This window comes from Vulpes vulpes, chromosome 15, assembly GCF_048418805.1.
Source record: "Vulpes vulpes isolate BD-2025 chromosome 15, VulVul3, whole genome shotgun sequence".
Lineage (NCBI taxonomy): Eukaryota > Metazoa > Chordata > Mammalia > Carnivora > Canidae > Vulpes > Vulpes vulpes.
This window is the reverse complement of record NC_132794.1, coordinates 76,428,420-76,917,714: the sequence shown is the minus strand read 5'-3', so window position 1 is coordinate 76,917,714 and position 489,295 is coordinate 76,428,420. Positions and strand designations below refer to the sequence as shown.

Below are 489,295 nucleotides of genomic sequence, written 5' to 3'. Positions count from 1 at the left end.
AAACTGTCCTTATGGGATGCCTGGGGGGCTCAGCGGTTGAGTGTCTGCCTTTGGCTCAGGGCGTGACCCCGAGGTCCTGGGATCGAGTCCCGCATCGGGGGCCCCTGCAGGGAGCCTGCTTCTCCCTCTGCTGTATCTCTCTCTGCCTTTGTGTCTCTCATGAATAAATAAATAAAATCTTTTAAAAAATAAAAATTAAAAGAAATAAACTGTCCTCACTAATTCTCACACATTTCTTCTTCCATTTTATTTATTTTTTATTTTTTATTTTTTTAAATTTTTATTTATTTATGATAGTCACAGAGAGAGAGACAGAGAGAGAGAGAGAGAGAGGCAGAGACACAGACAGAGGGAAAAGCAGGCTCCATGCACCGGGAGCCCAACGTGGGACTCCATCCCAGGTCTCCAGGATCGCGCCCTGGGCCAAAGGCAGGTGCCAAACCGCTGCGCCACCCAGGGATCCCATCTTCTTCCATTTTATCCTTAGAATTGTTACATCGAATAACATTGGCAATTTAATTATATTTGTGGTATACCAAATTACATTTATAGATAAACTGGAGGAAAATTGACATCATCTATGTTATTCTATACTGGAATGTATATTGGTGCTCTATGTGGTTTTTTTTTTTGGTTTTTGTTTTACATGGTCCTAGTCAAGAAAATTTTTCTTCATAATAGACTTTTTACATTTCTTGTTGACTTGATAGGGTTTTAAATATTTTTTAATATTTAATATTAAAAAATTAATTAATTAATTATATAATTCTCCAGAGCTGGGTTGGTCCCGGGATGCCAGGGAAGGCCGCGAATCCCGGGGTTCTTGCCCCACAGCATTAAATAAATTCATTATAGCATACTTTTTTAAAGATTTCATATATTTGTTTGAGAGAAAGAGAGAGAAAACAAGCAGGGAGGAGGAGCAGAGGCAGAGGGAGAAGCAGACTCCCCGCTGAGCAGGAGCCCCCATGCCTGGCTCGATCCCAGGACTCTGGGATCATGACCTGAGCCGAAGGCAGACGCTTAACCCACTGAGCCACCCAGGTGCCCCTAATTATAGTATATTTTTATAATTGTTTTTTGCTAGGTAGAAAAGATATGTATTTACCTAATTATGCAACCATAAGTTAGCAAAAGTTTGGCAAGAATCAACTGGCTATGTGGAATTTACAAAACAATTACATATTTACAATTCTAATTTACAATTCAAATTACGATATACAATTACAATACAATTGCATATTTTGTTATTATTTGTAAATTATTTGCTATCCTTCCTTGTATCAATAAATTTGTAATAAACAATATGTATATATATATATATATATATATATACATTCTTTCCTAAAGAGCCAGGTTCTTAAACGTTTATCAGCACCCCACTAGGGAGGTATATACGCCTGTGCTGGTCCGTCTAAGCCAGCAAGGGAATCCCTAATTCCTCATCAGTGATTGGTTCAGGATGGGGGAGATCAAAGCCAGTGTGGGTCAATGAAACAGAAAACAGGTTTTCTGGGGGATTCTGAAAAGAAGCTTCCTTGCTGGTTAGTGAGAGCCTCAGGAAGCCAGCTCCTCCCGAGGGTCACAGACAGGAGGCACGTGATCCCAAGTATTTTGGGAGCCATTGTGTGGCCCTAAGAACCATCCTCTGAAAGCAGCTGAATTGGTAACACAAGAGCAGGGAAGCAGAAGACCCTGCTGATGACGCCTGTCGACCCTGGGGTCCTCTAGCTGTACGTCTGCCCTACCGCCGGGCCTGTTGTTTGAGCAAGCTCATTTCCCCCTTGTGCCACTTTTCGATAGGCGGTGTCTGGAGGGCCATCCGTAGCACCCCGTAGCTGCTCAACCGACGGCAGGGCCTCCCCCCTCCGCTGCACCCACGCCATCCTTGCCTGCACCCTGTGCACACATGCAGCGCAGTCTTTGCCCAGCACTCCCCCTCCTCACTCACAGGCCACGTTGGAAGCTCTCTCTCCTTTATTTTTTTTATTTTATTTGTTAAAGATTTATTTATTTATGATAGACAGAGAGAGAGAGAGAGAGAGAGAGAGAGAGAGAGGCAGAGACACAGGAGGAGAGAGAAGCAGGCTCCATGCAGGGAGCCCGACGTGGGACTCCATCCCGGGACTCCAGGATCGCGCCCCGGGCCAAAGGCAGGCGCTAAACCGCTGAGCCACCCAGGGATCCCCGCTCTCTCTCCTTTAAAGACCCGCCTTGAACCCCACCACCTTCATGAAACTTGTCTAGTTCAAGGAAATTCTCCTTCGTGCTCAGCCTGCAAGAGCCTCACTGTGCATTGCTGTCTGTGGATGCCTGCGCTTTCCCGAGCCTGGGTCCCTTTTCTCAACCAGAGCAAAGTGCTGTTGGGCCGAGGCCATTCCGTGTGCACCCTCTGGCCTATTCTACTGCCTGGCTCAACTTCCTGCTCCTTGTAATGTCCAGTCAGCACTTCATGGGGAACCCGCCAGCCTTTAGTCTCTACTCCCCCTTGCTTTTTATAAGCTATGGGCACCAGGATTCAGCTGGACGAGATTCCCACAACAGCAAGAGGGGGGTGATTGTGTTTTGAAGGTCTTTACGAGTATAAGGCATGTCTAAAGTAGCTATAAATAATTTATATTGTCCATAACTCAAGCTGATCAAAATAGACCTCACCACCGTGATGCAGCAAAATCTGGTACAAGCTGCTTTTCTACTGCCTCCAAACCAATTACACACTTGGAGCAGATGAAAATCTGACTGGATTCCCTCCTGAATCGGATTAATGCCCCATCCGCAACCACATTAATCACAATCTGTCCATGATTAGACATCAGATAATCTCATTGGACAGGAGGTGACAGCCCAGATTCTATTATCTCATTTATTCTATTTTTGAAATTCGCTGGTAACTGTAGCCTCCAGAAGATGTTTTCCAGTGAAAGAGGATCATCTGTGATGTTCTGTTGAAAAATTGTTGCTTGATGGGCTTAGACTATAGCCAAACATTCGGCATCGCTTATAATTCCTATTTTATTTTAAGGTGACGAAGAGACAAAATAGGGCATGAGAGTGTGGTCCTTGTTATGAGAAAAAATGTACATAGTTGGCATCATATGAATGTGCATTGGGAAGAACAAAAGGTGTCCTTCTAGGAGGGAGATGCCTGGTGGCGAGGTTGATTCAGCATCTGACTCCTGATCTCAGCTCAGGTCTTGATCTCAGGGTCAGGAATTTTAAGCCCCACCTTGGGCTCCACACTGGGCGTGGAGCCTGCTTAAAAAAAAAAAAAAACCCAAAAAACTCTTCAAAGACTGTGACAATAGCTTTATGAAGCAGCATCCTCACAGCTGATGATGTACATTAAATCCTTACCCATTTGTCTTTATATCATAAAAGGCAAGCATCCACGATGGGTAAGGGGACTGTAACTGGCCCCCCAAGTCTGCAAAACCCAAACCCACACACATCTGTGCAGGATGGAGGAGCTTATTGCAATTTTTAGTTTTTCTGTTGGGGACACAACTTGAAAAGAAGGCATCATTAATGTTCAGGTCAACCAGAGAGCTGACAGTTCCTCTAATCTGATTCCAGAAATATTGCTAAAGGGAACTACGAGGACCACAGGAGTCGGGGCAGTCCCGAGTCCACGCCCGCACTCCCGGACTTGGGGCCCTGAGGTCGGCTCTGGCCCAGGAAGGTGCAAAGCTTGGTGTGGATTGGTCCCGATGACACTGGTGTCTGGGTCTTGACCCAGATGTAGGATTTCAGTGCGTCTAACCGGGGGGTCCAAGTGAGTGATGCTCTTCCCCCTTCCTTGGGGTAACTACGGAAGCTTCCCCGTAGCCCCGTCAGCCACGGAGTGAGCCGGACACCGTGCCAGGAGGAGAGGCAGGCCTCCATTCACATCCTGCGACCTTCGGGCTTTGCTGGACTCTGCCACGTGTGACCCCTTCCCCCGCAGCTGTGTCCCTCGCCATTGGAAGCTCCTGCCCGCAGCTGGCTCACCACCTGGCCCCAGCCTGGCTGTCACCTCCTGCGTGACCATGACCTCCTGTCCCCCAGCCGTGCCCCTCCTTGCGGGCCTGGCACCCGTCCTGTAGGTCACGGCTGGGTCACAGGCCCCCTCCCCGTGGTGACCGGAGCCGGGTGCCAGGCAGGGGACGGCGACAGACACCACCCGCGAGGCACTGCAGTGACAGGGCAGGTCCTGGGCGAGCCCGACTCAGCTTCCACATGCAGGGAGGTGACAGGTGGTCACAGGGAGGATGGGGCTCGGGGGACGCAGTGCGAGGACACCAGTGGGACACCCAGGCCGGGGAGGAGCCCCTGCCCCTTGGGGCTGATGGCCTGGGCCTGAGCCTCGGGTGCGGTGGGGCGAGCGGGCTCCCCTCGGCCTTGGGTTTCCTCAGGGCACCCGGAGGGGACCCCGCTGGGGTTCTGGTCAAGGCTGAGGCCTAGTGGACAGAGGAGGAGCCGGGCCAGGGTTCGGTCACAGGGGACCCCTGCCAGTGATACTTTCCTGTCCCCCTACTGTCTTGGGGAGGGGCACCCTGTCCATCCAGGGCCCCAGCCTGGGGCCGCCAGGCAGGAGGCTGGTTTCTCTGCACGGCAGCCCCCGGCCGGCCTGGTGAGTCTACCCCCTCTTCCCGCCCTCCCTCCCTACTACCTGGATCGCAGGTGGGGCTGGAAGCGGCCCGGCAGGAGGCCCAGAGGGCGGCAGGCCGGCACCCCAGGGCCCAGGCTGCGTCAAGCTGGCACCGCTCCCACCTTCTGGAGACACGGGAAAGCTGCGACTTGCCCCACCTGCAGGAGGCCCCTGCCTGAGCGGGGCCCGGCCGCCAGCCCCGCAGCCAACCTGCCGGGACTCGGAAAGAAACAAGGCCTCCTACCTGGGGTTCTTGTGTCTGTGGGTTTTTAAAAAATTTTTTATTTATTTAATTGAAAGCACGTGCTCGCGGAGGGGCGGAGGGGCAGAGGGGGAGGGAGACGCAGAGCCCCGGAGGCCCCCCAGGACCCGGATCGCACCCGAGCGGAGGGCGCAGCCTCAACCACTGAGCCGCCAGACGCCCCTCGCACATAGTTTTTAAAAAGGCTCATTTTCTCATTGTCCCGTAATGAACTCGAGCTCCCCAGGAAAAGAGCGATACAGACCGTGGGTCCCTTTATACCGTGACTTGGACTTGTGTCCACTGTGAACAACGTGACAATGAACAAACAGACGGCTCGCATCTGGACAGACCCAGGACCCAGATCCGCCAGGAGGCCCACGGACTCGGGCTGTGGGTCTGAGCCTCAGCCCCACCTCGCGCTGGGCGTCCTGACACCTCTTATCCACCTCTCGACTCCTGAGCTGAGCGCTGCGCGATGACTCGCGGCCTAGCTCGTCGCCTCGGAGGCAGGGCTGGCAGCACGTGTGCCACTGTGCCTGGCGTGAGAAGGTCTGCACCGGCTTAGCTCAGGGCCCAGCTTGCCCAGGGGCTCAGTGGGCATCAGGGAAGAGAGAAAGGGCCCGGGGGGGGGGGATGGGAAGGGGCCCAGCGGGGAGGCAGGGGGCCCAGCAGGGAGGCAGGGTGCCCTCAGCACCCCTGGGTGCCTGCTTGCTCAAAGGGACTCGAGAGGAGGCAGCAGGCGAGCAGGGCGAGGGCGCAGGTCTGGATGTGGGAGCCAGGGAGGTGGGTGCCTCCCGCACCCATGAGCTCCGGGAGGCTTAGGCGAGGGCCTAGGAATGCTGGCGCCCTCCCTGGGCCCGCCCGGCACCCCAGCAGCCTTGGGCGGAGGCAGGGGCCCGGCTCCAGTCGCACGATCACCTGCTGCTGGGCAAGGCTCCGGGCTGCGGTGACCCCTGTAGCGCTGCCTCCCGCGCCGGCTGCCCCGTGGGGTGTCCCCCCACCCACCCGCGGATCTGGAGGCGGAAGCTGCTCGTGGGCAACACCAGCGGGTCCCCTGGGACCGGTCACCTCCTCTCCCAGGCTGCAGTTCCCTGGTGGGTGAGTTGGATCATTTCCACACTGGGCCTGCTCTCTGGGGCGGCTGCAGGGATAAGGGCAGGGACATGTAGAGGCAGCTGAGGGGAGGCCCGCGGCCACCAAGGCGACGGCCGGAGGTGGAGGCTGTACCCAGTGTCCCCCCAACACGTGACCCCGTGGGCACAAGGCCACCGCCCGCTGTGCACAGGGAGGCTCTCCTGAGCAGGCAGGGATGGGAAGGCAGTGCAGGAGCAAGGCTGCGTGTGCGCCTATGTGCGAGGCCGTGTGGCCATGCACGTGTGCAGGTGTGCGTGCAGGTGTGTGTGTGCGGGTGTGCGTGCAGGTGTGCATGTGCAGGTGCATGTGCCCGGCCCCCCAGGTGCGTGTGCCCGGCCCCCCAGTGCTGACACGACAGGCGGGGGCGGATGGCACCTCCCCTGGCGCCCAGGACTCCCCTGGCACACGTGGGCCTGCAGGCCGAGGCCCCGGGGCCCCTGCAGCCTCCTGGCTCCAGAGATGGAGACAAGAAGGGAAGGCGGGGGCTGAGCAAGCCAGTAAAACCACGACAGTGTGGGGCTGCGGAGTGTGACCTGCAACCTGGGCTGCTCGGGGACCCCAGCTCTGCAGCCCTGGGCTGGCCTCTCCCCATTTCCCCAGGGCTCCGCAGGCCCGGGCCAGCGTTGCTGCGTCCCTCCTGTCTCCAGGCTCCTGACGGTCAGCGGTCAGCGAGGTGGTGTGATGTGGGGAGAAGCTCAGGGCTCAGGAGCCCCCTCCGCGCCTCTGACCATCCCCCGCAGGCGCCAGCTCCGGGCCCTACGGGAGGACGGCCTGGAGCTGGGGCTCCCGAGCCCGAAAAGGCGCCAGGCGCCCTGTGTGCCAGGTGTGGCCCCTGCCCTCCCGAGAAGGGCACTGGGGCGCCCAGGAGGCAGGGAGAGGGCGCCCCAGGCATCCCAAGAAACTATTTTTTAAGATTTTTATCAGAGTAGTTATAGAAAAATTCTAATAATGAATGTAACTATGAGGTTGATGTGAAAAAAATACATTTCATAAGATTGCTTTCTCTTTCTTAGTTTACTCAGTGTAACATCTTCCCAGTTCAGCCACGTTGTTGCAAATGGCAGGATTTCCTCCTTTCCTGACCGTGAGGAGTGGGGAGGGTGCTGTCCCGCTCCTGTCCCACCAGTGCCGGTGCTGTGGCTGTGACTCCAGGGTGCGCACTGGGGACCTTCCAGCACCAGGGAGGAGAGGGGCGACTGGTGGCCGCGGGGGACAGAAGCACGGCCACGGAGCCTGGCCACCAGCCTCGATGACCGGAAGCAGTCACGTTGCCCAGGAAGCCTTGGTGTCCCTGGGGATGACTGAGTCCAACGCCACCACCTCCTGACGCGCCGTGGAGCGGAGCCCAGCAGGCCACCGGGGAGGGGGTTCGCCCTTGGGAGGCGCCGGTGCTGCTTCCCTGGCCCCGCGATGCCCACCGAGATGGTTTCCCCCCCTGGGCCACGATGCATGTCTCCTCTTGGCAGGAGAGGGCTGGAGTCCGGGCTAAGACTCTGCCGCAGCCAGAAGCCCTGCGAGGCGGCCCTCACCGTCGATCCGGCTACTCCCTCGCCCCTGGCCGGGAGCTGGGCCAGGCCCGGGGGCCTTGGGGGAGGCTGACGGTGCGTGCAGGGCGGACAGGACTGCACCCGGGTGCGGGCGTCCCCTGGGCACCAGCTCTACACCGGGCCACACCTCACCGCCATGCGGCCCACAGCACACGCCCGCACCCGGAGCGACACTAGCCGATGCGCAGGTGACCTTCAGGTGATACAGACACGGCGATGTCCCCTCGGCCCGCACCCACACGGGCACCCACGCCGGAGACAGCACCCACGGAGGCCCCCACCGCGAGCGGCCGTCACAGCCCGGACTGCTGCCCTCGCACCGCCCGCCAGCGTCCTTGCAAACCTTTCCCAGGGCAGCCCGGGGGCCAGCGGCTTGGGGCTGCCTCAGCCCGGGGCGTGACCCCGGGGTCCCGGGATCGAGTCCTGCATCGGGCAGCCTGCATGGGGGGGGCCTGCTTCTCCCTCTGCCGGTGTCTCTGCCTCTCTGCGTCTCTCAGGAATAAATAAACTCTTTTAAAATTCTCTCTAAACCTTTTCCAGAGAATAGTGCGATTCTTACAACACTACAGATACCCACTCTTTTATCCTCATTTTACAGATGAGGAAACAGAGGCGCAGAAAAGCAAGATGAGATGCCTTAGGTCCCGGGGTGGCCTGGCGCGGACACAAGCACGTTGCCTTCCCCTCTCCCCTGAGCCCCGTTATTTGCAGACACGATCCCAGCAGCTCTGCCCCCGCCCCGCCCCGCCCCGCCCGGCCCCGCCTCCCGCTGGCAGCGAGCGGCAGGTGCGCCCGGGGCCCGCTCCGTCCCTGCAGGCCCCCCCCCCCCCCGCGCCCATTTCCCGGACAGCAGCCTAGAAGTCAAGGCCCGGCCTCCCAGGAGCTTTAGCGGCAGGGCCGAGCTGCCGGGCCCGGGCGCCCCCTCCACCGGGAAGGCCGCCGTCACGCGCTGGCACGCGGGACGCCTGTGACCCGGGCAGGCCTCGCACACGGAGCCCGCGGCGATGTCCCGGGCGGCCGCCTCACCCCGCGCGCCAGGTTTGCGGCTGATTGTTTCCGTTGCCGTGGGTTTGTGACACGAAACGGAAGAATTGACGAAAAATCGGTGATTTGGGAGTAGGACGCGCGGACGACCCTAGCGCCCTGCGTAGACGGCGCCGAGCCCCTGGGCGTGGGGTCCGCGGCAGCTTGTTCCCCACCCCGCGACCCCGAGGGCAGGGCCCGGGCTGGGGTCCCGCCCCCTCCCCTCCACTCCCCTCCCCCTGCGGCCCCGGGGCGCGGCCTGGGCTGGGGTCCGCCGTGGCCCGCCGGGGTCCGCGCTGCCCGCCCACAGCCCCGACCGCTCGGCCGCGACCCGGGCTCCGGCCCCCCCAGGCCCCTCCGCGGCCGGGCCCGGGGACGGAGGCGCGCGGCGGCGCAGGCGGCACGGGACGGGGTGGACGGGGTGGGCGGGGTGGGCGGGGTGGGCCTCCCCGGCGGCCGCCTCGGAGCTGCAGCTCGGTCTCCAGCGGCGAAGGCCCGGGGCGTCTGCAGGCGGGGCCCGCGCCCACTGCCCGGTGTCCCGCTCCCCGAGCCCGGGGCCGCCTGTCCCGCGGGGCGAGCCCGACCCGGGGCCCGACGGGGTCCGCGCTCGTCGGGGCGGGCTGCGCTCCATTGTTCACTACGGGCCAATCGGGTTTGTCCCCCGCGGCCGCCGGGCCCCGCCCCGCCCCGCCCCGCCCCGGCTCCAGCCCCGCCCCCTCCGCCCCGCCCCGCCCCGCCCCCGCCCCGCCCCCGCGGTCCCGGGGAGCTCCGTGACGCCGCAGGTCCCGCCCCCAGCTCCGGCCCCTGGCGAGTGCGTGCTGACGTCATGCTGCGTGCGGGCCGGTGCGGAGTCGCCCCTCCAAGTCCGCGGGGCCGCCGAGTTAGTTCCCCGAGAGCCGGCTGGGCGCGCGACCCCGGTCCTGGCCGGCCGCGCCCTCCGCGCCCGCGCCCCGCTCGGTGGATGTGGTTCTCCGCCCCCCGCGCCTGGGCGCGATGGGGGACCCTCCCAAGAGTGAGTCCGCGTGCGGGGCGCGGCAGTGGGGCGCGGGGGCGCGGGGGCGCGGGCCTGCAGGTGTCGGGCTCGGCCGGCGGGCGGGGCCCCGAGCTGCGCGGTGCCTCCGCGGGTGACCGCGCGCCGTGCTCGCCGGGGGCTGCGGGGCCGCGCCGGGGCGGACGGGCGGGCGGACGGGCGGACGGGCAGGAGGTCGGACGGGCGGACGGGCGGGCGGACGGGCAGGAGGTCGGACGGGCGGACGGGCGGGCGGACGGGCGGACGGGCAGGAGGTCGGATGGGCGGACGGGCGGGCGGACGGGCGGACGGGCAGGAGGTCGGACGGGCGGACGGGCGGGCGGGGGGACGGACGGACGGGCAGGAGGTCGGACGGGCGGACGGGCGGGCGGACGGGAGGTCGGGCGGACGAGCGGGCGGACGGGCAGGAGGTCGGACGGGCGGGCGGACGGAGGGGGCGGGGGCGGCCCCGGCCGCGGGGAGAGCGGGGCCGCGCGGAGGCAGCTCCGCGAGTCCGAAGGCGCCGCGTTTTCCTCTCCGACCGTCCGGCCGCGCGTGGCTTCGTGGTAGCGGGACGAGGGTGGGGGCGCGGCGGCCGCGGGCGACCCGGCCTGACCCCGCCCGCGCGTGCCCGCAGGGAAGCCCGGGACCGCCCTGTGCGTGGGCTGCGGGAGCCGGATCCACGACCCGTTCCTCCTGCGGGTGTCGCCGGACCTGGAGTGGCACGCCGCCTGCCTCAAGTGCGCCGAGTGCAGCCAGTACCTGGACGAGACCTGCACGTGCTTCGTGAGGGACGGGAAGACCTACTGCAAGCGGGACTACGCCAGGTGGGGCCCGGCCGGCCGCGGGCGGGCGGGCGGGCGGGCGGGGGCTCCGCGCCCCGGGACCCAGCCCGCGCCCCAGGCCCGCTGACGCCGCCGCCCGGGCCCGCAGGCTGTTCGGCATCAAGTGCGCCAAGTGCCAGGTGGGCTTCAGCAGCAGCGACCTGGTGATGCGCGCGCGGGACCGCGTGTACCACGTCGAGTGCTTCCGCTGCTCCGTGTGCAGCCGCCAGCTGCTGCCCGGCGACGAGTTCTCGCTGCGGGAGCACGAGCTGCTGTGCCGCGCGGACCACGGCCTCCTGCTGGAGCGCGCGGCGGCCGGCAGCCCGCACAGCCCCGGCCCGCTCCCCGGCGCCCGCGGCCTGCACCTGCCAGGTAAGCCGGGAGCGCGGGGCCGGGCCGGGTCGGGCGGAGCGTGGCGCTGAGAGGCGCTCCCCGAGGCGGACGGGGCCAGCGGGGGCCAGCGGGCTCTGGGCTGCTGCCCGCGGCCCTGGGGGATTCCTGCCCCGCGGCCCCGCCGCCCCGACACGGAGGGGCTCCGCCGCCCGCTCAGGCCCCACTGCGGGAACCACTCGTGCTTGTGCGGGAGCCGCTGCGGCGGCCGGAGGCCTCGAGGTCTCGGAACTCGGCTCAGGGGCCGCTCGGGGCGCTCAGAGATGGTGGGAGTGGGAGTGTGGCCACCAGGGGGTCAGGGCTGGTGGCCCCGGCTGGGCAGCTCCAGCAGGCCCAGCGGCGCCCTTGGGTGCTGCGTGGTCGCTCCTCTGCTGGCCTCCCCTGGGGAAGGAGACTGAGCCGGAAGGACGGGCTCTTTGTGTGAATTTGTCCCGACCCCGAGGGGCTGCCGGGCACAGGTCCAGACCCGGTGGGGTTGGGGGCTGTTTGGAGGGGGCAGCCAGGCCGGCTGGGCCCGTGCTGGGGGCACCCGGTCTTCGCTCCCTTTTGTTTGGTGGTGGCGCAGGCTGCATCCCGGGTGGAGAGAACCCTGAGCCGAGCGGGGATGTCGGCCGCAGGGCCGGGAGCCTGGGCCCTTGGAGGAGGCCGTTGGGGCCGGAGCCCCCAGCGCCCCCGCCGGTCCGCAGCCTCCGGAGCAGGAGGCAGGGCTGCCGCAGGCCCCAGCAAGCGGGAGACAGGCCCCCAGTCCCCGAGGCCCCCGCCACCGCCGGCCCTTCAGTGTCGGGCCCGGAGCCCCTGCTCCCTCTCCCTCGCCCCATGGGCCCTGAGCGGCCCTCCCTGGGGTCGGTCCATGCAGGAGGCGCCGGCAGCCAGGTGCAGGGCTCCCAGAGCCCGGGCGGCCGCGGGGGACCGGGCGGGAGACGCCGAGCTCCCTGGGGTCGGGGAGCGGCTGCCGGCGGAGCCGGAGCCGGAGGGAGGACAAGGAGCCGGGCCTGGGCGCCCAGCCCACGCCCACCTCCGCCCGGTGCCCGCAGAGCCCACGGCCGCCCGGCAGCCCTCTCTGCGCCCGCACGTGCACAAGCCGGCGGAGAAGACGACCCGCGTGCGGACGGTGCTCAACGAGAAGCAGCTGCACACCCTGCGGACCTGCTACGCCGCCAACCCGCGGCCCGACGCGCTCATGAAGGAGCAGCTGGTGGAGATGACAGGCCTGAGCCCGCGGGTCATCCGCGTCTGGTTCCAGAACAAGCGGTGCAAGGACAAGAAGAAGTCCATCCTCATGAAGCAGCTGCAGCAGCAGCAGCACAACGACAAGACGGTGAGGGGCTGCGCGGCTGAAGCGGGGGACTCGAGGCCTGGGGCGCATCCGCGGGCCCTTTTCTGAGGGCTCTGGGGAGACGGGGCCCCTGGGTACTCCCAACGGCGTGTTTGCACACTCGGCGCCAGGCTTGCTTTGGGGGTTCAGGCTGCTTCGTTTCGCCCAGGCTGGGGGCCCCTTGTCCCCGCCGCCGGCCTGAGCCCGAGCCGCCTGGGTCTGCATCTTCCACTCGCCCGGCCGGGTGCGTTCTCTTGGCTTGGTTTGGTTGGGACACGGTCGCAACAAGTGGGAGCACGGGCCTGGAGGTGCTTCCCCTCTCGGCCCCTGCCTGGCTTCCAGCAGGGAGGCCAGGCTCCGGGCTCTGGGCTCCCGGGGCGGAGGACCCGCTGGGTTGCCGTGGCCTGAGAGCCAGGCCCCAAACCTCCCAGCATCGCCCGGGTCAGTGCCAGGGTGCTGGGAGGCGCTGGACCCACCTGAGCATCCCTGGCCTCCCCTGCGCTCATCCCTCAGAGCCTCCAGGGATTGACGGGGACGCCCCTGGTGGCGGGCAGCCCCATCCGCCACGAGAGCGCCGTGCAGGGCAGCGCCGTGGAGGTGCAGACCTACCAGCCCCCGTGGAAAGCCCTCAGCGAGTTCGCCCTGCAGAGCGACCTGGACCAACCCGCCTTCCAGCAGCTGGTGAGGTCCCGCCCGGGCCCTTGGATCTCACGTCCGGGAGGGGTGGGATTTTAGGGGCTCCCCGGGGAGGGGGCGCTGGGGACCGCCTGGCAGCTCTAAACCGGGTGTCCTGGGTCAGGGCACCAGAGGGGAGGCCCCGGGGGGGGCCGACGCAGCCGAGCCGGCCTCCCACCCCTGCACGAGCTCGGGGACGTGGCCCCCTTCCCCGCAGGGCTTGCTCCGGCCGTGTCCCTGGCTAGTGGCCTGGGGCTGCAGCCCGGGCCGCCTCACCGCCTCCTCCTGGGGCTCCTCCCCAGGTCTCCTTCTCCGAGTCTGGCTCGCTGGGCAATTCCTCGGGCAGCGACGTGACCTCCCTGTCCTCGCAGCTGCCTGACACCCCCAACAGCATGGTGCCGAGTCCCGTGGAGACGTGAGGGGCCCATCGTCGCCAGCCCGCGGACCTCGCATGCTCCCCGCATGAGACGCACCCACGCTCAGGCCATTTTTGCTCCGAAAACTCTCGCCTTCGTAATTATCATTATTGTTGTTTAAAGAGAGACGCCGCAGCGGAGGCCCGAAGCTGCAGGGTGCAGCCTGCTCTCACCAGGCCGGAGGGCCCTGCTCTAAGAACGGCTATTTTTTCAAAACCAAAATTTGGGATTTACTAGGGTCAGCTGTGCGCCCGCCCTGGCCCCGCCGCAGCCGCCCCGTCCGGGTGGGGCCACCGCGCCCGCTCCTGCGGCTCCGGGGGCCGAGGGGACAGAGCCGGGTCCCGAGTGCGGGGCTGCCGGAGCAAAGCGGGAACGGGACTCTCCTTGGAAACATTCTAAGTTATCAGTCGACGGAGGACAGCGTGTGAGCCTTTGCCGAACAAAACGTAAGTTATTGTTATTTATTGTGAGAACAGCCAGTTCACGGTGGGATGGATATTTTGATCTTAATAAAAAAAATTAATAACCCGCTGCAAGGCTGCTCCTTGTGCGGTGGGCACGGGGGGGGGGGGGGGGGCCGGGTCGGGGCTGGGGCTCGGAGCTCTTGCCGCGGGGTCCCAGGGTGGGTGCGGGGCTGGTGCACCCTGGGGGTGGGCGCGGTGCAGGGTCTGGGGGTGAGCGCGGGGGGCCGGTGCACGTGGGGTGAGCGCGGTGCAGGCTCCCCAGGGGTGAGCGCGGTGCAGGGTCCGGGGGTGAGCGCGGTGCAGGGTCCCGGGGGTGAGTGCGGGGCTGGTGCACCTGGGGTGAGCGCGGTGCAGAGTCCAGGGGTGAGCGCGGTGCAGGGTCCAGGGGTGAGTGCGGTGCAGGGTCCTGGGGGTGAGCGCGGTGCAGGGTCCCGGGGGTGAGTGCGGGGCTGGTGCACCTGGGGTGAGCGCGGTGCAGAGTCCAGGGGTGAGCGCGGTGCAGGGTCCAGGGGTGAGCGCGGTGCAGGGTCCTGGGGGTGAGCACGGTGCAGGGTCCTGGGGGTGAGCGCGGTGCAGGGTCCCGGGGGTGAGCATGGTGCAGGGTCCCGGGGGTGAGTGAGGGGCTGGTGCACCTGGGGTGAGCGCGGTGCAGAGTCCAGGGGTGAGCGCGGTGCAGGGTCCAGGGGTGAGCGCGGTGCAGGGTCCTGGGGGTGAGCGCGGTGCAGGGTCCCGGGGGTGAGCGCGGTGCAGGGTCCCGGGGGTGAGCGCGGTGCAGGGTCCCGGGGGTGAGTGCGGGGCTGGTGCACCTGGGGTGAGCGCGGTGCGGGGTTCCGAGGTGAGCGCGGTGCAGGGTCCGGAGGTGAGCATGGTGCAGGGTCCCGGGGGTGAGTGCGGGGCTGGTGCACCTGGGGCTCCCTGCGGCTGGGGCTGGGCTGGGGCCGTGCGCTGCCCCCCACCTTACCCTCCCCGCCGCCCCCTCCTGTGTCCACTGGGCCCAGTGATCGGGGCAGGTGTGGGCCCCTCGCTGCTGCAGCCGGAGACCCACGAGGCTGCCCGATTCCCTGGGCTTCACTGCCGCCCCTGCCCCACCCCCGGTGCTCCCAGGCCCCCCTGATCCCCGTGGCCCTGGGCACTGGTCCCGGTCCCGCCGTCTAGACGGCGGCGGCCCCTTATCTGCGCCCGGCATCACCTGCGGGCGACCCCCCAGCCCGGCCACGGCCGCCGGAACGTCCACCCGGAACCAGCCTGGCGTGTCCTCGGTTTATTTTCTTTCCAGGCCCGAAGCGCGGGGCGGGGGCGCCGGGTCACCCGGTGTGTCATTTCAAACCGCTGCCACTCGCCGTCTTGAAACCCGGCTTTAGTGGTGGCAGGAAATGAGCAGGAGACTCTGCCTGGCGGGCAGCACGGGCTCAGCACACACTTGACCCCGTGGCCGCCGCCGTCAGACTCGGAGCCGCCACCGTCGGACCGGGCACCTGGAGGACGGGCTGCCAACCGTTGAGGAGGCGGGAGGTGGGGACCAAGCGAATCTGGTTTTCGCTGCCTCAGAGTCTAGGCGATGCTCACACGAAATTCGTAGAGAACGTTTCGTTTTTCCGGGGTTTAGGGCACGGCGCTGCGAAGCTGGAGATGAGGGAAGAGCTCTGCAGACTTAATGAGGACCAGCTTGACCCCTCGAGCGCCTGCAAACGGTTCTAATAACCCGGGTTAGGCTCCTTGCGGCGTTGCCCCCTCCACTGGGACCCGTCCCTCTCCCCAAGGGAGGCCTGGGCGTTTCTTCCCACCTCCGCGGCCGCGGGCGAGGCTCCGCTTCCAAGAAACCTTACTTTCGGTAACTTTCGATCAACCCCAAACACTGGGCTTTGTCATGTTAATGAAACAACAGGTTTTCGAGAAAAGAATTTTGCTCCTGTTTGTCGTTAATGAGCTTTGAGCGTCTGCTTTCGGCCGAGCCGAGCGTGGGATTTGCTCCGAGTGGAGGCATCTGCGTGTCTGGTTACAGGCGGCTCTTGTTCTGGGGTCAAATGTCTAATTTCTCTTTTGACGTTTGTGTGACGGTGCGGACTTTGAGTGTTGGGAAACGACCGGGGTGACGTGGTCCCTGTGCATGAGGGTGCCCGGGCCTGTGTTGCTGCGAAGCCCCCACGAGCGCCTGTCCTGCTGCCGCGCCCGGGGTGACCGTGTCCCGCGGGGTCCTGGGGGAGGCCTTGGCTCCCAAGCCCTAGTGCGATGGTCGCTGTCCCCGAAGCGTCAGGCCCGCCTTGGGTGGTTGTGATGATGAACACCGGGTCGCGGTTCCCGGGTCATCTCTAAACACGGGGGTCACACGGTTGGGATTTCCTCGGGAATCAGATCAGGTGCAGCAGTTGGGAGTGTTGCGTGTCGTGCTCTACGGGACTTTCCAGGCGAGACCCCGGGTGTGCAGAAGGGGCCGTGGGCGGAGATGGGGGTCACTTAACCAGATCTGCTCTGGGGGGTGGTTTTCCCCGAAGACTCATCTGGTCGTGGCCAGAGCCCCGCGTGGTCGGGGCGGGGGGGCTTCCCGGTGGAGGCTTCGGGGCCGTCGGGCTCCGGGTTCGTGTGGGGGCCGCGCTCGGCCGAGCCCTGGGGCTTGTCCCCGACGGACTCGGCGACCCGGGCGCTGGCGGAGTCGGCCTTGGGCTGGGCGGCGGGGCCCGGGGCGGGGGGGGGGGGGGGGGGGTCCTGGGGTCCGGGGGGGGGCGGGGGCTGCGTCCGGTCGAGGCTGTGCGGAGGCCTCGAGGCTCTGAAGTGTGGGCGTGGGTGACCCGAGGTGGCCGGTCCTCCCCGCAGTCGGGCCGGAGGGGCGGGCCCGGGGGGCGGGGACCGGGCGGGAGCGAGGCCCCGCGGCCGGGGGGTCGGCAGGTCGGGGCGGGGCGCTGCGCTCTCCGGGCACCGGCTGCTCTGCGGCCGCCCCGCCTCCACCGCAGGCGCCGCCCCCCCCTCCCCTCCCCGCCCCCCGCGCCCCCTCCCCCCCTCCCGGCCCTAAGGATGCTCCGCGGGCGGCGGGGCGCTGTTGTCCCGGGGGCGGGCGCGAGCCCCGAGCCCCCCTGCCCCCGCCCCCCCCCCCCGCCCCCCCGCCCTGTCCCCCAGCCCCGGGCCGCGGAAGAGCCCGGCGGCCGTCCTGGAGGAGGCGCCCCGCCGCCCGAGCGCAGCCCCGCGTCCGCCCCGCGAGGCCGGTTCCCCCCCCCCCCCCCCCCCCCCCCCCGCCCCGTCTCTGCCCCGCGGCCCGGGGCGGGGGGGGGGGGGGGGGCGAGCTCCTGCGCGGACCCCGGGGACGCAGGTGCGCCCCGACCCCGCCCGCCCCGGCCCTCGGGCCGCCTCCGTAAGAAGAGCCACCGACGCAAAGACAATAAGTTACTTTATTACAAGAACGACACAGACTCAATTTAGTCTAACTTCACCCACATCACAAGCGCCGAGCGCGCCCTGGGGACGGCGGCTCCAGAGCCCAAGCGCCGAGGAGGGAGCCGGGCTCAGGCCTTGGTCCCAACAGTCAGGACCTCCGCGGGCGCCGGGCGGGGCCAACCAGGACATTCATTTTTTGTCTTCTTTTAAAAAGAACTGTCGCGCTTCTTCCCAGGCCTCCTGGGGAAACCTGTTGGCCAGCTCAAGATAGTCTTGGGAACCGAGGGATTTGCCTGCGAGAGAGAGAGAGAGAGAGAGAGAGAGAGAGAGAGAGAGAGAGAGAGAGAGAGAAAAGTTAGATTCTTTGAAGTTTAAGCAATTGAAATTATTTCGATATCGGACTACAAAACAGGGGCGTGCACTTCAAATAAACCATAATGCACGTTTATATAAAGGTGACCCCCATCCACCTACATTCACCCGTAGCATTATATATATATATATTTTTTAATATTTTATTTATTTATTCATTGGGACACAGAGAGAGAGGCAGAGACACAGGCAGAGGGAGAAGCAGGCCCCACGCAGGGAGTCCGACATGGGACTCAATCCCAGGTCTCTGGGATCACGCCCTGGACTGAAGGCAGCACTAAACCGCTGAGCCATCCGGGCTGCCCTATATATATATTTTTAATCACAATTTATTTTGTGCTTCTAACATACTCAGACATTAATGCCTCTGTAAAACATGACCAAAAAGTGTTTTTGGACTCCAGAGTAAGAAAAGGGGAAAATAAGCACAGTGAACAAAGTAAAATGGCATTCATTCAATCCGTAAGACAGCCTTGAAAGGGTAAATATGGAAGATTGATGTCTGTCCTCTAAATCGATCTAATTTGAAATACTTTAAGTATGACTTTTAAAATGCTGAAATCTGGCATTCAGTCATCTAACGAAGCAGAGGGAGCGAGTTTCTTATTACTGATGCAGGCAAAGGAAACCGCCCCGTGGCCTGCAGGGACGGAGCAGCAGGGACGGAGCAGCGGGTGCCCCAACAGCAGGTCCTCCGTCATGGAGAGTGCGCAGCTCACCTGGGCAGTGAACTCAAAAGGCCTTGAAACGTTTTCCCGGGACTCAATCTAAGCAAAAGGGGAACAGATGTCCAAAGCGCAAACTGGCACTTCGTGGGGCGTAGTCATTTCTTTTAAACCAAGTGAGCACATCAGGGGCTGTCACCCAGGAACATGATGATGACCTTTTCTGACAAATGCAGAGAACAGGTCCCCATTTGCCGTTTTGTGCCTTAAGCCCATTGTAACTGGGGAAAGCATGGAAGTCAGAGAAAATGGCCCTTGGAAAAGAAAGTAAGTTGAAACTCCCACAGGCCTCAGCCCACCAAGCAGAGGCAGCTCTTGGGACTCCGCCTGCCAGATTCGAAGCAAATGGTGACTCATCCTTACAGTCAGGAGAAAGGAAGAAAAAAGAATGGCTATGCTTCTTACTGGCAAAAAAAAAAAAAAAAAAAAAAAAAAAAAAAGCCTGCTGTACATTTAAAAATAAATACATTAGAAGACTTTTCAAGGTATTTTCATATATTCAAAATTTAAGACATTGTTTAAGACATAGTAACCATGTATACAGATCTCTCCCACAGAGCCTCCAATAGCCGCTGCTGCTTTTTTTTTTTCTTTTTAAAAAAGGGCTGTGAGTGTGTCAGGACAGACCTGAACTTGCACACTAATTCTGGCTTAGATACAAATGGTACCGACTCTGATGTTGACTGGAACTCCTGAAGACAGGCATAGCTGTCCGTTTACTTCTCCGAATGCCTGAACCAATAAAACATGACATTTTTTTCACGATATTGTTACAGCTTTGTATTCTTTCCTGTGTACTTTTCGACACCTGCCCACTATAGAGAATTAGCGTGTGTGTGTGTATGTGTGTGTGTGTCCATCTGTCCGTCCAGGACGACTCCCCACCCGCCAAGCAAGGGCCACTTGGTGGACGACCTGGGGAAAATCTGTATTAGGGTCTCATTAATCAGAGACGCTGTCCTGACAAAGAGCAACTTGTGCTTCTCAATTACAGCGTGTGTAGAATATTGAAAAGCGTAAAAATGCACTTTAGAATTCTACATCTCCAGCTCTGATCATAGCAAACGCCTCAGCGGGAACACAGCGGGGGCGGGGGGGTGGGGGAAGCTTGTAAATCTTTTGGCCTCTGGGCTCTTGTTAGTCTGATGGCTTTTTCTCCAAGTAAAACAGTTTTACACTTTTAATTTTTAATTAAAAATACCCGAGCACTTGAATTTAGGGGGAAAATATGGGTGACTATTATTAATAACTTTATTCTAAACACAGGGAAGCAAACCGATGTGATTCTAGCGTTTCTGTGAGTAACGAACGTCGGCCAATGTTAATGATCTGCTTATCTCCTGTATTATGAAGTAATTATTCACCATTTATTAGATCTTGCATGAGGTGCATATGAATTACATAAAGATGTTTTGTGCTTTTACTTCCACAGACTTCTCTGTATATTCGGATGCATTTATGCTTGGTGCCAAAATCTGTTTCTTTACTCTTTGAAATACACTCGGTGTGTGGATCTCACATGTCTTAGGTGGGGCGGTAAACGGGTTTCTCTGTGGTCCCAGAGGGCGGAGGAAGAAACACATCTGTCCAGCTGCACACACACATTTCATTTCATGAGAGACGTACCTTTGGGCTGATGGGCCCGGGTGTCTGCTTGACCTGGAGTCTGTACAAAATCCTGTGGGCGACAAGAAAAGGGTCTTTATACCATGCTAGGAACTGAGAACTTCACTGGGGGCGGCGTTAAATGTGCTTCTGAATCCTGAGACAACTATTCTTGCATGAATCCTCTGCAGCCCAAATACCAGAGTGTAAGAAGTCGATGTTCAGCTTCTCTCAATTTAAATCAAATACCGACAACGCACATGTTGCTCCGATCAGCAGGGGCCACGGTGCCATCTCCTGCAGGGACTACGACTTTATCTCCGCTAAGAAACTGAAGGCTTTCGCCGGATTTATTATTCTAAAATGCTGACAGACTGTTCACGCTCTTAAAAAAAGTGTTAACTCCTAAAGCCCTGATGTGTTCTGCAGCTACATCTTAAAGTCCAGTGATTTTGCTTTTAGATGGGAAGGGGAAAACGTCGTACATAATATCTAACTTCTCAGAAACTTCGGACAAACCACCGGCTCCTGTTTTTACCATCATTTTCTAGTGACTGTCAACAATCTAACACATAGGGACCTCAGAACCCTTCTATAAACTAAAATCTTACATCCATTCCTCTGATGATAATTACTTCTAGAACAGAAAACTTGATTCAATTTCTCTAAGATGCTAAGAAATTTCTGTGACCTTTACGAAATGGATGCGTCCACGTGTAAGCTGAACGTGTTGTATTGACATGAAGTCACATTTAAAGAGCCAGAAATACTTTCGGGTGAACCAGAGACGAAAACCAGTCATTCGTATGTTCTTTACTTTAGATTCCGACATCGTTTGTATTTTTGTGGACTTTTTTCCAAGCAGTTGGAAATGCGGGGGACTAAGCTGGCACAGAGGCCGGATCGTCGTGGTCGACTGTCACGGCCCTGGCTGAGGCCCCCGTGCGCACAGCACGCCCGGCCTGGCCGCGTCCTCCCGCCTGCCTTTGCTCCACGGCACTGAGCCTCCGACCCGCTATCTGTCTGACTCCCCCCACTTTAAGGAAAGATGTATGGGGGCAGGGCCTTCTGTCTGCTTCTTCACAGCTGTGCCCGGTGCCCGGGAAGTGCCGGTACGCCAGGTGCACTAGAAAATTACCTGTTGAATAAGAGAATGAATTTTAAGGTCACAATCTTAAAAGTCCTCTATACTGTATTTTGTTTATTTTTTAATCCCAAGGCTTTGAGAATATATGAAAATTCTTAAATGGTGACATGACAGTCACGTAAGACTTTTTTAAGATTTTAATTTAAGCATAAGGTGTTTTTTGGAAAATCCACACCCTACCGATGGGTCTAAAGATGTTCGAAAAAATTTCTGGAAAATAGAACCCAGACTCAAAGAAAATAACTAAGGTGAAAGTAAACATTTCTAAACACAACTGACCTGGCCGTGTTTCTTAACCGGCCGTCTCATGTCTCATGGAGGGTGGCCTAAGACGCGGAAGCCAGTAACCGCCGTCCGCGACAAGGGAAGCTGGGGTCTGCAGCTGCCCCAACCGGCCAGGCAGGATCACATCCCTTCGGCAATGACGTACGTGTATCAGCCCCAACAGGAGCAGCTCTAACAGAGCTCTGCTTTCTGTTCCATCGTCATGGACGGAAAACATTGCCAATCACACGTACGTCATGGAACAAAAGCACACTGGTTTTTAGGGCAAAACATTTCAAAGAAAACGGAAGATTTTCAGCAAATAATGATCCACAGGGACAGAAAAAAATAACAGGATTAGCTATTAGCAAACAGTAAAAAACAGCTAACCTGATTTTCTATTGTCACTTGACTGAATTACCGTAGATGTGGAAACACTGCTCTCTTTTGCTGTGGCTCGGACCCTGGTCCCGGCCCCACTGACCCTGGTCCTGGCCCCCCGACCCTGGTCCTGGCTCCACTGACCCTGGTCCCGGCCCCACTGACTCTGGTCCCGGCCCTCCTGACCCTGGTCCCAGCCCTCCTGACCCTGGTCCCGGCCCCACTGACCCTGGTCCTGGCCCCCCTGACCCAGGTCCCGGCCCTACAGAACCTAACTGGATCAGAAGCACAGAAGGCCGTTCTTACGAGTGTGAGATCTTTATAGAAAGTAATACCAGGATTTTATCACTGCCGCACACGTGTGTATGAATCACACTTCTCTAAAAGCTTACAAATCAACTGAAGCTTTAACTGCTCTTCCTCGGCAGCCCTCTGTCCTCTATTCCCTCCGCCAGACCAACAGCTACATGGACGTGAGCGCTGCCGCCTTGACAAAGTCCAGCCTCCTTTCTTAAAAATGTTTCCTTGGTGTGGATCTGCCACTTCAGTAACTGGAAAAACGTCCCTTCCTTGGAATCCTCCAAGGACTCGTCGCACGGCGCTCCAACCTCGCTTCACTATCCTGATGCTTTAGGAATTAATTTCTAAGCACAGAAACCCGTGGGCAACCTCCAGGAGCATGTGGCGGGTGCGGGTCCACAGCCGGTGGGCGTGCAGCGCGCGTGAGGCTGGAGCCAGCCGCGGGAGGTACCTGAACGAACGTGGCCAGCAGCACGCAGCTCATCTCCTGCTCCAGGATGGTCCTGTTGTGGCGGTTGTTGAAGCAGGCGGCCAGCAGCGAGGGGAACAGCACCTTGGTCAGCCGGGGCTCGCTGAAGTACTGGAAGGGCAGCTGGCAGAGCTTCTGCAGCACCGTCGGGTGGCGGCCGGACTGCACGACCACCTGAGGCAGAGGGCCCGGGTCAGCGGCCGCCCCGCACCCCCGCTCCCCCGCCACCCCGCCGCCCGGCCGCAACCCCGAGGGCTGCAGCAGGAGGAAGGACACTGCTCCGTGGCGTCCGAGAGCAATGCAAAAGGCAGGATCTTGCCTCCTGACTTACGGGAAGGGTCCCTGAAGGTCTGCGGCCATTCATCCCCCACGACAAGGCGCAGGGCTGCCACGGAGAGGGGACGCCGGGACGGTCCTAGCCCCTTTAACAAGCAGCCCCATCCCCTGAAGCCGCGGAGCTGCTCGGCAGAGAGATGCCCTCTGCTAGGGCTCTGCTCTGCATCCGGGCCCGTGGCCCCCGATCCGGCTGGGGCAGGGCTGGGGTAGAGGCCGGGGTCTGAGCCTACAGTCCCCCTGACCCTGCTGGGGCAGAGCTGGGGTACAGGCCGGGGTCCACAGCCCCCCCCCAACCCGGCTGGGGCAGGCCTGGGGTAGAGGCCGGGTAGGCGGTGCATCCAGTACGCAGATGAGGCCTTGGGGAGAAAAGGGGACTGCGAGGGGAGGGGAGCTTCCACAAAGCACAGGCTTCCGGGCCCCTTCCTGAGCCGTGCTCCTTATCTCCGTTTCCATCAGTGCCACCGAGTCTAAAAGGAGAATTGTTTAGATAAACGAGACGGGGCTCGGAGCAGGCTGGGTTCACCACTGTGCACACTGGAGGGACGGAGCGATGCAATCAATAGGCTTGCAGGGAGTCCTCCTCATCTCCCCCTGGCCCACACCACAGACTAGGGGAGGTCAAGTGAGATCTCTTCCAAGTAAACCCTGATCGGGCGGTGCCGTTGCTCACATGGAAGAGCCCGGTGACCCAGGGCCCACGTCTCGGCATAGAGGGAGGGCACAGAGAGTCAGGACACCGTGAAATCCGAGGTCAGGGCTGCAAGTTGCACTTGGAAAAACATGATTTTGCAGGTACGTACCCAGACAGGCTTACATTCAAATTAAGACCAGAAGGGACAGAACGAAACAGCAGAGGCAGAGAAACATAAATTACAGGGATTTACAAGTTTTCAAAGTACTTTTAACAATACTTTAAGAACATACTCTCGGATGATAATGCAGTTGGGTTTAAGAACAAAATCAACAAAGTAATAGTTCACATATTTTAGCTCAATAGCTAAAATGACATAAAAAATCTTCAGAGAATGTTGACAGGGACTTGTTAATACCTTCAAATCCAGCAGGAATTTTAAAGACGCAGAGTGTGACCATTCAGCACATGGCTACGTGCTGCCGTTTCCGACACCGGGTGAGAAAAATCTGTCCCGTCATATATTTGATTGATAAAGCATTTACTTCAATTTTTAATTATTAGCTACAAATGCTGTAGCGGAGCCAAATGACCAGCCCTCCAGAGTTTATAATGGTACCATTACTACGAGTCCCTTCACCCCCTCGTCCAAAAATGAAGCAGAAGTTTTTTTCTCTGGAACTTCATTGTTAAAATGCCATTACTGGAAGATTCACTAATTGAACGGATATTCAACTGCCCAGTGTGGCTGGCACAGGCGCAGTGCTAACGCCGCCTCCCGGATCCTGGTTAACGAGGACTGCTCCGCGCCCTGACCCCGCTGGGGGACAAGAGCCCCTCCCGAGCGCACCTGCCTAGCAGCTGCCCCATGAGGATGCAACTCCAGGGAGGTCAGCAAACGTGCAGTGAGGTTAGGGGTTAGAGCCCACCACTGCCGGACACCGACGCCTGCACCCAGGGGCCCACCCGGGACACAACGTAGTCGGGCCCTGGGGAAGGGTCTTGGGGTGGTTGGAGCCGCCCCTCTGCCCCCCGCTAGGCTGAGCCAGGGCGTTCATGTCCTTTGAACCGCATCTCAGGCACTGCAGGGAGAAGGCACCAGGAGCGCTGGGAGTGGGCCAAGCTGCGGCGCTGGGACCGGGCGGGCGAGACCCCTCCGGGTAATGCGGGGGGCTGTGGTCCACGGGGGCCTCCAGCAGTCAAGGGGCACAGCTGCGTGGTCGGCTGCACGGGGCCGAGGGGCAGGGAAGCAAGGCTGGGGCGCAGAGGGGTGACCCTGGGTGCAGCTTGGGCACCAGGCCAGTTCCTGAGGCTCCGGGCAGGTCGGGGCCTTCGGGCAGGGCTCGGGTCCACTCATCCAGGCGCTTCCAGGCCCCGGGGCGGTCAAGTGTCACTGTGACCTGCTCCAGCCTTCTGGAGTCAGTGGACAGTCACCACGGAATACCAACGTCTTGGTGAATGAACGAAATGGAAGTCGTTAAAAAAAAAAAAAGCAGATTTACAATGACATTTCCTCTGTCGGTCTTCCCGATGGAGCCGCAACTAAGTCAGCAACCTGGTCCGTCCTGTTCTCTCGACAAGCGCTGGCTGCTAAGTCCCAACGTGAGCAGCACCCCGAGCCCGCCCTGCGTTCCAGAGGGCCTGCCCCAGGGTTCCTCCCCACACCAGCGCCCCCGGGGGGGTGGGCGTCTGCTGCAGACTTCCTCAGGGTCACCATCCAGGCAGACATCAAGCGGGGGCCGCAGGGTTCCACAGGGGTGAGCAAAGCCCTCCCCAAGACGCAGAGCAGGCCTCCAGGGAAACAAGGGAATTCCCAGCAACGTTCAGATCAAAACAAACTAAAGCTGAACTTTCCACCTGCTCTGAGGTGCGATCTTAGAGCAGGTTCTAACTAAAGAGCCAGGAGAGCCCGGCTCCCGCCTTTACTCCAGCCACCGACTCGTTGCACGGCCCTGGGAAAGTGGTTCAGTGTCTCTGGGTCTCAAGGTGGAAAGAATCTTTTAGGAGGTGCACACACGCCCCTCCTACGTGAGTAGCTCAGTCCTCACAGAGTGAACCTACCTGCGTCACCAGAACCAGATGAAGAAAGAGAACACGGCCGAGGGTGTCGGATCTTTAAATATGCTCCTTCTCACTCAAAATGAGCCCCACATTTTGAATTTAGGACAAATCGTACAGAACCTATTCGACTGTGCTCCCCCTTGTGACCGATCAATAGTTCCGGGAAGGGGGTCACGGGCAGAGGCCGGGATGGCGGGATGCGGGCGTCGGGCCTCCAGCGAGTGGTGGCGGCGGCAGCAGCAAACTTTTGTAGAGGAACCTGGAGAAGACACGGCCGTGGAGGTTCGTCCACCTGCGACCTCTGCCCGCCCACCAGCGCCGAGCCTTCTGCTCCCCACGAGTACAAAGCATCGGGGAGCGGAGCTCGGCGTGGACGGGAGCCGGCGGCTCTAGCGTCCTTGACTCCTCCGGAGCATGTCGGGTGCCGCTGGCTCCGGGACACGGAGAGTCCGGGCTGGTGCTCTCGGGAGATGCGTGTGCACACGAGGGGCAATACGAGGACGCTGGGTCGTCAGACAGGAAAGACAAAGTACTGGGGGCCCTGGGAGGGAAAGAGGACCCCCTAGGGGGAGGGGGGCCACTCTGAGAAGGGGGCGGGGAGGGGCTGTGGGTGGGGAGAGGCTCCCAGACTCAGGCACCCACCCGGGTGAGTCCCTCAGGCTGCCGAACAAGATACCAGAGACCAGGGGCTGAAGCAACGGAAATTTATTTCCTCAGGGCTCCAGAGTCGAAGTCTGGGAGCCGCGTGCAGCAGCGCTGGTGGGCGCCCCCCTGGTGTGCACTCCTACGCCCCTGCAGTCCTCCCCCGGCGCGTGCACCCTGCGCGCTCCCCTCCTTGCCTTACGGGGCCACCGATGCTCTCCTGTGAACACCACAGCCTTGTGTCCTCATTTAACCAGAAGTAGCTCTTAAGAGCCCTCTCGCCCAGTACAGTCACCTTGGGGGTTAAGGTACAAAATGTGAATTTTGGGGGACACAGCTCAGCCCGCACCACGGCCCGGATTCCTCACTGCCCGTGGCCAGAATGATGCCGGCACTAACCGGGTGCATCTGAGAGCTGATCCGGTCAACCGGCCCTGTGCTGTCATAAACCGGGAGTCCACAGGCTCCAGGCTGCCTGCTGTTGGGCGGCCCTGGGCTCTAAGGCGGCTCCGGTCAGTTAGCCGAGTTGAACCTCAGGGTCCCTTCCAGAAAATACAGATACTCTGCACAGCAAAGGAAACAACAGAACTAGAAGACCACCTACCGAATGGGAGAACATATTTTGCAAATGACACACGGGGTTAGTATCCGCAAGGTCTAAGGACCTGACGGGGCACCCGGGTGGCACGGTTAGGCCTCTGACCCTTGACCTCTCAGGTCACGACAGCAGGTGTTGAGACTGAGTTCCACTTCGGGCTCCTGGCTGGGCGCGGAGCCTGTTTAAGATTCTCTCTGCCTCTGCCTCTGCCCCTCCCCTCCACCCCCGTGTGCACGTGTGCTCTCTCTCTAAAAAAAAAAAAAAAAACCCAAACCAAAAAAAAAAAAAAACTTATATATAATTCAACACCCAAAAATCAAATAATCCAATTAAAAATGGGCAGAAGACATGAACAGATATTTCTGCAAAGAAGACATGCGATGGCCAACAGACGGCACAGGAACAGATGCTCAGCACCAGTCAGGGAAACACAACTTGAAGCCACAAAGAGATCACCTCACACCTGTCAAAATGACTAAGAAACACGAGAAATAACAAGTGTGGGCAGGGGGAGCCCTCCTACCCTGCTGATGGGAACGCCAGCTGAGCAGCCACTCTGGAAAACACCGTGAGGTTCCTCAAATTACCATCGGTCCAGTGATTCCACCAGTGGGCGTTCACCCAAAGAGGACAAAACACTCATTCAAGAAGATAAATGCAACCGCACGTTTATCGCGGCGTCATTCACCACGGCCAGCTGAGGGAGGCAGCCCCGCGTCCACGGATGGGCGGGCAGAGGAGGAGACCCCCCAGGAGCAGCAGCCACAGAGGGAGTGAAGCCTTGCCGTTGGCAGTGACGTGGATGGATCCAGAGGATGTGACACTAAGGGAAAGGAGCCCGTCACAGGGGCACCGGTGGCCAGTCGGGTAAGTGGCCGGGTCTTGATTTTGTCCCGGGTCATGATCCCGGGTCCTGGGATGGGGCCCGTGTCCGGCTCTGGGCTCAGCACCCTTTCCCCACCCACCTGCTCTCTCTCTCTCTCTCTTTCTCAAATAAATGAATCTTTAAAAAAATCATTAAAGAAACCAGAGAAAGACAAATACCACATGATTGAACTCCTCTGTGGAATTTAAGAAAGAAAACAAATGACCAAAGAAAAAAACGACAAACCAAAACCGGGCTCCCAACTATAGAGAATAAACTGTTACCAGAGGGGGGGGCGGGTGGGCGACGGGTGTACGGGGGCACCAGGGGGCCTTGCCGGCCGAGCCCGCGGGGCCCACAGCCTGCTGGACGCCGTGCGCCGGCTGCACTCAGCTGAGGGGAAAAGAGGACGGACGCGGCCTTCAGGGCTGGGAGGACGAGCGAGTGGGACGCGGCCCGGGGCCTTGCTGTGGACGCCAGCAGCACCGGGGCAGGGGTGCGCGGCCCGAGGTTCCTGTGGGGGGGTCTGCCTTCCATGTGCCCCCAGCACCAGGAGTCCCCTCTGGGGGCGAGGCCTGACTGGGGCCGTCCCTCGTCCCACCCCGTGTCCCCACAAGGGCCGCGCTCCTAACCGAGGTGGTGGTGGTTCCCGCAGCACAGGCCCCGATCCCGGCGGCTGCTCCTCAGCGAGCCTCGCTGCCCGGAGCCGTGGTGGCCTGGCCCTGCTGGCCTGGGCCGAGCTACGCGGACAGAGCGGGGCCAGTCAGGGGCCTGCTGGGGTGCCAGCCAGGGGCCAGCCAGGGGCCAGCCAAGGACCAGCCAGAGTGCCAACTGGGGCCAGCCGGGGGCCAGCTGCTGGGGGCAGGGCCTCTGCGGGGAGGGGGGCCGAGGCCGAGGCCGGGCTTCGGGGAAGGGCGATGGAGGAGAGGAGGAGGGACCAGCGCTCCCGAGGACCTAGGCCCCCAGGCCGGCGTCCCCGGAACAGCCCCGCCAGCACCGTGCTCCAGGCTACAGCCTCCTCCCCCTCTTCCACGGGGTCTTCCTCGGAGAAGAGCTACCTTTCCACGAGGCATGTTCTAGATTCCCTTCGGGCGCGTCCCGGGCACTAGGAGGTTGGGCTAGACTATCCGAGACCCTCGGGCAGCCCCAGAAGTCACGGGCCCGTACCGTCAGGGACCGTACCCAGGAGCGCTGCTGCGCGTCATGTCGCAGAAGGGACCCTGTCTCAGGAGCACAGACAAGTCCTCGGAAACAAGACAGCCTCGTCCCATCGTCGTCATCTGAGGGACTTTACTTTGGATTTTCCGCCTCTTTGCTTTACTTGTGTCCCGCCTACCGCTGGTGGGGGGAGGCTGGTCACAGGGGCCCGATTCCGGGGACTCGGAGCAAGTCCTTCTCGGGCAATGAAGGGGGATGGACTGCACGGCCTCCGAAGGCCTGTCAACGGGCAGAAGCGCTACAGCCCTGCGTGGTGGGCACGCGCACGGAGCACCTCATGCTGCCTCGACCTGCGCAGACGTTACATTTAAATTTGGTAAAAAAAGAGAGAGAGAGAGAGCGAGAATGAGCTTGTATTTTTCTTAAGGATGAATAAGAGTCATCATATAAAACATGCTGCCCGCGGAGTCCCAGCTAGTAGCTGTTCTGATTTTCTAAAGCAGCTTCTTTAAGAAAAGAGAATCTACAGCAACACACACACACACACACACACACACACACACACACACACACACACAAACACACGGTACCACAAGGGCCGCGTCGCTCACAGACCAAAGGACACGCGTGTGCGGGGCGGGAGGCGGCACGCGAGGCCCCGGATAGGCCTTGAAGCACAAGCCCTCGCGGTGGGCCCTGGTGGCTGCTGCGAGAGTGGGCCCGGCCTGGGCGGGTGCGAGGGCCGCGGAGCCGACACGCGGAGCGGGGCCGATGGGTGTTGCGGCCACACCGGGCGGCAGCCGGGGGCTCGGCGCGTTCCCTGCACTGATGCACTTGCCACCACCGGCCCATGACAGTTTTATTTAATCATGAAAATAAGACAGTCCAATCTTTTTGTAGTTGCAGTTTACTGCTTTCCCGAGTGAAATAAATGGTCTCTCCGATTTCTTCTGCTTTCATCTCGCGGCTCTAAGCACAGTAGGATAAGGTTCCAATTAAGGCCCATTAAGTGCTCACATTGATTCATGGGAGCCATTTCCCAGTCTCCCCTCCCAAGGATCCCGTGCACCCCCGAGTTCTCTCCGGTGTGTTTCCAGTTAGCAGCTGCCTGTACAAAGGAGAACTGCTTGGGGTGAGGCCTCCCTCCCTCCTGCTTCCCCAGCCCCAGAAGGCGACTCTCGCTCACGTCCTCGGACAAGCGCGTGCGCGTCACCTGTCAGGAGCTCCGCTGAAGCGGCGAGCCCTGCGGGAGGGGGCCAGAGCGGAGCACCGGGGCGGGGGGGGGGGGCGGCCCAGCCATCCACGGGGGGTCCTCTGTGCTGCTACACCTTTCGGGTCACAGAGGACCCTGAGACGGGGCCACACGGCTCCCTCTGGCTTCCCGGCGGGTGGGCAGACACGCAGACAGCAACAAGGGCCCGTCTAAGGCGACACCAAGTGACAAGGCTCACTGAGGGCACCCCCAGGGCTCCTCCCACCTAAGAGCAGGGAGCCTGGAGGCAGACACTGATGCTTCCAGCAATACCACGGCGCACATCTGTTCTGGCCCAGGGGACGTGCTCACCACGGCGTGCGTGGTCTCGTTGAACTTGCACAACAAAGCCCTCGAGTGTTCCCGGCGGTCTCCCTACTTTATAGACGAGGAAACTGGCACCAGGGAGGTAAGTGGCTCGTCCAGCATCACAGAGCTAGGGAGTGGCATAGCTGGGACCGGAGCTTGCTCCTCTCACCAAGCTACAAACACACGCCGTGGGCACCTCACAGCAGACGCCAGCCCGCAGGCCCCCACAGCCGTCCCATCAGCATCGACGGCCGCTGAAGGTGCGTGCTCCCAAAGGAACTACACGCGAAGGGGTTTAAGAGACATATTTAAAGATGCCCCTAGGAAACAGGTTAAAATGAATGAATGATTTGGTGGTTTGGGAGTCTTTAAGTGTAGATTTTCCTGCAGTGTGTTTTCTCAGAGTGCGACGTACCTGTCAAAAACCTTTTTTTTTTGAAATTTAAATTCATTTGGAAAAAAATAAAATAAAATTTAAATTCAATTTGCCAACATATAGAATAGCACCCAATGTTCATCCCATCAAGTGTGTCAAAAACCTTTTAAAATCTTTTTAATTTGGGGGATCCCTGGGTGGCACAGCGGTTTGGTGCCTGCCTTTGGCCCAGGGCGCGATCCTGGAGACCCGGGATCGAGTCCCGCGTCGGGCTCCCGGCATGGAGCCTGCTTCTCCCTCTGCCTATGTCTCTGCCCCTCTCTCTCTCTCCCTCTCTGTGTGACTATCATAAAAATATATATATATTTTTAATTTTTTAAAAAAGATTTTATTTATTCATGAGACAGAGAGAGAGAGGCAGAGACACAGGCAGAGGGAGAAGCAGGCTCCATGCAGGGAGCCTGACGTGGGACTCGATCCCGGGACCCAGGGTCACGATCTGAGCCAAAGGGAGATGCTCAACCGCCGAGCCACCCAGAAGCCCCAAAAACCTTTTTTTAAAACCAAATCGATAGTCAGAGTAGATCTGCCATGACAATGCCACCAACGTGGTGAGCAAAGACCCCACAGGCACCCGCAGTCCTAGCTGAGCGTCAAATCTGAGGCCTGGGGAGTAAGGACGATACTTCACAACGACCAGGGCCTGGGGCGCTCCCTGCGCTGAAGGCGGGGAGGCAACCTGGAGGACAGGCTGCCCACGTGTGTCGCCCGAGGGAGAAGAGGGCTGGGATGTGACCCCAAATCCACCCTCCAAGCGGTCTCTCACACACCGGTGTTTTCTCAAATACGGGACCTTCCGCATCTTTAAACACGGTAGGTTCCCTTGGGATCTCAGAACTACTGATTCCAGCAAAAATGAAACTAAGGTCTCTTTTAGAACAGATTAGAAGACAACACATGGGGCCAAAGAAATGGCTCATTAGATTTTTAGCTATTCGGTCCAATCCGGAGGGTGAGGAGTGTTGCATCTTTCAAAATCTGGGGCCTTTTAACCTTCTCTGCAGTGTTTTGCCTGAGGAGAGCTGGGTCGTTGCTGCAGCCACTCGTTCATTAAAAAAACCACTGTCAGGTAGTTTAGTAGCAACGTGCAGGGCAACGCAGCAGGCTCTGGGGACAAGGACGTGCTCGCAGGGGCCTCCGTCGGGCGGCGCACGCGGGGGGCGCGGGCAGGGAGGTAGCAAGTGTGCGAGGAAAACCACGCAGGGCGACCGGGAGACAGGAACGACGCGGCTCTTCTGCTGTTCCAGACCCTGTGGTCAGTGGGGCAGGTAGCGGGACGTCTAGGAAAGACTCTGGGAGCCTCTGCGAACCACGCCGCTGCTGTCTGAGGGAAAAGTATCCAGGAAGCAAGCAGCAAGGGTGAAGGCTCCAGGCGTGTCTGGACCAGCAAAGACCCGGCTGCGGCCACACTGGGGGGGGGGGGGGGGGGGGTGTACCGGGGGTGGGGGGTACCTGTGAGCGCTATGTTGGGAGCGGAAATGATTAAGTTTATCTGTTCACGGTCTGGCCGTGAATTCACACTTCATCTCAGATTTACACACTCCTCCTCCATCACCGCGGGAAGGGCTCCCGGCAGTGCCCAGCCTAACTCTACCTGCGGGACCCTGAGGCCCAGAGAGGGGCAGTGACTCGCCCAGGGTCACTCGGCCACGCAGCCCCACGAGGATCCAGCCATCCTCACGGCCGCCCATCACCTGTGCCAAGGGCCGGGCTTGTTGTGACTGACGAGGTCGGGGCAATTTCCCATCTCGGGGCGAGGCAAGCCGGGGGAGCAGGGTCCTCGCCGCCCCCCATCACCTGGACGCCCGTCACAGCATCCTGTACACCCGCGAGCCCCGAGGGGTAAAGGGAGGCCGGCCGGGCGCTCCAGGGGGAAGGGCGTCCGCCCCTGACCCGGAGGAAGGTGGAGAAAATGAAGAAAGAATCAAGTGGAGGAGGGGGGCGGGGAGCCTGGGGACAGGAGGCAGGGACTTCACCTCCGCTCAGCAGGGACTGGGGGGGCCGGGAGGGGCGGGGGCCTCCAGTCCCCGGGGTCACTGTCAGAGGAGGGGCAGGGGGCAGAGCGCACCACACCGGGGTAAAGGGTGGGGGCGGCGGGCCTGGGGAGAAGCTGGGGGGTTGGGGGGGCTGTGTCCTGCTGCCCTCGGGGCCGCCCCCCGGGAGCCCAGGGCGTGGGGGACACAGCCCAGGATCCTGTGGGTCCCCGTGGGGACCCTCCTGCTGCGGGGGGCGGGGTGGGGGGCGGAGGGGGGAGGGCACAGGATGGGAGTGCGGCCCCTCCTGCCATGGGGTGGCACAGGACGGCGGGGATGCACCTGCCACCGGGCTCCCCCGAGCTGTGCAGGTCAGCGCCCCCCGCCCCCCAGCACCCAGGCCAGTGCGGACCGAGGGCTGCGGTGGTTACTGGGGGAGCTGACTCCAGAGCTGTGGAGCTGGCCGTGGCCACTGGTGTTCCTCCTGTGTCACCCTGTGCCTGGGGTGGGGGGACGCAGGGGACAGGGGCCTCAAGGGGTCAACAGCTCCCACTGACCCCGGCACCCGGCAGGGGCGGGGCAGCTCCCCCAGGTGCACACACCTGAGAGTCAGCACAGCAGCCCCTCCCCCAGAGAGCAGCTGGAAGGACAGGGAGGAGCAAGTTCTGGACCCAGCAGCGCTGGAAAGCTCCAGGGGAAGTCGAGGGATTTACAGTATATAGAACTAGGGGGTCCCCCCCCCCCCCCGCTTTTTTTCCCTTTTTCCAGTACAACTCCTTTTTATATCTGACTAAAAATTTCCAATATTTTTTGTTTTCCCACCTTAACTACAATATTTTACCACCTCTTCATTTTTAAGGTTCTTCCTTTTTGACTTTGAGATTTCTACAATTACAGGTCCGAGATACACTTTCCACTTCTAGATTCCCTTCAACATACTCAATTTAATTTTGGGAGATAGACAAGATATGGTTCTTTGTTTTGCTTGTTTTCTCTGCCTCCTTTTGTTCTGCAATGGAGGAAGTTAATGCCTTCTAAAACATGACCAGTGGCACTGAGGACCAAGTTGGACACCGTGCTGGTTCATTCTGTGAGATCATATACCCTCTTCATTCCCATTCTGACCCCCTCTTTTATCTTGTTTATGTTTTCGTGGTCAATGTTGGGGCTTTCCACAAGTATTGCTGGTTTATATAAATTTGGGACTGAGCATCTCCTAACATACAGAACTTAATACATTCAGAACCAAGAGGATCACACTCGAGGACCCCTCAGGTAGACTACAGTCTCCCTGCACTACAACTTCGTCACCACCACCATCCACAGTCCTCCCATTTTTTCTTCTTTTCTTTTTTTTCTTTGTTCTTCTTCCTTGGAGTTTTTGGCCTTTTATTTTTTACTACTTTGTTTGAAAATTTGTTTTTCACTTTAGTGGTCCTTTGTTTTATTTTGTTCTGATCTCCTTTTTCATTTTCTGGTCTCTGACCTCTTTGGAAGCATCTAGGATGTAGTTTACTCAGGTTGTGGTTGATATTTTTGACTCAGTCAGCTCATATAGCCACTCTGCACTGGACAAAATGACTAGAAGGAGGAATTTACCACAAAAGAAAGAACTGGAAACAGTACTCTGCTACAGAGTTACAGAATATGGATTTCAATTCGATGTCAGAAAGCTAGTTCAGATGCACAATTATAAAACTACTGGTGGCTCTGGAAAAAAGCATAAAGGACTCTAGAGATTTGTTACTGCAGAACTGAGACTACTGAGGCCAAAATTAAAAATAGATTAGATGAGATGCAATCCAAACTGGAGGTCCTAACTGCTAGGGTTAATGAGGTGGAAGAGGGAGTGAGTGACACAGAAGATAAGTTGATGGTCAGGAAGGAAGCTGAGGAAAAAAAGAGAAAAACAATTAAGAGACCCTGAGGAAAGGCTTAGGGAAATAAATGACAACCTGAGAAGGAAGAATAATAAATTGGAAAAAAAGAGAAAAACAATTAAGAGACCCTGAGGAAAGGCTTAGGGAAATAAATGACAACCTGAGAAGGAAGAATTTACATATAATTGGGGTTCCAGAAGAGGCCGAGAGGGAGAGAGGACCACAAAGTATATTTAAACAAATCATAGCTGAGAACTTCCCTAATTTGGGGATGGAAACAGGCATTCAGATCCAGGAGATGGAGAGGACCCCCCCCCCCGCCCCCGCAAAATCAATAGAAACCATTCAACACCTCGACATTTAATAGTGAAACTCGCAAATTCCAAAGATAAAGAGAAAAATCCTTAAAGCAGTGAGAGACAAGAAATTCTTAACTTTTATGGGGAGAAATATTAGATTAACAGCAGACCTCTCCACAGAGACCTGGCAGGCCAGAAAGGGCTGGCAGGATCTATTCAGGGTCCTAAATGAGAAGAACCTGCAGCCAAGAATACTTTATCCAGCAAGGCTCTCATTCAGAATAGGAGGAGAGATAAAGGGCTTCCAGGATGGGCAGAAACTGAAAGAATATGTGACCACCAAACCATCTCTGCAAGAAATATTAAGGGGGACTCTGTAAAAGAAAGAGGACGTCCAAAGAAACAATCCACAAGAACAGGGATGAAGAGGCATTACGATGACGCTAAATTCATATCTTTCAATAGTAACTCTGAACGTGAATGGGCTTAATGATCCTATCAAAAGACGCAGGGTTTCAGACTGGATAAAAAAGCAGGACCCATCTATTTGCTGTCTACAAGAGAATCATTTAGACTTAAGGACACCTCCAGCCTGAAAATGAAAGGGTGGAGACCATTTACCATTCAAATGGTCCTCAAAAGAAAGCTGGGGTAGCCATCCTCATATCAGATAAATTAGAGTTTATCCCAAAGACTGTAGTAAGAGGTGAAGAGGGACACTCTATCATACTTAAAGGGTCTATCCAACAAGAAGACCTAACAATCATGAATATTTATGCCCCTAATGTGGGAGCTGCCAAGTATATCAATCAATTAACCAAAGTAAAGACATACTTAGATAATAACACACTAATAGTAAAAGACTTCAACATGGCACTTTCTGCAAATGACAGATTTTCTAATCAGAACATCACCAAAGAAAAAAGGGCCTTGAATGATACACTGGACCAGATGGATCTCACAGATATATATGCAACTTTCCATCCAAACGCAACTGAATACACATTCTTCTCAAGTGCACATGAACTTTCTCCAGAATAGACCACATACTGGGTCACAAATCAGGTCTCAACTGATGCCAAAAGACTGGGATTGACCCCTTCATATTTTCAGACCTAAATGGTTTGAAACTAGAACTCAATCACATGAAGAAATCTGGCAGAAACTCAAACACATGGACATCCCTGTCATGTTCCTGATCTTCGGGGAAAGTCTCTCAGTTTTTCTCCATTGAGAATCATATTTGCTGTGGGTGGGACATCCCAGGAACACGACAGGGATGTCCACTCTCACCACCTACACCAAGCAGAAGAAGAGAGTTAATAAAGATTCAAGCAGAACTCAATGAAATAGAGACCAGAAGAATGTAGAACAGAGCAACAAAACCAGGAGTTGGTTCTTTGAAATAATTAATAAGATAGATAAACACTAACCAGCCTTATTCAAAAGAAAAAAAGACTCAAATTAATAAAATCACAAATGAAAGAGGAGAGATCGCAACCAATACCAAGGAAATACAAACGATTTTACAAACATATAGCTGCTCATGAGCAGCTATACGCCAACATTTTAGGCAATCTAGAAGAAATGAATGTATTTCTGGAAAACCACCAATTACCAAAACTGGAACAGGAAGAAATAGAAAACCTGAACAAGCCAATACCCAGTGAGGAAATTGAAGCAGTCACCAAACACCTCCAAAGACACAGAAGTCCAGGACCAGATGGCTTCCCAGGGGAATTCTATCACACGTTGAAAGAAGAAACAGGGGAATTCCTGGGTAGCTCAGTGGTTTGGCGCCTGCCTTCGGCCTGGGGCATGATCCTGGAGACCCGGGATTGAGTCCCACGTGGGGCTCCCTGCATGGGGCCTGCTTCTCCCTCTGCCTGTGTCTTGCCTCTCTCTCTCTCTCTCTGTGAGTCTGTCATGAATGAATAAATAAAATCTTTAAAAAAATTTAAAGAAGAAACAATACCTATTCTACTACAGCTGTTCCAAAAGATAGAAAGGGATGGAATACTTCCAAACTTGTTTTATGAGGCCAGCATTACCTTGATCCCAAAACCAGCCAAAGACCCCACCAAAAAGGAGAATTAATTATAGACCAATATCCCTGATGAACACACATGCAAAAATTCTCAACAAGATACTAACCAATAGGATCCAACAGGACCTTAAGAGGATTATTCACCATGATCAAGTGGTATTTATCCCCCGGATGCAAGGCTGGTTCAACACTCGTAAAGCAATCAATGTGATTCATCATATCAGCAAGAGAAAAAACAAGAACCATATGATCCTCTCAATAGATGCAGAAAAAGCATTTGACAAAATACAGCATCCATTCCTGATCAAAACTCTTCAGAGTGTAGGGATAGAGGGAACATTCCTCAGCATCTTAAAAGCCATCTACGAAAAGCCCACAGCAAATATCATTCTCTGTGGGGAAGCACTGGGAGCCCTTCCCCTAAGATCAGGAACACGACAGTGATGTCCACTCTCACCACCGCTATTCCTTCTGGCCTTATTTTCTTGCGCACATTTGATATCCCAATAGAAGATTTTCACGGGAGCAAGGGATGCGTGAGGTCTGTGCACAGCTGCCCGGACGGTATTCATCCTGCTTGGAGGGCCGGCCGGATGCCTTGGGGAGAGGGTGCTGACGGTTTATTTTTTGGCTTCCTTTATGTGTCTTCCACAGCTTGTCTGGTCTTGGATGGGACTCAGAAGGGAGTGATTAACTTCATGTCACCTTGCAGTTTAATTAAATGAGCCCTCACAATGACCCTACTCACGCTCTTGGTCTCGTGGCCACGGTGAAGGGGCTTACTGGGTTCCCAACTTTTTATAGTCCACCTGAGATGAAGCTATGGCTAGCTTTCAACCTCACAGTTTTAATGTTACATTTCATGACAGATATTTTACTGGAACGTTCTGGGTCTGAGTTCCTCAAAAATGGGAAATAGACAAGTGTTAAAGGAAGGTTAGTTTATCTGTAGGATCCTGTTTTTTTCAGATCACTCTGTCAGAATTATGAATTTAGCCCACTGCTGAATCAGGAGTATTATTTAGTGCCGTGAAGACGTTATGGGGACAGGCAGGAAAGGCAACAGCTGCCTTTCAGGAGCATCTACTGAGGGTCAGGCCCAATATGGTCTCTCCTAGTTCTCACAACAAGCGGGGAAGTAGCGGTGACCCCTCTATTTTACAGACAAGAAAACCGAGGCTCAGCAGTCAGCAACTTGCCCAGTTATCGTGTAGCATAGAGCAGATTAGAGATTTCCAAGCCAGCTGATTTCAGAACATACGCTCTTAAGCTCTCTGACATCTGACTTCTAGAAGCACTGGAGATGAAGTTCAAAACCTCAACTGCAGGTTGATTCATGACGAGAATCGATTCTGGTACCACCCTAACCACTATGGCATCGACCACAAGCAGAGGATCCATAGCAATCGCAAGTGTTATGTACCAGGAAGCAATCCCACACCAGGGGGAAGAATGCTCCTTTCTCAAACAACACAACCATCTGCGGCCGGGGGCAGTGCCGAGTGGTCAAAGTGTCTACCCGAGGGCTCAGTGCAAGTCCCTTGTGGCCACCGCCATCTGCTCAGCTGATCCCCTGGGAAGGCAACCAGGAGGTCCTCATAAGCTCACAGCAGCTCAGGTAGTGAACCCCTGGGGCCCCGGGATCGAGGCCCGCATCGGGCTCCCTGCATGGAGCCTACTTCTCCCTCTGCCTCTCTCATGAATAAATAAATCTTTTAAAAAAATGTAAATTCAATTAGCCAACATATATATCATTAGTATAACACCCAGGGCTCATCACATCATACGCCCTCCTTAATGCCCATCACCCAGTCCCCATCCCCTCCCACCTTCCCTCCAGCAACCTGCAGTTTGTTTACTATAGTTAAGAGTTTCTCATGGTTTTTCTCCCTCTCTGCTGACTTCCCATTCAGTTTTCCCTCCCTTCCCTATGATCCTCTGTCCTGTTTCCTATATTCCACATGAGTGAAACCACATGATAACTTTCTCTGATTGAGTCATTTCACTTAGCATAATACTCTCCAGTTCCATCCACGTTGATGCAAATGGTAAGTATCCCTTCAGAAGTCAAACTCTCACTCTTTGCAGATGACAGGATACTTTATATGGAAACCCCAAAAGGCTCTACCTGAAAAGTGCTAGAACTCATACAGGATTTCAGCAACATGGCAGGATACAAAATCAATGCCCAGAAATCAGTGGCATTTCTATACACTAACAATGAGACTGAAGAAAGAGAGATTAAGGAATCGATCCCATTTACAATTGCACCCAAAAGCATAGGATACCTAAGAATAAACGTAACCAAAGAGGTAAAGGGTCTTTACCCTAAAAACTACAGAACACTTCTGAAAGAAATTGAGGAAGACACAAAGAGATGGAAAAATATTCCATGCTCATGGATTGGAAGAGTTAATACTGTGACAATGTCCATGCTCCCCAGGGCAATGTACACGTTCAATGCAATCCCTATCAAAATACCATCAACATTTTCCACAGAGCTGCAACAAACAATCCTAAAATGTGTGTGGAATCAGAAAAGGCCCCGAATAGCCAGCGGGATATTAAAAAAGAAAACCATAACTGGAGGCATCACAATGCCAGATTTCATGTTGTACTACCAAGCTGTGGTCATCAAGACAGTGTGGTCCTGGCTCAAAACAGACACATGGATCAATGGAACAGAATAGAGAACCCAGAAGTGGGCCCTCAACTCTATGGTCAACTAATCATCGACAAAGCAGGAAAGACCATGCACTGGAAAAAGGACAATATCTTCAAGAAATTGGTGACTTTTAATATAATCAGCCCAAATGGCTAACTGGCAAATGTCTCCATTCTAGCACTAGCCAGGCCACTCACTAGAAGTGTTACATGTGTAGGTAGGCAGAAGTTCTGTTTAATTAGGAAAGTCATTGTTCTCTTTTTGGGGAAAATCCCATATTTTTATTTGGTTCCATAGTATAAAGAGAGTAACTCCAAAATGGTATATTGTTGAAATGGTTAACATGATACCTCTTCATTTTATGAAAGGAACTGTATCTGTCACACGAAGAAAGACGATACAGCAGGTTGGATGCTTGTGTGACAGTTACAGACGAGCTGCCAACATGGGGACAGGAAGGCCTCGGGGCTGGCATTTCTGCCCCGGGCAGCGACTCCATTCACAGGCCGGGAGTTTACCAAGTGGGTGTGACCTCGGACCTTCCACCTTTGAGAAAAACAAAGATTGGAGTCAAGAATGTCTGAGTGGGAGGTAGGCCCCTCTGGAAGTCCTAAAGGCTGAAAGGTGCTCTGTGGAGAGCTGCCACTCTCAGAGCAGCACTCTGCCCCCTCACCTGCGGGGGGTGCACACCTGGGGAAGCGCCCGGGTTTTGTTCGAAGGGAAACGTCCCAGGTGGGTATAGTGGGTACATTTCAGACGTGTTTGGTCAATTAACATTTAGGTTTTCTTACTAACTCATCAAATTACAGAAGACCTGGGCAACGCATGCCACCCGCTGAAGCCGACTCTAGTTTCCAGACGCTTCACTGTCCAGCTCAGTCGCCTGTTCGGTCCCCCAGAAGGTTCGAGCCTCTGGGACAGTGCAGGGCTTGTCTGCGGGGAAGCTGGGTGGGGAGGGTGGGCCACACGGAGCCTTCCCTTCACCTGCCGCAAGACACTCCGGCTGAGGGCTGGGATCTATGGGGGCTCTCCAAATGGAAAAGTCACTAACTAAAATGAATATGCCAAGGTGCTTATTCCCAATACGGTAATAGGCAGGCAGGCAGATAATCTGTCATTCGAGTTAATTTAATTATCAGACCGCATTTAATTATTCAATATAAAATGTAAATAAAGTGAAGGGCTGACAGCACATACTAATTATGTTCATTATAATAATTAAATGGGAAGGGATTTAGAAAGAGTCATGAAATTGCCATAAAATACAAGGAAGTTTTTGATTAAAACAACGTTTTAATTAGAAACTGCAGCCCGATAGGAAACAGAGGATTGGTTCCATCAAGATGGGGGGATTGCATTTATTATCCAGGTTTCTCTTCTGAATCATCTTTGGTGTCAGGGGGGCTCGGTCCTTCCAGTTAATAGACTAAATGGTGGCAAATAAAAAGTGCCAATCCTTTATGCAGAGCAGCTACCTAATAAAACAGCCTCCAGCTGCAGCAGGAGTTCAAAATCTCTTGTCTTTTCAGACGCAAGCTGTTTCCCCAGGAGGAAATAAAGGATCTGCTGCGGACAAACAGGGCCTGCAAATTAACAGGACTTCTGACTAATGACACAGAAGCATTAGATGAATTGAGCATAATTTCTCCTCTGATTTAGAGAACGTGCCATCAGGTCAGATGCGTTCACCTTCGTGAGAGCAGGAGAGAGGTGGAAGGGCGTGAGCTGGACTGAGGCTGGGGGCCTGGGGGACTGGGGGAGCCCACTCTTGCCTGCGCTTCCCCTCCTTCCTCTGAGCCATGCTCGGTCCGCAGTAGCACGAGGCCCTGGACTAGACGGCGTAGCCCCCCCCCCCCCCCCCCCACCTCCCCAAGACTCCGCGAGCCTGTGACCAGAGCTGGGCCAGAGCTTAATGCCGCGTCCAGCACATGCCTGCAGCAAACACTCGACTAATCACTGGCTTTGGGGGGATTAGAGGGGGAATTTAATAAAACAAGTAGTTAGACTGCAATAAGCAGTCAGCTCTGTACCGAAAAGTCCCCCGCTCTGCTGGGATATGGGTGGTTGCCGCGGGGGAGCTTGGGACTGCTCCCCCAGCTGTGGGCTCATCCCCTTGCTGCAGGGGACACAAGGCGGCTGGACTTGGCTCCACAGGGCAAGGCCCTGACGTCTCACCTGTGAGTCTGCTTACCAGGAGCTCCTCTAGTAAGTGGGGGCTCAGGGTTTGCTCCGCCTTTAGGGACGAGCTGTGATGGAGCGGCCAGGAAGCCGCCTGGTGCTGGGACTCGAGGAGGCAAGGAGTGTCTGAACAACCACAAAAGGGCTTGGAGTCCCCATGAGATCAGAATGCTGGTCTGTCTGTGGTTCTAATCTCAGCTTTTAAAACATCACGGACTCATGGAACCCGTGAGGGGGGATCATCTAGAAGAATTCACCTCTTTTTAAAAAAAAAAACATTTTTTTTATTGTGGTAAAATATATGTAACACAAAGCTAACGATTTTAATTAAGCAGTTTTAAGCCTACAATTCAGTGGCACTAAGTACATGCATAATACCGGGCAACCATCACCACCATTTCCAGAACCAACATGCCTCTTCGTAGAGTCAAAAATGCTCAAGCCTCAAGAGGGAAAATGATTTATTTAAGGTCACACAGCTTGGGATGCCTGGGTGGGTCAGTGGGTTAAGCGTCTGATTCTTGATTTTGGTTCAGGTCAGGATGGCAGGGTCGTGAGATCGAGCCCTGCGTTGGGCTCTGTGCTGGGAATGTAGCCTCCTTAGGATTCTTTCCCCCTCACCTCCCCGCACCGGGCTCCCTCCCTCCCTTGCGCAGGGGGCGGGGAAGACCATACAGCTGTGGCAGAGGTGGGGTTAGAACCCAGGCCTTCTATTTGCTAGATTGTAGTCGATTTTGTGCTCATAAAACACACTCATTCATACCTTCCCAGGATCTTTACAAGTTTCCCGAATAAGGCTCATAGACATGTCCCGGAGGCCTTCAGAGTTGCAGAATAGCAGCTTCTCCACGCACTGTCTTGGTAAACGGGCGTCATTTTCTAGACCCCAACCCCTGCCCAAGATACATATCAGGGATCACTGGTAGGTGGGGTCTGTGGCACATGTGATTTTCTTAAGAAGATGGGATGAAATGAAAAATACAGAGTTGACCCAAGAGTTCTAGCAACATCAGGGGTTGTGCTTACAAACAGCATCTCCGTGAGGCGCAGTGTCTCTGTGTTTGACGGTTACTATAATTTCTATCAATTTCTGATTTCTCTTCTACTTCTTATCATAGTTTTTCTTCTCATAGATTGTCGGACTTCATCAGTTGCCTCGGGCTGAAGTTTCTATTGACTGCAATAAAAACTCAAGTCAGAAGTGGACGCCCAGTTAGGTCTCCGCTCCTTCTGAGAGGCAAGGTGTCAAATTGGAGGACGTGGCTTTCTTCCCTTTCCTAATTTCTTCCTCACAGTGGGCTCAGCTCCCGACAACCATCTCCACGTGCCTCTCCTCTCCTGTCCCTGCGCTCCCGTCACCCGGTCCCAGTCGGTTCTGCCACGCCGCCCCAATGCCAGTTCCCTCACCTCATTTCCCATTCATGCTGGTGAGCCCACAGACACTCTGGCTTGATCCACCAGGGGGGATCGGTCTGGGATCCGGCTTCGGAGACAAACCCTCTGAACTCCCACACAACTCTGAGTGCAGGAAATTCATCGCAAAGGAACTGGCTTAAGCAAATGTCTCCAAGCATCCCCAGACGCGGATGTGCTGAATGAGCTGAATCTTGCCGAGGAACCGTAACGGCAAAATACTATCACAGCCATAAATTACCTCTTCACAGGCACTGGATAGCATCATGATACACGATGAACAACTGAAGTATAAAACAGGAAATTGTCCGGTAAACCATGGGCTGGCTACACAGGATAAAGCCATGCAGCCCATAAAAGTGATATTCATAACAGCGCGTGTCAGCTATGCCTCAATAAAAAGATCTTCACAGGGAAGGATTTTGATATACGGATGACGGATGATGCCTGACGTACGGCGGTTCAAGTGTCTGGGAGCAATACCCATTCAGTAGAAACCGTGCTTTGAATTCCGATCTGTCCCCAGGTTAGCGATGTGATACATCCTGGCTCCCAGCCAGCACCACCCCTGCACCCCCGCACCCCACACTCCCCATCAGCTTCCAGTCAGCCACGGGATCACGCAGCAAAGCACTCATACAGTTAACCATGCTGTACCCGAAACTATTTGGTTTTTCCCTTTCGCTATGGTATTCAATGAATCACATGAAATAGTCAACACTTTACTATAAAATAGGTCTTGTGTTAGATGACTTTACGCAGCTATAGGCTGTGCTAAAGGTAGGTGAGGTATATCAATTGTGCTTTCCACTTAAGATATATTAAAAATTTTTTTTATTGGGAGTTCAATTTGCCAACATATAGCATGACACCCAGTGCTCATCCCGCCCAGTGCCCTCTCAGTGCCCGGCACCCAGTCACACTGTCCCCCTCCCCGCCTCCCCTTCCACCACCCCTTGTTCATTTCCCAGAGTTGGGAGTCTCTCATGGTTTGTCTCCCTCACTGATATTTTCACTCATTTTCTCTCCTTTCCCCTTAAGATATTTTCAACTTATGATGGGTTTATTGGGACATAACCCCAGTGTAAGTAGAGGAAGACCTGTAAGGTTAAGTGTATAAAGTAGGACAGAAGTATATGCACAGTATGATCTTAGCTTTGTAAAATATTTATGGAGGGCTGGAGGTGTTTGAAATGGGTGAAGGTGATCATAAGGTACAAACTTCTAGTTATAAGATAAATAAATTTGGGGGATGTGATGTAGAACATGATGCTAGTGCTGTATCATATGTCTGAGAGTTCCTAAGATACTAGATCTTTTATTTTTTCCTATAGATTTTATTTACTTATTCATGAGAGACACACACACAGAGAGAGAGAGAGAGAGAGAGGGAGGCAGAGACACAGGCAGAGGGAGAAGCAGGCTCCACGCAGGGAGCCCGACGCGGGACTTGATCCCGGGTCCCCAGGATCACACCCTGGGCTGAAGGTGGCGCTAAACCGCTGAGCCCCCCAGGTGGCCCTAAGATAGTAAATCTTTAAAGTTCTTACCACAAGAAAAAAAGTCCGTAGCTATGTGAAGTGATGGATATTAACTTACTCTGGTAATGATTTTGTACAACACGCGTATATAAAATTATCAGTTTGCACACTAAAGCTAATACGGTGTTATATGCCAATTATGTCTCAATAAAAGTGGAAAAAATATTCATAGAAAAGGGGCTGCAAGGGAACTTGAAAAAAAGGTAACAGTGGCTATCTCAGATGGTGAGATCAGGAATAACTGTGATTCTGTCTTCTTCGCTATGCTTGCCTATCCTTTTCATGATGAGTAAGGAACACTTTTGTAATGAGAAAAATAAAAACAAACTTCTAAAGGGAAATAAAATGCAATTTGGTAAGTTGAAGGGATACACATGAAGGAAAGAAAATCGCACGGGAGATTCCCCGCAGCTTTCCTTCCCTCGTGAGCCTGCCAGGCCTGGTCCATGGGAAGGACCAAGCCCCAGCACCTGTGGGTGCCACCAAGGGGACAGCCCTGCCAGCATGCTCCCGAGGCCGGGGTGGAAAAGATCCGCCTCCTGGCAACTGTGTCTGAAAATGGGGAACCTTTCCATGTACGACACTTGTTCTGGTAAGGGTACACATTTTCTCTGTTTTAATCAGAGAAATCTTTCTAGAATAGACTGTGTGTTCTTCAGACTCCTTAAAAGGGGATGCAGAGAACATACATTTTGCCTCTCTGCTCATTCAGGGTCAGCACTGAGGACATCAAGACTCTTCTTGGAAATAAAATACAGTGTTTAGTGTTCTTCGAACCCAGATGACTGCAATTTCTGAGGTTTGGACCCTGCCTTTTATTTTCTTACCTCTTTGTCCTTATTAGGTGGACGGTTTCAGCTTTTAGTGAGCAGCTTCTCACCTTGTGCTTGGCTCTGTCACCAGAACCAGCTCCTGTCCTTCTCCTGCCCTGGTCTAGTTTGCTGTAGGCGAATAGACCTGCTACACACACTTCTTAGAGATTTGCCTAAAATCATACTCATTAAGCTTGGGGTGAGGCTTACAGGTTGTCCAAGGCCTTTTTCTCAGCTATACTCTCTACAGTGAAGGTTGCAGAAGGCTTTAGATAAATGAGGCCATCAGGAGCTACTATTTGATATGTTAGTTATGCCATTACTCTGCTTTTAAAAATACAAGAGAAATAAAGTGCTCTTTATTATTATTATTATTATTTTACAAAATTGGTAACACCGTCTTCCCGACTTCTTAAAGCAGCAGAACCCTATTTACAAATGAAATCTTGCTTGGAAATCACATACTCCCAACAGTTCCCAACAAGCAAAAAGCAAAACTACTCCGGGTGACTCCAGGGGGAGCAGCCCAAGTTGGGGCCCCGTCCGAGGACAGCAACAGCCCCTGGGCACCGAGGCAGAAGCCAAGCACCAAGAGCAGCTTCGCAAAGCATCCGAGTCTGATGCTGTCGGCAAAGGGACCCAAGCTGAAGGCTGCAGTCTACTCATCTACAACCAAGCCGGGGACGGCACATCAGAACCTACGTGGTAAGGGTACGATGCTTCTGTGTAGGGACTATTTTACTTGACATATTTCCTGTTTTTAGCTCTAAGAGGAGGCCCTGGAGCTAAGCTGGTGCTGGCGGGGTCTCGTTAGATAGAACGGGTCAGAGACGCGTGGCCAGAGCCTGGCTAAAGGGCCTCCCGGGGACAGACAGGCCCCAGCAGGCTAGGCCGCCCTTCCTCGCCAGGGACCTCACCGGCTTGGTGCTGGAGGGGCCATCTCAGGAGCTGCCGGGGGCTCTTACCTGGTTGTCCGGGTGGTTGACGGTGAAGTAGCCCACACAGACGATGACCTCATGAAGGAGGCTTTCGCAGGAGGCCTGGCTGCAGTGGCCCAAGAGAGAGCTGGCGATGTGTCGGAATGCAAGCGACAGGCCCTCCGCCCCTACGATAGACTGAGGAAGACAGGGGCCGTTAGAACTGCCAGGGGGTGCCACGCAGAGCACCCAGCGAGGCCACACCCTGCGCACTTCCTGCACGGTCTGGAAAGGCATAGGAAGTTTCTAGAGCGTGGAGTTTGACAGTTCATTTTGGGGCTTCTCACTCTAATAAATGACCATAATAAAGAGAACGTTTAACCCGAAAGGAGACACGGAGAAATACCGTCACCACGTGGATCACGACACTGCCACCTACAGCAGGGTTATTCATTCCGTGTGTAACAAGTAAGTTCTTTTCATTGTGCAAATAATCTCGCTGTAGAAAATCCGGAAAGATATTAAAAATACTACAATCCTCCTGTGAACCCACTATTTAGCTAACTTCTAATACTTTTTTTTTTCTCCCGAGGGAGAAAATGTTTTCTTGAACACACGGATAAAAATACAATCCTAATTATTTACTTATGTTTGCAGAGGAAAGCAATGGAACAAGTGGCCCTGGAGCCTAGCGCTCCCTAATGTTGCAGCCGGCGTCCCCCGGGGGCAAGCCAGGACGGCTGCCCAGGCTCCTGGGGTCGCCCCTGCAGACGGGCTGCGGCCCGGGAGCGGGTCCGGGGCGTCTGCACAGCCCGAGCCTCTGTTTAGTGAACATGTCAAAGGGCAGAGCGGCGGGAGGCAGAGGGCGGAGGTGAGGCCCGCGGGGTGCCGGGAAGCCCTGGAAGGACGAGGCCGGGGCTTGAGCGGGACCCACGGCTGCGGCCAGGAGTGGGGCGGCCGGGCCGTGCCCCGTCCTCAGGCCAACATTCTCCAAGCCCCGGGAGGCCTCCGAGCTTCGTTCCTTTAAATCAAGGGGCGACGCCTCCTGGCTTAGCCACTGTGGTGAGTGAGTCCAGGGGCGACCCGGGCCCTGTCCGGCCTTCCCCGGGAGGAGCGGGCGAGGGGCGCCTAAGGCCGAATATAGAAATTAAACCAGTTTTTCAAGGAAACCATATTTCCTGTTTAGCCAGAATTAATCGCCAAGGCAGTCAGGGCACTGATTGTCTCCTGAGACCCTGCGACTGCGAGGCCTGTCACGGCGGTGCGACGTGCACACTGGCCCCAAGGCCCGAGCCGGACTCCGCTGAGGCCCGACTGGTGGCCAGCCTGACCAGCCGCCGTGCCATCTGTGCGGAGCCGGCCGGGGAGAAGCCGGCGCCGAAGCCCCGTCGCCCCACGTGGGGCCCGCACAGGAAACACGCGCACGGCCCACGGCTCTGCAGAGGGCGGCCCGGCCACGCCGCACTGGAAGGTACTCGGAACCAACATCTGCAAAGGAGTTCGGGAGGACGAAGTAAAGTCTTCGCCCACTTCCCGGCGGGCCCGCTGCGTGCCAGCCCGCCCCGGCGCCTCTCCAGGACCCCACGGAACCTCCCTGTGACGCAGATGAGAAGCTGAATCCACACGCCTCGTCTCAGGGCACAGATGTGGCAGTGTAACGGCCCAAAGTCGCAGCAGTCTGACTCCAGACCCAAAGGTGTGGCGGCAATGCCTACCACAGCCTGCGATCTTGTGACGCACTGGTCAGCACGCCTTACGTCATCTTATTTAACTCCTTAGCAGGTCAGACTATCTCATTTCAGTTTTATGCTTAGTTCCTTGGATCCTCTCAGGCAATTCATAAATTGTCTCCCAGATTTTTCTGAGGTCAGATCCGTGCTGTATCTAAAATCTCTTTTCCTTTTAGAAACAGTTCCTAAAATCTCACTTATGACATGTAAGCTGTTCTGATGAACTGCAACATGAGCTTCTCTGACCATATTTCCCATAATAGTGCATTCCTCCCAAACTCACCGTTGCTTTATGATGCAAATCCCATATCTCTGTACTGTATTTACACGCTGCATCAGAGGTCCACCTACATCAGTGACGTCCATGTGGATGTTTTACTTTACCAGACACAGTGTGGTGGTTCAACAAATGCCTATAAGTCTTTGCTAGTCCTCCCACGAGAGGTGGGGCCCACACCTTCTCCCCTCGAATCTGGAAGGCTGATGACTGATTTAACCAGAATTACGGTTGATATGCAGCTATATGACTTGTAAGCAAAGTCAGAAAAAGCCATGCAATTTGTTTCTTTTGGAACATTTGTTTTCTGGCAGCTCCCTCTCAGGACACTCACTTAGAACCACACACTATGTTGTTTTAAAGCCCACGTCACACAGAAGAAGCCCTAGTTAGGGACCTTGGCGGGCCTCATCTGTAAGTCATCCCAGGGATCAAACAGGAGATGGAAGGAGCCTCAAGATGATTCTAGCTCCCAGCTACTGTGTCAACCTGCCCCTCCATCCCCCCACTTGTTATCTGAGGCTTTTGATTAAAGCCCGGCATCGTGGAGCAGTGAGAAGCCACCCATATGGTGGTGAGCTCTGAAGTCTGGGCCCACGGAATCTGTGACCGTAATACAGTGGTTACTGTCTACTAAGTTGGTTTTTTTTTTTTTAATGCATAAAAGTAACTGGAACAATAAGGTGATCCTTGGTAGATGTGTTAAAGGCCACGATGCTAGAAGTTCTGGGCATTTGGGTGCCTACACAGGCTGATGAGCAGTAAGGAAAGAACATGCTGGACCTTGAGTACGGAAAGGATGGCAGCCAGGGAGAAGGTCCCCGCAGGCTTTCCGGGCCCACACACCAGTTAGGGGAAAGAGTACCTGGGAATAATGTCTGGGGAGAGAATGAGAAACTATTATGGCCAAACTGACTAAGATAAAAGGAGACCGGAGAGTCAGAAGAGAGGTTAAGAAAAGAAGAAACAAATAGGAAAGAAAGACTTAGAGCTGCAGGAAGGACAGGGAGGAAAGGGGCAAAGGTCCCGGAGAGGCGCCAGGAAGCAGCTGCGGAAAGACAGCCTACCTGGAGGCCGGGCCTTTGGTTCTCCCTCGACCACTCTCGAGTCACCCCAGTGTTTCCCCTGCTGTTTTTGACAAACGTGGCTCAAGTGGGGAGCACATTTCAGGCTGGATATGTCAAGGAGCTAGAGAGGAGAAAGCTCGGCCTTTACGTTAGTTTGCCATTAAAGGCTCCAGAGATAAGATTTTGATTTTTCTGACATTATTGGCTATTAAGCCTAAAGGCCCCGAAGGGAGCGGGGCTGCCTAGACTTCAGCGTAAGCCTCCTGAGTGAGACGGAATGGGCTGCGGCCCACGGAGGGTGCGTGGAGCACAGGGACCTGACCTGGGCAACCTGACATTCAAGAGTGTCGCTGATGGAGGCGGCTGACTTCCTGCAGGTGCTTCGTTTACGATGCGGGGCGCCCTGCAGCCGCATCAATCCTCGTCAGAAGACCTAGAACACTAGAAGCTCACAGATAGTTTTAGATATTTTCTTTCCACGATCCCTGGCAACAGAGGAAATCACTCTACCTGGACGAGCTGATGGGGAGACTGCTGGTCTCCATGTTCTAGAGACAAAAACTCACTGTCTCCTGATTTCCAAGCTGTTTCTGCACTGAAAGCAATGGGCTTGGGTCTTGGTAAAACACAGACGTTCTGTTCAACACAGAGGCGAGAACCACTGGCATTTTCTGCAGCAGCCACCCCGTTTGAGGCGTGCGATAAACTCTCAGAACTTTACAGCCTATGCAGTTACCACTGAAGGCTAGTTCCAATGGTCTGCAAGCTGAAATGTGTTAACCCTAAAGAGGTTTCTGTTCTTGTGATGGATAAACTAACTCTGCAAAGTTGAGAGATATCGAATCCAATGACATAACTTATTCATTAATTTTCCATTGTGAATACAATGACAGGAAGACAAGAATTCCACATTTGTCATCAGCTACAAAACAAACATTTCTTCTATCTGGGAATGGCCAGAGAACACCATTTTCATACATTTATATCTCTATAACCTTTTTCCCTCTGAGCAAAGCAATTCATCTAAATTATGGGTTCATCATCTGCCAAGTTTGTTCCTTTTTTAATGAAATCGCTTGACAGTTAATAAACTGAAAGAAAAAGTCTACTCCTTGGGGCTTGCTCTGTTCCAGAGGTTCAGTGTTTTTGAAAATTAAATTTCCTACATGGAAAAAAATCTATTTCTAAGCTGACAGTCTGGTGTTACAGCATAAAGCAATTTTTCTTTCTTCAGCTATAAAAACTTAATAATGGACACAAATCAGTTAAATCAGCCACAGAAAGTCCTATCAATCAAAACAATTTATCTAATTTTGGTTCTGTTTATGTAAGAAACCATGATTTTCCTTAATGTTTCAAAGTTGATGGGATAATAATGCCTTTCTATAAAGTAACCAAGACAAGATTTATTAGTAGCAGAATGGCACAGAGTTTGGGGTCAGAACATCATAGGTACCAGTCCCGGCAAAGCCACGTGTAACCCTGGGCAAACTACTTAACTGTCAGCATTTCCGTCTGTAAAATGGGTGTAATATTTTGCAGGACTATCATGATGCATGTGTGGAGCACCTAATACAGTTCCTAGGAGACAGAAGCTTAATAAATGGTAGGTATTGTGATTTCTTTCTTTTTTTTTTTTTTTTGTAGTTTATTCCTTATGTCCCAACCCAGGAGAGAAATATCACAGCTTTATCTGTACTAAAATATTAACTCTTGGTTGGTTGACACCAACCCTGAGCAATGCTTGGTACCTGGAAAGCGGGCAGATCAAGGGCTGCAAAGCTGTTGAAGAACTGTAGGCTCTGAACGGCCACCCGCACCGTGTTGGGAGTGTAGGTGTCCTTGGGGCTGGCGGTGCCGGGGTCCGAGACGGTGCCATGGAGGAGGACGCAGTAGAGCATGTGCAGGACTCCGGCCAGGTCCGTGGCCTGGAGAGCGGCGGTCAGTCCCGTGGGATCCTGGCGATTACTGTCGAATATGCCACACGACCTGACAAAGAAACGTTCAGCTGCTTAGACGGCGTCTCCCGAGGGATGTTTGCATTGTTAGAGGTAAATGGAGCGAGCGGAGCAGGCCTTAGAGGGCGACCAGCCGAGCTGCGGGGGAGGGAACGAGACACCTCAGGGGGTGGGCGCGGCCGCCTCCCCTGCACCCCTGGGCGGTGAGAACCTGCGGCTGCCCCCCTCCCCAGGCCTAGCAGGTGCTCCTCGTTTAGATTCTGGGGCTGGACACACGGACAGAGCCCAGGAGACCTCCGGGGACCGGGGTAGAGACACCAGAGCTTCCCTCCCGGATCGTGACGGGGACCTTCGGGGGTGGCGGGGACGCGGGGGGCCCCGCAGGCCTCAGGAGCGCGGTTCCACCGCGGGGGGCCTGGGGGGTCCTGGGGTCCTGGGGGGTCCCGGAATGAAGGCAGCAGGGCCCCCACCTGGGCCCCACGCAGCCCCGCGGCCGGAGCCCGCAACTATGCCAACGCGGCCGCCACGCTCTGCCCCCTGTTCTTCCCTGAAACTGAACCCTGATTTCTCTGAGCAACGACCTCTCTGTTTTTTGGGATTTAGATTCACTTTGCCACCCAGGGTTCATCGCTGGCTCCAGGCGCGGCTCTCCGGCTCTCCGCGGCTGAGCTCTGGCCCCGGCGCCTGACGCCCCGCCTGCGGCCAAGCAGCTGCTCCGCGCCCAGGGGAGGAGGCCGGGCAGGTGCCGGCGCTGGGGCAGGGACGAGCCAGCGGCTGAGGCCCCTCCAGGCGGGGGGTGGCCCGGGGGGGCGACAGGCGAGGGCCCACACCGGCCGCTCCCCCAGGAAGACAAGGGACAGGTCCCTGCTCTATGTCCTCCTTTCCGGTACTCTTCCCTACGTTTAAGATTTTATTTATTTATGCATGAGAGACGCAGAGAGACAGACAGAGACAGAGACAGACACACAGAGAGAGGCAGAGACGCAGGCAGAGGGAGCAGCAGGCTCCATGCCGGGAGCCCGACGTGGGGCTCGATCCCGGGTCTTCCAGGGTCATGCCCTGGGCCAAAGGCAGGGGCCAAATCGTTGAGCCACCTGGGGATCCCCAATCTTTCTAGACATTTAAATGACATGAATTCACTGCTATTACTTCTTCAAAAGAGTAAGTGCAAATAAAAAAAAGTGAAGGTCATCAGACTGTTTCCTTCTTCCTTTCTCCATCTCATCCCATTATTTAGAAAAATACTAATCACAAACTATGTAACAGCACAATCTAGGATACTTTGCTATATTCTCCTGATGAAATAAAAATATTGATTCAGAAAAATGAATTAAATAACCATTCAATAACTTAAATGTGTAAATGGTTTACAATGGATACAATAGTGCTTCATAGAAAAGATCATTTTTTCCAAATTTTTATTTAAATCCTAGTTAACACACAGTGCAGTAATATTGGCTTCAGGAGAATTCAGTGACTCATCACTTACACACCCAGTGCTTCCCACAAGTATGCTCCTTAATCCCCATCCGCCATCCAATTCCTTCTCCATCACCAGTTTGTTCTCTGTTGTTGAGTCTCTTATGGTTTGTTTCCCTTTCATTGTTTTTGTTTTTGTTTTTACTTAAATACCATACGAGTGAAATCATATGGTATTTGTCCTTCTCTGACTTATTTCCCTTATAGCATCATATACTGTAGCTCCATCCACATCACGGCACACAGCAAGACTACATTCTTTCTTTTCTTTTCTTTTTATGATAGAGAGAGAGAGAGAGAGAGAGGCAGAGACACAGGCAGAGGGAGAAGCAGGCTCCATGCACCGGGAGCCCGACATGGGACTCGATCCCGGGTCTCCAGGATCGCGCCCTGGGCCAAAGGCAGGCGCCAAACTGCTGCGCCACCCAGGGATCCCAAGACTACATTCTTTCTGATGGCTGAGTAATACTCCGGGGTGCGTATACTCCGCAGCGTCTTTATCCATTCATCAGTCTATGGACGTTTGCACCCTTTCCATAGTGTGCCCACTGTTGAGAATGCTATCAACATCGGGGAGTATGTACCCTTCAAATCAGTATTTGTGTATCCTTTGGGTAAATACCTAGTAGTCCAGTTACTGGATCGTTGGGTAGTTGTATCTTTCACTTTTGGAGGAATCGCCATACCGTTCTCCAGGGTGGCCGCACCAGTTTGCATTCCCACCAACAATGCAAGAGGGTCACACCCCTTTTTCTGCCTCCTTGCCAACGCCTGTTTTTTCTTGTGTTGTTAATTTTAACCATTCTGACAGGTGCGAGGTGGTATCTCACTGTGGTTTTGACTTGCGTTTCCCTGATGATGAGTGATGTGGAGCATGTTTTCATGTGTTTGTTAGCCGTCTGGATGTGTTCTTTGGAAAAACATCTATTCAAGTCTTCTCCCCATTTTTTGACTGAATTATTTTTTGGGGTGTTGAGTTTGATAATTTCTTTATAGATTTTGGATACTAGCCCTTTAACCAATATGTCATTTGCAAATATCTTCTCCTATTGTGTACTAGACTGCCTTTTAGCTAATTAAGACTATTAATTTTAAAGTGAGCCCATAGAATCCACAGGACCAAGGGGAAGGCAGAGGGCTTGTCTAGTGCATTTGGCTTGCACAGAACTAATGTAGACCTGAAAGGACTTTAGGCAATGTTTACTTTTGATTTAGTCTGAAATACAGATAATTTGTCCATGAACAGGCCACTGGCTCCTGTTGTTCTTAACTGCCAGTTACAATCACTTTAAGCCCAAATGTTTATAATAAAAATGTAAAAGGCCTCATTCATATCAGACATAAGTCACAAAACTTTCTTTTAAAAATACATGGAAGATATGAAAACTCAGATCTGAAATTTTATATATTACATACATTCTGATATCTCAATTTTACTGAATTTTAAAGTGTTTTTGTTTGTTCTCTAGAACTAGAGATCTTAGTGTATATCAAGTTCTGTTCATTAAAAGCCAGATTCAATTAGGAAAAACTCTAAGTGGGCCATCAGTACTCCTGCACAGCACCTGAAAACCCTACCCTGCCTTAAAGGAAGTACAGATGTGTGAAAAAAGCAGTGATTTCTGTGGGCCTGAATCAATTGCCATCCATTCCATCTTTGGTATTTTATAAACCACGTACATACCAGGTTTTAGTTGGCCCCAAAAAGCAGCGGTAACAGTCCCAGATACTATAGGCCTTTTTCCCCTCTTTGTTCCTGGCTGGTTTTCTCTCTTTTGCCTCGCCCCCATTTTTCTGGCTTGGTAACATCAACCTTGGTCTCCTTCAGTGCCAGTGATCTTCTAGACTGCTCTATCTTGGATTTGGGTTCTGTTCGTTTCTTCAGGTCTGAAATCCCCAGGTATCCTGAGAGAACTTTCCATTTCAGTCAATGGGCTGCACACTGTTGGGAGTGGGTGGGATTAAGTCACTGTCTCTCCCAGGGATGGATGTAAACTTTACTGTTTAAAAAGTGAATTGTTGTTTTAGAGGTCGTGCAGTGTAGGGCTGACCTACAACCAGCGATATCGTTCATCAGGCGAGCACCAGGTGAGCACCAGGGTCATGATCATCATCTGTCAGATACTCTCCGTTTGAAAAGCCAAAGTACCTGTGCTCCATGAAGTGACCACTGTGACATGTGCAGCCAAGGAGGACTGGGTCCCTGTCCTAGACAGCTTACATAGGGGCAGACACGTGTATTAGGTCCTCCTACTGATGGAACATCACAAGCTAGTGGCTCAGAGCAATACACATTTATTCTCTTAAAGTTTGCAAGGTCAGAATCCAAAATAAGTCTCACTGGGCTAAAATCAGGCGTTCAGAGCTGTGTTCCTTCTAGAGGCTGCAGGAGAGAATTTCTTTCCTTGTCTTTCACAGCTACTGGACTACAAACGCATTCCGTGGCCCAGGGCCCCTTCTCCATCTTCAGTCAGCAGCAGAGCAGCAGCGAGTCCCTCTAATGCTCACTTTCCCGCTTCCCTCTCTCTTACAAGGAACTCTGTATTACATTGGGTCCACCTGGATAAACCAGCATGACCTTTCCCATCTCAAGATCCTTAATTTTTGCAAAATCTCTTTTGCCATGTGAGATAACACATTTACAGTTTTTGGTGATTAGGGTATAGATATCTTTGGCAGGGCACTATTCTTTTCCCCAATTTTTCATGTTAAAATACATATATAGTAAAATTTACCATCTTATTTTAGGTGTGCAGTTTGTTGGTAATAAATATATTCATAATGATGTGCAACCTCACCACCAAACCTCCCCATAACTCTTACATCATATAAAATTGAAACTCTATGCCCATTAAACAATACCTCCCCACTCCCCCTTCCCCTGGCAACCAACATGCTCTGTCTCTAGGACTAAGTACTTCACCTAAGTGGAATCATCACAGAAGATTTAGTTTTTTGTGATTGGCTTATTTAACTTAGCATACTGTCTCCTCAAAGTTTAACCATGATATAGACTATTTAACCATTTCCCTATTTTTAAGGCTGAATAATACTTCATTGTATGTATACACCACTTTTTATGTATCCAGTATTCCACTGATGAACACTTGGGTTGCTTCTATGTTTTTGTTATTGTAAATAATGCTTCTATGAACTCAGGCATACAAATACTTCTTTAAAATGCTGTTTCCAATTCTTTCAGATATATACTCAGAAGTGGAATTGTTAGATCATGGGACGCCTAGGTGGCTCAGCAGTTGAGCGTCTCCCTTCAGCTCAGGGCCTAACCCCCGGGTCCCAGGATTGAGTCCCGTATCAGGCTCCCTGCATGGAGCCTGCTTCTCCCTCTGTCTGTGTCTCTGCCTCTCTCTCTCTCTCTCTCTCTCTCTCTCTGTGTCTCATGAATAAATAAGTAAATAACTAAAATCTTAAAAAAAAAAAAAAGGAATTGTTGGATCATATGGTAATTCTATTTCTAATTTTTTGAGGAACTGCCATGTTTTCCACAGCAGCTATATCATTTACATTCACACCAATAATACACAAGTGTTCAAATTTCTCCACATCCTCACCAACACTTGCTATTGTCTTTCTGATAGTAGCCATCCTAATGGATATGAGGTGGTATTTAAAAACTATAGTTTTTATTTGCATTTCCTTACTGCCAGTAATGTTAAACTTCATTTCATGGGCTTATTGAGCATTTGTGTATTTTCTTTGGAGAAATGCCTATTTAAGTATTTTGCCCATTTTTAAAATTTAAATTTAATTAATTAACATATAATTTACTATTGGTTGCAGAGGTAGAGATCAGTAACTCATCAGTTGTATATAATACCCAGTGCTCTTGACATCACATGCCCTCCTTAATGTCCATCACCCAGTTACCCGGTCTCCCCCAGCCACCTCCCCTCCCGTGACCCTCAGTTTGTTTTTTATGATTAAGTCTCTTACGCTTTGTCTCCCTCACTGATTTCATCTTGTTTTATTTTTTCCTTTCTTCCCCTACGATCTTCTGTTTTGTTTCTTAATTCCACATATGAGTGAGATCATGATAATTGTGTTTCTCTGATGGACTTACTTCACCCAGCATGATACCCTCTAGTTCCATCCATGCCATTGCAAATGGCAAGATTTCTTTCTTTTTTTTTTCTTATGACTGAGTAGTAGTCCGTCCTGAGCCACAGGCAGATGCTCAACTGCTGAGCCACCCACATCTTCTTTATCCACTCATCTGTTGATGGACATCTGGGCTCTTTCCATAGTTTGGCTGTTGTGGACATTGCTACTATTAACATTGGGGTGCAGGGGTCCCTTCATATCACTACATTTGTATCTTTGGTTGCCCAGTTTTTAATAGTGTTTTTGTTTTTGTTGTTGAGTTTTAGGAGTTTTCCATGGTTTCTGGATATTAATTCCTTATCAGATATATAATTTGCAAATATTTTATCCTATTCTCCAGGTTGCCTTTTTACTGTGTTGATACTGTCTTTTGACATATAAATTTAAAACATTTTCATGAAGTCCAATTTGTCTACTTTTTCTTTTACTGCCTATGTCTCGGTGTCCTATCCAAGAAATCTTTGCCAAATCCCACATCCTGAAGCTTCTGCTCTCTTTTCTGCTGAGTTTATTAGTTTTAGGTTTGAAAGTGTCCACCTTCATCCTTTTGCATGTGGATGTTCAGTTTCCCCAGCACCACTTGTTGAAGAGATTGTCCCTTCCCATCCAATGGTCTTGGTACCCTTGTCAAAAATCATTTGTCCATATATGTGAGGGTTTATTTCTGGGCTCTCTATTTTGTTCCATTGTTACACATGTCTGTCTGTCTGTCAGTATCACACTGTTTTGATTATTATGGCTTTGAAGTAAGTTTTGAAGTCAGGAAATGTGAGTCCTCCAGCTTTGTTCTTCTTTTTAAAGATTGTTTTGTCTATTTGGGGTCCCTTCAGATTCCATATAAATTTTAGGATCAGCTTTTTTATTTCTGCAAAAAAACATCTTAGAGATTTTGTTAGAGATTATATAATATATACAGACTGTGTTGGGGAGTAATGACTTCTCAACAATACTGCCTTCCAATCCATGAATATGGAATGTGTTTCCATTTATTTATACCTTCTTTAATTTCTTTTGGCAAGGTTTTGTACTTTTCACTGTATTAGGCTTTTCCTTTCTTGGTTAAACTAATTCCTAAGTTTTTATTTCTTTGATGCTATTGTGAATGGACTAATTTTCATAATTTCCTTTTTGAGATTGTTCATTGTTAATGTATAAAAATGCAACTGCTTTTTCTGCCCTGACTTTGTATTCTCCTACTTTGCCAAATTCATTTATTAGTTTTAACAGGTTTTTCTTTCTTTTTTTTTTTTTTTGGTGTGAAATCTTTAGTGTTTTCTACATATAAGATCATATCATTTGCAAACTGAGATAATTCTTTACTACTTCACTTCTGATTTGGATGCCTTTTATTTCCTTTTGTTGCCTAATTGCTTTGGCTAGAAATTCCAGTACTATGTTGAATAGAAGTGGGCATCCTTGCCTTGTTCCTGATCTTAGAGGAAAGCTTCTAGTCTTTCACCATCACTATGATGTTTCCTGTGGGTTTTTTTTTAAATTTTTATTTATTTATGATAGTCAGAGAGAGAGAGAGAGAGAGAGAGAGAGAGAGAGAGAGAGAGGCAGAGACACAGGCAGAGGGAGAAGCAGGCTCCATGAACCGGGAGCCCGATGTGGGATTCGATCCCGGGTCTCCAGGATCGCGCCCTGGGCCAAAGGCAGGCGCCAAACCGCTGTGCCACCCAGGGATCCCCTCCTGTGGGTTTTTTATATATGATTTTTATTATGTGGAGGTACTGTCTTTTTATTACCAGCTTTTTGAGTGCCATTAAAAATTATTTTAAATATTTTATTTATTTGGGGGGCAGTGTGTGTGTGCATGAGCAGGAGTGGTGGCAAAGGAGAAGGAGAGAATCTCTCAAGCAGACTGCACACTGATCATGGAGCCCAGTGTGGGACTCGATCTTACAACCCTGAGATCATAACCTGAGCCAAAAGCAAGAGTCAGACACTTAACCGAAAGAGCCATCCAGGTGCCCCAAGTGTTTTTATAACAAAAGAGTGTTTGAATTTTGTCAAATGCTTTTTTCTGTATCAACTGAGATGATCATGCATTTTTGTTTCCATCATTCTGTTAGTGTGGTCTAATTACAATGACTGATGTTCATGCGTTGAACACTTTTTGGATTCCAGGAATAAATCCCACTTGTCATGATGTATAATCCTATCACTAGGCTGCTACATTTGGTTTGGTAGTTTTGTTGAGCATTTTTATATCAATGTTCATAAGGGATATCAGTCTGTGATTTTCTCTCTTTGTAGTATCTTTGTCTGGCTTTGGTTTCAGGGTAATGCTGGCCTCAAAGAATGAGTTACAAAGTGTTCTCTTTCCTTCAATTTTTTGGGAAAAACTTGAGAAAGATTGGTGTTAGTTCTTTAAATATTTGGTAGAATTCACTACTGAAGCCATCAGCTCCAGGGCTTTCCTTGAACATTTTTTATTACTGATTCAATCTCCTTACTAATTATATAGGTCTATACAGATTTTCTGTTTTTTTTTCTGATTTAGTCTTGGTAGGTATTTTGTTTCTAGAAACTTACCCATTTCATCTAGGCTATCCAATTTGTTGGCATATATTGTTAATAGCACTCTCTTTATAATCCTTTTTTATTTCTGTGGAATCCATAGTAATATTTCCACTTTCATAACTTCTCTTTTAAAAAAACATTTTATGGGATCCCTGGGTGGCGCAGCGGTTTGGCGCCTGCCTTTGGCCCAGGGTGCGATCCTGGAGACCTGGGATCGAATCCCACATCGGGCTCCTGGTGCATGGAGCCTGCTTCTCCCTCTGCCTGTGTCTCTGCCTCTCTCTCTCTCTGTGACTATCATAAGTAAATAAAAATTAAAAAAAAAAAAACATTTTATTTATTTATTTATTCATGAGAGACAGAGAGAGAGAGAGGCAGAGACACAGGCAGAGGGAGGAGCAGGCTCCATGCTGGGAGCCTTCTGTGGGACTCGATCCCGGGACCCTAGGACCATGCCCCGGGCTGAAGGCAGGCACCAAACCGCTGAGCCACCCAGGTGCCCCCCACTTTCATATCTTTTCTTCCCTCACCTTTATTGAGGTATAACTGACAAAATTATAACTTATTCAAAGTATACAACATGATGATTTGATAAATGGATTCACTGAGGGGATCCCTGGGTGGCACAGTGGTTTGGCGCCTGCTTTCGGCCCAGGGCGTGATCCTGGGGACCCGGGATCGAGTCCCATGTCGGGCTCCCGGTGCATGGAGCCTGATTCTCCCTCTGCCTATGTTTCTGCCTCTCTCTCTCTCTCTCTCTCTCTCTGTGACTATCATAAATTAAAAAAATTTTTTTAAAAAATGGATTCACTGAAATGATTCTCACAGTAAAGGTAAGACATCCATTACTTTACATGGTTATCTTTTTTTTTTTTTTTTTGGTGGTAGAATGCTTAAAGTTTATGCTCTCAGTACAATTCAAGTATACGATCTTATATTATAACTACAGAAAACATAGAAGACTTCAAGAATCTGAGTGTGATCCTTGTGCAGGGGCCAGCTAATCTTCTCTGTATTGTTCCAGTTTTAGTGTATGTGCTGTTAGAGCGAGTGCCCCATTTTCATTTCTGAGTTTAGTAATTTGAGTCTTTTCTCTTTTTCACTTCATCTGGTTTAAAGTTTGTCAATGCTGTGGCTCTTTTCAAAGAACTCAAACTTTGGTTTCATTGATTTTTCTCTAGTGTTATTTTATTCTCTATTTCGTTGATCCCTGCTATAATCTTTATTTTCTTCCTTCTGCTAGTTTTGAATTTAGTTTGTTCTTTTTTCTCTAGATGCTTAAGTTGTATAGTTAGGTTGTTGATTTATTTCTTATTTTTCAATGTAAATATTTACAGTTGTATACTTCCTCCTTAGCAGTGATTTTACTGTGTCTTGTAAGTTTTAATATGCTGTGTTTTCATTTTCATTCATCTTTAAGTATTTTCTAGTTTTCCTTGTGAGTTTTTCTTCAATCCATTTGTTGTTTAAGAATGTGTTGTTTAATTTCCACAAATTTGTGGATTTTTCAATTTTACTTCTGTTATTAATTTCTACCTTTGTCCTATTATGGTTGGAGAAGATACTTTGTCTTTTTAAATCTCCTGAGACTTCATCTTCAGCCTAACAGTCTATCCTGGAACATATCCCAAGTGTACTTGAGAAGAATGTGTATTTTATTTTTGTTGGGTAGTGTTCAGGAGAGGCATTTTTTCTGCCCACCACAATAGGACTAGTTACTCACGATTCATTCATTTATTCAATAAATATTTGTTGAAGACCTATTCTGTGACAAGCACTACTCAAAGCACTAGGATTCAGCAGTAAAATCTATGCCCTTTACCTGGTAAAGCTTACATTTTAGTGTAGGAAGACATAAGGAACAAATACACAATATATGTAATATGTAGTATGTCAGGTGTGCAAAGTGCTACAGAGAGCAGGGGACATGGCCAGGGATGAAGAAGTAGGTCAATGTATAATACTATTTTATACAGAGTGGTTGGGGAAGCTCTTTCTAAGGTGTTAAGTAAGCAGAGTTCTACAGAAAGTGAGGAAGGAAGCCATGAGGATATCTGAGACCAGGGTGTTTTAGATAGAAAAGCAGCGAGTCTCAAGTCCTGGAGTCAGGAACATGCAGGACATATTCAAGAAACAGCAAGGCCACTGTGGCTCTAGCAGATTGAGTGAGTGGAAGAACAATAGGAGATGAGGTCAGAGAGGCAAGGAAGATCAGATAGGGTCTTACAGAGCACTGTAAGGACATTATGGATCTCACTGAATGAGAATGAAAGCCATTGTAAGGTTCTGGGCAGAGGAGTGATGTATCTGACTTTGGCTTAAAGATAATCACTATAGCTAATTGGTTGAAAAGCTTTTAGAAGAGCCAAGGCAGAAGCAGGGAGGCCAATTAGGAGGCTGTTTGAATTATTCAAGCCAGAGATCATGGTGGATGAATTAGGCTGGTAGCTATGAATGTGGTGAGAAGTGCAGGAAAGCCAACAGGGTTTCCTAATAGATTGGATGTAGGTGTGAGAGAAAGAAGAGTAAAAAAAATGGCTGGGTGGATTCTGACCTGAGTAACAGGAAGAATGTGGCTGCCATTTACAGAAATGGGGAAAGCAGGGCAGCCTGGGTGGCTCAGTGGTTTAGTGCCACATTCGGCCCAGGGCGTGATCCTGGAGACCCGGGATCGAGTCCCAAGTCGGGCTCCCTGCATGGAGCCTGCTTCCCCTCCCCTCCGCCTGTGTCTCTGCCTCTCTCTCTCTCTCTCTGTCTCTCATGAATAAATAAAATCTCAAAAAAAAAAAAAAAAAAAAAAAAAAAAGAAACGGGGAAAGCAGTGGATAGAGCATGTCTTGGGAGGAAAACCAGGAGTTCAGCTTTAAGCTTGCTGAATTCAAGATGCCTATTAGACCTCTAAGTGGAGATAATGAATTGGAAATTGGATAAAATGAGCTTACCAAGGTTAGCTATTTTTGTCAGCTATGTCTCTAGGGCTTAGAACAGTGGTCTGACACATAGCCACACAATGAAGATTTGTGAATGACTGATTAAATAAACAAGTCTAAGGTCAGAAGAGTGGTTGGGCTTGAGATATATGGGAGTCATCAACACGTATGTACACGGTATTTAAAGCCAGGAGCTCATCCAGTAAGTGAACACAGATAGTGGTTTGAGGATTGAATCTTGGGATATGTAAACATTTAAAAGTTGGGGAGATAAGAAAACAGCAAAGGAAACTAAAACAGAGGAACCCATGGGGTAGAAGGAAGATTTGGTGTCTTAGAAGCAAAGTGAAGATAGTTTCAAGAGAAAGGAAGTAATTATTTAAAAAGTTTAAAAAATAAGTGAGAACTGAAAAAAGGATGGAATTTATAGAAATGAATGTTATATCCTATTTTTAGATTTTTATAAAAAACTAATCGTATATGTTTATAACAAGAAGAAGCTATGTGATGGGGGCTGGGATACAGCTCGCAGTGATAAGCTGGGGAAGAAGGCTTAGCAAATTACCTGCCTAACAGTTCAAACCAGTAGAGAATTGTTTATCTATCAATGAATACAACTCAATTTTGGCTGGATTAATAGGAGCACAATGTACATAGCCAGAAAAGTTTAGTCCTGCTCCACTACCCTGGAAGTACTGGGTCCAGCAATGGTACCATACTACATTCAGGACACTTTTGTACCAGAAAGTTCTCTAGGAAAGTGACTTAAGTGGTATAAGTATTTGGGAACAGTGTCATCTGAGGAATATTTGAAGGATTTGGAAATTCACCTCAGACCTAGAGGCTATAAGTCATTTTCAAACTGAAGAAGTGTTATGTTGTTACTTATGACCCCAGAGAAGAGACATTATCTGAAAGCAGGTATTAGATAAACTCATGAAAATCTTTCTAACAATTAGGACATTCCAAAGTTCAATGAGATGTTGGGGAGGAATTATATTCTTCCCTATTCTGGAAAAAGTGAGGGATCACACCCCATCCAAGTGGCAGAGGGTACTCAAACCTCAGCTGGGCATGGAACACAATGATGTCTAAGATTCTGTTCAGTCCTATGATGTTATAATAGCTGCGAATCTACTTTGAAAATTACACCCTCCTGCACGTGCACACACACACACACACGCCCTATAGGTTGTTTAATGCAGATCTAATTATGAGCCCCACTGAAGGGAATGTGGATGGCTTGGTGCAGATGTGAGAGGAAGAGAAAACTGAAGGTGGGAAAGATGTGTGTGTGAGCATTTAGGATATCTGGACATTTGGTTAGAGAAGAGAAAAAAAATAGGGACAGTTAAAGAGTAAGATTATCAGGTAGGGTGAGGCTGGCTAATACTGGGGAGGATTCCCAAAGTGCCTGATGATGAGTTTCAGCTGAACTCAAAGGGGGACTTCTGAGAAGCAGCCTTTCTAGGAGGAGAAGTAATAGATGATGATAAGAGATGGACATTCTTGCTGTTTAGAATCAACAACCTGGAAGAGGCTGGAGAAAGAGAAAGGCCGGGACGCCAATGGGAACAGGAGGGAGAGGGTGAGGCACTAAGAAGAAACCGGGCTCTGGCAGAGGTCTGAATGGAGGCCCAAGAAAGTGGCAGCTGCAGAGGTGACGGCCTCAACCACAGGTGGAGGGAAGGAAGGGCAGGGAGGAGCCAGGAGGGGAGGATGCGGCTCTGGGTGGCTGGCGACAGGCTCCACTTCTGCAGCTCGGACCCGCGGGCTAGGGCTGCTGTCCCAACAGGCCTCTCCGGCGGGACGTTTCCGATCTCCTAACTCCAGCTTCCTCATAGTCACCGTAAGCAGGAGGGCCTTGTGCTGATTTTGGCTAGGCTTGCGCACGTTTTGGCTTCCCCTATCTTCAGAATTTGGCAGATAGGCTGCAGGAGCCCTGCCCGAGGCCCTGCTGTGTGGCCAAGCGAAGGCAATTGCTTCTGCTGGGTGAGTAACTGGGAGGCAAAACGGTCGTGGCTGCGTGAGGACAGCAGTGCCCTCCTGACTCATCTTTGCTGCTTCCAGCCTTGCACCTCCAATCTATTCCTCACAGAGGAAACCTAATATTTTTACTTTTTAAGTAATCAGATCTTGCCACCCTCTGGCTTAATATCCTCGAGTGGCTTCCCGTCACACACAGAGTAAAACCCCAGCTTCTTCTCTCTCTCCCTTTCTCTGGCACAGTGCTGAGCATGCAGTGGATATACAAGTTGAACTGTAGTGATGACATGGTCATCGTTCTGTCCCTATGAGTCAACTAAGGCTTTATTACAAGCAGGGATGGATCTTTCGAAACCTCTAAACTAGCAATCGATACAGAAACAGCCCAGAAGTTCCTGCTCTTGTATTCTTCTCACTCTCTAGAGCTGAAGTGTGTGGCAGTCACTCTTCCGTATCACTCTGGAGGCTGCCCTGCTCCCTTGGCAGGTGTGGGCAGGGTTGGTGGAAGGAACCTCACAAGGAGCACTCAGCCCGGGACACATAACAGGTGCTCAACAAATGGTCCTTCCTTTACGCTTAACTTGCTTAATCTTCTTATATTTACTTCATTCCCTGACTCCCAATCTCAGAAAGTCTTTTGTCGAAGGGCAGTGGCTAATGACTACAACTGGTTTACAAGTTAACAGAAGTGATGTCAAGAGACAGGGTGACAATTCCAAATATGAGACCGCACAGAGAAAAGAAGACAGATGAGAACAGGATATTGGAAACACATTTATCTTCAGGGTAGGCTGGAACGCGGCAGATTCTATTTTTCAAACACAACCACGGCAATATTTCTAGTCCTATATGCTCTTCTGGGGCCTCAGGTTCCCCGTGAAGAGGAGGGGTCTCTTTCTCCTCCTTTGAAGCATGGGGGGGGGGCGGGCTTGTGACTGTCTTGATGAACAGAATGCAGGGGAAGTCATGCTGCATAACTTCTGAGGCCAGCTCATAAAAGGTGATACGGTTTCTCCCTGGGTCTTTGCCAAGATGCTCCTTCTTGGAACCTGCCACCAAGCTGTGAGGAAGCCCAAATTAGCATCTGCAGAGTGACCAGATGGAAAGGTCCTTAGCTAAGAGCCACACGAACCACAGACATGTGTGAATAAGCATTCAGACGATTGATTTCCACTTCTAGCCTTCCAACTTCAAACCTTCTTCTATCTGAGGCCTGGATATTGGGGAACAAAGATAAGCCATTCTCTATGTATCTGGACAAAATTCCTGACACAGAGGGTCTGTGAGATTAATAGATGGCTTTTTTTTTTTAAAGATTTTATTTTTTTAATGTAATCTCTACCTCCAATGCAGGGGTTGAACTCACAACCCTGAGGTCAAGAGTCGCATGCTCTACCACTGGGCCACCCAGGCACCCCAAAAGATGGTTGTTTTATGCCGCTAGGTTCTGGAGTGACTTGCTATACAGCCACTGGTATGAAGAGAAGAAAAGCAAAGGAGAATATGTGGAAGGGTGAGAACACAGAAGTTCGGGGAGAAGGGCAGAAGAATAGTCTGTATGCTGCCCAGGAGCAACCGGAACTGGTTTAATAGGTCACAGGAGGAAAACAGGTCATGAGAGACTGTTCTAAGCATTAAAGCTTATCAATGACACAATAGGTTCCCTTAGTAAGTAATGAGGTCCCTGTCAGAAGAGAGATTCAAATACAGACCAGGTGGGGCTACAGAAGAGATTCACACATGGACAGAAGACTGGATTAAGGTAACGTTAGGGTTCCTTCCAGTCAACAAGACGTGACAACAGGTTGGGTCTGGGGAGCAGGGAAGAGGGATGAGACGGAGATGACTGCGTCTGGAGTCTGAAGATCATATATAAAGAGGACTTAAAAAAATTCCTTCCTGTTCCTTTCACCTCTTGCCCAGGTGAGTGTTCGTGGTCCCTCCCACCTTCTACCTCCTGTCTAACATGTTCTCCATCAGGTAATGTTCCAAAATATGCTTCTCAGCATGTCACTTCCCTGATGGAGGCTTCTGATGACACCGCTGCTGCCACACCTCAGCAAGTCACCGTATGGAGTTCACGCAGTATTTTTACATCTGTTGTCTCAGTCAAACCTCCTAGCAACCTGGGATGCACTAAAGTCACACTGTACACATCTCACAACCCAGCTCACGTGCTCTGTTCGTTCCTCCTAGTTCTCTGCCACGATGTCTCAGCTTTAGCTGTTTTCTGCATCTGCCTCTCAACTGTAAACGTTCCAACCCTTCCTATTGTTCAAGGCCCACAGTAAGTTTTAGTTGTTCCAGGAAACAGCCAGTGCAGCCAAGAGTGGTCTCTCCTTCCTTTTAACTCCATCAGTGATGACGTAGCAACAGTACCGGTGTTTATGAAGCAGGTAGTATGTGCCAGGCAGCGTCTAAGTGCTTTGCATGCTGTCCTGTGTCCTCTGCACCACTCTCGCTTCGACCGCGTGTCGGTATAGGTGTCTTACTTCCTCTACTAGCTGCTGAGGTCCTTGAGGACACAAATGATGTCTGAGTCATTTCTGCTTTCTCTCAAGCTTAGCACAGGGCCTGGCACAGAGCAAGTGCTACATAAATATTTGTTTAATGCATGAGTGAATAATTCAGGCAGGCAGAGTCAAAGTTTACCTTTGCTTGAACAAATGGTTTTCAAGCACCCTTAAACACTTGAGAAGCACTCATTTATATCTACATAGTTAATGAGCTAAATTATAAATCATTCTTATCTTTTTATGACACAGTTTCCAGGGACTTTGGCTAGAACCCGTTTTGTCAGTGTAGTTTACGGGTATGAACATAAGGGCCACAGATACATATAACAACAAACTCCTTTTTGTGTAAATATATTCTAGAATTCAGAACAGTCTTCTCCAACCAATCAGAATTAGCTAGGTTTTATATTCTGTGCCGCCATAAGGACTGTAAACTCGTTCAGTGTGGCCCCCCTGCTTCCTGGCCCTCTCCCTATAGTGCCTTGTACAGTTATGGAATCAGGAAATGATTGCTAAGTGAAAGGCCTGTGTTGGCTGCAATTTATAATCACTCATTACTGTTCTGATCCTATTAGTTCAGCTAAGGAGCCCGCACTTAAGGGGGCCTCCGTGAGTCTCAGCCAATTAGGGTTGCTTAGAGGCTGCCCTGAGGTTTGAAAACTGTCCTTTCCTCTTTACGGCTTAAAGGACCGAGAATGGAAAAGGGGTAGCAGTAAAGCCAAAGAAATGAGCATTTCTGAAAGTCCTGTTGCAGGTGCTTGAATTTTTTAAATGATTAAGAACTGCAACTTGTGAAAAGTTCTTGGACTCACACCCACATTAGGAGTGATCCTAATGGAAACACAATCCTTTCGCCAGAAGATTGCAATGTCAATTTTTACTTGAAAGCAAGTTCAAAACCAAGCCTGGTACAAAAAAATCATCAGTCTTTTCTCCCCCACCTTGAAGCAAAGACTAATAATATGGCCTCTGCCACCCAAAGTGTCTTTCAGAATACCTGGGTGAAAATTAGAAGATTAAGGGCACAATAGGAGAGGAGCAAGGCAGCCCCGCTGTAATCCCCGCCACAAAGGCCGGGCCACCAGCAGCCGAGTGGTGTTTACCCAGCAGCCTGGGGAATCCGGCTTAGTGACCCCAGGATTTTTCAGCTCCCCAGGAGCCATGTCTGCGGCGCCTCCGGCTCCTCTGGCTCCTTATTCCGGCTGCTCACATGAGAGCCGTGACCATGAGCCTTCCGCACCTCCCTGGCTCTGGCTGCCGGGCCTGATGGCCGAGCGGGCGTCACGTGGTTGCTCCCCCTGACGACAGCCACCTCCCTCCCTGCCAGACACAGCTGTGACCTCAGAGCTGTGTGCAAAGTGCGTCCATGGGTCGTCGTAGTCGATGGCAGAGAAATAGCATTTCCGTGGAGAGCTGGGAAGTAGCATGAAACGGTCTCGTAAATATTAGAGGCGAACTCGTCTCACGGGGGAACTGTCCTGTGTCCCTGTGGCTTGGTGGTGTTCAGGAAATGCTGGGACGAAGGACGAGGAAGAGCGGCGATGAGGGATCCTTCCTTTACCTCATTCACAGAAGCAACCACACCGATCCTGCTAAGAATCCAAGCCAGGAAACCACCTGGACTTTTTTCCTAGAATAATCTGCTTTTGTAGCAAGGCCTACTAAGAGAAATTTGTTGAATAACTAAAGTTGGAGAAGGAAATCATAGTGGGAAAATGGATTGAGAATTCTTAAAAGCCGGGGCACCTGGGTGGCTCGGTGGTGGCCCGGGGCCCTGGGATCCCACCCCGCATCGGGCTCCCTGCCCAGTGAGGAGTCCTCTTCTCCCTCTCTCTATCCCTATGCCACCAGCCCCCTGCCCCGACTACTCATTCTCTCTCTCTCAAATAAATAAATAAAATCTTAAAAAACAGAAGAATTCTTGGTGCGCCTGGGTGTTGCTACAGTTAAGTGTCTGCCTGCCGCTTGGGTCGTGGTCCCAGAGTCCTGGGATGGAGCCTGCTTCTCTCCCTCTCCCTCTGCCTGCCATTTCCCCTGCTTGTGCTCTCTCTCTGTGTCAAATAAATTAAAAAAAATCTCAAAAAAAAAAAAAAAAAGAATTCTTAAAAACCACCAAGAGTTAATCACTGATTTATTTAAAATCCAGTTGTATATGTCTATAAAGACAATACATATATATACAAAGACTTTGGTCTCCTTGGATAGCCCTTAGGCATATTTCCTCTATGGAAAACTGCTCATCCCTAATTTGGAGGGGATATCATCTATCACTCACAGATTTCAAGTCAGAAACCTGGGAGCCATTTAAGGTTCCTCCCTCCCTTTTACCTCCCACGTCACCAAGCTCTATGCTGCCTCTCTTACACTTATTCTTTCTCCTCTTCACGTGTTTGCTCCTATTTCCGCTGCCCCCACGGGCCCTCAACATTCCCCACGTGGCTCCAAGCGTCTCTCTACGATTCCTTCTGCCTCTGGGGTCATGTCATTACAGTCCTCTGTACCATAAATCTGATCTGTAATCATAAATCTTCAACAACTTCAGTGGCTTTCTGCAGCTCCAGCGTAGTACCTCAAGTCCTAGGAGCTACCATCATGGGGTTGGTGTACTGCTGCGCCTCCTGCCACTCCCCGTAGTCGCCCCGCCGCATGGCTACATCAGACTGAATGAGATGTCCCTCGTACAGTCCAGAGTACCCTGTGCATCCATGTCTCTTGGTCTGGGCTGCTTCCAGACCAGACCCTGAAATAAGGCTCTGGGCGCAAGTACTTTATTTGTGAGGAAGCCAAGGACAGAAGGGGGGAGGGAGAAAGCCGATCAAGGATGGGTTAGTGCCTAGGTTGGCACTGGCGCGCCCTGACCCACCGTGCAGAACACCCCTCGGGGCTCACCGAGGCGGGGGAGCGGGGACAGAATCCACCCATGTGTTGCTGGAGGGTCACTCCCGGAGCTGTTAACTCTCCTGCATTTGTAGCCAACAGCTACTAGTCCAGAGAGTATCCTCAGGCAGAGAAATACAGGAATCTGTTGGCAGGTGACCTCCAGGGGGGCCAGAGGCACCCAGAACGTCTGCTCTCTCACACAGTGTGCACATTACGGCCCCTTCTGTCGCATCCTTCCCTCCACTTGTCTTCCTGGGTCCTTTACGATTTAGTCCATCGCCTCCTTTCTTGACCTCCTTGGGAGAACATCCTCTTCTGCTGCAGCTGCTAGTTTACGGGTCTGCCCTGAGGCCAGGCTCTGGGCTCCCCGAGGCGGTATCTTGGGTCCTTGTCCTGGTGTCTGGCCCAGGCAGGTGCTCCGTCAACGTCCACCAGAAGACGATATGGCTGAGTGTGTTACAGAGAAGGGGATCCTGTTTTCCATATACGTAACTGAGAAAATCTCCAAAGAAATGAGAAGTATGCTCCTACGATTTGAAGCATGCAAAGTCAAGCGTGTAGGTGAGAGCACTGAGGCAGGAATCCTGGAGGCTGGTTCCAGTTTGGCTCCATTGCTTTCCCTATAAGAGCGAGCGCTGGGAATGAGCTCGAAGCTGCTTTCAAGCCCCAGATTTCAAGCGATTAAATCTGCGCAGGTGAAAGCGGGAGCCCACCAACTCACCAACCACATATGGAAACGCTTAGGTGTGGGGCACTCATCTGGATTTAAGGGAAGAACACAGGTAACAAAGACCTGAGACGCTGGCAGGTTTACGATGCTGCGTGATGAAAAGAAGCGCCGCGGGAAGGGGTCTCCTGAGTGAGGGAACCTCCCAGGGAGCAAGGCGGCTACTGCCCGGAGCTAGCCAGGGCACGGCCGACCCCACATTGGCAGGTGCCAGGCCCGGAGTGCGGCCCTGTGACTGCTGCCAGCCTCCGGTGACGCGGGGCCACCTCAGCGTATTTAGGTTACAGACCCACAGACAGCCACGTCCTGGGTTATCATCTAATCCTGGAAGGCAGCTCCGTCTGCACTGCTAGGAGGGAATACTGAATATAGGCCGTGCTTGGCTTCCCAGACGTTCAGGTAGTCTCAGTCTTTCTAGAAAAGTGACTGGGGTAGAGGTGGGGTGCAGCATCCTCTGTGTAACAGACTAAAAAATACTGAGGAGGTTCATTTTAGAAAGCAAATTCTTTTAGAATATTCTGAACGTAGTCACTGGCATTCTGTGTACATAGAATATGGATGGATATTTCTTGAAGCAGCTAGACTTTAGAAGTTTCAAAAATTTGATTTTTATTTTAGTTTTAATTTTCTTTTTTTTTTTAGATTTATTTATTTATTCGTGACACACAGAGACAGAGAGAGAGGCAGAGACTCAGGCAGAGGGAGAAGCAGGCTCCATTCAGGGAGCCTGATGTGGGATTTAATCCCGGGTCTCCAGGATCAACGCCCTGGGCCGAAGACAGGTGCTAAACCACTGAGCCACCCAGGGATCCCCCAGTTTTAATTTTCTCCTTGACAAATCCTTTAAAAACCATGTCGTTTTTTCTCGAACAAATCAATGGCATAAAAATAAAGGTGGAGGGGAAAGGGAACTTTTACAAAATTAAAGAGACTTAAGGGAGGTTACAACCAAATGTCACCTGAAATTTGAACTGAATCCAAGAAACTTATGGTAGAAAGACGCTGAGACCGTGGAGAGTGGTGAACAAGGATTAGGTAGGTACCCCACAGGATTATCGCTTATTACACCAGGTGTGACAATGCGGGGCACTCGTGTTCAACACCTCAGAGGCGCAGGCTGAAGTATCGTGGGTGAAATGAGTACCTGAAAGTTGTTGTAACATGCTTTTGCCATAACCTCCCTCTCCCAAAACAAAAAACCAACAAAACAAAACAAAAAACCCAGGGGGTGAGTGGGGGGAATGAAATAAGACTGGGAAAATATTGCTAATAGTTGGAGCTATTCCTTCTTGTACTCTCTCCTTCTGTGTATGTTTGAAGAGTATATGAAATATAAATATAAAGGGTTGCAGTAAAAAAAAATTATACATGGGGTGTCTCGGTGGCTCAGTCGGTTAAGCATTTGCCTTCAGCTATTCAGGTCATGATCCCAAGGTCCCAGGATAGAGCCCCGCATCAAGCTCCCTGCCCAGCGGGGAGTCTGCTTCTTCTTCTCCCCCTGCCCCTGCCCCCTGCTCCTGCTCTCCCTCTCTCTCTGCCAAATAAATAAATAAATAGAATCTTTAGAGAAATTATATGTAGTGCTATTTAGATTTAATTATAAGAAAGTTATTTTACTGAACATTCTTAATATGCCTGAGGGCTATGTCATACTCCTATTAGAAACACTATTGCAATTGGGGGGGGGTTTCCTCTGCCCTCCCCAAGAGAACTACTGCTTTTGAGGGCAGTTCACAGCATGGGGCGAGGCGTCTAAGGAGCTCACCAGGCCAGCAGCTGTCCCTGGCACGTTGGCTATAATCACGCCCATAGAGCCCACAGCCCCCTAGCGGAATGCAAACAGGCTCATTAAGTGACTCACCTCAGAATACCCATCAGCCCCAGCTGACCAGTGGGCTGCTTATAAAGGGGCACAGGTACCCAAACTAAATCCCATCCGTTCCCATCCCATCCCCCCTCACTTCCCCTTAACTACACCCCCCTCCGCCCCCACCTCACGGCTGACAGTCTCTCCTTTGCTGTTCTGCCCGCTGCTCCCTTGCAGTGTTTTCAATGAACTTCTGTGTCCTCTGTCCTGCCTTGGGTAAATTCTTTCACTACCCATGCCGCTGACCTCTACCTGATTCTGTCATCCTACACATAGGCCAAATGTAACTTGAGGGAGCTGGTTTTTTGGATGGTTCCCTTTCCTTATTCATGAAGGCATCTTGGAGAAAGAGACAAAAGGGGAAAATACACAACCCTAGGAGGCTGTCCGTAAAAGCATGTGAACCCAGTCATGGACACCAGGAGAGGCCGTGCTGTATTGCGCTGAGGGTCTGGCTTGGTCTGGTGCAGGCTTTGTTACTGACTCACTGACTCAAGGAGAATCACTGGATTCCTTTGAATTTCTGTGGAAGTGGGACTGGATGACCCCTAAGATCTCTTCCAGTAATGAAGTGTAGTTAAGTGTAGGATGCCAACAAGAAAAACAGGCTCTAACCGGAGCATGTAGCCAGGGAAAAACAAGAAACAGAAGGCTGGTCTCAATATGGGAGACCAATAAGGACAAAGGTGACCTAAAGAAGAAAAGAAGCCAACATGACCACTTGTATTCCCATGAAATGATCCCAAGATGCGCAAAATTTAAGGGAAGTTCCCAAAGTTCAGTCCACATTGATATCTAAGTAGAAGCCTTACCTTCTGGTGACAGCAAAGCACAGTGTGCACATTCCATGCAAGAGTTCTGCAGCGTGCTGCAAAAATGTGGCCATCTTGGGATTCTCGTCCACTGGTCCTTGCACCGAGAGGAAGCAGCCATGAAGCTTGTTGATCAGACCTATGTTCACCACGTAGCTAGATAAAGGGGGACACATGTGTTATCAGTCTGCATAGACTGGCAATATCTTCACCTTCAAAGGTAAGTTTTAAAAACACAGGCTTAGACCCCGCTACCAAGCAAGCAACACAGGTTTGGGTAAAGCATCTCAAGTAATACTTTCCTTAGATTTAGTCCTGAATAATCAACTATTTCTGTTAAGTGATTCTCTTGCCTCTTTTGGTTATTCTGATGCTATTTTTCAAGGAAGATGAGCAAAAATGATTATCTGATCATTTTTAGTGGTCTAAAGCGTCTGTCCAACAGTTGAACTGATTTGTAGTTACCTCAACACTCTTGAAAAGCAATACTTTTTAAAGTACCAGAAAGCCCAATTTGCTAGAATGTAGGGATTCAGAAAATAAGATGACGCTCTAGTAACAACCTAAATTTCTTTTTTTATAAACAATCTTTTACCATTTCTAATGCCAAATATAGATTCTCTATTTTTCAAAATCCTATCACCTTAAGAGTATAACAGTGAGAATCTAATTGCTGTCTGTTATGCAAAGTACCAGTGTTGCCAGTTGACAATAACATTTAAGAAGTCACTTTCATCTTTTCAGCCCATTAAACAGCTTTCCAGAGCTGTTTATTAAACTGGACCAAAAATAATAGCTCTTTTATTAGCCTGCAAAACAGCTATTATTGAAAATAGTATTTTAAGACTATAAATTACCTTGTAGATAAACCAGCCTTAGCTTAGAGATTGTATACGGACTCAGTGCTGCTGTATTTACATGTATGAAAATGTAAGACTTCGAATACAGCAATTCTGAACATCAACAGGTTAACTTTTAGCAATAAATGCAAAGGAATTGATGCTCTGCTCACAAGTGAACTATGATCCTCATCACTATTCATTTGGCAGTACACCTTTTTGTAAAAGTAAGGAAAATCTGAGGAATAATTCATGTTTGGAGCTTTTTCCAAGTGTACTACTTAGAAGGTGCAATATAATGCCCTCTTTTTCTCCTCTTATATTAGGAAATGTATTTACCTGGGCTACTGAATATCTCCTACAGACTTAAAATTGGGAAGTATGAAATGGTTATCACCAGACCTTTATCTTATAATGAAGGAAACCGACACACTGACATATGCACTCAAGGTATTTCCTTTTGTGTTTTTTTTCTATTTGATTTTTTTCTCTATATGACTGACAGTAAACTGAATTTCATTCAACTATTTTAGGCATTTTCTATATCATGGAAAATGTCTTTGTAAGCATTATATTTTAAAACTTTAAAAACTGTATTATTGAGAAGTTTTAACATAACCCCCCCCCCAAAAAAAATTACTAGGATAACAGACTCCCATGCATTTACCATCCATCTCTGACCACGATCAACCATGGCCAATCCTACCCATCCACACTATCTTGCACAATGGATAAGCAAATCTAAGTCATTATGTCATTTCATTAATAAATGTTTGTATCTCTAAGAAACAAGAATTTAAAAAAACCACAATACCATTACAACTGAAAATAACAGTAATTCCTTAGTACCATCAAGTAACTAGTACTCAAATTTCCAAAAGTATCATAAATGCCTTAACATTTTAAATAGTTGTTTAAAAATTAGGATTCAAATAAGAACCACACCTTTTTTTTAAAAATTAATTTTTATTGGTGTTCAATTTACCAACATACAGAAAAACACCCAGTGCTCATCCCGTCAAGTGTCCACCTCAGTGCCCGTCACCCATTCCCCTCCAACACCCGCCCTCCTCCCCCCTTCCACCACCCCTAGTTCGTTTCCCCGAGTTAGGAGTCTTTATGTTCTGTCTCCCTTCCTGATATTTCCCAACATTTCTTCTCCCTTCCTTTATATTCCCTTTCACTATTATTGATATTCCCCAAATGAATGAGAACATACACTGTTTGTCCTTCTCCGATTGACTTATTTCACTCAGCATAATACCCTCCAGTTCCATCCACGTTGAAGCAAATGGTGGGTATTTGTTGTTTCTAATTGCTGAGTAATATTCCATTGTATACATAAACCACATCTTCTTTATCCATTCATCTTTCGATGGACACCGAGGCTCCTTCCACAGTTTGGCTATTGTGGCCATTGCTGATAGAAACATCGGGGTGCGGGTGTCCCGGCATTTCACTGCATCTGTATCTTTGGGGTAAATCCCCAACCGTGCCATTGCTGGGTCGTAGGGCAGGTCTATTTTTAACTCTTTGAGGAACCTCCACACAGTTTTCCAGAGTGGCTGCACCAGTTCACATTCCCACCAACAGTGTAAGAGGGTTCCCTTTTCTCCGCATCCTCTCCAACATTTGTGGTTTCCTGCCTTGTTAATTTCCCCCATTCTCACTGGTGTGAGGTGGGATCTCATTGTGGTCTTGATTTGTATTTCCCTGATGGCCAGGGATGCGGAGCATTTTCTCATGTGCATGTTGGCCATGTCTAGGTCTTCCTCTGTGAGATTTCTCTTCATGTCTTTTGCCCATTTAATGATTGGATTGTTTGTTTCTTGGGTGTTGAGTTTAATAAGTTCTTTATAGATCTTGGAAACTAGCCCTTTATCTGATACGTCATTTGCAAATATCTTCTCCCATTCTGTAGGTTGTCTTTATTTTTATTTTTTATTTTTTTTAAATTTTATTTATTTATGATAGTCATACAGAGAGAAAGAGAGAGAGGCAGAGACACAGGCAGAGGGAGAAGCAGGCTCCATGCACCGGGAGCCTGATGTGGGAATCGATCCCGGGTCTCCAGGATCGCGCCCTGGGCCAAAGGCAGGCGCCAAACCGCTGCGCCACCCAGGGATCCCTGTAGGTTGTCTTTAAGTTTTGTTGACTGTATCCTTTGCTGTGCAAAAGCTTCTTATCTTGATGAAGTCCCAATAGTTCATTTTTGCTTTTGTTTCTTTTGCCTTTGTGGACGTATCTTGCAAGAAGTTACCGTGGCCAAGTTCAAATAGGGTGTTGCCTGTGTTCTCCTCTAGGATTTTGATGGAATCTTGTGTCACATTTAGATCTTTCATCCATTTTGAGTTTATCTTTGTGTATGGTGCAAGAGAGTGGTCTAGTATATATACAATGGAATATTCCTCAGCCGTTAGAAATGACAAATACCCACCATTTGCTTCAACATGGATGGAACTGGAGGGTATTATGCTGAGTGAAGTAAGTCAATCGGAGAAGGACAAACATTATATGTTCTCATTCATTTGGGGAATACAAATAATAGTGAAAGGGAATAGAAGGGAAGGGAGAAGAAATGGGTAGGAAATATCAGAAAGGGAGACAGAACATAAAGACTCCTAATTCTGGGAAACGAACTAGGGGTGGGGAAGGGGAGGAGGGCGGGGGGTGGGGGTGACTGGGTAGCAGGCACTGAGGGGGGCACTTGATGGGATGAGCACTGGGTGTTATTCTGTATATTGGCAAATTGAACACCAATAAAAAATAAATTTATTATTAAAAAAAACAGGAAAAAAAAGAAAATGGATAAGCAAACTAATTTATACATTTAAAAGAGTCTAGAGCAGTTAAAATGAATTAATCAGATATATATGCATCAACATAAATAAATCTCAGCAACAGGTCAGGTGAAAACAGAAGTGGACAAAACAGTATGATGCATTTATGTAAACTTTAAATACACAAAAAAATAGAAGGTAGATAATGTACTTTAGGGATATCTGCTTAGTCTCCAAATACACAAAAAGTTTACATACATATTTACATAAATATACACATGTATATTTTTATATATAGCATGTATATACATAAAATTACAAAAAAAATGCATGGGAGTGATATACACAAACTAACATAGTGATTTACCTACTGAGGGGGAATGAGGGGAAGGGGATAAAGATGGGGATTTAGCTGTATCTGCAACGTTTGGTTTCTTACCAATAAGACAAAAGATCTAAGGCAATAAGATGTTACTGAAAAGCGTTATCAGTTGGTTCTCATGTGTTAGGTGTATGAGACTTTTAATGTGCTGTTTAATTTGGTTCATGAGTATTTTGTTGAGAATTCATACATCCAACATTTATTAGGAATATTGGGCCATAAACATGCACATGAGAAAATGCTCTGCATCACTTGCCATTAGGGAAATAACAAATCAGAACCACAATGAGATCCCACCTCAAACCAGTGAGAATGGGGAAAATTAACAAGGCAGGAAACAACAAATGTTGGAGAGGATGCGGAGAAAAGGGAACCCTCTTACACTGTTGGTGGGAATGTGAACTGGCACAGCCACTCTGGAAAACTGTGTGGAGGTTCCTCAAAGAGTTAAAAATAGACCTGCCCTACGACCCAGCAATTGCACTGTTGGGGATTTACCCCAAAGATACAGATGCAGTGAAACGCCGGGACACCTGCACCTCGATGTTTCAGCAGCAATGGCCACAATAGCCAAACTGTGGAAGGAGCCTCGGTGTCCATCGAAAGATGAATGGATAAAGAAGATGTGGTTTATGTATACAATGGAATATTCCTCAGCCATTAGAAACGACAAATACCCACCATTTGCTTCGACGTGGATGGAACTGGAAGGTATTATGCTGAGTGAAGTAAGTCAATCGGAGAAGGACAAACATTGTATGTTCTCATTCATTTGGGGAATATAAATAATAGTGAAAGGGAATAGAAGGGAAGGGAGAAGAAATGTGTGGGAAATATCGGAAAGGGAGACAGAACATAAAGACTCCTAACTCTGGGAAACGAACTAGGGGTGATGGAAGGGGAGAAGGGCGGGGGGTGGGAGTGAATGGGTGACAGGCACTGAGGGGGGCACTTGACGGGATGAGCACTGGGTGTTATTCTGTATGTTGGTAAATTGAACACCAATAAAAAATAAATTTATTATTAAAAAAATAATAAAATAAAATTAAATTAAATTTAAAAAAAAGGAATATTAGGCCATAGTTCTCTTGTCTTGTAGTTCCTTTTTCTGGCTTTGGTATCTGGGTGGTGCTGGCCTTGTAAAACGAGTTTGGCAGTGTTCCTTTTCCTTCAATTTGTTTTGGAATAGTCTGAGAAGGATTGGTGTTAATTCTTTAAGTATTTGGTGGAATTCACCAGTGAAACTATCTTGCCCTAAGCTCTTCTCTGTTGTGAGGTTTTTGATTATTGATTCAATCTCCTTACTTCCTATTAGTCTGTTCAGATTTTTTCTCTTTTTAAAAAGATTTTATTTATTTGTTAGAGAGAGAGAGAGAGAGAGAAAACAAATGAGCACTGGCAGAGAGAGGACAAGCAGGCTCCCCACTGAGTAGGGAGTCTGATGTGGGGCTCAATTCCAGGATCCTTAGGTCATGACCCGAGCGGAAAGCAAAAGCTTAATTGACTGAACCAACCAGGCGCCCCTCAGATTTTCTATTTCTTTATGATATATGGTCTTGGTAGTTGTAGTTGTATATTTCTAGGATTTAGCCAGTTCTAGGTTGTCCAATTTGTTGGCATATAATGGTTCATAACAGTCTCTTATGATCCTTAGTATTTCTGTGGCATTAGACATAGTGTCTCCTCTTTTATGTATAATTTTATTTATTTGCATCCATTCATTTATTTCTGCTTTAATCTTTATTTCTTCACTTCTACTACAACTAAAGTTCTTCATTTGAGATCATTGTTGTTTCTTGATATATGTATTTACCAATATAAAACTCCATTTTAGAACTGCTTTTTTCTGTCTTATAAGGTTTGGCATGTTGTGCTTCCATTTTCATTTGTCTTAAAAATATTGAAAATTGTCTTTGATTCATTGATTGTTCAGGACTGTGCTGTTTAATTTCTAAGTCTATGTAAAATTTTCAGCTTTTCTCCCATTATCATTTTCTAGTTTCATAACACTGTGGTAGGAAAAGATATTTGATGAAGTTTCTATATTCTTATATTTGTTGAGACTTGTTTTGTGGCCTAATATATGATCCATCCAAGAAAATGTTCCATATGCACTTGAGAAGAATATATATTCTGCTCCTGTTGGATAGAACGTTCTATATATAGTAGGTCCTCTGGCCTACTGTGTTGTTTAAATCGGCTGTTTCCTTATTGATTCTCTGTCTGGAAGATCTGTCTATTGTTGGGAGCGGAGTATTAAAGTCAATAACTATTACCATGTTATTGTTTATTTCTTTTAGGATTTGTTTTATATATTTAGGTGCTCCAGAGTTGGGTACATAAATATTTATCACTGTTGTATCTTCTTAGTAGACTGATCCCTTTATCATTATACAATGACCTTATTTCTTTTGACTATTTTTAGCTTAAAATCTATTTTGTCTGATAAAAATATAGCTACCCCTACTTTCTTTTAGTTACCATTTCCTTGAATTATCTCTTCCCATCCTTTTACTCTATGTCCTTAATGCTAAAATGAGTCTCCCGAAGGAAGTATATCGTTGGATCTTGTTATTTTATCCATTCAGCCATTCGATGTGCTTTGATTATGGAATTTAATCCAACTATACTTAAAGCAATTATTAATAATGACTTACTATTGCTATTTTGTGTTTTCTGATTGTTTTGTACTTTATTTCTTGCTTCTTTTTTTCTTGCTCTCTTCCTTTGTGATCTGATGACTCTTTGTGGTCGTGTGATTTGTGGTTACCACAAAGCTTAAATAAAATATATTTATTATATTCTATTTTAAGAAGGTAAGTTTGGCAGCATATACAAACTTTATCCTTTTACTTCTTCCCTGCTCACATTTTAGGTTATTGATATTGCAATTTATATTTTATAGTGTGTATCCAATAACAAATTACTGTAGTTATGATTACTTTTGATACATTCTATTTTAACCTTTAAAACCTTTAAATTAGGGTTATAAGTGAATTGTGCACCACCATTACAGTATCAGACACTGAGACTTTGACTATATGTTTGCTATTACCAGTGACTATTACACATCCATCTGTTTTTGTTGTTATCTTCCTTTTGTTTCAGTGTGAAGAATGCCCTTAAACATTTGTTGTACGGCAGGTCTAGTGGTGGAGAGCTTCTTCAGTTCTGCTTGGGAAAGTCTTTATTTCTCCTTTATTTCTGAAGGAGAGCATTACCAGATACATACAGCATTCCTGGCTGACAGTTTTTCTTTCCATAGTTTGAAAGGCCGTGCCTTGATGTTGGATGGGGCTGCAGGCTGCACTTCAGCTAGGTTGCTGGCTGTGCTCTGCTGGTGGGCACAGCTGCCAGCTGGCTTCTCTGGTTGAGAGGGGCTCCCAGCTATATCTCATAGTTGGGTGGGGCTATAGACTATGCTTTGAGGCTTCCCAGGATCACTGTTCAGGCTTCCAGGTTATGTGTGGGGCCACAAGCTATGATCAACAGCTGGGTAGAGATGCTGGTTTGGCTACAGGCCAGACCTGCAGAGCTGCAGGATGGGCTTCATGGCTACTTGGGTTCTTTGGCTGGTAGAGACTGGAGGTAATGCCGAGCAGCTGGGCAGGGATGTGAATTGCTTCCCTGCCCTGGTGCAGCTACAGAACGGGCTCTACAGCCAGTACAGCCTGGTGACTGAGTAACCAATTCAGGCAGATCTGCCAACCACGCTCCTTGCCCAGATGGGACTATTGGTTTAGCTCTGTGATGGGGCAGAAATGCCATCTGGGATTTCTGCTCAGGAATCAGTCCATTAGGGTTTGAGAACTGACTGCTGTCAGTCCCACTGGCCTTTCTCTCTTTCTATTTGATTCTTAGTGGGTAAGCCCTGCAGATTCCCCAGTGATCCTCAGAGGGCAAAACCCACGTAGGCCTCCTATGATGTCCCACAACCCCAGGTGAGCTGATGTGCACTTTGGGCTCTTTTTGCACTGGAGAAACCATAGGCTCAGTGGGACCCTCTCAGGTTAGCACTGTGCCAGCCTGGGGGTGGGGTGATGTGGTCAAGAGTGTTAGCTCTTCCTTTTTTACCCTTCTAAGCAGTTCTTCTTGGTCTTGAGGTCTAGGGAGGGTACTTCAGCCTCACCCACCCTCAATTTCTGGTATTTTCTTGATGGTGTCTCATCTATGGATAGTTGTTAGTTGGTCTTCTTGTGAAGGAACTGAAGTTGGCAGGAATCTATGTTGCCATCTGGTCACTGACACAATCAGTGCCATAGTACAGAACTAAGATCTTGTAAACAGAGACATACCACAAGGAATTAACACTTCTCCAAACAAGCAGAGGCATCATCTGCAGCACTGTGCTTCCACTTCATAGTACAGGATGGTTGGTAATGTTTTAGTGCGTTCCGTTCACATCTCAGCAAAGCTCCGGACACGTAAGTCCAAGATCAAGGGGCTACAACACTGAACTCCTTTGAGGACTCTTTTTTTTGGTTTTCATATGGCTGCCCTTTGGCTGCCTCTTCACACAACTGTCCCTCTGTACATTTGCCTTGTGTTCTTGATATGAAGAGCTTTTACAATTAAAAAGAGCCAACATCACAGTTCAAAAATGGGCAAAGTATATGAACAGGCAACTCACAAAATAACAGAAATTGCCAGTAAGCATTACAAAATGTTCAATGTTACTACTAATATAAAAATGAAGCATTTTCACCTCTCAATTTGGTTAAAACTCAAAAGAATGATGATATATGATATTGTGTAGACTGAGGGAACAAGGATATGCTCATAGGTAATCTATGTGTAGGTTAATTTGGCAATGTAGACAAAAATTCTTAATGCATATTCTTTGACCCCGAAATTCTACTTCTCCGCATTTATTTTAAGAAAACATCAGTTGCAGGGAGAGTTGAGTGTACAAAGATGTTCTTCCCAGTGCTATCTATAGTAAAAAACTAGGATAAATTTACATGAGTAATAAAAGGTCATGTGGAGCAAATCATTAGCTACATAATGAAATACTTGGAAAGCCAGCAAAAAGTAATTTGCAAGTTTCTGGTGATTTAGAAAAATAAATAAAAATATGATAAAATAATATGTACAAGTATTATGGTATTTTTTATAAAAACACTGAATGTATATGCACCAAAACCAACCCAGTGATTATCTTTTGGGTGGCAGGATTAAAGGTAATTTGTGTGTGTTTACAAAAATATCCATTGTTCTGTGTTTTCCAAATTCTTTTTCTCATTGAGAGAAACTTTCTAATTAAGAAAGAGAAGATGGGATCCCTGGGTGGCGCAGCGGTTTGGCGCCTGCCTTTGGCCCGGGGCACGATCCTGGAGACCCGGGATCGAATCCCACGTCGGGCTCCCGGTGCATGGAGCCTGCTTCTCCCTCTGCCTATGTCTCTGCTTCTCTCTCTCTCACTGTGTGCCTATCATAAATAAATAAAATTAAAAAAAATAAATAAAGTGATAAGAAAGAGAAGTTAATTGAAAAGGAGAAATGAGAGAGAAACAGCCAAGCCACCTGCTACTGCAAGAGAGCCTCAGCACTTAGAAACACAGCAGTAAGCTGTGCACACTGGTAGTATCGTAGCCAATGAGGTTTATCTGAGGTGCGATTATTGCTAATAGAAACACAGCAGTAGAGTAAAGGTGATAAACCTGAGATGAAGAGGGCGGGCAGAATCAATACGTAGTAAAGAGTGACCTGAATACTGGTTTGGAAAGGGTGTCTCCATGAGGAGTCTGACGATGTTCAGTCGGCTGGCTTGAGTAACTGAATGGGACATGAGTGTCACTGAGAAGGAACGGAGGACACAGGCAAAGGAGCTCCTCTGGGTGGAAAGATTATGTGCTCAATTGTGAACTTGCGACACCTGCTGTGCCTAAGCTCTCCCCTGGCATGTGGCTTTGTTGGCCAGCAAAGTGCTAAGGTACAGTTCTGTAACTTCTTGAATAGATGCCTTACATTTGATAACTTTCGATTCCAGAAGACTGGTATCAGTGACTTGGACTCATCTATTTGCCTTTTGTATGTACAGTTTGTTTCTCCTGTTTTATGAGAGACATATACATTTCTAATTGGATATGATGAAAAGAATTGTGCTTCAGCAAAAGACTCCAAAGAGCCAAAGCAACTGTGTAAAAGAAGAACAAAGATGGAGGCATCACCTCCTGATTTCAAACTATAAGACAAAGCTACAGTAACCAAAACAGTATGGTACCAGCATAAAGACAGACACGCAGACCAATGGAACAGAATTGAGAACCAAGAAATAAACCCGTGGGTCTGTAGTCCACAAATATTTGACAGGAGAGCTAAGAATACTCAATAGGGAAAGGATAGTCTCTTCAATACATGGTGCTGGGAAAACTGGAAAAGTACCTGCAGAAGATTGAAATTGGATCCCTATCTTATACCACTCATAAAAATGAACTTGACATGGATTAAAGACCTAAATGTAAGACCTGAAACCATTAAACTCCTAGAAGGAAACACAGGGAACAAACTCCTTGACAGTGGGCTTGGAAAATTTTTTTTGTATATTATACCAAGAGCATAAGCAAGACAAGCAAAAATAAACAAGCAGGACTACATCACTTAAAAGCTTCTGCACAGCAAAAGAAACAATCAACAAAATGAAAAGGCAACCTATTGAATGGGAGAAAATATTTGCAAAATATATGTCAGATAAGGGGTTTAATATCCAAAATACATAAGGAACTCCTACAACTCAATAGTAAAAACACAAATCATTTGTGTGGAGAAGAAGAACATACATATGGCCAACAGGTATAGGAAAAGATGCTAAACATCACTGATCATCAGGGAAATGCAAATCAAAGCCACAACAAAACACCATATTGTCCTTCTAGAAAAGGCTATTATCAAAAATATGAGATAATTTTGGCAAGGATGTCAAGAAAAGTGAATCCTTGTACACTTTTGGTGGGAATGTACACTTACATGGCCACTGTGGAAAACAGTATGGAGGTTCCTCAAAAAACTGAGACTAGAACTACTACATGATCCATCCATTCCATTTCTATATATATACCTGAGGGAAATGAATCACCATTTCAAAGAGATATCTGCACTCTCATGTCCACTGCAGCATTATTGAGAACAGCCAACACATGGACACAACTCTTAAGGGTCTATCACTTAAGACACGTAAGATGAATGGATAAAGAAAATGTGTTGTGTGTGTGTGTGTGTGTGTGTGTGTGTGTGTAATGGAATATAATCCAAAAAAGAAGGAAATCCTGCCATTTGCAACAACCCTGATGGATCTTGAAGACATGTTAAATAAAATAAGTCAGTTGGTAAAGACATATACCGTATGAGGTCTCTTACATGTAGAATCTAAAAAAGTTGAACTTCTAGAAATAAAGAATAGAACGGTGGTTACTAAGGCCTGGGGGCTAGAGGAAATGAGATGTTGGTTAAAGGGTATAAGGGTAGAAACTTCCATTTGTAAGATGAATAAGTTCTGGGGATGCAACATACAGCATTGTGACTATAGTTAACAATAATATCTCATTTACTTGAAAGTTGTTAAGAAAGTAGTAGGGGGGGGAGTAGAGAATGAACACAAGAACACAAGGGGAGCAGCAGGGAGAGGGAGGAAGTTTCCTGCAGGGTGGGAGCCCGACTCAGGGCTCGATTCCAGGACCCTGGGATCATGATCTGAGCCAAAGGCAGATGCTAAACTGACTGAGCCACCCAGGCGCCCCTTGAGAGTAGCTTTCAAATGTTTCACCACACATGCGCAAAAGGTAATGATGTGAGGTGATGGAAGAGTTAACTAACCGTAGTAATTATTTTGCAGTATATATAGGCGTCAAATCACTACACCTTAAACTTCTACAATGTTATATGTCAACAATATCTCAAGAAAGCTGGAAAAAATAGAATTGCAATCTGCTTCTATCCTACAAACAATATTGCTTTCAGAGAACTGTGCTAAACACTGGAACTGCCAATATTTTCATTTTATAGAGAAATGTTCTGGTGTTTGACAGCCAAACAATATTTGGCTATTCTGTTAAAGATCTCTTCATTTTTGTACCCCAGGACCTTGTATGGTATCTGGCACAAAGTGCTACAGGTGACTGACCATAGTATGAACTGATAAATATCACTGCGAATCCCTTAGATCTAGACACTGGGCAAACCATGTAAAATAATGAGAATAAGTGCTGGTATTACCATCTTTGTTAGAAATCCCCTTGCCTCTTTTATGTCAGATGAGGAGAAGGAAGGGACATATGTCAAGGCGGTATTTACTGCTCCAGCTCTACTTCTGGAACACAGGGCACAGAACGGCACCAAAGGCTGTGCTGGAACTCTCTCTGGCCAGTGGGGACTCTAGAAATATAGACTGACAAAAAATTCCCAGGTTATGGAAGGAAACAGTGAGATTTCTTGTCAGCTAATATCTGAGAAGGTGAGAAAGCAGGAAATAATCAGACGTGTTCCATTTGCCTTATTGGGCCGATGTAGAATACAGCTTGTGGTTCTACCATAGGCATCACAAAGCCAACTAACAATGCATCACATATAAGAAAACAACCTTTACCAACAGTGGCTCAAATCCGAGAGAGAGGGGCAGAGTTTTTTCTAAAGGACTTTGATTGTCAATCATCCTTTTTAAGTTACGGGAGATTCGGTTTGGCAGATTACATACACTGTTATTTTTTTCCTTTCTTAAGGATCTGGTAACTATAATAACATATGTGAAAACGCATGCACTTTCTAGCGGAAAGCCCATTAGAATTACACTGAAGCATTTGGCTGGTCCACAACGGCATATAGCTGTGCTGTCTGGTGGGAATCCAGGGCTGTTGCATCACGGGGCAGTCCAAGGGAGAAGGCTGGAACAGAATGGCATGTGTCAGCAGAGAGGGCTAGGTTCTACAGTGACCTACAGCGAGGGGGAAATTGAATGGGATCAAGCAACTGAGAGAAAGGCCAGGGAGGGTAAGAGTCAAGTGCTGTAAGATAAATGGCTGTGAACCTAAAGGGCTTGGTACTCTCTAGCAATAAATATGCTTGGGGAAAGAGGGCAGGCAGAGGGAAGGGAGAAATGAACAAAATAATCAAGAGCAAGAAGATACTGAATGAAACAACTGTTCTCAAGAAAGCACTGTAAGAAACCAGAGGAGATTTGTGAACTGTTTTGAGGCAAATGCAGAAGAGGGCATTCTCTTTTTCTCCTATTAACCTGCCATGAGCTTCAGAGCAACAAACTGCATGGATTTTGGAAACCAGAGATCAGTGCTGATCACAGAAAAGCTGCTGATAGGTGGGGCAGGTAACTGATGAACACCAAATGGAACTCTTTTGGGAAATCAAATGTACTACCTGATTCAAGATTCATGACGGAAAAAAAGGATTCAGATGTCTGAATAGGAGTAAATGTCCCTGGAGAGAAGGTGACTTCAGAAGTGACCTTGAACAGGTGTCAGAAATCGCTACTATCTGCGTAATGGGAAAGCACGCAGGTTTTGGGAGTCCAGCTAGACCTGAGTTCCAATTCCAAATCTCCTACCTACTTTTGAATTTATTACATAAACTTAGGCATGCATTTAATCTTTCTGAGTAATTTTCCCACCTACGAAGTCTGAATTAGAAATCCTACACCAACAGGGATGCAAAGCCTCTATTACAATACCTTACACATAAAGTGCTCCATAAATGGTAGCTATTATTAAGTTTGAACCAAATTTAAAATCAGAGATGACCTGAAATAGGGGAATTCTCAGAAATTCTTGAGTTGGAAATAGTTGACAGAAAGTTATAAAAGCTTGAATATTATATCTTCTAACATCAAATATCTAAATATCAAGAATGACAGATGAACTCTAACTGTATTGCTTTTCATTAATGGGACCTTTCTTCTCTGGGGTACCAAATGTAGTATTTTCCACCAAGAATTTATGGATTTTGTTGTGAGAAACACTGCCGTCACATACACCCTAAGATTTAAATTATTTTAATATAACATTTTTTTAAAGAAGAAAGTTTGAAGAAATCTAGTAATTATACCTGATGAGGTCCTGAACTCGACTGTTAAATGCATCACCTTGTGAAGGTTTGTTTTTCACTTCCTGTGTCGATATTTTTGGTGTAGCTGGCCGGCTGCTTCCATCTGGTCGATTGGCAATCAGACAGCTAAAAACCACAGCACTGACTTTGAGAAGTCCAGTTGTCAAACCTTCAAAAACTTGCTTATTTGTATTTCTTCCCAAAATAGCATTATTTTCATCTGGAACATAAACCTAGGTGGAAAAAAAAATAGAGTAATTGTATTTCAGAAAACCACCAGAAATGGACAGAGATAATGTAGGAACTTTCTGGAATCATAAATAATTTTGAAATTGTAGAGGTGGCTAGCTAAATGTTTGAGTGTTGGTTCTGAAGTTAGGTTGCTGGTAAGTTCAAGTCTCAGCTTTGTCCTTACTAGTTGAGCGCCCCTGAGCAAGGTTACTACTTCCAAGTTCCACATTTCTCATTTATAAAACAGGGACAACGACAGTGCCCATATCCTAGGGTTCTTGTGAGGATTAAGTGAGCTAATTCATATAAAGTGCTTAACTCATGCCTAGGCATACAGTAAGTACTCAATAAATATTATTTATTCAATTGAATATATTAAACATTTGTAGGAGCCCAGAGAATGAACCAGTTGGTAAACTGATAAGCAGCATTGTTTTCTTGTTAAAGTGAATTATCAGAATATCTAAATTCCTCTATTAAAATGAAATTTGTATTTCTTATCACAAAATGACAAAAGAGTTTTTTCCTAACATATAGGGTCATATTCAGGTATCTTTGTGTATAGTTTACAGGAAGTAACATGGGTAAAAGTTGAGACTAGGAGTGGGCTTGGGTTCTGGCTCTGCAGCTCTATGGTCTCAGACAAGTTCCTTAACCTTTCTGTGTCTCAGTTTCCTCAATTATGAAATGAGAAAAATCATAATCGTAGCAGAAAATCAACATATGTAAATTCTTAGAACAATGTCTAGCACATAGGTAATCCAACTGCTACCCTTACTAGGATTCCTACTATTACCAGGAGGAACTACTGTGTACGGACATCAGCTCTCACGGAGAAGGATGACATAAGAAGTCAAGAGCTAGATACGTAATTACCGGGGGGGGGGGGGGGGTGGCTCTGTGCCCTGGTCTGTGATGCCGGCTACGGCTACGTAAGGGCTCACTCTTCCCAGGAAGAGGAGGGGCTGCCTCCTGAAGGCTTTGACAATAAGTCAAAAGGGGCAGAGACAATAAGCTAAGGGTGAGAAGAAAGGAGGTCTGGACTGGGAATCAGATGGTACTGTATTCGAGATTTGGTTTTTCCTCCAGCAGGTTACATGACTTTAATAATTTTACATTTCTTGGTTTCTTATCCGCTGACCTGCTGGGACAACTATAAAGTGCAAATAAGATAATGAAGGGGGAAAACACCTGGCAAACTATTATGTTTCACAAATGCACTTATTTGGGAACAACTGGCCTTTGCTTATTCTCACTCTACACCTGTACCAGTTCTATCGGAAGCTAGAGGAACAAATGATTATTGGATTAAAAAACAGGTTCTTTATAAACACAAGCAAATGTTCCTTCCATTCCTTTTGCTAATTTACATATTCCATGAAAATCACTTTTCTGAGAATAGCCTATTTAGGACTGTTGACCATAAATGATCTCTGACCACTAAGTCAGTCCCAAGCCCAAGTAATTTTAGTAGAATCTTTCTGCAGTGTGTACTCCATTTACTGACGAAAAGTTCCCTCTGAAACTCTAAAGTAGCTATAAAACAGTCCACGGACTTCTTCAGACTGTGACTAGTGTAAAATACCTAGCCTGTCCCAGTATAGAAGGTGGTATATGAGGAATGGGGTTTGAACCTAGGATTTCTAAGTAAGTCGGGATGAGCTAGGTTATGCTGCAGTGAAACACTCCTCAAAAACATCAGTGGCTTCAAACAATAAAGCTTTATTTTTCACTCACATGACATGTCCATCTGAGGGTGTTGTCCCTACTCTGGAGTCCAGGTAACAAAGCAACTACCATTTATAGCAACAATGATCAATAGAGCTTTCTAAGATGATCAAAGCGTTTCAGTCTATGCTGTTCTATATCTGCATGTGTCACTCGTGACGATTGAGCACTGGAAATACGGTTAATGTGACACAGACTGAATTTTTAATTTCAACAAATTTTAATTCTAAAGTGGTTAGTGTATCGGACAGTCCAGAGCACTGCAGGTCACAGTGGCAGAGAAGAAAAAAGATGTCAGCAAGGTCCTGGATCCACACTGAAGGCATCACCTGAAAGTGACACCATTCTTGCTCACACCTTGTTGGCTGGAACCAATCCCCGTCCAACCCAACCACAGGGGAACCAAGAAAGCGTCATCTTACTATGTACTTAGTAAGAGGGAGAGGGAGAGAAGCAGAACGTTCGGTGCACAGTACTGTTGGCTGCACGATGCTGTTTCTCCCATCGTGACTCTACAAGTCTCGTCACAGTTACCCTGTAGAGCAAATGAGGATCCTATTTACTTTCTTATGCACGTTTTTGGTTTCGGTTGGGTAGCTTTTTTTGGATGCTGAATTTCCTATTTATCTGTCATTAATTCATCATCAACCTTTCTGGTTCAATTGGAATTTCTCTCAAGTTCAAATACATCAGGGATTGTTGGCTCAGTGGACAGTGTTCCTGAGGCCGACCTGCTTGTTCTGTAGGCTGCTACGTGCCCCTCGCTTTGAGCTGGCTTTTTGTCCTCATCGTAAGAATTCCTCCCATCCCCTCCTGGGTTAGATTCCCTTTATTTCTTGGATTCCATGTCTTCTTTTTCTTCCCATTCTCTTGTTGAAGAATATATTCCAACAGCTTCCTAAGAAAGGGTGCATTGGAAGAAAAATTTTGAGACCTGTGTGTCTGTAAATATCTTTATTTCATCCTTATACTTGAATGCTAGTTTGGCCAAATAGAGAATTCTTGGTTGGAACTAATTTTCCTTTGGAGTTTTAAAAGACTGCTCCACTGTTTCCAACTTCAAGCACTGTTGTTAAGAGGTCTGATCTAATTTGTAACGTTTTTGTACATGGCCTGTTTTGTCCTCTCTGGGAACTTTTATTTTTATTTTTTTTTAAATTTTTATTTATTTATGATAGTCACAGAGAGAGAGAGAGAGGCAGAGACACAGGCGGAGGAAGAAGCAGGCTCCATGCACCGGGAGCCTGATGTGGGATTCGATCCTGGGTCTCCAGGATCGTGCCCTGGGCCAAAGGCAGGCGCCAAACCGCTGCGCCACCCAGGGATCCCCTCTCTGGGAACTTTTAGAAACTTATCTCTGATTTCCTGTGTCCTGGTATAAGTCTTTCTTCTTTCTTCCTTCTTTCTTTTTCCTCTTCTTCTTGTTCTTGTTCTTCTTCCTCTTCCTCCCCCCTCCTCCTTTTGTTTGCAAAAACTCTGTGGTCTTTTTAATCTGTAAACCATGTGTTTCACTTACGGGGAAATTTCTTGGATTATTTCTTTGCTAATTTCCTCTCATTCATTTTCTCTGTTGGACTTTGGTCCTGAACTAAGCCTGTAATTTTCTTATATTCTATTTTCTCCTGCTCTTCATCTCTTCGTTTTTGTCCTACTTTTTAGGTGATTTCCTTAACTTTATTTCCAGTCCTTCTACTGAGTTTTTCATTATATTCCAAATTTTCAGGAGGTTTTTTTTTTCTTTTTTTTTTCTTTTTGCCGATTTATTTACTTGAGAGAAAGAAAAAGAGTAGCATGCATCAGGGAGAGGCAGACGGAGAGGGGGAGAGAATCATTTTTTTTTAATTAGAGTTCAATTTGCCAACATTTAGCGTAACACCCAGTGCAGGGAGAGAGAATCTTAAGCAGACTGCGCTGGCACAGTACCCCACGAGGCTTAATCCTACCACCCTGAGACCATGACCTGAGCCGAGACCTAGAGTTGGATACTAAACCAACTAAGCCACCCAACTGCCCCTAATTTCAGTAGCTCTTTTTGGCTCTCTGTATGTTTTTAGTTTTTTTGTTTTGTAGATACAGTATTTCTCATCTCTGTGAAATTATACTTTTTTAAGATTTTGTTTCCTACGTGGTCTTTGTCTCCTGTGAGTTCCTTCTCTATACTTTAGATTTTAAGCTTTCCTTAAATATGTAGTCACTTGTGACTTTCTGTTCACACGCAAGACTGATGGCTAGACAGGTTAGTGTATCACAACCTTGATCCAGTTACAAGCTGGATACATACTCTGCACGAAGGGCTTCAATCTGGGTAACTAACAGAGACCTAGCTTTCCCACTGGGGAATCCCAAGTATTAGTGTTTATATGTCTGTTCTCCTGCATAAGTTCATTTCATTAGAATGAAATCCTTTATCTTCTAAGCCTGGAGAATATAACATGGCCTGCTCATTTTTACAGAGATTCACAGAAGAGGCTGAGTGGCTCATTATTAAGAGATAGATTCTCACTTAATCATTTTGTTTTTGTATGACTTTTTGTGGCTGTATACAGTGTCCTAATGCCTAGTGTAACTTTGGTTCAAACTCTTGTTTCCTGCCATGGCTGCAGGGTGCAGTCACTTGGCAATACAGATGGCAGATGAATTCTAGGGCATCTAAACTGCCTGTTATTTAGGCTATCAACCAATTACTCTCTTTCCAGCCTCATTCTAATTTTCTGAGATACCTGGTGACTCTAATTCTTGAGCCTTTTGGGGTTCTGTGGCACAAATTTTCTCCTGGTATTTTTCTTCCTGCTAATTTAGGTTTTCGCTTTTAGGTAACTGTCTTTCAACTACCTGCTTTATGGATTAAAACATATTTGCTTTCCTTTGCTTCCCATTCTTTTTGTTTTTGAGGGTTCAGGTCTGTATATATCTACTGTAATATTACTGGGGCCCCCAGGCAGAGAAAAATGTAACTTATGTGTTCAAATGCCCATGTTTTAAAATTATCTCAATAAATCCACCAAAATCACAACTTTTTCTTTTACACATTACAGAGAGAATATGAGAAATAATTTCAGGGTAATGTCAGGTTTCTTCATTATCATAAATTTTCACAATCCTTTCTTTTTAAGAAGCTTATACTGATTTTCTTTTTTTTTTTTCTTGTACTGATTTTCATCAAGTATTTCAAATAAACAGGATGCATGTGTGTTTGGCAATCTTTCACTTAATTAGAAGTACTTTTAAGGTGCTCTGCTCACCTTAAGGATCATTCAGACCCTACAGACTGATTTTACAATGAACTGTAACAAATTGTGGTTTTGTCGTTTATAGAAGAACAGAAAGAACAATACAAAAGAGAAAAGTGGTGACCATTTTTGATGCAGGCAGTAGCAAAATGTGACACTAATTCTGGAATCACAGGGAAGGACAGATAGGAATACAAAAAGGCACTGCAATGTGAGAATCAGTTATTGCCTACATCTCATCTTTATTTCCTCTGAAATTATTATTTACTACATATCAGTATAACTGCTTATGCTCAAAATGACAAACTAAAGGTACCCCAAGGGGGTGGGAGCTAAATTATGAGTCATACTCCCTGGGAGAGGTTGTAAGAGAAGGAAGGATGGAGACTAACATCTATGAGGTTTTCCTACTAAGCAAAACTGCTTAAGTGTTTTTCTTGTATCATCACATTTAGTTTTTTACAGATTAATACTTCAAGTTCAGAGACATCAAGGACATGCCCAGGTTTCACAGTGAGTTAATGGAAGGTCTGGGAATTGAATCTGAGTTTATTAGACTTTAAAGCCTCTGTGCCATCTCTTACCCCAAACGGACTTCCTCCCATTGGGTAGCTCTTTTACTGAGGATTCGGCAGAAACTATCTTTAGTGGAGGGAGTGAAAATTGGTAATGGGCATAACAGCCCTTCTCTGGGAGGGAGGGGAAAGGCGGTGGAGGGGGCCCAACTCACCTGGCCCTGCAAACTTACCTCGGTACCTTTCAAAACATCCTGAACACCTACAAATTTGACCTGAGACTTAAAGAGAGGGCAGCTGAAATGCTACAGAGAGAAAAGTTTTTGCTTTTAACAAAGTAGGAAGACGAAAAAAAAATAAGAAAGAATGAGGTGGGGGAGGGGAACCGTGAGTAGCCGGGGACGCGGGGCGGCGAGGCCTCGGGACAGGACAGCGCTCCCGGGAAAACCGGGCACCATGACGGGGGGCCATGGAGCTTCAGATGCTCAGAGTCACTGGAGGTCCTAACGATGAAGGTTAATGAGGTGGAAGAAAGAGTGAGTGACATAGAAGACAAGTTGATGGTAAGGAAGGAAGCTGAGGAAAAAAGAGAAAAACAAGAGACCAGGAGGAAAGGCTTAAGGAAATAAATGTTAGCTTGAGAAGGAAAAATGTATACCTAATTGGGGTTCCAGAAGAGGCTGAGAGAGAGAGAGGACCACAAAGTATATTTAAACAAAGCATAGCTGAGAACTTCCCAAATCTGGGGAAGGAAATAGGCATTCAGATCCAAGAGATAGAGAGGACCCCCCCCCCAAATCAATAAAAACCATTCAACACCTCGACATTTAATAGTGAAACTCACAAATTCCAAAGATAAAGGGAAAATCCTTAAAGCAGTGAGAGACAAGAGAATCTTAATTTATATGGAGAGAAATATCAGATTAACAGCAGACCTCTCCACAGAGACCTGGCAGGCCAGAAAGGGCTGGCAGGATATATTCAGGGTCCTAAATGAGAAGAACATGCTGCCAAATATACTTTATCCAGCAAGGCTCTCATTCAGAATAGAAGGAGAGATAAAGAGTTCCCAGGATGGGCATAAACTGAAACAATATGTGACCACCAAACCATCTCTGCAAGAAATATTAAGGGGGACTCCGTAAAAGAAACAGGGAGCCCAGAGAAACAATCCACAAAAACAGGCACTGAAGAGGTATTACGATGACACTAAATTCATATCTTTCAATAGTTATTCTGAACATGAATGAGCTAAATGATCCCATCAAAAGACACAGGGTTTCAGACTGTATAAAAAAAGCAAGACCCATCTATCTGCTATCTACAAGAGATTCATTTTAGACCTAAGGACACCTCTAGCCTGAAAATGAAGGGGTGGAGAACCACTTACCATTCAAATGGTCCTCAAAATAAAGCAGGGGTAGCAATCCTCATATCAGGTAAATTAGAGTTTATCCCAAAGACTGTAGTAAGAGATGAAGAGGGACACTATATAATACTTAAAGGGTCTATCCAATAAGAGGACCTAACCCTAATGAGGGAGCTGCCAAGTATATCAATCAATCAATCAATAACCAAAGTAAAGACTTAACTTAGATAGTAACACACTAATAGTAAGAGACTTCAACATGGCACTTTCTGCAAATGACAGATTTTCTAATCAGAACATCACCAAAGAGAAAAGGGCCTTGAATGATACACTGGACCAGATGGATCTCACAGATATATACGCAACTTTCCATTTGAATGCAACTGAATACACATTCTTTTCTTTTCTTTTCTTTTTTTTTTAATTTTTATTTACTTATGATAGTCACAGAGAGAGAGAGAGAGGCAGAGACACAGGCAGAGGGAGAAGCAGGCTCCATGCACCGGGAGCCCGACGTGGGATTCGATCCCGGGTCTCCAGGATCGCGCCCTGGGCCAAAGGCAAGCGCCAAACCGCTGCGCCACCCAGAGATCCCTACACATTCTTTTCAAGTGCACATGAACTTTCTCCAGAATAGACCACATATTGGGTCACAAATCAGGACTCAACTGATACCAAAAGATTGGGAATGTTCTCTGCATATTTTCAGACCACAATGCTTTGAAACTAAAACTCAATCACAAGACAAAATTTGGAAGAAACACATGGAGGTTAAAGAGTGTCAACCAGGAGATTGGAGAAAAATTATTATTTTTTAATTTAATTAATTTAATTTTTTTTTTGGATTTTATTTATTTGTGAGAGACACAGAGAAAAACAGGCAGAAACAGAGGCAGAGGGACAAGCAGGCTCCAAGAAGGGAGCCCATTGTAGGACTCAATCCTGAGACTGCAGGTTCATGCTCTGAGAGTGAATGAATGGGGAGAGATCACAAGCAATACCAAAGAAATACAAACTATTTTAAGAATGTATTATGAGCAGCTATATGCCAACAAATTAGGCAATTTGGAAGAAATGGATGCATTTCTGGAAAACCACAAATTACCAAAACTGGAACAGGAAGAAATAGAAAACCTGAACAGGCCCATAACCAGGGAGGAAATTGAAGCAGTCATTAAACACCTCCAAAGACACAAAAGTCCAGGGCCAAATGGCTTCCCAGGAAAATTCTATCAAATGTTTAAAGAAGAAATAATATCTATTCTACTAAAGTTGTTTTGAAGGATAGAAAGGGACCATATATTCCAAACTTGCTTTATGAGGTCAGCATCACCTTAATTCCAAAACCAGACAAAGACCCCACCAAAAGGAGAATTATAGACCAATATCCCTGATGAACACAGATGCAAAAATTCTCAACAAGATACTCGCCAATAGGATCCAACAGTACATTAAGAAGATTATTCACCATGATCAAGTGGGATTTATCCCTGGGATGCAAGGCTGGTTCAACATTTGTAAGATAATCAGTGTGATAGATCACATCAACAAGAGAAAACAAGAGACTTTGGTCACAACAACAAGAACCAAATGACCTTCTTAATAGATGCAGAGAAAGCATTTGACAAAATACAGCATCCATTCCTGATCAAAACTCTTCAGAGTGTAGGGATAGAGGGAACATTCCTCAGCATCTTAAAAGCCATCTACGAAAAGCCCACAGCAAATATCATTCTCAATGGGGAAACACTGGGAGCCTTTCCCCTAAGATGAGGAACACGACAGGGATGTCCACTCTCACCACCGCTATTCAACATAGTCCTAGAAGTCCTGGCCTCAGCAATCAGGCAACAAACAGAAATAAAAGGCATTGACATTAGCAAAGAAGAAGTCAAACTCTCCCTCTGCAGATGACATGATACTGAACATAGAAAACCCAAAAGCCTCCACCCCAAGATTGCTAGAACTTATACAGCAATTCGGCAGTGTGGCAGGATAGAAAATCAAAGCCCAGAAATCAGTGGCATTTCTATACACTAACAATGAGACTGAAGAAAGAGAGATTAAGGAGTCAATCCCATTTACAACTGCACCCAAAAGCATAAAATACCTAGGAATAAACCTAATCAAAGAGGTAAAGGATCTGTACCCTAAAAACTACAGAACACTTCTGAAAGAAATTGAGGAAGACACAAAGAGATGAAAAAACACTCTGTGCTCATGGATTGGAAGAATTAATATTGTGACAATGTTACCCAGGGCAATGTACACGTTCAGTGCAATCCCTATCAAAATACCATGAACTTTCTTCAGAGAGTTGGAACAAATCATCTTAAGATTTGTGTGGAATCAGAAAAGACCCTGAATAGCCAGGGGAATATTAAAAAAAAAAAAAAAAGCAGAGCTGGGGGCATCACAATGCTGGATTTCAGGTTGTACTACAAAGCTGTGGTCATCAAGACAGTATGATCCTGGCACAAAAACAGACACATAGATCAATGGAACACAATAGAGAATCCAGAATTGGACCCTCAACTCTATGGTCAACTAATATTCGACAAAGCAGGAAACACTATCCACTGGAAAAAAGGAGAGTCTCTTCAATAAATGGTGCAGGGAAAATTGGACAGCCAAGTGCAGAAGAATGAAACCGGACCATTCTCTTACACCAGACACAGAGATACACTCAAAATGGATGAAAGATCTAAATGTGAGACAAGAATCCATCAAAATCCTAGAGGAGAACACAGGCAACACCCTTTTTGAACTTGGCCACAGCAACTTCTTGCAGGATACATCTAGGAAGGCAAGGGAAACAAAACCAGAATGAACTACTGGGACTTAATTAAGATAAAAAGCTTCTGCACAGCAAAGGAAACAGTCAGCAAAACTACAAGACAACCTACAGAATGGGAGGAGATATTTGCAAATGACACATCAGATAAAGGGCTAGTTTCCAAGATCTATAAAGAGCTTATTAAACTCAACACCCAAGAAGCAAACAATCCAATCATGAAATGGGCAAAAGACATAAACAGAAATTTCACAGAGGAAGACATAGACATGGCCAACACGCACATGAGAAAATGCTCTGCATCACTTGCCATCAGGGAAATACAAACCAAAACCACAATGAGATCCCACCTCACCCCAGTGAGAATGGGGAAAATTAACAAGACAGGAAACAACAAATGTTGGAGAGGATGTGGAGAAAAGGGAACCCTCTTACACTGTTGGTGGGAATGTGAACTGGTGCAGCCACTCTGGAAAACTGTGTGGAGGTTCCTCAAAGAGTTAAAAATAGACCTGCCCTACGACCCAGCAATGGCACGGTTGGGGATTTACTCCAAAGATACAGATGCAGTGAAATGCCGGGACACCTGCACCCCGATGTTTATAGCAGCAACATCTACAATAGCCACACTGTGGAAGGAGCTTCGGTGTCCATCGAAAGATGAATGGATAGAGAAGATGTGGTTTATGTATACAGTGGAATATTCCTCAGCCATCAGAAAGGACGATTACCTGCCATTTGCTTCAATGTGGATAGACCTGGAGGGTATTATGCTGAGCGAAGTAAGTCAATAAGAGAAGGACAAACATCATACGGTTTCACTCATATGGGGAATATAATAGTGAAAAGGATTATAGGGGAAAGGAGAGAAAATGAGTGGGAAATGTTAGAGAGGGAGAGAAATCATGAGAGACTCCTGACTCTGGGACACAAACAAAGGGTTGTGGAAGTGGAGGTGGGCGGGGGGATGGGGTAACAGGGTGACGGGCACTGAGGGGAGCACTTGATGGGATGAGCACTGGGTGTTATACTATATGTTGGCAAATCAAACTTCAATACAAACAAATGAATAAAAAAAAAACCACAATGCTTTTCTGGTATCTCTTCCATTAAAGAAAAAAAGAATTCCCTCAGAGTTTTTTATTGGCCAAAAGGCAAGAAAATATTATATTTAAGGATTGCTGCGACAATTCTGGGTTAAATGTACTAATCTCATTATTCAGAAACTGTCAGTGAGGTTTGAGCATCAAATGTCACTTCTTCATCAGCCTCAAGAAAATAAGCTTATGTAAAGTAAATCAGATGTATTTTTACAATATTTTTATATTCTCTGTCTACAGCTGACAACTTTTGATTTTCTATTTGTTTGGGGATTTCTACTTAATTTTAGAAACACCATTTGGTAGTTTCTCATAAAGTAAACACAAACTGAAAAGCTTCTCTAACAATCTTGCAGTCATATGAAGAACCTCGTGGCCTACAGGAGCCAAGCTTCCCTTGTTAGGCCTGCTGCCCTGAATCCTGGGACTTCAGACCTAGGTCTGAAGGCTCTCACTGTGCTAAATAGTCTTTTTTTCTCCCCATAATTTTCTAGTTTCCAAGAGTCTAAGTTAGCCCAACATTCAGTTCAGTCCCTCATCATATTTTTCCATAGAATTTTGTGCATGTATATGTGTATTTTCTCATTCAGTATTGTCCTTTCACTGCTCAGAACAGAGTTTTCTTTTGCTTGTAATCTTTGGTGAAGCCTTTTTTGTGTCTCATTCAAATAGTACAGAAATCCTCCTCATTCCTTCTATATAGATTTTTCTTTTGCTGGATTTTAAATCATTAAACAGCAATACTTAATAGGAAACCAATGTTTCATCTAGGGAAGAATTTCAAAATTGCCTAAATTATGATAAGGAGGGGCTTATCTTCAGTGAGACAATAAAGCTCTTTCTAGTCTTCAAAAATGAGATTTGATAAAAAGAAACTTGCAGAAGGTATCTACACTGTAAAGGATAATGTATTCAGTGGAATACTCTATGCTATTGTCTTTTGTCTATTTGGATATCACTCTTACTTGCCAGAGGTAAGATAACTCATTAGCAGCCTGCTGTTTTGGGACACTTAATAGATGAAAGGCACATCTAGAGTTCTGAAACATGTTTATAGACCAACACTGGAGTTTGAACTTCCTTCTAGCACCGTCGCTTGGCCAAGGGCACATTGGAAGTTGAGGGACCTGCCCTTTAGGAAAGGTGTGCTAGCAACATCTTCCCCTCCCCCTGCTCACTGCCCTCATCTACTGCACACCTGGCTTACCTGAGTCTGGGACACATTCCATTCTCTGGTGGGTGGTCTGTGAAGGGCAGGGGAGGTTACCTTCCCAGCATGCAGCAGTGCTTGTAACTACCGCCTGCTGGTTGTACCAGGCCTGGCCTGGGAAAAAACAGAGCTATACAGCTTTTGGCTTTTCTGAATCTGTCACTCCTGAGGCAGAAAATCTAAAACCACAATTTTTCTCCACTGGATGAAAGGTTATTTCCTTTAGTATATTTCTTCAGAATACACAGGTGTGGTCAGTATCATACAATAGCAAATTATAGGTTGATTTTATGTACATATTCTTTTCTTACTACGAAGTATCCCTTTCCTCTCAAGAGATATTTGACCTTCATAAAATCTGCAGATATTTCATATAGTTTTAGATTTAGAAAGAACCTCACAATCAAATTTTTTCACTTTATATTTGAGGAAACCATGGTCCAGAGGAGGAGACTTTCCTGAGGATAAAGAAACCATCAGGATGCAATAAGTACTGTGCTGCTTCACTAAATCTACTCCAAGGAGAAATCCAATATTCATAGGACCAAGCCCTGAGGCAAAATTAAATTAAAAGTCATTATCTCTCTTAAAAGGCAAATTCACATTCTTTATCCACTACTATCTCACACTACCAAAAATGGTTCCAAAAACTTTCTACATTCATTTTTGCAACACAGAAAGATGCTTTTCTTATTAAGTACAAATCCATCCTTCTGTAATGTGATTCCATGAGAGAGAAAATTAACCTGGTAATCCAGTGGTAATTCTACCCAACTAATTTTTAGTATTGTGAAATTGAGTTTATGTATTTTTAAGTTGTACAGTGTATTTGTTCACAATGGTCTGTATATGAATTAAGTTCATTGAAAACCAACAGAAGATTGTTTAGAAATAAAGGTCTGCCTCAAGAACCAAGAAAATTCGCAAATAAACAATCTAACAACCTTACACGGAAAGGAGCTAGAAAAAGAACTGCAGACAAAACCTAAAGCCAGCAAAATGAAGGATATCATAAAGATCAGAGCAGAAATGAAAGAGAAACTAAAAAAACAATAGAACAGATCAATGAAAGTAGGAGCTGTTTCTTTGAAAAAATTAATAAAAATTAAAAATCTCTAGCCAGACTTACCAAAAAGAGAAAGAAGAATTATATGCCACAAATTGGGACAATATGGAAGAAATGGATAAAAATGCCCAATTAACCAAAGTCCAGGCCTAGATGGCTTTACAGGGCAATTCCACAAAACATTTAAAGAAGAATTCATATCTATTCTTCCCCAACTATTCCAAAAAATAGAAAAGCAAGGAAAACTTCCAAATTCATTCTGTGAGGCTAGAATTATCCTGATACAAATGAGGTGGAGACCCACTAAAAAAGGGAACTAAAAGCCAGCATCCCTGATGAACATGGATGCAAAAATTCTCAATAAAATACTAGCAAACTGAACCCAGTAATAATACATTAAAAGACTCATTCACCATGGTGAAGTGGGACTTATTCTTGGGTTCCAAGGGTGGTTCAATCAATCAATATGATACACATTTAAAAAAAAAGATTTTATTTATTTAGTTGAGAGACAGGGTGAAAGTGAAAGAGAGAAAATGCACAGGAGCAGGGGCAGAGGGAGAGGGAGAGGGAGCCTGATGCAGGGGCTGATCCCAGGACACTGGGATCATGACCTGAGCCAAAGGCAAACACTTAACGACTGAGCCATCCAGGTGCCCTGATACACCATATTAATAAAAGAAAGGATAAGAACCATACGACCATTTCATTACAAGCAGAAAAAGCATTTGACAAAGTACAACATCCACTTATAAAAATCCTCAACAAGGTTTTTTTTTTTTTTTAAGATTTATTTATTTATTCATGAGAGACGAGAGAGAGAGAGAGAGAGAGAGAGAGAGAGAGAGGCAGAGACACAGGCGGAGGGGAAGCAGGCTCCATGCAGGGAGCCCGACGTGGGACTCGATCCCAGGTCTCCAGGATAACGCCCTAGGCTGAAGGCGGCGCTAAACCGCTGAGCCACCAGGGCTGCCCTACAAGGAGGTTTAGAGAGAACACCTCAACATATCTCAACATAATAAAGGCCATATATGAAAAATCCACAGATAATATCATCCTCAATGGGGGAAAACCTGAGAGCTTTTCCTCTATGGTGAGGAACAAGGCAGGGATGTGCACCCTCACCACTGTTATTTAACATACTACTGGAGGTCCCAGCCATAGCAGTCAGGAAAGGAAGTGAAATACAAGGCATCCAAATTGGCAAGGAAAAATAAAAACTTCACTATTACCAGATGACATGATACTTTATATAGAAAACCTGGAAGACTCCACCAAAAAACTGCTAGAAGTGATATACAAAATCATTAAAGTCACAGGATATAAAATCAATGTACAGAAATCTGCTGTATTTCTATACACCAACAATGAAGCAGCAGAAAGAAATTAAGTAGTCAATCCATTTACAGCTGCACCCAAAACAGGAAGACAACTAAGTAAAGAGGTGAAAGACCTATACTTTGAAAACTATAAACACCAATGAAAGAAATTAAGATGACACAAAGAAATGGAAAAACATTCCACGCTCCTGGGCTGGAAGAACAAATATTGTTAAAATGTCCATACTATCCAAAGCAATTTACACATAAAATACCAACAGCATTTTTCACAGATCTAGGACAAACAATCCTGAAATCCAACATAATCCTAAAACAAAAGACCTTGAATAGCCAAAGCAACCTTGAAAAAGCAAAGCAAAGCTGGAGGCATCACAATTCTGGACTTCAAGTAATGTTACAAAGCTGTAGTGATCAAGACAGTATGGTACTGGCACAAAAACACACACACAGATCTGGGATGCCTGGGTAGCTCAGCAGTTGAGTAACTGCCTTCGGCTCAGATTGTGATCCCAACGTCCAGGGATCGAATTCCACATTAGGATCCCCTCGGGGAGCCTGCTTTTACCTCTGTCTATGTCTCTGCCTCTCTCTGTGTCTCTCATGAATAAACAAATAAAGCCTGTAAAAAAATAGACACATAGATCAATGAAATAGAACAGAAATCCCAGAAATGAACCTACAACTATATGGTCAATTAATTTTCAACAAAGTAGGAAGAATTTCCAATAGGAAAAAGAGTCTCTTCGGCGGATGATGTTGGGGAAACTGGAGAGCAACATGCAAAAGAATAAAACTGGATGACTTTCTTACAAAAATAAATTCAAGGGGCAACCTGGGTGGCTCAGCGGTTTGGTGCCTGCCTTTGGCCCCAGGTGTGATCCTGGAGACCCAGGATCGAGTCCCACGTCGGGCTCCCTGCATGGAGCCTGCTTCTCCCTCTGCCTGTGCCTCTGTGTGTGTGTGTGTGTGTGTGTGTCATGAATAAACACATAAAATCTTAAAAAAATAAAATAACAAAAAAAAAAATTCAAAATGGCTAAAGACCTAAACGTGAGACCTGACACCATAAAAATCTTAGAGAAGGACACAGGCAGTAACCTCCTCTTTGACATCAGCCACAGCAAATTCTTTCTAGATATGTTCCTGAGGCAAGGGAAACGAAAGCAAAAATAAACTTTTGGTACTTCATCAAAATAAAAAACTTGTGTCCAGCAAAGGAAACAATCAATAAAACTAAAAGGCAACCTACAGAATGGGAAATGATATTTGCAAATGACATATTTTCAATAAAGGGTTCATATCCAAAATTTATAAAAACTTATATAATTCAACACCAAGAAACAAATAATCCAATTAAAAATGGGCAGAAGACACGAACAGACATTTCTCCAAAGAAGACATATAGACAGCTGAGAGACGTGGAAAGATGTTCAACATCACTCATCATCAGGGAAATGAGAATTAAAACTACAACGATACAATGGAATATTCCTCAGCCATTAGAAATGACAAATACCCACCATTTGCTTCAACGTGGATGGAACTGGAGGGTATTATGCTGAGTGAAATAAGTCAATCAGAGAAGGACAAACATTATATGTTCTCATTCATTTGGGGAATATAAATAATAGTGAAAGGGAATAGAAGGGAAGGGAGAAGAAATGGGTAGGAAATATCAGAAAGGAAGACAGAACATAAAGACTCCTAACTCTGGGAAACGAACTAGGGGTTGTGGAAGGGGAGGAGGGCAGGGGGTGGGGGTGAATGGGTGACGGGCACTGAGGGGGGCACTTGACGGGATGAGCACTGGGTGTTATTCTGTATGTTGGCAAATTGAACACCAATAAAAAATAAATTTATTATAATAAATAAATAAATAAATAAATAAATAAATAAATAAATAATAAAAAAATAAAAAAATAAAACTACAACGAGATATCACCTCACACCCGTCAGAATGGCTAAAATCTGTTAACACAAGAAACAACAGGTGTTTGGGAGGACATGGAGAAAGGGGAAGCCTCTTACACTGTTAGTGGGAGTGCAAACTAGTACAGCCACTCTGGAAAACAGCACGGCGTTCCTCAAAAGTTAAAAATAGAACTACCCTATGATCCAGCAATCACACTACTAGGTATTTATCTGAAGGATACAAATGTAGTGACCCGAAAGGGTCTTTGCACCCCAATATTTATATCAGCAATGTCCACAACAGCCAAACTATGGAAGGAGCCCAGATGTTCCATAAGAGATGAATGGATAAAGATGTGTGTGTGTATATAGATGTGAACATATATATACACACATCTATACACACACACATACATACAATATACATACAATGGAATATTAGCCATAAAAAGACTGAAATCTTGCCATTTACAATGACATGGGTAGATCTAGAGTATAATGCTAAGCAAAATAAGTCAGAGGAAGACAAAATACCATATTGATTTCACTCATAAATGGAATTTAAGAAACAAAACAAATAAGCAAAGGGGAAAAAAGAAGAGAGGGAAGCAAACCAAGAAACAGACTCTTGAGTATAGAGAACAAATTGATGCTTACCAGACTGGAGGTTGGTGGGGGGGATGGATAAAATAGGCGATGGAGAGTAAGGAGGGCAGTTGTGATAAGTACTAGGTGTTGTACTTTAGTTTTGAATCATTATATTGTACACCTGAAAATAATATTACATTGTATCTTAACTGACTGAAACTTTTTTTTTTTTTATGATAGTCACACACACACACACACACACACACACACACACACACACACACACACAGAGGCAGAGACATAGGCAGAGGGAGAAGCAGGCTCCATGCACCGGGAGCCCGACGTGGGATTTGATCCCACGGGATCAAATCTCCAGGATTGTGCCCTGGGCCAAAGGCAGGCGCCAAACCGCTGTGCCACCCAGGGATCCCCCCTGACTGAAACTTTAGAAAAAAAAAGTGACTGTCAAGACAGTGTCAGAGTAAGGGCAAAAATGTGTAAGGACTCCAAGAGCAGAAGAGGTTTCTATATTATCAGTACCATTTTATTTCCTTCAGCTAACCTGTCATTAGATGTACAACTGTTTTATCTCTATTGATATTTTATAAAACATCTATGATTATGTTTTTTATGCATAAAAGCAGAACTATGAAAGATATTTACCATGATGATTTACTTAGCCTCGAAGTATAAAAAGAAATTAAATAGGAATGGCTAATAGCTTTCAACATCTTTTTTTATTCCAGAAATAATATAATTATGTTAAAGCAAATTTAACATTTTATCCCAAATATTATTTCCCTTCCTAATATATTTGTAACTTCTAGTCTCTGTTTACATATTTCATGTAAGTCCTAAGTAATACAGTTTCAGCAAATTTTAGAGTACATGACTTAGGAAATGTCTTTGTTTTAAATGTTGAATCATATCATTCTTCTGCTCAGCACACTCCCTGGGTTCTCACCTCTTGTAAAGGAAAAGCCTAAGACCTCATAATGGTCAACAAGGCTCTTCTTGATCTGCCTACTGCCTTGGTGACTTCTCAAAATTCACGTACTACGTTCTGTCTCTGTCTCTTGTCTCTCTTCAACTGCCACCCGTCCTTGAGCCTTTGTAGACTACCTTTTTATTTTTTATTTTTATTTTTTTTTAAATTTTTATTTATTTATGATAGTCACAGAGAGATAGAGAGAGAGGCAGAGACACAGGCAGAGGGAGAAGCAGGCTCCATGCACCGGGAGCCCGATGTAGGATTCGATCCCGGGTCTCCAGGATCGCGCCCTGGGCCAAAGGCAGGCGCCAAACTGCTGCGCCACCCAGGGATCCCTGTAGACTACCTTTTTAAAGTAACATTTTTCTCCCCTAAACTTTCCCTTACTGTTGTTACTCAGCTTTATTTCTGTTCCATTATAATGGTCATCTCCTAAAACGCATTTCCTCTTTCCCCCAACTAGAATATAAGTTCCATAAGGCCAAGACTTTGCTTTGTTCATTTATCTGTTTGGGGCCTTAAACAACACTGGCTATGTAGTAAAGGTGCTCAAAAAATATTTGTTGATTGCATGTAGATATTGATTTTCAATTAGAAGAACTTTGCCATCCAATGACTGTGACTTATTCTTATTTTATATGCATTTATCTCATTAAATGTTTACAGCAACCCTCTAATGTATCTATTATTGTCCTTTTATACAAATGAGAAAACAGAAGCTCAGAAAGGTTAAGCAATTTACCTAAGATTGTGAAGTCAGTAAGTGACAGAACAGTTTCTCCAATCGGACATTGGATTCTATGTTTAATGATTTATCCCACTTACCACCATTGCATCTTTCTGGTACAAGGTTAGACTGGTTAATGTCTAAAGCCTCCTTTAATCCTCAGATTCTAAGATTCGGTAGGACTTTATTTATGATCATGAAGTTATCTAAGTAAAGTCATCTATCTAGAATACAAACAAGAACCAGGAAATAACAAAAACAATGAAAAAGGAGATGGAAGCAGGCTTATTAATGCCAGTGAGAAAATAGTTAACCAGTGAAAATGGAGGTAAAATAATGATACCACCACTTAAGAAATTTTATATAATAATAATGCTAGAGGGAGGAACTTGAAGAACAGAAAATCAAAGACTCTCAGAGTTGGACAGTTTCCACAGTTAGGTCAGTATCTGGTTCATCTTCCCATTTCTTTTTTTTTTTTTTTAAGATTTTATTTACTTATTCAGAGAGAGAGAGAGAGAGGCAGAAACAGAAGGAGAAGCAGGTTCCAAGAGTCGACCCCGGGACTCGACCCCGGGTCTCCGGGATCACACCCTGGACTGAAGGCAGGCGCTCTACTGCTGAGCCACCCAGGCTGCCCATCTTCCCATTTCTTAATATGGGTCTGACGTCATCAGCCACAGGGTGCTCACCAAGGCAGGCCTTTCCAATTTTAGATGGTTCTGATTACTGTGTTTAAGGCACTATCTGTCCCTGCCCCCAGCCCTATTAGCTCCTTACCAACCCACTGGTCATTGGCCTTTTCATTCTTCCATGGCAATCAGAACAGGAGTGTTGCCTGAGGAGAACCATCCAGATATTTCAAAACAGCTCTTGAGTACAATGAGTCCCAGTTTCTTCATTTGTTTCTTCTACGGAAGGGGTTTACACTTCCTTTACCTATCTGGTTGCTCTCTATTCTGCAGAGGGACTGTCATCCTCCCATTCTTTAGCACTATTCAATGATATGCTATCATAGGTTTTTTTAGAAGTCATGAAACACCCCTGACATACCAAGTTCACAGTCAACTAAAACCTATAGGTCTTTCCTCTAACCTTGAGTCTTTCACACTGATGCAACAGAAAAGCTAAATTATTATAATTTTAGAAAAGCTAAATTATACTCTGTAGCTATTTTTTTTTTTTCAAACAGAACGCCAGACCTCTGGGATCTGTACCAGCCCTAATTCTATCACTCCAAAAATTATCTGTTCCTCCCACATCTGTATAAAAGTGATATGCTTGTTTTCTGTGCCTCTCCCAACACCAGACTTAAGCCCAAAGTGTCTGCATGCACATAGCCAACCAAGAAACCCACGCTGGGATACATCTTACCATTAATAGCTTTCATTCTCTTTTGGAAACTCAAACTATGCCATTTGTAAAATGGAAGCAACTGAGGCTAATGGGTTGGGGGTAAGCTGTGTGTGAAGGGGAAAGGGGTGTGTGTGTGTGTGTGTGTGTGTGCCCGTGCACGGCACATGTACAGGTGTATGCCTACACTTTCGCAGATGATAAACATTATTATAATTTTCAGTTCTAGTATTTCCATTTGATTCATCTTTAGATATTCCATTTCTTTGCTGAGACTTCCTATTTTTTCATTTGTTTAAGCATAGTTGTAATTGCATGTTGAAGTGTTTTTATGGTAGCTGCTTTAAATTCATGTGAGATCATTGCAGTATCTATTTGGCTCTTTTCTCATTCAGGTATAAATTTTCCTGGCTCTTGGTATGATGACTGATTTCTAAATTGTATCTTAGACATTTGGATATTAGGTTATAAGACTCTGGATCTTACTTAAATCTTGCATTTTAGAATACCTCCCTTGATACCATACTGATGGGGTAGGGGGTGACCTTGTTACTGTCAGGTAAGGATGGAAATCCAGGCTGCCCACTTGGCCTTCACTGACACCCTCAGCGGGAGGGAAGAGTGTCCCATTCTTGTTCAGTGAGGGTAGAAGTTCAGGCTCCTCACAGTTTCTTCATTGATACCACACTGACTTGGAGAGGGAGACGTAGCGTGTTACTTTTCCCCAAGTGGCCTCCATAGGAGGGAGGTGGGGCATGTTACAGTAGGAAGGTGGTTGAGTCCCATCTTCCCACTCAGCCTTCTCTGAAACCACCATAGTGGAAGGGCATTGCACGACTGCTTAACTGCTTCTTAAGGCCTCTGATTTTTCCCACTGTCACTTCACAGGGATTTTTCTTGCAGTGGTAATAGCAGTAGTGGAAGAGGCGGCAGTGCTAGTAGCAGCTGACAATTCGTGATCCATTAGCAAGGTAAGCAAGTGCTGACCACTTCACCCAGACCAGCACACTTGGCCCGCACGATACTCTCACAGAGCAGTGCTACTATTCCTTTTTTTAATTTATTTTTTAGAGATTTTATTTATTTATTCATGAGAGACACAGAGAGAGGCAGAGGCCCAGGCAGAGGGAGAAGCAGGCTCCTTCCTCCCAGGGAGCCCGATGTGGGACTCAATCCCGGGACCCCAGGATCATGTCCTGAGCCGAAGGCAGATGCTCAACCACGGAGCCACCCAGGCGCTCCAGTACTACTATTCCTATTTTCAGAAAAGAAAACGAGGGTTTAAGAGCTAAATTATGGCAGAGTCAGGATCTCAATCCAGGCAGGCCTCCTGCTGAGCCTGAGCCTTTAGCTACTTTACTGTATCCTAGCAAGGGTTAATCAAGATGACACGTGGAAGTGCTTGGAAATTAGAAAGCACTGGACAAGTGCGAGGACATGCTTATCACCACTTTCCAGAGTACTTACACAAGTGACCATTGTTAGGGAAATGAGAATTCAGGCTTCATGCAACGTTAATCATTTAAACATTGTTTCCCCTGGTAACAGCTACTCAAAAGATGATGCTTCATTTTCAGCAAAAGCTGCAAAAGTACCTCTGAAAGTTTTAAGGGTAGAACTTTAGGAAAATACACATACAGAAGTAACTTTCTCACAGATATTCCTACATTTTGCATATATAGAAATGAGAACTGAATTTTGGTTTAATCTCTTCAGAAAGTTTTACGTAGAAACTCGTGAGGCTAGACAGGCTACGGATCATCACTGAGCCATCTTATCTTCTCTGCAGAAAGGAGATAAACCTTGTGGAAGAACTCCTCTTACTGAAGGAAGTACTTACACGTAGGTCACGAAGTAGATGAATTCACACGAGAAAGGAAATGTAAGTCATCCACGTTCCACCTGTATCTGACATAACTGTGTAATTTTCTGATCCATAAAACACATTAGCTTACAACAATTTCCTTCTTTCACTTATTTATGTTTTCCAAACTCTATGTCTTTGGTTCGCAACGAGCTCGACAGGTGAAGAGGAATACATGGTTCTGCTCTCAAGAGTTCACGGGCACGTATCCAGAACTAGAATTCCACGCGAGAAGTGGGACAAGCCTAGAAATCGACTCATGGCACGGTGAGGACTGGAGCCAGAACAGCGGCCAAAGGGGGTAACTCTGAGCTGAGTCTCACAGCAAGGGATGAGCTCTGCCTGGTGGGCTGGTGGCTGGGGAGCATGAAAGAAGGCAGCAGAGTGTGGACACGCAGGGAGCTGCAGGTTGCTGGGAGAAGCCAGAGCAGGGGAAATCAGACTGTCAGATCACAGAGGCTGGCACGCTTCACTACGGAATTTAGCTCTTAACCTAGAAGGTGATAGGTTAGCCAGTATAGGACTCATTTCAGAAAGAGGACTTATCACAAGTCCTGTTCCAGAAGAGGTTAAAACTAAAGGCAGGGAAGGAGGCCACTGTGTTATGACAAGTGAGAGATGATGGGGAATGGAGAATAATCTGATTAAATTGCATATCTGCAGAATGGGGAAGAAGGACTTATTTACCAGAATAGGAAATACAGGAGAAGAAGGGAGGATGGTCCCAGTTTGGGGTACTGGGTATGGAGATGCTGATTTGGGATCACCGGGGTATGGATAATAGTTGAAGCCGTAAACACAAAACTGTTCATGAAGATTGTATGGCTGGATGGAGAGGAGAGAAAAACTCAAAAAGGACTCCTGGGAAACATTAACGTTTGCAATATGGCCCACTGGGAGAACAGTCCAGAGGGAGCCTTACATAAACCAAAGGAGGGAAGAGTTTCAACTCGGAAGTTACTGGTGATCTTGGTGAAAGCACTTTGAGCAGATAGAGGAAAAGCCAAACTACAGTGGATAGAAAGCGAATGTGTAGTGTTGAAAGAGGGAAAGCAGATAGCTCTTAGGGATGCTTAAAGAGGGGGTAGTACGTGTGGTAAGGGTGGTAAGTGTGTCAGAAGCCAGTGAGCTACTATTTCTCTTGTACTGGGGAAGGATGGCACCTAATGACAGAGATACAATAAAGCCTGATGATGCTGGTGTCTTACAAGCAACATGTTAGTTTTTGGCAGCTTGAATTAAACGGGAACTAAACTGCTAAAAAATATGAAAGTGCTAGTCTCGGGACAGGTAATCTGATCCAACATAGAAGCCTGATTTTCCCAAGTCAATGATAGGCAATAGTTTTTAAAATTATGTCATTTATTTGTCTTTTAAAAATACCTATCAAACATTTATTAAACTGTTCATAAAACATACATTTTTAAAAAAAGGTTTCAGTCTGCCTCTTTCACAATATTGAATTGGGGAACAAATCCCCATATGTTCTCACTGCATGCACTAAATCTCAAAGGAAGGGAGAGTACGGGTGATTTGAAAAAGTGTTGCAGAGAGTGTGTAATCCCACAGAGCCACTCGAGGAAGGCAGTCCAGTAAACGTTAGTTTAAGTGTCTCAATGTGCCTGGTGCAAAGTCTGGGGGCAGAAGTAATGGGTTTTAGTAAGGCTTCCCCATGAACTTTGTATGTGTCCTCACATGAACTGTTTAGGGCTCTGAGGTGTCCCTCACCTGAAACTTGAAAAGGCTGTCTGAGAGAATCTTTAAAGCTCTTTATAGCTCTTGATATTTTATTATTTGTTATCAAGTGGGCCTAAGGTTGTTGAATTAGTTTTTCTTTTCTCCCTACTTGGTGATTTTTAAGAGCACGTGGAAAGATTTCCTTCCACACCTCCTGTTCCAGCCGTTTCCTACTCTGATCCCACCTGCCTAACTCCTACTTAGGTTTGGCTTGCAACACCACTTCCTCAACGAGGCCTTCTCCAACCTTCCTATTAGGAAGGAATCTCTCCTTCCTCTGGCCTCTCAGAACACCTGATCTTTATTTTGCTTATCGCATTCTTTGCTTTGGCATTCATGTTTTATTTTACTAGACCAGAGGATGGTGCACATTTTCTATAAAGGGCCAGATAACAATATTTTATGCTTTGTGTATCACATAGTTTCTATTGAATACTCAACTCTACCATCGTAGGCAGAAAGCAGCCAAATGTAATGAATGGGTGTGGTTATGTGCTAATAAACTTACTTACAAACAGGTGATGGTTTGACCTGTGGATCTTAGTTTGCTGACCTTTATGCTAGGCTGTAAGGTTCCTAAGGAGCAAGGTCCACACTATAGTCTCTCTGTGTTCTTTGTGATGTCTAGTATAGCATATTCTTGACTGAAGAGGGCATACAAATAAATTGTGTTCACTTAATATATGAGGAAAGAAAATCAATAGCTATTACCTTTATGTTATTCATATCAAGAACAAAATGAGAGAATGAATATGAAAGCACATGAAGATGATAATCTAGCTGATGTCTTTATATCACTGTATTTTGGACAGTATTTTTCCCCTTCTAAATCTAGGGCAAAGTAAAATTTAACTCAGCATATGATGCCAGAAGTCAAAGGACTCTTCTACCCATTCACAAAAGCACATTTCCCCCAATTTTTTGCTTTGAAAAATGTCAAGCTGTCACAAAGGCTGCAGGAGAGTATATAATGAACTATACTTAGACTTATCACTTGATATTATGCCACATTTGCAAAAGCACATTTTAAAAATAACTTTTATTCTACGTTAAACCCATTTTAAGTGCATGCTTCAATAAGTTTTGACAAATGTACGTGTCTATGTAAGAACCATCATAATCAACATACAGAACATTTTCAACACCCACAAAAGTTCCCTTGCGCTCTCCACTCCTGCGGCTCTAGGCAATCACTGATCTGCTGTGTCACAGATTATTGTGCATTTTCTAAAATTTCATGTAACTAGAACCATATAATAGTTAGATTTTTGAATCTGGCTTTTTTTTTTCACTCTGAATAATGCTTCTATGAATTCTGAATAATTCATCCGTGTTGTTGAATGTATCAGAAGTTCATTCCTATTTATTGCTAAGTATTATTCCATTGTATAGATATACCACAGTTTATCAGTTCACCTGTTGGTGATGCATTGTTTAGGGATTTTAATTATTTATGAATACAGCTGCTATGATCATTTTATATAAGCCTTTTTTTGTGAAGAATTATTTTCATTTTTCTTGGGTAAATAGCTAGAAGTGAGATTTCTAGGATGTAGGGTAAGTGTATGTTTATAATAAACTGCCGAACTTAAACCACACTTTTTAAAACAAAGGGATTTGTTAATTTGTTTGTCAAGATTCCAGAGAAAGCAAGTTATCTTTCAAGGAACACAATTACATATGAAGTGTAGGGACTTAATGGACTCTCATCTGCTGCAGTCAGAGGCGTTAATGAGACCTAATATTGCTGCTCTTACTTCTCTAACCAGACTGCTTTCACAGGTGAGAATGAACTGAGCAAGAGCAGAGGCCAACCACAAAGAATGCTTTTAACCCATTTCCTACATGTCATAAAACCCCAGGAGCAGTGGGAAAGGACACAGAAATAGGAACTTAGCTGTGTGTAGGATGGTTTTAATGTCTGGGGTTACTGTTTTCTTTCATTTACTGAAAAAGCCAGAAGGCCTTCTACTTGATGTCCTGCTATGTCTATGTATAAATACGAGGACATGGAAATGGAAGCTTCAAGAGGGCAGGTGGAGACACTGCATTATTACAGGGTGCTGGGGCAAGCCTAAACAGGATTTCTCTGCACTTGCCTTTCCCATTCGTCTGCACGGCCCACACCTCACCACTAGAAATCTCTTCTCTCCATCCTTTCTCCCACCTTAGCTGTCCTCTCGTCTCTGTTCTTGTTCTCGTCTTCCTTTTTGTCTCAGTCTTCCATTTTCTCTCACCTTTCTGCCTTCTCAGTGTGGGCACACATGTGTATGCGTATGCCTTGCTAGGTTTCTTTATCTCAGGCTTCTGTTCCCAATCTTTCCTCTTCCCAAACAGAAGCTACTGGATCTATACCTCCAGACTTGTTAGACATAAACTATATACTATTACAACTATTCCTAAACTAAAAGTACTACTGCTTTGCAATTGTGGATGATGGCCTTTGTGCTTTTCAGTTGCAGTTTTCTCCTGAAGCTAGAACATTCTACCGCATATTCCCATTTGAGTACTGGACCTGCACATTGCCTTGAATCTCCATGTTAAATGACAACAGTGTGCTCAAATTGGTACAAGATTTACCCTGAATCACTATCCTCTCCCATAAAGAACTTTCATAAACAGCTGTGTTAATTCCTCTGCAAGTATTATAAATGTGTTTCAATTGTAACTATAGATACATAGTCTACCATGATGGATCGCTTTCCTTTCATAGGAACAATCATTTTTCTAATAAGGAGATCTTTGTTTGTTAGATCTTAGGGCCATTTTTAAGCCCTAAGAAATAAGCCTTAGAATTTAAATTACTGAGTGTCTCAGCCACTAAAGTCAATGCATGTAGCTGATGGAAACCACATTACTCTTATCAAATCATTCCAGGGTTTTAGGACTTTTCTTCTTGCACTTCTTTTAAAATATATACATGTATGTGTGTGTATAAAATCTCAAACTTTAGAAAAGTCGCTAGACCAGAATCATGCTACATCTAGCTGCTGTGTCTCTTTACTACCCCTCAAAAAACCTCTCAGTGAGTGATTCCTTGAACTTTCATGACTTTGAGACTTTTGAACATTATAGGTTATTTTGAAGAATTGTGTGATCACAATTTGGGTATGTTTGATGTTTCCTCCTGATTAGATTTGGATTATGTATCTTTGGCAGCGATAACTCTGAAGTGATACTATGTTCTCATTGCAGGTGGCAGACAATTGTGATTTGTGCATTATTGACAATGACATTTTTATTACTTGATAAGGTAGTATGAATAGTATAGTGGAACTTTTCCCACCACTATAGTGATGTATGTAGTTCCACTATAAAGTTTCCAATATAAAGTTACCACTATAGAATTATCTTCATTTTGTAATGGATAACGATTCTGTAATGTTAACTCTACTGGAATTAAAATAAGAAAATTAAAAAATAAAAATAAATAAAAATTTAAAAAGGAACACTGATACAAAGATCCATTAATTGTACTGGGTATTTACCCCCAAAATACAAAAATGCTAATTCAAAAGGATATGAGTACCCCTATATTTATAGCAGTATTACTTACAATTGCCAAGATATGAATGCAGCCCAAGTATCTACTGACTGATAACTGGATAAAAAAGATGTGGTGTATATATATATATATATATACACAAACATGTACACATATATATGTGTATATATATACAACAGAATATTATTCAGCCACAAAAAATAATGGAATCTTGCCATTTGCAATGACATGGATGGAGCTAAAGAGTATTACGCTAAGTGAGATAAGTCAGAGAAAGACAAATACCATATGATTTCACTCATATGTGGAATTTAAGAAAACAAATGAGCAAAGGGAAAGAGAGAAATCAAGAAACAGGCTCTTAATTATAGAGAACAAACTGATGGATGTGAATGAAGGGAAAGGTTAAACAGGTGATGGGGACTAAGGAGTGCACTTGTGATGAGCACTGGGGTACTGTATGGGACTGTTGGATGACAAGATTGTACACCTGAAACTAATATTATACTGTATGTTAGCTAGCTGGAATTTATTTATTTTTAATTTTTAACTAGCTGGAATTTAAATAAAAACTTAAAAAAAAAACCTATTCTGTAGGTTTATACCCTGAAACTAGGTAAATATCCTGTTCCTCATTACACTATAATTTTTCTTAGGAAATTGGTACGGTGTATTTCATAAATGAAATAAATATTTATCTTTCATTGTTAAAAAATGGCAGAATGGTACCTGGAGCGGAATTGGAGACACAAGTCTTCCTGTTTAAATTGAGAGACCAACTACCATTTTTTTTTTTTTTCCAACTACCATTTTTATCTATTTAAAATATAAGCCATTGTTTCCCCAAACAGCAGTGTAATAAGTACACTCTTTCAGGGCATCTGGGTGGCTCAGTTGGTAAAGCATGTGTCTTCTGATTTTTGCTCAGGTCCTGATCTCAGGTTGTGGGATCAAGCTCTATGTAGGGATCCGTGCTCAGCGGGGTGTCTGTGTCCCATCCTTTCCCTCTGACCCTCCCCCTACTCACACATGTACTCTCTCTCTAAAATAAATAAATGAATCTTTAAAAAGTAACATTTTTTCTTCATATTTTCATTCATATTTGAAACCTGAGAAACAAGCAAACTTCTGTAGAGCAAGAGCTAAAGCTGTTGAGAAGAAGCCATGTCATTTCACCATCAACTCAGTAACCCTCATAACCTGATCCTTGCTTATGTCCAGCCAAAGCTATTACCACCAGCGCTCACTCCTCTTTCCCCTGCCTTCACTTAGACTGGAAGCTTTGCTAAGCCTAACATTTTCTCTCATTTCCCCACATAATGATTGCATTATTCATCCTTCAGGTCTCAGGTTAGGTATCAGGAACTTCTCCCTGACCTTGCACATCTCACGCCCTGTCTTAACTCATCATAACCCTTAAATTGTGGTATATGTGTTTGTTTCAACTATCTACCCACTACACTGTAAATTCCAAGAAGACCGAGACAATGGCTTTAATTTACTAATTAAAAATTTAATAATTTAACTAGAACAATACCAATAGATTTAAACTACTTTTGATTTTTCTGCTATCCCATCTCTTGCCTCTTTATGTAACCAAGATCATGAGTTCTGTTTATCATTCCCTTACTTAAAAAACTTTTTTATCACATTTGTATGTGTCTCTAAAGAATACAGCATTTAGTTTCCCTTGCTTTCACATTTATAAACATAATATATTTTTAATAAAAATAATATTTAAAAAATCAGTGGGAAGATAATAGAGTAAGCTAGGCTCATTTTGCCCTATGAATACACCTAGATAACACCCCCCTCAGTGTAAATAACCCAGAAAATGACCTGACAACTGGTAGAACAGACTCTCCAGAGCTAAATGTACAGAACAGGCCATACTGAATAGGGTAGGAAGGGTGGAGATGGCAACAGGAGCCAAACTGACTTGTGAAACTGTCTGAAGGAGGGAGGGACGCCTCAGGTGTGGAGATAGGAGAGGAGCAGATCCCACCCCAGGCGCCAGGACCTGTACTGGGAAGATGAATCTCCAAAACATTTGGCTTTGAAAACCAGAGAGGGGGGATCCCTGGGTGGCTCAATGATTTGGCCCCTGCCTTCGGCTCAGGGCGTGATCCTGGAGACCCAGGTTCCAGTCCCACATCGGGCTTCCGGAGTGGAGCCTGCTTCTTTCTCTGCCCGTGTCTCTGCCTCTCTCTGTGTCTCTCATGAATAAATAAATAATAAATAAAAGTCTTAAAAAAAAAAAAAAAGAAATGCTAAAGGGGACTCTGAGTGGAAAGGAAAGACCATAAGCAGAAATAAGAAAAGTAGGAAGAACAAAGGTAATAAAATTAAGTATATCTATAAAAATCAATCAAGGGATGGGGCACGTCAGTGGCACAGGAAGGTAAGAGTCTGACTTTTGATTTTGGCTCAGGTCATGATCTCAGGGTTGTAGGACTGAGTCTTGTGCTGGGCTCCATACTTAGCCAAGAGTCTGCTTGGGATACTTTCCCCCTTGTTCCTCTGCCCCTCCCCGCAGTGTGTTTTCTTTCTTTCTCTCTCTCAAATAAATAAATCTTAAAAAAAAAAAGTCAAGGGATTCACAAAATATAAAGATATACAGTATAATACCATATACCTAAAATATGGTGGGGAGTAGAATAAAAATTCAGTGCTTTTAGAATGAGTTCAAACAATATAGACTGCAGTACATATAAGATGTTATATATAAACCTAATGGTAACTACAAATCAAAAACAAGTAATAGGTATACAAAAATAAAGAGACAGGAATCCAAGTACATCACTAAAGAAAGCCAGGAAACTGTGAGAGAAGAGAGCAAGAGAAGAAGGGATCAGAGAACTATAAAAACAACCCTAAAACAAGTAACAAAATGTCAATAAGTACATATCTATCAATAATTACTTTGAATGTAAACCAGTCCAATCAAAAGACATAGGGTGATAGAATGGATAAAAAGGCAAGACTCATGTATATGCTGCCTACAAGAAACTCTTTCATACTTAAGACACATGCAGATTGAAAGTGAAGGGATGGAAAAGCATTCATCATGCAAATGGAAATGAACAGAAATCTGGGATAGCAATATTTATATTGCACAAAATAAAATAGACTTTAAAACAAAGAATGTAATAAGAGACAAAGAAGGACACTACATAAAGCAAACAATCCAACAAGAAGACATAGCAATTCTAAATATTTATGCACCCAACATGGAGCATCCAAATACATAAAGCAGCTATTAACAAACATAAAGGAAGTAATAAATATTAATACAATAATAGTAGGGGACTTTACAACCCACTTAAATCAATGCATAGATCATCCAAACAGAACATCAGCAAGAAAGCAATGGCTCTGAATGACACATTGGACCAAATGGATTTATCAGATATATTTAGAACATTATATCCTAAAACAGTAGAATATATATTCTTTTCAAGTGCACATGGAATATTCTCCAGAACAGATCACATGTTAGGCCACAAAATAAGTCTCAACAGATTCAATAAGACCAAAGTCGGGCAGCCCAGGTAGCTCAGTGGTTTAGCGCCGCCTTCAGCCCAGGGCGTGATCCTGGAGTCCCAGGATCGAGTCCTGTGTCCGGCTTCCTGCATAGAGCCTGCGTCTCCCTCTGCCTGTGTCTCTGCCTCTCTCTCTCTCATTAATAAATAAATAAAATCTTAAAAAAAGGGACCAAAGTCATCTTTTCTGACCACAACACTACGAAACTAGAAATCAACCACAACAAAAAAATCTGAAAAGACCATAAACACATTGGGCTTAAATAACATGCTACTAAACAATGAATGAGGCAACCATGAAATCAAAGACAAAATTAAAAAATACATGGAGATAAAAGAAAATGAAAACACAATACTCCAAAATTTTGGGGACGGTAGCAAAAGCTGTTCTAAGACAGAAGTTTATAGTAATACAGGCATGCCTCAAAAAGCAAGAAAAAATCTCAAATAAACAACTTTAGAGCTAAAGGAGTGAGAAAAAGAACAAACAAAACCTCAAAACTGTAGAAGATTAGACATAATAAATATTGGAGCAGAAATAAATGTAATAGGGACGCCTGGGTGGCTCAGTGGTTGAGGGTCTGCCTTTGGCTCAGGGCGTAATCCCAGAGTCCCGGGATCGAGTCCCACATCGGACTCCCTGCATGGAGCCTGCTTCTCCCTCTTCCTGTGTCTCTGCCTCTCTCTCTCTGTGTCTCTCAGGAATAAATAAATTTTTTAAAAAGGAGAAATAAATGAAATAGGAGCTAAAGAAAAACACAAAACGTCAATGAAACCAGAACCTGGTTCTTTGAAAAGATGAACCAAATTGATAAACCCTTTGCCAGATGAGAGAGAGAGAGAGAGAGAGAGAGAGAACTTAAACTCAGAAATGAAAAACACCTGACATCACAGAAATACAAAGGATTATAAAGAAATACATATGGTTGGCCAGCAAATTGGACAACCTAGAAGAAATGAATAAATCCTTAGAAACATATAGCCCCCTGAACACCAAATCAGGAAGAAATAGAATTTTGAAGAGAAAAATTACTAGCAATGAAATAGATCAATGTGAGTAATCAAAAACTCCTAACAAGCAAAAGTCAAGGACAAGTAGTTTCACAGGTGAATTCCATCAAACAATTAAAGACGAGTTAATACTTATTCTTCTTAAACTATTCTAAATGATTGAAGAGGAAGAAAAACTTCCAAATTCATTCTGAGGCCCACATTACCCTGATACCAAAACAGGATAAAGACAATATACAAAGAGAGAGCTACAGGCCAATATCTCTGATGAACATAAATGCAAAAATCCTCAACAAAATATTAGTGAATCCAACAATACATTAGAAAAATCATTCACCAGGATCAAGTGGGATTCATTGCTGGGATGCAAGTGTGGTTCAATATTCACAAATCAATGTGAAAGGATAAATAAAAACCATATGAACATTTCTACAGATGCAGAAAAAGCATTTGACAAAATACAAACTCCAATCATGATAAAAACTCTCAAGGGGTTTAGAGGGAACATATTTCAACAAAATAAAGGCCATCCGTGAACAAACCACAGCTAACACCATACTCAATGGTTAAAAACTGAGAGATTTCCCCTTAGATCAGGAATAAGACAAGGGTGTCCACTCTCACCACTTCTATTCAACAGAGTACCAGAAGTCCTAGCCACCGCAATCAGTCAAGAAAAGGAAATAAAATACATCCAAATTGGAAAGGAGAAGTAGAGCTTTCACCATTCGCAGATGACATGATACCCTATATAGAAAACCCTAAAGACTCCATCCAAAAACTGCTAGAACTGGGCAGCCCCGGTGGCCCAGCGGTTTTGCACCGCCTTCAGCTCAGGGCGTGATCCTGGAGACCTGGGACCGAGTTCTGCATCGGGCTCCCTGCATGGAGCCTGCTTCTCCCTCTGCCTCCCCCCCCACCCGTGTGTGTGTTTCTCATGAATAAATAAATAAAATCTTTTTTAAAAACCTGCCAGAACTGATAGATGAATTCAGTAAGGTCACAGGATACAAATCAGTATACAAAAATCCAATGCATTTCTATATACCAATACCTAAGTAGCAAAAAGAGAAATTAAGAAAACAAATCTTAACTAGGGGTGGTGGAAGGGGAGGAGGGCGGGTGTTGGAGGGGAATGGGTGATGGGCACTGAGGTGGACACTTGACGGGATGAGCACTGGGTGTTTTTCTGTATGTTGGTAAATTGAACACCAATAAAAATTAATTAAAAAAAAAAAAAGAAAACAAATCTTTACAATTGCACCCAAAATAATATCTAGAGGAATTAACTTAACCAATGAGGTGAAAGACCTGTATTCTGAAAACTATAAAACAGTGATGCAAGGAATTGAAGACAAAACAAACAAATGGACAGACATGCCATGCTCATGGATTGGGAGAATAAACATTGGTAAAATGTCCATTCTACCTAAAGCAATACACAGATTTCATGCAATCCTTATAAAATACTGACAGTATTTTTCACAGAACTAGTACAAATAATCCTAAAACGTATGGAATCACAAAAATCTGCAAATAGTCAAAGTACTCTTGAAAAAGAAGTATAAAACTGGAGGCATCAAATTCCCAGGTTTCAAAATATACTACAAAGCTGTAGAAATCCAAACAATATGAAATTAGCACAAAAATAATGTGATCAGTGGAACAGAAGACAGAGCCCAGAAATAAACCAATGGTCAACTGATCTTTGACAAAGGAGGCAAGAATGTGCAATGGGAAAGAGTCTCTTCAACAAATGGTGGGAAAACTAGACAACTACATGCTGAAGAATGAAACTAGACCACTTTCTTACATCATACTCAAAAATAAACTCAAAATGTATTAAAGACCAACATGTGAGACATGAAGACCATTAAAATCCTAGAAGAGAGCACAGTCAGTAATTTCTCAGCTATAGCAACATCATTCTAGATATGTCCTTTGAGGCAAGGGAAACAAAAGTAAAAATAAAACTATTGGGACAAATAAATTTATAAATTTATTTTAAATCAAAATTAAGGCAAAATTTAAATTTCTGCACAGAAGAGGAAACAACAAAACTAAAAGACAACCTACTGAATGGAAAAAGAGATTTACAAATGACATATTCAATAAGGGTTAGTATCCAAAATATATAAAGAACGTATACAACTCAACACCCAAAAGCTAAATAATCCAACTAAAAAATAGGCAGAAGACATGAACAGACATTTCTCTAAAGAAGATATTCGGATGGCCAACAGACACATGAAATGATGCTCCATATCACTAATCATCAGGGAAATGCAGATCAAAACCACAATGAGATATCCTGTCAGAATTGTTAAAATCAGAAACACAAGAAATATCATGCTGGCAAGCAAGTAGAGAAAAAGGAACTCACACACTGTTGGTGGGAATGCAAACTGGTGCAGCCACTGTGGAAAACAGTATGGAGGTCCCTCAAAAAACTAAAAATAGAACTACCGTATGATACAATAATTCCACTACTGAGTATTTACCCAAAGAATACAAAAACACGAACGGAAAAGATATATGCTGTGCATCCTATGTTTATGCGGTACTATTTACCATGGCCACATTACGGAAGCCGCTCAAGGGCCCATTGATAGATGAATGGATAAAGAAAATGTTGCATATATACATAGACCAGTTTCATACCTGTTTGAAATGTACAACTTCTATAGTTAGGAATCCATTTATTACAACTTTTTGATTCTAAATTTTGCCCTGCTTAGTTCTAGAGTATGTAACGAATCATTTGATGTACATGTATGCAACTTGGTTGTGGTAGAAAAACTCTGATTCATAACTATGCAGACTTTAACTTTCCTGACTTTGGTAGCTACTCCTTAGACTTTTTTTAACCCGTGTTTGAGAAATTGAAGAATGGAAATTAATCCTTTCATTTCACTACAGGTAGGTTTACAATAGTTGAGTGAAGGTAGAGTTTTAAGTTTTTTTGGTGGGGGGTGGGAGGTGGGGGGTGGGTGGCAGTATGTAGGCTGGTAACTTAAAAGTAATGGGCTCTGATTGGGCAAGTCCCCATTTGACTTCCTTCCATTTGACTGACGGACTGACTGAATTTATTTATTGTATATTTTTTTATTGGAGTTCAACTTGCCAACATATAGCCTAACATCCAGTGCTCATCCCATCAAGTGCCCCCCTCAGTGCCCGTCACCCAGTCACCCCATCCCCCGGCCCACCTCCCCTTCCACAACCCCTTGTTCCCAGAGTTAGGAGTCTTTAATGTTCTGTCTCCCTCTCTTGATATTTCCCACTCATTTTCCCTCCTTTCCTCTTTATTTCCTTTCACTATTTTTTATATTCCCCAAATGAATGAGACCATATAATGTTTGTCCTTCTCCGACTGACTTACTTCACCCAGCATAATCCCCTCCATAATTCATCCTTTCTAATGGCTGAGTAATATTCCACTGTATACAGAGACCACATTTTCTCTACCCATCATCTTTCAATGGACACCGAGGCTCCTTCCACAGTTTGGCTACTGTGGACATTGCTGCTATAAACATTGGGGTGCAAGTGTCCTGGCATTTCACTGCATCTGTATCTTTGGGGTAAATACCCAGTAGTGGGAACCCTGGATGGCTCAGCGGTTTGGCGCCTGCCTTTGGCCCAGGGCGTGATACTGGAGTCCCAGGATCGAGTCCCACGTCAGGCTCCCGGCATGGAGACTGCTTCTCCCTCTGCTTGTGTCTCTGCCTCTCTCTCTCTCTCTCACAAATAAATAAATAAATCTTTAAAATAAATAAATAAACAAATAAATAATACCCAGGAGTGCAATAGCTGGGTCGTAGGGGATTTCTATTTTTAACTCTTTGAGGAACCTCCATAGTCCTCCAGAGTGGCTGCATCAGTTCACATTCCCACCAACAGTGCAGGAGGGTTCCTCTTTCTCCACATCCTCTCCAACATTTGTGGTTTCCTGTCTTGTTAATTTTCTCCATTCTCACTGGGGTGAGGTGGGATCTCATTGTGGTTTTGATTTGTATTTCCCTGATGGCCAGGGATGCGGAGCATTTTTCTCATGTGCTTGTTGGCCATGTCTAGGTCTTCCTCTGGGAGATTTCTGTTCATGTCTTTTGACCATTTCATGATTGGATCGTTTGTTTCTTTGCTGTGGAGTTGAATAAGTTCTTTATAGATCTTGGAAACTAGCCCTTTATCTGATGTGTCATTTGCAAATATCTCCTCCCATTCTGTAGGTTGTCTTGTAGTTTTGTTGACTATTTCCTTTGCTGTGCAGAAGCTTTTTATCCTGATTAAGTCCCAATAGTTCTTTTTTGCTTTTGTTTCCCTTGCCTTCATGGATGTATCCTGCAAGTAGTTGCTGTGGCCAAGTTCAAAAAGGGTGTTGCCTGTGTTCTCCTCTAGGATTTTGATGGATTCTTGTCTCGCATTTCGATCTTTCAACCATTTTGAGTGTATCTCTGTGTCTGGTGTAAGAGAATGGTCCAGTTTCATTCTTCTGCACATGGCTGTCCAATTTTCCCTGCACCGTTTATTGAAGAGACTGTCTTTGTTCCAGTGGATAGTGTTTCCTGCTTTGTCGAATATTAGTTGACCATAGAGTTGAGGGTCCAATTCTGGGTTCTCTACTGTGTTCCACTGATCTATGTGTCTGTGTTTGCGCCAGGACCACACTGTCTTGATGACCACAGCTTTGTAGTACAGCTTGAAATCCAGCAGTGTGATGCCCCCAGCTATGGTTTTCTTTTTCAATACTCCCCTGGCTATTTGGGATCTTTTCTGATTCCACACAAATCTTAAGATGATTTGTTCCAACTCTCTGAAGAAAGTCCATGGTATTTTGATAGGGATTGCATTGAACGTGTACATTGCCCTGGGTAACATTGACATTGTCACAATATTAATTCTTCCAATCCATGAGCACGGAGTGTTTTTTCATCTCTGCGTGTCTTCCTCAATTTCTTTCAGAAGTGTTCTGTAGTTTTTAGGGTACAGATCCTTTACCTCTTTGGTTAGGTTTATTCCTAAGTATATTATGCTTTTGGGTGCAATTCTAAGTGGGATGGATTACTTAATTTCTCTTTCTTCAGTCTCATTGTTAGTGTTTAGAAATGCCACTGATTTCTGGGCATTGATTTTGTATCCTGCCACACTGCCGAATTGCTGTATGAGTTCTAGCAGTCTTGGGGTGGAGACATTTGGGTTTTCTATGTTCAGTATCATGTCATCTGCAAAGAGGGAGAGTTTGACTTCTTCTTTGCCAATGTGAATGCCTTTTGTTTCTTTCATTTGACCTAATTTAACTTGTAAAATTTAAAGTAAGTTCATGAGCTCATTTTGAAAGCTTTTGATAAAAGATTTTCAGCTGTTCCAAACAGGACTTACTAGCAGTATATACATAAAAAGATTACATCAGGTGGATCAGAGACATCTGATCACTTGCTTGCTTAATAAATTATAAAATCCTCCCTCCCTCCTTCCCATCCTTCCTTCAATCTCTACACCAAATGTGGGGCTCAAACTCATGGCTCCAAGATCAAGAGCTGCACACTCTTACAGGTGAGCCATCCAGGCACCCCACTGGGGTTTCTATTTCTTGTTGAATTGTTCGGGTGAGTCATATTTTTCTAGGAATTTGTTCAACTTATTTAAGCTTTTAAATGCACTGGCATAAAGTTGTTCAAAGTAGTCTCAACTTTTAAATTTCTCTTCAATCTGTAGTTAATTCTTTTTTATTCCTTATATTACTTGTGCTTTTTTCTTGATCAATCTTGCCAGAAGTTTTTCTATTTTACTAGTTTTTATGGATAACCAATTTTTGCTTTGTTGATACTCTACAATGTTTGTTTTCTAATTATCATAATTTCTCTTCTCCTCTCTGTAGATCAACTTGACTGCTGTTTTTCTAAGATTCTTATGTTAGACACTCAACTAGCCATAAACCTTATTCTTTAGAAATGTAAGCATTTAGATCTATATATTTTTATGAAAATTTTGTTTTAACTGCATCCTCCAAGTTTTGACATGTATTTTCATTACGATTCTACATTTAAAAATTTGTGATTTATGACTCCTGAATTTGTTATGTCTCTAAATTTCTAAATATATCTAAATTATTTATCTGTTTGCTATTGATTTCTGTCTAAACAGAATTACATTCAGGGCCAATTGACTGCATAATACTCCTATTTAAGCATTGCTTCTTTTGGATAGGCTATACTTTCATTATTGTCAGTTTAAAATAATTTATAATTTTCCTTGTGATTTTGTGGACATGGTATTGATTTCTAATTTTATTCCATTGTGGTCAGAGAACATACTTTGTCTGACTTCAGTAACTTTAAATTTACTGAGATTGTTTTATGGCCTAGCATAGAGCTTCTCTTAAACATACTATGTATGCAAGAGAATAATGTGTGCACATTCTGCAGTGTTGGTTGTAGTGATGCACAAATATCAATTTGATCAAAGCAGTAACGGCATGTCTTTACTGATGCTTTTAGTCGAGTTGTTTTATCAGCTGCTGAAGGCAGGGTGTTAAAATATCTATTAGAATGGAATTATCTTTCCCCTTTAATTCTGTTAACATTCGTTTCATGTATTTTGAAGCTTTGTTATTATGTTACCAAACACATTTGTGATTGTTGTATCTTCCCATTTTATCAATATGCAGTTACTCTTTATATCTTTTAATACAGTTACATAAACTCCTCTTCATTTGATATTAATATAGCTACTCTAGCTTTCAAAGCTGTTTGAGTCTTTTCTGTTCATTTACTTTCAACTTATATATGTTGTCTTCATATTTTAATTGTATTTCATGTTGACAGCATATAGTTTAATTTTTCCTTTTATCCCTCCTGACAATTACAATGCCTTGTAACTTGGAGGGTTTTGCACATTTCACTTAATATATATATTTGGTTTATGTCTACTGTTTTCTGTTTGTCCCTCCCTTTTATTCTCCTGTTCCTCTCCTTCCTTCTTTTGAAATATCTGTGTATACACACACACGTATTTTTCCCTCAGTTTTTAAAAAGTTTTTATTTAAATTCCAGTTAGTTAACACAGTGTAACATTAATTTCAGGTGATTCAACACTTCCATACACCTGATGCTCTTCACAACAGGTACACTCCTTAATCCCCATCACCTATTTCACCCATGCCCCACCCACCTCCCCTCTGGTCACCATCACTTTGTTCTCTGTAGTTAAGAGTCTGTTTCTTGGTTACATATTGGCTTCTAAGCTATTTTGCTACTAGTTGCTCTAAGGGACTACAACATACAGTCTTAACTTCACAATCTACTCAGAGTTGATCTTACCACTTAGTGTAAAATGTAGAAATGTTGTAACCTTATAGGTTCATTTCCTGTCATCTCTATCCTTTATACTATATTTATTATATTTATTTATATATTTATAGTATAAATATATTATATTTATACTATAGTTATTATATGTAGTACACCTACTATGTTGTAACCCTACAAAACAATGTTAAAATTTTTGGTTTAAACCATCGTTAAATGGTTTTAAAAACCATTTAAAAAAACATATATTTTTAAATTTTGTTAAAGAAATAAAGAGGAAAAAATTTTCACTTCCAGTACTCTTCATTCTGTCCGAAAGGTGGGAATTTTCATTGGGTATCATTTCCCATCAACCAAGAGATCTTCTTTAATACTTTTAGTAGTGCAAATCTGTGGTCAACAGATTTTCTTAGGCATCTACTTTTTAATACGCAAATATATTTATTTTATCTTTATTCTTAAAGGTTTTGTTTTTTGCTAGGTACAGAATTCTGGATTGATGTTTTTTCTAAAGATGTTCAGGGTCTTCCAGCCTTTGTTGATATATTAGACTACTTGAATCATTATTTGCCTGTGCACAATGTGGCTATTTTCAATATCTTCTCTTTATATTTGATACTCAGCACTTTGACTATGACTGACTTAAGCATGGTTTTCTTTGTATTTATTCTTTCTGGAGTTTGCTAAGTTTGTTTCATCTGCCTATTTATGTCTTTCACCAAATCTGGAAAAGTTTTAGCCATTATTTTTTTTGAAATATGTTGATGCTTCATTCTCTCTTTTCCTTCTAGATATCCAATAACATGTATATTACACTGATATTGTTCAATAAGTCCTGGAGGTTCTGTTCCTTTTCATTTTCTTCTTTATTGCTACCACTCTTCCCTGTTTTTAAGACTGGATAATTCCTATTAATACAATTCAAGTTTAACAACTATTCCTTCTGCTACCTCCACTTTCTAAATATTGAATTATAGGAGATGGCATGGACAGTGGCAACATGGTGGCACAGCAGGCAGTGGTGCTGGCACAGCTGAGCACTGAGGGCAGCTCTGGGGCAGGGAGCAGGCTCTGGACCTCTGTAGATGATATTGGCTCCAAAACATGCCTTACCTGCACCTTGAACCATCACGCCACTGAGAGTGTCAGCTACCCGCTGGGTGAAGGGGGGGGGGCAAGTCGCTGAAGGGGGACACATTGCCTGAAGATGGAATATGAGATAGACTTGGATGACCACTCCAGTGAGTACTCATGCATCTTCCTCCCAGAATAGGCAGGCAAGACCAGCATTGAAATGAAGGGGCTTCCCAACATCAAGGCCATGAAGTCAGAGCATGCCACCGAGGGGAAGACAGTCATGTTGGGCTGCAAGTTGGACTCCTTGACCCTGGTCAGCAACTGGGTGTGGTACAAGTAGAAAGCTCCAGGGACCAGGTAATCAGCAACAACTCCCAGAGCAAGTTCTTCATGATGTCCTTGGAGACCAAGAGAGAGCTGCACATCTCAAACCTGGGCCTGGAGGCAGACCCTGGCAAGTAGGTCTTCAATGGCACCAACTTGGGAGGGCACCACCAGCCAGACCATCATTTTGCTGCATGTGCAAAACCGCTCTGCCACCCTCTGGCCCTTCCTGGGTGTTGTGGCCAAGGCACTGGTGCTGATCACAGTTATTTTCATCTATGAGAAGTGGTGGAAGCCAGACAAGGTCCTGGATGATGATGACATGGGCTTGGCTCCTCTGAAGGGCAACAGGCATATGAATACCAAAGGCAAGAACCTTTGCCAGAGGAGGCCCAACAAAGGTCTCCAGCCTCTGGCTGGTACAGCTTAGCATCTGGTGTTTGCAGATTCTGTTATTTCCTCTTCAAGGAGACCGGCCCCACAAAAGCAGACCACACTGTGGGTCTGATAACATGTTTCTTTCCTTTTTAAAACTCAACTAGAGTTTCTACATGTAGAATTGTTCTTTAGGGGTTTGTTTTTTCCTTTTTAGACATTTTGTGAGCACCTTGATGGAGCCATGAGCTTCCTATGAGGCTCCTCCTGGCCTCTGACTGTCCCCTTACCACGCCTGTTCCTCCAGTCCTCCCACTGTCTCCTGCCTGTCCCCTCAACCTGCCTCCTCCACGTCCCTTGGGCATTTAGCTGCCCAGCCCATTGTGGAGGGTGTGAAGAGCAGAATGGCCTTTTTCTGGGGCTCTCACTCTTAAAGCTGCTGGGCCTTGTTAGAGGGTCTGTGGAGGGTCAAGGGTTGTGCCCAGGGTGAGTGGGCACAGACTTCCTGCCTGTAGGAAGTCGGTTCTGGTGGGTTGCCTCAGGTCTGTGTCATGTGCTGGGACAGCCTGGACCACATGGCTGCTGGCAGGCCTGTCTGCCCCTGCTGTGCCCCTGCCCAATTGTAGGGGAGGTGTCCAGGGACAGAGGCTGCAGGAATTGCTGTGACAGCAACGGCAGAACCCTCTCCTCAGCTGTTCCCTTGCATCCTGACTTTCCCACCACTCACATGGTCACCAATAAAGAAAGGGTAACCAGTACAAAAAATTAATTGACCTACAAAATTATATTAGTTTCAAGTGTACAAGATAGTGATTTGATATTTTTATATATTATGAAATGATCACAATAGGTCTAGTTACTATTCATCATCACACAAAGGTATTAAATATTGTTGACTATATCCCCTGTGCTGTACATTATGTGCCCGTGGCTTATTTACAAGTGGAAATTTGTCTCTCAGTCCCCTTCACCTATTTTGCCTCTCTTCCACTCCCCTCCTCTCTGATAGTCACCAGTTTGTTCTCTGTATCTATGAGTCTGTTTCTGTTTCGTTTTTCAATACTATATATAAGTGAAATCATACAGTATTGGTCTTTCTCAATCTGACTTACTTCACTTAGCATAGTACCCTAAGTCCATCCCTGTGTCACAAATGGCAACATTTCATTATTTTTTATGGCCAAATAATATTCCGCTCTGTGTGTGTGTATGTGTGTGTGTGTGTCTGACATCTTTATCCATTCATGTACTGAGGAACATTTAGGTTGCTTCTAGATCTCAGGAATGTAATAATGTTGCAATAAACATAGAGGTACATACATCTTTTCAAATTAGTGTTTTCATTTGCTTCAGAAAAATACCAGAAGTGGAATTATTGGTAATTCTATTTTTACTTTTTGAGGAATCTCCATACAGTTTTCCATAGTGGCTATGGCAATGTACATTCCTACCAACAGTGCCTGAGAATTCCCATTTCCACATCCATGCCAACAGCTGTTATTTTTTTCTTTTTGACAACAGCCATTCCCCTGTCACCTCCATTCTCCTGTTAAACCCACTAGTGAATGGTTTTTAAAAATTTAGACTTACTTTGTAAATAATTTTACAATTCTCCCAGCTTTCCCTAATGTTAACATGCTATACAACTGTGGCACAATTACCAAAACCGGAAAATAAATACTGGTATAAAACAGTGAACTAATCTATAGACCTTATTAGAATTTTGCCTGTTTTCTCACTAATGTGCCTTTTTTTTTGGCTCCAGGATCCAATTCAGAATTCCACAAGAAGTTTAGTTATCACATCTCTCTAGTCTCCTCTAATCTGAGTTTTTCAATCTTTACATTTTGGTCAGTTGTTTTTTTTTTTTTTTTTTTTTTTTAATTTATGATAGAGAGAGAGAGAGAGAGAGAGAGGCAGAGACACAGGCGGAGGGAGAAGCAGGCTCCATGCACCGGGAGCCCGATGTGGGATTCGATCCCGGGTCTCCAGGATCGCGCCCTGGGCCAAAGGCAGGCGCCAAACCGCTGCGCCACCCAGGGATCCCTTGGTCAGTTGTTTTGTAGACTATCCTCAATTTGGATCTGTCTGATGTTTTCTCATGATTAAGGGACGGTTATGTATTTTTTACAATAATACCTCAAAAGTCATGCTGTGAACTTCTAAGTAGATAATGTCAGAAGGTTGAATGATGGTGATATGTTCTGTGTTCTGGTTCTAGCTTTGATCACACGGTTAAGGAAGTATCTACCAAGTTCTTTATTATAAGGTTTCTATTTTCTTGGTTTTTGTAATTAAAAGTTATTTTGTGGCTTTGAAAATACTGTTTCTCATACTTTTGTTCATTAATCTTTATATCCATTAATGATTCTCTCTTGCAGTAATTATTATGGTGGTGTTTGTCTAAGGGTGATTTTTCTACTTATCATTCCCTCTATTATTCAGTGAATTTTTTATTTCAATTACTGTACTTTTTAGGGTTTTTTTTTTTTAAAGCAGGCATTTGAAAAAAAAATAAAATAAAGCAGGCATTTGACTTTTTAGACTCAAACTGCAAAACTCTTATTTATGGACAGCAGCTGAAATCTCACTTCAGTTTTTTTGTCTTTAGCTGCATCTGTCCCACACATGTAAGGTACTAGGATCATTCAGACATTTATAAGTAATTAGGGTATCTCACTTTCTGGCTCTCTTCTTTCTGAACTTCTTCCTCATATACTATCCTTTTTTTTTTTTTTTGGTCCTGAATTGTCCTCTAGTTCTTCGGGCCCGAAAGACTGTGGATTTTCTATGGTAATACTAGTCATTGCATGTCATACCAGCTATGCCCTGCCCTCAGGCTAAAAAGGCATAAACTAGGAAACGCACACAATGCCATTCTCTTCTTCTAAGTTTCTATTCCAAGCAGAATGGTCTCTAGTACCTTTAGGAATTTGTTTTTTCATACTTTATCCGGAGTTTATATTTGTTATTTCAAGAGGGTCAATCTGACAGGAGCTTATTCAATCATACCCAAAGCAGAACAGGATCATCTGTATAACTGATTCTTTCACATTTATGAAGACTTGCTCTATGGCACAGTCAATTCTTGCAAATTTCCCATGTGTTCTTCCTATAAAGAATGTATATTTCTAATATTGCATATAAGGTTCTAGGTGTTAAACTGAATTTGTTAATAGTTTTATTCAAAATTTTTACATATTTAATAATTCCATTTGCTTTACCTACCATTAGAAGGCAGTGTGATAAAATCTCTGCTATGATGCTGGATGTGTTAATCCAGTGTCTTCACTCAAGCAATCAATTAATGATTTTAGGTTAGAGTCCTAGTGATGCTGATGATACTATTTCATATGACTCCAGTGGAAGGGCAATTAAAGTTATAATCTGACCCTTTTTTTTTTCTAAATCAATTCTGAATGTAACTTTGAGGGTAAAGTTCTACAACAATTAAAACACCACTTAAATGTTCTTGCCAAACTTAAATTAGCAGCATGTCAAGTAACAGAGTGGCTGGGATTTTGGAAACCTGAATTTGAATTGCATTTCTCTAGTAATAGGCTGTGAAATTTTTGGTGAGTACTTCGTCCCACACATCTTCCATCCTTTTCCTCTTTTGAGGTTCACTGCCCTCATTTATAAAACAAGATGACTGAACAAGACCAGATACTAGGAAGGCCTTGTCTCTGGTTCTGATATTCTCTGCATCAATAATATATATGGCCTATTAGACACAAATAGACTTGACATTATTGATGAAAAAAGGGCAAGTTGTCCTCGACAGCCGGAGTTAGGTGCCACGTAGTAAAAGGAGGTAACAAGATGCAATTGGTATCAGGGAGAGTACTGTTACCTGTGGAGGGCTGAAGGATTTCTAATCCCCTATAATTAACTATGGAGTCCATGTTCTGGCTCCTTAATACAAAGAAAACAATGTGGTTAATGGCCAGTTCCAGGCCTTTGCTGCTATAATGAAAATCAAACAGGCACCTGCATGGCTTTGCACATGACTCAGTAAAAAACAATCCCCTTGCTGTATGACTGCACTTGTATTTTCTCTGTTTATATACAGAGCTTTCTTGTCACATTCTGAAGTGCCTCTTTGAACCAACAGTATCATATCAATTATTTAAGGTTTGTACATCACTTTTCAATTAACAAACTCGTGGCTAAGAAAATATATACACACAATATATCAGCATATTCTTTAAATATTCCACGAAGAACAGGTTACTATGAATTAAAAATAAGGATGCTAATAAAATATTTAATGCTTTTTAAAAATGCCATGAAACATCAAGAAATTATGTCTTTCCAGTGAATCCTACACAGGTGTCAATATTAAACATGTACAGAAATAACTCACAAAAATGTTGCTTTGTCTCATTTGTCAACTCAATAAAGTGGGGATGCATCTATTCAGGTTACAGGAAGGGAAACTCTGGCTGAGGCTCAGGAGACTAGGATCCAGATCCTGGTTCCATTACTAGGTACTTGTGTGATCTCTGCCACATTTCAATTTGCTCATCTCTAATGTGGACTGTTTACAATTTCCAATAGGAGAAGTCTATTAAGCTATTTTCCCAGCGTTCAATAGTACTTTAGCTGGTCTTTTTTATGATAAAAACACGTAACATAAATTTACCATCTAACAATTTTTAAGTATACATTGCAATCTAATTAACTATAAGCACAATGTTGTAATGTTGTAAAACAGATGTTCAGAACTTTTTCATCTCACATGACTGCAACTCAACACTCACTAAATAGTAACTTCCCATTTCCCTTCATCCCAGCTCCTGGCAACCACCATTCTACTTTCTTTTTTATGAGTTTGACTACCTCAGATATCTCAAATAAGTGAGATCATGTAGTATTTGACCTTGTGTGACTTGTTTATTTTGCTTATTAGCACACTGCCCTCAGGTTCATCCATGTTGTAGCATAAGGCAGGACCATCTTTTTTATGGCTGAATAGTATTCCTCGAATATATACACATTTGCTTTATCCACTCATCTGTCAATGGACATTTAAGTTATTTCCACCCCTTGACTGTTATGAATAATGCTACAGTGAACATGAGAATGCAAAGGCAGGCCCATTTAATTTTATTGTGCTTTGCAGATACTGCATTTTTTACAAACTGAAGGTTTATGGCAACCCTGGATTGAGCAAGTCTATTGGGGCTATTTTTCCAACAGCATTTGGTCACTTCATGTTTCTGTGTCACATCTGGAAGTTCTCGAAATACTTCAAACTTTTTCATTATCATATCTGTTATGGTGATTTGTGATTGGTGAACTTTGATGTTATCATTGTAGCTGTTTTGGGGCACCATGAATTGCACTTGTATGAGATGATGAACTTGATAAATGTATGTGTTCTGACTGCTTCACCCACCTGCCATTCCCCCAACTCTCTCTCTCCTTGGGTCTCCCTATTTCTTGAGGCACAATATTGAAGTTAGGCCAATTAATAACCTTACCCTGGCCTCTAAGTGCTTAAGTGACAAGAAGATTTGGATGTCTCTCACTTTAAATCAAAAGCTAGAAAGGACTGGACTCAGGGGGGAAGGCATGTCAAAAGCTGAGATAGGCCAAAAAGCTAAGCCTCCTGCACCAAACAGTTAGCTAAGTTGTACACACACAGGAAAAGTTCTTGGAGGAAATTTTTTTTCTTGAAGGAAATTAAAAGTGCTACTCCAGTGAACACACTAATGATAAGAAAGTGAAACAGCCTTATGGCTGATATAGAGAAAGTTTCAGTTGTCTAGATTAAAAAAAAATCAAACCAGACTCAATATTTCTTTAAGCCAAAACCTAATTCAGAGCAAGGTCCTAACTCTCTTCAATTCTATGAGAGCTGAGAAGTGAGAAAGGTATAGAAGAAAAGTTAGCAGAGGTTGAATAAGGAGATTTAAGGAGAAAAGCCATCACTACCTAAAAGTGTAGAGTGAAGCAGGAAGTGTTGATATAGAAGCTACAGCAAGTTATTCAGAAAATCTAGTTAAAATAATAAATAAAGGTGGCTACATGAAACAACAGGTTTTCTCAATGTAAATTAAACTGCTTTATATTGGAAGAAGATGCCATCTAGGACTTTTCATAGCTAGAGAGGAGAAATCCATGAATGGTTTCAAAGCTTCAAAGGGCAGTAGACTCTTGTTAGGAGCTCATACGGCTGGTTACCGTAAGCTGAATCCAATGCTTATTCACCATTCTGAAAATCCTAGGGCTCTTAAGAATTATGCTAAATCTACTGTACCTCTGCTCTATAAATGGAACAACAAAGCCTAGATGACAGCACATTTATTTCTGAACCTGGTTTACTGAATATTTTAAGTCTATTGTGAATACCTGCTTGCTTAGAAAAAAAGATTTATTTTTTTAAAATTTTATTTTTTCATGAGAGACACACAGAGAGGCAGAGACACAGGTAGAGGGAAAAGCAGGCTCCATGCAGAGTGCCTGATGTGGGACTTGATCTAGGACCCTAGGATCACGACCTGCGTGGAAGGCAGATGCTCAACCATTGAGCTACCCAGGTGCTCCTAGAAAAAAAGATTTCTTTCAAAATATTATTGCTTACTGACAATGCATCTGGTCACCCAAGAGTTCTGATGGAGATGTACAATGAAATAAATGTTGTTTTCATGCCTACTAACAAAATATCCATCTCACTGATCAAGGAGTCACTGTGAATTTCAAGTCCTATTACTCAAGAAATACATTTCTAAGACTGTAGTTGCCACAGGTGGTGATTCTTCTGATGGATCTGGACAAAGCAAATTGAAAACCTTCTGGAAAGGATTCACCATTCTAGATGCCATTAAGAATATTTGTGATTCATGGGAAGAAGTCAAAATACCAACATTAGCAGGAATCTGGAAGAAGTTAAGTTCCAATCTTCATGAGGACTTTGAGGGGTTCCAGATGAGGAAGTAACTACAGCTGTGATGGAAACAGCAAGAGAATTAGAATTAGAAGTGGAGCCTGATGCTGGGACTGAAATGCTGCAATCTCATGACAAAACTTTAATGGATGAGTTGTCAGTTCTTAAAGATGAGCAAAGAAAGTGGTTTCTTGATATGGACTCTGATGAAGATGCTATAAAGATTGTTGAAATGACAAAAAAAGGATTAAGAATATTATGTAAAGTTAATTGATAAAGCAGTGGCAAGATTTGAGAGGGTGGACTCCAATACTGACAGAAGTTGCACTGTGGGTAACATGCTATCAAATTGTATCACATGTAACAGAAAAATCACTTGTGAAAGGAAGAGTCAATAAACGTGGCAAACTTCATTGTTGTCTTATTTTAAGAAATTGTCAAATAAACTTTATCAGGGAATTGAAAAAGCTCTACTCTGGAAAGTATGAAACATGATGAAAGAAACTGAAGATGACACAAATGGAAAGGTGTTCACGGATTGGGAGAATAAATACTGTTAAGGTGTCCATGTTACTCAAAGCACTCTACAGACATCATGTAATTCCTATCAAAATACCAACAGCATTTTCCACAGAACTAGAGCAAATAATCCTAAAATATGTATGGAATCACAAAAATCCACAAATAGCCAAAGAAATCTTTAAAAAGAACAAAACTGGAGGTAGCACAATCCCAGATTTCAAGATACACTATCACACTATAGTAATCAGAACAGTATAGAATTGGCACAAAAATAGATACACAGATCAATGGAATGGAATTGAGAGCCCAGAAATAAATCTACAACTAAATGGTCAATTCAATTTCAACAGAAGAAGCAAGAATATGCAATGGGAAAAAGAAAGACTCTCCAACAAATGGTGTTGGGAAAACTGGACAGTTACATGCAAAAGAATAAAACTGGATGAATTTCTTCTACCATACTAAAAAATAAACTCAAAGTGGATTAAAGACCTAAATATGAGACCTGAAACCATAAAAATCCTAGAGGACGACACAGGCAGTAACCTATGTGACATCAGCCAGAGCAACGTTTTTCTAGATATGTTCCTGAGGCAAAAGAAGCAAAAAATTTAAAAGTTTCTGCACAGAAAAGGAAACACTCAACAAAACTGAATGGGAGAAGATATTTGCAAAGGAAATATCTGACACAGGGTTGGTATCTGAAATATATAAAGAATTTATAGAACTTAACACTCCAAAAACAAATAATCCAATTAAAAAATGAGAAGACAACAGACATTTCTCCAAAGAAGACATCCAGATAGCCAACAGTTACACATGAAAAGATTCTCCACATCACTAATCATCAGGGAAATGCAAATCAAAACCACAATGAGATATTACCTTACACCTGTCAGAATACTAAAATAAAAAACAAGAAACAATAAACATTGGTGAGGATGAGATAAAAAGGAACCCTACTGCATTGTCGGTGGGAATGCTAACTGGTGCAGCCACTGTGGAAAACAGTACAAAGGTTCCTCAAAAAATTAAGAAAAGAATTATCTTATTATCCTCTGCTGGGTATTCACCCAAAGAATATGAAAACACTAATAAAAAGAGATACACGCACCCCTATGTTTACTGCAGCAGTATTTGCACAGTAACCAAACTGTGGAAGTGGTCCGAGTGTTCAATGACAGACAGATGAATGAATAAAGATGTGGTATATCTTATTCTTAGATTTGTTGACTTGTTTGTGAACTAACACATGATCTACACTGGCGAACATTCCATATGTGCTTGAGAAAAATGTGTATTTTGCTGCTGTTGAGTGGAATAGCTTTTACATACGTGTAAGGTCTATTTGGTCTGCAGTGATGTTTAAGGGCATCTGTTTCCCTAATTAGTTTTCTTTCTGGATGTTTTTCCATTATTCAAATTTGGGTATTGAAATCCCCTACTTTTATTGTGTTGCTGTCTTTTTCTCTCTTCAAATCTTTCAATGTTTGCTTTTAGTACTTGGGTGTCCTGATGGGTGTCTATGTACTTGCAAATTGTTTTATCTTCCTGGAACACTGAAAATTGTACTTTGTCTTCTAAGAGTTTTTCACTTTAAGACTATTTAGTCTTATAGAAGCATAGCCACTCTGCTCTCTTTTGGTTATCATTTGCATGGAATATCTTTTTCAATTCTTTCACCTTCATCTTACATGGCCCTTAAACCTAAAGTGAGTCTCTTGAGTCTATTTGAGTAGACAGTATATAGTTGGATCTTGATCCATTCAGCCTCTGTATGTCTTTTTATTGGGGAGTTTAACCCACTTACATTTATAGTAATTATTGGTAGAGAAGGGCTTACTATTTCCATTTTGTTAATTATTTTCTGTCTTGTAGTTCCTGGTCCCTCATTCTATTCCTGATGTCTTCCTTTGTGCTGATTGTTTTGTAGTAACATGCTTTGATTCCATTCTCATTTTCTTCTGTGTATCTTCTATAGATATTTTCTTTATGGTTACCAGTAGGCTTACATATAACATAGTTATAATAATCCATTTTAAGCTAATAACTTCAAATGCAAACAAATATACTATCCTTTTACCTCTCCTCCTAACATTCTGTTCACCAAATACACTTTTTTAATGCATGGAGCCCAATGCATGTCTTGAACTCACAACCCTGAGATCAAGATCCGACTTGAGATCAAGAGCTGGATGCTTAACTGGCTGAGCTACCTAGGTGCCCCACAAAACACATATCTTTATATTAGATACTCATGAATATATTTTTACAGTTACAGTTATTTCTACATTTTTATATAGAAATATATACGTTTTACTAGAAAATTTCTATACTATAATTCTGTCAGAATTAAAATGATTTACAGCTTTGTTACAGTATGACAACATACTGTATTAGTCTATATATTTGCCAGCAAGCTTTACACAGCTGACCTTTGAATAACATGATGAATAGGGATGCCAACCCTATGTACAGTCGAAAATCCAAATACAACTTTTGATTCCCCCAAAACGTAACCACTAAGAGCCTTCTGTTGAGTGGAAGGCTTACCAATAACATAAACAGTTGATTAACACATATTTTGTATGTCATATGCATTATATACTATATTCCTACAATGAAGTAAGCTAGAGAGAAGAATATGTTATTAAGAAAATTTTAAGGGAAAGAAAATACATTTACAGTACGTATGTTTATTTAAAAAATCCACATATAAGTGTACCCATGAAGTTCAAACCCGTGTTGTTCAAGGATCAATTGTACTTTAATATGCTTTTGTAATGCTGTTTAGCATCTTTTTGTTTCTACCTGAAGGACTCATTTTAGAATTTCTTCTTCTTAAAAACTTTTTTTTAAAAGATTTTTTTAAAAGATTTATTTTATTCATGAGAGACACAGAGAGAAAGAGGCAGAGACACAGGTAGAGGGAGGAGAAGCAGGCTCCATGCAGGGAGCCCCACATGGGACCTGATCCCAGGACTCCAGGATCACACCCTGGGCTGAAGGCAGGCGTTAAACTGCTGAGCCACACAGGTGTCCCAAGATTTTGTTTTTTAAGTAACCTCTACACCCAATGTGGGGCTCAAACTCAAGGCAAGGATCAAGAGTTGCCATGCTCGATGGATTGAGCCAGCCAGGTACTCCTCATTTCAGAATTTCTTGAAAGGCAGGTCTAGTGGTGATGCATTCCCTTAGGTTTTGTTTATCTGGTTAAGTTTTTACTTCTTCATTCTTGAAGGATAATCTTATTGGATGTAGTTTTCTTGGTTGGCATATTTTTCTTTTAGCATTTTGAGTATATCTTGCTACTTCTTTTGGCCTGTAGGGTTTCTGGTGAGAAATCATTAATTTTATGAGGGTTCCCTTATATATGACAAGTCACTTTCTTCTTGCTGCTTTCAAAATTCTTTGTCTCTGACTTTTGAAAAAGTTGATTATAATGTTTCAGTGTGGATTTCTTTGTGTTCATTATAGTTGGGAGTCTGTGGGGCTTTTTGAATCTGGATATCCATCTCCTTCCCCAGACTGGGAAATTTTTAGCTATTATTTCTTTAAATAAACTTTCCTCCCCATTCTACTTTTTTCTTTTGGGAGTACCCGTGTATATTGGTCTAACTGATGGTACTGCATACATCCTTTAGGCTTTTTTCATTCCTTTTCCTTTTTGTTCCTTTGACTGCATAATTTCAGATGACTTGTCTTTGAGTTCACACATTCTTTCTTCTATTCGATCAAGCCTGCTCTTGAACTCCCCCACCTAACTTTTCAGTTCAATTATTGTATTCTTCAGCTCTAAAACTTGTTTTTAAAAAGTATTTTCTCTTTATTTTCATTTTGTTCATGCATCATTTTCTTGAGCTCATTGAACATCTTTATAATTAGTTTTAATTCTTTGCAGTTAATTCATATACTTGTTTCTTTAAGATTGGTTTCCAGAGCTTTATCTAGTTCCTTTGTATGGGCCATGTTGCCCTGTTTCTTTGTGAGTCTTATATCTTTGTGTTAGGATCTGCACATTTGAAAAAAAAAAAAAAAAGTACCTCTTCTAGACTTTACATTCTGGCTTTGTAAGAAGGAAGACACCAATATCTTGGCTAGGAAATTTGGAGGCTTCTGAAACCTTTCTGTGGGTGATGTGTACCTTTCTCTAGACCTGTGTGTACAATCTCTCAATTAGAGAGTTTTGTTGTTTTTTTTTAGTTTCTTTTTCAGGACATCATAATCTCTTGCTCCCTCTGGTGTCTGTCTGCAACACTGTAAATTCTCTGGTTCTATAGCAGCAAGCTGCCCTGCTCTCTCTGTTATCAGGGGCTACTAGGCACCCAAAGTATCCCTGTTCCCTATCAGAGCTCTGAGTAAGGTGAAACAGGTACCCCCCTTGGGAAGCCCTCCAAAAATCCAGGAGGTCAGACTCATGCTACTCCTCTCTTCTTCCTAAAGAAGAACCCATGAGCTGGGGTATTGTCTGGCAGGACTGAGCTATGCTGGCCTGGGGAAGGGGGTGAACACAACTAAAATGAAACAGTTCTTCTTACTCATTTCAATGTGGCTATTCTTGGCTTTGAGATCGCCTGGGGTACTTTAACATCTTAACTGTCTTCTGGAACTCTCATAATGGTATTTTGGTATATATACTGTTAAGGTGGTATCTCTGTGGGGGAATGAGGGCTGGGACTTCCTGTTCTGCCATTTTGCTCTTTTCACTGGTCTTTTTATTTCCTTCCAATGTGCATATCTGTTCTTCTCAAGGAGGCATTTCAAAGCTTGAGACCCACTGTTCCATTCACTGGAAAGAGTTAGGCTCAGAAAAGATGCTTAACCATGCTTCTAGAATGACAGAAGTTAATCTGCTTTAACATATTTAGAAACTTTCATGCTTCTTGGAAGATAATACATCTATGTGAGACTTCATTCTGGATCATGCCTGTCTAAATGTATTGTTCTTACAAGGCTCCAAATAAATTCCCCAAGAGCTCATCCTAAAAATCCTACTTTGAATCTCTACTACAAATTATACTTTATAGTGTCAACTGTGCTAATTTATCTTTTATAAAAATCATAACTCAGAATTGTAGAATTTCTACCCTTCCTCAAGGCATATTAAAATCTTCCCAAAACCTCTCTAATGCTCCCAGTTAGAATTCATTCATTAAATATTTAAGGAGAACCTCTTATGTGCCAGGTTCTCTTCTTGGGTGCTTAGGCTCTGTAGCTCTCAGTACACCACAGAATTTCTCATGGCTTTTCTCTAGTATTTGTGTGTGCAAGTTCTTCCTTAACTGGGCTTCTAGAGTGAAGGAACTGTGTCCAATTACCTCTGTGATCCTGGCATCTATACAGTACGTTGCACATGTAGAGTGCTAAAACAAAGTCTATGCAGCTAAACCAAAAAAAAAAAAAAAAAAATCTACACAATTTCAGTTTGCTAAAGAACCAAAAAGGTTTAAGTGCCTCATTATTAGGTGTCTTACAAATCCCATCAGATCTCAATTCATTAGCTTCTTTTATGCTTCCTTCTTATCCTTCTGGAAAATGTGTTAATGACTAACTTCTATCATTGCTTATAGGGTATGCAAATTAGTGGTCCATATTCTGGTTACATGGATATCAAACCACTTATCAAAAAAAAAAAAAAAAAAAAGAAAGAAAGAAAAAGAATTCAAGTGATTTCAAGAGACATAAAAATCACCATCTTAGCCATCTCTATCCTCTGTCTCCCCAAATTAGGAAACAATTCTCTTTCTCAAGTGTCACAAACTTAGTCACAGCAGTATTAGAATTGACAGCTACAGAATAAGAAGTCTAAAGGAACTCTATAAACCAGGAAGTGCATGTATAAGGAAAGGAGGAATAAAGTGTGCTTGGTAAACAAATGTCCTAGGATTATGGTTCAGAATGGAGCAAAAATAAACACAGAATGTGCTAAAATTCTGAGTATCAAGAAACCATGAGGTCACAAGCAAGAGAATATTACTTAAAGGAAACTCAGGCTTTCAAAGGAGAGGGAGAGGATCAAGCTACTTACAAGCTCCTGGCGCATGGTAGGCACTTAGTAAATGACAGCTACTATGAGGAGCTAAGGCCTAGCTCAAATCCCCTCCTTTGTGATGTCCCAGGCTATAAAACGCCTTCCTCTGTGCTCCCACTGTAGTCTGTTACAGGCTGCCATCACACTGTTTACTACGTGCAATCTGCATATCTGTTCCCACTCCTAAAACGGAATTTCCCAGATGGTGGGGATTATATCCCATGCTTCTCTGGAAGTGGACATAGTAAGCAATTATTAAGTGAGAGAAGAGTTAGGTACCTCATGTGATATCTCTTAATAAGAATAGTTTTGTTTTTTTTTTTTTTTTTACTGTTAAAGATTTTATTTGTTCATTCATGAGAGACACAGAGAGAGGCGGAAGAATAGGTTTTGAATAGAAAAGACTGAAGAGCTAGGACAGAAGATCCTGTCTGTAAATCTTCTTACTCATCCCTTCACATTTCAAAGGCCATCTTTTTTTGTTACCTGTCCTGTTCAAAGTGTATTAATATTTCTTCTTCCATTATCAATATAGAATAAATTTCACAGAATAAACTCATCCAGATGATCCATGGAACATTTTTTTTTAAATTTTCACTTCTTATTTTAAAATAATTTTAAATTTTTTTAAGGTATTTTTTATTTATTTATGATAGTCACAGAGAGAGAGAGAGAGAGAGAGAGAGAGAGAGAGAGAGGCAGAGACACAGGCAGAGGGAGAAGCAGGCTCCATGCACCGGGAGCCCGACGTGGGATTCGATCCCGGGTCTCCAGGATCGCGCCCTGGGCCAAAGGCAGGCGCCAAACCGCTGCGCCACCCAGGGATCCCTAAAATAATTTTAAAGTAAGAGATATGTTTCAAAAATAGTGGAGTTCTTTTTGCCCAGCACCCCCCCTACTGTTAACAAATTACAAAACCATACTATAATTATTGAAAGCAGGAAATTAACATTGAGTTGGTAAAATTAACTATTTTATAGACTATTTGAATTTCCCAGTTTTCTCACTAATGTTCTTTTCCTGGTATAGGATCCCACATTTCATTTACTTGTCAGAATGTCCTCCGATCTTGACACTTCTCCACTCTTCCTTTGTCTTTCACAACACTGACACTTTTGAAAAGTAGCAGTTACTGTGTAGAATGTCTCTCAATTTGGGTTTGAGAGACCTAGGCTTGACTCTTAGCTCTGTGACTTTCTATTTATGTAGTCTTGGGCAAGCCACTATCTCTGGGACTCAAGTTTCCTTGTTGGTAAAATCCTGACTTTATGTTTAAAAAAATTAAATGAGGCAATATATATTAAAATGTCTGGAATATGTGACCATACAACAAAGGCTAAGGCTTTTCTCCTTGTTCCTGCCCTTCAGCTGTTTTGAGTAGAATTGTGTGCTAAAATGTCTTACCCATACTTTAATGCCTTCTTTTATGGATAAAACAAAAAATAATTTGGCCCTAAAGTGATGACTCAATGTCATCATGGTAAATAGCCACTGCTGTATTCTGTCAACAGTTCCAGGTCTGTGCCTCTGTTCTCTCTCACTGTCGACCCCTCCCAACATCAGTATGCCCGCCTGGAAGGGCCTCCTCATTCCCTTTCTGATTCTCAGCTTGAGACATGGGGGGATCCATTTTTCTGTCATATATTCATCAACGATGTACTAAATCTACCAAGTACCAGGCACTGTGTTACGATCCTGGAGAGGGTGATCATTTACCTCCTATCCTTGTTGATTTTATGGCTAGTGGGGAAATGGTCAGGTAAATAGTCAATTCAATGTGATCAATTCTTTGAAAGAGGCTAAGAGCACATAAAAAATTCCTAACCTGGACTTGAGGAGAGTCAGGTTGGGGAAGGTTTCATGACAAAGATGCCATGTTTCGGGTAGGGTCTGTAGAATGTACAGAAATTAGCCAGATGGAGGAGGAAAGACAGAAAAAGGCATGTGGTTTAGAAAGAGGCATTAGAACTGTGTGTGGAGTAAAAGTAAATCGGTTCTGAAAAATAAATCTCCTGTGTTGTAAACTTGCAGCTTGAGAGAGATTTTGTGCCAATACCTCAGGGGCTCAGAAACTTCACCAGGAAACTTCTGGCCTCAGGGTTGTGTTCTGGAGGCTGCGGTTGACAGACCTAAACCTTTAGATATTACACTGAGCTGAACTCTTCCAACATCTGTGAACTGAAGCAAAATTTAAGGCTACAATTGGCTGCTTGTTTCCATTTCAAAAGTATAACAGGTTTGCCCCTCTTGACAGAGGAATTTCTTGCTTCAAAAAAATATATATCAAGGGCCACCAAAAAACCCTTTATAAACTGACCCTTTTAACTGAGTTGGCAAGAGAGGTTTTGAGGCTTTCCTAAGCTTTCTTCTGTTCTATAGCACTCATTCCTGTGGGCTCAGAGGTTTGGCATGGAGTCCAGCTGACTCCAAAGCCCCGGTAGTTGGCAAGTGTTACAAGTATATTATCTGTTAAATATTGGAACTTAGGAGACTCTAATATGAGATTTTCAAATTAAGAGGTCTCTTTGTCAGTCTCTAGTTCACTCTCCTCATCATCTTCACTTTATTTACATCTGGAGGGTAAATAAGCTGAATTCTTTTAGTTTTCCCCACAGGCAATATTTCCCAAACCGTAACTGCTTCTAACTCAAAGCAGTAATATTGCATACCGTCAACTGGTGTATCAGGAGGTCCATTAAGAAGGTAATCTTGTTACTAAACAGAACATCGGTGCAATTTTCTGAGCAGTTATTGCAGGTGAGGTTGTAAACATTGATTGCATTGCAGAGACACCTAATAGAAGGAGAGAAACACCATTTGTAAAACTTGAACAACTCTTCTCTAAACAATTTAAAATACATAAAATGAATGGTACAAAAGCAACAGGCACAGGATAGAAATCACTCTGAAAAAACAAGCCAATTATTAGGTACAAGGCCCATCAGCTAGATATAAAAGCTTACACTTTTTTTTTATCCAAAGCCCATTGATTGTTAGTATCTAATACTTGCCTCTGACTAATTTCTTAGTTACACAGCAGATAATGGAAATGTATTTAATTAATAGTCTATCTGATAACGCCTATTTAAAAAATTTTCTTTTTTAACTTAAATTTTACTTAGTTAACATATAGTGCAGTATTGGTTTCTGGAGAATTCAGTGATTCAATACTGAAGTATAACACCGAGTACTCATCACAACAAATGACTTCTTTTATTTTTTTAAGATTTATTTGAGAGAGACATCGTGTATGCACGTGTGTGGGACAGGGGAGGTGCATAGAGAGAAGCGGAGAGAGAATTTCTAGCAGACTCTCTGCTAAGGGAAGAGACTGGCATGGGCTCAATCCCATGACCTCAAGATCATGACCCAAGCTGAAATCAAGAGTCAGATGCTCAACTGACTGAGCGACCCAGGTTCCCCACAACAAGTGTCCTCTTTAACACCCACCACCCATCTAGCTCATTCCCCATCTACTTCCCTCTACAAACCTTCATTTTGTTCTCTATGGTTAGGAGTCTCTTACAGTTCGTTTCCCTCTTTCTTTCCCACCCCTTCCCATATGAGTGAGATCATATGGCATTTGTCTTTCTCTGACTTATTTCACTTAGCATAATATACTCTAGCTCCATCATGTTGTTGCAAATGGAAAGATTTCATTTTGATGGCTGTGTAATATTCCACTGTGTGTATACATACATATATACATACCATATCTTCTTTATCCATTCATCAGTTGATAATGTCTTTTTTAATATTTTATTTATTTATTTGAGAGAGAGAGAGAGAGAGAAAGAGAGAACAAGAGCAGGGGAAGGGGAGAAGCAGAAGGAGAAGGAGCAGGCTCCTCACTGAGCCTGACGAAGGACTCAATCCCAGGACCCTGAGATCATGACCTGAGCCAAAGGTAGACACTCAACCAACTGGGACATCCAAAATAATCTAAGATTAGATATCTATCACCCAGGAACTCCAAGGCCTAGAACTTTGAATAATAGCCCCCGTCCCCGCCCTGCAAAGGGTCTGTCAAAGCTCCTCTTCCCAGATCTCCTGGTCCAAGATAAAGACAGATGACAGATGAAGGACACCTGAGGAGAAACTAGAGGCTTTCTCTGTGAGATAAGAACTGCAGAGTTCTGAGTGAGCACCCTACCTGCTTGGAGGCTGTGTAGACATGGATTCAGAGTGCCTCAGCAGAGGAAAACCCTGAGAGTACAACAGTCTAAGGTCAAAATGATCAAAGAAATGTTCTTTTTGAGGGATAAAACAAATTTATATGCCATTGTTCAAAGAAACCTTTGGAGCCATAAACCCAATGGGCACTCTTCTGGGTACTTCGAACACTATTTAAAGCCTATATTGCCTGAACAATCAATGTGGATTCTGGCCTAACTCTCCTGCTTAGGTCCTGTGTAGAAATGTTTTGATGTAGTCCATCAACACCAATCCTGGAGGACAGTGCTCCTACAGGACCTGAAGCATCAATATCATCTGGGAGCTTCTTTGAAATGCAAATTTCCAGGCTCCATCCCAGACATATTAACTAGAAACTGGGGGTAGAGACCAGCAATATGCGTTTTAACATTCTCCAGGTGATTCAGATGCATCTTCAAGTCAGAGCACCACTGCTCTAGAGTAGGGGCTCTAATTTTGAGCATTGGAATCACCTATAGATTTTTAAAAACATACTTGCCTGAGTTTCTCCGCTGGAGATGCCAGCTGGAGGAACTCTATACATCTGCATGTTTCAAAAGCTCTAGGGGGTAACTCTGACGTGCAAAGTTAAGAACCACAGGTTGAAGGACCACCACGTGAGTATTCACTCACCCAACAAATACCTAAGTGCCTATGATTTCCAGGCATTGCTAGGTGGACGAAACAGCCAAGCTCTCTGTCCCCATGTGGGAGAGCCCCTGTTGTGCTTGTAATCATCTGTTTGTCTGACAGAGTTGGACCTTGCTTCATATAACCGTTAGGTTCCTAAACCCTGGGCTTAAGAGTATATTGGTTAAGAGCAGAGACATCAGAGTAAGATACATCTAGGTTAAAATCCCAGTTCTGCCATTTGAGATTTTAGAAAGTCACTAAATTAACATCTTAGCATCCATCTTTTCACCTATAAAACCAGGATAACGATACCTAGACTTCACATAGGTATCATGAAGATTAAATGAGTTAATAGTTGTCAAGTACTTGGGAAAGTGCCTGGCACATGGTTAAAAAGAAGTGATAGGCTTCATTCGGTTTATTAATCTTATTATTCTTGTTATGAATAAGGCACCAACAAGATGTTAATAAGTTGAATCAAATTAAGGCATGCTGTAAGAGCTATTATTTCCAGGATCATGAAGTACCTTGTTTACTGAATGTTTTCATGGTACACTGCCATCAATAATGAGAGGATTCTAGGCTGCAGAGCACCAGGAGAAGGCTCAACTCTGTCAGCTTCACTCAATACCTGAGACTGTACTGAAAAACTTCGGCCCATATGAAATACATTGTTTGGAAGCTCTCATTAGCAAGTGCTTCACAAATGCAAATCAGCACCATTTATCAGATAATACAGATTTTCCGAAATACTGCTTTTCGTTTTAAAAAGTAATTTGTATTTATGATTATAAAAATAATTTTTATTTACTTTAGTTAAAAAAAATAGATTTTATACCCAATATGGGGCTTGAACTCATGACTCTGAGATCAAGAGTCACATGCTCTACCGACTGAGCTAGACAGGTGTCCCCTATAAAAATGATTTTTAAAATAATTGAAATAAATTTGAGAAAGACAAGGACAAAGAAATAGTAAAAAAACTATCAAGAAATAATTTGGTATTTGTACTTCAAGTCTTTTTCCCTCTCTATTCTTGTAAATGTACATTTATTTGACAAATACATAATGAATATTTCTCCATGACATTTAATATTCCTTAATAATGGTTTTCAGTTTTTTAAAAAAGCAACGGAATGCTTTCTCACTCAGAAGGTTAAAAGCTTATATAAAATCTTGGGGTACCTGGCTGGCTCAGTCAGAGAAGCAGAAGACCTCAGGGTAGTGAATTTGAGCCCCATATTAAGTGTAGAGATTACTTCAATAAAAAACCTTACAAAATTTTACTCAGATACTTAAACCACAGAACTGATAAAGTCAGAGCTCCTCTGACTGAAGCAGAAGTGGGGAACCCAAAGCTGACTCTGTTGCCTCACCTCAAAAAGCCCTGAAGGGTTCTTCAGAGACCTGAGGGTGTGTTCCCATCAAGTGCAGTAAAAACTTGATGGGAATATAATTTTGATATGATTTTTGATATAATTTTGATATAATTAAGTTACCTTGGTAACTTTCTGACTAGGAATGACAACCATGGTACAATATGCACAAAAAGGGTATTAGGTGAGAAGCACCGCCCTCTTCCTTATGTCCCTCAGCCACTCAATCTCCGATCTTAGAAATCACCGTGGTCACTAGCTTACGTATCCTTCCAGACATAATCTACGCATACTGAAGAGGTTTTTTTCCCCTATACAAATATTATCCTACAAGATTTGGAGGTTGAACGGGGTCGAGGCCATCTTCCTGTGGCTCTTGGATGTAGTTGCTATTAAGCAAGACTTGGAAATATAAGGCTTTCCTGCAGCAGCATTCCAGGTTCCATTTTCCAGCTTCTGGGTGTCAAGAACCAGTGGGCTTGTGCTACTCTATTTGATTTCCTAATCTCTGATCTCTATCCATTCTGTGGTTTCTGGGTGTGAGAGACAGTTATGCATGGCATTAAGTTATTTCCTTCCCAAAGTATGTTGACCTCAGAAGGAGCAGTGCCCCCAGTGGATATGGTTCGTAGTGTTTTGGAGTCAACCCAGTGGTCTACAATCACTTCCAACAATTTTGTTAAGCATCTCATATCTTATTTTAAATCCCCTTTCTGATTAAAATACTTATACTGAGAAATACTGCACAATTTTAAAAGGGTGAATGGGGTTATACAATGGATATAACATTTGTTTCCCAATCAATCCCTCATTATTTTTGTGTTAACCTTCAATGTTACAAATAATTCTGTTTTAATAGATCTTTTAGTTGCAAACTACAGGAAGAAAGTTCTGGTTGACTTAAACAGAAAGGATATTAATTGATAGGCTATTGAATATATTGTAGGATTTAGAAAACACAGGCCATCCAACTTATCTTTCTGTTAATTATTCTTGTCCCCTAAAAGTTTTTTACTGGAGGTTTTCAGGTTTTTCTTAATGAGGGTTCTCTCATAAATATAGTAAAAGATTAATAATGTTGTTAGTATTTTTTCCAGTTTATCTGCTGTCTTTCCTTTTGTTCATGTTATTTTGACAGAATTTTTTTATGTATTGAAGTGAAACAATTTTATGTAGCCTAACAATTTTTTTCTTTGTGGTTTTATTTTTCCTTCCCATCCTTTGATCGTTTAAAAAGTTCTTCTTCACTATGAGATATGGTAACTATACATTTGTATCCAGCCCTTTGTATTTATTTTTTCTTGGATTATCACTGTGTGTAAGTAATTTTATAGTTTTATAATTCACTAAAAATTCATTTAGAATTGATTCTGGCATGTGGTGGGAGCCAGAAGCCTAAATTTACCACCCCCCTTTAAAGGTCACCTTTTCTCTACTGGTTTGAACTTTATCATAACTATAAATATATTATATATTCCCTGGTTTCCTACTGTAATTGATAATTTTGTTAAGCATTGTGCCATATTACACGGTTTTGTGTATTGTAGTTTTATAGTAGGATTAATAAATATAATTGTAGATCCTCGAAGACATGAAAAAATGAGGATACTGCATTTAGAGTGACATGTGAAACCTTATAGTTTTATAATTATATCCTACTTTTCCCTTTTGTTTTGATCTATAATTTTTACAACTTTGATTTTTAATTTCTATTTTTCTGTTTTGTCCAATAAACACAACTTGTCTACAATCATTTGTGGAACATCAATAAATATACCTATAAAAAACACAAGGCATAAGATTTTGTCCTAATGCTCTCTTTACTTTAAAGAAAATGCATTTACTGGTAAAGCATGGAATGTGCATCTATATAATCTTTTGCTCACAAAACCCCCAAAGAAACTTCTACAAGAAACTACATTCTGATGAGAAAAAAAGGGGGGGGGGGCAGAAATCTCAGGGTCAGGAAAAACTTCCCCTCTATTTGAAAAGCACCTGTCTTAGAAAGATCACTTCTTTGAACACAGCCTGGGTGGTCTGCTCAAGCAGCTTTCCCTGTAATTTAAGACTCAAATGACTAGAAGCACTTTTTAACATCAAACAGAAAGCCCCAGATTTTAAAAGTATCTTCTGAGAAGACATTAAAATCTTACTGTCCATTTTGTCAAAAGTACGCTGTGGCTGGGCTGAGGTAAGGGCCCAAATGATCACGACTACACAAATGCATCTTGTTTAAGTAAGTCTTCTCACTGAAAATGTTTGCCTCTGAAAAACAGAGGACAGAAAAGGAATAACAAAACTGGGTATTTTGGCAATTAAGTACAGTAACATATTTACATACAAGCAGGATAGTAATAGAAAGTAAGTGTAGAACAACTCAGACATTAGGCTTAGTACCTACACACTATGAAACAGTTTAAACAAGAAAAGCCCCAGGTGGTTGTAGCCTAAGAGGACTTGATAACTTAGGAAGTACATAGTTTACTCTATATTTTGTATCCTTATGCAGTTTGCAGTGGTTAAGACTTTTCAGAAAATACTGTTCACCAAAATCCACCATCTTAAACCCGTATCAAGGTAGCAGAAATTTAAAAACTGCCATGGGCATTTTAAAACCAGAGCCCCAGTACATATTACAACATATCAAATTCATTTGGTTTGCATTAAGCATGTAATAAATGATATGTAGTTATATTCTCAGGGGAGGTGAATGACTCTAAATTCCTGGAGAGCAAGATTCTATGCCAAGTAGGCACAGCAAGTACCAGAGTCCCATCCACAGAGCTGGAAAGAGAAGCCTAGGATTTTCATCACTCTTTCTGCCTTCATATAAGAAAGGGATTCACTTTACGTGGTAAGTGTGGAAATGTGACAGGTCCTCACAAAACACAGAGGATGGTTAGCAAATGATATAGAATTAGTTTTAGGAAAGAAGATTCTTGAGACCGAATTAGAACACACAGACCTGGGGCAGTATCAGTTCCTTAGGGAAGGGAGAAATTAATGCTAAAGTCAGAGCCTCCATATGTAATTTATCTAACATATTTGGTTTGCATTAAGCATTTAATAAATGGTATATGGTTTATACAAATTGCCATTCTCAAATTATGCTTTGTCTTTATAAATCTCCAAACTAAAATAATTTTTAGAAATAATTTTATTTATTTCTGTATTTATTTATTTATTTAGAGAGGATGAGCAAGGGAAGGAGCAGAGAGGGAGGAAAGAATCTCAAGCAGACTCTGTGCTGTGTGTGGCGCCGGACTGGGCCCTGATCTCATGACCCTACTTGAAATCATGACCTGAGCTGAAACCAAGAGTCAGATGCTTAACTGCCTGGGCCACCCAGGCTCCCCTAAAATAATATCTTTTATTAAAAAGTATTAAAAAGAGTTATCTGAAACTAGGGAGGTCCAAGTGCAGTGAGAATTCTAATGCCTTACTGGTCCCACCAAGTGAGTGGTTGCCCACAGGATGAAGCCTGTGATCTAGGCCTGGCCTTGCAGGAGTGGCCCACCTGAGAGCTGCATGTGCCAATTCCTGAGGCTGAAAACAGAGACTCCTGTCTCACTGAGAACTCCTGTCATTGAGAACTCTATTCCATTACTCAACTACTCTAAGTTACTTCTGGGTAAGTTCCTTTTTAAAAAAAAAACAAAAAACAAAAAGATTGATTGAAGAGAGAGAGAGAGAGAGAGAGACAGCAAAAGTACAAGTGGGTTAAAGGGGAGAATCAGGCTCCCGCTGAGCAGGGAGTCCAATGTGGAGCTTGGTCCCAGGACCCTGGGATCATTATCTGAGCCGAAGGCAGACACTTAACTGACTGAGCCACCCGGGCACCCCTTCTCTGGAGAAGGTCCTTGACTAGCTGCGCTTCTCTAGAACCATTACAGTATGTGCACTAGTTGGCGAACACAGAGCTACCTACTGAAGGTCTTTCTTGTTTCAATCAGAATATATAAGAATACACAACTGTGGAATATATTAACACACTAATTACACTTTCTACTGTTTTATTTTTTTCCACTATTTTTTAAACAGTCATTGGATTGAGTAGAGGTAGGAACCATGCCACTTACTTAGACAAAACATTTTATGAATGCATAATAAAACTTCAGATTCAAATTCAGGACTTAAGGATTTTTTTTCTTTAGACTCTTATATAACAGCTCTCTAACTTTTCTTTGATACTGAAAATCTTGGCCCTCAAAGGCATCAAGGATGACAGAATTAAAATATCCATAATTACTCACTTTATGATACAACCCACAACAGTTTCTGAAAAGCAAAATTAATATTACCACCACTAATTCTAATTGCTAAAAACAGTTAAAACATATTTTGGCATCTGCTGTATGCATTCCTCAGCTCCGATCACATTGTATCAGCCACACTAGCAGATTATCAGCTACAATATAGTCATTTCCTCACACCCCTCTTCCCTTTTCTCCTTTCAGTAGTATTTATTGCCGCGCCCCTCCCTGCCTGATCCAGGGATGGGCATGAGGGACATGGCAAAAGTCAATTTCTACCCTGGAGGGAGTTTCTAGCCTCCTGGAGAAACCACAAGGCACAGAAGCTTCCTGCTGAGGGGCAGTCCCTCAGAGGGACACAGCTGGAGGTCAGGTCAGGGAAGGCTTCCTGTGGGTGGTGGCCGTGGGTCTGACCAGACCCTGGGGGCCCTGCAAGGTCACCAGCAGGACGGAGGCTGGTGGGAGGTCCTATGTGAAGCAGCGCCAGGTGGTCAACAACAGCCATGAGGAATAGAGTTCTCATATGCCTCAATATGACCACCAGCTTCTTCCAGGCGCTGATCCTGGAGGCAGCAGGCAGGCAAGCTGAACTCCACTACCTGGTGATGCCCAACGTACCTGTGGATTATTCAATTCTGACATTCTTGGAATCACAGGAAAGGTAAACTTGTGACAGAATTTGGAAAGTTCTTTTCTGCAGTGGACAATGGGACATTTGGATCAGCATGAACCGTGGATGAAGAGGAAAGCTGGTGCTGTGGAGACTAGTCTAAACCCACCCCACCTTTCTTGTTCTTGCTCCATCTGTCTGATGCCAGAACACCTGGGGTGGGCAGGGCCAGTGAGGGAGCCAACATTGAGGAACAACAAATCTCAGCTCAAGACTGGTGGGAGGTTCTTCAAGGGATGCTAATAATGCTGCTTGACCAAATGATCTTCACTGTGGGGATATAAATGATATGCACCCTACACTTCAGTTTGATTAAAACTCAATGTAATAATCACAAAGGATTATTGCCTCTCACCTCACATTCTACAACATAACATTTTGATAATACCAAAATTAGTTTTTAAATTAAAGTATTTTCCTAATTACAATGATGCCCAGAACAAGGAATAAGAAATCTTCAACTAGATGTGTTATCTCAAGGGTTTCTTTTTTTTTTAATTGGTCAATTTGGTACTAGAATTGGCAATTTAATTATTCCATAGGGACATATTCTATTTTTAGATGGGAAAATCATATATAGCTTAAGTACGAACCTAATTAAATTTTCTTCATTTCCTAAAATTAACCTCCCGCTGAGAAGGTGTTATGTTTCAAAGATTAGAATAATACATTTAAAAATGTAGGGTGAGCATCAAATTAAAACATTAATTCTAAGGTCTAGTGTTAAACTCTATCTTGTCTAGTAACAAGACAGTTACCACTAGCAAGTCTTCAGATATGTTTGTAAGTAGGATCTGGTTATGTAATTTTAAATTCACAATTAAACATGCGGGCCCTGGAGAAGACCCCAGGTGGTTTGCAGTGTTAAACAGCAGATTAAAGTCGACAAAACTAATTTCTTTACTTTAATCTTATTAGTGCTACAACAGCTGTCAACTGTAACCATCTCTGTGCAGCCTTTTGAGACACAAACAAAATGCCTCAATATGTCAAATGGAGAAGAGTATTTATCAATCACTATGGCTAATTAGCTTGCAAAACAATTTTTTACTTTTATGTCTTAGGGAAATTTATTTTTAGTAAACCTTGATCTAAAAATAGATATTTGGACATATATTAAAAGAATCCTGTTTAGAAATAAGGAATTGTTTATTAGCAATGGGCTGTGTTCCAGATTTCACCCACACTGGCAAATACCTCTTATTAACGTTTACTGAGGGCTACGATGTAGAGGACACATGAGGTGGTGCATGGCCTCCAGCTTCATCATACCTGTATCAGTTACTCCATGTGTGCCACATGATTTAAGTTCTGAAAAAGGTATTAAAGGTAACAATGAATTTTTTTTTTTTTTGACTTCACTGCTAGATCTTCCCTGAGCATTTTCTCTTATACATACAAATAGCTGTAAGTGGTTTTGGCTTATTTTTCCTAATTTCTATTAGATCAGTTCCTCTGTCCCTCCTTTGATCCCTAGGTGGAAAAAGGACTCCACAAACATTTCCTGCACCTACACCAATAAATTGCTGCTCAAATCCTAAACTAAAAGTCCAAAACGAGTCAAACAAGCTCTCCCCCAACAGAAGTCAAAAACTAAACAAACAAGTAACAATAAAAATAAATGCTCTAGCAACTCACAGGAATAAGGTCAATACTCTTTCTATAAGATATCAATGAAATGGTACTTTATTTTTATTAAAATAGTGAAAGTTAAATGTTCATATATCAGACACAATAAGGAATAGAAAAATAGATACCAGAAAGATGTTCAGTCCTAGCTGCCAATCTGATAACTGATGATCGATCATTCAGTCTTTTTAAAGCCCCAGTCTCTCCATTTATATAAGTGATAAAATTGGTGAAGACATGCCAAAGACTCTGTTAAATAAGTCTAATACACTTATAAGGCAGTTTCACTACCAGAAATGGTAGTGAAAAAATAGATACCAGAAAAATAGATACCAGAAAAATAGATACCAGAAAGATGTTCAGTCCTAGCTGCCAATCTGATAACTGATGATCGATCATTCAGTCTTTTTAAAGCCCCAGTCTCTCCATTTATATAAGTGATAAAATTGGTGAAGACATGCCAAAGACTCTGTTAAATAAGTCTAATACACTTATAAGGCAGTTTCACTACTCTTGTATTTCTGAAAATGCTGAGTGTTTTGCAGGGGTTCAGAGCACTCCTTTGTAAGGTTCTCTCTCTCACTCATCTTCTATCCATGAGAATAAACAAAGTGCCAAGTACCTGGCAGTAGAGGTGTGTTAAATGACTGAATTCCTCTTTTGTCTGGTTAGAACAGTACAAGCAATAGGGCTTAAGTTAAGATAGCAACAGCAATAATAGATGAGTGGATAAGACTGACATCAACTTTTCTCCCCCAGGTGTGAAATAAATAAGGAATAAGTAACTTTTACTTTTCCCTGAATTGTCATTTGCCCAATTCACTCATACCTAAATGTCTCTGATACTGTTCCAATGATATTAGGACATCTGTGTTGGAATACCAAATGTTTACTGCTCCCTAAGCTCATCCTATTATTTCAGGCCTCCATGATCTTGCACATGCTGTGCTCTCTGCTAACTCAGGAGAGTTTGTTAACTTGGCAAACTCTGAATCTTTTCTTTTAAAAGCCAGTTCAGGAGGGTTCCCCTTTTTCCACATCCTCTCCAACATTTGTGCTTTCCTGCCTTGTTAATTTTCCCCATTCTCATTGGTGTGAGGTGGTATCTCACTGTGGTTTTGATTTGTATTTCCCTGATGGCAAGTGATGCGGAGCATTTCCTCATGCGCTTGTTGGCCATGTCTAGGTCTTCTTTGGAGAAATGTCTGTTCATGTCTTCTGCCCATTTCATGACTGGATTGTTTGTTTCTTTGCTGTTGAGTTTAATAAGTTCTTTATAGATCTTGGAAACTAGCCCTTTATCTGATGTGTCATTTGCAAGTATCTTCTCCCATTCTGTAGGTTGTCTTTGAGTTTTGTTGACGGTATCCTTCACTGTGCAAAAGCTTCTTATCTTGATGAAGTCCCAATAGTTCATTTTTGCTTTTGTTTCTCTGCACTGTTGGTGGGAATGTGAACTGGTGCAGCCACTCTGGAAAACTGTGTGGAGGTTCCTCAAAGAGTTAAAAATAGATGTGCCCTATGACCCAGCAATTGCACTGCTGGGGATTTAACCCAAAGATACAGATGCAGTGAAACACTGGGACACCTGCACCCCGACGTTTATAGCAGCAACGTCCACAATAGCCAAACTGTGGAAGGAGCCTCGGTGTCCATCGAAAGATGATGAATAGAGAAGATATGGTTTATGTATACATGGAATATTACTCAGCCATTAGAAATGACAAATACCCACCATTTGCTTCGACGTGGATGGACCTGGAGGGTATTATGCTGAGTGAAGTAAGTCAATTGGAGAAGGACAAACATTATATGTTCTCATTCATTTGGGGAATATAAAAAATAGTGAAAGGGAATAAAGGGGAAAGGAAAAAAATGAGTGGGAAATATCAGAAAGGGAGACAGAGCATGGAAGACTCCTAACTCTGGGAAACAAACTAGGGGTGGTGGAAGGGGAGGTGGGCGGGGGGTGAGGGTGACTGGGTGACGGGCACTGAGGTGGGCACTTGACGGGATGAGCACTGGGTGTTATTCTGTACATTGGCAAATTGAACACCAATAAAAAATAAATTTATTAAAAAACATTAAAAAAATAAAAAATAAATAAAAGCCAGTTCAGATGTTATAACCTTCAGGTAAGACTCTGTGCCCTCCTCTGGCAGTTAATTACTCCATTTGTGCTCTTTCTGAACTTCGCATACTTCTATAGTTTTACTTGGCATATTGTACTAAATTACAGCCTTCCCTGTTTAGCTCACCCCCTAACAAGTGAGCCTCCCAAGGATATGGATGCTGTTTTACTTATTTCCACAATTCTACTGCCCAGCACATAGTTTACAATCAGGATTGTATTAATCCCCTAAGTGAAAGGTAGAAATGTGACATGACATATGTGTTTGTGAAAACAACTGGGAACACAGGTATCTAATGAGTGTTTAATTCTATTTAATGGGCCAAAGGATGCCACACACCTTGCAGTGGGGAGGACAAATGCCCCAAATGCCACTGGTGTCCCGTGTCAAAGCATGACAATTCACAAAGCCCCTTTATATATGTTAGCATTTCATCCTCACAATGACCCTGTGAGAGGAATCTTTCCTTCATTTTCCAGATGAAAAATACTATAGCTAATAAGGTCTTGAGAGACAGGTCTCACCAAATGCTGCCACCAAATGCTGGCAAAGCTGGTATTTGAACCCTAATGCTCTGACACTAAATTCCAGTTGAGTTTAGTCCATTAGTGCATTATATTCCCTTTTCTCAAATTCAAAATACAGATATTTTTGGCTTGAGTTCCAAAAATCAACCGAGTGGGAAAGTGAATATGTTTACAGAAGTAAATTTTAGCCTAACATAACTTATGTGTTATATTGTGGTATGTATTTGCAAAACATGATATATTCTCCATCCTATGCTGGTGTTTTTCAAGAATTCAAACCCCAGAAGGTGGCAAGAGAAGAGAGTTGCAAAGTTAGGAAAGTGCTACATAACTGATAATTCTGAAAGTGCTGTTTTCAACAAAACTGCTGTGTTACACTGTCTAAAACACCAAAGGACTTGGCTACAACTCTCTATCGATTATTTACTGCACTGACACTTTGCCCATAGAAATTCATTGTTGACTTCATGAAGGAAGTTAATAAGAAAATTGGATTCACTTAATAGAAATTAACTTTACAACCATCTTTGCCAGAATACATCAATTTGAAAAGGTGAGCGATTTGTATTTACCTTAACTCAAACGCCAATGTAGAGATTTATACGTATTATGATTTTCAATAAGGCAATTAACCTGATCTTTGAATCCATAGCTAGACTTGGTGAAAATAATTCCCAGGAGAAGGTAGTATTGTAAAGAAAATGGCAAGCAAGTGAGAGCCTCAGAGAAGTTGTGAGTAATATCCCAGGAGTGATTTAACAATGATAGTCCAGTTAAAGATTTTCCTAAGGAGATAGATAACCAAAAAGATTTGACAAAATATTACTTGAGAGCTTTCTTCATAGAAAGTAAATGCCTTAATGTAGACTGGACTATGAAAAAAATTTCAAAACTGCTAATTTTATTAGAAAATATGAATCCAGCATCTACACATGAAATCTTGGTCAAACAGCAAGCCCAGAATGAAGTCTTGCATTTATTACTGGGTGAGAGAGGGCGAGGGGGAATAAGAGACGATGCAGTGCTCTGAAGCTTGCATCAGGTCCTTGAGTATGCCCTGCTCAGGGAGTAGATGTTGGATAAAAAGGAGCTAGTGCTTGGTTTCCTTGAGAGAAACATAACTGCGATCACAAAAAAGGTTGCCCTGAAATGATATAAGCCAATGCTTTTATTCCTTCTGTTAAATACTATAAAATGACTTAATAGAGGGCAACTTATCTTTCACAAAAGCTGTATCTATTTCCCAGCAATTGAAACTGTGCCGTTAAAGGCACAGTATTCAGTTCTTATTAATATAATGAAGCTTTATCTTGTAGTGCAGGATTAATGCTCTGAGCTGTATCCCGCTGCCAGGATTTGGGTTGGGGAGGGATTGCTGCTCTGGCGATCTTCTCACCTTCTAACGCTGTAGCCGCATCGTCTAAACAAGCAACTGGTTTCTAATTTCAGAAAATAAGTAGTAGAATGATTCAGTTTCTCATGAACAAATCTATTTTTATTATAAAGTTGGACTATGGCCCATTATGATCAAGTCTGAGAGAACAGGGTCTAAAGAAATACACTTTTCAGTTGTTTGTAAATAGAAGACGATGTTCCTGGGATTCAAACTAGTCCTAATTATGAAGTTAATAATGAGGTAACCAATCTGGCACCTAAGGGTCACCAAGAACGTTAACTCTTGAGGGCTATTAAAAATATTACTACTGTTCTTTGTTCTTAAAGAAAAATACATAATAGATTCTCTTATCTTTCATTCTGAAGACAAGCTCTGCACGCTGCAGTAGTTACTTAAGTGTCTTTGCCTTAGCAGCCAGCTACAGCAAGTTTAATCTACAGAGTTTTCTACACAGATTCTCCGAACTACAGTTAGCAGAGAAAAGGGAAGTTCAGCCAGTCCCAGCTTGTAGAAACATTTAATGTTCACAAAGAACTATACCCTAGAGAATTTGTAGCGTGTGCTTTCTCTCTATTCCTACTTCATACTGTGGCCATTCATTCACTCTTTCTTGATATGAAAGGATTTACAAAATCAGGGAGGTCACAAGGAAGGCTCTATAACACAGTCAAGTATTTTCATCCCAATCTAGAGTTTAAAAAATCTTCAATATTGGGGTACCTGGGTGGCTCAGTTAAGCATCTGACTCTTGATTTTGGCTCAGGTCACGATGCAGGGTCCCAGGACCCTGCCTTGTGTTGGGCTCCTGGCTCAGCAGAGTCTGCTCCATGGTTCTCTCTCTCACTGTCCCTCTGTCCCTCCTCCCTGTGCTCTCTCTTTCTCTCAAATAAATAAATCTTTTAAAAAATCTTTAATATTTTTATTTAAAAGTATTAGGCTCTTTTGGTTTGAAGAGACAGAAATTCATTAAAAATATTTCAAGTAAAAAAGAGGCATTTGTTGTAAGGTTATTGGGAACTTCTCATGAATCCAGGAGAATATGAACTATGAGACCTCAGGAGGGCAGGAACAATGCCACCTCTGTAGACTGGACTCACTCTCATTTCCATCTCCCTTCTCTCTCCTGAAGCAGTTTTGTTCTCTTCCTTTTTTCCCCAATGGCCTTTCTCAGCCCTGCTAAACAGAGCCCGGTAATGGCCATCCCAGAAGTTACTCCACATGATTTTTCAAATTCAAATACAGTAGAAAAAAATGGGTTGGACTTGTACAACTTTCCAACTGCGAATTCCTGAGAGAGAAACTTAACTGGCTCGGTTAAACTGGCTCAGTTAAACTTTCTGGGCTGAGTTTTAAGTCCAATATTGTTGGCTGGTCTATAGATTGGCTGCTGGAGTCAAATATCCACTTTTGGTTGAATCAGGTACGGCCACTGACGGAAGCATCACAAGGCATAAGACAGAGCTGCTGAGAAGAGGCATAGGTGCAATGCTTAGAACAGGTAGTATTTGCAACACCCAGAAAAACAAGGACACAACAAACACGGAGTGAATATGACAAACCCAGAAGAGAGATGAGGATAATAAGGAGAGAAAGTCATGTGAAACCTGGATTAACAGGAAAGTTCTACAACACAGTCAAGTCTGGATTGTGCTGCAAGTCGAAGAGAAAGGCAAAGATTTAAGAAATCTAACAAAACAAAAACCCAAGAAGGCAATGTAAGTGAGCCCCAAAAAGAACAGACAAGTGAGTCAAGAGACCAGAAGTAAGCTATAGAGCACATGGGGCAAGGCATCTCGGTTTGCAGATCCTCGGTTTTGCCGCATCAAAGCGCTCCTTTTATGAACACCAGACTGGCTTTTCCACAAAGGTAACACAGCAGACCACTCCTAATGATATTTACAGTTTAATCAATCTCATTTTCTAGGACTCTAAGTTCCCTTTGGACACGTCTATTTCGAATGTTTCCTAGCTGTTGACAATCCCATTCCTACAACTGATCCTAAGAAGGGACTCCCTAGAAAATAGTGTTTCTCCTGGTTGTTAGGACTAGAAGCCCTAGATCACTGACCTGCTTCTGGAACCTAAAGGGATATCTCTTTTCCACTACAGGATGAACTCTACCAATCTCTACTCTGTACCACAAAACCAAGAAAAGGGACAGAAGTCTTTAGAGACAAAACTTCAATAATCATGGGAAAGCAATTCTGAACATTCTCTTTGCCATTTGTAATGAATAAATATGGTTTCAAAGGGGATATCATGACTCTCTCAGGTTGCAGTCATGCTCCAAACATGATTGCTGCCAACTCTCCTTTGGGTAGTGGCCCACAGACATGGCTGCTAGTGACTGTGAAGCGAGAACAAGACAATATATGCAAAGCATCGAGCACAGTGGACTGGCGCCAAGGACACACACAGTAATGTTAATTAAGGTCTGACTCCTCACCAATGCAAAGGATCAAATAAATGCAATACTGCCAAGTGGATAAAGTACACAAAATCACAAGTACCCTTTTATTTTACTTTGGAGAATAAGTTTGTGATATCTTATAAATGATCTTCCTAAGAAGCAAAACTCCACCTCATATAACAACAACAGCGACAACTGTTTTACCTGAGAAAGACTGATTTATTACAGGCAAATATATATACCATGAAGAAGTAAAAAAGCAACTTAATTTGTTTGATCTGAATAAATAGATATGCTTTGTAAAAGAATACAGCAGTGAGAAGGATCTATTTTTTTTTAAAGATTTTATTTATTTATACATGAGACACACACACACACACACACACACACACAGAGGCAAAGGGAGAAGCAGGCTCCTCACAGGGAGCCCGATGCAGACCCCATGACCCTGTTATCATGCCCTGAGCCAAGCAGGCATCCCAAAAAGGATCTATTTTTTAACATAGTTTAAAATGAGGGCAATCTTATACACACCAATGTGCTCTGATTCTAAAATTGTGATACGGATGACCAAGAACACAGTTCTAGCTTTTTGAATAAGTAGCAGTTACAGATACTTGATATAATTACAAGTACACAGAAATTTAAAGACAAAATTTTTAAAAATTCCTAAAATCTAGGAAACAGAATGGTCAAAATCAAGAGGACCTTATTTGACTGAGACATGATCATATTTGAAGTCCAAAGAGTCAAGTATTTGATGCATTGAGCTCTCTTATTGCTTTATTTCCATCTATGGGAAAAATAATTTATTCATGTATTCAAATGATATCTATTAAGGTGCCATTATGATAAATAATAATAATGATATTGTTTTTATAATAATAAAAATAGTATATTTACTATGGTTTCTGGTCCCAAGAAATTACAGTCTATCTAGGGAGAGGATAGTACAACAAATGGAATACCTGGCAAGACAGTACATTAATAAAGTGCTAAACTGAACTATTTTCTAATGTGTGAGATATTTTCTCAGTGATTTAGATGAAGATGCATGTGTTCTATGGATCAACATTAGGTCTGGCACAAAGTTAAAAAAGAAAAAAAGACACTAAATTAGAGGTCAGTCAGGATCCAAAAAAGATCTCTACCAGGATGAAGCTTGGGCTTACGATGAAAAAACAAATGCCCAAGTAAAACGAACAAATGACAGCTATTAGAAGCCCAAGTGACAAAGACTGAGGGACTTCAAGCTGAGTAATTGAGTAGGATAATGTAAAGTCAACCTCGTAACAACTACAACCACCACCCTGATATTAGTTAAGTGCTTTCCTTGTACACGGCACTTACAAACACATGCACTTTTAATTCTCACAGCAGCCAACAAGTCCTATGTGACACGGCAGTGTTACTGTGTAACCGAGGCTCTGTTATACAAGCAACTTGGCCCAAGGTCATATGCCTAATATGTGAAGAGCAGGGAATTTAAGCTCAGATCTGACTCGAACTTGAATATTTTCTACTATACTATGCCATTGGCCCTGCTTCGTATTAATGAAACTACTTCTATATAAAAAATTGGGTCCAGGGGGGACAATGAAGGGAGATATAAGCAAGGCTGACGGAGGAGAAATAGGGGCCCTGATGAGTGCTCCAATGGAAAACCTAGAGTGGCTGGGAGAGCTAACTATTTGAACCTTTTGTTGTCTATGTCAAGAAGTAGGGGCACCAAGTAAGTAAGAGGCAACCTGGGGAAGACTTATTCGCCCAGTGATAGTTTTTCATGGCCCAAAAGGTCTGTGGGCTTAGCTGTGAAATATAAATATCTACTGGTGCCTGTAAGGGGCCTGCAGATGTGGAATGCCAGCGAGCACCAACTCTCCCTATTATTATCATTGCCGGTCTGTAAATATGCTACAAAGACACAACACAAAGCCTTGGCCACAGCTTCTAGTCACAGCAGATCTATCTTCTAATCACATGGGGCATCCTCTATGCCCAAAGAAAATGACAAACCACCACTTATTCTCAAATATTAAAAGCTATGTTAAACAACTGTTACCAGCCTAAGCCAAAGAAAAGGCTAAAACATTCATTCATTCTTTCATACTTGTTTTCTGCAATTAAAGTGAGCAAGTAAAATAATATGAATCATCATCCAAGTAGGTGTCCCATGAAATGGAAATTGCCTCGTTTCAGGCTGATCTTTCTTGGCACTGAAGGCAGTTTTATGGGAGCACGTTTGCTAAGAAGGTTGACTTTGGAATACCACATCCTAATGAAGTCCTTGCAAAGATTCAAACAGTTCTATGGGTCCTCCCTGCTTCTACAAAAGCAAAACAACCCATGAAGGATTTCAGAAAGGTTTCAAAAATTTAAATTTTGAGAAGCAGGTATGGTTCTCGATCCCACATTTGAAAAAATCTGCTGGAAGCAAATATTCACTACAAAGAAGTTAGCTAGCAACAATGACAGGGCAAATGCTGAGGTGCTATGTAGAATGGAAAGGGAGGGAGGCAGGTGGTGAGAAAAGAGATTCAGGGAGCTGGTCTACCCACTCACAGAGCTCGGGCTGCAGGGCCAGTGAAACGTTCGGTGTGCAGTCACAGGTGAGCCACATGGGTAAGGGCCTAGATGATCCACGTGGTAAATGTTCCCAGGCAGTAGCTCACACTTCTCAAAAGCTCTGCTGTTTACTACTGAGAAAAATTAATGCAGGATAGTACAAAACAAACCCTGCCTCTCTGGTAAGAGTTGTGAAATGCCACAGGAGGCAGAAACAAAGTGAGCTCAAGTGACAGAAGGTTTCGGGAGCTGAGGGATGGGAGCTCATCACAGATGGAAGAGGAGGGCTTGGGTGGGCTGAGAGCAAAGGCAGTATCCGGGGACTAGGGAAGGCGGCGGGGCGGGCTCTGTGCACAACAGCAGTCTGCAAAACACTTCCTGAGTTAGGCCCCGACTCCTGCCTACCAGAGTGTCCCCAATCTGCATGAATTCCCACACAGCTGTGGCATGCCTTCGCCTTTAATGAGTAAGCAGCATAATCTCTCTCATGGTCCTAATAATCTCTCATGGCCCTAATCCTGTAGGTCCTGAGAAGTGAGGCTTATTTAGAAAGTAGAGTCATGATCTTGAGCTGTGCTCAGGAGAAGAGAATCTCAGAGTGGCTGCTCGATGCCCACTGCCCTGGCTCAACACACACATCTACAGCCTAAGGTGAGATGAAGAAACAAACTCTCAACCCGTGGCACTGTGGTCAGCTGGTGGCCATCAGGGAAGCACTGGTCTGGACTTTCAGAATTCCAGGGCTCCTTTCCAAGTGGTGCGCTAATTCTTGCTTAGGTCTTTTTTAGGGACTATGGAAACCTCTCTGTTCCCTAAATGATAGTCACAGATAAGTACCAGAGCATGCTTTTTGCCACAATGACAAATTAGCTTTTGTAAAACAGGCATTTTATTTGGGTTACCGGTGTCATGCACATTGAGACTTACCAGAAAACAAAAGAAACTAAACCAAGACAAAACAAAAAGCTGCCGTTGCATTTAAGATGAACGATACCAAAGCACTGTCCCAAAGAATCAAAAGCCATTTCCTTTCTTAAAATCTCGAATTTGTTGTGTATTGGATTCTTTCCTTTGTCTCTCTCTCCCTGGCAAGGAACAAACACTGAGTGATGACAACATGCTGAACATACTGTCAATAACGTCTATTTGGATAAGGAACACCAACTCTCCTGGGTTAGGAAACCTGTATGCGTGCTCCACAGGTTTGTATGCTCCACAGAAAGATATCCTGACTCAAAGGATACTGAGACCTTCTTTTATCAATCTCTACTTTGTCAGTGGAGCAAAGGAACCCAAACTAACCTCACTATCAAACAGTTTGTACTTAGAAATGTCTCGTTTCAAAGAGACAACACTGTCTTAGGCAAGCAAGACTACTTCTTAAAAACTGTCACCTCGGATTTATATAGCACTTTAAAGTTTACAAAGAACTCTCACATATATTTCACTTGCTCCCCACGGTAGCACAGTAGAGGTGAATAGGGTTACCCCGGTTAACCAAACGAGGAAATAGAAGCAACAAGAATAAGGCACTTGCCCAAAGTGCCATAACCGGTAGAGGGAAAACTAGAATCCAGGTTTGTCCAACTCCAAAGCCAGTGATATTTTTATTTTACCAAAATGTCTCTCAGGGGGAAAGAAAAGATATTCTTGAAATTCCTTTTCTGTAGTATCCAATGAACAAAGAAAGTACTCACTTATGTGGGGCTAACTAAATATTTAAGTTTTCTCAGTGATATAAGCAAACTTTTATCAAAACTTCTCATTTACCCTCTGTAAATAAGAGTCTCCACAAAATATCAAGAAATTCGGCATGCTCCTACTCCGAATGTAATGCTTCTGAAATGAGGCTGTCTGTTACTCTATTCCAGGTGGCCAGGGATCACTGAGTGACTTAAGAGAAGGGGAAAGCAGATCTTGGGTTGAAAGCTTCCACAGGATCCATAAGACAAAGAGCAATTTGCAGTTAAAGACCAAACTGCAATTCAGCTCCCAGCTATTTGGCCAGCACTCTCGACTATGGCAGTCTTGGCAGACTGCTCTTCCGGTATGTTAGGGATTTCTTCGAATTTCACAGCTCAGGCTTTTCTTAATGTACTTACCCCTTCTTGTACTCAACACAAAAAGTTACCTTTGTTACTACTATTCAGTCCCATTCAATTTATGTAAGCAGTTACAGCTGCCCAGGAGTTCACCCATTCTTCTTGTTTTTGGATTTGGAAGGTCACAGACCAAAGAGATTTCCTTTCTAAGGCTTTTTCGGCTCGATTTGAGTTTTGTAAGTGAAGTTGAGCACCTCTGTTTTTCTCCCTAATGGGGGGTGTAAGCTTCTGCTATTCAAGCCTGAATACGCATACAATTTTCTTATGGTCCCCCATATGGAAACCATAGGACAGAAATGACTCACAAATGAAACGTGAAAGACAGATTAAAAAACTATACTTACTTAGGAGGAATTCGTGAAGCTGTGTTCACATTTGTGGTTGGGACTACTACTTGAAGAATGTGTTCAAGGGCTGTTAATCCACCAGCAACTTGAAATGCAATCTGATCTGCTACATTCTAGACAGAAATATAAATAGAAATTAGCCCAATTTCCCAGGCATAAAATTATCACCAAATGAAATATTTAGTTGTACTGTCAAACTTTCTGTTGGTTCCATTATTCTACAAATATTTACTGAATGTTTATGCAGTGCTAGGGAACAGCAGGTCAAAACTGGTGAACACAAAAGACAGAGCCACTGTCCCCCAGGAAGCTTAAATTTAGTGGATGAGAGCAACACCAAATAACCATAAATAAAATAATTTAAATTACGATAACTACCTTATAAGAAAAAGGAATGTTGCTCCATAAGAATATGGGAAACCAAATACATACTGGAGAAAGGGTCAGCACAGGCTTTTCTGGGGAAGTTGAGGCTCTGAAGTAGGCAAAGGGATAGAGCACTCCATGCAGGGGACAAAACCATTTTATGCAGAATTTTTAGCAATACTTTAAAGACCGTATCATTTTGTAATGTTAACTTCCACCTAACAAGACAAATGGACTGCCACAGAGACTTCCTGTCCTATTACTGTCCTCTTCACTGATACAAAATAACCTGATATCTAACCATCCGCATATACTTGTTCACCACCTCAGCTATTTAGGGAGGGTATTAAGTTACCATTTTAGAACTCAACTTACTATCATTTCTTTCTGTAAACAATTTCTGAATTGTTTACAAATCTTGAGAAAGGAACATCTCTGGATTTTGCATTCCTTGGGCAGGGGGAGAGGCGAGCGATCCCGTGGTGCGCTGTGTTAGGTTTTAATGCATTCACGGAGTCCCTGCATCCTACCCGAGGAACCGGCAGGCCAGCAACCCGTGGTGGGCGACGCTGCGTCCCCCGCGCCCAACTTCCAGGCCCTAGCCCCTCAGCAGGGAACTGTTTCGAGGAGGTCTTTAAAGAGGTGATTAAGTCAGGGTGAGGCTGTTAGGGTGGTCCTCGTCCAAATGGCCGGTGTCCTTGGAGGAACGGGTCAGAGGAGGAAAAGACATCAGAGATGCAAGTGCACAGAGCAAAGGCTGTGTGGGGCACAGAGAGACTTGCTGCTTATGGACGAAGGCGAGACGGAGAGAGACCTCCAGAAAAACCAACCCGCTCACACTTTGATCCTGGAATTCTAGCCTCCAGAATTGTGAGAAAATGCATTTCCATGGTCTCAGCCATCCAGTCCGTGGTACTTCGTATGGCAGCCCTAGCACATGAACACACAATCCCCCTGTTATACCGTCACCTGTGTTTCTTCTAATAGCATTCCACAGTTCACAAAGCCTCGGAATATCTTTGAAATACTGAAGTATTTTTTTGGCTGGGGGAGAACGCACAGGGGAGAGAGGAGTTACACACAGGCCCTGTCAAACCTGCCTGCCTGATTCTTCTGATGCTGAAGCACAAGGCTCTGCTTGACGTGGACACGGACTACCGCCTGGCTCCTGCACGTGTGCGGACTCGGGCAGCACAGCACCTCAGCCCTAAATTACTCGCTACGTGCACAGTAAAATACAGCTTGAGACTATAGTAGGTTTATTTTGAAGCCTAGACAAGAACTCACACTTTTGGGATGGATAATGGAGAATTTTTGTTGTTCATGAAAAAAAAAAGTTTCTTTGCAATAAAACTAACAATAAAAAAATAGAAAAGTTCAGGTATATTCAGTAATTTGAAACCATAATTCTGTTACCATTTCTTTCTTCTTATGCTAGGATGTCAACATGATTAGAAAATAATAATAAGCTTTGAAGATTTTATTCATTTGAGAGAGAGAATGTACGAGCATGTGTGTGCAGGAGGAGATGTATGCAGAGGGAGAGGGGTTAGCAGACTCCATGTTAAGCATGGAAGCCAACTTGGGGCTTGATCTCATGACCCTGAAATCATGACCCTAGCTGAAATCAAGGGTCAGACACTCAACTGACTCAGTCACCCAGGTGCCCCAATAATAAATTTTGTATTCAGGGCCCCTGTGTGCCATAGCTGGTTAGGCATCTGGCTCTTGGTTTCAGCTCAGGTCATGATCTCAGGGTCTCGAAATCAAGCCCTGCAATAGGGTTCTGAGCCCAGCAAAGAAGTCTGCTGCAGCCTCTCTCTCTCTCTCTAATAAATACATAAATCTTTAAAAAGAATTTTTGTATTAGCACATAACACAAAGAAAACTGCACTAATCATAACTGTGTAGCTGGATATTATGACAAACTGAACACAGCCTGTAATAACTCCAAAATAAAAAATAAAGCTTTATAAAATCCCATATCCCTGATGCCCATCACATTCACTCTCTCCTTCCCCAAATGTAAAGGCTATCCTAACTTTCAAAATCATAGATTCCTTTTGTCTTCTTTTCAATTCTTTAAAAATGGAATCATATTTTACATATTCCATAGGATCTAGCTTTTCTTTTTTCTAAATTCATCCATAGTACTGCCTATACCAATATTTCATTCATTTTCCTTTCTGGAATATATTATTCCTTTGTATGCTTCAACTTTTTTATTTTTTTAAAGATTTTATTTATTTATTCATGAGAGAGCGAGAGAGAGAGAGAGAGAGAGAGAGGCGCACAGGCAGAGGGAGAAGCAGGCTCCATGCAGGGAGCCCGATGTAGGACTCGATCCTGGGTTTCCAGGATCACACCCTGGGCCAAAGACAGGCGTCCAACCGCTGAGCCACCCAGGGGTACCCTAACTTTTTTTTTTAATTAATATTTTTTAATTATTTTTTTAAAATTTATTTATGATAGTCACAGAGAGAGAGAGAGAGAGAGAGGCAGAGACATAGGCAGAGGGAGAAGCAGGCTCCATGCACCGGGAGCCCGACGTGGGATTCGATCCCGGGTCTCCAGGATCGCGCCCTGGGCCAAAGGCAGGCGCCAAACCGCTGCGCCACCCAGGGATCCCAACTTTTTTTTTTTTTAATTGGAAAAATTTACTTTATCCCAGTGTCTTTTTTCCTCCTTTCCACATTAATTTAACTTTTAATATTACAGGGTGAAGATGACTACTATTTTATTATTTGACTCAGCTTATTTAAATGTTTCACTGCGAATTGACATTTGTGCTGTTTCACTTTCAAACTCTGGATGATTCTGCTTTAAAATTTCTGTATGTGTTTCTGTGCAAATGTGACATGTAGTTGTGCTGAGTTTATGCTTAAGAGTGGAATTCCTGGGTCACAGAGTATACATAGGTTCAATCTTATTAACTTTCTAAGGTATTTGGAACAAGTTGTGCACATAATGCAGTGCAGTGATAATTTAAGTTATTCTACATTCACACCAAAATTGATTTCATCATTTTTTAAAACTTCGATCATGCTAATAGTGTATCATACCATTTCATTGAACTTTTCATTTGCCTTTCCCTGATAATCAGTGGGATTGAACACCTTATGATTACCGAGTATTTTTTACATTGAGGTACACTTTACAAATGGATGAAAGGCTCAGATCTTAAATATACCTCTCAAATAAATTTGAGAAACGCTTATCAAAACCTGAACGCTTTCATCACCTTAGAAAGTTCCCTCGTGCCACTTTTACAGTCAATCTCCCCTCCTGAAGCAACCACAGATTTGATTTATAGTTCCATAGATTATACACCAAAAGTAAAAGCAAAAAAGCAAAAATAAGTAAGTGGGACTACATCACACTAAAATGCTTGTAGGCAGCAAAGGAAATCAACAGAATGAAAAGGCTATCCTACTGAATGGGAGAAAATACTTGCAAGTCACATTTCTGGTAAAATATATAAAGAACTCACACAACTCGATAGCAAAAAACACAATCTGATTAAAAATAGGCAGATGTAAATATGCATTTTTTAAAAGACATACAGGTGACTGACAAATTACATAAAAAGATATTTAACATCATTAATCATTAAGAGAAATGCAAATCAAAGTCACAATACGATATTACTATTAGAATGGTATTATCGAAAAAAAAAAAAGAAAGAAAGAACAAACAAAAGAATAAACTAGTGCTGATGGGGATGTGAAGAAAAGGGAAACCCTGTGCACTTCTGGTGGAAATAGAAATTGTTGCAGCTACTATGAAGAACTGTGTATAGGTTCCTCAAAAAATTAAAAATATAAGTACCATATGATCCAGAAATTCCTTTTGAGTATTTATCTGAAGCAAATCAAAATGCTCGTTTGAAAAGATATGCTCACTGCAGCATTACTTACAATAAGCAAGATGTGGAAGCAAACTAAGTGTCCAATGATAAGTGAAATGTATACAGAAGGTGTGGTATATAAATACATGGAATATTAGCCACAAAAAGAATGAAATTTTGCCCTTTGTGACAACATGGGTTAAACCCTGAGACCATTATGCTAAGTGAAGTAAGTTAGGCAGAGAAAAACATGTAGAATCTTTTTTTTAATAAATTTATTTTTTATTGGTGTTCAATTAGTCAACATACAGAATAACACCCAGTGCCCATCCCGTCAAGTGCCCCCCTCAGTGCCCGTCACCCAGTCACCCCCTGCCCTCCTCCCCTTCCACAACCCCTTGTTTGTTTCCCAGAGTTAGGAGTCTCTCATGTTCTGTCTCTCTTTCTGATATTTCCCACTCATTTTTTCTCCTTTCCCCTTTATTCCGTCACTATTTTTTATATTCCCCAAATGAATGAGACCATATAATGTTTGTCCTTCTCCGATTGACTTATTTATGCTGAGTGAAAGGAATAACATGTAGAATCTTAAAAAAACAATACAAAAAAAAGCTCTGTAGCAGATACAGAGAACAGATTAGTGGTTGCCAGAGGCAGAGGATGGGGGTGGGTGGGTAGGGGAAGTGGGATGGGTGAAGGACATCTAGAATTTCATATAAATGAGATCCTACAGTACATATGAATATTTTCTGGGTTTAATTTGGTAGTGAATAGTTATCCCACCAGCAATGTTTCTTTTGCATCTGGTACCATGGAAACATCTAGAGCACAGCAGAGGAACACTGAGTCAAGGTAGGGAAATAAACACATATAAACTCCTCCTTTTTCTTATACTCAAAAGAAGTAGGAATTATAGATAAAATGTTTAATAATATTCAAATGCAGAACTGCATTAAAAATAAATGCAAATGGAATGCTGTGGAATAGGGATGGAAAAACTCAAAGTAATGCATAGGGCGAGGGTCCAACTTTCAGCAGATTCATTTTTTTTTCCCCCAAATGTTCTTAAAAGAATATTTGTCCTTCCAGATTCTTCCCTCTTCCTCAGCTTCCACACTGATTCAGCTCCACGTTCTGATTATTCCATTTTTGTTGTAGCTCTCAACTCTTGCCTAGTCCTATCACGTCAGTTGAGGCTCTCAAGGTCTCTGCTTGAGGTACTCAGCAATTCCCTAATTAGTATCTTTGGATCCAGGCTCACCCCACACCAGCTTATTCTCTAGAGCAGTGTTTCCCAAATACTCTACAATAAAAGTCAGGATTTTATTACTTTCCTTCTCTTTATTTCCTTTCTTTCCTTTGATTTTTACTCAATTGTAGACCAATACTTTTATGAAGTGTAATACAAACAAAATACTGAACAGATGAAGGAAAAAAGATGTACAAAATGGGAGACCATATTTTTAAGTATTAGATACAACAGACATAAATTACTCTGCCAATTTGTTAAAACTTACTCTTGATTTGTGTTATTTGTCTCACTGTTCTAGAGACAGTGAGTTCTAGACTGGCACTGGACTGGGGTCTCTCTTTTGAGTCATCCTGTTCTGGATGCCTATATATGCAATGAGGATAACATTCTTAAGAATAAATGTAATCAGGGAGCCCTGGGTGGCTCAGCGGTTTAGCGCTGCCTTCAGCCCAGGGCGTGATCTTGGAGACCCGGGATTGAGTCCCACATCGGGCGCCCTGCGTGGAGCCTGCTTCTCCCTCTGCCTGTGTCTCTGCCTCTCTCTCTCTCTCTCTCTCTGTGTCTCTAATGAATAAATAAAATCTTTAAAAATAAATAATAAAAATAAAAAAGAATAAATGTAATCATGTCACTCTTTGCTTAAAACACTTGAATGACTTGTTCCTCACTACCTACAGTGGGCTTGAATTCCTTAGCACAAGTCTTCAAAATCTGATGCCCCAGTAATAGCCTTCTTCCCTGCTTCTCCCTAACATAATTCCCCAAATGGCCCATTCCCTTTCATGCCCCTATGCTTCTGCATATACTGTTCTTCCTTCCCAAAGGGGATGATCCTTCAGAATTTTCTTTGTATCCCCCACTAAACTCAGAGCTTCCCGAGGTCAGAGGCCATGTCTGCTTCACCACATCCTCAACACTTAGCAGAGGGGATTGTACAGTAAGTGCTCAGCCCGTGGTTGTGAATGACAGTTTTAAGAAAGAAGGTTGACAAAGATACTTGTACATGATTTTCACTGTGAAAACACAGATAGTCAATAATTTCTCCAGTACGATTGCAGGATAAAATCCTCCACTCTTGTTATTATGTGTGTCTTGTAGAATAGTTTTTCACTGAAAGTAAGCTTCATGACCAAGAATAAAATTCAGTTTTTCAAGACTGAAGAACCTACTCACCCTGAACCTCCTTAATAGCATCAGGGAAGGTATGTCCATTGCTATCTCTTAATTCAGAAACAAAGCATATTATGCCTCAAGCCAGGGAGATGCACCAAGTGAGGCAATTTGTCCACAGGGATATAAAGCAGCACCGCTGCTATTCTTTGAGACTTTTCCACAATGGGAGAGAACTGGGTCAACATTACAGAAGTGGAGGGGAAAAGGAATGAGTGAAAGCAGACCATTTTAATGTATACATCTACGTTTTGAAAACAAAACAAAACTCAAAGCCTTTTATGCAGTGCCAACATCATGATGTGACCTCTTGAAAAACTTAAGATATAGGCTCTAATAGACATTAAGCAGGAAAAAATAAGCCAATTTGAAGAAGATAAAGGCCATTCAGAGCCAAATTTTTACTAACGTATTATTGAAAATTGAAGTTTTAATTTATTACTTGCAGCTATCCAAGGAAATAAACCAAAAAAACAAAACCAACTGTGAAATAAAAAAACCTCACAAATCCCCCGCTCTGGAGTGGTGGTTTCTGCTTCCGTGTACTTCTGTACTGCAAAGGCAGCAAACCACTTCTGGGTTGTCCTCCACAGAATGTGGCCAAACGGCAGCGCTGTTTAGTATCTTCCTAACTCCTTCATTTCCAACATCAGCTGCTCTTCATCCCATCACCTCTGCCCTACCTTAGGGCCCCATTCTGTCTATAAGCTCCTGAAGCGTGGCAGCTGACTCACCTCTGCAGCCCCTTACGAATGGTGAATACCCGATGGACGGAAGAGCGCTTAAATACAAGGCTACACAAATGAAAAGACTTCTCTCAGAGACAAAAATGCCCTGTGAGACCCTAGAGGTTAACACAGTACAGAGGCCCAAGAGAAAGGAGGACCCCATTCCTTAACACAGTGCCAATGAATAGCTGCTCCTCCTCTCTATACACGAAGGTGGACCAAAAATCCTAGGATATCCCATGACGCTTTCACCCCAGGAAGACAGAAAAGTGAAAATCAAGCTGGCTCAAAGATGAGCTGTCCCAGTGTTAAAATTAAGGAAGAAATCCACCTTCTTAAGCACGTGGCATCAAAAGCTCTATAAGCAAATACAAAATGGAAATCACATTTACACAACAACCCACAGCCTCAAAGGATACGGAGAATCTCCTCCCTCCTCTTCTCTGAGCACAGCACACTGGCTCCTTGTGCTAGCCACCGTGCACTTCCGATACACGGCTATGCTCCTGGACATCTTAATGCCACAATGGTAATGGACGCTTCTCAAATACATGTCTTAACCTTGTTCCTATCCTTCTCAGTGTCTGGAAAAAAGCAAGCATCCTAAAGATGCTTAACCACAATTATTCTCTCCAGCCAAACTGCCACCTTCTCAACGTGTCATGTTCACATGCTCTCTCTCAATCCTTCAAGACTATTTTTCATGAAGCCTTTCTGATAGCTTCAACTAAAGTCAAAGGTCTCTGTATTTAACTGTATTTCTCTTGGGGCCCTAATTACCTTCTACATTATTCCACACTTATTTGTGTTCATGTACTAAGCTGTGAAGCCCAAACTCTCCTATCTCTGCATTCTCAGTCAGGGTCAGGCACAGGGTGCAGACACTGTAGGCACCATGCCAAGTCTGTTTAATGGCTGAACATACCTAGAAAGGTGAACCAGGTAACTTTCCTTTTTTCCTTTTACCCCTTTCCAAATACTCTGCATTCAGACATGTGAAAACAGAACACTCATAAAGAGCTCTATCATTCTGATTTGAGTGAGAAGAAACACCTCTAAAGATGAAATGTGTGGCTTTACTATGTACCTGGCATAACACCTTAATAGCTCTGCCATCCTCGGCTCTCTCCTACTCTGAAACTGACAACTGACTAATAGGATTAGTGGCTCCATTCTAATAACCCAGCTTAGCTGAAGGCCAGCAAAAAATGACAGCTTCAATCTGAATTACATGGCCTGGGAATCCATTCAATTATTAACTAGAGTAACTGTTATTGCCTCTCCCAATCAAAGGAGAGGCAGCTGTTAATCTTTGGTGGCCTACAAAGGCTGGTGGCCTTTGTACTTGACTTCTCTATAGACCGTAATTATGTTCTTTGTGATCAGAGAGGAAGGTCTTCCCAGCCTTTTAGACAGAGGTGGCAGATGGGGAAAAATGTTTGCACGTTCATTAGCAGGATAGGCTAGATCTGTTCTGAGCATCTGGTGGTACCTTAAGACCTGTTTAGAGATAATACAACTAGATTTTAGGTAAGTCCATAAATTTAGAGCTTAGTAGCCCAATTTAAGATGAGAAGATCCTGGAGTAAATTTTTTTAGTTATTTTCCCCCTCTGGAACATTTTTCTAAACACTTTCTAAAGGACATCTTCATTCCTCTACTATCTTCACCTGTGTTAGCTTAAACAAAGCAAACACGGTGAGTTGATAGTCCTTGTTCTATTTTTCCCTCCTAAGACTTCTAATGTTGGCTTCTTCAAATTCCCATAAACTCCATAAATGTTTAGGCTCAGCTTTTCAGCTGTACACTTCCACTTGAAAGGACTCAGGTTCTGGGGTCAAGAATATCACAAGTAAATTAGAAACCTAGGGAAATGTGGTGCCAACAGGAATAAAATCATAACCTACAGTTTGAAGGCTTGGGTAATAAGGTAAGTGGAGCTGAGAGAGGCTGGAAAAGCTTTCTCAAGATGACAGAAACAATTCCTTTGTAATGCTAATGAAAGCTGGATCCTTTGGAAGGCTCTCCCTAAGGGAGCTGAATTGTGCCATCTTTGACCTGTTTGGACTAAGTAAGATGAGGGCAGGGTGAGTGAGAGGGGGTGGTGCAGAGACTAAAGGATGAAAACAGGACCCAAGACCTCTTGCTCCTTCCCCTCAAGCTGTTATAAGCTAGATGACCAAAGATCAGTGTGTAGAGTTCATTACTGCAATCCAACAAAACTCACAATAAAGTTATTTTGCTCTCCCTCATCCTAACATGCTGCCAAGGCCAGTACTCAGTCCTAGTGAAAGACAGACTCAAAATCAATAAGTGCAGTACCGTGAGTAAAGTGCTAGTGTGAGGGGACGTGCAAAGAGCTATATGCCCACAAAGGACACGGTTCCTTTGACGAGTTATTCAGGACACAATGGGTGCCCATATGAACAGTTTTCTGAGTTAACTGTGCTATCAAATAAAAAGACAAAACACAAAGTCAAGGACGTACATTTGAGGTTCCCCGAACAATTGCTTTATTTCTCCTACCCTTCCCAACTTTCAGGCTACCTGTTGGTTTAAAGAACTTGAGGAGTCTTAGCACAGCAGTTGCTTTTCCCCTCCTGTTTCTGCATCCCTTCTGGATATTCTAAAGCTTAGAGGCAAAGGAACTTGGGACCATGAAACCAAGGAGAATCTCTTTTGGGCAAGAATGTGGTATGGACAAAAGTGAGCTAACATGGACGAACTCCTTTGGGTCTAGCAGCAACCAGGGGACAGGACTTCAGAGCTGAGAGGCTTATCACCTCGGTGGCAAGGAAAGGGAGAGTGTTCCTTACACTATGCTGTTCTCTCTCCGTCATAACACTTCTAGTTCTTGACTCATTTTTAAAAATTATTTAATTATAGACTATCACACTGATTATCTATTTACTTATTCATAAAACAGACTGTGAGCTCTTGGACAGCTGGAATTATGTTTACATAGAATCTAGCAAAGCAGTAGATATTCAGATTACTCAATCATAAAAAAGAACAAGATCCTGCCACTTGCAAAAAGAATGGACCTAGAAGGTATAATCTTTTTTTTTTTAAGATTTTATTTATTTATTCATGAGAGACAGAGAGAGAGACAGAGAGAGAGAGAGAGGCAGAGACACAGGCAGAGGGAGAAGCAGGCTCCATGCAGGGAGCCCGACGTGGGATGATCCCAGGTCTCCAGGATCACACCCTGAGCTGAAGGCAGGTGCTAAACTGCTGAGCCACCCAGGGATCCCCTAGAAGGTATAATCTTAAGTGAAATAAGTCAGAGACAAAGAACCATATGACTTCGCTCACATGTGGAATTTAAGGATCAAAGCAAATGAACAAAGAAAAAAAAGTGACAAACAAAAAAACATACTCTTAAATACGGAGAACAAACTGGTGGTTGCCAGAGGGAAGGTAGATTGGGGGATGGACGGAACAGATAATGGGGATTAAGAGTATACTTCTCTTGATGAGCACAGAGTATGTATAGAATTATGAATCACTATACAGTATACCTTAAACTAACACCATATGCTAATTATACTTCAATTAAAAATATTTAAAAGAGTAGGTATTCAGTAAATGGCTGCTGAATCAAAAAAAATTGAGGTACAGTCTAATTTTCAGGATTCTAACATCAGAAACTGTCTTAAGAAGAGAGAGAAAATCCATCCACAATGAGAAAGAAAAGGTGTCAAAACACCCACGTGCCTGGGAAAGTCTAGGTAAGGGCATGAGTATGCTAGAAACTGTGGAAGAGGCTACTAGTCCTCACATGTGCTGAGAAGGCAAGGCAGGCCCCGGTCTGAAGGAGACAAGCCCAGAAGGGAGAGGCCAGCGATGTGCAGGATAATTCCGTGCTCACTTATGTAATGCCCTACTTGTTTTGGCATCAGTTTTTTTGCCCTACTCTCAAGTAGAGACCCAGACTCTTTTACATCTTTACGTCTTTAAGGAGGGACAGAGATGAAAGAGGGAGGGGTAGGGCAATTTTATTTTATTTAGATCTTATTTATTTATTCATGAGAGACACAGAGAGAGGCAGAGATGCAGGCAGAGGGAGAAGCAGGCTCCCTGCAGGGAGGCTGATGCGGGGCTCGATCCCAGGGCCCTGGGATCATGCCCTGAACCAAAGGCAGAAGCCCAACCACTGAGCTACCCAGGCGTCCCAGGGGAGGGCAATTTTAAAAAGTGAAAACAAACTTAAGGAGGGAACAGGAACCCAAGCTTTACTTTTCTCAGTGTGCCACCCTGGAAGGCTAAAAGTGACATTTCAAGGGCTTACCATGTGGCAGGCTCTGGGCTCACAGCAACCTTATGAGGTAGGAATCATCACCCGTTACACACACAAGAAAAACAGCCTTATAAGAGTCACTTAAGTTTTTACTGCTAGTAAGTGGCAGAGCTGGGGATTGAGTCTAGGTTTATCTGACTTCCGAGTGCATGATGGATCTATACAAAAAAAATGTTGTGGGAAAAACGAGCATGTTGTTATAGAAATGTGCTTGGCTTTTGGCATACTTATCACTAAATATCCCAATTGTGTCAAATCTGGGATTTTTTTAAAAAAGAAAATTATTATTATTTTTAAGATTTTATTTATTTATTTATTTAGATTTTATTTATTCACGAGAGACACATACAGAGAGAGAGAGAGAGAGAGAGAGAGGCAGAGACACAGGCAGAGGGAGAAGCAGGCTCCACGCAGGGAGTCTGACATGGGACTGGATCCTGGGACCCCAGGATCATGACCTGAGCCAAAGGCAGCCACTTAACCCCTGAGCCACCCAGGCATCCCTTAAAAAGAAAATTAAATTTAAAATATTTTAAAGAAAATTTTATGCTGAAATTATTTTAGATTTATTGAGAAGTTTCAAGGACATTAGAGCATTCCTGTATGCCTCAATCTAGTGTTCCCTCATGTTAAAATCTTACATAACTACTGTACACTTATCAAAACTACAAAATTACATTAAAATTATATTACTAACTGGGACGCCTGGGTGGCTCAGGGTTGAGCATCTGCCTTTGACTCAGGGCGTGATTCCGGGTCCTGGAATCGAGTCCCACGTCAGGCTCCCTGCTGGAGCCTGCATCTCCCTCTGCCTGTGTCTCTGCCTCTCTCCCTCTCTCTCTCTCTCATGAATAAATAAAATAAAACCTTAAAAAAATTATATTACTAACTAAAATACATATAGTATTTGGATTTCTCCTAGTTACCCTACTGATGCTTTTTTTTTTTTTTTCTGTTCAGCATCAGTTCTAGAATACCACATTGTATTTAGTTCAACACTAGTTTGAAGACAAGGTGAAGTTACTTTTAGCATTAGAGGAGATATCCTTAGCTTTGTTATATTAGCATTCACTAGCAACTTAAAAAAAATTCTTGAAATAATCCAGACTCAGAGAATGTAAAGGAATGCCAAGTTTGACCATCATGAGTAAATAAAAAAGGAAATGAGAGCAAACTAGATTCTAAGGGACTGAAATATGAGTAGTTCTTTTAACTGGTGGTGCAGTTCTTGGGACTGTCAGGAAATGGGAAGAAATGTGCACACAGCGGGAGGGAAGCAGGCCTGCGTGAGGAGGGAGGGAACTTGGGATCAGGGTTAGGAAAGGTTGCAGGTGGCCCAAGATGCGCTCCCTCTGCAGCTCTGGTCCCCAAAGGCCTCCAATACTTTCTGAGCTGGGGCAGTCTTTCAAAACCCTTTCCTTCCTGTCAGTGAAATCTCTGTCGGCTTTGCTTCTAACTTCAGCGCAGCTACTGCTTCCAAGTCTTTCAAGTATGCCTTCTCTAGTTGTGCTCGCCGTAGGCTATTTATTGCAATGTTTTGTTGTTGTTGTTGGTGGTGGTGGTGCTGTTTTTTTCCCCAGAGGCAACAGGTTAAAAGCCTTGTGATGGGGCATGAGGAAAACCAAGAACTGATTTTAGAAATGATTCTGCTAGGGTCTTCAGTCCAGAGGACTTAAAAGGAGGGAAATGGCTAGTGATAGGCAATGTTTTTTCAGATGGATTATCTGCCGCCAGCACTCCGGTTTAGGCCCTCCGGTTCTCTAGCACCTAAAAGGTATACAGGGAAAACAGAGGAGACAAAGGCAGTGCAAAATCTGTTACTGATGAGACTGATACAAAATGTGGCAAGGAAGAAGGCAAAAATAAGGGGTCCTTCAGATTTTGGACTTGAACTTGATCATGTTAACTTATGCTTTGGTCATCGATGAAAACTGCTTAATAACAGCTTTTGTTCTCCATTAAAATGTCGCAAACAATACCTTCTTCTATGGAGAATAGTGTGAAGGCTTTTTCAGAATATCTGGTCTTTTTTCTTAATTTTGCTAAACCAAACATGATCAAATACTTACTGAAGAGGTAATGTTGCCCCTCTGAATTCTAGCATTTGAGCTGCTCTGTGCTACTGCTTTTAGCTAATGAGAATAAGATAAGACTTTTACTAAAGGTGAACTAAAATGTTTAAAAGTCTGCTTATTCAAGGCAAATAAAAGGCTCCAGAGGAGTCTTTAACTCTGGAGAACACCAGGCCATTATAGAATCCTTTTGCTTTATGAAAAGGCAAACATAAATTCCTTTTTCTTTACAAAGAATACTCAAGTTCATTTGAAGAGAAATTTGATGATTAATTTATATTTACACAAATCCTTTAGTCTGAAGTCTGAAATTTGTTTTGGTTTTAAGTCAGCATGCAAGTCCATATCCTCCCAATACAATATAAATAAAGTTATATGGAAAGGAAAAGTAAAGATTCTAAAAAGAATCTGTCCCTCTGAAGGCACTCATGTGTGAACAGTAAATGGCGCAGGGAGGGGGAGAGGTAGGGATCTGAGAAAGTTACGCAGACATAATGTACTGTACGGGGGAATCGATAAAAAGACTACTCAGGGCTGCTAACTTTGTGATATAAAAGAGTACAGAATAATTCTTGCCCTGGCAGTGGTAGCCCAGAACAATTATGGTCCTCCAGGCCAAGCTCCCTGTGGGCGCCACCTGTGTCTTATTCACTGTTAGGAACTGTTAGCATGACCTCTGGAATAATTCCACTATGGTCTGAATAACCTTTTCACGCTTATTAGCCACCTGACATTGGGCAAGTTACTCATCCTCTTGATGTCTGTGTTCTTACTCTTAAGTTAGGACACATAATTCCACTCCAAGTGGTTGCTGAGTGGATTAAATAAGCTGAGCTGCATAAATGTTAGTGATCATCATCTTCTTCACACTGCTCTCCCTTCTCTTGCTAAGTACCTACCACACTGTCGTCAAATAAATACTTGTTCCTACCCTCTGAGGCTTCTTGGGGGACCTATTCTGGGATCTCTGTGACATCTGAAAATTGCACAGAAGTATGATTTCTCTCATAAATATCTCTGTTTTAGCTAAGAGTCTACCTTCTTGCTCTATCAGTCTCAGCTTCAATGTTATTTCCTCAAACAGGCCTTCTCTGACCTCTAGGATGCATTCAGTCCTCCGGCCACATCCATGAGCAACTCTGCATTTCCTCAAGCCTTTCCTCAAACACTCATCGCTCTTAATTATAATCACCTGTTCAACTGTCTACAAGGGCAGGGCCTTTACCTGCCTTAATTACTGTTATTTCCTAATGTGCTTGGCATATTAAAAGAAATCACCAACATTTGCTGAGCACATGTGCACACGTACCAGGTATTCCAAGTGCTGCCTTGCAGGCAGTGTCTCCTAGAATATTCACAACAGCATGAGGTTGATATGATTACTACTCCCGTTTACATGGGGGGAAATACAGCTCTGAGAGGATAAGTAACTTGTTTAAGATGATTTAACCAGTAAAAGCTGATCTAGGAACCCAATCCAGATATATCTGACTTTAGAACCTCAGCTTTAACCATCACACTCCATTCCCTCTCTGCACAGCAGGCAATGAAAAATAAAATTGTTTCAGTGAATTAAAATGTCTGCAAGGTGAAGGTAAAGAATGATACAGAGTCAGCGTGGAGAAGTTTCCCGAGACAGGATGATAGCAGTACCGACAAAATAAACCATAAACTTCTGGACTTGAGCGGGCTCATATTGTTCTTGAGAGAGGCCACAGAAGCTTTGGAAAAGGGCCATTATTCAAGTAGAGAAGAATAAATGGTAAAAGACAGGAAAGATTACAAAATGTAAGAATTTTAGATGGAATGATCTAATTTCCTTACGGAAGTTAAACATATTAGATGAGGCCAAGATGCATCATAAAATATAGTAAGGTAGCCATTTTGGCAAATATTATGTGCTCTGTAATCTTACCAGACTTTTATGCTGTATTTACAACTCACGGGCTTGGGTTCATATATGAACAAGCTTGTTACATGAGTTCAGCAAACAACCTACCTAGTACCGAGAATATATAAGGAATTATATATAGCTGGTGCTGTAGAAGACTGAACCTAAAAATAACTAATATCTATACTTCAGATTTTGTAATAAAGAAGTAAACAACATAAATTACAAGCTTTTTTGACATAAAAATATATTTTCTAGTTTCCTTTGGTACTTGACATATAAATAAAATAAACTTGGGCTATGTTAAAGAAAGCAAACACAACTAAATGAGTCACTGCTAGTATTGCAACATTTCAAGATAATACTAATTTTCCCTCTGAATAGACTGTGATGTGTTCCCAGAACTAAGTTTTCCTGGTGTCACCAAATCCGCCAAGTTGGCCTTTCTGTAAAATAAGCTATCTGGCTCAGACAAGCATCTGTCTTGAATATTTAGGCATTTGCTTGACTAAAGACAAAGGATGGGCTGAAGACAAACCAAAAAACCCACTGAATTTATTTGAACAAACATTTATTGTCTGCCAGCTATGTACCTGGTGCTTGCTTAGTGGCAAAAATACAAAAGCACAGAGGATCAGGACCTGCCCTCCAAGGCCTCACGTTCGACTGAGAAAGAAAGATTTGAAAATATCAGTGTACTTAGTGTGGTAAGTCCTATGTATGACACAGATACAGGGTACACCTTGAGCTTACACAGTAGGTACCTAACTTGGTTGGATGAAGATCAGGGCAACGACAGGGAATACTTTTTGGAGGAGGGAACACCAGAGTTGAGTCTCAAAAGACATGAAACCATCCAGGCAAAGTATTTGTTTATATGGTAAAGGTGGATATGTGTGTGCTGGGGTGTGGGCAGTGTGTGGTGTGGGGGTTGGCGGAAGTAAAAGAGTTGAGTGAGAGAGAGTTAGGTGCTCTGGGGGTGAAATGTATGGAGACAGGAGGGTACGCGGCCCATTCAAGGGATTATAACCTGTTTAAAATGGTTTGAGTGCTAACATGTGAGGGGGGATTGTTGAGACATGATGCCAGAGGGATAGGAAGAGAACATATTATGCAGGGGATCCTGTATTGAAAACTGTAGAGTCTGAATCTTATTCTAAAGCAACAGAGAGACACAAAACAGTTTTTTTTTTAAAAAAAAGATTTATTTATTTATTTATGATAGAGAGAGAGAGAGAGAGAGAGAGAGAGAGAGGCAGGCAGAGGCACAGGAGAAGGGAGAAGCGGGCTCCATGCCGGGAGCCCGACGTGGGACTCGATCCTGGGACTCCAGGATCACGCCCTGGGCCAAAGGCAGGCGCCAAACCACTGAGCCACCCAGGGATCCCGACACAAAACAGTTTAAAGAACACGGTGACACACCCATGTTTTCACTATGGAAGCTATAAGGAGGATACAGTAGAGAGGGTTAAGTGGCAAAAAACAAAGAACTCAAATGGGAGACCATCATATTCCAATTTAGAAATGAACAGGGACCCAACATCATCAGTGACAATTCAAATGGAGAGGATGGCTGGCGAGAAGCTATATATACAAGTAAGAGCAACACATTTGGCTGCTGATTGGATGTGAGGAGAAAGAGGAGAAAGAAGAGCCAATTCATACCAAGCATCTTTTGTATACATAAGGCATAAAGGATACCACTTGCTTGGGCACAGAATCATAATCTCCTCCATGAAACAGCTTAGAATCTAATTGGGTAAATTAGGTATAAAAAAAGCCCTAAAACTAATGATTTTCCAAGATAACATCTAAGTGCTAATTGAGTACATGGCAGTCACAGGACCAGGGCTCATTCGGGTCAGGACAGAAAGAACTCTCATGACTCCTTTTCATAATGCCAAATGAAAAACACTTTTAAAAACCATTTTAACTTTTTAATATCTAACCTTGGTGGCTCCAACAGTGGCACAAATTTGGCATTTGTATATAGGTCTGGAAATTGGACATTTTACTGTATTGTCATTAATTAGCCATGCTGTTCAATAATATTACTTCCATGCAAAGGAGAAAGAAGTAAAATATGGAGGAGGGGGAAGAAACAACATATGGTGCTTTTTCTAGGAAAGGAAATTTTTCTTAAAGAGGAGGCTAGATTCTAAGAGTGATTTTTGTGTGTTCTTATGCTTTTCCAAGCCCTAGTCAGCCTCCAAAAACTATCCACAGACATGATTTTGTCTTCTCATTATGTGCATTTCATTAAGTGAACCTATTTCTGACAAGTCATCTTTTCTCTCATCTGCCAAGAAATATAGTTATTGTATTTCAGATGGCCTGTGAGTGGCACTAACAGTCAGTAGACTGCAGCAGAGACAGTTATGTTGCCCTTTTTTTTTTTTTAAAGAACAACACAACTTGATAGGAAGAACGATGGCTATTTCAAAGTAAACTGGCAAGTCAAAACTGTTAAAAATCTTTATACAAGCTTAACACTTTATATACAGGGTATGAAAACATTGACATGAAGATGTGAGCCTAAATCACGTAAATTTACTTACATTTTACAAGTTGTACTTTATAAATCACTATATGTTGATTGATTTCAAATTTTAAAAAGTTATACTATAAAAATTAATTTTTATAATTCTAATATTTGGTACAGTGCCTGGTACCCAGTAGGTACTAGTGATTTTTGTACTGATGAATCACCTCTCAACCTACAAAAAGACCGCAATCCCTAAATATATGAAATATCAAAATATGCAAGCTGAAAGGAGAACCATACTCTCTACAGAGTACTCTGCCGATACATGTTATACCAGAACTTAAAGTGCCATATATACCTACAGTGCATACATGTCACTATTTTGAAAAAGCAGAGGTAGAGCTCCGGCACTGCCAGTGGTCAGTGTGTCCACTTCCCCCATTTACTTCTCCAGCCCTGAGTGGTGCAGTGGTAGGTGGCAATAGCTTCCTGCATTTATTAGGATATCGCTGGGTATCATCACCCTCTTCTTTTTGCTCTTCTAGTCTGTCAGGTAATTTCTGTAATGAAATGCTTGGTTTAAATACCCCTCTTTTTGAAATACTGAGAGTAGTTTCTGTTTTCCTGACTGGATACCATCCAAGACATTAAATACCCAACACTTTAGTCCTGTCTGTACCGTTGCTCAGTATTTTCATTCACTTAGTCAAATGTTTATCAAGTGACCACTATGCTCTTAATGTTAGGTCCTGGGGACAGATAAAACAGATGTGTCCATACCTTTATGGAGTTTAGAGTGTAACATTCTAGTTTGATATAATTAGTTTCTATTCACGAATATGTAAGGTTTTTAAACTCAGTGAAAGTAAGATCATGAAGTACCATGGTGAACACTTTTTTCAGAAAGGACCTCTCAAATTGAGTTTTTTGCTTTAAGCTAACCAAAGTATAAAAAGTAATTTTTATTAGTTAATAAATCAAAATGATAGGAGGAGTCCTTCCTTAGAATCCACGCCTGTCCCTGATGTTGCAGTTAGGCATCACAAGAACACAGATGATACAACTTATACAAAAGGTATACAAAGGATACACAAAGCAGATACAAAGACCTCAGGAAAGCAGCACAGACTCATCAGATTTACCAAAATCCTCACCTGAATTAGATAAGAAATTTATTGAATTTGTTTCTATGGCACTCGATACAAAGATAGTAGACGAGTCCAAAAAGTTTTCCATCAAACGGACTCAGCAGTCTAATGCGTCCCCAGACGCAAGGCTACCAATTTGTTTATCACTGATCTTGACTATAAGGCTGTTAATGTATTATTCATAAGTACATTATGCATTTTACTGCTTGTCTACAGAGATTTTAATTCAGAAAATGCTCTGTGCCAGCAAGAATTTAGTGTAAATGACACAGATAAAAAAATCATTTCATGTGTTTCTGACAAGTGATTTACATAACATTTCTATTAATCAAAATAGGCTATTAATGTATAGCGCAGCTTGTCATTCACATGGGCTTTTCTATTCTGAAAAATCCAAAATGCTTTGGACTAATCTTCTAATAACTGTCTAAATCTATGAAGAAGAACAATTTAGGCCAAGAAGTATAAACTGAATACACATAATCCAAACTACAAGAGAGAGAGACATTTACCCCATATGACATCTTCTAATTTGAATTTGGTGGAGAGATACCTCTTTAATCACTGTACAATCACGATCACTGATAATAAGTCAGCTGAAAGATTGCTGATTTTAATTCTGTCAAAGCAATGGTTGGTTTTCAAAAATATAATTTTAAGTTTTATTCTTGGTAAGAAAAAGAATAAAATGATAATATACAAATTACTACATCTGGAGCTCATTTAAATATATAGCTTGTAGTAAGATTTGAAAAACTGGACGGTACAGAGAAACAGATGTCTGAAACACACAAAGAGTGAACTTTTGATTTTTACACTAAGACATGGTAGGAAAGAAGTATTTCAGTCATAAGTGTAAATGTTAACAAATGCTGGGGTGATAGGAGGATTAGGGATTGATAACTAAGGGGTGCGGGGTAATGAAAATGTTCTAAAATCGATTATGGTGATGGTTGCACAACTCTGAATATACTGAAAAACAGTAAATTGTATCCTTTAAAAGAGTGAATTTTATGTTATGTGAATTATATTTTAATAAAAAGGTTAAAAATGCTAACAAAATGGTCTAATTAAAAAGCACAACTTCTTGAAACATTGGTTTCCTAAATATTTATAGCAATCTCAAAATAGACTAAACAGTTTAACTGTTATGCTGTATTAACTCTAATAAAAGTGGCACACTGCTCTAAGTCAACATGATATATAAAATTCAAATAGGGACAACACTATTTTATACAAATTTTTTTTACTTTACTAAAGATTCAGACTCAGTTGACAGGACTAGAGTTATAAAGTTGAGATCAAGTCCCACGTCAGGCTCCCGGCATGGAGTCTGCTTCTCCCTCTGCCTGTGTCTCTGCCTCTCTCTCTCTCTCTCTCTCTCTCTGTCTATCATGAACAAATAAATAAATAAATCTTAAAAAAAATAAAGTCTTAAATATTAGATCAGAAATACATATTTGCACAACATGAGGAAAACTTGGAAACAGACAGAAATCTTTGATTTTATTTTCTGGTTGGGCTGACATGTTTCTCTCTCTCACAGAATACTTTAGTACATTTCCAAGATTGAGGCCATAGAAGTACTCAGTTCCTGGTTTCCAGGATAGTCACTGATTACCCTTTATGGAATCTCATAGAACCAACTCATAATTAACAAAGAGACTCAGAACCGATGTGCTTCAGAAAATGTGATCATGTAAACAGCCTTAAGGATCCAAATTCCAAAGGCAATTAAACTACCTTCAGGGACTCGCTCAATAAACATTTTGGGGGGGGGTATCCATCCAACGCCAGCATTGAGGTGGGTCTGTGTTAAGAAGACCGACAACTCACCTAATTCCATGGTAGATGCTCTAACTGAAGTACCATCAGAAGGGCTCGGAGAGCAGGGGAGAGGAGGAATTGCTATTTATTGTCCTTTTTTTAAAAAAGAAAATACATGCTTTATATATGAAAAACAACTACAGCAAGTTATCAGCTACGCTAGAGAAGATGATATATTTTCCACTTCACTGTCTTAGTCAGTTTAAAAAAAAAAAGGTGCATAAATCAACTATCAAAAATCCCCACTGCTGTGTGAGACCAAGGTGAATTCACTTAACCTCTCCCACCTCAGTCACTTCATATATGCCATCAATTCCCGACTCTCTCAGGACTGACGTGACAGTCAGGACTTAAGACTCTTTTCTGTTAAACTCTGGTTTGAAATTCTTTCAAAACACCAACACAATTGGCAGTCTACAAATCTTTCTTATCTCTTTTTGTTATCAGGTTTTTATTTAAATCATAGTTAGTTAACATACAGTGTAATGTTAGACAAGACCCAGTGCTCATGGCAAGTGCCCTCCGGAATCCCCACCCCCATCTCGCCCATCCCCCACCTCCCTCCATCAACCCTCAGTTTGTTCTAGTCCATAGTTAAGAGTCACACGGTTTGCCTCCCTCTTTTTTTTTTCTTTTCCCCTATGTTCATCTGTTTTCTTTTTTAACTTAATGGTCAAATTATTCAAATAGAAATCTTACCAGCAAATCTATAAAATTTTTACAGAAGAACAAAGTGTCATGTTTTACCAAGGAGAGAGACCAGGGCTTTCAGAAGTTAGGGAGACTTCAGGCACGTTGGCATGTCTCCTCTGCTTCAAACATATACCACATCTCTTCTTCAAATATATAAAAATAAGAAAAAATATTTAGAAAGAAAACTAAGAGGACACAGCCAAGTCAAAAGCTAACTTGGGATTTTGATGGACCAGAAATGGAATGAATAGAAGCACAGAGTAGAAAAGGGCAGAAGCCCCTTGGTGCAGAGGCACTTGGTGCCAGGACTGGGTTCCTGCAGACTAAAAGCAGGCAGGTGCCCCATGGGAAGCCACGTTTACAACCTAAGGTCAAAGCTTGGGGTAGGGACTTTGCCACTCATCATAGGAGGACGAACAGAAATTGCTGTTGCTCGCTGCCTAGTACGTCAGCTTGTAGGCAGCTGCAGGCCTAAGAAAGAAGATTACACATTGCTTCACAAGCAAGAATTAAATCAAGCCACCTGCCTGCTCAATGACACTTCATTCTTCTGTTTCTCCCCCCATCACTCTCACTAACATTTATCTTTGTCTTTAAAGGCTCGTCTTCTTTTGAAATCGGTAAGCTTTTTCCTTGAAGTACTAGATAGTAAATATTTTAAGATTTGCAGGTTAAGAGGCAAAAGCAAGGCTGTTTTATAAAATGTAATCATTAGTAAATATAAAAGCCATTCTTAGCTGTGGGCCATTAAAGAACTGGCAGTAGGTCAGCTTTGGTTCATGGGCTGTAGTCGGCCGATCTGTGGATAAATAGTATCATTCCTCACCCCTCTCCTCTAGCCTTTCCTTACTCTGTAGGTTATCATCCATTTCTCCTCTTTTCTTCACTATATCTAAGCTGATCCCAAAGCTCTATCTCTAGCCCAGACACCGCTAGTTTTAATTGCAGGATAATTAACATACAGCGTTATATTTCTGTCAGGTGTACAACATAGCGATCCAACAATCCTATACATTATCCAGTACTCATCATAAGCACACCTTTTAATTCCCTTCACCTGTTTCACCCATTCCCTGCCCCGCCCCCTTGCCTCTGGTAACCATCAGTTTGTTCTCTGTAGTTGAGTCTGTTTCTTGCTTTGTTGGTTTGTTTCTCTTTCTCTTTGATCTTTGTTTTGTTTCTTAAACTCCACATAAGTCACATAATATGGTATTCGTCTTTCTCTACTTCATTCAGCATAACACTCTATAGATCCATCCGTGTTGTTGTGAATGGCAAGATTTTTCTTTTTTCTGACAGTAATATTTCATTGTGTGTGTGTGTGTGTGTGTTTGTATGTATTTACACATACTGTATCTTTATCCATCTATCAAAGGACACTTAGGCTGCTTCCATAATTTGGCTACTGTAAATAATGCTGCAATAAACATAGAGGTGCATACATCTTTTTGAATTAGTATTTTTGTATTCTTTGGGTAAATACCCAGTAGTACAATTACTAGATCATATGGTAATTCTATTTTTAATTGTGTGAGCAATCTCCATACTGTCTTCCACAGTGGCTACATCAGTTTGCATTCCTATTAACAGTTGTCTGAAAGTTCCTTTTTCTCCACGTCCTCACCAACACTTGTTTCTTTTGTTTTTGAGTTTAGCCATTGTGACAGGTGTGAAGTGATACCTCATTCTGGTTTTTGATTTTCATTTCCCTGGTGATAAATGATATTGAGCATCTTTTAGTATGTCTGTTTAAGCCTTGGTGTGTGTTTTAAAAGCTTTTATTTATTTACTTATTTGAGAGAGAGAGAGAGAGAGAGAGAGAGAGAGAGAGCGTGCCACTGAGAGAGCATGAGGGGTGGGGAGGGGCAGAAGCAGACTCTCCGCTCAACAGGGAGCCTGATGCGGGGCTCAATCCAGGACCCTGGGATCATGACCTGAACCAAAAGCAGACCCCAACCGACTGAGCCATCCAGGTGCCCCCCCTTTTTTTGTTTTGTTTTTTAGGCTTCCTGTTTTTATAGCTAACTTTCTACTAGGTATCTCACAACCATTTAGATGTCATATAAGTGCATCATGTCCGAAATGAAATTTGTTACTTTTCTCTTGTAGATCTGACCTTGAAAGCCACCACCATCTGCTCTATTTTCAGCTTCTTTTCCTTCACTTCACACAAAAAATATTGATTCTGTCTCTTACATACTTTCAAATGCATCTATTTTTCATCCCTACCACTGTCAGCTTTAGTCTGCCACCATCTCACTTAACTACCAAAATAAATGAGTAAAGGGACAAAATCAGAGAGGGAAACCATGAAGCAGTCTCTTAACCATAGAGAACACACTGATGGTTTGTTTGAGGGGAGGGGAATGCGGGGATGGGTTAAATAGGTGATGGAGATTAAGGAGTGCACTTGTGATGAGCACCAGATGGTGTAGGGAAGTGTGGAATCACTAGATCGTATACCTGAAACTAATTTTACACTGTATATTAACTGGAATTTTTAAAAAAACTTAAGAGAAAATAGCTTCCTAAAATGCTTTCCTGCTACAGGCCTGGCTTCCTCTAATCTACTCACTATACTACAGCTCAAAGATTTTTTTTCAAAGGAAACAGCAAACCTAATCACTCCTTGTTTGAAATCCTTCAGTAGTTCACGTTTTTATCTGCCCCTTCAGTATCTGCTCCCTGATGATCTCTCCAGTCTCACTGCTTACCACTCCCATCGCTGCAATGTCCAGTTCTGATGAATGGCTAGAGTGCCACACACCCTTCTGTGCTTCTCTGGGTCTTTGTGAGTGCTCTTCTCTCTGCCTGAAACACTGTTAAAAATTTCCTGCACATCTGTAAAATCTTGTCTTTTCTGATATTCATTACTGGATTATGTACTCTCATAGCACTTTGTATTTAGCTTTTATACACTGACTGACTCAATAAGTATTTTGTAAAGCACAGACAAAAATCCCTACTTGCATGAAAGTTATATTCCTGTTGGGGTAAAAAGTCGTTAACAATATAAACAAAGGGCTGCCTGGGTGGCTGAGTGGTTGAGTGCCTTCAGTCCAAGGCATGACCCTGGGTCCCGGGATCGAGTCCCCCACTGGGCTCCCTGCATGGAGCCTGCTTCTCCCCCTGCCTATGTCTCTACCTCTCTCTCTCTCTTTCTCTGTGTCTCTTATGAATAAATAAAATCTTTAAGAAAAAAACAATATAAACAAATAATGTTGCATGGTGATTAAGGACTACTAAGGAAAATAAAGTAGAGAAGAGTGGCTGGGGCCTGTGGAGGGAGAAGGGGTTGCAATTTTTTTTAAAGTTTTATTTATTTATTTATTCATGAGAGACAGAGAGAGAGAGGGGCGGGGGGCAGAGACACAGGCAGAGGGAGAAGCAGGCCCCATGCAGGGACCCTGATGCGGGACTCGATCCTGGGTCTCCAGGATCACACCCTGGGCTAAAGCCAGACGCTCAACCGCTGAGCCACCCAAGTGTTCCATGGGATTGCAATTTTAAATAGGATGGTGAAAGAAGCCCCCCTGAGAAGATGACATTTGAGTATAGACCCAAAGCTGGTGAGGGTAAGTTGTGTTGTTTTTCAGCAGACAACAGAGTAGGCTTAAGGACCTATGGCAGAAGAATGAAGTGTACGAGGGACAGCACAGTCCATGAGGCGAAAGCAGAGCAGGGGTTGAAAAGCATCAGAGAGAAAGTCAGAGATGTAATTGTGTGGAAAATGTATTGCTTTCTAGTCCACTGTTAAGTACTTCAGCTCTTGCTCCATATATTCCGGGATGCCCCTGGAAGGGACTGAGTGGGGAAGTGCTGTGAAGTGACTTATGGATCACTCTGGATACCATGTAGAGAGCGGCCTGAAAGTAGCAAGGACAAAGGCAAGGAGACCTGGTATTACACTGCTTATTCTCTTTTATTCTAACTGCCTCATTACTTTTCTGCAGTTAGCATTAGATTTAAATACCTTATGGGCAGGATCTAATAGACAGTTTCCACATTTATACTTGTTGGAAGACTTCCTAGGGATCTGTCAACATAGTTTCAGGAATGCAGGACCATGTACTTGTACTTGTGCTGAACACTCACAATAAAGTCTGCATCCATCCGCCAAGTTATCTACCATCACGTGATGCCCTGGCTCTCGATAACCAAGTGAATCCTACTCTCCGGCATCCTGCTTTTTGTTCACTGTACTCTTTTGAAAGAGAACTGGACATCACCACCTTGTAACTCGCGTTCTGAGCATTTTAAACGCATTTAGATAATCTAAATGTGGTCTGAGAATGAGAACATTTTAAAGGCATCATGTACTGGGTTCCACCGTCCAGAACGAGCTGTTCTAAAGACTCCATGGCAAATTTATCAGCCCTTTCACAGACATACTTACTTGGGAGGATCTTGTTCTTATGGTTTTTTTCCCCAATAACTTAAGGTGGTGAGAGTGTGTACCTGCACATGGTTTCTGAGTTTGCACCAAGGGAACTAGAGAGCATCTGTTTCCTGTGAATAGGCTATGTATCTGGAAATCATCACCATTATATCTTAATCATGTACCATGGTTCATAGAACAACTTTACAATGCTGAGAAGGAAAAAAAAAAGAAAAAGGAAGGAAGGAAGGAAGGAAGGAAGGAAGGAAGGAAGAGACAGAAGGAAATGTGTAACAATGGAAGAAAACAACCAGAAAACATATTTCTTGTAATCAAAGAATTTTAAAGTTATATGTGTGTATATATTTAACCCAAACCACAAAGCTGACCCTTGAACAACATGGGTTTGAACTGCATGGATTCAATTATATACGTAGTTTTAAAATAAATATAGTACAGTACTATCAATGTACTTTTTATTATTTTTAATACTGTCTTTTTTCTAGCTTACTTTAAGATAAGAACACAATATATGATACATATACAAAATATGTGTTAATCAACTGTTTACCTTATCAGTAAGGCTTCCAGTCAATAGTAGCTAAGTTTTTGTGGACTCAAATGTTATACACAGGTTTTCAATTGCACAGGAGGTTGGCACCCCTAAATGCCACATTGTTCAAGGATCAACTGTAATTAAAAATCTTTTTGAACTATACAAATAAAAGCAATTACTTAATATAACAGAAACTGAGGGTAGAAGTTTACAAATCTCAGAAATGAAAAGTTGATTAGAAGTATGTTAGCCTTCAAGATTACTGGTATTTCTCATGAATAGTTTAGGGAAAGTTGAGGGCATGTAGATCCTAAATTAAAACCTGCTATAATAATCTATATAAGTTGATGGATGAAATCAGAAGATCAAGCCACTTGGGGTGAGATGCTTGTTTTTCCTTATTGGGATGGAAAACACTCCCTTATAAAAAGATATCTTTCTGATACTGAAACTATGACTCCTAAGAGTTGCAGCTTATGAGAATGTGTAAAGACAGATCCAAAGCTCTCTGCTGGGGGAGCTAAAGACAGTTACACTCAGATGCACACTCAAGCAAGCCAACAGCAGCAACATAAATATCAACCTGCTTTATTTAGTCAGTACACTGCAGTGATTAATAGCATGGATTCTGACAGGAAGCTATTTTCAACTCCTGGTTCTCCACTTACTTGCTGTGGAAATGTGGACCACAGCCTCAGTTTCTTCATTTGTAAAATGGGTATAATTAAAGCAAGAGGGTTGCTATGAGGATTAATTGTGTAATTCAGGTCAAAAATCTTAGAATGATACCTGGCACAAAAAAAAAAGGTGTTAATTATGACTATTAGTCTATGCCTACTTAATTATATTGCTTAGAGATGTTTTCTTCTATGTCCCAGTATCTTCTGGCTCTGAGGAAAGGCAGCTTTCAGCATCCCGCAGAGAGCCAGAGGCCCATCTACCAATCTTTAGTAAAGTCAATGAATTAGATGACTATGTTGTGTTTATGTTCTTTTACTCGGCAAATTCCTTGTCCCTTTGGTATCAGGGCATGATGGAGAGACATACATCATCAGAATCATCCCCAAAAAAACCATACACATCATCCCTGTGATGGAGTAGTTAGAATATAAGCTCGCTCCCACCTGCCACTCCCCATCAGGTACCCTTTATTTCCTTGTCCTCATTCTGACTCCTATGGGCTCATCAGCTTTGGTCTAACTTTTGTAAGATCTGCTCATATGAGGAATGGAGTGAAAAAGATCTTTCAGAAACCATGGCACAGTGCAAATATAAGCATTATTAATATTCTAAAATTGGAGAAATGGTGCATCTATTCTGAGATGTCACTTGTTGAAAGTTTTCTAATTCATATTCGACTCTTCTGTAATTGTGCTTTGAGGCAATAAAGGGGGAAAATATTTAAATTCTTTTCAAATGATGCAACCATGGTCTTGAACTTCTACAGTGCTTGTCCTCTTTAGTCAAATAATAACCTAAAACTCCCCCTCTGCCGTGACTACACAACTTCCTCGGTAAGGAGAGCTTCTGCAGTATGGTTCCAGAGACACACATGAGTTAATAAGTTCAAATCAGTCTCCAAAATAGTTCCACTCAGAAAAGAGTTTTGCCACTCTCAATTATCTGTAAGAATCCTAGACTGGAGAGCTAAAAGAACTCCTCAAACTACTGCTTCGGATACTAGGAAACTGAAGCTAAAAGGTTTTGTCATTCCCAGGCGGACACATCCAGGTAATGGCACATCTGGGGCAAGAAACCGAGGCTTTTCATTTCTGTGGTACTGCTCTCCTTTGTCGTAGAGATGACTACACTGACAGACTGTGGCTAATGTTCAAACTCCATTAAGATTATTTTTCTCATCACTTATTTTCCTCTTTATTTTTTCTTGTAAATCTGTAGGCTACTGTTGACTTTTCATGCATCAATTTATCATTCATTTTTTTGTTTTTATCATTTTTTTTGTTGAGACATAATTGATATAGGTTATTTATATACATTTCAGCTATACAACAAAATAATTTGATATTTGTGTATATTAAAAAATGATCATCACATTAAGCTTAGTTAACAACCATCACCATAGACAGTTATACATTTTTTCCTGTGATGAGAACTTTTAAGATCTATTCTCTTAGTAACTTTAAAATATACATTGCAGTATTATTAACTATAGTCTTGTATATTTTTTTAGTAAGAATCCTGAGGACCTATATATGAGACTCACCACATTCTCTAAAGCATCAAGGATTGAGTTAAACATAGGTTTTCTGAAGGAAATGCATCTTGACTGTGATGTTTTTTAAAAACTTTTAATTCTTATTAAAAATATTTTATTTAAATTCAATTTGCCAACATATAGTATAACACCCAGTGCTCATCCTATCATGTGCTGCCCTCCTCAGTGCCTGTCAGCCAGTTACCCCATCCCCCACTTATCTCCCCTTCCACAACCCTTTGTTTCCCAGAGTTAGGAGTCTCTGATAGTTTGTCTCCTTCTCTAATTTTTCCCCACTAAGTTTCTCTTTCCCTTATAATCCCTTTTGCTATTTCTTATATTGAACACGATCTTGAAAAAGACATAGAAATAGACCTAGATAAGGAGAGGAAATGGAGGCCTCTAACAGAAACAACATCACGGACCCCTGGGTGGCCCCGTCTGTTAAGCATCCTGCTCTGGATTTTGGCTTAGGTCATGATCTCAGGGTGGTGAGATCAAGCCCCTCACTGGGCTCTGCACTGGACATGGAGCCTGCTTAAGATTCTCTCTCTCCCTCTGCCCCCCCCACCTATCCTCTCTCCCTCTCTCTAAAAAAAAAAAAGAAAAAAGAAAAAAGAAAAACATCACAAGGAGATGCAAAAAAAAAAAAAAGGATGGTATATATAGGCACAGTATAGAGGATGCTGTTCTGATCAACAAGTAATAATGCCTTTGGAGAGCCACGGAATGAAAGAACAAGTGAGGGAGGCCATGAATGCTAGGGTTCTAGATTAGGAATAAAATGTCCAAAATTAAATAATTCAGCATTTATTTAGCACCTACTATATGCCAAACACTCTTCTTTACATTAATGATACATGCTTTAAAAAACAGTCCCTACCTTTTAGATTATATCTTAGTAGAGGGAGATAAACCAGAAAAATCAGTATACTATGTAGTAGAAATGACAAATTACATTATGCCGTTATAACAAAGCGGGCAGGGATGATAATGAAGTTAAACAATAGACAGGGGTAAGGCTTCTGAAGGTGTAGATTAATGAGATTAGTTTTGAAGAATGAGTACATGTTGGCTTCAGCCAACATGGGTGTTCCAGAAGAAGAAATGGCATGGAAGCAAGCAGTTAGGAAGTATACTGTTAAAAATTCAGTATGTCAATATTTATATACATATACATGATCTATAGACACAGCTTAAGCAATACTAAATTTATTTACATACTCTCCCTCACCCCTACTCAATAAGTGATTGAATAAACACCTGAAATTGAGAAAAAAGCCTTTAAATGGCTGTGTAATAGTTGACATGAGCATAGTGCAAGCAAGGAGCCATCCCTCCTTTCTAAGAGTTCCTCTTCTGTCTACCTGTAATCACATTTTTCTGATCTCACTTGGAGATGAAAGGCAAGAAGATCACTAACAAGAAACATTCTACATATGAGTTTCCATATTTCATATTTGGAAGAGTCATTAACCAAAATAGTAATATCATTTCCAATGCTGGAATGGCTTCTTCTCATCCTTCAGCCATCATCACTGTAAAACACACTTTGAAAAGACTAATTCAGAGCAATATATGGCAACTAGTATAAAAATTCTACGCTATTCATCTTCTCATGCTGCAACTGGTCACTATGGTGAGCAGGCCCGACAGTTCACAGATTAAAATGTAAACACTACGATCGACTCAGTAATGTTGAGGCCAACCATTTCTGACAGTCTCTACAACATGATAAACACCGTCTGTCCACAGTTCCTCTGTATTTGAAAGTTACGACAAACATTTTGCTGAAATGTAAACAACTGACATCATGACTGGTGAAGCAGTGGGCTGCAAATTTATCTAAAATCGAGAAAACAAAGATCTTGTTTGACACTAGATAAACCATTAGTGGTCACCAAGGGAGCAGCTTTGGGAGGTCATAAGTGTTGTCATCAGTCTTCAAAAAATATGCACCAAAATACTGTCGTAACTTAGTTGAGGCAAAAGTAATATGAGAAACAAAAGAATTAGAAACCAGTAGCAAAGGGTAAATTTTTTTCTTTACTCTTTAGGACAATTTTTTTTTATTAGATCAGAATTTAAAATGTTAGCCTTAATTGTTAGTCTTAATTTCTTGTTTTTAAATGATTTTAGGTAGAAGAGTATGGAATAAAATTTATAATTCTGATTTTCTGTAAAATTTGATAAATCTCATTCTTTCCATTCTTGATTATATAAGATTATTACTTCTCTGTAGTGCTTTTCTGAAAAGTTATGCAAGTACAGTGAATAATAGTTATACAAGTCCAGTCCAGTTCTTTGAAGACTTCAAGTTAGTTTTAAGGTGGCACTGCAAGCCAAAGTCTATTATTTTACAATTATAAATAAGGTTAAATTATATTTATATTTATAAATTAGAGGTACTTCTGCTTTCTAAAAGTTTCTATCATGCCACTTCATATTTATGAAAGCGCTATATTAGTACAGGTTTCTCCTGCTACCTCAAAGTAGAGTATTCTTTCTCCAATGAAACCTTTTGGTAAGTTAAAATGGCATAAAGCAAAGAAGCAACAACCATTCCATAAAAGTGAAAATCCTCTTTGGATCTCTTTCAGTTAGCAAAAACAGACACTAATGTAGAACTTTCATTAAAAGTAAAGTGGGGGTGGATCCCTGGGTGGCTCAGCAGTTTAGCTCCTGCCTTCAGCTCAGGGTATAACCCTGGGGTCCCAGGATTGAGTCCTGCATCGGGCTCCCTGCATGGAATCTGCTTCTCTCTCTGCCTGTGTTCTGTGTCTCATGATAAATAAATAAAATCTTAAAAAAAAAAAATAAAATAAAAATAAAAGTAAAGTGGGGTAACATGAACTTTTGGGAAGGAGGGGATACTCTTCACTTTAAGCATTTTGGCTTAGGAAAGGTCACATGAGAATGTTCTACTTTCAGAGAGCATAAGTTAGAATATTGCTAGCTAAATTTTTATATCAGTCTGTAAGTGTTTCTAATTCCCACATCTATATTCTGGGGCTATATTCACTGAGACTATAATGGTGACTTCTAAACATGAAGGACAAATATATTAAAAATTTTAATATCTAAATATGCTTAAAAAGTGTTAAAAATGGAATGGAGGTCACTTCTAGACACAGAATCAAATCTACGAAGTGAGTCTAAAAGCAAGAACTTGGTTTATAATAGTCCACAATAAGTATCCATTAAATTATTTTACACATTTTATACAAGGCAATCATACTGTACTATATGGCAAATTAAAATCTTAATTTTTCTAATGTATTTATGGTTAATCTTCTTCCATCATTCTGCCAATAATCTGAACAAGTAAAACACACCACAAAGACCACTTTAAAAAAAAAAAAGATTGGAGAAGGGAGTATGCAAATGAAAACAGAGGAATCTGTATATTTTACCTTGAGCATATCAGCTTTAATAACTGACCTAGCTTTATTCCTACTATACCACTATATTTTAAATCAAAGCTACTAGATTTATTTTGTAAAATATGCAATTTAAAAATCAATCAGATAAATGGGAATCTACCATAGGCACTTCAAGCTTACTGTTATCACTGCTACAGGCCCTTTTCCTGAAGTTTTCTTGGCTCAGTTCCCAGTGGAGAAGAAACTATAGCTCTCTCCATCTCTGCTCAGTTGAATAACACTTTATATGTTTTAGGAGTTTACCCTATTTGTGGGGATCTTGAAAGACTGGAATGAAGAAGAGATTCTCATAAAAACCTGGATGCAGCAGTACATTTTGTAATTTTATTTCCAGAAATGTGTTCTACAGAAATACTCATACAAATTTTTAGCAAGATATGTAGATAACAATTTTATTCAACTAATTTTGCCACTTACTACTATTTTTTGTTCTAGAAAAAATTTAAAAGCATAAGGTAAAATCAAGAATAGTTTTTCTTCTTTTGGAATCATATTGCCAAAAATATCATCTTAGGGATAGAGTATGTGAGAATTCAAAGTAACCTATTCTTAAGAGGGTTATCAAACAAAACATTTTGAGAAACTGTGGCCTAGAAAGTCGGTGTGTCTCTGTCTCCTTCATTTACATCTGGATACTTCCCACAATAACAGGTAAAACTTTATATAAAGAGAAATACGTATCTTTACTTGTGCTATGCAAACATGCTCAAGCAGACACACTATAGAAATGAACTTAACATCTCTGATTCTAGATCAAATGGTTTATCAAACTCAACATGACCATGTTATCATCCTCTTCTGCTAAGGGGTTAGAAAATACTATTTTAATTTATGTTGTTAAGGCCTTTACAGACTTGAAGCATCAGCATAGTACATTCCCAACGTTCTACAAATAAGGGAATAGGAGAGTCAGATAAATTACTAAGGTTACTTAACTTCTAACATCTATAAAATCCAGTAATTTCTAAAAATAGGAAAGTATCTTATAGGCCCAATCTATATTTATTAAATTTTATCAACCATTCTCAAAGTACTTATCATGAAAGGAAAATACATTTCACATATTATAGAGACTACTTCTATATTTTTCCAGAATGTTTTAACTTCTTTTGTGAATATGATGTTGAAAAACAATAGCTCATTCATGCAGTAAACTCAGTATGTCAAGTAAAAATGTCTTAAAAATATTTTTGAATTTCAGCTCTACCACTTACTATGTGACCTTGGCCAAGTTAGTTAATCTCTCTGTGTTTCAATGTCTTTATTTTTAAAATGGGAAAAACATTAGATAAACAGAGCTCTGTAATGAGTTTACAAAACAACAGAAGAAAGTGTTACAAGAGCAGATTTTCAATAAATGCTAGAGTTGTGTTGTTGCTCACTGACAAACATTTTCCAACCTTAAAACGCCTTATGGATTAATAATGCCTAGCTTTGGCAGGGATGAGAAGAAATGGACTCTTGCAAATCATGGATAGGCATATATGAATCGGTATAATATGAAACTCTTTTAGCTGATCTCCACATAGCCAAAATGATGGATTCATTAATAGACATTCTTCATTTCCTTAGTAAAACTTGTAGACTGATGCCTTATCCCAGGGAACATTCTTGCTTCTGAGTGCTATCATGAATAAATTCTGTTCCCAAACAAGTTTATGTCAGTTGACTATTTACCATATTATGTAATTTAACAAACTGTCAAGTAAACAAAATGATATATTAGAAAAAAAGTTTCTATAAAAACTAAGTTGATTGCTCTGGAAAGATTCAATAATAGCAGTTACTATACAAAACTGTGAGCAAATTAGGTATAAGTGAGACAAGTTTAATGGCTGAAGAAAAAAAATGTAAAAATCTAGAGGACTGATCATGAACTTGGATTGTTTTATACTTAAAAGAGCCCTGGGATCGAGTCTTACGTCAGGCTCCCTGCGTGGAGCCTGCTTCTCCCTCTGCCTGTGTCTCTGCCTCTCTATCTCTCTGTGTCTCTCATGAATAAATAAATAAAATCTTTTTTAAAAAAGAGCCCTGAAAGTGGAATTTATAGATAACGTAGTATAGGTATTACTCATGTAGGAATAACTAATGGAATTCCAAAGAAGACAACTATTCACAAAGAAAACCCTTGCCCTATATCAGAGGATTGGCAAATGAATATACATTTAAATGTTTTATATTACAACACGTATCAAAAGTATTTAGGTGTTACTTATCATGATTTCCTAGGTTTGGCTTTTGGGCTTATTAATTGACCAAACTACTAATCTCAATTATATTGACTAAGAAGGTTACCACTTTTAACATGTCTGAAGGCTTTCCTTAAAAAAATCAAAATTTCAATTTCACATCTAGTAAATCTATCCTGGAAAATAAGCCCAAGTCCATAATGATGTATGTACAGGGATGTTCATTGAAGCATTTTTTAAAAAGCTAAATCCTCTAAACAATGCAAACAAATATCTATCAACAGGAAAATGGTTACATAAGTTACTGGTACAACTATTCTCTGGAGTATTATGCAGTCTTTAAAAAAAAATTGCCAATGCAAAGTAAAAGAGGAATTTCCTTTTCATTATATCCCCTTTCAGGAGATAGCTTAATTTTTCAAGCTACTTCTTTTAAATTAAAAAAAAAAAAATAACAGGGCAGCCCCAGTGGCTCAGAGGTTTAGCGCCGCCTTCAGCCTGGGTGTGATCCTGGAGTCCCGGGATCGAGTCCCACGTCAGGCTCCCTGCATGGAGCCCGCTTCTCCCTCTGCCTGTGTCTCTGCCTCTCTCTCTCTCTCTCTCTCTCTCTCTCTCTCTCTGAATAAATAAAATCTTTTAAAAAAATAAACCCAGCTAATTAAAAAGTAGATCTTAATGTGTTGACATGGAATAATATTCATAATATGATATTAACCGAAAAGAAAGTTTCATAGCTTGGTATTTTTAATAAGAAAAAGGGTATGTGTATAAGCACAGAAAAATACACAAAACATAGGGAAAGACATTTTCCAAATTAATAGTTGTTATGTCTGAGGAGAAGGACTAGGAGGGAAAAATGAGGGTGATTTCCCTTATCCTATTTATGTATTTCTATACTGCTTTATTTTTTTATAATGAAAGTATATTATAATAAAAGATTATTTTTCTTCAATAAAGGCATTGTGAGCCTAATGGTCCCACAAATAGTGGATTAGCCAAATAAATTATACTATTTTTATATCACAGAATATTGTGTGGTCCTTAAAATAATGTTCATAAAAAATAATGAGAGAATGTTTAAGGGTTACATATTTTCTACAACACACTAGTTTAAAAAATAAAGCTAAAATATTTTATTTTAAAATTAAATATATTTATATACATATACTTTGTTGGAAACATTGTTGGTTGTCACTCTTAGGACTTCTGAAAGTCATTAAGTACAAAAGAGCTGTTGTAATCAACTTGATATTTTCTGAGGACAATTCTGTATCCATCCCAGACCATTAGCAGAGGAAAATCAATGCAACCAGCTCATACATACTAGAGATTTGTATAGATTTGCTCCTTCTCCCCCTTCCCCTTACATGATGGTATATTTTTGTTCTCTTTAGGGAAATTCAATTAACAATATTAGCCTCCTCCTCTGTCAGTGATGAACACCATTGAGATTCTCCTCACCACATAAAGACATGTATGATGGGCTTACTGATCCCCTGAGTTGCTAGTTAACAGGAGAATTACTGCCCACTCCTATAAATGACTCTATATGGTTCTTGTCATAAACACAGTGACAGCTCCTGAAATCAATCTTTCATGACCTTATTGATTAGGACACTTAGAAATAATGAGACTTCACCGGTGGCAGAGTAATGCTTGGAAAAAGAAAAAAATACTCCAATGAGGGCTTGCCTATTAACACTGCCAAATTTATCTTCTCATTGCCCTTTTTCTATTATAGACATTCACCTAGAAATATATATGATAAAAGTTAATAATCAATTTTGTGGTTCATGAGCTTTTTCTTAGTAGTTTTTGGTAACATTTTAAATGAACAAAATAGACATAAAAAACAATTTTTGATCTTACAGTCTTTCAATGCTGTAAGATCAGTATATAATTTCTAAATAAGGAGAACACCTGGGTTTCTCTGAGAGTTATTATAAGATAAAAGCCATTTAGGAAAAACCTGAGCATTTTATAAGGCAGAAGCTTTAAAAACTGTTTCAGTGATCTGAATATTTCCTGCTTACATGATATGCTTAAAGCAAAACCAATAATTTGAGCTGGAAAGAACAATAAAGATCTTCTAATTCAAACTACTTCTTTTACTATCAATGAAGTATAGCTTAGGGACTATCAATGAAGTCACTTAGGCAGTGACTTGCCTAGGGTTATATCTGAACCAAGCTAGCTTTAGAATCTAGAACTCATCTGATGACATGTTTTATAATTTTCCATAAAGTAAAAGGAGTAAGTAGAGCTTATCTAGCTAAGGAGAAAGAATTTTATGTCTTTACCTTCTGTATAAGTTTAGGATATCTAGGACGGGGTTAGGGAACACTCTTTTTTTAAAATATAAAATACGGGCTTATAGACAAGAACTGCATCCCTTGTACAGTACAGATGCTCCATAAAAACAAGCATACCTCTAAAGAATGTTTCTATCGATAGCATTTTCCTGGAATGTCTTGATTTTTTAATCCTTAATATTCACAGAACACACTTATTTGTTAACATGGTACATTTTAAATATAGTTATACACAAGTTGAATTATACTCCAAATAGAACTTGCAGAATGTCAGGATTATATGTGGACATTTTGAAAAATGCACTGTTAACAAAGGAGATGTGTAATATGCTACTAGTGCAAAGCAAAATATTAACCATATCATTATGACATCTTAAACAATTTACATCCTAACATGAGTATCTATTATTTATATATGCATTTTACTATATTTTAGTACAGTTCAGAAAACTGGTTTGGATTTAAGACGGACATATACTCATTTTTTTCTTATCTAAAGTAATGTGAAGTAGGCTCCCAGTTAACATCTTCACACAGTAATTCATGGATTACTAATGATAAAAGGGAGATTTTCAGTGTAGACACTGTGTTTGCAAGTACTGGGCACAGCACTGTAGTTTGCACTGGGCAGAAGGAACTATATGCTACCTCTAACACCTGTCAGTGCTGAAATCTGGAAACTGCATGTATCTGCCGCTACCCTTACTGGAATGAATACTTTTTTGTATCTTTCTTTTTAACCTCTCTAAACTCTGATGTAAAATATGGCATGGGTATTTCTAAAGAGAAGAACTTAGATCATATGTTCTGTAAGGGAGGCTGGAAAAATAGTTTTCTTGTTTCCATTTTGGGAAGGCTTGAGCTTCTAAGGTACAGAGTCCCCTAATGCCTAAAGACACCAAAACCACAAGCAACAAAAGACATAATAAATGTCCTCACCACATTTAAAACTTTTATGCTTCAAAGGACACCATCAAGAAAATGAAAAGATAACACAAGGAGAGAAAGTAATCTGTAAATCATATTCCTGATACAAGATTTATATCTACAACATATAAATGACACAACTCAACAATAAATAACCTAGTTTGAAAATGAGCAAAAGATTTGAATAGATATTTCTTCAAAGAAGATATACAATTACCAAATGCAGACACTCAATAGCATTAATTATCAGGGAAATATAAATCAAAACTCAGTGAGATTCCACTTCATACCTACTAGGATGTCTATATTTAAAAAGACAAATCAGTAAGAATGAAAATAAATTGGAATCTTCACATATTGCTAGTGGGAATGTAAAATGGTGCACTGACTTTGGAAGAGTTTGTCAATTTCTTGAAAAGTTAAATAAATTATTATTTAGCTAAGCAATTCCACTTTTAGATATATACACCAAAGACATGAAAATATATGGCCATACACAGACTTGCACATGAATGTTTATGAATTATTTATAATACCCAAAAAGCAAAAACAACTTAGACTTCCGGGGAAGATGATGGAGAAGGAGGATCCTAGGCCCATGTTATACATGTAGGTAATACCCACAGCAGTGTAAATAACCTATAAAACAAGAGAAGCCTGGCAGGACAAACCCTTCACAGGTAAAGGTAAAGAAAAGGCTAAATTCAAAAGGATGGGAAGGGTGGACAGGTGGTCAGGAGGCAAATTGTCCCATGGGACTGTCAAAGGACAGGATGAGGAACAGAACCCACACCAGGTACCCCAGGAATGGTGGACCTGCAGTGGCAAGATGAATCCCATAATATTTGGCTTTGAAAACCAGAGGGGAGGACCCCACTGAGGCCCTTAAAAAAGAGGCAGAAAACATAAAAAGAACCAGTCAGAAATGAAGGATTCAATAACTGAAATCAAAAATACACTGAGGGAATAAATTGGCAGACTAGATGGAGAAAAAGGACAGATCAGCAACTTGGACGAAAGAATAGGCTGAACAGTAAGAGAAAAAAATTAAAATAAAAATAGACTAAGGTAACTCGGACACCATTAAGCACAATAACATTCACATCATAGGGATCACAGAGGGAGAAGGAAAAGGAGGCAGAAAATTTATCTGAAGAAATAATAGTTGAAAACATCCCAAATTTGAAGAAGGAAACAAATCCATATCTAGGAGGCAGAGAGAATCCCCAATAAAATCAACCCAAGGAATCCCACACCAAGACACATAATGATTAAAATGGCAAAAAGTAGTGACAAAGAAAGAATTTTAAAAGCAGCAAAAGAAAAAAGAAAACAGTTATATATAAGGGAAACCCCATAAAGCTATCTCAACTGATTATTCAGCAGAAACTACACAAGGCCAGAAAGCAGTAGCATGATATATTCAAAGTACTGAAAGAAAAAAACCCTGCAACCAAGAATACTCTACTGAGCAATGCTATTATTCAGAACAGAAAGAGGGATAGTTACCCAGACAAACAAAAGGAAAAGGAATTCATCACCACTAACCAGATTTACAAGAAATGTTAAAGGGGACTCTGAGTGGAAAGGAAATACAAGCAGGAGTAAGAAGCAGCAGCTCAAAAGTGGTAAAATTAAGTACATGTATAAAACAGAGTCACGGAATTCACAAAATAAAAGGATTTAAAGTATGACACTTTAAAGTATGAGGAGGAATAAAAATTTAGTGTTTTTAAAATGGGTTCAGGGATCCCTGGGTGGCTCAGCGGTTTAGTGCCACCTTCAGCCTAGGGCGTAATCCTGGAGTCCCGGGATCGAGTCCCACATCAGGCTGCCTGCATGGAGCCTGCTTCTCCCTCTGCCCATGTCTCTGCCTCTCTCTCTCTCTCTCTCTCTCTCTATCTCTCTCTGTCTCTCATGAATAAATAAATAAAATCTTAAATAAAATAAAATAGGTTCAAACTTAGAAAACTATCAACTTAATAGAAACTGCTATATTCTTTGTCTGTATTACATATAAACCTAATGACAACAACAAATCAAAAGCTGCTAAGAGATATGCAAAAAATAAAGAGAAAAATATCCAAGTAAAATTACTAAAGAAAGTCAGCAAAATGTGAGAGAACAGAGCAAGAGAAGAAAGCACAAGAAGAACTACAAATACAACCATAAAACAAGTAACAAAATGGCAGTAAATACATACCTATCAATAACTATTTGAATGAAAATAAACTGAACACTCCAATCAAAAGACATACAATGCCAGAATAAACAAATCAAGACCCATCTTGATGCTGCCTAGAAGAGACTCATTTCAAACCTAAAGACACATGAAGATTTAAATTAAAAGGATGGAGAAGGATTTATCATGCAAATTGAAGTGAAAAGCAATACTTTAATTGGACAAAATGTCTTTAAAACAAAAACTACCACAAGAGACAAAAAAAAGCATACTATATAATCATAAAGAAAACAATCCAACAAGATATAATTGTAACTATTTATGCACCCAAATACATAAAGCAGCTATTAAAAACATAAAAGAAATCATTGATGGTAATGTAATACTCCACTTACATCACGGACAGATCATCCAAACAGAAAATCAACGAGGAAACAGTAGTTATGAACGATACATTAAACCAGATGAATCTAACAGATATGTTCAGAATATTCCATTCTAAAACAGTAGAATACACATACTTTTCAAGTGTACATAGAACATTCTCCAATAGATTTCATGTCAGGCCACAAAATAATCTCAACAAATTCAAAAAGCTTAAAGTTGTACCATGCATTTTTTCTGACAACACTATGAAAACTAGAAATCAACCACAAGAAAAAAAAATCCGAAAAGAACACAAATGTATAGAGGTTAAACAACATGCTACTAAACAATGAATGGTCAACCAAGAATTAAAGAAGAAATAAAAAAAAAAATGGAGACAAAAATAAAAACACAACAGTCTAAAACCTTTGGGATTCAGCAAAAGTGGTTCTAAGAGGGAAGTTCATAGCAACACAGGCCTACCTCAAGAAGCAGGGAAAAATCTCAAATTAAGAACCTAACCTTATACCTAAAGGAGCTAGAAAAAGAAAACAAACCTCAAACCACAAACCAGTAGGAGGGAGGAAATAATAAGGATTAAATTAGAAATAAACAAAATAGAAACTAATAAACCAGAACAAATCAATGACATCTGAAGCTGGTTCTTTGAAAAGATCAACAAAATTGATAAGCCTTTAGCCAGACTCATCAAAGAAAAAAAAAAAAAAGGAAAAGAGGAAAGACTCAAAAAGACTCAAAGAAAATAAAAAATAAAAGAGAAGAAATGATAACCAACACCACAGAAATATGGCTTGTAAGAGAATATTATGAATAATTATATGCCAACAAATTAGACAATGAAGAAGAAATGGATAAATTTCTAGAAACATATAACCTACAAAAACGGAATCAGCAATAGAAAATTTGAATAGACTGATTACCAGTGATGAAATTGAACTGGTAACCAAAAGACTCCCAGCAAACAAAGTTTGCTTTACCAGATGACTTCACAAGTGAATTTTATCAAATATTTAAAGAGTTAATATCTATTCTTCTCCAACTATTCAAAATAGAGGAAGAAGGAAAGTTTCCAAATTCATTCTATGAGGCAAGCATTACCTTGATGCTAAAACCAAGTAAAGATAAGACCAATAAGGAGAATTATGGGCCAATATTGCCAACAAACATAGATGTAAAAATCATCAATAAAATATCAGCAAACCAAATCCAGCAATGCATTAAAAAGGTCATTCACCATGATCAAGTGGGATTTATTCCTGGGATACAAAAGTGGTTCAATTATTCACAAACCAATCTAGGTGATATATCACAGGTCAACAAGAGAAAGAATAAAAACCATATGATCATTTCAATAGATGCAAAAAAGCATTTGATAAGGTACATAACCATTCATTGCCAAAACCTGTACATAGTAGGTTTGTAAGGATAACATAATATGTCAACGTAATAAAGGCCATCTATGAAAAACTCACAGCAAACATTATACCCAGTGGTGAGTCTTCTCCTAAGATCAGGAACAAGTCAAGGATGTCCACTGTCACCACTTATTTAGCACAGTCCTGGAAATCCTAGCCACAGGAATTAGACAAAAAAAAAAAAAGAAAAGAAAAGAAATAAAGAAATAAAAGGCATCCAAATTGGTAAGGAAGAAGGAGAACTTTCACTTAGCAGATGACATGATACTCTATATAGAAAACTGTAGGGCAGCCCGGGTGGCTCAGCGGTTAGCAATGCCTTCAGCCCAGGGCCTGACCCTGGGTCCCGGGATCAAGTCCCGCATTGGGCTCCCTGCATGGAGCCTGCTTCTCCCTCTGCCTGTGTCTCTGCCTCTCTCTCTGTGTCTCTCATGAATAAATAAATAAATCTTAAAAAAAATAAAACCATAAAAATCCTAAAAGAGAGCATAGGCAGCAATTTCTCTGACATCAGCAGTATTAACATTTTTCTAGATATGTCTCCTGAGGCAAGGGAAACAAAAGCAAAAGATTTGAGATATAATTGACATATAACTTTGTGGAAGTTAAAGGTGCACAATGTGATGATTTGATACATATATTTATTACAAAATAATCATTACAATGAGGTTAGTCAACAACTCCATCACCTCACATAATTATTGTTTCCTGTGGGGGGGGGGGTTAAGGAGCTTTAAGGTCTAATTTGTTAGTAAGTTTTAAGTATGTAACACTCTCAAGTTTCATCTTATAACCAGAGGTTTATATCCTTTAATTAACATCTCTTCATTTACTCTACCCATCTCCCTAGGCCCTGGCAGCCCCATTCTACTCTCTAGTTACTTATGAGTTTGATTTTTTTAGATTCCACATATTAGCGAGACCACGCATTGTCTTTCTCTAATTTATTTCACATTGTTTAACACCCTCAAGGTCCATCCATGTTGTCACAAATGGCAAGGTATCACCTTTTTGTGGCTAAATAGTATTCCATTGTATATACAGACCACATTTTCTTCATCCATTCATCTGTTGATGAGGTAGTTCCATGTCTGGGCTATTGTGAAAATGCTGTAATGATCACGGGAATGCTGCTATCTCTTCAAGATAGTGATTTCATTTACCTCAATTACATTCCAGAAGTAGGATTGCTGTATCATAGGGTGGTTCTATTTAAAATTTTTGAGGGGCCTCCCTACTATTTTCTACAATGGCAACATCAATTTATATTACCAACAGTACACAAGGGTTTCCTATTCTTCACATCCTTGCAATAAGTCTTAATTGTCTATTTGGCATTGCCCATTTTAACAGGTAGAAGGTGATATCTCACTGTGGGTTTGATTTGCATTTTCCTAATGGTTAGTGATGGTGAGCACCTTTTCATAGACCTTTTGGCCACTGGTATGTGTTCTTTGACAAAATGTCTTTTCATGCCCTTTGCCCATTTTTAAATCAGATGACAAGGATGATGATGATTAGCTACTGAGCTGTAGGAGTTCCTTATATTATCTATGGTTATTAACCCCTAATCAGATACGGTTAACAAATAATTTCTTCCATTCCAGAGGCCTTTTCATTTTGCTGGTTGTATATTTTGATGTGCATAAGCTCTTAAGTTAAATACAGATGCAGTTGTTTATTTTTGCTTCTGTTGCTTGTGCTTTGGTGTCATACCCATACAATCACTGCCAAGACTTGTGTCAAGGAACTTTTTCCGTTTTCTTCTAGGAACTTTATGATTCAGAGTCTTACACTTAGGCATTTAGGCCCATTTAGAGTTATTTTATTCCAGTTTTATTAACATATAATTAACACACAGAACTGTGTAAATTTAAGGTGTACAACACGATTTGACTAGCTAATTTTTGTAAGAAAAAGTCTTTATTTTGCACGTGATTATGCTTTGCTCTACACCATGTATTGAAGGACTATCCCATCCCTATTGACTATACTTGGCTCCCGTGTCAAATAGTTGACTGTATGTGCATGGGTTTATTTCCAGGCTCTTAATTCTGTTCCATTTGTCAGTGTGTTTTTATGCCAGTACCAAACTGTTTTAATTCCCATAGTTTTAAAATATAGCCTGAAATCAGGAGATATGATATTTCCAACTTTGTTCTTTCTAGGATCACTCTGGCTATTAGGTCTTTTGTGGCTCCAATGGATTGTTTTTTCTATTTCTGTGGAAAACACCATTTGAATTTTAATAGAGTTTGTGTTGAATCTATAGATGGCTTTGAATAGTATAAACACACTAATAATGTTATTAGTTCTTCTAATCCATGAAGATAGCATTTTTCCATTTATTTGTATAGTCTTCAATTTCTTTCATTAATGTATTATAGTTTTCAGTGTACAGATTTTTCGCTTCCTTGGTTAAATATATTCCTAAATGTTTTATGGGTTTGCTAGTACTGAAAATGGAATTGTTTTATTTCTTTTCCAGACACCTCCTTATTAGTATTTAGAAACACTAATTTATGTATGCTGATTTTGTTTACTGCAACTTCAGTGATTTCATTTCTTAGTTATAACAGTTTTCCTGTACAGTCTTCAGGATTTTCTATATACAAGATCTTATTTATCATTGTCAAACAGAGACAATTCTACTTCTTCCTTTCTGGTTTGGATACTTTTGATTTCCTTTTTCTTGCCTAACTGCTCTAGCTGGGACTTCCAATACTGTATTGAATTGGAGTGGTGACAGTTGGCATCCTTGCCTTGTTCCTGATCTTCAAGGAAAAGCTTTCGAACTTTCATTGCTGAGCACAATGTTAGCTGCAGGCTTGTCAAATACGGCTTTTATTATGTGTTTGCATGTTTCTTCTATAACTTCCATAACCAATTTGTTGGGAGTTTTATGACAAAGGCATGTGAAATTCTGTTGAAAGCTTTTTATCTTTAATTCTATTAATGTGGTATATCACCTTTATGGATTTGTGTATGTTAAATTATCCTTGCATTTCAGGAATAAATCTCACTTGGTCATGATAATCTTTTTAATTTGGTTTATAATTATCACTGCCAAGACTTGTGTCAAGGAACTTTTTCCCTGTTTCCTTCTAGGAACAGTGATAATTCTTTTGAATTTGGTTTGCTACTGTTTTGTTGAGGATTTTGCACCTATGTTGATCTGAGAAAATGGCCAGTGGTTTCCAGATCCACTTTTATTGTAGTATCCTTTTCTGGCTTTGATACCAATGTAATGATGGTATCATAAAATGAGTATCACAGTGTTCTCTTCAACTTTTTGGAATAGTTGGTGTAATAAAAAAAGGATTAGTATTAATATTCCTTTAAATGTTTAGAAATGACCAGTAAAACTATCTGGTCCTGGGCTTTTCTTTCTTGGGAACTTTTTGATTACTGATTCAATCTCTTTACTTCTTATCTCTCTGTTCATATTTTCTATTTCTTCATAATTCAGACTTATAGGTCATGTATTTCCAGGAATTTATCCATTTCTTCTAGGTTGTCCAATCTGATGATATATAACTGTTCACGGTAGTCCCTTACGACCTTTTGCATTTTGGTGGTATCACTTGTAACATTTCTTTCTGACTTTATTTGAATCTTTACTTCTTTTCTTAGTTTACCTAAGTATTGTCAATTTTGTTTTCATTTCAAAAATCAGCTCTTTGTCTTATATAACACGTATCAGATATTTGCTGACTACCTACTGACTGCAGGGGTTTAACATATATTATTTAATAGCCACACCATCATTTGGGGTGTATCAATATCATACATTTTACTAATAAGGAAACTAAAGCAGGGAGATTAATTTTTCCAGTGTCACACAATAAAGAGGTAGGAGGTGGGTGGGCGGTGGGCTAGTGGCTGATGGGTATTAAGGAGGGCAGTTGTGATGAGCACCGGGTATTGCATCTAAGTGACGAATCACTGACTTCTACTCCTGAAACCAATATTGCACTATATGTTAACTGACTAGAATTTAAATAAAATTTAAAAAAAAAAGAGGTAGGAGGTTCTAGGTCCAAGCTTTTAACATTGCTTTCAGCTGCTTCCTTAAATACCTTCCATTGATGGCCCAATTTTTACCCATAGCACACACAACTTTCAACAATCCTGTTTCTTCATAGTTCCTGGGAATGGAATAGAGGACAACCTGAATGATTTGATTTATTCTAAGGTAGTTATTCCAAAGGTCCGTTTAAGAATCTCTAATGTCGGGATCCCTGGGTGGCGCAGCGGTTTGGCGCCTGCCTTTGGCCCAGGGCGCGATCCTGGAGACCCGGGATCGAATCCCACGTCGGGCTCTGGGTGCATGGAGCCTGCTTCTCCCTCTGCCTGTGTCTCTGCCTCTCTATCTCTCTGTGACTATCATAAATAAATAAAAATTAAAAAAAAAATAAAAAAATAAAAAATAAAAAATAAAAAATAAAAAAAAAAAAGAATCTCTAATGTCAGAAAAATGGAATTTCCAGATACATATGATTTATACCTAGTAATAGCAAGAAATAAGTTAAGGTTTCATGAATATTTTACTTGAAAAAATGAGTATTCTTTTGCATCTCTTTCATGATATTTTGTTTATATTAACCAGAAAATAATGTTTTATATTATATGCCATGGAGGAGGAAGAGAGTTTTCTACCTGCTTTACTTAGTATATATATATATAAGGTATGTGAACGGAGGCTACTAATGAAAAGAACTGAGCTGAATTGAAGACAGTATCAAGGTCCTCATATAGACAATTTCTCATTTTTTACTGTCACTATTTCCAAGAATCTAGATTTATATAAATGTGGTTAAAAATAATGAGTGTTTACTCACTGCATCAGGTAATCAATCACTAAGTTGAGCCCAAGAACAGAATATTGCCAGAGAAGTAGCATGATGGAATACTGTCAGGTTGCTATGGACAGAAACTTCAATCGTAACTCCTCACTGAGAGGCGAAATAACTCATGGCATAAGCTGAGTTAAACAGGTTCTCTTTTTAAGTGCTTATTTTAATTTTAATTAGTTAATATCCAGTGTTATATTAGTTTCAGGTATACAGTCTAGTGATTCAACGACACCATTTATCACCCAGTGCTCATCATAAGTGCACTCCTTAATCTCCATTACCTATTTAACCAAACTCCCCACACCCTGCCGCTCTAGTAACCATCAGTTTATTCTCTATCACTAAGAGTGTTTCTTGGTTTCTCTTTTTCTCTTCCCTTTGTTCATCTGTTTTGTTTCTTAAATTCCACATGAGTGAAATCATGTTATATTTGTCTTTAACTTATTTCACTTAGGATTATACTCTAGCTCCATTCATGTTGTTGCAAATGGCAAAACTGCATTCTTTTTATGGCTGAATATGGAATATCATTATATACATATATGCGTGTGTGTGTGACATATAAAGGTGTGATATATATATATGTCTGTGTGTGTGATATATAGATATATATCTCCTTATCTCCTTATCTATTCATCAATCAATGGACATTTGGGCTGCTTCTAAATCTTGCCTATTATAAAGGCAAGGAATCCCTTTGAATTAGTGTTCTTGTATTCTTTTTTTTTAATTTTTTTTTTATTATCTATTTATGATAGTCATACAGAGAGAGAGAGGCAGAGACAAGGCAGAGACAAGGCAGAGATAAAGGCAGAGGGAGAAGCAGGCTCCATGCACCGGGAGCCCGATGTGGGACTCGATCCCGGGTCTCCAGGATAGCGCCCTGGGCCAAAGGCAGGCACCAAACCGCTGCGCCACCCAGGGATCCCAGTGTTCTTGTATTCTTTGGGTAAATACCCAGTAGTGTGACTGCTAGATCCTAAGGTAGATTTATTTTTAACTTTCTGAGGAACCTCTATGCGGTTTTCCACATTCTGCATTCCCACCATCAGTGCACAAATGTTTTTCTGCACATCTCCACCAACATCCATTGTTTCTTGTATTGCTGATCACTGTGTATTTGATTTGCATTTCCCTAATGAGTGATGATGAACATCTTTTCATGGGTCTGCTGGCCATTTGGATGTCTTCTTTGGAGAACTATCTGTTCATGCCTTCTGCCCATTTTTAAATTGGATTATTTGGTTTGGGAGCTGTTAAGTTGTATCAGTTCTTTATGTATTTTAGATACAAACCATTTATTGAATATGCCACTTGCAGATTATCTTCTCCCATTCTGTATGTTGCCTTTTAGTTTTGTTTGTTTCCTTCTTTGTGTAGAAGCTTTTTGTAATATATATAGTCCCGATAGTTTATTTTTGCTTTTGTTTCCTTTGCCTCAGGAAACTTATCTAAAAAGAAAAGGTGCTACAGCCAATGTCAAAGAACTTATTGCCTATGTTCTCTTCTAAGATTTTTATGGTTTCTGGTCTCACATTTAGGTTTGTAATACGTTTTCAATTTATTTTTGTGCATAAGAAAGTGGTCCAATTTTATTCTTTTGCACGTTGCTCTCTAGGTTTCACAACACCATTTGTTGAAGAGGCTTTTTTCCATTGGATATTCTTTTCCTGATTTGTTGAAAATTAATTGATCATACAAACTGTGGGGTTATTTCTGGGTTTTCTATTCTGTTCCATTTTTCTGTGAACAGGCCTTATACACTCTTATCTATTTACTTATTTATTTTTAACTATAAGAGAGATCTACTCAATAAATAATTTTATCAATAGCATTGTCATTTTAGCACATTAAGATTATATAATTCATGGTCCTACTTCCAGCTGTCAAATATCATGCTCATGACACTTCTTGCTTAATGTAATTGACATGTTTTGTCGAAAACTTTATCTACTAGTTTGCCACAAAGTATTTTATAAATTACCTTTCTTCAAGAGATAATATTAAAATTTTCTTTTGTATAGCTATAGAGAAAAATTTCAGACTATAAAAATTTTAGTCATTTTTTTCCTCTAATGTTTGAATAAAATTGACACTCTAGGGAAGTATACTTTTGTATCAAATGGCTTTGAGTGTTCTCCTTCAGCAATATTCCAAGGAAATGTGTTTAATCACAGTAGATAAGCATTCACCTAACTAGATGAATACTGATTTTGGTCATCATGCTTAGCTTTTATGAGGCATACCATTATCTTCCTACTTCTAAGAGGATATAACAAATAACCACCAAGAAAAAAAAGGGGGTGTAGCTGGGATTTAGTTATAAAGATGGCTCTGAGCCAGTTTTCTGCAGTTCTAGTCAAGAACCAAATAATACACTTCTGAATGAGGACCTGCACTATGCTCAGTCAGCAAATACAGACCTCAATCTTTTTTGAAACTAAATCCTCCACATGTGATACTTTCCTAGGCAGAAGACAACATACACCTGTTTTCCAAAGTTTACAACATGGCTTGATATGAAACAGGTTGATCCTCACACAACTAGATAACTGGAACAGCCATTTCCCCAAATCCTGATGCTACAGACATTATTTTTTAAAACTATTTTTAAAGATCTCACTTATTTTTAGAGAGAGGGAGAGAGAGAATGAGTTAGAGAGCGTGTGCATGTGCACATGTGTGAATGGGAGGAAGGGCAGAAGGAGAGAAGCAGACTCTCCACTGAGCAGGGAGCAGGATGCAGGGCTCAATATTATCTGAGACCATGACCTGAGTCAAAATCAAGAGCCCAACACTTAAATGACTGTGCCACCCCGGTGCCCCATTACAGACATTATCCTAATATCCTTCCATTCTCTTATATATTTTGATAATGTAGTTTAAAATGATACTAGAAGGACTATTTCATTAAACAATGCCAAGTATGGGCAGCCAGGGTAGCTCAATGCTTTAGCGCTGCCTGAGCCCAGGGCATGATCCTGGAGGCCAGGGATTGAGCCCCTTGTTGTTGGGCTCCCTGCATGGAGCCTGCGTCTCCCTCTGCCTGTGTCTCTGCCTCTCTCTCTCTCTCTCTCTCTCTCGTCTCTCATGAATAAATAAATAAAATCTTAAAAAAAAAAAAAGGCAAGTAAGGAAATGAAGATAAGCTCTCCTGGTGAAAACAACCAAAAAAGCTAACATTTAAAGATATCCTAAATGAATTCAAATTACCAGAGAGATAACTGCAAGTCAAAATTCAGGAAGGGGTGAAAACCAAGAGACAGAAAAGCATATCCCTCAAAGCTGCGTTTGCTAACCAGTGAGAAACATTTATAGAATGATAAAACATAAAGCTTTCCAAGAAAGACTCTCAAAAATTTCATTCTCGGGCAGCCCAGGTGGCTCAGCTGTTGAGGATCTGCCTTCTGCTCAGGTCATGATCCCAGGGTCCTGGGAGCGAGTCCTGCATTGGGCTCTCCACAGGGAGCCTGCCTCTCCCTCTGCCTATGTCTCTGCCTCTCTCTATGTCTCTCATGAATGAATAAATATATATTCTTTTAAAATGAAGCAACTTGAAAAATGAAGTTATTTAAGCACTTTTTGTTTGTTAACTGTCTTCTGTCAACATTTTAAGGAGCTAGCTATCATGCTAGTTTATTTTTGAGCTTGTCCTCATAATTCGTCATTGTTTTGTTTCTTTTTTCTTTTTTTTTTTTTTTGAAAGATTTTATTTATTCATGACAGAGAGAGAGACAGAGACACAGGCAGAGGGAGAAGCAGACTCCATGCAGGGAGCTTGATATGGGACTTGATCCAGGATCCCCAGGATCACACCCTGGACCTAAGGCAGGCACTAAACACCTGAGCCACCCAGGCTACCCAATAAGCATGAAATTAAAATTGGCCAATCAGGGATCCCTGGGTGGCGCAGCGGTTTGGCGCCTGCCTTTGCCCGGGGCACGATCCTGGAGACCCGGGATCAAATCCCACGTAGGGCTCCCGGTGCATGGAGCCTGCTTCTCCCTCTGCCTATGTCTCTGCCTCTCTCTCTCTCTCTCTCTCTCTCTCTCTCTCTCATTCTGTATGACTATCATAAATAAATAAAAATTTAAAAAATAAAATAAAATAATAGGGTCAGGACACTCAGGTGGCCTTGGGAACCTTAGAATTTGAACTTGGATTAAGACAGTTCCAGAAACACTGGTACTCTTAGCACCTAATAAAAGGAAACGAAAATATTCCCAGAGGAAGGCACTATTAGTCTCAATTTACTCATAAAAATTATTCAAATACAATAACCACAATATAAATAATTTTGACAGACTGAAATTATACAGTTTAACTTCTCTGACCACAGGGACTACAATTAGAAATCAGTAATAAGGAAATCTGGAAATTCACACGTTTGTGGAAATCACACAATACATTCTTGTACAACCAATGGGCCAAATAAATCACAAGGGTATCTCACACCTGTCAGAATGACTAAAATAAAGAAGACAAGAAATAAATGCTGATGAGGATGTGGAGAAGAAAGAATCCTTGTGTACAGCTGGCTGGAATGCAAACTGATGTAGCTACTGTAGAAAATTGCATGGAGGTTCTTCAAAAATTAAAAACAGAATTATTATATGATCTAGTAATTGTACTACTGGGTATTTACCCAAAAAACATGGAAACACTAGTTCAAAAAGATCTATGCACCCGTGTTTTATTGCAACATTAGTTACATTAGCCAAATTATGGGAGCACCCCACGTGTCCATCAGTAGATGAATGGATAAGAAGATGTGGTTAAATACAAAAATGGAATATTACTCAACCATAAAAAGAATGAAATCTTGCAATTTGCAACAACATGGATGGATGCAGAGGGTATAATGCTAAGGAAAATAAGCCAGAGAAAGAAAATATCATTTGGTTTCACTTATACATAGAATTTAAGAAACAAAAAATAAAGAAGAGTAGAAACAAGCCAAAAAACAGACTCTGAAGTCTAGCGAACTGATGGTTAAAAGAAGGGAAGCAAGTGCAGGATGGGTGAAACAGATAAAGGAGATTATGAGTACAGTGTATCATACACCTCAAAGTAATGTAACACTGTTATGTTAATTACACTAGAATTAAAATGAAATAATTGTCAATTTCTATACACTAACAATGAGACTGAAGAAAGAGAAATTAAGGAGTCAATCCCATTTACAATTGCACCCAAAAGCATAAGATACCTAGGAATAAACCTAACCAAAGAGGTAAAAGATCTATACCCTAAAAACTATAGAACACTTCTGAAAGAAATTGAGGAAGACACAAAGAGATGGAAAAATATTCCATGCTCATGGATTGGCAGAATTAATATTGTAAAAATGTCAATGTTACCCAGGACAATTTACACGTTTAATGTAATCCCTATCAAAATACCATGGACTTTCTTCAGAGAGTTGGAACAAATTATTTTAAGATTTGTGTGGAATCAGAAAAGACCCCGAATAGCCAGGGGAATTTTAAAAAAGAAAACCATAGCTGGGGGCATCACAATGCCAGATTTCAGGTTGTACTACAAAGCTGTGGTCATCAAGACAGTGTGGTACTGGCACAAAAACAGACACATAGATCAATGGAACAGAATAGAGAACCCAGAAGTGGACCCTGAAATGTATGGTCATCTAATATTCGATAAAGGAGGAAAGACTATCCATTGGAAGAAAGACAGTCTCTTCAATAAATGGTGCTGGGAAAATTGGACATCCACATGCAGAAGAATGAAACTGGACCACTCTCTTTCACCATACACAAAGATAAACTCAAAATGGATGAGAGATCTAAATGTGAGACAGGAGTCCATCAAAATCATAGAAGAGAACACAGGCAACACCCTTTTTGAACTCAGCCACAGTAACTTCTTGCAAGATACATCCACAAAGGCAAAAGAAACAAAAGCAAAAATGAACTATTGGGACTTCATCAAGATAAGAAGCTTTTGCACAGCAAAGGATACAGTCAACAAAACTAAAAGACAACCTACAGAATGGGAGAAGATATTTGCAAAGGACATATCAGATAAAGGGCTAGTTTCCAAAATCTATAAAGAACTTATTAAACTCAACACCAAAGAAACAAACAATCCAATCATGAAATGGGCAAAAGACATGAAGAGAAATCTCACAGAGGAAGACATGGACATGGCCAACATGCACATGAGAAAATGCTCTGCATCACTTGCCATCAGGGAAATACAAATCAAAACCACAATGAGATACCACCTCACACCAGTGAGAATGGGGAAAATTAACAAGGCAGGAACAACAAATGTTGGAGAGGATGCGGAGAAAAGGGAACCCTCTTACACTGTTGGTGGGAATGTGAACTGGTGCAACCACTCTGGAAAACTGTGTGGAGGTTCCTCAAAGAGTTACAAATAGATCTGCCCTACGACCCAGCAATTGCACTGTTGGGGATTTACCCCAAAGATTCAGATGCAATGAAATGTCGGGACACCTGCACCCCGATGTTTCTAGCAGCAATGGCCACAATAGCCAAACTGTGGAAGGAGCCTCGGTGTCCATCGAAAGATGAATGGATAAAGAAGATGTGGTTTATGTATACAATGGAATATTCCTCAGCCATTAGAAACGACAAATACCCACCATTTGCTTCGACGTGGATGGAACTGGAGGGTATTATGCTGAGTGAAATAAGTCAATCGGAGAAGGACAAACATTATATGGTCTCATTCATTTGGGGAATATAAATAATAGTGAAAGGGAATAGAGGGGAAGGGAGAAGAAATGGGTAGGAAATATCAGAAAGGGAGACAGAATATGGAAGACTCCTAACTCGGGGAAACGAACTAGGGGTGGTGGAAGGGGAGGAGGGCGGGTGTTGGAGGGGAATGGGTGACGGGCACTGAGGTGGACACTTGACGGGATGAGCACTGGGTGTTTTTCTGTATGTTGGTAAATTGAACACCAATAAAAATTAATTAAAAAAAAACAAAAACAAAAAACAAAAAACAAAAAAAAAGAAATAATTGTCAAAAAAATAAATCACAAGAGAAATTAGAAAAATATTTTGAAATAATGAAAAGACAAAACTTACAGAATTTAGTGAAAGCAGTGCTCATAGGGAAATTTATTTTCCTTAAAACAAACAAACCCACGAAGATCAAATCAGTAACTTAATTTTACATTTTAAGGAAGTAGGAAAAGAGCAAACTATACCCATTTGCCAACCCAAAACTAAAGGAAATTTAAAAGATTAAAGAAAAATCAATGAAGCCAAAAGTTGTTTTTTGAAAATTTCAACAAAATTCACAAAACTTTTGGCAGACTGAGGAAAAAAGCAAAGACTGAAATGACTAAAATAAAAAATATTTGAGGTTGTTCTAATGTTCTTAAAGAAATAAAAAGGATTATTAAGAATTTACTATGATCAACATATGCTATATGTGCCAACAAGTTAGATAATCTAGATGAAATAGACAAATTCCTAGAAACACGCAAACTACAAAAACTGATTTAAAAAGACATAGAAAATCAGAATAGATCTGTAACAAGTAAAGAGACTAAATCAGGAATCATAAATCTCCCAACAAAGAAAAATCCAGAACCAAATTGGCTTCACTGGTGAATTTTACCAAACATTTAAAGAAGAATTAACACCAATCCTTCTCAAACTCTTCAAAAAAAATAGTAGAGGAAATACTACCCAATTTGTTCCAATAGGGCAGTATTGTCCAGACACTTAAACTAGACAAAGACATCACTAGAAAACTGCAGACTATAGATGCAAAATTTCTCAACAATTATGAGTAGCATACAATGAAAAATTAAGAGGTTAAGAAGGAAACAAGACATCATAAGAAAGAACACTGAAAAACAATAGACAAAGTAAACATACACTCAAAGACATGAAATACTGGGTTTATCAGAGACAGACTATTGAAATAATTATCTTTTTCTTTGTTATAAATAAAAGGTAAATTTTCAAACATCTGTAAAGAACAAGAAATTATTAGAAAGGACATAGCAGATTTGAAAAGTAGGCTTTCTCAACTGGAAAAATAAAATAATGTGATTAAAATTATGAAATTAATGGACGGTTTTAAGAGCATATCAGAGATGACTGGAGAGAGAATAAAGTACAAGAACAGAGAAACTAGGAAAAACAACTGTATTTAAAACCCTCTGATTTATGATAGAGGAGATACCAAAGAACAGTAAGGAGAACTGGTCTTTTCAATAAATGGTGGTCAAGAAATTAAGCATCCAGCTGGGAAAAAGAAGTGAAATTAAACCTCTGTATCACAATAAACAGAAAAATTAATTCCATGGGGATAGCAAACTAAAAGTAAAGACAACACTATAAAACTTCAAGATGAGTATATAGAAAAAGATCTTCTTGACTCTGGAGTAGGAAGATAGTTTACAAAGAAGAGCAATAACTATTCATCATAAAATACTGATAAATATATCCACATTAAAATAAAGAACTTCTTCAAAAGAGCCAAAAGAGAGTAAAAAGAAAGCTGAGTAATAGGAGTAGATACCTTTAATACATTTGAATGAACTAGAACTATTGTCCAGAGCATATGAAGAATTCCTACAAATTAGTAGAAAATTGGGCAAAAGATTTGAGAACACACAAGTCACAAGAGAAGAATTCAAATGGCCAATAAATATAAATAGGTGCCTAGATCGATCAGACAAGAGAGATTCACAGTAAAACTACACAGCAGGGAGCCTGTTTCTCCCTCTCCCACCACTGCTTACGTTTTCTTTTTCTCTTTCTATCAAATAAATGAAATCTTAAAAAATATATCAGCAAACATTAAAAAGTCTGGTAATGCCAAGTGTTTGAAAACAAAAGAGCAATGGGACTTTTATACTCTCCTGGTAGTATGCTAATTGGAAAACAAGTTAGCATTATCAAGAAAATTTTAAGATATACATACCTCATGACCCAAGAATTCCACCACCTAGAGAAATCCTTGCACATGAGTATCAGGATAGAACCATACTTTTTCATTAAAAACAACCCAAGTGCCCGTCAATGCTCGAATAGAGAAGTTATCATTGTAGCAGGTGGTAAAATGATGTAGTATACAGCAACTGAAAAAAGCCTCTATAACATAAATTCCTAAATACATAATCCTGATAGAGGCAAGACGCCAAATTAGAGAGTAGCATTCCATTCCATGAAGTTCAAAACCAGACATGTTTAAATGAACATATATTATCCATGGACATACTCTTAGGGAATCAAACTATAAAGAAAAGTAAAATAAAGTCAAAGCAATAGTTTATTGAAATACTAAGAGAAAGGTATGAATGGCAAAATAAATACAGGTAGTCAGTGTTCTAGGATGTTAGCAATGTTGTATTTTTCAACTAATCACTGGGATTTTTGCTGTTATAATTATTCTTTATTTTGTACAAATGTTAATTTTTATAATCATAATAGAAAATATTACAAATTGTGTAGAAGATGTTCCTATAAACTAACACTGTCAATTTTCATCAAGTTTTTATAACAAATTCATTTGCTTTTAAAAGAGTCCTTTTCCGATGGGCCCTCAACTCTATGGTCAACTAATATTCGACAAAGCAGGAAACACTATCCACTGGAAAAAGGAGAGTTTCTTCAATAAATGGTGCTGGGAAAATTGGACAGTCACATGCAGAAGAATGAAACTAGACCATTCTCTTACACCAGACACAAAGATACACTCAAAATGGTTGAAAGATCTAAATGTGAGACAAGAATCCATCAAAATCCCGGAGGAGAACACAGGCAACACCCTTTTTGACTTGGCCACAGCAACTTCTTGCAAGATCCATCTAGGAAGGCAAAGGAAACAAAAGCAAAAAAGAACTATTGGGACTTAATCAAGATAAAAAGCTTCTCCACAGCAAAAGAAACAGCCAACAAAACTCAAAGACAACCTACAGAATGGGAGAAGATATTTGCAAATGACACATCAGATAAAGGGCTAGTATCCAAGATCTATAAAGAACTTATTAAACTCAACACCAAAGAAACAAACAATCCAATCATGATAAGGGCAGAAGACATCAACAGAAATCTCCCAGAGGAAGACCTAGACATGGCCAACATGCACATGAGAAAATGCTCCACATCCCTGGCCATCAGGGAAATACAAACCCAAACCACAATGAGATCCCACCTCACCCCAGTGAGAATGGGGAAAATTAACAAGACAGGAAACCACAAATGTTGGAGAGGATGTGGAGAAAGGGGAACCCTCCTGCACTGTTGGTGGGAATGTGAACTGGTGCGGCCACTCTGGAAAACTGTGTGGAGGTTCCTCAAAGAGTTATAAATAGATCTGCCCTACGACCCAGCAATGGCACTGCTGGGGATTTACCCCAAAGATACAGATGCAGTGAAACGGCAGGACACCTGCACCCCGATGTTTCTAGCAGTAATGTCCACAATAGCCAAACTGTGGAAGGAGCCTCGGTGTCCACTGAAAGACGATGAATAGAGAAGATGTGGTCTCTGTATACAATGGAATATTCCTCAGCCATTAGAAAGGACGAATACCCGCCATTTGCTTCTACGTGGATAGAACTGGAGGGTACTATGCTGAGTGAAATAAGTCAGTCAGAGAAGGACAAACATTATATGGTCTCATTCATTTGGGGAATATAAGAGATAGTGAAAGGGCTTAAAGGAGAAAGGAGGGAAAATGAGTGGGAAATATCAGTAAGGGACACAGAACATGAGAGACTCCTAACTCTGAGAAACGAACAAGGGGTGGTGGGCGGGGGGTTGGGGTGATTGGGTGATGGGCACTGAGCAGAGCAATTGATGGGATGAGCACTGGGTGTTATGCTATATGTTGGTATATCAAACTCCAATAAAAAATATATACAAAAAAAAAAGTTGGGTAACTTACAACTTCTATTTTTGTAGGAAAATAAAATAGTTTTGCGAGAGAAAGAAAGAAAGAAAGGAAGGAAGGAAGGAAGGAAGGAAGGAAGGAAGGAAGGGAAGGGAAGGGAAGGGAAGGGAAGGGAAGGGAAGGGAAGGGAAGGGAAGGGAAGGGAAGGAAAGGAAAGGAAAGGAAGAAAGAGAGAAAAAGAGAAAGAAAAAGTCCTTTTCCGGACACCTGGGTGACTCAGTGGTTGAGCATCTACCTTCGGTCCAGGGCGTGACCCCGGCGTCCCAGGATCGGGTCCTACATCGGGCTCCCTGCAGGAGCCTCCTTCTCCCTCTGCCTGTGTCTCTGCCTCTGTGTCTCTCATGAATAAATAAATAAATAAAATCTTTTTAAAAAGGAGTCCTTTTCAAAAATAAAAATTAATAAAAGAGACCTTTTCAGCAGCGCCTGGGTGGGTCAGTCAGTTGAGCATCTGACTTTAGGTTTTGGCTCAGATCATGATCTCAGGGTTGTGGAATCGACCCATATCAGGCTCCATGCTCAGAGGGGAGTCTGCTGGTTATTCTCTCTCCTTCTCCCTCTGCACTTCTCCCTGCTTGGTCATTCTCTCTCTCTCTCTCTCTCTCTCAAATCTTTTAAAAAAATTTTTTAAGAGTCCTTTTTACAAAGCTACAATAAATTATTTTGAGATGACTAAAACAGTATGTTTTTATAAAAGCAAGCCTCGCCATCTAAAGAATGTTATTTTGAAATCATTATTATCTAATTGTTTTGTTTTACTGAGATATAGGTAACATATAATAAAATGCACAGATTTAGATGTTCAGTTTGGTGAGTTTTGGCAACTGCATACATTTATGTAACCACTAAGATAAAATACATGAACACTCCATTTTCCTTGTTTCTTTTTTAAAATACAAACCATATACAGATTAAATCTTTGTCAGATTCCTGAAGTGACAATTCCGTTTCCCTTACACTCATCTAATACACACTAGTTGAAAATGGTATAAGAAAACTTTTCATTTTGCTTTGGGCTAAAGGATTTATTTGTCATCTTCTGTTCAAATATGGGTGTCATATAAGCTATGTGCAGTTATTTATCAGCTGCCATGAGGAAATACATAAATTGAGAACATAATAAAATGAGGGGATCAAAATCAGAGGTTTCTATGATAGAATTCTTGAACTGAATAATTCCAACTGAAAATAAGAGAAGCAAAACCAAATGCAACCATGAAATTTGAAGGACAGGCAGTGTCTAGCAGGACCTGAACACAACTTTCTGAATACAATTAGATTGAAAAAGTTCTCAGGATGAGTGGTTCATCTCCTCTGAGTCTAGGCATGTGTTAAATAGCCATAAACCTCAGTTGGCAAAGAGCAGGGGAAAAAAAGGACAGGGTTGGGAAGAGCTTGTACTTTTCTACTACCTTCCACAGTTATCTGCTGGTGGAATTTTGCAAGATAATTTTTAAAAACACCAAAGAATGGCAGGGTTTGCTATAGGTATCGAAAAGTCAACTGTGATTTGACATCTCTCAATTCCATTCAAATTATGATTGCTGTCAGCTATGAGGTTTGCTTATTCAGTTTCAAGAGATTCACAGCTGAATCTCTAAGTTTGGCAGGATTAAAAAAAAAAGTTAGGAAAGGCAATTGGAAAAATTCCATGTCCAATCCATCTGCTTAAACTGTTTACTTACAGTAACAGCATACAAATGTCTCATGTTGCTGATAAACCACAGAAAGCTTCTGGGATGCTGTTACTATCCAAATTCAAATGTAATGTTTATCATCACAGAGTAATGAGAAAAGTCAATGAAAATACAAATCATGCTCACTTGGACCAAATTTATTTACAATGGCAAGGAAAATTATTTACAAAAGCAAGGAAAATGCCTTTGCATACATAAGAATGTTTTAGAAACTCTTATTTGAAATAATCAAACATTTCTGCAACAAAAGGTTTTGGAGCAATTTATTTTAACTTGAATGTTAAATATGGTTTCATTGTGAAACATAACAAATATACAGGAAAGTGAGAAAACATGTAAGTACAAATTGAAGAATGACTGTAACACGAACATTGTATAATTGCCATCTGGTCAAGAAAAAGAAGACTATAAGAACTCAAGAGGCCACCTACATGAATCTTCCCAATCACCTTTCCCTCCCAACTCCCTGAATAATCATTATCCTGATTTTTAGGAGAAATATTTTCTGTATCTTCTTTATAGTTTCCCTTCTACATATATATTCCAAAACAATATATGGACTTTGGTTATTCTTAGGCTTTATATAACTGGAACTGTAACAGTGTATGTATGTACATGTTTGTATACACATATACACATATATACACACGTACACACATAAACATATTTTTTGGTGACTTGTTTTGCCTACTAAACATTCTGAGATACATCCATGTTGTTGACTACAACTGTAGTTCATTTTTCTTTTGTTGACTAATATTCTGTTATATGAATACACCCTAATTTATATATTTAGCTGTTGATGGATACTTGTTTTTTTCCCCCATATCTGGTAATTATAAAAATGCTACTGACCATTTGTATATATGTCTCTTAGTGCATATATGCATTGCTTTCTGTAAGGTAGAGACCTAGAAGGAAAATATGATGTGGATGCCTGCAACTTTAGTTGATAATAACAAACTGCTTTCTAAAGTGGTAGCATTAACTTATATCATCCCAGTGAATGAAATTCCATTGCCAATAGTTGGTATTGTCAGGCTTTAATTTTTGCCATTCTGATAACTGAATCACAGTATCACACTGAGTTTTTCATTTGGAATTTTCTTTTTCTGTTTTTTAAGATTATTTGAGAGTGAGAGAGAGCAAACCAGGGGAAGTAGCAGAGGGAGAAGGAGAAGCAAACTCCCCACTGAGCAGGAAGCCCGGTGAGGGGCTCAATCCCAGGAACTCGGGATCATGACCAGAACTGAAGGCAGATTCCTGACTGAGCCACCCAGGTGCCCCCAATTGTAATTTTCTGATTATTAAAGATATTGACTATCTTTGCATTGGGAAAGCCTATTATCTTAACCATTTTCCTACTGCTGTTCATCTCTTTTTCTTATTAACTTGTAAGAATTCCTTATCTACTCTGAATACTTTTTTTTTTTTAAGATTTTATTTATTTATTCTGAGAGAGAGAGAGGCAGAGACACAGGCAGAGGGAGAAGCAGGCTCCATGCAGGGAGCCAGATACGGGACTCAATCCTGGGTCTCCAGGATCAACCCCTGGGCTGAAGGCAGTGCTAAACCGCTGAGCCACCCAGGCTGCCCTGGATTCAATTTCTTAATGAGTTATAAAGATCTTCTTTCATTCTATTGTCTTTTTTTTTAAATTTTTATTTATTTATGATAGTCACAGAGAGAGAGAGAGAGGCAGAGACACAGGCGGAGGGAGAAGCAGGCTCCATGCACCGGGAGCCCGATATGGGATTCGATCCCGGGTCTCCAGGATCGCACCCTGGGCCAAAGGCAGGCGCCAAACCGCTGCGCCACCCAGGGATCCCATTCTATTGTCTTTTTATTATTTTTCTGGTGTCTTTTGATGAATAAAATTTCTGATTTTTAAAAAAAAATTTTAAATTTATTTACAATAGTCACACACACACACACACACAGAGAGAGAGGCAGAGACATAGGCAGAGGGAGAAGCAGGCTCCATGCACCGGGAGCCCGACGTGGGATTCGATCCCGGGTCTCCAGGATCGCGCCCCGAGCCAAAGGCAGGTGCTAATATGCTGCGCCACCTAGGGATCCCCAAATTTCTGATTTTTAATGCAAATTTATCACTTCCCTATATGGTTAATTTCTTTTGTGTCTTTTTCTTGTCCTGTGAAAACCTCAAAGTCAAGAATATATTCTTCTTTGTTATTTCCTAAAAGTTTATTTTTACTTTTCACATGTAGGCCCATCTTAGAATATATGAATTTTCTCTTCATTGGGTTTATTCTGTTATGTGATGTATAGTTTTCTTAATTTTGATTGCTAAAATGTTCAGTTCTTAAATTTCTATTTTTTTCAAATGTGCTATACCTTTTAGAAGATAATATGTATATTCTTGAACACAGTAAGCATTCCCCTGTTGGTCTGTTTCCATTGATTTTTATCCATGCTGTCTTGCCTCTTTATATGCTTAATTATCTTTCTCTGTCAGACACTGTATTTGAAATTTATTTTGTTGAAATAATTTGAAACTTAGATTGATATTATCTTCCTCCAGAGTAGATTTCCCATATACTTCTTCTATTAGGCCCCTGGAGGTGTTAGCAATCCAAGATTACTCTACTTTTTTTGTTTTTCGGCAATTGTGATTTTTTTCAGCTACCTAGATGATTTAAAGTTGAGCTGTGGTCTGTACAATGAATGCCATACTTCCAATCTATCCTTTCACCTAGTGCAGCCCTTTAATATCTCAACCCAAAACACGGGGATTTTGCCCAGGCCCTACCACTGATAGTCCTAGACTCCAACATTTTTAATCCACCAGTTCTGCAACAATGTCAAAAGTATTACTCAGATTCTCATCCACTTCTTTTGGATCACCAATTGTACCCAGCCCCAAAATGGTATGTTCCCAGATCTCAGCCCAGTAATTCCTCACTATTTTGTTAGTCATTCAGCTCCAATTTATATTTTGCCTAGCTTTATTAATTGGCATCAGTAGGAGAAGTGTTCTGAATTACCTACTCTGTCCAGAACTAGATATTTTCAAGGTTTTTATTTCTTTAAAAGATAAAAAACATAGTTTTATAATCTTTAACTGGTATTTAAAAAGCCTTGCAATTCTAGTTTCTGCTTGCTATTACTCATAATGATTTATTTACTTTTGCACCTCATTTTTTCGACTGTGACTACTTGTTCTTATAAAATTACTTGACAGAAACTATCTGAGGCCTAGGATAAAGGTATTTTCTTTAAACAGGACTTGCATTTCTTTCTGCCAAGTTCCTATGGACACCCCTAATCAATCTGGGATTACTTTAAATTCAATTCACCATTTGAAATGATACAGGTGATGTGTATTTGGCCTGCAAGACCACAGCTGGATTATAGTTATAACTTCTGCACTATGCCAAGGCACTTTCTTTGTAATCTCTGAGAATGGGGTAAGAGGGTTCAGGATTATGTTACAAAATAGGTTATGGTAGTCTTATCTTTATAAACAGAAAAAGTGTTAGATGTCATATCTTAGACAGCCCTTAAGCCTTTACTTTTGTTCCCTACCCCATGAGGCTTGCAAATTATAACTTACATTTGCCAGCCTGGCAAATGCTCTTGGGGGATTCAGTTATAATTGAATACAACTTCCTAAATTATTGTTTTTTTCTTTGGCCTGGTAATTCCTCCATTTCTTCTTAGCAATTTGATGCTTTTAACAAAGTTATTTTAAATTTTCCCCAGTATTTTTAGATATCTTTGTTGGTAGAGTGGGTGCAAGTACCCTAGACCACCATATTTCTTGGAGAATTGGGTGGAATTTGTTAAAAATTATAAGATATGCAACACAGCTTACAAACTCTGTTTCTAAGCAAAATCAGAGAACCAGAAAGTCAGAAGGGACATGACACAAATGGCAAGTACTATAATTTGCATGTTTCATTAATTTCCTGATCTCTTTCATTGTAAGAGTATTTTTTTTCATTATAACAGTATTTTTATGCATCACAAAAGTTTAACCTGTTGGTTCTAAAGTAGTTCTCAGAACTTTAGAAAAAGTATCTAAGGAAAACCGTATCAAAGCAGTAATAGCAAGCATCACTGTGTTTTGATCTCAATTAAGAGGATAAAGACCAAAAAAAAAAAAAAAATAAAAAAAAAAAGAGGATAAAGACCTCAAGATTCATTCCTCAGTAAGTACATGTCCAAATTCCACCGGTCCCACCCTTGTCACTTCTAGGCTGTCTTCAAATCCTTCACTGGGTACTTGGCTTTGGCTCTAATGATTTTGTTACTCCAGGCAGTTTTCCAAACAAAAAGGAATGGTTATTTACAATTCCTAGACTGAAATCATAAATATCAGCTGAATTACACTGAAATGTCAGTATAACACTATGAACAGAATTCCACATAAAGTGAGTCTGTCTTGGCTAGGTAAAAGGGATTTTAGTTATAAAAATAGCAAAAGGATCTTACTGTAGGTAAGTTTAGACTCTCAGGTGGTCCTGCAGTGTATACTCTGAGGACAGCTTTACAGCAAGGTTTCTGACACAGACCATTTAGACCGGGAGCCAGACTACATTTTTCTTCCCCAAATTATAAGGAATCAGTGGTATTGCAGTAAAATCGCCCCTTTGTGAATGAAATAACTTTACTTAGATTTTCATACTGAATACCTTTCTTATACAGATCATTTTACTTTTTCCTCAGAAATTCTATGATTACTTCTCTAAAACAATATTCATGAGATAAGGTACACACAGTGGTATCTTCAAGTGAACCCTTTTTTGTTCAAGTATAAGTGCCCTTTATAAAAATAAAATAATCAGCATGTGCTAATTTTAAAATAGGGATGTTTTTCAAGGTATTATCAAACCTCCAAACACTCCCATCTAGCACACGTCTGACAATTACCAGTTTCTGAACTCTCTTGACACTCTGCAAGAGATGCATCAAACGGAAGGCTGACTCTTCAGGGCTCTGCCGCAATGCCTCAGTGAATACGCTGCTCTCAGTCCTACAGAGGATTGTGCTGTCTGATGGCAAAATGCAGCCGAACACTACCTTGTGAAGCTGGTCATTCACGTGCCCGAAAATGCAGTAATTCCATCCCTGAGGCATATATCCTAGACAAGCACAACAATTCTCAAAATATGATCCTTGGACCGGCAGCGTCAGTGTCACCTGTGATATACAAATTCTTAGGACCCACTCCAGATCTACTGAATCAGAAACCCAAGGAGAGGTGTGTTTTAACAAGTCCTAAGTGATTCTGATGTAGACTAAAGTCTGAGGCTCCCCACTTTGGAGAAATGGGTTCATTCGCTCTGATACAAGAATGTTTGAGCAGCACTGTCTCTAATCGCTCATTTTCTTTCTCTCTCTCTCTCTCACACAAACCCATACACATTCAACTCCGAATGAATTCAATTCTGAAAAACAATGTCCTTGTCAGGAAAATGTATTAAAAAACTGTATTATTAGCACAATGAAGTACTCACTATACAACAGAGAAAAATAAATAAAAAACAGCTACAATTATAAGCCTAAATAAAACTTACAATTTTACTTCTGATTGAAAAAATTACAGAAGTCTACAGTATGATATTTTATAAAGGTCAAATATGAGCAAGACTAAATAATATCTACTTAAGAATACATTTATGTAATAAAGAAATAAAGACATTAAAAACAAAGAAAAGATATCCTTTTAATACTGTATAGTATTTCCTTCAGAGGGAGCAGAGGTAGGAATGGGGTGTGGAAGGATCACACTGGGAACTACAGATGTACTGGAAACAGTCTAGTTTTTAAGTTGGGTGATGAATTCACAGTGTGTTAGGTATTCATTACATTCAGGTTATTTTCATCACTACAGTCTTTTACGTGTCTCAAATATTATAAATTTAAGACCCAGAAAACACACAAAAAATGCAAATAATAAACAAAGATGGTCATTACATCAAATAGAAAAATTAAAAACCAACTAAGTGATATAAATTGTGTAAACTGTAATATGTTCATTTAGTTATACAGAATTTTTAAAGACACCAGAAAATATTTATGATAAAATTAGCCAGATAAATTCATGTAAGAAATGTGCAGTAAAAAAGGTTAAGAAAACAAAGTTTCAACAGTGGGTATTACAGGGATTTTATTTCTTCTTTGTACATTTAAAAGTTTCTATACTGAATAATAAATATCTTAAAAATCATTAAGAATTTTTTAACTATTGCAAGAACATTTAATGACTCTAAGTCATTAAAGAAAACTGCCAAACCTTCTATTGGAGACAGTAAGGAAACTGGTGCTTTGTGGAAATCTGCTTGTTATTCATGAGTTCTGTAATTCAAAATTTTACATTTTCTGTCATAAAACTGTATACTTTTATTACTGTGATTCCATTTTAAATAATTTTATTTTTGTTTGTGTGGGGAAAAATATGACTGATTCAAAGAACATATTTTATTGAGGATTTCAATTAAAATGACTGAAAACAACATCAGTTTAATTGAGAACGAAAGGAAAAAACATCCACTAGTGGTGGACCAGCTTTTGGAAACACAGAAGAAATGCATAACTGAGAGTCAGCCTTATAGTCCTATGTCCTGTCATAGTGAGAAAGAACCATAAAGATTAAGGCCAAGCAAGGCAAGAGATTAATTACATACCTTTTTTTCCAATATTCGAGCGATCTCGCCTAGGGTCCGATCTAAAGCAGAAACTTTATTGTTTGCCCATGAGCCACTGTCCTGTACTTGCAGTTGTTTTAGAAGATCTTTAGCTAATCGCTGAAGCCTTCAATACAAAATGAAAGGGAAGAATGACTTCAATGAATTAGACTATAATATTTCATTTTCCTAAACAGTTTGAAACAAAAGTTACTTTCACTATTGTATGGGGAACTGCTTCACAGAGCACTGCTCAGGCTGACAACACTTCATAAATATCAACCTAGTCCTCGTGGCACAACACAGAACTAGAGGACAGTAATGCCTGCCACTGTTGATGGCATTTACTTAGACAACAAGCAATTACTTACTTTTAACCAGGAAATAAAACTCATTACTTAAACCACGGATTCCTTCCTGAGTGAAGTGTGCATGGTATTCTTCGCAGCCCTTCCTTGTCTGTTTCATATACCTCACTCTGAGCAATCCTGTTTTCCGCGTATTTGCTTAAGCAGCCCACCGACAGATAGTCACCAGACATGCTCCCAAATCTCTCTTCGCCCCCATACATTGTTCCCCCGTTGTTTCATCTCCATTTTTACCTGTGATAGATTCTGTAGGCCCACGATTATAGTCACTTCCTGGCAAACATGCTACGTTCCCTCTCTGTTTTCTGTTACTCCTACTGGCCAAACCCCAGCAGTGGTGACAGTCACTAAGTCTTTTGGTAGGCGAGCGCCATTCTCAGTATCTTGATGTATAAATTTATTGAGGTGGATAATGAACATCTGCCAGCCTTTTCCATCTCTGACCTTGGTATGACTACACACTGAGGATCTTACTAAATCTGTCTAGTCCATTCACTCTCCACAAAGACTTGCTTCATACATTATCCATTCTCTTCAGAACGTCATCATTTCCTTTCTCCCTCTTGCTTTCAAAAGATCTTACACTTTAGAGTGAAAATAGAACTACTAGAACAAGAAAATCCTCACCTTCTGCCACAAACTCAAACCACAAACTTTGCTACAAGCCCATCTGCGTTTCACCCATACTCTCCTTTGCTTCTCCTATTACAATCAAGGAAGGTTGAATCCTCCAGTGTAGGGCTAATCTGGCCACACAGACTCTGCAACAGGAAGTCTTTCTGGATCAAACTCAACCTCTTTGGGCAGCCTGGGTGGCTCAGCAGTTTAGCGCCACCTTAAGCCCAGAGCCTGATCCTGGGGTCCGGGGATGGAGTCCCACATCGGGCTCCCTGCATGGAGCCTGCTTCTCCCTCTGCCTGTGTCTCTGCCTCTCTCTCTGTGTCTCTCATGAATAAATAAAATCTTTTAAAAAAATCATCCTCTTCTTCTTCCTTCAGTATCTTTGCAAATGCTCATTCATTCCTTCTGAAATGCTTCCCTTGCCTCTACATTATCTAGACGATTTCTACTTATCCCTGAGTTTTCAGCTCAAACATTACTTTCTCTGATTTGACTATTCCCTCAAATCACTCATCACGACTTTCCCATGCAAGCTTTACAACAGAACTTTCTGCAATGACGGGCATCTTCCATATCTGTATTGTCCACTACAGTGGCCGCTAGCCAAATGAGGCTATTATGTACCTGCCGTATAGTTAGTGTGACTGAGGAGCTGAATTTTAAGTAGATTGATTGATTGATTGATTGATTGATTGATTTGAGAGAGAGCGAGTAAATGAGGTGGGGGGTTGAGGGGAAGAGAGAATCTTAAACAGGCTTCACATTCAGCGCAGAACCCCACATGAGGCTTGATCTCATGACCCCAAGATCATAACCTGAGCCAAAATCAAGAGTCAGACACTAAACTGAGTAAGCCACCAGATGGCTAAGTTGCATTTAACCTTAATAATTTAAATAGAAACACGTAGCTAGAAGCTATTCTATTGAACAGTGTAGAAATATAGTCTTAACTTCATCAAAGAGGGCTCCTGTCTACCTGTTCATTGCCTTATCCACAGGACCTAATATGCTACCTCTATCATAAGTGTATTCAATAGATATTTAATGAATAGGCTAAAAAAGAAATTTCTTCTTTACTTTAATATTAATAATATCCATAACTTCACAGGTTACAAAATACATGAATGTACATGATCATATGTAACCCTATGAAAACAATGTCTATTAGTATTATTCCCACTTGAAAAGTGAAGAAAGTAAGGCTCAGGCAAATTCGAGGGCTTTCCTAAGGTCTCACGACAATACAAAGGTATTGGCCTTTGATCCTCAAATCCCATGCTTTTGTCTCCAAACAGTATTAGTCAATTTAAATAAGAGCATTTTGTTCACAAAGAAATAATGCCATAGAATACCATTTCACCTAAAAATGTATTTGTGTAAAAATTTTAAATTTCTCAAAGAATACAACAGCAAATGCAGCTCAAAAAGGCACTGGTAAACTCCAGTTTAAAATAAAATCTAGGGGGATCCCTGGGTGGCGCAGCGCTTTGGCGCCTGCCTTAGGCTCAGGGCGCGATCCTAGAGACCCGGGATCGAATCCCACGTCGGGCTCCCGGTGCATGGAGCCTGCTTCTCCCTCTGCCTGTGTCTCTGCCTCTCTCTCTGTGACTATCGTAAATAAATAGAAATTAAAAAAAAAAATTCTTTAAAAAAATAAAAATAAAAAATAAATAAATAAATAAAATCTAGGGCAGCCCAGGTGGCTCAGCGGTTTAGCACTGCCTTCAGCCCAGGGTGTGATCCTGGAGACCCAGGATCGAGTCCCACGTCGGGCTCCCTGCACGGAGCCTGCTTCTCCCTCTGCCTGTGTCTCTGCCTCTCGTTCTTTCTCTGTATGTCTCTCATGAATAAATAAATAAAATCTTTAAAAAAAAAAAAAGGGTCTCTTCCATTTGGCTGTTAGCTCCATGAAGACAAGGAAGTTTACTTTGATATGTCAAAGACTAAATATAAACTCTAATATCAGAAATACCTGTACGTGAATTCTAGCACCTGTACATACCACATAGTAAACCACGGAACAGTTTTTTAACTACTCTGAATCTCAATTTCTTCATTTTAAAAGTAGAGATTAAAAAATATTTATGTATATATAAAATATATGAACATATATATTTATGTATATTTAAAACATAAATATATATTTATGTATATTTTAAAATATGATTATTTTTTTATATATTCATACTTAATATTATATATATATATCAGAGCTTTCACAGATTGGAAGTAATTAGTGTAATGTAACCTAACACTGTTCAGGAGTAAAGCAGACATTCAATAAATGATCAACTATTATTACTATTCATTGACAGAAGGTCTCAATCTAACGAAAGGAAAAAGGGAATATATAGAAAACACAGAAATAGAATAAGAACAACATACTTCTTTTCCCTTTTAATCAAATATGGGCTGGAATCCCATTAGGTTAAAATTACTGACCTTATCATGTTGAGGAATACTGGCAGCAAACTTTATCGTGTGATAGATAAGTAGCCACTTCAGCTCTTGGCTGAATAAAGTCTACACACCATGTAACTAAATATTCGGCCGCAGCCATGGATGCATATGAATCTAGCAGTATTCTTACCAAGAATGGTCACATTCCACTGAAAACCAGGGGTACTTAGGGAGGCACAAGGACCATTTTAATTCACAGAATACAAGAGGCTTATATTTCACCCTGAGGTAAATCAAATCTGGGACTCCTATGAACCTACCCTTCAAGGAAGAATGCCAAATCAAGGGGATGCTTTGGTAACATGAGATAAACTTCTGTTTCATTCCCTGCCTCCACAGAAGTACCACAAATAACATAGCCCCTCTCAAGAAAAAAGCATCAGATTTTGATTCATACTATGAATAATTACAGACTGTCAGGACTCAGGCCCTGAAAGTTATATTTTCTCTACCAGAGAAGAAAAAAAGCTGTTTAGAGGGTGCAGTTTTTAACACAGAAATTGTTCTGTGAGCTACTTCTGGCAGAAAAATTTTCTAGCATGAGAAGAAAAAGAGGCTCTGTAACTCCTAGCCTAGAACATGAGAATTATCTGTCAGATAAATGGCTTTGTGGAGAATGTTGTAAGGTCAAATACTTTCTTCTCAAAAATTAAACAAATCCCCCACAACAACTCTAAGTTCAAGTGTGTCACTGTGGATGTGAAATGTAAATATATTTCTGTAGGGAACCCTAACTTGTATCATGGTGAGGTTCTGGGGGGTTCATTAGGATCATTGGAATGATTCGTAAAAACATAAGAAAAGATGCTAGGTCCACATTAGAAAACATCGCTCTTTAGTATGATAGACAGGAAGACAAACACATTAACAATTTTTTCTTTCACTTCCACTATTTGAAAGGTACATAGTCTAAATTTAGGGCAATTGGTTCCCCTTCTATTTTTAAATAATATGTTGAAGCCTTTATTTCTAAATATAAGAGCTTAAGAAATCCCTATATAAGTTGAAAAAAATCAATGTACATGCATTGCCTCCTACATTGGACACCCTTCATTTTTGCCTGCCAGCTCCCTTCTCATGAAAGAAGAACCCATCTTTCTCTTTTAAGGAACTACCTTGCCTTCACAGTACACAGGAATACTTGATGTGCTGGGGTATTGCTATTGAAGTCTTGCTTTTCCCAGGCCCTCACTCTCAGGGGAAAGAACTAGGAAATGTTTATTTTATGTATTTATTTTATACATAAAAATAAAAAAATTTATCATATACATATATATATTCCTACACATTTACATCTATAGTTCTATTTCTATATATTGGGAAATACAATTAAAACAAATACCTATAATTCCAATTTGCTACAGGGTCTTTCTATTTTTCCTGGATATTTTTAACTCTTCTCCAGCAGTGAGCAATCTGCCTTTCATCATCCTTAATATATTTATGTATTTGACCAAAACCCTACATGTAACATAACATCCATCTTTGTTTCTTTTCTTTTTTTTTTTTTTTTAAGAATTTATTTATTTATCTGAGAGAGAGAGAGTGAGCACAAGCAGGAAGAGCAGCAGAGGGAGAGGGAGCAACAGACTTTCCACTGAGCAGGGAGCCCAGTGCGAGGCTCAATCCCAAGGCCTGGGGATCAAGAACCGAGCTGAAGGCAGAAGCTTAACCGACTGAGGCACCAGGTGTCCCCAATCTTTGTTTCTATACGCATGCTATTATGCTCCTGCTTGGGCTCTGACTCCCTTGACTGGGCTACTGTGCCTTCTCACCCTACTTGGGTTTCAATTCAGTTGCCTTTGTCAGGCTTCCCTCTTCACTTGGGCTCTGACACACTGTGCTAGGATGCCCTTCCACGTATCCTCATTCTGCTCTGACTCACCACACCAGGCCTTGGTGCCCATCTCACGTAGAAGTTCCCTTCTCTCTGCTTGGGCTCTGAGACTCCATATCTGGCCACCCCTTTTACGCCCTGCATAAATAAATGTCCACCTTAGCCTATTCAGGCTCTGACATCTCTCACTGTGTCACTGATACCTCCAAGCCATCTCCCTGGTGCAGATGGCTGTTTGGGTATCTCATCTAATGACTTCAGGACCAATTTTTCTGGAAAAGGGATGGGTAACTAGAGCAAGAGAGAAAGAATCATCTTCATTTATTAGCTAGAATAATTTAATAAGGAGACAATTAAAAATTATAATAATAAGGAGACAATTCGTCTACTATCTGGTTACCAAGTTCAATCAGTTATAATAATTTTCCTTTTGGAAGCTCAACTTGTCCTATTTTTGTCCAGTAGAAAACTCTTAAGTTGGCTACTGATTCCTTTGACAAAACACTAGCAATCCTTGAGAGCTTCCTTGCCATCTAGTACGATGGCGCATTTGGGTCTAGAATCAGGCACTTTTCTAAGAAGTTCTTGCTTCTTTTAGTGAGAAATGATATTTTAAGTCCCAAATCAATGAACTCACTGCCACTGTGTTGATCATTGTTTCAATGCCTCTTCAACAGATAGAGCTAGGAAAGAAATGTGTGTATATACATATATATGTATATACAAATATGTACACGCACACAAATATACATACGCACACCACTTTCTGAAAGATAAAATACCCCATAAATTAATATAATTTAAATTCAGTCTTATAGGGGTGTTACCTGATTTCTTCTATATTACATTTATTTCCTTTCTCCTTTCATTACTATCTCCTGCAAACTGAAAATTCAGCTTCTCAGGAACATGGGATAGAAGAATCTTAGTTTCCATAACATCCTTTACTTTATCCCATATTATATGCACAATAGACTCAAAATAACATTACTAATATCATTACCAAAATAGACAATGATCAGTTTATTAGCATATAATTCCTATTCACTGATATTTTTCTTAGTCATACTATAAAATTATGAGATAGTTATGTAATATTTTCTTTTGGACATCACTTATAGTTCTATAAGAAACTATAACTTTTATGTTATTTTTTAAAATTTTAGATCCTTGAGAAAAAGATGTGGACTAAGGATTTTGCAACTGGAAAAACTGATTTTTGATATTTAGGACATGCAAAAAAGCAAGGCAAACTGTTCACGAGCACTTCCAGGAGACCCTACTTGAAAATGAGGTACAGGTGCTTTGGTCAAATTGGTTCCCTACACTTTGCATTGGAAACATGAGTTATTTGGGCGTTCTCCTCCTTTCTTTACAATTGTTATCCCAATTGCTTCTTTTTGCTCTCTTTCACACTGATGTCAATACCATGCAGGTCTGGTGGCTGTTTGGATTTCCTGGAGATACCTGGTAATGTGGTTTTGTTGTAAATGCTGCCATGGCTTTTGGTTTTCTTAACTATTAATCTGGTGTCTATGTGAGGATTTGGAGACACTCATAAATTATGCTTCTATAGCTACTGCTATTTTTTCTATATATATAATTTAAAGGAACATCCTGGTTACCCAGTAAGTAAGGAAAAGCAGAAGCCGTGTAAGACTAATTAGGAGCCTACTACAATATTCCAGATGAGAGACAATAGTCGGTTAGACTAGTTATTGTGGAGGTAATGAAAAGTGGTCAGATTCTGAATATATTTTAAAGATAGAGCCAAGACAATTTGTTGGTGGACCGAAAGTGAAGTGTGAGGAAAGAGAGGATGACTTTAAAGACTTTAGTCTCAAAGGATGGATTTGCTATTTCATAAAGATGAGAAAACATGTGAAGGGTAAGATTTAAAGGCAAATTCCAGGAGCTTAAATTTGTACATGTTCACTTGAGGGGGCCACTTGAAGAGACAGATAACCAGGTGGAAACACTAAACAGGAAGCTGGATATTTGAGTCTAGAGTTCTGAGGAGAGGGCTAGGTTGGAATCAAACACTTAAAATCCATCAGTGACTAAATGTTTAAAGTCATAAACCTCAATAAGATTAACAAGGGGGATCCCTGGGTGGCTCAGTGGTTTAGCGCCTGCCTTTGGCCCAGGGCGTGGTCCTGGAGTCCCGGGATCGAGTCCCGAATTGGGCTCCCGGCATGGAGCCTGCTTCTCCCTCTGTGTGTGTGTGTGTGTGTGTCTCTCTCTCTCTCCCCCACACTCATAAATAAATAAATAAATAAACAAACAAACAAAATAAATCTTTAAAAAAAAAGATTAACAAGGGAATAATTCTGCATTTGAATTCTCAGGAGAAAGGCCTGCTAGTGTCAAAAATCAAAGAGACAAGAAAGAACCAAGCAAAAAATACTGAAGTAGAGCAGTCAGTCAAGTAAGAGGAGAATCCAGAGAAAATTCTGCAGTATATTGTTACATTAAAGGATCCCACTATCCATGACTTGTTTAGTTTCCTACAGTGACTCTGAACTTGGTGAGATGACTTGCTTTGGCCAACAGGACATAAGCAAAGGTAACACAAGCAGAGGCTTCAAAAGAATTAATAACTCACGTGAACATTAATTCAAAAATCCTCAACAGAGGGACACCTGGGAGGCTCAGTGGTCGAGCATCTGTCTTTGGCTCAGGGTGTGACCCCGGGGTCCTGGGACGGAGTCCCACATCAGGCTCCCCGCAGGAAGCCTGCTTCTCCCTCTATCTGTGTCTCTGCCTCTCTCTCCGTATCTCTCATGAATAAATAAATAAAATCTTAAAAAAAAATCCTCAACAAAACAAGCAGAATGAATTCAACAGCATATTAAAAGGATTATCACCATGACCAAGTGATCTTTCGTCCTCAAGGGGGCTGGCCCAGGCTTCCTTACAGGGTAATCACAGGGAAGCAAGAAAGTGAAGTTGAAAGCAGAAGCCTTGAAACATCTAAGGCCAAGTCTTGGGAATCACCTATTGCTTCCATAGTAGTCTATAGGTCAAAACAAGTCAAGAGGCAATTGCACTGCTGGGGATTTACCCCAAAGATACAGATGCAGTGAAACGCCGGGACACCTGCACCCCGATGTTTCTAGCAGCAATGTCCACAATAGTCAAACTGTGGAAGGAGCCTCGGTGTCCATCGAAAGATGAATGGATAAAGAAGATGTGGTTTATGTATACAATGGAATATTCCTCAGCCATTAGAAACGACAAATACCCACCATTTGCTTTGACGTGGATGGAACTGGAGGGTATCATGCTGAGTGAAATAAGTCAATCGGAGAAGGACAAACATTATATGGTCTCATTCATTTGGGGAATATAAATAATAGTGAAAGGGAATAGAGGGGAAGGGAGAAGAAATGGGTAGGAAATATCAGAAAGGGAGACAGAATATGGAAGACTCCTAACTCGGGGAAACGAACTAGGGGTGGTGGAAGGGGAGGAGAGTGGGGGGTGAGGGTGACTGGGTGGTGGGCACTGAGGGGGGGGCACTTGATGGGATGAGCACCGGGTGTTATTCTGTATGTTGGAAAATTGAACACCAATAAAAATAAATTTATTATTTTAAAAAAAAGAGGCCAGAACAAATTCAAGACGAAACGAAATGAGACCACCTCTTGATGGAATAGTAGCAGTTATATTGTACAGGGTCATGCCACTAGGAATGGCTGAACTTCTTCTTCTTCTGGCTATCTTTGTAAATACATAAAATCTTTAAAAAAAATAAAAATCTCTTTATCAATTTGCATTTTTATTCATGTGCCAATGCAAAACTATTTTACCTACCTAGATATTATTACGGTATTATTAAATATCTGTCAGTACAGTCCTACCTCATTTCCTTTAAAAAGTTTTTCCTCTAGAACTTCTCATTTTCTATATGTTCTTTAAAATTATTCTATTGTTTTAAAGACAGTTATTTTATTCAGCTTACACTTTGGTTGTAGGAGAATTTGGAAAATTTACTATACCATGTTTTCTATTCAAGAGTATAATTTGTCTTTCTACATATAAGTCTTCTTTTATATACTCTTTGTTATAATGTTAGCATTTTAAGGTTTTCAATTTTTATGGAGCCTTCATATTTCTTGTTAAGTTTATTCTTAGTTTACTTTTTTTGTTGCTATTATAAATGATATTTATGTTTTCTAACTGATTATCAGAAAAGAAAGTATTAATTTTGTAGCCAGGATGTTGCATAACCTTAAGGCAAGTTACTCATCCTTTGTAAGGCTTAGTTAGCTTCACTAATGAAGTTCATTGAGTTCTTGCAAGGAATAAAGGAGTCAACACAAGTAAAGAGCCTAGGAATAAGGCAAAGGTTCAGTAAACATTAGCTATTTTTAATATCACATTAATTTGGTAGTTAGCCATCTTACTGAATTGATTCTCTAATTTCTACTAGTTTTTCACTTGATTCTCTTAGGTTTTCCAGATATACAGTATCATCATAATGTTGGTAATTTTGTTAACTTCTTTAATATTTTACAATTTTTTTTTAGAATCGCAATGACTAATAGATTCAAAACAATAATTTTTTAAAGGATTTTATTTATTTATTCATGAGAGACAGAGAGAAAGAGAGGCAGAGACAAAGGCAGAAGGAGAAGCAGGCTTCCTGATGCCAGACTCGATCAAAGGACCCTGGGATCACAACCTGAGCCGAGGGAAGATGCTCAACCACTGAGCCACCAGGCGTCCCCAAAACAATAATTAATAAAAGTAATTTTCTGATGGGTTATCTAATTTCTGACAGGAAGCATGATTTGTTTTAAATGTAAATAATTGCTACATTAAAATGCTACAGCATATCTACACCAACCAGTGGTTATAGATATTCCTCAATTTGTGGCAGTTCGTTCTTGACTTTTTCACTATGGAAAATAATATTAAAATAGTCATCTTGGTATATAAATACTTAGGCACATTTTGCATTATTTCACTCAGCAGCTTACAGTAGAAGTTCTAAGCTCTGGATTCATATTGCCTTTCAATAAGACTATACTAACCTGCACTCCCATCAGCATTGTTTCTGAATACCTTCTTCACTGCACCTCTACTGCTAATATATTTGAGAAAAGCAAAACGATGATGGTTTTGTCTAGCTATTGTGTAGTTACACTTACACCCAGTGGTGGGGTCTAAATCTTCATCCATCAGGCGGCCCTGGCACTAATCCTGAGCAAGATTCTCCTCAGAGCAAGAACCAGGATTTTTCTAATTACTGATGTTTTGGATGAGAAAATTCTTTGCTTCAGTCTTGCCCACTGAAGAGCGTTTAACAGCATTCCTGGGTCTCTATGCATTTGATGGGAGAAGCACCATTTCTTTAAGCTGTGATAATCAAAATGTGGTCACATACCCCCAGGCACAGCCAAATGTCCCCTGGCAAAACTGTCTCCTGCTGGAAACTACTGTGTTAGAAGAATGAAGTTCTAGGCTTCAGATATAAAGCCTAGGATCAGAGGAATATAAGTTCAGATAAACTTTCATATAGGCAGATACCAGTAAGATAGAGAAATAAAATGTAGAATAAAATACTCACTTTGCTTTATAAGGCGAGTCAGATCCAGAATTTTTTGTTTCCATTAAACTTTCATATTCCTTGGCTCTGAAGAGAGAAAAGTTTATCACTGTAAGTTATTTTGCTGCTAATTTTTATAACAAACTAAAACCCTATGGTTTTCCTATCCCAATATTAGAAACATTAGTGTAACACTTTGATCTCTGAGAATATTTCTTTGAAATACCATAAATGCTATCAAAAAAGACTAAAAGATAAGTATTTCTTTATAGGATAAAGATGAGCTTCATAAAAACATTTCTCTTTATAGACCTGGTACAGAACAGGGCTTATTTTTCAGAAATGTTAAAATCATGATAATTAAATTGGAAATCCTATAAATAAGTTTCTATAAGATAGTTGAAGCAGCTAAATATCCATATACCTTAAGAGGTATATAATGCAAAACTAAATACAAGAATAGATATCTACCATTAGAAATAATTTAAAAGGCACTGGAAATGACTAGACACTCAAAGATTTGTCTTCTTTGTTTTTGTTATTTATATTTGCTAAATACTGAAAGTCTGGAAAAATCATGAGATAACATTTCTCTGCCACTGTCTAACTAGCTGTAGCTTGCTGAATCAATAGGGATAGGCATCAACGGTTAATCAATCTAACATAGGCGTCACTATAGCAAATTAATTTCTCTTTCATTTTTAAAGTTTTGCCAGACATAGGATTTTTTGGTGACAATGTGTTTGTTTTTGTTTTTGTTTTTAACCAGGAAACTGATTATGTCATCCTACTGTTTTCTAGCCTTTATATGTTCCAGAGAGAAATAAGCTGGTAATTATATTGAGAATGTTTTCATAGGAAGAGCTGCTTCTCTTTTGCTTGCATTTATTCATTCATTCATTCATTCAAGCAAGCAAGCAAGCAAGCAAGCGTGAGCTGGGGGAGGGGATGGGAGGCAGAGGAGGAGAAGTAGACTCCCTACTGAGCAGCCCAACATGGGGCTTCATCCCAGGACCCTGGGTTCATGACCTGAGCCAAAGGTAGCCGCTTAACCAACTGAGCCACCCAGGTGCCCCTACTTTTGTGGCTTTCAAGATTCTTTGTCCTTGTCTTATAACAGTTTGATTAAAATGTATCATAGTGTGGATCTCTGAGTTTCTCCTATTTAGAGTTTTTGTTAAGCTTCTTGGATATGCAGATTCATATCCTGCATTAAATTGGAATATTTCCACCCATAATTTCCTCAAATATTCTTTGTCCTTTTTTCTCTCTACTCTCCTTGTGGGACTCCTTGTGTTGGTGTTGTGTTTATGTGTTCGTCCCACACATCTTTCAAACTCTGTTCATTTTTTTTTCATTCTTTCCTCCTTCTGGGCTGTGGAGATAATCTCAACTGACCTAACTTCAAGTTCACTAATTCTTACTTCTACTTTCCCAAATTAGCTTTTGAATTCTTAAGTGAATTTTTCATTTATCACTATATTTTTCTTTCTTTTCTTTTTTTTTTTTTTTTATTTATGATAGTCACAGAGAGGCAGAGAGAGAGGCAGAGACATAGGCAGAGGGAGAAGCAGGCTCCATGCACCGGGAGCCCGACGTGGGATTTGATCCCGGGTCTCCAGGATCGTGCCCTGGGCCAAAGGCAAGCGCCAAACCACTGCGCCACCCAGGGATCCCTATCACTATATTTTTCAACAAAATTTCTATTCACTCCTCTTTATAATTTTAATTATATGTGTTAAAATATAACTTAATATAATATCATTATTACTATTCCTCAGTTGGTTGGATATTGTTCTCATGGGTTCTTTAGTTCTCTGGGCATATTTTAACATTTTAATTTAAAGCATTTGTCTAGTAAGGCCAATGTCTGGGTTTTCCCTGGACACTTTCTATATTATTTTCCTGTGTAAAGGATAACTTTTTGTTTGAACACCTTGTAACTTTCTGTTAACAACTAGACACCTTAAATATTATAATGTGGCAATGCTGAAAATAAAAATCTCCTCCTTTGATTGAGTGTGTTTTGGGGCTTGATGTAATTTTATATATTTGTTTAGTAATCTTTCTGACTACAAGTTTGTATTTTTTGTCACTATGGCCACTGAAGTCTCTGTTCAATTAGCTTAGGGAATAACTTAAACACCAGGAATGACCAAAAAAAAAAGTCTTAATCTAGTATTTGTAAATGAGTTGTGTATGTGGCTGAGGCAAACTGACAAAACACTGGCAGTTTACAACTCCTCCTTAGCCTTTGATTCCCACTGCATAGAAGTCTGATGATCAGCCAGAGACAAGACCTTAGGAATTTCTCAGGTCTTTTCTGAACATGCATCCAGCCCTGGATATACATGTGGCTTTCTAGATTTTTCAGAGAATGTGGGAGCTCTTCAATGCTTTTATTACTCAAAGCATTTCAATCTTCAGCCTCCCCCACCCCCTACAAGTTTTTGATTATTGTTTGTTCTGTTTTCCCTTGCTCCAGACTATAATGACTAATACATTTGCCTTTAAATTGGTTTTGACAATTGCCCCCAGGGTAGCCTCCCCAGCTCTGGGAGAATTCTGAGTTAGGTGAAAGAAAGGCAACATCTTTCAGAAAACCATCAAACAGGTCAAAACAACTATACATCCTTGAATGTAAGGTCCCATCTGCTCCCTCTAGTACTAGGTACCTGTATCAGGGATGCAGGTGGTTGTCTTCAAAGATGCTGCTGAGCTGGGGAGTGGAAGATGAAATTGGGGTAAATTAAAATGCCACTAAACACTCTTAATGACATTTTTCTGATTTTTCTTCATTGTGCTTTCTTACTTACATTGTGCTTTCTTACCCTGGTAGCAGTAAGTTTTTGATTGTTGAACCTGACAGTTTTTGCCAGTTAAATCGTTGTATTTATAGGCGTATGAATTTTGGAGTTCCTTTTTCACTCACATAATTCAAGAATTATTTTTTAATTCAAGACTCTTTAACTTATTTTTTATCAGTACAATACATATATTTAGCATTATTTCTGCCATTTTATTTTTTGAACCAACTTTAGTGAGATATAATTCAAACACCATATAATTGACCCATGTAAATGTACAATTCAATGTTTTTTTATATATTCACAAGGTTGTGCAGTCATCATCAAACTCTAACTTTGGAACATTTTATACTCCCTAAATAAAGTGCAGTAAATGTTAGCAACCAATTCTGATTTCTTCCCTCCTGCTCCCATCCCTAAACACCATTAATCATTCTGTAACTATGAATTTTCCTATCCTGGACATTTCATATAAATGGAATCATATGATACATGGCCTTTTTTGACTGGTTTCTTTCACTTAGCATAATGTTTTCAAAGTTCATCCACATCGTAGCATGTGTTGGTACTTCATCTTTTTATTCCTAAATACTATTTCATTGTAATGGGTATGCACATTTTACTTAACCATTCAACAGATGATGAACATTTGGGTTGGTTCACTTTTTGGCTCTTTTCAATAATGCTGCTATGAACATATGTATACAAGTTTTATTTTATCATACATTTTCAGTTCCCTTGCATATAGATCTATGAGTGGAATACTAAGTCACATAGTAATTCTAAGTTTAACTTTTCAGGAACTAAGAAATTATTTACCAAAGTAGATAGACCATTTTATGTTCCCATCAGTGAGGTATGAAGATTCTAACTTATCCACATCTTTGTTTTCTTTATTTTATTAAATATAGCCATTTTAGTTGGTGTGAAGTAGAATTCATTACAAATTTGATTTGCATTTCCTTGATAACTAATGATATTGGGCCTTTTTGTAATCACATTGGCCATTTGCATATCTTGCTGGAGAAATATCTACTCAGATCCCTTGCCCATTTATTATTGGGCCCATTTGTCTTTTTATTAGTAAGCTATAAGAGGTCTTTATATATTCTGGCTATATGTCCCAGCAATATGATTTGCAAATATCTTTGTTCATGTTCTAAGGTTTTAGTTAATACCTAATCAGATTCCAAAAGTTTTCCTCAATAATATCACTCTGCTAAGCAAAGTTTTTCTCATGAATGGATGTATTGCCTTTACTAAATCCATTGAGAGAATCAGGATTTTTGTCCTTATTCTACTAATATGGTGAATTATACTGATTTGTTTTTAAATATTCAACAAACCTAGCACTCAAATAAACCTAAACTGGAAATTTTTTCAAGGCTATGAGCTATGTTAGCGACAAATTATGGTCACTGTTTATAAAACAGTCTATTTATAAATAAATAGACATTTATTTGTGTATACATAAATATGTATACATAATATTATATATAGCCAATATGTAATGTATATATTTATATACTTTAAATGTGTGTGTATATACATATATATGTGTATATACACACATTAAAAATATTCCCAGTATCATTCTAAACTGTTATATACCATTTAATATACTTGATCTGGTCCTTGTAATAAAGTTATGGGCTAATTCACCATTTTATAGATGAGGAAACAGGCACTGAGAAGAAGCTTCTTCAAGGTAATATACATGGATGGATTCAAAACCAAGGTATTTAGAGCCAAAGTCTAAAAAAAAAAATCTGACCTGTTTTGGGAAAAAAGAAGGAAGATTAAAGAGAGGAAGAAAAACAGGGCTCTTTTGCCAGAAAAAGATATTTTATATGCTACACTAAAAGGACTGATAATATACTGGACTCCTACTTTTAACAGAATTGCATCAAACCTGTATCTAAATTGTCTAATGACACATTTCTCTTTTAAATTCTTTTTTAACTAAATATTCTCTCAACATACACAGAAGCTTCACTACTTGGTCACCCAGCACTAATTAGAAAGGAAAACTTTGGGGGTCAAAAATTATCTTCCAACACAGAACTCGTTTTCGTTTTTGGTAACAATTAGAATAAGACAAAGCTATAGCATTATACTGGAGAGTCTGGCAAGGAAGAAAGGCAAGGAAAATGGATAGCCTCTTCTGCGTTGATCATCATAACTGTTACTTTTAAAATTACTCTCACTAAATGAAGAACAAAGTGTCATAGAACATGGAGATTAGAGACAGAACTTGAATTTGACTCTACCACCTAATAGCTATTAAGCCTTAGGTTACTTCATTGAGCTGCAGTTTTGTCGTATCTAAAATAAGGATTATATTGACCTCCCAGAATTACTGCAAGGAATCAGTTGGAAGGGATCCCTGGGTGGCGCAGCGGTTTGGCGCCTGCCTTTGGCCCAGGGCACGATCCTGGAGACCCAGGATCGAATCCCACATCAGGCTCCCGGTGCATGGAGCCTGCTTCTCCCTCTGCCTATGTCTCTGCCTCTCTTTCTCTCTGTGACTATCATAAATAAATAAAAATTTAAAAAAAATAAAAAAAATTTTTTAAAAACTGTTTAAAAAAAAAAGGAATCAGTTGGAAAATGGTAGAAATATGTTGCCTAGGAAAAAAATAAAATATGTCAATTCTCTTTGGCCTTGAAATCTTTTAAAAGCTCAGACAAATAACATGTATATTCACATGTAAATATGCCAATATCAGAGACAATTATAACTGATTTCTTCATTGTTCACATCTTATTGAAGTATCTACTTTCTATCATATTCTAAATTTCCTCCTACAATACATTTATGACTTTACATGTCGATTATTTTTAAATATTACTTTTTTGCACACACTTCAAGATAGCTTCATTATGCATGGATTTAGCCATGAAAAGGACTACTCAGCAATTTAAAACTAGTAGAAAGTTCATCAAAACTATACTTGAGACACAAAGATTTGTCTTTCTCCTTGTAATAGTTCAAGGTCAGAGCTAGTAATTAGGTTTTTTCTTTCTCCTTTCCAAAAGTAAATCTCCAGTTCAACTTAACTTAAAGCTAGCTGTTTCTTCTAAGAAACAAAAATGACCAAACACACTCCAAATGAAATTACTCAATGTCCTATCTCTATTACTGGATATTTGGGGAGCAGATAATATACTACTTTGAATATTCATAATATATGCCACGGGTTCACAAGTTAAATATCAGTCTGAAATAATGTCTTTCAGAATGAGGCATAAAGGTCTGTTTATAACTTAAGTGTTATCTTAGACTATAGGTATTGCTACAGAAACATACAAATTACATACTATGATAGAAATACAGTTTTGCTTAGATGTAAGGGGCTGGAAAGATGGTGGAGTAGATGGATGCTAAACTCACCTCCTCCCACGGATACAACCAGAGAACACTCACATCAGCATATAAAACCCAGAAAACCACCTGAAGACTAGCAGAACAAACCCTACAACTAAAAGTAGCGAACAGGTCACACCAAAGAGGGTAGGAGGTTGTGGAGATGTGGGGAACTAAAAGGGCAATTGGCATCCTTGGTCAGGGTTGGATAAGGATGAGAAACAGATTATCATACTAGGAAGCTTGCATGGGGAAGATGAATATACAAAATATTTGGATTTGAAAGCAAGACAGGCTGAATTTACTGAGTTCTCACAATCAGTGGGGCTTAAAGCCTAGAATTTTAAATATCAGTGGGCCTGGCTCTGAGGGAGCCCAGAGGGCATTAGAGAGTGGAATTCCTGCCCTTATAGAGACAGGACAATAAACAACCTGAGGATACCCAGCATAGAAGTAGCACTTTAATAAACACCTGTGACATATGGAAGGGAGAGTTATTTACTCATCTCAGAGGTGCTGGTGTCCTGAAAAGGCAGGGATGGCAGAGAGATGTCTCCAGGAACAAAGGAGATTTCAGGCTTATCTTCCTCTCCTTCTCCTTCAGCATAAACACAAGGCAACCTACTGGAGCCAGGAGAGCCTTGACACTTGTGACATCATTTGCTTACAATAAGCCCCATTCCCTCTGTACTTCCAAGGATCTGCCCTTTCTAGTCACACTTGCCTCAGTCCCTGGAGTTATGGATACCCTCCCTCAGAAAAGCTGCATAAACATTGCCAATATGCCATCTTCCAACCTGTGTACTTTGTGCGGTTGTAGTCCCAGCTTCAAGGGCCAGTCACCTCCTAGGAGGACATGCCCACCTTGTTAAGACTACATTTCCAGTCAGCGTGCTTTGTGGAGCAACCCCAGCCAGCCCTGGTCTCCATAGAGGCTGTGCATCCCCCTGTGGAAGAGGATCAGAGCCACCTTGTGAAAAGTGCGTGCCCTAGCCACTACTTTCAAGAGCAGGAGACGTAGCTGACTTTCCTCACAAAAACAGACAGACAGGGCAGCCCCAGTGGCACAATGGTTTAGTGCTGCCTTCAGCCCAGGGTGTGATCCTGGAGACCCAGGATTGAATCCCACGTCAGACTCCCTGAATGGAGCCTGCTTCTCCCTCTGCCTGTGTCTCTGCCTCCCCACCCCCGCCCCAATAAATAAATAAATAAAATAATTAATTAATTAATAAAATCCTTTAAAAAAAAAGACAAAACTTAAGAGACAGAGGACTATGTCCCAGTAGAAAGAAGACAAAACCACAGCTAGAGACTTAAACAAAATGGATATAAGTAATATGCCTGATAGACAATTTAAAGTAATAGTCAATAATAAAATAGTCACTGGACTTGAGAAAAGAGTGAAGGACATCAGTGAGACCCCTAAAGAGATTAAAAAGAGCCAACCAGAGATGAACAACACAATGAAAGAAATTAAAAATACACTAGATAGAATAAATAGCAGGATAGAGGAAGCAGAGAAGTGAATTTGACCTGGAAGAGAGAGGAATGGTGAATAATCAAGCTAACAGGTAAGAGAGAAAAAAGTTATCCAAAATAAGAATAGACTTAGGAAACTCACTGACTCCATCAAGCATAATAGTATTTATATTATAGAGGTCTTGGAAGAAGAGAGAGAGAAAGGGACAGAAAATTTGTATGAGGAATAGCTGAAAACTTCCCTAAACTGGGGAAGGAAACAGATATCCAGATCCAGGAGGCACAGAGATCTCCCAACAAAATCAACCCAAGGAGGCCAACAAAACACATAGTAATTAAAATGGAAAGAAGTAGTGATAAAGAAAAAAAATGTAAAAGCAGCAAGAGAAGGTTATATACAAAGGAAATCCCATAAGGCTATCAGCAGATTTTTCTTTTTGTTTAAATAAATTTATTTTTTATTGGTGTTCAATTCTCCAACATACAGAATAACACCCAGTGCTCATCCTGTCAAGTGCCCCCCTCAGTGCCCGCCACCCATTCACCACCCCCCCCGCCCTCCTCCCCTTCCACCACCCCTAGTTTGTTTCCCAGAGTTAGGAGTCTTTATGTTCTGTCTCCCTTTCTGATATTTCCCACACATTTTTCAACAGAAACTTTACAAGTCACAAGTGGGTAACATTATATATTCAGAGTGCTGAAGGAGAAAAATCTGCAGCTAAGAATACTCTAACCAGCAAGACTACCATTCAGAATAGGAGGAGTGATAGTTTTTTACATTAAAAACAAACAAACAAACAAACCTAAAGGAGTTCATGATCACTTAATCAGGCCAGAAGACATATTAAAGAGGACATTTTAAGAGGAAAGGAAAGACTATAAGTAAAAATATGAAAAGTAGGAAACAAAAAAGCAGTAAGTATATCTGAAAATATTAGTCAAAGGATTCACAACATTCACAAATAAGTAAAATATGACACCATAGACCTAAAAACATAGAGAGACAGGAGAAAAAATGGGTTCAAACATAAGGGACCATCAGCTTAGTAGAGATTGCTATATATAGTATATGCTATATACAAACAAAATGATAACCACAAATCAAAAACCATAATCATATGCACAGAACAAAGGGAGAGAAATCCAAGTACATCAGAAAAAGAAAGCCAGCAAACCATGAAAGAGAGGAAAAGAAGGATCAGAGAAAAACTACAAAAACAACCACAAAATCAGTTTTTAAAAATGGCAATAAATATATATGTGTCCATAATTCCTTTGAATGTAAATGGATTAAATGCCAATCAAAAGACATAATAATAAGATGACAGAGTGGATACCAAAACAAGACCCATTTATATGCTGTCTATTCATTTCAACTTAAAGACATCTGAAAAAGAAAAAAAAAAGGGGGGGAATCCCTGGGTGGCTCAGCAGTTTAGCACCTGCCTTTGGCCCAGGGCACAATCCTGGAGTCTCAGGATTGAGTCCCACATCGGGCTCCTAGATGGAGCCTGCTTCTCCCTCCGCCGGTGTCTCTGCCTCCCTCTCTCTCTCTCTCTCATGAATAAATAAATAAATAAATCTTAAAAAAAAATAAAGACATCTGGACATTAAAAGTTAGGGGATGGAGAAACACTTATCATGCACATGACATTAAAAGAAAGCCAATACTTACATTGGACAAAATTGACTTTAAAACAAAGAGTGTAGAGTTGAGGGCCCATCTCTGGGTTCTCTATTCTGTTCCATTGATCTATGTGTCTGTTTTTATGCCAGGACCACACTGCCTTGATGATCAGAGCTTTGTAGTACAGCTTGAAATATGGCATTGTGATGCCCCAGGCTCTGGTTTTCTTTTTCAATATTCCCTTGGCTACTCAGGGTCTTTCCTGATTCCACACAAACCTTAAGATGATTTGTTCCAACTCTCTGAAGGAAGTCCATGATATATTAATAGGGATTGCATGAAATGTGTAAATTGCCCTGAGTAGCATTGACATTGTCACAATATTAACTCTTCCAATCCATGAGCATGGAATATTTTTCCATCTCTTTGTGTCTTCCTCAATTTCTTTCAGAAGTGTTCTGTAGTTTTTAGGGTATAGATCCTTTACCTCTTTGGTTAGGTTTATTCTTAGATATCTTATGCTTTTGGGTGCAATGGTAAATGGAATCGATTCCTTAATTTCTCTTTCTTCAGTCTCACTGTTAGTGTATAGAAATGCCACTAATTTCGGGGCATTGATTTTGTATCCTGTCACACTGCCAAATTGCTGTATGAGTTCTAGCAATCTTGGGGTGGAGTCTTTTGGTCAACTAATATTCGACAAAGCAGGAAAGACTATCCACTGGAAAAAGGACAGTCTCTTCAACAAATGGTGCTGGGAAAATTGGACAGCCACGTGCAGAAGAATAAAACTAGACCATTCTCTTACACCAGACACAAAGATACACTCAAAATGGATGAAAGATCTAAATGTGAGACAAGAATCCATCAAACTCCTAGAGGAGAACACAGGGAACACCTTTTTGAATTTGTCCACAACAACTTCTTGCAAGATACATCTAGAAAGGCAAGGGAAACAAAAGCAAAAAAGAACTATTGGGACTTCTTCAAGAGAAAAAGCTTCTGCACAACAAAAGAAACAGTCAACAAAACTAAAAGACAACCTACAGAATGGGAGAAGATATTTGCAAATGACATATCAGATAAAGGGCTAGTATCCAAGATCTATAAAGAACTTATTAAACTCAACACCCAAGAAACAAACAATCCAATCATGAAATGGGCCAAAGACATGAACAGAAATCTCCCAGAGGAAGACATAGACATGGCCAACAAGCACATGAGAAAATGCTCCGCATCACTGGCCATCAGGGAAATACAAATCAAAACCACAATGAGATACCACCTCACACCAGTGAGAATGGGGAAAAATAACAAGGCAGGAAACCACAAATGTTGGAGAGGATGTGGAGAAAGGGAATCCTCTTGCACTGTTGGTGGGAATGTGAACTGGTGCAGCCACTCTGGAAAACTGTGTAGAGGGTCCTCAAAGAGTTAAAAATAGAGCTACCCTACGACCCAGCAATTGCACTGTTGAGGATTTACCCCAAAGATACAGATGACTAGAAGGAAAACCTCACCTCAAAAAAAAAGAATCAGAAACAGCCCTCTCTCCCAGAGTTACAAAATATGGATTACAATTCAATGTCAGAAAGCCAATTCAGAAGCACTATTATACAGCTACTGGTGGCTCTGGAAAAAAACCATAAAGGACTCAAGAGACTTCATGACTGCAGAATTTAGATCCCATCAGGCAGAAATTAAAAATCAATTGAATGAGATGCAATCCAAGCTAGAAGTCCTAACGACGAGGCTTAACGAGGTGGAAGAACGAGTGAGTGACATAGAAGACAAGTTGATGGCAAAGAGGGAAACTGAGGAAAAAAGAGACAGGCAATTAAAAGACCATGAGGATAGATTAAGGGAAATAAATGACAGCCTGAGGAAGAAAAACCTACATTTAATTGGGGTTCCCGAGGGCGCCGAAAGGGCCAGAGGGCCAGAATATGTGTTTGAACAAATCCTAGCTGAAAACTTTCCTAATCTGGGAAGGGAAACAGGCATTCAGATCCAGGAAATAGAGAGATCCCCCCCCCCTAAAATTAACAAAAACCATTTAACACCTTGACATTTAATAGTGAAGCTTGCAAATGCCAAAGATAAGGAGATCCTTAAAGCAGCAAGAGAAAAAAAGTCCCTGACTTTTATGGGGAGGAATATTAGGGTAACAGCAGACCTCTCCACAGAGACCTGGCAGGCCAGAAAGGGCTGGCAGGATATATTCAGGGTCCTAAATGAGAAGAACATGCAACCAAGAATACTTTATCAAGCAAGGCTCTCATTCAAAATGGAAGGAGAGATCAAGAGCTTCCAAGACAAACAGGCACTAAAAGAATATGTAACCTCCAAACCAGCTCTGCAAGAACTTTTAAGGGGGACTCTTAAAATTCCCCTTTAAGAAGAAGTTCAGTGGAACAATCCACAAAAACAAGGACTGAATAGATATGAGGACACTAAACTCATATCTGTCAATAGTAACTCTGAACGTGAACGGGCTTAATGACCCCATCAAAAGGCGCAGGGTTTCAGACTGGATAAAAAAGCAGGACCCATCTATTTGCTGTCTACAAGAGACTCATTTTAGACAGAAGGACACCTACAACCTGAAAATAAAAGGTTGGGGAACCATTTACCATTCAAATGATCCTCAGAAGAAAGAAGGGGTAGCCATCCTTATATCAGATAAATTAAAATTTACCCCGAAGACTATAGTGAGAGATGAAGAGGGACACTATCTCATACTCAAAGGATCTATCCAACAAGAGGACTTAACAATCCTCAATATATATGCCCCAAATGTGGGAGCTGCCAAATATTTAAACCAATTAATAACCAAACTGAAGAAATACTTTGCTAATAATACACTTATACTTGGTGACCTCAATCTAGCTCTTTCTACACTAGATAGGTCTTCTAAGCACAACATATCCAAAGAAACGAGAGCTTTAAATGATACACTGGACCAGATGGATTTCACAGCTATCTACAGAACTTTACATCCAAACTCAACTGAATACACATTCTTCTCAAGTGCACATGGAACTTTCTCCAGAATAGACCACATACTGGGTCACAAATCGGGTCTGAACCGATACCAAAAGGTCGGGATAGTCCCCTGTATATTCTCAGACCATAATGCCTTGAAATTAGAACTTAATCACAACAAGAAGTTCGGAAGGACCACAAACACGTGGAGGTTAAGGACCATCCTGCTAAAAGATGAAAAGGTCAACCAGGAAATTAAGGAAGAATTAAAAAGATTCATGGAAACTAATGAGAATGAAGATACAACCGTTCAAAATCTTTGGGATGCAGCAAAAGCAGTCCTGAGGGGGAAATACATCGCAATACAAGAATCCATTCAAAATCTGGAAAGAACTCAAATTCAAAAGGTCACCTTACACATAAAGGAACTAGAGAAAAAGCAAAAATGGACCCCACCCCCAGCAGAAGAAGACAGTTAATTAAAATTCGAGCAGAACTAAATGAAATCAAGACCAAAAGAACTGTGGAACAGATCAACAGAACCAGGAGTTGGTTCTCTGAAAGAATTAATAAGATAGATAAACCATTAGCCAACCTTATTAAAAAGAAGAGAGAGAAGACTCAAATTAATAAAATCATGAATGAGAAAGGAGAGATCACTACCAACACCAAGGAAATACAAACGATTTTAAAAACATATTATGAACAGCTGTACGCCAATAAATTAGGAAATCTAGAAGAAATGGACGCATTCCTGGAAAGCCACAAACTACCAAAACTGGAGCAGGAAGAAATAGAAAACCTGAACAGGCCAATAACCAGGGAGGAAATTGAAGCAGTCATCAAAATCCTCCCAAGACACAAGAGTCCAGGGCCAGATGGATTCCCAGGGGAATTCTATCAAACGTTTAAAGAAGAAATCATACCTATTCTACTAAGGCTGTTTGGAAAGACAGAAAGAGATGGAGTACTTCCAAATTCGTTTTATGAGGCCAGCATCACTTTAATTCCGAAACCAGACAAAGATCCCACCAAAAAGGAGAATTACAGACCAATATCCCTGATGAACATGGATGCAAAAATTCTCAACAAGATACTAGCCAATAGGATCCAACAACACATTAAGATAATTATTCACCATGACCAAGTAGGATTTATCCCCAGGACACAAGGCTGGTTCAACACTCGTAAAGCCATCAATGTGATTCATCATATCAGCAAGAGAAAAACCAGGAACCATATGATCCTCTCATGAGATGCAGAGAAAGCATTTGACAAAATACAGCATCCATTCCTGATCAAAACCCTTCAGAGTGTTGGGAGAGAGGGAACTTTCCTTGACAACTTAAAAGCGATTTACGAAAAGCCCACAGCAAATATCATTCTCAATGGGGAAGCACTGGGAGCCTTTCCCCTAAGATCAGGAACAAGACAGGGATGTCCACTCTCACCACTGCTGTTCAACATAGTTCTGGAAGTCCTCGCCTCAGCAATCAGACAACAAAAAGACATTAAAGGCATTCAAATTGGCAAAGAAGAAGTCAAACTCTCCCTCTTCGCCGATGACATGATACTCTACATAGAAAACCCAAAAGCCTCCACCCCAAGATTGCTAGAACTCATACAGCAATTTGGTAGCGTGGCAGGATACAAAATCAATGCCCAGAAATCAATGGCATTTCTATACACTAACAATGAGACTGAAGAAAGAGAAATTAAGGAGTCAATCCCATTTACAATTGCACCCAAAAGCATAAGATACCTAGGAATAAACCTAACCAAAGAGGTAAAAGATCTATACCCTAAAAACTATAGAACACTTCTGAAAGAAATTGAGGAAGACACAAAGAGATGGAAAAATATTCCATGCTCATGGATTGGCAGAATTAATATTGTAAAAATGTCAATATTACCCAGGGCAATTTACACGTTTAATGCGATCCCTATCAAAATACCATGGACTTTCTTCAGAGAGTTGGAACAAATTATTTTAAGATTTGTGTGGAATCAGAAAAGACCCCGAATAGCCAGGGGAATTTTAAAAAAGAAAACCATAGCTGGGGGCATCACAATGCCAGATTTCAGGTTGTACTACAAAGCTGTGGTCATCAAGACAGTGTGGGACTGGCACAAAAACAGACACATAGATCAATGGAACAGAATAGAGAACCCAGAAGTGGACCCTGAAATGTATGGTCATCTAATATTTGATAAAGGAGGAAAGACTATCCATTGGAAGAAAGACAGTCTCTTCAATAAATGGTGCTGGGAAAATTGGACATCCACATGCAGAAGAATGAAACTGGACCACTCTCTTTCACCATACACAAAGATAAACTCAAAATGGATGAGAGATCTAAATGTGAGACAAGAGTCCATCAAAATCATAGAAGAGAATACAGGCAACACCCTTTTTGAACTCGGCCACAGTAACTTCTTGCAAGATACATCCACAAAGGCAAAAGAAACAAAAGCAAAAATGAACTATTGGGACTTCATCAAGATAAGAAGCTTTTGCACAGCAAAGGATACAGTCAACAAAACTAAAAGACAACCTACAGAATGGGAGAAGATATTTGCAAATGACATATCAGATAAAGGGCTAGTTTCCAAGATCTATAAAGAACTTATTAAACTCAACACCCAAGAAACAAACAATCCAATCATGAAATGGGCAAAAGACATGAAGAGAAATCTCACAGAGGAAGACATGGACATGGCCAACATGCACATGAGAAAATGCTCTGCATCACTTGCCATCAGGGAAATACAAATCAAAACCACAATGAGATCCCACCTCACACCAGTGAGAACGGGGAAAATTAACAAGGCAGGAAACCACAAATGTTGGAGAGGATGCGGAGAAAAGGGAACCCTCTTACACTGTTGGTGGGAATGTGAACTGGTGCAGCCACTCTGGAAAACTGTGTGGAGGTTCCTCAAAGAGTTAAAAATAGACCTGCCCTACGACCCAGCAATTGCACTGTTGGGGATTTACCCCAAAGATTCAGATGCAATGAAACGTCGGGACACCTGCACCCCGATGTTTCTAGCAGCAATGGCCACAATAGCCAAACTGTGGAAGGAGCCTCAGTGTCCATTGAAAGATGAATGGATAAAGAAGATGTGGTTTATGTATACAATGGAATATTACTCAGCCATTAGAAAGGACAAATACCCACCATTTGCTTCAACGTGGATGGAACTGGAGGGTATTATGCTGAGTGAAATAAGTCAATCAGAGAAGGACAAACAGTGTATGTTCTCATTCATTTGGGGAATATAAATAATAGTGAAAGGGAATATAAAGGAAGGGAAAAGAAATGTTGGGAAATATCAGGAAGGGAGACAGAACATAAAGACTCCTAACTCGGGGAAATGAACTAGGGGTGGTGGAAGGGGAGGAGGGCGGGTGTTGGAGGGGAATGGGTGACGGGCACTGAGGCGGACACTTGATGGGATGAGCACTGGGTGTTTTTCTGTATGTTGGTAAATTGAACACCAATAAAAATTAATTTAAAAAATCAGTCAATAAACCATTTCAGATGGAGAAATTACAAGTATGATGGACTTCAGATAAATTCATAAATATGTTAAAGGAAGTAAAGGAAACCATAAATATAAATAAGAACAATCAGAATTAGAAATAGATAAATTAGAGCTATAATAAAGAACCAAAAGAGACTCAGAGAGATGTAAAATGCAACACATGAAATGAAAAATTCAGTGGACAATTTTAATAGTAAATGACAAACAAAAGAAAACATCATATAAAGCAACAGAAGCAGAGCAGAAGCAAATTGATGCAGAGGGGAAAAAAAACTGACCTGTGGAACAACATCAAACACTATTTTAAATCCAACTGAAATGCCATAAAAGAAAAAGAAATAGTACAGCACAGAAAAAAAATGCTTGAAGAAACATTGGCCAAAATTTTCCTAAATTTGAGAGAAAACATAAACTCACAGATTCAAGAAACTTAATGAACACCATGCAGGAAAAACACAAAGAAAACCATATCAAGGAAAAACACAAAGAAAACCATATAATGAAATTGTTTAAAACCATCATATGAAAAACATATTAAGCAGCAGCCAAATGAAAACAAGAAATATTATATATAGTTAAAGAAGGATTAGAATGTGTGCTGCCTTTTTTTTAAGATTTTATTTAAATTCAAGTTAATTTAACACATAGTGAATTACTAGTTTCAGGGGTTGTGTGCTACGTTTTAATCAGGGACAACCTAAGCATAAGACAGTAGAACAATATTGTCAAGTGCTGAAAGAACAAAACCATTATCACATAATTCAACATCAATCAGAAATGAAAGTCAAATAAACATTTTCAGGCAAACAAATGATAGGAAAATCTACTGCCAGTAGACCCGCAATAAAAACTGTTACAGGAAGTAATCCATGTGAAGAACAAGGATAAGAGATGGAACTTGAGAACTATTTGAAAAAATTGAAAAGGACAGGGTATGGTTTTGTAAATAATGTAAAAGAAAACTGAATAATTAGAAGAAAAATTAAAATTACAGTGTGATTTGCAGTATACACATGGAAGTAAAATATAAGACAGTACTTGCATAAAAGAGAAGATAGAAGTATGCTACTGTAAGATTCTAAATTTATACTAAAATGGCTTAATATTTTATAAAGTTATCCTGTGATAGTTTAAGGTTATACATCTTAAATGAAGCAAACACTAAAAATAAAGTAGTAGAAATACTAAATTAATAAAGGACAGAAAATGGAATACTAAAAAAAGTAATCCAAAAGGAGGCAGAAAGGGAAAAAGAAAAACAGGAAGAAACAACAGATGAACAGATGACAGTGAAATAGTCCACTTAAAAAAAACAACCACACCAGTAATTTCAGTAAATGTAAATTAATTAACTGCAAATAATAGACACTGTCAGAAAAAACAGAAAAGGAAGACTCACATATGACAATTATAAGAAGTGCACAAAAATATATAAAGAAATGACGATATAAAGTTAAAACTAAAAGAACGGGAAAAGACTTACCTTGAAAACACTAAGTGGAAATGGTGATACTAATATTAGATAAAGTAGACCTCACCATAAGAAATATCACCAAAGCAAAGAAGGGCACTTTATAATGATAATGGGATAAATTTTTCAATAGATAAAATAATACTAAATATGTATGTAGCTAGCCACAAAGCTTCAAAATTGGAAGCAGGGCAGCCCAGGTGGCTCAGTAGTTTAGCGCCGCCTTCAGCAGTGTGATCCTGGAGACCTGGGATCGAGTCCCACATCGGGCTCCCTGCATGGAGCCTGCCTCTCCCTCTGCCTGTGTCTGTGCCTCTCTCTCTGTCTCTCATGAATAAATGGATAAAATCATAAAAAAAAAAAATCAGAAGCAAAACTGGAAAATACTGAAGTGTGAGGTATAAGTCTGAAATAATCGGAATATTATAAAGAATAATATTCTTTATGTAACTGACACAATATGAATAGACAATATTAAAGATACAATGTGAAAGATTTTAAAGCACTATCACCCAACCAGACCCAACTGACATTACAGAAACTACAATTATCACAAGCAATATATACATACTTTTCAAGCAAACATGCAACACTGGCCAACACAAACCTGATGCTGGGCATATGACAAGTCTTGATAAATTTAAAGGAACTGAAATTATGCACAGTATCTTCTTTTATCACAGGAAATTAAATACCAAGACAAAAAGATATGTGGAAAGTTCCCAATTATTTGGAAATTTAGAAGCATACTTCTAAGCAACCAACGGGGCAATGAGTTTGTGAAGTAAAATTGGAAAATATTTTGAACTGAATGAAAAAGGAAACACAACATATAAAATTGTGGGACATAACTTAGAAACTTATAGCATTAATTGCATATATTATAAAAGGAGTCAGGTTTCAAATCAGTAATCTTAAGTTTTTACCTTAGGAATCCAGGTGGAAAAACAAAATACCAAGTAAACATGGGAAAAAATAATTAAAAACGTAAGTAAATAAAATAAATATGTGGTATTTATAAGATATCTCAAAAATAAAAATCATTTAAAAATATAAATAAGTGAAATAGAAAAAAATGAAGAAAAGTCAATGACAGCAAAAATTCATTCTTGAAAAGATTAATAAAATTGATAAATTCCTGGTCAGAATGATCAAAGAATAATTATAATTCTCATGAATGAAAAAGGGGATGAAAACACATCTTTTTATTGTCTTTACAGGTTTGCCTTTTCCAGACTGTCACTGACACTGGATTGACTTACTATTTTTTGACCTTACCAGAGTGTAAAAGTGATACATAATCAATAGAAACTATATTTCTCGTTTTGAATTTGGATCTTTTAAGAGATCCTGCTGGTGATACGTTGTATGGTCCTCTCAGAATACTGGGCAGGAGCAGTGAGCAACAGCTCCCAGTCATCCGCAAGATCAAAAGGGTAAACACCCAATATACTTTAAACCATTCTATACCAACTATACTACTCTTTTTCACATTCACTACTACATCCAATAAACTCAACGCTGTATTATAAAATAGGCTTTGTGTTAGATTATTTTGCTCAACTGTAGAATAATGTATGTGTTTTGAGAACATTTAAGGTAGAGTAGGCTAAGCTATAATGTTTGGTAGGTTAGGTGTATTAAATGCATGTTTAACAATATTTTCTATTTACAATGGGTTTTTCAGGGCATAACCCATCATATGGAAGATCTGTAGTTGAAATCATACAGTATGTAGCCTTTTTATTTTTATTTTTATTTTTTTTCAGTATGTAGCCTTTTTAGATTGGCTTCCTTCACTCAGTGTTATGTATTTAATGTATTTCCATGTCTTTTCATGATATCATACATAGCTCATTTCTTCTAACTGCTGAATACTATCCTATTGTCTGGATATAGCCAAGTTTATTTTATCCATTCACCTGCTGCAAGAAACCTTAGTTGCTTAAGTTTTGGCAAATACGAATAAAGTTACTTTAAATATCCATGTGCAGATTTTTGTGTGGTCATACTTTTCCTCTCCTTTGAGAATACAGAGGAATGTGACTGTTGGTCAGTATGGTAGAATTATGGTTGCTTTTGTAAGAAACTACCAAATTGTCATCCAAAAGTGCTATATCACTGTACATTCCCACCATCAAGAACGAGAGTCCCTGTTTCTCCATATCCTCGCCAGTATTTGGTATTGTCGGTGTTCTGGATGTTTGGCCATTCTAGTAAGTAGGTAGTGGTATCTTGTTTAAATTTGCACTTACCTAATGACATATGATATGGAATATATTGTCACATGCTTATCTGAGATGTTCATTGTCTTGGTGAGATGTCTGTTAAGGTCTTTGGCATTTTTACTTGGAGTTTTCATTTTCCTATTGTAGAGTTAAAAGATATTTATATATTTTGGATAACAGTCATTAATCCAATATTCTTCAGCAAATGTTTTCCCCCCAATCCAGGGCTTGTCTTTTCATTCTCTTGATGGTATCTTTCATATAATAGTTTTTCTTTTTTTTTAAAGATTTTATTTATTTATTCATGAAAGACACAGAAAGAGAAAGGCAAAGACATAGGCAGAGGGAGAAACAGGCTCCAGACAGGGAACCCGATGTGGGACTCGATCCTGAGACCACGGATCACACCCTGAGCCAGGGGCAGGTGCTCGAGCGCTGAGCCACCCAGGTGTCCTTAGTTTTTCATTTTAAAGAAGTTCAGTTTATCAATTCTCCTTTCAAGGATCATGCCTTTGGTACTGTAATTAAAAAGTCATCACCAAGCTGAAGGTCATCTAGATTTTTTCATTATGTTATCTTCTAGGCATTCCATGGTTTTGAGCTTTACATTTAGGTCTATCGTCAATTTTCAGTTAATTTTTGTGAAAAGTGTAAAGTTAGCGCCTTGATTCATTCTAAGCTTGTAGATATCCAGTTGTTCAACATCATTTGTTGAAAAGACTATCTTTCCTACATTTATCATCTTCATTCCTTTGTCACAGGTTAGTTGATTATATTTATGAAAGTCTATTTCTGGGCTTCTATTCTTTGCATTGATCTATTTGTCAATTCTTTTGTGAATATCTTACTGTCTTAATTACTATAGCTTTACAGTAAGTTCTGAAGTCTGGTAGTGTCAGTCCTCCAACTTTGTTCTTCTCTTTCAATAGTGTGTTGACTATTCTGGCTCTTTGCCTCTCCATATAAACTTTAGAATCACTTTGCCAATATAACTTGCTGGGATTTTGACTGGGGTTGCATTAAATCTGTAGATCAATTTGAGAAGAACTGACATGTTGACAATATCAAGTCACTGCATTTATAAACATGAAATATTATTTCTCCATTTCTTACTTTCAAAAAAATTGAGTATAGTTGACAATGTTAAATTAGTCTCAGATGTACAACTACCATTTTTCTCTTTTAATAGGATTTTAGAGTTTTCCTATACAGATCTTATACATATTTTGTTAGATTTATACCTAAGCATTTAATTTTGTTATGTATGTATCTAACATACATATTTTGTTAGATTTATACCTAAGCATTTAAACTGTTTTGTTTTGTTTTTATTTCAAATGCTGTATTCACTGCCAATATATAGAAAAATAACTGACCATTGTGTATTAACCTTGTATCTTGAAACTTTAATATAATTATTAGTTCCAAGATTTTTTTGTCAATTTTTCGAACTTCCTATGTAGATAATCATGTCATCTGCAAACAAGGACAGTTTTGTTTCTTCCCCATCATTCCAAGGACACTTTTTATTTCTTTGTCTTGTTTTCTTGCATTAGCTGGGCTTCCACTACAATGTGAAAAATGAGAGGTGAGGGGGACCCTTGCCTTGTTCCTGATTTTAATGGGAAAGCTTCTGGCTTTTCCCACTAAGTATCATATCAGTTGTATACATATATATTGTAGATACTCTAAAAAGTTGAGGAAGTTCCCTTCTACTCCTAGTTTACGGAGAGTTTTTGTTGTAATTATGTGCTGGGTTTTGTTTTGTAAGTTTTTTTGTTTGTAAGTTTTTTCTGCATCTATTGATATGATCATGTGATTTTTCTTCTTTAGCCTTATGGAGATGATGGATTATATTACTCGAACCAGTCTTGAGTATCTGAGATATATCTCACTTGGTCATAGTTGGGATATACACCATTGTTGGATTTAATTTGCTAAAATTATTTTGAGGATTTTGGATATACCCACAAGAAAGATTTGTCATCGTAGTTTTCTTGTCAGGATCCTAATATCTAAATCTTTGTCTGGTTTTAGTATTAAAGTAATAGTGGCATCACAGAATGAGTTAAGAAGTATTCTTTCTACTTCTATTCTCTGAAAGACACCATGAAGAACTAATATAATTTCTCCCTTCAATGTTGGTAGACTTCACCAATGAACCTATCTGGGTCTGGTATTTTGTTTTAGAAGTTTACTAATTATTGATTCAACTTCTTCAATAGATATAAGCCTTATTTAAATTGTCCATTTCTTTGTGTGAGTTGTGGCAAATTATGTCTTTTAATAAATTGGCTGATTTCACCTAGGTTATCAAATTTGTGAACAAAGAGATATTCATAATATTTATTATCCTTTTAAGGTCTCTAGGATGTGATGTCCCATCTTTCGTTTCTGATATTTATTTGTGACTTTTTTTCTTAGCCTGACTAAAAAGCTTATCAATTTTATCTTTCAAAGAACCAGTATTATTGGTGTCAGTATTGCTGATTTTCCTTACTGACTTCTTCTTTTCAATTTCATTAATTTCTGCTATAACATTTTTTCTTTTGTTCTGCTTATTTCAGACTTAATTTTTTCTTTTACTAGTTTCCTAAGGTGAAATCTTAGATGACTGATTTTTAGATCTTTCTTCTTTTCTAATATATAAATTTAACTCTAAGTACTGCTATCATTGCATCCCACAAATCTTGATAACTTATGTTTTCATTTTCATTTAGGTCAAAATAATTTTTTAAATTTCTCTTGAGATTTCTTCTTTAACCAATGTGTTAATTAAAAGTGTTTTCTTGAGGCACCTGGGTGGCTCAGTTAATTAAGTGTGTGCCTTTGGCTCAGGTCATAATTCCAGGGTCTTGGGATCAAGACCTACCTGAGGGCTTACCTGCTCAGAGGAGGTCCTGTTTCTCTCTTTCCTCCCAGCTCATGCTCTCTGTTACTATTTCTGTCTCTTTCTCAAGTAAATAAATAAAACCTTTTATAAAAAAAAAAAAAAGTGTTTTCTTAAATCACCAAGCATTTGGGGATTTTTCAGTAGTCTATTAATGTTTTCTACAGTAATTTTATATGGTCTGAGAACAGTCACTGTATGATTTCTATTCTTTTAAATTCATTAAGATGTTTTGCAGCCTCAGATGTGGTCTACCTTAGTGAATGCTCCATATGAACTTGTGTGCATGCTTTCTGACAAGACACTAGATATAGTTCTTTCTTTGGTCCTCTGTAAGTATGTCATTTTTTAAAACTCTGTCTTCTTTCAAGATTCTTTTTATCTCTGTTTTTCTGCAACTTGAATATGATATGCTAATGTATCATCTGGGTTTTTTGGGGGAGGTCATTTATCATTATTGGTATTCTCTGAATCTCCTGGATCTGTTGGTTTGGTGTCTGAAATTAATTTGGAGAAATTCTCAGCCAACATTGCTTCAAATACTGCTTTTCTTCCTTCTGCCCTACCTTCTCCTTCAGGTATTCTCATTACATATGTTAAATGTCTTGCAGCTGTCCCACAGTTCTTAGATATTACTTTTTTGTCCCCTTCACCTATTTCACTCCTCTCTCTCCCCCTCCCTGTCCCCTTTGGCAACCATCCGTTTGTTCTCTGTATTTGTGAGTCTATTTCAGGGTTTTGGGGAGGGAGGGACACTACTTAAAAAAAAAAAAAAAAGATTTATTTCTTTGAGAAAGAAAGAAGAGCAAACATGCATTTGCAAGAGTGGGAGGGGAGGGGAGGGGAGGGGAGGGGCAAAGAGAGAAGGAGAAAAAGAATCCTTAAGCTGCTCAGCATAGAGCCTGATGCAGTGCTGATCCCAGGACTCTGAGATCATGATCTGAGCTAAAATCAAGAGTCCAATGCTTAACCGATTGAAGCCACATAGGTACCCTGGGACAGAAGTTTCTTTTGCAATATTCTCAAGCTCAGAGATTCTTTCTTCAGTCATGTCCAGTGTGCTAAGAAGCCCATCAAAGGTACTCTTCATTTCTACTGTAGTTTTTAATCTCTAGCATTTCTTTTTGTGTCTCTCTTAGAATTTTCATCTGTTTAAATTGTCCAACTCTTCTTCACAGTCTACTTTATCCATTAGAGCACTTAGTATATTTATCATACTTGATTTAAATTCCCAGTGTAATAATCCCAACATCCCTGGCTCTAATTCTGATGCTTGCTCTATCTCTTCAAACCATATTTTATCTTTTAGTAAGCCTTATATTTTTACTTGACAGCTAGACTAGGTATACGGAACTGTTATAAATAGGCCTTTAGTAATATGGTAGTAAGGAATAGGGAGAGTATTCTCTTTTCCCATGATTATGTCTCAGTCTTTTATTATACTTCTATTGTGCTTCTTTACTATAAACTTCACAGGTGCCTCTCAGTCTCCTTTTTCCCTTCAGGTTGGACAGAAAGGCAAGAGAAGGTTGGAGTTGGGTATTTCCCTTCTCCCTCCCTTCCTTCACAAGGAAAATTAAAGGGAACGTATTTCCCTTCCCTCAAGTACCTTAATTTTTGCTAAAACACCAGCAGATTAGGCTCTGATTAAACAGTTTTGCCTGAGGGCAGACATTTTTTAAGAACAGAATAGTCTGGTATATAAAAATGGCTCCCTATCCCCTTCCTGGAAGCAGAAACGCGATGGGATCTTTCTGTGACATTCAATGTAGTTTTGACTCTCAGTCCATACAAAGCCTCCAGCGACAGAGATTTTCTTATCCCAGGACTAGTTTCTATAGAAGTTTCTGCTTACAGGTATCTGATCTAGCAACCTGTGATTCTCTCTACTTTCCTGTCTGCCTTTACACTTTTAGGGGCCACAGTTTGCCCTGTTACTTCACTTCTCTTACGGATCTTAAGGATGGTTGCTAATTGTTCAGTATGTTCAGATTCTGACTTGTTGTTAGGATGGAGTAAGTGTTGACATCCAAGTTTCTTAACGTGCAGTACCAGAGACCATAAGTATAATGGAATTCTAGATGCAGCTTTATATTAGTAAATTCAATGACTTAGATCAAATGGATAAACTACTTGAAAGACACAAATTACCAAAACTAATGAAAAAATATGATTAGAATAAGAAATAACCCCAATCTTATAGAAATCCCTTCAAAAATAGAAAAGGGAATAGTTCTCAACTCATTTGGTGATGCCAATGTTCTCTTGATACAAAGACATTGCAAGTAACTACCGATCAATATATATCATAAACATAAATATAACAACCCTTCATAAAAAGTTAAAAATTAAATTCAACAATATATAGAAAAGACAATACATAATAAGGAAATGGGTTTTATTCCAGGAATATAAGCTTAATTTAATATTCAAAAATTAACACAGACTCCTCAATAAACTATTAAGAAACCAAATTCAACAATACATTAAAAGGATCATACTCTATGATTACGTGAGATTTATTCCAAAGATACAAGGATGGCTCAATGTTCACAAATGAATCAATGTAATAAACCACATTAACAAAAGGAAAAATTAAAATAATATTATCGTTCTGACAGATGCAGAAAAAGCATTTGATAAAACTCAACATCTATATAAGATAAAAATTCTCAATCATATGGGTATAGAGGATATATGTGTGTGTGTGTGTGTGTATATAAACATAAAAAAAGGCTATATATGACAAGGCCACAGCTAACATCATACTCAATGATCAAAAGCTGCAAGCTTTTCTTCTAAGATAAGGAATGAGATAAGGATGCTTACTCTCACAACTTTTATTCAGCATAGTATTATAGTACTGGCCAGAGTAATGGGGCAAGAAAAAGAAATGGAAGACATCTAAATTGATAGGGAAGAAATAAGACTGTCACTGTTTGTAGATAACATGATTATATATACACACACACAGATATATATATATATATATATATATATCCCTAAAGACTCCACCAAAACACTGTTAGAATAAACAAATTTAGTAAGGTCACACTACAAAATCAAAATATGGAAATATGTTGTGTTTCTACGCTCAATAACTATCAGAAAGAGAAATGTAAAAAGTAATACCATTTACAACTGCATCAAAAAAATAAAATATTGGGGATCCCTGGGTGGCGCAGCAGTTTGGCGCCTGCCTTTGGCCCAGGGCGCGATCCTGGAAACCCGGGATCGAGTCCCACGTCAGGCTCCCGGTGCATGGAGCCTGCTTCTCCTCCCTCTGCCTGTGTCTCTGCCTCTCTCTCTGTGTGACTATCATAAATAAATTAAAATAAAAAAAATAAAATTCTTTAAAAAAAATAATAAATAATAAAATAAAATAAAATAAAATATCTAGAAGTAAATTTAATCAAGAATGTGAAAGACCTGTACTCTAAAAGCTGTAAGACACCAATGAAAGAAACTGAAGAAAACAATGAATAAATGGATAGATATTCCATGTTCATGGATTGGAAGAATTAATATTGTTAAAATGTCCATAATGCACACTACTTAAACTACCAAAAAAAAAGTTCAAAATACACAAAGCAATCTACCAATTCAATGCAATCCGTATCAAAATTCCAATGACATTTTTCACAGGACTAGAAAAAATAATTTTCAAATCTGTATGAAACTACAAAAGAACCAAATAGCCAAAGAAATCCTGAGAAAGAACAAAGCTGGAGCTATCATGCTCTAATTTTAAACTATATTACAAAGCTATAGTAATCAAAACAGTATGGTATTGGCATAAAAAAGAACACATTGATCAACAGAACAAAACAGAGAGCCCAGAAAAAAACATGCATATATGGTCAATATATATACAATAAAGGAGTTAAGAATATATAAAAGGGTAAGGACTGTGTTTTAATAAAGATTATTTTAAAAACTGGACAGTCACATGAAATGCAAATGAAAGTGGAACACTATCTTACACCATATATATAAAAATTAACTAAAAATGGATTTTAGACAGTACATCATAAAAATCCTATAAGAAAACATAGGTAGTAAGCTCCTTTACATTGATCTAGGTAATGATTCTTTTGGATTTGACACTAAAAGCAAAGACAACAAAAACAAAAATCAACAAGTGTGAATACATCAAACTAACAAGCAAAAGAAACTGTAAACAAAATAGGTAACCTACAAGACGGATAAAATATTTGCAAATCATATATCTGATAAAAGACTAGTGTCCAAAATATATACAGGACTCGTACAATTAAATAACAAAATCTGATTAAAAGATGGGCAGAAGACATTTTTCAAAGATGATACAGAGATACCCAACAGACACATGGAAAGAAGTACAACATTACTAATCATAGGAGAAATGCAAATCGAAACCACAATGAGATATCAACTCAAACCTGTCAGAATGACTATATAAAAAATGACTATATAAAAAAAAGAAATAACAAGTGTTGATGAGGATATGGAGAAAAGGGAAACTCATGTGGACTGTTGAGATGTAAATTGGCATAGCCACTACGGAAAACAGTACAGATGTTCCTCAAAAAAACTGAAAATAAAAGTCTCATACAATTCACTGATTCCACTTCTGGGTATTTACTCAAAGAAAATGAAAATGTTAACTTGAAAAAACATGTGCACCCAATGTTCATTGCAACATTATTTACAATAGCCAAGATACAGAAGTAATCTGTCCATCAACAGATGAATGGATAAAGAAAATGCAGTGTGTATGTTTGTGTATACATATGTATATATGCACATACATATACAGTAAAATATTACTCAGCTATAAAAATGAATGAAATTTTGCCGTTTGCAACAACATGGATGGACTTTGAAGTGAAATAAGTCAAAGACAAACACCACATGACCCATTTTGATAACCAAAAAAAAAAAAAAACCCAAAAAACAACAAAGCTCACAGATGAACAGATTGGTTGTTGTCACATGAGGGTAGGCAAAATAGTAGGGGAGAGTCAAAAAGTACAAACTTCCAGTTATAAAGTAAATGTAAGCAAGGCAACAAGAGTTGATAATACTGTACTGTTTATTTGAAAGCTACTGAGAGTAAATCTTAAAGAAAAAAATTCTATAACTGTATGGTGACAGATGCTAATGACTTACTGTGGTGATCACTTTACAATATACAAAAGCATCAAATCATTATGTTGTGCACCTGAAACTAATATAATGTTTTATGTCAATTATACCTCAATAATCAATATAGAGTTGTATAGTTTTTATGGGTGAACTGTATAGGATGTTAATATATCTCAATAAAACTATTATTAAAAGAGCAATATGATGAACTTAATCGATAAAATTAAAAGGTACATTTCAATAAATGCAGAAAAGGCATTTGAAAACAGAATATCAGCCTATGAAAAAAGTTCTCAGGAAACTAAGAATAAAAACAGCTTCCTCAACCTGATAAAGGGCATCTACAAAAAATGATAGCTAACATAATGCCTAAATGCTAACAGAGAGTATAATAGGAAAAGAAACCTTTTCAGCTAATACTGTTGGAACAACTGGTTACCTATATGGAAAAACAAACTTGGATCAATGCTTCATATTATACCCATTAATTTATTCAAGATTAATCATAAGCCTAAATGCAAAAGATAAACTTACAAAGCTTCTATTAAAAAATACAGTTTCTTTTTACCTTTGTTCAGAGACCTTTTAGAACCCAAAACCCAAAGAGACACCATCACAAGAAAAAACCTTTGCTTATCAAAGGCTATCTTCAGGAAAATTTAATAGGCAATTTCTGGACTGCAAGAATAACTTTGCAATACATATATCTGACAAAGAACTTTGTAGTCAGAATATATAAACAACGCAAAAGATGACAACTCAATTTTTAAGATAGGCAAAAACCTTCAACAGCCACTTCATAAAGATACTAAATGGTTAAAAAGCACATGAAAAGATGCTCAATATATATATATTATTAGTCACTATGGAAATGCAAATTAGAACCACAATGAGATACCACTACATTCCTGCTGAAACAGGATAAAATTTTAAAAACTAAAAATATCAAGCGACTATTGGCAAGACTGTGGAGCAAGTGGAACTCCCACAGATTGCTGATCGAAGTGTAAAGAGTACACCATTATGGAAAATGGTGTAGCATTCCACTTCTAGGTATTTACCCAGGAGAAAGGAAAACACATGTATACCCAAAGACTTGAGGAGAGCTTGACTTACAAATGCCCAAAGCTGGAAACCCATGAGTCTATCAACAGATGAATAAATGAAAATTGTAGGATATGCACACAATGAATATGTGCAACAATAAAAGGAATCAAACTACCTACATACAATAACACTGACATATCTAAAAAACAGTACACTTAGTAAAAGAAGCCAGCCACAGGGAGTTTGATTTCATTTGTATGCCTTACCAGAACAGGAAAAAATATTCTATAATAATAGAAAGCAGGGCAGTGATTATAAAAGGCCAGGGGTAATGAGAAACTGACTGGAAAGAGGCACAAAGACAATTTTTGATAGGGGTATAGATTACATGAGTATCTAGATTTATCAAAAGTCAACAAACCACACCGGATATCTCTACACATCACTTGAATAAATCACACTGTGATGAGGAATAAAATCTATAGATATAGCTAAGTATGCATAAAAAGGATATATATGCCAAAATATTAGCAACGGAATCATAGGTATTTTTTTCCTATAATTTTAAGAATACGTAATAAATTATCACTACCTATGTTTCAAAAAACAAACAAAACACGTCAAGCTCTTGAGGAAAGCCTCACGAAAAGGGTGACATTTGAGCAAGGACTTGAAGTAGGCAAGGGAAAAAGGTGTATGGATATACGGGAAGAGGAAATCTGAAGTTTTGAGAAGCGAAGTGACATGATCTAATTTACGCTGTAGTAGATTCACTCTGGCTTGAGTGTTTAGAATAGACTACAAGGAAGCAAGGGCAGAAACAAGAATCCTAGTCACAGAGCTTCAGGGGAAACAGTGAAGTTAGAGAAAGGTAGTCAAATTCTGAATATATTTTTTAATTTTTCCTGAATATATTTTAAATCAAAGCTAATATTATTTGCAGTTGGACTGGATGTGAGGCGTGAAAGAAAGAGAAAGGTCAAGGATGACTTCAATGGTTTTGGCATATAAAGCTAGAGTAGAGTATCCATTTATTGAGACAGAGAAGACTATGGGACAAAGAGGGGTTTTGGAGAGTGGGGTGAGGGAGAAAATAGGAGCTTGTGTCTGAGTAAAATTGAAGATATAAAATGGGAGGTCGTCACTAAGTAGGAGGATATTTAGAGCCACAGGGCTGGGGGAGCTTACCAAGGGAATGTGTACAAAGAGGACAAAAAAGAACTCACAAAAATGGGCTGGATAGCATTTCAGTGTCAGAAGGTCAGCAAGTTCTTAGCATAAGCTAGAACTGAATGAAGGTCAGTAATACCTTCAAGTATACTGTGAAACTATTTTTAGAAACTTAGAGGATCACAAAAAAATACAATCAAAAAAGCCTTTCTGTTATTTGCTTAAATGAGTACTCTGCAAGTTTTTGCTGTTTCTGGAAGATGAAACAATTTCAATCTGAAATTGGAAACCATAGAGCAATAACCACCATTCACCTCCTAGAACTATATTTCTATAATCCCATGGGGTCAAGCTCCTCCAACTTCCATAACATTTACTAATGAAGGTAAAACAACGTATTTAGATTACCTTCCTCCAAATGGCAAGAATTATCCACTAAGGAGAAACTACATTTGTGTCCTGAATAAGACTCATCAGTCATCAGGTGATGCTCAAAGCATCTGAGGTAATGATGTACTACATAGCTGTCTGATCCTCAGATGTTACTTTGGAGGCTGATGATAAACTGCAGGTCTGAGAACTCACTTTCCATTTCAAGATATTTCTTGAACTTTTTCTTGTTGTGACAGGCAACCAAATTGATTAAACCTAGGCAGGGGATTTGACACTACAGCCAGCAGACTTCTATTTGTTGATTGCTATTGATTTTCTTTGATGCTTCATTTAAAAATCAATAGTTGGAAAGAAAAATAGGATTAGTTTACACATATTTAAACATACTACTGTATGCTGGAGGAGGCACAAGTTTGGCAGAGCTTTGGCATCCAATTATAAGAAGAGCTCTTAACAGGTGAAAGCAAGGGCTTTAGATCGATAGGCAGTTTTCTTCCTCAATCAAAGAAAGTGGCTATAAGTTAAGCTCATCAATATTATTTTCAAGGCTTTCTTAAAGCAAACAAGTTTAAACTTGTGGGGGGGGGCAGAGGGTCTTCCTTAGATCTACATTAAAAAAGGATATATCACTAACAGTTTTTATTTTGTTTTTAAGGATATTTAGAGTACCTGGAGTTCATCCGGGCTTTTATCTTTTTGGCTTTTTTTTTATTTTTCTGCCGCTCTTCTCCATCTTTCAAAGACTCTGGTAGAGCTGCACTTTCAACCACAACATCAATAATATACTTCTTTAAGGAAAGATGCTCCTGCAAGATAAATAAATAATGATGATGATGATGATGATGCCTGTTAAAAAACATACAGACTATAGTGAGTATAAAAGAGTATACAGATGAAAGTAAAAGTAATCTTTATGAAATGCTGGTTTTCACAATTGCTTTGGAAGAAATTGTTCTACTTAAGACTTCATTGACTTATCAAACTTTTGCTGCACATCAGTTGTGATGAATGCTAAAGATACTAGGACATATGCCTATTCCTCACAACCACAGTGCAGAATAAGAGGGAAATATATATACGAACACAAAAACACAAATCTACAATATCAACCAATAAGTGTCAATTAGGAAGAGTTCAAAAGGGAAACAAAAGCACTGTCCAGTGGGGGTCAGGAGGAAAGGTTTCAGGAAGGAAGTACCATGTTTGCTATCTCTTGAAGAATGGACTGAATTTAAATGCATGGATATTGGATCTATGTGTTTTTCTTTGGGCTGGGAGCTGGGAAAGATGACAGAAAGGAAAAACAAAAGGGGCATCTCATAAACCACAAGCAGAGATGAAAGTAGAATGCGATTATTGGCAACAGAGATCTGGTTTGGATGGAACACAGAAAGTCTGCCCCCATATCCCTCCTTATCAATATTAGATTTTACAGCCCTCACTATAATACTTCTTAGCATGTACACAGCATGTACGTCCCCTTCCCCTCTCTTCTTTATTCATACTTTCATGGTAAAATACTAACTATAAATACAGTTCTCATGCTACTCTGTACACATGCCTGGGCAGATTAATGTGGCTATAATTATGAACTATGTTGACTACTCTCACATTAAATTTATGACATTACATCTCAAATGGCCTCTAATATTGCCAGGCAACCAAAGAACCTTAAACTATTTTCTCCACACACTCTTTCTAGAAATTATTTTCGACTTTCTCCTCAAATTTCTAATACCCTAAATCACTTCCCTTTTTCCTGACACCTTTTCTTCACTAGGCTTCCAAATATTACACTACCAGCTGTGCCTTCTAAATCTTCTTTGGTGCATCCTTTTGCTCTGCTTGATCAGTAAATGTTGGAGTATCCCAGAGCTATTCTTCTCTATCCAAACTCACTCATCAAGTGTAGTGACTTGAAATATTATTTATACAAAGGCAATTCACAGATTTTTATCTCTAGCCTTGACCTCTCCTCTGAACTCCACGCCCATATCAAACTGTCTAAAAATGTCCACTTAGATGGAGTATTTCCAACATGAGCATTTCCAAATAACAGTCCATAACAAAACATTTATGCTCCCCATATAAATAGTTACTCAGGATTTCCCATTTCAGTAAATGGTACTATCCTTTATACAACTGCTCATATTCAATACATCAGCAAATTCTAAGAGCTCTACTTCCAAATAGATCCCAAAATTCATCCCAAATCCAATCACTTCCGCCTACCACCATCATCAGCTCTTGTCTGTACTACCAACAGTCTCTTAACTGGTTTCCCGGCTTCTACTTCAAGTCTTTTCATTACAAAAGTAGTCAGTGATATTTTTAAAACACTAATCACAATACATTATTCCTCTTATCAAAATTACGCCATTTCATCACATTTAAAGTAAAATCCAAACTCTTTACAATGGCCCACAAGCTCTTTATCATTGACCTCTCTGAACTCATAGTACTGTCTCCTTTTCTCACTCTGCTCCATCCACAGTAAAGTAGATGTTGCTTCTCATATTCATCAGGAATGTTACTGCCTCAGGAATCTATATATGTTGTTCCCTTACCCAAGAATATTCTTCTTCCAGATATTTGCACAGTCTCAGCTAAAATGAATACCCAATCCTAAGTAACACCCTCTACTATTTGCCATCTCTTTATTCTGTTTATTTTTCTTCATAGGATTTGCTTAACATCAAATTTTCATTTGCAATCTCTTGCACTAGAATATAAGTTTCATGAGGGCAAGGACTTTGTTTTGCTGACTGATGCTTCTGTATCTGGAACTGTGCCTGGCATATGGTAGACAATCAATAAGTATGCATTAAATAAATAAGTAAGAAAAGAGTAATGTGGTAAGAGCTAATAACAGTATTTATGGCCAAAAGAGTGAAGGTGCTCAAAAGGTGCAAACTTTCAGTTATATAAGATAAATAAATCCTGAGGGTGTAAAGCATCGTAACTATATTTAACAATACTGTATGGTATGTTTAAAAGTTTCCAAGACAGTGGATCATAAAAATTCCCATCACAAAAAGTTGTAACTATATGTGGTGATGGATGTTAATTAAATTAGTTGTGATAATTACTTCACTATATATATACACGCACACACACACACACACACAAATATATACACATTCAAACATTATGGTGTACACATAAAACTAATACAGTGTTATATGTCAATTAAATCTCAATTTAAAAAAACAAAAAATATTTATGAAGGCTTATTATTAAGCTAAGTACTTTACATATAATCACTCATTCAGTCCTTTAAACTATACTTGGAATATACTTAGAAGGTGTGTATGTTTATTATTCCCATTGAAACTGTGAGAACAAACACAAAAAGTCAAATTACTTGCCCAAAGACAGTCAAAATCATAACTGAGCAACTTTTTCAGATAGTAAAGTAATAAAGCCTAAATTTAAATCAGACAGTATGATTAGAGTTGTCTATACTTTTGGCTACTACCTTAGCGATATGGCTGGAAAATGAGTTTGGGCCACAGAATTGTACTTTACTATGAAAGTTTTCAAATCATAAGGTACGAAAAAATAAAAATAAACCAAAAACTCTACAGGCAAAGGGAGAAAATACTCTCTCAAAAGCAAAAGCAATTATTTTCTTTGATAAGCGAAGCCTGTTGCATAGGACACCTTTATTTCAAATCCAACTAGAAAAAAATAACCCAGGTCTCACATCAAAAGAAAGCAAAAATACAAATAAATAAAGATAACCCTCTTGCCATATCTCCTAAGGATACATGGTACAAAGCAAGTCGTATGTGAAATCGCCATCCAGGTTATCATTTTTTGAATACTTAATATGTGATCAGCAAAGGGCTAAATTGCATACATTATTTCCTATAATCTTAACCCCATAGAACAGGTGGCAATATGTTCACATTTCACAACATGTTTAACAATGGCTCAAAGAGGTTTGGCATTATGTCCACAGTCACAAAGCTCAAGGTCAAAACCACAACTGGCTAACCTCACGAGAGAAGCTTTTCTAGTACTCTACATTCCTTTTACCTAACATGGCTCAAGGAAACAAAGTCTCCCATGTAAATTTCTACCTCTGCCCAAGGAAAAGTAATACTCTAAATGACATTTTCAATTTTATGAAGGGCTGAATTATACTATTTTCAGTTGTTTATAAACATCATTTACATATCTAATAGAATCCACTTATGATCCTTACACATAAATGCAGGCACTATATAGAAAAACTTGGAAATCTATCCACAACTATCAAAAACCATATCTTTTAAACAAAAAGAATACATTTACATATACAAACACACATGCATTATGTACTCACATTTATATCAAAATTTTTTTAAATCTCAAAACTAAAAACAAATGAGAATATATTTATATTTTTATGACTTAATAGTAACTTTTTTCTTAATACAAAATCTGTAAGTGTTAATTATAGGAAATATAAATAGAATTAAGAAATAAAAGTCTTCAGGGACACCCAGGTGGCTCAGTGGTTGAGCCTTTGGCTCAGGTCGTGATCCCCGGGTCCTGGTAACGAGTCCCACATTGGGCTCCCATGGGGAGCCTGCTTCTCCGTCTGCCTGTGTCTCTGCCTCTCTCTGTGTGTCTCTCATGAATAAATAAAATCTTAAAAACAAAAAAAGAAAAAAATCTTCAAAACAACGCACACACACAAAAAAGAGATAAAGATCTCCTCTAATACACCTAAAAATAATTATTTGAGTATATCCTTCCAGACATTTTTCTTTGTATATATTTGTTTTTGTAAAAGTAGAATACACCATTTATGATAGTTTATAAACTTCTTTTTCATTTAACATTGCAAATATATGGGTGCCTGAGTGGCTCAGTCATTTAAGCAACTGCCTTCAGCTTGGGTCATGATCCCAGGGTCCAGGTATCCAGCCCGGCATCAGGCTCCCTGCTCAGCGGGGAGCCTGCTTCTCCCTTTTCCTCTCCCTCTGCCCTTCCTCCCCCATTACCCTCACTTGTGCGTGCTCACTTTCTCTCAAATAAATAAAATCTTTTTAAAAAATTCAAATATATTCATACCATTAAATAATATTCTACAATATAATCCAGTGGCTGTAAGGTATTCCATTCCTGAATACACCTAACTTTACTAAATGCTTTGTTGTTAGATATTTGGATAATTTTTTTATTTTCGATATTATAAATCAGTACAACAAATATACATATAGTCACAATTTTAAACACATAATATACTTTTCCCTTATGATCAAATCATGGAACTGAACTTCCTGCATCACAGATTACAGATATTTTTAAGGATTTTCATTAAATATTCCCAAACTGAACCAAAAGAGGAATTAAATCTCCACAAGTGATTTGCCACACCTAGTATTTCTATTTTGTTTGTAAATCTGTCAATCTGTTGGCTGAAATACTGATGTTAGTATGTTAGACCATTCGTATCTTGTCCTTTGTGACTTAAAATGTGTCTTTTGTCCAGTTTTCTGTAAACACATTTCAAGTTTTTATATTTTTCCTTCTAGTGTTTTGCATGATATTTTAGTTTCTCTAAGAAACAGATCGGTTGTGGGTAATAAAAGAAACACATTGTTGGATATGACAGAGGATAATTAATAGTCATTTTCGCATTAAAACTATGAAGACTTTATACAGGAAAGTTTTGAGATGGCTTCTGAAGATAGAAAGTATGTATAAAGGTTTTCAACATTAAGAAGTGGTTGAGAAAATTTTGGTGTATTTCCATAAGGATTAGTCATTAAAATGCTTGTATCAGAAGACTGTGAGTAGAAGAAGGCAGTGGCAGCAAAGTTTTAGATTATTTCTAAATTATCATATAGAACAGAAAGAGCAATTACATATCAAAAGCAAGACCCATAGAAAATATTTTCAATAAAACAAGGTGACAATGTATCTTCCTAACCCCCAAACAGAAGTAGGTAAGGTCAAATTGCCAACATATCAGTAGCTTCAGTGTCTTTGAAGGAGAAATCAAAGGGAAACAAGCGAATAAAGAACTTCAGAATTCTAGAAAAGGAACTATTTTTTGCTGGAGAATTCAATAGGCCATTTTGAGAACAGCATTTAAAACAGAGAGAAGTATACCCATTCTAGTGGCAGATGAATGAAACATAGCTGCATTAAAGACTGAACAATTTGGTGAAGGCTAGTCCCAATGAACTCTCAAAAGCAATCTATGGAAGAAGCTGCCACAAAAGGAATTTAATTGAGCAAACTAGAAATAATAACGATAAAGGGGAAAATGACTTGATAAAAGGAGAGCAAGGAAACAGAATCAAGAAATTTCTGAAAGCAGGTTACTGTATTTTTACACACAAAAGAATAGAAAAGGAGCTCCAGGAAATTTAATAGCTACCCTGAATCACAACCCATTCTAAAAGTCCTATAAAACCAATTCCATGTAAAAGTATCAAGATCAATAGCCAAAACTATTAAAAGAAAAAAATTAACTAAAATTAAGCAATAATACAAATGATGAAAATACACCAAAAAATGCACAGAATAAATCAAATCTATTTCAAAATAAGCTAAAACAAAATTTATTTAAAAGATCTTATTTAATTTATTTATTTGTTTGTTTGTTTGTTTGAGAGAAAGTGAGAGAGGGCACAGAGAGGAGAAGGAGTGCCTGCCAGCAGAGCCCAATGTGGGGCTCGATCCCAAAACCTTGAGATCATGACCTGAGCCAAGGCAGACGCTGAACCAACTGATCCAACTAGGTGCCCCTAAAACAAATTTTTAAAGTGGTAGAAGGCATGATAAAACACAAATCACCATCTTAATCATTCAAAATTTAGGTCATGAGACTACAAGAAGATTTCAAATGAAAAAAAAATCATTTAAGAAATGAAAAGAAGGATGAGCACTGGGTGTTATTCTGTATGTTGGCAAATTGAACACCAATAAAAAATAAATTTATTATAAAATAAATAATAAAATAAATAAATAAATATAAAAAAACGAAAAGAAAAGACAAAGAATGAATAAACACCACAAATAATGCCTCAAATAAAAATGATAAGGAGAAAAAGTGTTTATATCTAAAGAAATAAAAAGGATTTGAGAGTAACTGGAAATATAGGAAGATGGTGAAAGAAGTAAATAGAAATCCCTGAAAAATAAAACCAAAACAAGGGAACAGATCAAATATTAAGAACTATAATTCAGGGCAGCCTGGGTGGCTCAGCAGCTTAGCGCTGCTTCAGCCCAGGGCGTGATCCTGGAGACCCAAGATCAAGTCCCACATCGGGCTCCCTGCATAGAGCCTGCTTCTCCCTCTGCCTGTGTCTTTGTCTCTCTCTCTATGTCTCCCATGAATAAATAAAGAAAAATCTTTAATAAGAAAAAGAACTGTAATTCAGGAAAAGTTTCCTGAATAGAATATAATTAAATACTAATAAAATACATCACATGCTCTAAAATACCCAGAGTCGCTAATGCCAAGACATATCCTATTACTACTCCTGAGCTTTGAAGAAAAAGGAAAAATTACTTGGACATACAGGGGGAAAAAAGTGAGCTAAAATGATTATCAGTCCCTTTTTGATAGTAACATTTTATACCAGGAAAAAAATAAAGTAATATATTTAGTATTTTCAAAGAAATGTGAGCTAAGGATTTTATATCTAGTGAAACCAACTTTCAAGAATAAAATTACAGATAAATGCTACCAACATTAAAAATAAAACCTCAGAGAATATTATACAAATAAGATCTTCCTGAGGAATCACTAAAGAACAAGCCTCAGAAGATTCCAGGGGAAGATGACTGAGTAGGAAGATCCTAAGGCTCACCTCCCACCAATACACCTAGATAACAACCACGTGATTATAAATAACCCAGAAACTAACTGGAAGACTGGAAGTTCTCCATAGCTAAATGTAGAGAAGAGGCCACATGGAAGAGGTAGGAAGGGTAGAGACATGATCGAGAGGCACATAACCCTCACGGAGATATAGCATAGAAGCAGGAGTTAGAGAGACAGGAGTGAGATCTGTTCACTAATCTCAGAGAATGTGCTGCAGGGGGATCTTAGGAAGACTTCTCCAAGAATAAAGGAGCTCATGATGCCATTTCCCTCTCCTGATTCCACCAAGATACAGGGATATATGGGAACTAGCACAGCCCAAACACACTCTACCCAGCTCACTAACAGCACACCCTGCCTCAATGTTCTCCAGCAAACCTTCTCCCTCCAACATACCCACAACTAGAATCCATCCAAAATAGTCCCACAAGTGTGCCAATATGCAAGCAGCCCCAAAAGGGGTCAGCACCACACCAAAGTAACTCCTACCCTGAACAGAGGAACAGGAAAATAGGATTACAGGCCCAGCAATTGGCTGGGGACAGACATCTGGTCTGACTGAAGGCCCTGCCCACCAACAAAAGCTTCTCAGGAGACAACATAGGGAGAGTGCCCTGTAGTTTGCTGCTACCACAGCTGACAAATGCATGGTCTGACTTAACTCAAGCCCAAGGCAGGCCCAGACTTGCACACTAACAACACAGGGACCAAACCCTACCATAATAGGCAAACAGCCACCGCAGACTGCTAAGCTTAAGGAAAACCCAGCTCAGATACAACAGTAAGGAGCACATAAACCACACAGGAGATACCCATGAAGCACCAGATTCACGTTAACAGGGGACACCACACTCCATGGCACTATACAATTTCGTCAACATAAGGCAAGAGCAGGAGATACAGCTCATTTGCCTAACACCTAGGAAAATACACAGACTTAGATAAAATGAAGAGACAGAGGAATACATCCTAATGAAAGAACATGACAAAATCACAATAAGAAGTCTAAATGAAATGAACCTAAGTAATATGCCTGATAGAAATTTAAAGTAATGGTCATAAAGATACTCCCTGAACTTGAGAAGAGTGGAGGACCTCAGTGAGACACTCATGAAAAAGTAAAAAGGAACCAATCAGAGATGGAAAATTTAGTAACTAGAATTAAAAATATCCTAGAGTGAATAAGTAATAGGCTAAGGAAGCAAACAAACAAACAAAAAAAAACAGATGAGGGTACTGGAGGACAAAGTAATGGAAAGCAATCAAGCTGAACAGAAGCAAGAAAAAAAACGAATAAAAGATGAGAATAATAAAAGGAACTCAGGGACACCATCAAGCATAGCATTTGCATTATAGGGATCCAAGAAGAAGAGAGAGAAAAAGTGGCAGAAATTTTATTTGAGAAAATAATAGTTGAAAACTTTTTGAATCTGGGGAAGGAAATAGAAATCCAGATCCAGCAGGCACCGATATCCCACAACAACCCAAAGAGGCCTGAACAAGAACACACAAAAATTAAAATGGCAAAAAGTAGTGATAGAGAATCTTATAAGTAGCAAGAGAAAATCGTTACATACAAGAGAAACTCCATAAGGCTATCATCTGATTTTCTACCAGAAACTTTACAAGCCAATAGGGAGGGGCATGATATATTCAAAGTGCAGAAAAAACAAACAAAAAACCCTGCAACCATGAATGCTCTATCCAGTAAGGGTACGGTTCAGAATAGAAAGAGAGATAAAAAGTTTCCTACACAAACAAAAATTAACGGAATTAATCACCACTAAACCAGTCTCACAAGAAATGTTAAAGGGGACTCCTCTGAGTAGGAAGGAAGGACCATAAGCAGGAATAAGAAAAGTAGGAAGCACAAAAGCAGTAAAATTAAGTATATTTATAACAGTCAAGAGACTCACAAAATAAAAGGATGTAAAGCATGATGCCATATACCTAAAACATGGGGAAGAGAAGAGAAAAAATATAATGCTTTCGGAATGGGTTCAAGCTTATGTGACATCAACTTAACATATGCAATGTATATCACCAACTGATACATGCAAAAGACATTATATATAACATTAAAGGTAATGACAAATCAAATACTGATAACAGATATTCAAACAATAAAGAGAAAGGAATCCAAGTATATCACTAAAGAAAGCCAGCAAACCCTGAGAGAGCAAGAGAAGAAAAGAACTAAAAAAGAACTACAAAAAATAATCATAAAACAAGTAACTGGGATGCCTGGGTGGCTCAGCGGTTAAGCATGTGGCTTCAGCTCAGGGAGTGATCCTGGGGTCCTGGGATCGAGTGTTGCATCAGGCTCCCTGTGTGCAGCCTGCTTCTCCCTCTGCCTGTGTCTCTGTCTCAATCTCTCTGTGCCTCTCATGAATAAATAAATAAAATCTTTAAAAAAATAAAAATAAAACAAGTAACAAAATGGCAGTAAGTACATAGTAACAATAATTACTCTAAATGTAAATGGACTAAACACTCCAATCAAAAACACAGGGTGATGGAATGGATTAAAAAAAAGCAAGATTCAACCATATGCTTCCTACAAAAGACTCATTTCAGACCTAAAGGCACAGGAAGACAGAAAGGGAATGGATGGAAAAGCATTTATCATTCAAATGGCAGTGAAAAGAAAGCTGGGGAGTAATACTTATATTGGACAAAATAAACTTTAAAACAAAGACTGTAACAAGAGACAAAGAAGAACACTATATAATTATAAAGGGAACATCAAGCAAGAGTATTTAACAATTTTAAGTATGTAACACCCAATATGGGAGCACTCAAATACATAAAACAGCTATTAACAAACATGAAGATAGTAACTCACAGTAATTCAATAATAGCAGGGGACTTTAAAACACTACTTAAATCAATGGACAGATCATTCAAACAGAAAACTGACAAGAAAACAACAGGTTTGGATGACAATGGACCAGATGTATCTAACAGATATATTCAGAACAATCCATCCTAAAACAGAATACACATTCTTTTCAAGTGCACATGGAATATTCTACAATAGATCATCATTAGACTACAAAACAAGTCCCAAAAAATTAAAAAGAAGGAGTCATACAATGCATCTTTTCTGACCACAACACTATAAATCTAGAAATGAACCAGAAGAAAAATTCTGGAAAGAACACAAATACATGGATATTAAATAACATACTATTAAATAATGAATGAGTCAATCAAGAAATAAAAAAGGAAATCAAAAAACATGGAGACAAATGAAAAACACTTTAGTCAAAATTCCTTAGGATACAGCAAAAGTGATACCAAGAGGTAGTTTATAGTAATACAGACCTGGCTCGAGAAGAAAAATCTCAAAAAAAAAAAAAAAAAATCCAACCTAATTTTATACCTAAAAGAGAGAGAGGGAATAAAAAAGAAGAAGAAAACCCCAAGCCTGTAAAAGAAAGGAAATAATAAAGATTAGAACAAAAATAAATGAAGCTAAAACTAAAAAACCACAGAACAGATAAATGGAACGAGGACTTAGTTCTTTGTGAAAAAAAAAAAATCAACAAAACTGATAAACCTATATGCAGACTCATCAAAACGAAAAGAAAGAGGATTCCAACAAAATGATGGAATGAAAGAGAGAAATAAATAACACCACAGAAATACAAATAATTATAAGAGAATATTATGAAAAATTATATGCCAACAAATTGGGACACATAGAAGAAATGGACAAATTATCGAAAACATGTAACCTGCCAAAACTGAAATCAGGAAGAAATAGAAAATTTTGAACAGACTAATTGCCAGCCATGAAAGTGAATCACTAGTCAAAATGACTCCCATCATACAAGTCTAGGACCAGATGGCTTTACAGGTGAATTCTATCAAACTTTTAAAAAAGAGTTGATATCTATTATTTTAAAACTATTTAAAACAACAGAAGAGTCAGAAAAGTTTCCAATTTCATTGTATGAGGCCAGCATTATACTGATACCCAAACCAGATGAAGACACCAAAAGAGAGAGAGAGAGAGAGAGAGAGAGAAACGATGAACACACATGCAAAAATATCCTCAACAAAATATAAACAAAACAAATCCAACAATACATTAAAAACAAATCATTCACCGAGATCAAGTGGGAATTATTCCTGGGATGAAAGGGTGGTTAACTATTCACAAATCAATCAACATGATACATCAGATCAAGAGAAAGGATAAAAATCATCTGATTATTTCAAAAAATGCAGAAAAAACATTTAATAAAGTATGATACCCACTTACGATAAAAATTCTCAACACAGCAGTTTCACACGGAATATACTTCAACATAATAAAGGCCATCTATGAAAAACCCACAGCTAACATCATACTCAATGGTGAAAAGATGAGAGCTTTTCCCCTAAGATCAGGAACAAGCCAAGTATATTCACTCTCTCCACTTTTATTTAACATAGCCCTGAAATTCTAGCCACAGCAATCAGACAAGAAAAAGAAATAAAAGGCATCCAGGTTGGTAAGGAAGAACTATATCTTTCACTACTTGCAGATCATATGACACTATATATAGAAAATCCGAAAGACTCCACCAAAAACCTACTGGAAATGATAAATCAATTTATAAAGGTTGTAGGATACAAAATCAATACACAAATCTATTGCATTTCTATACACTAAATAATGAAGTAGCATAAAGAGAAATTAAGAAAATAATCCCATTTATAATTGCATCATAAACAATAAATTATCTAGGAATAAACCTAACCAAGGAGGTCAAAGGCCTATACTCTGAACTATTAAAGATTGATGGAATAAATTGAAGATGACACAAATGGGAAAACATTCTATTCTAATGAATTGGGAGAATAAATATTGTTGAAATGGCCATACAACTAAAGCAATCTAAAGATTTAATGCAATCCCTATCAAAGTATCAACATTTTTCACAGAACTAGAATGAATAATCCTAAAATGTGTATGGAACTGGACAGCTACATGTTAAAAAGTGAAATTGGACTACTTACTTCCTACAACAAAATAGCAGTAGGGAACTGATTTCATAAATTATGGCACATGTATTAAAATGATACTACACAGATTTGATTAATTTTAAACAATAATGATATTAAAAACTGTATATGCTGTATAATGTTAAAAAATCAGGATTCAAATCTACACAATGTAGTTTATATATAAAAAAAGCATGTAAGATTTATATACTAATATATAAAGAGCAGAAAATAGGTCAAATGTTAATAGTAACCATTATTAAGGAATAATGGTTAATAAGGAATCCAATTGTCTAAAATTAGTATTAGTATTTTAATTATAAAATTAATGTTAATATGGAAATGCAAAGAAAACTTTTTAAAGAAAACAACATTGATCTGTACAAGGTTATAGTTGCTGTAAGCTTATTAATGCTGCAGAAGAATAAATATAACTGCAAAAATACACTCATCTTTCATGTCTACTCACAATCACTATTATGCCACAGCCAGAAGGAAAAGACACAGTATGTATGATTTACTTAGTCATTTTCAAAATATGAAGCACTCAGAACCAAAAAAATCACCCCAAAAGGTGTGGATCTCCTTCCTTCCTAATTGAAAAAGTATATCATGTAGCCTCATGGAATCCTGTTCAATGCACTCCTACTCTCTTACTAACAAGTCAAGAAGTGGCCATTTGACTACTTGATACTATTAATCCTAAATAAGTATTAATTAGAGACACTGTTTTTCCTTTAGGCATAGAAAAGCAGGTTGATGCAAAAGAAACAGCACTGAACTAGGAGTCAAACTATGTAGATCAAGTAAATTCTGCAACTCATCACTGAGTGACTTCTTTGGGCCAATTCCTTCCCTAGTGAAATAAAGGGATTAGATAATAAATCCTAAAGTCCTCCCTTTTCTAACATTCTAAAAATTAAAGTAACAAGCCCAAAAGCTAATCAGTGATGGCTAATTACACACACACACACACACACACACACACACAAAATTGTTAAGTCTAGCTTTTAAGTCACAATTGTGACTTCTTATTTAAACAAGCTTGCTACAATATGAAATACAAATAATGTATATAAGAAACTAATACCTATATGGACATGATCTCATCAAAGTTTATACCTTTCCTGGGACGCCTGGGGACTCAGTGGTTAAGCATCTGCCTTTGGCCCAGGGCGTGATCCCAGGGTCCCAGGATGGAGTCCCACATCGGGCTCCCTGCATGGAGCCTGCTTCTCCCTCTGCCTGTGTCTCTGCCTCTCTCTCTCTCTCTCTGTGTGTGTGTCTGTCGTGAATAAATAGATAAAATCTTTTTTAAAAAAAAGTTTATATCCTTCCCGTTCTTTTAATTACCTTTTATGGTTTTCTTCTACCATAATTTACTAAATTTAATGAAATAATTCACACTGAGGTTTATGACCTTCATATTCTTTCAGATTCCTCCTTAAAGATCTCATAGTACCTTGCTATTTAAAAGACATGAAAAAAATTAAGATAAAGATAGATTTCATGGTCTTTGAGAAAGAATAAAAAAAGCTCTAAAATAGAATAAGCAAGAAAATGTAAATGACACAATATACAATTTCATCAAACTGCCATTTTTAGAATGTAAGTTATACCTCAGAATAAACACATTTCATAAAATGTGGTATATCAAAAGAAATAATCTGTTCCCTATTATTTCAAAATATTATAACACAGACATAGAATTTTTAAGGATGTTCTTCCCAGATAAAAAGGGCTTACATATGTCTCCTAATACAAATGTATTTTTATTTGAAAAGCAAGTTTCCTTTATAGAAATCCAGTCTCATGCTCAAGAGGCTTATTACTTAGTTCTCTACAACTCAAAGTTTGCTTTTAAGAGCAGGATGGATGGCAAATTACTAATCTAAACAGGTGACAAATTAATGTAAGGGTTTTCACATATTGTTTTGAAAAACAGTATTTTTCTCTAAGCCTCATCCAGTACTTCCTCAACTTTAAACCTAAAATCTAATGAATCAGTCTATTCCAGAATCAAATTAAGTATTTCCTTAAATTCTTAAAAATATTATGAATATTCCACTATTTTAAGCCTGCCTGGCAGACCAATAAATAAGATAAATAGGAGGCATTTTACAGCATTTTCTTATTGCCTTCTACAAAAATTGGGATGGGTAGAGGCTGGAGGGCTGGAATATTTTTTGTTTCTCTAGATGATGATTAAGGTAAGAAAAGTGAAGGATGAGGAAGAAGTAAGGGAATGGAGAGATGAATGTAAATGGGAAGAAAAGAAAAAAGAAAAATTAGGAGAAAAAGAAAAGATGAGAGTAGTAAAGAAATAAAAGAATACTTAACCAAAAACAACATGGTATTTTTAGATAGCACTCTACCATATATTTTGAGTATCGCTCTCCAGAAATGTAGTATACTGAAAACAATAAATTGTAATTTAGCTCATTAGCATTTAGTTTATTAACATTTAATTCAATACTTTACTATATGTCAAGGGTTAATGCTAACTGCTTAAGTCAAAGAGGTATAATTCTCTGGGTATCAGAGTTTCATCCAGAGTAATACCAAAAAAACTCTAGTAAACTATTTTCTTGATTGATATCACTCCTCCATAAAACTATTCCAGCATATTATCCTCCAGAATGAGTTCAAAGGAAAGCTGGTTTGTAACTACTAATTTGTAGGACGGAAGTAGTCGTATCAAATGAAGTATGTACGAGCTGTCCCTGAATTTACAGCTGAGATAACGCAGCAGCCTAGAAAGCCAGGACCTAAGAGTTTCCTATATAAAAAATTACCAAGTGTGAAGGGCTCCATGCTATTTTTGTGTCAGAGAGAGACAGAGTCCCTGTTATTAAAGTGGCCAGTGATAATGCTCTAGAGCATGCTCTGACATATGGTTTCTTTTCAAAAATAAATAAATATTTATTTGTTGGCTTGTTTGTTTATTCATTTATTTGAGAGAGAGAGAGAACATGTGAGTAAGAGAACACATGCAGGGGAGGGGCAAAGGGAGAAGCAGACTCCTCACCAAGTGGGAAGCCAGACACGGGACTTGATCCTGAAGACCCAAGCTGAAGGCAGACGCCTAACCGACTGAATCGCTCATGTGTCCCTGAGACGCGGTTTCTTACCTTCTTTTGCCCCTGCAACAGACCAAGGGGGCAAACTTGGACTCTCAAAAAATAAAAATAGCATCTGTTACTGTAACACCTATCAGGTGTTTCAATTCAATGATTTACCTTTGGTACTGAGTTTCCTGGCCTGCAGCAATGGCAATACAGGACTCATTGTCAGCCTAGAAAAGGAACTTGCTCTGTTATTTGAAGAATTGAGACAAATTGTGGAAGTTTCTTTATCAGGCAGTGGTTTTGATATACACTTTATTTTTATTAAAACAGATACAATATCGATCCAGTAATCTTTGGATCACAATACTTGTATTCATGTCCTCAAGGAAGGGCCCCCATTTCTACCTGACACATATATATAAAAATTATGGACAGATTGATTGTTATCTTTTCTTATGTAGGGTCTTTTTTTAATTTAGTGAGATCTAGGGATACCAGAGAAATGGTTCAGTGCATCACAGCTCCTATGGACTTAGTCCAGTCACAAATATACATGAGAACAGATATTCAGTGGGTCAGAATCACTTGAGTCATTAGGTGTTTCCTATTACATAATATGGCCAGGCCTGCAGAATGAAGCAGATCCTTTTAATTGTGAATAATAATGAGGGCATATTTTTCTTTATATTGTTGTATTTCTTCGCATTGAGTGTGAGAAAGTAAAAGTAATGAAATCAGTACCATCACTAACTTTTCTATGTATGCATTATTTTGCAATATAGATGAAATATTACTAATTCTTTTGATTCTTCTCAGAGGGAGCTGCTCTTTAATGAAAATGAAAATGATAACAAATGTCTTTTTTCTCCATTCTGCTTTCTGTAACCAGTCTTTTAATGTTTGTGTGTTCCTTATAAAATTTAGAAGTGATTCATTATTGGATTCTGTTTCCAATATTGGTATGTCTGTAAACATGGTAGCACAGCCATTTTCCTCATACATGAGTACAAATAAAATAGTATTTTTTAGAGTACAATTTGAGAACTAAAAATAAGTTAATTAACTAAAGTATGATAGACATTACTAAAATACTATTCAAAAATTAAAGCACTAGTTCATTTTTTAAAATGAGTGTGTTTGGAGATTCATGAAACTCAGAGATATAACATACAATGAAGATTTAGGCTCCCTTGATGTTATTTATCTGTGTTTCCCTAATGCCTAGACTAATGCAGAGAGCACAAGCAGGTGATGAAAAATGCTTAAACAGATAAAAAGTTGGAGAATTCCAACATATATAAAGATTTCATTTATTTGAGAGAGAAAGAGAGAGAGAAAGAGAGAGAGCAAGTGCGGGCCAGGGGGTGAGGAGGGAGAGGGGCAGAGGGAGAGAGAGAAGTAGGCTTCCCAGTGAGCAGGGAGGCCCACGTGGGGTTTGAACCCAGGACTCTGGGATCAATAATCTGAGCCGAAGGCAGACAACCAAATGAGCCACCCAGGCACTCCTAAAATTCCATTATATTTAAATAAAATTTTTTCACACAGCAAATTTAAGAAAATCTGAAATTTAAGACCTTTTATCAAAATAATGTCTTTTATGACAGCATCCATTTTGAAAAATTAAACATAAAATGACAACTTTTAAAACCTGATAGATTATTTTAATTATACAAAAGATTCAACTCTGCCAAGGTCCCTTTCCTACAGGTATAGCATAAACTTCTATTTTTATCTACTACAGTCTATGTATTATGTTCAAAGTGACAGATGAGAAAAATGAAGCTAATGAAATACTGTGAAACATATACCATGCCAAACAGAAAAGGCCATCTTCTGATAGGATGATAGCCGACCATCTGTCCCCCTACTATTCAGTGACAATCACAAATACTCCATCAGTTTTCTAGTAGGTGGAGATGATAAATGAGGTAAAGACTTCTTTTGCAGATTCTGATGTTCCTTTCTGATCTGATCTGTGGTTTAACAGATGACTCAAAAGCACAGGGTTCAACAAACTTATTAATTTATCATGCTGTGAAGACGGAGAAAGGTCTGAGCTCAATACTGCAATAGGGAGTGGTACAGTTGTATTGAACTAAGTCTTGTAACTAAAAGCTTTTTTCTCAGAATTCTCAGATTTCAAACACAGCATGTTAGACCGCAATTAGGCTTCATTCTTAAAAAACCATCTCAATAATATCCCAGGAACTGTATTACACAAATAACATCACCCTTTCAAAAAAAAGATCAAAGTGAAAAGAATGCTCAGGGACAGAACCAGAACCCCTCTGTTGTAAGTGGCTTTCACAGCCCTAGGTGACAAGAGCTTAAGAGAGTCAGCAGCTTCACATCAAACTCAACAGCACGAGAACAAAGATTCTCCATAAGTCTATTTAACTTTTAAATGTTTAAGAAAAGGATACATGTAAAAATATAAATATAAGTAAAAGAAAAGAAAAAGATGTATTACTGTAACACTAAACAACAGAAAGCTGGAATGGCTAATTAATATTTAGACAAAAAATACTACTAGGATTAAAAATACTACTAGGATTAGGATCATTTCATAATAATGGGATCAATTAATCAAGGGGACATAACAATCATTAGCATTTATGCTAATAATATAACTTGAAACTACATAAGACAAAAACTGATTGAACTGCCAAGAGAAACAGAAAAATTCACAATTAAAATAAGAGATTTCAATATCCCTTTCTCAAAAATTGATAGATTAAAAGTAGGGAAAAAACCAGCAGGGATATAGTAGATGAGGAAACTTTCTGAGGTGGTATGTATGTTCACTGTCTTGATCATGGTGTGGTTTCATGGGTATGGACACACCAAAAATTATTAAGTTGTCAACCTAAATAAGTGTAGTTTAATGTATGACGTCTCAAAGACATTTAAAAACAGCAAAAAATTTCTTATCTGTAAAAATCTAGGCAGTATTCAGTAGGAAAGAGCTATGTCCAAAAGATTACAGATAGCATTGTACATTTTAGAGAGCAGGAAACAGCTACAATAAAATTATACTTTTTAGGAATAGACCTACATGCAAAAATAAAACTATGATAGGGACAAGAGAGGGAGAAGGGGAGTATAGATAATAAAGGGACATATCAGGCAGCACTATGCAAAACTAGGTTTGCAAAATTAATACTATACAAAAATAATATACAGGAGAGAGGCATGAAAAGGGAAAGAGGGACGTTTCCTAGTCTTAAAAGAAAAAAAAATATGTAAATAGTTAAAATCATGATGATAAAACATTGTGATATATGTGTGTGTGTGTGTATATATATATATATATATATATACACATATATATATATTCTTAAAACACAAAGATATATGAATAAATAACTGAATATTGGCAGTTTTTCCATTTTTGAGAAAAGGATATTAGTGAGGACAAAAAATAGGTTGAAAAGGTGAGAATATCTGCATTACAACAAGCAAATCTCATCTGATATATATACCCAAAGAGAGGGAAAATATATTCGTAAGATTTTACAATGTATTAAGCTATAAAGAAAATCAAACTCTCCAAAGTAGAACCTAGTTAACCATAATCTCTGATCATAATGCAATAAAAGTTGAAATTGAAAACACAGAATAGCACTCATTTTAGCATCACATACTTTAAAACTGAAGCAATGCCCAGAAGATTAGCCTGATCTGTATATAAGATAGCAGTCAAATCTATGAATCATCTCATGCTTTTAAACACACACATAAACTCATACTCATGAAACAAAAGGCACTGCCTCTCCTCTAATCTATAACCTTGAAAATACCTCTTTGTTTAAAAGGAAATAAAAACTGAAATTCAGGGGCACACGGATGGGTCAGTTGGTTAAGCGTCAACCCTTGATTTCAACTCAGTCACGATCTCACGGTTATGAGATGGAGACCTGCATCAGGCTCTGTGTTCAGCATAGAATCTGCTTGAGATTCTTTCTCCCTCTCCTTTTGCCCCGCCCCCGGTTGTGTGCTCTCTGGTTCTAAAATAAAAAAATGAATTGTTAAAAAGAACCCTGAAATTCAAAATACTTTTAAAATACATGAATTTAGAGACAAAATGATCCTACTGAGAAATGTTTAAGACTCAAATGAAAAAAATGAATGCTTAACTAAAGAACACATAAACAAAGGCAAGACATAAGTAGACAAACATGTTGCTGGATGGAAAGAAAAACATATTTAAAAGATGTCTACTCTTGCCAATTTAATCTTGCCATAATTTCACTGCAATCTCAATCAAAATCAAAACAATTTTCTTAGTTTAACAAGTTAACCGCAAAGGTTATATACAAAGTGAAAAGCAGAGAAACAGCCAAGGTAATTTTGAAAAATAATAAAGGACAACATATCTATCCTGTTAGGAATAGAAGCAAGGAGATAGCAAATAATGTCTACTCAATTTTTGAAGAAAATAATTATTAAGCTACAGATCTACACCCAGTGAAGATATCTTTCACAAACAAAAGTACTACAAACAAACAAAAACATGATTTCCTTCCAGGAGATTCTCACTAACCTGAGTGGTAGGTACACAGACAATTGTTTTATTATTGTTCTACAAATAATAGAAACAGAAAGCAACAGAAAAAAGGGGGGAGGGGATCCAGTATTTGGATTAATGGCATCAAAGGATACTGCAATAGATTTAAAAGAATACAGAATTCAGGATAAAACTGGCCAAAAGATCCAAGTTCCCTATGATGGCTTTCTATGGTTGCAGGTATGTATCTAATTTAACCAAGAACAAAAAGCAGTGGACAGAACACAGAAGATTCCTGGGCAACTGTTGTATTTCTTTTTTAAACATGTTTTTGCTTGGGGTACCTGGGTGGCTCAGTTGGTTAAGGTCTGCCTTTGGCTCAGGTCATGATCCTAGGGTCCTGGAATGTAGCCCTATATGAGGGGCTCCCTGCTCAGCGGGGAGCCTGCTTCTCCCTCTCCCTGCTTGCACTCTTTTTTGCTATCCCTCTCCCTCAAATAAAATAAAATCTTTAAGAATAAAATAAAATAAATAAAATGTTTTTTGCTTCTGTCAAAGTTACCAGCAAACACATATCAGCAAACATATTTTACATAGTCAATGGCTCAAAAAAATAGTTCCCCACTGCTCTCTCCACTCCTTTCCCAAATCCAGATGCAATTGTTTTACCTTTCTTCTCTATATTCCTAAATATATATTTCTACTTCTTCATTTTTCAGTTTTAAGATTATCTATTGACTTCTCACCATGCAACATATGGACTTAGCTCTATGTCCTGAACCTGTTCCCATCACCCATGCTTTATATACTTCATATCCCTTCAATCTTTCCAAGTATGAAGGGACCAGAAGAGAAGTATTACCATTTAACTACTAGGTAGCAGGAATATGGGGTTTACTACACTCCTTTCTGATACAGAAATACTTTGTAATCTAAATAAAAATTCTGAGAGGGAGGACCAAATTTTGGAACTAGGAAGTTTTGTTTTACAACTTTTTGTGATTTTCCTGATACAACAGATGTGTCTACTCTAATGATTACAAGAGAAGTTAAATTGACAAAATAATTATTACTAAACTCAGTTAACTCTCATCATAGATCTGCTCCTGTATATTCACTTTGGAACTAATATACTGGCCACTGAATTTCAGATAAAGAACCTAATAAAGTCAATATTAAAATAAAAGAATTTATAATCAATTATTTATTAAGGAAATAAGAGTTATGTGAATTATGCAGGTAAAATGCTAAACTTGTCAACTATTCTTGTCAGAGCAAGAGTATTCCTGCTTATAAATTCCTATTTTTCAAAGGTGATTTATCTGTTTATTTATTTGAGAAAGAGCATGAGTAAGCGAGTAGGGGGAGGGCAAAGAGGGAAGGACAAGGACAAGCAGACTCCACAGTGAGCACGGAGCCCTACATGGGGCTTGATCTCATGACTCTGAGGTCATGACCTGAGCCAAAATGAAGAAGTGGACCCTCAACCAATGGAGCCACCCAGGCACACCTGTTCCTGCTCATAAACTTCTATTAATAAATCCTTCATTCCCTTTATTCTTCCACCATGAAGTTGTCACATTATGGATTTTAAGATTATGTATCCATAAAATTTCCATATAAAGAAGTACATATTATAAAACTTTGAGACAATATTCAGGTAGAAACAGCTTAAGTTGTAGAAATTTGCCTCACTGCAACTCTTTCAGATTCTCTATCATCTAACTGAAAGACAGCAGTTGCAAAAGTCATCACAATTGCTATGGCCTTTTTATGTTGCCCATAGCCACAATTCTGCAACTCCTCACAAATGACACACCACAGCCAGATGAAAATGTATCGGTCTGTAATCTGTAGATGTATAAAAGTAGTCACTATCATAGTCATTCCAAGCTATCATGATCTTGAATAGAGTTTAAGGGTTTATGTCTTTTCAAAAGCAATAGTGTTTAGGTATTTAAGTAACTGTGTAAAGGCAATGTATATCAGCTACAAAAAAACATCCAAAACATGTTATAACTTTAACACTTAAATTATCAGCTTGGGACATTCCATTCTAATTCCCAAATAAACAGCTGTAAAGAGGAAAAAATAGTCAATTATTGGAAACAAATTGTAAAATTAAAGAACCACCATAATGCAAACAAAATGCAGCATGTAATATAGTACATTAGGCCCAAGGTCTCATGCAGAGAAATATGGTTGAAATGGCTTTTCACATCTGTACAGTGTAATAGTATTATGAGAGCTATGTAGGAGTCACAAAATAAAGTTTTATCAAACACTAAAGGCCTTTAATTTCTAACCTGCAGGTGTTACCTATTTGAAACTTCATTTAAAAATAAAGCAACTAATAATAAATTTATTTTTTATTGGTGTTCAATTTGCCAACATACAGAATAACACCCAGTGCTCATCCCATCAAGTGCCCCCCCAGGGAAAAACTAAAATAAAATAAAATAAAATAAAATAAAATAAAATAAAATAAAATAAAAGAAAAGAAAAGAAAAGAAAAGAAAAGAAAAGAAAAGAAAAGAAAAGAAGAGAAAATAAAATAAATTAAAAATAAAATAAAATAAAATAAAATAAATAAATTCTGGCTTTATGAATAAATAAATAAATAAATAAAGCTACAGGGAGCGCCTGGGTGGCTCAGATGGTTAAGCACTGCCTTCAGAGCAGGGCATGATCTCCAGATCCTGGGATCAAGCCCCACATCGGGCTCCCTGTTCAGCAGGAAGTCTGCTTCTCCCTCTCCCTCTCTTCTCCTGCTTGTGCTCTCTGTCATTCTCTCAAATGAGTAAATAAAAAATCTTAAAAAAAAATATTTTTTAAAAAAAGAGTTAAAGCAGCTGTTTAAAAGAAAAGATAAATGGAAGAGAACATTGTGTAGTTGTAATTTACCAAAGCAATGACACAGACTCCGAAAAAACTGAAATAACTATAGTTCTTTAGGCTTCTTGTTCTGAATCACTGATTAATGATAAATATCTCTAAAACTGATGTTTACTAAAGGAAAAGAGACAATAAAAGTAAAATGGTCATATAACATCAGAAAAAGTATGAAAAACAGGTGTCAATGGAGTAACATTTCAAATTTGCTTTACCTTGCTTAGCATGGGGCATTTGTTCAATACAATTTAGCTAGAGAGGTGTGTATCACCTATATATGTGTATGAGTTATACACTGCATACATACATATGTTCTCTCTCACACAATTCTCTCTCTTGTGTGCTCGTGCTTACTTTCATAAACACACACACACACACACATAAAATTTTTCCCATTCTATTAAAGAGAAAATAAAGGCAACGGAAGCTATATCTATCCTGTAAGAAACAGTAAAACATTTTTATATAGTTTCCCCAACTAACTTAAAGTGTACCCCACTCAGATACTGGGGGAAAAAAACAGATTTATTCTAAATGAGTTGTAGATTGTTATTGTTCATTTGACTTGATTTTCTGTTGAAAAGTAGACAAAATGTTTTCCTAACATGACTGTAAAAGGAGAATACTTCTACAAACAAAGGTAAGCAAGGTAGGGAAATGAATCAACTGAGAATTACTATTATTTCCTGGACTGTCATCAATTCTGGGAGACATCTTAGGAGACTTCCCTCAATACCAGCACGCTCTGCCGAAAGAGATCACCTTATATTTCATTAAAAATAGTAAAGTCTATATGTTTTGCTAATTTAAAATATCATTTTTTCTTTCAATCATGTAATCTGAATATTTTTTCCAAGCTGAAATACTAATTTGGGATTTGTAAAGCCACATTTGGTTATAAACATCCAACATAGTTAAGATCCTTCATGAAAGTCCTTTTTACATCCATGAATCACATAAAAATAAACTTGAAGTGCACAGGTTAACAAACAGAGCTTGTATACTTTATATGCTTTTAAAGCAAAGGAGTCTCACAAAGAGAAATATATGGATTAAAAAAAACTTTTTCATTTCATTCTCTATGTAAGATTGGATGTATTTCATTCAATGTCCACAAAAATCACTTCGCTTCTTTAGATAGTGTGAAAACAGGATGGCACAGAACCCGTTTTAATTAAAACTTACACTTTATCTCCCTTTCTGATATTTCCTACCCATTTCTTCTCCCTTCCCCTCTATTCCAGAACATGGAAGACTCCTAACTCTGGGAAACGAACTAGGGGTGGTGGAAGGGGAGGAGGGCAGGGAGTAGGGGTGACTGGGTGGCGGGCACTGAGGGGGGCACTTGACGGGATGAGCACTGGGTGTTATTCTGTATGTTGGCAAATTGAACACCAATAAAAAATAAATTTATTATTTAAAAAAACTTACGCTTTATTATTTCTCTAGCAATGTACAAAAAATTAAATTTTGGAACATATTTATACTACCACCTATTTGTTGTGACTTCTAAGATGATGAAAGAAAAAACAATAAAACAATAAAATAGCTCTTTTTATGAAGTCTCAAAAAAACAAGAAAAATTTCCTGGTAAAATTACAATAAAAACACAAAACAATAAACCTTTCTTGTTGGGCAGCTACCTATTATGTTTAACAGGCTTAAAACAAAATGTGTCAAAGATCAGGAGTAAGTTATCTGATATGTCAAGTGCATAAGGTCAAAGGTACAATTTTATTAGGTCAGAGTTGGTATAAATAAAATCTTACATGTCAAAGAGGAAGGGTCACAGACAAGGTGTATATAACATAAAGACATCACAGATGACAAGTAATAACTTTAAGTAGAACAAGTATGTTTACTATAGATACCTCCACTGATTAAAAATGAAACTTCCATATGAGTAAATATAAAATTGCTTTACAATATCACATAACTCATATGCTATATTGCATGCTTGTCTTCAGGAAGAAAGGGCAATAATCAAGAATAACTACGTTGTGAAAACTTAAAGAAAATTTCATTCTTTTGAGCTGAAATAGTATACAAAATGAAAACATCAACCAAATCTCAAATCACAACAGCTAAATAAGAGGCTATGTATGCTATAATAGCTACAAAAGTTGGATAATAGTCCACATTATTTTCTTCCAAATCACATGAACTAAATAATACTTTCCTTCTCAACTTTCTTTGTTGAAGTAAAACACACAAAATTTAGATTTAAATATACATAATAGCAATACTCCAGAAAATGTTTAAACAATTTGTTGTAAATTAAATAATATAGTTTTTTAATTAAGAGAACTTAATTAGAAATAATTTTTATAGGCAGCCCCAGAGGCTCAGTGGTTTAGCGCAGACTTCAGCCCAGGGCGTGATCCTAGAGACCCAGGATCGAGTCCCATGTCAGGCTCCCTGCATAGAGCCTGCTTCTCCCTCTGCCTGTGTCTCTGCCTGTCTCTCTCTCTCTCTCTCTCTGAATGAATAAATAAAATCTAAAAAAATTAAGAAATAATTTTTATAAATGGAAGAATTTCATTTGTAATGGAATAATTAATTTCTAATTTTGAAAGCAATTTAAAAGTTTTTTTCAAAGTGGCATTCACATACACGTAACACTAGTCCTAAACAGCAAACTTAGATATGAATGGGGATAATTATATGAATGATTCAAGTAAAAAAAAACAATCTTTATTATTCAGTCTTAAAATATCCATACAATTTAAGTAAAGGACAAAAATTATTTGAGGTAAACTAAATACATGATTAATAACATGTTTTATTAATGGTACCTAAAGCTATTCTATACAACCTTTCAGTTCAACTCAGCTCAGTAAGTTTTTATTAAATATCTTACAAATGTCAGGCATTATACCAAACAATAGATATACAGGAATTAAACATTAGGAGACTTCCAATTCCAGCCACAATGAACTGGCTTATCCTGGACTTATTTTCCAACTCAAAACGTTGCACAAAATATACAAAACGTCAATTTGAAGGCATTAAATAGCACAGAGAGCCAGGACTTGAGAGCCCATGATCCCTGAAAGAAAGGAAGCACATGAGGTGAGCTCCACACTCACTCTAAATTTTTCTTTAAGGGCTTATGTTGATTTTTGGCTTGGTAGAACACTGTAAGATGAAAATAGCATCCTCACTGAGCTGAATTAACAACAGAACCTGGTTTAGAGCTGCCAAAGTGATTGGAACTTGAGAGGCAAAATCCTCAAAAAGAGGAAATCATAGGGAAGCAAGCCCAAATAACTATGTAATTTCCTTTCAAGCATTTGGTCATGTCCAGAAATTCAGGAAAAACAGTAGCTTCAGGGCTCCTACCTTGCTAGGATTTATTGATTTATTAAGAAGCAACCAAAGAACTACCTGTGCTTCCTGACAGCATTCAATCCAGACCAAAGCCTCCAAGTCCTTGAACTCTCTGCTCCCCAACCAATCACCTAGCACAAGCCCACACATCCTATAGTAAGTCCTTTCTAACACCTTATTGAGAATCTCCATATATTCCCATAGTATGCAATTTCCATTCTTCTAATAAATGAATAAAACCCAATTTTATTCAACTACAGATGTGTTCCTGATGGGTCTTTGCCTGGAAAGCACTGAAAAAAAGCTAAGAAAAAGAATCAACCATAGCTTCACATAAACATTAAGCATCAATCTCATAGAGTTAGGGTTGATGAAAGAAGCCAGACACAAAAAGTACATACTGAGTGATACCATTTAAGTAACGTTCCAGAACAAACAAGACTAACCGATGGTGCTATAGTCAGAGGCTAGTTACCTTAAAAAAAAAAAAAAAAAAAAAAGATTTTATTTATTTATTCATGAGAGACACACAGAAAGAGAGAGAGAGGCAGAGACACAGGCAGAGGGAGAAGCAGGCTCCATGCCAGGAGCCCGATGTGGGACTCGATCCCAAGTCTCCAGGATCACGTCCTGGGCCAAAGGCAGGTGCTAAACTGCTGAGCCACCCAGGGATCCCCGACTAGTTACCGTTTGGGGACATGTCTGGGACAGAGCAAGAGGGAGCCTTCTGGGGTACAAGAAATGATCTTTATCTTCATGTGAGTGAAACATGTAAAAATTAATTAAGCTATATACTTGAGATTATAAACAGAAATAACATATTCATAGATTAGCAATGTCATTCATGTCCAGATAATAGTCTAATGTAAAATATTTATAAAAATATTCATACATAAAATTGCATTGTCAACAATTATAAGATTAAATAATACATTTCCAAAAACTTCTAAATACTGTGCTCATATAAAGGTATCTATATATATATGACATTTATATTGAACTATTTTCTAAGAAATCTAGAGCATCACTAAACAATTCTTTCTTATATTATTAAAATATCAAAATACGATAACGTTTTTTACATTAAAATATATGAATAACAGTATTACATTCTTATTTCTGTTTCTTGTTAAAATGTATACTAAAATGACACAAATGTAAACTAAAATGTATACTAAAATGACACATATTTTAATAGTTATTAAATGATATAGTTTTAAACAATCACATGAAAATGCAATTCTTTATGATAAAAAAGGGCATACTAGACAATCAACAAATATGTGTAAATGAATAAAAGTAAAGCTTACCACTTCTTCATCTGAAAGTTCTCGCCCTTGGATGCTGCTATTCTCCCTCACAGCTTGCTGGTGTTTTTTTCCTTTAATATGACTAAAAAGATACACCTCTGAAGAGATCTAAAGGCATAAAATCGAAGCAATTATAATAAACATAATTATGTCTGATTATAAATATTATATAGTCTAAGCCAGCATACTACATGCAAATTGAGATCACTCAAGTCTTTTCATACTAGGCTTAAAAATAATTTCTTTAAGACATAAATCTGAGGGACGCCTGAGTGTCTCAGTGGTTGAGTGTCTGCCTTTGGCTCAGAGCATGATCCCGGGGCCCTGGGATTGAGTCCCGCATCGGGGTCCCCTCAAAGAGCCTGCTTCTCCCTCTGTCTGTACCTCTGCCTCTCTCTCTCTGTGTTTCTCATGAGTAAATAAATATTTATAAATAAATAAACAAAACATAAATCTGAGAATCCTCTAGAAGATACATAGTCAAAAAAACCCATGCCTTCATAGCCAACCTTAACTGGGTATCATTTCTCCTACGTAACAAGATGCAAGTTTCAGCACTAAAAATGCTTTTTTTTTTTTGACCCCAGTAACCAAAAACATTGCTTGGGCTAACAATTAAGCATGTATATATCCATTTCAGCAGCAACTGGTAGCATCAGCACTTTGCTATGCTACTCCTAAATGCCACTACTACTTTTATAGTACTTTGTATAAAAATCATAACAGAAATCCATAGTACTCAGTATATGCTTTAGTATGAATTTTAAAAGACTGTTAGAATATATTTCCATAGTATAATAAACTTTAGTAATAAATTCTAACATCACAATGCTAATAACAACAACCTACCAAGACATTGCAGAGAGAACACTGCTTCTTTCTTTCATAAGGGGTCAGTTTGGGGGCATAATCAGTATTTGCATGCCGCCCACTGCTTAACTCAGCAGCTTTTTCTTTTCTTTGTTCAATCTGTTCCATGTGCCTTCGAATGCTTTCATCATGCTGTGAAGGAAGTCAAAGCGTGAGAATATAAAAAAATATTCAAATTATATTGAGAACTTGAGAACACAGTATTTCCATTAAACTTTCTAAAATAAAAGAATGTTTTAATGCAGTGTTAACCTGAACACTAAGAACAAGAATTTACATAAAGCTCTTTAATATCTGCTGCATGCACAGTAATGTCTCTTAAAGTGTACTTTCTAGACCTAAACCATGGGATATTATTCAGTGTTTTGTGGAAAAGGTTCTATCATCAAATAATTTTGAAAAATACTAAATTAAATAGATTTTTAATATAGCACTCTTTGGAGCCTCTAGTAGTTTCTGCACTCTATGACTCAATAAACCTAGTTTATACTAAGCCACATTTTCACACTTATTTGACTACAATACACTTTTGAGAAGCACTTCGGGGAACACACTATGAGAAATGCTGACCCATATGTGAAGATCAAGCTTATCCTCATAGCAGACAAACCCAACATGATACAGACCTCTACCTACACCAACTCCACACCATACCATTTCTAGTTGTTCTACACTTCCAGTGACTTCCCCCAAAGCAACAAAAGAAAAACAAGACTGAAAAAACACAATTCCAGACTTCTGTTTCATGTTTATACTTTTTCATATGACTGGAAAATTCATCCCACCAACCTACCTATCCTCCTATCCATTGAACTTATCTCTCTTCCAACTCAGGAGTTATTCTCTAAAATGCTTCCCTTGACTTTTAGAACCCTTCATGTTAGACTAAGGGTTCTCATCTGTACTTCCACAGCACTCCAAGTATACCTCTATCCATATGAAAAGTATCAGCATCTGAATCTCACACTAGATTAACAGTTTCTTGAAACTCAGGATCATGCCTCACTCATCTCTGTACCCCATGCCTACCACAAAGCTCAATAAATTTTTGCTGCATTAAATTTAAATGAACGATAAAAGTTGTAAGACTATACAAACAATAAAATATGGTCTTCTATTTTATGGAATTTACTATCTCTGTGAGGAGCCAATGTGGAAATAATTGTTACACAGTGTGAAATACACTGCTAGAAACTGCATTACTAATACTAAAGATTTTCTAGAAAATAGCGGTTTATCATAATTTCCCAAGTTACAATTGCACAATTCACAAGCAATGAAAAGCAAGAAAAACTAATTATACTAAACATCTTGTAGCTAATTTGTAAATAATTAAAAGTATGAATATTAGAAGCTAAACAGTAATGCCTTCAAGTCACTGACAAATTGGTTATTAATAAAACAAGAAATGTTAAAATTCCTTTAATTACTCTCCAGACTATTTTAGCTTATTAAAATAAATTTAGTTTTTAGATAGCTGAGTTAGATGTGATCATAACCAAATCATGTAAGTTCTATTACCCAAATATTACAAATACAAATTAATTAAAATTTTTACACAATTCCATAAATAAAAAACTAATCTTATGCTCTATTGAAAGTTCTAGAATAATATCCTTACCTTGAGCTGAATCTTTTTCTGCAGCTCTTCCATTGCTTCTTGTTGAGCAGCTGTGAGTGCGGCCAATCTTTCTTCCCTATCTCTGTAAGAAGATAGTAAAAAATTATAAACTCAACAGCTTGGAGTAACAAATTTCATGAGATTAAAAAATATAATTGGGATACAAAGACTTATATATTCTAAAGGGTTAATATTTTTGTCAGGAGAAACCTGACAAACACAATCTTAGCCAGGGGATAAAGATTACTAAAATTATTCTTTTCTGAGTGCCTAAGTCCCAAATATATGTTCAATAAATAATGTTTAAGAAACAATACAAATTCTTAGTTGTAAAAATATATTTCTGGACCCAGATCAGGTATGGGTTGGAATACTACCTCTGGAGCTCTCACTTAAACATGGCATGTTGAAAACATATTTATATCTGTTGCCTTCCAAAAAGCCACAAAAAGCACAAGAAATAAGTAGAAAAGGCATAAAATCACAAAGGCAAAAATAAGAGCAAAGGAAATAATCACAAATTATGAAACATACAAAGAAATATGACCAGGCTTAGAAAAAAGCAGTCAACTGAAACTGTCTCTGAAGGAGGCCATATGCTGTATTTAGTAGACAAAGACTACAAAACAGCTGTTACAAAGATGTTCAAAAAAATTAAAAGAAAGTATGCCAAACTAAAGAAAAATATGATGGCAAAGATTCAACAAATAGAGAACCTCAACAGAGAAACAGAAAGTTAAAAAAAAAAGAAAACTTTCCAATAAAAGGAACCAAGAATACTTGAACAGATGGCTGATGCTAGAAGTTGAGTAGAGAAAACATAAGATGATTATGGAGGATCTTACAGTGCCAGAAGAGCAAGAAAGTGCTCAAAAAACAAAATAATGAAATATGTCGAAGGGACACAGGGGTCAAATGAAAGAGCTTCCAATATCCAAAGTTGGAACAATTTGAGTAATAAGATAAATAACATAATATTGGTTTATAACACAATGTATAAAATAAGTCCACATTGACAGTAAAAAAGGCATTTAATAAATAAGTAGGGGAGAAAAGACAAATGTCCTTTAGAGAAGAATTGCAAATAAATTACATAGGAATTCTACTCTCAAGGAAGTAATTCCCCACCTTACCAGCATTGGCTATTGCTTCTAAGGAGAACAGCATAGAGAAAATTTTAAAGAAACTATACAATGGAGAAACCTGACAAACAAACACAATCTTAGGGGATAAAGATTACTAAAATTGGTGATAAGTCTAATAGCATGAATCTTTGACATGTTACAAATGGGAATTCATAGTCACCTCTGTGCTCTTCCTCCAAAAAAGCTATAACATCAATCTAACCAGGAGAAGAACACCAGACAAGTCCTACCTGAGGGACATTCTACAATACACTTGACCACTACTCAAAACCGTCAAGGTCATTAAAACCATGGAAAGTTTGAGAAAATGTGATAAATCAGAGATGCCTGCAGAGAAATGGCAATTAAATATCTGAACAAATACAAATAATAACTAAATACTTCCCGAACGTGATTATATACAGAACTAAATAATCATGGAGAGAACCAACTACAAATCATAATCAAACAGGTTACAGACACACAGAAAATTCTGAGAGCAGGAAGAAAAAACCAATTCACCTTATACAGAGGAAAACCAATATGATTAATGGCTAACTTTTACATCAGAAAAAAACAGAAGTAAAAAGATTCTAAGTACTGAAAACAAAAAAGAATAAAACCAAGAACTCTTTAACCAACAAAACCTCATTCAAAATGAAGGAAAATGTTAAATATACTTCAATAACAAAAATTTTAAAACCAAAAACAAAATGAAGGCAAGGTATTCCCAGATATGCAAATAGCATGATAATTCAATGACAGCAAAATTCCCGTACAAGAAATAGTGAAAAAAGCCCATCTAGCTAAAAAGCAATTATACCAAAAAGTAACCTGAATCCACAAAAAAAAATGAAGTACACTAGAAATGGTAAATATGTTAATAAGTATAAAGGAACATAAAAACATATTTTCTCTTTTATTCCAATTTCTTTGAAAAATGTGGCACTACATAAGGAGATAATTATAACATTGCATTGTTGAGTTTATTACATATATAGATTAATAGATGTGACAATAGTAACATGAAGAAAAGGCTATAAAGCTATAATGGAACAAAGTTGCTCTATAATTAAGTTAGTTTTAATCAAAAGTAGATTGTCCTAAGTCAAGATGAATATTGTAATAAAGAGAGCAACCACTAAGCAAAACAACTAAAATAATAGTTTTAAAAATCAAGAGAAAGGGGTGCCTGGGTGGCTTAGTTGGTTAAACATCCAACTCTTGATTTTGGCTTAGGTCATGACCTCAGGCTCCTGGGATCAAGCCCCAGATCAGGCTCCCTACTCAGTGGACAATCTGCTTCTCTCCCTCTCTCTCCCTCCTTCTGCTTGTTCTCTCTCTCTCCTCAAATAAATAAACAAATCTTTTTTAAAAGGCAGCATTAAGAGAGAACAAAAACCCTTGAGATGTCTAGAAAACAAGTATCAAAATAGAAGACATAAATGCAATCATCTCAATAATTATACTCCATAAGAATGGACTAAACACTTTAAAGGGCAGAAATTAGATTGAAAAGGAAACCTCCACTATATTTTATCTACAAAGGACACAGTTTAGATAAAAAGATGCAAAAGGGTGAAAGTAGAAGGGCAGAAAATGTCATATCATGTAAACCATAATCATGGTTATATTTAAAACAGAAAAAAAGTTGACTTTAAGGCAAGAAACATTTTTTTAAATGTCAAAGCAGAACATTAACATTTCATAATGATGAAAGAAAGGGTCAATAACCCAGGAAGATATTATATGCCCCTAACAGTGCAGCACCAAAAAGGAAAAAATTGTCAAAACTGAAAATATAAATAAACAATTCAACAATATTTGGAAATTTCAATAACCATCTATCAAAAATTAATAGAAGAAAACAGAAAATCAGCAAGTATACAGAAGTCTAGATAAAACCATCAATTAACTGACATTTAAAGAACACTCCATCCAAGAACAGACTACAAATACTTTACAAGAGCATGTTGGACCTTTATCTAGGATAGTCTATACCCAAGGCCATAAAATGAGTTCCAATGAACTTAAAGGAAATAAAATTACACAAAGTATATTCTTTGACTACAAGAGATTCAATTAGAAATAACAGAAAAAAAAAAGAAATAACAGAAAACTGGGGATATTCCCAAGTTATTTGGACTCTGAGCAACATGATTCTAAATAACTCATGGACCAAAAAAAGTCATAAAAAATATTAGAAAATATCTTTGAGTGAAATGAAAACACAATATATAAAAATTGATGGGATGAAGTTAAAGTTCTAAAAAAAATTATAACCTTAAATATTTATTTATTTTTAAAGATTTTATTTATTTATTCATGACAGACATAGAGAGGCAGAGAGACAGGCAGAGGGAGAAGCAGGCTCCACGCAGGGAGCCCAACGCAGGACTCGATCCCGGGACTCCAGGATCATGCCCTGGCCAAAGGCAGGTGCCAAACCACTGAGCCACCCAGGGATCCCCCCCTTAAATATTTATATTAGAAATGCAGAAATATCTGAAATATATCAACTGAAGTTTCAACCTCATAAAAGTAAGAAAGGCAGAGTTAATGAAATCCAAAGAAAAGAAATGATAAATATCTAAGTGGAAATTAATGAAATAGAAAACAGAAATAGAAAAACTCAATGAAACAAAGTTAGTTCTTTGGAAAAATCAACAATATGTATAAACCTTTAGCTAGACTAATAAAAAAAGTAGTAAGATGAGACACAAATCACCAAAATTAGGAATGAAAGACAGATAACAGTATAGCTCATACTGAAATTAAATCCTTATAAGAAACAATGAACAACTTTGTAAAAATAAATAATTTAGATGGAAAGGTCACATTCCTAGTAAGATACCAATTATGAAAGCTGACTGAATAAGAAACAGAAAAATCCCAATAGACCAATAACATGTTAAATGGAAGATGGTTATTAAGGAGAGTACTTGTGATGAGCACTGGGTATTACATTTAAGTGATGAATCACTAAATTCTACTCCTGAAATCAATATTACACTATGTATTAACTAATTAGAATTTAAATAAAAACTTGAAACATGAAAAAGGAGTTAGTAATTTAAAAATCTTCCCAAAAAGAAACAAAAAAAATCAAAGCCCAGATGGCTTTACTTGTAAACTCAAACATTTAGCAAAAAAAATAATACTGATCCTACACAAATAGTTCCTATAAACAGTGTAGGAAAAACCAATTCCTATCATATTCTAGTACTGCCATGATATGAAAGCCAGACAAAGATATCACAAGAACATTAAAGACCAATATATCTCATGTACATATCCTTTACAAGAATTTAGCAACATATAAAAATGATTATACACCATGACCAAGTAGGAATTAACCCAGGCATTAACGGTTGGTTTAATGTTGAAAAGGAATTAATATAACCTACCAAAAACAAAACAAAGCAAAAGCTTGCACGAATCTCCCAATGTATATACAAGATAAAAGCATTTATTTAACAAAGCTCAGTCCATTCAGGCTAAAAAGCACTTGACAAACTAGAAACAGAAGAGAACTTCTTCAATCTGATCATAGAGATTTATGAAAAACCTACAATTAACGTAATAGTGAAAGACTAAATATTTTGCTACTAAAAGCAAGAACAAAATAAGTACATACAATGGTGCAGCCTCTATTAAAAGTATACCATAGCATGTAGCCAATGCAATAAGACAAGGGAAAAAAAACTAAAGACATCCATACTAGAAAGCAGGAAGCAAATTTATACTCGTAATTAACACTCGTAATTTGTAGATAATGTGAATCTTTTACATAAAACATCCTGTAGAGCAACAGCAATGACAAAAAGAAAACTCTAACAAAACTAGTAAGAAAGTTGAACAAGGTCATAAAAAACAAGGTTGTAAGGTGAAATATATAAAAATTGATTGTATTTCTATATACTACCAACAAATATTACCAAAAATTAAGAAAATAATTCTAATCACAGTGACTTCAAAAAGAGTACTTAGGAATAAATTTAAGAAAAAAAAGTGCAAGACCTATAAACTAAAACAATAACTAGAAACTAAAACACTGTTGAGATAAATTAAAGGTGATATTGAGGTATCATATTCATGGATCATAATACAATTTAATCTACTGTAAAGATGGCAACCCTCCCCACAATGAGCTATAGATGCAAAGCAATTTCTACCAAAATCCCTGTAAGGGGTGCCTGGATGGCTCAGTTAGTTGAGTGTCTGTTTTGGCTCAGGTCATGATCTCTGGGTCCTGGGATGGAGCTCCATGTTGGGCTACCTACTCAGTGGGGAGTCTGCTTCTCCTACTTACTCTGCTTGCCACTCACGCTGCTTATACTCTCTCTCTCTGTCTCTAATAAACAACCTGTTAAAAAAATTGTTACAAGCTAACTTGTAGAAACTGGAAAACCTATTCTAAAAATTATATGAAAATACAATTTTGAAAAACAACAAAGTTAGAGAACTTAAATACCATGATTACAAAACTTGTTATGAAGCTATAGTAATTAACAGTCTGGTACAATCATAAGAAAAAAAAATATATATATATATAATGAATAGAACACCATAGAGTCTAGAAATAAACCCTTATATCAATAATGACTAATTGATCCTGAACAGGTAGCAAGGCAATTAAATGGTGAAAGGATAGTCTTTCAACAAATGATAATGTGATAAATGGGTATCTATATGCAAATAAATATAGATCTTTGTTTTATACCATACATAAGTTACCTTAAAAGGAAAAAATATATGAATAAACAGACAAAAAGCAGAATCAAAGCAAAATGGGTGAAGAGGACAGGGAGATGCAGGTTTCCAATTATGGAATGAATAAATCACTGGAATAAAAGGCACAGTATAAGAAATATAGTCAATATGTTAATAGTGATATAACAGGACATATGGTAGCTACACTTGCGGTAAACATAGCATAATATATAAGCTGGTGAAGTCACTAAGTTGTACACTTGAAACTAATGTAACATTGTGTGTCAACTATACTAACAATAAAAGTTGGTAAACTAAGGTCACCAAAAAACAAAAACAAAAACTAAAAACCCAAAAAGGAATTTTAGACCTAAATATAAGTGCCAAAATGAAACACTTCTTGAAAAAAGTGTAGGAAAAAACACTTTGTGATTTTTTTTAAAGATTTTATTTATTTATTCATGAGAGACACAGAGAGAGAGCTTTATGATTTTGAGTTAAGCAAGACTTCTTAAATATGAAACCAAAAGCATTATGCACAAAACAAGTTTTATATATTGGATTTTACCAAAATTCAAAACTTTTGCACCTCAAATGACACTATTAAAAAAAGGAAAAAATAAGCCACAGATTATAATAAGTCATATACCTGAAATGCTTGACATCAGAATATGTAAGGAATTCTTACAACTCAATAGTAATAAAATGACTTGAAAAATGGGCAGAACATGTGAATAGACATTTCATCAAAGAAGATATGAGAATGGCTAATAACTACATGAAAAGACAATCAACATTTGTCATCAGAGAAATGCAAATTAAAATCACAACGAAATAGCATCTACATTAACAAAAAAAGCATACATGTTTATTTTTTAAAGATTTTATTTATTTCTCCAGGAGAGACACAGAGAGAGAGGCAGAGACATAGGCAGAGGGAAAAGTAGGCTCCCTCTGGGGAGCCTGATGCAGGACTCAATCAATCCCAGGACCCTGGGATCATGACCTGAGCCAAAGGCAGACACTCAACCGCTGAGCCACCCAGGGGCCCCAAAAGCATACATTTTTAAAGGAACTGTTCCACCAAGTGTAATCAAAGGTCTGAAGAAACTGAAACTCATTCACCACTGGTGAGTATGTAAAATGGTGTAACCACTTTGGAAAAACATTTTGTAGTTTCTTAAGAAATCAAACATACTTCTACCTTATAAATCAGCCATCCATTTTCTAGCTACTTATCCAAGAAAAGTGAAAGCATGTATCCACAAAAAGCACATGCAGAAATGTTCATAACAGATTATTTATAACAGCCAAAAACTGGAATAAACCCAAATGTCTACCAATAGAAAAATGGATAATGATTTGTGAGATATATATACACCAATCAGCAATAAAAAGCAAGGTTTTTGCATAAATAAAAATATGAAGGAATCTCAAAATAGTAATGTTGAGTAAAAGAAAGTAAAAGACAAAAGATAAAGTAGATCAGTTGCTGCCTGGGGAAAAGAGTAGAGGGAAGGAAAGATGGGCTACCAAGCAGCATGAGAAAATCTTGGGAGATGACAGATATGTTCATTGCTATGATTGCGCTGATGGCTTCACAATGAGTACATATGTGAAAACTCATGAAACAGTACACTTTAATAAGTCTTTGTATGTCAGTTATATCACAATAAAGTTGTAAAAACAATTTTTATAAACTGCCCATTCCAATTTAAGACAATAGTATCTGGAATATTCAAAATGCTAGTGAAAATATAAATTGGTACAATTATATTGCTCGACAATTTGGCAGTGTCTACTAACACAACATTTGTAATATCCTAACAACCAGCAATTCCATTCCTAGGCAAGAACCCAACAACTAGGCTAGAGTGCAAGAAGTGTGGACAGCAATTATAGCTGAGAATGAAGGAGGGCTGGTAATTAGGAAGATACATGGAGGGGTCCTGAGTGCTAGTAATGCTCTATATTTGACCAAGTTAGAGGTTATAAGAGCATGGTGATAATTCACCAAGCTGTAGATCTATTCATTTGTGTATTATTCTATTTATGTTTATAGTACATAAAAATGTTTATTGATTTAAAAAATATATGGTTATCTCACCCTCCCAATTAAAACTTTATTTATATAAACAAATTCCAATAATACATCAAAACTAAGTTGGGTTTATCCCAGGAATGTAAGCTTGATTAAATAGTATAAAATTAATTATCATATTAGCAGATGAGATTAAAATTTCTATGTAAGTAGAAAAAATATTTGATAAATTCAACTCCATGATTTCTTTAAAAAGGTACAACCTTGGCTTCAGGGGTAGAATTTAATGATTACATACAACACCCAATGCTCATTACAAGTGCCCTCCTTTATACCCATCACCTATCCAGCCCATGCCCTTCCACCTCCGTCCATCAACCCTCAGTTTGTTCTCTGTAGTGAAGAGTCTCTTATGGTTTGCTTCTCTGTTTTTTTCTTTTCCCTTCTCCTATGTTCATTTGTTTTGTTTCTTAAATTGCACATATGAGTAAAACCATATGGTATTTGTCTATCTCTGACTTACTTATTTCGCTTAGCATAATACACTTGAGCTCCATCAAATGTTGCAAATGGCCAAGAATTCATTCTTTTTGATGGCTGAGGAAAATTCCATTGTATATATATGTAACACATATTTCTACTCCTGAAATACTATTAACCTATATGTTAACCTTTCTAGAATTTAAATACAAACTTAAGTAAATTAAATTAAAGTAAAAGTAAAAATGTATAATCTAAGAATAAGACAGCTTCTCTGCTGTAACACAGGACATCTATAAAAGACATAAAAGCTAATCAGGCTGAAATAAAAATGCTATAACTGAGACATAACTGCAAAACATATTGGATATAATCACAATGAGGATTGAAGAAGCAGAGGAGAGAATAGGTGATACAGAAGATAAAAAAATTATGGAAAATAATAAAGCTGAAAAGAGAAGGGAAAGAAAACTATTAGATCATAAAGGTAGACTTAGGGAACTCAGCAATTCCATAAAGTGAAATAATACTTGTATCATAGAGAAGAGCAGGAAAGGGGGCAGAAGGTCTATTAGAACAAATCATAGCTGAGAACTTCTCTAATCTGGGGAAAGAAACAAGTATTCAAGTCCAAGAGGCATGGAGAACTCCCTTCAAAATCAAAACAATAGGTCAACACCATGACACATCATAGTGAAACTTGCAAAATACAAAAATAGAGAATTCTGAAAGCAGCTCAAGAAGATTCTTAACATACAAGGGTAGACACTTAAGCTAGGAGCAGACCTGTCCACAGAAATCTGGCAGGACAGAAAGTAGTGGCATGAGCTATTCAGTAAGCTAAATGGGAAAAATATGCAGCTAAGAATACTTTACCCAGAAAGGCTATCATTCAGAATATAAAGAGAGATAAGGAGTTTTCAAGATAAACAAAAATTAAAAGTTTGTGAACATTAACTATGCAGGAAACATTAAAGGGGACCCTGTGAGTGCGAAACAAAAGACCAAAAGTATCTAAGAGTAGAAAGGAACAGAGATAATCTACAGGAACATGGAATTCAGAAGTAATACAATGGCACTAAATTCCTATAGTTCAATATTACTCTGAATGCAAATGGCCTAAATGTTCCAATCAAAAGACACGGTATCAGAATGGATTAAAAACCAAGACCCATTGATATGCTTCTTACAAGAGATTTATTTGAGACCCAAAGACACCTCCATATGAAAGTGAGGGGACATCAAAAGAAAGCTAGAGAAGACATTTTTATATCAGAGAACTAGACTTCAAACAAAGACTGTAATAAGAAATGAAGAAGGACACTATATCATAATAAAGGAATCTATCCAAGAAGATCTAAGAATTATAAATATTTATGCCCCTAACTGGGGAGCACCCAATTATATAAGCCAATTAACAAAAACTTAAACTCACTGTTAATAATATAGTAATAGTAGAGGACTTTAACAACCCACTCACACCGATAGACATATCATCTAAGCATTAGATCAATAAAGAAACAAGGGCTCTGAATGACTCACTGCATGAGATGGACTTAACAGATATATTCAAAGCATTTCATCCTAAAGAAGCAGAATACACATTCTTTTTGAAGCATATCAAACATTCTCCAGAATAGATCACTTACTGGTCAAAAATCAGGCCTCAAAAAAAAAAAAAAAAAAAAAAAAAAAAAAAATCAGGCCTCAACTGGTACAAAAAGACTGAGATCATACCATGCATATTTTGAGACCGCAATGCTATGAAACTTGAAGGCAAACACAAGAAAAAATTTGGAAGGATCACAAATACATGGAGGTTAAAGAACATACTACCAAAGAATAAGTGGATCAATCAGGAAATTAAAGAAGAATTTTAAAAATACATGGAAGCAAATGATATTGAAAACATGACAGTCCAAAACCTTTGGGATGCAACAAAGGTGGTCCTAAGAGAGAAGTATATAGCAATACAGGCCTTCCTCAAAAAGCAAATCTCAAATACGCAACCTAACTTTACACCTAACAGAGTTGGGAGAAGAACAGCAAATGAAGTGTTAATCCAGCAGAAGAGAAATAATAAAGATTAGAACAGAAATCAGTGAATTAGAAATTGAAAAAAAAAAAAAACAGTGAAACAGATCAATGAAACTAGAAGTTGCTTCTATGAAAGAATAAACAAAACTGATAAATCCCTAGCCAGACTTATCAAAAGAAGAGAAAGAACCCAAATAAAATTATGAATGAAAGTGAGGATATCACAACCAACACAACAGAAATATAGACAATTATAAGAGAATATTATGAATAAGCATATACTAACAAATTAGTCAATCTAGGAGAAATGGGTAAATTCCTACAAACATATAAACTAACAACACTGAAACCAGAAAAAAATAGAAAATCTGAACAGACCCATAACCAGCAAAGAAACTGAATGAATAATCAAAAATCGCCCAACAAACAAGAATCCAGGGCCAGATACCTTCCAAGGGGAATTCTACCCAACATTTAAGGAAGAATTAATAACTATTCTTCTGAAATTGTTTCCAAAAACAGAAATGGAAGGAAAACTTTCAAACTCATCCTATAAGGCCAGCATTACCTTGATCCCAAAACCAGACAAAGACCCCACCAAAAAGGAGAACTACAGACCAATATTCCTGATGAACTTGGATGTAAAAATTCTCGCTGAGCTACTACCCAATAGGATCCAATAGTACATTAAAAGAATTATTCACCACAACCAAGTGAAATGTATTCCTGGGTGGCAGAGATGGTTCAACATGCCCAAATCAATCAACATGATATACCACATTTATAAAAGAAAAAATAAGAACCATATGATCCACTCAATAGATGTAGAGAAAGCATTTGACAAAATACAGCATCCTTTTTTGAAAAACAAAACAAAACAAAAACACCTCAACAAAGGAGGGATAGAGGGAACATACCTCAATATCATAAAGGCCACATATGAAAGACATACAGCTAATACCATCCTCAATGAGGTAAAACTGTGTTCCTAAAGTCAGGAATACAACAGGGATGTCCACTCTCAACACTGTTGCTCACTATACTACTACTGGAAGTCCTACCTTTAGCAACCATACAACAAAAAGAAATAAAAGGCATCCAGATTGGCAAGGAAGAAGTCAAACTTTCATTCTTCACAGAGGACATGATAATCTATGTAGAAAAGCCAAAAGAATCACCAAAAAATTAGAACTGATACACAAATTCATCAGAGGATGTAAAATCAATGCAGAGAAGTCTATTACATTTCTATACACCAATAGTGAAGCAGTAGAAAGAGAAACAAAGGAATCAAACCCATTTACAATTGCACCAAACACTATAAGAATTCTAGGAATTACCCTAACCAAATAGTAAAACATCTGTACTCTGAAAACTATAAAACACCTATGAAAGAAATTGAGGAAGACATGAAGAAATGGAAAATCATTCCATGCTCACAAATTGGAACAAATATTATTTAAATGTCTCTATTACCCAAAACAATCTACACATTCAATGCAATTCCTATCAAAACAAAACCAGCATTTTTCAGAGCTGGAACAAATAATTCTGAAACCTGCAAGGAACCGGAAAAGTCCCTGAGGAGCCAAAGCAATCTTGAAAAAGCAAAGCAAAGCAGGACTCATCACAATTCTAGACTTCAAGTTATATTACAAAGCTGTACTGATTATGACAGTATGGTACTGGCACAAAAATAGGCACATAGATCAATGAACAGAATAGAAAACCCAGAATGGGATCCACAACTATATGGTCAACTAATCACTGAAAAATTAGGAAAGAATATCCAATAAGAAAAAGACACTCTCTTCAACAAATGCTGCTAGAAAACGGGACAGCAACATGCAAAAGAATGAAACTTGACCACTATCTTACACCATACATGAAAATAAATTCAAAATGGATCAAAGACCTAAATGTGAGACAGGAATCCATCAAAATTCTAGAGGAGAAGATGGTCAGGAATCTCTTTGATCTTGACACAGCAATTTCTTAATAAACACATCTCTAAAGGCCAGGGAAACAAAAGCAAAAATGAACTATTGGGCCTTCATCAAAATAAAAAAAAATCATGCACAGCAAAGAGACCGAAAACTAAAAGACAACCTTAAAAATGGAAGAAGTCATTTGTAAATGATATATCAGATAAAGGGCTAGAATTCAAAATCTAAAAATAACTTATCAAACTCAATGCCCAAAAACCAAAATCCACGCAAATAAATGGGCAGAAGACATAAACAGGCATTTCTCCAAAAAAGACATACAAATGGCTAACAGAACAAGAAAATATGCTCAACATCAGGGAAGTATAAATCAAAACCACACTGAGATACCACCTTACCCAGGTGTGAATGGCTAAAATTAACAAGTCAGGAAACAACAGATGTTGGCAAAGATGCTGAAAAAGGGTAACCGTTTTACACTATTGGTGGGAATGCAAACTGGTGCAGCCACTCATAGTGAGGAACACTATGGCAGTTCCTCAAAAAGTTAAAAATAGAACTACCCTATGACCCAGGAATTGCACTGCTACTTATCCAAAGGATTAAAAAATAAATAAAAGGTGATTCAAAGGGGCACCTGCACCCCAATGTTTACAGTAGCAATGCTCCACAATAGCCAAAGTATAGAAAGAGCCCAGATGTCCATCAATGGATAGATTAAAAAGATGAGGAATATATACACAATGGATTATTATTCAACCATCAAAAAGAATGAAATCTTACCATCTGCAATGACATGAATGGAACTAGAGGGTATTATGCTAAGTGAAATGAGCAGAGAATGACAAATACCACCTGATTTCACTCATATGTGTAATTTAAGATACAAAACACATGAACACAGGGGAAGGGAAAGAAAAATAAAATAAGATAAAAACAGAGAGGCAGTCAATCCATAAGAAACTCCAAACTAGGCAACAAACTGAGGGAAGATGGGAGGGGGTCATTGGGTGATGGGTCCTAAGGAGGGTGCTTGATACAATGGGCACTGGATGTTCTATGCAACTGATGAATCACTAAATTCTACTTCTGAAACTAGTAATACAGTCTATGTTAACTACCTGCGGTTAAAATCTTTTTAGAAAGTCATAAAACTGTCTATATTATAAACAATATATTTATGTATTATAAATTATGTATCATAAACCTTATTTATAACCTTTTTGTAAACAGCTTTTGTACGCATGTTATTGTAGTAAAGTATACGTAACATAAAATTTACTATTGTAATCATTTTAAAATTTACAGTTCATATAAAGAGATTTTTGAAAATCTAAACAAGTAGAAAAACCATTTAAGTAGTTATGTTCATAAACTTAGAAGGCTTGATTTCAAAAAATCAATCTCACTATATTAATTTATACATCCAATACAATGCCAAATATTAGATAAGAATAAATGATATAGAAACTAAAAAACAATAGGACAGATCAATGACACCAGAACGTGGTTCTCTGAAAAAAAAAAAATAATGAAATAGGGGCTCCCAGGGACTCAGCTGGTTAAGTGACCAACTCTTGGTTTCAGCTCAGGTTGTAATCTCAGGGTCATGAGATCAAGCCCAGAGTTGGGCTCCACACTTAGCACAGAGTCTATTTGTGACTTCTTCCTCTCTTCCTCTGGCCTTCCCCCCCACTCTCTCTCAAATAAATAAATCTTAAAAAAATAAAATAAAGAATTAATAAAATTGATGAGCCCCTTTCTTTTTGACTTATCTAAAAGAAAAGGACCCAAATAAATAAAATTACAAATGAGAAGAGAAATACAGAAATACATGTAACAGATTATTATGGAAAATTATACGCCAATAAACTAACAACCTGGAAAAAATGTATAAATTCCTAGAAACATGAACCAGCAAAACTGAAACAGGAAGAAACAGAAAACTTGGAACATACCAACAATCAGTAAAGAAATTAAATCAGTAATAAAAAAAAAAATCTCCCAGACAACGAAAGTCTGGGGCCTTATGGCTTCATAGGAGAATTCTACCAAACAATTAAAGAAGAGTTAGTATCTACTCTTCTCAAAGTAATCTAAAAACAGAAATGGAAGGAAAACTTCAAAATTCATTCTATGAGCCCAGCATTACCCTGATACCAAAATCAAAGACTCCACTAAAAAAGAGAACTATAGGCCAACATCCTGATGAACATGGATTTAAAAAATTCTCGATAAAATACAAGGCAAAGAGAACCAAGAGATTCATTTTAATCATTAGAAGAATCATTCACCATGATCAAGTGGGATTTATGCCTGGGCTGCAAGGGTGGTTTACTATTTGCAAATCAACATGATATACCACATTAATAAAGAAAGGATAAGAACCATATGATCCTTTCAAAAGATGCTGAAAAAGTACTTAACAAAGTACAATGGTTAGTGATAAAAATCCTCAACAAAATAGGTTTAGAGGAAACATATTTCAACAAAGCAATAGCATATATGAAAACCCCAGGGCTAATATCATCCCCAATAGAGAAAAAACTAAGAGCTTCCCCTCCAAGGTCAGGAACAAGACAGGAATATCTACTCTCTCACCACTGTTGTCCAATGTTCTACTGGAAGTCCTGCCCTCAGCAATGAGACACAGAAAGAAATACAATGCATCCAAATCAGCAAGGAAGAAGTCAGACTTTTCACTATTTGCCAATGACATGGTACTCTACATGGAAAACCCAAACACTCCACCAAAAAATTGCTAGAACTACTATACAAATTCAGGAAAGGCACGGGATACCAAATCAACATACAGAAATTTGCTGCATTTCTATACACTAATAATGAAGCAGGAGAAAGAGAAATCAAGGAATCATCACATGTAAATGCACCAAAAACCAAAAGATACCTAGGAATAACCCTAATCAAAGACGTAAAAGATATGTACTCTGAAAACTATAATACTTTTATGAAAGAAATTAAAGCGGACACAAAGAAATGGGATAACATTCCATGCTCATGGATAAGAAAAACAAATACTGTTAAAATGTCTATATTACCCAAAGCAATTATATATTTAATGCAATGCCTATCAAAATATAACAGTATTTTTCACAAAGCAAGAACAAACAATCCTAAAATTTGTATGAAACCAGAAAGGACCTCAAACAGCCCAAAGAGTGTTGAAGAAAAAAAAAAAAGCTGCTGGCATCACAATTCTGGACTTCAAGCTGTATTATAAAGCTGTAGCCATCAAGACAGTGTGGTACTGGCACAAACACAGACACACAGATCAATGTGACAACAGAACAGAAATCCCAGAAATGAACCCATGAATTAATTAATCAATTAATCTTCAACAAAGGAGGAAAGAATATCCAATGGGAAAAAGTCTCTTCAACACATGGTGCTGAGAAAACTGGACAGCAACATGCAAAAAAAAAAAAAATGAAACTAGAATACTCATTTACACCATACATAAACACAAATTCAAAATGGATTAAAAACCCAAATGTAAGACCTGAAAAAATAAAAATCCAAGACAGCAACACTGGCAGTAACCTCTTGGACATCGCCCACAGCAACTTCTTACTAGATATGTCTCCTGAGGCAAGAGTGTTTTCTTTAAAGCAAAAATAAACTATTGGGACTTCAACAAAATAAAAAGCTTCTGCACAGTGAAGGAAACAGTCAACAAAACTAAAAGACAACCAACAGAATAGAAGCAAGTATTTGCAAATGACCTATCTAATAAAGGACTGGTAAAAAAAAAAAAAAAAGACTGGTATCTAAAATCTATAAAGAACTTAATTCAATGCTCCTAAACCAAATAATCCAGTTAAAAATGAGAAGACATGAATAAACATCTTCCCTAGGAAGACACTGAAATGGCCAAAAGATACAAGAAAAGATGCTCAGTATCACTCATCATCAGGGAAAATAGAAAACCACAATGAGATATCACCTCACACCTCTCAGAATGGCCAAAATTAACAACACAGGAAACAAAAGGTGTTGGTGAGGATGTGGAAAAGTGAAACACTCTTACACTGTTGGTGGAAATGCAAACTGGTACAGCCACTATGGAAGACAGTATGGAGATTCCTCCAAAAATTAAAAATAGAACTACCCTACAACTTAACAATTAAACTAACAGGTTTAGTTTGTTTCCGAAATGAAACCAAAATACTAATTTTAAGGGATACATGCACCCCATATTTATAGCACCATTATCAACAGCCAAATCATGGAAAAAGCCCAGAAGTTTATCAATCAGATGAATAAAGAAGAAATGGCATATGTATGTGTGTGTGTATGTGTACATACATACATACATACACACACACACGATGGAATATTATTTAGCCATAAAAAATACTGATATCTTGCCATTTGCAACAATGTGGATTGAGCTACACAGTATTATGTTAAGTGAAATAAATCAGAAAAAAGACAAATACCTTATGATTTCACTCATATGTGTAATTTAAGAAACAAAACGAACAAACATGGAGGGAAAAAAGAAAGAGAGGAAAATCAAGAACTAGACTCTTAAGTATAGACAACACATAGATAGTTATGGAAGTCGAGATGGGGGGAAATGGGTAAAATAGATGATGAGGATTAAGGATGGCAATTGTGCTGTGCACTTGGTGTTGTTTGTAAGTGTTGAATCAGTAAATTCCACACCTGAAACTAAAAAAAGACAAAAACAAAATCACAAAATTTTTACAATTTCCTTTTTTTAATATAGAATTGAGCAAGCAGATTCTAACAGGGAAATGCAAGGGGGCCAAAACAGTCCTAAAAATTAAAAAATAAAGTAAGGGATAAGAATAGATACCAAGAATTATTGTAAAGCTTTAAGAATTAAGGTAGAAGATAGAAAAAAATAACCACTGGACCAGGGGTTAGGGCCCACAAACAGAACAATGGATACATGGAAGCTTCATTTATACTAGTATGTTTTATCAACCAGCAGGAAAAAAACTGATGCCTCCATAAAAGGTGTTAGAATAGGGTATCTACATGGAGAAAAAAATGAAATTGGATTCCTACCTCAACCCATATAATGAAATAAATTCTAGGTAGATAAAGGCTTTACTATTAAAAAAAACATTTTTTTAAAGATTTATTTATTCATGATAGACACACAGAGAGAGTGAGAGAGAGGCAGAGACACAGGCAGAGGGAGAAGCAGGCTCCATGCAGGGAGCCCGACGTGGGACTCGATCCCGGGACTCCAGTATCGTGCCCTGGGCCAAAGGCAGGCGCTAAACCACTGAGTCACCCAGGGATCCCCAAACAACAACATTTTGAAGAATATTTTAATGACTCCAGAGAGGAAAGGATTTTATAAACAAGATAAAAAGCATAAATCACAAAATTTGCTCAGTTTTACTACACTGCAATTAAGAATTAGATTAATCATTCAGGGGAGTAGTTAAGTAGATAACGGGGATTAGGAGTGCACTTTGTGGTGAACAGCACCAGGTATTAGAGGGAAGTGCTAAATCACTAGATTGCACACTTGAAACTAATAATTCTCTGTATGTTAACTAACTGTGATTTTAAAAACTAAAACAAATAAATAGATTAATTAAATTAATTAAAAGACATCATAGGGCAGTCCGGGTGGCTCAGCGGTTTAGCGCTGCCTTCAGCCGGGGGCGTGATCCTGGAGACCCGGGATCCAGTCCCATGTCAGGCTCCCTGCAGGGAGCCTGCTTCTCCCTCTGCTTGTGTCTCTGCTGCGCACTCTCTCTCTCTCTCTGTCTCTCAATAAATAAATTAAATCTTAAAAAAAAAAAAAAAAAAAGACATCATAGAGTGAAAGGGCAAGCCATAACCTACAAAAATATTTGCAACATATGTATCTGACAAAGAACTGGTATCTAGTAAAGATAACTCCTAAACAACAAGGAAAAAAAGATCCCAATAGAGAAATGAACAAAAAACTTCAACAGGCACTTTAAACAAACAAACAAAAAACTTGAATAGTTAAGTATAAGCAAAATTGCTTATTAATCTTGGCCCACTAGAAAAATCAAAACCACAAAGACCTATCCTTTCACATCCACTGAATTTGGCACAATTAAGAGGTCAGAATATACATCAGCAAAGTGTACAGCAACCAGAATTGACTTTTTTTTTTTCAGAATTGACTTAAAATTGGTCAATTAAATGTTTTATCCTGGGTCTTTGAATCTTAAACAACTTATTTCAAAATGTAGGGATGGCAGTCCCATTTATTATAATCAGAGTGGCAATATGCTGATCAGACTGTTTCCATCAAAAGACCACCACTGTGCTCTTGTGACCTAGCCTCTGATGCCTGACCATTTCCAAGCCTGTTCCTTGAACTTCCTATGCTCCTAATATTTTCCAAAATATCTCTTTGCTTAAGCTAGCCAGTATCAAACTCTGTTTCTTGCAATCAAAAAATCTTGAAAGACCAAGTTCCCCATTCAATAGGAAGATTCAAAAGGTTTCTATTTTTACAATGTCAAAATGCCTAGAAATCGAAAATCAGAACATTTCTATCTGCCACTATTTCCTTAAAAATCTACATGACAGCAAATGGATTTAAGACGTGATTTGAATATCCACTCACTGCACCATGTTCGTCAGGATCAAAATCATGATAGTAAATGAAGTACCTAGCTCTTTCTCGAGCGGCATCCTCACGGGCTTTTTCCTTTTCTTGCCTCTGTTGTTCAATTCGGGCTTCTTGTTCTTTCCTTTTCATTAACAACTCTTCTACACGGGCCTGTCGTTCTGCCTCTAGAGCTCTCTTGCGTTCCTACAGTCAGAAAAGTTTTTAAATGTTAGAGTTCTGTGTAAAGTGAAAATGATTAAAGTCAGCACCATTCTGACAAATTTATGTATTCAAGCCAAGCAGATCCCTGCTTGCTACTAGGTATGCTTCTCAGAATTAAAAAAATAATAATTATTATTATTATAATGATGTGGTTTTCATGTCATTTATCAGTGTTCCACATAATTAAAAGAATAAATGCTCTTTGAAGGAGAAACGATGTTATTCATATTCTGTGAGAATCTAACATGTATTTTATGGTTAATCACCTCTAAAGCCCTGTGTTTACAAATGGTTTCAGAAATGCCAGAACATGATGAACAAAGTGTAGTTAACAGATTTCTGAACTAAAGCATTCATGAAGGAGTTAAGTGGAAAAATATAAAATACTATGTCCCATATATATTTTTGCCTACTGGGAGTACTTTGCTAACTCTCATGGTATTACAGCTGTACTGATACATGTTATTTTCATATGCACATTGTGTTATTTTTTCTGCTTGGCATTTTAAATACACTTTTTACATGAAGATACTTTTTTGTTATATAATTCAGAAAAATTTTCGATCAGGTTTTAGAGATTTTGTTTCCATCATGGCTCCTAATATTTTTGTTCTATTTCATTAAAATCATATGTTGACATTTTTATCTTATCTTCAATGTCTTCCACTATCTTTTACAACACATCAACCTCCATGTTTACAAATACAGAATTATGAGAAAATTTAAAGACTATCTTGAAATTATTATTCTTTCTTCATGGAAAAGGTATATATTATCACATCTTCATTTTCTCTTAATGATATTATTTTTCATTTGTATTAGTTTTTTTAAGTTTGCATTTTAATCACCTAGCACTCCTTACAAATGCTCCTTAATCCCCACTCACTTAATCCGCACAGTTCAACCATCCCCCAACCCACCTCCCCTCTGATAACCATCAGTTTGTCATCTACTATTAAGAGTCTGTTTCTTGGGACACCTGGTGGCTCATGGGTGGCTCAGGGGTTGAGCGTCTGCCTTCGGCTCAGGGCGTGATACTGGGGTCCCGCGATTGAGTCCTGCATTGGGCTCCTTGCATAGAGCCTGCTTCTCCCTCTGCCTGTGTCTCTGCCTCTCTCTCTGGGTCTCTCATGAATAAAGAAATAAAATCTTTAAAAAAAAAAAAAAAAGAGTCTGTTTCTTGGTTTGTCTTTTTTTTTTCCTTTGCAGCTTTCTTTTTTTTTTTTTAAGATTTTATTTATTTATTTGACAGAAAGAGAGAGGGAGAGCACAAGCAGAGGGAGCAGAAGGAGAAGTAGCAGGAGAAGGAGAAGCAGACTTCCTACTGAGAAGGAAGCTTGATCCCAGGACCCTGCAATCATGACTTGAGCCAAAGGCAGATGCTCAACCAACTGAGCCACCCAGGTGCCCCATGCCTTTCTTTCTTAAAGTCCACATGAGTGAAATCATATGGTGTCTTTCTCTGACTTATTTCACTTAGCATTATACTCTCTAGCTCTATCCATCTCATTGCAAATGGCAAGATTTCATTCATTATTATGACTGCATAATATTCCATCATGTGTATATATACCACATCTTCTTTATCCAATCATTAGTTGACAGACACCAGGGCTGCTTCCATATCTTGCCTGTTGTACATAATGCTGCTATAAACATAGGTATGCATGTTTCAGTTAGTGTTTTTGTATGCTTTGTGTAAATATCCAAAGTGCCAATGCTGGATCAGAGGGTAGTACTATATTTTTAGAGAGAGCTAGTATGAGAGTGAGGGGGGAGAGAGGGGGAGAGAGAGAAAAACCTTAAGCAGGCCTGAGTTGAAATCAAGAGTCAGACACTTACCCAACTAAGCCACCCAAGTGCCACCATTTTTAACTTTGTAAGAAATCTCCACAGTTTTCCAGAATGGCTGCACCAGTTTGCCTTGCCACCAACAGTGCAAGAGGGTTCCTTTCTTTCCACATCCTCACCAATACCTATCGTTTCTTATCTTACTGATTTTAGCCATTCTGACAGGTGTGAAGTGATATCTCATTGTAGAGTTGATATGTATTTCCCTGACAGTGAGTGATGATGAACATCTTTTCATGTTTCCATTAGCCATCTGGATGTCTTTTTTTGGAAAAATGTCTGTTCATGTCTTCTGCTCCTATACTAATTATTTGGTTTTTGGATGGAGTTTCGTAAGTTCTTTATATATACTGGATATTAACCCTTCATGGATATATCATTTGCAAGTATTTTCTCCCATTCCATAGGTTGCTAATATGGATTTTTTTTAACTGCAAAGAAATTTGAATTTAAGAGAAAACTCTTTTGTTTATATTTTCTTCATTGAAGATAATTTTCTGTGCCAGATTTATTTGTTTTTAGTCCTATTAAAGAGTTTTTGAAATCTTAGATAACTAAACAAGTTTCCACATATTATGCTTACTTAGTAACATGAAATAGCTATAACCAGTTCATGAATAGTATACACAACATAAAGAATATTTTTAAAATCTAGCTGCATGCCTCTAGCAGTCAGTAATCTGCCACATATACCTTTCTGAAATCAGTACATTTCCTAATTCCCTTCTTGCCCTGGACCCCTTCCCAAAAAAATAAAGAATAAAAAATAAAACCAAAACCCACCCTCCCCAAATGTAGGGACTTTTTGGCTTACTATTTTAGAAAGATTTTCTTCCTGGGGTAGACAGAGCTTGTTGTAAGTATGACGTTACTGTAGTCAGCATAATTAAGTGTTAGAAGTATTCTCATGTCTCCTCAGTGTCCTCAAAATAGGAACTGTTTTAGTATTTTTTTTCTGTCATTTATTGGGCACTTACTATATTAAACACTTTGCTAAGTCCTTACTTATATTAGTAATTTTGATATCACAACGAACTGGAGCTTTCTAAAGTAAAATGACTTGCACAAGACTATATAAACAGTAGTTAGAAGAACCTAAATAAGTGTATTCCATTAATCATAATGACTAGGGTCCAGGGAGAGGTTGTGTGAGCTCTCTGGGGGATGGGGATGAATTGAAAAATATATATATCAATTCAATCAAAAACATAAGAAACAACAGGTGTTGGCGAGGATGTGGAGAAAAAGGAACCCTCCCTCTTGCACTGTTGGTGGGAATGCAAACTGGTACAGCCATTCTGGAAAACAGTATGAAGTTTCCTCAAAAAATTAAAAACAGAAGTACTCTCTGATCCAGCAGTGGCACTACTGGGTACTTATGTAAAGAATACAAAAACACTAATTCAAACATACACCCCTATGTTTACAGCAACATTCTTTCCAATAGCCAAGATATGGAAGCAGCCCAAGTGTCCATCGAAGAATGAGTGTATATATTATACAATGGAATATTATTCTGTCATAAAAAGGAATGAAATCCTCCCATTTACAATGACACGGACAGGGCTAAAAAGCATAATGCTAAACCAAATAAGTCAGTCAGAGAAAGACAAATACCACATGATTTCACTCATGTGGAATTTAAGAAACAAAACAAATCTATAAAGGAAGAAAGAGAAAGAGAGAGACAAACCAGAAACAGACTCTTTATATAGAAAACCAACTGATGATTTAAGGTGGGTGAGGAGATGGGTGAAATAAGTAGTGGAATTAAGGAGTCTCCTTGCGATGAGCACTGGGTGATGTATGAAACTCTTGGATCACTATATTGTACACCTGAAACTAATAAAACACCGTATGTTAAATGTAATTAAAACCTTAAAAAAAATCTGCATTCTGTCTGTAACCACAAGTTTCACAATAAAATGCAAAAGGCTTAGTTATTAAATGTAAAGAATTAAGCCAGAACTTTTCACTTCATATTTTGTAAAATCAAAAGCCTTAAAACTATACTTTCAAAAATTATAAAATAGCTTTATAAATGAAATATACGTGTATATATACTTTATGTGTATGTTCAATGTAGCCAAGTTGACTATGTAAACATAACGTCAACTTGCTGGTTGTATTCATCTATGTAAGACATACTCCAACACTGTACAAATAGAAATAACTGTACTTCAAAAAATATTAAATATTTTATTTTCTGTTTTTAGTTAATGGAAAAGATAAATGGTAACTATAGGTAGTGAATAAGACTGGTTAAGTTCAGCTAGTGTTTTCCTATCTAAAATTTAAATTTCCTAAATAAAAGAAACTTTGTACCCCATTGCATCCTGCACAGGACAGGAGTTCCATAAATACCTGTTAAATGAAGCACAGCTTCCTAAAATAATACACATTATAAATGTACATGCAGATGATGAATCAGAAAGATACCTAATTCCTAAGCCTTCTGAAACCTCTGAAATCCCCATGTACCTTGCTTTATAGTTGGATTTATTTGTGGCAGCCTGAGAATGAATATTGCAAATCCCTACCTTTTTATGCCTATAATTCAAATGATTAGGGCAAAAGGACAGGCAGAGTATCTAAGGAAACTGGACTATAACTGACCAAAATTCGCTGAGTGAAATAAGTCAATCGGAGAAGGACAAACAGTGTATGTTCTCATTCATTTGGGGAATATGAAAAATGGTGAAAGGGAATATAAAGGAAGGGAAAGGAGGTGTTGGGAAATATCGGGAAGAGAGACAGAACATAAAGACTCCTAACTCTGGGAAGCGAACTGGGGGTGGTGGATGGGGAGGAGGGCTCTGGGTGGAGGGGAATGGGTGATGGGCACTGAGGCGGACACTTGACGGGATGAGCACTGGGTGTTTTCCTGTATGTTGGTAAATTGAACACCAATAAAAATTAATTTAAAAAATAAATAAATAAAACTGACCAAAATTCACATAAGAAAACTGGCAAATTAAAAATATATGATGAGTACTTACTAAGTATTTTGCTTACAAGAAGGATCACAATTGCCTCTAACAGCTTATTGGAATGTTAAACAAGTGGTGAAAGTAAAGCAGAAGAGGACCTTACTATCATTGTACCCAGAGAATGTGCTGCATTAGTGCCTTGCACCTCTAGTAACGACTACACATTAAAAGATTTTTTGATTATATATGCTATACGTTACCAGCAGACTTTTTCATTATTATACAGGTCAATTAAACTTGACAAGTTTTTAATTTTTCTTCAAAAATAAAATCCATAGGAAATTAACTCATTTTTAATAAGAAAAATCATTCTGAACAGTCAAAACAATTTTTAAAGAGTATCAAAAATCTGGGGATCCCTGGGTAGTTCAGTGGTTTAGCGCCTGCTTTGGCCCAGGGCGTGATCCTGGAGTCCTGGGATGGAGTCCCACACCAGGCTCCCGGCATGGAGCCTGCTTCTCCCTCAGCCTGTGCCTCTGCCTCTCTCTCTATGTCTATCATGAATAAATAAAATCTTTAAAAATAATTTTTTTAAAGAGTATCAAAAATCCCTTATTACTTTTAGAAAAGAACTGCTTCATATGGTTTAACTCATACGGGGCATATAAGAAATAGTGAAAGGGATTATAGGGGAAAGGAGAGGAACTGAGTGGGAAATATCAGAGAGGGAGACAAACCATGAGTGACCGCTAACTCTGGGAAACAAACAAGGGGTACTGGAAGGAGAGGTGGGTGGGGGGATGGGGTGACTGGGTGACAGGCACTGAGGGGGGCACTTGACAGGATGAGCACTGGGTGTTACACTATATGTTGGCAAACTGAATTTAAATTTAAAAATACATTTAAAAAAAGAGCAGCTTTCCTTTCAGTTTTAAAATGTTCCAATTTATCAAATAAGAGTAATCATTTTAAAATGGAACATTACTACTATATTTCAAATCTTCAGATATACAAATTGAATGCAAAAAAGGGAACCAAAGATTTCCATTCTAAATACATACTCATATATTTCCCCCCAAAACCCAGCCAAAGTTACCTCTTCCAGAGAATTTTACCTGACAATCCCTTCCTACCAAAAAAGCTAATTATTTCCTCCTCTGTAGCTTATACATAGTTCTACAACATTTTCATATTATGTTGAACTGTTCACCATAAAGGATCACATCTTATCTCTGAATTATCAATGCCTAATGGTTCCTTAAAAGTAACACATAATTCACATAATACAATGGTTGAGCATCTGCCTTTGGGTCAGCGCGTGATCCCAGAGACCTGGGATCGAGTCCTGCATCGGGCTCCCCACAGAGAGCCTGCTTCTCCCTCTGCCTGTGTTTCTGCCTCTCTCTGTTTCTCATGAATAAATAAATAAAAATCTTTAAAATAAATAAATAAATAAAAATAAAAAATAAATTTCAAATATTCTATTTTATTTACTCATTTAAGAGTATTAGTAGGTAAGTAACTTTTAAATAATAAAAATTTTTGCTGCTCCTTAGTGAAGAAAAGCTGAAGTTTTTCAAACAAAGTCATTCTGTATTTTTAAACTTAGCACTCAGATTCAAGTAAAACACTGACTCAAATCAAATAGAGATCAGGGATGAATATGGTAATGCCTGCCAATACCCACAAATATCAAAGGATAATCAACAAAGTTTAAAACTGTATTGATATTTTATTTTTTAAAGATTTATTTATTTATTCATAACAGACACAGAGAGAGAGAGAGAGAGGCAGAGACACAGGCAGAGGGAGAAGCAGGATCCATGCCAGGAGCCCGACGCGGAACTCGATCCCAGGACTCCAGGATTGCGCCCTGGGCCAAAGGCAGGCGCTAACCTGCTGAGCCACCCGGGGATCCCCCTGTAATGATATTTTAACTTCCTAAAACCACCAGTAACATAAAGAAGCATTAAATATTAATAACACCTCCAGTGTTTAACATAATAAAGCTCGGCATGGCCTGTTCCCTAACCCTACAGGGCAGTCCTCACCCAGGTCTCCGGCCTGGAATGCCTACTTCTCATTATTTGCATCTGTCTTACTGTTTGCAAACCTTAGCTGAGGTATCAACTCCTCTAGGAAGCTTTTCATGACTGTTGCACATCCTTGCCACTCCCAATTGGAATACGGTGTTTTCCTCTGTGCTTCTAAGAATGCCTTTTCTGTTATACTGATTCTGTCAGGTTATAATTAGTACACATGACCCCCCATTGAGAACAGTGATGTATCCTTTTCATGTCCTCGAGTCTAGCACAGCATAGGCTACAGTAGTAACTCAATTAATAATCACTGAATAAGTAAACAAATAAATATTGGTCATAACAAAGTATGTCTGCATTTATACCTGAATACTATAAAATTTGTTCTCTACATCAAAAATGTCAAGTCCTTATTTCTAGCCTGTGCAAAAAGATTTTTTCCCTCCTCTTTCCAAGGAGAAGTGCCTTGCCTTTGAAGACACTCCTAACAGCATGGAGAGAGCCCTTGCAGATGGCATGCAGGTGATCAAGGTTCCAGATAGAAATCTGTATCAACAGTTGACGTCAAAAGCTGCCCTGGTGCTGGATTCCCTACAAGAATTCCAGTCCAAGCTGTTTGGTTTGCCACCCTCTGAGTGAACAGTGCACCACACCTCTCTGAGTGCCATGGCCACTGCACCCACTCTGGTGACCCATGCCACCCAGGAAATCACCACATGAGGAGTCCTTGCAGCCCACGTGGTTGGCCTTCTCATCCCATGGGCTTGGTCTACTCCAGCTAGTGCTGACAAATCACAGACATAGCTGAGAGACAGAAAAGCAGAAACAGTCCAGAACAAAGATCAAAACTCTCATTTGCATAATCATATACAGTATGTGAATGATCATACAATGTCATTATATTTGAAGAATCAAGTAACAGTCATATACAGCAAATATATATACATGGTTGTATAAATTCTTGTGCATGTATGCATATATATGTATTTATACATACACATATATATGTAAAATACTTCCTTTTCCAAAACAATGTGAAATTCTATTCGTGTTCTTTTCCTTTTTAGTTTTTCTCAACCGTGGCTGGAAAATGAAAATGTGTGTGTGTACACATGTATATAAGCTTATAATATGTATGAATATATTTATTTATATACTTACTATACTACTTCATTCTTTTAAGTATCGGCTTTAATGTGCCATAGCGATTGATAAAAGAGATGGTAACTGTATTTGGTTTGCAATCTGAGAAGAAAAGCCATGTCATAGATGAGCCCTTGAAATTATCCTCTTTCTTAGCAAAACTGAGTACTTCAGAATCTCTGAAGACTCAGAATCTCTCTATGGACTGCTATGCAAATACAAATTTGGAGCCATTTATCTTTTCGGTGTGAACAAACTGTAGCTTATATCTTACATCTAGGCATATGTCCACGTTTGAGGATATTTTCTACTTCAAAAAAAAAAACTCCTTCCCCTCAAAATTTATTTTTCTAATATAGTCTTTGGTACAAATGTAATTTGAATTCAGAATGCATAGTTGTATGACTGAGAGACTCAGCACATTTTTGGAATAATTTACCAGACATTAGACTTTGGCAATGGATCCCTTTCAGTAGATTTACTCAGCCTTTTGTGATGGGAAAACTGAAAAATCTTTGAACATGGGAAAGACATAATCAGAGGATGTACCCTGTCTGCTGGTCTGTCACTGATTATTTGAGCTAATTTTCAACTGTGAGTTATAGGAAAATTATGGTGATGTATGCTCTTGTGAGGAGGGTTGGTCATCTGCTGATGGTTGCCTCTGACCGTTGAAGAGTTTTGTATCTGTTCAACAAATTCATTTCAGCATTACTGATCACCTGTGTATGGGTCTATTTGAATTTTTCTTTAAACTGGTTATAACATCTTACTGGATCCCTCACCAATTAATTGAGTTGAATAAAATCTTTGAATCAGTGCAAAAAGAAAAAAATGTCAAGTCCTAAAAGAGTCTTATGGATAAGACTTTGTACTGAAGAAGGTCTAAAATAGTTTATAATTATCAGTACAGTCTATGTGTTAACCTTTCTTCCGATCCTGAAAATGGTAGCTAAATTAGGGTTTACCACACAGAGGTCAAAGCTAAGTAATTAAAGTATCCAATGATACTGCCCAATAAATGACAGGTGTTCCTTGTTGCAAGCATAAAGACTGCCCAGTTCCGTAAGGCTACATACACTGGTTCAAACACAATCCTTTTTTAAGTGGAAGGGAAGGAGTATATTATTATGAAACCCAATTAGCAAAGAATATATAATAATCTGTCCAAAGCAAAACTGTATGACTGCTATGCACTAATGAAAACACGGATTACCATATATACAATTACACTGTCTTTTGGCAATCAGACTTCATTATTCCACAATGCAATAATAAACCATGTACTACTGGGTCAGAAACTAGTAGGTCTTACTCCTTGTTGGATACTCAGCAATAGCTCAGAGCCTAGGATATAACAGGTGCTCAATAATTGCTTGCCAAATAAAATTCTACCTGAACAGCTTCATCACGTGCTTGTTTTTCTTCCTGTCTTCGCTGACGTTCTTCCTGTAACTCATTAAGCCTCTGCTCATATTCCTTCAATTTTGATAAGACATCATGGCGCTTATTCTGGGCTTCAAGGGTATTTATGAAGGCAATTTCATTTACCTTCAATAAAAACAAAGAAAGTATCAAATCAAGTTGATTCTAAGACACACCACAAAAATAAGAAACCTAACAGCAATTTTTGTATAGTAATATAAACCACTAGTAAAGCATGAAACAAAAACTGAATATAGGTCTTTTCCTTTAATATTTGTTTCAAAAATGGATAGTAATCCAGTGTATATAAGAAATCTACATGGGACTCCTGGGTGGCTCAGCAGTTGGGCACCTGCTTTCAGCTCAGGTCATGATCCTGGGATCCAGGATCAAGTGCCACATCAGGCTCCCTGTGAGAAGCCTGCTTCTCTATCTATGTCTTGCCTCTTTCTCTCTCGGTCTGTGTCTCTCATGAATAAATAAATAAATCTTAAAAAAAAAATCTACAAGCCTTAGTAAGAAATGATTTAAGGGGATCCCTGGGTGGCTCAGAGGTTTGACACCTGCCTTTGGCCCAGGGCCTGATCCTGGAGTCCCGGGATTGAGTCCTGCATCGGGCTCCCTGCATGGAGCCTGCTTCTCCCTCTGCCTGTCTCTCTGCCTGTCTCTCTCTCTCTCTCTCTCTGTCTATCATGAATGAATGAATGAATGAATGAATAAATAAATAAATAAATAATATAAAAAAATTTAAAAAAAATGATTTAAAATACCTGCCACTAAAGTATTTTTAAGTCAAGAAAAGATTGATTCTTACAAAAACATCTCATAAAGTTCTACTTAACTCATCATAATCTGCAATTATATAAATTACATTAAAATTTAAATAGGTATATAGATGTTATTCTAATGAGTTTGGGATAACAAAACTTAAAACAAGCAACAAATCATTTTTCTTCGACACATACTAAATGAGTGACAATTAGGAACAAAGTAGTGAACTATCTACAGCATCCTCAACTTCACATGTAATGATACTTACCAAGTTTTGCCAGAAAGTATAGTTTATCCAAGTAAAGTTTAGCTAAAGCTGGAAAAAGTCAGTTAAGATCAAATTTCTCATTTTTGAAAGCCAGAGGGAAGGCATGCTATAGTGAAAATGGTAGAGTAAAACAGGAAAGTAAACACTGGGACTGACTCTGACAGAAGTTCAGATTCCAGGAATCCATGCTGGATGTAATAAGACCTACCACTAGAAATGTTAAAAGTCTCAGACAAGAGAGTTTGAAAATAGTTCTAATAAGAATTTCCCTGCCACATGGACACTTTTTAAAGTAGGATAATAACACAAGTATCCTTCAAACTATACTGAAAGTAGAAGACAAATAGCTGTACTCAAGGAAAACAAATCATACTATATCAGGCCTCACATGTTAAGCATAATAAAAAATGAAAGAAAAAACAATAGGAATTAATGCTCTAGACAAAATAAGTAAAGTTAAGAGGGAAGAGTGTGCAAAAGTTGGGTAAAATTTCAAATTGTCATGTTGGTCAAGGGATACAAAGTTTCAATTATGAAAGATGAATACATTTTAGAGATGTACAGCATGGTGATGACACTTAACAATACTTGAAATTTGCTAATAAGATAGATCTTCAATTTTCTCAGCACATATGCAATTTGTGTCCATAAATGGTAATTAAGTAGAGGTGATAGTTATGTTAATTGGCTGGGCTGTGATCATTCTACAGTGTATACATGTATTAATGTATCATACTTTAAACAATATATATAATTTTGATGTGTCAATGAGATCTCATTGTTAATGAGATCTCAATTAATCAATCAATAAGCAGTTAACAGGAAAATTAAAAAAAAAAAAACAATTTGGAAGAAAATATAAACCAAGAAACACCAGAAAACTTCCTCAGCAAACTTTGTAATATAAAAGAAGTTAACAAAAACCTGAATTTAAAGGTGCAAAATAATGATTAAAAAAAAAACAATAAAAGATTAGTAAACTAAGGAAACATTATCAAGTAACCAAGTAACACTATCACTGAGTTAGAAAAAGCATGGAGCAAATAAAGGCAGCAAAAAATCAAGTCACTGAGAGAGCTAAGTCTTTCAACAAATTAATGCAGAACTTGAATATTTATGTGTAATAAGCTCTGAATATAATGAACATATCAAGTTAGCCAAATATAAGAATAACATATATAGTTAAGAAAGACAAGAGGCATCTGAGTGATTCAGTCAGTTAAGTGTCAGTTAAGCATCGGACTCTTGGTTTTGGTCATGATCTTAGAGTCATGGAATCAAGCCCTGCCTCAGGCTCCATAATCCATGATCAGCACAGAGTCTACTTGATCCTCTCCCCCCTCCCTGCCCTTCTTCCTCCACCCCCACCCCACTGGCTCATGTGCACACTCAAATAGATAAGATAGACAAAATCTTTGGGTAAAAAAAGACAAAGGAAAATATTCCAACATGTAATATGGATAAATTTCCATTATAAAAAAAAACTGAAAATTGAAAGAGCTCATGTTATTTCATGAGAAAATGTTCAGAAGATGAATACCAAGAATATCCTTATTAAATCTTATTAAATTACAAAACACTAAGGAAGAGGAATAATTTTTTACACTTCTAAGCAGTAAATGCAAATCACCTACAAGAAGGAGAGGGGGAAAAACCAATGTGGCCTCAGGCTTCTCCCCAGAGGTAATTAATGCTCAAAGAAAATAAAGCCTACAAAATTTTGAAGGAAAAACATTATGAACCCTGAATCTTATCTCTAGTCAAAATGTATTCAGATAAAAATGCCACAGCCTTAGACACAGAAGGACTCAAGGATTAGAGCATATATAAGCTCTTCTTGAAAAAAAGTCCCTTGTTAATAAAATCCAGCCAACCACAGACAAGTCAAAACAACTCATAAATGGAAAATTAGTAAAGCTGTGAGTTATTTATATACAGAAGGAAAACTATACAAAGGAATTTATAGTTTCAGAGCAAAGTATAATGTTATCTACCTTAACAATGTAAAAATAATAAAACTATGAATAATTTTTGGGAGGAGACTAGGATGATGGAAAGAAATAGTAGTTTCCTTTGTGAGAAAGAAACATTACAAAATTCTCTCAATTTTACTGTTATTTTACTTCCATCTCTTAAAATGGATATAAAATAGAGCTTAATACTTCTTATTCAGGGATCCCTGGGTGGCGCAGCGGTTTGGCGCCTGCCTTTGGCCCAGGGCGCGATCCTGGAGATCCGGGATCGAATCCCATGTCGGGCTCCCGGTGCATGGAGCCTGCTTCTCCCTCTGCCTGTGTCTCTGCCTCTCTCTCTATCTCTCTGTGACTATCATAAATAAATAAAAATTAAAAAAAAAAAAATTAAAAAAAAAAAAACTTCTTATTCATAAGTATCATTTACAGTATAATTTCATTTTTTTAAAGTTACCTATTCTTGCAATCTGAACGTTAATCTAGAGAGATGTTGGGACAGTATTGACCATCTACGTGGTGGCTATTTCTGAGGGTGGAATTTTGAGTTGCCCTTACTATATTGCTTCAATTCTTTAAAATGAAAATAAACTATTTTTATAATAATGATATGGCTACTACTCTTAATATAAAATTAAAATCGACTGTAATTATGAGTAGATGTTACAACTGAAAATGATTCAATGACACCATTAAGAAACAGAAAATGAAGGCCAATTTTACACTATTATAGACAAAGATCCAAGATAAAATTGGGTCCTGAATAACTCAGACTACACTAAGAGTCACTATCACCTAAACAGTCAATGACTTATTTTCAACCATCAATGTACCCAAAAAAGAAGGAAGGAATTTGAAATGACTATTAATTTACTCCATGAATTCACAAACGTATGAGAAAAAAAAATTCTTGATTATATAACAGGACTGAAATGAATATAGTTGGTCTCAAGGGAATTAAATTTCTAGTAGAACTTAAATACATTTTTTAAAGCCAGAAAAAAATGACTGGATTATTAGTACTCTTGGATTAGTAATAATACAACAAAAACACATTTATGAAAAATTAAGAAGCAAAATATAAATAAGATGTACCATTTTACAGTTCTATCATTTCACAAAATATTTTCAGTATCCTGAAGATGGCACTGACTGCTTCAGAACATGCATATGCAAATTTAATCCTTTCATCAAAATTTTTGAGATGTAGTTAAGGTTATTCCTAATTTTAAAATGAACCAAAAAATAGGGTAAATGGTAAAATAACATCTAAGGCTGTTCAGCTACTAACTGCTTGAATAAAGTCCTGAATCCAAGTTTATCCAACTCCAAAGACTTCAATCTTCATCATGACAAAACATTACTTTTGAAGAAGAAACAATTATTTGATGAACGTAGAACCAAAGCTCCTGATCCTAAGAATCACCTGGAAGACTTATAAAAAATTAAGTTCCTCAGGCCCCACTCCAGCTTACTGAAAGACTCTGCAGAGAAAACCCTTAGAAATCAGAGGACTGTTAAGGTCAGGCAACATCGGAAAATACCGATGTGTGACAAAACCTAAGACAAGAGGTTCTGTCTCATAAATTATATTTGGGTATGAAAGTATATGACAATATTTCATGTAAACTTTTTAGATATTTATGTAATTATACTAAGAACAATTCAATCACAACATTTTTAAATGAATGAGAGATCAAGAATATCTTCTAGATCATGTATTTTCTTTATAAACAGATTTGAAAATGGAATTTCACAGATTTTTGAAAAGAAGCGATAAAAATTAAGAGAATGGACAGCATAGCAATTGGTAGCATGGTTTTAAGGCAATGTTTCATATTTTCAAGAATTTTAGTATGGACTGTTGATTAAGTTTATCTTGATTACTAAGAATTTAAAATTACAAATGACAGCTCATACCCTCAGAAAAAGACACCCAGCAGTTGACCATTTACCTTGATAAAGAGTATTTAAACTGTAGTTTGAGTTAATATGCTTATAACAGCCACCATGGCTTAATAGAATTATAATGAATGTAAATATATTAAGCGATTTGACAAATCAAAATTCATATAACTCTTATGAAAGAAAGACTAAAAAATGAGAATATTAAACCAAATCACAGTAGTAAAAGCAGAGACTATGGAAACACAAAGACCTGAATTTTAATTCTGTGTGACCATCAACAATCTACCTTCAGATTGCTCCTCTAGAAGATAAAGATAATAATAATGCACAGTTCAGAACTTCCACTTCCAGCCACGATGGAGTAACCGGATCCAGATAAACCCTCCCACCTTAAACAACGAAAAATTAGGCAAATACATAAAACCTGAAATTCAATTAATGTAATACAGCAAGTATCAAGAGAACAAAAAACTAAAACCACATTATTTTGTAACAGATGCAGAAAAGCATTTGACAAAATCCAACATCCCTTTGTGATAAAAGCACACAACAAAATAGGAATAAAAAGGAACTTCCTGATGAAAGGCACCTATGAAAACCTACACCTAATATCATACTTTATGATGAAAGACTAAATACCTCCCCTAAAGACTGGGAACAAGACAAGGATGTCATGTCCATGTTTAGCACTTCTATTCAACATTGTATTTCAGGTTCTACATAAAGCAAGAAAAACAAATCAAAGACATCCAGGTTGGAAAAGAAGTAAACCTATATCTATTTGCAGATAACGTGATCTTGTATATAGAAAACCCTGAAGAATCCACTAAAAAGCTATTAGAACTAAAAACCCAGTTCAACCAAGGTTGCAAGAGACAAGACCAATATATAAAATTCAACTGCATTTCTGCGCACTAGCAATAAACAATCTGAAAATAAAATTAAGAAAACAATTCCAATTTACAACCATGTCTACAAGAGTATACACTTAGGAATAAATTTAAGTAAGGTGAAAGATTTTTGAACACTGAAAACTTCAAAGCACTAGATATACATATTCATCAATGGAACAGGATATTATAACAGTAATCAAGATAAAGTGGTATTGGCGTAAAAATAAGCACAGAGACAAATGAAACAGATGGTCAAAAACAGACCCATACATATATGGAAAATAGCTTTTCAACAAGGCTACTAAGGCAATTCAATATAAAAACGATAATGTTTTCAACAATTGCTACTTGACCACCAGATATTCCCTACCAAAAAAAAAAAAAAAATGAACCTCAACCCTACCTCACACCATATACAAAATTTAACTCAAAAGGAAAAAAAAAAATTTAACTCAAAAGGAATACACACCTCATTGTAAAATTTAAAACTCCTATCAAAAAATTAAGAGAAAATCTTAGTAACCTTAAATTTAGGTAAAGATTTTTTAAATAGGACACAAAAAAACACAGGTATAGAAAAAAAGAAGTTAATATATTGGGCATTTAAGGAAAAGGCAATCCAAGGACTGTGAGGCATATTTGCAAAACACAGATCTTAATATCTAAAATACATGAAGTCTTCTAAGAAATCTTCATTTGTGACAACATGGATGAAACTGGAGGGCAATATGCTAAATCAAATGAGCCAGACAAAGAAAGACAAATGCTGCATGGTATGATTTTAGATTTGGGGGGGGGGGGGGGGAAGGTGAACTCATAAAAATATAGAGAAGAAAAGTGGCTGCCAGGAGCTGAGGGTGGAAAAAGAAACAGGGAGAAGTTGGAAAAAGCGCATGAACTTTGAGTGATAAGATGAATAAGTTCTGAAGATATAATGTATAACATGGTGAAGACAGTTGATAACACTGTATTGTATAATTGAAATACCCTAAGAGAATAAAACTTAAACATTCTCTCTCTCTCACAGACACACACACACACACACACACACACAAAATAAGTATGTGAGGTAATGGATGTGTTATTTAACTTGATGAGGGGAATGTATATGTTTCATGTTCTATTCTTTATAAAACTTGCTATTTGCCATTTATAGCTCAGCAAAGCTAAAAAAAAGAATTTAATAATAAAACAATAACCTTAATAAATGAACATAATGTTTGAACATACATTTTACCAAACAAGAGATAAAGATATTAAATAAGCACATGAAAAGATGTTCAAAAATGAAAAATAAAACCAAATGTGATACTGTAGACACATCCTAAAATGGAGTGGCTAAAATTACAATGTGTAACCATGTCAAATGTTGGTGAGAATGTGGTCAATTAGAACTCTCATCCACTGTGGGTAAGAATACCCAATACCACAAGTATCCCTTGCTTTCCAAAAGTTCTCATTATACCACTTTGCTTTTATGGGAGACCTACATTAGTACTTGTTTTCACTAACCAAAAGAAATCCACAAAAGATCTCTGCTTTATGAAAAAAGGCAAAAAAAAAAAAAATCAAAAACCGTGTTCAGTGTTTGTTTTACAGTGAGTCATTACAGGATTATTAGCACACCCCGAACAGCACCAGCGGCCCCACCAAACTCCTTCTCCAGGAACTACACTCAGCGTCTTAGCATTAAGCCATCATAGTTTTGAATTGTGTTTTGAGCATCTACGCTTTATCTCAATTTACTCTGTGCATCCATTAGCAAGATGCATTCTAATGTATCAGAAAAACCTAAAAGAGGTTATTTTGGGGGTCTGGAAATGCTAACAATGTTTTCCATATACATTAATAGTAATTGCATCTTTATGTCATTCCAGATTACAAAAGGTTTCATAGGAACACTCTACTTTCAGATGGGGGGGGGGGGGATCAATATAATTACCACTTTGGAAAACTGTTTCTTTGAAAGTTAAATATGAACCTATCATGAGGCTCTACTACTCATTCTTAGGTATTTACCCAAGACAATGAAAGCACACATCTGCACAAAGACTTGCACATGATGGTTCACAGCAGCTAGATCTATAATGGCCAAAAACAAGAAAGTAAAACAAATACCTATCAACAGGTGACTGGATTAACAAATTATGGTATTTCTATACAAAGATATACTTCTCAGCAATGAAAAGGAACCAAGATACACAACAGTATGGATGACATTCAAAATAACTATGTTGAGTGAAAGATGCCAGAGGAAGAGAATAGATACTGTATGATTCCATTCATATAAAATTCTAGAAAATGCTAACATCTACAGTGACAAAGAGCAGATCAGCAACTGCACAGTAACAGAGTTGGAAGAAGGAATGAATAGAAAAAGAAGCACAAGCAAACTTCTGAGGGTGATGGAACTGTTTATTATCTTCATTGTGCTGAAGGTTTCAGGAATATATACATGTCAAAACTCATCAAATTGATGTTTTACATATGTGCTATTTATTGTCTGTCAATTTTACCTCAAAAAATTGTAAAAAATTAATATACCTCTCATAGGATTATTCTAAGTATACGATATTGCACCTAATAAGGTTTAAGTGAGCCTGTTATTCTAACACAGAATAATTACTTCATAAATATCAGCTTCTTATATTAACAAATGAAAAAAGTCCTTGGGTAACTAATGCGACATTCAAAGCACCTAAGATATACCTTAGCTTCTTCCTCTTGTGCTTTTTTAACAATTGCTTGTAATTGCACCTCTCGTTTAAATTCAGCATGAAGTAATTTCTCTTCCATCATCCTGCGTCGTTGATCTAATAATTCTTCCTTCCACTTCCGGACATCCTTCTCCTACACAGAGTGAGATCATCACACATAGTAATTTAACAAATAAACAGCTTAGGAATTATAAAGTCTAGAACCTAGAAAAATCTAAAGGAGCATGATTTATGATTAAGAACACAGACCAGGGGGGATCCCTGGGTGGCGCAGTGGTTTAGCACCTGCCTTTGGCCCAGGATGCGATCCTGGAGACCAGGGATCAAGTCCCACATCGGGCTCCCTGCATGGAACCTGCTTCTTCCTCTGCCTGTGTCTCTGCCTCTCTCTCTCTCTCTATCATGAATAAATAAAATCTTTAAAAAAAAAAAAAAAAGAACACAGACCAGGAGCCAGACTACTTGAGTTCATAATCTACCTTGGTCACTTGCTAGCTATAATCAAAAGCTGGCTCAACATGAGTGGGAATAAAACTAACATTTCAGTTGAATTTTAGCTACATAATTATGTGTTTAACCATCTAAAAAAGTATGATGCAGTAACAGCACTAGATTGGAAGTTAGAGGACAGATCTTTAAAGCCCTTGCTCAGCAAATTATTGGTCATGTGACACTGGAAACTGTACTTCACCTCTCCTAGATTCAGTTTTCACACCCGTAAAATAGGATTCAGTATCTGTTCAACTCTGAGCTACAAAGAATTCTGGTTATGAAAACACATATACAAAACCATGCTGAAACAATAACTTATTATACAATTGGAAGGTAGATTTCTGATTAAAATTAATCAAAGAGGGGGCTGCTGGGTGGCTCAGTGGTTGAGCATCTGTCTTTGGCTCAAGTCATGATCCCAGGGTCCTGGGATTGAGTCCCACAGGAGGCTCCCTGGAGGGAGCCTGCTTCTCCCTCTGTCTATGTCTCTGCCTCTCTCTGTGTTTCTCATGAATAAATAAAATCTTTAAAAATATAAAAAAATTAATCAAAGAGATACTTAGATTAATGGAAAAAAAAATTTTTATATTAATGGAAAAATTTAACCAAAGATCCTCTAACATATTGTAGAATTTCAAGAATTTATTATTCTGGTTGCATGAATACTTGGAGGTTATATTACATAAGAAAAAAAACTATATAATTTTAATTTGTCTTAAGGACACAATAAGGGGCTTCTGGGTGGCTCAGTCAGTTAAGCATCTTCCTTCAGCTCATGCTCACTTGCCCTCTATCTCAAATAAATAAATGAAATCTTAAAAAAAAAAAAAAAAGACACAGTAAGAGGGGAAGCTGTTAAAAAAAAAAAAGAGGGGAAGCTGTAGTTGTGTTACAGTATTTCCCTAAAGCGGAGAACTAAATATTAACTCTCAAAGAACTGCACAATAAGGGGTCTGTTTTTTCATTTCAATTCATTCCAAATGATTAAAATAAAAATAATGAAAATTCTTGAGACTCAGGTGAAGAGAAAAATCAGATTTCCTTCTTTTCTCAGTCAACTTTTCTGCTGTACTAAACAGAACCTTATACTACACCTCATTTTAAAAACTATTTGGGGGATCCCCGGATGGCTCAGTGGTTTAGCGCCTGCTTTTGGCCCAGGGTGCAATCCTGGAGTCCTGGGATCGAGTCCCGAGTCGGGCTCCCGGCATGGAGCCTGTTTCTCCCTCCTCCTGTGTCTCTGCCTCTCTCTCTCTATCATAAATAAATAAATAAATCTTTAAAAAAATAAAAACTATTTAGGTTATTTAGTCCAACTATCTCTTCCAAACTTAAATACACATTATAAGTAATACAAATAGTGTTTAAGATTTTATTTATTTTTTTAAAGATTTTATTTATTTATTCATGACAGAGAGAGAGAGCTAACAGCTAACAGCATGACTGCAAACTCATGAGAGACTCTGAATAAAAATCACTAAGCAAAGCAATCCAGGTTTTCTTGCCCACAGATATTGTAAGCTAATAAATATTTGCTGTTTTAAGTGGCTAAGTTTTGAGGTCATTTGTTATATAGCACACATAACTAATACAGTCCATGCCTATATCTGCCATATTAAAGTAACAATGACTATATAACAAGTAACAGCCATTCTAACACTATACTGTTATACTTGCCACATTTAATCATCATATGAAGTCAATAGTTATAACTGTGATTTTACAAATAAAGAAACTGAAATGCACTATTGTTGAATAACTTGCCCAGGGTATCATGTAAAACCAAGGTTTGACCACTAGTTAGTCATTTCCAGACCCCATGTTCTTTCCACTATATCACTGTTCAGAAGCGGCACTATTCTAAATACTCTAAGACTCTCTTCTATAAATTCAATTAATGCCCCACTGTTTCAAACCTGATAATCTGAGGCTCAAAACTATCCTAACTCATCCTACACTGTCCACAAGACTCCCCAAAGAAATGCCCCCCCCCATGAAAACGGCAAAAGACAAAGCACAGCTTCAATAATCCATGCAAATTCTGCAAGTATCAAATTACTAGCTAATTTAGAAACGTCAATTTTTTTCTTTTTTGCAGGTAACCTTCTGTAATTCCATAGGTAGAAATGCTTTGGTTTCCAAGAAAATGTAATTATTTTTATAGTTGCACTAGCTTCTCTTACACCAAAAAAAAAAGTCAAGTTAAAAATCAGCCCATCAATTTAAGGCTATCAGAATTTCTAAATATTAAACTCACCCTTTCTAATAATTTCTGAAGCTTTAATGTTTTCTCTTCACGTAACTTTTCCCTTAGCTGCTGTGCTTTCATTTGTTTTTCTTCATGTTTCTTCTTAGATTCTGCAATTGTTCTATTAACACAAACAAATGGACAGAAGACACAAATGTTTACATGATAAAGCCAAAAATATTTTCTTTAGTCTTAAACATTTTTAAAATAAATATAAAAAGTATACAAAGCTAATTTTGGACTAACATTTCAGGAAAACTGTCACTTTTCAATGTATCTGTAACTATCCTGAGTAATGTGCCGTACAATGTTGTGCAGCAACTCCACTTAATAGTCAGGAGTCGGGGCAGCCTGGGTGGCTCAGCGGTTTAGCGCCACCTTCACCCCAGGGCCAGATCCTGGAGACCCGGGATCGAGTTCCGCATCAGGCTCCCTGCATGGAGCCTGCTTCTCCCTCTGCCTGTGTCTCTGCCTCTCTTTCTCCCTCTCTGTGTGTCTGTTATGAACAAATAAATAAAATCTTAAAAAAAAAAATAGGAGTAACTAGCTTCCCTCCTGTGAAACATTTCAAATTAATTTTCAAAGGCCAGACCTTTTACGAGATGGTGAGGAAAGTTTTTCATGCATGTGAATTCCATGGCCTGGAGGTCTAGCAGGTTCCTCTTCTACAATATCCCCCCATGATGTATTTTGGCGCCAAGTTTCACGAGCTGCCCAGAAAAAAGGAAAACTACTATAACTTTTTAACCACACAGTTCTATAAAACCAACATTTGAGAACAGACTTTTAAAAGGCATTAGCATTCCCCTCCAAATTATTTATTTTACACATAAACTATAATAATTTACCCTAAATCTCTCTAGCTACACATACAATGCCGCGTGCATACACACACACACACACACACACACACACAAATACCTTCATAATCTGCAAGGACATCATTCCAGTCCATAGACATACCACAGAAAGATACACTCCCACTTCCCATGCTGGCCTAAAATGTAATAAGGAAAAGTGAAAAACAAATATTAAACACAATTATAATCTTAAAAAATGAACTGCAGATGTAATTTTCCTACCTATTACTAATACATTTAACAGCTCAAAACCAGAAAAAAGCTATATACTTCGTATAGTTACAGTAATCACCAAGTTAAAATACTATAGTATATACATTTTAAGAGGAAGATAAACCTACTTGTCATTAACAGCAAAGACAAATCAAGTAAGTTTAAAAGAAACATATTGGCCTCATACTATTACCACGTAACTCTGCCATATTCATGAGAAGAGCTCAAAATTATTCTCTGGGCATTAAAATTTCACAGAAAAATATTCAAAACATTTATAGTTACTTTCATTCTCAAAGAAGTCCCTCATAAAAAAATATACAAAAAAAAAGAAGTGCCTCTTATCAAATATATATATCCTGAGTGCTTATTGATTGTAAAGCACACATCATTTGTTTTTTTTTTTTTTTTTACATATTTTTTTCATTGGAGTTCAATTTGCCAACATATAGCATAACACCCAGTGCTCATCCCATCAAGTGCCCCCTCAGTTCCCATCACCCGGTCACCCCCCCCCCCCGCCCTCCTCCCTTCCACCACCCCTTGTTCATTTCCCAGAGTTAGGTGTCTCTCATGTTCTGTCTCCCTTTCTGATATTTCCCACTCATTCGTTTGCTTTTTCTAGCAGAAAGAAAAAAGTAAACTACTTTAGATTCTATTTCAATCTCTGCAATTACAATCTTAGTAACGTTGAGTTCTTACTTTTTCCAAGATTCAATTTATCTATTTTTAAAGTGGGAATAACAACTTCCAACTTGTCAACTGTACTATACATAAAAACACCGTGTAGGGGATCCCTGGGTGGCGCAGTGGTTTGGCGCCTGCCTTTGGCCCAGGGCGCGATCCTGGAGACCCGGGATTGAATCCCACGTTGGGCTCCCGGGGCCTGGAGCCTGCTTCTCCCTCTGCCTATGTCTCTGCCACTCTCTCTCTGTATGACTATCATAAATAAATAATAAAAAAAGTTAAAAAAAAAAAAAAACACCGTGTAATGGTAAAGTGCTAAAAAAAAAAAAAGATTTCCTATTGTTTTTGTATGAATTCTAAGTCCTCCTGGCCCTAAGAATTTTATTTCTAGATGTAATTTTTGAACAAGCATGTTAAAAATTCTAAGCGTTCACAGAAAGAACCCAAGGTGTCAGTGAAGTAGACTCATCCCTAAGCTCATCTATTCCCATAAACACAACTAGATAACTAACAAATCATTCCCCCAGAAATCAGCCTGAAAACTGACAGGACAAACTCTACAACTAAAGGGAGAGAAGAGGTCACAATGAAGAAGGTAGGAAGCACAGAGATGTGGTTTAGAAGAGAAATGGATCAGATCTTGGGTACCTCTGCAGAGGGGAGGGAGCCCAGGTCATGGGGAAAGGGAAGAGATGAACACACAAGGAATGTACAAGAACATTTCCCCAAAGCCATTGGCTTGGAAAATGAATTTTGTGTTTTTGCAACCAGCAAGGCTTTAAAGCTTAGGGTTCTAAAAGTCCACAGGCTTGGCTAGCATGGAGCCCAGAGGGCACAGCCCTGCTCCGGAAAGAAGGTAGACAAACAACAGCAAAACAGTGCTCTGAACAAACACCTGGGGCACACAGTGGGGAGTGATTCACTATTCTAGGAGTATGTCCCTGAGAGGCAGTGTTCACACAAAGATGCCTCTTTGAGAACAAAGGAGCTAGGATAGAGCCATTTCTCTTTCCCACCCCTCAAGATAAACAAAGAGCCATCTCAGGCAGCAGTTCACCCCAACACTGGCTATAATTTGCTTACACCAAGCAAGTCCCACACCCCTACACTCTAGCAGAACTGTACTTTTTAGTCAACCTTGCCTCAGTCCCAGCAAAGTAGCCCCATCCCCAAGAAGACTAGCAGAAACCCCTGGCCATATCACATCTCCTAACCAGAGAGTTCCTCAAGGCCTCAGTTCTGGTAGAGTCGGTGTCAGGTCTCAACTCACAAGCACACCAAAGCTTATATTTAGTTAAAACTCACCATATTCAGGACAGGGATCAAACACTGCCCCCAGAAGACAAGGAGAGCCTCTGCAAACAAATGGCCTGAAGGACAGAGCAGCCAAACCACAGAAGCAGGGCATAAGCAGTACACACCAGAGACACTCCCTGAAGTGCCAGATTTGGGGCACTACATCACCTCTTCTTCAGAAGGCCATTACTTTCAATAGAAGGAGACATACTGGCTTTTCTAACACAGAAAAGAAGGCAGAGACTTAGACAAAATGCCAAGACAGAGAAATTTATCCTAAATGAAAGAACAAGATAAGGCCATGGCCAGAGAGCTAAGCAAAACAGAAATAAGTAACATAGTTGATAAGAACTTAAAACAACAATCATAAGGATACCCACTGGGCTTAAGAAGACATTGGTGAGACCCTTACAACAGAGACAAAAGAACCAATCAGAGACCAAGAATGAAATAAATGAGATTGGAAATAGACCTGATGCAATGAACAGCAGGCTGGAAGATGTAAAGGAATGAATTAGTGACCCTGAAGATAATATAATGGACAATAATGAAGCTGAACAATAGAGAAAGAATAATTAGGCAACACAAAAGATTTAGAGAATTCAGTGACTCCATCAAATGTAAAAACATTTGTGTTATAGGAGTCCCAGAAGAGAAGAGAAGGAAAGGGGGGCAGAAAATTTATTTCAAGATATAATAGCAGAAAATCCCTAATCTGAGGAAAGAAACAGGAGGCACAGAGAACTCCCATCAAAATCAACAAAAGCAGGACAACAAGACATACTGTAATTAAATTTGCAAAATATAGTTATCACTATATTATATAAGTGATATAAGAAAAAATTTTTAAAGCAGCAAGGCAAAAGAAGTCCTTTACTTACAAGGGAAAACTGGTAAGACTAGCTGGAGATTTCTCAACAGAAACCGGTCAAGCCAAAAGACAGTGGCATGCATTATGCTAAACATGATAAATGAAAAAAAAAATCTGCAGCCAAGAATGATCTATCCAACAAGGCTATATACTATTCAAAATAAAAGAAGAGATAAAGAGTTTCTCGGACAAACAAAAATAGTTTTTGAGCGCATGACCACTAAACCAACCCTACAAGAATTATTAAAGGGGACTCTCTCAGTGCAAAGGAGACCAAAAGTGACACAGATAAGAAAGGATTAGAGAAAATCTCCAGAAACAACAAGTAATGAAATGGCAATAAGTATGTACCTATCAACAATTACTTTGAATGTAAGTGGACCAAACACTTCAGGTTGTCACAATGAATTAAAAAAATAAGAACCATCTATATGTTGCCTACATGAGACTCATTTGAGACCTAAAGACACTTGCAGATTGCAAGTGAGGGGGTAGAAAAACATTTATATCAGACAAAAGAGACTTTTTTTCTTGTATTGTTTTTATCCTGCTTTGCTATCAGGGTAGTACTGACCTCATGAAATGATTCTGAGCATGTTCCCTCTATTCCATTATTTGTAAGATTTTGAAAAAGACTTTCATTAATATCTTTAAAAAAATATTTGGTAGAGTTCACCAATGAAAACATGAGATGTTCAGCTTTTTTGTGCTCAGAGTTTCTGATTCCCAATTCAACTTCCATTCTTGTTACTGGTCTAAGAAGACTTCCTATTTCCCGGATTCAAGATTCATGATTCAATCTTGGTAACTTGTGTGTTTTTAGGAATTCTCTGTTTGTTGGGTTTTTTTCCTAAGTTATCTCATTTGTTAGTATATAACTGTTAACAGTAATCTATTATCAATTGTATTGTTTTCTATTTCCCATTTTGACTTTTGAATCTTCTTTTTTTTTTTCTTAGTTAAAATAGTTAAAGCATTGCCAATTTTGTTTCTTTTTGGGGGGGGGAATACTAGTCATGACTTTCAATGTTATGTTATTGTTCATTCTGGTCTCTATTTTCTTTATTTGATTTTTCTTTGCTGTCTCCCTCCTCTACTAAATTTCAGCTAAGTTTCTTTTTCTAGTTCCTTGTGGTATAACATTAAATTGTTTATTTTAACTATTTTTTAAAAGATCATTTATTTATTTGAGAGAGAGAGAGAAAGAGAGCACAAGCAGGGGAAGTGGCAGGCAGAGGGAGAGAGAGAAGCAGACTCCCCATGGAGCAGGGAGCCTGATATGGGACTCGATCCCAGGACCCAGGGGATCATGACCTGAGCTGAAGGCAGGTGCTTAACTGAACCACCCAGGTGCCCTATTTTTCTTAATACAAGTGTTTATAGCATAAATTTCATTCTAGCATCTTGCTTTTGCTGCACAAGTTTTGGAACATTGTGTTTTCTTTTTTTTGTTTTGAGACAGATTTTGATTTGCCATTTGATTTCCTATTTGGCACACTGCTTGTTCAGTAGTGTGTTGTTTAATATTTACCCATTAGATATTTAATATTTACATGATAGATTTTCCAACTTTGTTTTATTGTTGATCTTTAGTTTTGTACCATTGTGGGTAGAAAATATACTTGGTACGATCTCAGTCTTCTTAAATTTGTAGTATATGTTATATCTCTTTTTATGTGACTTAGCCAGGGGATTCATCTTCTGTGTGTACTTAGAGAAAATGTGGTGTTCTATTTTTCTTGGAGAGATTATTTTATAACTATCTTTTAGATCACATGTTCTGAAGTATGCTTCAAGTAAAAAATGTTCTTGTTGGGAAGAAAAATACCTTTAACTGACAGTACTCATTTAAAATAAAGTATTATCAGGGGATCCCTGGGTGGCTCAGCGGTTGAGCATCTGCCTTTGGCCCAGGGGCATGATCCTGGAGTCCCAGGATCAAGTCCCGAATCGGGCTTCCTGCATGAAGGCTGCTTCTCCCTCTGCCTGTGTCTCTGCCTCTCTCTCTCTCTGTGTCTCTTATGAATAAATAAGTAAAATCTTTAAAATAAAGTATATCAGAGGTCAGCAAAGAGGGATGAAATAGGTGAAGGGGATTAAGAGTACACTTACCATGATGAGCACTGAGTAATGTAGAGAATTGTTGAATCAAATTGAACACCAATAAAAAATAAATTATTAAAAAAAAAGAATTGTTGAATCACTATATTGTACACCTAACACTAATATAATACTGAATGTTAACTACAGTGGAATTACAAAAAATAAAATAAAATATTAAATTTAAAAAATTAAAAAATTAAAGCTCACAGAAAAATCACTGTCGTTGTCAGTTTCAATATTAATATCATTGTTTTCCTCTGCTTCAATTTCTCTGGTTAACTGCTCCTCTTCAGCAATGGCACTGGCAATGGCTTCTTCGTTAGCCTTTTCTAGACGATCTGCTAGCTCTTCTTTTTTGGCAAGAACTTCTGCCATTGACTATAAAGTTAAAAACAAACACACAAAAGAATCATCAGTTGATTGGAAAGTTAAGTAATCATTTCTTTCTTCATTTGTTAATGATATATAACAGTATACAAAGAATAACACTGATCTGGAATTACAAAACATGGGGTTCACCAGAAGTTCAACCACTTGCTACCTGTGTGACTTGAAAACTTCTTAAAACCAAAAGCCTATTTTGTATTCCATAAATAGTACAATAATCTATGACTTACCTTCTTTATCAGACTACTGTGTATGGGAAACTGTAAAGTTATACAAATAACAGGTATTATTAATATCAAAGTATGAATTTAGTTTGAGTGCCAAAATTCAAGACAATTGTAGAGAAAATATCTTTAAAACAGAAGAAAAATACTATAAATGGAACACAGAAAGATTTTATTCTGAAATGGTGATATTATTTTCTGAGCATATGTAACATATATATCACTTAAAAACATGCATTAGAAAAAATACAAATAATATGCATCTAAATCATTAATAAATCCATATAAGCTAAAAATATGTATTAGAAACTCTAAACACTAAAATAACAAAACAAAGAATTGTGACTAATAAGCCAACAAAGGAGATAAATTAGAATTATCAAACATAATTAATCCAAAAGAAGGGAGAAAGAGAAGATAAAGGGGGTGAAGAAAAGATGAGTCAAAGAGAAAACAAATACTAAGATGGTATATTTATATGAACTATATCAATAATCAATAGTTTAGACCAGAATAGTCTAAATACCTCAATTAATAGAGATTGTCAAACTGGATAAAAAGCAAGACCCAAACATCATGCTGCCCAAAAGAAACTTAACTGAAATCTCAGATTACAAACAGATTACAAATGAAAGTGCTACAATGCTAACACCAATCAAAAGAAAACTAAAGTATTAATATCAGGCACAGATTTCAGAGCAAAAGTATCAAGAGAGATTAAAAAAAAAAAGGTCATTTCATAATGATAAAAGGGTTCTTTTATCAAAAAGACAAAACAAACCTAAACATGTATGGACTTAATAACAGGGCTTCAAAATACATGAAGCAAAAATGGATTGAACTACAAAAGTAAATAAATTTAATGGGAATGGAAAACAGTGCTGCCATTTTAGAAAATAGTCTAATAATTCCTCAAAAAGTTTAAACATAAAATTACCATATGACCCAACAATTCCACTCTTTGATATTTACCCCAGAGAAATGAAACCAAATATCCACACAAAAACATATACAAATATTTAAAGCAGCATTATTTATAACAGCCAGAAAATGGAGACGGTCCAAATGTCCATCAACTGAAGAATGGATAACATGTGGCATATTCATACAATGGAATATTATTTGGCCACAAAAGGGAATGAAGTACTGAGTCTTAAAAACATCATGCCCAAGGAAAGAAGCCAGTCACAAAACACCACGTGTTATATTCCATTTCCATGGAATGTTCAGAACAGACAAATCTATGAGACAGAAAGCAGATCTGTGGCTATCTAGGATTGGAAGGGTGGGATGAAGGGAGGGACTGCTGATGGGTACTGGGTTTCTTTTGTAGTAATGAAAGTGGCCTAAAATTGATCGTGATGATTGTTGTACAACTCTGTAAATATACTGAAAAATACTGAATTGTAAAATTAAAATGGGTAAACTGTGTGTTATATACATTTTATCTCAATAAAGTTGTTTAAAAAAATAAAAAGAAACAGTTTCACAGATATATTCAGAGCTTTCAATACCCCTTTCTCAACTGATAGAACATGTATAGAAAACTGGCACGGATCTAGGAGACCTGAAAAATATTATCAACAAAACTGACCTCTAGGTATTTTTGTAGAAGGAATGAAAACATATGTTCAAAACAAAGACAAACATTCATGGTGCCACTACTCATAACAGAGAAACTGAAAATGACTCAAACGTGTCCACAACTGAAGGAATCAACATACTCTGCTACATGTGTCTAACTGAATTATGACAAAAGACCACAAAAAGTATGAACTATTGGTACACACAACTACATGGATGAACCTCAAAATAATCATGCTGAGGAAAAAAAGCCAAATTTACATAAGGTTCTGAAAACGTCAATCAATATATAATGACAGCGATGACCTGGGAAGGAAATACAGGGAAGGACAGAAAAGAGGGATTGCCAAGGGAAATCTGAAAACTTCTGGAGGCAATCAGTATATTCACTTTCTAGATCGTAGTGATATTTTTATAGATATAAACACATCAAAATTCTAACAATTTGTATATTTTAGATATGTGAAGTTCACTAAAAATCAAGTATATCTCAAGAGAGTAATTAAAATATGCAAATGCTTGAGCCCCAACTTAGAATGGAATTGGTCTGGAGAGGAGCGTAGGAACTGACTATTGTTAATGTGCAACAAAGACCTTACAACTTAAAAACAATTTAAAAATCCAAATATTAAAGTTGAATATATTTAACTTTGCAGATAGTAAGTTCTCCCATAAACTTATTGGCTTTTTCAATTGTATCTTCCCCAGAGTACATTTCTATTCAGTCTCTGAAGACCTGAAAAGATTTTAATTAATGATTAAAACGATTCATTATTCATGTCCAACTTGTGCTATTTTCACACTGTGAAAGTCAAATAAATATCTACAGAGTATTTTTTTAATTTCCAAATTTCATTAAAATTTGAAATTTTAGTAAATCTAAAAAAATAGATCCACTGTAGCTACATTTTATATTAGCACATTTTTACAATAGTGGCAAAAGTTGACATTAAATAGGAAGGTTCTAAGCCATTTTTCACCAAAATTTCTGTTAAATAAGAGAATTGCAGAATTTTTACCTTTAACCAGCTACATGATGATACTGTACTAAGAAAGAAAAGAAGACAGTTGTCTCATCACTGCAGAACCTAAAGAGGTACATACCTAGAGCAAACCAAAGACTTAATCTCTGCCAAGGCAAATCCAAAAACTAGTTTTTTAAAGAAAGTTCCTCAAGTACTCTAAAAACGTACTAATATTCATATTTAAAGCATAGTATATAAAGTGTGTAAATCTGATCCTTAAGTAACCAAGAGTTTTTAATATTCTACCACAAGCTATTTACATACGTGATCAAAATAAAATAGACGAAGTAAGAACTTTTAAATAATTATTTAATGCTTATTTAAGTATGGGACCTTTGTCCTCTTTCGAAATTTGATTCTCACAGAATCAATTCACAAAATAATTTAATGTGATATCTAGCTATGAAAATTAAAAATATAAAAATGACCAATATCTATCCCATACATTACGCCTAGTATTTATATGACCATAACTATATTCAACATTTAAAAATAGTCACAGTAAGAGTCAAGTTAAAATACAATTCCTTATTTTTTAAATTTAATTGTTTTTCTTGTTACTGTTACCCTTCTTTTTCCCTTAACACTTATCAAGCTTCATTTACATGTAATGTTATTATCTCTATAAGATGTGTAATTTGGTCTAACACCATCTGTTCATAACATCTTTCAGCATGATAAGGCATTAAGTTTTGAAGGAAACTATAGTATAACAGTGGCCACTTAAAAAATAAAATTTGAGTAATTTTTCTCAACAACTTTTTACATATGCCTATTTCTTTTAAAAGTTACATTTAAGCTAGAATGACCCATTCTGGATTACTGTCACATCTAGTATCTTAATACTCAAGTGGGAAACCGAAAGACATGAGGACAAATAAGCAGTCATCCAAAAACATAAGCCTATAATTCCAAATCAATACATTCTTAAAGATTCTGCAATAGCAATGGTAGATAAATTTCATCTTAAAGACCAACTCCACACAAATGATAGAGGCTGTCTAAAGTATAACAAGAATTTTCAAAAGTCCAGTAAGCAGCATGCCCCATCCATCAGAGTACCAGATGTTGCATAGAAGACTTTATCATTACTGGTTTAGTTTCTTAGTGCCAGACTAAAGAATATTCGATCAAATCACAAACTGAATGATTTTAGCAATAGTTATTTAACTTGGATAGTCTCATTTTTTTTCCTCTACAAAACAAGAAGAATCTTAACTGTATCAAAAGCTTGTTATAAGAATAAAATGTTAAAATGAAATAACATATAAAATGCTTTATAAAATGTAAAATAATACACAACACAATTTATTATTATTAGGGTTTATGCCCTTTTAATATATTTACTCACAATTCTGATAAGTTGTTCTTACCAAGTTAGCAGCACTCACATTTGAAATATCTGAAGGGTCCATTTCACTTTCTATCCCCGCTTTCTCTGATGAAAGCACATCATTTGCTTGCGAAGGAGGTGTGTCAGCTTGTTCAGTAACTGAAACACACTCTGTATCAATGTGAACACCAGGTATTTCAGAAGTTCCCAAAGAACTGTCTTGTAAAGTACTACTGCCAGAGTTCTTGACATCGTCCAATGTACTCACTGTGAACTAAGAAAACATTTACAGAATGAATCAGAGGTAATAGAAAATACAAACTACACCATTGTAGAAAAACTGATTATACCTACCATGAACCTATCAACTAAAGCAGTAGTTAACTGGCTGAGAGACAACTTAGTTGATTTTTTTGTTATGTTTCAAGTTTAAAAAAAGAAAAAAAAATTAAGCAGCCATGAATTTTATTTGCACACATACTATGTATGTATAGAGCACTGTCTGAAATGCTTTATGAAATTAAGCTATAGTATAATTACATTTTCTTTGAGTAAGCTGATTCTTGATGAGTACTTTACATACTTCACAAAAGAAATTCTAGTCACAAGTAGAATACTGTCTTATATTCAAATAACTAAAGGTATTTACATGGTTTTTCCAAAAGTTGTCTGTCTAATATCAAATGAAGGCATTTTTCAACAAAATACACACTTTGAGGGCACTTTATTCAAAACATGACACTTGCTCTCTTTAAGTAACATTAACAAACCTGAAAGTATCTTTCACATAAAACCACATGGTACACAAAACCAATTCTCAGATCTAAAAGAGAAATACGAGAAAAAGTATAGTGTATCTGAGCATTAAGTCTCATTCATTATATAATTCCTATCTAGATTTCCATATCCTCCTCATTACCCTTTAGGAATATTTAACACATGAATAGAAATAGGAAAATTATCTAAGTCAAATAAAATACTATCTTAAGCCAAAGACATATCCATTTTTTAACATTCCATTCTATAAATAGAAACAAGTTTTTATTTTCACTTTATAACAGAGCACAGAAAGAATGCTACGTTTTCCAATTATATTCAGAGTAATGAGCTCCAAGTAGAATTAAAATCTAAAATTGTGAATTTAAAGGCCACTCACATCACTATTTAAATAAACTTTAGGTAAACATGGCAGTGGCTATAAAACTCCCAGTTTGATTAACTATTTATATAAATATTAAACTTTGTCAAATCTTATAAACTATAAAAATTCTACTATTGGTCAAAACTTAAAAATGTCTCAAAGTGTTGATTTTCATGTATTATTTAAGTTGTATCACATTGTTTACATTACTATTGACATTATCTATACATTAGTCACCATAGTTTATAATCTTCTTGGCAATATTTATATTAGCATTACTGATGTTTACAATATAGTCAACTCTGTTTATTAAAAAATCAGTATCCTGGAGGGTATTATGCTGAGTGAAATAAGTCAATCGGAGAAGGACAAACAGTGTATGTTCTCATTCATTTGGGGAATATGAATAATAGTGAAAGGGAATATAAAGGAGAGGGGAAAAGAAATGTTGGGAAATATCAGGAAGGGAGACAGAACATAAAGACTCCTAACTCGGGGAAACGAACTAGGGGTGGTGGAAGGGGAGGAGGGCGGGTGTTGGAGGGGAATGGGTGACGGGCACTGAGGTGGACACTTGACGGGATGAGCACTGGGTGTTTTTCTGTATGTTGGTAAATTGAACACCAATAAAAATTAATTTAAAAAAAATCAGTATCATTTATACAACAAAATCAAAGTGAAACTATAAAGTAATGTTGAAAAAATACATAAATATGCTAATTCCATTTTTAGAATGACAGTGAGAACAAATGTTAAAAATAAGCTTGGATACCTACAGCAATTAACTTTTTATACAGGAATATTTTAGCAATACATTAATTACTCAAAAGCTGTATGTATGGATTATTACTAAAATCTCAAATCATGTAACTTTCTTCATTACACAAAAACCAGTATAATTATTATATTGTAAAATTTTATAGCCAAAATGTATGTTAGTAAAAATGCTAGGTGTTACATGGGGTTTTTTTTTTTCTATTGTCTTTGTTGCTATTGTTTTTCCTTCCTTCCTTCCTTCCTTCCTTCCTTCCTTCCTTCCTTCCTTCCTTTCTTTCTTTCTCTCTCTCTCTCTCTCTCCTTTTTTAGACAAAATGACAAGACTGAGAAATTCATCCCAAAAATAAGAGCAAGAGGCAGCACTCACTGCCAGGGATTTAATCAATACATATATAAATAAGATGTCTGAACTAGAATTTAAAACAATGATTATAAAGATACTACCTGGGCTTGGAAAAAAGCATAGAAGACGCTAAAGAATCCTTTACTGTAGAGGTTAAAGAACTAAAATCTAGTCAGGCTAAAATTAAAAATGCTATTACCTAAATGCAGTCCCAAGTAGAGGCCATAAAAATGAGGATGAATGAAGGTGAACTATATGTTAAGTGATTTAAAGGTTTCTTGGGGCACCTGGGTGGCTCAGAAGCTTAGGTGTCTGACTCTTGATTTCAGTTATGTCCTCAGGATTGTGAGATCAAGCCCTAGGTAGGGCTCTGTGCTCAGCAGGGGAGTCTGGTTGAGATTCTCTCCTTCTCCCTCTGCCCCTCCCTGCCATTCGCACAGCCTCATTTGCTTGCTCTCTAATAAATAAATAAATCTCTTAAAAAAAGAAAAGAAAACCAAATTTTAAAAAAAGAGAGAGAGATTTCTTCATCAAGTTTACCTATATTGAAGTTTCTTAAAGGTATATCCTACAAAAGTACTGATTATTTCCTGTGTCTAGGACTCTGATCCATAATGTGGGAAATTAAAAGGCAACTTCTTACCAATCATAAGAAGTTTTCAATTGCACATAGGCACATATACATTCAGGGGTTACAGAACATCAGAAGCAATGTACAATTAAGACCCATTATCATCATTAAGAAAAACATGGAAGTTGAATACAGTTTTCAATATAAACAAATATCCTAGAGATAAAAAAGAAAAAACTTTAAAAAGAAGATATCATAAACTGAGAAATATTTTAACAATTTTAAAACTTTTTTACTTAGCCGCTGTATCCTATCAAATAATGTCTTACATTTTGTTCTGCATTAAATTATATTAATTGAACATGAATCTTTACGTAAGCAAATACCTGAAAAATTCCTTCCTTCATCAAATAGGTAAAATAAATTAAAATGGACTAAGAACATAAATACTGAGAGTATCAGCTTTAAAGAATTGTATTAAATATTAGTAAATTACTCCACACTTGAATTGGAGGACATAAAAGGAGAGCAATTCCAAAATGATCCTTATGTTCATCACCATTTTTAATAACACTCCAAATGAAGAAATAGAATAACACTTAAAACAAGTAATCAAGAAATTTGGGCAAATTAATATCATATGCCTATAAATGCTCACCAAGGGCAATCACTTTATTTCTGTCAAAAATGCATAAGCTAACTTGGATAATGAACTGAAAGACATTCTACAAAAAAAAAAAAAAAAAAAAATGCAATGTATTCTTCAAAAACTAACAGTGAAATACAAAGATAAATTGAAAACCTTTCCCAGGTGTAGATGTTAAAAAAACAAAACTAAATACAATGTGTGATTCTAGATTGGATCCTGGCTCAGGGAAAATATTCTATATGGAAATAGAATGGGACATGAATATGAATTATAAATTAGATGAAAACACTATATAGATGCCAAATTCCCTGAATTTTACAATTAACATAATTTAAAAAGAGTTTCTTTATTCCTTGGAGATATGTGCTATATTTAAAGGTGAATGGTTATGATGTATGCATATTACTCTCAAATGTTTAGCATACAATATGTGTTTGTGATGTATCAATATGGAGAGAGAAGAAAAAAAATGAGGCAAAACATTAATCTGTGAATCTAGGTAAAGGTAAAAGGAAGATTCATTGTTCATTCTTGCAACTTTTCTGGAGATCTGAAATATTTCATAATAAAAAGTTTAAAATGGAGTAGGAAAACAGACATTCCAGTATAGACATATCCCTTATAAAAAGGCAGTAAAAGGATTTTCAGAAGGTACTACCTGGGTCCTTTCAGCAAGAGGATGGTCAAAAGATTGTAAGGAGTCTTTAGACCGAGATTCTGTAGTTTTAGAAGATCCATCTCCAGCAAATTCACCTTTCTGTATGCTTTCATCAGGTAAAAGATGTATATTTTCTTTATCGCTGTCATCCTTTGACCTTAATGTTTCTGTTGCTACTGAAACTTTTGTCATCACTGCTGTTGATCGTGAACGAACAGGCCTTCCTCTTTGAACAGTCTCCCATCCTTCAGCATCTTTCCGTTCTATGAAATTGAGGGACAGAAATAAATCAAGATTCCTTTAGATGATAAATATTTTCAAAAACATACAAAATAAAAATATTTTCCAATCTAATTCTCATTGAATGTAACTAATATACAAACATGATACTAATTATCATGTGAGGTGTAGTGTCTGTATTTGCACATGTGACATCTAATATATAACCATACTGTGGGGGGGGGGTAAATTTTCCCTATTTTACAACTGACAACACTGAGATTCAGATTAAGACTGACATAAGGCCACAGATGCAGAAAGTATATGTTTATAAATAAACATTTATACAGTGTTTACCATATGTTAATACTGTTCCAAGTGTTTTACATAGAATAACTTAATTATCACAACCCTGTAATACCAGTACTATCATCCCAAATTTATCATTGATAAAAATCTATCATTTGTCATTTCATTTACCCCACCTGTCATTCAGAAAAATGAGACAAAGAGAGATTACCCAGAAACGGTAAAACCACAATGCAAGTCTAGGCAAATTGGTTCTGGTGTCCCAATGGTTACATAAAAACTGCCTAACTTTCAGAATCCAAACAGGCCTATCTTCAAAATCCAAGTCCTTTCATCTATTCTAGTACTAATAACATACATTTAACAACAACAACAGCAGCAAAAACAATTTCAATCATCCTAAGACCACATACTGGTAATTGAAGGAAACCTAGAAGATCTAATCCAATTATTTCACCACACATACAAGGAAACTGAAGATCTGTGTCCAAAGTTCACACAGCAAAATTGCCTAAAATAAGTAAGAATCTTCCACTAAAATGTTTGAAAATGTCACAACGTGAGGTACATATGTTTATAGTAGTGATGCATATAGCTATAATTTTTACATTTTATAGGCTAATTGCAGACTTTCAAAATTAATATGAAGACTTCCAGTTCTGACCAAGATGGAGTAGACCATCTTCATCTCCAGGTCCTCCTTTGTACAACAGAACCCCCTGGAAAAAATACATAAAATAAGCTTAGGAAGATTTTAAGAGACAGAAAGAAGTAGGAGGACTGCCAAGAGACCCTGAGACTTTAAAAGCTGCACAGCAGTGAGTTCTCTAGGTTTCCTTATTATACTCCAAACAGGACGCTACAGAAGTCTCCAACCCAGAATGGCCAACAGGCATAAACAAAATAAGCATGAGTAAAACCTGTTTTGCCAAGACACAGGACAGGAAAAAGAGCAGCCTAACAAAACAGCAAATCTTTTTGACTATATTCACTCTATTCCAGCCAAAGATCAGTAGAAACCCTGCTGTCTATAGTTTCAATAGGGTAAACAGGGAGCTGAAGTTCCACTGCCACCTAGCAGAAGCAGATAGTGCTCCAATCCCCCCGCCAAAGTAGTGTCAGCAAAGCTGAATGGTGAGCAGAACTTCCACCTCCCACCAGTATTAACAAGACTAAATAAGACAGCAAGAACTAGATTTGTTCATCACTCCACTTTTCCCCACCCCTACTGTCAGTGTGGCCCAGTGGGAAGATGAACCTCCATTCCCACTGAGCAGAAATAAGAATGAATGAAGCAGTATTAGTCAAGACTGGTAGGCAGTGGTCCTCTCTACCCCTAGGGTCAGCAGGGCCTAATGGTGAGCACAGCTTCCACTTCCATTCAGCAAAGCATAGTGTGAAATAGGACTAGTCAACATTCTATTCTCCCCCTCCACAAGTATCAACAAATCCCTGTAGAAAGATGAATGTCTACTCCACTAGCATCAATACAATAAAACAAAGTGCTGGAAGGCAGATTTAAGATTTACTTGGAATGTGCATGTCCCTTCCCCTTGCCGTGATGCCAGCAGGGTCAAGAAGGGAAGTAAGATTCCACCTTACTCTACAGCAACAAGATGGTGTGAGTTGGTCCTCCCTTCATTTTGCCCCTCCCTGGTTCAGTGGAGCCCAAAGAAGAGATGAGTTTATATCACCAGTATGAGCCAAGGAAACAGTAAAAGGCAGTGCCCCGATTTTGCTGGGAAAATGTCACTGGGACCAAGACCAGAATCTCAGGGGCCTCTGGGCCAATAATAAAAGAGGTAACGTGTGTCATCAGAGTCCCAGAAGGGAAGGAGAGAGAACGTAGAACTAAAAAGATATTTGAAGAAAGAATGAATGAAAACTAGCCAAACTTAGTGAAAGACATAAAACTACGGATTCAAGAAACTAGGAAATATATCCCTCCAAATCCAGGCTAAGACACATCATAATTAAACCACTGAAAAACAAAGGAAAATTATTTAAAGCAGTGCAGGGAAAAATATATTATCCATAGAGCAACATAAATTCTAATGACAGCAGATTTCTCATCTGAAACAACTGCTGGTGAGGTAGAAGTGGCACATTTTTCAGGGACTGAAAGAACTATCAACTGCAAATTCTATATTCAGGGAAACTATCCCTCAGGAATGAAGAGTACATAAAGGCAGTCTCAGATGAAGCAAAAACTCTAAGAATATATCAGTAGCAAACCTGCCATTGAAGAATGGCTAAAGGAAGCCTCCTAAAGAAAAACAAATAAGAGGTTAAAAAAAAAAATCAAACAGAAAAGAATACTGAAATGAGTAAAAATGGAGGTAAATAAACTACTCTTCTCATTTTATTGAATCTTGTTTGAAAATAAAATGAAAAATTAAAATGCCATTTTGATGTAGGAAACAATATAATTAAGACAATTACACTTAAAGTAGACAGAATAAAGGGAACCAATGAGAAGGTTTCTACATTTCACTCACAGTGGTAAACACCAAAGCCAGTAGAGTATGAGAACTTATATATGTATAATGTAATACATGTAATACCTACATGTATTACAATGTAATACCTAAGGCAACAACCATAAAAGAAAAACCTATACAAATCAATATACTCCAAAACACTATAAATCAGTCAACATGGAATCATAAAAAAATGTTTTTTACCCATAAGAAAGCAAGAAATAGGAAACAGTGGAAAGAGAAGCAGAGAAAACAGGAAAATAATAAAATGACATACCTATGCCCTACCCTAACAATACCATTACTTTATGTCTAAATATACAAAATGACAAAGATTAGCACAGTATATTAATAAATACACTTGAATTATATGTAATCTATAAGAAATCACTTAAATACAAGGTCATAGGTAAACTCAAACTGAAAGGATAGAAAAAGATGCACCATGCAAATATTAATAAGGAAAGCAGGAGTAGTTATATTAATATCAGATAAAGCAGATGTCAGAGTAAAGAAATTAACTAAAGAAGTAAAAACACATTATATGATGATAAAAGCATTCTACAATGAAGATATACACCCCTAAATACGTACACATCAAACAGCAGAAATTCAAGATACACAGAGAAAAAGCTAATAAGGCTAAAAGGAAAAAGACAAGAATCTACAATTATACCTGGAGACTTCTTTTTTAAAAAAAAATTTTTTTAATTTATGTATTCATAAGACACAGAGAGAGAGAGGCAGAGACACAGGCAGAGGGAGAAGCAGGCTCCATCACAGAGCCTGATGTGGGACTCGATCTCGGATCTCCAGGATCACACCCTGGGCCAAAGGCAGCACTAAACCGCTGAGCCACCAGGGCTGCCCTACCTGGAGACTTCTAGGCCAGTTTTACCTCAATACAAAAACACAAAGACAATACATAAAAATAAAAATAACTATATTTCTCATGAACTTAGATGTAAAAAATCATCAACAAAATATGGGCATATCAAATCTAGTAATGTATAAAAAGAATTACAAGCCATAATCAAGTGGAATTAATTTCAGGTATATGCAAACCGGTCTCAAATTTCAAAAAAATCAATGTAATCCACTGCTGTCAACAGACTAAACAAGGAAAACCATATGATCCCATCAACTGATACAGAAAAAGTATTTCATAAAATCCAATACCCATTTGTGAGAAAAACTTATTAAACAATAATATAGAACTTATTCAACTTGATTTAAAAAAAAAAAAGGCAACTACAAAAAAATATATAGCTATGTGCACACAAGTGACTCAGTCAGTTAAGCATCTGCCTTCAGCTCAGGTCATGATCTCAAGGTCCTGGTATTGAGTCCCAGATCAAGCTCCCTCTGCTCAGTGGGAGTCTGCTTCTCCCTCTTCCTCTGCTACTCCCCTACTGCTCATGCTCTCTCTCTCCTCTCTCTTTCAAATGAATAAATAAATCTTAAAAATAAAAAAGGAAAGGAAGAAATAAAACTATCCCTATTTTCAGATGACATGTCTACACAGAAAATCCCAAAGTATATAAAAATTCCATAATAATTACATAAATTCAGTAAAAGAATTCAATACAATTCAATACAAATCCACTGCATTTGTGTATACTAACAGTGAACATGTGGAAACTGAAATCAAAAACAATTTACAATTACACTGGGGCACCTGGGTAGCTCAGTCAGTTAAATGTCCACCTCTGGCTTGGGTCACAATCCCAGAGTCCTGGGATGGAGCTACAAGTCTACCTCCCTGCTCAGCAGGGAGTCCCCTCTTCCCTCTTCCTCTTTCCCTACCCTCCATTTGTGCTCTCTCTTTCTCAAATAAATAAAAATCTTTTTAAAAATTTACAATTAAACTGAAGAAAATGAAATATTTAGTAGTAAGTCCAAAAAAAAGGTACAGTATGTGTATACTAAAATTACAAAAGGCTGATGAAAAAAAGATATAAATGGAAAGGCATGTTCATTAGAAAATGAATATTGATTAGAAAATTCAGCTTAGTAAAAATGTCCATTCTCTCTAAAATGATCAACAGCTGTTATGTAATTCCTATCAAAACCCCAGCAATAATTTTTTTAGATACTAGAGAAGTTTATTCTAAAATTTATATAGAAAGACACAAACTTAAAAGGCTAAAAACAACTTTTTAAACAAAGAATAAAGTAAAAGCAATCACTCTACTCAATGTTAAGGCTTACCACAGACTGAGAGTAATTAGAACAGTACAGTATGGATGAAACAACAGACACCCAGATCAACGAAACAGAATATAAAACCCAGAAATACACCCACACAAATATGCCCAATTGATTTTTGACAAAATTTCAAGAGATTTTTCTAACAAATGGTGGTGAAGCAACAAGACATCCATAGGCAAAAATGTAAATGTCCATTTAAAACCCACACTTCACCCAAAAATTAACTTAAAATGTGTCACTAATTTAAGATGTAAAACTATAAAGCCTTTAGGAAAAATAAAAAAGAAACTTTCAAACATATGGCTAGACAATGAGTTCTGACACTTGACACCAAAAGCATGGATCCACAAACAGGAGGCCTCATGGATCTCATCAAAACTGTAAATTTTTTCTTACAACAAACTCTGTGAAGACAAAGATTAAAAAAAACAGTCCAACAAAGGACTGTCTAGAACATATAAATAACTTTCAAAATTCAACAGTAATATTACATATAATACAAGCAGAAAATAGGCAAAAGACATGAAGAAACATTACACTGAAGGGTATATACAAGTGACAAATAAGTACACAAAAGATATTCAACGTCATTAGCCATTAGAGAAATGTAAATTAAAAACCACAATGAGAGATCACTATATACCTATCAGAATGGCTAAAGTACTGTGAAAATTCTACATACTAAAATGGATACGGGGAACTCAGGATTAGAAGGGTTTATTAAAGGGTATGAGATTTCTTTTTCTTTCCTTTCCGGTTCTACTGAGATACAACTGACATATAACGTTGTATTAGTTTAAGGTACAACATATTGTTTGATATATGTATGTACTGAGAAATGATTACCAAAATAAGTTTAGTTAATATCCAGCACTTCACCTAGTTACAATTATTTTTTCTTGAGATAAGAACTTCTAAGATTTACTCTCTTAGCAACTTTCAAGTACATACACACCACATGTTCTTTATCCACATGTTCTTTATATCATGGATCAATGGGCACTAAAATTATTTGTTTTGACTACTGTAAATAATGTTGCTATGAACAAAGAGTACAGGTATCTTTACAAGGTAGTGCTTTCGTTTCTTTTGGATATATACCCAGAGGTGGAATTGCTGGATCATATGGCAGTTCTATTTTAATTTTTTGAGGAAACCCCATACTGTTTTCCATAGTGGTTTTAACAATTTACATTCCCACCAACAATGTACTCAGGTACTGTTTCCTCCACATTCTAACATTTTTTCAATCTCTTGTCTATTTGATGACAACCACTCTGACAGATGTGAAAGGTGATATCTCACTGAGATTTTGATTAATGATGTTGTGTACCTTTTTAGGTATCTGAGGCTACCTGGATATCATTTTTGGAAAAATATTTATTCAGATCCTCTGCCCATTTTTTAAATTATATTGCTTGTTTTTTGCTATAGAGTTGCATGACTTCTTTATATGTTTTGGATATTATTAACCCTAAATCACATATGATTTGCAAGTATTTTCTCCCATTCTGTAGGTTACCTCTTCATTTTGTTGGTTTCCTTCGCTATGTGGAGCTCCTTAATTTGATGTAGTACCACTTGCTTTTTGCTTCTGTTACCTTTGCTTTTGGTGTCAAATCCAAAAAATCACTGCCAAGAGATACCTTTTTGAGGTGATGAAAATGTTCTATAATTGTGATTATGGTACTACATATGTGTGACTATACTAAGGATAGATGAATTCTATATTTTTTAATTGTATATTTTAAATGGATGAATTGTATATGAGCTGAATCTTAACAAAGATGGTATAAAAATATGAAAAAAATTAATAGGAAAAAGTAGGCTGATTTCTGAAACTGATTCCTGAAAAACTGAAAACTTAAATCACTGTGCAAACTACTTTTCTGATTAGGTATCAAGATCATACCACCACATGAGTCACTAATGGGAAGGGATTTTATTTCAAGGGGAAAAAAATTCCTTACAAAATGCACATCCTCTTGAGAATGTTAACTCACTATTCTATTTTTAAAAATATAATGACTGTGTTAGTATTATATTTTATATTTTAAAATAAAGATAAGACAGACCTGAAATCTTATATTTCAAAGGTCTGAACTTGGAAATCTCCAAGGGGAAAGTATGTTTAAATTTATTTTGCACTTTTTAAACTTTTTATTACAAAGATACCCAAACATGCAATATAGGAAAAATAGTCTTATGAGCCGCATGTTCCAATCATCCGCTTATTATCAACATTCTGATGCTGTTATTTCATCTAGTCCCCCTTCCCCATTGTTTTTCTGAAAGGATTTAAAACAAATTCTAGACATCATCATTTCTGTAAATACTCAGTATGTGTCCTTAAAAGGATTTTTTAAAAATATAAAAATATCATTATGGCAAACAAAATTAATATTATACCTTAAATAATACATTACCCAAGTTGTGATCAATTTTCATCCATAGTAAACTTAAAAAAATTTAGCATGTTATACCCACTAGTCTTTTTTTTCTTTCAAGATTTTATTTAAATTGAAATTAATTAACATATCCTGTAATATTAGTTTCAGGGGTAGAATTTAGTTGCATACAACACCCAGTGTTCATTATCTTACTTTATTTTTCCTTCCCTTTCCCTAAGTCCATCCATTTTGTTTCTTAAATTCCACATACGAGTGAAATCCCATGGTACTTGTCTTTCTCTGACTTATTTCACTTAGCATAATACACTCTAGTTCCATCCACATTGTTGCAAAAGGCAAGATTTCATTTTTTGATGTAATATTCCATTATACACACACACACACACACACCTTCTTTATCCACTTATCAGTGGATAGACATTTGTCTTTTAAATATATATATATATATATATATATAAAAATAAGAGGGGTTGCCATGGTTACCACCACATCAATTATCCTGCTGAAGCACAACTTTTCTGAGGAAGAGACCTGTGAAGGCTGCACTAATACAGTCAGGTGCTCAACAAGGTAGGAGGAATTGAGCTTGACATTGACCTGCCCAACAAGAAGCTTTGCATCAAACCTGAGCATAGTGTAAACACTTTGCTGGAGACCCTGGGGAAAAGAGGAAAGGCTATTTCCAACTTCACCCCTAGTAACAAGGACCTGAACCCCTGGACCCAAGATGGACCAAAGAGAACAGGACACTTATCCTCTCCTGACTTCCAGACAGACTTGGGGCCCCAAGTCTGGCAGTCCTGATCAGCAATGGGAGTTCCTGCAGAGACCCTCTCTTGCACTGCTGCTCCCTAGCTTCCCTGCAATAAAATTGAGCCACTTCTGTTGGGGAAGTGAGGATAATATATATAAAATATATAAAATGAACCTTATAAAACTCATAGATATCAAAAGAAAAAAATTATGGATGAAATTAAGTTTAACAAAAAATTTTAGTTTCCACTTAATTTAACTGGCTCACCCTTAGGAGCAGTATGATTAATAACTTTACTTTTTAAAGGAAGAAAAACACCACCACTTTCAAAGCTTTCTTATAGAAAGAAATACTGCTTAACACTTGGACATAGTCCATAACCAAAATGATGGCCAACACAAATACTATCATGTAAAAAAAAAGAAAAAGTGAAATAACTGAAGCAAATCAAAGAGAAATGCTTATCAAAATAGAAACTAACACAGATCTCTTAGACACTAAGAAAGTAGCTATGAACAAATTACATTTTTAAGGAAACTTCAGTAAAAACTATATTGAAAAATCATTCCCATAATGAAGAACACCAGCTGAGAATGGCAAATCATGCAATTAACCTGTCAGAGAGCTTCGAAATACTTAGAATAATCTTGTAGGTACACAAAACTCAAAGTCGTATTTCATATCATAGTTTTTACACTCCAGAATTTGTACAATACTTAAAATTTTACAAATGTCATTAATAAGGTAGCATTACATTCAAATTAATATGACCAATAATTCAAAAGCAACAGAATCCCAAAATGATTTTTACTTAACACAATGTTTATCACTATATTTAATTCACTATATCACTTATCACTATACTTAATTCACTAATATTCTTACTATTTATCAATGTTCAAGAAAAAATGGTTTCTATTAAATTATCCATATAAGGTTTTGATATTAAGGTTACGCTGGCATCATAAAACAAAATCCACCTTTTTATTCTCAGTAAGAATTTCTATCTGATTAATGTTGTTTTTACCTTAGAAGTGTGAAAGAATTCACAGTGAAGCCACCTTGACCAGGAAATTTCTTTATGGAAAAATGTTAATTATAGACGCAGATTTTTTAAAAATATTTACTAAATTTCTCCAGGATTTTTTAATTCCTGCTATGAAAGTTTGGTTTCCTCGTGTTTTTCAAGAAATTTGTCACTTTCTCCTGTTTCTAAATTTAGTCTATTATATTGTTCCTCATATACTCTTATTATGTTAATATCCATGGGATTTCTATCCATGCTCTTACCCTTATTATCTTAATGTCCATGGGATCTCTACCCATACCCTTATTTCATACCTGGTAGTATGCTTTGTCTCCTCTTTTTTCATGATTGGTATTAGAAGTCTATTAATTTTATTAGCCTATTCAAATAATTATCTTTTGGGGATCCCTGGGTGGCACAGCGGTTTGGCGCCTGTCTTTGGCCCAGGGCGCGATCCTGGAGACCCGGGATCGAATCCCACATCGGGCTCCCGGTGCATGGAGCCTGCTTCTCCCTCTGCCTGTGTCTCTGCCTCTCTCTCTCTCTGTGTGTGTGACTATCATAAATAAATAAAATTTTAAAAAAATTTAAAATAAAAAAAAAAACAAATAATTATCTTTTGGCTTTGCTGACTTTCTCAGTTCTCACCTGCATATTCCCCTTCCTTCTTATATTTCTAGGGTTTAACTTGTTCTTTTCTAATTTCCAGAGACAGGTTTTCTTCTTTTCTAATATATGCAATTGAGGCTAGAAATTTTCCTCAAAGCACAGCATTACCTTAAACCCACATGATTTTAAATGTTAATTTTCACTGAATTCCCATTTGGTAATTTTCATTATGATTTCATCTCTGACTAATGGATTATTCAGAAATACATTTGTAAATTCCAAAACCTTGAGAATTATATGGCTATCTTTTAAAATTCATTTCTAACTTAATTCCACTGTGTTCAGGAAGACAAAATGAATTTAATCATCTAACATTTTCCGAAATTTGTTTAATGGCTCAGGATGTGTCAATTTGGTAAATGTTCCATGTGTACTTGGATATATATCTGGACTTAACAGTTACTACCATGACAGTAGCTAGCCTATATCAAAATTAACCTCTTCATGCCAAGCACAACGATAAAAGCTATACAAACTATATAACTGAATTGTCTAAAGATACTGGAAAGCAACCAAATAGGTGGGATTTGAGGAACTACAATTCCTGAGGAAAGGGAAGGATAACATGAGATCTACATTCACCCCAGAAGTTTTCCCTGAAGACATTTCAAATTCACAATGCCGGTGAAGTGAGTCCTTGCAGAAACCAGCAGTCCTGTCTGGCTGAGACAGATATTGCAGTTCAATGAGTGTAAAACAACTGAGACTTCAAGGGCAAAAATCATGGAGAGGCAGGAACTGCAGGAAAGTAAGCCCAAAAAATCTGTATTTAACCTTCCCTTAGGAGTCTACTAAGCCTGCATACACACAGCAAGACTCCAAGATACCCAGCAAAGAGCAGCAGCTGGGATGCTAATGAGTTAAACAGATATTATAGCAACTGTAGAGTGCTGAGGAATTAAGAAATGTAGTAGTCGTGGTAAACACCGCAGATTTTCAGTTAAGACACAAAAGGAATAAGGACAAAACTGAAACATATCAATTTTAATAAAACCTCAAACCAAACCTTAAAGAAGGTGACCTGCTTAAACACTACCTCCTTGCTGGAAGAAAAAACAATATTTTTGAAAGGAGCCTCTATAATTTTAAATACACCATGTTAAACATTCAATTAAATATTATGAGGCAGGCATGCTAAAAACAAACAAAAACAGGGTCAAATAACTAAAAATTCCCCCAAAAATGTTTTTAACATTTAATAACTAAAAACTCCCCAAAAAATGTTTTAAAGAAACAAACCAACAGGTAGTTTAGATATTTTACTTTTCACATACAGACTTTTCAAACTAGTTATTATTAATATAGCTAAGACAATGTGGATAGGATACACAGATTAGTGGACTAGAAGACATGTTAGTAAAAAGGTTTCCAGGTTAAAAAAAAAAAAAAAGGTTCCGGTTGAAGCATCAAAAGAAAAAAAAATGGAAAAGAATAAGCATATTTTTACACATATCCATTATGTCAAGTTCATTAATGACTTTGTTCACATATCTTACATCTTGATTTTTGTTTGCTTATACTACCAATTTTGAGACAGTTATATTAAAATCTCCTAGTATGAGTATAGATTTTTTCATTTTTCCTTCTGATTATGTAAGTTTTTGCTTTATTATCTTAAAGATGTGTGACATACATATAAATTTGGACTTCTTTTCCAATTCTGCTGAAATACACCTTTATTTTCTTTTAAGATCCTATTTATTTGGGATCCCTGAGTGGCTCAGCGGTTTAGCGCCTGCCTTCGGCCAAGGGTGTGATCCTGGAGTCCCAGGATCGAGTCCTGCGTTGGGCTCCCCGAGAGGAGCCTGCTTTTCCCTCTGCCTATGTCTCTGCCTCTCTCTCTCTCTGTCTGTCATAAATAAATAAAATCTTTTTTAAAAATCTAAAAAAAAAAAAAAGGTCTCCCTCTTCAACTAAATCAACAGAAGTAGTTGGAAGAAGAATGGACCCCCTATCTAACCAAACTCAGCCAAATTAAATCAGTATTTCTGAGCAAGGATTAAAGCTGTTACAAGGGTTGCCTAATCACTTTCTGTTCCCACCACCAATGAGCAGCCCCCTCCACGACTGTGACCTCTATGTAGATGGTGCCCTATATATAAGGGCACCTGGCTAAGACGGTAAATAAGAGCTAAGATCCTGCCGGGCTCCACCCACCAAGCCGAGTTTACTGATGTATGGCTGTGTCTACCCAGACAATGTGACTCCTTTTTCTTGTATCAATTGTACCAAGGCACCTTGTATGGGCTAGAGGCAGTTCTGATCGTTCTTCTACCATATTCCTGTCCTACCCAGGATTATATTCCTGTCCTACCCAGGATTATATTCCCCACCTCAGATGGACTGAAGATTCTCATGAACACATTAGGTTGATTGTAAAAGATGAAATATTTGACACAAAATGAAATTAATTTCATAGGTAAACTCCAAATATTACTATAGATATGAATTATGTTTATGTATGTTTATATACATATAAATATACAGTTACATGGATACACATTTCTATATATCAGAAGTTAGCACAACTTAAACTTAGTTTAAAAAATAAAATAAATAAAACTTAAAAAATTAAAAATTAAAAAATTACGCTGGATTTCTATATAAAAATACTATATGAAGGAAATTTTGTTTTACATTAGACAATCAGTCTTGGTTTTTAATATTCTAAGTTCAGACATTTTTGAGTTAAGAGAGAAAAGAAAATGCCTATGTTCCCATAAGAGATCTGGTTATCTGCTATATTCTTGTTGTCATTACTTTTCTTTTATGATTAATAAGAATCATAGTCTCTGGTTGTTCCTTCATGGTACCCATCCTCCCCATTGTATCAGGATTTATTTTCCCAAATCAAGGCTGATACTATCCAATCTTTTCTTAAAATTTCTTCCTATGATCTCTGCTTTTCCATTGTATACTCCAGGTTTTATATAATAAAGTACAAACACCACTGATGTCAAAGTCCATGAAGGAAATTCTTATGTGATAAACAGGCCCTCAGAATAACAGTCCAATTTATTTGTGCCCTTTAATTATTTTGATGATATAGAAAACAAATGTGTAAGCAAAGATAAACAGAGCATCATTGTAGTACCAAAATAATATTCAAATATTAATGACATTAAGTGGTGACATGCTATTGCCTAGAGAATGAATTAGTGATCAGTCTTTCTCTACTTTAAGTCAAAAGACTCATAAAGGATCTTACAAATGAACTGACAAAAGAATGATTCTCTTAAAGTTTACACCGGGCAAACCTCAGACTAGAATGATCTTTTATACAGTTTCTAAGATTATCTTATTATTTTAAGGTCATTTTAAGGTACATTAATATTATATAAACTCTATATGCTTCCCCCTGTCTACTACATAAAAAGATTGATTCAAAGTCACTTGCCATTTTGGGGGCACCTGGGTGGCATAGTCAGCTAAGTGTCTGACTCTTGACTTCAGCTCAGGTCATGATCTCAGGATTGTGAGATCAAACTCCACTTCAGGCTCGTGCTGGGCATGGAACCTGCTTAAGGTTCTCTCTCTCTCTCTCTCTCTCTCTCTTTCTCCTTCTGCCCTTCCCCCTCCATTAAAAAAAAAGTCACTTGCCATTTTTGCGAGAAGTCTTTTGCACTGTCATTGGTGGGCACGACTGAGCAGATGCTACATCTGAAGCAGCAGGAGGGCCTGTATGATGAGCCTTTACCTTGTCAGCCCAGCTGACACCTGTATGAGCCAGACGGGGAGCAGTCACTGTACCAGATGAACCCCTATGAAGAAAGTTCCACATTAATAAATCAAACATAAAAGTTAAAATTTTTTTAATTTAAGCATATACTTAATATTATTCTGGTCTCTATTTACTTCTGATTTTTCTGTTACTTCCTTCTTCCTTCCTCTACTAAATTTCAGCTAAGGTTCTTCTTTTTCCAGTTCCTTGTGGTGTAATGTTATTTATTTCAACTATTTTTCTAAATACAAGCATTGATAGCCTAAATTTCACTCTAACAATTGCTTTTGTCACATCCCATAGGTTTTAGAATATTGTGTTTTCTTTCTTTTTTTGAGATATATTTTGATTTGCTGTTTGATTTCTTATTTGGCCCACTGCCTGTGCAGCAGTGTGTTAATACTTATATACTAAGAATTTAATATTTACCTTGTAAAAAATAAAAAATTTGAAAAAAGTGAAAAAGTGAAAAAATACATACTATGAAATATGCAGCCAATAAAAGAAATGGAATATGCATGATAAAAAAAAAAGAACTTAGAATGTTTCCAAATAAAAAAGCAATGTGACATTTTATTCCCCACTAGTTTGGTTATATAAAAGTAACTTTTTAATCACTATTATTTACAACATGATTAAATATATTTAACACAATTCAAACTTGTTTAACTTTCAAAAAGTTAAAATCTTAAATATATAATTAATATATATTAATTGCTATTACCATAGCAATTTAAATCAAATATAGTCATAAATTTATGTTGGTCTAATACTTCATTAACCTAAGATAGTATAACATATTATATGGAAACGGGGATAATATAAAAACTCTCACTCAGTTTAAAAGAAAACTTCAGTTAAATGGGGAACCGTAAAAGATATACATATATGTCTTAAACATTTTAATTTAAAACTCCTATCTTTTAATAGCATAAATGTGCATTAATTTGTCAATTTATTGACATTGACATTATCAAAACAGGCTTTTTTCTTCTTGTACATTTCTTACATGAACCACGACCACAAGTATAATGCATCATTGGCAACATCCAATTTTGATTTCTTTAAAATGAAGTGAGAATTTAGTGACACCTATTAAACATTCCAAGTATATAAACTCCTCAACTTTAACAATATTTTCCCCAATCTTTCACATCCACTCCTCACGTGACAGCAAAATTTTAATAGTCACCTTTATCTTTCTATCTTTCTTTCTTTCTTTTCTATCTAAGAACTTGTCTAAGTTTTCACAAAAACAGTAAACTTATAATTAACTGGTTTACTTAATATTTAAATTCTGAGTTAAAATAATAAAGACAATTTGAAATAAACAAGCAGGATGACCACATATTCTAAGTAAACACTTAACCAGTAAGAGAAAAATGAGTAGATATATTAAACGGAGCCTATGAACCACAATTTTTCAGCACACTGAAAAAAAATGTAGGTTTTACAATGATGATAAATACCATTTAATCTAACAATATGATTAGATGAAGATCAACACAAGAACTTTAACCATGCATGCATTAAAGGCTTCCAATGTTAAAACAAAACATGCAATATACAACATTCTAAAATACAGATCAACAGAATACATTATATAAGTACATCCCTTAAAATGGTGCTTAAATATACAAATATTTGGTTTTGTTTGCTTATATATCTTTCTCCTATTCTACTAAAGTACAATTATTTTAAGGTTCCAAAGTCCATCAACCTTTACCAAACGCAATACTATCCAATAATCTCTGTTGAAAGCAAAATTTTGGCTCTACTCAGTAACCTTACTGAGCTCTAAATGCGAGGTACAATGTTAGGTGCTTGCGATGCAGAAGATAGGACAAAGATACTGCATTAAAGAAGATCAGAGTATAAGTACAAAAAAAGAAACATTAAAAAAGGTTGTAATACACTGCAAATGTAATAATAATACAAGTAGATGCAGGGTTCAGTAACAAGAGATGAAAATGACTATGGCATGGTCAGGGAGGGGATAAAAAGCAGTTAAGAAAGGTTAGGTTTTAACACAGGAAAGAGAATTGACCAAACTACTTACCACCCCTCCTATTACACATCCAATGTTAACACTTACTCTAAAGAATTAAGAGTCCAAACAAAACTTTGTCTTAAAAACAAATTTCCCCAGGGACATTTTCAGGAAAACAACAGTGATGACTGTTTAACATTATCAGAGGCGGTAATAACATTTAGGGCACACAAGGGGCTGACCAAAAACTTGTAAGAAAATCTGGAGAGTGGAATGGCACAGGAGGCTTTGAAAAGCTCCTACATGTTCCTGGAAATCAAGAAGGCCACATTTATGTACAGAGTTCTGTGCATGCTCTGGAAAGTTCTGAGAATGCCCTAACATCTCACTTGTGATTAAGCCTGAGGCTCTGAGGAAGCAGAAAGTGAATGCCAGAGAACTGAAGGTATGTACAACACATACACAGAACCAGACAAGACCTAGGACATTTGTTAATTCAAGATATTTAAGACACCTCTGTCAAATCAAGCAGAAACTTTAGTAACTACACATGACAAAGAAAACAGACTTCAGAAAACTAGTTCAAGAGAGTTCTTGAACAAACAGTACCAGTATCACCGCCACCAAACAGCCACAACAACAAATCCTAAAGAGGTAGCAATCTGATCTCCAAAGCTGCCACCATTATTTAAAAGATCCAATTACGGAGGCAGCCCAGGTGGCTCAGCAGTTTAGCGCCGCCTTCAGCCCAGGGCCTAATCCTGGAGACCCAGGATCAAGTTCCACGTTAGGCTCCCCGCATGGAGCCAGCTTCTCCCTCTGCCTGTGTCTCTGCCTCTCTCTCCCTCTCTCTCTCTCTGTGTGTCTCTCATGAATGAATAAATAAATAAAATCTTTTTTAAAATAAATAAATAAAAATAAAATAAAATATCCAGTTACAATAAAAAAAAGTCACAAGACCTACAAATAAACAGGATGGTATGATCCATTCATACACACCTAAAAAAAGAGTAATTGAAACTGTCCTCAAGGAAACCGAGACACTGGGCTTAACAGACTTTAAATCAGGTACTATAATTATCTTCAAAGAATACTGAAGAACAAAAGAAAATTGTGTCTAAAAAACTAAAGTATGCAAAAAAAAATGCTTCACCAACTATAGTATCAATAAAGAGAAAGTAAATAAAAAAGTACTACAAAGATATTCTGGAGTTGAAAAATATAGTAACTGCAATGAAAAATTCACCAGAGAGACTCAATAGCAGATTTGACCCAGCAAAATAAAGAATAGGCAACCTTGAAAAGAGGACAATTAAGATTATCTGAGAAACAGGATGAAAAAAGAATGCAGAAAAATGAATAGAGCCTCAAAGACCTGTGGAACACTGTCACAAGTACCAACATAGGTAAAGTGGGATTCCCAGGAAAGAGAAAGGTGCAAAAAGGATATCTGCAGAAATGGACAAAAACTTCCCATATTTGATGAAAAACAATCATCTATACATCCAAAAAGTCCAATGAACTTCAAATAGAATATACTCAGAAGTCGACACCTAGATACATCACAAACTACCCAAAGACAAAGAGAAAATCATGAAAGCAGCAAGAGATAAGTGAGGCATTTCAAAATGGATCCCTAGCAAGAGTGACAGATGCTTTCTCATCAGAAACCATTAAGTCAAAAAAAAGAGAGAGAGAGAGAAACCATTAAGTCAGAAGGAAGCCTGGATGGTGCAGTCAGTCAAGTATCCAACTCTTGGTTTCAGCTCAGGTCATGATCTCAGTCATGAGATCAAGCCCCAAGTCCGACTCTGCGCTCAGCACAGAGTCTGCTTGGGATTCTCACTCTGCCCTTCCCACTCGTTCTCTCCCTCGCTCTCTCTCAAAAAATAAATCTTTAAAAAAAAATTAAAAATTTAAAACATAAAGAAGGAGGTGAGAGGACATATTCAAAGTTGGAAAGAAAAAGACTTTCAACCAAGAATTCTATCTACTACAAAATTATCCTTCAAAACTGAAGGACAAATTAATATAGTCTCAGAAAAACAAAAACTGAGAAAAACTGTCAGTAGCAGACCTGCCCAACAAGATTCTAAAGGGAGTCCTTCAGACCAAAATGAGAGGACACTAAACAATAACTTGAATCCACATGAAGATGTAAGAACCACTAATAAAAATAACTACATAGGTAATACAAAATAATTTCTAAATGTATTTTTTGTTTATAACTTTTTTCTATCTGATTTAAAATATAACTGCATTAAAACAATAATTATAAAACTGCACTGATGGGATTACAATGCATAAAGATAAAATTTTCATGACAGTAATACAGTCTATGATATATATTTAGATCTTTTGTTGTAAAAGAAATTGTCAGTTCATGTTACGAATCATTTAGTATGAATATGTTTATGGGTTTTAATTTTTGGATCCTAATTATAGTTGATATTACATTTCCTAAAAGTTAAACTTTACTGTCCTGGATTTCTTTTAACTTTTTAATCAAATAATTTTGAATTCATACACAAACATATACAAGGTTTTTTTTATACTAGTATATCAGTTTTATTATCCACAGAAAATAATTTACTGTAATGCAAGCCTTAGTAGGCTTTTTTACGTTCATCTCACCCAAAATTTAAGCTTCTTCGAGCATTTGATGTTACACTTATTCTATCTGTCGATGGACTTGGAATCACATGACGTCCCGGAGACATCTTCTTCACCTCCCAAGCCAAAGAAGTTGGTCTGTCAATTCAAGACATATGACAGATTAAATCAACAGAGAAAAAAGAGAAAAACCTAATCTTTTCTTTTGGTTGCTAGTGGGTGAAAACATAATCAGGTCACAATTTTTCCCTAGAGCACTGTTCACCAGAAAGTTACCATATTACCCAGTAAGCAACACAGATGATGCATGGTCTGGGATTTTTCATCCACAGCACAGCAACATAACCCTACTTATCTAAAAAGGCCACGAGTTTACAAAGACATGACATATAATGCTTATATTTTAAAAGCCTCCATCTAAAAACGTATTAAAAAGACAACGGTACTAATTCAGGCTACTTCTACAACTCAACCTGTGCCATCCTGGAAAACCAAGTGTGTAGAAGAGAGATCAAGAAGAAAAACAGTTGTGAGAGTTAAATGAAGAACACATAGTAAAATCTGAAGTCTCCTTTCCTCTACATGAGAGTGGGAGTATAAACATTTCCTTGCTCTTTGCTGGGAAAGCCTAGTTCTCCTTCATTAGCCCCAGAACCTTGACAGTATGCTCAAAATGTTTTTCTCAAGCAGCATTTTCTCTATGCCTAATGGCCTCAGGTGACCCTCCATAACTCCCTCAGAATCTCCTTCCCTATTACTCTCCTCCATTCAATCAGTGGCTGTGATTTTTTTCCTCACATTTAGAAGTGGTATTTGTTGGGACACCCGCATGGCTCAATTTAACATTCAACTCTTGATTTTGTCTTGGGTCATGATTTCAGCTCAGCATGGAGCCTGCTTGATATTCTCTCTCCCCCTCTTCTCTGCCCCTCCTCAAACTCTCTCTCTCTCTAAAAACAAAGTGACATTTCTTGTTAGAAAATTCAGTCAGATAAAAGATTATCCAAATAAAGTCTAAAGCTTTTGACAATTTATTATCAAATCACCTTTCAGAAAGCTTGTGACAAATTATAGTTCTACCAAATGAAAAGTGCCCATTTACCTTCAAACTTGCCAACAGTGATGATCTTGTTTTAAAAATTTTAATGGCTTGTAAAAAATATGGCACTGGTTGCAAAGTCTAAAATAATTACTACCTGGCACTTTACAGGAAAAGTTTGCTAACTCCTATGCTAGAATTTCAGTCTTGTGAGGAATGCTTCTTCTTTTTAAAAAATATTTATTTATTTATTTATTTAGGAGTAGGGGAAGAGCACAAATGGGGGGGACAGAGGGGGAGGAGGGTGGAGAGAATATCTCAAGTCACGAGTTCTTTTTCATACAGAAATTTTGATAACAGTATCTTTTAATTCATTAGCAAATTATGTTTGTTTTTAAAATTATATATTTTTATTATCATTACTAGTGAGGCTGAACTTTTTTTACCAGCCATTTAAATGTCTTCTTTTGGGGGGGGTGCCTGAGTGGTTCCATGGGTTCAGTGTCCAACTCTTGATTTCAGCTCAAGTCATAATCTCAGGGTACTGAGACTGAACTCCGAGTCGGGCTCCATGCCCTCTGTAGTGCCTGCTTCTCTCCCTCTCCTTCTGCCCCTCCTCCTGCTTATACACACTCTCTTTCTCAAACAAATAAATCTTCTAAAATTTACCCCAAAGGTACAGATGCAGTAAAACGCCGGGACACCTGCACCCGGATGTTTATAGCAACAATGTCCACAATAGCCAAACTGTGGAAGGAGCCTCGATGTCCATCAAAAGATGAATGGATAAAGAAGCTGTGGGGATCCCTGGGTGGCGCAGTGGTTTGGCGCCTGCCTTTGGCCCGGGGCGCGATCCTGGAGACCCGGGATCGAATCCCACATCAGGCTCCCGGTGCATGGAGCCTGCTTCTCCCTCTGCCTGTGTCTCTGCCTCTCTCTCTCTCTGTGACTATCATAAATAAATAAAAATTTAAAAAAAAAAAAAAAAAAAAAAGAAGCTGTGGTCTACGTAAATACAATGGAATATTACTCAGCCATTAGAAACGACAAATACCCACCATTTGCTTCAACGTGGACGGAACTGGAGGGTATTATGCTGAGTGAAGTAAGTCAATCAGAGAAGGACAAATATTATATGGTCTCATTCATTTGGGGAATATAAAAAACAGTGAAAGGGAATAAAGGGGAAAGGAGAGAAAATGAGTGAAAATATCAGTGAGGATGACAAAACACGAGAGACTCCTAACTCTGGGAAACGAACAAGGGGTAGTGGAAGGGGAGGTGGGGAGGGTTTGGGGTGACTGGGTGATGGGCACTGAGGGGGGCACTTGACAGGATGAGCACTGGTGTTATACTACATGTTAGCAAATTGAACTCCAATAAAAAAAATAAAATAAAAAATAAAATTTTTAAAAATGTATAAAATAAAAAATAAATTTCCTCTTTGGGATTTGTGTGTTGGTATCTTTTGCAACATTTTCTAATTGATTTGAAATAATTTACTACTACTATTATTATTACTATTATGGCTACATATCCTTAGCATAGATGACATAACTTTAAATTTTAATTTTTTTATATAGAAAGGCATATTTTATTCCTATGAAATCAAACCTATTAATGCTTTTCCTTTGTGGTTTCTGCCTTTGTCTTGTAAAGCACTTACCCATAATAAAAATATATAAAAAATTTATCTATATTTTCTTTTCTATGTACAATTGCAGTTTTTACATGTGAATCTCAAATGAAACTTTATTAGAGAGAGAGAGAGAGAGAGAGAGAGAGAGAGAGAGGCAGAGACACAGGCAGAGGGAGAAGCAGGCTCCATGCAAGGAGCCCGACGTGGGACTCGATCTCGGGTCTCCAGGATCATGCCCTGGGCTGAAGGTGGTGTTACACTGCTGAGCCACGGGGACTGTCCTCAAATGAAATTTTTTTTAAAGATTTTATTTATTTATTTGAGAGAGAGAGGGAGGGAGCACGAGCAGGGTAGGGCCAAATGGAGAAGCAGACTCCTTGCAGAGCAGGGAGCCCAACACAAGGCTCAATTCCATGCCCCTGGGATCATGATCTGAGCTGAAGACACTAAATGGACTGGGCCACCCAGACACCCCTCAAATGAATTTTGATGCATGGTTTGAGGAATGTAAGATGAATAATGCCACCTACAGGGAATTTAAGGTTGCCTTCTAGATCTAGGGAGCTGTCTCAAGAAGCAAAGAGTAGATAATAAGCTGATAACTGGTTAAGATAAACAGAGATGTCTCAGGTATATTTCTGAACCATGGTACTAGGACAGTGGTTAACTTAACTTTGGACTTGGCCTCAGAATCTTTCTTAATACAATTCTCAACACACCCATCACTACCTGATTGGAATTTATAAGCAAGCAAAAAAAAAATCTAGCTTTTTCTGTATTGGTAGTTATAAACCCTTTTGGATATAAGAAACAGAAACTCCATCAAGTTAAATTTAAATAGAAAAAGAAAAAATATTTCTCTAAGGATATAAACTATATAAGGTCAAGGACATCCAAAGTAATGAGCACCGGGTATTATATGCAACTAATGAATCACTAAATCCTACCTCTGACACTAAAAGAAGAAGAGACGAAAAAATATAAAATTAAATTAAAATAAAATAAAATATAAAAAATAAAATAAATAAAATAAAATAAGAGACGAAACAAAACAAAGGAAACAGACGGCTATTAGGAGGGAGTGAAGAGGTGAAATAGGTGAAGGGGAATAAGGTATACTATTATGATGAGCATGGAGTAATGTATATAATTGCTGAATCACTATATTGCACACCTGAAACTGACATAACACTGTGTGTTAATTACACTGGAATTTAAAAACATTTTTTTTCATTATGAGAAACAAAAATATTAAAAGGATCAACATATGATTTTCCTGGATTCAGTTTTCTGGGTATCAAGCCTTCCTAGATTTGTTTCTTGAGATTCTTTCACTCTCCTGGTTCCCCATGGGGCTGATACAGATAGGGACAAAAATGTTCTGTACTGGAGGATTCCATTTACAGAAATTTAACTACAATTAAATCCAAGGGAAAGAGGCAATATAGGCCTGTTTTCTCTGAGTCAAAAGTATGATTATAGCTTCATGTGACTTGGCCTAGTCCACAAAGGCTCAGGTTTCACTTATAAGCTTAACTGAATAATAAATTGTTCCTCTGCCTTTTGCACATAACCGAAGTAACACTAAGTCTAGTTGATCACCTATCTCTGGAATATCTCTCAACTCTCCTTGTTGCTACTACTCCAGTCTGAGTAGCCATAATTTATAAACTATATTGCTGCACCTTATCTTCCCACAGTACAGCCAGGAAGATCTTTTAAAATCACAAATTTGATACGTAACTTCCTTACTTAAAAATCTTTTATGGCTCAAAATAAAGTCTAAAGTTTTTACAATATCCACAGAGCTCTACATATTCTAGTCCCAGCCTACTTCTCTAGCCTTACCTCATGCTACTTTGCCCCTTGGTTCTCTCCATTCCAGTCCCGTTAAACTCTAAATTCCTTGACTATACTGTACTCTCTTCTACTTCCAGGTTATCACATAAACTACTGCCTCTACATGAGGTTACTCTTTTATTCTCTGTCATGCCAACTCCTACTTGATATTTCTGTCTCACTTAAATATGACCTCCTTGGGGAAGCCTTCCTGGATTCAGCAAATTGGTTGGTTAATTATGCTTTTTATATTCCCAAAGTATTTTAGGATGACTGTATTTTGATGACACTTTGTACACTGATAATTATTGAACATCCAATTTTTCCCATAAATGCACTATATACCTCATGAGGACAGGGGCTGTGTCTGTTTCCTTCTCCACAACAGTCCTAGAGCTTGGTGCATAGGCTCAGATATCGTGCAGTGATTTCAAATGAAGGATTCTTGAAACAAATGAACATGGCGGGGGGGGGGGGGGCAAGAGGCAAACCATAAAACAAACTCTAAACTATAGAGAACAAACTGAGGGTTGCTAGAGGGAAGCTAGGTAGGGGGATGGGTTAAATGAGTGGTAAGTATTAAGGAGGGCACTTGTGATGAGCACTGGGTATTATATGTAAGTGATGAATCACTAAATTCTACTCCTGAAGGGGCACCTGGGTGGCTGAGTTGGTTAGGTATCTACCTTCGCTCAGGTCATGATCCTAGGGTCCTGGGATCAAGCCCTGCAAAGGGCTCCCTGCTCCACAGGGGGCCTGCTTCTCCGCTCCCTCTGCCTGCTACTCCCCCATACTTGTGTGCTCTGTCTCTGTCCAATAAATAAACTCTTTAAATAAAATAAAATAAATAATAAAGTCTACTCCTGAAACTAACACTACACTATATGTTAACTAAATAAATTTAAATAAAAACTTGAAACAAAAAGTTTCTAAAATAACTTTTATCTCTCATTACTCCCCAATCAAAAATCATCTATTTTTCTCATTGCCTACTACCTTAAGAAAAGACACTATCCTTTTCCCTAACTTATTTTCCCTTCACACATGCTCTGTACTTCAATAGCTGTCTTAACTTATTATCTTCAATCTAAAAGGCCAACCACTTGTTTAAATCCATCATATCTTTAAACGTTTCTTCTACATCCTCCATGAAATCTTTCCTGAACTATCCTCTACAAAAGAAGATGATCCTGTCCTACTCTAACACCTGCAATATTTTTTGGTGTGATAAGTTCTATTTTATCCCACCCTTAGACTACAAAGTCATGAGAGTAGTAAATAATATCCTATTCAGCAATTAAATCTCTGTGCTAGATAAAAGTGTCCTGCACTAGTATTTGTAACTGTACTGAATGAGAAATACAGTTCCCAACTTGCAGATCTGTACAAGTTCCAAGTTAAACTTAGGTCAAGTTCATTGTCAGTTTCAATTGCTGCTTTTCAAAGTGCTGGCTGCTATAAAGACCAGAGTTCATTACCTGCTTTGAGCATCTGTCTTCTCTAGCTTTTCCTGAAGTTGAATCCAGTCAATCAATGCTTTGAAATCTCTTACATAGTTATCCAGCATCATTAGCACCTCCTAATTAAAACAAACAACAATCATTAAATTCCATTCTGAGAAAAGTTTTAAGAACAAACTTTAGACTCGAGGACTTGGGAATTAATAATTTTTACATTATACGCCTCATTGAGAAAGCAACAAAACCTACTGAACTATTAGTTTTTTGTATGTATCTTGTTTTATTTTTTCTCTCACTGTGCAGGAAGAAGTTAGTAAAGCTGAGAGTTTAGAGGTCAAGAGATGGTACTGATATGCCTTCTCAAGATCCCCCTCAAATGACCATTCTTTTAACCTTTTCTCATTATTAAGTTTGATAAAAAGTAAAACGCATTAAACAAATGTACAGATTAATTATTCCAAAGCAAAAACCCATGTATCAAACCACCCAGAAAAATGCTAATTTCCAAAAGGTACCTGGTACTGCCTCCTAACCACTACTCTAATCTTGCTCCAAGGCAACCACTGCTTTGACTTCTGATAGATTAATATTACCTGACTTTGAAATTCATATAAATGAAATCAAGGTATTTATTATTCTGTGACTTTTTGTTCTTTTGTTTACTAGGTTCATCCATATTGCAGAATGAATCCGCAATTCATTTACTGTCATTCTCTAAGGTCACTACTGAAGAGTATTTTATTGAAAGCATATTTATTCAACCTACAGTTTAAGAACATTGAGATGATTTTCAAATTATATGCTGTTATTTATGTACATTTCCTCTGCATGTATGTATGCATTTCTGTTGAGAATAAGCCCAAGAATGGCATTCTGAGTCACAGGATGAGCATATGTTCTACTCTAATATATAATACCAAACTGTTTTCTGAAATAGTTGCCCTCCCCACCAGCAGTGTATATGAGTTCTCCTTGCTCCACTCCCTCAAAACTACACTTGGTATTGTCCATTTGGGGTTTTATTTTTAACCTGAGCCATTCTGGTTGATGGTTTTGTAATGGCTTCGTTTTTAATATACTTTTCTAAAACTACTATGATTTTTCAGCCCTTTTTCATATGCTTATTAGCCATCCTCATTTTGTGAAGTACCTAATTCAAGACTCGAGCCTAAGTGCCTATTAAACACTCTTGCCAAAAAAAAATAAAAAAAACAATAAAAAAAACACTCTTGCCTTTTTCTTTTTGATAGGAAGGGGTTCCTTACATCTTTTGGATATGAGCCTTTTTTTTGGTTATATGTGTTGCACACATATACTTGCCTTTTCACTCTCCTAATGGAATAGAATCTTCTGATGAACATAAATTCCTAATTTCAAGGTAGTCTAGCTTCTGAGTCTTTTATCTAAAACTGAGACTATTTGGGTCCTTTTTAAGCAATTATTTCCCTCCACAGGTCAAGAAGATATTCCCCAACATTCTCTTTTACAGCTTAGGTCTTTTTCTGGAGTTTCTCCTCTGTTATATTGGTCTGTTTATTCTTGTACCAATATCAAACTAACTTACACTGCTGTAGCTCTAAAATAAAACTCAAGGGGCGCTTGGGTGGCTCAGTCAGTTAAATGTCAAACTCTTGATTACAGCTCAGGTCATGATCTCAGAGTTGTGAGGCCAAGCCCGTATCAGCCTTGGCGCTGGGTGTGGAGCCTGCTTAAGATTACCTCTCCCAACTCTTAATCGTAGGAAACAAATTGAGGGCCACTGCAAAGGAGGGGAGTGAAGGGATGGGGTAGGTAGGTAGGTGATGGATATCAAGGAGGGCATGTGATGTAATGAGCACTGGTATTATATAAGACTGATGAGTCACTGACATCTACCTCTGAAAACAATAATACATTATATGTACTACCCAGTAAAGTAAATCTTCCAACCATATCTTTGCAGGATGGCTTAGGCTAATCCTAGCTCTTTACATTTCCGTAAAAATTTAGAATCAGTTTGTCATTTCCCAGGAGGAAAACTTGGAATTTTATTTGCAATTGCATTGATTCTGTAGATCAACTAAAGGAAAACTGACATTTTAAAAATATTGTCTTTTCTATCCTATAAAGAATGTATATAAACCTGTATGTACTTGTATTTTATTCAACATCTTTCAAAATGTATGAGTTTCCTGCGTAGAGGTTTTGTACTTTTTTTTGCACATTTTTTATTAGCTTTAGCCCTAAGAATAAATGATACTTGCTTTAAAATTTATTTTTCATTTTCTGTTACTGTTGATTTTTATATTTTGAACTTATATTCAGCAATTTTAACTAATTCAATTATCTAATAATTTCTCTTTAGATTCTTCTAGATTTTCTAAATATAAAATGTAAATATGTCATCCGTCAATAATGACATTTTTCTTTCTTCCTTTCCAAGCCTTATATACTTTATATATTTTTCATAGTTTCCTGTGTTGGCTAGCATCAGTACAATGTTGAATACAAATAAAGATAGCCGACTTTGTCTCATTTCCAATTTCAGAAGAAAAGTTCTCAACATTTCACCATTAAGTATGATGTTACATAGGTCTTTTGGAAGATTCCTTTTTTTTTTTTTTTTTAAGATTTTTTATTTATTCATTTGAGAGACAAAGAGAGAGCCCCAGTAGGAGGAGAGCCAGAGGGAGAGGGAAAAGCAGACCACCCCCTCCTCCAGCAAAGCTGGGAGCCTGATCACCCAAGCAGAAGGCAGACACCTAATCAACTGAGCCACCCAAAAAACCCTAGAAGGTTTCTTTTTTTTTTGGGGGGGGGGTGTTTTTTAAAGATTTTATTTATTATTTATTTATTCATGAAAGACACAGAGAGAGAGAGAGAGAGGCAGAGGGAGAAGCAGGCTCCATGCAAGGAGCCTGATGTGGGACTCAATCCTGGGACTCCAGGATCACACCCTGGGCCAAAGGCAGGCGCTAAACCACTGAGCCACCCAGGGATTCCCGAGACTGCTTCTCTCTGCCTGTGCCTCCAACTCTCTCTCTCATGAATAAATAAATTAAATCTTAAAAAAAAAAAAAAAGATACATGGCTTGAAAATATTTTCTCTCATTCTGTGGGGTTTCTTGTCACTTGATAGTGCCTTAAAAACACACATAAGCTTTTAATATTAATTAAGTTCAATTTTCTTTTTTTTTTTTTAAGAATTTTTTTTTTAATTTTTATTTATTTATGATAGTCACACAGAGAGAGAGAGAGAGAGAGAGAGAGGCAGAGACACAGGCAGAGGGAGAAGCAGGCTCCATGCACCGGGAGCCTGACGTGGGATTCGATCCCGGGTCTCCAGGATCGCGCCCTGGGCCAAAGGCAGGCGCCAAACCGCTGCGCCACCCAGGGATCCCTAAGTTCAATTTTCTACTTTTTCTTTGATTATTTAAGTTTTGAGTATCATATCTAAAAAACTATCGTCAAGTCCAAGGTCACAAGGACTTACACCTATGTTTCCTTTAAAGAATTTAATAGTTTTAGCATTTACATTTAGGTCTTTAACCATTATTTTGTTATTTTTTTGTATGTGGTGTGAGGAAGGGATCCAAATTCATTCTTGTGGCTATCAAGTTGATCCCAGCACCATCTGTTGAAAAGACTATTCTTTCTTCATTAAATGGTCTTGGCACCCTTGTCACAGGGGTGCCTCTACCCCTCCCCACCTCATGATACTGCTCTTTCTCTAAAATAAATAAACAAATCTCAAAATAGACATCAGTGGTTTGTTCCTGATCTTGGCAGGGAAATCTAATTTCCTTCTTTAGGTAATCTATGTTACATTACTGTGACACTACATTCTACACATCTGGCAAAGATTCTTTTCTTGGCACTAATTAGTGTTGCATATTAACGGCAATGAAAACTAATATAAGGAAAGATTGTAAAAGCATAGACCACTGAGATCCACTCCATTGCCCAGAAAGAATTGATCTCAAGTGTAAATATGTGTGTAGATGGTGGTTAATTGGCTACAGTTGTCATTTAAATGTATAAGACACAGAACTTTAAAGTGTATTCACTTTATTAGTCTCACACTATTCTCACCTTATTATAGAGACATATCAGTCTCATTTTACTATAAAAAGCAACTTTCCATACTCCCAAAATGATCATCAAAAAATACCAACCAACTACAAAAATGACCATTTGGATTATAAATATATTACTTTTCCATAATTAAGTCTTACTGACCTAGTATCAGTGGAACTCAAAATCCACTGATTAAAAACATTAATTCATAAATATTTTTTAAAATATAGATATACTTTGGAAATCAGACCCAAAACTAATAATAAATGTATGCCAAATTAGACACAAATGAAATATAGTACCCCCTTCACTTTAGTCATAAAAGTTATATTCTAACTTAAAATATTTTTCTGAACAAGGAAATATTGTTTATTTCCTTTCAAAGGTAATCCTTAGTGCCAAATCACTGGTAATAAAAGTTTTCTACAATCAGGAAAAGGAAAAATTTTTAAATGTACTTGGCTTATTACTCTTCTCAATTCTACAAATATAATTCAAATTCAATTAAATTCAACCTAAATCACCTACATTAGGCACACAGAAAGATACAATCCAGAATAATTTATTTCAATTTCTTTGCCTTCCCTTTTTGCTTTAAAAAAAAAAAAAAAAAAAAAAGAGAGAAAGAAGAAAAACCCTCTACAGGCAAGAATATAAGCAGCTATAACTTCTGATACTAGTTGGCACAGTGAAAGAACATTTGGTGGCTTAACCTATATTAAGGAATGTTTAGCACAATGTTATCAGAAATGATCAGAGTGGTACCATGCAGCTGTAATCCGAGTCTTGTTTTATAAACAAGGGGAATACAAACAAGACAAGCAGCTGGAGCAGCCTCTTAGTCAGTGATGCACATCTTTCTCCCTACAGCTATGAAGGCCATTTTGTTAAACAGGATGAAACAGAACAAAAGTGCCTCTGAAAGTAATGTTATAAGCATTCAGATAACTACATATAGATATACAGCTAAAATTACCAATTAGTTTACCAATTGGCTGCAACGGATTCGATTGGTTTGTAATTCTAGTTACTGGCGCATAGAGCAGGACGGTTGGCGCCATGTCTTTGTCCTCCTGACACCCAATACTAGTGCACAGGCCCTTGGGCCCAGGACATCAACACAGCCCTACAATTCAGCTACAGAAATGAGCACAGTGGTGTACCCCTGTAGTGATGAAGGGATGGAAACATGCATCACACGAAGTCGGTGATAAAGGGAATCTTCTAAGAGAGAGCTTTACGAACCAAAATTTTAAAAGCATTATTTTTAAGAACTTATAAGAACTTAAGAACTAATTTTTTAAAAGCTACTAATGGAATAAATAGTTCTAAAAGGAAATCACCTGAAAGGAAAATGGGAAGTAAACCACTTTCAAAACTAATATTATCATTCACAGTCATCTTTAACCTTCAATCATTCTTCTCTTTCAAATACCTCCCCTTAATTTCCATTATAAGCAGTTTGGTTTTAAAAAAAATACAAAACATATTCAATGAATGAAAACCTTTAAGTGAAAATCTGCAAATGGAAATCATTCTCCTATAATTTAATCTTTAAATTAAAATGGATAAATAAAATTTGCAGTTGCCTAGGTAATGATACATATATTTACTACAGTTATTAATTTTTATCTCAACCCATTTGCAAATTGGCCCAAGTACACACTTTTGTCTTATGGTACTTCCCACTAAGAAAACTCAGAGACCTACTGCAGCTAAGAATAAATAAAGATGCTAAAAAAATATTTTGTTACAAAGCTCAAAATAACATATTCAAATTCCCCACTGATGCCTGCATGGTTACCTAAACATCTGCTTATGGCATTTCTTTGCCAGAATATTTTCCCCATACCAAACTAAAAGCTTACATTCAGGCTGTAGGTCCTTAGCCCTCATCTATACCAAAGTCATTATTTACAAACACAAAGGTAGAATAAGGTCTGGTGACTTTTTTTTAGCTTTGCAGAAACACTGAAATAACTGCTATCCCATGAGATCTTCTACCTTCCCTGCAAAGGACAGTACAAATACCACATGCAAAAACTCTTCCACAATCCTACAGCCCAAAGTTACCTCTCCTGCCATAAATATTACCAATATAACTAATGGGAAACTCCTAAATGCTATTCCTGAACCTAAAAAGAAGAAAACACTTTTTTCCCTCATGCCATTTATTTGTTATATGCATCTCACATCCTAAGAGAAAAATACCATGATGTATTTCTAAAATTTTAACCTCCACTGAGTCACCATGCATGGAAGAACAAAATTTATTTCAAAGACATAAACAGACTCAGCAATCAAATCTCAAATTCTTTTTTATAATCCTGAGGAATAACAGAATTATAACCTTTGCTGTACACCTTGTGATCTGGACACCAAGAAGATCTATGTTCTGGGCTGCACTCATTATCTTGGTAAATTTCTACCATTTCAAAATAACAGTGGAAAATAATTTTTAAAAAATTTAAAAAACAGAATCCCTCGATGAAAAATATAAATAACCTAAGATAATATCCATAGCAGGAATAACATAGATACTCCTTTCTAAAAGAAAATCTTTAAATAATTTTTTTTAAACTTTGATTTTGGGACACGTGAGTGGCTCAGCAGTTGGGCCTCTGGCTTTGGCCCAGGGCATGATCCTGGAGTCCTGGGATCAAATCCTACATCGGGCTCCCTGCAAGAAGCCTGCTTCTCCCTTTGCGTATGTCTCTGTTTCTCTCTGTGTCTCTGTTTCTCTCTGTGTCTCTCATGAATAAATAAAATATGAAAGAAAGAAAGAAAGAAAGAAAGAAAGAAAGAAAGAAGAAAAGAAAGAAAAGAAAAGAAAAGAAAAGAAAAGAAAAGAAAAGAAAAGAAAAGAAAAGAAAAGAAAAGAAAAGAAAAGAAAATTGTGACCAAACTACTGGCACCACAGAATGAGACCTGGTAAAAGCAACAGAAAAGACAAAACCAGAAGGATTTTTTTTTTAAGATTTATTTATGGGGGCATGGGGAGTAGGGGCATCAGAGGGAGAGGGAGAAAGAATCTTAAGCAGACTCCACCCTGAGTGCAGATCCCAATGCAGGGCTGGATCTCACAACCCTGAGATTATGACCTGAGCTGAATCCAAGAGTCAGATGCTTAACTGACTCTGCCACCCCGGCATCCCAAAAAGCAGTCGCATTTATAATGGGCCTCATCATCTTGACAGGAGACTAGCTGACGAAGCCCTTCCTGAGATGTTTGGGTAGGATAGCCCTTTATAACTTTTCTGAGAGGAAGCTAAATTCCCAAGTCTGTATCATCACCCCTCTATGATCCTTTCTCATTCATGTTTCTCATCCAGGGTGTAAGTAGAATAGAGGTTAATCAAGAATCTGTGATACATCCTTTTCGGGTCATAATCATCTTTAAGAATTTGATGAAAGTCATGGATCCTCTCCTCAAAATATAAATGAACAAAATAATTTCAATATCTTCAGATGATTCACAAACACAGGTCTAGGAACCCTAGGTTAAGAATTCCTATTCTAGGCATTTTTCAAGAGACACCACATCAGACCACACAAATCATGTCTCAGAAGTTTAAAAAGATGGACATCACACAAAGTATTTTCTCTAAGCAAAACCGGTTAACACTCTCTCTGTCTCTCATGAATTTAAAAAAAAAAAAAAACGGTTAACATTAATTGTTTGCTAAACTAAAACTGGGGGCACCTGGGTGGCTCAGCGGTTGGGTGTGTCTGCCTTTGGCTCAGGGTGTGATCCTGGGGTCCTGGGATCAAGTCCCACATGGGACTCCCTGCATGGAGCCTACTTCTCCGACTGTGTCTCTGCCTTTCTCTCTCTCTCTGTCTCTCATGAGTAAATAAATCAAATCTTTTTAAAAATATAAATAAATAAACAAACAAACCTAAAACCGTAAAAATCAAAATTTGTGGGAATTAAACAATACACATTTAAAAAACAAACGGATCAAGGAAAAAAATCACAAGAGATACCAGAAAATAGAGACTAATGAAAATAACAAACATATTAAAACATATAAAAACTTAGAGGATATAGCTAAAGCAGGCTCAGAGGGAAATTTAAAGCTATAAATGCTTATATTAAAAAACAAGATCTCAAATCAAAAACTTAACTTTACAACTTAAGAAGCTAAAGAAGAACAAACTAAATCCAAAGCTGACAGAAAGAAAAAATGAAAATTACATTAATAAACAAATTAGAGAATAAGACAGCAATAGAAAATAATAAAGGAAACCAAAAGTCAGTTCTTTGAAACAATCAACAAAAATGATAAGCTGACTGCAAGCAAGATGGGCTAAGAAAAAAAGAAGATTCAAACGACTAAAAGCAGTCCAGTAGTTTACCAACAGTTGGATAACTCAGATGAAGTGAACAACTTCCTATAAACATAAAACCTAACAAGACTAAATCATAAAGGAATAGTATGTATGAATAAACTGGTAACTAGTAAAGAGATTAAATCAGTAATAAAAATCTCCCAACAGGGATCCCTGGGTGGCGCAGCGGTTTGGCGCCTGCCTTTGGCCCAGGGCGCGATCCTGGAGACCCGGGATCGAATCCCACGTCGGGCTCCCAGTGCATGGAGCCTGCTTCTCCCACTGCCTGTGTCTCTGCCTCTCTATCTCTCTGTGACTATCATAAGTAAATAAAAATTTAAAAAAAAAAAAAATCTCCCAACAAAGAAAATCCCTGAAGTTGATGGCCTCACTGGTAAATTCTACCAAACATTTAAAGAACTAATACCAATCCTTCTCAAACTTTTCCAAATGAAAGAAACAAATACTTCCTCATTCATGCTATGAGGCCTGCATTACCCTGATACCAAAGCCAGACAAAGACACAAGAAAATAAAACTACAGATTAGTAACATTTATTAAAATTCATGTAAAAATTCTCAACAAAATACTAGCACAAAGAATTCAGCAGCATATTAAAAGATCATGACCAAATGAGATTTATTTCTGGAATCCAAAGAAGGTTCAAAATGCAAAAAAAAAAAAAAATTTTAAATTTAAAAAATTTTAAAAACCTGATCAATATACCATATCAACAAATAAAGAGAAAAAACAATCATCTCAACTGAAGCAGAAAAAGCATTTGACATGATAAAAAACATGATAAAACACTCAACAGACTAGGAATGGAAGCAAATTACCTCAATACAATAAGAGACATATGTGAAAAATTCACAGCAAACATCATACTAAATGGTAAAAGAGTGAAAGTTTTCCTCTTAGAGCAAGAACAAGGCAAGGAGGTCTGCTTTTACCACTTCTGTTTAATATAGTACAGGCAGTTCTTAGCCAGAGCAATTAAGCAAGAAAAAGAAACAAAAGGCATGCAAATTGGAGGGAAGAAATAAAATGATCTGTGTGAAGATAATATGATCTTATATATGGAAAAGTCTAAAGACTCAACCAAAAAAAAAACAAAAACAAAAACAAAACCTACCCTTTTAGGGTTAATAAACAAATTCAGTAAATGGGCAGGATATAAAGTCCAAAACAAAAATCAGCTACATTTTTATATACTGACAATAAACAGTATGAAAAGAAATTACCAAAAAAAATTCCATTTACAATAGCATCAAAAAGAATATAATACTTAAGAGTTAATCTAACCAAGAGGGTGAAATTCCCATACAATAAAAACTTCAAAAACACTGCATAAAGAAATTAAGGAAGACACCAAGAAATTAAAATACATCCCACATTCATAGAAGACTTACTATAATTAAAATGTCAATACTACCCAACGCAAGGTACAAATCCAATGCAATCCCTATCAAAATCCTAACGATGTGTTTTACATAAAACAGAAAATACCATCCAAAAGTTCGTATGAAATCTCAAAGGAACCCAAATACCCAAAACAATCTTTAAAAAGAACAAAAAAAAGCTCATCCTTCCTGATCCCAAAACTTACTGTAAAGCTACAGGAATCAAAGCAGTGTGGTACTGACATAAACACAGACATACAGACCAATGGAACAGAAAACCCAAAAATAAATCGTTACATATTTGGTCAAATGATTTTTGACAAGGGTGCCAAGATCATTCGGTGGCGAAAGAACAGTCTTTTCAATAAATAACACTGGGAAAACTGGACATCCACATGCAAAAGAATGAAGTTGGACCCTTACCTAAATCCACACACTTAAATGAACTCAAAATGGATCAAAGACCTAGAGGTAGGACCCAAAACCATAAAGCTCTTAAAAGAAAACACAGGGCAAAAGCTTCATGACACTGAATTTAGCGATGATTTCTCAGATATGGTATCAAAGCCACAGACAACAAAAGAAAAAATATACAAAATGGACATCATGAAATTTTAAAAATTTGGGGCATCAAAAGACATTAGTCAGAGTAAAAAGGCAACCCAGAGAATGAGAGAATATATTTATAAATCAAGTATCTGACACGGGATTAACATCCAGAATATATGGAGAACTCCTAAAATTCAAAAAAATAAAAGACAACCTGATTTTAAAAATGGGCACTACAATGGAAATCTACTTGTTCTGCGGTCACCCAAGACCCACTTCTGTTTCCTGTGCTCCTCTCTTGTTCTGGGGAAGAAAATCTTTTTCTGCAATGAACACAGATTTATGCAGATGGTTTACATGAGATTCATGTTAGGTAAGTAGTTTGCTACCTTTTTTACATTTCTTTTTCTGTTCTCTATACTGCTACTGTGGTTTATGATTTCAACTTGAACATCGGCTGGCAAAAAACTACTGTAAAGAGCCCCTCTCTGATAGCTCAGAGAATACTGCAAAACAGGTGGGCTCCTGAGATTGTAAGAGTTGGATTTGAGAGATGGAGCACATGAACCAGGCTAATGCAATCTTGGACAAATCTGCCATGATTATCACTCTGTGACCTGAAGCCTTCCTGAGCAGAGCCCCGCACATTCTTTCTGTTTAACCACATCCTCAAGTATACCCTTGGGGCATAACATCCATGATCTGCTCTGGAGATATGACTATACTCCCAGCTTCGAGAGCTACAAAAACAGGTTTTATAAGAGGTAGGATTTCAGAGACCTACTAAACCTGCAGGTGCCCAAGACATGCTCCTGTTTGTAAATCCTGTTAATAAATCCTTTCTTACAAAAGAAAAAAAGGGGGGGTCAAGGCGAGTAGAGGGGTAAAGAGGGATAAACAGACGCTACCTCCAAAGATTTATGAATGGCATGGCCACTATGCATATAAAAAGGTCTTCAACACGACTAATAATTAGGGAAAAGCAAACTAAAACCACGAGATAAACCATCTTCAATCCATTGGGACAGTGACTATCAAATATGCAAAAAACAACAAGTGGTAAGGATGTGAAGAAACTGAAACCCTTGTGAGCTGCTGGTAGGAATGTAAAACAGTACAGCCACTGTGGGAAACAGCACGATGGGTTCACACAAAATAAAAAATACAGTGACATATAATCCAGCAATTCCACATCTGAGTATATACCCAAAAGAAGTGAAAGTAGGGTCTCGAAGGGGTATTTGTAACAGTCAAGTCCATAGCAGCATTATTCACAATAGCTAAAATGTGGAAGCAAATCAAACATCCATAAACAAATACTTGGATAAGCAAAGTGGGATATACACATACAATGGCATATTATCCAGCCTTAAAAAAAGGAGTAAATTCAGCCTGAAAAAGGGAGCACATTACGCTAAGTGAAATAAGCCAGGAACAAAAAGACAAATACTGTATGATGATTCCATTCACATGAGGTACTCAGGGTAGTTAAAATAGAGTCAGTAGTAGGATGGTGGTTGTCAGGAGCTGAGGGGATGAAGAAATGGGGAGTTAGTATTTAATCAGAATAAAGTTTTAGTTTTACAAGATTAAAAGAGTTATGGAGATAATGGTGATAGTTGTACAACATTATGAAAATATTTAATACCATTAAGCTGTACACTTAAAAATCGTTAATATGGTTAAGTTTTATGTGTATTATACTATGATTTCTAAAAATTGGGGAAAAAATAATCCCTACTCCAAAGGTTCAGGAAAAAGATCTTATTTAAATTTAATTTTTTTCTCAATCTTGGTACCTATTTTTCCTCTATTTCTTTTCAGAAGCCTCTCAGTCCTTCGAATACATGTCCCATCAATAAAAAAAACACCTATAGTCCATGAACAGTTGTCATAATAATACGCTCATCCCTAAAACTGTATCTCTTAGAAATCCCAAACACTTCTTTCCATAATAATAGGAAATTCAAAACAAAAGAGAGCCTTCAAGAAACCAAAATGGCAGTTTCCTCAGTTCCACAGTTATCTAATCCCAATATGCTAATATCCCAATGTTTAAGACAACAATGCCCAAGTTGCTTATAGTTCTCTAAACTTCATACAAAATTCACGTCTAAAAATGAAATGGATAGAAAAGTATACCCAGAAAGGCCCCCAAAATGCAATTATGCACGTAATGAATTCAAACAAAATGACATCAAATGGTGATGCATTTCAACCTCCAGACACTATTTTTGTGCCAAAATGACTTGAACAAACATCCACTTTCCAAGATCCTACCTAATTTCTTCTCTTTAAAAGCAAGAGGTGGCTGCTACTGAGATCAAGTTCAATAAAATTGTAGAGAATAGCTTATTTCACCGTACTGCATTACCCAGGTTCCCAAATGAAAGACACTAATCCATTTTCAATAAATAGTTCCCAGTTGAACTCTGAAAGCCTCCCAAATTCTAAAGAAATGCTACAATTTGGGTTTGGATGATGAGGATTTGGCTTTCCTAAACTACTCTAACTCTAATCTCTTTATACTACAGTATAACAGAGTATGTAGGCAAGTTAGCACTCATCATAACAAGCCTGGAAGAGTCAACTCTATAGGAGACCATTTAGTAGGAGGTTTTAAAAGCCAACACAATGAGTCTATTCTGGATTCAGAAAGCTATGCAGATAGAACCAATAAAAAATTTTACCCTAAGGGAATAATATGATCAGAACTGTACTTTACAAAGATTAATGTCATTAGTAAGAAGACCTGTAAAGGAGGGCAGGGTGGACAAGAGGGGCATACTCAAAAGGACAACAGTTTACCATAGAGTCATAAGGGGGTTTTTTTGTTTTTTTTTTTTTTTAAGATTTCACCCATTTATTCATAAGAGACACACAGAGAGAAAGAGGCAGAAACATAGGCAGAGGGGAGAAGCAGGCTCCATGCAGGGAGCCTGATGTGGGACTCATCCCCAAACTGGGATCACATCCTGAGCCAAAGACAGACACTCAATCACTGAGCCACCCAGGTGTCCCTCATAAGGGTTTTTAAATGCAAACATACTGGGGAGGGGCAAGATGAGGGAAGAGTAGGGGTCCTCAACTCATTGGTCCCACAGATGTACCTAGATAACTTTCAAAGTATCCTGAACACATGGGAATTCAACCTGAGATTTAGAGAAAGCACCTGGAACAGCTACAGAGAGAAAAGTTTTCACTTCGAACAAGGTAGGAAGGCAAGAAAAGTAAAAAAGAAAAAGGTAGGGGAGGAGAACCGTGACTAGCAGGGCTAAAGCAGATCTGCGAAGCCTCTGGGGCATGAGCCCAGCCCTGGAGAAACAGGAACTTTAAAAATCTGCACCTGAGTTCTTGCTGACAGAAAAGAGCTCAGCAGGGAAATAGGGCAGAATGGCAGGAGGGGCATTGAAGCCTCAAGATTCCCAGAGTCACTGTAAGAGGAGGGGCACCCTGAGGAAAGCTCACCGCAAACCGTGGTCCTATCTCAGTAAAAGGCTGGAGTGCCACAGCCCTCAGGGCATTGGGGAGAAGCCAGTTGGTTAGGCGGGCTGGCTCTGGGGCAGCCTTTACAATAGAGCCCGGTAACAGATGGAGGTGGCTGTAATCCACTCTGTTCCCTTCAGGAGAGGTGGTCCCTGGGAGCATGGGTCCAGCGGCACTGGGCCCTGGACACCAGGGCCCCCAAGTGGACAAAGCCAGTGATGCTCCATTCCCCCCATGTCAGGCGGAAGCGGGGAGGGCACAGGACAGTGAGGACTCTCCTGCCGCTGGGTGCCCCGCAGCTGTGCAGATCAGCACACCTGTTCCAGCCCCTGGAGCATCTAGGCCAGTGAGGACTGGGAGCTGTGGTTAGTTACTCGTGGGGAGCTTGACTCTAGAGCTGGAGATCTGGCTGTGGCCATTGTTGTTGTTCCTCATTTCACCTTGTGCCTGGGAGGGGCTGGGCCACCAAAGAACAAAGGCCTCACAGGTAAACATTTCCCTGAGCCCAGCACCTGGCAAGGGGTGGAGCATCTCTGCCCAGGTACACATACCTGAGAATCAGCACAGCAGATCCTCCCCCAAAAGAACTGCTGGAAGAAGAGAAGAGCAAGTTTACTAAACAAGCAGCAGTGGAAAGCTCCAGGACTGAGGGAAAATAGTAAATAGAACTAGAGGGTCCCGTTTTTTGTTGTATTTTCTTTTTTTCTCTTTCCATTACACTGGTTTTTAAATCAGACTAAAAATTTCCAGTATTTTTTCTCTTTTCCTACCTTAACTACAATATTTTACCAAATCTTCATTTTTAAGTATTTTCCGTTTTCATTTCATATTTTTTATTTTTTTTAATTTTTATTTATTTATGATAGTCACAGAGAGAGAAAGAGAGAGAGGCAGAGACATAGGCAGAGGGAGAAGCAGGCTCCATACACCAGGAGCCCGATGTGGGATTCGATCCCAGGTCTCCAGGATCGTGCCCTGGGCCAAAGACAGGCACCAAACCGCTGCGCCACCCAGGGATCCCATTTCATATTTTTTAAATTACATGTTTTAGATATATTTTTCTCTTCTGGATTCCCTTCAATGTATTCAGTTTAATTTTGGGAGATATAGAAGATATGAGTATTTGTTTTTTGTCTTTTGTTTTTTCTACCTCATTTTGTTTTACAATGGTGGAATCTAGTACCTTCTAACACACAACCAAAATACACGCAGAACCAAGTGGAACACCATGTTGGTTCATTCTTTGAGATTATATTCTCTTTTCCTTCTCATTCTGCCCCCCTCTTTTATCTTGTTTATGTTTTGGTGGTCAATGGTGGGGCTTTCTATAAGTATAGCTGGTTTACATAAATTTGGGACTGAAAATCTGCTAACATACAGAACTTATTACACTCAAAACCAAGAGGATCACCCTCTATGACCCCTCAGGTAGACCACATTCTCTCTCCACTACCACTTACTCACCACATCATCCCCTGCCTTTTTTTCTCTTTTCTTTACTTTTTTTTTTCTTTTATCTTGGTCTTTGTTTTCAGTCTTTGGCTTTTTATTTCTACTACTTTGTTTTAAAATTTGTTTTTCACTTTAGTGGTCCTTTTGTTTTATTTTCTTCTATTCTTTTTCTTCTATTTTCTGGTCTCTGACCTCTTCGGAATCACCCAAGGGTATATTTTACTTACGTCGTGGTTGATATTTTTGATTCAGCCTGCTCATACAGCCACTCTGCACAAGACAAAATAACTAAAAGGAAGAAGTCACTACAAAAGAAAGAATTGGAAATAAGACTCTCTGCCAGAGTTACAAAATTAGGATTTAAATATGAGGTCAAAAAATTAAATTCAGAAGTACAATTATAAAGCTACGGGTGGCTCTGGAAAAAAAGCGTAAAGGACTCTAGATACATCCTTACTGGAAAACTGAGATCTACTCAGGTTGAAATTAAAAACAGATTAGAGAGGAGGGGCAAGATGGCAGAAGAGTAGGGTCCCCAAATCACCTGTCCCCAACAAATTACCTAGATAACCTTCAAATCATCCTGAAAATCTACGAATTCGCCTTGAGATTTAAAGAGAGAACAGCTGAAATGCTACAGTGAGAAGAGTTCCGGCTTCTATCAAGGTAGAAAGACAGGGAAAAAGAAATAAAGAAACAAAAGGCCTCCGAGGGGGAGGGGCCCCGCAAGGAGCCGGGCTGAGGCCGGGACGAGTGTCCCCAGGACAGGAGAGCCCCGGCCGGGAGAAGCAGGAGCTGCACCAACCTCCCCGGGCGGAAAGGGGCCCGCAGGGAGTTAGAGCAGGACCCAGGAGGGCGGGGGTGCCCTCGGGCTCCCTGGGACACTAACAGGCACCTGCGCCGGGGGAGAGTGCACCGAGCTCCCTAAGGGCTGCAGCGCGAGTGGCAGGACCCGGAGCAGCGGGACCCGGAGCAGCTCAGAGGGGCTCGGGCGGCGGCTCCGCGGAGGGGGCTGCGCGGCCAGGAGCGCGAATCCAACAGCGCAGGCCCCAGAGCACAGGGCGCCGGGACACAGCCCAGGATCCGGCCTCCCCCAGGACAGGCAGAGGCCGGGAGGGCCCGCGACACTCCTGCCCTGAGCAGATCAGCGGCCCCAGCTACTGCGGGAGCTGACTCCAGGGCTGCAGAGCTGGCCCTGCCACTGCGGTTGTTCCTCCTGGGGCCTCACGGGGTGAACAACCCCCACTGAACCCTGCACCAGACAGGGGCAGAGCAGCTCCCCCAAGTGCTCACACCTGAAAATCAGCACAGCAGGCCCCTCCCCCAGAAGACCAGCTAGATGGACAAGTTCCAGGGGGAGTCAAGGGACTTAAAGTTATACAGAATCAGAGGATACTCCCCCGTGGTGTTTTTTTGTTGTTGTTTTTTTGTTTTTATTTTTTTTCTTTCTTTTTGATTTCTGCTTGCTTCCCCCACCCCTTTCTTTTCACCTTTCTTTCTTTCTCTTTCTCTTTTTCTTCTTTTTTCCTTTTTTTACTTCTTTCTCTTTTTTCTTTTTCTTTTCTTTCCTTCTCTCTCTCTTTCTCCTTTTCCCAATACAACTTGTTTTTGGCCACTCTGCACTGAGCAAAATGACTAGAAGGAAAACCTCACCTCAAAAGAAAGAATCAGAAACAGTCCTCTCTCCCACAGAGTTACAAAATCTGGATTACAATTCATTGTCAGAAAGCCAATTCAGAAGCACTATTACACAGCTACTGGTGGCTCTAGAAAAAAGCATAAAGGACTCAAGAGACTTCATGATGTTGGACCCTGGCTCACGGGTGCCAACGTGTCCCGGTGGATGCCCCAGAGACTCAGACCCCAGACAGGCAGATGCAACAAGCAAGAGGGTTTATTGGACGTTTGCGCAAACGGGCTCTCCGCCTCAGAGGTGGCAGAGCCCCGATTAGCAATTACAGGCATCTTTTAAAGGCAAAGAACCGCGGGAGCAGCATAGCATTCGGGTTATGACATGATTGATTTCTTTGAAGGTCAACACGACCATGTTCAGGAACTTTTCCAGTCAGGGCGGGGGGGGCGGGGGGGATAGTTTTCTTATCTCAGAAAAACAGAATGTTTTTGTTGCTTGAATTCATGGGAGGCGCCTGGATGGGCTGCCTCTGGGTTAGGCCTGGTCCCACTCACGGGGGCGGGGGTGTGGGGTTTCTTCAATGACTGCAGAATTTAGATCCAATCAGGCAGAAATTAAAAATCAATTGAATGAGATGCAATCCAAACTAGAAGTCCTAACGATGAGAGTTAACGAGGTGGAAGAACGAGTGAGTGACATAGAAGACAAGTTGATGGCAAAGAGGGAAACTGAGGAAAAAAGAGACAGACAATTAAGAGACCATGAAGACAGATTAAGGGACATAAACGACAGCCTGAGGAAGAAAAACCTACGTTTAATTGGGGTTCCCGAGGGTGCAGAAAGGGACAGAGGGCCAGAATATGTATTTGAACAAATCCGAGCTGAAAACTTTCCTAATCTGGGAAGGGAAACAGGCATTCAGATCCAGGAAATAGAGAGATCCCCCCCTAAAATCAATAAAAACCATTCAACACCTCAACATTTAATAGTGAAGCTTGCAAATTCCAAAGATAAAGAGAAGATCCGTAAACCAGCAAGAGACAAAAAGTCCCTGACTTTTATGGGGTGGAGTATCAGGGTAACAGCAGACCTCTCCACAGAGACCTGGAAGGCCAGAAAGGGCTGGCAGGATATATTCAGGGTCCTAAATGAGAAGAACATGCAACCAAGAATACTTTATCCAGCAAGGCTCTCATTCAAAATGGAAGGAGAGATTAAGAGCTTCCAAGACAGGCAGGAACTGAAAGAATATGTGACCTCCAAACCAGCTCTGCAAGAAATTTTAAGGGGGACTCTAAAACTCCCCTTTAAGAAGAAGTCCAGTGGAACAATCCACAAAAACAAGGACTGAATAGATACCATGATGACACTAAACTCATATCTCTCAATAGTAACTCTGACCGTGAACGGGCTTAATGACCCCATCAAAAGGCGCAGGGTTTCAGACTGGATAAAAAAGCAGGACCCATCTATTTGCTGTCTACAAGAGACTCATTTTAGACAGAAGGACACCTACAACCTGAAAATAAAAGGTTGGAGAACCATTTACCATTCAAATGATCCTCAGAAGAAAGAAGGGGTAGCCATCCTTATATCAGATAAATTAAAATTTACCCCGAAGACTATAGTGAGAGATGAAGAGGGACACTATCTCATACTCAAAGGATCTATCCAACAAGAGGACTTAACAATCCTCAATATATATGCCCCGAATGTGGGAGCTGCCAAATATTTAAACCAATTAATAACCAAACTGAAGAAATACTTTGCTAATAATACACTTATACTTGGTGACTTCAATCTAGCTCTCTCTATACTAGATAGGTCTTCTAAGCACAACATATCCAAAGAAACGAGAGCTTTAAATGATACACTGGACCAGATGGATTCCACAGATATCTACAGAACTTTACATCCAAACTCAATTGAATACACATTCTTCTTAAGTGCACATGGAACTTTCTCCAGAATAGACCACATACTGGGTCACAAATCGGGTCTGAACCGATACCAGAAGATTGGGATCATCCCCTGCATATTCTCAGACCATAATGCCTTGAAATTAGAACTAAATCACAACAAGAAGTTTGGAAGGACCACAAACACGTGGAGGTTAAGGACCATCCTGCTAAAAGATGAAAGGGTCAACCAGGAAATTAAGGAAGAATTAAAAAGATTCTTGGAAACTAATGAGAATGAAGATACAACAGTTCAAAATCTTTGGGATGCAGCAAAAGCAGTACTGAGGGGGAAATACATCGCAATACAAGCATCCATTCAAAAACTGGAAAGAACTCAAATACAAAAGCTCACCTTACACATAAAGGAGCTAGAGAAAAAGCAGCAAATGGACCCCACCCCCAGCAGAAGAAGACAGTTAATTAAAATTCGAGCAGAACTAAATGAAATTGAGACCAAAAGAACTGTGGAACAGATCAACAGAACCAGGAGTTGGTTCTCTGAAAGAATTAATAAGATAGATAAACCATTAGCCAACCTTATTAAGAAGAAGAGAGAGAAGATTCAAATTAATAAAATCATGAATGAGAAAGGAGAGATCACTACCAACACCAAGGAAATACAAACGATTTTAAAAACATATTATGAACAGCTCTACGCCAATAAATTAGGCAATCTAGAAGAAATGGACGCATTCCTGGAAAGCCACTAACTACCAAAACTGGAGCAGGAAGAAATAGAAAACCTGAACAGGCCAATAACCAGGGAGGAAATTGAAGCAGTCAACAAACACCTCCCAAGACACAAGAGTCCAGGGCCAGATGGCTTCCCAGGGGAATTCTATCAAACATTTAAAGAAGAAATCATACCTATTCTACTAAAGCTGTTTGGAAAGATAGAAAGAGATGGAGTACTTCCAAATTCGTTCTATGAGGCCAGCATCACTTTAATTCCAAAAACAGACAAAGACCCCACCAAAAAGGAGAATTACAGACCAATATCCCTGATGAACATGGATGCAAAAATTCTCAACAAGATACTAGCCAATAGGATCCAACAACACATTAAGAAAATTATTCACCATGACCAAGTAGGATTTATCCCCGGGACACAAGGCTGGTTCAACACTCATAAAACAATCAATGTGATTCATCATATCAGCAAGAGAAAAACCAAGAACCATATGATCCTCTCATGAGATGCAGAGAAAGCATTTGACAAAATACAGCATCTATTCCTGATCAAAACACTTCAGACTGTTGGGAGAGAGGGAACTTTCCTCGACATCTTAAAAGCCATCTACGAAAAGCCCACAGCAAATATCATTCTCAATGGGGAAGCACTGGGAGCCTTTCCCCTGAGATCAGGAACAAGACAGGGATGTCCACTCTCACCACTGCTATTCAACATAGTACTGGAAGTCCTCGCCTCAACAATCAGACAACAAAAAGACATTAAAGGCATTCAAACTGGCAAAGAAGAAGTCAAACTCTCCCTCTTCACCGATGACATGATACTCTACATAGAAAACCCAAAAGCCTCCACCCCAAGATTGCTAGAACTCATACAGCAATTTGGTAGCATGGCAGGATACAAAATCAATGCCCAGAAATCAATGGCATTTCTATACACTAACAATGAGACTGAAGAAAGAGAAATTAAGGAGTCAATCCCATTTACAATTGCACCCAAAAGCATAAGATACCTAGGAATAAACCTAACCAAAGAGGTAAAGGATCTATACCCTAAAAACTACAGAACACTCTGAAGGAAATTGAGGAAGACACAAAGAGATGGAAAAATATTCCATGCTCATGGATTGGCAGAATTAAGATTGTGAAAATGTCAATGTTACCCAGGACAATTTACACGTTTAATGCAATCCCTATCAAAGTACCATGGACTTTCTTCAGAGAGTTGGAACAAATTATTTTAAGATTTGTGTGGAATCAGAAAAGACCCCGAATAGCCAGGGGAATTTTAAAAAAAGAAAACCATAGTTGGGGGCATAACAATGCCAGATTTCAGGTTGTACTACAAAGCTGTGGTCATCAAGACAGTGTGGGACTGGCACAAAAACAGAGACACATAGATCAATGGAACAGAATAGAGAACCCAGAAGTGGACCCTGAAATGTATGGTCATCTAATATTCGATAAAGGAGGAAAGACTATCCACTGGAAGCAAGACAGTCTCTTCAATAAATGATGCTGGGAAAATTGGACATCCACATGCAGAAGAATGAAACTAGACCACTCTCTTTCACCATACACAAAGATAAACTCAAAATGGAAGAGAGATCTAAATGTGAGACAAGAGTCCATCAAAATCCTAGAGGAGAACACAGGCAACACCCTTTTTGAACTCGGCCACAGTAACTTCTTGCAAGATACATCCACAAAGGCAAAAGAAACAAAAGCAAAAATGAACTATTGGGACTTCATCAAGATAAGAAGCTTTTGCACAGCAAAGGATACAGTCAACAAAACTAGAAGACAACCTACAGAATGGGAGAAGATATTTGCAAATGACATATCAGATAAAGGGCTAGTTTCCAAGATCTATAAAGAACTTATTAAACTCAACACCCAAGAAACAAACAATCCAATCATCAAATGGGCAAAAGACATGAAGAGAAATCTCAAAGAGGAAGACATAGACATGGCCAACATGCACATGAGAAAATGCTCTGCATCACTTGCCATCAGGGAAATACAAATCAAAACCACAATGAGATACCACCTCACACCAGTGAGAACGGGGAAAATTAACAAGGCAGGAAACAACAAATGTTGGAGAGGATGCGGAGAAAAGGGAACCCTCTTACACTGTTGGTGGGAATGTGAACTGGTGCAGCCACTCTGGAAAACTGTGTGGAGGTTCCTCAAAGAGTTAAAAATAGACCTGCCCTACGACCCAGCAATTGCACTGTTGGGGTTTTACCCCAAAGATTCAGATGCAATGAAACACCAGGACACCTGCACCCCGATGTTTCTAGCAGCAACGTCCACAATAGCCAAACTGTGGAAGGAGCCTCGGTGTCCATCGAAAGATGAATGGATAAAGAAGATGTGGTTTATGTATACAATGGAATATTACTCAGCCATTAGAAACGACAAATACCCACTATTTGCTTCAACGTGGATGGAACTGGAGGGTATTATGCTGAGTGAAGTCAATCGGAGAAGGACAAACAGTGTATGTTCTCATTCATTTGGGGAATGTAAATAATAGTGAAAGGGAATATAATAAAGGAAGGGAAAAGAAATGTGTGGGAAATATCAGGAAGGGAGACAGAACATAAAGACTCCTAACTCTGGGAAACGAACTAGGGGTGATGGAAGGGGAGGAGGGCGGGGGGTGGGGGGGAATGGGTGACGGGCACTGAGGGGGACACTTAACGGGATGAGCACTGGGTGTTATTCTGTATGTTGGTAAATTGAACACCAATAAAAAATTAATTTATTAAAAAAAAAAGTTTTAGCCATGACTCATGGATAAAACTCACAAAGAACAGTTGTATCCAAATTATGTTCTAACAGATGAACTAAGTTAAGGTTACTTGCTCAGATGACCAAAGTTTTTTTTTTTTTAATTAAATATTTTTATTTGTATGCTTAAATAAATAAATAAATAAAGTCAATAGTGTTTTCTACCACAACATGCTGATTCATTAAACTCCAAGGTTATGATTTTGCTTTAAACATATTTTCTTAAGACATAAAAAGTCTCACATGCTGGTAGTAACAATATTAAGTGTGACAACCAAACTATAAATTTGGAGGATTTCAATTACTATTCATTCTGAAAACTACTTCTGACCCATCATATTTTTAGGCTATTCTAAAACCTATTTTGGCTGTTTCAAATTTTATAGGAAACACAACTTCTGTTTTAACATGTAACTTTTCTTTGATCCTTCATATATTTCAAAGGTTAAATAATGAATTCCAGAGTTTTCGATCCTGTTCACTATAGAAACACAAGCTAACTCTGTAATATTTCTATGAAGATGTAGCACTCTAGTTTTTCTCAAAATAATTTTGTTCAGTATAAAGTAAAATATAGTTTCCATTTACTAAAAAATTGGGCTTTTTAGTGAATTTTTAGAGACAGATTGCACTATGCGTCTAATATCCTATTACAAACACAGGTTATCTGAAATTAGAAAACACACCTTACAATGACATCCCCAATCCCACCCAGGATTGTTTATGGCTAGCTATCAATCTCACTTTTCCCTGACCAGAGTGAATTAGAAGAGTGATAAGTATCTCAGCAGAAAGGGAGCAATGGCCAATTAAAGACATTAAACATGAAACCAAAGAATGTGAAAATCTCACTAGTGCCACCTACCGTACTGGAGAATGCAGATAAAAGATTTTTAAACTAATTCTGTGTGGTGGGTGTGTGTGTGTATCCATCTTTTACGATTTCTTACCCAGGACTACATATCAAATCTTGCTTTCTACCAAATCTTGCATAGAATATTACATAATTAGATAAAGCAAATAAAGCAAAGAGCAACAAGAATACTCAAAAATTCAAAACCAAAAAACCCTGAAGCACTCGTAGAAGCAGGGTACAACAGTGGTTCCCAGGAGTAGGGAAAACAGATGCTGGTCGAAGGGCACAAACTTCCAGTCATAAGATGAGGAGGTTGTGGGGATCTAATGTACAGCATGGTACAGTAATAATACATTACGGTATTAATACAGTATGCATACCGAGGTAAATGATCTAGTTAGGTGTAATAAAAATAAGAATTTGGCTTTAAGCAAAAAGTGCCAAAGCAAACCTTACCTTACATTCTACCACACTCTGATCTGATTCACAAGTTTCATAGATTTCATCTACTGCCCGGCGAAGATTGTCAAAAAGAAACGCCCAGTATCTAGCTCTTAGATCAATTTTCCGAGGATGCCTTGTTTTAGTGGGACTTTTATCGAAGTGTTTATCTCCAGTTGTAGATGATGTTATTTTACAGTCTACTGCAGTGTTCTGGAGAAATAAAACCAAACACACAAAAAAATATATTTCTTAAAAGCCTCCAGGGACTGGATTTTTGTACAAAGCACATTTTCCAACATAAATACTTGAAAATGAGACCTTCTTTTTATCTTATATCATGCTGAATTCATCAAAACAAAGCTTCTCATCTTAAAAGCAGCAGGTTTATAAGGTCATTTTTTTTTTTTATTTCAGACATGTCTTACTGAAGATTAGCATGGTTTCAATAGTGAACAGACCCTTAGTCAAAAAGGAGCACTGAAGGACCCATTCTTTCCTCAGTTGTACAAACTTTGAAAATAAAGATTACATTCTATAGTTTTACAAACTGTACCACAGACTCATTCCACCAAAAAGCATGTAGTTTACATAAAGTCAGAAATTCAAAATGCAAACATAAAGCTTCTCACTAGAGGAAGTAAAGAGTTGCTTAACTGTGGCTACTTAAACTGAAAAATAAATAAATACTGACCCTCTACTACAGTTAGAGCAACAAACAATCCCAGGCTCCTTCAGGTTGTTTTGTGTGTGTGTGTGTATCATTCCTGTTTGCTTGTTTTTCTTTCTGATAGAAGTGCCCCAGAGTGGAGAGTAACTGAAAGAGAGGCTAATATCCTCCTGCTTTGTGTTATGCTTTGGTCTTCAACATAAGTGATTCCTAAACTTCATAAATCCTGTATAGCCAATCACTGATTTATACAGAATCTTTACCGCTGAAAAGGAAGCAAACAAAACATACGTACACACACAGATACCACATACACTTAAGAGGCTGACACAGAGCTACTTGTCCTCCCTCCGCAGTTCCCCATCCTGATTTCGTGAATAAAAATTAGTAACTATTTTATGTGATAGCCTCGGTCGAAGCCCAAATTCTCAATACTCATGCAATAAAACTTTAATGTTAACAATCCATAAAACTTTTGCCTCAATTGTTCTCCAAGTTCTTTCCAGCCCTAGTAGTAAATAATTTTATTATTATAGCAAATATCCCTTCCTTGGATTAAACCAAATTCAAAATTCCATTTGAAAAAAAAAAAAAAAATTCCATTTGACTAGCATCCTGAAGTAAAGCTCAAGTCTGTTCACTCTCCTAAAAACTGTGACAACAATTAACAGTTTATACAGGATTACAGATGATAAATCAAATTCGCCTAACCTTCTAACCTCCTTCACACAAGTTTTAAAGTATGTATTATTATTAGCTCCATTTTACAGTTTAGAAGACTGCAGTTCAGAGGCTAATAACTAATCTGTCAAAGAGCTATCACCACAGGAGACCATGTTCCCATTAGAGCTCTGCAAGGACACTGCTGGCTTCCCACCACACTGCCTCATGCCCTGTGCTGCCAGCCCTGTGCCACATATTCCGTACCACCTCATTTCTATTCCTATACACCATCCAAAGGTAAAATTAAGTTGAGAAGTTTCCCAAATTATGCCTCCTTCATGAAGTTTTTCTACATTGATCAGCAAAGGGGTTAGTAGCTTCCTGTGAATTGAGACTCTAATCTTATGGAATTCTCAAATGTACTTTCACTCATTTTCACCCATGTATGTATTTACCATAGCATGCATCCATATGTGTATGGTTCAAATATTTTACCATCCTTTCTTACAATGTAAAATAGGCACTACTGCTTCCAGGTTAAAATGTTTCTATTCTTTGTGACTGTTCTATATAAAGCTTTTACAAAGAAAGATGCTAGTGAGGCAAAAACTAGTTACATAATTCCAACTGAAAGGCAATGTGCTAGGCAAATTTGCTATTTATCTTCGCCAAAATGGTAATACTTTACACTTATATGCTTATTTATAAATTTTGATTACATTATGTCATTAAATCATTACAACAAACTGTAAAGACAGGACAAATACTATTATTCCCATTTGCAGAAAACAACAGAGGCTCAGGAAGACTGAATTTCTTAGCAAGTCAAAAGGTTGAGTGATGGAACTGGGACCAGAACTTAGTCTTTCAACCTCTGCTCCCATGCTCATAAAGCATTTCACATAGCACCAAGCACACAATTAGTACCCAATTATGTTAGGTATGATCATAGTGAGAAAGACAAAGAGGAGAAGAAATGTGCTCATGGGAAAAAAATGTGAATAAACTAATGGCAAAATTGCCAAATTTGTGAAAAAGTAAAACAGGTAAATCAAATTGTAGAGGTTAACTCAGTACACAGTTCCAAAGTATAGGGCTCTTACCTACCACTGATAAAAATAATAGCAGTGACGATAGTAATTGCAGCAGCATCTAACAACATTCATGGCACACTTGCCAGGTACCATGCGATGTGCTTTCCATACAGTTTTACTGCATTTAACCTTTGAAGCAATTATCATAGGTAACATCATTATCTCCATTTTACGGAAGACAATACTAAGATTCAGCTAAATTAGGAATGAACCCAAGGTCTCATACTAGTGATAAAGCCAAGATTAAAAATCAGGTAAGTATCCATTACTACAGCTTACTGTACCTAGCTACTTCCAAGATACTCAAGAAGACAAAGCAATCTACATTTGTGGGGGAAGTTAGACACAGATGAATTCCATGATGTTATATTGTTTTAATCAATGACTTTTGGGAGAAAAAGTAAAGGGAAGGAGAGGGAAAGAGGAAGGAAGAAATTGAGATTTCTGACTCCTCTCTCTCAGAAGGGCTCACTGACCACCACCACCTCTGCCCCGAGAAGCTAACAATGCTTAGGGACCTACTTGCAGAAAAATGCATAGGCCCATAAAACTGAACATGTACTTTCTTGATGTTCCAACACTGACACATCATAACCACACAAAGTTCAGAGTTTACCTTACAGTTTACTCTTGGTGTTACTCTCTTAATGGGTTTGGACAAATGTAAAAATGACACGCATCCATCATCACAGTATCATACACTGCATCATCACTTTACTAAAAATCTTCTGTGCCTATTCTCCCCTCTCTACCCCCACCCCTGAACCTCTGTCAACCACCGACCTTTTTATTCTCGCCATAGTCTTGCCTTTTCAGAATGCCATACAGTTGGAAACACTGTGTAGCCTTTTGAGGTTGGCTTTTTTCACTTAATACAAGGTTCCTCCATGTCTTTTTATAGCTTCATAACTCATTTCTTTTTAGCCCTAAATAAAAGTCTATTTTCTGGATTACTACTATTACTACTATTGATGTAGCCATTCACCTAACTAGACATCTTGGTTGCTTCTAAGTTTTGACAACTGTGAATAAAGCTTCTATAAACATCCATGTGTGGGTTTTTGGGAGGACATAAGATTTCAACTCCTTTGTTCTTCAATATTTCATTGGCTACTCTGGGTCTTTTGCCTCTCCACACACAGCTTAGAATCAGTTTGTCAATATCTATAAAATAACTTGTCAGGACTGTATCAAACCTGCACATTAAGCTGGGAAGAAAGAATATCTTGACAATATTCAGTTTTCCTACATGAACATGGAATACCTTTCCATTTATTTAGTTATTTTTTTCATCTGAGTTTTATAGTTTTTCTCATATAGACCTTTGCATACTTAATTTGAGGGAGTAGTAATGTAAATGGTATTGTGTTTTTAAGTTCCACTTGTTCATCACTGGTATACAGGAAAGCCACTGACTTCTGTACCCTGCAACCTGCTATAACAGATTATTAGTTCCAGGAGGGTTTTTTGTTGATTCTTTCAGATTTCTTATATAATCATATCATCTGTAGACAAAGACAACTTTATTTCTTCCTTCTCAATCTATATGCCTATTTTTTCCTTACTGCATTGGCCAGAATTTCCATTATAATGTTAGAAAACAGTAATGATAGGGGCATCCTTGCCTTATAACTTATCTTAGGGTGAAAGCTTCTAGTTTCTCACCATTAAGTATCACATTAGTTGCAAGGGTTTCTGTAGATTTTTGTTTTAATCAAGTTGAGGAAATTCCCCTCTATTACTATTTTTTTAAAAGTTTTTATCATAAATGGGTGTTGAGTTTTGTCAAATGCTTCTTCTGCACCTACTGGTATGATGTGATTTTTCTTTTAGTCTATTCATGGACTAAAGATCAAATGTGAAAACAAAGATTTAAAACTATCTAGAAGGAAAAAATAAAAATAAAAAAAATAAATAAATAAAACTATCTAGAAGGATATTTTTATGACCTTGAAATAGAAGAGGTTTTCCTGGATAAGACAAAAAGCACAACTCACAGGTAAGTTATGTAAAATTAAATTTACATTCTTAGTCATGGTGTATCATTCTTTTCAAATATTGTGGGATATGATTTGCTAATATTTTACTGCATCTATGTTCATGAGAATTATTAGTCTGCAGTTTTCTTGTAATGCTTTTGTCTGGTTTTGGTATTAGGATAATGCTGGCCTGATTAAATGAGTTAGGAACTATTCTCTCTGCTTCTACCCTCCAAAAGAGATTGTAGAGAAATTGTTTAATTCCTTCTTCAAATACTTAGTAGAATTCAAAGGTGAATCCATCCAGGCCCGGCACTTTCTGTTTTGGAAGGTTATTTATCACTGATTCAAGTTCTTAGACCTAGGCCTACTCAGATTACTCATTTCTTCTTCAAAGAGTTTTGATAGTGTATGTCTTTCAAGGAACTGGTTCATTTCACCTAAGTTATCAAACTTGGGTCATATGGAGTCTTTTGTAGTATCCTTTTCTTATCCTCTTCATGTCTACGGGATCTGTACTGATACAAATAGCTAGGGACATACAATAGGACTTTGGGACAGTACTATCTAGGAGGTTAGTGGTCATAAATGTAAAAAGAGCCTTGTCAACATAATTGATACATTTCTCCAGTCACGTTCAAAATGCTTTGGTATACAGAGCACAAGCAGAAAGATGGATTTAATCAGGATAGTTCTATAAGGTACACACTGCCAAGAGGCAGGAGAGCGAGATAGCTAGGAGAGTACACAAGAAAGTGATAACAGACAAACCACAGAATCTCAGGTGAATTTTCAGGGAAGACTGGATATGGAAGTGTGGATATGGAAAAAAGGATACTCAAAGGGTGGCAGGATCCAAAAAAATACAGCTTCCATGGGGCTAAAGAATTACTGGAGTCAGCAGATCAGAGTATGGTGGAAAGAAATGACAGGCAGAAGAGGGATGGCTGTGATTGAGATCCTGGAGAGGGAGTAGTTATCAGTAAGAACAAGGTAAGAGTCAGGCCAAGGGAACGAGTAGAAGACAAGACTGTTGGAGGAAAGAAACGCAAGGAATTGAGACAGCAGTGATGATGGAGAGCATGCAGTGAGCTGGAAATTATATTTTCAAGGAATTAGGAGAACTGACCTAGAAGTCTGTCAGTGACAACAAGAAGAAAAAAGCAGATAGTATAGTCTGATGGAATGAGCTTCAGCTCCAGGGAGTTTCAGTAGCTAGAAGGGAGAACCATCCATAATGGCAGTAAGGAACAAGCTCTAGGAGCAGAGGTCAGAATGCTGCAGATACTACTTAAAGACTGTGAAGGAAGCATAGTCCACACAGGAGAGTTGGGATTTCATTAAAACAGGAAGGCAAAGGGAATGTTCAGAGAAAAGAAGGGCTATAGAAGATAAGCTGATGATGAACCTAGTTCTAGAGGGCAAAGTGGTAGGGTTTCACAAGTAGCTAAGAGGCATTTCCCTGATTCCTACTAAAACAAAGTATCTTTTCACAGGTTTACAAGCTATTTAGGTTTCCCCCACTTTTCCATTGGATTTTTCTGATTAATTTTAGTTTTTTCTAAGTTTCAATATACGGTATCTTCTTCCAGTCAATCTTACCTTTAATTTTGTTTAGTTTTTTAGCATATAAATTTAATTTTACATAACTTATCCATGAGTTGTGTTTTTTGTCTTATCCAGGAAAGCCTCTCCTATTTCAAGGTCATAAAAATATCCTGCTAGATAGTTTTAAATTTTTGTTTTCACATTTGGCCTTTAGTCCATCAATAATTTATTTCTGGTATATGATATTAAAGTACCCTTATCCTTTGTTTCTAATTTAATTGCATTATAGGCAGAGAACATGTTCTTTCTGTCTGACTTCTCTGACTTCTATTTATTGAGATATCTTTATGACCCAGTATGTGGTCAATTTTTGCATGTATGTTCTGTGCACAGTATTTATTAGGTGCCAATACACACATACATACAAATACATATATATATAAAAATATACAGGAGGATCCCTGGGTGGCTCAGCGGTTTAGTGCCTGCCTTTGGCCTAGGGCGCAATCCTGGAGTCCCGGGATCAAGTCCCATGTCGGGCTCCCTACATGGAGCCTGCTTCTCCCTCCTCCTGTGTCTCTGCCTCTCTCTCTCTCTCTCTATGTCTATTATGAATAAATAAATAAAATCTTTTTGAAAAAATATACACATACCTATTAATATGAAATTAAGCCTAACTGTACTGCTAATTTTAATATCCTTACCATTTTTTTCCTGCTTGATCTGAATAACAGATATATTTCCCAATTATAAATGTACTTTTCCTATTCCAATTCTGTCAGTTTGGGCTTTACATATTTCAAACCTATGCTGTAAGGTACATAAAAGTTCAATATTGAATAAAAATAAAAATTTAAAAAATTTTAAAAGTTCAATATTGTTACACTTCATGGATGATTACTTTTACTATTAATTTCCATCTTTATGTTATCAATGCATTTCATGTTGAATTTCATCTGATTTGATAGTATCACTATACTAACTTTAGAGTATACCTAAAATACCAAGTATTTACCTGGATTTTTTTCTATCCCTCTGTTTTTAATATTTCCTTGAAATTTTAATGTGTCTCTTGTAAGCAACATATAGTTCAGTTTGAAATGAGAGGTAAGTTCAATCAACTGCCTTTTAAGCAGTGAATTTAACCCGTGCAGCTCCAATGGCACAATCGGTTAGCATGCAGTTCTTATAACTGGTGAATTTAATCAGTTTATATATGTTGTTTGCTAATGTATTTAATACTTAATATCCACAACCATCTTTCATGGTTTTCACATAGCATGATTTTTTTCTTTGCTTCTTTTTTCTTTCTCTTGCCTTTTACTCTGTTGAAAAGCTTTTCCTCTATTTGGAAATCATGGCTGCTTTTAGTAGATAGCCTTAAATTTTTATCATACACACTTACATTCATATTTTCCTAACAAAAACTTCTTCCTAAATAAGACAAGGATTCTATCATTCTAACTCCCTTTCAAACTCCCTACAAACTAGCTTTCATGTTAACATTGTCTAAAACTATAATTCCACTTTTCTGAATCTAATTGTGTGAGGTTTTTTTCAAACCATCAATAGTAAATGAGATTTACAAACATATTTACAGATACCTTTTCAACAAGTTTTTTCCTCCAGGTTACCTTTAATTCTTGCTGAAGTTCAACTTTAGTAGTTCCTTCATTAAGGGTCAGTGGGTGGCAAACACTTCGTTTTTGTCTAAAATAACTAAAAATAGCTTTATTTCACTCATACTTGGCTGGACATAGAATTCTGGGTTAAAAGTAATTTTGTCTTGTAACTTCAAATATATTGCTTCATTGTCCTTTTGTTCATAACAAGGATATTAATCTGTCATTCCTCTGTGGTTTTGTTTACTTCCTGGTATTGTAAGAGATTTTTTTTCCTTAATCTTAACATTCTTTAGACTCTCTAGAATATAGCTAGGTAAGTAAATCTATTTTTATTAACCCTGCTCAGCTCCACAGACATGCTCTGAAGCTCTTCAGAACTCAAAGTGAGAACATTTTTTCAACATTATTACTTCAAATAGCCAATGCCCACTATTATTTACTCTCTACTTTACAAAGTCCTATAACGTATATATAAGAATTTCTCAATCTTAAATTCTCTTATTTTCCATCTCGTTAGTTTCCTGTGATATGTTTTAAATTCTCCTCAGTAGTTATCTTCCAATTCACAAATTTTTCCTTTGTCCAATACAGCATTTATTACATTAGTTATGGATTTTTAAAATTTCGTTGACAATACTTTTGTTTATAAGATTTCTAATTGGTTCACTTTTACCTATAAATGTTCAAAATTAATAACCATCTGTTTGGGATCCCTGGGTGGCGCGGCGGTTTGGCGCCTGCCTTTGGCCCAGGGCGCGATCTTGGAGACCCGGGATCGAATCCCACATCGGGCTCCCGGTGCATGGAGCCTGCTTCTCCCTCTGCCTATGTCTCTGCCTCTCTCTCTCTCTGTGACTATCATAAAAAAAAATAATAATAAATAAAAAATAAATAAAAAATAAAAACTAATAACCATCTGTTTTAGTTCAGAATTTCTCCTTTTTGTTTATAGTTACTCTTTCCTTTGAGGAATTTAAGCTCATTTATTTGAAAATCTTCTTTGGGAAAATGCCTTTTTTTCATTACCTCAGGAGTAAATTCTCTTACTTGAAGAATGTGTTATCTATATTTTATAATATTATTTTCCTCATGTACTTTGATATTTCACTTTGAATTTCTTATATTTTAATTCTTCACTTTGTTCACCCACACACCGTATGTCCTAGTGTTGTGGTGACCAACATCTAACCCACTATGGTCCCACTTCTGCAGGTCATTTATTGGGGACTTAAAACTCTCACCCATCAAGAATATAGCAGATCCAGTCATTAATCATGGGCCACTCCCTTTTACTGCTTCAGACATCAATTCATAGGATACAACCCCAGGTGGCAGATAGTAGCTTTTTTTGTTCCTAGTGCAGAACCCTGCATAAGCCCCAAATTGTATACTATGAGCCTGGATTTGTTCCCCTCCCCCATAATCAGGGTATATTAGCTTCCTGTATCCCAGAAGACTTGCCCATTAAGCTTGTGTTCCTAACTCCACTTACCTGTCAGTGTGTTTGTTATCTTATTTTTGAAAATCCTTTGTTTTTTTAACTAAAAAAAATGTTTTATAATTGATGCCATTATAGGTGAGGGGTCTGGGATTATTTTATGAACTCACAATAACATTTTGATTAGAAACTCATGTTTTCCTTATGTGAAGTTTTTGATTTACAAAATCATATTGGTCTATTTAATAATATCAAACCAAAATAATATATATGAAAAGTTCAGAGAAAGTAACTGTGAAGTAAAAAGCTAACTATTAATCTGCTAAAAAACTTTTTAAAATAAAGTAAGCTTGTGTTAAAATTTTAATAAAGCAATTTGAAAATTTTTAGAGACAACAGTATTACTATTTTACAACCTAAAGGCATTTCTATAACAAGAAAGAAAATCATAGAATATGCACATATGGGATGTGTAGCAGAAGGGTTAAGAGCATAAACTAGAAATGGATGATCTAGGTTCAAATCTTCACTGTGTCATCCACCAGCAAGTTATATAACCTTTGCCTACCTCTGTTTTCCCATTTTCAAAAGAAGATAATAATAATGCCTACCCTGAAGGGCCTGTTACAAGAAGCAAATAAATTAATATTTTTCAAGTATTTAGTACCAGCTAGGCACATAATACTATATACATATTTTTCAGCTAAAGATAGCTACACTGAATTTTTACATGAAGACAAAATACACAATATTCGAATCCTAAAAAATTACATTTCTTATTGAAATTAAAAGTCAGTAAGTAGAAAGTTGTATATGCTGTACCTGTTTAGTATTTTTATGAGTTCCTTGAATTGTCCTCTTTGATTTTCCACCAGTTTGACATTTAGATTTTCCTTCAAGGTAAAAATAAATAGACAAATATAAAGGTCAACAAATGGATAGTACAAAATTGAACTATACAAATCATTTGGGCATACTAACACATAATCTCTCCTACCAGAGACCACAGAACTGTACAAACTATACATGGTCAATATGAACTACAGATAAAATTAAAAAAAAAAAAAAACTTGCATGGTCCCAGAGACTGATTTATTGAATGGTTTTCTCAGAACAGGAATAAATCAACTTCTTAAACAAGTCAGATATTCTGACAATTTAAAAATAAGGTCAAGTTAATGATACTTCTCAACTTATAAAAAGGTCTGAAAAAATACTTATTCAATTCAAACTTCAAGAATACATTTTTTTACCACTTAAAACCTCAGAATTTTGACTAAATTATCTGATTTACTTTTAATTCGAAAAAAGAAGTTTTCAGTTCTTTGTATTTTTGCCAGATGTATCTTTCTCACCTATTCTTTTTTATAAGATACTAACTACTGTTTTATAATCACTCTATTCTTGAGAGCAATTCAAAATAGGAATGGGGGGATCCCTGGGTGGCGCAGTGGTTTAGCGCCTGCCTTTGGCCCAGGACGCAATCCTGGAGACCAGGATCGAATCCCACGTTGGGCTCCCAGTGCATGGAGCCTGCTTCTCCCTCTGCCTATGTCTCTGCCTCTCTCTCTCTCTGTGTGTGTGTGACTATCATAAATAAATAAAAATTAAAAAAAAAAATAGGAATAGGGCAGCCCAGGTAGCTCAGCAGTTTGGCGCCTGCATTCGGCCCAGGGCGTGATCCTGGGGACCCAGGATCGAGTCCCACGTCGGACTCCCTGCATGGAGCCTGCTTCTCCCTCTGCCTGTGTCTCTGCCTCTCTGTGTGTCTCTAATGAATAAATACATAATAAATAAATAAATAAATACATACATACATAAATACATAAATAAATAAATAGATAGATAGATAAATAAATAAAAATAAAATTCTATCTACAATGTACAACAGAATAATTTTCCTTTTGGCAAAATAATTTTGGGCTAGGACCTCTGGAACAGTACAAATGAAGTGAGTCATAACACCTGCTAACAATTTATCTCAAAAAAATGGAACAAAGGGATCCCTGGGTGGCGCAGCGGTTTAGAGCCTGCCTTTGGCCCAGGGCGCGATCCTGGAGACCCAGGATCGAATCCCACTCGGGCTCCCGGTGCATGGAGCATGCTTCTCCCTCTGCCTATGTCTCTGCCTCTCTCTCTCTCTCTCTCTGTGTGACTATCATAAATAAATAAAAATTTAAAAAAAAAACTTTAAAAAAAAATGGAACAAAGATAGACTTTACAATAAGTGATGCTGGAGTAACTTGTTATCCATATGGAAAAAGATAAATATTAGATTGAGACCTCATACTATATGTAAGAATAAACTACAAATAGATCAGAGATATATGTGTAGAAAAGTAAAATAAAGATACAATAAATAAAAATAAATTTTCAAATAACAAAGTATAAAAAATAAAATGTAAAAAACATGTAAACATAAAGCAAATTTAAAAGAATAAAACATGGATGAGCTCTTATACAGCTTAAACCATCCTGTGGGGTAAGGGTGTTCTCAAAGAATGTTTTGAAAGGAAACAGGAGCCAGCATAACAGGTCTCCCACTGTTCTAGAACAACTAAAACAAACCTAGAACAATTAAGCAGCAAAATAGAGTGATAGATTAGAACTCATTAAGAAACCATGACTTCATATAAATCTAAATACATACTTACACATACAAATGCAAAGGGAAAAAGGGAAAGCTTTCTTGCATTAGAATGTCAGCTAATAAATATAGAAGGAACACTGAGGTTAGCAAATCACCATTTTGCAACCACCAGAGTAATAACTTACTTCAGCTAAGAATTATCAACAGAAGCTGAAAATCATGGGTAGACTGTTTCAAGGACACTTACATAGTCTCAAACTATCTAACTACAAACTACTTATTAATTACAAAGTTAATAGCTACTTTACAGTGGAGAAACTCAGAAGATACCACCTTTACGAAGCAATTAATGTTGACACAACTCTCATGAATGAATAAATGAAATCTTTAAAAAAAAAAAAAAACCACTATGATGTGCCTCCTATGAGACACTGAATTTCTACAGAATTCCTTCTAATTCTATAGATTTAGACAACCTAATTTCTATAGAATTCCTCCAAAAATATATAAGTGAATCTAAGTATGAAATGACATCACACAAACCCCAAATGAGGAATATTCTACACTCAGAAAATGTCAAAGTGAGATCCCCTTTGGCACACTTCAACCTCCTATTTTCTTTTTTCTTTTTTTTTTTAAGATTTATTTATTCATAGAGACACACACACACACACACAGAGAGAGAGAGAGAGAGGCAGAGACACAGGCAGAGGGAGAAGCAGGCTCCATGCAGGGAGCCCAACATGGGACTCAATCCTGGGTCTCCAGGATCACACCCCGGGCTGCAGGTGACGCTAAACCACTGTGCCACCCGGGCTGCCCTCACCTCCTATGTTCTAAATCCTTATCCAATCTTTTGATCCCCAGGATTTAGGCAGTGCTGACAATGATCCTACCCATTAAAATGAAAGGACTGAAAATATATTTTTTCTCGTTCAAATAATAACTAAAGAAATACACTCTTTTGTAAAACATCACATTAAACTGTACCTAACCATAGTGAATAAATTTTTTAAAACCTGCTTATTTTTATAAGAATTTAATAAAAGAAAAAATACCTCAATATCCTATAACATAAAAACGAAAACTAATTTGCTGATCATAACAAACCCACCTTCATTTCTATATGAAACAGCAAAACTAACACTTTCATGAAACCATTTATATATTAGCTAAGATTAAAAAAACAAAAGGGTGCTTGGTGGCTCAGTCAGTTGATCACCCAACTCTTGATTTCACTCAGGTCATGATCTTAGGACCCCACATCAGGCTTCTTGCTCAGCAAGGGCTCTACTTAAGATTCTCACTCTCACTCTCTTTCTGTCCCTCCTCCCACTTGGGCATGCTTCCTCTCCCTCTCTCAAATAAATAAATAACATCTTTTTTTAAAAATCAATATAAAAGTTATATTTGTGGGGATCCCTGGGTGGCGCAGCGGTTTGGCGCCTGCCTTTGGCCCAGGGCGCGATCCTGGAGACCCGGGATCGAATCCCACGTCGGGCTCCCGGTGCATGGAGCCTGCTTCTCCCTCTGCCTGTGTCTCTGCCTCTCTCTCTCTCTCTCTGTATGACTATCATAAATAAAAAAAAAAAAAATTTTTTTTTAAAAAGTTATATTTGTATATATATATATATAAAAAAGCAGTAAAAAAAGTTATTTCTTATTTAATGTATGCTAATTTGCCCAACAGTTCAAATTGTAAACAGTTTTTGGTCTATCTACTGTTTAAGACTAAATTTATCCTCCTGATTTACAACAAAAATGAAACTTTTTAAAAATACATACCATCATCATCTTTGCTTTCTAGAGGGACACTCCAAGCTATCAGGTTTCTTGCAGTTCGACCCTCCTCTGCAACTATTCTCCTTACTTTGTCATGACTATTGGAGCGCTGGAATGAAGCCTACATACAGAAAATAGAATATATATTAAATTATTAGATTAGTCAACATATAAAATACATTTGGCTGGCAAATTCATGATTTCTCACATTTCCTCATGAAGGGAACACTTAAAACTAATTTAGGATTGAAAAGGTAGTGAAACAGAAAAGAAAGTAAGTCACGGATCTTTTTATATCTGAAAAGACTGATTTTACAACTTTAAACATAAATTATTTCAAGAATACGTACAATCTAAGGTTTGAAAAATGTGCCCTAAGAAGCACAAATACTGCTTTGTAAACATTTCAGCACCATCACTTACTTAGCAACAAATCTGATACCTCTGATTTCAATCCTACACACAGGGTTCAATTTAGCCTTTCCCTTATTTGTGATTTCTTTCTTTGCCAGTCAGAAACCCAGATCTCATTACCTAAAATATATTTACTTATCTGTTCAATTCTAATACGTAGATAGTTTCAGAAATGCTAACCCACAGCTCTGTGAGAAACACGTTTATCATAAGATTACAACATTTCTATACAGTTCTTATCTTTAGCCTTACAGTATCCAAAACTGGATTTTGTTACCCGAAATTAATTAAATTAGTTCTTTTCCTCCTCACCTCTTTCAGTGTTGACTACATTATTCACTTGTAGCATGTTTCTCTTTCCATTCTGTTTTGGGTTCCCCTCACCTACTGGTTGATTGTAATTCTTTGTTTATCGGGGGTGTATGTGAAAGAAAGCAATATATTTTCTTAAATAAAGTTAACTGATTGATGAGTAGTATGACTTGAAGAAAAAAAAGCACTATGCTCTAGAGCACAGGTCAGCAAATTTCTACAAACGGCCAGATAACAATTTCTTCTTTTAGGCTGTGCAGGCCATATAGTCTTTGTAGTAACTAGTCAATCATGCTTTTTTGTGTGAAAGCAACCAGAACTTAACTTTTAACTTTTACATCTTTAAAATAAATATCTGCCTCCACATTCCTTCATTCCTCTGACCTTACCCTGGATATATATCCACATGGCATCTACTTACCCAACTCATAAGCTTACCCTGAAACTCACTGATCTGTGACCACTCTTCCAGCTCCATCCCATGCAAAATTCTTGAATTATCTCTATTCCCATACTTTCCAATTAACACTATAAAATCTCCTTCTTTAAACACATGTCCCAGTGATTATCAGTTCTATAAATAACTTATGTTAGCATCTATCATCTAAGTTACCTAAGCATTGTTTTAACCAAGAAACATCACTATTCCTTTCAGGCCAGATGAACAAGTTTAAATAGGTGGCCTACTCTTTTCAGCTCTTCTTCAGATAATTATGCAATCATATAAAATCTTATAGGTAGATATATGGAGATATATGTCAGTATGTCAGATCATAAAATTCATTATTCCATAAAAATTAGTGAAAGGGAATAAAGGGAAGGGAGAGAAAATGAGTGAAAATATCAGAGAAGGAGACAGAACATGAGAGACTCCTAAGTCTGGGAAATGAACAAGGGGTAGTGGAAAGGGAGGTGGGTGGGGGGTTGGGGTGACTGGGTGACGGGCACTGAGGGGGGGCACTTGGCAGGATGAGCACTGGGTGTTATGCTACATGTTGGCAAATTGAACTCCAATAAAATAAATAAACAAAATAAAATTCAGTATTCCATATATTATTCTCTAAATTAAGAGCCTTTATAAAGTAATGAATTTCTAAGAACTGAAGTGATCACAAGACAGTAATGCTATTGTAATGCTAGAAAAGAAAAACTTGAAATCTAGTATTCTTTTCTTCTATAAATGTTTCAGTTCTACCACAAATTTTGCAAAGTTCTTTTCTTTAAAGATTTTATTTGAGGGAGACAGCACATGCACAAAGGAGGGGACGGAGAAGAAGTAGACTCTCCCCGGAGCAGGGAGCCTCACATGGGGCTCCGTCCCACCCAGGACTGTGAGATCATGACCTGAGCCGAAGGCAGACACTTAACCGACTGAGCCATCCAGGCCTCCCAAAAGTTAGTTCTTTCATATTCAGTACACATATGCAAACTCAAACAAAAGCTACCACTAACTCAAGAGTTTGTTTTAATTCTTAATTCTAGTACTTCACATATAAAAATATTGTAACATTCATCTTACTATATGACATTTGACTGAAAACCATTTTCCATAAAATCACAGATGCATTCTGTAATTTATGCTGAGTGAATTGTTTTCAATAAACTCATACATTCTAGTCATTTCTAATAACCCTATTGTTTTAAAGACATCAGTAGTAACCTAAATACAATAGTTTTAACCATTTTAATCTAAGCATCAGGGTCTGATATTCAATAAATGACTCTGAGATACTTCATTACATTACAGATGTCTATTTCAAACAATCTTCATCCAAGTTCTTCTAGGAGGCTTAAACAAAATATATTTTCATCCCAAAGTCACAGTGTGCCACCTAGTGCCATGTAGAGATTCTGCAGAGGCTTGTTCAATACTAAATGTTTCAAAAAGCACAAACATCAGTCTTAAGTGACAGTTTTTATGTTTAACATTTACAGTTTATGATTTAAGTATATAATTTCTGAAACTTGCTCCTACATTGGGAAAAGGAATTTTTAACCTATCTTTCTGCTAAAGCTAAGAAAATCGAACTAATTTCCACTTTAAGCAACTTTGTTTATAATCTAGTTTCAAATACTATTTATTAAATTTTTATGTTTGTACCTCCACTAAAGTTTCTACTTCTCACATGTTTTTCAAAATCTATCTATAATATTATTTGCTCATAAAGTGAAATTCTCTTCTTTTTTAAAATGGTTTTTCAGCTTTCCAAATAATTAAGGAAAGATCTTTCTTTTAAATTGCCACTACAAAAGCCCTTCATACTTTAAGTAGTACAGACAAGATTACCAGTCATTGAACACCAGGAGTACATTAAAATTCTAAGAGTGGGGCAGCCTGGGTGGCTCAGTGTGTTAGCGCCACCTTCAGCTCAGGGTGTGATCCTGGAGACCCAGGAGTCCCACGTCAGGGTCCCTGCATGGAGCCTGCTTCTCCCTCTGCCTGTGTTTCTGCCTCTCTCTGTGTGTGTGTGTCTCTCATGAATAAATAAAATCTTTTTTAAAAATTTTAAAAAATAAATAAAATTCTAAGAGTGGTTAGCACTTACGTATATTTTTACAAACCCCAAACTTATCTGAGAAACTGAGCAACTGGTACAATTTCCTTAACACAGAATGAGGAACTGGAATTCTATACAATAACCTACAATAACTTTGTCAGAACTTGTGAATATTTCACATCTTCCTAAAGGTAAAGTAAAACCCTAGATGAACTAAAGGCCGTCTAGACTATCACAAGGGACAAAAAAAAACTTCAGTCTTATATGGGCTACTTTGTTTTGAGATCTCCGTTAGAACAGATACCAAATCTTAGCAATTCCATCTCCTAAATATATCCTGAAATTGTAAATCCACTAAAGCCATCATCATGTCAAGCATAACTGATAAAAGCCTCTGTGACGGAGACAAAAATATATTCACCAAAACCACTAGATTTTTGTCCTGTTATAAAGCTAGATAATACTTCCTGGTCTCTTGCACACAGATGGCCATGTAACTAAATTCTGCACACTAAAATATGGCAAAAATAAGGTAAGGCATTTCTAGCCCTGACTTATAAAGAAATTTTCATCCATCACCATTTATATACTCTCTTTTCTCCCACTTACTAGCCAGATGCAGAGAATCCCAACACAGAACTCTCTAGAGAATTGAATCAAAAAACAAAAATAGAGTTGGACCCTGAACTACAATGTGAAAGGCTGAATGCTGAATACCTGCATTGAACTATTATGCAAATAGGAAATAAACTTCCCTTCTGGTTATAAAGGGCTAAGTAGTTCAGAACAACCACTTGAGAAAAACTATAAGAGCTGAACAAAATATTTTTTTAAAATCTGCTTAAAGCACAAGAAAAAAAGTGAATGAAGTAAGCAATTATAGGGCAAGATCAGGGAAAATAAGAAATTTAAAGAGGTGAGGGTTACCTGGGTGGCTCAGTGGTTGGGCATCTACCTTTGGCTCAGGTCGTAATTCCGGGGTCCTGGGATTGAGTCCCGCATTGGGCTCCCCACAGGGGGCCTGCTTCTCCCTCTGTCTATGTTTCTGCCTCTCTATCATGAATAAATAAAATCTTTAAAAAAATTTTTTTTAATTTTTTTTAAAGACACAAGTCCAGCAATCAGGGCTGCTTTTGCCCCAGAGGCACCTGGCAATTCCAACGGACACAGCCAATATGGAAAAGGTGAGCAGAGTTTGCTAGACTTGCAAAAGAACACAAACAAAATCTGTCCAGGGCCACACCAGGCATTAGGTTGAAACCTGGAAGTTTCATCCCAAGAATAAGGGTAAACTAGAAATAGATTAACCCTCACAAAAAACAGAGCCAATTTTGAATCATTTCAATATCTGACAGGATTAAACTATAACTGCCAGTGTCCCTAGCCATTGCCAAAAACAAAATTAAATTTTATAGGGAATATATTATCATTGTAGGCATCAAAGTATCTATTAAATTATAATATCTGCACCCAATCAAAAGTTACCAGGAACACTGTGAAACATGTCAAATATCTGAAAATCAAGAAAAAAACAGAAAATAGAAACATATCCACACATGATAAAAATAATGGAGTTATCAGACAAAGATTTTAAGGTGATTCTACTTAATGTGGCCCAGAAAATTAAAGATTGAGGGACACCTGGGTAGCTCAGTCAGTTAAGTGTCTGACTCCTGATTTCGGCTCAGCTCATAATCAAGCCCTGTGTCAGGCTCCATGCTCAGTTGAGTCTGCTTGTCCCTTCCCCTCTTCGCCCCCTCCCTCAACCCCCTGCTCACATGGGTGCACTCTCTCTCAAATAAATAAATAAATAAAATCTATTTTTAAAAAAAGAAGTCAGGTAGAGAAAGACAAATACCATATGATTTTATTCATATGAGGAATTTAAGAAACAAAACAAATGAACAAAAGAAGCAAACTGAGTAGTACACAGAATTGCTGAAATCACCATATTGTACACTTGAAACTAATATAATGCTATATGGGGCAGCCCCGGTGGCTCAGCGGTTTGGCGCCGCCTGTGGCCCGGGCGTGATCCTGGAGACCTGGGATCGAGTCCCGCATCGGGCTCTCTGCATGGAGCCTGCTTCTCCCTCTGTCTCTGTGTCTCTATGAATGAATAAATAAAATCTTTAAAAAATATATATATATATATAATGCTATATGTTAACTATGCTGGAATTAAAATAAATTTTTAAAAAAAGAATGAGAGCTATATCAATACTGAACAAAACAGACTTTAAGGCAATGATTACTACTAGAGATAGAATGATGTTTCATAATGATAAAAGATTCATCAACCAGTAAATTATAATAATTCTAAATATGCATCTAATAACATATAAGGAAAAACTGAAATAGGCAAAAACACTATCATTGTGGAAGATTCTCATAGACCGCCTTAAGAACCTGGCAGAAGAAGTAGACAAAAACAGTTCAGCAACAACACAGAAGACTTGAACAACATAATTAACAAACTTGACATATTTGACAGAACAGGAACTCAACATTCAACAATAGTAGAATATACACTCTTTTCAAGTGTATGTTATTTTCCAGACTGTTGACACCATGGGTCATAAAGCAACTCTCACTAGATTTCAAAGAATAGAAAGTACCAAAGAGAGATAATCAGAAAAATCTTCGTATGTTTGGAAATTAAGCAATATATTTCTAAATAACTTACAAGTAAGTCACATTGGGAATTTTAAAATTTTTTCAATTGAGTCATAATAAAAATATGACATATCAGTACTTACACAGCAGCCAAAGCCATGCTTAAAGGAAAATGTACAGCCATAAATAATATAATGACAAAAAACTAAAAATCAATGACCTCAGTCTCCATTTAAAGAAGCTAGAAAGGGATCCCTGGGTGGCACAGCGGTTTGGCGCTTGCCTTTGGCCCAGGGCGCGATCCTGGAGACCTGGGATCGAATCCCACCTCGGGCTCCCAGTGCATGAAGCCTGCTCCTCCCTCTGCCTGTGTCTCTGCCTCTCTCTCTCTCTCTGTATGACTATCATAAATAAATTAAAAAATAAATAAATAAAGAAGCTAGAAAGAGTAGCATACTAATTCAAAAAAGAAGGAAATAATAAGCAGCAAAGAACAATAAAATACAAGACACATATAACAGTGAAAAACTAATAATAAAATCTAAAATGGGTTATTTTAAAATGCTAATGAAATGCTTACTGAGCAAAAAGAAGAGAGAAGACAAGAATAATCAATATGAGGAATAAAAAAGGAACATCGCTACAGATTCTAGAATCTCCAGACTTTAAAAAGATAAATGGATATTACAACTAATACATCAACTTATAATATTTAATAAAATACACAAATTCCTTGAAAATATAATTTAAAATCTGGCATAAAAGGAAACAAAATCTGAACATTTATTAAAGAAACTGATTCCCACAAAAAGAAAATCCAGAGCCAGATGAGTTTCACTGGTAAATTCTCCAAACCATGTAAGCAAAAAATTACACTAAATTCTTCTAGAAAATAAAAGGAACACAATTCATTTCATAAGGCCTGCCTCAACCCTAATATCAGAACCTAACTGGATAATGCAAGCAAAGTAAATTACCAAACTATCTCATGAGTAAAGATATGAAAATAACACACACATGCATATGCACACATAGATTCGTAAATCGAATCCAGGAAGGTATCACAACCAAGTTGAGTTTATTTCAATTATGTAAGTCTAGTTTAACATTTTCAAATCAATTAATATAATTTACCACATAAGCAGAATGAAGGAGTAGAGCCTTATGTTCATCTCAACACATGAAAAAAAAGCACGTAATAAAGACTCTTCACAAACTACAACGAACACCATATTTAATGATATAATGCTGAAAGACACAAGGATGCCTACCATCACCACTTTCATTCAACGCTGTACTGAATGCCCTAGCCTGTGCAATTAGGTGAGAAAAAGGCAGACAGTGAAACCACAAAATTAACCTGGATCAGTTTGTTAAACTAGAAAATACAGAAATGCTCAAAGAATAATAGGGACCTATCATAAGAGCCAGGTTGAAGGAGCTTCCACTGGCTAAATCTGGGACAATTTGAGCATCAAAATTATGATAGCAACAGATTACAACACTAAATAAAAATATCCAAGAATCAAAAAAAAAAAAAAAAATCCAAGAATCTAGATACACAGAGAGTTGGGGAGAATGTAAACTTTTTCCTCATAGTAGATCTTTAATAAATGTTATCATCAAAGAGTGGTGAATGTTTGATGAGGGACAGGGTATTTACATAACCTGAAAGTCTCTCTCAACAAACTACTTATTAATTTTAAAAGAGAAAACACAAAACTGTAAACAGAAAAACCAATACTACATTAACCAAGTGATCAAAGGTAACATGACCAAAAGCAGAACAAATTGGCCATCATCAATCATGTGATACTCTGCCAAAATATACAAAAATCTAATTCTAGGGACAAAATATACAAAAATCTGATTCTAGGGTGGCTCAGTTGGTTAAGTGCCCAACTCCTGACCTCAGCATAGGTCTTGATTTCAGGGTCATGAGTCCAAGCCTTCCGTCGGGCTTTTACACCCTGCTAAGCGCAAATTTTTTCCATTTTACCATTTTGGATAAAAATCTCTGAATCGCACTTCCCTCTTAAACAGAGGCTAGTGAAGCAACTTCCTCTTTCCTTGGTACTTCCAGGTTATTGTTATCAAACAACTTTTGTACAATATTACAATATGCCCTCAGGAGCTATAGAAGTGCGAAGGATGGTTGCCGTAAAATAAATGGGCCCAAAGTGCTTTTTAGATTTTTTGGAGCTCTTTACTTCCTGATGATTATGCAGAACACAAAACCTTAATTCTTAGTTATATTCTCTTCTTCCCTATCCAGCTATCAGCTTTCAATTCTTATCTTAGAATTATGGGAACATTACTACTATGGTTCTGGATAAGAAACCCAAGAATTCTACAAATACAGTGAATATACATATGCTCATTGTGTGAATTATCTGTCATGGATGACCACAGACATTTTTAACTTACTTTTGGGTTTGGGGCCACATTCCTTAAAGTCACGGTTGGCAAACTAGCAGTGCTTTACTACACTTTGCCCATTAGATCTGTTTAAAAACAAGACAAATCAATAGAAAATACTATGAAGCTATAATATGAAATAAAAATATCTGATACTCTAGGGTATCCTGCAAAGATACTAAATGAAAAAGAGATGGAAGGAAGGAAGGACAAAAAAACGAAGGTTAGTGTTTAAGGTAGTCTGATCACTTACCATCATTCTTTAATTCCCTTGTATGCCAAGAAGCTCATTTACCACATAAACCCCTGGGGTGTGACTCCTACAATAAAATATATATACATATACTCTTAGTCATAACATCGTCAAAAATTATTTATACTTAAAAAGATACAAGTCTCATCACCAGAAGTCTGTCATTACATTAAACAACAACAACAACAACAAAATCACTCCTTTATATTGCCTATTTTTTTTAAGATTTATTTATTTATGAGAGAGAGAGAGAGAGAGAGAGAGAGAGAGAGAGGCAGAGACACAGGAGGAGGGAGAAGCAGGCTCCATGCTGGGAGCCCAACGCAGGACTCGATCCCGGGACTCCAGGATCGCACCCTGGGCCAAAGGCAGGCACCAAACCGCTGAGCCACCCAGGGATCCCCATATATTGCCTATTTAGACACAATATAGCATGTTTTAAATATTTCATGCTGAACAATACCTCAATTCTCCCCCCCCCCCCAGATTTTAAGTTAAATAGAAGAAAAACACTGTTAATTACAAGAATAGTCAATGAGATCCCAATCCAGAGATTTTTTTTTTTTACTACCATCTATATAGTGCACACAACACACGGTATATCCTTACTCAGTTCACAAATATATGCTTAACCAAAACAAAGGTTTCATAAAGTAACGTTGACCCCTGTTGTGTGAGATACATTCTGATATATCCTCATTTTTCAAATGGCCCACTAATGAATGACAATTCAATACACAAAACATAACCTCTTCTTAGGAACTTTCAAAAACTGAGGTTTTATCAGAATATTTTAATTACTATTCCATAAACCTCCACATAGAACAGATCTTACTTTTCAGGATACCAATATAATGAGACCAGACCTTTACTTAAAGAAACCCAAAGCAGAAACCCAGACAGAACACAAAGAATCAAGGATATTGCTAGAAAATCCTATAAGAAAAGCTAATGAACAAAGAAAACAGAGCAATCAGAACCTGGGTACTTTGGGGATCCCTGGGTGGCTCAGCAGTTTGGTGCCTCCCTTCAGCCCAGGGCGTGATCCTGGAGACCGGGGATTGAGTCCCGCGTTGGGCTCCCTGCTTGGAGCCTGCTTCTCCCTCTGCCTGTGTCTCTGCCTCTCTCTGTGTGTCTCTCATGAATAAATAAATAAAATTTAAGAAAAAAAAAAAAAAAAGAAGAACCTAGGTACTTCTGGGATGACAGCTTAGGTAATCTATCCTTTGTCAAGTAAATTTGCTCCTTTTAAAATGTGGCACCTTAAATGAAAACACATGTCTACACAAAAACTTATACCCAAGTATTCATGGCAGCAATATATATAATGGCCAAAACAACCCAAATGTCTGCCAAATGATGGATAATTAAAACGTGGTATATCCCAATGGAATATTATGGGCCATAAAAAGGAATAAAAGACTTATACATGCTACAACATGGAGGAACCTTAAAAACATTATGCTAAGTGAAAGAAGTCAGTCAAAAAAGACAATATATTATATAATTTATAGGTAATTTCCAGAATAGGCAAATCCATAGTCGGAAAATAGATGGGGACGCCTGGGGAGCTCAGTGGTTGAGCATCTGCCTTTCGCTCAGGGCGTGATCCTGGAGTCCCCGGATCCAGTCCCACATCGGGCTCCCTGCATGGAGCCTGCTTCTCCCTCTGCCTGTCTCTGCCTCTCTCTCTCTGTGTCTCTCACGAATAAATAAATAAAATCTTTAAAAAATAGATTATTGGTTGCCTAGAGCTAGAGTTGGAGAAAAATGGGAATGATTGCTAACAAGGACAGGGTTTCTTTTTGGGATGATGAAAATATTCTAAAACTCATTAACGTAACGGCTGCACAACTCTGTGAATATACTAAAAGCTATTTTTTAAATGGCCAAATTGTATGGTGTATGAATTATACGTCAATTAAACTGTTCTGTTTTTACACGCAGTGTCTCCGTTCACAACTCTCCAATTCCTCTCCATCTCAAGTAAGAGCCAAAGTCCCCACAGTAGCCTACCATACTCATACCTCTTGGACCACAACTCAGCTCCTTTCCATTTTGTTCATTCCACTCTAGCCACGCTGGCTTCTTTATGTTCCCCAACATGCAGACACACTCCTGCCTCAGGGCTTTATGCTTATTAGACACTTATTTAGACACTCAACATTTACTCCATCTTTGCTCTCATGTCATTTCCTCAGGTGAGGCCTTCCCAAACACTCTATCATTGCAACCCATCTAAGTGTGCCTGCCTGGCTCAGTCAGTACAGCATGTAACTCTTAATCTCAGGGTATGAGTTCAAGCCCCATGTTGGCCATAAAGATTACTTTTAAAAATTAAAATAAAATCTTTAAATAAATAAAGTAGCAACCCATTTATCCTGACTCCCACCCCTGACAGTCCCTATTCCACTTCTCCTCTAGAGCATTTATCACTTTATATTATTTACTTAATTGGTATACTCTCCATCTCTGCCTACAAGAACATAAGCTTCATGGTGTTTGTTGGTTTTGTTACTGCTATAGCCTTGAACAGCGTCTGCCATTGAGTAGGCATTAAATACTTATTTACTAATAAATAAAGCCCATGGTAAAGAACATTTGTTCACCAGGTTGCCTTGCTCTCTTGCTCTCATCCTTCTACATATTCAAAGCCTTCCAAATGTTCCAGATGAACTCAAAAGTCATCTTCAGGAATTGAACACCAATAAAAATTAATTAAAAAAAAAAAAAGTCATCTTCAGGGATCCCTGGGTGGCGCAGCGGTTTAGCGCCTGCCTTTGGCCCAGGGCGTGATCCTGGAGACCCACGATCGAATCCCACGTCAGGCTCCCGGCGCATGGAGCCTGCTTCTCTCTCTCTCTCTCTCTATCATAAATAAATAAAAAAATTTTTTAAAAAGTCATCTTCAAAAAGTCTACTCTGACATCCCCAGCTGACAGAGATCTTCTACATCTGAATTCCTAGATCACTTCCTCTGTATTCTTCTAAAAAGTAGGGGAAAACATGATATAGCAGAAAGAGTATATAGAGACACTGAAATCAACCAAATCACTGGCTATGTGACCTTGAGAAGTCATTTAATGTCTTTGAGTGTCGGTATTCTCATCTATAAAGATGAAGAGTTTTAAAAAGCTATTTCCTCATTTTTCCAAAATAGATAAACAAATAGCTAACAAGAACACGAAAAGATGTTGAACATCATTAATCCTTACAGATATACAAATCACAACCACAATAAGGTACCACTTCATACCCACTAGGATGGATGGCTATAATCCAAAAGACAAACAATAACAAGTATTAGGGAGGTTATGAAAAAATTGGATCAACGTATGCTGCTGGTTAGGAATGTAAAACGCTGTAGCTGATTTTGTAAATAGTCTGGCAGTTCCTCAAAAAGTTAAACATAGCTACCATATGACCTAGCAATTCTACTCCTAGGTATATAGCCAAGAGAAATAAAAACATATGTCCACACCAAAATTTGCATACAAATGTTTACAGCAGCATCAATTCACAATACTCAAAAGGTGAAATAATCCAAATGTCCATCAACTGATGGATAAAATAGAATGTGGTGTATCTACACAATAAAATATTATTTAGCCGTAAAAAGACATGAAGTTTCTGAAAAAGTCAAAACTCTGAATCATAGACAGGGAAAAGATCGAGTGCTACAGAAGTTAGGAAGAAGGAAGGATAAACAGGCAGGACACAGAGAATGTTCACGGTGGTAAAAATATTCTATATGATACTATAATGGTAGATACAGTACATGTCATTACACATTTTTCCAAACCCATAAACACAACACCTAGAGTAATCTACAGACTTGGGTGTGATAGGGACTTGTCAATGTAAGTTAAATCAATTGGTAGGGGATGTTGATAAAGGGGAGCTAAACATAAGTAGAGGCAGGAAGGATATGGGAAGTTTCTGTACTTTCCTCTCAATTTAAATGCTAATGGTGGATTAAAACCTGTAGATACGGTTGGCTTTAGGAGTCTGGTGCATTGGGGTGACTGTTTGGTGTCACCAAGAGGACATTCCATGCCAGCCGGGCAGCTGCACTCCTCTCTTGGATGAACAACGGCAAATGAAAGAGCAATACCAAGCTTTGGGAACATAAAGCTGCAAGGAAGCAGAAGAGGACACAGAGTGTAGTTATGACAAGCCTGGGCCATGGACCAGGACTCTGGGATCACACTCTGAGCCGAAGGCAGATGCTCAACCACTGAGCCACCCAGGTGCCCCTGTAGGGTGGCTTTAATAAGACATTTTCTTTAATTGCTGTTAGATCTCTAGATAGGAAATATGTTTAAATAGACAAAATGGGCATTCTTTGTCTTCAGTTTCTGAAATGTGAATTCTAGTTGTACAGTTAAAAAAAAAAAAGTGTGACCCTAAAACTGCTCTAAAAAAAAAATAAAGTGACAAATAAAGGGAGTTCTGTTACATGCTACAACGTGAACACTGAAAACATGCTAAATGGAAGAAGCCAGACACAAAAGACCACATATTACTTGATTCTGTTAATATGAAATGCCAGAATAGACAAATCCACAGAGAAAAAAAATGTAGATGAGTGGATGCCTAGGGCTGGTACGGAAAGAAGTAGGATGGAGGAGAGAGAGAGGTCAAGAATGGGGAATGGCTGTTATGGGGTTTCATATCGGGGTTTTGAAAACATTCTAAAGTTAATAGTGATGATGGTTACACAAACCTGTGAATACACTAAAAACCACTGAAGTATACACTTTAATGGCTGAATTTTATGGTATCTGAGATATATCTTAATAAAGCTATTAAAAAAAAAAATACCTAATCCAGAACTCCCAAAATTTCAGGCATTCGGTTACTCCTTTCATATTTGTCATGACTACCATCCATACTATTATTTATATAACATTTTTCCTAAATAAAACTTTTACTTCCACTGTAAAAGAAAACGTATAACACTACCATAAACAAAAAATCAGTTAATATAAAAAATAGATATAGCAAATATTGGCAGTGCTACCCAAATAAATTTGAGAAACTCTAGGTTACTGCAAAACAATGGGCAAACAGAAAATGGAGCACGCGTCCGTGCACGTGCGCACACACACAAGAAAACAAGTCAGTAAACAGAGCAGACACTAGGATTGACTGGGCCAGAGATTTCAAAATAAGCTCTTGCCAGTGAGAAACTGAAGTCTCACGTGTCCTAGCCTGCCCTATAGTCCCAGAAAGTCTACAGAGACACCTGAGAGTCCTACAAATGATAATGGGAAGATTGGCTCAATTGCCAAGAAAGGCCTGCCTCTCTTCTTTACCTGGGTTTAGGTACACAGGTTCTGAAAAGGCAAGAAGTATATGGCAGACCCCAAACAGTGAGAAGTCTGCTAGGAACTCTACTCTAAAAAATATAGGCCCATCCATAGAAGCCAGAACAGTACATCTATGAATTGTTCTCACGTTGGCTAATAAATCCCAGAAAAACTGGGCTTGGCAATCTCCAATGCTCACAAAATCTATCACTCATGTTCTTGCATTTTCTGAAATTGAAGAAAAATCAAATATTTCCCTGAGTCTGGTACTTAAACAATGCCATTGTCGGCATACTCAAAAACTACCTGTAATTGTTCATGTCTTTGCTAAGTGGAAAATAAATGTATTATGGTAAAATAAGAACTTTGAAGAACAACAGAGACATTTTTATAATGCTAAGCTGTTTAATGAAGTTTTCCATTCTGATCACTCCAATGAATAAATCAACCAGAGGCATTTACCCTTCTCCTGTGAACCTGGCATGCCTCTCTGAAAATACCAAATTACCTTTCTTTTGCAATACTATATTAAATTGGCCTAACACGAACTGAAATCTTTACAAATGAAATATGTCTGAGATTTGCTTCAAACCAATGAAGGGGGGTTAGCTTTTATGAGACAAGATTGTGCATGCGTACGTAATTACTGAAATAGACTGGTAATAGCAATTAATTCTACTATCCTAATCCACATGCTTTCAAAATGTATAATGAACTTACTGATGTGGGAAGCAAAGGCAAAAGAAAAATTAAATTTCCTTCCTACCTACACCCCATTAACAAGTCCTGGAAACTGGCGGAGTGACATTCCTCTAGGGACTCAGCTGCCTCTACATTAATACTTAGCTAAGGGCAAAAGGCAATCTTAACCTGACCCCCAGGATCTCTAAGTCTACTTTAACATATAAAGATTTCTTTGAAAACTTCCTTTATTTCTATTCGAGATACATGTTGGCAATCATCCCCCCAACATTTGACCCACTGATATACATCTGAAGGGTCTCGCGACTAAGGTTTACTAGACAGCAATAAATGACCTTTCACCAACAATAGCTGGCTCCTCAAGGTCCTGGAAACCTTGCTTCCAAAATTCCTTAGAGTCTTATGCTTTCCTTAACCCCCTCCCAACTTGGAAGTATATATAATGGGCCACTCCTCATGACCCCGGTGCAGCTCTTTCTGCCCACAGGTCCTGTCCCTGAGCTTTAATAAAACCGCCTTTTTGCACCAAAGACGTCTCAAGAATCTTTTTTGGCCATCAGCTTCGAACCCTAACATCTTTCCTACATCACTTGCTACTTTAAGAAATTATTAAAAAGTAGTCATTATTTTAGCAAAACTTCGTGAAATTGTTAGTATTTCATGTCCAGAATAAAGTCTTTCTATATATCACTTCCTCCTAAGAATTTTTTAAGGTGGCTCCACCAGTGAACTGCAGGTCTTTTGCTGTTTATATTTGATAAGATCTACTACCAAAGCCATCCACGCATAAAACTGGAAACGGATTTTTATTAATTACTTGATCTGTTATTCAAGCCATTTGCAGTTCTCACTTCTACAATTTTAGAAATGCCAATTTCACAATAGATATCAGATTGCACCATTAAAGAATTCCGTTTAACTTCCCACTATATACCCACACCACATTTTTTTTTAATATTTATTTTTATTTATTTATGATAGACATAGAGAGAGAGAGGCAGAGACACAGGCAGAGGGAGAAGCAGGCGCCATGCCGGGAGCCCGACACGGGAGCCCGACACCGGACTCGATCGGGGGACTCCAGGATCGCGTCCTGGGCCCAAGGCAGGCGCGAAACCGCTGAGCCACCCAGGGATCCCCCCACCACCATCACTTTCTAAATGTTTAAAGAATGTTCACTTGTGATTCCCAAATAATTTTGTTTCTCCTTTAAAATTAGGATGAGTTGTGGTTAGTTATAAAGATGAAAGGGCAGAATCTCAAACCCCTTCATCTTATCTTTAAAACATTCTTGTGAAGTGGTTAAATGAAGTGATATTAACATTAATATCAAATCAACCTTTTAGTGATTCTTAAGTATCTATGAGGCCTTAAGGACATCTTTGAAGTCTATGTTTAAAACACTATACCCTGGCACCCCTGGGTGGCTCAGTGGTTGAGTGTCTGTCTTCCCCCAGGGCATGAACCTCAGAGTTTCCAGGATCGAGTCCCATGTTGGGCTCCCTGCATGGAGCCTGCTTCTTCCTCTGCCTGCGTCTCTGCCTCTCTCCTGTGTCTCTCACGAATAAACACATAAAATCTTTAGAAATAAAAACATTATCATTTAAACTGTAGTCACCAAAATTATTTACACATGCATTTGTATGGTAACATTGATTATGTTTCCATGCATACCCCACCAGGTGGACCAACCTAAGGTGGTTAATCACAGAGGTTAACACTGCAGGGCAGCCGGGGTGGCTCAGCGGTTGAGCATCTGCGTTTGGCCCAGGGCGTGATCCTGGGGTCCCAAGATTGAGTCTCACCTCGGGCTCCCTGCATGGAGCCTGCTTCTCCCTCTGCCTGGGTCTCTGCCTCTTTCTCTGTGTCTCTCTCATGAATAAATAAATAAAATCATAAAAAAATAAAATTAAAAAATTATAAACTGCAGCACAAGGGAGTGGGGAGAAGAGGTAAGCATTTGCTGAGTGCTTACTACGGGGGACGAGCAGCTCTAATGCTTTACAGACACCTCATTTACTTGCTATCAACAAATTCATGAGGTGATTATTATCTCCATTTTACAGAAGAGTAAACCAAGGCTCAGAAAAATTAGTCTCCAAAGGTCAAGCAGTGAGGCTGGGATTCAAAGTTGGGTCAATCTGCCTTCAAAGGCATCATTATCACACTTCCTCCCACAAAGAAACTTTCCAAATAATATTAAAAATTGACTCTTGGGGATCCCTGGGTGGCGCAGCGGTTTAGCCCCTGTCTTCGGCCCAGGGCGTGATCCTGGAGACCCGGGATCGAGTCCCACATCGGGCCCCTGCGTGGGGCCTGCTTCTCCCTCTGCCTGTGTCTCCCTCTCTCTTTCTGTGTGTCTCTCATGAATAAATCAATATAATCTTTTTTTTTAATTGACTCTTGAATTACTTAAAATATTAATTCCTAAAAAATGAAACCTTGCCATTACTGACGGCGTGGATGGAAGCAAAGTCAGAGACACACCAACGCCACCTGGTTTCACTCACGTGTGGGACTTGAAGCAAAACAGATGAACAGGGAGGGGAAGGGAGACAAGACTAAGCCAGAAAGGGCGGCAAACCTTAGGGTTTGCCCTAGTGCGTAGCGCTCGCACCTACGCGGGGGGGGGCACGTGGGGGCCGCCGCCGGCCGGGCGGCGGGGGGGGGGGGGGGGCAGCGCCGGCTGTTGCGCGGGGCCGAGCGGCCGGACGCTGCCCCTGACGTGACCTCCCTCGGCTCTACGGATCTTGAGAAAAAACCCGGGCAGTCGCCGCAGCCTGTCAGGTCGCTTCCGGGGGGGCGTACGCGGACCTTCCCGACGCGCGCACCTCGAGCTGCAGCCCAGGGAGGGCCCCGGCGCCCTCGGCCGCCGCCCCCTGCCCCGTGAGGCGAGCGTCACGCCCCCGCCCGCGGCTGCACCACGAGGGGCCGGGGGGCCGCGACGTGCGGCACAAAGCCCGGCTCCGCGGGCGGGGAGCAGGGCCGCCCGGGCCGGAGGGCGCGCACAGGGCCCGCGGGGACCAGGCCTCCGGGACGCGTCTCGCGGCGGCGGCGGCGGGCACCTGCGCTGCGCGGCCGGCGGCGGCGTCCTCGGGGCCCGCCCCCCGCACGGTCCGCGCCCTCCGGCCCGCGGGAGCCCGCCCGCCGCCGCCCCGGCCTCCGGAGGGAGCCCCGGGCCCGCCCGAGCGGCCGCCATCCCCTCCCCTCCCCCGCCCGCCCGCCAGGTGAGGGACGCCGGGGAAGGGGAGCGCCGCCGCCATCTTGCCCTGGGACCCCGCGACACACCCAGCCGGCCCGCGCCCCCGCCGCGCCCTCCCCGCCCTGCGCGCCGCGGGCCCGCGCGGACACTCACCCCCGGCCGCCCGGCGCAGTTCGGGGCGGCTCCGAGCGTCCCGCCGGGAAAGGGGCGGGGCGGGGCGGGGCGGGGGCGGGGCGGCGGCCCGCGCACCACGTGACGCCAGCCGGGCCGCGAGGCTCGGAGCCCCTGGCGCGGCCGTCAGTGCGCCGGCGCGGGCGGAGGCGGGAGGCGGGAGGCGGAGGCGGCTGCTCCGCCGGGTGCGGCTCCACCGCTGCTGCTGCTGCTCCGCCGCCTGCTGCTCCGCCGCCTGCTGCTCCGCCCGGTGCGGCTCCACCGCTGCTGCTGCTGCTCCGCCGCCTGCTGCTCCGCCGCCTGCTGCTCCGCCCGGTGCGGCTCCACCGCTGCTGCTGCTGCTCCGCCGGGTGCTGCTCCGCCGGGTGCGGCTCCACCGCTGCTGCTGCTGCTCCGCCGCCTGCTGCTCCGCCGCCTGCTGCTCCGCCCGGTGCGGCTCCACCGCTGCTGCTGCTGCTCCGCCGGGTGCTGCTCCGCCGGGTGCGGCTCCACCGCTGCTGCTGCTGCTCCGCCGCCTGCTGCTCCGCGGCCGCTGCTGCTCCGCCGCGCCGCCGCTGCTGCCGCTCGGCTCAGCCTCCTCCTCGCCGTGCTGCGCTGGCTCCGCTGCCGCCGGCCGCCGCCTGGGGTTCGCCCCCTCTCCCGCGCCCGCTCCCCGCCGCGAGCCGCACGACGCGCGACCTCGAGGTCCGCCTCGCGAAACCCTGTCGGTGCGCAAACGCAGCGGGAGGCCTGCGGGCGCGGGCGGCGGCCCTGCCTGTCCCCGCCGTGCGGGTTCGGGGGCGCGAGCACAGACCCCGGGGAGACGGGCTTCCTCTACTTCGGAGACGGTCACGGCGCTGAACCCAGCAGGAAGCTCCGCGCGGCCGCCAGTCCACGCACGGCCGCCGCCACTTGTCTGGGGAACCGCGGCTCGCCCCCCCCTCCCTGACGGCGCTCGGCTGCGGCTGACACCGGGCGGCCGCACGGAGTCGTCCCAGGTGCTGCGGGCTGCCCCGCTGCTGCCGCTCTCGCCCCGCCCCGCCGCCCCGCGCCCTCGCTCGCGGCCCCCGCCTGCCCCGCGGCGCACCCGCGTCTCGCCGCCACGCCCTCAGCCGCGAGTCGCGAGCGGGAGCGCCCGGTGCCCGGCCCGATCTGCCCCAGCGCCCTGCGGAGCCGGGGTGGGTGCCAAGGCCGGTCGGGCTCCCCCAGCTGCAGCCGCCGGGGCCGCTCAGCGTGACCCGACGGAGTTCCTCGGTTCGTGGTCCCCTCGCTTCTGGCACTCTTCCTCCCCTGTCATTTGTGCGCGCTCCGTCCCTGCCCTCCCGCACTAGCCCCTGTTCGCCTTTCTGGAAACCTCTCCTCCATGTGGGTACCCTCAGGGTAGGGGCAAGCCCTCCCTTTCCACCGGACACTCTCCCTCTGGGTGCTTGCGTTTTACCTACTCTCAGTTAGCATCTCTCTGCCTCAGACGTCCCAGTTTCTCTCTCCAGGCCTGATCTCTGCTCCTGAGCCCCAGATCCAAAGGGCTAAGCACCCGGATACCTCCACTTGACCCTCTCAAAACCCAGCCCATTATCTTACTTATAGACGTGTAAGACAGCCTCGTGGGAGATGATTTACACACCACACCACTCACCTACTTAAAGTGGTGGTTTTTAATACACTCACAGTATTGTGCAACCATTGCTACAATTAATTTCTGACTGTTTTCATCACCCCCAAAAGAAACCTTATACTCATTAGTAGTGACTTGCCTGTTTTTCCCTCAATTCCCTATTCTGGACTTTTCGTGTAAAGGGAATCATGTAATATGCAGTATTTTGTGATTTAATCTCTTTCAGCATAATATTTTCAAGGTACAATCACACTGTAGCATATATCAATACTCCAATCTTTTGTGTGGCTAAATGATATTCCATTGTAGGGACATATCACGTTAGATTTATCCATTCATCAGTTAAAGGACATTTAGGTTATCTCCACTTTTGCATTATTATGAATAATGTTGCTATGAGCATTTGTATGTGAGTTTTTAGGTGGACATATGTTTTCATTTCTCTTGGGTACATACCTAGGAGTGGAACTGGGTCATACGGTAACTCTGTGTTTAACTTTTTAAAAAATTACCAGACTACTTAAAAAACCAGCTGCACCACTTTACATTCCTACCAGCAGTCAATGAGGGTTCCAATCTCTCCACATCTTTCCCAGCCCTTGTATTGTCTGTCTTTTGGATGACAGCCATCTTCGTGGGTATAAAAAGTGGTTGTGATTTTTATTTTCCTAATGACTAATGACATTCAACAGCTATTCATGGGCTTATTGGCCATTGTGTATGTCTCTGGAGAAATGTCTATTCAAATCCTTTGCCTGTTTTTAAGTGGGTTACCACTCAACTTTTGCCACAAAGTCTTTTTCAGTTATTGATTTGCCAAATATTCTGGTGCCCTTCCTGAAATGCCTCTTTCCCAGCCCCACTGACTTGCTTTGGCCAATAATATTGAACAGAAAGGGGTGCCTGGGTGGCTTAGTGGTTGAGCCTTTAGCTTAGGTTGTGATCCTGGGGTCCTGGGATTGAGTCCCTCATCAAGCTTCCCGCAGGGAGCCTGCTTCTCCCTCTGTCTCTCTCTTTTTTAAAAAAAAAAAATTTGAGCAGAAGGGTCAATTCCAAGCAAAAATTTTAAGAGCCAGCTTGTGAGTTTACCATGTCTCTTTTCCATTTGCCAGCAATTTATTTCAGAGAAAAGTTATTCCACCAACCTGGGTTCCAGAGTGAAGACATGAAACAGAACCAGATTATGTAATCGCATGATTCCCCAATGGACACATAGCATTTGTTTTAGTAAGCCACTTAGATGTTTGGAACATTTGTTACTGTACCATAACCTAGCCTATCCTGAAGTACTACTTGTCACATGTGTTCTATGACTAGCTCTACTATCTCTCCAGGCTCCTTGACATGACCCAGAAGGCCTGAATCAGGCTTGATAACCTCTTCAGCCTCATTTCCAGTCCATTTCCTCGACTACTCTATGCTCCAGACAAAATAAAATACACTGAGACCCTGAAATTCACTTCTCCTTCTCTCTTTCTCTCCCTACCCTGGGCCTTTGTTCATGTTGTTCCTTATTACTGGAATAGTATTAGGTATCTTTGCCTAAGCTTTTTCTATATGCAAACTAGAGAGAGAGAGAATCTCATTTAATCTGAAAACAGTCCTGAGAATTAGGTAATTTCTACTATATTACAAATCAACAAAGGCCCTAAATTAACTTTTCCTGAGGCAGATAGCTAGAAGTGGGCAGACCTAGGATTTGAAGATTTATTAATTTATTTGAGAGAGTGAGAGCGTGCATGCATGACTAGGGGCCAAGGGTGAAGATCTCAAGCAGACTCCATTCTGAATGGGGAGCCTGATGTAGGGCTCAATGCAGGACCATCACCGGACTCAACACGGGTCTCAATATCACAACCCTGAGATCGTGACCTGAGCCAGCATCAAGAGTTGGTCCCGAGGAGGGAGGGGCAAGATGGCGGCAGAGTAGGGTCTCCAAGTCACTTGTCCTCAACAAATTACCTAGAAAACATTCAAATCATCCTGAAAATCTACGAATTCAGCCTGAGATTTAAAGAGAGACCAGCTGGAACGCTACAGTGAGAAGAGTTCGCGCTTCTATCAAGGTAGGAAGACGGGGAAAAAGAAAGAAAGACACAAAAGACCTCCAAGGGGGAGGGGCCCCGCGAGGAGCCGGGCTGAGGCCGGGGCAAGTGTCCCCAGGGCAGGAGAGCCCCGTCCCGGAGGAGCAGGAGCTGCACCGACCTTCCCGGGGGAAAGGCCTCCCGGGGAATTGGAGCAGGATCCCCAGAAAGGCGGGGATGCCCTCGGGCTCCCTGGGACAGTAACAGAGGAACTGCGCCCCGGAGAGTGCGCCGAGCTCCCTAAGGGCTGCAGCGCTCGGGCGGGACCCGGAGCAGCTCGGAGGGGCTCGGGCGGCGGCTCCGCGGAGGGGGCTGCGCGGCTCCGGGAACAGCTCAGCTGCGGCGGCTCGGGCGGAGGAAGAAGCTCCGCGGAGGGGGCGGCGCGGCTCCGGGAACAGCTCGGCAGCGGCGGCTCGGGCGGAGGAAGAACCTCAGCCCGGAGGGGGCGGCGCGACTCCGGGAACAGCTCGGAGGGGCTCGGGCGGCGGCTCCGCGGAGGAGGCTGCACCGCCGGGAGCGCGAATCCAACAGCGCAGGCCCCGGAGCACAGGGCGCCGGGACACAGCCCAGGATCCGGCCTCCCCCCGGGACAGGCAGAGGCCGGGAGGGCCCAGGACAGCAAGGACGCTCCTGCCTGGAACTGAGCAGATCAGCGGCCCCGCCTGGGAGCCTCCAGGCCCTGCAGACGGAGAGCCCCGGAGCTACTGCGGGGGCTGACTTCAGGGTCCCAGAGCTGCCCCCGCCACTGTGGCTTCCTCCCGGGGCCTCACGGGGTGAACAACCCCCACTGAGCCCTGCACCAGGCAGGGGCAGAGCAGCTCCCCCAAGTGCTAACACCTGAGAATCAGCACAGCAGGCCCCTCCCCCAGAAGACCAGCTAGAGGGACAAGTTCCAAGGGAAGTCAAGGGACTTAAAGAACACAGAATCGGAAGATACTCCCCCGTGTTTTTTTTTGTTTTGTTTTTTTTTGTTTTGTTTTGTTTTGTGCTTTTTTTTTTCTTTTCTCTCTTTCTTCTTGATTTCTGATTGCGTCCCCCACCCCCACCCCCTTTTTTTCTTTTTTCTCCTTTCTTTCTTTTTCTTCTCTTTTTCCCCCCTTTTTTTTCTTCTTTCTCTTTTTTCTTTTTCTCTTTTCTTTCCTTCTCTCTCTTTTTCTCCTTTTCCAATACAACTTGGTTTTGGCCACTCTGCACTGAGCAAAATGACTAGAAGGAAAACCTCACCTCAAAAAAAAGAATCAGAAACAGCCCTCTCTCCCACAGAGTTACAAAATATGGATTACAATTCAATGTCAGAAAGCCAATTCAGAAGCACTATTATACAGCTACTGGTGGCTCTAGAAAAAACCATAAAGGACTCAAGAGACTTCATGACTGCAGAATTGAGATCCAATCAGGCAGAAATTAAAAATCAATTAAATGAGATACAATCCAAGCTAGAAGTCCTAACGACGAGGCTTGACGAGGTGGAAGAACGAGTGAGTGACATAGAAGACAAGCTGATGGCAAAGAGGGAAACTGAGGAAAAAAGAGACAGGCAATTAAAAGACCATGAGGATAGATTAAGGGAAATAAATGACAGCCTGAGGAAGAAAAACCTACGTTTAATTGGGGTTCCCGAGGGCGCCGAAAGGGACAGAGGGCCAGAATATGTATTTGAACAAATCCTAGCTGAAAACTTTCTGAATCTGGGAAGGGAAAGAGGCATTCAGATCCAGGAAATAGAGAGATCCCCCCCTAAAATCAACAAAACCCGATCAACACCTCGACATTTAATAGTGAAGCTTGCAAATTCCAAAGATAAGGAGAAGATCCTTAAAGCAGCAAGAGAAAAAAAGTCCCTGACTTTTATGGGGAGGAATATTAGGGTAACAGCAGACCTCTCCACAGAGACCTGGCAGGCCAGAAAGGGCTGGCAGGATATATTCAGGGTCCTAAATGAGAAGAACATGCAACCAAGAATACTCTATCCAGCAAGGCTTTCATTCAAAATGGAAGGAGAGATAAAGAGCTTCCAAGACAGGCAGGAACTGAAAGAATATGTAACCTCCAAACCAGCTCTGCAAGAAATTTTAAGGGGGACTCTTAAAACTCCCCTTTAAGAAGAAGTTCAGTGGAACAATCCACAAAAACAAGGACTGAATAGATATGATGACACTAAACTCATATCTATCAATAGTAACTCTGAACGTGAATGGGCTTAATGACCCCATCAAAAGGCGCAGGGTTTCAGACTGGATTAAAAAGCAGGACCCATCTATTTGCTGTCTACAAGAGACTCATTTTAGACAGAAGGACACCTACAACCTGAAAATAAAAGGTTGGAGAACCATTTACCATTCAAATGGTCCTCAAAAGAAAGCAGGGGTAGCCATCCTTATATCAGATAAATTAAAATTTACCCTGAAGACTATAGTGAGAGATGAAGAGGGACACTATCTCATACTCAAAGGATCTATCCAACAAGAAGACTTAACAATTCTCAATATATATGCCCCAAATGTGGGAGCTGCCAAATATTTAAACCAATTAATAACCAAACTGAAGAAATACTTTGATAATAATACACTTATACTTGGTGATTTCAATCTAGCTCTTTCTATACTAGATAGGTCTTCTAAGCACAACATATCCAAAGAAACGAGAGCTTTAAATGATACACTGGACCAGATGGATTTCACAGATATCTACAGAACTTTACATCCAAACTCAACTGAATACACATTCTTCTCAAGTGCACATGGAACTTTCTCCAGAATAGACCACATACTGGGTCACAAATCGGGTCTGAACCGATACCAAAAGATCGGGATAGTCCCCTGTATATTCTCAGACCATAATGCCTTGAAATTAGAACTTAATCACAACAAGAAGTTTGGAAGGACCACAAACACATGGAGGTTAAGGACCATCCTGCTAAAAGATGAAAAGGTCAACCAGGAAATTAAGGAAGAATTGAGAAGATTCATGGAAACTAATGAGAATGAAGATACAACCGTTCAAAATCTTTGGGACGCAGCAAAAGCAGTCCTGAGGGGGAAATACATCGCAATACAAGCATCCATTCAAAAACTGGAAAGAACTCAAATTCAAAAGCTCACCTTACACATAAAGGAACTAGAGAAAAAGCAACAAATGGACCCCACCCCCAGCAGAAGAAGACAGTTAATTAAAATTCGAGCAGAACTAAATGATATCGAGACCAAAAGAACTGTGGAACAGATCAACAGAACCAGGAGTTGGTTCTTTGAAAGAATTAATAAGATAGATAAACCATTAGCGAACCTTATTAAAAAGAAGAGAGAGAAGACTCAAATTAATAAAATCATGAATGAGAAAGGAGAGATCACTACCAACACCAAGGAAATACAAACGATTCTAAAAACATATTATGAACAGCTGTATGCCAATAAATTAGGAAATCTAGAAGAAATGGATGCATTCCTGGAAAGCCACAAACTACCAAAACTGGAGCAGGAAGAAATAGAAAACCTGAACAGGCCAATAACCAGGGAGGAAATTGAAGCAGTCATCAAAAACCTCCTGAGACACAAGACTCCAGGGCCAGATGGCTTCCCAGGGGAATTCTATCAAACGTTTAAAGAAGAAATCATACCTATTCTACTAAAGCTGTTTGGAAAGATAGAAAGAGATGGAGTACTGCCAAATTCGTTCTATGAGGCCAGCATCACCTTAATTCCGAAACCAAAGACCCCACCAAAAAGGAGAATTACAGACCAATATCCCTGATGAACATGGATGCAAAAATTCTCAACAAGATACTAGCCAATAGGATCCAACAACACATTAAGAAAATTATTCACCATGACCAAGTAGGATTTATCCCTGGGACACAAGGCTGGTTCAACACTCGTAAAACCATCAATGTGATTCATCATATCAGCAAGAGAAAAACCAAGAACCATATGATCCTCTCATTGGATGCAGAGAAAGCATTTGACAAAATACAGCATCCATTCCTGATCAAAACACTTCAGAGTGTTGGGATAGAGGGAACTTTCCTTGACATCTTAAAAGCCATTTACGAAAAGCCCACAGCAAATATCATTCTCAATGGGGAAGCACTGGGAGCCTTTCCCCTAAGATCAGGAACAAGACAGGGATGTCCACTCTCACCACTGCTGTTCAACATAGTTCTGGAAGTCCTCGCCTCAGCAATCAGACAACAAAAAGACATTAAAGGCATTCAAATTGGCAAAGAAGAAGTCAAACTCTCCCTCTTCGCCGATGACATGATACTCTACATAGAAAACCCAAAAGCCTCCACCCCAAGATTGCTAGAACTCATACAGCAATTTGGTAGCGTGGCAGGATACAAAATCAATGCCCAGAAATCAATGGCATTTCTATACACTAACAATGAGACTGAAGAAAGAGAAATTAAGGAGTCAATCCCATTTACAATTGCACCCAAAACCATAAGATACCTAGGAATAAACCTTACCAAGGAGGTGAAGGATCTATACCCTAAAAACTATAGAACACTTCTGAAAGAAATTGAGGAAGACACAAAGAGATGGAAAAATATTCCATGCTCATGGATTGGCAGAATTAATATTGTGAAAATGTCAATGTTACCCAGGGCAATTTACACGTTTAATGCAATCCCTATCAAAATACCATGGACTTTCTTCAGAGAGTTAGAACAAATTATTTTAAGATTTGTGTGGAATCAGAAAAGACCCCGAATAGCCAGGGGAATTTTAAAAAAGAAAACCATAGCTGGGGGCATCACAATGCCAGATTTCAGGCTGTACTACAAAGCTGTGGTCATCAAGACAGTGTGGTACTGGCACAAAAATAGACACATAGATCAATGGAACAGAATAGAGAACCCAGAAGTGGACCCTGAAATGTATGGTCATCTAATATTCGATAAAGGAGGAAAGACTATCCATTGGAAGAAAGACAGTCTCTTCAATAAATGGTGCTGGGAAAATTGGACATCCACATGCAGAAGAATGAAACTGGACCACTCTCTTTCACCATACACAAAGATAAACTCAAAATGGATGAGAGATCTAAACGTGAGACAAGAGTCCATCAAAATCCTAGAGGAGAACACAGGCAACACCCTTTTTGAACTCGGCCACAGTAACTTCTTGCAAGATACATCCACAAAGGCAAAAGAAACAAAAGCAAAAATGAACTATTGGGACTTCATCAAGATAAGAAGCTTTTGCACAGCAAAGGATACAGTCAAAAAAACTAAAAGACAACCTACAGAATGGGAGAGGATATTTGCAAACGACATATCAGATAAAGGGCTAGTTTCCAAAATCTATAAAGAACTTATTAAACTCAACACCAAAGAAACAAACAATCCAATCATGAAATGGGCAAAAGACATGAAGAGAAATCTCACAGAGGAAGACATGGACATGGCCAACATGCACATGAGAAAATGCTCTGCATCACTTGCCATCAGGGAAATACAAATCAAAACCACAATGAGATACCACCTCACACCAGTGAGAATGGGGAAAATTAACAAGGCAGGAAACAACAAATGTTGGAGAGGATGCGGAGAAAAGGGAACCCTCTTACACTGTTGGTGGGAATGTGAACTGGTGCAGCCACTCTGGAAAACTGTGTGGAGGTTCCTCAAAGAGTTAAAAATAGACCTGCCCTACGACCCAGCAATTGCACTGTTGGGGATTTACCCCAAAGATTCAGATGCAACGAAACGTCGGGACACCTGCACCCCGATGTTTCTATCAGCAATGGCCACAATAGCCAAACTGTGGAAGGAGCCTCGGTGTCCATCGAAAGATGAATGGATAAAGAAGATGTGGTTTATGTATACAATGGAATATTACTCAGCGATTAGAAACGACAAATACCCACCATTTGCTTCAACGTGGATGGAACTGGAGGGTATTATGCTGAGTGAAATAAGTCAATCGGAGAAGGACAAGCAGTGTATGTTCTCATTCATTTGGGGAATATAAATAATAGTGAAAGGGAATATAAAGGAAGGGAGAAGAAATGTTGGGAAATATCAGGAAGGGAGACAGAACATAAAGACTCCTAACTCGGGGAAACGAACTAGGGGTGGTGGAAGGGGGGAGGAGGGCGGGTGTTGGAGGGGAATGGGTGACGGGCACTGAGGTGGACACTTGACGGGATGAGCACTGGGTGTTTTTCTGTATGTTGGTAAATTGAACACCAATAAAATTTAATTAAAAAAAAAAAAAAAAGAGTTGGTCCCTTAAAAAACTGAGCCACCCAGTGCCCCAAGTAGAGCTAGGATTTGAACCCATGTCTGTTTGACTCTACAGCCCTCTTTGAATCATTATGCTATGCTAATCTGCTAGACATAGTTAGCTTTTATTGAACCCTTACTATGTAGCAGGTATTATGCTAAAGGACTTCACATGGACTATAATATAATATTAATATTATATTATTAATATTTTATGTAAAGAAATTACATGAAATGGAAGTATAAAATAGTGGTGTCCCACAGCAGATCCCTCTCCTATCTTAGGAAACTGACCTTCCCTTGTTTAAAGATCCTGAATGTAGCAGTTGCCTTTGCAAAGAAAGAGATGTCTATTCTCTCTGAATTCTATCCACCACCCCTCATTGCCTCCAAACCCACTTCTATAATCAAATCCAGGAACCCAGGACAGAATTGTAAGATCTATTCTAGGGATAAAAAAAAATAAAAAAAAGCTTATACAATCAAAGAATTGCAATACCTTGTGTATTTATATCAACAGTAACCTAGAAAACTATACAGGAGTAAAATCTAAGGATGTTACATCAGCAAAGATAGAATATATTGATGAGCCAGGCTAAATTGAAATATAGGCGTCCTTACCTGAAATTCTGAATTCGATGTACTAAGTCGAGAACCTAGAAGCATCTTTAATAGTTTACTTGGTTGACTTCAATGAAGCTGAGATGCTAGAACTTCAGTCACATGATGTGGAGAAATGAATGTAAAAGGTCTTATTCAAAAGAGTCAAGCCACAGGGTAAAAAAAAAAAAATGTGAAAGCATCAAGGTGATGGGAATGTTGAAGTGGATATATTATCCTGCTCACCCTTTTCCTGACCAGGCTTCCTGGAAGGGACCAATGGACACTAAGGCACTGAGAAAACATTAGTGAGAGAAACATAGACTTCCTTGAAAACTCTGCAGTGCGGTCCTCTCTAGATCAAGGAAGATTGAAATGGGTTTTCTGACTCCCGTGGTAATGTTGGCAGAACGGCAGAGGCCACATGAGACACGGCCATCGGAGACAAGGGGTCACAATTACCATAATGGACAGCAGGGGTAAAGTGGCAATCAGAATGCTGTGACCCTCAGAAATCTGTGGGGGTACTTACCTGATGACAAGGTCTCTAGGAATGAAATAGATAGGCAGTCTACCAAAGTATTCCTTGATATATACAACTGGGAAAACTATAGGTCTAGTGCACAGAAACCTGACTTGAGTTGTCACAAAAGGAAGTCCTGGCGTCTCATTTAGTTCCCAGGTTTAGTTATGCCACATGCCCAGGACCCAGTGAGTGAAGGAGAAACTGGGTCCCCTTGAGGAAGGACACTGCAATATTGTCACAACTATATACTATAAATATTTCCCTGAGCCTTTCCCAAAGGAACCTGTAACTATTAACAAGGCGAGTGTGCACTGAGGAAGGGGACATAGCCAAACTTTTTGAAGGATTATTAGATACTGCTCTGAATTTATGCACATCCTCAGGGACCTGCTGTACTCTGCCACATGTTAGTAATGACAAAAGGACTGTAGAGTAAGTTGTCAACTTCACAAGCATTAGGCAGCTTAGATTAAGCTGAATAGATTTAGAGCTTTGGGTGATCAAATAATAAGTTAAATTTATATCCCAGTCCCTCACCCAGAAGGCTCAATGGCTTATGTAGACACATGCTGAGGCAATTTCTAGGTCCTAAATGCATATTTGGACTAGGCGTACTTGGCAACTGGCAGCTTTTCTGCACTGGCTCCCTGACTCATAATGAGAGGACTACTGTGGTAGGTAGAGCCAAGTGGAAGCCCCTGGAACTGCCCTTCTCTAACAAAATAGTAAGCCAAAAGTAATACCACATCCCTGAACTGCAGGAATTAGTGCCACCATGAAAGATTTGATAGATGCAGGAATGATGATTCTCATCACACCTCTAACTCCTATGTTTGATAATTACAAACCTAAATGGTGATTTCACTTGCAGCTTCTGATACAGATATGGTCTTTGCTAGAAGAAATCAACGTTATCATGCCATCTAGTATACAGCTATTATTTGACAAATCATTTTCCCCTCATGTCAATTAACACGGATAATGAGAAACAGCAAAGTTTCACTTGTCAGCAATATACTTTTACAATCTTACTCCAGCGTCCTGTCAACTCTCAAACTGTTGTCACAGTATAGCCCACAGTGATCTTGACCACCTAGACATCCCACAGAACATCACTCTGATCTACTACATTGATAACACCATGCTGATTGGTGAACAGGAAGCAGCAACCATTCTTAGTAAGACACGTGAATGCCAGAGTCACAAAAATTCAGTGAAAGGATTGTTGCAATAATTCTCTGTAGCAGTGGTTTTCAACCAGAGGCAATCTTTTCCCCTCAGGGACATTTAACAGGAAATACCTAGAGAGATTTTTGGTTGTCACAAATAGGAGTAAAGGAGTTAGTGGCTACCTGCATCTCGTGGGCAGAAGTCAAAGATGCTGCTAAATATCTTGAAGTGCACAGGACAGCTCCCCATAACCAAGAAATATGAAGCTCAAATGTCAAGATTAGGTCAAGAATCCTGGCCTCAAAATGAAAGACAAGTTTCTGTACCTTGCACATCCTAATAGAGGATGTCTTGGTGGGCCTCTTTGGATTTTGGAGGCAACATATACCACATTTGGGTATATTTCCCTGGCTCATTTACTGAGAAACCTGTGTTCCTAGGGAATGAAAATCTCTGCAGCGGTCCAGCTGCTGTGCAAGCTACATTGCTACTCAACCCTAATAATTCAGAAGATCCAAAGTGTCTGTGGCAAGTAAGGATACTGTATGAGCCCTTCGGCAAACACCAAAAAAAGAGACCCAAAGCCCAAAACCCCAGGGTTTTGACACAATGCCATGTTCTCCTCTGCTGAAAGAACACTGGACTCTGGTAGAGACTGGGTCTTGATAACATCAAGATTGATGTGATCTCAGCTGTCATTCTTGAACTGCTATAAGATTGGACATACATAGCAACAAAGCATCAATTAAAAATGGTATAGAAAAGATTATTACACTCGAGCAGGTCAGGAGGAAGTGGCATGGATAGCTAGCTCAGCTCTCGAGCCTCATGAAGAGGCCGTCAGAGGGGGAAAAAAACGTGTACCTAGTTTTAAAATGGATCTGCACAGTATGTTAGCATCAGGTGGAAGTGGACTGCTGTACTGTCACCATTGTATTCAGGAGTCACTCTGAAGGAAAATGGTGAAAGTCAACTCTCTCGGTGGGGAGAACTTTGGGCAGCACATTTGGATGTCCATTTTGCCTGAAGAAGTCATGGCCCAAAGTACAAACAACTTCTGACTCATGAGTAGTAGCTCATTATTATGCCTGCTACCCAGAGACTTGGAAAGAATAATACTGGAATATTGCTAACAAGGAAATCTATGGAGGAGGTATATGGATGAACCTCCCAAAACTGGCCAATAGTAAAAGGATTTTTGCTTCTCATATGAACACTCATCAAAAGGCATTCACTGCAGAGAAGGCTTTCAATATAACCAGGTGGATGACCCATTTTATGGATGTTGATGAGCTCCTTTGTTAAGCCACCTCTGTCTTTGTTGAATGGCCCTGTGTACTTGCAGCCATGCAACAGGGATAAGGGTATCCATGGGCTCAAGAATGTGACTTCCCTCTCCAAGACAGAAAGCTCAGCTTGCCCACAGCAGAGGCCAATGTTGAGCCCCTGTTACGATTCTTTGGGGGCAGCAGGGACATGTTGATTATGTTGGACCTCTTCCATTATAGAAGAGCAGAGCTTTGTCCTCACTAAAATAGGTACTTTTTTCTCTTTCCCTATCCAAAATGGTTCTGCCAGCAACACCATTTGTGGACTTAATGGAATGTCCTTGATTCCATGATTCATTGTCATGATATCCTAACAAGCTGCTGCTGCTCACCAAAGATCTCATTTGACAGCAAGAGAAATGGGCTCACATTCTTAGATTTCACTAATCTTATCAAATACCCCATCATCTGAGAACAACTTACATGGTAGATTGTTGGAACGACCTACTGAAATCATAACTACAGCACTACCTGTAGGATAACACGGCTGTGAGACCAAGTGCTGTCCTACAGAATGGAATAATACATGCTTTGAGCCAGTGACCAACAGATGGTGCTATTTCTCCTATAGGCAAAATACCCAGGGTTCAGAAACCTAATGAATGACCCACTGACAAAATTTACTTTTCCTTCTCCACCAATCTTAGACTCTTCTAGTTTAAAAGTCTTAGTTCCTGTCTTAGTCTAGGTTCTTGTCCTAAGACAGGTCTTTGGGTGCAGATAGTTTGGGCAATGATCCCAGTAAGCACAAATGAAAAAGAGAGGAAAGTGAGCCAGAAAAGGGGAAAAAAGCCAATAAATGTGTGACAATGAGTAGATGAGCACTGAGTCTCACCAAGAACCCTCTGAAAAACAGTGTGGAACAAGCTTCAGAATTGTCCTTTACGGAGATGGGAAAGCAAAGGTATATACCCATCAGCTCCAATTCACAGAACATTCTTTCATGTTTCTGGGCTATACTCCCCTTTGGCAGAGTGTCAGAGAAAGCCCACCAGAAGAGACAAAAGAAGGGAAAGCTGTCAGATGGACTGGTTGGATATGGAGAGAGACATCTACCTCAGTCAGCTACAGTCCCAAGGGAGGTGCGCTTTCAAGAGTACACAATAACAACCCAAGTAAATGAGAAATAGAAACTATCACCTGATTCTTTTGGGGCCTTCATGCCACTGAATCATAGCCAATAGAGAGGCTGTAATACTGGATGGAGTGGTAAGTCCAATTAACAATGAGGGCAGAGAGGACCCTATCTGGTATCCAGGGGAAACACTGGGGCAACTCTGTTTTCCATCTCCAACAGGAAAGTTTAAAGGAAAAACCCAAAAAAGGCAAAAACCAATAAAGGCAAGACCAGTAGGACTCAGATTCTTCAGGAATGAAGTTTTGGTCATTACCCAGGTGAAAAACCACAAACAAAGCACTGACTAAGGACGACAGAGCATGGAATGAGTAGTGAGAGAAGGACGTGATAAATATCAACTCTGCCCTTAGACCAGTTATAGGAATAACAGCTATGCATATTTTTGTTTTGTATATATTAATATTAACCAGTTTTTTCCTTTTTCCCCCCCTCTTCTTAGACTATTTTGCACAAAGAAGGTCAATGGTATTTAACTTTGTCCATTAGTTCATATGTAACCAGACCATAAGAAATGGTTTATTGGGAAGACTGAATTCCCTAGAAATCTTGGACTTTAAAATGGCAATGATGGCTTATCTCACCCATGTCCAGGAGATGACGAGGGCATCTTCATGTGTGTGAAGCAAAGCTGCATCCTGTTAGGAAGAAGCATGATACTGTGATAAAGGGGGTAAATATTTTGAATAGCAAGCGGTGTAGACTGTGACACTTATTTGCCTATTTGCTCTTGGTCCATTCCCTGATCTTCCCCTGCTCTGCTCTGACTCTAGGGGAACTACATTTTCTGGCATCCCTTAGCAAGTGGCTTCCAGGTAGCTTTGGCCCGTAGAAGGGAATAGTGGAGGGTAAAAGGAGGGAACAATCAGGGTATTGTGCTCTCTCACTCCTTCTTAGGCAACATGTCCATTAATGGCTGTGTGTCCTCCATGTCTCCAGCTCTCTCCAAACAATTTAGAAGGTGGGAGAGGCCAGCTATCCCTGGAGTTTCTGAAGGGAGTGAGGCCCTGCCAACACCTTCTTTTCAGCCCAAACTGAATTGAGACTTCTGACTTCCAAAACTGTAAGGAAGTTAAAAAATGTTGTTTTAAGCCCCTAAGATTATCATAATTTATCACAGTAGCTGTAGGAAACTAATAAACCAACATTCCTTTGTGTACTTTTATGTATCTGCACTTGACGGTGTTCTCTAATTTAATCCTCCTAACAATCCTAGGAGATAGGTATTGTAAATATGAGGAAATCAAGATATAGGGAAACTAAGGAACTTGCTCCAGGTGTCACAGTAAGAGACGAATGTAGCCAGGGCCACTTGACTATAAAGTCCATGCTCTTTCCACAATGTCACACAGATCTCATCTCTCTGGGCTTTGATTTCTCCATTCTCCTTCCACTGCACTAATCCTGAAAGTTCCAGGGGTGCCTGGAAAATGAGTTAGTATGTTACTACCTCTCTCCAGAGAGAGGAAGGTCTAAGTTGGTCACGTGGCTGCCATTTTCTTGCGCAGAAAACTGCTCAGAGGATCGGTGACTCTGGAGCAGTCAACCAAGGGGTACCTCATTCTGTTCCCTGGGAATACTAAATGTAATTTTCTAAATTTTATCTCATGGAGAAGAGGTGCTACTACCTCCATCCAAGAAAAGCATCTTGGCATCAGAAAGGAGTTGAGGTTTGTACACTGGTGTCTAGCTACAGCAACTTAATGAATGGGGAAGCCATTGTGGTGCATCCCGGGGATCGACTCAGCCTCCATGAGGAATCTTCCTGCATTGCAAAGCCTGGGTAGCTGAGAACTACCTTTTCCAGACTCCTTTGCAACTAGGTTTCTGAATGTGAACTAGTTTCTGATGATGGGATAAACTCATGAAATATAATGCGTAGAAGTGAGATAAAGTTTAAAGCCACTCCTTTAGCCTCTATACTATCAAGAAAACTTCTGAAAATGTGAATTTTTTCTCCACCTGGATCCCCGCAGCCATTTTCCAGAGTTCTGAGTACCAAGAAGCAGTGAAGTCATCCATGGTGGCAGTGGCAGCAGCTTCTTGATTACAGTTTCCAGATCCCTGGACCAAAGCTATGGAGGTATGTCTTAAATAATTCAAATGATAACCTTGAAACGTCGCTGATAGTCCAGTTCTGTATTTTTCTGGGAATAATTTCTAGTGGTCCAGCCTAGATCTTGCTCTCTTAGACCTTACATGCATCAATTTCTGACACTAAGTTTCTTCCTGTAAAAATTACCTAGAATGATTCTACTTTGTGCATTGAAACTTGAAAGATAAAACTTTTTTTTAAATTTTTTTTTTAAGATTTTATTTATTCATTCATGATAGACATAGAGAGAGGCAGAGACACAGGCTGAGGGAGAAGCAGGCTCCATGCCGGGAGCCCGACGTGGGACTCGATCCCGGGACTCCAGGATGGCGCCCTGGGCCAAAGGCAGGCACTAAACCGCTGAGCCACCCAGGGATCCCGAAAGATTAAACTTTCAACTGAAGTAGCAAATATGACAAATCAACTCAGACCAAATTTAGAGTTGCCACTTAAGTGTAGAAATCCAAAAAACAAGTAAAAAATAATAATATAAAAAGTGTAGAAATCTAGTTGTTCAACAAATATTTATGAGCATCTACTATAGGTTAGAAACTCTGCTAGTCAGTGAAGAAACACCAGTGAAAAAGAGACATAGCTACACTTTTACATGGCTTAATTCAGGTTGGAGAGGCAGACACATAACCAGGAATAGATTGTTATAAATACTCTGGTAGGTAGAGTACCCTGTATCACAAGGATACATAAGAGGAAGTGATATCTCAGACTTTGAGTTAATCAGAGTTCACAGAACCTAACATGGATTCTTTTAAAAAGAAAATAAATGTTTGAATTTGAATATACATATGGAATATTATATCAGTGTTACATTTTCTGGTTTAAATAATTGTATGGGCATGCCTGGGTGGCTCACCAGTTGAGTGTCTGCTTTCAGCTCAGGACATGATCACAGGGTCTGGGATCGAGTCCCACATCAGGCTCCCTGCAGGGAGCCTGCTTCTTCCTCTGCCCGTGTCTCTGCCTCTCTCTCTCTCTCTCTCTCTCTCTCTCTCTCTCTCTCTCTGTGTGTCTCTCATGAATAAATATTTTAAAAAATAAATAAAATAAAAAATAATTGTATGGTGTTTTTATATAATCGAACATCCATGTCTTAGAAAATACACACTGAAGTATTTAGGGATACAGAGGAATGTTTACAACTTACTCTCAGATGAATCAGAAAAAAATATGTGCGTGTGTGTGTGTATTTGTGTATGTGTGTGTTGAAAAACAGTTAAGGAACTGGGCACCTGAGTGGCTTAGTTAAGTGTCTGACTCTTGATCTCAGCTCAGGTCTTAATCTCAGGGTTGTAAATTCAAGCCCTGCATTTGAGCCCTAAAAAAAAAAAAAAAAAAAAGTTAACGAATTCCCATATTACCTTCATTTAAATTTACGGATTGTTTACTCTTTGCTCCATTTGCTTTACCCTTCTTCCCCAAGCTTGCTCTCTTTTTCCTTCCTCCCTCCTCCTAAGGTCATATGGTTCCTTAACAATTCTTGGCAATTTTGCTCTTAAGTATGAAATTTTATAAAAATCAAACTTTGTAAACCAAAAACCATGATAGAGAAGCTGTTTCCAGAACTGCCGAGAGGGTAAGAGAACATGTTTCAGGCTCAGTGCTACCCAGCCAGGAACATATCCAAAATTCACACCCTGGAATTTGTCATTGAAGGTACCACTGCTGCCTAAGGACCTGGATCATTCTGTAATGTTGCTGTTGTCTAGTAGTTCCCTGCAGTCCTTCTGTGGCTCACTCTTGATATAGAGCATTGGGCAATTGTATCTGGTTAGTGGTAGGTCCTGGATCCTGTACTTACACTCCAACTGTAAGGAAGGTAAGAAAGTGAGTATTTGCCAGTTTTAGCTTCTAAAGTGAGAGGCAGACTTTAAGGTGGGGAATTCTCCAATCATCAAGAAGAAAACAGATGCTAGTTGAAAAGGATGATGATATTCACTAGAGTTCACTTCTTTGCTGTCCAATAGTAACATGAAGTCTTCTTCCCATATTTAATACTGACAGAAGAAAAAATTAAAATGTGCTCACTCCCTTCTTAAAAGGATGATAACCTCCCATTGGTAGCTGAATCCAGCTTGAATCTCTGTGTGGTACTCAGTCCTCTTGTGGTCCTATCATGATCCTGTCTCAGAATTCTGTAACCCATGAGTGAAACTGCAAAGCTAACCACCCACCAGCATGCCCTGAAAGAAAGGGATGGAAAAGAAAAGAAAACTAGTTTAAAATATATGCATAGCAGAACAAGTGAGAAAATTAGGCAGATTCTATAACCTTTATTTCTGCAAATAGTTACAAAGCTTTAATTGATATTTCTAGCCTCCATCCTCTAGCACCCATTTCATGTCCTCTTGTCCAGAGCAACAACTCCAGCTAGTCCAGCATCATTACCTGTTTGAATAACTCAAACCTTCATTCCCAAGCGATCTGAATCCTTGATATTTTGCCCACCTAAGATTGTTGGAGTCTTCCATTAACTTTTCCACTGGACATGGCAGTACTAAGAGTGACCCCAAGATCCGTAAGTCCTAGCCATAGTCCTTTAAGCCTCTACTGTTTATCAGTGACACTCTCTCCTCTTGATTGTGAGGATCAATCAACCCAGCCAGCACCTTTTTTGGCTTGTCTTCCTAGTGACATGGAGAACTTAAGGCATCCAGGTGGCAGTCTTAACTTCTAATTCAGGAGAACCAGTGTGTCTCCTGGCAGAAGCATTTCTCTCATGCATACCAAGATCTCTAAACTAGCCCATTGAGGATCATGGGGATGGAAACAAAACATTTTCTAGTTTGCATTATGTGTGAAAAGTACACTTCCCACTTCCATCTTGGAACCTATACTTTTGCAATGGGGAAAAAATAAGACTGTATCTTGGTTGCTGACTTAGAGCAAGCAACCTTAACCTTGGAGAATCTGCTAGCATTATTACTGAGTTTTCAATAGAAATCATACCTCTCTATAAGACCACTTGTTTCTGAGTGATGGAATAAATAAATATAACCAGTGAATCTCATAGATATCAGTTCATTGCTTTAACTCTTTCATCAAAGAGAGTTTTCTTTGTCAGAAGCGATATTACATGGGATAACATGATGGTGTATAAGATATTTAAGGACTATGGATGGTGGTATGGTCTGAGGCATGGTAAGCAGGCATATTGAATGGTACCATCAGACAGCAATTACCCATATATATCCCATTTCAATTCTAGGCATCCTACTTCCCAAACAATGCCTTAATTTTCACATAAGAAAAACTGTGTGTTAATAGGTGCCTAAATTCAGCAATTAAAATATTAATCTGGTTTTCAGCCATCTACAGGTATAGGAAGCCAGCAGATGGTTTTCAGTCCACACCTCCAGTCATCGTCACTGCTCAACACAATTCAATAAAGGATCACATAGGCTAGTGTGTTGGGTTTTGTTTGTTTTTTTTTTGTTGTTGTTGTTGTTTTTTTTTGATCAATAGCTACTACCATAAAGATGAGAAGATCTGGTTGAAGAAAAATGTGTACAAAACAAATGACGGATTTAGTACAAGTACTGGAAAGCAAAATTTTAAAAGAAAAAGTAAATGACTGGAAATAATTTCTCAGTTGAATTTTTCTCTAACCAAAAGAGGATTCAAAATGCTGTATTTCAGTTCCTGAATACAGATCATAACAATAGATCACCTGCACCAACTAGCTACTAATCCAATGCTTCTCATGCACTTCATTGAAGAGCACTTCATTGTTTTCATCAGGTGATCATCTAGCTTGTGTTTGAAAATCTAAGATGACAGGAAATTCAACCTAACCTGAGACCACTCTAGCAGCTACAAAGCTCTCCCTGTGGTAAATTGAATTTCTTGTTACTGTAATTTACTACCTTGAAACTAATTTCACATCTTTAAGTCTTTCATATTTCATCGTTAATGAGGTTTCTACACACACACACACACACACACACACAATTTTCCATATAGAAAGTGAGTCAAAGTTTATTAAAATGCTTTAAGAGGACATAGTTATGGAGCAGCCCCGGTAGCTCAGCGGTTTGGTGCCGCCTTCAGTTCAGGGCATGATCCTGGAGACCCAGGAGCAAGTCCCACGTCAGGCTCCCTGCATGGAGCCTGCTTCTCCCTCTGCCTGTGTCTCTGCCTCTCTCTCTCTCTCTGTATCTCTCATAAATAAATAAAATCTTAAAAAAAAAAAAGACATAATTATGTATGCCAAGATATGCCATGATTCAATTTTAATTTTTTTTTTTTTTTATGACAGTTGAAGTCTAGGAATTGCCTCCTACAATAACTTAGGGTCATGTGGTCTTCCCAGCTATTAAAAATCCATTGGATGAATGACTGCTTTCTTACTTGGGAGAAAGAATTGGGTTCCTGTAGTTTATTTGGCAGAGATTTTAAGTAAGATTTCCTAGAAACAACCTAAAATGGTTACTTGTTTGCATGTGACTTATTGGAGTGGAATCAGAAGAGACAGGGAGTGGAGGGAGGAAAGGATAGGCAAGGAACTACGCAAGAATGGGGTTCCAGGTGAAATCTAGTTTCAGCTTCATCCTACAAGAAACTAGGGAGTATAAAGTACACTGCAGACCTGTCTTGCCTTGAAGCAAGGGAGTAGAACTTCTGTACATTTGCCCCAATCAATTATTGGTCACAGTTCATGAAATGGGAGGTTGGTAGAACTTCCAGGAATCTCTAGCCCCAGAGGCTTCAAACATACAAGAGAAATCCTCCAGAGAAAGTTGCAGGCATGGCCCATTATTCCCAGCTGTGGCAACTAGGGTGGTGGACATAACAACCAAAGTGGGAAAAGGGATCTCAGACTCAGCAATGTCTGCCACAGTCTACCTCTTGCAGTGTTCAGATCCATGTGCTTTATACATTGGGTTCATTCTATCCTATCACGGCTTCTCCAGGATTCTGGTCAATTACAACTTCTGGCAAAAATGTAAGGAAGGAGGGTGTGGGAGAGGAGCTATAGCCTCTGCTGCTGTAGCTGGACCCAAGGCCGTCGGTGATATTCAGCATCTCTCTACTCCACCTTCCAATCTAGAGTCTCCTCATCCAAGTTATCCTTCTGCTGGTCTAGGTGCCTTATCTGGTAGGATGATTCAATCCTCATCTGTGAGGAGCCTGAGCTCCTGACTACCATGCCCTTATCAGATATAGTTCCATTTATAGTTAAAATTACATGAGAGGGGAGCCTGGGTGACTCAGTGGTTGAGCGTCTGCCTTTGGCTCAGGTCATGATCCCGGGGTCCTGGGGTCAAGTCCCACACTGGGATCCCTGCAGGGAGCCTGCTTCTCCCTCTGCCTATGTCTCTGCCTTTCTCTCTGTGTCTCTCATGAATAAAATAAAATCTTAAAAAAAAAAAAAAAACTGCCATGAGAGTCTCAAGAGACTCCTTAGTGGATCACTCAAGTACCAAACATTTCTTTTCTTTAAAAAAAAAAATAGGGTAGCCCCAGTGGCACAGCGGTTTAGCGCCGCCTGCAGCCCAGGGAGTGATCCTGGAGCCCTGGGATCGAGTCCCACATCCTCCATTGGAGCCCGCTTCTCCCTCTGCCTGTGTCTCTGCCTCTCTCTCTCTCTGTCTCTATGAATAAATAAATAAATAAATAAATAAATAAATAAATAAATAAATAAATAAATAATCTTAAAAAAAATAAAAACAAAAAAAAAAGATTTACTTATTTTTATCTAAGAGAGAGTACATAAGTGTGGGGAGGGGAAGAGGGAGAGAATCTCAAACAGACTCCCTACTGAGATCAGAGCCTGATGCAGGGTTCAATCTCAAGACCCTGAGATCATGACCCAAGGCTAAATCAAGAGTCATACATTTAAACAACTGAGCCACCCAAGTGCCCTGCAAGTCCCAACACTTTTTGCCGGTCCCCACTGTGCAGCAGCATACCTGTCTCCTCATGATTATCCAAGTCAATTTCCTTCACAAGGTGGTAACCCCTTTCTACTGGTACAAAGAACCCAAAGTGGCAAAGTGGTAGTCATGGTATTAAGTTCAGTGGGACTTTTTGTTCCCTGGTAGAAGTATCCTCTTTCTGGAAGGCAGGTATACAGCCATAGGACCTAAAGTTACAGAGACAAAAAAACAAATTCTTCCAACAGCTTTCTGACATTGGTGGTGAGTGGGGCTTCTCCTACTTCTATTCTCTGGTTCTCGGACCCATGTACTCTGTTGACTGGGGACATAGCACTATATAATGATTGCTGGTTTAAGGAATAAAGAAACGTAGAGACCTATCCTCACAAAATATCATCCTAGCGAGATACTCATTCTTTACCAAGGCACAGTAGCATACCTAGAGATGCTTTTTAAATGATTAAAAGAGTTTATAGAGAAATAACCAGAAGAGATTATGAAACATCTCACAGTCACTGATAAAACAAGCCAAGTATCAGTACAGATATAAAAGATCCATACTCTGCAATGAAAAAATGTTACCTATTTATACATAAAAAATTGATATACATGGGCAGCCCAGGTGGCTCAGAAGTTTAGCGCCACCTTCAGCCCAGGGTGTGATGCTGGAGACCCGGGATCGAGTCCCACGTTGGGCTCCTTGCATGGAACCCGCTTCTCCCTCTGCCTGTGTCTGTGCCTCTCTCTCTCTTTCTGTGTTTCTCATGAATAAATAAATAAAATCTTAAAAAAAAAGAAAATTGATACACAATTTTTAATATACATAGAAAATTGTAATCAACAACTTCAGAATACAGGGGTTTTTTTTGTTTTTGTTTTTGTTTTTTTGCCCAGTGCACACATGCAGAATTCTTTAGAAGACACAGGAGGCAGGAGTCTAAGATCTGGCCTCTGTACTAGAATAAATAACAGATACAATCATGCCTGTCTTGCCCTTCTGTGTTCCAATTCCACTCTCCTATTGAGTGCTGGGGGAAGAGGGTTGTTTAGTCAGAGCATGAGATCCTTTTACTTTGGGAACTATGAGTAAAATATAGGAGCCATATTTTGGAGGAGACTCAAAGGTCTAATTTATTACACTCGATTCCAAAATAGGTTACACGTTCCTAGAGGTGAGATGGCTCTAGATGAAGCAGCATTTTGGGGGGGGGGGGGGAGGCGGGGGGAGGAAGACATGCTACAAGAAAACGAGAAGACAAGGAAAAGCATATCAGGCAAAAGTTTGATACACAGAAATGACACCGAGAAATTCCTGAGATGGAATGTGGATATCTGGTGAGGAATTTTAGCTTGTCCCCAGAACTTATAAGACATTCCAGGCTATGTTCCTCTGTTTTCTTAAGCTGTTTCATAGATAGTAGTAGCTTCCTTGTATCTTATTTTTGTATAAGGCATATCTTGTCTGCAAAAATATATGTAACACATATGGAAAAAACTCTGGAAAATTAAACATCAATGCTAATAGCAGTTATTTATAAGTGGGATCTGTGATCTTTTTTCTTTTTGCTTATTTGTATATACTGACTGGCCTAAAATAAACAAGCATACATTATATTTATAATTCCTTTGTTTCTGCACATCACAGTACAAACCTTTTTTTTTTTTTTTTTTTTTTTTTGACAGAACCCAACCTCAAAAGCCCACAGACCTTAGTTTGGTCTTGAATCCAAAAATCTGAAGCCTAAATCACTTGCAAGTCCCAGAACACCATCTTGCGATGGAGTTGCAATCATAGCAACTGTGTTTTCTGTTAGTTGGATCTGAGAACATGTAAGGCTTGAAAGCATGGTGTGACTATAAAGCAATCTTGAGTTTTCACCCTACAAACACCCAAAACTTATACATTCAGGAAGTATTGTCTTTCAAAGAAGCCACTCTGCTCACATCAGTTCTGGAGTTCCTCTGATAAAATTGTCTTCAGAGCTGAGTTAGTAATGCCGAAAGAAAATCAATTTCATTATAATTCACAAAAACTCCTTAGTCTACAGTCTTACTCCTCCTTTTGCTCCTTGTCTCACTTCCTTCTTTAGCTAAGTTTTATCCCTCCCTTCTTTGTACTCTTTATTTTTACTGCTATTGTGTTTGACTAAGACTTCAAGGACCTATTGCTGAAAACCTGGGGAAGAGTGTGGGAAAGGTTCTGAGGCTTATAAAGACTGGGATCTGGGGGGGAGGGGGGAGTGGAAGGGAGTAGACAGGTGGATTGTGAAGCCCAAAGGTAAGGTGACATTATAATTTATCACCCTATTCTGGAATACTTTTTTTTTTAATTTTATTTATTTATGATAGTCACAGAGAGAGAGAGAGGCAGAGGGAGAAGCGGGCTCCATGCACCGGGAGCCCGATGTGGGATTCGATCCCGGGTCTCCAGGATCGCGCCCTGGGCCAAAGGCAGGCGCCAAACCGCTGCGCCACCCAAGGATCCCCTCTGGAATACTTTTGAGTGAAAGGTGACATGATTAACAATTACGCCAGGTCAACCAGGATATGCACTTAACCCTATGGATTTAGGGAGCAAGTCAGGAAAGGCAACTGACTCATATCTGTCCACTTGGTCCACTTTTAGGGCCAGCAATGGGTGTAACTGGCCTGAGGCCATAAATGTGAATTGCCGGATATAGAAAATGGCTTCTATTTGAGGATAGAGCTGTCATTACATTTGATCATTGGGACAGATTCATGTTTAATTTAAGGAACTCTCATTTGGTAAGAAAGTTACATTGAATTTCTTGGAATTACTCCTTATACGTTATTAAGATTTTATGACCACTTACACACTTGTGGATACTCCTTACAAATGAAAATATTTTCTAGGTATTATAACAGTCCCACTCACCGGCCTATTTTCTGTCACCGTTGAGGACTCCATTATAACCCCGGGATTTTCACATCTCCTTTCCTCAAAAGGCTAATAAAAGATTAAACAACCAACAAAATCCCTCTAATTGTGTGATCATCCAGTCAGCTGTTCCTTCATTCACTGCCCTATAGTCTGTTCCTTTGTCTTGCGTTTCCCAACTTTGGAAAAGCTACAAACTTATTGAGTTTGTTGGCTTTTCCACGTCAGCTGTTTATTGGGCCAAATCTCACTCATTCCCATGGGAATTGGCCTATAACACAAGTGCCCACACCATATATGTTAAGCACTGCTTCATTCTTTAAGCCGCTGTTCATCCATAACACACATTTTACCCAACTCAAAAGAAATCGATACACTGTCTCTTTTAGATAGTTTCCAAACTAACTCTCCTATCCTACATACTTCTAAAAGAATGTCAGTTCAGCAGAATAAATTCCACAAAAATTTATTGAGCTCCTCTTACTAGTCGGAGCACTAGTGAAATACAGGCGCAATCACACATTTCCTGACCTCGAGGCTCCCACGTCCTTGTAGTAGGTGTCAACAGAGTCACAGTAGATTGTGCTAAATGCTGTAGCAGAGGAACATATGCACAATGGTGGAACAGTGATAAAACAGAGAGACCTAGGAGATCAAAAGTGTTGGTAGGCAGGGAGTTAGAAAAGGCCTCCTTTAGGAAATATTTGTGTTGAGTCTGGAAGGTTGAGTAGGAATTTTCTAGGGAGAAAGAAAAATAAAAAAATTTGAGCCCCTTCTATGGATCAGATACATAGATTATTTAATAGTCTCTATACACAAAACTTACCAGTTTTTTATTATTCAAGTTTTTAGTGTCAAGAAAAAAAAAAGATGAAGCCATTTGTTCAAGGTTTCATAATGAGTGGCCTATGGAGACTGATTCAAACTCTGTATGTTTGATTCCAAGATAGTGCGTGCTCTTTCCATTGTACCATACTGCCTTCCAGCAGGGCAGAAGGGCATATGATTAGTAATTTTTAATGCTGTATGATGCATTATAAAGTTTAAGGACAGGCAAAACTTACCTATGATGAGAAGGTCAGAAGAGTGACTACATTTAGCAGAGATGATATCTAGGGAACAGGAAGGGGATTTTTTGGGGTGCTGGGCAGGTTTCACAGGTGTCTATACATCTAAAAATTCATTGAGCTGTACACATAAGAGTTGTGCACTTTACTATCAATTATACCTCAAAATATAAATAAAAACCAATTTGTTATGTGCTATGCCTTTTATAGGTCAAGAAAGCTGATCTCTGGATCCTTATAATCCCCTTTTTTGACGAACAGTCTGCTTATTTTAGATACTTATTTTTCCCTGAATAAAATGGATTAATCATAGGTAATGACAGTGCATCAATCTTGCCTCTCGAGTATAGTCTTTATTATAATCTGCTTCCTCACATTCCTCACTGCTGAGGTCATAAAACTGGATTTTAAGAGATGAAGAGTTGCTTTGACACTTCTACAGGGGGTGCCACATGATCCTTTTGAGATTCTGATGAAAGGGAAAACCATAGACCTCTTCTCCTGAAATGTACATACGCACACTTTGTACAAGATTTTGAGATTACCACAACACTAAGGACCCACCTAGCCCCCCTAGGATCTCAAATTCAGATCCTCGGAGCTAGCCCAAACCTTTTCCCACAGAGGAGGCCCAAGGAGGGAGAGCCGCCTGTGTAGGTGCAGAGAGGAGACAACCCAAGGCTTCCGAGGTTCATACACTTAGGCTCTTCGCCCCACTGCCTCTGCAGGTATCATAGGTTTCCTTTGCCCTAAAACCTCCATGCGTGGAGACTCTGAGATCCCAGGAACTTCCGTAATACCTTGTATCCCACCTTTTGTAACTGGAATCACATCAGAAGCTAGTCAAAGTTTACCTTGTACTTCCTGGAGAACAATAGGTACAAAGCGTAGCTGGGGACATTCGTCTTTTTCTCACAGACTGCCTCAAAACCCGGAAGTGAGGTTAAAATTAAAATGTCCCAGTGAGGGCAGCCCCGGTGGCTTAGCGGTTTGGTGCCACCCTCAGCCTGGGGTGTGATTCTGGAGACCCAGGATCGAGTTCCACATCGGGCTCCCTGCGTGGAGCCTGCTTCTCCCTCTGTCTGTGTCTCTGCCTCTCTCTCTCTCTCTCTGTGTCTCTCATGAATAAATAAATAAAACCTTAAATAAATACACTCAGGGGGGCACTAGGCAGGATGAGCACTGGGTGTTATGCTATATGTTGGCAAATTAAATTCCAATTTTTTTTTTAAATTCTCAAATAAATAAATGTCCCAGCGAAAAAATTTTTCTTTCTTTTTTTGTTTTTTTTTTTTTTGTCTTTTGTTTGTTTTAGCGAAATCAGGTCTAAGGCACGGCCTACATTTAGGCTCTGAAATTCAAGGCTTTGCTTGGCATTTGCTCTTTCTAACAACTGAAAAGATCCCGTTTGAACTTCACTGCGCTCTGAAAAACCTTTCAATGGTCTCTGACCAAAAAAAAAAACAATGAAAATTCCCACCCGGACCCGGGAAATCTGTCCGATTTGTGGCCGCCTCGGTCTGTCAGTCTGGAAGAGGATTCCTACTTGCAATCCAAACAGAGGCTCTGCGGCGGCCGGGAAGGCCCCGCTCCCGTGTGGAAGGCCTGACGGAAACGCGCTCAGGCTGCGGCCCGGGCCCGGCGACCCCTCAGTGGGAAGCGCCGTAGGCCGTTTTCCTTCACGACGGTCGGGCGTCATCTCGTTACCGCCGATTTTACACAGGGAGCAAACGGGTTTTCCAAGGTCAAGTAACTTGGTCAAGGTCACAGAACTCAAGTCACGAAACTGAGCATCAGGAACAAGTGTACTTCGGGAGCTGGCTCGGTCCGTCCGAGCGGGCAAAGCGCGTACCTGGGAGACCGGGAAGGGCGTCCCGCACGCGCCTCCTCGGGGCGAACGCGGTTCTTGGGACCGCGGGTTTCCCACCCAAACCTGCAGCCCTTCTCAGTGACGAAGGCGGATGGACACCTGGGCGGGGCAGGGACGTCCCGGCCACACTGCTGCTGACGGGAAGACAGGGCGGGAGGACCGCGCGCAGCAGTGCCACGGCCGCAGCCCGGGTCTCGGCTCCCGGCAGTCCCCGCCAGCCCCACCGCGGTCCGCCCCCGGCATCGGGCTGCCCAATCAGCGGCGCGGACTTGCTCCCCGCCCCCTCACCTCGGCCCGCCCCCGACGTCGGGCTGCCCAATCAGCAGCGTGGCTTTGCGCCGCGCCCCGCCCCGGCGTCGGGATGCCCAATCAGCGGCGCGGCCTTGCGCCCCGCCCCCCCGCCGCGGCCCGACCCGGCGTCGGGCGGCCCAATCAGCGGCGCGGCCTTGCGCCCCGCCCCCCGCCGCGCCCTATACTTACCCCGGCCCGGTCGGCCCCGCCACCGCAGGCGTCGTTGGGCCTGTGCTCCCCGCGCGCCCCCCTCCGCCGCCGCGGGCCCGAGCCCCGCCGCTCTCCTTCGTCGCCTGTGTGTGTCCGCGGCGGCCGGCGCCATGCGGCTGGGCTCGAGGCCCGCGGCGCTGGGGCTGCTGCTGCTGTGCTTGGCGGCCGCGGGGGCCGGGGACGCCGAGGAGCTGCACTACCCGCAGGGCGAGCACCGCAGCGACTACGACCGGGAGGCGCTGCTGGGCGGCCAGGTGAGGCCAGGCCCGGGGGGGCTCGCACGCCGCGGCGGCCGCGGGCTTTGTCCCGGGACACGGGGGCGGCGGGACCGGGTGACGGCCGAGCGCGCGCGGGCGGCGGGGGCCGCGGGGTCGCGGCGGGTCGCCCCACGCCGGGCGCGGGGGCTGCGGCGAGCCCTGCTCCTCCTCCATCTTGCCCGCCGCTGACGCCCCCCCGTGTCGCCTTTGCCCCCAAAGGAAGAAGTCGACGAATATGTGAAACTCTCCCCCGAAGAGCAACACAAGAGGCTGAAGTCGATCATACAGAAGATCGACCTGGACTCAGACGGCTTTCTCACCGAAAGTAAGGGCGTCCCGCACGGCTAACAATGGAGGAGTCCCTTTGTGGGACGCCGGCGGCCGGGCCGCGGGGCTGCTTGTCGCGCGCAGGTTGCCAGCGCCGCAGCGGACCGCAGGGGTTCAGTGGGTTCATGTCCGGAAGTCTCTGCATGTAGGTCCCGAGTCAGACAGTCGGTGCTTCCCCCAGGAATACGCACACCTCATTGGCCCGGTCCGTGTGTGCAGGTTGTCCACTGAACAAGCACCCTGTCCCTGCTGACTTGCATCAGTGTCCGCTGATGAGACCGCTTATGGCATTACGTGATTCGTTGGCCCCTTGACATAGGCTTCGTTAGGAATGTAAGGGTTTGCATCTTTTTTTTTTTTAGAAGTAGAAAAAAAAAAGACCTGTTGCACCCAGAGGGGTGAGTGCCTTTCTAAAATGAGGTGCAAAGCCAGGACTAGAATGCAGACTTCTTGCTCGTAATTCAGTTTGTAAATATCCTTCACATAAAAAAAAAAAGTCTGAAAAAAAAAAACACAAAAAAAGAAAACCAAAAATAAAGGTCTGAAGGGAACCTGGCTGGCTTAGTTGGTGGAGCGAGCAATTCTTGAGAACCAGCCCCACGTTGCGCATAGAGCTTACTTTAAAAAAAAAAAAAAAAAGATCTGAGCGATCTTAGGTAGGTTCTCCAGTTAGAAATGAGATGCACAGAATATTAAGAGTGCTCATTTGCTGCACAACTCTTTCTCCTCGTTGCTTAATTCAAGTGGTGAACCCTATCAACTTTCCAAGTTGATCTTTCCTTTTTTCTTTTTTAAGATTTTATTTATTTATTCATGAGAGACACAGAGAGAGAGAGAGAGAGAGGCAGAGACACAGGCAGAGGGAGAAGCAGCCTCCATGCAGGGAGCCTGATGCAGGACTGGATCCCAGGACCCCGGGGTCACACCCCGAGCCAAAGGCAGGTGCTCAACCACTGAGCCACCCAGGCGTCCCCCAAGTTGATCTTTCCAAAAAATTCAGGGGATATTTTGCTATAATTCTTTTTTTTTTTTTAAGATTTTATTTATTTATTCATTAGAGACACACAGAGAGAGAGAGAGGCAGAGACACAGGTAGAGGGAGAAGCAGGCTCCATGGAGGAGCCTGATGTGAGACCAATTCCGTGACTCCAGGATCACGCCCTGGGCTGAAGGCAGATGCTCAATCACTAGCCACCCAGGGATCCCTATTTTGCTATAATTCTTAGTTAAATGCTGCTCACCACCTAAGGACTGAAGCTGCTGGAGAGAGAATTGCAAACTAATTGGTAAATTTAAGATGTGTTGTCAGTAAAATTGCTGCCCTCGGGAATATTAAGGCTTTGGTTTCTCTACTTAAAATAAAAACAAGAGCTTTAGACTCTAGTTGCCCTCTAAGAATAGGTCTGTTTATCTTTGATTACACTAGCACAAACACAGAAGAAACTGATTTGGAAGCCTTTGTAGTACCTCTCTGTAAGGGCCTGTAAATATTCAAATATTTAATAATAAACTTTTTAAAGTTAAAAGGAACTTAGTTCCTTGCATTTTGAGAGCCAGGACTGGGCTCAGGCTCTTGCGAGAGAACTAAATTCAGTGGAAGGAGTTTGGGCTTTGGAACCAAACTTAGGTTTGAATCTGGATTCTGCTACTTACTGGCTGTGAGTCCTCAATTCCAAATAGTAATTTCTTGAGGTGTAAAAGAAATTAGAAATGGAAATGGAAAATGATTAGAATTGCCTGTTTTGAAGATCAGAGACAACATATGCAGAGGACCTGATATATAATTGTTCAATGCACAGTTGCCATAATAATTATAATTCTACCCTAATTTAGAGTTTCAGGAGTGACAAAATGTCTTTACTTTTCTATTCACCTGACCTCCCCCAGACCAATAAAGGGGTACCACTCTTTAAACCCAGTGGTATATCTTTAAACCAGATGGTATACGCTTGCTATCCTTGCAAATATTCATGCCCCCCCCCCCCACCTTTTTTCTATAATGCAATGTAGAAAATATCTCTGATTTTTTTAAGTTGATCTGAATGTGGACATTAGAGATTTAGAAACTTACCCCCTATGTCTTCAGGTACCAAGTTAAGACAGCTGTTGCAAGAAGCGCTTAAATCATAATGGCTACCCATAACTTTTGTTAAAATTTCCTCGGAAGTTTTATGATGGGTGAAGGACATACACGGTAACAATGTTTCTCAAATTTCAGTCACTTCAATACGTTTTCCTCAATTTAGGCCAGAGCCATTTACCTATCTATTATTTACTTAGTGTAGTTTTAATTCAATCCAACATAAAATTTATTTTAAAGGGAAACTTTATATTACTTTCTTTTTTTTTAATCACTTAAAAAAAAAAGATTTGTTGTTTATTCATGAAAGACACAGACTGAGAGAGAGAGGCAGTGACACAGGCAGAGGAAGAAGCAGGCCCTTCGTAGGGAGCCCGATGCAGAACTCAATCCGGGATCTGGGGATCACGACCTGAGCTGAAGGCAGGTGCCCAACCACTGAGCCACCCAGGCGTCCCTTATATTACTTTCATAAGTGGAAAACTTTTTTCTAATACGTTAGAATAAATAGGTGGTTATTAACATATTTGTACTTCCTGAGAGATCTGTGATAGCTAGCAAACATTATCTGCAATTTTGTGGATGATAATTTTTAAAAGTCAAGTACTATTTTGGCCAATTGGCAATTCATTTAACAAATAACTTATTGAGCCAGGAACTTTCTAGGCATTTAGAGTACCTCAATGAATAAAACATACCCAAACTCTGTACTCAAGGGGCTTGCATTCTATTTGGATCACATATTGTTATATTCTTAAGACTCCAAACCACTCTCACCACTTTCTGTTCTTATTTCTATGAATACAACTAGACTAATTCTCAGTATTTGAAAACACTCAAGATTTTTTCCTTTGGAGAAAGTTTAGACACCATCCACTTCCATAAATACCAAAATTACTGTCAACATTCATTTGTGTTCTGGGAAATTCTCATAGGCGAACTCAGTTCGTGGATTCAGATGTCTTTTAAGCATTATGCTATGCAAGAAGCAAAACAACAGTTTGTTGAATATGACAAAAACAATGATGGTAGTGTGTCATGGGATGAATACAACATTCAGATGTATGATCGTGTGATCGACTTTGATGAGAACACTGCTCTGGATGATGCAGAAGAGGAATCATTTAGGCAGGTGAGTGTGTGCGCAAGCTGTTCCTTTTGATCGTATCTGTTTGTTTTTCCTTCCTGCATGAATGAGCACAAGAGAGTCTGAGGTCATAGATTGGGATCGCCTTGTTCTCTGGGCAATCACCCGTTCCACTTCAGTGGTCATTTTGATGGTTTCCTTTCTGGCCATATTTTGGCCTCTTTTTCTGCACTACCTAAACTATCTTTGCATCTGTTTTTCTCACATTTGTCCTCATTTCCAGAGTTGCTTTTTAGCGTGTTTTGAATATGTATCTCAATATTTTATCTTTTGTTATAATTGAACAGTTTCCTATCATAGTTACTAAGACAATAGAGGTGCTTTCTATTTTTAAAGAGTTTAAGATTGAGTAATATTGAGTAATATTCCATCGTGTGTATATATCACACTTTATCCATCTACTGATGGATAGTTGGGTTGCCTCAACTTTTTGGCTATTGTAAATAATGCTGCTATGAACATGGGTGTACAAATACCTCGTTAAGACCCTGATTTTAATTCTTTTGGGTATACACCCCAAAATGGAATTTTTGGATCATATAGTAATTCTGTTTTCAGTTTTTTGAGGAACTGCCATATGGTCTTCCATAGAGGGTACACCATTTAAACTAACAAGTTTTTGGAGATTTAGTATCACCATGAGTTTTGTTGATTCTCATGGTTTAATTTGTCAAAATTTAAAAATGTCTTGTTCTAATGCTTCTTAAGCAAAGATGAGGAAGACAATTTTGATTTAGGAATTAAGAATTTTTAATTTAGTAATTTGTAGGAACTTTTCAAGACAAAGGACTACAAGCTTAAGAAATTGCTAGTTCAGGACGCTTGGGTGGCTCAGCAGTTGAGTGTCTGCCTTTGGCTCAGGGCGTGATCCTGGTCCGGAGATGGAGTCCCACATCCGGCTCCCAGTGTGGAGCCTGCTTCCCCCTCTGCTTGTGTCTCTGCCTCTCTCTCTGAGTCTCTCATGAATAAATAAAATCTTAAAAAAGAAAAATTGCTATTTCGTTCGATACTTTTATATTTCAGAGGTAACCATGGCAACTTTTTTTAAGATTTTATTTTATTTATTTTAAAGAGAGAAAGAACATGAAGGGAGAGGGGCAAGCAGACTCCCCCTGAGAGCATAGCCTGAAACAGGGCTCAATTCCAGGACCCTGAGATCATGACCTGAGCCAAAATCAAGATTCAGACACTTAGCTGACTGAGCCACCCAGGCACCCCATTATAAAGACATTTTTTGAAAAGATAGTTTTTTATATGTGGAAAAAATAAAACTAAATACCTTGTTGCAAACTGTTATTCCCAAAATATTAGTCAAGAGTGCTAGGAAAACAGTTGAGCCTCTTACATTCCTTAATTATCCCATTGTAGTATCTATATGCCTTTTAGTTTGTGTGTGGCCATATTTATCATTGTACATGCTACTTATCTTAGAATCATATTGGCCACTTTAACTTTTTGAGTCCTTATTGATGATTATTCTTTGACAACCCAGGAATATCTCTAAATAAGATATTATCTCATGTCTCTCTTCATGTCTCTACATAAAGTTCTAATCATAATGCTTTATTAGAATTTGATATCAATAACCCCCTAAAAGTAGACATGGGGTATAAAGATGAACTCAGAAACTTCCACATTATTCTTCAAAATAAAAAAGCAAGGATAAAGAATGAATCAGTGTTAATCAAAGTTAACAGACTTACTAACATTATACCGTAACTAATCATCAAAAGTAATTGAATATCTAAAGGAAAGGAAATTTTTCTATATGGAAGCCTAATAAAAAAACCCAGTAACAACAAAGAGGCACCTGGGTGGATCATTCAGTTAAGCTTCCAACTCTTGCTTTTAGCTCAGGTTGTGGTCTCAGGGTCTTAAGATGAAGGCCCCTGTTGGGCTCTGCACTCAGCCAGGAGTCTGTTTCTCCTGCTCCCCCCCCCCCCACTGTGTTTTCTCTCTCTCTCTCTCTCTCTCTCTCTCTCAAGTCTTTTAAAAGCCTAAAAACAGTTTGATGCTTGAATTTTACCTTATTTTTAGTAAGTTTCCATGTAGAGAATAGCGACAACCTGTAATAACAAGCCTCTTATGCTGTGAAATGTCTGAAAAAGCAGTTCTTTATGTATGATGAACAAGTATAGTCAGCACTTTGAAGCAGGATAACTAAAGTTTGGGGACCTACCTGGCAAAGTTCAATTGGTGTGACTTCCAAAGCCAGCTGTTGATGGCGCGTGTACAAGCAACATTTATTTATGTGAGATATAACCTGGCATGCGGCTAGTCAGGATCTTTAAGGCCTAGACTTTTGTGGTATCAGGTGTTAATAGATTTCCTCATGTAAAATCCTTAGTCTGCCAAAAGATGGCAGTTTTGTACTTCGCAAGTTTCTGTTACAATATAAAAATAAATGATGATGGTCATTTCTACCTTTTTACTACTGTATGTAGGTAGCACTTTCTACTACTCTCCACTAGAATACAATATTTTTACACAGAAGAAAAAAAGTGTGCTAAGATTTTATGAAACTGACAGCCTTTTTGTTATCTTTCGGCATTTTGGAAAGTCTATATTGGCTTCTTTGAGTTGCTCTTAAATTGTTTTCTTCAAATGAACATGAATAAAAATTTTATTATTTCATTTTATTTTAAAAATCTTAGAAATGTGAACCAGAAAATTACTTTCCTTAATTTTTTTAAAAACCAATCTGAGCTTGCTGAAAGAGATCCTTTCTTTCCATAGGCAAATTTGGCCAAATTCAGCTCCCACTGCTGAAACTGGACCTTTTTGCTCCAAACTGAAGGGTTCTTTCATAAGGAAATCTAAGCACTTAGTATTTTGAATGGTGGTTTATTCAAAAAGAACTTGATTGACTCAACAAAGTACCTCAAATTCTAGTTTGTCTACTTTTCCCCATGTTAAACCCCTAAACATGAAGTGTAAATTATTTGGTCTACTTATTTGAAATTAAGAAACGTTAAGTTAAAAGCAGCTATTTGGAAACAAATTTGTTCTTTTTCTGTCATGATTTGGTAAGTGTAACTGGCTAGTGGAATCTGGATGGTTTAAAAGATGAATTCTTGGGGGAAGAGTAAATCAGTCATTGTAAAAGAACTAGTGTTTCAGTAAATGACTGCTACCTAACTAACCTCTATTCTAGAAAACTGAAAAGAGCATTTCTCTCAACAGTGAGACACATAAATTACAAGCTCCTAAAATATTTGAAATGGTGTGTATTTTTTTTAAGTGCTGTTTAATACATACAGTTTATAGAAAAGAGAGTTCTTCCCAGTAATACTCAAAATGGAATTTACGGAGGATTAGCAGTATAGCACTATTGGCTTCCAAGGCTCTTGATTACAGAATTACCTTTGAGAAATGCATTAAAAGCAGCCTTGTCTCTAATAGCTGCTACTTGATTTACTTCTTGAGCATAATTTACAAAAAGAGAAAAAGAAAGGTGGGTGAGAAAGTAGAAAAGTGTGTTTACTTAACCTCAAAATAGGTCCTCTTCAGCTTTTGATGTGTTTATGCCTGAGCATACATAATTATTAGGACTATAAAGAGATTACCAAGAGTAGGCTTCCAAATATTAGATACCTATACCAAAAATATTCTTAAATGAGGACTATTTTTCTAAAACCTGTTAACATTTTTGCAAAGTCATTCCAAGGACCAGAAACAATTTGAAAATGACATATCAAGGGACGCCTGGGTGGCTCAGTGGTTGAGCATCAGCTTTCTGCTCCGGGTGGGATGCCTGGGATCAGGTGGGATGCCTGGGATCGAGTCCCACATTGGGAGCCTAATAGGGAGCCTGCTTCTCCCTCTGCCTATGTCTGCCTCTCTCTGTGTCTCTCATGAAGGAAGGAAGGAAGGAAGGAAGGAAGGAAGGAAGGAAGGAAGGAAGGAAGGAAGGAAGGAAGAAAAAAAAGAAAAGAAAAGAAAAGAAAGAAGAAGAAAATGACATGAAGAATTAATATGTAGTCTGAATTTATTGCTTTTTGGGCACTCAAAAAAGCTGAGATTATTTTTTAGTTTTTTTTTTTTAATTTTTATTTATTTATTTATTCATGAGAGACACAGAGAGAGAAAGAGGCAGAGACACAGGCAGAGGGAGAAGCAGGCTCCATGCAGGGAGCCTGACATGGGACTCGATCCCGGGTCTCCAGGATCACGCCCTGGGCTGAAGGCGGCGCTAAACTGCTGAGCCACCTGGGCTGCCCTATTTTTTAGTTTTTAAGATTTTAATATTATTTATGCATGAGAGATAAAGAGAGGCAGAGACACAGAGGGAGAAGGACGCTCCCTGCAGGGAACCCAATGCAGGACTTGATCCTGAGACCCCGGGGTCACACCCTGAGCCAAAGACAGACGCCAACCACTGAACCACCCAGGCGTCCCCTCTGACACCCCTCTCAATAAACCATTTAATTTCCATTTTCTATCAGTAATAATAATATGTAACACATTACATCTTTAAATGCTAAGGTTTTCTAATTGTTTGATAAAGATCCTCATCCCAGTTGTTTAATAGACATTTTTATCCTGATTTTATATTTGAGGAAACTAGAAACATTAAGCAATTTGCCCTAACTTAAGCAAAATGCCCTTATCACAACTGGTAAGTGGCATTGCTGGAATTCAGACCTGCATCTCTGACTCTAACGCAATAGAGTCTGTGTCTCTATTGCTTCCCATAAATGTTTGTTATTTTTCTAACCTACCTTCCAAGGGATAATGTGAAGATGAAATAATGTATGAGAATGTACTTTAGATTTCACATGTCATTTTCAAAGTATGTATAATGATGTTTCCACATGGATGAGACCTTAATCATGTCCAATGTTTAATTTTCAAAGCTTCATTTAAAGGACAAGAAGCGATTTGAGAAAGCAAACCAAGATTCAAGTCCTGGTTTGAATCTTGAAGAATTTATTGCTTTTGAGCATCCTGAAGAAGTTGATTATATGACGGTAAGGAAGAAGTGTTTTGAGCGAATTCTTGAGTGACCAAAACTTTAAAACCTGTTTTTTTCTAAGTCATTAAGATGAATTGTATGACAACTGGAATTTTAAGAGACAGCAAGATCCAGAGTTCTCCCCACTTAAGATTAGAGGTGGGAAAGGTGGGAGGAGGGGTGCTGATGAGAGAGAAGGTAAATCTCCCTGGCTGTTTTCTCCCTCATACCCACGTTACCTTCATTGCCTTCCTCATCCTTTCGGAGCTTTCAGAGTTTTCTCTGCTTTCCAATATCAGTAACATCAGTACTTCCTATTTCATTTACAGCATCAGTTGCAAAAACCTTGGGTCTGGGAAAACATGTCCTTTGGATCCCTCGGGGTGGGAGGGTGCAGCTGCTACTGGCTAATGTATTTGCAACAAGAAGCATAATGAGTCCTCTCATCCCTTTAGTACTTAAAAGAAGTACCAGTTCTTCAGAATTTAGTCTCTACCACAACTTGGCAAGCTTCTTGAGGAGAGAAACTATTATGTTGGAGAAAAGACTAATATAGCAAATAGCTTTATAGAAAATAGACTAAACAGTTATATTGAGGCTTATTGCCTAACCTCAGCCTCTAGTTGTATGGCTTGGTTCTCTGGGTATTTCAGGGACGGAAGACGTAGTAGCTTTATGTTACAAGGGTCATGGTTAGAAGCTGCTGCCTTGAATAACAAGGCTCTAGATAATGTTTTTTTCCATAGCTGAGGGGTGAGAGATGACCGTTGCCGCCACTTTGGCCACTGGGGCTTCTGATTTCTTGCTTGGCACAAAAAACAGAATTAATTTTAGAATAGTGTTGGGTGCAATTTGTTTAAATGCCAGCATTGAGACAAGCTAATTGAACCCTACCTAGCGTGGCAGGCAGAGCATGCTGGATATTGGTTCTCTGGGGAATTAAGGAATAATTGAAGACTGGGGATGGGAGTGACCGATGAAAGCAGTGAAATAATTTGGACATAATGTACTATGGCCCCAGAGTACGATGTGACAATGGAATGAAATGGACATGAACAATATTTTGTTGTTGTTTTTTGGTTGTTGTTTTTTTTTTTAAGGATTTTATATTTATTTATGAGAAACACAGAGGCAGAGACAGGCAGAGGGAGAAGCAGACTCCCTATAGGGAGCCCAATGCAGGACTCAATCCCAGGACCCCAAGATCACGACCTAAGCCAAAGGCAGACGCTCAACTCCTAAGCTACCCAGGCATCCTTTTGGGGTTTTTAAAAAAGATTTTATTTATTCATTCATGAGAATGAATGAACAGAGAGGCAGAGACATAGCCAGAGGGAGAAGCAGGCTCCCTGCAGGGAGCCCAAAGCAGGACTCGATCCCAGGACCCCGGATCACAGCCTGAGCCAAAGGCAGATGCTCAACCACTGAGCCACCCAGGTGCTCCATGAACAACATTTTGAAGAGAGCGCAAGCAGGAATGTTGACTAAGCACAGGAAGGGTCAGAAATGACTGAGGTTTTGAGCTTGTGTAAAATGATTGAAATGGTAGTACCGTTGACAGAATGGGGTGTGTCAGGATGGGAAAGGATATTCTTCGGTTGTGCCCAGTTGGAGTTGATTATAGCACATAAGAGGTGTGACCATAATGTGGTATCTCAGAGCAGCTTCTTAATTCGTATTTACCTTAATTTGTTTTGGTGTATACCTTTTTACATTTAAGGCTATATTTGATAAAGGAAAAAGCAGGGTGCAAGATCAACCAGGTAATTTTACTTTGGCTTAAAAATTAGAATTTAGAGATACTTTCATTCTTGCAGTTCCAAAATTTCTTTGAACCATGGCAACATTATTGAAATAAGCCTGTTGTTTCCCAAGAGGATTACTTGAATGGAGGAATCATCATTTTAATTAGTGATTCTTAACTTCTGTTGGATCACAGACTCTTTTAAAAGTAAGGAGCAATTGGAGTGCCTGGGTGGCTCAGTAGGTTAAGCATCCTACTCTTGATTTTGGCTCAGGTCATGATCTCAGAGTTGTGAGATCAAGCCTAGCGCCCGGCTCTGCACTGGTGTGAAGCCTGCTTAGGATTCTCTCTCCCTTGCCCTCTATCCTTCCCCTTCCCCCCTCCATCCTCACAGTCGGATTCCTGTGCATGCACTCTCACAAAAATAATAAATTATTTTTATTATTATATTTCTGGACTCTACAAAAAAATCACATATTATCATACAAAATATGGAATTATAATTTCAGGAGATTTTCACATTCTCCAAAGTCATCTTTGGATCTCCAGTTAAGATCTCCTGATTTCTATATATAAAATCTGTAACATTTGATGTTTTTAGAAGCTAACAACTTGTATTTAAGTGTTATTTTATACAGATGTAAAGGAAACCCTTGGGTTTGGCTAGAATTGGAGACTTTGAGAATATAATTTTGTTACAATTGTGATGGTAGAGTCTAGATCGAAAGGTGTTTGGGTAGCAACAGGTAGTAAAGAAATGAGAAGGGTCAATGGAAGCTATAAGACATCTGGCATGGAAGAAAAGAAACCAGGATAAGATGTGTTTAAAGGTATAGAAGGAGGTAACAGAGAAGTGATTGGCACTTTAGAAGAGGCCTGAGTTAAGAGGGAAAGAAAGCACTCAGGAAATGAGCAAGTATGGGATCTAGGAAGAATGTTGGGGGCCTCACCCTAGAGAAGGGGGTAGGATAACTAACTCCTGATATTGAGAGAAGGATGAGAGAAATAGGCATAAAAATAGAGGTAATTAAAGATGAGAATGCAATGCTGGTTAACAGGCATTACAGAAAACCTGTACCTTTTTTGGAAAAATGTGCAGGTCTTTGCCAAGAGAGTATTTAGAGAGCGTTGCAGTAAGACTCAAAGTGGAATTTTCAAAAAACAGCTTTAGAGCATGTTAGGGAAACTGAGGCATAGACAGACTTCCAAGCTACAATGAGAGCCCACTGAAATGAGAAAAAATTAATTTATAAGGATTAGGTTTATATTTCTGTTTCTCTTTCTTTTAGACTTTATGATTCTGGAATAAAGGAGACCATGATGTGGGTCTGCTGTGCAGGGTGGAAACTGGCAAAGTAAGAAAAGGTAGAAGAAGATATAGGAAGATAATAAGGAAAGTACTGAAAAGGCTGATCATTAAACAGGTCATCTTGGGTCAAGTATAACTAGAAAGGATGTAATCTTTGGGTTAGAGAGGACTGGTTGATAAGAAGCCATGATAAGAATGAGAAACAGATCTGGGGCAGTTTGGGGTAGATGGCATAGATTTGGTGGAAGAGGAAGCAAGAAGGTGCAGGTTTATGGGGGACTGGCACCTTTGATTTACATCGGGAGGCAGAACAATAGTTCTATGCAAAGGGATCTAAGATAAAGGTTCTTTTGGGGTTGTTAATGGACTGGAGGGAAAGTGAAGTTAAGGAAGACCAGGGTAGTAAGAAGTGTCCTTCTGGAGAAGAAGGGGAACATGTAGAAAATAGTGTGACTTTAGGGCCCAGGTTGTTTAGGAGGGCAAAGTGGAGTTCTCCACAGTAGAAGCTTAAAAATGTTGAATTTAAAGCTATTCGATATTTGTGGTTTTATTCCTCCCTATAAATCCCATTGTTTATCTAGATTGTTTTGCAAGAGTAGACAACAAAAATGAATACTCCTAAAGAAGTCTATACTGGAATAGATTCAGATGGTGGTGGGAAAATTTTGTGACTAATTGTTTTACTTTGTCTTTTTATGAACATGCAATAGGAATTTGTCATTCAGGAAGCTTTAGAAGAACATGATAAAAATGGTGATGGATTTGTTAGTTTAGAAGAATTTCTTGGTGACTACAGACGGGATCCAAGTAAGTACCCTGGGTGTGTGGAAGGAGGAAATAAAGCATGGAGTTAAAAAAGAAAGAAACTGAGAGACAGTCTTGCCCATCGAGAGCTCTGTGTGACAGAGGGAAGTGGACCAAGAGGACCTGCGCCTGATTTCTGCTTGTTCTACCAGGTTAAATATAATACAAGCAAAACAGTAGGACTTAACCAGCTTATGTGAGAATCTGTCTTGCTCACTTTTAGTTCACATCTGGATTCAAACATTTTTCTCCCTTTTCAAACAAATATAATGTAATGTTCAGTTCAAATGAGTGAGGAAGTAAAGGTTGATGTTTTTAAACAAAATCCTGTACCTTTGCATGTAGATCTTAAAAGAAAGACACAAAATACTGTAAATACTGCTATAGACTGTGGAAGGTGTCTCACTGAGTGTTTGAAATATGAGGAGTTTGCATATGCAGCTTTTTCTCTTCACAGCTGTCTTTTCAGAATTGTCTAAAAGCAACAGTTACTGCAAATTTCGCTTTAAAATCACACATGGTTTTCTTGATAAGCACATGTAGAAAGCTTTATATAGTCACACGATGTACATAAAAACATTACCCAGCTCAACTGTGGCAAAACTACGATGTTTCTGAACAAGGAACAGAAGTTAATAGACTTACTAGTTTGTGATAAGACACATCAATTTACAAACCCTAAGTCGTTTAGACTTAGGTGTCACTTGAAAATTATATAGTGTGTACTTATGTCAGGACTTTTCAGGTAAGTAGATCTGTTTCATTGGGCTTCCTTTATGTAGCAAGCTTTAAGTTCATTTCCTTTATGCCAGGGATGTACCAAACCTCTTATTGGATACATGTTATATTGTGTATGCATATCGTGTTTTATTTCTTCTATTAAGCAGCAAATGAAGATCCAGAGTGGATACTGGTTGAGAAAGATAGGTTCCTGAATGATTATGACAAAGATAATGATGGCAGACTTGACCCCCAAGAGCTGTTGTCTTGGGTAGTACCCAATAATCAGGGCATTGCCCAAGAAGAGGTGAGTGTTACGAAGGGACTGTATCTCCTCCCCGCCCCCCCCCCCCGCCCCCCCAGATTCGGTGCTATTGGTAGGAAGTTCAAAGCCTTAAGCTGAAGAAAGAAGTAATGCAGTTGTTTATTTAGGATGTGTGCATTGCTGTTTCTTGACTTAAATCTGTCACCTGTTTTAGATTGTCAAGGAGACAAGGAAGTTAAGATTATATCATGTATTAATTTGATCGTACAGTGATTTAAATAATAAAAGTTTATCATTTACCTGTAGGGGCCCAAAGTGGGTTATATTAATTTGCCTTAACCTTGAGATATCCTAAATTGGAGTTGAGTGTGGAATGGAGGCAGAACCTAGCAGAAATTAAGAAAGGAGGGGATAATGAGAAAAGCTGTAGACAGCCCCAGTTATAATAAATAATAGTTTGAGATACTCAGCAGTGAGTACTTAGCATACCTAAATGACTTTGACAAATCAAATCACATTGAAACATGAACATCCTGCTGAAAATATTAATTATACTTGATTTGTTTTGTTTTAAAGGCTCTTCACCTAATTGATGAAATGGATTTGAACAGTGACAGAAAGCTCTCTGAAGCAGAGATTCTGGAGAACCAGGACTTGTTTCTTACCAGTGAAGCCACAGATTATGGCAGACAGCTTCATGATGAATATTTCTATCATGATGAGCTTTAATCCCTGGGTAGATCTGAATAGAATACTGTCTTCTTTTATAATTAAGTTACCAACTTTACTTTGTGATAAAATACTGATGTTATATTTTACACTCAAGTCTTACCACAGTCAAAATTATCTTAAATGTAGATTGTAATTTTGGCCTTTTTAAAAGAAAAACCAAACCAAACCTGGTATTTATTTCAAAATGTATTGAAATAAAACAATATTGTGCCATATGACAACAAAATCTTTACTAAATATTCCATCTGTTAGTATTGTATTGTGGGAAATTTGAGTTCTATTTCCATACTTGAAAAAAATGGAGGATTTTAGAGATGCCTGAACAATATTATTTAAATAGTACGTGACTGAGCTATCAATTTTTCTTTTGTTTTAAGTAGGTTTAACTTGGGAACTGACAGAAAGGACATTGTTTTTAGATTTAGCATTTTATTTTAAATCCTTTAAAGGAACCTTTAGAAGGACTTATACCTCACATTTTTAATGTTGAGAAGTTCTGCTTACTTTTAAAATGGTTTCTATAAAGGGTTTTATTGTATGAAATAGAACTTTATATTTTTGCATATGTATAGATAGTAATTATATTTAATGTGTAACTATAGCATTATGGTGTGTGGAATTTGACATTGTCCAGAACTCTTCATTTTTGACTGATTAAAAATGAAATGTCCTATCTTTTTATATGTTTGTTTGTTTTTCTTTGATCTCCCAGATAAACCTTGAATTTAGCATAGGTTTTGTTAAATTATACATTATCTTATCCATTCTTGTATTTGGGTAGTGAGTGTTCTCCAACCTTTAATTATTCTTGCTGCATATTGTTATTTTGTTTTTGTTTTTGTTTTCTTTTTTGATATAAGAATCATGTTACAATTGAATGTATACCTGACATATTTCAATTGCTATTGTAGTAAATGTGGTCTTGCTGTTTGGTGCTAGAAATAATCCTAAGAATTACACAGGTTGAAAATCAGCATTAGAGCTGGTTAGTTATCAATGGTAGAACTCAATATGTTATACTGAAAGTAAAATCTTACTTGTTTTGTATTTGTACCTAAATTGTCAGTTTTATTCTTATTCTGGAGACCAAGTTATTTACCTTTGGGGGGAATAAGAAAAGTGAAAAGATGAGGAATTTGTGTTTTCCTAGCCCTTACCCACAGATAGCTTTTCTTTCTTTTTAAAAAAATTAGTTTTACTTGTGAGAGAGGAGGCCAGCTACCTCTTCTGTTAATTTTTTCTCAGAATAAAGTTGTGTCCTCTGTGGCACACCTGGCATCAGGGGGGCTTAATGAGCCCTTAATGATTATTTGGGAAAACCTGAAGCTCTTTTCTAATAGAATTGACAGCATCTGCCTACCTCTCTCCCGTCTCCATCTTTGCTGTTGTGAAATGTGGGTGCAAGTTGTAAACTTTTATACCATACTGATAGCTTGCTTACCCTGGTATCTAAAATATAAGGTTTTCTTTTTAACCTATAACACCTATCTGGTCACAGCAGTTTAAGAATTAAAGATAGACCATTATTACTCACTTGTCACTTGTCAGCCTTAGTGGGATATTTGGAATAACTAGTTTGATAAGTGTAATAACTTTTTGTTACTAGATTATTCAAAATCTATACCAGAATTGTTAGATCATTGGACCAGATTTTATTTTCATCCTAATGAGTTAAGAATTAGCATTCTAGGGCACCTGGGGGGCTCAGTTGGTTAAGCATCTGCCTTCAGCTCGGGTCATGACCCCGAGTCCTGGGATCGAGCCCCACATCAGGCTCCCTGGTCCGTGGGGAATCTGTTTCTTCTCTTCCCTCTGCCCCTCTCTCCCACTCCCCAATTGTGCTCTCTCTCTCAAATGAATAAAACCTTTTTAAAAAATAGCATTCTACATTCAGCCATGATATCATGCAGATATAAGAATTTTGGTGACATTATTAGTGTTCACTAATCTCTGTTCTTAAATTCCTGGCAAGAGGAAGTTACACTTCCTAGCCCCCTTGCAGGTAGACAGTAGCTACTTCTTACCAGTTAAAAGTGAGTGGAAATAGTGTTTGTCACTCCCACACTAGGACAGTGACAATTGTATTTCCTTTCCTATGGCATTGGAGAGAAGACCACTGAGGCCTTCAACTAATCATGTCCACTGATGACGTGGTGGGCCACAGGATCCAAGGGGGGCCTTAATCCCTGAGTGACCTTCAGTGGACTTTGATGATCAAAAAGTAAACTATTATGGGGCACATGGGTGGCTCAGGCAGTTGGGCGTCTGCCTTCAGCTCGGCATGATCCCAGGGTCCTGGGATGGAGCCCTGCGTTGGGCTCTCTGCTCAGCAAGGAGTCTGCATCTGCTTTTCCCTCTGTCCCTCCCACCTGCTTGTCCTCTTCTCTCAAATAAATAAATAAAATCTTTAGAAATAAGAATAAATTTTTACTATGTTAAGCCACTGAGATCTGGTGTGAGGAGGAACGTATATGTTTAATCACAGAGCCTAACTTATCCTGAGTGAAGATTTGGTATTAAACAATTGGCTTTTATAAGCATACAGAGAAAAAAAAAACCATCTCCTTAAAAAGAGTTTCTGTATCTTCTGCTAAGTCAAACTAGAAAAATTTATTTTAAAAAAAAAATTTATTTTTTTTGCATTTTAATATTAGTAAACCTTAAAAATAAAGCTTTTTTATTTTGATAGAATTAGGAAAATTTGAATTAGTCCTTATAGCATGAGAGTAAAAATAGAATGTGCCTTTCTAAATTGTTGGCTGGTCCTAGCTAAAGCACTTAATCACTTCCATTGTTGGACTGCAGGTACTACTTCACAGTGGAAAAGCAGACAGAATTTGTACAAATCAATGTATATGGGGTTCTGATTGGACAAATTTGGAGGACAGAAAATGACTTGTCTAGTTTGTGAAATGAATTTAAAGGAAGCCAAGACATTCAGGGTAAAAGCCATGATGCCATATTTGCCTTCCTTCTTTCTACTGCAGTTTTTTTGTGTTTTTTTTTTTTGTTTTTGTTTTTGTTTTCTTAAGATAGGCTTTATTTTTTAGAGCACATACAGGTCCACAGCAAAATTGAGCAAACAGTACAATGATTTTCTTTTTTTTTTTTTTAATTTAATTTATTTTTTTAAAGATTTTATTTATTTATTCATGAGAGACACACAGAGAGAGAGAGGCAGTGACAGGCAGAGGGAGAAGCAGGCTCCACGCAGGGAGCCCGATGTGGGACTCAATCCTGAGACTCCAGGGTCACGCCCTGGGCTGAAGGCAGAGGCCAAACCACTGAACCACCAGGGATCCCCAAGGTACAGCGATTTTCTATGCAAAATTTCTGCTCACCACATATGCACAGCCTTCGTGTTCCCCAAATCCTGCACCAGAATGGGTATTTGTTACAATCAAGGAACCTACGTTGACATATTGTTACCCGAAGACCATAGTTTACATTAGGATTTACTCTTGGTGTTGCCCATTCTGTGAGTTTGGACAAATATATAATGACATGTATCCACCATTATAGTATACAGAGTAGTTCCATTGCCTTAAGAATCCTCTCTGGGGATCCCCGGGTGCCTCAGCAGTTGGGTACCTGCCTTGGGCCCAGGGCGTGATGCTGGGGTCCCAGGATCGAGTTCCACATCAGACTCCCTGCGTGGGACCTGCTTCTCCCTCTGCCTGTGTCTGCCTCTCTCTCTCTCTCTACCTCTGTCTCTCATGAATAAATAAAATATTTTTTTAAAAAAAGAATCCTCTCTGGGCAGCCCAGGTGGCTCAGCGGTTTAGCACCACCTTCAGCCCAGGGTGTGATCCTGGAGACCCAGGATCGAGTCCACATCGGGCTCCCTGCATGGAGCCTGCTTCTCCCTCTGCCTGCCTCTCTCTCTCTGTGTCTCTCATGAATAAATAATTTTTTTTTTAAAGTATCCTCTCTGCCTATTTACCCTCCCCACCCAGCCCTTAGCAACCACTGAATTTACTGTCTCCAGTTCTGTCTTTTCAAAAATGTCATGTAGTTAGAATCATACAGTATGTAGCCCTTTGAGATTCCTTTGCAGGTTTAAATATAAGAATAAATCTGTGTTGTTTCTCTAAAGGTATTTGTGTAACGATATTTTAAGTGAGAAATTTCTACTTAAACTATGAAGTCTTTTCCATTTCGAAAAATGGTCTAGTAAAGACAATCAGAGTCAAATTTTTGTTTTGAGATAGAGAGTAGGGGTGAGGGACAGAGGGAGAGGGAGAGAGAGAATCACAAACAGGCTCCACACCGATGGGGCCTGACGTGGGGCTCAATCTCTCGCCCCTGAGATCATGTCCTGAGCTGAAATCAAGAGTCGGACACTGGCTGCCTGAGTGGCTCAGCAGTCCCAAGGATGGAGTCCAGCACTGGGCTCCCTATGGGGAGTCTGCATCTCTCTGTGTGTCTCTCATGAATGAATGCATGCATGAATGAATTAATGAAAATGAATAATCTTAAAAAAAAAAAGAGTTGGACACTCAACCATCTGAGCCACTCAGCAGCCCCTGGAGTCAAATTTTTTATAGAAGTATAATGACTAATTTGCTCCATTTCAACATTGAGTTTTGTGGAATAAATACCTGGTAGGTTTCCTGTTGGCTATAAATTGCTTTTACGACTAGTATCAGTTGAGTATCTCAACTACTCTAAAATTCTTTGGTAGAGAAGCTACCAAAATATAAAATATCTCAATTTTACTTGGAAGAAAAGACTCAATACAAACACACACACACACACACACACAAAAAAAAAACCCCCAAATACCTAAAGTTTACCATATCTTCATTTCAAATTAACCAAAGACAGACAGCTCATGGGGTTTAGAAAGGAAACCATCTGAGTTTATAAAACTATTTTTGTTTTATTTTTTTTTATTTTTTTTTATTATTTATTTATGATAGTCATACAGAGAGAGAGAGAGAGGCAGAGACATAGGCAGAGGGAGAAGCAGGCTCCATGCACCGGGAGCCCGATGTGGGATTCGATCGCGGGTCTCCAGGATCGCGCCCTGGGCCAAAGGCAGGCGCCAAACCGCTGCGCCACCCAGGGATCCCATATAACTATTTTTAAATGGTTAAACAAGGGCACATTTCCTGATGTGAGAGTCCCACATCTCCCTCTCCCCATACCCCTCCACCCCACTCGTGTTCTCTCAATATCTTTCTCTCTCAAATAAATAAAATGTTTTTAGAAAAAAATTATTCATGAGAGACACAGAGAGAGGCAGAGACACAGGCAGAGGGAGAAACAGGCTCCCTGCAGGAGTCCAACGCAGGACTCGATCCCAGAACCCCGGGGTCACAACCGGAGCCAAAGGCAGATGCTCAACCGCTGAGCCCCCAGGTGCCCCCAAAAGTCCTTTTTGTGCCAGGTGTTGGACGTTGATGTTTTATTGTTCTGTCTACAATAGTGGCATCATGTCGTGATTGATTTTCTAGGAGTAAGCTAATGTCCAAGGTGATCAACTTCACTGTGGCCCGCCCGTTGGCCATCAGGAACGGGAGGTGGGGCTGAGCCCAGACAGAGCTGAGGGTGACCTCACAGCCAGGTACAGAGCAGTGTAGCCCCCCTCGGCCTCCTTCAGCCCCTCCACCTTACAGATTGCAGCACCTCACCCCAACCAACCAACCAAAGCAAAACAACTACTAGGTGCTTAGAGAAGGAAAGAGATGAGGATAGTTTGTATTGATGCTACTATCCTGCTAAATGTAAAGCGTGATAAATATTTATAAAATTTTCCGTGTGGCAAAAAGAAAAAGCATAACAGTTTATTTAGAAACCACTGTTTTATCTTACATTTAAAAAATGGAATCTGGGCTTCCCAAGGCTGTAGCTGTGTCTTCTTTGCCAGCGCGTGCCCAGTATGTGGGCAGCTTGCAGTAGGTACCCACTGGATGAATTTACTAAGACAGGAGCTGATGTGATAATACTCGGTTTCAATGGCTGTCGGTTTTGTTTTTATTCTTTATGTCTCTTAGCCTGTTCTTGCCTGTGATCTCCATATTCTTAGCTCTTTGGATATTTAAAAATATTTATGTTAAAGTATCTTTGAGATGATTAGTAGTTCTAGTTAGGTTCCCGTTGCCCAGTGCAGTGACTCTCCCTCATTGTGGTTTGCAAATTCTGGCTGAAGGCACATCCAGGGAGAGGTGTTTTCATGGGACTCTGGTACATCCAACACTGGGGAAGCGTCCTGTCTTAAACTCTGTGGTTTCATCTGTTCTGGACAGGTTTCTGTGTTAAATTTCTTAGCCTGAAGTTTCCATACTTCACAATAGAGTGAGTTTGGACCTCGCAAATATCTGCAGAGGTGCAGCTTTGGATCTCAATTTCTTTTCTTTTTTTTTTTAAGATTGTATTTATTTATTTGAGAGAGACCACAAGCTGGGAAGAGGGAGAAGCAGAATCCCCACGACCCAGGGATCACACCCTGAGCCAAACGCAGACGCTTTGCCACCGACTGGGCCACCCAGGTGCCCGTGGAAACCAGTTCTTATGTACCTATGATGGGCATACACTGTGCTTCTTGCTCCACTTTAGTTCAGTGAATGGTGTTTTTCTAGTCTCCATCTCAAAGAGATCTCCTTTCGTGGCCCGGCCAGATTCCTCCTTTGTTCGTATTCCTTCTTTGTTTCTAGCACCTGGCGATTTCTCTTTCTTGCTCTTGTACTCTGATCTGTATTCTTAAATGTTTTAGACTGTATCTTACCCAGGATTTCCATATGTTTGGGGCAGGACTTCAGTCACCCAGATTGGTAGAAGCCTTAGTGTGAATTTATATCGAAAGAGAGTGGGACAGGTTATGCGGCCACTAACTAGTAGCATCTAATAATGTGAAAATAAGTCAAAGTATATAATACAGTCTCACACGCTTTTACAATAAAAATGCCATGTGCAGATGGTGAGGAAAGTCCCACTGCTACTTAGATCTCATTTGCATTTTGTTCCTGAGACTTAGTCAGGAAGTCAGAGCAGACCAGAGGCCAGTTGGGTCAACTAAATAACTCAACTAGAATTCTTGAAATTCCTCAAAAGAATAACGGGGACATGTCAAAAAGATACTCATATCAGCTTGTAGGGTTCCTACTGGCCAAACATGGTACAGTTTAAACATCACAATGAATCATAGTAATAGATTATAACCTTTTGAATAAAATAAAAATCTGAGTCCATGGTCATATAAAACAATGAATTAAAGAATAAGTGAGAGGAAGAGGGAACCTGCCTCTATATGGTAGAAAGCCGATGATAAATACAGAACAAATGAACGAGTCAGAAGATCATCAATTGGGACACCTGAGTGGCACAGTCAGTTAAGGGTCTGACTCTTGGTTTCAGGTCAGGTCATGATATCAGAGTCCTGAGATTGAATCCTGCATCCGGCTCCAGCAGGAGTCTGCTTGAGACTGTCCCTCCCTCTCCTCCGCACCTCCCCAGCTCACGTTCTCTCTCACTCATTTTTTTTTTAAAGATTTTATTTATTTATTCATGAGAGACGCACAGAGAGAGGCAGAGACACAGGCAGAGGGAGAAGAAGGCTCCATGCAGGGAGCCCGATGTGGGACTCAATCCCGGGACTCCAGGATCACACCCTGGGCTAAACCGCTGAGCCACCCAGGCTGCCCCATATTTACAGTTTCTTTTTTTTTGTTTTTCTTTTACTGAACATTTTAGTATAGGTTCTTTTTTTTTTTTTTTTTGCTTCTGAAATGCTTTATTTTTTTAAATTTTTGTATATTTTTTATTGGAGTTCGATTTGCCAACATATAGCATATCACCCAGTGCTCATCCCGTCAAGTGCCCCCCTCAGTGCCTGTCACCCAGTCACCCCATCCCCTGCCCACCTCCCTAATATTTACAGTTTCAAAGTATCTCGCCACAAATTGCCTTTTGTTTTTTTGTTACAAAGAGAAAAATATTGACTTTATAACTGAGAAACCTGGTGAACACCACCTTAATGAAGTGATTAAAATTAACATCACCAACACTGGGACCAACTAGCATTGTTTGTCTTCTGATATAGTCATTGAGAAGGACACACCATCGTTTCTATGGTATTCTCGGCAAAAATAGTCTGAATCTAATTTCAGAGGAACCTCAGACAGACACAGAGAAAGGGAGGGATGTTCTACAAAATGCTTGTCTTACAGTCTTGACACGTCAAGAAAGATAAAAAGGGTCAAGGAACAGTTCTGGTTTAAAAGACATTAAAGTATGACAGAAAGATACGACACGTGATCCTGGATTGGATCCTGAAGAAAGGAAAAATAGGTATAAAGGACACTAATGGACACTTGGAAATGTACTCTAATTAGTCACTACTATTTCATCAATGATAAATCTTACTTTTGACAGCTGAGCCATGGTTTTAATGAGAACGTCTTTGTTCTAAGGAAATACGCAGTGAAGTATTTAGAAGAGAAAGGAGCACGATGTCTGCAACTTACTTTCAAACGGTTCAGAAGAAAAATAACCTGCGTGTGCACGTGTGGGGAGGGAGGGGGGAGAGAGATGATGCACCTGGGGCACAATGTAGACCGTTGATGAATCTGAATCGAAGCTATATTCTTGAAACTTTTCTTAGGTGTGAAATTATATCAAAATTCAGTAAGAATTACTCCTTAGAGTCCCTCCTGATGTTAGGATTGACCCTAGACCTTGAGTCGAGATCAATTCTGCGGATGGATATAACCAGGAGGTAAAGGCAGGAAATCAGGCGGGTCATTTCACAATTTCCAGGAAAACACCTAGGGGATGGGATCGTCAGGTTGATTTGAGAAGATGGTGCTGGTTGTAGGAATAAAGTGGTCTGGAACAGGCACGTGCAGCAAGAGCGTAGAGCTAAATTGGTCTCCCCTTTGGAGTCCCAGTCCCCAACCCCATCTTCCTCTGGGTACTCCGTATTCCTGATGACCTCTGAAGCCCTCAATTCTTTCCTCCCCACTGACTTTCCTTATAAATTCCCACAC

General features: G+C 39.7%; 3 protein-coding genes, 1 long non-coding RNA gene, 1 other non-coding gene and 2 pseudogenes across 35 annotated transcripts; 4 read left to right on the top strand and 3 right to left on the bottom strand.

Moving 5' to 3' along the window:
• The first annotated feature begins 9,511 nt into the window (after positions 1 to 9,511).
• ISL2 (ISL LIM homeobox 2) lies at positions 9,512 to 13,725 on the top strand. Its single transcript, XM_072740948.1, has 6 exons — positions 9,512 to 9,587; positions 10,222 to 10,411; positions 10,518 to 10,780; positions 11,833 to 12,116; positions 12,627 to 12,794; positions 13,091 to 13,725. The coding sequence occupies exons 1-6, from the start codon at positions 9,569 to 9,571 to the stop codon at positions 13,205 to 13,207; spliced, it is 1,041 nt and encodes a 346-aa protein (XP_072597049.1). The 5' UTR covers positions 9,512 to 9,568; the 3' UTR covers positions 13,208 to 13,725.
• Positions 13,726 to 17,030: 3,305 nt separating this feature from the next.
• Positions 17,031 to 437,058, bottom strand: SCAPER (S-phase cyclin A associated protein in the ER). Of its 30 annotated transcripts, none has more exons than XM_072739204.1 (34): positions 436,960 to 437,058; positions 427,591 to 427,657; positions 427,347 to 427,423; positions 419,083 to 419,200; positions 415,530 to 415,600; positions 405,706 to 405,903; positions 382,051 to 382,151; positions 376,077 to 376,193; positions 371,332 to 371,492; positions 357,652 to 357,914; positions 353,571 to 353,786; positions 349,167 to 349,337; positions 343,851 to 343,926; positions 343,522 to 343,639; positions 342,939 to 343,050; positions 340,182 to 340,322; positions 331,633 to 331,788; positions 322,114 to 322,256; positions 303,114 to 303,195; positions 301,472 to 301,624; positions 300,623 to 300,730; positions 273,359 to 273,495; positions 262,090 to 262,200; positions 242,571 to 242,636; positions 231,710 to 231,836; positions 165,813 to 165,928; positions 144,251 to 144,374; positions 87,239 to 87,471; positions 73,188 to 73,343; positions 51,136 to 51,373; positions 46,359 to 46,508; positions 22,280 to 22,471; positions 19,758 to 19,809; positions 17,031 to 17,327 (listed from the first exon to the last, which is right to left on the bottom strand). In XM_072739204.1, exons 7-34 carry the CDS (start codon positions 382,140 to 382,142, stop codon positions 17,224 to 17,226), a joined length of 3,915 nt encoding a protein of 1,304 aa, XP_072595305.1. In that variant the 5' UTR covers positions 382,143 to 382,151; positions 405,706 to 405,903; positions 415,530 to 415,600; positions 419,083 to 419,200; positions 427,347 to 427,423; positions 427,591 to 427,657; positions 436,960 to 437,058; the 3' UTR covers positions 17,031 to 17,223. The 30 variants fall into 30 exon arrangements, with proteins under 30 accessions (XP_072595305.1, XP_072595300.1, XP_072595302.1 ...); XM_072739199.1 differs by having other exon boundaries at positions 353,553 to 353,786; positions 436,960 to 437,045; XM_072739201.1 differs by lacking the exon at positions 436,960 to 437,058 and adding an exon at positions 435,297 to 435,396 and having other exon boundaries at positions 353,553 to 353,786.
• LOC112918413 (U6 spliceosomal RNA) lies at positions 60,418 to 60,523 on the bottom strand. Its single transcript, XR_003234683.1, has one exon. It is a non-coding gene; the product is annotated as a U6 spliceosomal RNA (small nuclear RNA).
• On the top strand, positions 82,755 to 82,823 carry LOC140595823 (U4 spliceosomal RNA; annotated as a pseudogene).
• On the top strand, positions 288,217 to 288,933 carry LOC112916981 (ragulator complex protein LAMTOR3 pseudogene; annotated as a pseudogene).
• Positions 437,059 to 457,701: 20,643 nt separating the features above from the next.
• Positions 457,702 to 465,683, bottom strand: LOC140595674 (uncharacterized). The gene is made up of 2 exons (XR_011997473.1): positions 463,593 to 465,683; positions 457,702 to 463,266 (listed from the first exon to the last, which is right to left on the bottom strand). It is a non-coding gene; the product is annotated as an uncharacterized lncRNA (long non-coding RNA).
• A 243-nt stretch (positions 465,684 to 465,926) lies between these two features.
• Positions 465,927 to 480,986, top strand: RCN2 (reticulocalbin 2). 2 transcript variants are annotated; one of them, XM_072739184.1, is made up of 7 exons: positions 465,927 to 466,220; positions 466,443 to 466,548; positions 469,566 to 469,762; positions 474,634 to 474,747; positions 478,495 to 478,591; positions 479,473 to 479,615; positions 480,150 to 480,986. In XM_072739184.1, exons 1-7 carry the CDS (start codon positions 466,077 to 466,079, stop codon positions 480,300 to 480,302), a joined length of 954 nt encoding a protein of 317 aa, XP_072595285.1. In that variant the 5' UTR covers positions 465,927 to 466,076; the 3' UTR covers positions 480,303 to 480,986. The 2 variants fall into 2 exon arrangements, with proteins under 2 accessions (XP_072595285.1, XP_072595286.1); XM_072739185.1 differs by having other exon boundaries at positions 465,934 to 466,220; positions 479,476 to 479,615.
• The last annotated feature ends 8,309 nt before the right edge of the window (positions 480,987 to 489,295 follow it).

Excerpts from the sequence above, each read along its gene's own strand:
- ISL2 (XM_072740948.1), top strand. Across the intron at positions 10,412-10,517 it reads TGCAAGCGGGACTACGCCAG|GCTGTTCGGCATCAAGTGCG; the intron begins GTGGGGCCCGGC and ends CCGGGCCCGCAG. Across the intron at positions 12,117-12,626 it reads AGCAGCACAACGACAAGACG|AGCCTCCAGGGATTGACGGG; the intron begins GTGAGGGGCTGC and ends CTCATCCCTCAG.
- SCAPER (XM_072739186.1), bottom strand. Across the intron at positions 300,731-301,471 it reads GTTCTCTCTGCAATGTCTTG|ATCTCTTCAGAGGTGTATCT; the intron begins GTAGGTTGTTGT and ends TTATGCCTTTAG. Across the intron at positions 87,472-144,250 it reads TCCTGATACACCAGTTGACG|GTTTATGTTCCAGATGAAAA; the intron begins GTATGCAATATT and ends TTTTCCACCTAG.
- RCN2 (XM_072739184.1), top strand. The coding sequence starts at position 466,077 with ATGCGGCTGGGCTCGAGGCCCGCGGCGCTGGGGCTGCTGCTGCTGTGC. Across the intron at positions 466,549-469,565 it reads AGACGGCTTTCTCACCGAAA|GCGAACTCAGTTCGTGGATT; the intron begins GTAAGGGCGTCC and ends AAATTCTCATAG. Across the intron at positions 479,616-480,149 it reads AGGGCATTGCCCAAGAAGAG|GCTCTTCACCTAATTGATGA; the intron begins GTGAGTGTTACG and ends TTTGTTTTAAAG.